We start from the raw sequence: 453,357 nt of genomic DNA on the forward strand, positions 1-453,357 counted from the left end.
ACCTTTCCTCCAATACAACTGGGGACGTTGATTTGCCTAATACCTTACAGTTAGATACAGTATTAACAACCCCATGGAATTGACACTATTAAGTTTCAAATTATTTTATTTTTTTGTTCCAGACTAAAACAGACTCACTGAAGTGTGTTTATTACCAACAATGCTTGTTAAGAAATTATGTTCTTCTTGACCTTCACACACTAGTTTGTCTCTAAAGTGCTAGTTGTTTCTCATGAATTGGACCTAATAGATGCTCTTGAGGCATGTGGGCTGTTGGACAATGACCCATCATTAGCCATGAGCTGAACTTTAAGATTTGCTGCCTAATAGTAGAACTGATTGAATCTGATATTTAACCCTGAGAAGAAGAAACCAACAGTGATTGTTTAACAAATCAGATTTAAATAAAATATGCATTGGGTTATCAATACAAAGACAAAGCTGTTTTCTAATATGCATTTAGAATGATGGATCCATGTGGGCACTCTCCAGACTCTGAAATGTTTCCTGATTTATGACAGAAGCAATTATGTTTTGCCAGTGTAGCAATCATTGATGCAAGAACTGGTCCAGGTAATTAGAAAGAATAATGAAACAGCTAGCCAAAGGAATGAACCACTGCATCAAAAATCTAATCAAAGGTAAATTAACTATCCATATTACCTCATGATTATACCAAATAGATTGTTTTCATATCCCTGTGAGCACTATCTGTGGACACTGTCATTGTTCTGTACCTACACTCCCATTCCTTTCCTACATGGAGATTGATTGGGCCTCCATAGGTTTGTGGCTAAAACATTCATGGCTTGTGATTTGAAACAACTTCTAAAACGGTGAAACAAAATACACACAGACCAAATTTTAAAACAAAAAGCAAACTAAATTAGATCCATGAAAAGAATGAAAAGAAACTCACTGCCATTTTGACTGTCCTACCAGCATACATGCAAGCACAAATGACCAGAGGACAACTCCACTTAATATTTTGATATATTGTTTGAAATATTTTTATCTGCAAAACTCTTCAAAATGCCCATTTACACTTCCTTGCCGGTCCGTCTCAGGTTGCATCTATGTGTGGTCTCTTCATATTTGCTTAAGACACTCGCAGTACTATCCCCCACACACAATAACCAATTAGCCAATTCTATTCTGTTCTTGTTTGGTAAGAGAAGGGGTCATTTTTTACAATCAGTCTTTTAAAAGTTTGAGTTAGGATTCTACACAGTGCCTCTTCAATGCATTCTAAATAGGCTTACACTGTAACAGAATACAATAACATACTGTATCTGTAGAATGTCAACAACAAAAAATTACCACTAGTCTGGGTGAATGATGTGTTGTCCCTGCCTCATGAACATATTACGAGTGATTTGTAAATGGCTCTAATTGTAACACCGTTGAGTTATAGTGCTGTACCGCTCCTGTGTGCTCCATCAATTTAAATATAGGGAAAAGATTGGGGTTCCAGCAAATCTTCATTGAGCATTATGCCATGTCAAATCGCTATGTTTTATTTTTTATTTAGTCATGTGACATAAAATATCCAATATTCATTATTATATTCTAATGTGTAAACACTACCAACCAGCCAACGTGTATGCAACAATTCATTACAATTTTTCAAGTAACCTAATTCAGCAGTTGGAATGGAAACCATGAAGTTGGTGGTCTAAGTGCCTTGCTCTACCAATAGAGCTACATATGAAGTGACAGTAAAACACTGTGCTGTATTGCCATCCATTGTCAGCTGCTATTTTTGTTTGCTTAAAGAAACGAATGCTACACTAAATAATAGATAATGAAAGCAGAGAGCATGTGCAGTCTGATCAACACCCCCATTCAAGCAGTTCTCAGCAGGGAGTGGCAGGCTGAAGTTGGTTATTGTTCAATAACTCACCCATCTGTGGCCCGAAGATCTATGCCAGCTGCGTTTGTGTCTCACATGTTTAGAATTAATGTTGTTAACACAGAGGCACACATTAGTGTGCACATTCATGCACAAAGACACACAGACACACACACATACACATACGCATACACACACAAATGCCTAAATAAATGCAGAACATAGCCCATGGACCCAGATCAGTCAACCAAAAGAGCAAAGTAGGCATTGGCACCAGCTTGATCATTGCATTCCAGATGGCCAGACTGCAGTCCACCTTTGGAACAATGCATTGGGGAGCCACTGTGCCAAATCACATGGCCATTCCTCCAACCTAAAGGCTTTGCAACCTACTTTCAACAACAGCGACAATGTGCACGTACATTTTTGCACTCAAAAAATAGCACACATTTACAGAATACAAAAATGCCGTATGCAAACATGTATTCTTGTGTAGGTGCTGAAATACGGAACATATATTATAAAACATTGAGCTCAAGTGGCCTGGCTCTGAATCCGATTCTCAACTCCATTGTAAATCCTGGAGATGAGTTAAATTGACAAACAACATTAATGGCATTTGAAAAAAAGAGAACAAAATCTGGAGCCTCTGCTCAGGAACCAGCTGACATCAAAGCCGCTTGCACGTCTTTCCTTTTACTAAAGCCCGGGTCTGTGTGATTGTAATTAAAGATAGAGGCATGTGCAGTTGTTCAAGAGAAAATACTGTAATTACGTGTCAATGGGGGGATGGGGTTTGAAGGAAGGTGGTGGGTAATAATTGTATGACCTTTAGGCCGCAGGCAGGCTTCTGGTGGAAAGCTAAGGGAAAGGTGTGACAAACACTGGACTTAGTTCAATATTTGGTCATTTACTATATTTTCTGGACAATGCTACTTTTCATGTTCTGTCCCAAAGTTTCAGGATGAACCAAGAGAGAAGCTGTCTAGTCCTTTCTCAGCTCATTTCCTACCGTGATCTCAAACTAGAATCTGTTAATGTGACATCTGTTATTGGTTAGTGACATCTGTTAGTGAATCATTATCATAAATTGGGTACCTGCAAACATAATCATAGCTGTTGGCCGGGGAATGCATTCACCTTCAACAAGGCGAAAATGTATTGTTGAGTGAGCAGTGAAAAGACTGAATGAATTGGCAAGATGTTAAATCAGAACACACATCTCAATCTTTAACTCTCCTGCAGCTGCTGAGGAGATATTGCTGAGATGCTAAAAAAAATCACCAATTGGGTATCATGAATTTTGTGGTCAGTGGCCCAGATCAATTACTTAGAACTCCTAGATGTTCCTCTTACTCTAATTTTGCTAGGACTGTTGGTAGTTTTGCCTAAGCTGGTACTCACCAAAATAATGGTAGTATAAATCAACAGGATGGTGATGATATGAATATACAGGACAGTGATGGTATAAATCAACATGATTTTGGTGGTATAAATTCACAGGTTGCTGGTGCTTTCATGGACAGGTTACAACAGATAACTAGAAGAACAACTTACATGCTGTCACGTCCTGGCTATGCCCCTAGCCATCTCTGTACTGGGCTGGGGCCATGGTCAGGACAGGACAGGACAGCCACCTCTAATTCTTTTGGTCTCTCCAATTGGAGGCAGGTGTAGATTGTTGCCTCCAATTGGGGACCCTATTTATGTTCTATTTGTGGCCACACACCTGGTGTGGTTCATTTTGGTTTTGTTTCATACTGAATCCCCTATGGCACTGGTTGCTGCTAGTGTTTTGTTTCTTGTTTTGAATAAAACCATGGATTATTACCACCATTTTGACTCTGTGCTTGTGTCCTACCATAACTGTGACACATGCAGCTGTTGTCAGCAAAAGACAAAAAAAGAAATATCCACAGCATCTGCTAATTATTATCAATCTGTGAGATTTTTCTCCTACCGTGTACTTGACTGAATAATTAATTTAGTTAGGAAGTTGGACACCAATTAAAGAAAAAAAGAGGACACTAGGCCCTCAATGGAATGAGTTTCACATTCCTGGTGTAGAAGGAAAGTAACCAGGGTAAAAGATTATAGCATTAAATCACAAAAAAAGGTGTCACTAGTCCCAGAGATACTGTAATGAAAATATGGAGAAATTAATAAACAAACTGATATAAATCTGAAAATGTAATATCTAAACACATTGTGTAATGTTAGTTAGACTGCAAAGCTAGCAAGCTATTATCAAGTTAGCTGATAAGGCTAACCTAGTAAGCTACCTATCTACAGTCTTTCTGTTTTGCACAACAATTACACTAGGATACATACAAAAGGTTTTTGTTCGCTTGGTCAGAGTTATTTTCCATGGGCAGGTGTAAATCCCTATACCAATGGGAAATTTAAACCACATTGAATTAAGTTAGCTAAATTACCAAGCTATTTTTCTAAGGCTATAAAGAGTAAACTCATGGTCTCTGCTAATCCATCTTGTAGATAAATCCTTTAAACTCTAAAGCACAGGACAAACTTTATTCAAAGACGTTCAAGTTTGGTGTAGACTATCCGTAGTCACTGTATAGGTGGATTTACAAGAGTCAGTCAGACAAGGTAAAATGACCAATACAAAATTTGAAGTACTCATTGAATGCTTACTGCACCTAATTGTTTGTTGTTTGGACAGTTAAAAGTAACTTTCAATGTGTTTGATTAATAGACTCCTTCAATCTAAAATATTTAAATCACACATGCATACACAAGTTTTTTTTAATCCTTGTTAGGATTTTACAGTCATTGCATGGACACCAGACATTATTTCCATTCAAACTACTACAGTACATATTTTCTCTAACCCCTGATTCCTAACACCACCTTAAACTATTACACCTGCTGTGGAAAATATTCCACCAGGAATTAGGTTAACCAAGTTTTAAGCCAAGTTTAAAGATACAGTCTGGGACTTTTCCGACAAACAGAACAATTTGTTAACCTCCCATTTTAGGCTGAATGTGTAATGTGTTGTTTATATGTATATAATAATAAGTGCAATCCCTATCACACCTCAGTTAGCTTTGAATTTCCAAGTTTGAGTGTGAGTAGCTTTGATGACAGAGGCCACAAATTGACACATAGTATAGAATGTTCAGAGAACGGTTTTGGCTCGGCAACATCACTTGTCACTTGCTAGTGGCCATTAACCAGTGGCCATTAACCAGTGGCAGTTTCCCAGGCAAATTATAAACAACAATCAAAAGGCTTCACCAGATGCAGGTGACCCCTCAATGGTTAAGCCAACCCAATTATGACCGTCACTGTCAACTCACCAGGAGACTTCACCACCCAAATAAGTTAATTTCACTCTTTTTCCAACAATGCAAATGCCAAACTACTCATATTTGCAGATGACACCACTCTGGTTGATCTCATTACTGACCGTTCATGTACAGTGGAGAGGTTGTGGAGGTCTTTGGCTTCAGGAAGCACCTCTTATGTCTCCCTGTTGAGACCAGAGTTCAGCTGAATCATAAATTTTCCTAAGGAACACTCCCACAATCTCAGATGGCAGGACAACATCATGGCCGTCACCACATCAAGACACCAACAGTCGTAAGCTACATAGCTGCACTTTACAACACTCAAACTCTGCTAATATCCTTGACACTATTCTGATGCTAGAAAATGTGTACATCAACTGTAAATCTGTGAATTTTATTTAGTCTCCGCTCATGTCATATTGTGTAGATTGTGTTGTGTACCATTATCAGCGCTATTACATAAAAATGTAATTTGGAGTATGATTTTAGTGATTTAAAATCCAACCATGTTGACTGAACATTCATCTACAGTGGATATAAAAAGTCTACACACCCCTGTTAAAATGCCAGGTTTCTGTGATGGAAAAGAATGAGACAAAAATAAATCATGTCAGAACTTTTTCCACTTTGAATGTGACCTAATGTGAACAATTCAATTGAAAAACAAACTGAAATCTTCGAGGGGGAATTTTTTAAATAAAAACCTTACAATAACCTTGTTATATAGGTGTGCCCTCTTATAACTGGGGATGTGGCTGTGTTCAGAATATATCAATCACATTCAAACTCATGTTAAATAGAAGTAATTACACACCATAATTTAAAGGGACTGTGATTAATCACAAATAAAGTTCAGCTGTTCTATTAGGATTTTCCTGACATTTTCTTAGTTGTATCTCAGAGCAAAAGCCATGGTCCGCAGAGAGCATCCAAAGCATCAGAGGGATCTCATTGTTGAAAGATATCAGTCAGGAAAAGGGTACAAAATAATATCCAAAGCATTAGATATACCATGGAACACAATGAAGACAGTCATCATCAAGTGGAGAAAATATGGCACAAAGGAGACATTAACAAGAACTTGACGTCCCTCCAAAATTGATGAAAAGACGAGAAGAAAACTGGTCAGGGTGGCTTCCAAGAGGCCTACAGCAACATTAAAGGAACTGCAGGAATTTCTGGCAAGTACTGGCTGTGTGCTACATGTGACAACAATCTCCCATATCCTGCATATGAATGGGCTATGGGGTAGGGTGGCAAGACGGAAGCCTTTTCTTACAAAGAAAAACATCCAAGCCCGGCTGAAGTTTGCAAAAAGAGTCAAGTCCCCCAAAAGCACGTGGGAAAAAGTGTTATGGTCTGATGAAACCAAGGTTGGCGCAAAAACAACACATCACCCAAAGCACACCATACCCACAGTGAAGCATGGTTGTGGCAGCATCATGCTCTGGGGCTTTTCTTCAGCTGGAAGTCAGGGTGGAGGGAATTATGAACAGTTCCAAATACCAGGCAATTTTGGCATAAAACCTTCAGGCGTCCATTAGAAAGCTGAAGATGAAGAGGATGTTCACCTTTCAGCACCACAACGACCCAAAGCACACATTCAAATCCACAAAAGCATGGCTTCACCAAAAGAAGATTAACGTTTTGGAATGACCCAGCCCGAGCCCAGACCTGAATCCAATTGAACATTTGTGGGATGATCTGAAGAGGGCTGTGCACAGGAGATGTCCTCGCAATCTGACAGATTTGGAGCGAAGAAGAGTGGGCAAATATTGCCACTTCAAGATGCGCCATGCTAATAGATTCCTACCAAAAAAGACTGAGTGCTGTAATAAAATCAAAAGGTTTTCAATAAAGTATTATTTTAAGGGTGTGCACACTTATGCAACCAGGTTATTGTTTTTTATTTTCCCCCCTCAAAGATAAAGGTGGAAAAAGTTCTGACATGATTTATCTTTGTCTCATTCTTTTACATCACAGGAACCTGGCATTTTAACAGGAGTGTGTGGACTTTTTATATCCACTGGAAGTGTAATAATTAGTTTAGAGAAACTTTCTGTTTCCATCACCACTGACATGATTGATTTTTAAATGTAGATAAATAAACAACTGGATGGAAACATAGAAACATGGAAGAATTTGTTGCCATGTAAAATAATATTTTCATGACTTGCAGAGCATTTGGAAGATGATTGTGCAAAAACTCTTCCTGCCTGAAGTAAATGGAAAACTTAAAAGGCACCCTGTTAAATTATGTATTATTTGCAGTACAACGTTTTTTTCCACTTAGCCTTGTGAGAAAAACCCTCACTCTGTAGAAGTTGTGTTAAATCTACAGTATTCCACCAAAAGAAATATCTGTTTCTGATAGGAAAATGTCTTTAAATTTTGTATTTCCTTATTTATTATTGGATTAAAGGGTAAAGGGTAAAGGAGGCTAAAGAACTTTGTATTGACAATTAGAAATAATTTTGTAAAGTGAAGGGAAATAGATTAAAATGTGAAATTTCTGAAACTCTTTCTAGTAACATGAACAGCATTACAAAAAAGACAGATCTGCAGAGCTGAGTAAGTGATTATGAAAAATCCATAATGACTTACTCAAAATGTGTAAAATGTCTCTTTACATAATGTGCCCAATCTCTCTGAGCTCACATGCTTGAAATGTATGCTACATACAACAAAATCATCATCAGTCAGATTTATACTGCAGAATGAGAAGGCATGCTGTTTTCCATTCAACAGTAGAAAGTAATATGAAAATGTGTGCATGAGTAAAACATTTTCTAAGATATTTTACCAGAATGGTTCACATTTACAGCTGCGGACAAGAAATATCCACACTTGCTCTAGATTTCTAGATTTGTGTTTAAACAGGAGCAAGAGAAAAACATCTCCAAACAGAAATTGTGTTTTTGCATTATAAACAAACAAAAAAAAATTACGGACAAAATGATTAGCCGGAGAATTATAAATAATTAAGATGGAGTCCTGATTTACTGTTTTTTCTCTATCTCACCTATGGTAAGTTGCAGGTGCCTGCATTGTGCTAATTGATAAAGGTTTGAGAATGAGAAAACAGAACCTTCTGCTTCCTGTACCATTTTCAAGATGGTAAAGCCCGAAGAACAGTCTGCCATGTCAGAAACAAACTAATCCTCAAACATTCCTAAGGTTACAGTTCCATCTTACGTGACCTTCTAATTCCTGTAAACACAATCCAAAGAATAATGGAGACATTTGCGTTCCCTGGAACTGTGGTGAAACTGAGGATTTATGACAATGTTGTGAATGACTGAGGGGATTTTCAAGTAGGGTCATGCAACAAAGAGTCTAAAGTATTACAGGACACAACAAAAACCTCCTGTCACCCAGCTCTTATTAGTAAGTGAATCATCCTCTGTATTATAGGTAATAGGATCAGTCTGGTTTATATACAGAGATATCCTTTTGGATGCCCACTCTAATTTTTCTGGTGTCCTGTTGAATCATAGGAGGACTTGAGCCCTTGGACCTCGCCTTAGGACTACCTGGCCTGAAGTCTCTTAACTGTCCCTGTCCAAAGTCCTCCTGGTTGTGTTGCTGATCTAGTTGCTGCCTGATGATTCTGGCAGTCACAGCCCACATGGTCATCTCTGTCATTGTCCACCAGGTTTTGCAGCTCATCTGGAATCTGCCTAAAGTCACAGCCCACCTGCATTTATTGTTGGTCATCTGACCATGCAAAAATATGAATGTAGCCCGAAGAGGTGATGTACACTTACAACCTTCACTCTGCACATCCAGAAGGGGACTGGTCACCCCTGATGGTCCACCAACTCTCTAAGTTTCTTTCAAGGTTCTGATCCTACTACAGAGTTTTGAGTTTTTCCTAGTGACTGGGCATCGAGACCTTGTTGTTGCATTCTTTGTTTTAGGCTGGGTATCTATTTAAGTACGTTGTGATAACTGCTGATGTTAAAAGCGCTTTATTAAAAACATTTGATTGATTGAAAACAGCTGATTTGCCAGCTCAAAATCCTCTGGAGGATTTCTTTCATGATTTGTTTGAGGAAGAGGTTAACAGGATTTTTACTTTTAAAAGCTTGATTTACAGTTGACCGTTTCTTCATGCTTATAATATGCATGTCCTTATTTCATCAAGTGGAGCAGGACATTATCTTTCATGGCCAGTTTTGTGAATTCTTCTAATTCAAATGACCTGCAAATGACAAGCAATTAAACATTTTAGGTTCAAAACAACAGATTGAAATGAGAATGGGTCTACAGTACCAACAATCTTTACTTAAAATGTATCAAACTCAGTTAAAATCCATTATTTGAATTATTCATTTGCATATCCTGATGTTGCAAGATTCTTACATGTTAACATTTTTATTGTATTAAATAGTGAATATCAAACCAATTTTATTAAGTTTCTTTTGACAATATTAAAATATAGCACTCTTCATGACAATGTGTTCCTAATGGTCACTAAAACATTACCAAGGTAGCTGGTGAAATGGCAGTTGGATGCACTTTCAAGCTGATTGTGTAAAGCTCATTATCTACAGCCGTCACAGTGAATCCATTTCATCAGCAAAGCAACTCTTGTATGAACTGTCTCCACTAATTTCATCCAATAGAATTTGCCCAGCTTTTTATCACTGTGACAACCTAGATGCCAGACCTTCTTTTAATAAGTAGATTAACTTAACATTTTTATTGAACCTGTTATGTCATGGTGGCTGAAGCAAAGTTGATTAACTTATTAAATAAGTATACAATAGCATTATATACAGTACAAACTCATCCCAAATAAAGAACATGCATGCTTTCTCCCTCAATATAGGGGATTCACTGTGGTATTTCCACTGGTAGGTCAGCTTTATGTTATATGTGTCATAAGCATTGCTAATGGCCTTCTAGTAAATGGATATGCTATTTAGGTATTGCCTTATAGGAAAAGTAAAGCAACCAAAATGCACCCATATGGTCTGCATTCCAAATGAAACTGTATTCCATTAGAGAGGACATTTTAACCAAAGTCTGGAATATTTCATAATAATAATAATTAATAATAATATTATATCAGTGTTAATTTGGCACCCTTTTTATTTAGTATAGATTTTGTCATTTTGACTACATTTCCTTCAAGTTGTAGTCACATATAGATTGTGTCATTTAAATAATTTGTTATTTTCAAAATTGCAAAAATAATGAGTTTATCACTTTATTTTGAGAGCCCAAAAAGTGGGTGTGTTGTTTTACAGATTATCTAATGACTATAAGTAAAGTTTTACCTAACTACTGAAATTGTGGCATTGATCTTGAAAATATGACTGATCATGCAGAATTTTTAAAATTTTATTTAAGGATAGTGATCATATGAAACCATTCATTATCACATAGTTTTTTGTCTCCTTTTTAAAACATAATGATAACAGAAATCACCCAAATCAAAAGTTTACATAACCTTGAATGTTTGTCCTTGTTACTGACACACGTTGACACAGGTGAAAATGGCAATTAAAGGTACATTTCTCACCCCTATGGCTTTTTAAATTGCAATTAGTGTGTTTGTGTCATGGGGAGCAGAAAAGAACTGTCGAAAGACCTAAGTAGCCCATTTCCTGGACACATCTGTGCGTGATGTCTCTTGATGCACTCCAGCATCAAGAGTCCAATCCTTGTGAAGCTTCCTCAAGTTCTTGAATCGGCTTTGCTTGACAATCCTCTCAAAGCTGTGGTCATCCCTGTTGCTTGTACAACTTTTCCTAGCACTCATTTCCCTTCCAGTTAACTTTCCATGAATAAGCTTTGATACAACACTCTGCGAACAGCCAGCCCTTTCAGCAATTACCTTTTGTGGCTTACCCTCCTCGTGGAGGGTGTCAATGAGTGTCTTCTGGACTGTCAAATCAGCAGTCTTCCCCATGTGATTGTGTGTACTGAAGGCTCAGGGAGTCAATTAGCTGTATAGTGCTCTTCTCAGGTTGACATTTCCGTATTGTAAATGTTTTATTCTAATATTTTGAGATACTGGATTTTTTATTTCCATAAAAAACTCCAGGTGCCATTGAGACAGAGATAAAATTAATGATAAAAGTGTTTTCCCCAAAAAACTATATATACATTTTAAAGCCCTTTTATACTGTCAAGCCTCCTACCACTAACAGTGATAAGTTAAATTATATTTTTATAGTGAAGGAGGAACCATTGCATGCTGTGTGCGGAGCGGTGGTGAAGCCACAGATCTTAATTTGCTGTCTGACTGAGAGATCCAATGGATTATGTGATTGTAGTTACTGTGAGGGATACACTGAAGAACATGATGTTCTTACTTTTTTTGAAAGTTTTTGTTGCTACCTCTTTGCCCAAGCTCCACTGAACACGCGAATCATATCTTATATAATAATCCCTTATTATCATTATGTTGAATTTTTGCATTGTAATATCAGAAAACCTAGGGGTGGACTCACTTTTGTTGCCAGTGGTTTAGACATTAATGGCTATGTCTTGTGTTATTTTGAGGGGACAGCAAATTTACACTGTTATACAAACTGTACACTCACTGCTTTACATTGTAGCAAGGTGTTATTTCTTCAGTGTTGTCACATGAAAATATATACAAACCCGATTCCAAAAAAGTTGGGACACTGTACAATTGTGAATAAAAACAGAATGCAATGATGTGGAAGTTTCAAATTTCAAATATTTTATTCAGAATACAACATAGATCAAATATCAAATGTTTAAACTGAGAAAATGTTTCACTTTAAGGGAAAAATAAGTTTATTTTAAATTTCATGACATCAACACATCTCAAAAAAGTTGGGACAAAGCCATGTTTACCACTGTGTGGCATCCTCTCTTCTTTTTATAACAGACTGCAAACGTCTGGGGACTGAGGAGACAATTTGCTCAAGTTTATGAATAGGAATGTTGTCCCATTCTTGTCCAATACAGGCTTCTAGTTGTTCAACTGTCTTAGGTCTTCTTTGTTGCGCCTTCCTCTTTATGATGCGCCAAAGGTTTTCTATGGGTGAAAGATCTGGACTGCAGGCTGGCCATTTCAGTACCCGGATCCTTCTTCTATGCAGCCATGACATTGTAATTGATGCAGTATGTGGTCTGGCATTGTCATGTTGGAAAATGCAAGGTCTTCCCTGAAAGAGATGGATGGGAGCATATGTTGTTCTAGAACTTGGATTTAACTGTCAGCATTGATGGTGCCTTTCCAGATGTTTAGGCTGCCCATGCCACACGCACTCGTGCTACCCCATACCATCAGAGATGCAGGCTTCTGAACTGAGCGCTGATGGGTTGTCCTCGTCCTCTTTAGTCCAGATGACATGGCGTCCCAGTTTTCCAAAATGAACTTCAAATTTTGATTTGTCTGACCACAGAACACTTTTCCACTTTGCCAAAGTCCATTTTAAATGATCCTTGGCCCAGAGAAAACACCTGCGCTTCTGGATCCTGTTTAGATATGGCTTCTTTTTTGACCTATAAAGTTTTAGCCGGCAAATGGCTAATGGATTATGTTTACCGACAATGTTTTCTTGAAGTATTCCTGAGCCCATGTTGTGATTTCCATTACAGTTTAATGTCTGAGGGCCCGAAGATCACAGGCATCCAGCATGGTTTTCCGGCCTTGACCCTTACGTACAGATATTGTTCCAGATTCTCTGAATCTTTGGATGATATTATGCACTGTAGATGATGATAACTTCTAACTCTTTTCTGATATTGCTCCACTATTTTTCGCCGCAGCATTGGGGGAATTGGTGATCCTCTGCCCATCTTGACTTCTGAGAGACACTGCCAGTAAAGTTAACTGTTATGGTGTAAGCACAATGCTTTTTAGTTTCCACAGGCAGTCCACGAACACTTGAAAATGCGCACATTTAATACAGACATTTTGGCCTACGTGTAATAATATACATGCCCGCTCATTTTAAGATGCCCATCAACATTAAAATTCAGGCTATGCCACTGTTATAGTCAAATTCCCTTACATCTATTTACCAGATGTATTCTGTAATGATAATGGTCACATTTCTAACAAGAAAAAATTAAATAAAATATGCAACCAAGGCCAAATTATGACAAACAAAAGATTAATTCATTACTTAACCGTTATAGATCTTAGTGAAACTGAGATTACTTTCTTACCTAGTGTGTTTGTCAAGTCTCAAGTAACTTGTTCTAAAGTCAAAGTCAAGTCAAGCATTTTCATACTTTAATCAAGCAAGTCACAAGTCCTGAAAATTGTGACTGGAGTCAGACTCGAGTCAAGTCATGTGACTCGAGTCCCCCACCTCTGCTACATGGCTGTGATCTTAAGGCCCTCTGGCGGCACTGCATTAAAAACAGACTCAATTCTGTAGTGGACATCACTGCATGGGTTCAGGAATACTTCTGAAAACCATTGTCTGTGAACACAATACGTCAAGTTAAACTCTACCATGCAAAGAAGAAACCATATGTAAACAACATCCAGAATCGCTGCCGTCGCCTTCTCTGGGCCTGAACTCATTTACGATTGACCAAGGCGAATTGGAAAACTGTCCTGTGATCTAACAAATCAAAATTAGAAATTATTTAAGGGAATCATGAATGCCGCGTCCTCCGGACTAAAGAAGAGAGAGACCAACAGGCTTTATATCAGCACACAGTTCAAAAGCCAGCATCCGTGATTGTATGGGGGTGCATTGGTGCACATGGCATTGGTGACTTGCAGACAACGCCTTTTTCATGGAAGGCCTTGCTTATTTCATCAACACAATGCCAAATCATAAAATGACAATTTTATGATTCACTTTCAAAACTACAGAAATTGGTCTCCTCGGTTCCCAAACACTTACGTAGTATTATTAAAAGAAGAGGTGTTGCGACAAAGTGGTAAAAACCCTGTCCCAACTTTTTTTTAATGTGTTGCTGGCATAAAATTTAAAATGGGCATGTATTTTTCCAAAAACAATAACATTTCTCAGTTTCAACATTTAATATGTTCTCTTTGTACTATCTTCAGTAAAATACCATATAGATATAAATGATATCCACATCATTGCATTATTTTGTTATTTGCATGTTACGCAGCATCCCAACATTTTTGGAAACGGGGTTGTACTACAATTTGTACTTTTAAAATGTTCACCTTGCACAGCTAGAGGACTGGTCATCACTCCAAGCCTTGTTCTTCTCTAGGTTTTTTTTTCTAAGTTTCTGCCTTTTTTAGGGAGTTTTTTCTTAGCCACAGTGCATCAACAATGTTGTTGCTTGCTCTTTAGGGTTTCTGGCTGGGTGTTTTGTAGAAGAACTTTGTGACAACTGCTGATGTAAAAAGGGCTTTATAAATACATTTGATTGATTGAAAAACACCTTAAATAGTGTTATATGATGGATTTTGTCATTAAATAAGATCAAAATGAATCCCTAATTAAGCCCAACAATGCGTATTTGCCCAAGATAGTTGATGATGCTACGCCTAACAAAAACCTGGTGAGGTAGAAAAAGTGGTGAATCTTTTTGGTTACTAAAAATGAACGGAGCAAAGCTGTGGAAGTTGTCTGTTGCAATAGTACTATAAATTGGAAGTGGGTTTAACTGGCAAGTAGAGAGACATAGAGTTCCTCTGACCTAGTGAATGTGCCACTAACAATAGAGATAAGATGATATTGAAGGGGAGAAAGAGACAGCTGCAGAGAGACACCACTTTAAGGAAGCAGAACATATGCTTGGCAGCAAAGGATCTAATTTTCAATGACTATAGTCATTATACCATGCATCAGAGGGAAACGACCGCATTTGTGGCTGCTGTGCTGCTTGCACCTTAAGGGACGACTCAGAGCTGTTGTTGTCGTTGTTGGAAATCAATAGGCTGACAAATAGCTGAATGATCCTAATATAGCGCACTACTTTTCTGCAAGAGCCCTTTGAGCCCTGGTAAAACAAATGGGTGTAGTTTGTTTATATCTGGCTACATTGTTAAGTGGACAGACATCTTTCATAGTGGAATCAGCATCTTTCATTCCTGTGAGGCTATAATTTGGGCTCTCTTCAGGTTCCTACGCCTCAGCCTCCAACCCTGTAAAGAAAACAATCAAAAGACGACTGCAACACAGGTACACTCAGTTTATCTTTGTAACGATATTGATCCTTCCAAGCTGTAAGTTCCAGAACCACACTTTCCACAGAATCTACTGTATTCTGAGGCAGTATCAATAAGAAAGTAGCGTGCAAACAGGCTTGAACATATGGAGAGAATTGGATTGCTGTACCACTGAATTCGCATCCTCATGCCGTCTCTCTCCTTTACTACCCTGAACGGGTAATATCACTGCCATGGGTGTACCCATTTCCCTTTTCCTGCGAACATAATCCCAAAAAATACGGAATCACCAGGCAACTGTGTGGACAGCAGATGAACACTATCAGGATGTTTCATGTGATAATGGCAAATTGGAATTGCAGGGAACATGTTCTTTATTGCTCCGCTGTGAATACACATTTGCATGAAATGAATATGTGGATGGGGAGGGAAAATGGCTGAGCACTCAAGTTAAACTCATTAGCAAGCATAGCAGGGGCATTTGTACCGAAGTTATCAAGGAATCCTCAGCTGAGCTTCAAATCCAACACTTCCAGTTTATTTTTTGTTGGACAAAAAACACGTACTAAATATGATTAGAAAAACTAAGAGGGTGACTTCCAAAGAGGTTGAGGCCCTGACTGTGACACCCCCAGGCGCATAGAGATGCCTAGAGGCCCCCCAGCCAGGACCTGACAGGTACAGGTTGATTAGCTAAATGTGGTGTAAATTAAGTAAATTTAACACAGCCTGTCATTGACTCAAAGAAAAAAAAAAACAGGTCTAAAGTTGATGTTAGCCAAATCAGTCATAATGTATTCTTTGTTAAAGGCCCAGAAAAAGGATTTGTCACATCTGAATTTGATACATTTGTGTGATTTCGCTGAACAACAATTTCAAATGGTCCATTTTAAGTTTAAAAGTGACTGATAAATGCTATCTCTCATTCGTATAAGCTGGTAGCATAGTAAGCAAGAAGGATTTTCTAGTTGTAATGCAGTGGATTGGTGATTAGGATATAAAACAATGGGGTTGACATCCATAGAAGAAACATAATCAAAAATGTCCCTCAACTTACACATTGAAATAATTGATGTAGGCTCATTTTGCTTGGGGTAATGAGATTTGAAATCTTTCCATCATCCTTCCTTCATGTTTTTATTAGTTGGGTCTAGTTGCATTTACCTTTACTGTCATTTTTGATCTATACCTATTTTCTCTGTGCTTGACTTATTAACAAGAGCTCACCAGAGCTACATACCAGAACTTAACATTTTGTTTTGCTAAGCTTGTGGAAAAGTACTTTTGCAAACATGAAACATTACCAAACATTGAGTATTTTGTATGTCTGACATACACAGTTGTCCTTCTTCATTAACCTGATTGCATCTATTTTACAACTACTGTCAATTTCTGTGAAAGTCACAGAATGCATTCAGCATCACGGCTGCAAGTACGATGATTCAGCGCTTTACCTGTGTTATGTGACCCTATGTAATTCACTGAATACTTGTAAATGATTCAGATCTTGTCAGCGCAATTAAATTTGATTGTATGCCTCTGTGTGCCTTCAGTAAGACACAACTCAACCATACAAGTAGAATAAACATTGAATTGACATGAATACATTCAAACACTTCAATGGGGTCCCAGTGTGTTTGGTTTGTGTCCATTAATTAATATAGAGGCCAAGACCTGGTGGAGAGGATGAGAAAATATTTCTCATTTGATAAAAAATGTATTAATTTAGCAGACTCTCTTATCAATAGAGAATTACTTGAACTATCAGGCGTTTCTCCCTTTTCCTTGCACAGCCCTGCTTCTACTACAGCTCTGTGTATGTGTAGAGCAAGCCAGTGGAGAAAATTCTGCGCTAGTGCAGCTTACTGTATATGGGTGACAGAACGAGTATTGCTGAGGCACTGTGACCAAAAACATGTGTGGCTCTCATTGACTGGTTTGTGACTAGAAAATTATAGGGTTGTTTAGGTTACATCCAATCCATTCAAAACTAGCAAGAAACAACATATTGAGGCGAGAAGGACTACACGTTGAGGGAGCTGAGTTTAACCTCTCATTTAATATGTAAAGACTTGAGAATGTGAGTTGGGGCATATTAAATATAATTTACCAAGATTATAATTAGATTTATGCAGAGTTTGCGCAGAATATGCCTGCATGATAAGAATAACTAAGTTATCAAGGCGCCAATATAGGAACTCAATTCAACTTAATCCTATTATTTTAATTCTGAGATTAAATGTTTCCTGATCAGCAAGTAACTAAACATCTTTACTCTATTTCAGTAGGCTGCCTTACTTTCTCTCTTAACAATTACACATGGCTTACTATTTAGCCAAGTACCAAAGCTAGCACTAGCTGGCTAGGTATGTTAGCAAACATGCCTACAAACCTATTTGACTACATAATAAAATACAACCGCCCAGCTACCTCAACCCCAGGGGAGCTGCAGCCAACATTTTTATGAAAATCATAAAATATTACTGTCATGCAGGAGCGAGCATATCTGTCTTTTACAAGTATTTCTCTGGAATTAATTAAACTGTAACTTAAAAAATCGCTCATCATGCTATTCTGTTACATTTGTTCTTATTTTTCAATGAAAAATATATGAATAAAGGAAGCCGGCCCAGATTCAACATGTTTTAACAACAGTGAAATACCTTTTGTATAGAAAATCACAAGTGATCCTTCTTCATTGAATGAGGAAACATTTAGAACCACATAAGTAACCTGCCATTGCATCATATAATGGCATAGAACAGAAATGCATTTCATAAAAAACTGTCATGAGACATTGTCTGACTAATTTCTAATAACACACAAAAGTTACCTAAATGACACATGGCTGCATTTACAATAGGTTTGGATCTGATTGTGCTGATCTGATTGTTCAAAATTACTTTTTCAGAATTGGACTGCCTGTGTTTGCTCAAAATTACTGTATCAGAATATTACTGTCTGTGTTTCCTCAAAATTACTATATCAGAATTGGACTGCCTCTGTTTCCTCAAAATTACTATATCTGAATTGGACTGCCTCTGTTTCCTCAAAATTACTATATCAGAATTGGACTGCCTCTGTTTCCTCAAAATTACTATATCAGAATTGGACTGCCTCTGTTTGTTCAAAATTACTGGATCTGAATTGGGCTGCCTGTGCAGATGTATTGATAAAAATGATTGCTCTTGAATGGAAACAATCTCCTAGGGCCTAAGCTCTAAAAAGGAAATGTGATAGTCTATCTAGAGGGATTCCAAGACGAATTATAAAAAATATTGAATAGGTGTTATGATAGACCATGAGTTTGTGCTAAAAGCTTTCTCTGTCAAGAAACATATTTAAAACAATGTTCCCAATGTATATACATGAACATATTTGGGAAGCCACACCAAAACCCCCAAAATTACCATATTGTAGATAAGTGGAAATTAGGTTATTCTCTGTGTTTCAAATAGGAAGAAATAAGGAGGTGTATAAATGGTCCCTATTCATTTTTTAGCCTAACTCGGTCTGCCTTGTGCCCTAACAATTTCTCATATAACTTCTCTCATTTTAGAACACAACCAGTCATGATGTTTTCATCTGAATGCCAATCACTTCATGAGGGTCTCTTGTTGGCTACCTGCGCACGTTTCACCACTCCAGACAGCACACCACTGTGAACACACAGATTGATGAACCAAAACAGAGGGGAAAAGTCTTCTGACAGTCGGTAGCTAGGTTACCATTTGGCCAATGATATATGTAGCATGAGAGTTGTCTCTGTCCTCTTTCCACCAATTTAGTGTTAGGCGAACCACAATGCAATATGCAGATATAGCCCATTTTCTAAATATTATTGCAATAATGTTGCACACTCATGTGATTACCTGTAGTTTTCTTTGCCTTTTGTTTTTATAGTTTGTCATGCAATGGTCTGGTAGGTCCCTGTTCAGCCAATCAACAATATGTTAGATTTTTGCAGGCTGTGTCCTTTTTGGCCAACATACGCTTGTTCTAATACAGAGTGTAGAACAAAATAATGAGGTTTTTTTTCAAGAACTCTAATATCTTTAGTTTAGCTTATTAGATTTTCATCAGATATTATTGTATGGCAGAATTATTTTAACCAAAGGTTGTGGGGCTCAGCTCTACCTGGCTCTCCTTTGAACCTGAGATGCCAGGCAATTAAGTCAAAACCATAATGGTTGTGTAAAACAACAACATGTTTTTCAAGATCAAGTTAAGGTTCTATGTGATGTGGACACCATCGTCTGTGATGGAAAGGTCTTGTAGAGGAAAGATCTTCCCCATGGTAATATCAGCTCTGTCTTGGCCAGTTTGAGTGTGAGGTGGTTGACCAATAATCTAATAACGAGTGTTACTACAGAGATGCAATCGTGTGTTAATACGAGCGTGTCAAAAAGGATGAAGGATAGTTGAGTGTCATCTGCATAGGATGTGAAGTTATGCGAAGTTATGAGGAAATTACTTAGTATAGAGGGAAGACGAGAGGGCCTAGCACGAAACTCTGGGGTATACCAGTGTTGAGAGCCGGCAGAGACACAGACCCTCTTCACATCATCTGGTACAAGCAGCCTGCCAGGTAGAATGAAATCAGAGACTGTGCCGAGCATTAGACACCTGGCCCTAAGAAGGTAGAGAGGAGGATCTGATGATGCACAGTGGATAAGAACAGAAGAGAGAGTTAGCTTGGGCAGTGTAGATAGCATCTGTGACATTGAGGAATGTAGCCTCGGGTGAGTGATCCATCTTAAAGACTGACTGGTTAGGGTTTAGGATATCATTCTGAGAAATGTGTCGAAAAACACACTAAATTGGAAATCGAGGACTCAGCCCTAGTTTCAGCATAGACTAGGACTAGAACATCCGTCATCTCTTACAAATAAAACATTTCATAGGACTATTTTAGGATGCCCATTTGCTATTGCCGAAACAGCAGCTACACTTCCTGGGCTCTTCACAAATTACACAACACAGAATATTAAGACAGATAGAGTGCAAAGACAGAATTACAATTTATCTGCAATTTGACAGCATGCATTTAAAATGAGATCTGTATATATTCTTTAGGGAGAGCAAAAAATGCATCTAATCTTTGTTTGGAGATATGTAAGAGAAGTTATATTTGCTTTTTGTTTGTGGGTTTGTTACTGCAGGATAATGTATTGTAGCATATTTGTAATGACTTGGCAGAATTCAATCTATTTCTTCGCCCTTTAATGGAAACAGGTTGGGTTGTAGCTGTTGTTCAGTACAGACCATACTGGAATATAGCAAATGTTTTCGCAAAATGACTGGTTTTTTTCATAACCGCTTCTAGTGTAAAAGAAGGCTGTAACTCCACATTTCCCATAAGAAAGTGTTTTCATATGACTTCCTTCTCCATCGATAGCATATTTCTAAGTTCAAGTGGACCTGGCTCTGGGGTTAAGGAATCAATTTGTGTAAGGGTTAGGAAGGTATTTGATTTGAAATCTCAAGGGTACATCGCTATACTTGTTCCACCTCCTCTGCCTATTACCCAGAGTGCATCAGCGTGTCATTACGCCCAGCACAAGAAGGAGATGGGTGCTGGCTGGATCAGAGTGGCTCTGTAATGGTGGTAGGTTGTGATTGTAAATCCAGACTCGTCTGAATTCAATCACTGCAAAGCCAAGAGAGAAAGAGAAAAGAGACCCCTATCCCATCTCATCATCAGTGGACCATTAAAATGATTAAAAAGATGAGTGTATCCTGCCGTTTTTTGCACTCTCTGTGTCTGAGGTCCCTAACCTGATGTGTCATAGAGGGCACAGTTGGAGGGTTAGAGATGTTGTGGGGGAATGTGGAGAGCAGCGCTTGTCTGACGTCAGCACTTCAACCCCCGAAAAAACATTCATTTTTGTTTTTGACTTGGAAAAACACATCTGATTCAACTCACTGAGGTCATGATAATTAGTTGGCAAGTTGAATCAGGTATGCATGTCCAAGGATACAAAAGTGTACTGTTGGGTGGACTTGAGCTCTGTAATTGGGAAACATTGGCCTAGAGAGTGGGGGTTGGCAGTGGCTGTCCTACCTCGTCCTTCACGTATCATTAAAGCAATGCACCATGGGAGGGCTGTGTGAGTGGCTGCTCTCAGATGCTGCTGTCAGGGCAGGTGTCCCAGGTGTCAGGGGGTCGCAGAGTAGTGACGAGGCACTGGGAAGAATGAAAGAGGAGGAGTGTCAGCAGTGACATCTTGGAAACGTCTGGTTTAATGGCACAGCAGCCGGTTTAACATCTACACAGATCACAAGGAGGATTGTGCATGAGGAGGATGTCTCGCCCATGGCATCAGGGGCCATTTTGCATTGAAGTAGAGCTCAAACACCTTGCGAAGAGAAACTGTTATTGGGTCAGCCTCTGTGTATAATGCTATACACACAGGCTAAAAAGGAATGTGTAGGATGAGCTGAGAACTCAATGAAGGATGTTCCCTAGAGAGTGACAGAGAGACACTGCAGACTTTTAAGCATGTGTGTGTGTGTGTGTGTGTGTGTGTGTGTGCGAGCGTGTGACAGTGCATTCATGTTCTGTTCAAAGTCCTTTTGTACTGAAGGATTTTATGTAACAGATGCCCATGTGCAAGCTTTGTTGTGAAGTTTACCCTATGGGAATTCTGGAAGAAATCCCCAATGTTCTCAATATCCAATTGCTGTAAACAACAAACATTTTTAATTTAGAGTTTGATTAAAATGTTTGGCACAAAACAACATAAGGTGTAATTGATTTTATTTTTATTTTTTGAGGAAGAAAGGTGGACTGATTTTCTCAGCTGTAAGCATTTCTTTCTTGATCTCTCTGTAAATGACAGTCTGGTTCTCAATTTGACGACTTTTTATTAATAATTTTATTATAGCAGCTTACAGTGGTCATAATACTGTTGAATAAAAACTCTCTCTCCATGCTGAACGAAACACCCTTCATTTCAATCAACATTATCATGCTCTGACCCAGCCTTTTGCAAAATCATTAAGTTATCGAGGTTGTATCGACAAAAAAAACGTTCAGGAGTTTGCTATAGTGTTTGTTGGTAAAGAATATAACAACAATGTTTATTTAGGCCTGTAACCCTTGTGGAATGCTTGTAATTACTGACGAGTTTCCCTGATGTCCCCGTAGATCAATAAAGTGTGTCGGCATTGTTAACGCAGCATTTACTTGCTCCTGGGCGTTAACAAAGTCCCGCTTCCTCACCGTCACCACTCCTTCACCAGTCACCTTCAAACGCCTATCACAGTCATGACGCAGCTTTATTATTCTGTCACTCCTGTCACAGCAGTGAGTGCAACTATTTTGGCATGCGGCGCAACCATCCGCAATGCACCACAAGCGGTGTTTGCATTGGATGCCACAACAGTGCAAACCAAGGGTGTGAATGCCAACAAAAGCAAGCGCCTGCCCCATGCCTCCTTTTATCAGAACAGGGATGAGTCATTCTGTTCCAGTCTGCCATGCAGTGGTCCTGCCATCTGCTTTCATCTACCTGATCTACTCCTGTCCCTCTCCGTCTGGCATTTCAAACCGCCACTCTCCTGTCTCTCCCTCCTGGCACAGGGACGGCTGTGGTTACCCGACAGAGCACTGCCCTCCTCCCTGCTGTGGCTCCTAGAAAAGAGCTCCGTATGGTTTTACCCCTCTGGAATCGGTGAGCTTTGGAACCATGTGTGGGGAGAACTGAGGGATTGGGGGTCATGGGTCCTGGCAGCATCCACTGGAGTTCACTGTAATTAAAAATGTGACACACACAACATGTATGGTCACGGTGTTGTGTAAAATAGATGTTTTCTTTTATTATAGAGGTAGCCACATTATTTAGCACAATATTTTGGCGCTTTTAATTGGTGATGTTCTAGACCTTTGTCTTTCTTCTTTATTCTGAGCAAAGTTGTATTAGAACACGACACCTCATCTCCAGTACAATTTTCCCTGTTTTACAGGTCAGTATAATGTGAAAATGTAGGCACACCAAATTATTTCGAGACTGCAATGTATTATTCCTGAATGGTAATGAGTGGTAGTGAGTTATAAAATTGGAAGGGATTAAAAGGTCATTTTGGACTATGTTATCTAATTCATAGTTGGGAGAGAATGAGAGCAAAATAACTTTTTACCATTTGGAATGTTGAATTTTGTAGCATTTGCTATTTCAATGTGAATGGCAGCGTTGGCGTTTGCATTGTTCATTTATGTAAGAAGTATTGTTTATGCTAGCTCAGAGGGGGATTTTAAACATTGCACTCCAGGTACATAAGCTAACCTAGAGTAAATAGATTCACATTTCCAATTATTTCTATTTGCTCTCTTATGAGTTCAATTGATTTTTATAATTCTTTATCTAATACATTTGCTAGTGAAGTGAATTGCTGCCGTTACACTAGGCCAGTGTGAAAGTGTTTATCCATGGTTTTGCACTGTGTAACTAATGTTACTGGGTAACTAAAAACAATTTAGAAAATGTCTAATACATTCTGAGCAATACTCTTTGTAGACACTACACAGCTCCATCCCTGTATTCAAAGTCCCTGAATTCTACAGGACAGGTTTTTCTCAGGCACAAACCTGGGTTACCTCATCTACAATGTGAGTGGAGGTCAGATGGAGAAAGACACTAGAACCATCAGTGGGCATAGAGCCCAGAGAGCATCCTCTCTGTTACTGAGCTGGATGCCATGATAGATTAAAGTAAATAATGTGTTTCAGCCACTGTAGAGACCTGTTGATTGTGATCTAACCAGAGTCCCAGCATGAAATAGATAGCCAGCTCCTTTGGTAGCTATAAGGAGGAAGCATAATGAGAGGAATAGTTATCTAAAAGATGAGGCTTCCTGCTGATGTGCCTTGCACTGCTTGCATCTGCTTGGCCACCTGCCAAGTCATTTTGAAATGACTTATTTTAAACTAAATGGTTTAAATTCTTTATTTACGAGTTTACCAACATGTTATTTAAGTCTTTATCCAACTTTTTTCATTCAACTTTTCCACACTGGGACTTCGGACATAATAAATGGAGATACTAACCACCTGCCATCCAAAGCTAAGTACCATTATGCCTGAAGATTGTAATTGTTTTAATTTTAATATTAAGGAGACCTATCACAATCTGGTAAAGATAGCAATGTTTTAGGCATGACTTCAGATGCAATAATCAGGTTATTGTGTAATTGTGTAAAAGTGTACAAAATAAAAAAATTGTCTGTGCCACCGGGCAGAAAGGATAGTAGTGGTGTCCTTGGAGTCGGACAATTTTCTCATGGTCACTGAGAAGAAATGCTGCTGACCTCCTTGGGTCACTCTTACAACCGACCAAGACTTTCAACTGGTTTTCCCCACTGCAATCGGAATCAAGGCCCCAGCCGTCTCTTAATGGGTTTGAGCAGCAGACAGTTTCTAGTGTTAGCGCTGAAAATGTGAAGCCCTTGTAATCCGCGACCCCATTAATCGCAATATTAGAGTAAAGAATCACCCGCCGATCATACATTGTTTACCACAGGGAAAATTGTCGCAGCAAATCTTGGGTTGGTCCTGGCAAGGTCTAAAACTGGCAAGTATAGAGAGGGTACAGGGATTTCGTTCTTCACGTTGGCACCAACGAAGTTAGGATGAAACACTCAGATGTTAAAAAGTAGAATATACTGTAGTGTCAGGGTGTACATTTGCTAGAAAGAGAGGTCCGCGTCAAGTTATTGACTCTGGCCTCTTCGCAGTTAGGGGTAGTGATGAGATCTACAACAAACACAAAACAATTCCGTCGCTGGCTGAAAACTCAATTCTGCCCGTCGCAGGAGATAGTTTGTGGATAACTGACTCTTTTTTTGGGACTCATCTAAAAAACGGTTGTTAGATCCCTTACTTCAAAGACAATTGAAGTTAATTAAATAAATCGCTGATCGGCATATAATTGGCCCGAGTGAAACCTGGCTTAAGATTAATTTGCTGCTTTAAATGAGACCTCTCCTTCTGGCAACATTAGTGATTGTATCCCCTGGGCATTCTGCAAAGGGGGAGGTGTTGCTAATATTTTTATGAGCCCCAATATCAATTTACACAAAGGATTGAATTTCTAACTTTTGAGGTTTTAGCCATAAAAGCTACGTAGGCTACTCAATCGTTTTTTTGCCACTATTTACAGACCACCTGAGTCGAACACAGTGCTCTTTCCAGAACGCCTATCAAACCTTGTAGTCACGGCAGATAACATTTACATTTTGTTATACAAACAATATTTCCAGAAAGCTCCAGTCTGTGAAGGTGCAACTGACCTTTCAATGGCCTCAGACAAAGGTTCTGCATCCGTCCTGTTGCTTCTTGATCTTAATGCTCCCTTTGACACCAATGATGCTCACTTTTTTTGATAGATTGAAAACCCATGTTGAGCAAAACTTGGACATGTTCTTATTTGGTTTCCATCACATTTACCCAAAAGATATCAGTTTGAATGTGTGAATGGACTTTCTGAAAAATCCAAAATATGCTTTGGTTTTGCTAAAAGCTTGGTTTTGGGACCAATATTGTTTTGACTATGCTGTCTCTGGAATCAGAATGTAAATTTTCACTGCTATGCAGATGATGCACATTTGTATGTTTCAATGGAACATGGAGAAGCCCTGAAATTACCTACCCTGGAAGCTTGTGTTTCAGACATAAGGAAGTGGATGACAGAATGTATTTGCTATAAAATGCAGGAACAAAGTGGAATGCTTGTTTTAGGACCCAAGAAACAAAGACATTTGTTGTCAGATTACAGGGTGAACCTCAGCGGATGTACAGACGAATCCCAAGAGAGAACTTGACGTTACCCTCTACCCTAATCGCTCTTTTGATGAACATATAAAATATCTTCGGAACATTGCAAAAATCATGCACATGCAGAAAGTCAATGCTTTTGTTACTTCAATATTAGACTATTGCAATGCTCTTCTCTCTAGTCACCCAGATAAAACAATAAATAGACTGCTCGAATTCCAACTAGAACATAAAATGTTATCACATTACTCCAGCATTAGCCTCTTTACTCTGGCTAGCTGTTAAGGCTGAGCGTGATGGGAATTAACTATGTGAGCTATACATTGCTTTCAGTCGGTTGGTGTCCCATTGGATAGGGCCACAGTGTCTCTGGACACCCTGTTTTATGCTGCAACATGTTTGTGCCAGGAGAATTGGGTCAGTCTGTCCTTGTTTAAGTTGTAATTGTTTACGTTGGATTAGTTCATGTGACGGGGGACAAGGTTCAGTCTAAATAATATGCTTAGGTATTCTTTTGAATCCAAGGACTGCTCTCTCTAGCTTTCCTGGTGTCCTGTTTAACCTTAGGAGATGTGGGCCCTTGGGCCGAGTCTTGGGACAGCCTGGCACAATGACTCATGGCTGGCTCTGTCCAAAGTCCTCCTGTTTGTGTTGCTGATCAAGTTGCGGCTTGATGGTTCCTGCTGCCACTGCCCACAGCCCATCTGATTGTCTCTGTCCTTGACGACCTGGTTAGGCAGCTAACTTGGATTATGTTTAAAGACTGGACACAGTTCATTTATTGTTTGTTTGTCAGCTGAATATGCAGAAACAATGATTTGGCCCAAAATATCATATAGGTGCTGGTCATATAATTAGAATATCATCAAAAAGTTGAAACTTGCATAATGTATACATTTAGTGAAACTTGCATAATGTATACAGTTATTCCACACAGACAGATATATTTCAAGTGTTTATTTCTTTTCATTGTGATGATTATAACTGACAACTAATGAAAATCCCAAAGTCAGTATCTCAGAAAATTTGAATATTACTTAAGACCAATACAAAAATAGGATTTTTTGAAATTTTGGCCAACTGAAAAGTATGAAAATGAAAAGTATGAGCATGTACAGCACTCAATCCTTAGTAGGGGCTCCTTTTGCCTGAATTACTGCAGCAATGCGGCGTGGCATGGAGTCGATCAGTCTGTGGCACTGCTCAGGTGTTATGAGAGCTCAGGTTGCTCTAATAGTGGCCTTCAGCTCTTCTGCATTGTTGGGTCTGGCGTATCGCATCTTCCTCTTCACAATACCCCATAGATTTTCTATAGGGTTAAGGTCAGGCGAATTTGCTGGCCAATTAAGACCAGGTACTGGTAGCTTAGGCCCTGTGTGCAGGTGCTAAGTCCTGTTGGAAAATGAAATCTGCATCTCCATAAAGTTGGTCAGCAGCAGGAAGCATGAAGTTCTCTCAAACTTCCTGGTAGACGGCTGCGTTGACCTTGGACCTCAGAAAACACAGTGGACAAACACCAGCAGATGACATGGCACCCCAAACCATCACTGACTGTGGAAACTTTACACTGGACTTCAAGCAACGTGGATTCTGTGCCTCTCCTCTCTTCCTCCAGACTCTGGGGCCTTGATTTCCAAAGGAAATGCAAAATTTACTTTCATCAGAGAGCATAACTTTGGACCACTCAGCAGCAGTCCGGTCATTTTTGTCTTTAGCTCAGGCGAGACGCTTCTGACGCTGTGTCTTGTTCAAGAGTGGCTTGACACAAGGAATGCGACAGCGGAAACCCATGTCTTGCATACGTCTGTGCGTGGTTGTTCTTGAAGCACTGACTCCAACTGCAGTCCACTCTTTGTGAATCTCCCCCACATTTTTGAATGGGTTTTGTTTCACAATCCTCTCCAGGGTGCGGTTATCCCTATTGCTTGTACACTTTTTTCTACCACATCTTTTCCTTCCCTTTGCCTCTCTATTAATGTGCTTGGACACAGAGCTCTGTGAACAGCCAGCCTCTAGCTATAACCTTTTGTGTCTTGCCCTCCTTGTGCAAGGTGTCAATGGTCGTCTTTTGGACGGCTGTCAAGTCAGCAGTCTTCCCCATGATTGTGTAGCCTACAGAACTAGACTGAGAGACCATTTAAAGGCCTTTGCAGGTGTTTTGGGTTAATCTGCAGATTAGAGTGTGGCACCAGGTGTCTTCAATATTGAACCTTTTCACAATATTCTAATTCTTTAAGATACTGAATTTGGGGTTTTCATTAGTTGTCAGTTATAATCATCAAAATTAAAAGAAATAAACACTTGAAATATATCTGTCTGTGTGGAATAACTGTATACATTATGCAAGTTTCACTAAATGTATACATTATGCAAGTTTCAACTTTTTGATGATATTCTAATTATATGACCAGCACCTGTATATTCTTACAATCATCACCTGGCAGAGCCAGAAGAGGAAGAATGCCAGCCTTCAGAGTCTGGTTCCTCTCTATGTTTCTTTCTAAGTTTCAACTCTAGGAGTTTTTCCTAGACACTGTAAATTTGATTGATTGATGATCTTTCCACTTATTATTTAAAGCACTTTGAGTGTCTAGGAAAGATCATTCAATCAACAAAGGGAGACAGACGCAAGCAGTGAGAGCATAAAGACTGGCATGCAAGAAAGCAGATAGGAATGCAGGCAGACAGACACAATTATTTGTCCATTTGTTGGCAGGTTTGTCTCTGAGACAAACATCTGCATGTCCTAATTGGGAAATATTAGCATGTTGTTGGGGTTCCACACAAGGTCCACTCCAGGGTCCTACAGAGCCCTTAATCCAGCCTGTTTTATATGGGTGTTTTAATTAGTGCCTGATGAAGACTCAGAGGAAATGGTGCTGTTGATCAATTTAGCACATAATGAGATTAAGCCCTCATAAAGATAGCTAGCCTGTGTGAGCAAAGCGAAGGGGAGGGAGGAGAAAAAAATAAGTGAAAATCGCCATTGGCCAGGTTGTGTTGCAACTGCAACCCAACAACCTCTTCATATTTACATTACTGTAAATGAAGGCTGTGCCACATTGGTTAATGTGGGTATGTACTGCCCTCTGCTGTCTTTCAATATCACAAATACAAACTCCCAAAACCTAGTACAACCGAGCATGTATTGTATGTGGTCATACAAAGGTAGTGTGATGTTACCTAATAACCACCTGAGGGCAGTGTTTTATTACAAAGAATCCTCAGACCTAACTTAATCATAAAATCATTCTTGATTATAATAGACTAACTACAGCCTATATAATGTGTAATGTACTAGACTGGATTCTGTAGTAATCCAGTCATGTATCTGTTGTTTGCGGTGTTATGTAATGATGCAGTATATTGCAATAGAAAAAGCAAGGAAAAGTAGTTCTGTTTTTTTATTGATATTATTTACCAGATTAATCTCACTGGAAGACTAACCATGCATTTACCATAAATAACAATGGTTATGTAAGCCACTTAACCATAATTAGGCCAGTTTCCACCATTGAGGACACCGAGGTCATGTCCTCGGATATTCTAAGCGACTTTTTTATACTGAAAATGGCAAACTGATAAAAACATTTAAAGCAATAAGGTATCGTAAAAGTCAGAACCACCGCCTGATACATTACGTCACTTGTGGGTTGGGAAGTGAAGCAAGTCAGAAAACTTGGTTTCATTAAATCTTTCTTTTTGAAAAGACGTTCGCGCATAATTCATTTGACAGTTTTCGGGAAGACAAGAAGTAGTTGTTGCGGTGCGTGAGTGTTTGCATGAAGGTAGCTTAATATTGTAGTACAGGTGTCGAACCGGTTCCATGGAGGGCCGAGAGTCTGCAGGTTTTTGCTCTCACCTTGTACTTGATTGATTAATTTGGTCACTAATTGGTTAGGTTCTACCCTCTGAACTGGGAACGAATGTAAAGGAAATAACAAAAAACAGAATACACGAGGCCCTCCATGGAATCGGTTTGACACCTGTGCTGTAGTTATAAGATGAATAGCATGATAGGTAGTTGCGTAACAGCTGAAATGCCATTCATCTCTTAACTCTAATCTCTGGTGATTCTTCTGTATCGTCTTAGCGAGCTGGCTGGTTCGCAGGCTTGTCAACGCATTTAACCTAATGGGCTTCACTAAAACGTTCCATTTCTTTATTTCTTTACTTTATATCAGAACCTTGATTAATACGGAGTTTCTTTTCTTGACTAACACAGAGTAAATGGAAAAATGCAGCCATACAAAGTTAAATGTTGGGAAGGCAGGACAAAAGTGGAGAGAGAAAGAAAAGGTATGGATATGGAGGAGAGAGAATAAGAAAAGGTGAGGTGATTGAGAGAGAAATAGCAGATACTGCCAAAGTGACAATAAGATGTCAGTAGGTCCATTCCTTGGTCAGTGGAAGGATCCACTAGGTTAAGTGAATACAATGATCTTGTTGGTTGGAAAAAGCTTCTACAGTGTAAAGATGTTAGATAGTTTGGGAGTTAGTGTAAAAGGGCTTTACAGAAAAAAGTGGGTAATAGGTGTGAAATATCAGTAAACATTATGTGGTCACAGCATTTCGGCATTATGAGAATGTTTGGTATTTTTATAGAACAGATATTAATTATATATACATGGACATCTTGAAGACACATTTTAGAAGTATACATTTTTGTATATATACACAAACACAGCTCTGGAAAAATTAAGAGACCACTCCTAATTCTTAAATCAGCATCTTTACATGTATGGCAGCCATTCCATTCCAGTGTCTGTTAAATTCCATCACAGGCACACCTCATTTTACTTAATGAGGTACGGATTAGGTGATTACCTGAACCAAATCAAATTTAATGAGGTGGTCATCACTATCTTGCAATAGAAACAACTGGATGGCAAAAACAGTGCAAGTACAGCCATGCGAAAAAATTAGGACACCCCAATAAATATTCAGTTATTAATTAAGAAATGTTCACATATCGATGTCTAATCTTGTTTTATTCATCTCTGGAAAAGAAAGTGATCTAATTGCAGGTAAACAGCAATAAATAACATTATTTTACTCAAAAGACATCAATATAAATGCATATTCTAACTGAGGAAAAAGTTAAGACACCCTACCCCCTAATACCTAGTGTTACCCCCTAATACCTAGTGTTACCCCCTAATACCTAGTGTTACCCCCTAATACCTAGTGTCACCCCCTAATACCTAGTGTTACCCCCTAATACCTAGTGTCGCCCCCTAATACCTAGTGTTACCCCCTAATACCTAGTGTCACCCCCTAATACCTAGTGTTACCCCCTAATACCTAGTGTCGCCCCCTAATACCTAGTGTTACCCCCTTTGGCTGAAATAACTTCAGTGAGATGCTTCTTGTAACCCACTACCAGTCTCTGACATTGGTCTGAGGAAAGTTTGCCCCACTCCTCAATAAAGAATACTTTAACCTCTGTGATGTTTGAGGGGTTTCTTGCATGTATAGCCTTTTTCAAGTCACCCAACATCATCTCAATGGGATTAAGATCTGGGCTTTGACTGGGCAATTCCAGGACTCTCCATTTCTTAGTTTTCAGCCAGTCCTTGGTGGATTTACGGGTATGTTTAGGGTCATTGTCATGTTGCAGGGTCCAGTTCTGCTTCAGCTTTAATCTTCTTACAGGTGGTCTCACATGTTGCTCAAACACTCTCTGATACACTGTAGAATTCATGATGAATTCTATGATGGTGAGCTGACCAGGTCCTGCTGCAGCAAAGCATCCCCAAACCATGACACTTCCACCTCCATGCTTCACAGTTGGTATGAGGTTCTTTTCCTGGAACGCTGTATTTGGACTAATCTGTCCAAAGAACATTATTCCAGAAGTCCTGTTCTCTCTGGCAAACTTCTATTTGGCCATAGTGTTTCTCTTCGTGAAGATTAAACTTGTGCAGTCTCTTTCTGATTGTAGATGCATGCACTTTCACATCAACAGTCACCAGAGCCTGCTGTAGGTCCCATGATGACATTTTAGGGATTTTGGAGACTTCTTTTAGCATTTTTTGTGGTCTGCTCTCAGGGTGAACTTGCTTGGACGGCCAGGCCTGGGCATGTTGGCAGTTATTTTGAATGTCCTCCACTTATACACAATTTTCCGGACAGTGGAATGGCTGATTTCAAACTCTTTTGAGATCTTTTTAAATCCCTTACCAGACTCATAAGCTGCAATAATATTATTTTTTGAAGGCAACAGTCAGGAGCACACCAAACTGAATGTCTGAGGTTTAAATAGGGAAAGCCTCCATCAAAATGCTGAGTAACAATGTTTTAATGTGCACCTGATGTGATACACCTGTGTGTGATTTCAGCCATTTTAAGTGGGACAAAAAGTGGGGGTGTCCTAATTTATTCCTCACCAGAAATTGCATGTTTATTTTATTACATTGTACAGATAGTTTTAAAAAGTATTTTCTTCAGTTTTACTTGTTTAGTTATATTACTTGAATCTCTCAGTATTGTTAAAATTTATATTAAATATCCACATGTCTAAATATGTTAAAAAACACAAATTTTCATAGGGTGTCCTAATTTTTTCACATGACTGTAGTACCTCAAAGGTATTTTGAATAAAAAAATAACTATTCAGCATGACAAGAGTTTAAAACAAAAACTTTGCGTGAGCAAAAGAAGGGTTCAATTCTGGCTTTACTGGCAGAGGGATACAGTGAGCTTCAGGTTGCTTCCATCCTGAACATAAGAACAAGGTCAAGCAACAGACATTGGGGACAACAAAGCTACAAACTGGCAGAGGGCGAAAATGACTGTCCACTGACCGAGATAGCCGTCAACTCATTCGAATGTCACTCAACAACCATAGGATGACATCAAGTGACCTACAAAAAGAATGACAAACAGCAGCTGGGTTGAAGTGCACAGCGAGGATCGAAACAGGTTCCTAGTGGCAGGGCTGAAGTCTAAGAAAAGCCTTTCATCAATGAGAAGCAAAGAAGAGCCGGGCTGAAGTTTGCAAAAGATCATAAGGATTAGACCGTAGACAAATTGAGTAAGGTCATCTTCTCTGACGAGTCAATGCTTCAGCTTTGCCCAACACCTGGTCGTCTAATGGTTAGACGGAGACCTGGAGAGGCCTACAAGCCACAGTGTCTCGCACCTACTGTGAAATTTGGTGGAGGATCGGGGATGATCTGGGGATGCTTCAGGAAGGCTGGAATCGGGCAGATTTATCTTGGTGAAGGACGCATCAAACAAGCCAAGTACAAGGTTATCCTGCAAGAACAGAACTTCATTCTGCTCTGACAATATTCCCCAACTCTGAGAATAGTTTTTTCCAGCAGGACAGTGCTCCATGCCACACAGCCAGGTTATTCAATGTGTGGATGGAGGACCACCAGATCAAGACCCTGTCATGGCCAACCCAATCTCCAGACCTGAACCCCATTGAAAACCTCTGGAATGTGATCAAGAGGAAGATGGATGGTCACAAGCCATCAAACAAAGCTGATATTTTGTGCCAGGAGTGACATAAAGTCACCCAACAGCAATGTGACAGACTGGTGGAGAGCATCTTTTTTTGGTTATTTTCTACAAATAAATACTCTAAATGACAATATTTTTATTTGGAATTTGGGAGTAATCTTGTCAGTAGTTTATAGAATAAAACAAACATTTTCATTTTATTCAAACACATACTTATGAATATTAAAACCAGAGAAACTGATGCTTTTTTCCAGAACTGTATATATCAGTTCCTACAATATTATGCCGGGGTAACAGCGGTGAAATGGCTAGTCAGCTAGCGCTGTGCTTGCTGTGCCAAGGCTGCGGCTTCTGTGGGGCAGTGATTGCGACACTTTGTAGGTGTAAGCAATCATTTTGTTCAGAGGTCTGCTGGTTTAAGCGAACACTTACACAAGCAAGCATAAAAAATCCAGCTAATGATACCTTTGACCTATGAAAACTAGAATGTGATTCTATGGCAGGTATGTTATTGTTTGTAACAAAATAGCGCACTGACTATTATTATGTATGTCTGTTTGATAGTTTGTATTTGAAAAAGACAAGTTTATGCCTGTATTTATTTGGATCTCAGGCAGCTTTGGTAGAATATACTCAATATCTCACTACACAGTTGACGAGTCAATGTTTTATTCATTGTCATCTACACAGCTGTATGGCAGTACAGTACTGCCTGAATATCAAATGATAGAATTAGAATTAGAATATTTTGACAATGCAATCTAAATAAATAGATATGATATCAAATTATGTTTTGATTTATTAGGCCTATATTCACAAGATTTTAATTGCTGTTTGTTTATGTAATTTAAATGCTGTTATTTTACAGTTGATTGATGCAAGGTGTGATGTTTTAAAATTAGTAGCACATGGGGTAGCAGGGTAGCCCAGTGGTCAAGAGCTTTGGGCTGTAATCAAATGGTCGAAAAAAAATATGAAAAACCTTTTTCTTTTCAGGAGCAAGAAAGGCAACCCTAACCTGGGTTGTTGCTGTAAATTAGAATGTGTTCATAGCATACTTATGGGATAAAATAAAGGTACACAATTAGTTACAGATGGGATTCATGGTAAACATTTAGCCTGGGCTGTTATTTAGATTGTAGGCATAGTCTGACTCATCCTATGGCATCTACAGTACATTATGTACTGTACTTGTCCAAAGCTCCAAAATTGGATTTGAGCTTTGCTTCCATGAATTCCAAAAGTTTAAACCCTACATTCTCTGGTAGGAAGCATTTTCAAAGGGCCATCTGGTACACAAGACAGCCATCTATGGCATTATCCTCCTTTATACCCAAAACTGTATATTTATTATATCACAAAGATAAAACCGAGTACTGTGAACACTGTGTGAGGTGACAGGAGCCTACAATTACTATTACAGCAGGTGCAAAGTAAGGTGATGTGATGGAAGTATAACCGCTAGATTTTCATGTATAGACAGCAAGATTGTATTCACATGAAAGACAATGACCAGAGTTAATCAATTAGGTTTTCCATAAATGTATGTAGTTTGGTCATCATAGTATGGTGTGTATATCATTGAAGTGGCAAATCTCCACACATTAGATGTTTCAGTGAACGTGCTGTGTTTTGCTGACATGACATTGCATATTGTTTTCAGCCTACATATCATTTCGGGGATGGATTTTATTTTGAATGCAACCACCCGCCAGTACGGCATTATCTAAAAATCAGAAGCATCATGATGGAGATGAGCCAATTAACTTTGGCACAGTGTGTGTTGCGACCTTAACAAAAAGTTGCCATTTACCACACCGAAAACTGAAAAGGTCACAACAACTGATAGAAACTGGTAAACATGTCTAACATTCTGATTCGGACTGCTTCTCCCTCCTGAAGAACTCTGACAACACCTACTAAGGAAAGGACCTTTATAACAGCATTTTCTACAGCAAATACTTGATACATGACTTATAAAACCAACTGGTTAATAGTGATGGGACGCGCGAAGCCAACCCAGTCTGGGGCCGAGGCTTGTATCCAAGCAACAATATCACGTGATTGATGAAGTTTAGCTTCGCACCTCACACAACCATCTAATAGGGTTTCTAAGACATTCCAACCATGCTTTAAAACATATGAAACTAAATTAGTCTACAGCCTAATTATCAAGGACTAATGAAATTCACCAGCCGGTGAATGTCAAAACATTTCTGCTACACATCATTCATTATCACTGATTGACGGGTATCCACAACCATAGTCTACTGTTGGAATGGTCTTCAAATTTTGGTAGAGACGTCAGCTGGTCGATAGCTTAACGTCTAGAGCTCTGGATGGGTATGTAGTTGTTTTAGAAAGCCCGGTTCAAATTAGTTTTTAATATCATATCTTAAATCATGCATTGGATCCCCCGTATTTTGTGAGTGTTTAACTACATAGGCCTCGTATAAGATTATTTTTTATGTATTGGACAAATAAAATTTATTTTAAAATTATAAGATGGCATTTTTTGGGGGAAACGCTGCATAACCGTTGGCACAGTGTGAACGCCTTCATCCGTGGGTTCCGGCTTTCATGGCCGAAGAGCTGTCACAACCCATCTTTTAGACCAAGACAAACAAGGAAGTTCACAAGTCAAATTGAAAGGAATAACAAGCATGTATTAAATAACAAAATATAGAACTACTAACACATGAACTATGAGGTGTGAAAGTAGGCAAGTAACATGTAAGTGTTGAAAGGTGCACTTAACCAGAAACCAGGATTAAATAAGTCACATATCAAAAATGCTCAGGGAGTAAAGAAAAGAGCCAGGAGTGGGAATTGGGAACTCTCTGGTCTGTTCTCAATCACAGATGCTGCTTGTCACCTAAACGACCCAATCAGATCCACCTGCCACCAACCTGTAGGAAACAAACAAACACACACACACAAACACACACACACACACACACACACACAGAGGAGGCAGTAACTGAAAGGGTACAGCAGCCACAATTTTTAAGTTGAAACGATTAGTACACTATAAAAAAGTGTGTACTAAAAACAATACAAATAAGGCCATGCACTGTCTGACCTTCACAAGCCAAGTGGCCAGATGAGAATTGAAGTGGAAGGGACAGATTTTTCAAAACCCAGGACAGTATGTACTGACCACAGTTACTCAAAGTGTGTGAAGAGATATTTCTCCCTCCCTCCTCAGATTTCTTCTTCCTATATATCACTTTTAGAAGTTCACTGGCCTGGTGTCAAGTCAAACATCACTACCTACTACATAGAGGACAGATACAGTATTATTTCTATAAATGGTGTCAGCACTTTGAGAGTTTTACAACAGCCTGACTGGACGGCTCAGGGCTGAGACCGATATAGATTTCTTTACCTTTCCAGAGCAGTTTTACCCTGAAATAGGATTGAAACTAATGGTCTTTGACATGGGGTTTTACCGTGCTGACATTTCCAAAGACTGGCTTGTTGTGTACAGCCACAGCAGTGGAGGAGAGGCAAGGCTGAGTAAGGAACAGCGACACCAGGGGGGTAAGAGACCCAGTCCACCCTCAAGCCAACCCTTTTCATCACCACATCTACAGTAAGTGGGAACCACAACGATATCACAATGCGTATCACATGAAAGGTTATGTTGTGTTATCCCCCATCAACACTGACCAGAACGTGCAGTTGCTATGAGGTGTTACACAGTTTTCTGGTTTTACAGGTGATAGGCTAAGAACTTAACATATACACTGCTTAAAATTAAATAAAGGGAACACTTAAATCACACATTGGGTCTTGATGAACGAAACATATTAAAGAACAAAATCTTTGCTGTACACTGTGTAATTCATTGAGAACAAAATGACTTAACAAAGGTCAATGGAAACCAAAATCACCAACTGATTGAGGGCTGGATTCAAACACCGAAAATCCAAGTAAACAATTGAAATCACAGGCTGTTCCAACTTACATGAATTTCATCACGGCAACTCATAATGTGACTCAGTAGTGTGTATGGCCCCCACATGCCGACAATGTCTGGGCATGCTCCTGATGAGACGGCGAATGATGTGCTGGGGGATCTCCTCCTAGACCTGGATCAAGGCATCAATGAGCTCCTGGACAGTCTGTGGTGCTACTTGGCAGGGACTGATGCACCGATGCATACTGTCCCAGAGGTTCTCAATTGGATTCAGGTCTGAGGAACGTGAGGGCCAGTCAATGGCGTCAATGCCTTCCTCATCCAGGAACTGCCTACACACTCTGGCCACGTAAGGCTGGGCATTGCCCTGCACCAGGAGGAACCCAGGGCCCACTGCACAAGCGTGGGTCTGAGGAGTTCATCCTGGTACCTAATAGAGTACCACTGGCTAGCACATGGATGTCTGTACAACCCTCCAAGGATATGCCTCCCCAGATCATCACTGACCCACCGCCAAACCGGTCATGCTGGATGATGTTGTAGGCAGCATAACGTTCACCACAGCGTCTCCAGACTATTTCGCGTCTGTCACATGTGATATCTGGTGTTCCCTGGGAAATGCAGCACGGTGCTGGGCTGTGAGCACATATCCCACTAGAGGATGTTGGGCCCTCATGCCACCCTAATGGAGTCGGTTTCTGACAGTTTGGTCAGGCCAGTAGCCTACTGGAGGTCATTTTGCCGGGCTCTGGCAGTGTTCCTCCTGATGCCCTTCTACGGCCCTGTCCAGCTCTTCTGGTGTAGCGGCTCGTCTCCTGCTATCTCCTCCATGCTCTTGAGACTGTACTGGGAGCAAACCTTCTTGTGACAACACGTATGGATGTGCCGTCCTGGAGGAGCTGGATTGCCTGTGCAACCTGAATGGGCAGGCAATGGCTCATGCTACGAGTAGTGACAAGGACTCTAGCAAAATGCTAAACTAGAGAAGAATCAGTCAGGAAGGATGAAGAGAGAGCAATTGTCTGTTGCTTACACTTGCAAAACCATTCCCTCTTTCGGGGATGTCTTGCTGTTGCCTCTCCAGTGCACCTGTTGTCACTTTCGTTTGCACCAAAACAGGTGACATTGATTCACAATTGTTTATGCTTCCTAACTGGACAAATGTATATCCCTGAAGTATAAATGACTTGGTGTTATACTGTGATGATTACATGTTCCTGTAATTTTTTTGAACAGTGTATTTTACCCTAGGTTTTCACATTGATAGGAGTATGACTGTATATTTCTGGGGCTGGAATATCCCTTTAAGACCAACAATGTATGTAGAAACTGCTGATAGCTCCTTTAAGGTCAGAATACATTGATTTTGATGATCAGATTCATTTCATGAAATATAATAATAAGGACATACAGAGGATGATAGACAGCACAATGTGGGCTATATTGGATGCAAATAAATTGAACATGGTATCATTTTTGTACATTTGCCATTTTATTTCAATTTATATAAACAGGACTCTGTTCAAGGGCATGAAATGACACTCGCGGTTTGAATTTGAATAGAATATCTTGCTTCTGGGCTCAGCTATTAAATGCTTATTCAGTAGCATATAGCCTGTACTTGACCTGCATATCAATGGTAATGTTGCCTCATATTTTCTCCGGGATATTACTGTATGAACGGTATACACAACTCTCCCTTTTCTTATGTTGAAAAAGCAGGTCTTATTTGCCTTAAGATTTCAGGACCATACATGAAAATGTGACTTTGAAGGCATGAAAGAAACACTGCCGTTGTGCCATTCCTAATGTGGACCAATCCAACTACAATTAGAGAAACTAATCATTTGCGTGTTTGTTCTCAGTAAAGTGAAGACTGTATGACTGTCGTCTCTAATCAGGCCAGGCGGGGCGGAACAACACTGGCTGAGATTGAAACATAATTACATTTACATATAGGGCTTGCATGCTTACCTCTGCTGTTTTCCTTTGTCTCCCTCCTCTCCACTTCTAGCATGCAACACTGTAAACTCCAGGCTATACTCCATCGTCATTACTTGAGTGTGTACTAAACACTTCCTCTAACCCGAGAACAAAGCCAAAGGGAAAAGGCAGAATAAATTAGCAGGCAAAAAATCAGATCATGAGCCGCATTTTTGAGGTAACTGTGGAATTATAAAGCAAGGACGAAATATTGCCGCCTGTCTGGCATGTTCAAAGCTCGCAGTGAGAGAGAGGGGGACCGCTGTAAGTTATTAAACTAATGTTTTGAGTTATTAGTTCTGCTACATGTTCTTGTACAATGAGCATTGTAGTACTGGATGAGCATCAGATAGAATGGCTGTGTGCTGTGGATCATTAAATCTAAACTTGAACTTTAAATGTTTCACTTACCTTCGCTCTGCTTCCTGTGTGCCACCTATTGTCGGACCAAAGCTTTGTCAAAACTGCAAACCCGATTACAAAAAAGTTGGGACACTGTACAAATTGTGAGTAAAAAAGGAATGGAATTATTTACAAATCTAATAAACTTATATTTAATTCACAATAGAATATAGATAACATATCCAATGTTGAAAGTGAGACATTTTGTAATGTCATGCCAAATATTGGCTCATTTTGGATTTCATGGGACAGGTAGCAATAAGAGGCCAGAAAAGTAAAATGTACAGATAAGGAACAGTCATTTAAAATCGACTGTGGCAAAGTGGAAAAGTGTTCTGTGGTCAGACGAATAAAAATTTGAAGTTCATTTTGGAAAACTGGGACGCCGTGTCATCCGGACTAAAGAGGACAAGGACAACCTAAGTTGTTATCAGCGCTCAGTTCAGAAGCCTGCATCTCTGATGGTATGGGGTTGCATGAGTGCGTGTGGCATGGGCAGCCTACACTTTTGGAAAGGCACCATCAATGCTGACAGTTATATCCAAGTTCTAGAACAACATGTGCTCCCATCCAGACGTCGTCTCTTTCAGGGAAGACTTTGCATTTTCCAGTACCCAACATTTTAACGTGTCCCAACTTTTTTGTCAGGAAGGCTATTCCACAGTCATCCACAAGGTAGTATCTTACAGGTCTTCATGTGGCAAATGTGGCAAGTGTGGAGGATAAATTAACATTCCATCATCATGCATGGAAATGCTGGGCAAACCCATTATTTTGGACAGAAGAGATCTCAATTTCTTTAAAACAGAAGTGACTTTCGGGACATGATCTTCTTTGAGAAGACAGCTCAAGTTGCTGATGTATCATGGCTGTCTAAATCCTCATATCCCCATCCCAATTGACCGCTTAAGGTAGATTCTGGAAAGGAATCTAAGACACTGCGTTCAACCTCCATGTCACAGCTGAATTATATTCCTCTTGTTGCTCTTGGAGGACACAATGTGACAGGAACCAAATGAAAGTGAGCAAGAAAGAAAAAAACAGCAATGGCAAAGAAGTTCAATCGCTCTCCAGACTTCTCCCTACCCCTCTTTCCCTTTTACTCTCAGCCTGTCTATCTGCAATGACTAGTTTCAATGTGGTATACAGACAAGCTGCGTGGTGGCTTTTAAGCCATTTTTCTATTAGCTTTGTAAGCACCATTAAGAGGCTCCTTTGAGATTTGCAAACAAACAAACAAACACAAATCAGTGTTGTGGAAATGGAAGCGGCAAGTAGCAGCAAGGCTCCCCTAGCGAGGCCGGATTGCTCCCGCTTGGATGCCAATTGCAGGCTCTTCAAAGCAGAGCCTGACTTCAAAAGAGGCCCTAATCCCTGACTAATGACAGTCACTGGGAGGGTGGCAACACAACCTTCAGCGTCATTATGTTCACAGTCAGACATGTGCAGCAGCTGCCTAATGGCATTATAAACAGTTTTACCCTAAGAGAGGGATGTAGGCCATGTATGAGGAACGGGCACGTAGGGGCCATTTACCTTGCCTCGCTGTGATATGAAATGCCATGGTGACTGCCCTGACTCTGTCCCTGTGTACGGATGGGTTATTGTTTGATCTACCATAGAGGAGTGGCACATGTCTGATCATTCATCCAACGGGGGAGCTGAGGAGAACATTAAGGAGCAGTGCACCCAGAGTGTTTGTTGGCAGGGACGGTCGAAGAGGGTGTGATGCTGCACAAAAACACCAGGTGGCAGTCCAAGTCTTTGCCTTGAAATCATGTGAATTTTGTAAGATCATGTAATGCATGAAGCCGGTTACAGTATGTCACCACACACAAACAGGCTTTTTGTGTAACATAAGAAATACTCTTCTCTGTATTGAACACTCTTAGATTTTTCTGCAGCTTTTGTCTGGGGAAGATATTATGACCCTAATATAATGTTTCATCTGAATACACATTGCATGAGTTGGACACAATGTTGTTCCTACTTCAACCAATGTCATATAACTTCTGCATCTCTTCAGGTGCTCTGTCCCACAAGCAGCTACTCATCGTCTGGATTATGAATGTGTATCTGACCTTAGAGTAATGAAAGCAATTCCCATTGCACAAATCACATTGGCCTCACTGAAGCGTTCAGTTATCAGTTATAAACATGATGTTCATGCCTTGATCTATTTTTCTCTGCGAATGTACATAGACATTTATCAGAACTGAACAGGAGGAAAGGGTATGTGATCATGTTATAGAAATCCGCTGTCAAACGTTCAAATGAACGTTACAATTGAACGAGTCACTAGAAAAATGACTTGTGAGTCCCGAGTCACAAAAAGATAAGTCACAAAAAGATTGTGATATTACTTTATCATATTAAAACAACCAGTCATCATGGTTTTATCTTATTGTCAATCACTTGAAAAGGCCTCTAACGTTGGCTAAGGGCTACTAATGATTGTCCTCCAGCAACAAAAAAGTGCACAACAAACCTTCGATTTTTTTTTTTTAAAGACATTTGTACCACATATACTAACACTCAAACTATAAAAGAAAAAGAAAAAAGTGTTTTTCTTGATTTGTAGACTAGTTTGTTTATATTCCTGGCGATGCTAGGTAATGAATGAGGCCTAGTACAGTATAGTAACTAACAAATGTCAACAGATACAGCATTCCTTCTCCAATTTTGGATTTGGGCAAGAATGGGGACTTTATTCTCTCCAAACTCAAATGCATGTTTACAACAAACCTTACTCTCTTCCCGGTTCATTGGCTAGCGTTGTGCCCTACCTTGCATTGTGTGAAGCACATACCGCGGATCATGTGAACGCATACCAAAGTTCTAATTTTAATAATAACTTGATAAATATTGCAGAAGTGATTCATTTATATGGGTTGCATTCTACACCATTCCTCTTTGTAATGACGAAAGTCTAAGTGCATTACTTGAAGCAAATCATTTGTAGATTGGCCTTTTTGTGTCATGTTTTTGATTTTACCAACTTGATTTTAGATGCAGCATAACATTAGCTAGCTTGCTAAGATTGAGGTTATTCTACCAAATTTGACCCCACTAACGTTAGCATCCCTATCAATTTTTGACAGAGTAACAACAACATTTACTTCCTTCTAAAGTAAATTTGAGGTCATGATGACGATGGTTGCAAAGCCATTATAGTGTAATTAAGAAGAGACGGTTACTAGCCACCTTTTCAAGTTATGAGCATCTATTCAAATTGTTACAATCATTTTGGCTGTGGCATCTGTGCAGTGTTGATTAGAAATGTCAATGGCGGTGACATAGTGACAGCAATACAACCCATTAATAATATAGGATAGTCTGAACATGTGAAAATTATAATGGTTCAATAATCCGTATTAACGTTTTTTTGTTTGTTTCATGAGTAAAAGAAGAAGAATGTATAAGCAAATTGGAAACTAGGGGTTGATTTGGTGGCCATGAAAATTTGGACATGACACTGGGTTAACACCCCTTACTTTTGTGATCAGTGGTATGGAATGTTTAGTTACCACAGAGAGTCAGAAAACCCATTTAACATTCAGTCCGAAAGATGCCGCACTACTATATGCAGGGCAATGTTTACTTCATCTGTTGCACCTGTGATTTAGCTTAAACTTTAGCCTGAACACAGATATGTATGTCTCCTACTACATGATAGTGAAAAGGTGGGTTAATTTATTTGATTTCCATCATCTATCGTTGTAGGCAGATTTCACGTAACCAAAGATGCCCAGACCAATTTTATCTCTGCTTATTGGTTAAATGTACCCTCATCAGTGACGTCACTTTAAAAATCCACATGCTGCCAGCAACGCCACAATATTGTCTTTCTCTGTCTCAAAGCAAAGCAGACAGAAAATGGGCAAAGGAAATGGTAGACCATCTGGAGAGAAACAATATGACTACAGCTCTCAGGGGAGACGCACAAGTAAAAGACAATCAGAAAGAGAAGGAGGAGGGGGAGTCATAGGTCCCCAGGGAGCCTGCCGGATGTGTGTTCACTGCCGACACAGAATTGTCACCCTGCTGTTCCTTTTGACTGACAATGTTGCTTTTGATTGTCTTTTATTAGGCATGAATGAACTCAATGCCTGTGTGTAGTCATTGAAATTGTTATCGCAAGATTTGAGTGAGGTCGATGATGAGTCCCTTGTTTGCTTAAATGGGTATGTGATAATGGAAGGAATAGTTAATGGCAGGGAAGAGAGTAGTGAAATAGTTTTTTAGGCCAGCACCCCCAAAAAGTGCACAGCGTTTGACTTTAACATTTGCTAAAAGAAACTAACTGGACTAGCTAGCAACACATTGTATTGACTCCAAAAGGGATGATCAGGTACAGAAGACTAGGACAAGGCGTGACATTTGCACGCTGACCATCCATTAGGGGTCGGAGATGAGGGGTCAGAGAGAACAATTCCACTACAGATCAACTTCTAAATTAGACCTCAGCCATTGATATATGCCTCAAAATTGGCCACTGAGCACTATTACAGTAAAAAATATAAATGTCACATTCTAGCCATTTAGTGCCTTCATGGGTGGGATTGCCAGAAAATCCAGAACGTAGGGTTTGAGCATTGCCTGAAGCTAAGAGAAACTCCCTCGTTGCAACATACTGTAGGCAAGGAGGGGGATGTTAGGCTCAAGCTACAAAAGTCACATTCAATCCCAGGACTGAACCAAACCTGTCAAGACCTCATCGGCAGCCCACCTTTTCTTTTTGTTTAAGCCCTTCCCAAACCTCAACCAGTTTGAATGAACCAGTTGGAACCTAAACTTAAGATGTGGTAGTGGTTTGAGTGAGTGCGTTTGAGTTTTGTTTGGGTTTTGTTAGGTTTAGGTTTCACAGAGTTCAAGGTAACAATGCCTCAACTTTACCACGTAACCTACATTTTGGACTCTAAAGTGACCCATTGTTGCTGATGTAAGGATGCATAAAGCATGCTGTGGACTAGAGTCAAGACTGAAGTGGTTGTTCTGTGATTGTTCATGATAAATTCTTTAATGACTGTGTTTCCTACTTGTTTAACACCAGGGTAAATACTGACTTTGCAAAAAAACAGTGAGTTGAGCCCACTACCACTTCCCTTATTTGGTCTGTATTGTAATAGCCTAATTTGCATGATTTAACGCTGTGCTACAATTTATTGTACAGTATGAAACATGATGTAACATACCAACAAAACAAGTATAGATTATGTCCTTATGTATTTGGTGCTTATCACACCTTCCCAGAGCCAAGAGATAAAAACAATAACTATATAATCCAGTTTCCCCCCTTTACTACAAAGATTAAATCACATAATTTAAACATGTTAAAAACCAAAAGCACAGTGTGTCTGCATCAATGGTTCCCTCTGAAGCCTCTTGACCACCCACTAAATTTGGATGGGATTAAAAACAGCTCACATCAAGCTCATTTAACACTTAGGTCGTGTTTACATTATGAGTGAGAATAAAATGCACTTAGTTTGCATAATAATTTCCATAGCTTTTGAATTTACAGCGGCATTCCAGACGTTCTACACAGCATTGTGGCCATCAGTTGTGGGGAAATGGAGCGATATGCATACGCCCTGCACAGAAACTTCACACTTGCAAATCTCCAGGACGGGCGCACGCTATCTTGGAAGGTGGCGTATTGTACTATAGATAACTGCAAGTTTATATAGCAAAATTATCTGGCGTCTCAAGTCTTTGATAGGTATTGGAAAATGTAGTGTAATGTAAACAAGCTCTTACTGAGGTATTTGACATGGGGAAAGAGAAGAACTGAAAGGAGGGGTAATGGGGGTGGAAGTGGGAGAGGATGACAGAGATGAAGAGAAGGCTTAGTATGTTGTCCATTTTATAAAATCTGTCAGGATCAGGAGGACATCTGTTAGAGTCAGCCAGACTTCTGTGCTAAGTTTTTATCATGTCAAAGTCGTGTTTTTCACGTAGGCGCACCTCTACCGATGGCTTCACAGGTTCCAACCCATTTCTGACACCGATGTAACAAATCCTGAGGCATGCCTGACTTGAATATCCCTTGGAGCACAGAACCAACACTCTTCAGCCTTCTACCTTTGTTGAGCTCACAGGCCTCCAAGCCACCACTAAGAGTCGCTGCAGCAGTCTGGTCTGTATGAGAAGGTAGCAAGAAAGTTGCTCTAGATAAGAGCATGTGCTAAATCACTCAAATGTAAATGTGAAGGGCTAGGCTCCCCTTTAGTAGCAAGCTTGCCATCTAGTTGTAGTTGTAAGCTGGACCCGCTACCCGCTACCCGCTTGTATTCCCATTTCACCTGCTGTGCAACCATGTATCTGAACCCTTCTTCCCTTTCCCTTGTTTGGTCCATTCTTGCAAATGGCAAGTCAAAGGTGACCTTTTATGCATGGATAAAGACAGATTCCTGTTTCAGTCAATTGTGCAAAGGACTTTAGTATTCATCCAAAAGAGTTTCACATTCAAGGGAATGGTTTGTATCATTGGTATTGTCATTGTGTATGAAATCAATAAGAAATGAATTCTGCAGTACTTATTTGGTTAGAATGTAGATCAAATAGACCCCAGTTTCTTTAAAAGTGTCTTTTAGTAATCAGGAAAGAATGTAACATATGGCAGTTGGAGTACTATGAGGTCTGTGGAGAAAGCCAAGCTTTTAGCAGCACGGTGACACCAGAGACCTGTGAACCCAGCACCTTGCAACCTTTTACACGGTTTTCAACCTCTTGACATATTGGTGAAACTGTTGCCTTGACAGTCGCTGGACCCCATTTTAGTCTCGGTCGGCGATATCCCAGAATTTGCCACATTGGTGTCAGAAGTGGGTCAGCGCCGGTAAAGCCATCTGTTTGACATGATACTGAAGAGAAGGAACAGAGGGCTGGAGTGTGGGGACAAGAGAAGACAGGCAGTTGGTAAGAGGAAGAATGCAGATCCGAATCCCATTTATTCACACACTCATAATTTGGAATAGTGCAATTGTGCTTCTAGTGGTGGACAGGACTTGTGAACAAAATGCATGAGAAAATGAAGAAGTTCGTGGGATGGGTAATGGAGGACACTAAAAAAGAATTGTTATCATTACTCCAAATCTGAACCAATTCTAAAGTGCTATCAGGATCTACATGACTGTTTACCGAATGCGGGGTGGTTATGTTTTACTGTAAAGAGAAATACATAATTATCACCTCCATGGTAGATTTTCAAATAAAATTGTTTTGCCCACAGACTACAGTACTGGTTCAAATATCTTTAATTTAATTTACAATACAGCCAATACTGTATAGACTTATCTCTTAAAAATATGAAAGTTAAGAAAGTTAAAGGAACACTAAAGCATTTACAACACAGCTTAAGTGAATTAGGCATGTGTGTGCATAACTACCTTTCACATGTCCATTATTTTGTAGCAATATATTGCCTGACAGTGACAGAGGTCTCCCCTTCTACCAGGATATCCTGACTAAAGATGTGTCGAACTAACATTACCCACCTGCATGTCAGTCAGGCCCACTCATTCCTTTCAGTAACACACTATGTATACAACCACTCCACTTCAAATACATTATTGTCTTACACACACACATACATATGTACATATGCATACATACACACTTACATACCAACGTGGCCTCAGGACACACTTACCGCTTATAGAATTACCTCAGAAATCCCCTGAACATTGTGAACTATGTAAGAAATCTTTGCCTTTGTTCTCAGTAGACAAATGTACAAGAACTTATATTAGATTTACAGTCCTTAGAGTTGGTGCTTAACTATGGTATTATCGATAGCATTCATATAGTTTAGTTGATTTTAAACTTAAACAAATTTAGCTGTAACAGAAAAGGAAACTTTGAGATAATTGAGATAATGCTTAATGTTTTATGACTCTGGAAATATTTCTGCCATGAAAATGTATGATTTGCATTAATTGAGAGTAGTGAGGCAGTACTGTACTGTAGCAAGGTAGCTAATGACATTATTTAAAATTATGGAAATTGCTTTTGATTCAGCTTGTGACATACATATAATGAACACAAAAATGTCAAGCAATTAGCGCAGTGAGTGAATCTACAACCCATTTAATATACACTCAGTGCTTGAAAAATCCACTTACTCTTGCACAGCATGAAGAGGTTTGGAATTTAATTGTTCATTTAAATTGCAAACAGAGGGTTCTCTATATATCAAACAGCATGTGTGGGAGGTCTGACTGCACCGCTCGGCTGCTTGCTAGCTGCCCTTCTGGCCCCTGTGGCATTATGTAAGACATCTGAAGAATCCTTCTCTAAGATTGACCCAGATCTATCAGAGTCAAAATACAACACTCACCAGGAGTCTTTTCTATACAAATTGTACAGTAACCAAAACATTTGTCAATCACACCTACCCGGGAACGTCAGGATGTTGTATCATGGTCCTCTGGACGTTATTAGGACTGGGTGGTGTGAATTGCCTGTTGTTGTGACTGGCTGGATTCAAAACATAATCAAAGCATGTCCACTGAGCCAGAGGCCAAAGCATTAGCATGTGGAGCTTATGCTAGTCCCAGATAGTGTAAATTCTCAAGAATCCCAGTTCAAGGAATCACTTCTGTTACACTGGGATATCCAGCGCATTTAATGAGATCATTCATTAGGAGAAGTATGTTCTAATCTATTCTTGTCAAGGTCACATACAGGAGCATATGAAATCTTTATGCAGTCGCCTCCAAAACTATTGGAATTTATATACAGGAAATCCTTGGCAATGCACACCAGTAATGGGTTTGTTAAAAGATAGATGCATCTGTAGAAAAGTACTTCATACCTGCTTTATTTTGAAAATAAAAACGAATATCTGCCCATATCTAAATTTGTCTTGTTTAGTAAAACATTTGGAATCATTTATCAGCTGTCACTTCTGATCTCTTCAAGATGTATTATTCATCAATCTAGTTTATGGCTGGGTCACAGCACCATTACCGCTGCAATTTTCCTTTAAATTATGGTGTAAAGATTTTGAATACAGAAAAGCACTGCTATTGACATTGTTAACCACTTCTTAATGATTCTAAACTTTTCAAAATAATCATGGATCAAGTATCATGTGACTGGTTTAAAGGCAACTTAACAGTGTGTAAGTTCTTGGGTTGTTTAGCTTGGGTTCCTTGATGTTACCAAGGGTCCTGTGCTATTTACTGTCAATATAAAATATATTGTTCTTTTGCAATTTTCTTGTACATACATTTCTATGTCGATTACATTGTAAATGCTATTGCCCCCATGGATGAGCAGGCCCTTTCGGAGCTTAAAATACACTTATCCAAACCACGTGGTACTGAACACATTTTCATTGACTTAGACAAATGATGGGGAGATTGTTGTTCTGATGCTGGTATTGAAGTGGTCTCTGTCTTATGGAAGAAGTATTCAGTTGCAGATGGAGGTGTTCAGTCCCAGGGTTCTAGGTTTAGTAAATGGGCTTGGAGGGAGCTATGGTGTTGAATGTGAGCGAATTCAAGTCGATTAACAGCATTCTCACATTCAGTACAAATGGGTGAGTAGTGAGGAGTACAATTGATATTGTGTCACCTGTGGATCTGCTGGGGCAGTATGACATTTGCAATGGGTCCCGAATGTCCATGATGGTTGTGCTGACATGAGCCACGACCAGCCTTTCAAAGCATTTCACTGTGGTTTTCTTGAAACCTGTTGGTATTACAGGCTGGGTCAGTGAGAGGTTGAAAATATGTGTGAAAACGGTCTGGTCGACCTGGTCCTATGGCCCTGCAAATGTTACCCTGTTTACTCTCCTCGGCTACAGAGGGCGAAGGAAGGCATAGCAAGGCATTAGCTTGTTGGGTAGACTAGCATTGATTGGCAGATTGCGGCTCAGTCTGTGATTGGTTTCCAATTTCTGCCATATCCAACGCTCATCAGAGCTGGTGCAGCAGGATTCAATCTCAGTCTTATATTTAAGCTTGGCCTTATACTGTTTGACAGCAATAACTCTGGTTTAGGCTGATGTGTGGGAGGACCTTTTCCATTTCTCTACAATTCTTAGCCACGAGGAAAGCCTCATTAGTATGTATATTTTCCAGCGTGCTTATTGTCAGTATCCATATACAATTTATTGATTGCAGTCTAATTGACAGCGTTGGTTTGTGGTGGGATACAGACAACCACTGAAAACATTAGGAAACTTTCTGGTAGATAAAATGGTCACATACTAGAAGTTGACAACTGTAACACTTTCATCCAACCAGTGTCTGCCACTTGGCAGGGCTGGAAAAGGGGCTGAAAGTCAGTATTAATGCCACTAAATATGGATGATAACACACTATGATGTTTCATGAGGCTTTTGAACATTTATTTGCATTTATCAAATGAGCCAGTGGATCCTAAAAGAATAGTGCTGTTTGTTTAAGCAATTTTACATCTATACTGTATATCAACTTCACATGCAGATATTGATGTATTATTTTGAAGATACATTTTCTATCTATCTAGTCACCGAACGATAGCCTGCTAGCCTGTCTAGAGAGGCCATTGTATTGTGGGTTTTCTAATTGTCAAGAGTCGCAACAGATTTCACCATCAAATTTATCTAAAAAAAAATGTCTTATTCAAATACATTGTAATCAATAAGATAGTTGATATTTTTATCAATGCTTTGCATTAAATGGGAAAAGTGACACGTTCTTTTTTGTTTAATTATTATTATTATGTTTACACATTTTTTATTGGTTATGTTACAGTGTAAATATTTTAACATGGCATGGAGAACTTGTTAAAAGATGGATTTTCTTTTCAATTTCAACTTATTTTAAAGAAATAGGGAATTATTTAAGAATCGTGCAAGGGTACCAAGTCTGCAACTGCACGAAACCATAATATACTTAAATTATGATCTCCATCTTAATCAGTTCTGCTTCCCAGAAGTTGTATTCCTCTAATCCCAGCCAGCCATGCTGTGCAGCCTGTGGCCCTCTAGGCATGAACTCCAACGTTGCATGATGACATGAGTGGAATTTTACAGCAGCCACAAAGCCTCACCAGAGCACGACAAAGCATGCTCAGCAGGCAGGCAGCTAGCGGCAGCCAGAGGCCAGAAGGTCACAGTGTTTACTACCATGTTGTAGATATAACCTCTACTGTGAGTTCCTCCGCAAAAGAGAAGGAATGCAGCATATGTCAAGCACTCTTGAGCAACAGCAGGTTTTATTCTTTCCTGTCAAGGGGCTGAATATATCTATTGTGATACAACTGGCTCCTGTCAGTTGTTACACTACTAAGGTCAACGTCTACTGTAGTGCCACCTTTAACACACTACAAATAGATGTATGAATTTCTTGTATTTCTTGTAATTTCAGTAGACTATTATTGGTTAGGGTGAATATAGTCTGCGGTTAAAAAAATACATCAAATGTATTTTTTAATAATACTGTACTGTGTAAAGAAAGAAAAAGTATGTTTAGATTAAAAAGCCTTCCATCTCAAACCACTGTAGTTTTAACATGTCTGCTCCCATTGTGATTTCCCTAGATCATTTAAAAATCTCACTCATCAGATACACAATGAAACTCTGTGTCCCTACAGATGGTGTTCAGTGGGTTGTGATAACGGAAATTGGAAAACAACAGGTTTTGTTCGCACCGCAATGTACCCCTCATTCCGTCTCTCTGACTGTCTTTTTTTACTTATTCACTTTCTTAGTCTCTCTTTCAGTCTCTCGGCCTCCCTCTCTCTAGAAACTCAACACATGTTTTAGTGGACACTCAAACATTAGGACAAGGTTGGGTTTATGACTTCATAGCCGAAACATGCTTTAGTTGGGGAAATGGTAGAGTAATTTAAGCAGGGTGCAATCAATACCACATTTTATACATTTGTTTTTTACATTAGGTAGAAGATCTGTATGGATTAATCAGCTGTAGCCATGCAAAAAACATATCTCATGCTATTTGGCATCCTGAGGTCCGATGGGCAGTGGGAAGACGTGTTCAAGGGTGACCCAGGAGAGTCATAGCACCAATTTCCCCAGAAACCATAACACAAACATCAGCACTTACAGCATGTTTGGGTCAGCAACAAGGTGGTCCAAGAACTTTATTTCAGACTTCTTTAATAAGTTCTATAAAGCTGGTCAGTGCATGTGGCACCAGGACACCCTAGGCCGTAGTTCGATGATCGACTTTGTTGTCGTTTCATCTGACCTGCGGCCGTATGTCTTGGACACTCTTGTGAAGAGAGGGGCGGAGCTGTGAACTGATCACCACCTGGTGGTGAGTTGGAGCCGATGGCGGGGGAGGAAGCTGGACAGACTCGGCAGACCCAAGGGACCCGAGGGAGGCTGGAGATATTGAGTCCGAGTGGACCATGTTCTCCACCTTCATTGTCGAAGCGGCCGCTCGGAGCTGTGGCCATAAGGTCTCCGGTGCCTGTCGAGGTGGAAATCCCCGAACCCGGTGGTGGACACCGGAAGTAAGGGATGCCATCAAGCTGAAGAAGGAGTCCTATCAGGCCTGGTTGGCTTGTGGAACTCCTGAGGCGGCTGACGGGTACCGAAAGGCCAAGCGGACTGCAGCCCGGGTGGTTGTGGAGGCAAAAACTCGGGCTTGGGAGGAGTTCGGTGAGGCCATTGAGAAGGACAATCGGCTGGACTCGAAGAGATTCTGGCAAACCGAAACAGTGCCCTACCAACGTTGTTTACAGTAGAGGTGGGCAGCTGTTGACCTCAACTGGGGATGTCGTCGGGCGTTGGAAGGAGTACTTCGAGGATCTCCTCAATCCCGCCGTCACGTCTTCCATTGAGGAAGCAGAGGATGAGGGCTCAGAGGTGGACTCGTCCATCACCCGGGCTGAAGTCACAAAAAACTCCTCGGTGGCAAGGCACCGGGGTGGATGAGATCCGCCCTGAGTACTTCAAGTCTCTGGATGTTGTGGGGCTGTCGTGGTTTACACGCCTCTGCAGCATCGCGTGACGGTCGGGGACAGTGCCTCTGGGATGGCAGACCGGGGTGGTGGTCCCTCTTTTTAAGAAGGGGGACCGGAGGGTGTGTTCCAACTACAGGGGGATCACACTTCTCAGCCTCCCCGGGAAAGTCTATGCCAGGGTACTGGAGAGGAGAATACGGCCGATAGTAGAACCTTGAATTCAGGATGAACAGTGTGGTTTTCGCCCGGGCCGTGGAACACTGGACCAGCTCTATACCCTCTACGGGGTGTTGGAGGGTTCATGGGAGTTTGCCCAACCAGTCCACATGTGTTTTGTGGATTTGGAGAAGGCATTCCACTGTGTCCCTCGCGGCATCCTGTGGAGGGTGCTTCGGGAGAATGGGGTCATGTGTCCTTTGCTAAGGGCTGTCAGGTCCCTGTACGACCGAAGCAGGAGCTTGGTTCGCATTGCCGGCAGTAAGTCAGACTTGTTCTCAGTGCATGTTGGACTCCGGCAGGGCTGCCCTTTGTCGCCAGTTCTGTTTGTAATTTTTATGGACAGAATTTCTAGGTGCAGACAAGGGCCGGAGGGTGTCAGGTTTGGGGACCACACGATTTCGTCTCTGCTCTTTGCGGATGATGTTGTCGTGTTGGCCCCAAACCAGGACCTTCAGCATGCACTGGGACGGTTTGCAGCAGAGTGTGAAGCGGTTGGGATGAAAATCAGTACCTCCAAATCCAAGGCCATGGTCATCAGTCGGAAAAGGGTGGCTTGCCCACATCAGGTTGGTGGACAGTGCCTGCCTCAAGTGGAGGAGTTTAAGTATCTAGGGGTCTTGTTCACGAGTGAGGGAAGGATGGAACGAGAGATTGACAGACGGATCGGTGCAGCTTCTGCAGTAATGCGGTCGATGTATCGGTCTGTCGTAGTGAAGAAAGAGCTGAGCCGTAAGGCGAAGCTCTCGATTTACCCGTCAATCTACGTCCCTACTCTCCCCTATGGTCATGAGCTTTGGGTCATGACCGAAAGGACAAGATCCCAGACACAGGCGGCCGAAATGAGCTTTCTCCGCAGGGTGGCTGGGCGATCCTTTAGAGATAGGGTGAGAAGCTCAGTCACCCGGGAGGAGCTCAGAGTAGAGCTGCTGTTCCTCCACATCAAGAGGGGTCAGCTGAGGTGGCTTGGACATCTGTTCCGGATGCCTCCTGGACGCCTTCCCGGGAAGGTGTTCTGGGCCCGTCCCACCCGGAGGAGACCCCGGGGAAGACCTAGGACACGCTGGAGGGACTTTGTCTCCCGGCTGGCCTGGGAACGCCTCGGTGTCCCCCCGTAAGAGCTAGAGGGAGTGTCTAGGGAGAGGGAAGTCTGGGCATCTCTGCTTAGACTGCTGGCCCCGCGACCTGGCCCCGGATAAGCGGAAGAAGATGGATGGATGGATGGATATGTGAAAAGACAACCCTGACTGTAGGCAACCATGAGTGAATGTTGCATGCTATGAAGACAGCAATACATACATACATACATACATACAAACATATACTTATATTTACACAAGTTTCTTTCTGAACCAGGCTAAATCAGACATCAATGATTTGTCAACATAAACCCAAGTAAAGTCGAGGCCAATAAAAAGCTAAAACAAATATGCATCTCACTGTCATTCTGTGACAATAAACTGTAAGCAAATACTAAAGCTATGCAAAGGTAACTAAATCACTTACTGCACAACCCAGTTGCATAAAATAACTCATTTGTCATTAGTTGGCTAAAGTTGGGTTGCAAGTGAAACAATCATTAGTTTGTGTTTTACAAAACCTTTTGCATGAAACATCAAGCCATCTTTGATCTTATCTGCTACAATCCGAGCTATCGCATTTTTGGCTTGATGGCGCTCCTGTGTTATCTAGCTTTCCTTAATGGACGCAAAGTTATTTTTTGGCTCTATATAACACCACTTTGGATTCAATGATTCAATACCTATGGAATTAAAATGCAGATTGTTAGCTTTCATTTAAAGGTATTTTCATCCACATCAGATGACCACTTAGAAAGTATGTCAAGTTTTGTACTTAGTCACTCTGGTACAGTTTTATTTATTTCTTTATGAATATAGGGCAATCACTACCTGTGTGAATGTATATTACTGTTTAAGTGTTTTTTCCTTGAAAATTATGAACATGGACCTGTGTTCTGTAAATGGCTGAAAGAACCCAACACAATATATCTTGAATCTGCCCTCTTTCTAACCTAAAGCCTGAAGCAAACTATGATCAAAGTCCTCCTGGTGTGATAGTTGGGATAAAGAGTAGATGGCTCTGGGCATCATTCGTAATGAATAAAGAGAAGGAAAGTGTGATTGTTGGAGAGATGGCATGGAATCAGCTGGATATTGAAGATGTTCTTCTTCGCTCAGGGGCAACTAAGCTGGCACACAGTCGTGCCCACATTCTCAGCCGTGGTGTTTTCTTCAGCCTCATGCTACACTAAGCCAGCTCTCTTCTCTCCCAAGGTGTCAAGGTACAGTACACATCATTTAGCCCTGCCAATCTCCTTGAAGGTCATTATTAGCCATAATTACGATTATTATGATATGTTATTCAAGTGAGCCCTCAGGTACTGTCAATCATTTTGAGGCTTGACGTTAAAATTGATAGATTGCTGCTCCAAGCTCACAGCTGTGTCTTGTCTGCGTATGAATCTCTGCAAGAAGAGTGGAAGATGAGTGTGTGTGTGTGTGTGTGTGTGTGTGTTTGTGTGTGTACAGGGCCTTAACCAACATGGGGAAAGGTGGCCATGATTCACTGGGCCCATGGCCCACTGATTGTAATAATGTAAATGTTTTCTACAAGTGAGGGGCCGGCCCAGGTATATATCTTTTCGGGGGCATAGGATTCCTGGCAACGGCCCTGTGTTTGCATATGTGTGAAAGGAATGTGTCAGGGTTCTGATATGGGATGGCGCTATTTCACACAGTTGTGCTGCTTGCTGCATACCTACATAAGGGATAATCATCTGGGGAACTGTGTTCTGAGGACAACCTTCCATGGAGTTACATTCTTTTACAGGGTTATAATCTAGTTATTATGTTAGAATTTAGAAACCTATTTTGTTCAGCAGTAAGAAGTCCGTGTGTAAATACAACACACAAAACAATACATTACTGCTGCATTTCCACTGGTGCTTTACCCCGGTACCAGGGCTACACTGGTGGTTTATGCTCTTGTTGGCTCTAGCCAGAGCGCTACCTTGTACACAAAATGTACTACGTTACAAATAGAGAAAATGTTCTTAGTTTTTTCGTTCAAAGTAATGAGTGGCCTTGTGTTTGACACTGCATCCTGCTCCACTACTGGCTGCGGCTCCTAAGTAATGTTTTTATGATCATAACTGCAGGAAGGGGACACCCTGGGGTTGTCAGCCATGATGGCGTAACCATTTAGCAGACATACCTCTCCCTCATGGTTCAGCTTTAGATGGATTATGTCTGCCAGGCAGACAGGAAGACGTGTCGCCAAATGAGTCAGGAGAGTTTACAAAGAAACATAGTTGAGTGTTATAAGCATAGCAGTGATAGGAAAGACCTGGTTGAGGATATACAGAGGCAAGAGTCATGGTGTATACAGAGATGAGGGCCTTGATCAAAGTCCCAGGGGATACTAGCAACAAGAGCCCCGTGGTGCAGACACAGATCCTCTGTTTTCTTTCATGTGGAGCGGGAAAGGCTGAGTCCTCTTTAGTTAGGCAAATTTCACCTACAGTAATATCTGATGAAGATCAAATCAGCTAATCAACAGATATTATGCAGCATTCTGGGAAGAAAATGTATTCCCCACTTCTCACTGTCATATAGCTGAAGACAGCTGTGGATAAAGAGAAACAAATCATGCAAGGTAAGATTGATAAGTTGAGAATTAATTTAAAATAATTTGTTCACGAGAATTAATTAATTCATGAGCTGAAAAGGCTTTTGCAATGTATAGAATTTCCTTTGGTGGAAAGAACTATGTAAATCACATCGATTTACTCAGTCATAGCTAGTTAATATATACTGTATATACAACCCAGTTTACAAAAAAGTTGGGAGGCTGTAAAATTTTAGGAAAACAGAATGCAATGATGTGCAAATCATTTAAAACCTATATTCAATAGAAAATAATATAAAGACAACATATCAAATGTTGAAACTGAGAAATGTTACTGTTTCTTGAAAAATATATGCCCACTTTGAATTTGATGCCAAGAACAGGTTTAAAAAAAGCTGGGACAGGGACAACAAAAGACTGGAATAGTTGTGTAATGCAATACAAACCTGGAGGAATATCTCACAACAAATTAGGTCATTTGGCAATAGGGCAGTTATTGATTGGGTATGAAAAGAGCATCCCAGAGAGGATGTGTTTTTCAGAGGTAAAGATGGGGAGGGGTTCATCGCTCTGTGAAAGACTGCGCAAGCAAATAGTGCAGCAATCTAAGAATAACATTTCTCAATGTAAAATTGCAAAGGGTTTGGGGATTTCATCATCTATAGTAACATCATTAAAAGATTCAGAGATTCTTGAGAAATCTCTGTACGCAAGAGACAAGGCCAAAAACCAATATTGGATGGCCATGATCTTCCCTCTGGCAGCACTGCATTAAAAACAAACATGATTCTGTAGTGGAAATCACTGCATGGGCTCAGGAACACTTCCAAAAACCATTGTCTGTGAACACAGTACATCACTGCATCCCCAAATGCAAGTTAAACCTCTACCATGCAAAGAAGAAACCATGTATAAACAACATCCAAAAATGCTGCCGCCGTTTTTGGGCCCGAGCTCATTTAAGATGGACTAAGTTGAAGTATCTTACAACTATCCAGCTTATTTTCAGCGCACAGTTCAAATGCCAGCATCTGTGATGGTATGGGGGTGCATTAGTGCACATGGTATGGGTCACTTGCACATCTGTGAAGGCACAATTAATGCTGAACAATACAGGTTTTGGAGCAAAATATGCTGCCATCCAGACTATGTATTTTTCAGGGAAGGCCTTGCTTATTTCATCAAGACAATGCCAACCCACATTCTGCACGTATTACAACACCATGGCTCCGTAGTAAGAGTTCAGGGGCTAAACTGGCCTGCCTGCAGTTCAGACCTGTCCCCTATTGAAAACATTTGGCGCATTATGAAACGAAAAATACGACAAAGGAGACCCTGAACTGTTGAGCAGGTGAATTTCTATGTTAATCAAGAAAGAAAAGAAAATATTCTAAACTACAGCAATTGGTCTCCTCAGTACCCAAACACATAGAGTATATACACAGAGTATATAATTTTTCAAAAACAATACAATTTCTCAGTTTCAACATTTGATATGTTGTCTTTGTACTACTTTCAGTTAAAAATAGGGATTAATGTACATCATTTGTACATCATTGGATTCTGTTTTCATTTGCATATTACATTACTTATGACACTGCCTACACCAGATTATGTATTATTTACATTTTATGACCAAAAATATGACCTCACATCTGAGCACGACAACACTGCCTGTCTCAGAAGTAGCCTGCTTCTGTAAAGCAAACAAGAAATTAAGAAATATTAATTTAATGTTAATTAATTTGTTAAATAATCACATACTGTATATCAAATTGCAGACATGCATTCATCATAAAACCTTATTTTCTGTGTTGTACCTAACTGAACATTGTGTAATGTCAACAAACCCATAGAGGAACAAATTAATTGTAGGCTAGTTTTGGAGACATGAATGCATGGTTCTGCCCCGTTCTTTCACTTCTTTGTGCTGTATTGTATACTCACAATTGTACGTTCAGTTCTCAGTCTGCGCAACCTGGTCTCAGAAGGATTACACAGACTATTTTACATACATTTTCGCCAGGGGATTGCGTAAGATATATTATGTTCAGTAAAAAAACATTAGAGTCGGAATGGAGAAAAGAAAACAGAAAGCCGTGTTTCGACAACAAAAATATGTTTGAAGAAATGTTCTTAGTAACCCTAACCCAAACCATAACCCTAACCTTAACCCCAGTGCCATGATACCTAACCTTAACCCTAACCTGAACCCCAGAGCAGTGAGAACTAACCTTAACCCTAACCCCAGTGCTTTGATGCCTAATGTTAACGATAACATGCTTTTATAACACATTTTTGCGACCTTGGTGTTGCTGTTACTTGGTGTTGCTGTCTTCAATCCCCATATCTGGTGTGGTGCAGTGGGTAGGGTGACTGCCTTCTAGTCCTAATGTTGCTGGTTTGAAACACAGAACAAACATTTTGTGCCAGGGATTTTGGTAAAATAGTCTACGTAGTGTCCTGAGACCACGTTGGTCTGCTGTGTTTAGAATATTTTTCCGTTCATATGAACGGGCCACACTTTTAGTTGTGTGACACTGCCACTCAAAACATTTTGAAATGTAACATTCCATTGAAAGGCGCAGCTTTATTACAATAAATGAACCTGCAGTGCACGGTGATGAGTCAGCCCAGGAGACCCACACTTTTGATGGCCGCATCAGATGCCGTATCCTTTTGGACAAATAGGATCAACATTTTTCACAATACAATTCATGCCTTTTTCAAAAAATATATAATAGTTTAAACTTGAAATAGTGAAAAAAATTTCACATCCATAATATCTGAAGTGACTCTGCAATCAGTCTCAGAGTTCCTTTTTCTTTCTCTAGGGATGTCTGTAGAGACAGATTTTTCAATGGTTGCAGCATGGTTTTAAACTGTGCTTTTAAACACTGTTGTGTACAGCCACTAAACATTTCCTGGTCTGCTAAGCATGACTCTGACTCAACCTGGGAAAGTTTTTTTCACATCTCTCAAGAATGTATATACGAATATGGAAGGGGGAAATGTGTTTTGTAATACTTTTTTAAATAGGGTGAGTGCTTTTGTTACTTGACAATGCTACAAAGCAGCAAATTTGTGGGTAAACTGCAAATCTAGTTAACTAGCCATTTGCAAACATAAGAAAGTATGAATGGTATAATCTATCTGGGATTTTGTAAATGAAACCTGCAAGGTGAATAGACATTCATTCTTTTTGACCTATAAAAAGTGTTTTCGGGTGCTGGGTTCAGAATATTCAAATGAGACAAAATTGACAGAGGTCCCAACCTCAGTGTCCTCATGTAGTTACAGCCGTGCCTCTCCATGTACTGTACTGTTTGCTGACCTTTGCCATAATGTGTCCCTCACATGACATTGACACTGATATGCAATAGGGAAGACAAAGGTCAGGGTTACTCTGCCTGTCTGTCTCTGTGCTCTATAGGTTAGACACAGCCGTCTTTTGCCAGGACTATTTAGCTGATACAGCGGATCACTGGGTTGAACATTGGTGTATTTCATGTGAGAATAATCAGATGGCATTTTTTGGATACAAAAAATGTATAACCGTTTGATTTTACACATCACTCTGCACTTAGAAACTAGTGTAGTATTAATTTCAGAAAATGAAGAGTGTCGTCACAGAACTATGAAGTTCCGTGGACTTCATAGTTCATGGAAAAAAACACAAGAACTTTTGACTATCTGACCACATCTATAATTAAAATGGTTCTACATCCAAACCCCAGACTTCTTCATGCATGGGGGCAGTGCCATCCGTCTCTGTGCACTCAATCAGGTTTCCTCCTCCTCGTGCCTGCAAGCTGATTATGGCAGCCCAAGTGCTTTGAATTATTCAAATCTCTGTTAAGCTTCCTTACATATATCAATGTGAGAAATGGATTAGGAGTTGACATTTTTTGCCTGTCTTCTTGACCCCTCCCATACATACACACACACACACACACACACACACATGCACACACACACACACACACTCACACACACACACCCAATACCCATCACAAATCTACTCTTCAACTTCACCAAAAGCTCTCTAGCAAGAGGAGGATAAGCAATTTTCCTATTCAGACAAGTTGTACAGTAGATATTCTGTTTATCTTTATAAGGACTGGGATTATTCTACTGGCTTAAGTACAGGATCTGTGTTTTCTAGAATCCAGAGCTCAAACAGCCCAGAGGGACTAGTAGAGAGGTCTTTTGTACACCCAGGCAGTCCACCCACTGGAAAGACAAATCTAGCCAAAAAAAAGTGGGAGTGGGCCATTGCAATTTGATGGATCTCCACACTGTGGAAGTACACAATCAATATTTCCCCGCTCTGCCTCTCAGCGCAAAGGAATACAAAAAAATGGCCCTATTAAGAGATGAATAAATAAAAAGGTCCACTCTTTTTGGCATTAGGTTGGATTGTACACAAAGGCAATGAGGATATTGCATTTATAAAGACCTTAATAGCCTCTCTCGCTCTCAGCAGAACACTTATCACAATGTGCATTTGAAAAATGGCTGAATATATACCAAGTCAGGGGGAACAGGCCTGGCTAAACTGTATCTTTCAAGAGCAGATTTAATAAAAGATTCAGTTAACTCTGGAGGGCTGGTGAGAATTTATTAAATTGTTACAGGGACTATGCCCAACTACAGTACCAGGGGGCCAATCTGGACCCTAGGACAGAGGTTCATTATTTCGGTGACCAGTTGAGACCCACAATGACCAGGACGCAGACTAAGGAGATGCAAAACAGGGTACTTTTATTCTGAAATCTGACAGGCAATAGAATTCTAAGAATGAGTGCATTAACATGAGTCCTTTCACCCAGGGGGAGTGTGGAGGTGGTTTGGGCAGCCTGTCTCTTCCATCCTTCACCTCTGTGTTATTCAACCACCGGCCTGGCGACCGAACATCCGTCCATGTCAACTAAAGGTTTCTCCTGTCGCGCTCACATCTAGAAATTGTCACTTGGTTGACCAGTCCCAATTTGATAAAACAATGATTATGCACCTGTCCCCTTTAAAAACTGTCCATTTGACTTGGTCCCTTTCTCTTTAAAAGCAGTGATGTGTTTGTCTCAAAATAAATAGCAATTAAAATCACTTCCCTTATAGTTGTACTGTATTCTTTCCAGACCTTCACTCCAGTGTGTCCTTCCAGCTTTGCCACATTGGTGTTCATAGCCATTGCACTCGGGTCCTCTACCATGCTCATCTCATGTTGCCCAATGGTCCCTAGTCACTGGCTGCTGATTAGCATCACCTGGTCCTCCAGTCCAGTCCTTTGTACCGAGGTGCGTTCTCCTTCTGCCTGAGGGGTATAATAGAGCTCCTTGTCTCCCCCTGTTGGCACCCTGCAATACATCACTCAGTGTAAAACAAACAATGGCAGTGAAAAAACACACACGTTGCAGACCAACAGGCAGGAGGAGTTTGTGCCCATAACGTAATCGCATTCACATTTCTCAGTCCCTTATCTGTCATTTTACACATAATCCTATTATTTCCTAAAGGTTGGTCTACAATACAATGACATTGATATGTTGTATGTGAAGTGGTATGTGTTTTCCAGCAGACTAATAGAACAATTACAACCAGGAGACTGAAGTTGTCACCAGCAAGTCTGTAGACTCTGTCTGGAAAACGAGGCCAAAGGAGGTGAAAGATGTGTCCATCAGACAGTGGAGATGCTGCCGAGACTGAATGAGTGACATGAGATGAGATGAGCAACTCAATGTACTTTCCAGCTACCTCGGAAATTAACTCCCATCTCCTCAATAGTTCCATTACTGAAGTAAACCCCAAGTTCCTATCTATCCATCTGCCTTCCTGTCGTATCCATATCTCCTGTAAATAAAATACAGTCCGAAAGGTAGAAAATGACTAAGCAGTTTCTGTTGTTTGGCCTAACAACAATTATAAAGAAGTCCACTTGTATTGAACCTTCATCTGAAATGCTATATTCACACCCTAAAGAGCGACAATACTGACCGATCGGTTTGAATTCATAAAATATTAGTTTTCCCTATTATTTTCCTATTACTCAGCATGCGTTGCGTACCTTTGAATATCTACTGTGGCAAGCCAACTGCCACAGTCTAGGTTTGAGTCTTGTTTGTGCTGCTAGAGGACGATCATCGACTCTTTTGAATCCTTTGGGAGTTGTTTCAATGAGGCATCCTGTAGGTAAAATCGGATATGAGAATTAACTATATTAATGAATGAGGAAACTGAATAAAGTCTTGTGGGTCCTGTCATCTTTGAAGGTGTTTCTAATTCCTCACATAAGTAATTTCTCTCCTATTTGGGCTGATAGCCTTAAGCTGGCTATTCTGTCGTTTATTACCACAGAATGCTGACACATGAGAATGATATATGCCTGCTCAAATTCGAGAAATGTAAATCAGAAATGAGCTTAGCCCATACTGTAGCTGCTGAAATGAGAATTGATAATCAAATGATGTTGTATGAGGAACCTGTCAGTACAGTGTGAGAATGGTGATGGATTCCGTAAGTGAGATGGAAGGCAAAGCAGATGAATTTTGGCAGGATGAAAAATTACTCTACAAACAGAGCAGTGCCAATCCTCACCCACGAGAAATATGCAATTTCAAAGAACCATGTACAGGATCATACAATGACAGAACAGAACGCCCTGGACATGATGACTGTGCTGAGAGAAAATTGTAACCTACAATCATTTCTAATCTTAGCACAGCACAATTGGACACAAGGACAATGATACCACACATTTGACCAGAAAATTGGCACCTTGTTGTTAACACCTGAGTCCATTATCTCTGCAGTGCCCTGCTCTCAGGATAACTGGATGGCTGGCCTTTTCCAGTGCAGTGTATAAAAACAGACGAATGTGTGTGTGTGGGGGCGTGTGTGCGCATGTGTATGTGTGTGCGCACGCGCAGGGTTGGCATTAGTCCCACTCTAATTGCTAATAAAACCTGTAATTATCCCAAGTCAGTAAAGGCAGAGAGAAAGGGAATGACGAGTTCATCCGGCTGATAAATGCATCTGCCAAATTTGGTTCCAGGTCATCCACGTAATTATGATTGTCTTTTTGTAGGGTAAAATGGGCACAGGCTTTGCAGTCAGATGATGTTTTTTAATAGGTGTGATTGGTAAAACGAGGCTGTTGATTTTGTTAAAACAGACTAATTGCCAATAAAGGCATTTAGGGTCGGTAATGAGCTAGTCGCTAAAGCTTCCTAGTCCTAATTCTGGCCGCGCTCTCCATTCTAAACAGCAAAGCCACGCAAATTTGTTTTTGTCTCCAGAACAAGGAAACCCATAGGTGAGACAATCGCAGAACGTGCCTACAGTTTAAAATGCAAATCTTTCAAGAACTCCACATTTATAGACAGTTTAAGTTTAGAAAACAACCGTTGTCACCTGTACGTTTCTTCCGCGATACAGTGGCACTCATTAACTGGCGATCAGGCTCATGGGAATTACCTTGCATTGTGTTAATCACTGCATATTTCCATCAATGACACGTTACTTTTTCTGCGCTACTTTGGCTATAACTCTGCACAGGATGCACCATACTCCTCACAGCACCTTATCACTTCTAGCATGCTCCGATAGCTTTTCTGAAAAGGATTCTTGAAATAGACTTAAAGCTGTATTTTTAGAGTGCTAGCTAAAATTACCTACAGTTAATTCATTTCAGTTCTCTAGGCAGCACCTACCTATACCTCTCAATTATACATGAGGGGAAAGTAATCTGATCCACAGCACTCAGGAAGGAAACAGCTAGGTGAGGTGACAGCCAGACAGGATACTCTCTTCGGGAAGGAAAGTGGGTCCCAATTCTATATTGCTCCTGGCTTCTCGCAAAGGTTGGCCAATAGCCCAGAAGCTTGAATGTATTTGGACTGTTACTGGGACAGCTCAGTAGCTTTATGACTTTCCATTGGGTCATTTATAATGTTATTTTAATATTAATATACAATGGCAAACAATACAAAACAAGAAAAATGACACATTTTAAATAAACATCAGGCAACATTTAGGCAATTTTAGCTTGGGCCCTAAATTAAGTTGTATGCTACACAGAACAGAATTCTGACTGGAACGAGTTTGAACCACAGGAAGACAAATAGCCTTTTACTAGAAAAGTCCTTGGAATCTCCCGAATTAAAGTAGGTTTAATGTACCTGTACCACACGGATACTTCAAAAATCATTTCAACCATGACCACAAACCATATTTGGACAGTTGGCTTCACAGTTTTTTCTTTTTCATTGTGAGTGCTTGCAGAGCTGTCAATGTCTAGTCTTGATTCTGAGGTTTGCGTTTGCATTTTGAGTGAGCTGCTGGGGTCTGATAACATGAGGACCAAAGAAGAGTCAATGCAAGTCAAGCTGGCTATGATGAGGCAGAGAAATGAGAATACATCAGGAACACTCACCAGAAGGTAGGCATAGATGTGTCAAAAGCTACCATTCACAGAAGCGTATACTAGCAGAACTTCAGTGGGTACACCACAAAATCCTTAGAAAATACTGTCTGCTTAATGACTTCCGTGTAAATGTTTTGTTTCATTGTTTTTGCATCCTCACTGTGTCAAATAGATCACTGTCTATTTTTTTACTCAAATATATAAAAATATATTTTGTATAGTAGATTTCCTTGAGTGGCTTTTGGTTTCCTGTCTGACTTTATGTGGGTATTACTGTAGGAAACCAATTTGAAATTTTTGCTGGACCGTGTAAGCGGAGCCGGCCTAGAAGAGCAAATGTCACTGACTGACTGACTGACTGAGTGACTGAGTGAGTGCTCTGACTCTTGTTAAGTGGCGTAGTGGTTACAAATGCAGGCTACAAAACAACAGGTCTTGTGTTTGACTCCTGACACAGTCACAACAAATTGCCTGAACAAATCATTGCCTTAGGATTTGTTCAGGACAGACAAAAACCTCGCTGGCTACAACCTTCAGTAGCTATGTTATAGGAAGCCTAAAATCAAACAGTTCTGGTGAATTTCTGAATTATGCATTAAGATTAGTTGAGGATAGACAAAAACGTCTCTGGCTACATGATTCTCTTGTCTTTTCATTTGACAAAAAAAGTCAGTTATTGTCACCAATATTGATAGTTACTGTATCAATGTCATTCACAAATGGCTAATAAGTTGTTAAAATGTCCAGTGTCAAAAAAAATTTTTTTCAGGAAAGACAACAACTTCACTGGCCTTCAGTAGCTACGTTATGGGAAGCCTAAAATAAAACTGTTTACTGTTATATTGCGACTATTTCTGGTGGATTTTCGAATTATGCATTCGGATATGTTCAGGATAGACAAAAACTTCTCTGGCTACACGATTCTCATCTTTTCACATGACGAAAAAGTCAGTTATTGTCACCTATATTGATAGTTATTGTATCAATGTCACACAAATTGCTAATAAGCTGTTAAAACGGCCAGTGGCAAAAGTCATACAGTTCATAGATGCTATTTGTGGTGGGGGTAAACTTAATAAGAAACATTTGTTTTTCAAAATAATAGCCCACAGAGGTAAAACCTACATGAAAAGAGTAATAGGAGCATTGGATCTGATCCAGATCCTCAGATCAAAGGCAAGAGAGAACCTGGGCCTGCTCATCTTAATACCTTGATTAGGCTACACCTGATCGGTTGGAAAGAAAGCTGGAGAACAAGCTCACCTTCAGATTAAGTCGAAAATGTCAAACACAGTAGAAATTGCTTTTTTACCTGGCCTCTGAGAAGGATCCTTTCTGCTTGAGTTGAAATATATTCATTACTCTTGTGAGAGCGACAAGGAGTGCATGCGGGCAAATTGGCTATTGCACCTGACCTTTCCTTGTGATTAATGGGCCTAGTGTTTCTAGCAGCGGTAGTGGTTGAGGCTGGCTCTCCTCTGTGAGAGGGTAATGTGACAGGCTAAGGCCTGCTGCTCGACTCGCTTAAACCACCTCTACTATACATCCTCCTCTCCATCTAGCTCCACCTTTGGTTACTCAAAGGGCAAAGGTCCTAAACCTATAGCCAAAATGATTGCTTGGTTAAAAATGTATCACATCTTGTTTGAATAGAGCTGAAGTATTAAATAGACAGCAACCTATGTGAACACACATGCATAGGCACGCAACATTTCCCATTTAAAGGATGATCTACAGGTCAGAGGTCACAAGGATGTACACGTAGGGAGTTTTCCCTAGCCACTGAAATTCAACACTACTGTGGTTTGCTCCTTGGTGTTTAAGGACGGGTGTTTTGTAAAAGTACTTTGTGACAACTGCTGATGTAAAATGGGCTTTATAAATATTTGATTGATTGACGTATGTAGTCATGCTGTATTAATATTTACACTTGAATGTTACCTTCTTTTGAAAGTGGGTGCATGATCACTATTTGTGCATGGATTGCGTAAATTTGTTTTGGTGGGGCTGTGCTTCGACAGGGGATTTGCGTACATGGTTTATTCCTTAGCTTTCTTTCATTTCGCCAAAGTTTGCATAGTGTGATTGGTCAGCGGTCTTTGCACTTCCCTCTGTCCCAGGGTATTAATACTGCTCTCACGACTCTTCCCCCATTTATCTTCCAAAGCTTAAGAGTGAAAGTATATGAGCGCACCATGTTCAACCGGGTGAGACAAATGGTTCCATGTGCCATGCGTCCAAGGTATACTTAAGGCCCTAGATGAGGTGAGAACCTCCTGGACCAGAGCTGCGAAATGGGTCACTTGAACGCAAGTCAGCTTCCAACCCTTGACGACTCACACCTGCCTCCAATCAGGCCTCATCAGGGGAGGGGTGAAAGGCCTTCTCAAGATTAGCTCTGGGTAGTAAAACATTTGAGAGAGAGAGTGATGCTGGAACATGAAGAAAAGTAGGAACAGCCTGGAGAAGAAAGGTAATCTTACGTACAGAACGGTATGTCAGCTGCTGTGACTAGGTTATTTTTTTTTCCAATCGAAGCCCTCCATGGCCCGAACACAAGCTGTGTTCGTTGCCTGTGTCTCCATTCGTCACAGTACTCTAATGGTTTATCTTCCTCAGGAACATGCTCGGTACGGTCGCACATATATCTGTGCATTACTGTTTGCAATCAGATTATCAATTTGCTTATCAGATTCACCTGAGTGTCCTGCCACTGTAAATTACCTGCAAATCACCCGCAGCTATCGCCGGGGACCGACTAGTCACTGGGTCTTTTTAGCTTGCTAGTGGCTATGCTCAAACCGTGATACACAGCTAAACCCGCTGCTGTGATGCCATCACGTCACAAGCACACCAACATGCAAGCCACTCTTGGTGGTTTTCGTGTGGTTATCCACATTTCTGCTAGCAGTGTGTATTGTAGGGTTAAGTTGCGAACACACAGACTGTAGAAAACACTTCCCATCCAGTGGAAGTCATTCATTTCAAATAGGGGAATTTCACACTGAAACATTTGGGAGAGGGCTGCATGTCATTTTGTCTGCCGTTTGCTTTCAAATGTTTCAACTAGTCTAGCAATCAATAATTTGATTAGTTGCTAGAAAAAAAACACAAGATTTAAATATGTAGCTTTTCAGGAATAGGTAATGTAATAGGTAATAATATTTGTAGCAACAAAGCGGAAATATGACTAATACTCCCTAATCAATATTAGTAATTATGTTTGCAAGCAAATACACAATTGAAATGCTTCACAATAGAAAAACTGTCAATTTTATGTATCTGTGGCAAAAGAGTTGCGGTAAGCGTACAGCATTTGGAGAGGAGCTTTGTCTAATTTTGCCTTGACCAGGAACAGTTTACCTGCTGCCCTTAGCATTTGTCATTTGCAATTTGTTATTTTTGCCTATTCCATTCCAATATGATAGCAAATGGTTCACTATCATCCATGTGGGAGTAGCATTCCGAAAGAGCCGAAGTTGAGGTATTGGCCCGACAATTGCGTTAGTTTTTTTTATGTCCTTGTAGTATATCAAAATAATCTTTGAAGACATATTTTCAGAGCAGCTTCTTAGCTCATTACTTAACAGACTCCTGAATTGATTAGTATTGATCTCCCCCTTGCAGGTGGCTGACCCGCCTTGCCTCTCTAGTTCTTAGAGGACTTGAATTAAAGGTCATATAACATTAGACACAGACAAAAGGATTTCAGGCTTCAGCATTATCTGCAGCAATACCCGACACGAGATCAAAGTGGAAATAAGGTATGCAAATGTAACAAAAAAAACAACAATCAAATGTATGTACATATTAAGGTTAGTTGCATTTGATTGTACCTTCCATCTCCAGTCTGAACTGTCCTAGATTGTGAGCTGACTGGCCAGATCAATATTTTGTTGAAAACCAGAAACTGCAGTTCTCCATGTAAGGGAATTAAGTGTATTTAGTTTTCACAGTGGCTGTTACCATTGAGCCATCCTGGAAGATGCTAGGTCTGGTGGTCAGGGAGGGTTCAAAAGGTTTCAGGGACCGCTAAGGTATATGGACTCTGGTTCTGCCTGGTCTTATAGATTACCATGGTAACAGGGAGAGGGACATTTTGTTAGGGACCTTTATTTAGTGGCCATGTGTCTAGCCAACAAATCATATCAAAGGCTCAGTGTAGCATGTCCATTTGGAATGGGAATGTTTGGAAGCATTAACACACAGATGGAGACAGAGACCTATTTTGTTGCATTATCACCATTCACAATGTGAGCTGATGTTTTTATGAGTTGTAGTTCTGTTTTTTGTGTTTGTGTGTGTGATTCAGGTCTATGTCTACATGTGGAGAACAGATGGGCCCCATAAAGATAATAAAACGTAACAGATTGGTGCTGACTCGTTTTTTTTTGGCTAGTGCCCATTTAGGGGTTAGGATTAGGGTAAAAATTACAACTGGGCATAGTGCTAGAAATAAGGTTACTTTTATGTTTAGGGTTAGGGTTAAGCATTAGAGCTAGGTTACATTTAGGAATCAGGGGTTTGATTAAGTGTTAGGGTGAAGAGTTAGGTCATAGGGCTATGGAATGGAGAACATGGATTTCGGGGTTAAGGTTTTTTGCAGAAACTTTTTACATTCTGTGAACATACTCCAATACATCACACAAAGACTTTTTGTAATTCAAGTGATGTCTTTGTTGTTCAGTTGTTTTCTAAGAGAATTTAAGGGATGAGATGATGACCAGGATTAGATGTGGATTAGACATACAGCAGATAGTAATGGCAGATAATACTGACATTTTTAACAACTAACTGAGTGGGTTTTGTCCAGCTCTTGAATGTATTGCGTACAGTAGCTCAGGTGGATGGCTGGCCACCTTTGATTCAAATGTTGCGACATTACAACCAGTTTGTGTCTGTGTTATGTTATGATTTAATTCAATGAACGAGGGACCAGAATGAAAGCAAGTTGGCTTGAGATCTACAACCATTAATAACAACTGAGTAAATCGGAATTATATACACAATTTTCCTCACGATACTGTGGACAGTAGTTCTGTAGCAAGTCGGAGCAATGTTAGCTAACACCGGCGACAAATGGTGACCAATATTCAAACTTAATTAATATTAACCGATAGAAATAAACACAAATGTCTTTGACACACTTTTTACCTACATCCTGGATAAATGCTGCAGGTAAACATTAACACTGCCTGTTTTTGGGAAGAACCTGTCTGTACTGTAAGTAGATTGATAACAATGGTGCTTTAGTTATTAATTAATCCCAAGGACTAATGTTAGGTGATGGGCATGTCACATCACTAAATACTGTAGTTATGTTCATTTCAATGGATGAGCAATATATGACATAGAAATACTGGTGACCAATACATTTCCTCCTGACTGGTGTTGCCACCTGTACAGCAGCGACAGTAGTTTATCTTAGCCATCGCCATTATCAAATTAAGTGAGCACCTTTTGGAGCTCCAGTTTGCAAGGCATTCCATTGGTACCAAGTGTTATAAAACATTATTAATTTAAACTCTGCTCCATCCCTTTTAACTTGAACTTGATTTCACCAGGCCTAGCATTGCATGTCCTGGTCTAAGAGAGTCATAGGTTATTTATTGTTAGTTTATTTTTAATCCACGGATAGTTTTGGAACATATACATTGTGATATGTTACCCTGCACATCCATTTTATGGTACACAATATCACACTGAAGACAGCAGATGCGTACACTACTCAAGAAGAAAGTATTTTGAGGAGAACCCCCCCCCCCCCCCCCCCCCCCCCGCCGGCAATTACAGAGGACCCTGCCATTGTTTCAGAAACAAATGTTATGACAGCACTTGATGGGTGGTTTCCACCATGGAGTGTAATTCACCAGTGAGACAGTTTATGTAGGCTTATGTAGGGACAATCAACTCAGGACAGTTTCATTCATCACTAAATGCAACAGCAAGCTTCAGTGATTTGGAAAAGAACACCAGGGGGCCGGCTCTCCCCTGGGACTGGGGGCTAGTATTTGAAGTTAACAATATAAATCTGTATGAAAGTCAACTTAAGGAATGTAATTGAATAGTGTTTATTTGTAAAGAATAAGAATAATATTTACTATATTAATTAATGTAATTATATATTTATATTTATATATTAATTAAAACACCTTCTGCCCAAATACATGGCCTTAGTTCGACACAGGTGCCTAAGACTTTTGCACAGTACTGTATATCAATATAAATTAAGCCTGCTTCTGATTTCATTGGATCACTTTGCAGGAACATTGGGCAGGTGTCTTTCTGATGTGTATGATACCATCTGCCAAGCCTCATGTAAAGTATAGTTTGAGAGGGCAAAGCCCCAACATGCCAATTCAAGTTGTTTCCAATCCCTTTGATGTAAAACCATTTAATCTCATCAGTCACAAATGTGAAGAATAAAGACATGTACTGTAGCTCTCAAAGTCTTCATCCCATTGTCAACCTTTTATTGTGTTACAACATGACATCAAATTTTTTGCCAACGATTAACAAAAAAAATCCATGCTTTTCAGTGTAAAAGAAAATCTACAAATGGTTCAAAATTATTGATCGCATAGGTTTCTACCCCATTTAGTCAATATGGCAGCCATTACAGCCATGAGTTTCTTTGCATAAGTCTCTACCAGCTTTGCATGTGGACACAGCTGTCCATTCTTCTTTGCAAATATGCTAAGCAAAGTTGGATAGGTACCTTTGGTGCACAGCAATTTTCAATTGTTTCCACAACTTGTCAATTGGATTGAGGTCTGGGCTTTGACAGGGCCACACAAGGACACTGACCTTTGTTGTTTTCACCATCATTCCCCATTTATTAACTGCGGCTTATTCACAGATTTTGAAAATATTTACTACCACAGCGGTTAATACATGGGTGCAGCTAATACACAAGTTTACATTTTTAAAACAGTTTTCGCCAATCTTTTTCACAGATGATAGTTTTATTACGTAGAGGTCTCAGAAACCTATTTAGCAAATGTGATACAATTGGTGTCACAGGGTTTTTACAAATATATTTTACTTTTCAACAAATACATTTTGGTAGCGCCCTATGACAGATGTTTAATATGAATGTACATTGTATGTACGAGTCATAATTGACCTTTCGTAAAAGGTCTTATCTTAGTTACTGTTGCTACGCCCGTCATGCTGTGCTCCTTTGTGTGTGGCAACTGCTGTAAACAGCCAAGCACAAAGGGGAATAGTAGCATATTACTGGTCAGTGTAAGTGATTCTCTGGGCAGATGCAGTTTGTATATGGGTGTGGTTAATACTAAGATTTGTATACACACAAAGCTATAAATGTAATGCTACGGTTTATACACAGTGCGGGTTATAAACGGGGAATTAAGGTAAGTTTGGGGTATTTGTCCTGCTGGAAGATTAATATTCTCCAAAGTTCCAGGCCTCTTGCAGACTTCAGTACATTTTCTTGTAGGAATTGTCTGTGCTTTGCTACATTACACTTTTCAAGTCCCAACACAGAGAAGCATCCACACACTGTACCATGATGCTGCCATCACCATGCTTCACGGGAGGGATTGTGTTCCAGGAGGATGTGCAGTGTTAGGCTTAGGCCAAACTTTTCCATTGAAATCAAAATGTTGTATTTTGGTCTCTTCAGACCATATAATCTTCTTCTACTTGTATTTTGCACATGCCTTCTGTCAAACTCTTGGTGAGATTTTATGTGAGTGGTTTAATTGTAATTAATTTGGAAAACAATACAGATTAGATTTTTCAATTTGACATTCCAGTCATTTTAGTGTTAATCAGTGGCAAAAAAATTGCTCATTAAATCCATTATCATTTCATGTTGTAACACAATAAAATGTGGAAAATATTGGGCAGTGAATATATGAAAATAATTGAGAGCCACTGTATATGATTTTTTTTTTTACTAGGCATAATATTTTGGAACAAATTTGCTATATGTAACTAATTAAATTGCATAGTATAATTATAATTATTATTATATTATTTCTCAAAATGGTCATAAACCAAGCAAGTTTATATAGCACAGTTCTTACATAAAGGCAATTTAATGTGCTTTACAATATAGAAAAAAATATAGGATAAAACCAAAATAGAATAAAAACACAAAGACGACAGGCATAAATCTCCAAGGTGTAATTTTACAGAACATAAATTCTGAAGCATTTGAAGAATAAAGGCATTGTGCAATTGGAGACATTAGTGGTGGACAATTAATACTAGAGGAGGGCTAAATGTTGTTGATATCATTAGACTTAGTTTAGATGCTGAAATTAAGCATAGTGATCAAACATATGTCAGTGGCCTACATGAAACTTTTGAAGAAACTTTTGAAGTAGATTCCATTTTTGCAATATTGTGTTGATGCTAAACATAAAAAGAAATACATTTGAAAATAGAATTGACAGATATTTTGGTCGTCAAACTTCTCCCTAGGGACTTAAAAATAAAATAAAATTGCACAGGTCGACTTAGATGTGCTTTCTCTAATAGATCACAGAGTGGCTGGGTCTCTGTGAAGAGAGGGCTGAATATTTTGACTATATTGAAGTATGTTAAGCATTCACGAAAATATGGCCCTGATGGAAATGTAGATGATACTGTAAAATGAATGAAGAGCATGATTCCCCAGAACAGACTGCACATCATTGTCAGAGGAACCAACTGTTGAAAGGGGAACCACAACAAATGCAAAAGGAATGAAACGTCAAATAACATATCTATATTGCGCTATTAGTCAAATTGAAATGTCATTGCAATTTACGAGAGCTGATTTGTAGACAATTGAGCCTACTTCAAAAATACATTAATGCAATAGTTAATTGGGTTGTGGTGTTGTAGGTTTGTCTATGTAGGATATGTACATGTACATTGTCCATAAAAAAAAACATTAATTAAGGAACATTTGGAGTTTTGCATCTCATGTCTTCACTGTTCATTCATACACAATAACACATCTGGCTTCTCTGCTGCTTGTCAGCCAGAAATATGTCAGACATGAATGATACAGTGTGGTATTGTTGCAAACAATCCACCTGCCACTACTGTCACAATGTGGATGGAGGGCAGGATAGACGTTTGACTGGTATACTGACCTAGATATTTGTTGTGTTCCCCTGCTCAGACATTACATGCATCAACCAATGGTTAAAAAAAAACGTACGATATCATGGATTCCCTTCTGAAGATCAATAGTGCGTTTAATATAAAGGAAGTTATGTGTAACGTCTGCACCGCGTGGCCCGGCTGCTCTCTCTCCTGGCGATCCACCTCGCCGGTGTACAAACCACCGGCTGTAGACTGATGGCAGCAGTGCTCCCCGAGGACGCACCTGTTTCCCATCACTAATTAGTTGCTTATATATATGTTTGTATTACCACAGCACCCCATAGACGATTGCTTTTTGTTTGACACCGTGAGGTGCTGTTTTAAAACCCTCAAAGACAAGAGAAATCGGGTTCGCTATTCATCTTATCTTTTCGAATCGCCATTTCGCACTCGCATCTTCACATCATGTTAAGATGGTGATTAACTGATTCTCCGTAATATTAAAACACATGTTGGAGCAGACCAAGTCAATAATAAATTCACAATATGTAGGCCGGTCAGAAAACATATTGAATTGATTAAACTGAATTGATCAATAAAAAGCCCCACTAATGTTCTTCTGAATTTAAATGTATCTAAAACAGAGGAGTTTGATGGTAAGCTCTACCTTCAACTTACATATGTGCAAGAATCCAAGCTATGCTGTTGCAAAATGCATTTTGACTGATAAACATTTTAAACTACACTTTCAATAATATGATTCAAAATATGTTGTTCTTTATACCTGACAGAGCCCATGAATACATAATAGTGCACAGATATGAACACAGGTAGACATTCACATCAAATAAAGCTTCTGATTAGGCCAGTCTTCAATTAATAAAAAAAGCAAGAAATAGAAACCTGCAGACAAAATCAACTAGAGATGATGTTGCTAGACTACTTGATATATGGTATCATTACAGTTAATGTAAAACATCAACAAAAACATTAATTTAACAATTGTTTTTGGATTACTCAAAACCATTTTGGGGGCTACAGGTAGCTTAGAACAGGGGTATTTAACTCCTACCCAACGAGAACCAGAGCTTGCAGGTTTTTTGTTCTACCTCATCTGTAATTGCACCCACCTGGTGTCCTATGTCTCGAAGTCTCTGATTAGAGGATTGCAAAGAAAAAATTGAAAATGGAGTGGAACTGGCTTTGAAGTCCAGAGTTGAGTTTGAGGGCTTTAGAGTACGTGATCTCAAATCCAACATTCGGATCAAACCTCTGAGCTACAGTAGCATGGAGAAACATCTGTTTTTCTGTTCCTTATGGAGCCTTGGGGGTGACACTGATTTATTTTAATTTTTTTATAAAACGTGCTCTTGTTTTTTAAAACATGCTCTCGTTTTTATGAAAATGTGCTCTTGTTTTTTTAAACGTGCCATCCTTTTTTTAAATGTGCTTTTGTTTTTTTAGAGAGCAGGTTTCATAAAACGAGAGCACACTAAAAAATGTGAGCATACTTTAAAAGACAAGAACATGTTTTATAAAAATAATTCATTCAGTGTCACCTCCAGGGCTCTGCAGTTACTAAAGAAGGCAGTTGATGTAAAGGAGAATCTGCACGGCACCCTGGGGACTTGTGGACACTGGGGAAACCAGTCTCACACCGGCCTGAGGTGTTAGTAGGGCAGAGGTAATCCACTTCGTCTGAATTAACTGCCCCGTGTCTGTGTCCTTTTAAAACAACCTTCAGGTGGGGAACTCCAAAACTGATCTGACTACTGGCAATGGCAGTTGGATGCAAGTGGTAAGGGAAGGCAATTTTATGGGCTGCACCGGGTGGTGAAGGTAGAGGTGTATGTGGTGTGGTGTTGGCTGAGATTTGGACACACAGGGCCGAATGGTATGCGACGTCTGATAGGGAGTCATGATACAGGTCTGTGTGTTGAGTGGTGTATAGGAAACAGTGGAACATGTGTTTAATATGTTGTGAATTGTATGTTAGTATGTGGAGAGAGAATTGTTGTATGATACAGTCAGGAAGTGGGGATGGGGAGTGTTTTGGGGGGAGGACAAGGGAGAGATGTAGTGAGTAGGGCTCTGTTTAAATGTTATTAGGGAGATGGGATTAATGAGAAGGATTTAAGCTAGGGAGGCCAAAAATGACCTTACATTCTGGTGCAGTAGGTGGCAGTGTATGAACCATGAAGTTGGATGTGCATCCGTTTCACAGATGCAGAAGTTAAAATATCGTAACTACAGTCAAAAATAGTGCCACTGGCCCTCTTGGTTATAGATATACATTACACAAGGCAGACCTTTCCTCTGCGTGCAACACAATGTGGTCTAGGAGGGGGGTTTCGAGTTTGCTGCTCGAAAAGCAAGACCAGATGAAGTCATTGGTCTATTGTAATCAGATCACATATGTAGGAGTCATAGAGCAGGGGCCAAACAGATCAGCCAAACGTCATTTTCACACCTCAGTGTGGTAAAATCATCGCAAAAACAAGAATCACCTTTTTAACTGTACATCTTTAATCTGTCTGGCAAACAAGTCTATTTTGAGTGGCGTTTTTAGAACACTTCTCAGTAGGTAGTGATGGTCTCTCTTCTGACATCAGTGAAGTGCTAGAGAGAAGAGAGGCAGGCTGTGCTGAGAAGAGATGCTCATCCTGTGTCCCGCCTTGGCCTCATTTCCAGGCTGCTGCTGCCCAACCCTCCCTAGTATAACTGCCCTACTTTGACATTTACCTGCCAGTCTGGTGGGAAATGCATGTCCCTTTAGTGTTTCTTTGTAATGACAATTTCCCCAACAGTGCTTGTCATGAGTCGTCACTCCAATATTTAAACATGGACTTTACTGTATGAATACAAGGTTAAAAAATGCTGCTCTAGTCATTCCACATGTCTACACAGCTACTCCCAGCCACATGTGGCACACTTCCTCTCTCTTTCCTTCACTACACATGGCACGCAGGGTTAAGGTCAAAGGCCAAGCCGGGTGCCTTGGGCCAAATTGAATTACTGTGATTGCTTAGTCTTTTGTAATTAATTTGCGGGGTCCTTAAAGGCCCTGGTGGCTGGGAGGAGCGCAGGCAGGCTGAAGGACACACTAATTAAAAGCTGCCGCAGATCACATGGATGTGCATGGGGACAGAGAAAGGAACCGGGCAGCAATGGGGCTTTGCCAGTCTTGATTGTGAGTGGTGCTGAAGGATCACCTCTAGCCTGATCATGACCTAGCCTGACAAATGCCCTGTTTTTCCAATGAAAATGTGCATGAATATAACAAGATGTTAGGATAAGACTATAGGCCTACAATAGTAACAATTTGATATCACAACATTGGGGTGGATAGAACAATCAAGGTGAAATTCAAAAGAAATAGAGAAATGAAATAATAAACCCAGTATATGTATCTGTACTCTAGGGGATGAACATGCAGTTTGGAGTGATTATTCACATGTAGGCTACCTTACTGAAGACAAACATCTGGTCATGTTTATCGTGAACTAAGATATGTTGATCTTAGCAATGTACTACTTCAGCATTTTGAGTGTTTTTGGAATCAAACAAAGCAAATCACATTCATACTATGCAATTTTTCCAGTGGGAAAGGTGGAGACTAAATAGTTAGGCTGGCTGGAGCACGGTAATGCATACCATATGTAGGCATTCCAGCACTGGTGAGTCCTGAGCTCAGCATAGTTATAAAATACCACTTAGCTTACATCTGCACCTCTTTTGCAGGAACATATTGCCAAACTAATGAAAACCCCTTCAGCTGCCTAGATTAACTTCTTCCGGGAAGTTTTAGAAGTCAAGTGCTCAATTGCTTTCTGCCTCAGGCACTCCTTTTTGTCTTTGTTTCTTTCTCTCACTCTCTGATTTCACCTGTAAAGCTCCAGCTTCCACCTCCCAGGGCCAAACTCTGATGGAGTCAATTGAAGCAGAGAGGAAATTAACTGCTGGCTCAGTGGGTTTTATTGCTTTGTTTTCTGAACAAATGTTGTGTTGATGCTGTTACTAAAGTGAGACAGAACTGGTTCGCTGGAGGCCATTTTAAAATGTTGGTATGCAATCCTTGTCCCTTAGCTTTTCAGTACCTCATATTCTGGACCTTCAAGTTGTTTCCTCAGAAGACCCTGAGTGTGACACTTTAATGCACAGTATTTCCTTGATTTCTTGTGTCATGTCCTCTCCCTATTTCCTTCTCAAGGGTGATTGCAGAACAGGGTCTGAATGGAAGAACCCCCAGATGAATAATTAGAAGGTAAGAGACGGGACAATTATTTTCAAAGTACAATGTAATTTAGAGTCACTAGGGTTTCTACTTCTGTCCCACATCGCACCTGTTGTCATTGGCAGACCTAATGTAAGCCGCAGTATTCGCAGCATCTACTGGACATTCAGATTGGTTCCCCATGCAAGGAGTACTAACAATGTTTTTCAACATGAAGGAAATTAAACGAGAGACAATGTTTGTCATTTCACAAAGTAATTTACACAAGGCTTCAGTTTACATTGGCATGTGAATGAGCTTACATTATTTTCACACTGCAATCGTTGAAGACTGATCGAGTGCCTTTGAGAAAGTTGCATGTTACCTTGGAAGGTATCACCTCAAGTGAGTTTTCTCCTAACTGGATACAACCAAATATTATACCATGTTGGGTGTTCTGCGATACATTGCTGAAATATAGGCGTAGTGTAAAAGAAATCCCAACCGTACCTATCAGGAATTACGCTATTATAGCTACAACTAATGTGATTAGGCCTACGTTCAATATGAACGTATCAGCAGTGTTACTTCATTCAATAACATGTTGCTCCTCAATGTTTCCTTAATGCTGGTCCTTAAAGTAGGCTAATCGATTGAAATTTGAAAAGCGTTACAAATGACATTTACAGTTAACGGTTAGAGTTAACTTAAGTTTAAGGTTAGGCATGACGGCACTGGTGTTGTGGTGACGGGGTCAGAGAAGTTGGATTGCTTGTTCCAAGAGCGTTTGCTTTTATTTGGGGTGTTGTTCCGGCAAAAAGAGGAGGCAGAGTCAAACAACAGGCAGGCGAGGGTCAAAACCAGAAATGAAGTCAAGAGGCAAACAGGCAAAATCACAGGGCTGGAGATCAGGGAATAGAATACACAAGCTAAGGTCGAACAACGGGAATATCAAATAGACGAAATCGTAGAAGAACTGGAATCAAGGCTCAGCAAAGAATGTCGAACGACAATCAATACCTCACAAATGCTACACAAACAGAACAGAACTATATAGGCTTGATTGAGCACAGGCCTGAGCAAGAAACACAGGTGACAACAATAAACAGAATCAGGGGAAAGGCTACGTTCAGTCACACTGTAAAACAAGGTTACAAAACAGAAACAGCACAGAGAAAACAAATGTCCAACCGGTGGAATGGTCCGGGGGAACAAACGAGGCAATAAAGCCCCGAACCTCACAGTCATTAAGGTCAGGAATACAGTTAGGTTAAGGTAAGGCCTCACAGTAGTCTACAGAGATTAGGGTTAGGATGAAGGTTAAAGGGTGAGGTTACAAAAACAAAAAAAATGCCTGTCTGAAGAACACAGTTTCACAACAACAAAAAAATGTATCTCCCCTCGCCAGAGTTGAACTCATACATGCCCGCACAACACCCCTCACCTCAAAGCGCTTGCCATCACTATTTAACTATACGTTCATAACTGCCCCTGGCGGCCGGGTTCCGACGGTAGGGAAATAGTATCACTTCTCATATGTTGATACTGAACGTAATCGCAAGTCATTAATAAGGAGCAATAGCACTATAGGATATGTTGATATTGAAGGTAATGGCACAGTTGGTATGTTGAAAGTAATCAACCTTACAAGTTTGTTACATATTTACATAATTACTGCAATGCTAGGTTGCGAAATCCCTGTCTCTACACTGTATGTTTGCTCAAACTGGTTTATGATACTAAAGCCACTCATAGAAATTATCTGAGCCATCTTGAATTCTATTTTTGCAGAGTGGTAGAACTCCCATTTCTGTGTTTATTGTAGTAGCAGAGACTAGAGTCTTGAGAGTGGTGCCACAGGGTGGTCAGTGGTCATTCAATTTGTAACTACTATGATAGAATAGTCCTAGTATGAAATTGGCATTTTACCTATGGAATGATTAAGTGTTATCTAATCACAGCATAATCCATTAACTGGAAAAGTCATGTTCTCAGGCTAATTGACTAAGGCCTGTGACATCATTTGAGGTTAACCAGAGTCCTTCACAATGACGCTATAATGAGATCAAATCAATGGTGGACTACAGGGCTGTAAAGCTTTTTGGTCTCATTAATATAATATTTACAGTACCCAGATGCAAGCAAAGGGGGAAGAGGAAAATGATTATTGATTCATTATTAGCGTGGCAGTTATCTAATATACAGCAGGGACAGATCTATCTGCTAGCAGCAGCAAAGAGCAATGAGCAAATAGTGACCTCTTGGAATCCGATTCAATCGGCACAAACTGAAAGTCCATAGTCTCTATCAGTGACCAGCCTGGGGCTGGATTTTACTTAACTGAACACACAGCAAAATATATTTTCATGATTACATAAAGATTGGTGATTGCGAGTGAAGTCCCTTCTCCACCAAATGCCCATGTAGCACAATACTTGTAGACATGACCACTCAAACATGGAATGTAACCAAGAAACATTACTCAGATATTTTCAGTCTTAACCTGGCATGAACTCTGAGAATTAGTTTAATCATTGTAGTGTACGGCTGGTTTCTTTCTGGGTTTTTTGTTTCCTGGTTCTGCTTGAATATGCAGCTGCACAGGGCATAGCTCCATGCTGACAAATGAAAGTGTTTAATTTATGGAAGGGCTTTAAGCTAATATTTACATAAACAGTGTTGAAACTAAACCTTGCAAGCCCCAGGGTTATTAGTGGTAATTATACTTCATAAATCTATGCCCTTCCCTTGCCAAACAAACTTATGAACCCTTTCGGCTACATTTGTTCCTAAGCTATAGGCAGAGTAGGAACATGCAGCTATATCCTATTATTTTGTATTTATGTAACATTTTGTACTCAAGCAAAACACATTGAAAACATGTTCTTTAAGCAAGTGTGACCGTTTCCATAATACATTTTAGTACAGCACATTGTTTTGACATGCACACCAACACAGGCACTTATCAACATGCAAGCGCACATCCATTAATCAAAAAGCATGCACACTTCAAGCGAATAAGTAAAATACAGATGGCATTGAAGCTGGAGCTCATAATGTACTGTGGTTTATCCTAGTTCATAAGCTATATCGAGTTCAATCCAATCCTGTGCTCTCAGCTGGTATCTTGTATGATTGTAAAATATTCTGGAAGTTTCTTCAAGAACAGTTTCTAGATAAATATTAGACACTTCTGTTCTGTTTTTACATAGGATTTGCTTGGAGTTTTTGTATATTAATTCCTTTTAGACCACAGCGTATTTACCATTTTGTGATGAGAGAGTGAAGGGGTAGAGGTGGTAAAACCCCTGTTTACTGTTCAAGGAAGGAAGTTGCTGAACAATGGCTGTGCTAACGACTATACCTGCAATAAAAATCAGGTACTAGGTGCAATCATTCGCACTGATACTACATGTGCTGGTCATAAAATTAGAACATCATCAAAAGGTTGATTTATTTCAGTAATTCCATTCAAAAAGTGAAACTTGTATAATGTATACATTCATTCCACACATACTGATATATTTCAAGTGTTTATTTCTTTTAATTTTGATGATTAGAACTGACAACTAATGAAAAACCCAAATTCAGTATCTCAGAAAATTAGAATATTGTGAAAAGGTTACATTTTGAAGACACCTGGTGCAACACTCTAATCAGCTAATTAACCCAAAACACCTGCAAAGGCCTTTAAATGGTCTCTCAGTCTAGTTCTGTAGGCTACACAATCATGGGGAAGACTGCTGACTTGACAGCTGTCCAAAAGACGACCATTGACACCTTGCACAAGGAAGGCAAGACACAAAAGGTCATAGCTAAAGAGTCTGGCTGTTCACAGAGCTCTGTGTCCAAGCACATTAATAGAGAGGCAAAGGGAAGGAAAAGATGTGGTAGAAAAAAGTGTACAAGGAATAGGGATAACCGCACCCTGGAGAGGATTGTGAAATTAAACCCATTCAAAAATGTGGGGGAGATTCACAAAGCGTGGACTGCAGCTGGAGTCAGTGCTTCAAGAACCACCACGCACAGACATGCAAGACATGGGTTTCAGCTGTCGCATTCCTTGTGTTAAACCACTCATGAACAAGACACAGCGTCAGAAGCGTCTCGCCTGGGCTAAAGACAAAAAGGACTGGACTGCTGCTGAGTTATGCTCTCTGATTAAAGTAAATGTATCATTTCCTTTGGAAATCAAGGTCCCAGAGTCTGGAGGAAGAGAGGAGAGGCACAGAATCCATGTTGCTTGAAGTCCAGTGTAAAGTTTCCACAGTCAGTGATGGTTTGGGGTGCCATGTCATCTGCTGGTGTTGGTCCACTGTGTTTTCTGAGGTCCAAGGTCAACAAAGCCATCTACCAGGAAGTTTTAGAGCACTTCATGCTTCCTGCTGCTGACTAACTTTATGGAGATGCAGATTTCATTTTCCAACAGGACTTGGCACCTGCACACAGTGCCAAAGCTATCATTACCTGGTTTAAGGACCATGGTATCTCTGTTCTTAATTGGCCAGCAAACTCGCCTGACCTTAACCCTATAGAAAATCTATGGGGTATTGTGAAGAGGAAGATGCGATACGCCAGACCCAACAATGCAGAAGAGCTGAAGGCCACTGTTAGAGCAACCTGGGCTCTCATAACACCTGAGCAGTGCCACAGACTGATCGACTCCATGTCACGCCGCATTGCTGCAGTAATTCAGGCAAAAGGAGCCCCAACTAAGTATTGAGTGCTGTACATACTTTTCATGTTCATACTTTTCAGTTGGCCAACATTTCTACAAATATTTTTTTTGTATTGGTCTTAAGTAATATTCAAATTTTCTGAGATACTGAATTTGGGATTTTCATTAGTTGTCGATTATAATCATCACAATTAAAAGAAATAAACATTTTAAATATATCAGTCTGTGTGTAATGAATGAATATAATATACAAGTTTCACTTTTTGAATGGAATTACTGAAATAAATAAACTTTTTGATGATATTCAAATTTTATGACCTGCATCTGTATACTTGCATTTTGTTTCCAAGGTCTGTGAAAGAGCAGGATTAAATTCTTTATATAGCATTTGTAACAGGAATGTATGTTTCTAGTAAAAAATAAAAAAATATAATATTGGGTATGAACTCAAACTGAAACAAGTATATCCTGAAACAGGTATACAATTTTTATTTTATAAATATCCGTAGGTAACTGGCAAATAATGACAAAAGAGGGTCAATGGTGTTGCTAAACCATGAAAGCCTTTTTGCAGTTTAAATTAGGAAAGTGTTAAGCAGTTGAAATGTTAATGAATTTACCTGCAAAACTTAATCGAACCATATTCAATTCATACCAGTGTATCAAATGTCTTTTACAAAGCCCTTTTTACTTAAGCAGTTATCACAAAGTGCTTTTACAGACACCCAGCCAAAAACCTCAAAGAGCAAACAATAACGAGAAGAGAGAATCAGGCCTTTTTGGGCTGTGACCAATGAAGATATATAATCTCCTTTTAAACCCACATCAAGTATAATCTCCTTTTAAACCCACATCAATGTTTTTGCTTGTTCAGATGACCAGAGGGTCAGTAAATACAGGTGGACCGTGTCCTGAGTCTTTAGGCAGAATTTTGACCAGCTGCACAACCAGGTGGACATGGACAGGGACGACTAGGTGGGCCATGAGTGGTGACAGCAGGAGTCATCAGGCTGAAAATTGATCTGCAACTCAATCCGGTGAACTTCGGACAGGGACAACTAGGAGTGGTTAGGTCATAGCTGTCTATTTAGGTTAATAGTTAATAGCCAATAATCCATGCTAATAACAAGCCAATGAATGTTAGCCAACACTACGAGTCTGTCACTATATTAGCTGAGTTATCCATGCACTGGCCCAACTCCAGGACATTAATTTAATACATTAATTGTGTTGGTTTTCAAAAGGCATAGATAATTAGAGTTAATGCAGAACTGTGTAATAGTATGTGTATTTCATGCACAGAACAGATGTACTGCAAAATTATTAGACCAATGCCCAATTAATAAGCAGTAGCTAGAAATGGTTGCAAACCTAAGCCTATGATTATTCTTCATGCTTTTGTTAAAACCTCCCTTCTACTACAATGTCTTTATATTACATGTCACCAACATTGTAGTAAACATGTTGAAAATGTAAAAGGTATATAAAACAATATAAACCATATAAACAAAAGTGATATCATTCACACAGATCCAATACTTGCTTTGAAGCTGTGAAAATAAGTGAAGTCTTTGAAAATGCAAGAATCATCACTAGGTCTTTTGCATTATTTCCCTATGTTTTTTCCCCTTCAGCTGGATAAAAAGGCACGTAGAAATATCCAGGCATGGCAAATTTGTTGGGTTTTGGTGTGTGTGAATGGGTTAATATTAAAAAGGGTTTTAAGTATAATTTCTTTCCTAGTCTTTTTAAAAACATTAACATGTTGGTGTAAAAATACAGGAAAGGCAAATGTGAGGGATTTTGGTCTGGGTGTGAAAGGGATTTCACAAGAGAAGGAAAAAGTCCATACCACCTTTTCATAAAAGATACCATGTATGAAAAGTCCTAAGCTGTCACCAGAGATCATTCAAATGGTTACTGGTAACGTTATCATGACAGCAACAACTTTTGTCCCAGTATCTAACATTAAGCTAAACATAAACCAAAATCCCTCCAGTTTTTATTTCCGAAATTTGACCACCTTAATTTTTGTATGCAGAGAGGCAGAGAGATCCATACCTTGATACTTTGGTGGAGGGTCCTTAGTTTGGTAGCATCTTCAAAGTTTGAGTTCACAAATGTATACAACAAAATAGGTAGCAGCTCAAGTATACTTTTCAGAAAATATACTTTTTGGGTGTACTTTTCATAAAATAAACACACCACCCTCACTCTGCCGGAAAAAAAACATATTTTTTGGACTTGCAGTGGCACTGGAAAGTGTCCAAACTAGACAATCCACTCCACTGTATGTTTATTTGAATTGGGAGCCATTACATCTATTTTTGTCCTTTTCTTAGAAGCTCATGTTCTTGTGTGGAAAGAGGTTTTCTTAGTAGTGCTTAAGGCAGAAGTCACAACTACTTCAACATACTGTAGAACAATACAACTGCTTTCATTCAAACCAAAAAAAGATAAAAAGATAAAAGTTATTTATAATTGTAACCGGATGAGGGCGGGTTGTTCCCCACTGGGTAATTTTAGAAAAGAGGAGTCACATTTAATTGAATGCAGTAGTCAAGATTGCATTTCATGCCCTGTTACAGGCAATTTGATTTATTTACAAATAATTGGAATAATCACATTAATAAAACTGTTTAGAGTTCAAAAGGCTCAGTTATACCTGTTAAAGAGACAGAAAAAGAGAAGACAGACAACAGACTAGGCAACACATCAATAAAGCACAGCAGGATTGGGGAGGGGTAAGGTTCTATACATGTTACACAGACCGACCTATAACGAACCCAACACCAAATTACCAGAACCTGAAGAGTACAACCCACCACACTGACCTAACTATATCGTCAGCAAAACCAAACTGGAGCAAATTGAAGAGTACAACCCACCACACTGACCCAAATATATCGTTCGCAAAACCAAACTACAAAAAACTGAAGAGTACAACCCACCACAAACCACCATGGGCCTGCCATGGTGGAAAAAGCTCTACAGACAGATGAAGGTGTAGTGTTAGCAAATGATACCGGAAATGTGTCTTGTTTGTTTGCTGTGAAGACTCATGGCCATAACTATCAATACTTCTTGTATAAAGTTTCTCATTTGCAGTAGCAATTGGTTTTTTCTGCTGGGTCTTAAATTCCACCCGCTACAATCAAGCAACCCAGCCCTTTTTATTTATGCATTTGGTGGGATTTATTGTTATTGTGGTCTTTGCTTTCCATTTATAAGTTTTGCTTTCCATTTATAATGCCATGCATGCATTTCACTAGTATGCCAGTCCAGTGTCTAGTCAGACAGGTCAACTGAAACGCAATACACTGTGTAATGGAAGAATGTCTTTTTATTGCAACGTGTCTTACGCTGCGTATACATCTTGGTCTGGGACCTGAGAGTTACAGTAATCTCTTTTTATACAAACCTGTAAAGCCACAGTGCTGTGTTCAGAGTTGACACCTTGAATGGCATAGATCTTGTGGAGGGTTGGGGTGTTGTCCGTGGAAACATTTATCTATGTAGAATAACCGAGCTGAATAGAAGCAAGCGGTTTGTTCTCAGACTGGACGGATGACAAATAAATATGAAATAATTAAGATGCAGTTAATTTGTCCAGTGCAATATTATCACTGCACTGTAAACCCTAATTTATATTTTACTCAAGTGTTTGTACTAAGCACAACACAAAGTTATTTAAATGTTCCTAATTGTCACGTCCTGGCTATGCCCATAGCCATCTCTGCGCTGGGCTGGGGGCATAGTCAGGACAGGACAGGAGGTGGCTCATCTAGCCACCTCCAATCCTTTTTGGTCTCCCCAATTGGAGGCAGGTGTTGGTCGTTGCCTTCCACACCCCAGCACGTGACACTAATGACAAAGTGTTTATGTGATACTGACTTCTAAAATGAAAACTTCTGGTTCAGGCTGATATTTTGGCATTGTTTTATGCACTGACTGATTTTACACTGACTGATTAATTTTGCTACTCAAAAATGTTGCTGCCTTCGACTGCCGCCCGATCCTCTTCGCACCGGCCCCTTATGGTCCCTCCTGTGGGTGGTGAGCCCACGGGAGGGCGGCCCCACGTCGCCCGTTCGGGCTGAGCCCGGCCGGGCCCCATGGGGGAAGGCCCGGCCACCAGGCGCTCGCATACGAGCCCCAACCCCGGGCCTGACTCCAGGGTGGGGCCCCGGCTGCTCCATACCGGGCGACGTCACGGGTACTCATAATTGTTTTCATCATTAAGGGGGGTTTGAACCGCTCTTAGTCTGACCCGTCGCCTAAGACCTGTTTGCCTTGGGAGACCCTACCAGGGGCATATAGCCCCAGACAACATAGCTCCTAGGGTCACTCGGGTACTCAAACCCCTCCACCACGTTAAGGTGGCAGTTCTTGGAGGGGGGAAAAGACATACATTTTTCTAAAATCTAATAATTTAGTAAAATACTTGTTGTACCCGCTACTGAAATTATTGTAACAGGTAAATATAAAAATTCAAAATGGGCATGTATTTTTACAAAACAATAACAGGTATTTTTACTATTTTCAATTAAATATAGGGATAAATGATTGAATGCCTTAATTTTTTTGAGTTCTGTAAACGTATTCAGGATTACAGCGTGGAATCGTAACTAAAATGCAAACTCCAAGCGTACTGGCTTAAGCTCTTTATGTGGTACAATATATCTGACATAGCTCTGCTATACGTAGTTTATAGTACACTGTAGAAATCCTCCCTCCTTCCCCTGGGGGATATATCCAGCAGAATAATGTAGTGAAGTGGCTCTCCAGAGATTGTCCCTGGATTTCTGACTGTCTAACTAAACACTATTAATCAACATCCTATGCAGCTACAGTGGTACCCAGACTACTTAGTCCTTTATATAGGAGACCAGCCAATGAGTCCCTGTTGTGGGATTTGATACTGATGTGGCCATTGTTGTGTAACGGACTACGGCTCACCCCGACCACATAGTACCATTCACTGAGAAGAACGGCCTGGGGCCTGTGATGTCAGGAGCCCACTGGGAACAGACAGAGAACCTTAACAACCAGTGAGGGGAACCCTAGGTATGCAGAGGCTTGTGTCATTCACAGCCAGACTAAAGTTAACTGGACATGTGTGTTTCAACAAGTTCATTTAATAACGTGTCTGTATACACAGTAAGTTTGGCTGGTTATCAAATCCAAATGTATTTGTCACATGCTTTGTTAACAACAGCTGTAGACTTTTCATTTTGTCTTTCTACAGATAATACAACTGACATCTAACTCTTTTTTACAGCAAAGACCTCTAAATCTAAATACATTCAAGAAGGCACAGAAAAAAATATATCACAAGTAACATGCTTAAGATTGTACTACAAGCAATTGCATGAATGCAAGCATAGTTTTCTAAAGCAGACTCAACTCTGACTAGACCCTTGGAACTCTAGGACTAGTCTTGAGAGTAAGTTTGATAACTAATGTACCACAACATTTGAGGGAAGACAGGTAGGTTTCTTACAGCCTTTTATATATAAACCTCATCCAATGTCTGGCCTTTCTTGAGGTCAAGGAGTCCCAGCCAACCCGGGTATAAAAATGACAATGATGTGTTTGCACCAGAGATAAGACGCAAGGCCTCATAATAGACGGCATCCAGAAGTTTCAGTACTAACGGTGAGGAAGGCAAATATAGCACATGACTATAGTCTAGGCAGTGAAATAAAAATAGCCTGCACAATTAAATTTCTATGCTGAGATGACAGACAGCCTCTTCACCAACTCAGTGTTGTGTTTTAAAAGACTCAATACTTACTTACTGGGATTTTCACGCACAACCATTTCTAGGGTTTACAAAGAATGACATCCAGTATGCGACAGTCCTGTGGGCGAAAATGCCTTGGTCAGAGGAGAATGGGCCGACTGATTCAAGCTGATAGAAGAGCAACTTTGACTGAAATAACCACTCGTTACAACCGAGGTATGCAGCAAAGCCTTTGTGAAGCCACAACACGCACAACCTTGAGGCGGATGGGCTACAACAGCAGAAGACCCCACCGGGTACCACTCACCTCCACTACAAATAGGAAAAAGAGGCTACAATTTGCACGAGCTCACCAAAATTGGACAGTTGAAGACTGGAAGAATGTTGCCTGGTCTGATGAGTCTCGATTTCTGTTGAGACATTCAGATGGTAGAGTCAGAATTTGGCATAAACAGAATGAGGACATGGATCCATCATGCCTTGTTACCACTGTGCAGGCTGGTGGTGGTGGTGTAATGGTGTGGGGGGTGTTTTCTTGGCACACTTTAGGCCCCTTAGTGCCAATTGGGCATGGTTTAAATGCCACGGCCTACCTGAGCATTGTTTCTGACCATGTCCATCCCTTTATGACCACCATGTACCCATCCTCTGATGGCTACTTCCAGCAGGATAATGCACCATGTCACAAAGCTCGAATCATTTCAAATTGGTTTCTTGAAAATGACAATGAGTTCACTGTACTGAAATGGCCCCCACAGTCACCAGATCTCAACCCAATAGAGCATCTTTGGGATGTGGTGGATCGGGAGCTTCGTGCCCTGGATGTGCATCCCACAAATCTCCATCAACTGCAAGATGCTATCCTATCAATATGGGCCAACATTTCTAAAGAATGCTTTCAGCACCTTGTTGAATCAATGCCATGTAGAATTAAGGCAGTTCTGAAGGTGAAAGGGGGTCAAACACAGTATTAGTATGGTGTTCCTAATAATCCTTTAGGTGAGTGTATATTATGCATGAAGGTATGTGTGTGTCTAGGAATTGATATACCCTGTGTGTGTAGGTTTCAAATGTGTACACATTTTATCATCTTAAAAGGAATTGAGCAAAAAGCATGACTAATATAGATTACAGCCATTTGGTGATCATTGTCAGTCTTGTTAAGTAGCCATGTAGTGACAGGATGGAAGTTCTTGCGTCTATCTCACAGTCGGTTGTCATAGTAAGAAATGTAATCATCTGGAATGTGTAAAATCATATTGATGAATTAATTCCTTGGATTCTGACTGATGGCTACAGTACGTTATTGTAGATGTCCTTGTGTTTTACCTCTATTTGTTTTCTTGTTTTACACAGTAGGGATTTTTGACTGTATGTACATTGGAGGTTGCTGTTATAGTAGGAACGCCGCTATTACAAATGGAGCATCAGGATTTTTATTCTTACTGTGGCTCTTTTACCTGTAGTATACAATGATAAGTGTGCAGCCTGTCAAGTTGAAGAATTCAGTGCATACAGTTACAGTATACAGCAGAGGAGCTATACAAGTTTGGGTACTGCACTGGAATTGTGACCTCCTCCGATAATTGAATATCTGGGTGAAAGAGTGAGAGACAAGATTAACAACCCTCCTCTCCTCTCGTCTACAATCCCAGCCACCCTGGAACCACTGTGGACCTCCTCTGTGACCCACTTCCCTCTACTCAGCCAGAAGAAAGACACTCTTGTTTCTCCTACTAAAAAAAAGTGGAAGTATTTGCTTGTGAGATAAGGCCCAGGGCTTCTTTACAGGCCTTAGGGGGAATGTTCTTAATCTTAGGGAGACAGCAATCCCATGGTGGGTGGCATTTTATTCCACTGTCATAAAATGTAACGTAAGGCCTCAAGTAGGCACTGTGTGATTCAAGTTTTCTTCAGTCGGTCTCATGTACAAAACATGTTTTATGTTGCAGTGTTCATTTCCAATCAAATTTTCTCATTGTTTTGGATAGGGTCGTTCTTCTCTGTTGTCAAAATATGTTTAACTTAATCTGAGTTATTTTCAGTTTTCTATTTGTAATTAATTTAGAACGATTTGCATATTTTATTTTTCACTTTGACATTATGTAATTATTAAATTAAATCAATTAAATCAATTTTGATTTAATATTGTAAAATTATAAAATGTCAAAAACTCCAAGACTAGGTGAGTAGTACCCATTTGTGTGTTGGTGTGTGTGTCAAATCAGAAAAGAAAAAGCTGTTCCTATCTATCTCACACTCATATCACACTACAAGTTGTGTCTGGTGGATTAGCGCTATAAAGAAAACAGCTCTCTGTGTCATTTTAGTTGCCATTTACAAACCTGTTCTTCTCTCTTTCTCTCTATCCATCCATCTTTCCCAGGCAGCACTATTCCTTTTAGTCATTCTAGTAGCCATTTACAAAACTGCTCTGCTCTCCTTCTCTCTCACTCACAGACACACTCCCCCCTATAATACTGTAGTGTGCTGAGAGCTGAACCCAGCCCCCAAAGTACAGGGACATTATAACTAAATCCATATAGTGGCATAAAATAATATTGGAGTTTAAAAGCACAGTTTGTGGTTGAGGTGCCTACGCTGTTTCCATAACTACAGTTGTGACAATGATGTATTCAATGGACTACACTGGTATAATTAAAAGCTTACTAGCACCAAAACTAGTGCCAACTGTGATGTCATCAACATGACTGTGACAAACTCTTGAAGGGATAGTTCACCCAAATTACACAAAAAAAAACATATCCGTTTTCTTACCCTGCACTGTAAGTCAGTGGTTCCCAAACTTCTCCTGGGGTAAGCAGTCCATGACAGTAATGTTATGCTTTAAAACAAATCCCATTCTAGTCACTGGACCCTTGATTAAAATCACTTATGCTGGAAAATTCTGTTATGGGTCTAATGATATTGAAGGGAATTTATATCACAAATAACCCTATAACTTTGCCATAGCATAGAAATACAACAAGCTCCTTAATACTAATTTAGCATACATTTACTTCTCTTTCTTAAAACGTCCATATGAAATCATGCAAAGCAATTGTAAATTCTAAGCACATTTAATTAAACACAATCTTCCGAAAGCTGAGCCGTGCAAAGACAAAGCATTGTCAATTACATTTGGAATAGAGATGGTCTGCAATGTGTCATTTGTTTCTCCTAACAATAGATATCATGTTAGATGCATTACTTCTACATGGTTCATTACATGATCATGATGTTTTGAGTCTATATGAGTAAATATTACACACATGATGTAATCATCAACACGGGAGACAAATTCAACGTTTGGTGAAGTCATCATTTACCCTGATCAAGTAATCCTGGAGGAAAATGACTTCTGCTACTTTCTCACTTCAATAATTCTTCCACTTCATGGTTCAGTGATTACACATTCCCTTTTTTCTGGAGAATTTAACTGGCGGGAGAATGTGACAGCCACACTCTGGACTGAGATCTTGTATAGCTGCATAGTGGATATCGCAGGCGTTGTGCTTTACTTCTCATAACACCAATTAAACCATTCAAAGCATGAATAATGGGCATGCTGGGCTGAGGCTGTGGGAAAAGGCATGCTTAGTATTGATGGAAATCTTATTCAGTTCCAGGCTTGCGACAAGCTAAAACATATGTTCCCTTGTCGCAGTGAATAAAAAAATCTTTGAAGGCTGTGGATAGTAGAGCTAGCAGGATAGAAGTAAATATTAATGGGCCTAAAGCTTCTGTCTTATATGGCTTGTAGATAGTAGGCCTGGTGAAGCTAGGACCTGTCTCAAATGGCACACTATTACTAGAACAGTGCACTACTTTGTAAGCCATTAGGCTCTGGTCTAAAGTAGAGCACTGCATTACTATAGGGTTATAATTGCTGTGCAGTTTCTTCAAATGGGTGCAAAGTGGGCCCTGTCCAAGCATGTGCATGTTAAGATGTATATATTAAGGGCATGATTGAAATCAATGTGGTTTTCAGCACACAACATGTTCTATGCTCTGTCAGTCACAGAGTGCTGTAAGTGCTTGTGTATACATTTCTCTGCAAGGAGTGCATTATTTCAGCAGAGAGCTGGGATGGGAAAGGCAGCAGAAATTGACTGGCAATCGGGCATTTTGGGCAAGGTGGGCTGGTTCATCTGTATTCTGGACTGACTTAAGTGTGGGTTTGTGTAGAATTCATATCATTATTTACATCATGGCATAAAAAAGCCAGGGTGGTACCTTATGGGTAAAAAATAGGCTGTTCTGTTAGAAATGCCTGGGTTGATTAGCGGTCCAAGTTCCTCCCGGGAGAGACATCCGTGATTTGCAGCCTGAGGTTACAATGGGGACGGCCAGGCCGAGGCTGTCCATGGGTCTTTGTACTTGATGTTCGTACATGGGCCAGAGAGAGGCATGCATCTGGCTGGCCTCAACCCTGCTTCATTGTAAATATTAAATTCATTCCCTGGGTAAACAGCAGCTGTAAACCATCTGCACAATCATGAATCTCTGTGAAAGGGCCTGTAAAGCAGTGAAAGGCCTTCTGTGTAGAGCCAACTGTCAGGGTGCACACTCATCTTTGTCGTGCATCACCGTTGATCAACATGTACTGTACGTACAGTACATTAGTCTAGCCATTACGGTGAAAATATGTACAGCGGGTATAGGAGTGAAAGTAAAACATCCCCCATGATCTGTGTTGCATTTACTTTACATGATATTATCCTATTTTGCATTTAAGTAGGAACATGTCATGATATGTTATGTTTATACAAACCCAATTCTAAAAAAGTTGGGACACTGTACAAATTGGGAGTAAAAAATTATGGAACAATTTACAAATCTCAAACTTATATTCAATTCACAATAGAATGTAGATAACATATCGAATGTTGAAAGTGAGACATTTTGTAATGTCATGCCAAATATTGGCTCATTTTGGATTTCATGAGAACTACACATTCCAAAAAAGTTGGGACAGGTAGCAATAAGAGGCCGGAAAAGTTAAATGTACAGATAAGGAGCAGCTGGAGGACCAGTTTGCAACTTATTATGTCAATTGGCAACATGATTGGGTATAAAAAGAGCCTCATAGAGTGGCAGTGTCTCTCAGAAGTCAAGATGGGCAGAGGATCACCAATAACCCCAATGTTGCGGCGAAAAATAGTGGAGCAATATCAGAAAGGAGTTTCTCAGAGAACAATTGCAAAGAGTTTGAAGTTATCATCATCTACAGTGCATAATATCATCCAACGATTCAGGGAATCTGGAACAATCTCTGTGCGTAAGGGTCAAGGCCGGAAAACCATACTGGATGCCCGTGATCTTCAGGCCCTCAGATGGCACTGCATTAGGAATGATACTGTAATGGAAATCACAACATGCGCTCAATACTTCCAGAAAACGTTGTCGGTGAACACAATCCACCGTGCCATTTGCCGTTGCCGGCTATAACTCTATAGGTCAAAAAAGAAGCCGTATCTAAACAGGATCCAGATGCGCAGGCGTTTTCTCTGGGCCAAGGATCATTTAAAATGGACTGTGGCAAAGTGGAAAAGTGTTCTGTGGTCAGACGAATCAAAATTTGAAGTTCATTTTGAAAAACTGGGACGCCATGTCATCCGGACTAAAGAGGACAAGGACAACCCAAGTTGTTATCAGCGCTCGGTTCAGAAGCCTGCATCTCTGATGGTATGGGGTTGCATGAGTGCATGTGGCATGGGCAGCCTACCCATCTGGAAAGGCACCATCAATGCTGGCAGTTATATCCAAGTTCTAGAACAACATATGCTCCCATCCAGATGTCATCTCTTTCAGGGAAGACCTTGCATTTTCCAACATGACAATGCCAGACCACATACTGCATCAATTACAATGTCATGGCTGCATAGAGGAAGGATCCGGGTACTGAAATGGACAGCCTGCAGTCCAGATCTTTCACCCATAGAAAACATTTGGCGCATCATAAAGAGAAAGGTGCGACAAAGAAGACCTAAGACAGTTGAACAACTAGAAGCCTGTATTAGACAAGAATGGGACAACATTCCTATTCATGAACTTGAGCAACTTGTCTCCTCAGTCCCCAGACATTTGCAGTCTGTTATAAAAAGAAGAGGGGATGCCACACAGTGGTAAACATGGCCTTGCCCCAACTTTTTTGAGATGTGTTGATGCCATGAAATTTAATTTTAATCAACTTATTTTTCCCTTAAAGTGATACATTTTCTCAGTTTAAACATTTGATATGTCATCTATGTTGTATTCTGGATAAAATATTGAAATTTGAAACTTCCACATCATTGCATTCTGTTTTTATTCACAATTGTACAGTGTCCCAACTTTTTTGGAATCGGGTTTGTAAAACCAATACAAGAGGACTGAATGCTCATTATATCAACAGTGTGATGGAGACTGTAAATATGATCAATGGTGAGTTAGCGTAGAGTAGCAGTTAGCCAGAATGTTCTGAATGGGTATGGTGAATGGGTGGTTAATTATTAATATTTACAATTATTGGCCAAACCTGACTGTGTTGTAAATTTGAATCCAAGGAGAGACAAACATTTTAGTTTTATGTGCTGCGACAACATTAGCAAATGTGCTGCCACTTCTGACTTTAGTCATATTGTATGCTACCACTTCACAAACCATAACCTAATAAAAAAGCAATATTACTTTACTATTATATTATTATAATAAGTATAATTAACCATTACCTTTTTCAGTTTTAAATTGAACTACAGGCCTTGGTATACTTACAGTAAATATTTGAAAAATGACAAAAATTATAATGTTACACAAACACACACACCAAAAGCTAAAATACACTTTAACAGTATTTGGCTGACAGAGCCAGGCAGCAGTCCAATTCAACTGAGTACACTGGGGAGACACACAGACACAAATACAGTCTGTAGTCACCAGTGTAACTATCATTTGTAATTCAATTAGCTTGTTGTAAATCAAGCTTGAGGGTGGACTTTTTTCCAAACCAGAGAGAAAAGGTGGGGGGAGCTTGTTGAATCTAATGTGTCAGCAGTTTAACACAGTTTAGTTGCCTAGTGTTCAAAGTTCAATTCCAATATTTTCTTTTAACTTGTCACAGTAGCAAAGCACTCCATGGGCAGTTAAAACTACGATACAGTGAGCAAATGAAAGACAAATTGTTCATTCATTTACATAATCATTAATGTAATGTTTCAGTGGACATTGGCATGTTAGCGACAGACAAACTACAAGAAGGTTGTGGGCAGAAGTTGTTATATACACTACCGTTCAAAAGTTTGGTGTCACTTTGAAATGTCCTTGTTTATGAGAGATATTTTTTGTCCATTAGACTAACATTGATCAGAAATACAGTGTAGACATTGTTAATGTTGTAAATGACTATTGTACCTGGAAATGGCAGATTTTCATTGGAATACCTACACAGGCATATAGAGGCCCATTCTAGATGGGATGCTGGCTTTCAAGGTAGAGTTGCAAAGAAAAGGCCATATCTAGAGTTGACCATAAAAAAAGAAAAGATTAAGATGTGCAAAAGAACATAGACACTGGACAGAAGGCCAGCATCCCAGAGTCGCCTCTTCACTGTTGATGTTGGGACTGGTGTTTTGTAGGTACTATTCAATGAAGCTGTCAGTTGAAGACCTTTGAGGCATCTGCTTCTCAAATTAGACACTCATCTATTTGTCCTCTTGCTCAGTTTTGCACCAGATCATACCACTTCTCTTTCTATTCTGGTTAGAGCCAGTTTGGGACGTTGTGTTATGGGAGTATGAGATCTTCAGTTTCTTGGCAATTTCTCACATGGAATTGCCTTTATTTCTCAGAACAAGAATATACTAAAAAGTTTCAGATTAAAATTCTTTATTACAGGCCATTTTGAGCTTACAATCAAACCCACAAACGCTCATGCTGAAGATACTGAACCAGTCGAAAGAAGGCCAGTTTTATTGCTTTATTTTTTTCAGCAGTAATAACAATCACAAGTTCGGTTTTTAGTGATCAATCAGTCTTTTAAAATTAGAAACTTGGATTGTGTACGATTGTGTATGTGCGTGCTTTAACTTGAACAGCTACTCATCACTTTACAATATCCAGTCTAGTATTGGATCTTATGCTTCACTTCCAATAAAGACAGTATATTTTACCTTATGAAACAGTAAGCTTTTGACATTTTCTTCCTACTGTATGCCTCAGTCACTTTTAAATTATAGCAATGGTTTGCTTGCTGCATTGCAACATGAAAGCGCTGTTCATTTGAATCCCTTATTTCTATATTTTTTTCAGGAGACATTATGTGAAAAAGAACATAATTTCTAGTAGGCTATCCGCTAACTAGGCTGGGTAAAAAATTTGCCCATTTGAACATTTCATGATTTGACATGATGGTACACTATATCTCACCTGTGAAGGCATGATGGTTAGACTACGCTGAGAAATTCATTCTGCTCTTAATTAAAGGGATAATCCACTCCTGCTCTATTTACCTACACAATGTAAATTAATATGGTCACTGGCGTAGTGTAGTGACGCCGGGCCGGGGTGCAAGATACCCCCCCCCCCCATGTCTGGCTGAAACATGGGACATATTGCATACAAAAGATAGAAAAAGTACGATAGAGGCCAAGCACGTCCCCCAAACCACCACGGGCCCTCGTGCAAACGCACCTCCTGCACCCCCGATAGGTAGGCCATATGGTATTAACATACATGCCATGCCACAAATGTGTGAATTTCCTCACACAACGTTTTAATCTACTTTTCATTGTTGTAAGCAATTCACAACATCCAGAATTCATAGCAATTTCGTATAGATTTTTAAAAAATCGTCTGCAGCCATGAGTCAGCCTGGCTATCCTACAATATTCAAGCTGATAGGAACATTGTTGAGTGCAATTGCTCCATTGATGCTATATACTACTATATTTATTTGTAAAAAATAGTATATAAATATAGAGTGTATATAAAGTAAGTGTTTTAATTTTGTATGAATATATATGTATATTTATATACACTCACCTAAAGGATTATTAGGAACACCTGTTCAATTTCTCATTAATGCAATTATCTAATCAACCAATCAAATGGCAGTTGCTTCAATGCATTTAGGGGTGTGGTCCTGGTCAAGACAATCTCCTGAACTCCAAACTGAATGTCAGAATGGGAAAGAAAGGTGATTTAAGCAATTTTGAGCGTGGCATAGTTGTTGGTGCCAGACAGACCGGTCTGACTATTTCACAATCTGCTCAGTTACTGGGATTTTCACGCACAACCATTTCTAGGGTTCACAAAACATCCAGTATGCGGCAGTCCTGTGGGCGAAAATGCCTTGGTCAGAGGAGAATGGGCCGACTGATTCAAGCTGATAGAAGAGCAACTTTGACTGAAATAACCACTCGTTACAACCGAGGTATGCAGCAAAGCATTTGTGAAGCCACAACACGTACAACCTTGAGGCGGATGGGCTACAACAGCAGAAGACCCCACCGGGTAGCACTCACTACAAATAGGAAAAAGAGGGTACAATTTGCACAAGCTCACCAAAATTGGACAGTTGAAGACTGGAAGAATTTTGCCAGGTCTGGTTTGAGACATTCAGATGGTAGAATTTGGCGTAAAAAGAATGAAAACATGGATCCATCATGCCTTGTTACCATTGTGCAGGCTGATGGTGGTGGTGTAATGGTGTGGGCGATGTTTTCTTGGCACACTTTAGGCCCCTTAGTGCCAACTGGGCGTCGTTTAAATGCCACTGCCTACCTGAGCATTGTTTCTGACCATGTCCATCCCTTTATGACCACCATGTACCCATCCTTTAGGTGAGTGTATATACATATATATAAAGTATATATATATATATATATATATATATATATATATATATTATGGGTGGAGCCGAACCCGAATACGGTATTCGGAAAGGCACAAATAACGTGGTTTTTACAAATACTTATTTCAAACAAATACAGCAACAGAGAGCGCTCGGCTGAGCGAAAAAACTTAACTGCGTCACAATTTTGTTTAATAGATTTTTGTACCTTTGGAACTGGGTTCCAAAGGCAATTTATAACTTTCAGGAAGCGGAGTTTGATTGGGATATTATTTCATTACGCTGCAATTGGGTGAACCAGCCCTAACGCAAAAAAAACCCAGAATTTTTACACCTATTTTGAATTTTACTCGAATACAAATACAAATACTTTTTCCTCCTTAACAAATACAGATACAAATACTGGCTGCTTTGCACACCCCTTATATATATAAAATTAAAACACTTACTTTCCAAATAAATGGCCTTAGTTTGACTTTCAGGTGCCTAAAGTTTGCGGAGTACTGTATATCACATGCACCGAGAAATCTAAGAATACAATATACTTCAACATAACCCCCAGCCCTGGCTATATGGAATGCTCACATAATATAGAGGTCAGGAAGGCAGGCCAGACATGACATCAGGTAGAGTAGAGGACATTCCCCTGTGTCTGTCTAGTGTCTGGACCACTGCAAGAAAGCCCAGGAGTTGTCATGGCAGCTGAGCTAATGGAGGAATGTTCAGCATTAAAAAACTGTGGATAGAGAGAATTGTGGGCTTGTAATGTAGAAAGATGCTGGGGCTGTCTGAGTTACTGGAGGCCTGTGAATGACAGCCAGGGCTTAGAGAGGTGGTGGTGGCTCTGAAATTCAACCTGATATTGGCAGCAAGGCTGACACCCAGCTGTCATTACTCGAGTGTGCCATGGTATTGGAGTGTGAGATCCCATATCAACAGGCTTAGAGACAGCTTCTATTTGCAAAGCACTGGACTGCTCAACACTTGAACTAGACTGACCACACACATATAAACACACATGCACACACACTCATACAAGCACATAGTGTATATTCTTGATAAACACACATTTCATAACTGCTGGCAGCAGTCTCCTTTTCACCATTAATGCTCAGATTTTCATTTTCCTTTTTCCACTAAACAGTCCGACTGGCAGGTAAGCATTTTGTTGAATGGTCAATCCCCTGTGATTCATTTTCATGCTTTTAAACTTCATATCACTCCTGACATATCATATGTGTGTGTATATATATATATATATACACAGTGGGGAGAACAAGTATTTGATACAGTTTTCCTACTTGCAAAGCATGTAAAGGTCTATAACTGTGAGAGATGAAATCTAAAACAAAAATCCAAAAAATCACATTGTATGATTTTAAATAATTAATTAGCATTTTGTTGCATGACATAAGTATTTGATCACTTACCAACCAGTAAGAATTCCGGCTCTCACAGACCTGTTAGTTTTTCTTTAAGAAGCCCTCCTGTTCTCCACTCATTACCTTTATTAACTGCACCTGTTTGAACTCGTTACCTGTATAAAAGACACCTGTCCACACACTCAAACAAACAGACTCCACCCTCTCCACAATGGCCAAGACCAGAGACCTGTGTGAGGACATCAGGGATAAAATTGGAGACATGCACAAGGCTGGGATGGGCTACAGGACCAAAAACTGTTGGTGCAATTATTAGAAAATGGAAGAAGTTCAAGATGACGGTCAATCTCCCTCGGTCTGGGGCTCCATGCAAGATCTCACCTCGTGGGGCATCAATGATCATGAGGAAGGTGAGGGATCAGCCCAGAACTACACGGCAGGACCTGGTCAATGACCTGAAGAGAGCTGAGACCACAGTCTCAAAGAAAACCATCAGTAACACACTACGCCGTCATGGATGAAAATCCTGCAGTGCACACATGGTCCCCCTGCTCAAGCCAGCGCATGTCCAGGCCCGTCTGAAGTTTGCCAATGACCATCTGGATGATCCAGAGGAGGAATGGGAGAAGGTCATGTGGTCTGATGAGACATAAATAGAGCTTTTTGGTCTAAACTACACTTGCTGTGTTTGGAGGAAGAAAAAGGATGAGTACAACCCCAAGAACACCATCCCAGTCGTGAAGCATGGAGGTGGAAAAATCATTCTTTGGGGATACTTTTCTGCAAAGGGGACAGGACGACTGCACCGTATTGAGGGGAGGATGGATGGGGCCATGTATCGCGAGATCTTGGCCAACAACCTCCTTCCCTCAGTAAGAGTATTGAAGATGGGTCGTGGCTGGGTCTTCCAGCATGACAATGACCCGAAACACACAGCCTGGGCAACTAAGGAGTGGCTCTGTAAGAAGCATCTCAAGGTCCTGGAGTGGCCTAGCCAGTCTCCAGACCTGAACCCAACAGAAAATCTTTGGAGGGAGCTGAAGGTCCATATTGCCCAGCGACAGCCCCGAAACCTGAAGGATCTGGAGAAGGTCTGTATGGAGGAGTGTGCCAAAATCCCTGCTGCAGTGTGTGCAAACCTGGTCAAGAACTAAAGGAAACGTATGATATCTGTAATTGCAAACAAAGGTTTCTGTACCAAATATTAAGTTCTGCTTTTCTGATGTATCAAATACTTATGTCATGCAATAAAATGCTAATTAATTACTTAAAATTCATTCAATGTGATTTTCTGGATTTTTGTCACTCAGTTGAAGAGTACCTATGATACAAATTACAGACTTCTACATGCTTGGGAAAACCTACAAAATCGGCAGTGTATCAAATACTTGTTCTTCCCACTGTACATGCTTTGTAAGTGGGAAAACCTGCAAATTCAGCAGTGTATCAAATACTTGTTCTCCCCACTGTACCTTTGATTTGTCAGAGGATATTCCTTCCACACTAACAAATTGAAATCTTTCAGATAAATACGATTTTAACCAGGCTATAACATGTCCACGTAGCCCAATATGGGTTTTCAGTCTCTCTAAGAGAAGGGAGTGATCAATAGTGTCAAAAGCAGCACTAAGATCAAGAAGCAACAGGTTGGATGCGGAACCTTTGTCTGAGTCCATTAGAAGGTCATTTGTTACCTTCACGAGTGCAGTCTCGGTACTATGATGGGGTCTGAAACCAGACTGGAGCATTTCATAAATGTTATTTCTCTTCAGGAAGGCACTCCGTTGTTGGGAAACACATTTGCTAAGATTTTTGAGAGGAATGGGAGGTTCGATGTTGACCTATGTTTTGCTTCATGACAAATGATGTGGTTCCTAACAGAGAAAATGAATGCATTAACAACATATTTTATTCATTGTTTTATCTTTTGAAACAAAAATCAACAAATCACATCAATAATAAATCATCATAACATCATAATAAACTAAAGAATGAATAACCAGATTAATGTTGGGACTGGGAGGGCAACAAATAGTCTCTATCCCCTGTGAATCTAATCTAACAGATCTGGCTTAAAACTCTACTTGTTTAATTGGCAAATTTCGAAGCTCAAACAACTATATATTTTTTTTATCTTGACATGGAGTAGTATCCATTATGATACTTCCTGGCTCATGACATGATCAGTGGCTGAAGCTCTTCAGACTGCTCAGACTGATACATTCTTTTCTGTTAGGTTAAGATGGCAAATTTCATCAGTGACATTGTGTTTGAGTTTGACTTTAATGTCTAGTATTCAAGTCTCCAGGAGAAGTGACTGAGCGTCTGCCTTGACCTTGTCCATCTACTGTGTATTTTTTTGAATCTCTTCTCTGTCTTGCCTACTGTATCTTGGCTCGTCTTTCTCTGTTCTTTCTATATATTCTCTCCTTCTCGGCTTCAATTTCTTTCCAATGCAAAAAAAAAAAATGCATTTGGGATGTATGTGAGACATATAAACTTCGGTTAAATAATGTATTTTGTTAGTACTTTTGATGTTGACTAAACTAACATTCCCCATGGAATGGTAGCATTGAAGCCAGGGATTCTTTTTATAATATGCAAAACTGTTCTTGGTCAGAATGTCTCCAACTTAATATCACTTCAGACATATTATCTTAACGTCCTCCCTCAAATGTAAAAAATACAAACATTTTGGAAAACCCTGCCGATATCCATTCTGGGAAGAAATTAAACCATAGAAAATCTGTTTGACCTGATGAAGTTGTTGAAAATACATTCTTGAAATGTAACTCCTCGAGTGTGCAGCTTTTGTTTTGCTTTCCACCTTGCAAAGACATACCAGATTTGACTTTGATGGGCAATTCGAATGGAGGAGATGTCACAGGCCAGGTGTTGCTCTGACTGATGACTGCTGGAGCCTCGACCTCATCCATCACTGTCTGTCTTGTTTTCCCTCTCACTTTCATTCTCTCTTCTCTGACCAGCTCTCTCTACCATGTACATCTCTGTGTATTCACAGATAAATGTACAGTCTATCATACTGTAGAGAAGAAAGACAGACGCCAGGATGTGAAAACTACAAGCTGGCTTGGCCTGGTCAAGGTCAACGTTGGACTGGCCTGTGCTCCATCGCACAGTGAGTGGCTGGCTGGCTTTAGTGACTCCATAACTTGCAAGTGTTTCATGCCACTTTTGTTGCTCAACTCTGTTTCCACTCAGCCTCTGTTGCCTTGTGGTGTTTTTATCAGATACTACCGTAGGCTGTTCAAAGCAGGGCTTCCCACATGGCTTAGAGCTGGCTGAGTACTGGCTATTCCTTTGATTAATATTCCTGACAAGTTATCCCATTATAATAAATTAAACCAGCACAACTGATGTATGTGTTGTATTATCTTAAATGACAGGAAAGGCATGAAATGGAAGCTTCTGTTTCGGTCCTGGCAGCTGATTAGGCTCCTGCTGTGAGTTGTGTTTAGTCTGCCATTCCCTCTCTGTTTATCTGCAGCTTCCACACACGTTGCTGGGTAAACAATTTTCTGCATATGTGATTGCATGTGAATTCTATTCAAACCTAATTTGAAATCAAAACAGTGATGCATACACATGAATGAACTCACAGATGCCTGTGAACACGCACATTTTCGCACACAATCATGCAACGTACACTCCCACACACAATTGCATACACACGCAAACACAGACACTGTAAAACACACTCACTCATACGCAAACATCACTAAAAAGCAACAAGTACACAAGAAAGATCCAGTGATCCATCAGCTCACATCACCAAGATGTTACAAGTGACCAGGTTTGTTATTGACTGGCTAGCAGTGCAAATTCTGAGTTTATTCACTGTCCGTAACATAACCCAGCAGCAGTCTGCTGGAAAATGGAATACCGCTGTGCCAGGTCAGTCCACATAATTCCCCAGCAGCAGGGCTGTTTGTGATGAGCCGTGCTGCTCAGTGTGGTGCTCTGGTGGCTGGGGACCTGTCATTATGGCTGTTTCCTGTGGCCTGGCTGCTCACTGTGCCTAACACAGGGTTCATAGGAAGAGAGGTCTCTGTTATCATGGCAGCTGGTAAGTTGGTTTGCCTGTAGCTTCAGGACTGCTATAAGTAACAGTGTTGGACAGGCATGTGAGGGCAATCAGCTTTGTAGGTTAAATGCTGGGACAGGGCTGTAAGGACAGTTAGCTCTGTATGTTTGAGTCTGGGACAGGGCTGTGAGGACCGTTGGCTCTGTATGTTAGAGCCTGGGACAGGGCTGTGAGGACAGTCATCTTTGTATGTTAGAGCCTGGTACAGGCCAGTGAGGACACTCAGCTCTGTATGTTAGAGTCTGGGACAGGGCTGTGAGGATAGCAATTTACAACAGGAGGGGAGTGTTCTTTAGATAGAAGGTTTATACAGTAAACTAACAACAGAAGTATGTTCTTTGTTGTTGTGATCAGGCAGTGGCCGATGAAGCTAATTTCTCTATTGTACTTTGCTGTTTGGAAATCTTTTTCTCTGCGTCCTCTAAGTATTATGTTTCCTACCTCCAGATGGAAGCCTACCGTCGATATTGAGGAATTGAATTGCAGATGGGTGATGGCACCACTGATGAGTCCTCTGTGGGGGAATAGCCAGCCAACTCACACTTGCACTGAACTGAGCGCACTTAACGTAGCTTTGACAGTACATGACTCAGATTCTACACTTCAGTACAGCGCTGATTCAGTGAGCCGGGCTGTATGCTATAAGCCTGGGGCTGGCAAATCAGCGGCCATCAGGCATATACACTGGGCCTTCTCCCTGGGAAAGAAACCAATCAATGTGGCTCTCCCATCCACAATGATGGATGTACAATTAACAAGAACCCTGAGCACTGGCCTAAATATAGTGCATAAACTCTACTTTTGGAGGTGTAACAGGGGATCAGTGGAAGGCAAAGGGCCCCAACAATAGCTCAGTTGGCTACTTGGAAGCGTATGTTTTTGCAGCCAGGGATAGCAAGTATGTGTGAGAGTGCTTTGTGCTTTGTTGGTGAATTGTACCTTTCCTTGTTTTATAGAATACATTTTACCAAGACAAATATTCTTCATATAGGAAATCATTCAGTGGGGTCTTTCTCTAAGTCATCATTAACATTATATAAAAAAGATGTAATCTGATAATAACCACAAAGATAAAAGCAGGTCTGTCACAGCAACTTGAACATTTTATGTTCTAGTCTCTGTCTTCAAAAAGGCAAAATCTGTATGAAATGAGCTGAATTCTATGTGAAAGGCTTTGAAAATTAAAAGCTTTGTTTGCTTACCGCTCCTTTTGAAAATGTATCTTTACTATCATTGTTGGTTTTTGTCAGGACTTTACATCCAAAGTGAATATGAGAAGACTGCATGTCATGTCTACAAAAATATCTGTTTGAATATCTGTGGGAATGTAAGCCAGTCCACTGTATGCCTGTCAGAGCCTGAGGTGTCCAGCGATGCTATGAAGTACATAATAGTAGCAGTGGGGTCTCTTGATTGGCTGTATCATAGGGAGAGGGCCAAAAGTTGACAGAATCTTTGCATCAGTAGACATGTATATTGATCCTTTCAAGCAAACAAATATTGCTTAAATGAAAAGAATGATAGCTAATAAACTTTTTCTCAGGTTAACATCCAGAGCAAGTATTGTATAATAAATACGGACAGGGGCAAGCATGAGTTCAGTTCTCAAAACATGGAGTTCTCAAAACTCCAAAAATGATCAATTAAGTAATTTTTATTAATATACAACCTTGCGGTATTGCAAGAAGACAGTCCAGCTTGCACTTTAAGTGGTCTTTCAGTGATTATACTGTCCAAATTCCTGAGTTCATTCCAAATTTCCAAATTACCAAAAAGTAATTTTTCTCTCTTTGTTTGGTTTCTTGTCCCCTTATCTGCCTGCTCGAAAGTTGAAATTCATAGTCAATTTGTTTCAACCATTTTCCAATGCAGCTGTATAGTATGTTAGCTGTGGCTAACAGCTTTGCTAATAGTTATCTTCACTATGCAAAGTATTCCTGAAGTGTGCAGCCTAACAGCCATGCTTTTCTGCATTGCAGTTTTTTTTTATACAGATGTACTGTTTATCTTGTCTATCTTTTTTTGTAGCCCTGTGGTGTCGCCATGATGACAATAACTGACTATATTGCTTCCTCTTTGGAACCATCCTAGGCAGTACATGATACAGAGAACTACCTTCATGAATACAGACACTGGTGTAGCTATCACAGGTGCAGGGGGCATGGCTGCACCAGGGCCCGCGGTGGGTGGGGGTCCACGGTGGGTGGGGGGCCCGCGGTGGGTGGGGAGTCTATGTTTGGCCTTTCCAAAAAATTTATTTGAATGCGTATACACGCATCTTAATATTCAGTCCTGGGGGTTGTAATGACAGCTTGCACTTCGGCCCGGCGTCACCACGCTACGCCAGTGGATGCATGGATTCCCAGTCTTTCATCGACTGAAATAATCCCCACAAAACCTAGCAGCAAATTTTGAAAAGCAGTTCTTTGCGTTATTAAATAATGTATTTCTTCCGTAGGGGATATTTTTATCCACTTCTAATAATGTCTGTGTCTTGTGCAGGCTTACACCACCTCAACGTTTTGATCCCCTATAGAAGAAACATATATAAGTAATAAGTTATTTTCAAGTATTCTTGCTAGGTTTCAGTGGGAATATGACGTGTCGATAATTCCTCTCTATTTCAACACCCTAAAGTGGTCCATTAACACTGATGTAAAAGCCATGTGATAAAATTCCTTGTATCTCGTTGGTGCACCTCTCCCATAAGAAAAGGACTTGACCTTGCAATCTCAACTCCCAGAGCTTCTGTGAGACTGAATACTAGGTAACTGTAAAGCTTGTTCGATTTGTCATCTTTTGAATTTAGCAAATAAAGTACTGTAAATTGTGGCATCATATGGATTGGCATTTCTGACATTTGATTATGTACACAAACACTTACTACATCCATTCTACACTGAGGCTGACACTTCTTATTAGAAGTCAGTAGCCTACAACACTGTTTTATTATGATGAATAAGATATAAAGAAACAAGAACCATCTGGTTAGGCAGGCGAGTCAGTGCTACATGTAGCAGGACAGCTCAGCTATTCACTGGATGCTTACACAGCTACAGTGTAGAATTTTGTGCTTGGATGCACAAAAACAAGGGGTAACATGAAAAAGGATTGTTCTGTGGACTGAATAAAGAAAACCAAGTCTTCTATCAGACCTTCCGCAAAATTCTATTTGATTAACCTTGTTAATTTTTTAGAGACAAATGATTTGGTCCATTGTGAAATATTACCTTACTTATGGATCAAGTTTTTGATTGGACACCCTTTTCATTAATCATTCAATTGTTTATTGCTTATAAATAATCAATAGCTATTAGACGGGAAAGCATAATAAATTGTCTTTATTAAGCTGACAACCAGTTAAATATTGCCTAGTGAGCATTAACATTTGTTTCCCATGTTTCACAAAATGATGTATCATGGGATACATGTCATTGACATCCAATCTGTCTGTTTTATTTTCGTGTCCTTATTGTGATTATTCCTCTGCTGCTGTACAGTTCAAATATTTAATCATACACAGCACAGATTCAGTTGTAAGTACACAATGAATTACTTACACATTATTCTTCCCAGACACTGGTAGAAATCTGGCCTCTCCACCACCCCGAAACATGACTCAAAAAGCAAGTCTTAGAATAGACTTCTCCCTTTATGTCAATGCCTTGATCTCTTCTTCTTCACTTTCTATTTTCACGATATTTTCCTCTCTCCTCTGTCCCTCCTCCTTTCCATGTGTCTTTCTTTCTCAAAGTAAACAGGTGTCTTAGATCACAAATCAATTTTAAATAACCTCTTGTTAAATAATAACAATTACGTCTTAAATTTGTGAAGCACTCTTTAAAGAATAACTGCAACATGCAATCAGAATCACAATATAATTACAGAATTACAATGTAATCAAAATCAAGTTTACATTTTTTATAAATTGATAATGGTCTGGAGTGCATTGTAGAGGTTGAGGGCTATCAATCTGGAAGCCTGATCCCCAAAAAAAGCAGAGCTTGGTCCTTGGGGTATAGAGAAGCAGGCTGTTTATTGACCAAGGGGGGGTTAGGGATACTGGTACTGGCACTGTTTTGGATGACTTGGGGCTTCTGAAGACTCCTGCCAGGGATCTGGGTAGTAGTTGAGCAGCATTGAAAAGATAAAGCCATAGACAAGCTATTGAGCTAGGATGGGATGGTTTGGCAATGTTCTTGAGGTGGTAAAATGACACAGTTGTTTGTGCCTGTCCAAGGTAGGATGGAATCAAGCTTTGCAACCAGTTTGACCACTGAAGCGGTGAGATTTTAACTGTAACTGTGCCATGGTGGTGCGTGTTCAGAAGGAGTATCTGGCAGAGGATGCCTACAACTAGGTTCTTGGTTTTGCTGCTGTTCAACAAAAGAAAGGCGTGCTTCATCAATGCCCTTACCTCTTTAAGGCATGTGTACAGAATGAGACATGCACCAGAGTGACTTGTGTGCAGTTTTAACATCCAGCTGGCTGACATCGGCATAATAGTGGATTGTGATAATGGCTGAGCACGTAACTTAGGGTGAGAGAGTGCAGAATATACAAGATAGGTCCAATTATAGATCTTTCGGAAACACTACATGTTACATGGTAGTTCTGGGGCCAGGACCAATCTAGCGACACCTACTCAGTACTGTCTGAGATGTTGGAGTGGAACCAGGTCAGGAAGGTTCCAGATTGCTCTTCAGTTGCGTTCAAAGAAGATGGGGTGTCAATCACTGCCCTCAAGTCAAGGAGGATCAAGAAGACAAGTGAAGCCTGCAGTAACTAGTAGGTCATTGTTGATCTGAATAAAATTGATCAAATAGTTTTTTCTGATTGATATGATCCTGCTGTCTATTGACATGGTCCATCGCAAGCCAACTTTTAAAACACCGGAGGGAGGAAGGGTAGCATGGATATTGGTCTTTGGGTGAACTGGAGATGAGAGATTGGATGTAACTGACATTGTTTTAAAAAAATTTAACTTTTACTAGACTATACACATTATAAGGCACACTTACTCTACTGGTGAACTACAGCAACGCTGGTCTAAATAAAGTCTTAGGATTCTGCCGCTCCAAAAATGTTACTCCACCCATGTGCCCCCATAGATCTACACATGTTGACTGCCTGAAAGCCAATCCGCCTTCTGCCCGCAGGAGCTGTCTAATTAGAATGTCAAATGCTTGTCACACCTTTATCTCAGGCCAAAAGAAAATGGCAAGTGCTGAAAGTCACTCAGAGTGACAGGAACAGGAGGGAGAGGCGGGTGAGGAAGAATCAAATAGAGGGAGAGACTCATTATCAGACATTGTGTTAAATACACTGTGTTGCTAAGATTGATAGTGAAGAAATATCAAAGAAAAACAATGCACCCGAGAGGATAAAGAAAGTGGCTCGCTCTTTGGCTGTTTGATCCAACAAATCCTGATTGTTTGTAACTCAAAGCTTTGGTGAAGCATCTGGGCGCAAGAGAAAGGAGCGAAGTGGGGTGCAGAATGTATCCCTTTCTCCCTCCCTCTCTGTCTGACATCTGCAATTGTAAGAACTACTTTGGGCATGGCAGGATGAGAGAAGTGTGTGTGTGTGTGTTGATTTTATGTGTGCATGAGTGTGTAGTTGGACAACAGTGTTATCCTCCCTGTGCCTCAGATATGAAACACATTTAGACATGAAGGCTTTCTTGTACATCACTGGCTCCTATCTCTTGTACTCAGAGGTGAGATGCATCTCAAGGGGAGGGGTTCATTGAGAGGATTTTGGAGCAAACCATTAAAGTGTCTGCCATCTGAAAGGTGCTCAGTGGAGTAAGAGAGAAGAGGCACACAAGTGTCCATGTTCTGTAATATGTGCACATCTACAATAAATACAGTTAGGTCCGGAAATAACAGGACACTGGCACAAGTTTTGATATTTTGGCTTTTTGCCAAATATATTCAAGTTACAGTTAAATAATGAATATGGGTTTAAAGTGCAGTCTCTTTGCTTTAATTTGAGGTTAATCACATTTAAGAGTTTAGGAATTACAGCTCTATAATATGTAGCCCCCTCTTTTCCTAGGGATCAAAAGTAATTGGACAATTGACTCAAAAGGAGTGTCACGTGATCTCAACCCGATCGAGCATGCATTTTACTTACTGAAGACAAAACTTAAGGCAGAAAGACCCACAAACAAACAACAACTGAAGACAGCTGGAGCAAAGGCCTGGCAACACATCACAAAGGAAGAAACCCAACGTTTGGTGATGTCCATGCCTTCCAGACTTCAAGCACTCATTGCCTGCAAAGGATTCTTGAGTATTGTGTTAATTTGTCCAATTACATTTTAGCCCCTGAAACAAGGGGACTGTGTATGAAAATGTTTGAAAGTCCTAAATGTTTCATACAATATTTTTGTTCAACCCCTTAAACCACGTGAAAGTCTGCACTTCATTTGCATCTCAGTTGTTTCATTTCTAAGCCATTGTGGTGGTGTATAGAGCCAAAATTATTAAAATTGTGTCAGAATCAAATATTTCCTGACCAAACCGTATTCTCATAGGAAAGAGTCTTTGCTTATCTATGGCTTAACCGTTCAAAGTGCATACCTGCCTTTCTTCAATATCAAAGGAGGTTACATTAGTCATTTGGCAGACAATCTTTAGTGCATTAATCTTAAGGTAGCTGGATAGTTAGAGTAAAACTCTTTATTATAAACTTTTAAATCTTGACACTTAAAGACTAAATAATACCTACATTTTATTTAAATCTAAACTGGTTTTCCAATCTTCTGCTAAGCAAAGGCTACTCAATGGTTAAAAAAGGACTCTGCTATTATGCAGGTTGAAATCAAGCACTTTTTGTGAATTGAAAATGTTTACCTGATCGAAATATGCTCTTTCTTAAGTATAAAAGAGTTACAATTTGAACTGTATGCACCCAAAGGGGCAGAACAGATAATGTAATTAATAATATTGCTAAACTCTAATGTACAGTATTGATGAAAGATATATCAATCTTCTTGGGAAAGCTGTATAATGTAGATATAATGTTTATTAATGACATTGAACATAGGGTTGTTTAAAAAAGCTTCACACATGTAGGCAAGAAATGTATTTCGAAAAGTAAGCCCTGTAAAGAAGTGTGATTAAATTTTTTGAGTACAAGCTTGTTGATTGCAGGTATGGTGCAAAATGAACAATACAGTATCAAATGTACCAGTTTCATTTGAAGTCAAAATGTTTGATAACTATGCCATATAACATTAAAATCAGTTGATAACAAATCTTTGATTTACCATTACCAGTGGGCTGAAGAAAAGACAATGCTACAAATATTGTATGATGATGTATAACTGCAATAATTAAGGTGATCTACTCTTTCTATTTTAAGATTAAATTAAATTAAGCACATCACAATATGGACAATTAGTCCTTAAAAATCGGAAGAATACAAGAATAAGTGTACACATGTAATGAATGTGCATGCTTCTAAAATAAAATACATTATCATTTATCCCATCCACGACTGTTACATATATAATTTAGCATTTAATTTAACAGAAAATATTTGTACACCTGTTTTGAAACAGCACTTGGAAAATGAATAGAAAGAAGTCAGCATTTATAGTCCATACAACACACAATACATAAAACAGACAACTAAAGTGATCTCAGACATTATGTTCTTCTGACTGTCAACATCTGACAAGATACCGTCTTCTCCAGTTTTAAGGTATTTTGTAGTTCATTACAGGATCAAGTCGCATTATAAGAGAATGATTGTTTCTCTTTTTCAGTCCTTCACCTTGAACTGTGATATTTACAATACTGTAGAACAAACAAAATTTCAAACACCTAAGCACTTTGGTCTGCCTTGCTTTAACATCTTCAGAACTCACACCGTTGGACAGCCACCAGAAGAAACATGTATGAAATTATGATTTACTAAATAGCCTTTTTTAGACTTGGACTCAGAAATGTCATACTTAAACTTGCCAAATATATAGCTTTAACTTCAACATTTACCTAAAGCATAATTAAGGAATGTGGTTTCATTGGATTTTCTTTCTCAGGCATACTCAGGTTGACCTTCCCGTAACATTTTCCATCTGTACTTCAAGGCAGATACAGTGATGAAGTAGCACCCTCATGCATAAGGGTAGATAAAACATGAAATGACAGAACCTGGGGTAGGTATACAATATTTCACCAGGCGCCAGTAAAACACCAAGATGAGCACCGGCACAGGCACAATGCATATACTCGTTTTGAGGATGAGATCTTGAATTCAGGGCTTCCTGTGGAGAGAGAGAGATAAAGAGACAATGTGTTGTCTGTGTGTGTCTGTTTGGACTTCACAGACTCACCTCTTTCCTCTATATGTTAAGCAGTTTAACTACAGACTGAACTGGAAAAGAAAAGCAGTGCATTGGGAGATAGAATGAAAAGGTGATGTAGTATGGGAGAGTGTGACTGTGTAAGTGTGTGTATGTATGTGTGTGTGTGTGTGTGTGGTTGAGAGAGAGAGAAAGAGAGAAGAGAGACAACAGAAGAAATTGTGGGATAGAGAGAGATTAAACTCTAATGTTTTCAGTCTAAAGCTGAGCTTTCAGCTTGTAATGATGAAGACTAAAAGAACACTCTCTCCCCATTACCACATACCGCTCCTTCATAGTGAATACTTGTCCCAAGTCATTGAATTTGACAGGGTCCTTGTCAATATCAATTCAGTACTAATACAGTGATAAATTGTAGTGATTGCCCTGAAGTCCATCTAGAGATCAGTGAAACAAACTCACTAAATCTCACAGCAAATAAAAGGGTAATTGAGTTACTGTCATTTCCGACCACATAGTTCGGTCTTGGGTTTCACTGCAGACTGCAGGTTGAAAATAGCTATCTCTATTCAGTGGTGTGCTTGCTCATACTCAGGCAGCGTCTCTAGACGTTTCGTTTTATACTGTATGTAATCAAGCATTGAAAATGGAAAGGTCAGATGAAATGTAGCATAACCCATTCATAATTAATTCCCCTGCCAACTAATATTTGCTTCTAGGCTTGTCAAAGTTATATTCATAGCTACAAAAAATAACAGAATGGTTGTGGGTTGTACATTACAGCAAAAGTTTTTCTGTATTTTCCTGGTAGAAATGGCCATTTACATTTCTTGGATTTAAGTGAAACACAAAATCCAGAATTAATAACTGAATAAATACCCTAAATAGTGACTAGTGGTCGACTTTTTCTTTGATAAAATATACATCAATATAACCCATCACAAATGAAAAACACATAACATAGGCATGCTTTCTACCCAACAAGACCAAGTAAGTAATTTGGACTCAAACTTAATTTAAATTTAAAATTAAAATAACTTTTGATGTTAAAATAAATGTTAATGTTATTCCCCTTCCCTTCCCTTCCTTTACTTTTCCTAAATAAGTATACAACTCTGTTTCCAAAAATGTTGGGACACTGTGTAAAATGCAAATAAAAACAGAATGCAATGGTGTACAAATCATGTATCCCTATATTTAATTGAAAGTAGTACAAAGCCAACATATCAAATGTTGAAATAGAGAAAATAATGAAAAATACATGCCCATTTTGAATTTGATGCCAGGAACACATATTAAAAAGTTGATACAGGGGCGGGTTTACCACTGTGTTTCATAACCTCTTCTTTTAACAATACTCTGTATGCATTTGGGAATGCTGGAGACCAATTGCTGTAGATTTGAAAATGAAATGCATTCCCGTTCTTTTTTGATATAGGATTTCAGCTGCTTAGCAGTTCGGGGTCTCCTTGGTCGTATTTTTCGTCTCATGGTGCGCCAAATGTTTTCAGATTTTCAATTTTGATTTGTCAGACAACAGGACAGTTTTTACCTCAGTCCATCTAAAATGAGCAGACAATGAAGTGTTCCTGAGCCCATGCAGGGATTTCCACTACAGAATCATGTCTGTTTTTAATGCAGTGCCACCTGAGGGCTCGAAGATCACGACCATTCCATATTGGTTTTCAGCCTTGTCCCTTGCATCAGCGATTTCTCTGGATTTTCTGAATCTTTGAATTATTTTATGTACCGTAGATGATGAGCTCCCTAAACTTTTTGCAATTTTACATTGAGAAACTTTATTCTTAAACTGTTGCGCTATTTGCCCACACAGTTTTTTACAGAGTAGTGAATCCCTCCCCATCCTAACTTCTGACAGACCCATCCTCTCTGGAACGATCTTTTAATACCCAATCATGTTACTGACCTGTGGCCAACTAACCAAATTAGTTGTGTGATATTCTACCAGGTTTAGTGTTTTAGCATTACACAACTGTTCCTGTCTTTTGTTGCCTCTGTCCCAATCTTTTTCAAGAAACAATAACATTTCTCAGTTTCAACATTTTATATGTTGTCTTTGTAGTATTTTCTGTTGAATATAGGATTTCAATGATTTGTACATCATTGAATTCTGTTTTTATTTTACATCTTACACAGTGTCCCAACTTTTTTTGGGAACAGGGTTGTATTTAAGGCATATTCTGCTTGTATTTGTTGCCGGACTGTGTAAGTGGAGCTGGCCAAGAAAAGCAAATGTCTCTCAACTGAGTGAGTGAATAACTTACTACTCCTTGTTTAATAGCGTAGTGGTTAGAGACGCAGACTGCCAAGCCTGAGGTCCTGCCTTCAAGCCTCATCACAATGCGGCTTGACAGTGCATGCTTTTTGGGTTAATAGGCTAGATCACAATCCATTGGGCAGTAAAAGAGAAGGGTGGTCCACAATTCTCGGCAAACACTTGGCAAACATATGGTTCTGTGGTGTAGTGGTTAAAGACACTGCCTGTTTTGTGGGAGAACCAAGTTCAAATCCAGTGAGGGCAACAACATTCATAACTTCCAATGGCTGGCTGAACTAGGCTTTTCTGGTTATATTACAAGGAGAATTTGTGTTATAAGCAATTTTAAGAGGACAAATAATTATTTTCTTGGGGTCACATGTAGGTAGAAAATCTAGATATATTGAAAAGAAAGAAGAGATGCTGAGGTTTTCAAAACATTTATCATTCCCAAATAACTCCCAAAATTGAAGAAATGTATTTAGTTGTTTTTTTTGTGAATACATTGGGAGTGAGTTTTAAAGTTAAAGCGCATAAGATTACAAATACTAAAATACCAATTACAATATAAAGAATAGAAAGATGTTATTGGAAATGGAGTTCTTCATAAATATTTTGTTATTGTCGGGGTATTCATGCTCAAAGTTGCTCAAAGTTTTCCCAATAATTTTCTCTTGTTTATTTTCGTCTGATCGTTGATTGGTGTTGCTGGCCTCAAAGAAATTGAGATAAAGCTCTGGAGACAACGCCAATAAGTATAGGTATTGCTTTTAAGCAATAGCTGATGTAGACATGAGAAGTGGCCATAGTTCTTCTCAACAGGTAAACCGTCTAAATAGCAAGCTAACTGCATACCAAGTAAGTTACCTATACATCTCTGCCCGGCACCACAAGCCTAGTAAATGAACAGAAAAAGGAAAATACATTTCACATCCAGGCATTCACCGGATGTGATCAATCCCACAGAAATGATCAGCGTGTTAATAATAGCTTGTAATTCATCTAAACAAAATATTACATCATTTAAAAAATACAATTCTCAAAATCGTTACACAATATCTAACTTTAAGTATTAATTGTTTAGGAAAGGCTAAATTAGTTCATGTGCCTAATTTGGATTAACAAATCACATATTTCATTGACTCCTTTTGTAAAATAATCCAGATTTACATGTGTTTTTTTTTCAATAATTAGACCTCCCTGTGTTCCCCCACACATGTAACTTTTGTAAGTTCATTCAGTCATTTTATGCACTTTAAGCACTAGTTTAACTATAAGGATCAGGGAGCTTTATAAAGAAGGCCAGTGATTAATAGATGGGTAAAAATAACCAGACATTTTGTATTTTTTAAAGAATGGTGAAGTTAATAGTTAAGCTGTGGACTACTGAACCATATTTTGTGGTAAATAAATGTCAATCACATCAAATGTGAAGACCTCTAAGGTTGGAGAGTAGTTATCCAGCATGTACCATCATTCGCTTATAAGCATGAAAACTGTTGTGCTGTCTTGACATGCAAATGAAGAGGATAGGTCTACTGTATGTGTGCATTTATCTTCAGGCTTCTGTTTGAATCAATTGCTTCAGAAAGCAACAGGACCATGATAAGGAGGAGGGTATTATGCATCTCTCTGTTTTGACACAGACTCATTTTAACGGCTTTTAACTTTCAATCAGCTGCTGCTGTTTATTTTAATTCTCAACGTTGATTAATTTCCCTATGTTCCTGTAAGCCAGTGTAGCAGAACGAGTTGCTACAGTATTCAAACCTAGTTGTGTGTTAAAACGGAAATGTAGTTTAGTGTCAACACAGCTCCAGGGATGGGATAACAGAAATAGGATTAGTAATGTTTTGGAGATCAGAGGAAATAGCTTGGGGGATAATAAGTCTCTTCTTCACCTAGATTTAGTATTATCAGATATAGCAGAAAAGCAGCTAAAGACTCTCCAACAACTAGGCTAATGTTTCTCAGTTTTCCTCATGAATAACTAAAGTGGGGAAAAGGATGTCAGAAAATGGAAGATTCTGATCTTTAAAGTATGGGGAAATGTGTCTTAGATTTAAATGAATATACAATATGTAGGCAAGAGTGCATTACTACCATTATGGGATGAAATGAAAACAGGCAGCTCCTGACACCAATCTTAAAAATATTTATCCCGTGTTTCGCCTCTTCAAACGGTCTCTAATCCTCTTTCTTTCTCTCTCTCTGTGATTCCAGCTGTCTTTTTCTCTTACCCTGTCCCCCTTTTCTCCTTCCTTCCCTACATCTCTCAATGCCTCCCTCCTTTCTCTAACTCTATCTTTCTCTCTCATTGTGCGCTCATAACATATCAACAACACAACAAGACAGAAGAGTGCAGCGCCACAGTTTGACAGTTTGTCTGCTGAGAGGCAAAGAGTAAATATCACACTTACATATAAGCATTTTTCTGCAAACAAGTGCCACATGTGAGAGTAACAGAAGGAAATCAGTACACACAGTGGCCCCAGCTTGCACATAACGTTTTCAGAATCATGTTTTTAAGAAATATGTTTCTAAGAAAGTTTCTTATAGCTTGGTTTGAGCATTGTTGCCATAGTTGTTGTTTTGCATATAACCTCCCCACAACATTGCAATGAGTGCATTACTAGCACCAAGCAAACAAAAAGCGAAAGAGCACTTTTCAAAGAATGCCACACCGCATATAACCACATTTGTCTTCTACAGGTTATTATCAAATTCTTCAATCGCCTTTTTGTTGTGGTATTTTACGAACAGACCAGTATAGAGGAAGTAGATGCTAGCGCATTACTCATTAATATCCATTTGGGGGATGGGTAAAATGTTTTGAGTGCTACAGGGATTATAAAAAACTCTCCTTTGAGAATATGAACGTACTGCCCAAGCTAACTCTCTGTCCTCTGTTCTCATCCTTCCAGATCTATCTGCTGCCTGTGAACCATCATATCATCTTCACCACCCTCTTAGGGCTGACTGTCTCAGGCTCTGCCACACTCTTAGATTGCATCCTTCCTAGCAGGCCCGACGGGCCAAGTGACGTAGACAAGATTAGTGTTTTCACCGCAGGCTCTCATTTTTGGTTTTCATCACAGGGTTCGGTTTTAGGCCCCCTCCCATTCTCTTTATACACCTTTTTTCTTTCCCACTTCAGAAACAAAAATAGCTAAACACAATTCTTCTTTGATTTCAGCCCACCCCTCAAGCTCAACCTTGACAAGATGGAGCTGCTTTTCCTCCGATGGAAGGCCTGTCCTCTTCAAGACCTCTTCTCCATGGTGTCTCTCTCCCAGAATGCCAAGAACGCTGGACAAAACTGTCTTTCTCTGGAAACGGCCAGTGACTCACTTTTATAACATTCATAGATCTTCCACATCCCACAGCACGTGGCTCAGGTAATGATCCAGGCACTTGTCACCGCACATCTGGGCTACTGGAACTCACGGTTGATTGGGCTCCTTAATGTGCCTGGAGTTTAACCTTCCCAAGTTCCCTGCACACTCCACTGGCTTTCAGTTGATGTTTGCACCTCAACTATAAGCACATTGTGCTTGCTTATAGAGCAGCAAGGGTATCTGTTCCGTTCTACCTTCAGGCAATTTCCACCATAAAAATAATAGCTACTGTATTTGACATGTTTCTCTTGTAAGGGGCTGTACGTTTTGTCAGTGTACTACAATGTTGTAGTACATTGTCGGTTTGTCCGTTTCAATAGAGCTGTAATGTCGTACTGTACTTTAAGGTTGTCTGTGTGTGTCAAGCTGTTAAGCTGTACTGTTGGGTTATCAGTTTGTGAAGAGCTGAAATATTGTACTGTAAATTTGCTGTGCAGTGATGACCCTTCTTTTGTGCTTATCATGATCACTGAGCTAAACAAATTAGGTGCTTAGTTTTTACATCCCTGAAGTTAGTCCATACAAGATGCTGGAGATGTATTGAAGGCATCAGATAACTTTAATGAAAAGCTATGCTTGTCACACCCTGATGTGTTTCACCTGTTGTTTTGTCCCCGCCCCTCACCAGGTGTTCCCGGTTCCCTATTAGCCCCGTGTATTTAAACCCTGTTCTCTGTTTGGCAGTTGCCAGATCGTCTTGTCCCGTACAGTCGTTTCCAGCGTTCTATGTGTTCATCAGTCAGTCTTCCTGTCCTTCTATTCCCCGGTTACGACCCTTGCCTGTTTTCCGGATTACGAGTCTGCCTGCCCTCTCCTGTACCTTCGACCATCCGACTGCCCGACAACGAACACTGCCTGTCCCCCACTACGAGCCTGCCTGCCCTCTCCTGTACCTTCGACCATCTGACCCCCCGACAACAAACACTGCCTGTCCCCCACCACGAGCCTGCCTGCCCTCTCCTGTGCCTTCGACCATCTGAACGCCCGATAACGAACCCTGCCTGTCCACCACTACGAGCCTGCCCACTGTCTGGTTGTTCAATAAATACTTTGGACCGCCTTCCTCTGCCTCTGTGTCCGCATTTGGGTCCCCACCCGTTCATCGGTGTGATAATGCTAACAACATTGTGGTGTGATTTGGAGAGGGAGTGATGTTACTAGCAGTGTAATAGGGATACCAGACAGCCACAATCACTAAAAACTATAACACTTTTGCAATAAAAAAAGCAAGGCCTTGAACAAATATCTCTAATGGGGGATTTTTGGAGCAATGGTATGAAAACCAAAATTATTAGCAAAAAAATGGTGGTGTAGAGCTTACATTTACTTTAATATTTCTTACCAGCCATACTTTTTTATTATGACATTTATGCTGACATTTATCCACGCCAATCTCTTAACTCGATTTATTTCTCTACAATAGCAGGTCAGATTACTAATTTCACCGTGAACAATGCCTGTAATAAAAACTCAATTGGTTTTTCAAGGACTGCCAATAAATTCAGCATGTTTCTTTTTTCATATACAGAACTCTCCCAGACCAATTTTTCCGTTTGATTAATCTTTGTTCCCCTGTGATATATAATAATCAAAGGTTCTTAGATTCGCAATCAGTTCATTAAAATATACACTTTTCTGCTTTCAACGTCAGCCTTGGAAAGGAAAGAAAAATCTCATCTTTCTTTTATTAATCTTGAATGTCCTTGGTTAGGTATGAAACCATAACATAACGACACAGATTTTGTAGTAAGAATTTGAGTCAGTAAGACCAGGGCTGTCGCTAGGAATCCTGGACCCCCTGAAAATAGATATGCCTGGGCCCCCTCATTGTAGACGACATTGACATTATTACGATTAGAGGCCCCTTGAATCATACCCACCTCACCCCACTATAGCTACGGCCCTGAGTAGCAGTATCATTAAGGTATTACAGTATAGTATTACTGTAGGAATTTTATAATAATACAAAATAATTAATTCAAAGACGGTTTAGACATATATTGTAAAACAACAGAACATAAGTGTATTAAATTAGACTGGAAGAGCCACCGTGATGTGACAGCCTAAGGTCTAAAAACAGAGAGAATGTAAATTGAGTAACAGGTTTTCTGTGTTTCAGATGTTTTTCATTTTATGACTTTTCTTAAACACATAAGCAAATGACAGCCTGAAAGGGATAAAGAATTTAAGGTATTTTTTTATATAATTGTTTTAAAAAGCAATACAAATATAGAACATGCAGACTTTAGGGCAAGGGAAAAGCTGTGAAACAGTGTGCCCATGGAAGAATTACACTTGTCACACATGGGAGATGTGTCAGGGAATATGCTATGGAGCTTAGTGTTGGAGTAGTGTAGTGGTGCAAGATCTTACATTGTATGAGACTGTGTCCGGAGTGGATTGATATTAATGCCTTTCAAGCTATCCTCCCATTGTGACATACAGTCTGTCCTGGGGGAGTGATACTGTTTTTTTCTTTGGTTCGTACTCTAGAAGTTTCGATTTGAAATCAAACGAACAACTTTGAGGTTGACGTTAAGATTTTCAATTTTTTTCAAAGGGTATTTTTAGTATAAATTGGTTTCATTACATAAAAATTACTACATTTTTTTTATACATAATCCCCCTATTTCAGGGCACCAAATATATTGCGACAATTGGCTTAAGAAGTGTTTCTGGCTAGTCAAGTGTTTTCTCACATCATTTTTGCAGGCTTAAGAGAGCTGTTAATTGACTGAACTAGTATGAATGATAATCCCCATAAAACCTTGCGGGAAAACTCATTATTTTGCATTCTTACACCATTAATTTCTACTACAGGGGATCTTTAGATTCACTTCTGAAAGATTTGTGTTTCGTTTTGACTTGCACCACCTCAACGTTTCAATGATTGTGTAAATAAAAAGTAACTTTTATCAATATTGGTAAAATATATGCCAATATGTTTGTCTTAATTAATTAGATAATACTTTTTTAACTCAATAAATGAATTAAGACAAAGTCAGGTCCAACATGCTAAAAACCAAAATATCCCTTTAATGAAGCCGTCTCAGACTCACATCAATAGTTATAACAGGTAGATCCATGCTAGGTCATTTTGGTTAATATATTACATTCAAGAGACACTTAAGATTGAAGTTTTTTTTCTTTGGAGTGCATGCATGTTTCTCTTGTCTTTTTTTGTTGGGTATTTTCAATGAAAGAAAAAGCTAATCAAACTGTGAGATGCAAAAGTTTTGTATTTTATAGATAAGATTACAGATTAGAAACAGAAGGAGACAGAGAATAAATTGATGAAGGGGGAGTTTAACCCTCCACTTCTGGGGCTGTAAGATGGTAAGTTGAAGCCAATATACATAATTAATAAATATGTGTTGCTTCAATGCATTTAGGGGTGTGGTCCTGGTCAAGACAATCTCCTGAACTCCAAACTTAATGTCAGAATGGGAAAGAAAGGTGATTTAAGCAATTTTGAGCGTGGCATGTTTGTTGGTGCCAGACAGGCCGGTCTGAGTATTTCACAAGCTGCTCAGTTACTGGGATTTTCACACACAACCATTTCTAGGGTTTACAAAGAATGGTGTGAAAAGGGAAAAACATCCAGTATGTGGAAAATGCCTTGTTGATGCTAGAGGTCAGAGGAGAATGGGACGACTGATTCAAGCTGAAAATCTCATTGTATGATTTTTAAGTAATTAATTTGCATTTTATTGCATGACATAAGTATTTGATACATCAGAAAAGCAGAACTTAATATTTGGTACAGAAACCTTGGTTTTCAATTACAGAGATTATACGTTTCCTGTAGTTCTTGACCAGGTTTGCACACACTGCAGCAGGGATTTTGGCCCACTCCTCCATATAGACCTTGTCCAGATCCTTCAGGTTTCGGGGCTTACTGAGGGAAGGAGGTTGTTGGCCAAGATCTCGCGATACATGGCCCCATCCATCCTCCCCTCAATACGGTGCAGTCGTCCTGTCCCCTTTGCAGAAAAGCATCCCAAAAAGAATGATGTTTCCACCTCCATGCTTCACGGCTGGGATGGTGTTCTTGGGGTTGTACTCATCCTTCTTCTTTCTCCAAACACGGCAAGTGGAGTTTAGACCAAAAAGCTCTATTTATGTCTCATCAGACCACATGACCTTCTCCCACTCCTCCTCTGGATCATCCAGATGGTCATTGGCAAACTTCAGATGGGCCTGGACATGTGCTGGCTTGAGCAGGGGGACCTTGCGTGCGCTGCAGGATTTTAATCAATGACAGCGTAGTGTGTTACTAATGGTTTTCTTTGAGACTGTGGTCCCAGCTCTCATCAGGTCATTGACCAGGTCCTGCTGTGTAGTTCTGGGCTGATCCCTCACCTTCCTTATGATCATTGATGCCCCACGAGGTGAGATCTTGCATGGAGCCCCAGACCGAGGGAGATAGACCATCATCTTGAAATCTTCCATTTTCTAATAATTAATCTGTTTGATTGAGTTAGTGGACAGGTGTCTTTTATACAGGTAACGAGTTCAAACAGGTGCAGTTAATACAGGTAATGAGTGGAGAACAGGAGGGCTTTTTTAAGAAAAACTAACAGGTCTGCGAGAGCCAGGATTCTTACTGGTTGGTAGGTGTGATTTTCTGGATTTTGTTTTAGATTCCGTCTATCACAGTTGAAGTGTACCTATGATAAAAATGATAGACCTTTACATGCTTTGTAAGTAGGAAAACCTGCAAAATCGGCAGTGTATCAAATACTTTTTCTCCCCACTATATGTCAGAATTATTATATTCAACCCTTTATTGTGCCATTATGTGTAAAAATATAATCGTGAATAGATATTGAAACCATCAGGCCAAAGTATGTGCAAATGACAAAACCTTCCAGTATCCAAAAATACTTTCTGTGGAACCTGTAGTTACAGCTGGTGGATTACATTTTACTCAATAAAACTGCCATAGTTGGGGATCCAGCAAAGTTAAGGTTTCATCACCTTTAAGTTACCATTAGTTTTGGTGTTTTGAACTTTGTTTTAACTAACAGGTTAACATTTTATAGAATTGTATGCTGGTCTATCTTCAGATATTCCAATTCCTGCCCCCCACTGTCTCCAGAGTGTCTCAAACTCCAGGCACTTTCATTTTGAGTTGGCTGCCACTTGAAAATGGCCAGCAAATGACTGAATTACTCTGTGATGTCTTCCCGTCAACTAAGACCTCCACAGGCATAAAACACAGGCTTTTGTTTTTCTTCTGGGAACATTCCTCACAGACAGCTAGGCCACAGATTGGGACATCTCAATCATGCCACTAGACACTCAGTCTTCAATTAGTGGATATACAATTAAGATGGATAAAATTACTATTAGGATTGTAAATGGCTTAAATGAACAAAAATGCAACTTTATGGTTCTGTAATCATAAGTCTACCCTCCCCTAAACACACACATATTGAGAAGAGCTAGGTGTCCTCCTAACCTACAGTAGTATGTTAAAGCAACTCAAATAGAGTTCTGTATTAATTTGAAGGGGTGCAATGTGAGGCCCCAGAGTCTGTAAGGATTACCAGAAAATGTAGTGGCTCTGCTCTTTTCCTCCATACCTGTCCCTCTTTAATCTCCTTACTGAATTATTTTATCTAAAGCTGTTCAACAGAGGCAGAATATATCATTGCAGAGTGTCAGAGCTTGCAGAAACAGGAAGAATGATACAGCACTAGGTCTTCAGAGACTATTGCCTTACTAAATATTGGGGTATTCCTTGGTGAATTAACATATATACTACACTTGACTAATGAATTGGTGACAAATAGACAGCGATATTACAAAAAGCACTTCCACACTTTTCTCTTCTCTATGCTAAATTTTTTATATAATTTTGATACTGCTCCACATGTTACATATATTCTATACAAAAAATACAGTATCATGACCAATGTCATTACTCTGTACCTAACCTATACAGGCACTTAATACTTTTCTTTGAGAAGGCGTGAGGTTAAGCCAGACTGCTCTCTTTCCGCTTTGAATGTTTCCACTGAATGGTGGCTAGTAGTAAACTGAACATGAAATGCAAAAACTGTCCTCATTTCATATGCAAATATCTGATGTGGTGAAATGCAGGATAAGAAGCATCATTGAAGTATCTACTTAGAATATTTGAGGTGCAGCATGCTACATTCTACACAAGATACAATTACATAATTCAAGAGTGGTGGAGATGGAGAGTACCACACAAAATTGCCTGTGGCAAGTATCTAAATAGGTAAAATAGGCTACATTGATCAAAGAGATTAAATAAGCCTGACCTATTCCAACTTAGCCGCACATATAATATAACACATCAAGGTGGTGTTGGCTTTAGATATTGGCATGTCTACATTTTGAAGAAGCCAGACTGGTGCACATTTGGCAACTGTCAAATCTGCTGACAGGCTCACCAGTAGCCAAGACAGTCGGCTGCATTTCTATTCGCTGTCAGGGTATCAGAGTGTAGGCGACTACATGGACCCATAGGTTGCGACATGCATTTGTAGCCAACCAAATTACTCATAAGGAATGCGAATATTGTAGCCTATGCCGCATGACAAAGTTACTGTGCGTAATTTAGAAGTATTTATAAACTAGCTCACTTCCTTTGGGTAATTTGCAGAGGTGGCGGAAGTACGTCAGTTAGGCTATCTCGACTCTGAGTCTTTTACTGCACACTAATTTCAGATGTATTGTAAAGAGGGGAGAGGAGATTTTAATCACCCCTGTCGCTTTAAGGACACTTATCAAAGCTTTGCATTATGCGAAAGGGAAAAATACGATGAGCCACGAGCCAACTGAGCAACCAAGAACGGTATTCTGGAGTGGATGTATAACTTACACAGGCCTGGAATAGCCGATGCCGTTACCTTATGGGGTTTGATCACAGTGGATGGTCGAATGCTGAAGCAGCTAAACGAGGATCATTTTTGAAAATATTGCGCATAGCCTAAGTAGCGAGAGACTTGGATATCCCAGCACACATACAGTAGCTTTTATCGCGCAAGGTTTAGCCTACGGTGGAACTTGTCAGAGGAATATGTTTTATCGTTGAAACTCGCTATTAGCCCACAGAGAGGATTATCAACTTGTATATTATCTCATCCATAATCGATAAGTACCTAATACGCATTTGACGGATATTATCCAGACTGCTTTTTGACAGCGGATCATGGATTGGGTGGTGGAAAACAACGGCCAGCGACATGATTTCTCTTCGCTGTCTGTGGTATGCAGCTATTAACATTGTGTTGTTCTAATGCAACAAAGTTGCAAACTGGAATGCTTAAATTGTAACTATTTCGCGGTTTTGCACCTGCTTATGTGAATAACGCGTCGACCTTAGCCAGTAGGCTACCGGATCGGTTCAAATACGTGAGGATATGCATCGCTTCTTCGCCTGCATGTAATATTTGAACATTTGTTTATTGTATTCCGGAGGTTTATATTCAAGGTCATTCCGTGAATCTGATTACATAGATGCATTATTTATACATACGTATCTACTCGTGAAAACACTAAGCATAGTCTCTTATTTCGGTTGGCCACACAGGGAATCCGCTTTACGTTAGGTGATCTGGAGTGATTTTGTCATTGCAACATTTCTAAAATGGATGGAAAATTGAAGCAGAGCCGGAGATCCCGTTCCAAACGTGAGAGGGTACGGAGACGGGAGGCGGTGGGCAGGGATGCCCGCAGTCCGAACCTTTCGTCTTGTTCAGATAGGGAGCAAAGTCCTGGGAGGGATCTCGCCTCCCATAATGGTAAAAAGGCTTTACACTCGACACCCTCGGCCAGAACCTCGCGCCCCCCTCGTCGAAAGAGACGAGAATCCAGTTCTCAAGAAGAGGATATCATTGATGGATTTGCCATTACCAGTTTCGTCAGCCTGGACTGTTTGGAGGTAAGGCTAATAATTACACATGTGGAACACGTTCGTATTTGCATAAGCGCGTAAGTTTTCACTTTCTGGCTTGACTGAGAAGCTGTTCATGACATGCTTTTAGGTATCAGTTTGACAGCAAATAAACAGGTGATATTTTCTCTCAAGGAGTGAAATTAGTTGTCGATCCTTGACTTGTCCTTGAAGTTATAGCTTTTTATATAACTACTATACACACAATATCTGCAGATTCCTTTGATACGCAATTTACATAATTTCATGCCTCTATAAAGATATTGAATTTCCATTTAATTATCCACATGTGCAGTGTGTGTTTGATTATATGTTTCTAGGGACCATCTCTCCTAGCCAATTGAGTTTTGGTCTTTAACATCACATGTGTAATGTGTTGGTTATTTGTAGTCAAGTATCTCACCTAGTTAAGTCCTTTAGCATACATGTTAGCAGCTGCGGTCAGAGGTATCATACCCAAAGATAATGTCTACTATTGAAGTAATGTATTTGATTGTGGTGATGTTAATGTCACCATATGTTGTCATCTGTTTGTTTACCACAGGGACAAACCAGCAGCATGGTATAGAGTAGCCTATTACATTGCTTGACCTATTGGTTCCTTTTTGCTAGATTTGATTACATGTCCATGATATCTATTTTGTTTTTGTTGTGGACATAAATGGCCAATGAAGTGTGTTCACTCACTAGAAGCTTGTCATCGATTTGTCACCTCTCATCTGTTAATATGATTAACCTGTCAGGGTCCTCTTTAATTACATTGCTCTTCCATTAACTCAGGCTTTCCATGGCACTTACTGGAATTTAGTGTGAAAGCAGAGGATGGGGGCAGAGGGTGAGGTGCATGGAAATATGGGGGAGAGGGAGAGGTCCTCTGGGTGTACACATGTGTATGTTTTGCATGTGTCCATGTGTGCATGCATGCATGCTTTATAGAATACGCTCTGAGATACATGTGTGTGCGACAGGTACTGACTATAAAGGCCTCTGGGAAGTCTGCGCAAAGTGCTTCTCAGTTAGCGTCCCAACCGGAGAGCAGTGCCTAGGTTGTCATCAGTGTGGCTTTCGTCAGTCAGTGACTTCTGTACTCGGCTAGACAGCAAATTAGGAATCATACATATTTCCTAAATAAATTCTGTCAAATGACTGGAAATGGAATGCAACAGGTCCTGATAGATGAACAATGTGCACGTTAGTGATACTTTATAGAGCCATGTGTGGGTTTTACACAAATTCAGAACCCTATATACTGTATAGGAGTAAGAGCTAAGCAGGAATGTGAAAGTTTCATAAACAACTATCAGATTTTCTGGTCGCGAATTGTATCTGTTGCAGTGAATTCATGTGGTAATGATACAGAGACTTCAAGTGGTACTGATACAGAGACTTCAAGTGGTACTGATACAGAGACTTCAAGTGGTACTGATACAGAGACTTCAAGTGGTACTGATACAGAGACTTCAAGTGGTACTGATACAGAGACTTCAAGTGGTACTGATACATAGACTTCAAGTGGTACTGATACATAGACTTCAAGTGGTACTGATACAGAGACTTCACATGGTAATGATACAGAGACTTCACATGGTAATGATACAGAGACTTCACATGGTAATGATAAAGAGACTTCACGTGGTGCTGATACAGAGACTTCAAGTGGTACTGATACAGAGACTTCAAGTGGTACTGATACAGAGACTTCAAGTGGTACTGATACAGAGACTTTACATGGTAATGATACAGAGACTTCATGTGGTGCTGATACAGAGACTTCAAGTGGTACTGATACAGAGACTTCAAGTGGTACTGATACAGAGACTTCACATGGTAATGATACAGAGACTTCACGTGGTGCTGATACAGAGACTTCACGTGGTGCTGATACAGAGACTTCACGTGGTGCTGATACAGAGACTTCACGTGGTGCTGATACAGAGACTTCACGTGGTGCTGATACAGAGACTTCACGTGGTGCTGATACAGAGACTTCACGTGGTAATGATACAGAGACTTCACATGGTAATGATACAGAGACTTCATGTGGTGCTGATACAGAGACTTCATGTTGTGCTGCTATATTCTTGTTTGAAAATCCTAGCAAGCCGGCGTACAAGCTCAGAGATCTGGTTGCTGTAGGTCTGTAGCCAAAGTTATTTACATGGTAAAAATACAGCATGAGAGAGAGGACCTATCTTGACTGCAGTGCTAATTGCTTATCAATTATCCAACTGTCACAGCACCATTAGCCATTAAATAACAGACTGACCTATTGCATCATGCACTAATAACTACAGTTCAATTTAGAGTGTTCTTAACCTTGCATAATTCACTGCCAGTACAGCCACCCACTTCAGGACCGGACACAGAGCCTGCCCTTGGTCTGATTACAGGACAGTAAATTGATATCTACCTCTTATTTTCTCAGAGCCCATTGAACCTGATGCCTGCTGCTCTACAGTACTGTACACAGTGTTTATATAGATGTCCATGGTTATTTTAGATGCCTTATCAACTAGCCACTGTCTATTCAGTGTAGCCTTGGGAGTGCTTTGCATTCACATTAAACATGTCTTGCTAGTGGTTGATATACCCACTTTGGATTGATAGGATCGAGCTGCCTACTGCTGTCAAGGCTTATGTTGTGAGGGCGTTCCTGATGTTTCCATAGCCTTAATTTCATTGTGTCAGAAACCAATCCATGACATTGGTTACATTTGATGGAAAACAATGATCAGATATTTCATGAAAGTAACTTGATAAATGACAAACGAAACAAATTACCCAGCCCTATTGCCCCAAGAAAAAGTGTTCTAGGAGATCATCTACTTGTGCGTTGCTTGAACAGACCAGTTCTAAACATGAACGTGAATGGAAGATCTGGGCTATCAAGGTATGTTTTTGGGAAGAAAATGTTTTTAAGTCATTAACAAAATGTATTGCTGGATATTATCCAGACTGATGTGCAGTCATATTCAGGTCCTAACCCAAACACTTTTCCATATGTGTCAGGTGTTCCCTAACTGTGCAAAAGCTTTGCAGCGGGAATGCATGGGAACAACACGAGCAAACCGAGTTATCATGATAAATCAACAACAAAAAAAATCTCTCTCAGCCCTAACAACATGCACCTCACATGTCAAGACTTTTCTTTGTACAGAAAACGTTCATTAAGATTTTGCATGGTCTGTAATTGGTTTCTTTATTTGAATGCCAGTAGTTATTATATTCACACCATCCATAACAGCTATTGATGTGGAGGTGTATAATAATGTATCATGTCTTGGCTTCAGAAGCTTGAGCATTCACCAAATTGTCTCCTTTTTCTGGGATGTAGTTCTTTAGACTTTTACTAAAGCAAGAAATTGTTCATACCTTGAAAATAAAATTCCTTTGGAAGAAATGCAGAATATGCCAATCTTGTATATTATATATCATTTCTTCAGTCTCCATTACATTTGGAGAACTACTTTTCTTTATAAATCAACTGTACAACCAAAACTGTTTAATTGGTTTTGCAGGAGGCAATGCCAGAGTGATTGGAAATGTGACTGAGGAGACGAGGCGTAGAATAGGAGCACTCTGTGTGTTTGGCAAAGCGTTCCCTCACACGCCTATTAAGATAATTATACAACTCTGCTTAAGTCCCTCAAAAGTCCTCAGTGGGTAATGGACTAACAAAAACGATAAGAAAATTGTGCAATTATCCACCTTTTATAATCAAATTGAGATGTGTGATGTGTGATTTCTCCCACTCATTGTGTGACGTTGAGTCTAGAGTGGCAAATCTCCTCTAATCCACACAGAGTTGATCCGTATGTTCATCTGCTTTGGCATACATTTTCAGGTTTATAGCTTTTTTCTTTAGGGTTAAAAAAAATTTAATATCATGAATAGATTAATTTGGTAATGGCTTGGTTTTTATTTCTATCAATTGTTTCTGTTCATCATCATATTAACACAGGTTGTTATCATGAACATACATGTCAAGCCAGTAGCCTGCCAGTTGCTGTTATAGCATACTGGAAGCTGCAATAATCAGCAGTGTTTAGAAAGCTGGACACCAAACAATGAAGAAGTTGACTTGCAACTTGTTCATTGTTTGGATGTTGCTAAAACCTGCAGATTGAACTACTTTTTAGAGTCACAGCAATACCATTGGATTTGGTCTCTGGATCAAGTCAGTAACTTTGAATGTTTTCCTTGCTCTTGCAGGGATGGCTGTTGTACGTTATACTGCATCCAACTGCTGACAAACAGCAACTAACCTATTAATTAAGGGGCAGCCCCCCAGAGTCGTTGTTGCACTGATTCTAAAACATTCCTTGAAGAAGGCTTTTTAAGACCCATGAGGCATCACTGGGACCCAACTCCCTCAAACTGTCATGTGCCATGGAAGGTAGACAGCCCTTTGGGAAAAGTGTACGAAAGTACATGGTGATAAATCTTCCCATCCAAATGGCTCTGTAGTGTTCAAGGTATGTGTTTGTTTTGAACAAAAGATCCGATCAGTTCTGCATAAGAAAAACATAAACAACAAACTAGGCTAATAACTTGTTAGAGATTGTGTTCAGTTAAAAAAAAAAATATTTGTGTGTATGTGTGTATATATATATATTTCTTTTTATTCAGGTAAAATTCATGAATCTTAAGGGGTATTTTATATATTGATATAACTGGAAATCTACAATCATAGCCCATTAATATAATCTGTTTTTAAGTGGAAGGCAATGAGTTAGGAACATACCTAGCCCTGGGTTCCCGACTAACCTTTTCCTTGTGGCATTGGTGCCAGTAACTTTTTAATTTGGTAGCACCAGCCTATGATTTGGTGGCACCCGGAGCAGTCTGCCGCATCACAGAATAGACAGTACGGAAATAATCTTCTTTTAAATGAATCGCAATTGCTTTGTTCTAATTCTGTGGCTGGTGGTGTTTGTTATTTCTCGGGGTAACTTGCAGAAACAACAAGATGATCTACACCTCCACTGGTAGCAAGTAGCAATCTGTAGTTCATGTTTGCTTTGTCCTAGCTCGGTGCATTAACTAGGCTAAATGGGATTTAGCTGTCCCGTTGGTGTATGCATTGATTGCATGCTGGAAGACTGTAAACATCGAGGAGACACTGCGCTGTCTGCATGACTGAGTGACAGGCGGCGGCATTGTGCTGTAAGCTAGCAACCGTGGGACTCGGGAGGGAGAGATGGAGATAGCTTCTTTTTTTTTTAGGAGAGTGCAAGAGAGTAAGGCTCGCTCGTTCCAGCAGCCAAAATAGGACAGGCGGACGCTTTAATCATGAGGACCATGCACTTTACTGTTTGACATATTCTGAATGTTTAAGTTTTGATTTAGGTGACCACTGACCAGGTAGAATGTACCGATCACAGCAGTGTAGCCAATGTATGTATGTATGTATTCTCAGAGTGGAGAGAGCATTCCTTTGGCACTGCTGCTCAGGCCGTGTCCAATATATTGACAAATGATCTAAATATATCCTCCCTATGAAGAGCTTGTTATCCCCAGCGGGTGTGCGGGGAGGTCCCCTCTGTCGAACCGTCATTGTCTTCGTTGTCTGTTATAAGATGTAATGAATAGCTTGGCTGCTGGGACCGTCACGGTAGTCAAGGTGATATGTACCGCCGCCACTGGGGCTCCCTGTCCATTTGGCTGTTGTTTCCCAATGAGAGGTATTGAACTGTTTGGCTACTGTCTTGTGTACTAGCTTGATGTGTTATGTGCTGCTGGATGGTGTCTTCCTCCTCCTCCATTCTCTCTCTTGATCTGCTTTGTGTGCTGAGTGGCAGGATGTAATTATCAATTGATTAACATGCTGTCTTTTTAGCCTGAGAAGGACGTGCCTGTTCATTTGCTGGCTGCTTTGCCTTTCATTTGTAGTTTTTTTCCCGGGTCTGACTCTTTCAATCATAATTAATGTAACAGTGATGAATAAAAGAAGAAGAGTTCAATTATAATTTATTGGAGATAATGTCTTCCTTTTTGCCAATAGAGCAACATTATTTTCCACCCCTTCAATTTGGGTTTACATAATTGGGCAGCGGAAAATGCCAAATGACTGACTGGCAATGAGGCCTGTGAAATTTACCATAAAAATAATGAAACATAGTAGAGTGATTACTAGTTAAGTACCCTATTAAGTGATGTGTGCTTTCCTTTTGTCCTCAGTCCCTTCATTGACAAAGAGCTGTAGACTAGGCAGTGAATTGCCCGGCTGGAAAAGTCTTACATAGTTAGATCAACATCTATCAAAGTAATCCCTTTAAGAAAAACTTGTTGGGAGTATATGATTAATTTACGACACTTGAATCCAGCATGTACAAAGTTCTATTGGCTTGCTCTGCAAATAAGTGCGTTAACAAAAATAGCCTCCCCCCACCCGATTCATCTGCCTAAACTCACAATACAGGACTGAATTTAAGCTCCCACTTGCAAGCATGTGCATGGCCATCATTTGTGCATGCATTGCGTAAACTTATATGTGGGGGGTTGTGCTTTCACGGGGGGAGGGGGGGGGGGGTTCACTGGTCACGCCCATGATTTGTTTTCTTGCTTTCTTTCATTTTGCTTAAGTTCACATACTGTAATGTTACCACTCTGCCCCCCCCCAAAAAAACCCAAACAAAAACGAAAGTGTGTGACCACAACACCTTTGAGTGTGTGAGAGAAATTAGTCAATGTGTTGTGCGACTGAGGTGTACTGGGGCCTTAAGCCCACCGTCTTTGGTTTCCCCAACAAACTGTATTTCTAGTGGCATGATTTCTGCTTTTTGCCATTAACAAGTGGAGACTCCATCTTCACCACTACTCCACATTTACTGGATGGATTAAACAGTACAAAAGACAACCTCCTGAGACAGTATCTTTTTTTTTAGTGTCGTTTGGAAAAAACACATCCTGCCCAAATTATCCACTGCATTAACTGACATTCTGGGATAATAATTACCAACACTAGCATCCTTTAGTTATAGTAGTCCCATGCAAATGATTGAAATATCAGATGCAATCTTTTTTGTCTTTCTGAGGGCTAATCAGTGCTGGGTTTTCTTTCCAACTTGGGACGGGACACCAAATAAGGGGAATGTGGCTGTAAATCAGGGACTGTCTGGTCACCAGGAACAAAGAACATGTCTCAAGTCTCTAATTCCACTGGTTGGTAAAATAAATAAATCATTTTCAAATGGAGGCTCATTTGGCTCCCAAAACGCCAGTAGTTCGAAATGGCTTTCACATTGCCCAGGAACCATAGAAAATATATAAAATATCCAATGTAAAGTCCCAATGGTCTGTTATTGTTAGTTCTTGAAATGCACTTTCATATGTGATACATTCATACCTGTAAAAACTATCTAGGGTGATTGAGGTAGAAGTAGCCTACTGTTATTTGCTAAATATAATTGATAAAGGCTAAATCAATGTATGTAGTCTATGGGACAAATACCTGGTCGGTGGACCCTGACAAGGGGGCTGTAGCCTATTATCACATGTTTTTGTCAAATAGAATCCAATTGCTTGTTGTAAATTTGTGTACAGGACAGGATTTTTTCAGATCTGCACTCAAGGATGACATTTCTGTAAATTTTGTTTCCATACATGTCTTTATTCCAGACCTCATTCCTCTATCTTCCAGTAAATGTCTGGGTAAACTGAAAAGTAATGTTAATCATTATACAAAATAAGGTACCTTTTCTCTCTCGTTAAACTTATCCTGACTTTCAGAATAAAGTACTAAATATGGAGAGAAAAAAAATGGTTAGACATTCTAATTACAATTGGAACATTTAGTTCAGTGCAATAGAGATCAATGATTTGCTACACCTACAATGTACATCGTCATGGTCTGAACTAAACATGTGCGTTGTTTTCACAATGAATCAGGATGTACGTATGATCTACTTCTCCTTTGTTATTACCTAATTATGTTTGTCTATATAAGTAATTCGATAATAGTGAAGGATTGTTGGTACGCTAGCATAACCATACATTTTAGATGTGTCCCGCCACATTCAACGTTACAGCTTGCCCTTCTGCGAGCTTTCTCACGATCCGAGGGTTTGAGAGTTTATTTAGTGAGATGTCTTGACTGCCTGTTTCCCCGCAGTGGGTCTCAGAGCTTTTTTATTTTTTTGTATTTTTTTTCAAATGACTCTAGCCGTGAAAGCAATTAGCGTAACAGTTGTCAAAATGCTCCCTCCTACAAATGTGAGATAGGAACATTAGCTCTGAGGGGAATAGTGTTTATGGTTGGAGTGATACTGACAATAATCGCTGCGGAGCTCAATTCCCAGCCTGAAATAAGATATTCAGATGGCTGCTGCTTGCCAGTGCTGCTGCTTCCCATTTTGGCCTCCCTTCTGTGGATCAGTCTTCCTCTGCCTTCCTCGTTAAAGTGGAATTCAGGAGTCCATGACATGCCTCAGTCACCCAACATATTTCGCAAAAGGTCTATAGCAGATACAGATCAGATTGTCTGTCTGTCAAATATTAGCCTCTGTGTGAAAAGAGAACCAAACTTGGACTAGTTTTGTTTAAGTTCTGGCAGCTGATTAATAAGCAGTGGCTGGCCAAGATTATAGTGCTTAGATAAGACTTTGTTACGCAACGCTGGGGAATCTCTCTCGAATTTAGATTTCTACTTTCATCCATCATTCTTTGTCAATGTTTTTATGGTTAGCCAGTGCTGAGCTGCTGTATCTTCTCATGTGGAAGAAATGTGCTTGTTCCACTCCATGGGTATACAATGCATGTAAATGAAGCATTTCTTTGGTTTGCTGTTTCTTTTGATTCTCTGTAATCAATAACAATATTATAGATGATACCTATTGAAAAACATGGCAAGTGTTCTTGATATGATATTACTGTGTCTTAACCAAAGCACATTGTTTCTTTTAGGTGTCAAACAACTGCTTCAGTAAAAGTCAAAAGAATACATTTAACTGCAAGTGAATGTGTCAGCTTCTGACTGTAGAGCATGCAGACAAAACTCAAAACACTTCTATTTAATCTGTATGACTTCCTTAGAATCTAATCTTTATTACACTGTGACAGCTGTTAGTGGAAAACAATCTCTGTGAGCCCTTTTTAAGAGCCATGAAAATGATTGACTGAAACTTGGCCACTCACTCTGGCCAGAACCCTTGTAGTTCCTTACATACACCGTTAAAACAGTTTGCACTCCAAAATGAATGAATAACAAGGAACAAGGCCTTATTTGGAAATGAGATTTTTTTTTATGCTCTGGTTGGCCTTTGCATGGCTGAGCTTTGTGTGTCACGTCTAACCACTCAAACAGGGGAGGGAGAGACAGGATGGACTCCAAAATGGGTTATAAAGTTTTCACTGACTATCTTTTAAGTCCTACTTTTAAGGATGTTCAGCGTATATGAGTGCTTAGTAATTTCATTCTTTATTAAAGGTTAATAAATGTGACATAACTGTGTGGAATAGTCACCATTTTAAAAAACATATACTTTTTCCAGCATTTACTTTATATAATACTTTGCATAGATCAGTGACTGGAAATTGTTCCAGATCATAACACTACAGAATGTGCAGAAGTCCATGGTGAGTGAGAATAGATATATACATCACAGTAGATAATGCTTATTAAGGCTGTGTAGACACCCTATGAAGACTTTATAAGGGGAATTAAATGTAATTAAAACAGGACCTAATTGGGTTTATGAATAATTATGTGATTAATTATAATGATGAATAACTAACAGAATGCCTGCAATTGAATGTTGTGTTAAAATCCTAAATGCTGATTGGCTGAAGCTGTGTTATAAGCTATGATTCAGATTCTACTACTGCACTATGCTGTAATTTTCTTTAATTTGCTGTACTTTGATCTCCAAACATGTAAAACATAGAAGCCTGTGATTGGCCTGGGAAAAATCTAGGAAATGTAGATTTCTGTGTGTGTAATACTTACATTACTGTGTTAATGGTGACTCTCTAGAGAATATAAGATGGAGTTTTTTAAGAAAATAGCCACTGGATAAAATAATCATAATGTACTGTAATTTTTCCTGCCATAGGGTTGGATATCTTGTACGAATGTAGATTTTGGCAAAGTCTTTCCATTATCAGAACATGGGTATTGTTACCATCATCGATAACGGCTACACAACGTGGTGGATGAACAAGCACACACAGACAAGGACTTTCCTTTGTTGCCTTTCAGGAAGTTAAAGCAAGATACCAATCTGCCCTGACACCTTTAGTTAATGTCCTGTGATTATCTTGGGCATCTGACGACTTAGTTATTTTGAAAGCACCTGACCCGCTTGTTGTTACAGTGCAATGAGTCAAGGAAATCCTGGCTAATGATGCCACCCCCACCACCAATATGAATCCCATCATGGAGCCTCCTACCTCACATACCGCAATCTGTAGTAGACAGCTTGGCACTATGAAAAAGTGCCTTGAAGGGATCTTGTAGGGGAGTCACATTTTGTAAAAAAAAATAAAAAGAAAGCCAACTGGATTGCTTTATTTACACAAGGCGTGGAATGAAAGTCCTATTACTCACACAAACACTGGCAGACACACCAACTTTAAAAGTCAATAATGATGAAAAGAGATAGTGTTCAAAGAGAATGCAAACAATACCATGTAAGTCGCCCCCACTGACACTGTTTGCATTTGGTATCTTCTTCATCTCGTTACCCGATAACTGCTTTCCGTGTGTCTGGGAAAATATGACTGCTGTAGCTGTTGGTTGAAAGACAGGACAGACTGTTGGAAGTTAAACAATGGGTGGCTGTTCTTTTTTTATTATTTTTTTTATTTACGTGTATACCAACACTGCAGATATAGACAGAACATTTACATTACATCCATACAGATACTCTAGAAATACACAATTGCCATTCACCCGAACATCAACCCCTCAGTTGCCTCTCACCAGAACATTTAATGTCAATGGAAGGCTGTTATATCACCTCACCAGAACATTTAATGTCAATGGGAGGCTGTTATATCACCTCACCAGAACATTTAATGTCAATGGGAGGCTGTTATATCACCTCACCAGAACATTTAATGTCAATGGGAGGCTGTTATATCACCTCACCAGAACATTTAATGTCAATGGGAGGCTGTTATATCACCTCACCAGAACATTTAATGTCAATGGGAGGCTGTTATATCACCTCACCAGAACATTTAATGTCAATGGGAGGCTGTTATATCACCTCACCAGAACATTTAATGTCAATGGGAGGCTGTTATATCACCTCACCAGAACATTTAATGTCAATGGGAGGCTGTTATATCACCTCACCAGAACATTTAATGTCAATGGGAGGCTGTTATATCACCTCACCAGAACATTTAATGTCAATGGGAGGCTGTTATATCACCTCACCAGAACATTTAATGTCAATGGGAGGCTGTTATATCACCTCACCAGAACATTTAATGTCAATGGGAGGCTGTTATATCACCTCACCAGAACATTTAATGTCAATGGGAGGCTGTTATATCGCCTCACCAGAACATCCACTGTCAATATGTGTTCATTTTTTGCCACTCATACATTCATTCGCCACTGTTTGCAGACACCCAGCAGGTTATAACCGACACACTGTGACCACCCGTTGCTTTTAACAGTTCAATAAGCTCAGTTATTTATGAAACATTACCTACTACACTGTTGTCTTATCTGTCTGTTGAGTATTACTAGGCTTCATGAGGTAGAGACACCTAGACACTTTTATCCATGTAATATTGTGATACCATGGTGTGAACTCTGAATACAGATGGTTTTCTTGTTCAACCATAAGTTTCAATTTAACTACTTTCTCTACCAGGGAGGAAGAGAGCAAGGAAATAAGAGAGAGGGTGAGAGACCATAAACTGAGAGAAAGTGAACAGAGGGAAAGCTCCAGTAGCGTGAGATACTACTGTAACTGTAGTGGCTGCCTGTGCTCAACCAGACTCCTGGTTAATTACCTCCTGCCTGGCAGGCATCAGAGAGGAAATCCCCCTATTTTCATTATCTGGTCCAGGTGTTGATGAAACAATTCCCCTGCTGAATAGTCATATTTCCCCACCCGCCTGCCAAGAAAGAAGCTGAGAGGGAGAGAGAAAGCCCCGGCCTGCATCTGCCTGAATGACTGTACTCCTCTTGTCCCCAGCGCTTCAATTTGCACAATAATACGAGGGGAGGAAAAGGGGCAGGAAACAGAGGCTGCAGACACTGACATGCAGGCAGTCTATAGGGACGGAGGGAGGGATGGTGGAGAAGGGGAGGGAGGGAGGGATGGAGGAGAAGGGGAGGGAGGGATGGAGGAGAAGGGGAGGGAGGGAGGGATGGAGGAGAAAGGGAGGGAGGGAGGGAAGGAGAAGGGAGGGAGGGATGGAGGAGAAGGGGAGGGAGGGATGGAGGAGAAAGGGAGGGAGGGAGGAGAAGGGGAGGAGAAAGGGATGGATGGAGGGTGGGATGGAGGAGAAAGGGAGGGAGGGAGGGATGGAGGAGAAAGGGAGGGAGGGAGGGATGGAGGAGAAAGGGAGGAGAAAGGGATGGATGGAGGGTGGGATGGAGGAGAAAGGGACGGAGGGAGGGCTGTGTGTGTGTGTGTGTGTGTGTGTGTGTTTGTTGTAGGGTGTTTCAACAGGGTGACGACATCATGGTACAGCGGTGCCATTTGGAGAAGGGGCAGTTTGTGTGTGTGTGTGACGAGGGTTTGACAGTGAGTGACAGAATGGTGGCTGTCGTCGTGTGTACTAACAGCCTGATCCCCCAACCCCATAAATAGAAAGCGAGGCATGGCGCGGCAGCTCAGCCCACGAGTGACACGGCACTGAGATACAGGCAGGCGGGTAATGGACTGGAGGGGCCCATATCTCTGTGACTACTGTGGTGGGAATGCCTTTGCCTCCGCTGACAATACTGTCAACACATTTAGCTGCTTCACTTAAATACTATTATAGGTACAGGTAATTCACTTGACAGACAGACATAGGCCTCTGAGGTTTTTTCACTTGGTAGAGATTTTTGTTAACGTGTAACTTTGTTTGTAGTAGTTTTGTGCCTGTGTTTGCCCATAGGCAAGGGACAAGGTATCCTAGAGGCATGAGGCTGCCATGCTCCGCGCATTGGTTCTGCTGTCTGTTCTGCTACAGGCACTACAAGAATCTCCCTGTCTGTCTCAATCTGTCTGGTTGTTTATTGGTTTTGCAACTAGATACATGTCAGGAATCCATGGCAGACAAAGAGTAAGTGAGCTAACATGTAATTTGGGGCCCGCAGGCCAAAAACACAAGCCATTGTTCAGTGCAGCAGAATGCACAATGGTTTTTCTGTTGAAACACTGCAGCCCTTCAGAGGAAAAGGATTGGGAGGGGTGAGAACAAGACAGAGGAAGAGCAAGAGAGAAAGAAAAAGTGTTGTAAAAAAAAACAAACAGTAATTGTGTTGCTTCCCTAACCTGAAGTCATGGGAGAAAAAGAGTGTTGTGTTTCCATAGTAACGCAAGCTTTTATATCTCAGTAAAGCTGTGGTCCTGGGCTGGGGCTCTGAAGGCCTGGGAGCTGAGATGCATGTTTGTTGGTTTTTAGGAGTTTGGCCTCAACCTCTTTATCACCAAAATTAGATTACATGACTGGGCTGGTAGCTTGTAGCCGCTGCTCTGAACACTGTCTTATCAGTGGCAACAGCACATTCCACAGTGTGGTGGGGAAGGGAAGGAAGACTGGGCTACTTTCTCTCTGCTCTGCCAATCCTCTGGCCTCAACCTCTGCTTTGCTAACCATGCACGCCAACCAAGCCTCAAAGGACAGGAGCAGGCAAAACAGCAACCAAATGCAAACAATAGCTGTAAAGTGAACGCATTCATTTTACTTCATAGCAGAGGAGGAGGTTGGTGAGATGAAAGAAGTACAGTATAGGCAAAATATCCCCATTACTAAAGGCATTTTTGGTTCCAGTGAGATGTATGTCATTTCTGCTGCTTTTATCTCACACCAGACAATTTTCTCCCATGAATGTTTGTGTTCTGTTACACATACACTCTCACATCCTCAATCACGTGCAGTCTGGTTTAACATGGCTCCATTACCACAAGCTGTACAGACCGTAGTAGTGACTGCATGCGATTAATGCAATGTTTCTACTGTACAGTTATTATGGAATACTGCTAGTAGCCAGTTTATTAGGTACACCCATTCAATAACATGACAGGACTCCTCCTCCTGGGCGTGTCCATGTGGCGACGGGTGAACTATGTCCATGAAGGGACGCACTGGGTCAATGGCAATGTTAAGATTCTCTGTGGTGTTTGAACACTGCTCAGTTGGATTCAAGGGACTTAATGTGTGCCAGGAATACATTTCCCCACACCTTCACCCTCTACTGTTGACCGAAGGGAATTAACAGCCTCGCTCAAGGGCAGAACGATAGATTTGTTTAAAAAAAAAAATCTAGGATTTGACCTGTTGGTTCTTGTCACACTGTCACACTGCTGCTAACCACGTGGCTATCTGCTGGTCCATGGATTTCCTTCCTCCTAATCCTGATTCCTCGTGTGTCTAATGTTGGTGATTGCGGGATATTTTTCGGTTTGACACTCCGCTATTTGTTCTGCCTGAGGGCATACTTTTCTGAGACACTGGAACTGGTGCCAGCAATCAGCCACACTTAAAGTTGGTTTGGTCAGTAGTTTTGCAAGGCACAGCCGTCTGACTCACTGTCTGAAGGAGCCATCCCGTTTTATTTCATTCAGTTCAGTTTTCAACCAAATAAACTGTCTACTGAGTGTGCATTCTAACACCGCTCTGTGGTCAGCCATGAAGTGTGTATTGACAAAGCATTATAGGAGACATTCTTTGGAGTCTTGTGTAAATAAAAACCAACAGAACCCAGTCATGACAGTAGAGATCTCGCTTTCTGCCCGACTCTTTTGCGCTTTTTCTTTCTCTCTCTTTCATTCTCTCTCGTAGTTGCCTTGCTGTTTATATATGTGGTGGGTCTGAGAGGTAGCCTGTCAGAGTTGATCAGACTGCGTTGTTCACCTAGAAACAGTCGTCTGGACTGGGAGAGGAAGGGCAAGGCAAGCTAACTGAACATGTCACACACTTTCTCCCAACCACTGACCTGACCTGTAAATCACATTAGAAATTGTATAGGCCTACACAGTTGGAGGGCTGTGACACGTTCAGCATTAATCATGCATTGTCAGCTGTAACTGACAGGGTAGTAAGCCTTACGTAATGTAAATTCAAGTATATGAACTACAGGGAAGGGCTCCAAATTACTGAGCTTGAGAGTGTAGGCCACGTTGTTTAACCTAGACCTGGCCCTGGGTGTTGTCTGTGAATGACTGTGACGCTTGAACTGTTCAGAACATTAACTAGCTCTCATCCAAAGTGTGTGTACTGCACCCTTCTCATCCCCTCTTGATCCCCCTCATCTCATGGCTCATGGGTCTTGTCCACGACATCCTCCTTCACCTCCATAACTGCCAGAGGATGACCTTGGCTCTCACCATGCTCCAGTCGCCAGGCTACCAGTGGAATTGTTATTCAGAAAGACACTGGAATGAGTCCATTCCATGCTAGCTTGCAAATTCAACCCTGTAATGGCGCGTTTATGGATAACCGAGATAAAACGATGTGAGGAGTGGAAAAAAAGCAAAGAAACGCCGGCGTCTAGGCTAGCAGCCTGCCTGTCATTACCGTAACAGATAAACAGCTAAGGGCTAGGGAGAGGGAGATGGTGAAGGAGGACAAAACAGATTATGCTTCACAATATCCTCCGCCGCGTCATGGCTATCTGCTGGAGCCACTCGAGGCCACCTGATGAACCTTTCCCTTCCTGACTGAGTATATCAGACCCCAGGCAGTCTCTGAAATGGCACCCTCTTCCCTCTATAGCCACTGTATTTCTAAGGTCAAACATGTTGCACTACAGGACATTGGGCAGTGGTTCTCAAACCTCTCCGTGTGTACCCCAGATGCTTCCCAAATCTGTTGGGGCCCTGAACTAGCTCAGCCCCATGGGAATTAAACCTAGAATCCTGGCGTCATAACCGCTATTCACTACCAACTAAACTACACGGAGCCATTTGATGATTACTTGAATCTGGTGTGGAAGTGCTGGAATATATCAAATGCTGGAACAGCTGAGGGGTTCCTCAGGAGAGGTTTGACAAGCACTGTTATAGGGAAATGCATTCCATTTGGGCTGCTGACACGGAGTCCCATGGTAGTGACTCTGGACCAGAGGAGTGTTTAGTCACCAGAGCATGACTCATCTGTCATTATTAAGGCTGGATGTGTGGCTAGTGGGATAGGTCAGAGCCTGAGGCCTGGGCTAATGACCTGCCTGAGTATGTGGACTTGTGGTTCTGGCTTCTGGATTGTCGGGTTTATAGTTTGATTTGTGAGCAGTTTTCCTACAGTGTTAATGTTTACTGTAGTCTACTCATGTCCTTCATTTGTGTTTGGTTGGTTGGCTGGTTGCCACTCAGGTGGTCTTCAGATGACTCAAATAGTTCATCTTAATCATCTTAATGACTGGTTATTTTAAATGAGTGGCATTCTTTTATATTTCTTATGTCTTTTAGTGTGTTATGTATTTCACATAAATTGAGAAAAGATGGTTGAAGGTGTGCTAGAATAGCAGCAAGTCAGATTCAAACACGTTTGCAAATTGGCATTTGTTCTGGAGGGCCTGACCGGCTTTTGAGGATGTGTCCTGATGGATCCAGTCCACATTTCTGTTAGAAACTGTGTAATCTGTATTATCTGAATAGTCAGTCAAGTGCCTTGATATTGGCCTGGTGTCATGTTGTTTTAGTATTTTTTGGAATATGTTACTAATGACCTGTCACCACAAACTACAGAACTGAAATAGTTAGTGTTTGTCCAGTCGCAGTGCAGGACTCCTGCACTTAATGTAATACTTTAACAGGAGTGAGTTAAGGTTCCAAAACACACAGTAATCGTTGTTCTCCCTGAAGTAAATCACTCAGGCCACGTAAAACATAAATATTTTCATATAAACAGTCTACTGCTGAAATGAGTCCAAGGCGTCTGCCTGCAGCCAACAATGTAGAGGGAAAATGGCTGGGGGATACTGTACTTTTCTCTCTCTCTTTCTCTCCTCTCTTTTTCTGTCTCTCCTTTCTCACACTCCTTCTCTCTGTTTTCCTCCCATTCACTTTCCCTATCACCTTTTCTCCTTATCTTACCCCCCTCCTCTCTTTGACTCCCTCCCTCTCACTCTCTCTTACCCTTTCTCTCTTGTTCCCCTTATGCCTCTGCTGCTCTCTTTCCCACATAGAGGACAGTCATTCACTTTCTATTCTCCCCTTGAGCAGCCATGTCAATGTCAGAGGCAGCTGGTGCGTTGTAGTTGGAAAAGAGGCGAGGTCAATAGTTTGTCTGCCTGGCTTATAAATAATGTGACTCAGCGCCTGATAGAATGTGTCTTGATTGCCGCGGCAGGGATGAAATGGCAGGAATATTTTCTTAACCCTCTGCTTAGCTACTGAGGCACTTGTTTATTCTCACTGACAATTCTTGTCTGACCATAGTAACCAGCCAGCGACTTTGGATAGAAAATGTGTTGCCTATTTTTCACTACTGGTATTTCATCTCTGGTTCTTGTGATCAAATATGATTTGTTCTATTGTAAAAGTCTGTTTTATTACCTTTACCATCTGTAGCTGTGACCTAGCATTTCATGTGTGTGGTGTTTTGATGTGTTTTGACTTCTACTGGGTGTGTATGTGTTTGTGCGTGTGTTGTGTGGTGTTTGTTCGTGCATGAACATGTTTCTGTGAGTGTGTTTTCACAGGATACATGGTCCACTGAGACATGTCTGTTGCTGGCTGCAGGACACAGAGGGGCTGTCCAAAGCCCTGTAGCCATTATGTTGTAACTGAGGGCTTGTTTACATTACGAGGGTGAGGATAAAACACTAGATAGACTGATCTTAGTTTGCATAATCATTTCCATAGCATTTGAATTTACTCTGGCATGTTCGCGACGTACCACCCAGGATTGTGGCCTTCAATTGTTTGAAAATCTTGCGATATACGCACTTCACAGAAATGCGACATGGTTCTGACAGAATTGTCTTCACGCTTACAAAAGTCCAGGGGGGCACAAACGACTAGGCCCCAGGGGGCTCTCTCCCATGCCACCTTGGAAGGCTGCATCTCAAGCTAACAATATCTGCAAGGCAACAGGTTAGGCACCTGTTTAGGCAACAACGTAATCTAGCGTCTTGAAGTCCTGTTCCGTATGTCTCGGGAAAATGGGGCGTAATGTAAACAAGCCCCAAGGAAGCCCATGAGAGTGGAATGGGAAGAGGAGGCCGGGCGATGAGGTTTCCTGTGTGTGTTTGCCCACGCTGCAAGCTCGGGGTGAGTGCCAGAGTTAAGTGTTGGATTACACAGCAACACACTGTGCTCTGTAACACTGTTCTGGGTAGGCTCAGTTACTGCATTACCGTATCACAGTGGAAGGAACCGTCAGGGATACTCTATCGTGAGGCTCATGAACATCGAATAACGGTGTGGAACTAAAAGTTGACTGAAGTGCATTTCTGCTGTAACGTAGACTAAGTTGGCTGTTCCCTGATTTGTGTAGAGACTGAAGTTATCATGTTCAGCTTTGAATGGTATTTAATGGAAAGTATTAAGCTCCTCCATCATTGGTAGGTTTTAGCGCTGGGGTTTGAAATGGCACTCTAACTTCAGATTGAGTCGTCAGGGTTTCTCCACTTTCAGATCTGTCATTTAATATTAGACTGGGGTACTCAGGGCAACAGCTGTGCTGCAATCTAGACACAGCCATCTGTTAAATACAGTGGAATATCTTAATTCTCTTTGTAACAATGGTTATAATTGTATATCCACTTTGTTTGATATCTTTTAGGAAGTTTCTTTGTTTCATCAGAGTCAGTACTTGTTTTGCCATTTGTTTTTCTATACGTTATCGTTTATAGACCATGAAGTTATGAATTCAAAGCTAATGAATTCAGAGTTAGTAATAAGCAGTAGTTCTGAAGTACCCTCACCTGTGTTAAATAGATTTGACAGAATAACATGATTATCCCTACATTAGGTTTAGCAGGTTAAATTTGCCTTCCCATTATATTCATGATCATACAATGATGCTCCCAAACAGCAGTTAGACCAATCATGATCATAAATACACTGTGTTTGTGTTTGGTTGTAAAGTAATAACTCATACAATACAGTTCTACAGCTTTTATTCAGTATATCATGTCATGTAATGACATTAGAGTACAGTAGAGTAGATGTCTGGCTATGTTAACGCACTATTGTAGAGTAGAAGACTAGCTATGTTAACACAGTAGAGTACAGTAGAGTCAATGACTTTTTATGTAAAAACAGAATATTTGATTACTATCTAGGTTAAAACAGTAGAGTTGATGACTAGCTAGGTTAACATAGTAGAGTACAGTGGAGAAAATGAATTGCTGGATAAACACATTAGAGTACATTAGACTACAAGTTAGGTCCAAGACCATTCTGTGCTGCTGAATCTCTTTCTGTCCTTGATCACTCAGAATGATGAATGGTTTAAACCATGCTATAACAGGCCAGCTCAAATTCACTTATTGCTCCCTCTATGTATAATTATGTCTTCAACTTGCTGTGTTTGGAGATTCAGAATATGAAGGCTTTTACCACTGTGTAGCTTGCAAGGTTTTATTGTTCAATGTGATTCCAGCAAAGAAGCATAGCGGCAGACGGACCAATTCCAAAACTTTAATTTTGGCTTCATTTTATTAAACAACACAGCAAGCAACTGGGTCACATCCATGGCAATAGAACTAATTACCAAAGATGACAGTATGAATTTCAACAAAGTGAATTTTTTATTGGTAATGTACAGAATGTTGGTGTGTTTTCTTTAGGACTTACAAATAAACATCAAATATGTTGTGTTTTTCCATTATAACTATTTGCTTTTGATAGTGAGCAAAAAACATTTAAAAAACAAATTTTATTGCACATAAAAAAATTGTTTAGTCATATGAATATCAGAATCAAAATATAGAGTGGGGAGAACAAGTATTTGATACACTGCCGATTTTGCAGGTTTTCCCACTTACAAAGCATGTAGAGGTCTGTCATTTTTATCATGGGTACTCTTCAACTGTGTGACAGAATCTAAAACAAAAATCCAGAAAATCACATTGTATGATTTTTAAGTAATTAATTAGCATTTTATTTCATGACATAAGTATTTGATACATTAGAAAAGCAGAACATAATATTTGGTACAGAAACCTTTGGTTGCAATTACAGAGATCATACGTTTCCAGTAGTTCTTGACAAGGTTTGCACACATTGCAGCAGGGATTTTGGCCCACTCCTCCATATAGACCTCCAGATCCTTCAGGTTTCGGGGCTGTCACAGGGCAATACAGACTTTCAGCTTGGATATGCGTTGGCTTGAGCAGGGGGACCTTGCGTGCGCTGCAGGATTTTAATCCATGACGGCGTAGTGTGTTACTAATGGTTTTCTTTGAGACTGTGGTCCCAGCTCTCTTCAGGTCATTGACCTGGGAACCCCAGACTGAGGGAGATTGACCGTCATCTTGAACTTCTTCCATTTTCTAATAATAGCGCCAACAGTTGTTGCCTTCTCACCAAGCTGCTTGCCTATTGTCCTGTAGCCCATCCCAGCCTTGTGCAGGTCTACAATTTTATCCCTGATAAAAGCTTTATTCCTTACACAGCTCTCTGGTCTTGGCCATTGTGGAGAGGTAGGAGTCTGTTTGTTTGAGTGTGTGGATGTCTTTTATACAGGTAACGAATTCAAACAGGTGCAGTTAATACAGGTAATGAGTGGAGAACAGGAGGGCTTCTTAAAGAAAAACTAACAGGTCTGTGAGAACTGGAATTCTTACTGGTTGGTAGGTGATCAAATACTTATGTCATGCAACAAAATGCAAATTAATTATTTAAAAATCATGTATCAAATACTTGTTCTCCCCACTGTAAGTGTTAATATAATTAAATCTTATTTTTACTCATTCTTGCCTTAATGTGAAAAAAGCGTATTTTTTGCAAATAAAACACACCAAAAAGTGGGACTACCTTCCAAAAACTAAAATAAAACAGATTTTATTGGGCCCTAAATGTTTTAAAGCATGTTAAAAAATTCTCAAACTGCAAACCAAGTCATATTACATCAGAATCTCATAAATGAAATTGCCTGAAATAAATATATATATATATATTTTTTAATCATTATCATGATTATTATCATAGTGATTTTTTGAGGGGCAACTGTATTAACTATAATATTTTTTTCCTGCCGAAACACAGACATGAGTGATATAAACAACAACTAAGATAATAATGCAAAAATGTGTCATATATAAACCGGTTTCTAAAAAAGTTGGGATGCTGTGTAAGATGCAAATAAAATCAGAATGCAATGGTGTGCAAATCATTCATCCCTATATTGAATTGAGAATAGTACAAAGACAACATATCAAATGTTTAAACTGAGAAATGTTAATGTTTCTGGAAAAATACATGCCCATTTAGAATTTGATGCCAGCAACACGTAATTCTTTTTTTTTTGGCTTGCATCAAAATAATTGAGTGAAGATAGCCAATCGGTCCTCAAAAATGACCTCCCCAGGAGCTTAGGGGGATTTTCTCTCACGATGAGTAGCCTTTTGGACTTCTTTATGGGTAGGTTGCCCTAAACAGGGTGTTTTGTAATGAATATCACCTGGTAAATTAAGGCATTACTCCAAGTACTAGTAAACTACAAAAATACTGACCAAACTGCTAAGGTGGTCCCTTACTCACATCATACAGTTTCAATGGACCTCCCACAAGAATAAGTGATGATGGCCAGATGATGCATGCCGGTTGGTTTGCATGACCCACTTCTCATTCAGCTGTATTTTCTTACAAAAAAATGCTATTACATTATCTCACAACTTTGTTCATAATTTTGTTCATTATGCAATTAATCGTGTTGCCCTACTTCACGTTTTGCATTTTTCCACTTTTTGGCCATACCAGTATGTATCCCTATTGATCTGGACATGGTTGAATGGGTCTATGCTAGAGCACATTGTAGATTGTCAGTGGGCCGGCCAGCAGAGGGTTACAAATGTACTGATTTACCTATGGCTGCTGCATGATATTTCCTCCTTACTGCTTTTGTGTGTGTGTGTGTCTGTTTGCTTATTCTTTACTGCTCCTGTGAACAAAGCAAAGCCAGTCTCTCTGCTCCCCTATGGCATATACGCAGCAAAACATCCAAGCAGGTGTCACAAAGTGTTGCTTATGTCCATTCATGTCACACTCAAGAACAATCATTGAGAATTTTTTTTTGAATTTATATATATCATAATTGCCTACAGGAGATTTTTCCGTCGACAGTGGTAATAAACAAGACAGTAGTTGTTAACTGGTTGGTATTAAATATGTTGTTTGATGCTTTTTACTGAATGAAGAGCAATTACCTTTCTTATGATTTTAGGCTTTTAGATTGTGGTTGATTGAATAATAGTGTTTCATCTTAAGGTTGTAAATGCCTCCAAGGCTGCCAATATTGTTAGTCTCCCTGCCAGAGTATATCTTTCTCCTGACGAGGTTTTGCACAGTGGTTGATGTTTGTTCTCAGATTAATTTAAGCCAGGCAGTTTTTTTTGCAGTGTGATTTGTACTTTTGCAAGAAGAAAATTATTCACTTAATTTCTCATCCTGAGCCAGCACAGGTTAATCAGAGCAGTTGTCAAACTTGACATGTTTTTCTGTCAGTGTGTATGTGTGTGTGTGTGTGTGTGTGTTTGTGTGTGTGGGTGCTAAGTTAGGGCAGTTTGCCATACATGCAATAAAAATACAATACAAACTGTGCATCAGGATGCTATCAAATACCATCAATTCTGTTGAAACTACCTGAATACAAATTTAAATAAATGTTCAGATTGTGAATATTTGCAGTGAACTTGTGAATTTAAGTTGACCGAGCACCTCAGGATGGGAGAAGGACAGGATCATGATATGAACATCTGGATACCTCCATTAGCTAGTGTTTATATGTTTGCAAGCAGACAGAGATCTGCTGCCTGACACCTGTTAGCTACCACAGCAGTGGTACTCATTAGAGGAAAACCTGTGGTTAGGCATCACACCTAAACATTTTATAATTAAAATTTATATACAAGGGTTTCCTCAATGCTTGATTAGGTGATGACATCTGAACACTGTTTAGTTGTCCTTGTTATAATGATTTCAGTCTCACTAATAGTCTAGTCAGTGTCTGTTGGACCTGATATGTCATACAGGGTTGCCTTGCCATGTTATACTCTAATCAGTGCTTGCTGTGGCTTGGTTGGCGTGGTTGTTAAAAAGAGGAGTGCACTGACAATGACTCAGCACCTACTCACAATGAATCAATTCCTACAGAGACTGACTTAACTCCTACTGACTTTACTCCTACTGATTGAACTCCTAGTGAGAATGACTCAACTCCTTCTGACAATAATGCACGCCATACTCACAGAGACTCTTCTACTGACATGTACTTTACACTGTTGCGTCAAGCAGCATGTGCTTCATTGGTTTGCGTGAATCAGTGGCTGCATAACTGTCAGTTAATGTCAAAATAGACATTTTAATATATGGAAATTAATGTCACTTAAACTACAAAGATTTTTTTTATAAAAGGGTAAGTATTGGTTTCGCGTATTGCGCTAAATGTGGAATGGAGTGCCATTTGTATAGAAAGGACTGGCCTTGGCGCTGCTTGGTGGCCTTACTGTATGCTCTGCCCTGCAGCCCAACATCTGCTGAGCAGGGAGCATTTGAAGGATAATTAAAAGGGCTTGCTTTTAACTCATCTCCTTCCCACACGCCTCCCTCCCGTGGCTAAGCAACATGCTACGTCCTCCACAGCGTTAAAGCGGAGCAGCAATTATTTAAAGTATTACAAAAGGGAATTAAACACTTAAAATGCCTCCTGGGGGAAACACAAACTGATTTGTTTTTGGTCATTTTTGTTGTTTGGTTTCCAGTACTGTACTGGAATTGTAGTGGGCATTGTAATGGGCAGTGTTGATTCTGGTCTTTTTGTACATCAAGGGGATTATTATGGCTGGGTCACTCCAGACAGGTAAACATAAAGACTTTGTTATACAGTAGTGTATGACGCATGGGTAAAGCTGTTTGTTTGGTTAGTTAGCATAAAACCTCTCCACGACAACTTGACTGCACTTCAAAAAGAAAAGTACTATTTGACAGTTTTATTCAGGATAGAGACACTTGGGAAAGAGTCCGCCAGATTTGACTTGATCTAGGCTTCCCAACAATTTCCACTGGTGACACTGAGTCTTTCAGCACACCCAACCCCAAAAATACCAGTAAAGAAATATATACTTGTTACTGGAATGGAAGAAAATGCATTGGCTGTGTTGCTTCAAATCTTGGGAATACTTTGCTAACTTTTACCAAAGCTCTAAGCAAATATGTTAGCCAAAGCTAATACAGGATACAGAAAGAGGACTGGTTCAAACACACCTCTCAGGAATTATGTTTGTATGGAACTATTTTGTAAACCTTGATTACATTCAGTATGAACATAAGTCAGTGCAATTACATTTGCTGTCGTCATATCCCAGTGATATTGGTCAATAATGACACGCTATAATATTGGTAATTTAGCCTAATTGATTCAAAATGAAAAATCCCTCATCACAAATTACATTCACGGCTAATGGTTAGGTTAGGATAGGATAGGAATCACTGTACTGGCGTTAGGATTAGGTTATGGTTAAGGTTAGGCATCACAGTACTGAGGTTAGGATGAGGGTAAAGTGTAAGGTTACAAACACAGAAAATGTCTATCTAAACGACTCAATTTCCCATCAAAAAATGTATTGTCTCTCGGTGGAATCGATTGTTCAAAAACAGAAATAATTCTGTCAAAACAACACAATCATCCCCAAATACAACGGCCTAGCAAAAACTGCCTCTATTTTACTCTGAATATATTCATCATAGCCCCTAGCGGCTGGACAGTGCGACCAGTGAAAAACCACTTTGAAGAAGTGCATGCAGGTCTACATTCTCGACATAATGCAAGGTAATAACAAGGTTCCAGGAGGAGTGGGGTGATGCTGGTCAGCAGAAAGATCAGGAGAACAGTCCTGTGGTTACTTCTACACAATTCAAATAAACTAGATAACACGACCAGTCATGTGGTTCTTTCTAGACAATTCCCATTTTCTGCTGTTTCAGCAGAAATGTTGTTAACTACTCCCCCACAATGCATGGCTGTGTGCAGTCATAACAGTATGATTGCAATTCAGCCACAGTCTCCGACGAACTTCCACATTACTGACCAACTCATTAAAACACTCATATGAAGTAGTAGAAATAGATCATTGTTACATACAGATTATGCAACTCTCGAAACAACCACAAGTTGAAACCTTGGTATCAGGTCAAGATTATTCACATACATTACTGTTTGACCAAATCATGAAACCTTTTTTTTATATTGTGAAGATATATATAAAAAAAAAGGTTTGTTTTTGAAGGTTGTGCTGATGTGACCAGTTAGTATTTTTAAATTTAACTTAGAAATATAAAGAAATATAAATAAAACATAATTACTAATTCCCAGTATATTATTATATTACTGTACAGCTGTTTTGAAAATTCAGAGAGAATGACTACAAGAAATCACATTTTAGAAGTTTCTTGCTGGGAATACTAGCCTGTTCGCAGCATTACACTTCAGAGTTACCCTGTGCTAAGTGACAATATAACCACCTGTGCTTCTCTGACAGCCCCTTATTTTCCACCTTTTTTAAAATGCCACCTGTGTTTTGAAAGAAAAAACGCTAGTGCATTAAGCTATGAAGCTTTGATGTAATTTCATAAAGAGCCTCACCGTGGAGATATGGAATGGTTTGGTTTGGCTCTTTGTATGTCAAAATGAACATGCAATGAATACGCAAATTAACACCATTACAGGATCATGAACACAGATCAAATTATTCATTTATTTTGTGAAATAGTGCTAGCAAAAGTTGTGCTAGCAAATGTAAGCAGCACAAGCTGAAAAGGTAAATGTACTTCAACTGTTTTGCAGAGAATTGTTATTATGCTATTCACAAAGTACTTTGTACATTAAAGTGATTGTCAGAACTGCTACACATCTCTTAACAATGGGCATTGACATTAAAAGGTGTGTTTCACTAGGCTTTTCAGTGTACACACACTCAATATGCCCTTCAAACCACATAAAAGAGATGTTTTAAACTGGTGGTTTCATTAAACTGAATGCCATGCACTTTGCTGTATGGACCTTGTGTGTATGTAACTGGAGGGTTTCAATGGAAAAGGGTTGAGTTTATGATGCGTTGTTAAATACTGTAAGTTGCAGGGGTTTATGTTCTCTTATGTTCTCTCTCTTGTGCTGTGCCTCGCAAAGAAATAACCACATAGATAGGGCTGGCACATAATTGCTATACACATAACTGAAGGGTATAGATGATTACTTTTATGAAAGAAAATAAATTGTCTAATAAAAACATAATGATGATTGTCACAAGCCTACAAATTGCCTTCAGTTCTTTTACAGTATGCTGAAATAGTCTTCTGAAAGATCAACTTTTTGTAATATATTATTTTGTTCTTAGAGAACATAGTGTGTCTAATGCTCATTAGATCTTCCTTTAGAGTAGAGGGATGAAGGATAATAAATGCCTAACTCAGGAATCCTTGCTATTTGAGGGTACAAGAATAGGGTGTGTTGGAAAGACTTTTATATTCATTCACGTGTGACTATGCTGCTCCTAGACCTGATCTGTGTGGGTGTGCGTGCGTGCGTGTGGAAGTGTGGCCTGTAGCCTAAGGTCTGCTGCAGCCTCTCAGCTCAGCCCTTTTATCAGCCACCAGTCATGTGAATAAAAGCCCAGAATGGAGCTCCAGCTGTCCTTTTCCTGCTAAGTCATGTGCAAGTCACACAGCAGGAATGCCACTTAAAAGAGAAAGCAACAACCATTTTTACAGAGTTAGTTCAAGGGAGAGGCTCTGAATGGCTTGTTTTGATCAGCCTAGCCCGCTGGCTGGGGGGTTAGGATGGGTGGTTGAGGAAGGGCCAGGGGGCCTCAGTAAAATGGGTTTAGAATACGCTGTATTCGCTGTGCTCCTCTTGGTTCCAGTGAAATCAGGGGCATTTTTTATAATTATCTTTGACATGCTGATTAAAGTTGATGATTGAGTCAGTGTGATATGACATGATGGAGTCATAGGGTGTGATTAAGGACACAGCCTAGACCAGTAGTGCTAGACTTGCTCCCTGGAGATAGCAGTAGGCTGAACACAGATGTTCCTTTCACTGTGACAGTGTGAGATTGTGTGGTGGGTGGGCATGCTGTCTGGGACCTAAGAGGAACTGAAAGATCCGACACCCAGACTGAGTGCTGGTGCAGTGGCTGAACTGGAGTACTATGGCTTTTCCCCCCAAAACCTCCCTGATGTCTGTCTGTCTGTCTGTATGTCAAGAGTAAAGACCATGTTGTTATGAAGAGCAATTTCCACTAGAAGGCTGATGATTGCTTTTCCATAGCGCAAATACCCTGCTACTGCCGCGAAGCCTCTAGGCCTGGTCTATGATATTAACTTTACTAAAAGGAAAGATGAATCACCTGTCAATACTGGCGTTGTTTCACCAATTGCTTACTTTCAATTCAGTAATTTATTTTCATTTGAGTTTAGATATGGCAATAACATGTTCCTACTGTACTACTAAATGTGATATTTATGTGTAATTCCAGGTAATCATACAACCCCGTTTTCCAAAAAAGTTGGGACGTTGTGTTAAATGTAAAGAAAAACAGAATGCCATAATGAGCAAATCATTTAAAACCTGTATTCAATAGAAAATAGTACCAAGACAACATATCAAATGTTGAAACTGAGAAATTTTATTAATTCTTGGAAAATACATGATTACCTTGAATTTGATGCTATCAACACGTTTACAAAAAAGCTGGGACAGAGGCACCAAAGGACTGGAATCTTTGTGTTATGCTAAAAAACTAAAACTTCACCCAACTAATTATGTCAATTGGCAACAGGTCAGTATTAAAAGATACTTTCATAGAGGATGGGCCTGTCAGAAGTGAGGATAGGGAGGGGTTCACCACAAAATTCAAGAATGACATATTTCAAACTTGAAATTACAAAGAGCTGGGGAATTTCATCATCTGCGGTACATAATATAATTAAAAAGAGAATTCTGAGAAATCTCTGTACTCAAGGGACAAGGCCGAAAACCAGTATTGGATGGCCGTGATCTTCGGGCCCTCAGGCAGCACTGCATAAAAAACAGACACGATTCTGTAGAGGATATCACTGCATGGGCTCAGGAACACTTCCGAAAACCATTGTCTGTGAACACAGTATGTGGGAGCATCTACAAATGCAAGTTAAAACACTACCATGCAAAGATGAAACCAAACATTAACAACATCCAGAAAAGCCAGCGCCTTCTCTGGGCCTGAGCTAATTTAAGATGGAAAACTTTCCTGTGGTCTGACAAATCAAAATTTGTAAATCATCTTTTTGAAATCATTGACGCCACGTCCTCCGAACTAAAGAAAAGCCAGCATCTGCTATGGTATGGGGTTGCATTAGTCCACATGACAAGGGTGACTTGCACATCTGGGAAGGCACCATTAATGCTGATCAATATAAACAGGGTTCAGACTACATCTTTTTCAGGGAAGGCCATGCTTATTTCAGCAAGACAATGCCAAACTACATTCTGCACGTATCACAGTGGGATGGCTCACTAGTAAAAGAGTCTGGGTGCTAATCTGGCCTGCCTGCAGTCCAGACCTGCCCCCTATTGAAAACATTTGGTGCATTATAAAATGACAAAGTAGACCACGAACTGTTGAGCAGCTGCAAACCTATATCAAGCAAGAATGGGACAACATTTCACTTTATCTCTCCAGTTCCCAAACTCCCAAAAGTGTTGTTAAAAGAAGAGGTGATGCAACACTGATAAAGATGCCCCTGTCCCAACTTTTTTGAAACATGTTGCTGGAATCAAATTCAAAAAGGGCATGTATTTTTCCAAATGTATAAATTTCTCAGTTTGAATATATGTTGTCTTTGTACTATTTTCAACAAAATATAGGGATAAATCATTTGCACATCATTCCATTCTGTTTTCATTTGCATTTTACACAGTGTCCCGACCGTTTTGGAAATGGGGTTGTAGATCTAGAGTACATAATTCAGGGATAGTCCAACTCTGCTTTTTATATTTTTCCTCACCATAAGGTTAAACCCACAGTTGACATTAATAAATTGAGACGAAATCATCAATTATTATGAAGCAAGCTGTGTTGCCTGGGGTACTCAGGCAATATCAAATTGGTCTGTGAAATTGCCTTTTATATTTTAATAGTGCTGCAGTGACTCTAGATCAGTATACTGAAACTGGAGACCTTTACACTTGTCCCTATATGTGGTCTACTACTAGCAGCACCATTAACCCTAGTCCTAGGTATGTGTAAAAGTACACCGCAAATAAAGGAGATTCTGATCCTGAATATGAGGCTGTAAAACTACAAATAGGAGGGTGTAAAACATCCATTGACCCACAACCAATTTGCTCTGATTAATTACTGTGATTACATATGCACTGTGGCTTTTAGGACACGGAACTCCCCAGAGAGCATGAACAGGATCATTTAGGTCATTGTCTTGTAAAAGCTCATCTTACCCAGAATAAGACGCCCCTCCCCCAAATCAAACTGAATTTGCAGATCCGCCACTGTGGCATGGAGCCTACAAGGATCACCAACCCCCACTACCCTTCACTCCCTCCCTCCAGGTCCACTTCCCTCTCATTTCCTTCTCCCTCAATACCACTTTCAACGGGTTCAATTAACACATGATTGGACCCTGCCGCCCAGTGAAATCCCCTTTGAGATAGCTGAGGATTGTGCTCGGTTGTCTCTGCTTCCACTTGGAGCCGGGAGAAGAATAAGAATCTCTGCAGCTGACACTGGCTCTGTTCCAGAATGTGCCATATACAGTAGACCTGGGCCCAATATGATGTGCTCCAAGAACCTCTCTCTGAGTGGAATGTGTTCATTGAAGGAAATAGTGAGGCAGAGATTTTGTTTGGGTAGAATGTTGTTTCATTTATTCACATCACCCTATGTTAAATTCTTGCAAGCTTCTTTCAAGACTTGCCAACACATTTGTGTTTCCTATACAGCTTCAATTGTTAAGTTTCTGGGCTCTTAGGGTGGCCTGCTCTGTAAAATGTAATTAATTGGTTTAACATTAAAAAAGTATGCAAAGTCATTGCCTAAAACATTAAGGAAATTGAACTTAAGATAGTGAGCTAGTGAAACGTGTTTATTATGAGTGTGCAATATTTAAATAATTAATTAGTACAACTGACAAACATTAAGTTAATGTTACTTAAAAGTCATGCTTTAAACAAGTAAGCACCTGCCAACTACAAGACTTTGAACCTGTACTGGTAAAGCCAACCAGTGTTAATTCTGATACAATGCATTAAAACATTTTAAACATTGTCTCCCAAACGGTCCTAGGATTAAACCAACACTACAATCTTCAAAGTAAAACATCACCCCTTGGGTTCTCCACAAATATTAAGTATTTGTATGACAATCCATCACACAAATAAATGTTTTGAAAGCATAAATGGGAACAATGCCCAACCTGTCCACTCCATGGTACAGATTTGAATATGAATAGACGTGTAGCAAGTACAGTTTCACAAAAGTATCTATCTTCTCTCATAACAATTAACAGTACCGTTTCACAAAAGTGTCTGACTTTTCTCTAATAAAATTAATGATACAATAATGATTGCAATGTTTACCAAATGCTATCTGATAGCTGATGACTCTTCACTGGTCTAACTCAGAAGACTGATAGACAGAGTTAGCAGTTTGTGTGATTTTATTTTTTTTGCCAATCCAAGCGTTACTGTTTGGATGAATTTGAGTGTATTTGCCATGCATTTTGGGTAATCCAAATGCAAAGCATATGTAAGGCCACTCGTGAGGTATATGAATTTATGCTTGTTTTTGTTTAGATAACAAAAGACCATCTGTTTATTCGTACAGAGGAAGTCACATTCATTTAAAGCGCGACAGTAAATAGCCAATGGGCTATTGTGTATTCAGTTTGGGATGTCTATAAAGGTGAAGACAACCGGAAGTTTCTTTGAGATTGAGTGAGAAGAACTCGAGTTTGTAAGGCCGAGTATCGAGCCTGCAACATTTATGAACAATCGACTATCAAATGCTGCAATAAATAATTGAATTACTCTCTCCCTTGACAACTGTGTATGCAATCATCATTTCAACCGCTATACGAAACGGCTGATTTCTAACGCCACAAAGCAGGTAAACTGGCTGTGGGAAGTCTCTGATGTTGTCCATGACAATACCTCCCTGGAGTACGATGGCACTGGAGTTGATCTGGAGGTGCATTGAGCTTGGACCCGGCAGCGGACTCTCTTCATTGAGTACAGTCAGCATACCAACTGTGATGGATGCTTGGGCCTCCTCTACCGCCATATCCTGCAAAGAATCACATGTTCGTAACAGTAGCGAGTTATGTTTGCTGCGCATTGGATTTGCTCTGTATATGAACGTTCATTTTTGGTGTTCGTATTTGCCAGAGAATAGAGCTCTAAATACACATTCACACTGCATTATAACACTGTAGCCAAATAATTATACATGGTATGATTAAAATAAATGTATGGAACCAGATACAAAGTCTACATTTTTGAAACAGTGACACTGACTTTTCACTTTAGACAGTCTTTGTCTGAAATCTGGGTGCCCTGAGCAAACAAAATAACCATATTGGCACTGTGCTTAATGCCATCCATGCAAGGTTCTACAGGGATTGTGTTCTGCTGGGCATTCCTGTGACAGAGAGTGCAGATTTTCAGGAAATGAAGCAACCATCTCAGACTTCACTTTATTAATTTCAACAGATGGCTTGAAAAAGGAGGCTATAGCTAAATGGAACAATTGGAGGAAATGGTCACGAAAACTGGACGCTTCTCCGACTTCTGCCAGTACTGATTGGTCATCACATTCCTGAGGGGGAGGAAACTTGAGGTATTAATATACTTAAAAGATGTAATGGAACTGTCATTGTCTGCAGGCTTTACAGAAGAGTCTGTGTACTACTGATTGCAAGATCACAGAACATAGACATGTATTTCAAAACGTTTTCACGAACAAAAAACTATGTCCAAAGTATCACTACATTGAGCAAAACCCTCAATTAATTAAAACTTTTGGTCAGTTATCTGATGTGTGGACAATGAGTTTAGAAAGAAAACAATTTCAAGAACATAGACCTTACTTTAGCTCTTAGACAGCAGAAAATGACAGTTCCATTACATCTTTTAAGTTTATTAATACCTCAAGTTTCATCCCTCTCAGGAATGTGATGACCAATCAGTACTGGTTGAAGTCGGAGAAGTGTCCAATTTTCGTGACCATTTCCACCAATTGTTCCCTTGGAGGAAAGGTTTTTTTGCGATGAGTTAGGGTTGATTTGTTTTGTCTGAAAATGTATACGGTTTAATAGCCACATTCAGGGTTTGAGGTGAGAAGTATCCCTTGGATATCAGTGCCTTTAAGCACAAGGCCAATTCAGCTGGAACAACACCCTCTAGAAGATCATGCAAAAGGTCTGGTGGGAAACTATCGACAACATGAAAATGTTACAAGCTTTCACTAAGTGTACAGCTTCCTTTCGCTCCATAATTTTTGAGCCATGGTATCAATCAAATGTATTTATAAAGCCCTTTTTACAACAGCAGTTGTCACAAAGTGCTTTTACCGAAAGACCCGGCCTTAAACCCCAAGGAGCAAACAACAGTAGTGTTGAATTTCAGTGGCTAGGAAAAACTCCCTAAGAAGGCTGAATTTTAGGAAGAAAACTAGAGAGGACCCAGGCTCACAGGGGTGACCAGTCCTCTTCTGGCTGTGCCGGGTGAGATATTAAGAGTCCAACTGGAATAATTAATAAATGCATGTGGGCTAAATCCAGAGTCTATTTAAATTTAGACTAGGTCAGAAGTATGACCAGATGGACAAGGACAGGGACAGCAATGTGCCCCCCAAACCAGGCACTCCGCAGGTGTGAACCAGGACCTCATGTCCTCCTAAAGTTTAAAACGGAAGGAGACTGGGAAAATTAAGAAAATGCATTCCTCATATCAACAATGATTTATAATGGAGAAGGAGAACTTAGTGGGGAAGGAGAACTGACCCAATCCCCCAGCACAATAGTATAGCAGCGTAAGACCTTGGAACTGAGACGGGGGTGTACGGCGAGACTGTGGCCCTACCCGGGGGAGGCCCTGGACAGGGCCCAACAGGCAGGAAATCAATCCACCCACATTGCCAGGCATCAACCAAAGGGACACCCGCCAACCAACCCTGAATGTTTGCCGAGTATTACCAGCAGAGTACAGCCCAATTGCACAAGTGCGCAACAGAGAGACAACAACAAGCCAGTGACCCCCGAAAGGCATTGGAGGGAGGGCATCTCAGTGGCGACGAGAGCCCACCTGGCAAGACAGCAAGGGTGGACAGTAACAAGCCTTCTGTTCACCTTCACGCCCCCGGGCCAGGCTACACCTAATCCTAAACCGTGCTGTAGAGATGAGTTTTTAGTAGACACTTGAAGGTTTGCACTGAGTTTGCATTTCTTACCCTAATTGGCAGATCATTCCACGGTAGTGGAGCTCTATGAGAAAAGGCCCTGCCTCCGGATGTTTGTTTAGAAATTCCAGGTACAATTAAAAGGCCTGCATCTTGCGATCGTACGTTACGTGTAGGTATGTATGGCTGGATCATTTCAGCAAGGTAAGTAGGAGCAAGTCCATGTATTGATTTATAGGTATAACAGTAAAACCTTAAAATCAGCCCTAACCCTAACAGGCAGCCAGTGTTAGGACGCTAGTTCAGGATTGTGTTCAAATTTTTTTGTTCTAGTTAGGATTCTAGCAGCTGTGTGCAGTACTAATTGAAGTTTATTTATTGAAAAGAAGAAAGAAGAGCATTGCAGTAATTTAGTTTAGAAGTAACAAAAGCATGGATTAGTTTTTCTGCATCAGTTTTTGATCGAAAGTTTCAGGTTTTTGCAATGTTTCAAAGATGAAAATAAGCAACTCTTGAGACATATTTTATATCTTCATTAAAGGAGAGGTCAGGGTCAAGGGTAACGCCGAGGTTTCTTACCGTTTTTTTGGGATACGACCATGCAGCCGTCGAGGTTCACAGTGAGATCTGCTAACAACGCTCTTTGTTTCTTGGGTCCTAAAACGAGCATTTCTGTTTTTCTTGAGTTTAAGAGCAAAAAGTTCTCTGTCATCCACTTCCTAATATCTGAAACGCATGCTTCCAAAGTAGCACATTTTGGGGCTTCTCCATGCTTCATTGAAATATATAACTGTGTGTCATCAGCATAAAAGTTAAAATTTACATTGTGATTTCGGATTACATTGCCCAGAGGCAGCATATATAGTGAGAACAATAATGGGCCCAGAATCGAGCCTTGAGGAACACCAAAGCATACCTTTGACTTGTCAGAGGATATGCCATTCACACTAACAAACTGATATCTTTCAGATAAATAAGATTTAAACCAGGCTAGAACATGTCCACATAGCCCAATATAGGTTTCCAGTCTCTCTAAGAGAAGGGAGTGATCACTAGTGTCAAAAGCAGCACTAAGATCAAGAAGCAACAGGACGGAACCTCTGAGCCCATTAGAAGGTAATTTGTTACTTTCACGAGTGCAATCTCAGTACTATGATAGGATCTGAAACCGGACTGGAGCATTTCATAAATGTTATTTGTCTTCAGGAAGGCATTCAGTTGTTGGGAAACACATTTTTCTAAGATATTTGAGAGGAACAGGAGTTTTGATATTGGCCTATAATGTCGGGATCTAGATTAGAATTTTTTAGAAGAGGCTTCATTTCCACAATTTTTTGTGAGTTTGGTACACATCCGGAGGAAAGGGAGCAATTTATTATGTTCAACATTGGCTGACCTAGCACAGAAAATAGCTCCTTAAGGAATTTTGTTGAAATCGGGTCTAGCTGACAGTTTGTGGGTTTAGAACTCATTTACTAATTTAGTGAATGCGTCGAGCGATAAGGTATCAAAAAATTTGACAACTGAGATTTTGAGGACCATAACTATTTAAGTAGGAGTCAGTTATTTGTTTTCTAATGGTGATGATCTTTTCATCAAAGTAGTTCATGTATTCATTACAACTAAAGTGAAGACCCAATTTACTTGTTGAGCTTTGCTTTTTTTGTTAACTTTGCAACTGTATCGAAGAGAAATTTTGGATTGTTTTTGTTCACCTCAATCAGGTTGGAGAAATAAGCTGATCGAGCAGACGTGAGTGATTTTCGGTAATGTAGTGTACTGTCTATCCAGGCTAATCTGAATACTTCCAACTTGGTGGAGCGCCACTTTCGCTCCAATTTACTGGAGGCTTGCTTAAGTGCTCTAGTATTGTCTGTGTACCATGGAACAAGTTTCTTGTTGTGTATATCTTTTGTTTTTAGTGGTGCAACCATGTCATTTACTCTGTCGTTAATGAGCGACTTGTAAGAATATCAAGGAATGTATTTGCAATCCAAGAATTTATAGTACGACTTTTGAAACTCATTGTTTGCGGAGCAAGTGGATTTCTTGTTTTAACGGTAAATGTAATAAGACCGTGATCCGATAATCCAGGATTTGGGGGGCAATTTATTAGATCTACAATATCTATTTCTCGTGACAGGACTAAATCTAAGGTGTGATTGTGGCAATGTGTTGGACCTAAGACATGTTAGATAAAACCCATTGAGTCAATTATACAAGAATTCTGGAAAATCATTGAGGAACATCGTGTATGGCCTGGGGGCCTATAAATAGTAGCTATGTAAAACGATTTATCGGCCTGGTTAACTTTCATTAGTAAAACTTCTAAAGAATGAAAATCAGTGATGTGTTTGAGAGTAAATTTATATTTACCATCATAAATATTAGCAATATTAGCAATATTTATGACGGTAATGCACGAGGGATATGATCACTAGTATAGCCAGGATGAGAGGCAATGAACTCATCATGCTTTAGCCACGTTTCACATAAACCAATAACATCTAGTTTATGATCAGAGATTAATTCATTTACTGCAACTGCCTTTGGAGCAAAGGATCTAACATTTAGGAGTCCCATTTTGAGATGCGAGGTGATACAGTCATTTTTATTTGTGACCGAGGTGGAGGAAGGCTTTATCTTAATAAGGTTGTTTTTGTTAGCACTACCTTGTTTAACTTTTCTCAGCCTGGAACGAGTCACAGTGGCAATTGGTAAAACTGTACTAACTACTCTGGCTATGCTATCGACAGACTTCACTATGCTAGCAGGCTAGCTAACAGCCTGCGGCCTGAACTGCACCCTATCTTACGTTGAGGCTGTAGGAGTGAGACTCCTGTCAATGTTCCTAGATAAAAGAAGAGCACCACTCCAGCTGACTCAAATGAACGAAATTAGTCAAAAGATTTGTTCTTTTTACTGAACAATTTGAAAAGATCCGGATCAGTAAAGTGAGTCGAACTTCCCATTGCTATTGGCAGGAGTTTTTTACTCCCCAAGTCAGTATGCCATGCACAAAATTCACGGTAATACCAGGGCCGCTGCCGTTGAAGCGACGTCCATCTGCACCTGGGCTAGCTCAAGCATGTTCCAGAAAGTGACGGAATGTGCCAAGTAGATGAGGACTGATCTGCGCATGTCTAAATGTTGAAATGTCGTTTTTCTTATTGTTTTACTTGTTACCTAAGCTAAAGTACATTGAGTTGGTCTGCGTTTGTGACCCCAAATGACAAGTTACCTATTTAAAATGAGGGTTAATGTCATGTTGATAAAAACTGAGTAAGTTCTCTTATATTTATTAAATCCCATGTTAGAATTTACAGTGCATCTTATACTGTTAGTGTTTCTGGGAATCTGCTGATTTTCACTCCAGGTAGGTGTACACAAGTTGAACTCTGCACAAGATAATATGCAGTTCCTTCTTTCAACAGTGAGACTTTTTCCAACATTGTCTGCTGAATAATTTCCAAAAGCACATTCACCCCAAACACTGGAACAAAGCAGTCCCAATCACAGATGTCTATCTTTCACACATTTGGACAACACTGTTAAGTACAGGCCTAGTTGGTACAGTACAGTAGCTGCCCCAAAACCAATAATACCTTTTTTTTGTGGAATATAATTTCAAATGTTATGCTGGTTTGATTCTTAATAATATTTACCCTGTCTCTAAACAAATTCACTCTCAAGTACTGTAGCTAAATCAGCTTAAGGAAACATCTGAACCGCTGTTAAGTCATCATTAGTCTGTCTGTCTTCTCATTTTATTCCCTCTCCTCTCCACTACTCTCTCCTAAAAGATAATACAAATATGTTTGCACAGGGAGGCTGGCCCACCCACCTAGGCTTGTGTCAGCTTGAGGGAAATGCATTAAGTGCTCTCTTTCCGGCACAGGTTGTCACACACTGCGTTGCTTTCTGTCTTCCCTCTCCTCCCCCCACACCTCACCTCCCGCTGTACTGGATTTAAGTGAGGGTTTGGGGGAATCACTGAGCCCTACCTGGCAATTTCATGCAAATGAGTCAGTTCTCTTCTCTACAGAGATAGAAGGTACCTCGTCAGTCCAAAAGACTGGTCAGTAAATTGTCCATAGCCCTGTTGCATTCAGATCAGTCCTCCTCTGAATATAATCAGCCAACTGTGTAGGTTTTATGTCCTGCTGTCTCTGTTAAAGTATATCTATATTTCCCCTGGGTTTGTTGTTTCAGTTTGTATAACCCTGGGTCAAGAGACAAACCACACATGCCTGCTGAAGTAGAAGCTAGGCAGTCAGACGGCCTGGTGTAAAGTGAGGGGAATGCAGTTTGACATGTGTATGTTTAAATGGAAACAAATCTGTTTGTGCTTCAGTATTGTAATCATTTGTGGTGACTGATGTCAGTGTGCTTCTGTTTAGATGTTGTTACCCTGTTCAGACCTTCAGACTTTTTTTTTTGTCCTTGGTAGACCTATCCTGATGGGATGTATTACACTGAACAAAACTCTAAATGCAACATTCACGTTTTCTAATATTTTACTGAGTTACAGTTCATAAGGAAATCTGTCCGAAATTGGAATTAATAAATTTACCCCTAATCTATGGATTTCACATTACTGGAATTATGCATAAGCTTATAGAAAATGTCTAGGATCTTTTGTTTTAGTTGATTGAACATGGGACCAACAACTTACATGCATTTATATTCCTGTCCAGTTGTTAACCAGGAATGCATGCCTCTGAGCTAGTGGAATATTTCCTATGCCAAGAGTTTTTGATTGCCAGAACGTCAGGTCAGGATGTGTGTTTTAATGCTTTCAGCTCATCAAGTTAAGGGAGACAGTGGTTTGTCCTAAATCTAAGGCTTTTGCGGTTATAGAAAGATTCAAAAGTAATGCTATTAGTATCCTGCATGACAAACTTCATAACAGATGAATCGTCAGTGCCTGATTATATTTGTACATTACCAGAGACCATTGTCAGTAATAAGATAAGACTACAAGTACAAACGTTGTTCTTTAGCTTGCAGAGCATGTGACAGGTTAGGATAGGCTTAATGGAAATAATTTGTTCCTTTGTTAAAAGTGTTCAATAGCAAACAGACAAGTATAGAAAATATCCCAAACTGGCAGCCCTAGACCTGGAAGTACTAAGAGTGAGAGAGTGTCCCTGGAGGCAAGTGCAAGTTACACTGTCTCAAGTGGCAAGGGGAAAATGGAATTACATGAAAAGCAAAATAATTAAAACAATTTTCTGGGAGAGTACTTACAGAAGGACTGAATACAATATAATCGTTTAGAATATGGCTGTCAGTACTACTGCAATCATTCCTGGTAGCCATGGCCTGTGTGTAGCCAATAAGTATACTTTGGGTCAGAATTGAGAGGTCTGTAGTATCCCCAGAAAGACGCCTAGCTACAGTACACTGCTGGTATGCTGCTCAAAGGATTTGTTAGACATCAGGAATATAAGCCAGTAGTCAGCTCAGGTAAAAACAGGTCAGTGGGAGAGTCACAGTAAAATTAGCACTCCACGGAAAACCTCTCCTGACCCAGGAGAATGTGATCTCTTCAGTCCAGAAAGCAAAAGAAGAACAGCAACACTACATGGAATTCATCCAGGGAGGTGAATGGCGATGGATGAAGAATGAGTTACTTTCTCCATTAAAAGTAAACTTGTACAATCCATGTGTTGCACCTTTAGGATATCTGAAGCACTAACAAAGGCCAAATCAGATAAGTGCCATGTAAAAAGAAATCTCAGACAAATGGTAAGCTCCCATTTTCCTTCACTGATGTTGTCGAACGATAGGAAGGATCCCATTTTCCTTCACTGATGTTGTCGAACGATAGGAAGGATCCCATTTTCCTTTGTTGATGTGGTCCAGTGATAGGAAGAAAGAGAGAAAGGAGAGAGAGCGCAGAGATTGTCATCTGTTAAAGCTGCAAGTCCTCCAAAGCCCTAGACACTGAGAGCGGCAGCACTTGCCTTTCTAGTCATGTGGTAGCAGAGGATGTTTGCCAGCCCCTCATGGGAACCGAGGGGATTTGCTTGTTTGTTTCAGTTTTATATGTTCAGATCACATTACGGATGCGCTTATTGATTTTTAATACCGCACATGTCTGGAAAATCTCAAGCTGAGGGCTCAGAGGGAAGCGAGGGGGTGGGAGGGAAGGAATTGGGTGAATGAGGGAGGGGAGGCCCTGATAAAAAAAGACAGCTGTTTGGTGGAGAGTGTGTAGTAATTTGTCACTCTCATCATGGTGGGTGGGGAGGGAGGGATCTCACTGGGTGATGATCCGTCCCTAGAGATTTCCTTTCCTTCATTGTACTGCAGCTGTGTATTTACGATCCCTTGTCCACCATCCCAAGCAGTCAGTACTAACATAATGGACTGACAGGGTTGCTGCTGGCTGACCTGCTGCATGGCATAGTGAGTCCCTGTCTGGCTGAGCCATATTGGCCTCGTTAACTTTTGCACTTTGTAGGGAATTTCCCAGGAAAAAAAATATTCTGAGCTTTCAAAATATACCAAAAAAGACAATGATTAAAGTTAAACAGAGCATAATGGCATGTTTTCAAAATGTCCACAGAATATTGTACAGGGCATCAAGTTTGGTGACAGAATGACTGTAAAACCGCCATCTGTTTATTATTTTACATAAGCAAATGTGAAATGGTTTTGCAACGTTCTATATTATAGTTATTTTTGAGTTATTACATAAAAATCTATCAGAAATGGAGTCATGTTAGATTTCCTTTTAAATGGTGTTTGATGTCACGAAAAGAACCTGGTCTGTCAGCATATTCTCTAAAACGATAACTCTGACAGCAATATCTCCAAAAGTAGAACATTAAACCAAATCAATTAAATTTACAGCCAACATCCAAGAAAATGTTATGTTTACTCTCACAAACAGGCGTGAAAGATTACTACTTCACTTGCCTGCTAAGCCTTTTGCAGTGGCCATTAACCCACAGCTGGAAAATTTGCAACTTCAAAGCCAGATTCAGCCAGAAGTAAAAAAATTAAAATTGTGAATAGCATATGAAGCCATCTACACTGAACAAAATTATAAATGCTACACTTTTGTTTTTGCCCCCATTTATAATGAGCTGAACTCAAATATCTAAGACTTCTCTATGTATACAAATGTCCTATTTCTCTAAAATATTATTCACAAATCTGCATAGGTGTGCCTTAGGCTGGCCACAATAAAAGGCCACTCTAAAAATTGCAATTATTTTTATCATAGGTACTCTTCAACTGTGAATGATGGAATCTAAAACAAAAATCCAGAAAATCACATTGTTTGATTTTTAAGTAATTAATTAGCATTTTATTGCATGACATAAGTATTTGATACATCAGAAAAGCAGAACTAAATATTTGGTACAGAAACCATTGTTTGCAATTACAGAGATTATATATTTCCTGTAATTCTTGACCAGGTTTACACACACTGCAGCAGGGATTTTGACCCCCTCCTCCATTCAGACCTTCTCCAGATCCTTCAGGTTTCGGGGGTGTTGCTGGGCAATACGGACATTCAGCTCCCTCCAAAGATTTGAAAGATTTGAATGATAAGAATGGTTTTCTTTGAGACTGTGGTCCCAGCTCTCTTCAGGTCATTGACCAGGTCCTGCCGTGTAGTTCTGGGCTGATCCCTCACCTTCCTCATGATCATTGATGCCTCACGAGGTGAGATCTTGCATGGAGCCCCAGACCGAGGGAGATTGGCCGACATCTTGAACTTCTTCCATTTTCTAATAATTGCGCCAACAGTTGTTGCCTTCTCACCTAGCTGCTTGCCTATTGTCCTGTAGCCCATCCCAGCCTTGTGCAGGTCTACAATTTTATCCCTGATGTCCTTACACAGCTCTCTGGTCTTGGCCATTGTGGAGAGGTAGGAGTCTGTTTGTTTGAGTGTGTGGATGTCTTTTATACAGGTAACGAATTCAAACAGGTGCAGTTAATACAGGTAATGAGTGGAGAACAGGAGGGCTTCTTAAAGAAAAACTAACAGGTCTGTGAGAACCGGAATTCTTACTGGTTGGTAGGTGATCAAATACTTATGTCATGCAACAAAATGCAAATTAATTATTTAAAAATCATACAATGTGATTTTCTGGATTTTTGTTTTAGATTCCATCTCTCACAGTTGAAGTGTACCTATGATAAAAATGACAGACCTCTACATTCTTTGTAACTAGGAAAACATGCAAAATCGGCAGTGTATCAAATACTTGTTCTCCCCACTGTATGCCACACCTGTGAGGCGAATGGATTATCTCGGCATAGGAGAAGTGCTCACTAACACAGATTTAGGCCTTTTGTGTACATAGAAAGTATTTGATCTTTGAGTTCAGCACATGATAAATGGGGGCAAAGTGTTGCGTTTATAATTATTTTCAGTGTAAGTAATAAACAACGTGATAACATCATAGCTATCACCATTTCCTTAGAATAGCTATCACCGATTCCTTAGAATTCCTTAGAATTGCCCTATATTGAGGTCCTTCATTACTCCAGGTCACAGAAAAAACACTACCGTCTCACCCTGGGTGCCCACTGTTTTAAAAATCATACCCCAAAAGGCAGAGGGCAGGCGAGTTGTACGTGTCAGTTATCCCGCCAGCTGTACAGTTTCCTCCCCTTTTTGTGGCACCACGCAATCGGCCATCTGTCCCACTAATAAGACCATGTTGTCTCACATCATGACACCCCAAACTTACTGCACTATACTGCTCATCTCCCTGAATCTAGCAAAATTATACTGAAACTGCGAATGTGTACAAATACTGTAAGTCTGTGTTTATTATACACTCACCACTCAAATTCCGTTATCATATATGCTGGCGAGCCATTGTATACAGTATATTTATGTAGATTTTTTGTATTTTGTCCCTTCTTCCTATTCCTTGGTGTCCAGTTCACAGCAGATCCTTAGCATAACATAACTAATCCTTAGCTAAAACCTATTTGTGACAAGGACCAATTTTGGGCATCTTCCTCTGACCGTCACTTTTTTAGAAATGAAAACGTTTTTATTGAAATTATTTCAATATGTTAAAAAACACAGTTAAATAAGTAAAAGTAGGTCAGTCTAGGTTAATCTATTGAAATGTAATGGATTTATATTCAAAAGCTAGGGGCAAATTCATGACTGAAAGAGAGAGCACTCATTATGTGCCCACCACTGAATAGCGGACAACAGTGATTTTTTGCATAACTTTGGTTCTGTGAAGGAAGCGTCAATGCAGTTAGTGGGGGGTTTTCATGCGTGGTTTGGGGAAGTGCTGGCCTAGTGGTTAGAGCACCTGACCAGTAACCAAAATGTTGTTATATCAAATTCTGAGCCAGCAAGGTGAAACATCTGTTGTTTTTTGTCAAGACGTGTCATTTGAGGTCGATCAAAGCTGTTCTGCTTCTTATCACACTGCTCCCTCAACCAGATGGTATTTGCTGGTGCCCTCTGATGGGATTTTTTCACCACAGATTTACTCAAAAGAAATACAAATAAAAAATGCCCAGCATTTGCATTTCTTTGGGGGAAATGGCGGTGACCAACTTGAAAAAAAATACCTGGGTTTCAGCAATCTAGCAGGTTAGGTGTAAACACTCCCACAGAAGCAAATATGTCATAATGCTTTTGTGAATAATGTTGAGTATCTCATCGTAACATCACCGTATCTCATCTCCAGCTCACTTATCTCTCATCTCATTTCATTGGAAAGATTCAGCTCTGCAAGAAATAGTTATGTCACTACATGCCTACTGGCGAACACAATTCTACTCTTGGAATAACAACAAAAAACATTTAGTCGTGGTTTCAACACTAAAGACATTAGGCCTACACTTACAATCAAAAACAAAGCCTGATGTCTAACTGAAATGTAATTTTTTTTTCCAAACTCAGGTTATTATATCATAGTTAACACGACCCTTTATTGAACCTGAATGTGGAGTTGATATATATAAAAAAAAAGTGTTTTAATACTAAAAAGTTTATTAATCCAGATTTTAGTGGAGACTTAACATTCCTGTACTGCCTATGGGTTTTTCAGTGATCCTAATGTTTTTAGCATATTTAAACATTTAGTGTTTAAACATCAGAAATCTCACCATATTCATAAATATCAATGCAAACAATTACACTATTTTGAGGAGGCTGATGATGTTTATAGTGTTGTTTTTGTTTTTGTTTTTTTGAGTTCAATAGCTCCTTAACAATGACTCACATTATACTTTTTTAAGTTGGTTAAAAAACATATAAAAATAAATCCTAGGTGTGCTTTGGAAACCAACATTGACACTGATCACTGACCCTTAAAGTATGCACTCCAAAATATAGACCTTTAAGAACAACAGCAAATGTGGTATGCTCTTGTTGACCATTGTGAGGTATTATGCAGAGATTCTTACACTGTGTGTTAAAACAAGCTTTTATTTTACAAATGAAAATGAGGACCTTTATCTACTTCACCCAGAGAAAAATTATACTGCGTGTACTATTCTTACAGTTGCACTCAAAAGTTTGCGTACCCTTGGAGAATTGGTAATATATGTACCATTTGTAAAGAAAACATGAGTGAGCATAACACACATGTCAGTTATTTCTTATGGGATTCACATTCAACTGTAGGTCATAGCAGAATGGCAAAATCATAAAACAAAACATGGCAATAAAGAAAAAAAGTCTGCATACCCTTAGTTCTTAATACTGTTTATTGCCCCCTTTAGCATGAACAACAGCATGCTGTATATTTTGTAATAGTTGTCTATGAGGCACCGAATTCTTGTAGGTGGTATAGCTGCTCACTTGTCTTGGCAAAATGCAAAGTCTTTGGTCGTCTTACATGAACCGCACGTTTGAGGTCTTCCCAGAATGGCTGGATGATATTTAAGTCAGGAGACGTGATGGTCACTCCAGAATTTTTCTGCTCTAATGACTGGAGGGTCAGCTTGGCCTTGGAAAGTCCAAGAGCGTCCCATGCGCAGCTTTCGTGCAGAAGAATGCAAATTGTCTGCCAGTATTTTCTGATAACATGCTGCATTCATCTTGACATCAATTTTCACAAGATTCCTGTGCCTTTTGAGCTCACCACCCCACCCCCCAAAACAACTGTGAGCCACCATCATGCTTCACAGTGGGGATGGTATTCTGTTCACAATAGACCTTGTTGACCCCTCTCCAAACATAGCGCTTATGGTTGTGACCATAAAGCTCTATTTTGGTCCCATCACTCCAAATTACAATGTGCCTGAAGCTATGAGGCTTGTCAAGGTGTTGTTGGGCATATTGTAACCAGGCTTTTTTTGGCATTGGCGCTGTAAAGGCTTCTTTCTGGCATTTTGACCATGCAGCTCATTTTTGTTCAATTATCGTTGTATTGTGCTCCTTGAAACAACCACACAGTATTTTTCCAGGGCAGCCTGGATTTCTCCTGAGGTTACCTGTGGGTTTTTCTTTGTATCCCAAACAGTTCTTCTGGCAATTTTTGCTGAAAACTTTCTTGGTCTGCCTGACCTTGGCTTGGTGTCAATAGATCCCAGAATGGTCCACTTCTTAATTAATGATTATTATGAATATTCATGTTCAATCATTTGTTAGAAGTGAGTGTCAGAAGTGAATTGTGAAGGCCTCTGTATTGATGGTCAGAAGTGAATTGTTAAGGTCTCTGTATTGAGTGTCAGAAGTGACTTGTTAAGGCCTCTGTACTGATTGTTATATGTGACTTGTGAAGGCCTCTGTATTGATTGTTATATGTGACTTGTGAAGGCCTCTGTGTTGAGTGTCAGAAGTGACTTATTAAGGCCTCTGTATTGATTGTTATATGTGACTTGTGAAGGCCTCTGTATTGATTGTTATATGTGACTTGTGAAGGCCTCTGTATTGAGTGTCAGAAGTGACTTATTAAGGCCTCTGTATTGATTGTTATATGTGAATTGTGAAGGCCTCTGTATTGATTATATGTGGCTAGTGAAGGCCTCTGTATTGAGTGTCAGAAGTGACTTGTTAAAGCCTCTGTATTGATTGTTATATGTGACTTGTGAAGGCCTCTGTATTGAGTGTCAGAAGTGACTTGTTAAAGCCTCTGTATTGATTGTTATATGTGAATTGTGAAGGCCTCTGTATTGAGTGTCAGAAGTGACTTGTTAAAGCCTCTGTATTGATTGTTATATGTGACTTGTGAAGGCCTCTGTATTGATTGTCAGAAGTGAATTGTTAAGGTCTCTGTATTGATTGTCAGAAGTGAATTGTTAAGGTCTCTGTATTGAGTGTCAGAAGTGACTTGTTAAAGCCTCTGTATTGATTGTCAGAAGTGAATTGTTAAGGTCTCTGTATTGAGTGTCAGAAGTGACTTGTTAAAGCCTCTGTATTGATTGTCAGAAGTGAATTGTTAAGGTCTCTGTATTGAGTGTCAGAAGTGACTTTTTAAGGCCTCTGTATTGATTGTCAGAAGTGAATTGTTAAGGTCTCTGTATTGAGTGTCAGAAGTGAATTGTTAAGGTCTCTGTATTGAGTGTCAGAAGTGACTTTTTAAGGCCTCTGTATTGATTGTTATATGTGACTTGTGAAGGCCTCTGTATTGATTATATGTGACTTGTGAAGGCCTCTGTATTGATTGTTATATGTGACTTATTAAGGCCTCTGTATTGATTGTTATATGTGACTTGTGAAGGCCTCTGTATTGATTATATGTGACTTGTGAAGGCCTCTGTATTGAGTGTCAGAAGTGACTTGTTAAAGCCTCTGTATTGATTGTTATATGTGAATTGTGAAGGCCTCTGTATTGAGTGTCAGAAGTGACTTGTTAAAGCCTCTGTATTGATTGTTATATGTGACTTGTGAAGGCCTCTGTATTGATTGTCAGAAGTGAATTGTTAAGGTCTCTGTATTGAGTGTCAGAAGTGAATTGTTAAGGTCTCTGTATTGAGTGTCAGAAGTGACTTTTTAAGGCCTCTGTATTGATTGTTATATGTGACTTGTGAAGGCCTCTGTATTGATTATATGTGACTTGTGAAGGCCTCTGTATTGATTATATTTGACTTGTGAAGGCCTCTGTATTGATTGTTATATGTGACTTATTAAGGCCTCTGTATTGATTGTTATATGTGACTTGTGAAGGCCTCTGTATTGATTGTTATATGTGACTTGTGAAGGCCTCTGTATTGAGTGTCAGAAGTGACTTGTTAAAGCCTCTGTATTGATTGTTATATGTGACTTGTGAAGGCCTCTGTATTGATTGTTAGATGTGACTTGTTAAGGCCTCTTTAGGGCCTCATTGCTAAGGCTCTATGTACATAAAACTAACAGAGTGCTACCACAGAATTTAAAGGTGACTTATAATTTGAGCAAATAGCGCATTCCTCTCTCATTCTCAATATCTCTCCTTTCTCTCTCTCGGATTACATATGGGTGGAAAGAGAGAAAAGAGTGCAGAGCCATCACTTAAGTAAGCTGAGCTTGCTCTTTCTAATGATAGCTTCCTCCTCATATCCTATATTTAACACCACAACATTAACATTTAACCAGGCACCTTGATTTCTTACCTCACCTCTTGACGCATCCCCAGGCAGATATCTAACCCTTTGAATAAGATATTATCATAAGGGACATACTGGTCTCATGTTGTAATTGAGATAACACAGGAAGGGTTTAGTATGTATCTTGGCATGTGGTCTGGTAATGGGCGGCTCTCTGTAGAGAGAAATATAATGTAGCTGAATTGGAGTTCTAGAAATGCCAGCCTTGGGACAATTTTTTTCAACTTGGTGTATAACCTGTGGTATATCTGCAAGTTGATTAGACAGAAAGAGATGAGGTGGTGAGGGTCTCTGGAAGAGGTGTCAGGCTTGTCAAGTAATTCTCGCTCCTCCTAATCCAGTTTTGATGAATAAGTGAGCCAGACTCTTGAGTCTCAGGATTACAGATAATACCAGGCCTACCTATACATATCATTTTGTGTTATTTTCAAAGATGCCTGTCGAAGTAGTCATAAGTTGCTCAGGCAACATATTGTTGTTGTTTACTCTCAGAACAGACTTCAGGCTCTTGGACTGGGAAGTTTGTTTTTGCATGAAAGTGGGAATCCCCCACAAGTTGTGCTCATCCTCAAACTAGCTCTACTGCCAACCCCCCCAGCCATTTATCCCAGAAGCCCCTTCCCCCAGACCCCAGCCATCTATCCCAGCAACCCTCCCTCAGACCCCAGCCATTTATCCCAGCAGCCCCTTTCCTCAGACCCCAGCCATTTATCCCAGCAGCCCCTTCCCCCAGACCCCAGCCATTTATCCCAGCAGCCCCTTCCCCCAGACCCCAGCCATTTATCCCAGCAGCCCCTTCCCCCAGACCCCAGCCATTTATCCCAGCAGCCCCTTCCCCCAGCCCCTTCCCCCAGACCCCAGCCATTTATCCCAGCAGCCCCTTCCCCCAGACCCCAGCCATCTATCCCAGCAACCCCTTCCCTCAGACCCCAGCCATCTATCCCAGCAGCCCCTTCCCCCAGACCCCAGCCAACTCCACCTCAAAGGGCGACAGAGCCCACAGGAAGCCTTTGTCAGCTGCCTCTTGGTGCTGAGAGGACGGGGCAGGAAATGGCCATAAATCCTTTCTCATTTCCCCTGACCTGCCTCCGCCACTGCCTGTTAACATGGAGGTCCCAGACTGCACGCCATCAATACACACTAATGATAGGAATTAGCTCTGAGCCACTGGTCACTGACCGTATGCAGATCAACAAGATGATTATTCACTATTTAATGGTACTTGGAGAATTGTTAGAATTTATAAGATTTTGTTTGTATTTTACTATTTGTATTTTATTTTATTTTATTGTATTTTTATATTTGTATTTTTCTATGTAAAGCACATTGAATTGCTTATGTATGAATTGTGCTATATAAATTGCTTGCTCGAACATGGTAGGAATATATAGAACCTATGGTTAAATTAGTTGTGGCTGGATAAGTGTTTTCCAACATTTGGAGGGTTTTAGAATGTAATATTTTTCTTCTGTGGGCCTTAACAAGTTAATAAAGTGGATGTTCCACATGCGATCCAAAATAACAGGCAGATGGATGTTAAGTACCTAGTAGTAAAAAAATAAATAATAATATTTGTGTTATTCTGTCTACAAAGGATGGAAATATAATACAAAAGCACATGTTCTAATACAGTCAAAATAACGACCATGTGTGCATTTTCTGGACTGTTCTTTTCTGTCAGGTTTGACCCCTCACTACCTCACTAATCTATGAGTTGGAGAAGATTTTTTTAGATGGTGGCTACTAATGGGGACACATTATATTCTGTTGTGTCTACATACTGCATTTTGTTTAGTTTGCTGGGAATGTAAAGGTTGCTAAACACTTTTGACACAAGCATTTCTGAATGAATATACAATACACCGCTACTCAGCAAGGAAAACCGATGTCCTGAGGGAATAATGGAGATTGCTTGTAAGAGCCAATATGATTCATGCTTTTGAACCAGTAGTGAGCACCATCCAGATTTTGTGCTCTACTGTCACAAGCAGTCTTAAGGTCAGCTACATGAACAACCATTGCTGATGTCTTGAAGTGGAACTGGCAACATTTGAGCGTCATTAAGTCTTATTACAATCTCTTCAGATAGACACCCAGGAAGAACACCCTTTTTCTTTTCCTGTAAAAGGAAGCATTTTAATATGGTTATTTTCACATTTAATACTTTCATAGAATGTTAAGAATTTAAGTAGATTAAAGCATTGTCTATGAGAATATAGTGGGAAAGAGGCCCTGCATGTTCTAAATTAATAAACATGAAAGTAAATGAAAATAAAAAAAGTTTGTCTAGGCCTGGACTACACACAATCAGTGCACTATAGCCAATCTGTCTGTTTGTGTTGTTTGGCTAATTGTCCTATTGGATGATAAACAATTAGCCTTTGTAGTTCACAGTCTGAGTTTAAGGGTCACAGAGCACTTTTTAACCAGATGGAGTTGATTTGTCCAGAACAGACCCCTGCCTAGCATCTTTTTGGTCCCCTTTCCTTCAGGCTTTACATTTTGAAGGAACTGCCGCCTTGGCAGTTGTCAGGGAAATACTTTCTCACATCATAAATACTGCAAGCTTTCTGCCAGCCATCGGTTGTCAGGATATTGCTCCGTTTTTAACAGCCAAAGGACTTCCGCCACACAGCTCATTGAAAAGGAGACAAGGGACAAGGGCATAATTTCCAGGGTGGAATGTGCTATGCTGCAATTAATGGCAACCTCATTTTGAAAGAGAGTATTGTAGGGGTGTGGATGACTTTCCTCAACCATTGTTACTGCCTGATTGAGTTTTCTTTCAGAGTGAAAGGTAACAGGGTATAGTGAAACATCTGAACGTGTCGCTGCACTGAGAGCACTGATAGCTGACAACAAAGAGAAAGAAGATAGGTTTATCTAGAATTGAGTAGGTAAAAGTGATACTCTGAAAGGTTTCAAGACAATGGGATCAGGCTTTTACATGTCCATTGTGTTTTTGTCGATGAACAGAAACGCACACGTTACATTGAACATACTACACACGCATGCTTTGAATAAAATACATTTCTACAATCTCTTAGTCATCCCTTCGTCTTAGAAAAAAGGTTTCAATGGCAACTTTATTAGCCTGTTATAATGGGTTTTCAAGTCTGACTATGACACCATATGTTCCCAACACACATGTCTCAGCCTAGACAAGAAGACATGGCCCTTTTTCCTCCTTCATCAAAGATGCTTGTCAGATCTATCCCCTGTGGTACACAGAAACCCACACAACCCGCATGAAAGATGGACCGACTGACTACAACAGGTGCACATACAGTGCATTTATGTTGTTTCTTCAGATTACCCACAAAAACTTGCACTGAGTGCACGCTAATGACGTGACGGTACATGCTGCTAGAACATACATTTTTTAGGCAATATGACTTACCTATACACTCTGTTTCTTTGTCTTTGATTTGGTAAACAAAATCAGCCAAGATTGTAATTTTGTGCTTTAAGCCTTGCTACACCACAGCCATTGGCGTCAGGCTTTTAAAAAGTGCTTTGTTTGAAATCAATGGATGCTGCTACATTATCTGCGTAGCATTGTGGTCGTGGCAGTGTTAAGCTCAAGACACACAGAGGTTGGATTGTTGTTGGCGGAAGAGCACACACTGCCTTGTGAATTATGCTGATGGCCACACATTACGATGTGTGATGTGCAACTGAATTGTTAACCTGAGGTTCAAATCTCTACACATGTTTTTATGTCCTTTAACCTTATATCCTTATTAAGTCATTATATGAAATTACATTACCGACTAATAGCTAGGACTGTGATTGGCTTTTAGTTGCAGTGCTTGGTGGATGTTTGGCCTATGAACTTTTGCTGACTTTATTATTATAACAATATGCCTTTAACAGGTTTTGTCTCAAATGAAATCATGTAATGCCATACAGTGGGGAGAACAAGTATTTGATATACTGCCGATTTTGCAGGTTTTCCCACTTACCAAGCATGTAGAAGTCTGTAATTTCTATCATTGGTACACTTCAACTGTGAGTGATGGAATCTAAAACAAAAATCCAGAAAATCACTTTGTATGATTTATAAGTTATTAATTTGCATTTTATTGCATGACATAAGTATTTGATACATCAGAAAAGCATAACTTAATATTTGGTACAGAAACCGTTACAGAGATCATACGTTTCCTATAGTTCTTGACCAGGTTTGCACACACTGCAGCAGGGATTTTGGCCCACACATCCATATAGACCTTCACCAGATCCTTCAGGTTTCGGGGCTGTCGCTGGGCAATACGGATTTTCTGCTCCCTCCAAAGATTTTCTATTGGGTTCAGGTCTGGAGACTGGCTAGGCCAATCCAGGACCTTGAGATGCTTCTTACGGAGCTACTCCTTAGTTGCCCTGGCTGTGTGTTTCGGGGCGTTGTCATGCTGGAAGACCCAACCACGACCCATCTTCAATGCTCTTACTGAGGGAAGGGGGTTGTTGGCCAAGATCTCGCGATACATGGCCCCATCCATCCTCCCCTCAATATGGTGCAGTCGTCCCCTTTGCAGAAAAGCATCCCCAAAGAATTATGTTTCCACCTCCATGCTTTACGGTTGGGATGGTGCTCTTGGGGTTGTACTCATCCTTCTTCTTCCTCCAAACACGGCAAGTGGAGTTTAGACCAAAAAGCTCTATTTTTGTCTCATCAGACCTCATGACCTTCTCCCATTCCTCCTCTGTATCATCCAGATGGTCATTGGCAAACTTCAGATGGGCCTGGATATACTGGCTTGAGCAGGGGGACCTTGCGTGCGCTGTAGGATTTTTATCCATGCTTAGTGTGTTGCTAATGGTTTTCTTTGAGACTTTGGTCCCAGCTCTCTTCAGGTCATTGACCAGGTCCTGCTGTGTAGTTCTGGGCTGATCCTTCACCTTCCTCATGATAATTGATGCCCCACGAGGTGATATCTTGCGTGGAGCCCCAGACCGAGGGAGATTGACCGTCATCTTGAACTTCCATTTTCTAATAATTGCTCCAACAGTTGTTACCTTCTCACCAAGCTGCTTGCCTATTGTCCTGTAGCCCATCCCAGCCTTGTGCAGGTCTACAATTTTATCCCTGATGTCCTTACACAGCTCTCTGGTCTTGGCCATTGTGGAGAGGTAGGAGTCTGTTTGTTTGAGTGTGTGGACAGGTGTCTTTTATACAGGCAACGAGTTCAAACAGGTGAAGTTAATACAGGTAATTAATGGAGAACAGGAGGGCTTCTTTAAGAAAAAGTAACAGGTCTGTGAGAGCCGGAATTCTTACTGGTTGGTAGGTCATCAAATACTTATGTCATGCAATAAATGAATTATCATGTCACCTTGTGGCCCTCATTTATTAGTTGATTTATATTTTTCTGGTGACAACATGGTCAGGTAATTTCCCCCAGAGCTTGGTGAATATATTAATATTAACATTTTACAGCCTGCAATACATATTTCCATTCGATAAAAACGTCATAGTGTGCTCCAGAATAACACGTGAACCTGATTAAAATAGCGGGGAAGTGTTTACGTGCGACTGTAAGCAAGAGACGCTGGGGGGGCTGCTTGCCGTGCATTGAGAGGTGCGACTGGACAGGCTGTTACAAGCTGACAGGGAAAAGGCTGACTTTAAACCATGTCTACTCTACACTCCTACAGCTCAGCTCAGGCAGGCAGCAAGCGCTCTGAGCCACTGGCTTCTAGAGACAGAGACATGTCGAACAGCCTTGCTACAGAAAATCTTCAAAGGAAGGATTTGTATGAAGACATACATATTTGGAAAGCGAGCTCATCTGTGTGTGCTGTGCTGCTACCTTGCCATGAGCACACCGCAGAATCCCCCCGTGCTTGACAGAGAAGGGAAGCGGTTTGCTTTTTTAATGTTACGATAGGGCTACTGCAAGATTGTCTTTTCACCAACAGTAAAAGTAATGTTTAGTTACAGGAGAACAGGTGACGTCAACTTGTAGAAGTACTGTAAGAAAGACCACAGTTTCATATTAAACCTTATATTAAAAGTGTTGTGATTGTAATGATATGGGGCAAAGGTTATTTAAAAAGCATATGTCCTCAGTCATCATTGTAATTATTAAAATACTTTAAATGGAGGTGCACACATTTCCTCCTCTGTTGGTTGCTTCCGGCATTCCACTTTGTTCACGCAGTTGCTGTGCAGCTGTAGTATTCAGACTTTCACGTTCACTGGCCTGGCATGTCTTTTTTTAAATCACTTTGTCTGAAATTAATGTCCACACTAATTAGGGTAGGTCATTCCAGCTTATTAAGGTAGGTCATTTCCCACTCAGCTGAAATTACCCACCGTAATTAGTTGACACGAGGAGAGGCTATTTGATGGATTAATGTAGAAAAAATATAAAATGAACATGTAATAATATGATTAATACAAGATGTATTATATATTATGTGAATTTGGAAATGTGTTCTTGGCACATCCCCCTTTCCCTAAAGCACTCTCACAATCGGGTAATGGCCCCAGCAGGCAATCACCCATGTTTCTGGGCGACCTTGGTGCAATTAGGGTCAGCTGTCTTGCTCAGGGACAGAATGAGGGATGTTTCATGTTGTTGGGTCTGAGATTCGATCTAGTGACCTTTTTGTGCTCTGGCTTTTTTCTTTTATTCAAGGTCTAATCGTCAGTTGCATGGTTATACAAGTCCCGTATCAGCCTGATTTGGACCAGGTTGGCCTGTGGACATTGAAGGACAGAATTACTTCCTATATTTATAGCCTCCCTTTATCTTAACGACTGGAAGAGCAGACTCGCCTCGGTCTGGTAGTATGTTCTCTGTTTGAGTGAGTGAGAAATATATCAGCTAAGCAGATAACTACACTAGAACATTTTCTATTGTTTCATTTTTTAAAGGTGCCTTTTTTCAGGCATTCTTTTGGGAGGCATTATTGGACAGGAAAGTGAGGAAAGACATAGGACATCGTTTTTGCTGAAAAGGCTGTGGGCCAGAACCAATGCCACAGCAGTACTGTACATTCACACAACGCTAATGGCTACAGAAAATAATGTGTGGGTCACACACAACCAGAGAAACACACACACGCGCGTTGCCGATTACTTTCTTTATGTCTTTGGATTTAAATGGGCAAAATTAATTAATTTTCTAATATGTTTCTTACATTTTTTACATATTATTGAATATATTTCTGGATTCAGTGCTTCCACATTTTCTGCAAGCCAGATTTTATAGGGCCATTGACTAGCTGTCTCTGCTAGCTAGGCTACAGTGTAGCCAGTTATTCAATCTTGCGACATGACTTCAGGGTGACAGGCAGAGTTTCTGTATGGAAATTGAAAACGAAGCCGCCAATTAATCACATTAAGCTACTGTCTGAATTGCCAAGACAAGGAGATATCATGCCAGCTCTGACTGTCTACGTTCTGGCACCCCTCTAATTAAATTATATTAAACCAAAATACAGAGCTTTTTAAGTGGGCTCTATTAGAGCTGCTCAATGGTCCTGGAGATTCTAATGAATAGAATCAATATGGCTGATTATAGAGCATTTAGACATTTAGTTGTGCTTTGTTGATTTCATACCACATTGAAGGCTTTATTACCAATGCCTAGCTGCTGAAAGAAAGGTAAATAATGAATCTTTTTCAGTTTGTCAGCATGCAGTTTGTCTAATTGTATGTTGAAATCAATGGCTAGCAAATTATTGTGTGTGTTTCTTTAATGATTGTGTGCATGTACATATATTTGTATATATGCATACGGGACCCGCTACTTTACTAATGTACCTGTTCACACATGACCACAGGGTAAAGCATAAAAAGGTGCAATTATCAAGAATGCTGATGACACAGCATAAGTAGATTGTATATCCAGCAACGATATGAGAGCCTACAGGGAGGAGGTAAGAGGCCTGGTGGACCTGGGGGTGCCAGATAAACAATCTGTTTAAATGAGCTGGTAGTTAAGAAAATGGAAGAGAGAGCATACCCCCCTACTCATCAATGGAGTCCAAAGCTTCAACTTCCTCTGCATGAAAAACACTGATGACCTGAAATACATCCGTGCCTGTTACATCATCTTTGCCAATCATATTGTTTTGAATGTACATGCGGAACATTTCGATGTACACACTAGCAACGTCTACATTGTCATAATGCACCATCAGAATTACAGATGAATAGATTAAGGTGCTATTATAATTTCTTGGTCCATTTGAGATCCGGGGCTACCCAGGGCTAATGACGCCAATGTACTGTAGTCCACAGAAGGAATACCATTGACCTCAGCCACTCAGCCGATGTACTGTCCACACTGCAACTATCTATTTATATATACAGTACCAGTCCAAGGTTTGGACACACCCATTCAAGTGAATGGTGTTAGTGTAAATCATTTTCCTCTGCTGTTGTTCTAATCCTGGAAGACTTATATAACCACCAAACTTTCCTGTCCCTAAAACCCCCTCCCATCATGTCCTTTGCTCATTTCCATTTGGAATAAAAGTAGTAGGGAAAACGTTTTCTTCAAATCATAGTACACAGATTTTCTTTCAAAACTCAATCTAACAGTTCCCATTCTTCATTAAAAAAAATTACAAATACCAAACCAATGGAACAATGCTGTAGGAGAAAATAAAAATTGTCTTAGCAACTGTAGCCTAAGATTTAGCTTTAGCAGAGGATTCCTACACAGTATGACTAGAGAAAAAGTACAGAAACAAAAGAACAGTCCCGGCCTGATAAACTAACATTTTGTGTGTCATTTATTATCTCTTTGGGTGACACAGTAGCTGGCTTTACTGCATCCAATTTTGTGATGGTAAGGCCAATTGAGAATACGAATACACAACATTTAACTGAGTGTTTCCTATGCTCCAAATATATTCAGATTATGAGCAAAATTGCAAGCATACCTGTTTGATGCTGTCACACCCCATGGTAATTTTAGCTTTTAGTTCTGTCATTTTCATTCCATTTTCAGTTGATCAGCCAGACATCTAATAAATGCAGAAGCTCTAAAGGGAAATTAGATTAGTGCTGCTTTGATGGCATTGTGATTGGACAATAACAGCAAGCTACATGTGCCATAAATAATTAATATATTAATAAATATTAGCACATCATTGCATTCTGTTTTTATTTGCGTTTTTTAAGCAGTGTTCTGACTTTTTTGGAAAATGAGGTTGTAGATTAATGGCAAAATTCAAAATATATAAATTATAAATTAAGTCAATAACACAAAATCAATGTGGAGGAATGGGTTTGTTTACTTTCCAAAAGCTATAGATCTTCCAGAACATCAGTTAGGTGGATCTGTACTAAGGTGTACTGTGTCTGTGTGTGGAGTGTAGGAGTGTTTGACACCTTGTAGCCAGTCAGTCTTAGCTTTAAACCACAGCAGGTTTTGGCTCCCTTCCCCAGGAGCTTAGCTCCTTTTAGCCTTGTCTTTGTGCCATTGCAGCAAATGAATGCACTACTTGTCTGCAGGAATAAGGTCCCTTTGTAAGACAAGTACAGTATTTGTCATAATGACAAACATTAACATTGGAAGATTTGAGACAGTGTTGACTACATATCCTGATTCTTAGCCAAAAGAAAAAGAGCGAGACAGTGAGAGGGTTAGACAGAGATGAGGGCAGGATGTATATGAGAAAGAGAGAGGGACCTTATTCCACCTTATGCCCAAGCAGTGTAGCGTTGGATCATGTGTGCAAAGGTTTCAGAGAGGGATGGCTACTGTAAAAGGAAGCCTATCTTTCTGTGGTGGTGGGTATTTTTGACTGGCTGGTAAGTGATAAGAACCCCTGGGTCATGGTTGTTCGGTGCTGTGTGCTTTGGCATGCCCTGGGTGGATAGATAGAGCCCCTATATTACTCACAGTGATTTGTGCTGTCTCCACACTGTCTTTACATGGGACAAAAGCCTCCTTGTTAAAGCTGAACACCGGTGCTAGTAGTTCAGAAATGCCCCGTTCTCTTCAGTTGGATGTAATTACCTGGTTCAAACGAAACAGAATATGGTAAGTATCACTTATCTCTCTTATGACCTCATGGGGCGCACAACGCAATTCACACTGTCATGGTTGCCTACTGGAGCTAAGCTGAGCGGAATAGATTGCTTTTTGCTAGCGCTATAATGCAGTTTTCCACTGGAATCTATATCTGTATATTGTATAGGCAAATCACCTACTCATCTTTTCGACATAGTTGCAGCACAGATTGATAAATGGTTGATGAAGTGGACCGTTTAACTCAAAGTGTGTCTCCCAATTTGCCCCCTGTCCCCTTTATAGTCCCCTGTGGGTTTTGGTCAAAAGTAGTGCACTGTTTAGGAGATGGAGTGTCGTTTAGGACTCATGCCATGCGTGCAAGCGGCATATACAGTAGTATAAAGTGTGATTGGATGTGAGTGGTGGAGCTAGCGGGTGGACGTTGGTGTAATTCTAGGGGCAGCTGCCAAGTTAATGAGCTCAGTAATAGGGCTTGAGGCTGCCATTCAATTTTTATTAATCTGAGACACCTCTGTTGGTCCACACAGGACAATAGGGCCCTCTAAAGCATTTCAATGCCTGCCTAAATACTGACAGATGTAAGGCTGCATGAAATGACTGAGCACATTAGGATGAACTTTAGAAGTGTTTCTCAGTGCTTAGTTTGCTAGGTCTGTAGGTCTCCAGTTAAAACAGCTTAACTCCGGATAATACAGCTTACTAAGTTTCATTGTTTAGATGAATGTCAAATTAGACAGTAGTATTAATGCAACCAGAAGCCTACTAAGTTTGACAACTGATGGCATAAGCACAGATTCACATTTCTCATTTTAGTGATCTATAAATGTGTGAACCGGGGTGAATCCACTTACACTCTGTTTGTAATGCTTATCTTATCGTAAGGGCTCTTACGTGTTTTAACAACTAAGTACACTTGGGCGGCTGCGCAGATTAAAAAGAGTCAAATGAATTCCACAGAGGGCAATATGTTAGCTCAGGGGAAAGCAACTACATTCAGCAGTGGAATGATTTCTGTTGGGGTGGAAATACAACCCACTGTATTTTGCTTTGTGGCCTAATAGTGGGATGTAATCTGTACATGCACAGAAGCTCAGCTAAGAAATATTTATTTCCATAGATGTAGAAAGAGATCTTTCATTTCAGCTTAGTGCCCATCTATCTCTCTCGCTCTCTCTTACCACATCATACCACACTACTGTTCAAAAGGTTGTCCTTGTTTTCTAAAGAAAAGCACATTTTTTTGTCCATTAAAATAAAATAAAATAGATCAGAAATACAGTGTAGACATTGTTCATGTTGTAAATTACTATTGTAGTTGGAAGCAGCAGATTCTTTATGGAATATCTATGTAGGTGTACAGAGGCCCATTTTCCGCAACCATTAGTCATGTGTTTCAAGAAGCAACGCTGTGTACTACTCCCTTCACCGAACAGGCTCTAACAGGAATAGAAAGATGAGTGGGAGGCCCGGTGCACAACGGAGCAAGAGTTCGAGATACCGATGCCTGACAGGTAGCTTCATTAAATAGTACCCACAAAACTCCAGTCTCAACGTCAACAGTGAAGAGGCGACTTCGGGGTGCTGGCCTTCTAGGCAGAGTTGCAAAGAAAAAGCCATATCGCAGACTGGCCGATAAAAAGAAAAGATTAAGAGGGGGCAAAAGAACACAGAGACTGATTAAGATGGACAGAAGAAGATTGGAATATAGTGTTATTTAAAGATCTGTCATTAATGAATTGGTCAGCACAGTCACCGGATCTCAACCCTATTGAGGTGTTATGGGAGCTTCTTGACCGAATGGTACATAAGAAGTTCCCATCAAGCCAATCCAACTTGTATCAGGTGAAATCTCACAAGATTACCTCAACTAATTGACAACTAGAGAGAGAGAGAGAGAGAGAGAGAGAGAGAGAGAGAGAGAGAGAGAGAGAGAGAGAGAGAATACACTACATTTCATTCTTGTTGTGTATTTCACTTGTATTATTTAAGATGCACTGTGGTATTACTGTATGGATCCTTAGGGACAGTAGTTGTAATTCTCAAATAAGCCAAACAGGAAAATTGTTGTTATCATGCTGTGTCAATCTTTTTTGCCAGAACACATAAGTGGAGCCGGCCAAGAAGAGGGAATATCTCTGAATGAATGACTGAGTGAGTAAGTGACTGACTAACCACTGTTAAATAGCATAGTGGTTAGAGACACAGACTGCCACCCAGTAGACTACTAGGTATCTAATCTGTCAAGAGACGAGGAAAACATTAGCTGAGGATAGGCTGGCTACAAGTATCAGTAGCTACATATATTAGCTACATACAGTTACAAACATGCACACCTGCCATTGCAGTAGAGGCAGCTTACAGTACTCCAGTCATGCCTAGAGGAAGGGATAAATCTCCCATTCCCAAGGTAGCAGTATATGTTATGCTGTTCAGTTATTAAATTTGGTTTTGCATTGTCAAGGTGTTGTAGGATGACGTGCATGTCCATGTCGACTGCATCGTCCATGTTGTTCCTCACTGACGAAAGCCAGCTAACAGGGATTAGCTTCTCCGCCAATTCTCTCCCCCAGAACATTTTTCTCGCTAGGTGAATGGGGTTCATGGCACCGCCTGCGTCTCCTCCCGTCTCCGTCTAGGTAGGATTCCACTCAACGTCAAAGCTCCATTGCTGTCTGAAACCACCCATACCAGTAAACCAAGACAGAGCTATTGTTGCATACAAATGGGATGGTTTAGCGATTTTATTTCAAATGATTTACCTAAGATGGTGACATCACTGTTTTACGCTATCTGATGATCTACTCTTTCTGGCTATGGAATAGATTCACCTTCCAGTCGTCCCAGACTAACTGCAGAATTTATGAACAGAAAGGCATGACTTAGTTCCAGACAGAGAAAGCTGGATTCACATGTTAGCTACTTGCATAAAATGAAGGTTTCCTGTTTTACAGAGTACTCTGCATGCATGTCTTCAATAATTCTGAATTTCTGCTGAGTAACTATTCCTTATGCAGTAGCATAGTGGTTAGAGACATGGACTTGCGTGCTCAACTTCATTGTTTGGAATCCACTGCCTCCCGGTTTTTTGGTTCCTGCTGCAGACCCCTGTGTGCAACTTCCTAAGTTAGAACCCCTGGCTTGCTGATGTTATGTAATTATGTTTTTGCATTTATAACACAAGGCTTTAAATTATATCGCAATGTCATATTGACAATCTCAGTGTAGCTATGAAATACCTTGTCCCAGGAATTAACAGGAAGTAATGTCTTAATGGTTCCCAGAGGTTCTGGTGTGATGGCATTAAATGCAGAGCTAAAATCCACAAATAGGACCCTTGCATATGTTCCTGGATTATCCACGTGTTGTAGGAATAAGGTCCAGGCCCAGGTTTACTGCATCGTCCCCCACTGACAAAGCTTGAATCTATTTCATGACACTTGGCTAGAATGTGGTAGGTCGCCAACATGGCATGGCAATATCATTCAAATGTTTGTCTTGTCGTGGTAATGGTAAAGTCATTGTAATTAACCAAAACTTATGTTTACTGTTTACTAGTTATCTAGACTTAATAAATAACTGCTCTTTGAGCCCTCTCCCTGGCTGACCAGTCACTGACGTGTTAATCATTAATTACTGGAAGAAGAATGCCATACCATACTCGTAACATGTTCTGCATTAAAATAAATATACTATACATTAGCCATCCAAACCATGACAGAAAACCATGGGTAGTTTGGGTCCTAGTGAGCTCAAATAGTTGGAATGTGATGAGGTCCCTCTGTGTAACAGCCTGTAACAGGCTGTGCTGGGCTAGCATGCAGGGGTGCCCTGCAGGTGTTTGGGTTATGGTGTATGTGTGGCACAGGTCGTAAGAAGTGTGGTAATCCCTCAATTGTTAAATGGCCTCCACACCTTGGTCACACTGCTAAAGAATATGTGACGGGACTAAAACAAGGTTTTATTCCACTGAGCACAGGGTGGGAATGACATTACATATTTTTTTGACTGTATACTGGCATGGGCTTGTTGTACTAAAACCATAGAGATCTGTGAGATACAGACACAGAAATCTGTGCAGAGAGGCTGACTAATAACATTTCCCTTTCGTTCCTTTTGGGATGATTGCTGTATTGCTAAACTTGCATAGTAAGTCTAAGAAGCCACAGTTCACAAATTTCAGTTGATTTATTGTAAGCCTGTATATCAATTTTAAGAAAAAAAACATGTTTGATCTCAGATGCTAGAGCAGTTAACATCTCTCTCAGACGAGTCCCGATTAGCAATCTTGACATTCACATTTCACGCTAGCCATTTACAGAAGTGAACACTATGTAGAAGACATGTTTTGTGCAGGCAGGAAAAATACAAAGTTCCCCTTTGTCATTGACTCCCTCGTTGGCTTACCAGAGGTTACTTGTCCTGTTTTCTGATTGGCTAAGAGGTCTCAATAAGCGCTAGCTGTGGGTGGGTTAGTGATCTGAGATAAGACAAATGCTAAGTAGTCACAAGTCCTACCATACCAAACAATCTGATTTATGCTTCCTGCCTAGCCAACCAACCCAATCTAAACGTCAGTGCATTGTAACCATGACAACCAGCATACCGATCAATCAATCAAAAATCTATACTGAACAATTGGAGTATCGGCACATGAGTGGTGGAGGGTTTTCATGGAGCTGCTGGCATTGGGCACCATACCCGATCAAACACCTTTCCCGGCGGGTTGTTGATTAAAAACCAGATGGGGTGCCTTATCTTGGTCTGTGATGTGAGGGAGAGATGGAGGGAGGGTTTGGGTGGGTTCCATTTGGGTTCAGCACCCTATTGTGTGTGCAGCACAGCCCCCTGCATATCACTGATGGCTTTCCTCTGCTAAACAGGGTCTTTCCTGGTCAGTCCCTGGATGGGAGACCAGATGCTGCTGTAAGTGGTTTTGAAGGCCCAGTAGGGGGCATTATTCCTTCTGGTCTAAATATCCAATCCCAGGGCAGTGAAGAAGGCATTAAGTGTGCCATGTTTTGAATGGGACATTGTATATTCATACTTGACTTGCTAGAGTGTTTTATGTCCCAAAACAGTGAATGGCAGATTGAAAGAGCCTGTGAATTCGTTTTCTTTCCCTGGCTCACAGTTAGGCAAAGGTTGTACCCCAATCTTCCCCACGCTCTACCGGACACCCCTCTGTGATATACTTTTTATACAGCTCCAGACCACGGCACCTTTTTCTTTCCTTTCCAAAAAAGTCAAAAAGGAAGGTTTTGAGTGAGTAACAAAAGCATTCAAATTAAGAGACCACTGCGAATTCAACGCTTCTGTTCCTCTCTCAAAACATAATTTTTCAATTTCTTTGGAAAGGAACAAAAAGATGCAGTTACATTTTTTCCAGAGCTGTAATCCTGGCTACACACTTGAAAAAAGACAACTATTATAGTGTTAAATCTGCCCTGTTGTCCATTTCCACTTTAGCAGCTAATGCACGCTACAATTTCTTCCCTAACAGCAACGAAAATATACAAGCAATATAATTATTCTTAGCATATTAACATGTTACATTTTAAAAAAAATATATGAAATCACTCATCAGCTTCATAATTAATCACAGTCAATATTATTGTTGTCTGTTTTCAATGTTATGCTATGTTCTTGTTAATATAGACAAAAGCAGAGCTGTATATATTACAGCCTTGTCATGTTGTTTTTTCCCCCTCCTTGCCTTGATGCCACATCGTTAATCTCCCTCTCTTGAGTTCCTTCAGCTGTACTTGGCTCTGCTGCTGGCGCTGATCCTGTGTTTTCATGTTCATATATTTATACTGTTAGTGACTTAAATATGTTAATTGTATATTATGTATATTTTATAGGGGTGGGTATTGGCAAATACCTCGCCATACAACATATATCACAATACGCATGTTACCATCCAATACATCACAGTTCATCACAATATCACAACTGAATCACAATACTTACTGTGCTAATGAAAACCTCAAATAATATTAGGCTATATACTTGAAAGGACAATCTTCAGCTAATCCCCATGGGCAACCCCTAATAAAGAAATAGTACAGGCGCTGCTGCCCCATTTTGACCAAGGTTGAGGTGTTGAGGGTCCAGGAGAGGTCCTCAGAGATGTGGACACCCAGGAATTTGAAACTGGACACACGCTCCACCTCAGTGCAATCGATGAGAACTGGGGAGTGACTGCAGCTTTTAGACTTCCTGTAATGCACAATGAGCTCCTTGGTCTTCTTTGCATTGAGGGCCAGGCACTTGACCTGCTCCCTGTAGGCTGACTTGTCATTGTCACTGATCAGGCATACCATGTGGTGTTGTCTGCAAACTTGACGATGGTACTGGAACGCAGTCGTGGTTGAAGAGGGAGTACAGGAGGGGGCTCAGTACGCAGCCTTGTGGAACACCAGTGTTCAGGATCAGGGTGGAGGAGGTGAAGGTGTGTAATCTGACAGACTTGGGTTTGTTGGTTAGGAAGTCCGAAGTCCAGTTGCAGAGAAGAGGGGCTGATCCCCAGGTCATGGAGTTTGTTGACCAGCCTAGAGGGGATGACCATGTTGAATGCTGAATAGCATTTTCACATGGGTGTTTGTTTTGTCCAGGTGGGTCAGGGCATAATGTAAAGCTGCAGAGATGGCGTCCTTTGTAGACCTGTTTGACTGGTAGGCAAACTGGTAGGGATCTAGTGTTGGGGGGAGGCAGGACTTACGGAGGGCTAGAACTAGTCTTTCAAAGCACTTTTGTGGTTGTGGGGGTGAGTGTGACAGGTTGGAAGTTATTCAGGCTAGATGCAGTTAACTGCTTCAACACTGGCACAATGGTTGCCGTCTTGAAGCATGTTGGAACAAAATGTCAGTAATGATGTCGGCCAGCTGCCCAACGCATGCACTGAGCACAAGCCCGGGACGCCATTAAGGACCAGCAGCCTTGCTTGCATTCACCCTACTCAGTGCAGACCATACTTCTGTGGTGGATAGTCTGGGGGGGGGGGGGGGTCATCTGGGGGGAGTTCAGCTTTAATGGCTGAATCTGTCGTCCCTGTTGAAGGGGGCGTAGAACCTGTTCAACTCGTCAGTGTATGAGACATTGTTGGCTGTGGAGGTAGGGTTCTTTGGCTGGTAGTCTGTGATGGCTTGGATGCCCTGCCACATGGTTCGGGGGTTCAGAGTTGTTGTTGAAGTACTCCTCAATCCGTTGTTTGTGGTCATTCTTAGCCATCTTGGTGCCCCTTTTCGGGTTGGCCCTGGATGAGCTGTAGGCCTCCGCATCGCGGGATCTGAAAGCAGCGTTGCCTATAGCAATTGTCGGACCTCTCTGTTCATCCACAGCTTCTGGTTGGGGAAGGTCTTTATTAGTTTATTGGTGGTGACGTTGTTGATGCAGATGTTGATGTAATCCAGAACAGAGGAAGCGTATGTTTCAATGTCCGAATGGGAGTCAAAGGTGTCTTGAGTGGCATACAAACTCGAGTCTGGTGCTGTAGAAGTGAGTCTGACCCCTCTGGCCACACTTTGACTGTCCTCACTGATGATTTCAAATGTTTAATGAGGGATAAATACTTGGGGAGTAGGAACCGTGAAAGGTGATCAGACTGTCCCAGGTGGGGGAGGAGAATGGCTTTGTAAGCCTCCGGAATGTTTGTATACACATGGTCTGGTGTATTGTCTCCTCTGGTGGGGCATGAGACATTTTGGTGGAATTTTTGAAAAACTGTTTTCAGATTTGAATGGCAAATTTGAATGTTCCGTCTTCTGTTTGCTAATAGCAGCCTGCAGTTCTTTCATTACTAGTTTAGCATTAGCATCCAGGGGTATGTAGGCAGCAATAACAACAATAGATGTGAACTCCAGAGACAAGTAAAAAAGCCTGCACCTAATCATCAGGTACTTCAGATTGGTTGAGCAGTGACTCCCAGTTAGGTTAGTGTTTGTACACCATGTTTCGTTTACTTAAATGTACAGCCCACCTCCTTTGGTCTTACCGGAGTCCTCTGCCATCCGATCAGTCCTGAATACAGAGTATTGTTAAAAGAAGAGGTGATGCAACACAGTTTGTATACATGCCCCTGTCCCAACTCTTTTGAAATGTGTTGCTGGCATCAAATTCTAAATAGGAATATATACAATAACATTTCCCTGGTTCAACATTTAAAATATTGTCTTTTTATAGAGAGAAATGATTTGCATATCATTGCATTCTGTTTTTTTGTTTGTTTTTTTGCATTTTACGCAGCGTCCCAACTTTCTGGGAAATTTTGTGGTTATATATGCAACTTAGTCATCGAGGGAAAATATGGAGTATTTTACTTTGAGACATTGTTTATATCATTCTACCAAGTGCAGAAGCATTTATCAGTGCCCCTTTGCTAGCTAGCTAAATAGGATAAGCAATCATTAACAATTATGATGTCTAGCTACAAGCTACATCTGCAAATTTGCTAGCTTGCTGACTTATATACAAATAACATTGACGATTGCATTATATTAGCTAGTAGACCATAATCAGACGTATCTTAAAAAAAAGATTAATGCAGGTTGATAACATTTTGTAACATTTATTTAGTAAACATGTGCAGCAGTACCTTCTTTCATGACTACTAGGCTAGTCTTGTGCGATTCCCGCTGCTCCATTGATTAGTTAGACAATCATGGACCGCCCCCTATTTTCATTGGAAAGGAGTAGCACGCTGACAGGAGCAGGCAGGCTTTTATTCAAAGGGGTTGAGGTTAGGGGTGGAATTTAGGGTCACGATTTGGGTTGCGGTTTGAAAAAAATGCCTCTGGTTGGATTTAAATTTACAGACATCCTCAACGATGACTCCCCTTACAAAAATCCACTATTTTTAGTCTTACTGTGCTCACCACTACCCCTAGCGGCCAGTCTATACTCTAACATTAGCTAATGTAACGTAACATAGCCTATCTTATGAATTTGGCTGTGTATTATTTATGTTAAATATTTTACATTTGTCCCCTGACACCAGTCTGAATAACATACTGGAGTGGAGGGTTGAAAGATTAATTGCCAGCATGAGAATCATTACCTAAAAATCTGGAGAACTGATTGTTTCTGGGGTATTCATTTTGTTTGTTAAGATGCTTGCTGGTTTTCGATGTAAGAGTTTAATCTCCAACTGCTAACAAAGAAGTACAATTATTAAGCCAGTCAGATTCAGGGGTAAAAAATATCTGACTGATTGGTCGATTTTTATCTACCTGCCACGATGGCTGGTGAACCAAGAAGCAAATTTTAGGGCCTGGGGCTATGTAATCATCACAAGCTTCCATTTGGCTCATTCATTCTGTGTTTTCACCCTGTAACTATTCAAGTCATGTAAAGGTCAATGCTTTTGTTTTCAGCTTAACAAGTTGTTTGATGGAGAGGGCTGGTGTCAAATCACTGGCTGGTCAGGGAAAAGAAGCTTGAACCTAGCTGAAGCATGCAGTTGTTGCTTAGATTTGATCTTGGTTCACCTCACTGTGGTCTGGGTGATTGAACACTGGTGTGTTACAGAAGGAGAGAACCAGGCGCAGATCACAATATATCGATTCCGTTATTTATTGTTCACAGGGAAAAAACGCTATCAGCTTGAGTCCCAACAAGTTAACTGCATGAAAGCAATAATCCAACTCAGGACGTAACCAGAATCAAATGCAAAGGATTATTAGGAACACCATACTAATACTGGGTTTGACCCCCTTTCACCTTCAGAATTGCCTTAATTCTATGTGGCATTGATTCAACAAGGTGCTGAAAGCATTCCTTAGAAATGTTGGCCCATAATGATAGGATAGCATCTTGCAGTTCATGGAGATTTGTGGGATGCACATTCAGGGCACGAAGCTCCCGTTCCACCACATCCCAAAGATGCTCTATTGGGTTGAGATCTGGTGACTGTGGGGGCCATTTCAGTGAAATCATTGTCATGTTCAAGAAACCAATTTGAAATGATTCGAGCTTTGTGACATGGTGCATTATCCTGCTGGAAGTAGCCATCAGAGGATGGGTACATGGTGGTCATAAAGGGATGGACATGGTCAGAAACAATGCTCAGGTAGGCCGTGGCATTTAAACGATGCCCAATTGGCACTAAGGGGCCTAAAGTGTGACTCTACCATCTGAATTTCTCAACAGAAATCGAGACTCATCAGACCAGGCAACATTCTTCCAGTCTTCAACTGTCCATTTTTGGTGAGCTCGTGCAAATTGTAGCCTCTTTTTCCTATTTGTAGTAGAGATGAGTGGTACCCGGTGGGGTCTTTTGCTGTTGTAGCCCATCCGCCTCAAGGTTATGCGTGTTGTGGCTTCACAAATGCTTTGCTGCATACCTCGGTTGTAACGAGTGGTTATTTCAGTCAAAGTTGCTCTTCTATCAGCTTGAATCAGTCGGCCCATTCTCCTCTGACCTCTAGCATCAACAAGGCATTTTCGCCCACAGGACTGCCGCATACTGGATGTTTTTCCCTTTTCACACCATTCTTTGTAAACACTAGAAATGATTGTGCGTGAAAATCCCAGTAACTGAGCAGAGTGTGAAATGCTTAGACCGGCCCGTCTGGCACCAACAACCATGTCATTCTCAAAATTGCTTAAATCACCTTCCTTTCCTGTTCTGACATTCAGTTTGGAGTTCAGGAGATTGTCTTGACCAGGACCACACCCCTAAATGCATTGAAGCAACTGCTGAATGCATTGAAGCAACTGCTGTGATTGGTTGATTAGATAATTGCATTAATGAGAAATTAAACAGGTGTTTAATAATCCTTTAGGTGAGTGTATACACATAATAACTGATAGGAACCAGGTGTGTAGATGGAGACAAAACAAAACCAGACCAGGAATGGCTGATAAATAGGTGGCAGCTAGAAGGCCGGTGATGTTGACCGGCGGCCGCGCGGCGAACCAGAGGGAGGTGCGGGTGCAGGAGGAGACATGACAAACACATCCCTCCATAGAAGATTCTAGGTGCAATTTGGCAAGCATAAGTGTGAGCGGAGCCGACTAAGAAGAGAGAATGTCTCTTACTGAGTCAGTGACTGACTGACTGCCTACCCCTTGTTAAATTGCGTAGTGGTTAGAGAAGGGGACTGAACTATAGGGACCGAGTTTGCATCTCCTTGCAGGCGAAGCTAAGTAAGCATTATGAATTATTCTGTATAGACAAACTTTGCTGGCTAAAAACTTTAGTATCTGCATTATAGTAAACCTGAAATAAAACAGTTTATGGTTATATTGCAACATTTTCTGATGGATTTTTGAAGTACGCATTTTCGAAGTACACAACATAGTTCATCTTCAGTCTCGCTATCAATTGCTCAATTCTTATGATTATTCCTAGGAAGTTAGTAGATACTAGTAAGCCTATTACTGGCTAATAAGCTGTTAAAACGGCCCGTGGCAAAAGCAATACAGTTCATAGATGCTATGGTGAATGTAAACTTAATAAGAAACGACTCAGTTTTACAAAATCCTCGACGGAGTCTAGAGACTGCTGGAACGTGTAATGCCGTTGCATAGTGGGTGAAGACAGTGCCTCTCTTGTGGAAGACCTAAGTTTGGATCCATTGAGAGCAACAACATTTATTAATTATTTTTGGTAGATTCCACGATTCTCTCATCTTTTCACTGAAAACGACACAGCCTTTAATGACACAGCCTTTCATGTTGGCCACCCAAGTTTGAATCTCAAGATGGCCACACTTTCTATTGTGAGCCAACTGAACTAGGCTTGCCTGGTTTCTTGTTTTGGAACAGGATTCTATTTTTCATATTATTTTTCTGAACTTCATTCTCTATCTGGCTTTGGTGCAGAATCGCTTTCTGACTGGTGAATAATTGCAAAAGGCTGTAATTGACTTTTTACTGAAAAAATCCTACCTAGTGCAGCTTCAAGCAAGGAAGTATTCTTCAACGGTCGGATAGAATTCAGAATAATTCCCAGATGCTTACTTTTTACTTTTATTTGCTATGGTTGTTTTGTTGTGTTGCTATGTTTTGAGTGTGTTATGTTTTGAGTGTTGTTGGGACACTTTCATTAATTAATCTGCATGGGATTGGGAAAACAAATTGCAGCAATACCTTTGTGTTGGTCATTTGTTGTGGCTAGCAGTTCCCTGCGTCTGTCAACTTAACTGCGTAAAACCCAAACAAAATCCTATTATCTTCAAATGTTTATTCATCACATTACAATACAACTGATATTTCTGTAGTGTTGTACTGTAGACAAAGAGAGGTGCCTTTGTTGCTGTACTGTCAGCCAATGCAACAGCTAGCTGGAAGCAGCAACAAAGGTAAAAGGGATGTTTATTTTTTTATTGTATTTTTTACTTTTCCCTCAGTTTTGTGATGTCCAATTTGCAATTAAAGCCCTGCATCATCTCTGCCACTCCCAGCAAACTCGGGAGAGTAGAGTGGCGTCCTCTGTATCATGTCCAGTGCCATTCTGCTTCTTGTCAAGCTGCTTGCTCAACCAGGAAGTGTACACCATAATACCTTAATGCTTAAGAAGCGCACACTCTTGCTTACAACCACAATTGAGCTAACAGTCACCCAAGCCAGGTAACCATATTTAGTGACTAAACCTCCAACCTGAGACATCGCTGGCAAATGAACCTGCCCTTCAGTTAACCCCTGGGGACTAGGCTAAACCGCAAGCAGGATTTGAACCCTGATCTTGTAATGACACTGCTTGTTGTGTTTTTAAGCTTTATAACCAATGAAAGTCAAAGACCATTTGACTTCCCGTAGTTGAATGTCATAAAGAGGGTGAAGAGATTTGAAACATTGGTAACACTTTACAATAAGGATACAGTAAAAAATCATTATTAAATGCATTAATTGACATGGATTGATGACTTACTAATGCATCTATAAAGCCTTGATTATGTGTGCATGTGTTAGTAAACATATTAACTAATTATTAGTTAACTGTTGGAACACATCAATAAACATTAACTAATACATTAAAACATAGTGTAAACTAATAGTTAATTAATGCATCTACAAATAATGAACTGTGTGTGGTTGTGTCAATAAACATGTAAAGATCAAATGAATAGGTAACTAATAAAGGACATGTTAAAAAACATCAATCAATACATTCATATATTGCAATCCAAATCTTAATTGATGCAATTATCATTGGTGTGCATGTGTTAATAAACATGAATATATCTAGCTAATTGTTGAATGGCCCAATAGCAAACATTAATTCATACATTAAATTAAATGATTTCATGATGACATAATGCAACTATAGATCCATGATTTGGTGTCTTACATCATAGCAAAAACTATTAAACGTTTATTATTGAACATAATCAGTTCAAATGAAGTCATTTCTTAGAAGGCAACATATAGAATAACCCTAATTCCTTTAACAAACAACACTTTTCCCGCCAACTACTGTCATTTGTTGCTGAATACTGTCCAGTCACAGAAGCCAGGCTTTTGTCCTTCGTGAACATTACCTTACTTGTTTCTTAGTGACCTGTTGCTTACTTACTTGCATTTTCTTGTGTCCATCATGAACAATAATAGTTGTTGTCAATCATGTGTATTATTTCTTGTTGATATATCCTGATGTTCAAGAACTCATGTGTTACACTCCAAATGTATTGCTTAATTATCACATGTCTAATTCTGCTGTGTCAAGAATCTGTTATATATATACTTTAAACATGCTTGAATGTTCTCACAAAAAACAGCATTTCATTAACTCCAATGTAATATTACCCAAATGTCTGATGCTTTTTTAGTCTTTTGTGCAAAAATGCAGATCTCATTTATTCATGCTAATGACTGTAAAGCAGTATTTTCTAGTTTATTAATGCTTTTAGATGATTATGAAATGTTACATACTGATAATTAATAATTAGTTAAGTTAATGTGTTATCCTTATTGTAAAGTCACGACTATTCATTTGTTTATTAATTGCTGAATAGAACTTGCAAATGGTTATCAACTATTAAGTTCTTATAATTGAGTATTAGTTAAGTAGCTTTGTGATCCTTGTAAACTGTTAAGTCATAACTACGTTTTCATAGCTTAAAAGCACTTGCAGACAATAATAATTTGTTTGATTATAATTCAAGATTAATAAAATGTAAGATCTTTACATGTTTATTGACACAACCACACACAGTTCATTATTTGTAGATGCATTAATCAACTATTAGTTTACACTCTGTTTTAATGCATTAGTTAATGTTTAATGATATGTGTTCCAAGAGTTAACTAATACTTAGTTAATATGCTTATTAACACATGCACACACAATCAAGGCTTTTTAGATGCATTAATAAGTCATTAATCCATGTCAAATAATGAATTTAATAATGATTATTACTGTATCCTTATTGTAAAGTGTTACCGAAACATTTGCTCCTACTCCTCCCATGTCTCAGCAACCTACTCTTTCTACACTCCTTTTTATATCTGTTTCCATGCTTCCCATCCCCTCTTTCTTAACCCTCCCTCTCTTCTTCCTCTCTCAATCTCTCTCCAAAATACAGCCTTATGGTCAGCACAGAGAGGGAGAAATGGCCCTTAATGAGAATCCAGTTGGTTTTATCCATCCATACCTTTTCCCTCATGTTATTCCTTCTAAAGTCTGTGGCACAGCTCACTGTCTCCCTCCAGTCAGCCCGGTCTCTGCCAGCCGGTAGCTTAACACTCACTTCTTGCTTTCGTTACCCAATTACTGCTCCTTGCCTCCAGAAAAAGGCTCCCTAATGCCCCACTGTGTTTGAGAGCCTATTCACTACAATTATTTAATCATCCTAGCATGCAGGCAGCCACATGGTGATGGAGCAGTAGTACAGGGAGATCAAGACAGAGAAAGAAAGACAAAAACTGAGAAAGAGAGCATAAGAGGATAGGGGCCTGTTTCTGATTCATTCTTTATTTGCACAGGGGGCCCCTCTAATGAATCCTATAAACCCACTTCCCTCTTTCCCTGGTAGGCATACAGGCTCTGGGGCTATGGGGGCTGCAGGGCCACACACTGGGGCTGCCTGGTGCCCGAACAGCTGCTCCATGTTTCCTGCGAAGCTACCGAGCCTGTGTTGCTCAGGAGAGAAGCCATTTAGCAGTACACTTCTCTGCCTCAACTTCTGGCAAGCAGGTGGTCTTGTAAACCGGCTAAAATACTGTGGCTTGCTCTGAGGTGATTAAATGTTCTGCCTAAATGTGTTACATCAACAATAAATAAATACTTATTCATGGCGAAAAGAAGGCAGGGTAGTAGTATGAGATTTTCCAGGATGGCTGAATTAACGGCTATTACAAGGCAACAGGAAATGCCTCCGATTTGTCAAAAGGAAAGCCAGGGAATGGACCACGGGTTTGTTTTGAGCCGGATCCTAGCCATTAGCCTTCCGTTCACAGTTCCTACTCTGGGCTGTGTGGCGTTTGATGTCTTTTCTCCATGGAGCTGTGTTGACATTTGACCAGAGTGCTTCTGTAATCTGTTTTTCTGGTAGCTGCCTCAGAGCAGGAGCTGTATAAACACGTCCTTCCTCTGCAGGAAGCCAATGGATCACTTCTCATTAAGAGAGTGAGAGAGACAGAGATGGAGACAGCTGTTTTATCCTGAGTGGAACCAGGCCACGCATAAAGAATGACATTGGCAGAGTTTCCCATTCTGATATATTATTGGTTTAACACTGAAGGCGGAAATGTTGTTACGTTTCTTATCGATAAGGAAACCGCCACCAAAGAATTTGACAGTGCGTTTCCTTCTCAATTTTTCTATATCCCAAAAGATTTGATTTGAAATCAGTTCAAATCAATTACTATGATGTTAAATTATACAGGTAGGATTTGTACTGCAACTGTCTTGTTTGTTTTAAGGTATCTTAACCAAATGAAAGCCTGGCCAAGTTCAATTGAATTTAAACCTGGAGATGACCTTGGCCAGTCAAGAATTGTACATGTCTTGGACCTAAAAACTCCCTAGTTGCTGTGGCAGTATGTTTGAAGACTTTGTCTTGTTGTGTCCAAGGATTTTGTAGGCTTTGCTTGTATTTTAGCTAACATGCTGTTTCTGTAGACTTCACAAATCATTCTGCTGCTGCCATCAGTAGCCAGAACTCCACATCAAATTGTCTCCATCTGAAATAATTACATATTCTAACTTACATTGCATATTCTAAAGTACAAATCTATTTTCCAACCAGTGGTGCTGAGAGGAAGCAGATGCTTATTAAGAAGAACATAATTGAATATTAATTCACAATCTCAGTAATCCTAAATCTATTTTTAAATGATTTTCAAATCACCCTGCACCCTGCAGTTGGGACACTGTACAATTGTGAATAAAAACAGAATGCAATGATGTGGAAGTTTCAAATTTCAATATGTTATTCAGAATACAACATAGATGACATTTCAAAGGTTTAAACTGAGAAAATGTATCACTTTAAGGGAAAAATAAGTTGATTTAAAATGTCATGGCATCAACACATCTCAAAAAAGTTGGGACAAGGCCATGTTTACCACTGTGTGGCATCCTCTCTTCTTTTTATAACAGACTGCAAACGTCTGTGGACTGAGGAGACAAGTTGCTCAAGTTTATGAATAGGAATGTTGTCCCATTCTTGTCTAATACAGGCTTTTTAAATACATTCTTGTCTAATACAGGCATCTTTATGATGCGCCAAATGTTTTCCATGGGTGAAAGGTCTGGACTGCAGGCTGTCCATTTCAGTACCCGGATCCTTCTTCTATGCAGCCATGACATTGTAATTGATGCAGTATGTGGTCTGGCATTGTCATGTTGGAAAATGCAAGGTCTTCCCTGAAAGAGACGACGTCTGGATGGGAGCATATGTTGTTCTAGAACTTGGATATAACTGTCAGCATTGATAATCCCTTATGCATATACATTATATTCAAGTGAATGGGTATGTGTACAAACCTTTGACTGGTACTGTATGTAGCTGTAAGGTTTGTCGTATGTATACCCTATATATTATAAAACAAGAGTGTTTGGTATTCTGTTTCCTTGGAATTGCCATTTTGTCTGTGTTAACCTGAACAGGAAAAGGGTTTATTTAGGAACACAAGGCCCTGGCTTGGGTGACTAGTTCGGAATTGGTTCAGCTGTGGTTGGCTATGGCCCATCAGATAGCCTGTTGTGATTACGACTAATGTTACCATCTGTGTCTTACCTGGACATGCCTAAAAGCTCACGGTTCAGCAAGGCCCCTCAGGGACCTGTAAAACACCTCTGCTATAGTCCATTGCACTGACAGACAGGCACCATAACAGGGAATGACTCATTCACCTCTAGTGAGGTTTTAGCACTCAGTGCAACCACATGGGCATGATATAATTTCTGTGGAGTGACTGACAGTCACCTTTCTGGTCATTCACCTGTTTATAGACACGTATAAACATTACCGGTTGACAGTTTCACCCTTAGTTTTAGATTTAAATTGTTTCTTCAAAATGATACTTTCTTACAGGACTATATTGTAAAAGCACAGTTTCTGTTGGTTATCCCATCATGAGCCTGCATAGGTGCCACAGAGAAAACAATCTCTTCCTATATGTTATCATATACTGTAGTTCAGTGGTTCACAACTGGTGGGTCACTGTATATGTACAGCACCAGTCAAAAGTTTGGACATACCTACTCACTCAAGGGTATTTCTTTAGTTTTACTATTTTCCATATTGAAGAATAACAGTGTAGACAACAAAACTATAAAATGACACATATGGAATCATGTCTTAACCAAAAGAGTATTAAACAAAATACATTTATATTTTAGATTCTTTAAAGTTGCCACCCTTTGCCTTCATGACAGCTTTGCACACTTTGCATTCTCTCAACCAGCGTCATGATATAGTCACCTGGAATGCTTTTCCAACAGTCTTGAAGATGTTCCTACATATGCTGAGCACATGTTGGCTGCTTTTCCTTCATTCTGCAGTCTGACTCATTCCAAACCATCTCAGTTAGGTTTAGGTCAGGTGATTGTGGAGGGCAGGTCATCTGATGCAGTACTACATCACTCTCCTACTTCGTCAAATAGCCCTTACATAGCCTGTAGGCTATGTAAAACAAATGATCGTCCCACTTAGCAATCCAGGTAGGATGGCATATCTCTGCAGAATGCTGTGGTAGCCTTTGTGGTTGTGTGTCTTGAATTCTACATAACTCACCTACAGTAGGACAGATTTCCACTCAAATGTCAATTTCTTGGGTTTCTTTTCCCAAGCAAGTCTCTTCTGCTTATTAGTGTCCTTCAGTAGTTTTTTTTTCCCCCAGCAATTTGACCATAAGGCCTGATTCACGCAGTCTCATCTGAACAGCTGATGTTGAGATGTGTCTGTTACTTGAACTCTGTGAAGCATCTATTTCGCTGCAATTTGATGGGAAATTAATTGCCGATTTCTGAGGCTGGAAACTCCAATTAAATTCTCCTCTGCAGCAGATGTAACTCTGGGTCTTCCTTTCCTATGGCAGACTTTATGAGAGCCAGTTTCATCATAGTGCTTGATGGTTTTTGCGAATGCATTTGAAGAAAGTTATTGACATTTTTGGGATTGACGGACCTTTATGTCTTAAAGTTATGATGGAATGTCGTTTCTCTTTGCTTTTTTGATCTGTTCTTGCCTTAATATGGAATATTATCGCACAGACATAATGATGGTCTTCTGTATACCAACCCTACCTGAGTGGCTGAAATGTATTAATAAGGAAATTCCTTATAAAGTTAACATAAAATAACTTCTAACAGGGCCCATCTGTTAATTGAACCTCATGAAGCTTGCAACCTTTGGGGCAAAGCCAGTTAAAAACAACTAATTTAGTTCTTACAAGAATACCATATAGTGAGTTATCAGGGTGGAATATTGTCCTCTAAGTTGGGTGTAGAAATGTATCTGACAAAGCTCTGACAGACAGGCTGACAGACAGGGAAGTGGCCAGTTGCCAGAGCCTTGATATATGAACATGATAAATGGCTCTGAGCTGACTGGCCAGTGCAGCGCCACTCACTACCTGTTAAACAGGAGATTAAAGAGCTCTTAATATACACTGTATATGAGACACGCACTCACAAACGCACATGGTTGAGCTGCCAGCAACAAGTTAAACATAGCCCTCTTTATTTCTTTATCTTTTCATCCCATCAAGCCAGGAGATAACTGTATTACTGTCAACATTCAGTGCATGACTCATACTCATAATTGCTTTATGTTTTGACCTTTGATTTTCCACAAGCATCTTGGTCAAGGCTCTGCAGCAATGGTGTGGGTAGCGGTGGATGTGTGAGTGTATCTATGTGTGTGGGAGGACTGACCGCTGTGTTCAATATGCTGCCTCACTCAGCTTTCATAGTTGATTGCTTTCAGTAAAAGAGGCTCTCAAAAAAATCTTCCCTTTGTCATGTCTTTTTTCAGTCTTTGGGTATTTTTTTGCCTGTCGTGCGGAAAATGTGTTTGTTAATAGATTAGTGGAAATTTGTTGTTCTTTCTGGAGTGCATGGTTGTGTGGGTCTTTGTGAAGTGGCTGAGTGGATGAGATGGATTGGGCGGCATGTCCATCTTATCTCTGCCTCTCACTAGATTTTCTGAGCGAAAAGGCAAAGCCCATTATAGAATGCACTCTTACTGTCTGTCTGCCTTTCTGCCACTTTACTGATGTGCTCTCTCTGAGCTCTATACAGATCTTAAAGGCGATATAGAAGAGCAGCAGACCTTAATATATTCTATTACTAATATGCTGATAACAGTAATATAAGAATTAGAATAATATAAAATGCATATTTAGTTATTCTACCATCAATTAAACAATACCATGACTGATCTGTTGTGATGTATATATTTATGACTGGTGGGCAGTCTCATCCAGCACTGTCTTGTTTTACAGGGTGGAATGAGTAGGTTGCCTGCTGCCTAGACCAGTCTGTGACTAAACAGACAAAAACTGGGAATATATTAGAGTGGAAGGCCGGAGATGTACGGGAATGACTGAGCTGCCTGGTTCCTGCAGAAGGGGAAACAGACGTGTGTGATTGTGTTTGGCGTACCTGCATGCGGGTGTGTGTTTGTGTGTTTGTGCCGAGACATGTAAACAGAGTCTCTGGGAGAGTCGGTAACCCAACCCTACAAGGCACATTTCTTTAAATACCCTTTTCCCCAGCTCTGTTTCTCTCCCCGGGACGCAAGGCAGGCACCTGCATGCCTTTACACACACGCACACTGCTCCGTCTGACGCAGACACGGACCGGGAAACATTATTATGGTCTACTGGTCGTCGGCGATCGGGGCTTTATGTGATGAGGCAACTTGGTAATGATGTTGGATCTGTGCAGGGGCGTGCACAACCTCGTTAACAAGGACTTCAGAAGGTGACTGAGCATGTATCCCTGATGAGCCCTGTGTTGAGGGTGAGAGTGACAGCCCGTCAGGAAGTCCAGGGCCCACGTTCAGCAAGGGGTGTTCAGTGTCAGAATCCTGAGCTAAGTACTGAGCTTGGACGGCACTATGGTGATGAACACTGAGCTGTAGTCAATTAATTAACACCTGGTTGTTACTTGTGGCCCCGCAACCTGGCAAATGTTAACCTGTTTCAAAGGGTTTAGGCGACCGTATTTGTGACCCAAAACAGTCTTGTAGTTAACATCTGCCTCATCCAAGAACATCTATATGGAGTGCATCACTGCTCCATCTTGTTTGAGTGTTTGCCTGGCAGGAAGCTGAAAAATACGATTGCAGAGGGATGTAACAGATTTGCATTTATAGTGCCTTTGAAAAGCATTTAGACCCCTTTACTTTTTCCATATTTTGTGGTGTTATGGACTTAATTTATATTTAATTACATAACTCTTTTTGCCTTCTGTCTACACACAATGCCCCATAATAACAGAGCAAAAACATTTATTAAAGACTAGAAGATTCTTTATTTTTTAAATTACACGTACATATTTATTCGGTCTCTTTATTCAGTACTTGTAGAAGCACCTTTGGCTGTAATCATATCTTAGAGTTTTCTTGGGTTTGGACACCTGAAATGGGCAATTTCACCAATTCTTCCTTGTAGATCCCTGTAAGCTCTTTCAGATTGAATAGGGAGCATTGGTGAAATGTGATCTTCAGGTTTTACAAATGTTTAATAGGGTTCAAGTCTGAGCTTTGGCCAATCAGTCTAGAAGCCACTCCAGCTTTGTCTTAGCTGTGTGATTTAGGTTGCTGTCATACTGAAAGGTGTATATTCTCCCAAGTCTGATGTCTTCTGCTCTGGATCAGGATTCTTCAATGTCCTCTGTATTTTGTTCCATTCATCTTTTCCTCAATCAGGAACAGTCTCCCAGTCCCTGTCGCTGAGAAGCATCCCCCTAACATGTTGCTCCAACTACCATGCTTCACTGTAGAGATGAGAATATTTTTTCTCATGCTCTTGAGTCCTTCAGGTGGCATGTCATGTGCCTTTTACCTAGTCGTGGTGTCTGTCTAGTCACTGGCCCATAGGACTGATGCAGTGCTACAGGGATGGTCCTTGGCATGTTCCCCCATCTCTGCAGAGAACCTCTGAACAACTGTTATCCCTGCCCGATTACTTGGTTTGGCCATATGGCCAGCTCCTGGAAGAGTCTTGGTGGTTCCAAACTAATTCCATTTCACAAAGATAGAGCCTGCTGTGTTCTTGGAAATATTCAATGTTATAGCAGATGTAAACCTTCCCCATCAATGCCTCAACACCTCCATCTCTGAAATGCACTGTGAAATGTGGGAACTTATATAGTCAGGTGTGTACCTATCTAAATCATGTCCAATCAATATAATTTGTCAAGTTTTAGTCAAGTTCTAGAGACTTTTAAAGGATGATCAAGGTACACAGGATGCATTCACGCCAAATTCCTCATGGCAAGGGCTCAGGATAATTATGTACATGAGAAATTGTCACAAATGCCTTACAATGGGTTTTGACTTTTTAATTATAAAGTTTTGTACATAGATTTATTGCAAACTATAATAATTAATCATATTATGCCTACAGCACAACTGTGAATGTTGGATAACCCAGCCTGGCTAGTGAGCACAGGCAGAAAACAAGTGAGTTCACCTGTTGTCACTAATTACCCTTACTTCTCTGCTCATAAATCCAGGCCATCATGGGGAGTCAGGAATATAATGAAGCCAGTTGGGAAATAATGCCGAAACCTCTGTGCTTCAAGGAGCTACAGGGGGTAGAAAGAGAGGTTCAGCGAGCCAAAAAGAACTCCTTACGCTTCCTCCTTAGTCCGCCTCAAGTCTACCGGGAAAGCTGTACTAGTGTAGTATAATCTACCTGTTCTGTTGAATAGAAAGGAGTAAGCTGGATAGTGGGAGGTAGGTGCTGGCCATTTCTTAATTAGTTTTCTAGTTATTTCTTGAAATAAGCAGAGAATGAAATCTATCTTGCCAGCTCAACTAGCTGGCTTTACTCTATTTGTGTGTTTTATAATCTTCCTGTTGCACCTTGTATGCCAAAAACAGACTAGTGTTGTGAATACTGAACACGTGTGGTACACCAAAAAGCACCAGAGCCTAGTCCAACAACGCAAACATTGCTTTGCGGACTGCTAAATTGACAATTAATGACTATCGGCGTAACACAACACATTTGACGCGTTGGTTGTCACAAACAATCTAACCCCGGTGAATGCTGGAAGATGAATGAGGAACAGGAGGCTTAGTGGGATCATTCAAACATGTTTACCAATAACATAAATGTCATTCTTTATGTGTGGATTAAACATAGTTGAGAAATGCAACAACATAGTTGAGAAATGCATCATATTGTTTGACTCGAGGCATCATTCTTTAAATATCCAGTACAGAAAAGGAATAACCATTGCAGGTCAAATGCTAATGTATGGTTTAGTCTGCACATTAGTTAAGACACGTTTCAACCTTCTGTTTACATAAGGTCCTATGCTCTTTCATTCATTCTGGGTATTGTGCAGAACATGACTCCTGTATTTTTTGCTGCTTTTTGGTTGGATGCAAAGGAGATTATATAAAATATAATACAGATAATTTTTACTATATTGCTTAGCAATTGTTTTAACACCTGTTCTGCCCATTCGTGTTTGGTTGGCTTTCCCCCAAAACGTGTACACAACAAAATGTGGAAATAGTGAAGAGGACTGACTGCTTTCTCAAAGGCACAGTAAAAGAGAGATAGGGACAAAAACAGAAGATAATGGGCCAGCTGAGATTATTCATTGTTTTTACTGTTCAGCTCTATTGTGCCAGGTTAGCTCAATCAAGTGCTGCTTCACTGAAATGATCCCATATCTGGTGTGAATGGACCTTTTTTCTCCTGCACCCACAGCTGCTGTTCACTCTGCGCATCTCTCACTCTCTCCTCCAGTGTGAGTAAATCATATTCTCATCCACCTCACAGCAGGACAAAGTGAGTCTCTCCCTGTCTACCAGGCGACTCAGTAACATGGACAGCAGTGTCCAAGTGTGCCTCTGTCTGTTCAGTCTCTCCAAAGTAGTGGGGAACCACTCAACTTTCCCATTGTTGCCCTGTTTGGCTTGGGGGAGAAACTGACAAAACTATTGAGCTTTCATAGTGTGGGGAGGGAGGAAAGAATGTGTTATTTTTCAGCTGTCATCCAGATTTTAAGAGGCAGTTCGTGTGTTTCTTCAAGGTTTGTCTGCAGAAAACAAGGCATTAGACTTTCAGTAAGAGCCAAACAATATTTGAAACAAGTTCTCTTATGATATTAAATCTATTTGACTGTGGGGGAGTGCTTGTATTGGATTGATTTCTCTCTATGCGTGGTTATTAGTTGTGTTTGTGAAGCCAGAGCAGAAAAGAGCCGGATATGTTGCTGTGACTGCAGCGATACAGGAAGGCAGACTAATCATTTCCTCTTCTCTACACAGAGAGCGCGAGAGTTAGAGGGAGCGTGATAGAGAGAGAGACCCAGTGGAATGTGATCTGTCACTGACACCACTCTGTTGACACCATTGTATTTTAGGGCCAGTGTGTGGGCCTGGCCCAAGGAGGAGATTGCAATAGCAGGAAGCTTTCTGTTACAGTGGGTGGAAAGTTTTCCGGCCATATAGGCTGTCATGCAGCAACTGGGGTAGCATTATGTCAGCAAGTCTGCCAGCCAGACAATCACTCTGTCAGCCAGCTATTCAGTCACTCAAACACTCAGTCAGCTGGTTCTGTCTTTCACTGTCTTCTCCTCTTGCGCTACCTGAGATGTTGCACATCTAGCCTTTGCTAGGTGTCTTGTTTGAAAAAGAAGATTTCCATGGAGCTTTATTGTGGTTTGCAGTACCATATTGTATCCTAGTCTCCCATGCTTCTCCCCTCATCGATTTCCTGACCTAATCAGGACAGTTCATGTCAATCAGTCCGGGACAAGTCACGGGCAGGGGAGACAAAAATGGAAGAGAAAGTGTGAGAGAGACAAAGTTGGAAAGGTCATAATGCCAACCACAGCCCACAACTTCTAGATTTCCTAATGTCACTCTCAGACCACCTCTACCACATCCCCAAATGCAACTCCCTGTTGCCTACCACTGACCTGAGCCCCAAATATAAAGTTAGAGGACTACCACTGACCTGAGCCCCAAATATAAAGTTAGAGGACTACAACTGACCTGAGCCCCAAATATAAAGTTAGAGGACTACAACTGACCTGAGCCCCAAATATAAAGTTAGAGGACTACAACTGACCTGAGCCCCAAATATAAAGTTAGAGGACTACCACGGACCTGAGCCCCAAATATCAAGTTACAGGACTACAACTGACCTGAGCCCCAAGTATAAAGTTAGAGGACTACAACTGACCTGAGCCCCAAATATAAAGTTTGAGGACTACCACTGACCTGAGCCCCAAATATAAAGTTAGAGGACTATCACTGACCTGAGCCCCAAATATAAAGTTAGAGGACTACCACTGACCTGAGCCCCAAGTATAAAGTTAGGGGACTCCCACCAGCCTGAGCCCCAAATATAAAGTTAGAGGACTACCACTGACCTGAGCCCCAAATATAAAGTTAGAGGACTACCACTGACCTGAGCCCCAAGTATAAAGTTAGGGGACTCCCACCAGCCTGAGCCCCAAATATAAATTAGATGAGGACCACCACCTGCCTGGGCCTCCAATATAAAGTTAATGAGGATTGCTACCAGACTGAGCCCCCACTATAAATGTAATGAGGACTACCACCAGACTGAGCCCCCAATATAAAGGTAATGAGGACTACCACCAGCTTGAGCCCCCAATATAAAGGTAATGACGACTACCACCAGACTGAGCCCCCAATATAAAAGTAATGAGGACTACCACCAGACTGAGCCCCCAATATAAAGGTAATGAGGACTACCACCAGACTGAGCCCCTAATATAAATTTAATGAGGACTACTACCAAACTGAGCCCCTAATATATAGGTAATGAGGACTACCACTGGCCTGAGCCCCCAATATAAATGTAATGAGGAATACAACCAGCCTGAGCCCCCACTATAAAGTTAATGAGGACTGCCACCAGACTGAGCCCCCAATATACATTTTATGAAGTCTGCTGCTAGCCTGAGTCCCCAATATAAAGTTAATGAGGACTGCCACCAGACTGAGCCCCCAATATAAAGTTAATGATGACTACCACTGGCCTGAGATCCTGATATAAAGTTAATGAGGCCTAAAGCTATACTTTGGTCCAAAAAGACAAACAGCCAGGAAGAGAGAACCTCCCTCAAGGCCAATAACCAGCTGGTTAACAGTGCTAACAGCCCTACCAACCTTGGACACAATATAATAACATGACCTAGCGATTCAGACTTGGCACAAAACAGACACACTAACTAACACTACAATCCAGATCCACCAGATGTCTGGCAGTTGCTATTGCCACATGTATTATCATCCATTGGAGGTCAGCTGTCCGTTTATTAATTGGTAGCTGTTTAGAGATGGACAGCAGCATTGCATCATCTTCCGCTTATCCGGGGCCGGGCTTATCAGAGAATTGCCAAGTCCTACTGGACACACCTTGTACAGGTGTTTTATTGATTTCAACCCTTGCAGTGAGAATGCACAGGACACTTTCACACATTGGATGTTTTGGCATCTTTCCCACCTCTTTGAAATCCCCTAATTCGTGGAAGAATGTATCCCCTTTCCCTCTCCCAACACCTTCCTGGATCTACTCAGTCCCTGCATGGTGTACCCCAGTTTTTAAAGCCTGATGTCTACCTTGGTGTTGTGGGGGCCTCGTATGTCAATGGGAAAAGGAGGCAGTACAGTCGATTCAACCCCCTTCAGCCACGAGAGGAACAGGTTCTGGCCAGCCAATCTGAAAATGTGTACCCTACATTTATTCTACCATACAAGACCATACTGAGCAGGCAGAGAAAATGCAGAGAAAATGCCATGACCCTTGAGGCGTTATCCATTTGGCCCTGCCCACTCTCTTAGCAGGGGGAGGTCAAAACCACGGGTCAAATCCAGTTTTGTCTGGACCAGAAAAAGTGAACAAGCATCTTTTAAAGCTCCTGTTTCCAACTGGCATTGCCGATAAAAGTTGCTGTGAGTCACGTAAATAGTTCAGCCAGGCTGGTACTCAAACCTGAAGTGGCTGTAAAGCAGCAAGTCGGTTTGGTTGGTCCAAACAGCAGAAATTCTAAAAAAAATGCCCCCCCCCCCCCCAACACCAAATTACGGAAGAGATACAACCAAGAGAAGCTCAGTGTAGCAACAGTCATGGTAAATTATATTTGTATTTATTTAAAATGGTCAAGTACAAAATAATTCATATTATGAATGAACAGATAATGATTTTGGTCAAAGGGAACTATAATCAGGCCACACCTGACAGTTTCAAAACATCCCTAACAAACCAAATCAGACAATAGAATGGTCAGAATCTCCTGGGGCCCTAGCCGCTAGCACAACTAAATTATCTAGGCATTGACTAGTTGATTCAAGTGAGTTCACAACTATAAACAGGGTAGTGGGGTAGTCACCAGGTGAGGTTTGTGAACCCTCCCCCCAGTTTTGTTTTGTAGAGCTCAGTACAGGACAGTACACTGTAAGAGGACCTGCTGGAAATTATTCACACCACACTTAATGGAAATCCCCTGCAATACACCCCTAGAAAAGTTTGTAGGCATCTGGTGGCAAACCGTCAATACCAGGGGCTCGACCTGAGGACGGCTGTGTGACCACCGTTCACTGAGAGACAGAACCAAACACCGAAGGGAAGAGAGAATGGAGAGGGAGACATTGAAGAGAGCAGAGACAGAGAGCAACCCGAATTTGTTGGGGTTTACAGGCAAACGAGAGGGCCTAGATGGGGAGCCCTGCCTGGAGAGGAAGAGAGGAACTGGCTCCTTCTGTCTCCCCTGAAGGCCTTTCCTTCTCAGGGGCCTGGATACTGACCAGAGCCTGGGCTGGCTGGCTGGATGGACGTTTTTAAATCACTTTGATTAAGGTCTCCCCTACTGTGTTGCCTACTAAGAATGTGAGTAAGAGAAAGAAAGAGAGAGGAAATACACATCCTCCATGTGGTGCTGGGCCTTTGGCTAGCAGTAGTAAGTGACCTGGAGTAGATTAAAGCCTCCAAGCTGATGTCCCTTTCTCTGCCCAGACCAATAGCCCGGCTTTGTGTGTGTAGGTGCGTGTGTGTGTATGCAAGAGTGTGTGTATGTGTTTGTGTGCGTGCGATGTCCCTTTCTCTGCCCAGACCCAGATCACGGCTGGCAAACACTTTTATACAAATAGGAATGACTGATGAACTCCTTCTGTGGAGTAGGGATTAGATTGGGGAGGAAGTAAATGAAGAGGAAAATGGCATGGGATTTGTTAACAGTAGAGAACAGATCTGGTTCATTAAATCCTATTGGTGGCCAATTATGACATTGATCACTGTTGAAGTGTGTGGGTTTTTTTTCCCCGTGGATTGTTATGTTCAAAGATTGATTAGCTGTTTGGTCCATTGCTTGGTGCTTTTTAGAAATATATCTTGCTTCCTGATTTCTGCTAGAATGAGGTGAGCCAGAATAAATTAAAGGGTATGCTACCACCTAATTTAAGGTGTGCGTGTGTCTGACAGAGAGAGTTTGAGAGGGATGACACCACCATTAATTCTTCAGACCTGTCTGTGTTACAAGAGAGAGAATAAAATTCTATCTAAACCTATATCTGTTCCCATCATTATTCCCATAGTGTTCGTATTCACACCAGCATACATGATGCAGGATTGTCGCGGTCAATCCTGGGAAAATGTAGTGATACGCGTGCAGACAGCACAGAAACTTGATACAGGTCCGACACAATTGAAGGGAGCGTGGGGGTGAGATGTGTGGGCAAGGTGCTGATCATTTACACCGAAGAGAGCTGGCATAGATAGGCATAGAGAGCTGTCAAAGTAAGGACCGAGTCCTCGCTACATCTCAGCCCGCCGGCAGATCAAGCACACCTCTCTGAGGTTTTTCTTTGAGTGTGTCTGAGAGGCAGAAGTGCAAGTGATGTTTGACTGTGTCTTTCAGTTGTGTTTGATTCCTTGTGTGTTTTGTATGTGGTAGTAGGGATTTTATGGTATGTTTTATGGAATGACAAGTCGTCGTTTTTCTACTCTTTCTGACAGGGTCCAGTTGTGGTTTGGGTGCTCAGTTCCATCAGTGGAAAGAAGCTACTCAACCGTATGAATGTGGAATATAGAGGGGCGGTTATCATTGAGTTGTGACAGGAAAGCTATTGGGACCAAGCAGACTCACTGGATAATGACAGAACGACTGACGCACGCAGACACATACACATACATGGACACACTCTCATTCGTGCACAAACACACACACACACACACACATACACACACCCACTACGGTCTTTGATCAGTGCTGTGATGTTTTCATATTCTCTATTTATTTACACTGTAACTATGAAAAATGAAGGATTTATTTCAACAAACTGTCAGTGTGTTGATTATCTTTTCAAGCTGTCATAGATACCCTCCAAGTGGATGAAAACACAACATATCTAACAACAGAAATATTAAAATATAACATAAAATGCCATTAACTCTTTGGTTTTAATGAGGACTTGCCAGTTCACTTCCACAGTCTTCTTTGCATTCAATTTGCTATGTTTGGAAAGGAACCAATAACGTTTTCCATCAGTCACTCAGTACAGGCTAAATGCACGGTGCCTGACAAGCCATGCCATCTGAACCTGTTATCAAACTGCCAAAGATGTAACTCTATGTACTTATATTTGGGAAGCCAATGATTTGCATTCAGTAAAAAAGAAGATATTGTGCTAATTATATATTTTTTTAAAACATCCCTATATTCTATGGTTGTGTGTTGGTCCTCCTCTTTGAATCTACTGATATGCCCCGCAAAATAAATAAATCCCAAAAGCAGGACAGTGTTTCCTCTTACTGCTCCCTCCACTGTATAGTCTGTGGGTCCCAGTCCTTAGTGTGGTAGTGATGGTAAGCTAACCTGGCGAGCTTTATGTTTATTCAAAAAATATGAACCAAGAGCTTCAAGCACATTGAATGCAGACCACCTCTTGAGTTGTAAGCGAACTGAACTGAGAATCATCTTAAAGGGATCAAGTTTAAAAACACTTTAAGCAGTGTGATTATGTGAGTCAGCACTTACTGTTTAAAGAGGCCTCAGTCACCTATCTGCAGCCTCTCTAGGGTAGAAGTGATCTCCTCCCGCTGAGCTGTTTGTGTCTCCTAAATAATGACTGTGGATGGAAGTGCATTAAACACCGTGCACCGCCAGAAGGCCCCTTACGCCCATCTCCTTCGCTCCCTCTTCTCCGTTTCTTATTCTCACTTCCTCACTCTGCTCTCTTTTCATTTCTTCTTATCTCTCTTCGTTTCTTTTTGCCGTCTTCCTCATTCTTTTCCTATCTCCCTCACTCTTATTTCCTAATCTCTCTATCTTGCGCCCTCCATGTACTCCTGTCTATCATTCTCTCTCGGTACACCTCTATAGTTTTTTTCTTTCCTCTCTATCATTCCTTTTCTACCTTTCTTTCTCCCTCTCTCCTTGCCTTGCCTGGAGCACCCCAGGAGAAGAGCAGGCCATGGGATGCTGTTTCACCCTCTATGCGGCCCGGCTGTAGGGGGGTTCTACATTTCGGGGCATGCCCCTGCTCCACGCTCCCATCAGTCTGTTTACTGTAGCAGCCTGCCTGAGATGACTCTGTGGGTATTATTCAGGCCAAACACCCCCCTCCAATTTGGAACGCCAACAAAGCTCTGTCTTTCCACATGCTGTTGCCACGGCAACGTGCTGGGGTCAGGCCAGTCTAGTGGACCCTCCTGTTTCTGTGTCTGTATGTAGACTAGCGGAGGCCTGTTTTTGTACCGATCCACTTCCACTGTCTGGCTGTCGGCCTGTCTGTCTGTCGGCCTGTCTGTCTGTCGGCCTGTCTGTCTGTCGGCCTGTCTGTCTGTCGGCCTCTCTCTCCCTCTTCCTTTCTCTGTTCCTCTCCCTGTCCTTCTCTGCCCCCCCCCTCCTCCTCTTCTTTCTCTTCGTCCTTACCCTCTGGCTCGGTATGTACAAGTGACAAAACATTGTTCTGGCAAACTGCTGCGGTTTACTTTTTGTTCTCTGTTCAAACGTGGCGCAAAGCACTTGCAGAATCTGCTTCGAAGAAGGCTTTCCAGGTGGTGTCATCATTTGTCACTGTTTTTACTCTATGGGTGTGTGTATGTGTGTGTTTATGCATGCATGCGGGTCCGTGTGTGTGTGTTTATGGAAGATGGTATTATTATTCCAAACAGAAGTTTTTATTAACGTCATCATGGAGGTTACTGAGCAACCAGCTATGGTGATGTGTGAATATTAGCATGATAATGTTTTCGCATGCCTGGAAGCATACACACACAGACACACACACACATACAGGAGCACCAAAAAGAATATCAATGAGATTCCACAGGTCTGGGAGTGTAATTCTAATTGATCCCACAGCTCAAACACCAAGCGTGTTTACGAGACATGCTTCTGTTAATAAACACCCAGGAGGTGTGGTCTTCCGTGCAAATTGAATCACTTTGAACTGCCAATCTCTTTGAGGTGATGAATATTGATAGGTGGTGTGTGAAGGTTCAGAGCCTCTAAAGAGGGAGAACACCTGGTAGTTTGTTTCGCTTTGTCCCGGTAAAGCACTTCAAAGATGTCATCTCTCAGGGTAATGAATTGCAAGTAGCCAGGTTTGGCTGTTTTTCTGGATTAATGAGAAATGAATGAGTTGCCTTAGAGGGCTGAAGAGCACTGTTCTTATGGGAACTCCTTACACAGGGCTGGATGTCAACATAATAATAATAATAATAATAATAAAGCCTCCTCAAAGTTGCGTCAACCCTGCTCTCATGTGTTGTTTAAGCCCATTGTGCTGTGTTTGTGTTCGAGGGGCCTAACGAACACTGAGGGCTCCCACACCTTGGTAAATACAGTATATCAGTGTTGTTGTGTTAGCACCAATATGAAAGCCATCTGCTTGCCCCCCCCTCCACAAGCCAATTATTTGATTATTCAGATGGAGCTGCTCCGACTCCACAGTGCTCCACACGGTGGGGGTGACCATGATGGTGCCTGGCGGATCCATGAAGCGGGGAACAGATGTTTCAATGTGAACTAACAGCCCCGTGCAGAGCCCTGTATGTGGCTGCAAACCACAGTCTGTCAGTGTCACTACCTTCTATCTGTCAGGCTCCCATCTGCTGTGATTTCACACTTTGTTTGTTTACCAATAGGTATGTCATAATGTGCTTAACTGAAGCCATTTCTGTCTCTTACCTGCACCATTTTATCATTTTCTTTTTTGCTGGTCGCCCTCGCAAAATAGGTTTCTACCAAAAGGCTAAATGAGTAATGATAGTTATACTACCCAGAGATGAGTCAACCAGCATGACTACTAGATTAGGTCATGATGTAACAGTTTCTAACGGTCTATGTTTTTCAACCTAACAATGGTATTTTTTTACTGTATGTTCAAGAACAGGTTCCTATGAAACGCTTTTTAAAGACAGAGCCGTGAAATGATTATGGATTTGAGGAAGGCATTGTGCTTCTGTTGACTGGATCAAACGTCTTGAGTTCACAACTGTGCACGTTACTTCTCTGCCGCATCAACCCGAACATCTTATATCTCCATACATGAATATCATGCTAATATTCTGCTTTTCTGCTTCCTCTTTTCTTTCTTTTTTTCTTTATTCCTAGAAGAAGACGAAGGGTCTGATGTCTAAAGAGCGTAAAGAGAAGAAGAAGAAAGAGAGGACAGAGGAGAAGCAACAGCAAGTGACGGTGGTAAAGAGACAGAAGGAGGAGAACGAGGAGGAGGAGGAGAACGTCATGCCCATGACCCTGGACGCCCTGGAGAATGGCTTCATCAACCACGCCCAGAGGGAGCAGGAGAGGATGAACGATCGGCTGCTGAAGAAAACATACTCCAAGAAAAAAAAACAGGTTTCTTTTTTAAATATTCCTATCATAGTAACTTGGAGGCCTGTGATGTTGGTCCGTTCCTGTCAATTAGTCAATTGCTGGAACAAATGTAGCTCACTGGATATAAAGTGTTACAAACATTTTAAAAGAAACATGGAGGATTGACATAATTAAACTCCAAATGGTATTTCTGTTGTCGTCCTGTTGCTGATGACGCTTGTCTTTTGTGTGTCTACCCTGGGAGCGCTGTGTGGTAATTCACTCACTGTGTGACTGATTCCAGTTCAGATGCCCTGAGGCGGCCTACGCTGCCTGTACAGCTGGGTCGGTTCTGTCAGAGTCTGGTACAGGGAGATATCTTACCATGTATTAACGGTTTTCATTGTTAAATGGGCGGATGTTTTGTTGTTTCTGTCTTTGAGCCAACATCCACAACAGTGCTATCCAGGATAAGAGAAAGCTGGCCAGGAAGCCAAAGAAAATGATGTGGATGTTCAGTGACAGCCTTCCTCTTTTGACCAGCCTCTGTGTATCTTCTTGATAATAGTTTTTAAAAACATGATCATGTTCTACAACAGATACATCTTCAATGTTGGTTGGTTTCTATTGGCAAAATACTTTCCAGTGCTTGGTGATATAGTGCAGAGTGTTTTTCCATCGCATTCGTAATTCTTACTAACGTTTTCTTACTGTTTTGAACACTGTTGCATTCAACAGCAAATTTGTCCGATCAGGTATTAGCACCGGAATTCTAGCCAACAGCTGAATGATACAGTGGTTTTATGCTACTTTACATGATGGGATTATTATGGATAAGAACAAAACTGTTACTAGTCACACAGCAGCCTTGCATCATCAGTCTACATATTGCCAGAAAAGGACCATCAATATTCCTTGGAAAAGGAACATCAAGCTCATAGTTGTATTGTCTCTGTCTAGTTCATTATAATCAACTAAATGCCTTCTAAACGGCAAGCACTCTCCATAATCATTGCTTGACTTTTTGATATGATCCTCCTAATATCTTTACAAAATCTTACTGTTTGCTCATTCGCCTAACTCTAGTGGGTAATTCAGACTGTCACGGCCCTCTCCCATGAGGACCTTAATGGCAATTTGTTGGTGGATAGACATGTTCTAGTTAGCAGCATCTAGCTTGTTTTAATGGCTGTACTGTAACTGTAGATAGTTTGGTTCAGTATAGTGAAATTGTACTGTGCCAAATTGAACTGTTCCCAGAAAAGAATGATGTCTGTGGCTTGGACAGGCAGTAGAGATGTGGTTCTGTACTTCATAACTTCTACTAACACTCACGTCATTGTGAACAGGCGCACATTTCAATTGGATCTTTACTGGTACTACAAACACGGCAGATTTTGCTGAAGAAGGATGTTCACACAACTGTGGTTCATTTTCTGATTTTACGATGGTTTATGTCAAACTTTTTGAGTAATTCTGTGAGTGTTATTGATTTATAAAACAGATCAGCGCAGATGGCCGTTGCACATCTGAAGTAAGAAAAGGATATTTTTGCATCAAGGCATTTCCACCTCCATTTCTCACGTTTAATTCTTCAGGCACAAAATGGTCCAACCATGTCAAACAAATAAATTCTCTGTCGACAGAATTAATATTCAAACCACACTTCTTATTTTCATCATACCTGTCTTGATTTATTTTGTATAGGCTATTACTTTTTTTGTGTCTGAGTGAATAACAGTGGTGGCATCTTTCCTGGTCTCCCTCTCTCTCCTGCAGTCATGTTATCAGACTCTCCTATTGCAGCTTCAAGCACCTCTGGAATCCAATGCATATAAAACACTTTGCTCCAGATGGGAATGTTGTTTGATGAGAGCCTTTGTGTTTTATCTCCCACTGAAAACGTCCTTGGCACCAATGTAAACTGAGCATATTATAGCCCATGTGGCTGTTTATCATCCGTGTTTCTCACCACTGGCAACTTGGGTTTGTTTTCTTCCCGATAACACACCCTCACACACACTCACACGTATGCGCTCTCTGTCTCTCTAACTCACACACACACACACAGTACTTTCATATCGGGGGTAATTGTAGTGGGGAAGGAAGCCTCAACAAAGCAGCCATCTGGACGATGATGGAAGATGGTGTTTATGTATCTGTGTACATGTGTCTAGATTTCCGTCTAGCTGCTTTGATCCAAAGAAGTGAGAGAGTCATTATAAAAGCCTTCAAAGCCCCTCTAATCATGCTGAACACTGAGGGAACTTGAAGAGAGCTAGCATTTTGATGTTGGAGGGTCAAACAGTCAACAGATTTTACCCAGCATCACCCTAGGGTGAAAAGAGAATGAGACTGCGTCCTAAATAGGTGAGAGTGCACCTTTAATCAGGCCCTTAAATAGTGAGGGCGCCGTGAAGGCGAAAAGGGCATGTTTCCAGATGCATTTTGAAGAGGGAGGCTCTGATTCACCGGGTTTGATGTCAGCAGCCATGTACATTTGCACTGAATGTGCCATTTATTGCCCCCTCACTCAACCAGTGCAATATTAGGATGCTTAGCTGTGACTTTTTACTGGGCTGCACCGATTACCCAGGGACCTTGTGTTCCCCTCCTCTACCTCTGCTGTGCCTGACTACATCTCATGTCAGCCAGTGAAGAGATGGCCTCCCTGTCCCCTGTTGTGCATCACAGTCCAGTCAGTCAGTGACTAACTCCCACACTGATGCACAGCTGAGGCAACACGACATTCCTCTACCACACAACATGTGTCTCGCTACCAGTCAAGATGATGTGGACTCTTTCTGGTGTGTGTGTGTGTGTGTGTCCCGCCTGCTCTCCTTAGTCCCTCCACTGATGTTCCCTGGTCTGTTGAGAGTCGCTACGGAAAGAGGCTTGCCCTGACAGAACGTAGTCCACACTCTGGAGGATGGCAGACTACGTCCAACCCCATGGAGACAGAGGGAGAGTTGGGAGGGAGGGGGTTGAGGTTTGTGGGGGGGGGGTGTTTGGCATGTGGCCCTCCGATACTCTTGCCCTTTCTTCGCTGGGAAGCTTTCCTCTGCTCAGGCGTATATGCCAGGCCATGTCCACAACTATTTACTAAATGTTCTTTGCCTCCTCCTAAGGCTTTATCTTATAACCGTTAAAATGCACTTGGGAAAGACGTCATAAGAGTTGTTTTCTAACATGATTTACTTGATGATTTGAGACAAGTACGGTTAACTTTACAATATACGAATGTCAAAATCCTTCCATCGCTGAGTCTCGTCGGGTGATAAATCTCTGCTCCGGCTCGTGTCGACTTAATCTGTACACATTCTGCGTGATGTGATCCCGATATCATCTCACTGCCTTCTACTCTAGTGAGCGCTCATTTTCCATCACTGATCGCCAGTCTCAAAATGTGTCATTGCACATGTAACCGTCAAGAACATTGCAGAGGCAGACTTTTATTTTTTATTTTTTATATCGGCACATATCAAAGACTGAATCTCTAGTTCTCAGATTGCATTTTGGAGTGCCGGTGTGTGGGATGTTCCTGAACAAGGCAGTGACTCAGATGTGCACACACACACACACACACACACAATACATTCCCCTGAGAGCCAGCTGTGTGTATTGGTGTTGTTCCCTGGCCCTCTGAGTGGTGAACATGGTCTGAATAACATGACAGGGCTATTATTATTGAGTGCCACTGACCCAGAGCCAGTATCAGGCTGAACTTGTTGCTGCATACCGTATGCCCTGACAGGATTAGGTCTACTGCAGTGCAGAGCCTGTCTAGGTGTGTTTTAGGCACTAAGCCGGGTGGGGGATCAGATTAGCCAGGGCTAAACGTTCACTGAAGCATAGTTCACTTTTGTGTTCATCTTCACCTCGCTGCTGTGTAGAGGGATAACGGCGGCTGGAGGCTGTGGCGCCTGATAGGAGGGAAAACAGCGCGGGCTGTTGTAAAGCAGAGCAGCCTAGTCCATCCCTTTGACTGATAAAGTCCAAGGCCCAGGTTATCTGTTGAGTGTCCCCCTCCTCATTGTCTCGTCCTCTGGCTCCTGTTCCCACTGCTGCTTCTCCTCCCCACCTCTTCCGGCTTCTGCCCCTCCGTGCCCCCTCCTCCTCCGTCTCCGTGGCCGGGGTGGACGCATCAGTGTCAGCTGGATTAGCACCCGCCCCAGGCCTGGGTTTCATGTGGGGGAAGGTGACTTGGCTACAGGATACGTAAGAAACAGTATTTGCCACACTAAGTGGTGGTGCAGCCAGTATGCCGTGAGTTGTGCAGTCATGTAACTTCCTGAGGATCTGAGAGCTCATTACAACCCAACTCAGCCTCCGGCATTAACGTGCCCTCTTCGCATCGCCCAGCGACGTGTTCACAGGCTCGGCCCACTTGACTTCAGCCGATGTTCATGGGGGCATGCTCACCTTTACATTTCCTGTAGGCCCCCCGATCCATTTCTGACGATAAGAGAGGCTGTCGTCACAGCACCACGATGACAGATCCCTGACCTCCTGCATGTACCAGGCTTTCTCGCCGTCAGCAAACGTAACGGTGGTTTGTCGGGCCGGCGTGGCCACGCAGTCCCGGGTAAGCACAGAGTACAGGAAGGGAACAAAGCCGAAGCCCTGGACGGGCCTTTCCCACGCCACCTGTGGGCGGACGGTCAAGTCCATGATGCAGGGAGGTGTTCTGTGTCAGGATCCTGAGCTAAGTGATGAGCTTGGAGGGCACAATGGTGCTGAACACTGAGCTGTAGTCAATGAACACCAATTACACGTAAGTATTCCTCTTGCCTGCTGCCTCTAAAAGCAGTGTCCTTATGTCTCTTCAAATGACCCCCATCCACACCCCACCACTTAAACAGAGTACCAGCCTTCCCTGCTGAGCACTCCCCTACCAGCCTCTATGTCAGTAATGTAGTCATTCAGAGCTCTTTTGTGTGTTATGTAATTGGTTGATGGCTATAAGTGGTGCTGTGATAAGAGGGCCTTAGCCCTGATTCAGGTTAACACTGGGACTCAAACAGGGGCATTATTGAAGTAGCCCGCCAGTGGCCGATCCCACCTATTTTGACATATCAGTAGAATTTCTAAATTTCTGTTCTCCATAGACTGCCATGGGTTGTTAATACATTTTCCCCAAATGAGGGGGGACCTTTTGGTGAGCAGTAAGAACAACAAACAACCGTACTTGTTGAAAGATTTGCCCCAGCTGTTGAATATTGACATTTCTCTGAGATGTGTGGTATAACAGAAGGACAAGCCATCATTGGCCCGAAATTGTAGTCCAAAAATGTGATTTAACGATATGGATGTTCTGTTGTGATTTATTTTAACAGACCCACTGTAGCAACCTGAGTCTTGTGTGGTTTCTAAGAAATTACTGCTAAATGCTAACAATAATGTAGAGTATATTTATACTATTGACACTAATCATCCATACAAGCAACCTACTCAGATCTTTACCTTTAACACAAGCAACCTACTCAGATCTTTACCTCAACACAAGCAACCTACTCAGATCTTTACTTCAACACAAGCAACTTGCTCAGATCTTTACCTCAACATACGGTTAAACACATAAAAACAGTAGCATAAATGTATGCAAATTTAGGAGATATCACACTGTGTCTTCCCGCCACATGTCCATTGTTTTGGTCACATTCCATTGACTTCTTCACCACATCTATTGAAACTGTGCCACATTACAGGCTGCATTGACATTTGCACAGGTACGCCAATATGCTCATATGGCCCAGTTCCTTTTTTCCTTTGTCATCATTTCAAGTAGCTAGCTAGGTAGCTATATCACAGCCATACATCTGACATAGAAATATACACTCTGGTAATATGAATTTCATGTGTGAATATTTTATACAGACTAGCTGAATCTTCATAAAATATGTGAATCTTGATAAATTATCCACTGGTTTGAAAAGAATTGTGGAGGTACTGAACTCTGCAATGTACTGTAGTCTCAAGGGGATAGGCTTCTGGTTTGGAAGCATGTTTTCAACTGTGCTCTGAGGACAAGTTTGATTCTGCAGAATAGATTAGATTGAACCAAAAAGGAAGCCTCTCATAGATTGCCCCAGAGTGAAGTCCAAATTCTAGAAAATACTATTTTGTTATCATTACAACTCCTGACAGGCTTGGGAGCTGTCAGGAGGTTGGTGTTTTAGAAAAAGTTGGTGTAGCTGTCCAAGATTGTAAAGCTGGTTGCAGCATGGTGGTGCCAGAACAGAGAAGAGTTTTGTCTTGGCTGAGGGGCAGCTTCCCTCCTGTAGGGGTGGGATGGCCCAGAGACCACAGGTGTCTGAACCAAGGTTGGTTAGGGATGTGGGGTTAGCACACAGCCAGAAGGTAGGGTGAGACAGTTTCCTTTGCTGCTCTGTAGGCCAGAACCATAATCTTGTAGTGAATGCAAATGTCAACTTTATACCAGTGGAGTTAGCAGAGACCATACGGGCTGGTTTGTTCTGGATGAATTGGGGTTGATGGCACAAGCAGGAAGCTGAATAAACAGTGTGTTGCAGCAGTCCAGACATGAGATGAACATTGCCTGGATTATGTACAGTGCCTGGTGTCAAGAAGTAGTACTCCCGACATACTGTCTATAACCCTTTCTCCAAAAGAGATCGGAGTTGATTTTCCCACTCCAACCTGTTAATCTGTCTCTTACTTTCCTGTCTCCTCTGTCATTTCATAACTGTCTCAAAAAAGTGTCAAATGAACCCTCCCCTCCAAAGTTTGTTTTTAAAGAACGAGAAGTGCCTGTATTAGGTGCTTCCTGTGTGAGGTAAGGTCATAATCTATTAATAAATACTAGGAAAAGGAGTGAGAACATAATTGTAATCAGAGATCTGGATGGGGAGTTGTTTTTGAAAAGCAGTATCTAGTAAAAGCAAGTGCATTGCCTGCCTTTTGAGCAGGAGGGGTATGGCAAGGTGAGATCAAATGGGAATAAGATTGGAAATAAAGAGTTGGAGGAATGAAGCAGAGGCAGACATTGACAGGTGGATGTTGCCCACTAACATGAGTGGCGGGCCATCGTCCAGAAATGAGATGATGATTTCTTTCAGCACATTTGAAGTCTCCAAGGACAACTGGTGAATGATAGATAACAACAATTTTAAGCTTGAATGGAGAAGTTCTATTGACATCATGTATTTCAAAAGAAACGAACAGGTGAGCAAGAGAGAAGAGAAAATTGAGTATTTCTGTGCCACCACCACCATGATAACCAAATGGTATTGTATTACATAGAAGCTGTATTTACTTGGTTAAGCGATGTCTCTCTCTATCAGGATCAAAAGGTGAATGGCCTGACGGGCAGCGTAGGTTGAGATGAACCTAGCATTACTGACAGGCAGGGGTCAGGTCCAAACACTGCCAATTATCAAGATTCCAAGATATGGGTTGTGTGGGCAGGAGACCCTGGAATAGAAGGGAGACGTGGAGCCTTCCTCTCCCCTCTTTCTCAATAAACAGGGAATTGTCTTTGCTACTGTGACAGAGCGCACCACCATTTGACAAGAATGCCTCTTACAGCTGCTGCTGAAAAAAACCGGAAGGCTTTATTACTAATCCTAAATATGAATTTCCCAGTAAAGGAGAAACCACTCCTCCTCCAATACAGGCACTGATTACCAAAACAGTGACGAATTGCCCGGCTCTTTTATCCTAGTTGATTTGTGAATAATCAAGCAGCAAGTGAGCAGTTATCCGTTCACAGATCAAGCATGCTACTGGGAGTCTTTGTTCCATAATTGATATATTTATACATACACTACTGTTCAAAAGTTTGGGATCACTTTGAAATTTCCTTTTATTTTTAAGAAAAGCACATTTGGGTGTTCATTAAAATAACATCAAATTGGTCAGAAATACAGTGTAGACATTTTTGGAAATGTTGGAAATGACAATTATAGCTGGAAATGGCTGATTTGTAATGAAATATCTATATAGGCATACAGAGGCCCATTATCAGTAACCATCACTCCTGTGTACCAATGGCACGTTGTGTTTGCTAATCCAAGTCTATAATTTAAAAAGCTAATTGATAATTACAAATCCCTTTTGCAATTATGTTAGCACTGCTGAACATGTGCTGATTAAAGATGCAATAAAACTGGCCTTCTTTACACTAGTTCAGTATCTCCAGCATCACCATTTGTGGGTTCGATTACAGGCTCAAAATCACCAGAAACAAATACCTTTCTCCTGAAACGCATCAGTCTATCTTGTTCTGGGAAATGAAGGCAATTCCATGTGAGAAATTGCCAAGAAACTGAAGATCTCATACAGCGCTGTGTACAACTCCCTTCACAGTACATTACAAACTGTCTCTAACCAGAATAGAAACAGTAGTTGGGGGCCAATCCAACTTGTGGGAGGAAGCTGAATTATTTTCAGACACCACTGCTAATTGACAGCTAAAGTGCCAAAGGTCTGAAAGATTTTTGCTGCAAATTGAGGATTCTTTGAAAGCAATTTTTTAAGAACAAAAATATTTCACTAAAAAATAAATAATTCTAACCCTGTCAATTTCCTATTCAAACTCGTTTCATGGAAAACAAGTACAATAACCCCCAAACTTTTGAACGGTAGTGTTTATATATATGGATGGTTGACATATAAACCTGAAAAAAAAGTGCGTCACGAAAGTTATTGTATATAAAATGAAAATAGGGTATACTTTTCTTAAGAAACTCACCTTATCCTATTTCTTTATCATTACTATCTTGAGCGTTTCCTTATGAAAATTCATTACACTTTGTATTCTTTTCTCAGTAATCGTGCAGTCAGATCTGTTCTCAATCTTTCAATATATTTTAGATATATTCCGACAAACCCTATTATAAATCTAACAAAATGCTTGTGTCTCTTGCTGATGCTTTTTTACAGGTGTTTCATTGGGATTTTTCTGATTTATCATTAGCAAAGCCTTTTTTTGGTCATAATTCTGAATGTCAAACCAAATGATATACCATCGCACCCTAGGATGAACCACACCACACTACAATTTGTCAAAGCAAAAACGTGTATTTATGCATTCCAACAAAGACTGTTTAAGAACAATCACACAAAGGTGTGAAAATGAATAACACTCGGATTCCGGCTGCCTTGTGACAACTGCTGATGTAAAAAGGGCTTTATAAATACATTTGACTGATTGTTTAGCAAAGCGTTCAAGGCTGGCCCGGCTATTGACTTGTTTTCATGTGATGATGGGAAATATTTTGGTGTGATGAATGGATCATATGAAGTGACAAGCAAAACCTGTCACACAACATTGTGCTGTAGTGTCAACATATTAGGTTTCATGCACTTAGCACAAGATTTGGCCTTGTAGTTATGTGCTAGCATCCTAGCAGCATACCCACTGCAACATGGTAACATAAGAGTAAAAGTAATAATGACAAAAACATTTCTTTATCTTTGGCATTTTTGTGTAAAAAGCATCACACTTAAAGACAATGGGAAAGGCTTCTGAAGTGGGAGTGCCAAAAAGATTAGATTTATTGAAAAAATGACAAGAGACAACTCACCTTGTAACCCTTCTGTGTCCCACTGAGGTGTTTTCAGTACTTCCTGGTTGAACAAAGATCCCTCCTCCCCAATACAACAATTGCCCTATTAATATAGTTTCACACCATATGATATCCATTTCTGGGCCAAAATCTTTTTGATCAGAGCTGACTCATAATATTGTGCCTGCACTTTGTGAATATCAGACTCACAAATTAACATATGTGTTATCATTCTGTACTTTATTGAGGAGAGTTGCATTTATTTTCCTTAGTTTTATTCGAGTGTGAACTTTGTGAAACGTACTTGGGACAGTCACACCATATGTTAACATAAAGCAGCATGTTCTGAACCATCTAAAAAAGTTTTTTGACAATTCTCTCTCAATAGACGATGTCAGTCGTAGTTGCGCTGTGCACTGACTTCTAGTGTGCTTGTGTTATTGGTTTTGGCAGGCAATCAAAGCAGATGGCACCCACCACAAATCAGCATATACAAACTAGTAGTTTATGTTGAAAACAACGGTCGGCCATTTTAGAACCTGTCTTCAGTTCCTTTATAGCTCAATGGGTAGTCTAGTGTCCCTGAGGAGAGATAAAGAGACAGCGACTGTGGATAGCAGAGGAGGGGGAGTGCTAATAGAAGTTGATGAACAAATTAGTGTGCTGCTTGTAACATGTAGCCATATGCACAATGAACATGCAGCTGGGGCTAAATGTCTTTTCCTGTGGCTTCAAGGACAAGAGCGCTATGGTGGCAGTGGCCCTCAGCTCTCACTGTCTTTGTGCTGCTGGATGAGTTGTTCCCTTGCTCCCCTACGAACACATGAAGAACTAGTTAGAAAGGAGTCTTCCTCCCAGTGGCATGGGTTTTATTATACATGAGTGGGACATGTATAATAAAACAATCCCAAACTTTTGATCAACAGAACTGTATTATAAGAGAAGCAAACACTATGCTTTAGAACGGTGCAGAGGCAGGACAGTAATTCGTAATTCAGACTTGCTTTTGGACCGCGCTCAGGCACTTTGCTTTGGGATAGTTGCTAGAAAGGTCATGTGTACAGTGCTGGTTAGTGTCATAGTAGAGTAGAGGATGCCGTGTCATCTCTGTCCAATGAAAGTTCAGTAATATAGCTGACATGACCTCTAGCTACCTACCTCCCATAACATATAATTGAGGTAGATAATTAGCTAATCTATCATAGTGTTTTTAAACCGGCAACATATAATGTTAGGTATAGGCTAACATTATATATTAACGACTGTTACACAATATATATTAGCTTGCTAGCTATTGTTTTGTTTGCTAGCTAGCAAACAATCTAACACATTAACACTATGTTCACCTCACTCAGCTAGCACCGGGATTAAACCAGCCAAGAAGAGACTTAAATTAGACATACAGGCATTTTTCTATGCAAAGTGAGTGCTACAGCTAGCTAGCTATGATATATTACAAGACATTGCTATCTAATTAACTAGCTTAATAATTGATCTCTTGAAAAATTAGCAAATGTTACATGTAGTTCCCTACATAGGTAGCATAGGTAGCATTTGACATTTCAACCTAATATGGATCTTATAGATCAAACATTGCCATCAATTTCTGCAGGCATCAGTGCAGATCAAGCTGTTTATGGCATATTCTGTACAGCATTTTAGCAGGATCAGACGGTGACCGTGACAGAGGTCCCTGTTGCAGCAGGATTAGACAGCCAGAGAGAAAAGGTCAACCGTGGAGCTGTGGTGAAATGTTGATGCATAGCAAATGGCTGTAAAAATGGGTCTCCTAACCCAAATTATTCATGCTATAATGTGTAGCCCATATCTGGAATGTTCATATTTATTAGCAGAACCAGAAGGATGTTGAGTCAACCAGTGTAGTCATGCCAGAGTGGTGGAGCTTGGCAGGTGAGGTTGTGAAATTCAAATACAGTACAGGCCAAATGTACATGTAGATCGCATTATATCACCCACACACATTGAAATGCACTGCAATGCAATGCATTGAGCACACATCACAGATAATATCTTAACTAAGTAGTATGAAATTAATGAATTTGTCATGTTTATTCTAGTAGAATCAAAAGGATGTTGTGTCCACCAGTGCACATACAGCATATGGCCAAAAGTATGTGGACAGCCGACCATCACACCTATTTGAATTTGTTATACATCCAAAATAATTTGGCCCCTTAGATTTGAAATCAAACCTACACCCCTGCTTCCTCCATTATTGATTATTATTAACAGTTGTAGTAATACGAGCAACCTCTTCTAAAGACATAATATTTGCATGTATGAGTAAAGTTATAAAATGTGTTTAGACACTGGAGTGTCATCAACAAGTAGTAGTGCATGTGTCAAACGAAACGCTACAGCACAGACATGATGGCCAATAACCACAAGCTGTCCTTATGACAGAAAATATTGCAAATGTCTACTTTTATTTTAACTTTGTGAATTGGATTATTCTACGCTGTACCAGTTATTAGAATACTTACTAAATTATTTTCTATGCTTTATCTGTTTATTGTATTGTTCTGAAGTTTTTTTATTTTTATTTGGCTTAATATGCAGCATACTAAAGAAACAACACAGCAGACATCCAATAGTCATCTCCTACAAATAAGAAGGCACCGTCCTGGTGTCTTGTAATCCTTAAATGTTTGAATGCATTTAATGGAACAGATAAATATACTTTTACTGCCCAATATTGTAAATAGAGTGATAAGATTTTTGGGCCATTTTACCTAACCCTAGGGGTGACTTAGAAGCTCATAGAGGATTTGTATTATTTTAGATGGGTTTTCATTTCATTTCTGTAACAGACCATGCAGAAAGTTCTAGAGTTAATTTTGAGGAGAAGGCTACTTTCTAGGTAGTTAGTAACATCAAAATCTATATTTAGATGTGACTTGACTGTTGTAAATCCATTCCTTCAAGGTGTGTCCACAGTCATGCAAATAGCATCTGCTCCGGGCTTTCTGACCCCACTTCAGAGTTCGCTCCCCAGTGGACTGTAGTGTGGTCCGCCGCATTTGCATTGTGATGGCATCTCACATTGACAGGGAACGTCTGGGGAGCTGTAGGAAAATGAATGAAAGCGCCTGCCAGATTTCTAATGGTAGCTACTATTCTGAGTAGCACCTATTACTCGAGTCCCAGCACTAGCCTTGGATCCTAGCCTTAAACCCTAACCCCGCAAGTGTTCAAATGACAAACTATGCTTCACCGAGTAGACTATTCTGATAACTCCAGTTTGTGAACCACACCGAGTTCCAGCCTCAGTTGTTCAGTCTCTAGCCCAGCATACCTACTTTACTTCAGTACTGCTGGTCCTCTCAGGACTCTCCTTCCTCCACCAGCTCCATTATTCCACAGGTCCCCTGGGTCAACATATCAACCACTCAGCACTGCATAGAAGTGCTTAGCAAAAAAAAAAAGAGAGAAAACACAGCCGTAATCAGATCACTCACACCCCCACCTCTGACCAGCTCTGACCTGCCGCGCTTAGCTTAGTCAAGTCAATATTGCATGGGGCAGTAAGACATGATATATGCTGGGGCATGTTAGGCATCTGACCGATGTGTTTCAGGCACAATGAAGGGCCCACACACACACACCCAGTCCGTCCTCGCTGAGCTGCGGCCTGCTCCAGCCATGGTAGAAGATGTTGGAAATACAGCAGTAGCACCCATGGGACAGTTAAGGCAGGGAATGTGGATTTGTCAAGGTTGGAGAAATGTAATGGTTATGTAATGATCTGGGTGGGTGTGGCTGATGTTGCTCTTAAGTTTTGATTGACAGGCAGGGAGGCATTAGGTTGGTTTAGAGGGCTGATGAAAGTGATTATGCTGTCATTTTGGTTTCAGGCATTTTTGGAGCACTGTGATCATAACACACGTGTTGACTATGAGGGCTGTGAGGATGTAGTTATTGAATAGTGTTTACGGTCTTATTCACCATCTCCCCAACCCATAAATTCAAGACCTAGTATGGGCTTCAGGAGGCTGTCCCAGATTCATTGACAGGGTCTCCGTATAGGGTCAAAGCTCCGCACATCCTCGACCTCAGGCAGCTGAAGCCAGTCAGAATGTCACAGAGAACCCCAGGGAACGTTTACAGCGCATCACCTCCTAGTTTGACACCTGTGCTGCCCGTGGCCGGGACACTTTGTGCATCTCTAGCTGGAATCACTTAGAAGAACATCAACGGATCTGGGAAGCTGTTAATCCTGAGCGCAGGAGATAATTCAGAATATTCTTAGAAAATGTGTGTTGAGCTGTAGTTGTTCTCTAGATATAATCGCTTTATTTAAAGCCTCATACTTGTGCTGTCTGTTTGCACACAGGAAATATTTGCTCTCGCCTTTAACCTCAAACCCAGCCTTTACAACCAGCATTACACACACACACACACACACACTCACACACCACATCAGACACACACTCACAGAGCCGCTTCCCCACATTACTCATCTCAGTACCAGGGTTGCCAGTGTTTTTAAATTAGGCCATTTGACTCACTTAAGGTTCTTATGTTTGTATACTGTTTCACATGTATTTTGGTTTCTGGACACTTTTGTCCTCTGGCAGCTAAAGTACACAGGCAGTCCAGACAGACAGACAGGAAATGCTGACAGACAGACCGGAAATGCTGACAGACAGGCATGCTGACAGACAGACAGGCAAGCAGGTAGACAGATTGATTTGGATTTAGACAGACAGGCAGACAGACTGATCTGGAGGAAGACAGACAGGCAAGCAGGCAGGCTTTGTGAATATATGAGCAGTCAGGCAGTCTGTGTAATCAGGTAGACAGACTAGCATCCAGGTAGACAGACTAGCATGCAGTTGGACAGACTAGCGTGCAGGTAGGCTTGGTGAATAGATAGGCAGGAAGATCAGCCAAGCAGGCAAACAGACAGATGGGCAGAGTAATCAAGCAGACAGGCAGGCAGGCAGAGCTTGGGTTACAGCATATCATTTCTGCCTTGGAGATTGATTGGTGTTAGTGTTTGTTAGTGGAGGGAGGTTGGTGTTATTGCTTGTCATTGGGTGGAGATTAGCGTTGGTGTTTGTCAGTAATGAGGAAGCGGGGAGGAAGGGGAAGATAAAAAAAGATGAAAACCTCCTCTTGGCCCGATGAAAGAGGAAACCATTATGACCTTAAGATATTGTGTTGTGACAGGTCCATCAAGAGGAGAGACAAGAGACTGGGTCATTGACTGGGAGAGAATAATGGGATGTACTTAGGTGTACTTATCCTGTAACATACAGTAGATTGATTACAGATAGAGTACATGGACTTCTCCATACAATGGTTAGGAACATAATTATGTCTATAATGTTTGCAAATAACACACTACTTCTATATAGGATTCCATTAATCAATATTTGGCTTAACAATATTGTGCTGTTGTGTGTGTGAGAGAGTGTGGGTGTGTGTGTTTGTGTAAGTGTCTGTGTGTGGGTTAATGGGAATGTGGGTGGCTGTCTGTGCAGGCCTTTAATATGTGTGTGTGTGTGTGTGTTTTTGTGTGTGTGTGTGTGTGTGTGTGTCTTTGCATGGCTGTATGTGAGTTTAAGCACCACTGTGGTCCAAATTAGACTGTTAGGGTCAATACATTAATAGGATCTGTGAGGCCCCTGGCCTGTTTTCATAGCCTGTGTCTGCGGGCCAGCAAAGCTGGACATAAACTCAGATGGATTAAATGGGATTAGTGGTGTCACTGAAACAGATGTGATTTTATCAGCTGAGCTGCACAGCACAGGCAGCTCCCTTTGTAGACCACTGCAGAGGCCTGGTTATACCGTGGTGCAGCACTGACCCCTGGTGGGTATTTGAGGTACTGCCCGTATATTTTGGGGGATGGTAAAAACAGAGCTGAAGGATATTAACCCTTTCCTAGAGATTCTCAGGATTGTGCCATCCGTTGGGGGTCACTGTTCCCATCTGAAAGACGGGGGAAATAGAAAAAGCCCTGCTGCCATCTTGTAAAGCCATATGCAATGTGAGGCATCTTAAGTTGTTTCATTTGGTGAAGGAAGTGCTGCAACAGATCCGGTGCCTTGATGCAGGTGGTGTGGGGATTTGTCCTGGGGTTTTTCGTTATGTATGCCTAATGGTGACATGTAATGTCGCCATGAAAATATTGTCAGATATAATTATATGCATCTGTAACATGATTATTTATTTATTCACTGTTACAGTTTTATATTGTACATCTCTGAAGTGCATTTAACCTTGGTGATTACACGTTGGTGATACTATAACATTGCAATCCAAGGAAATTGTTGTTTAGCTGGGTTCAGCCTATGAGAAAGTTTGCTTTTAAGATAATGGATTGGTGAAAGATGAAAGACTATAGGATATAGGATGTACTGCTTATTTGTATTTACAGGCTTCTTTGTCGGAACTATACATTTATGATGTACATCTTCAGTCGCATACAAGCTTTTCTTGTAACAATGCTGATGATTTTTTAAACAGTGTTCTGAAGTTATTGAACTATGCGTTCATTTCTCAAAACCATAAATGTCTTTTCAATGTGTTGTATAAAAGCATGCATTCATTTATCAAAAGGAAAACACCATCAAAATGATCAATAAAAAAAGAAATGCACGAATCAAAGGAACATGATTATTATGAAATGAAAATACCATAAACATTTTTTTTTTCAAATTAAGTCTAAGCAGGCAAAACTAAAAGATCTTTTTTTTTTTTTGTAGACACTAAATCAAGATGTTGAAAAGATGGAGAATTATGGTGAATTACTTTTCATAGAGGTTCCACCAAACAATTTTGTGGCCTCAACGCCGTCCAAGTCTCTGTCTTCAGTGGGTGTTCAGACATTCCCTGTGGTAGTGGAAAGGCTGTCCCCGAAAGAAAGACAGAAAGGTGGATGTGGTGGAGCGGCACAACTGCTCTAAATGTGTGGTCCTCAGTCCGTACCAAAGCAAAACCAGTTTACAATGTTGAATACAATCATGCGTTTGACTGCCGGTTCTAAGTGTGTCTACTGACCATTTGTGCGGTACTGTAGTTCAATGACTTTCTGTCAACAAAACAACGACAAAAGGTTTTGCAAAAAGTGGGTCTAACATATGCGATCCAGTTACAAAGGTATTCAATTGCTATGAACCCTCCCATGTGGCACAGCAATCTAAGATTTTTTTTTTGTACCATTAAGATCATGAAGAAGTTTAAGCCGTTAAAGAAATTCATAGAACCGACAGAAGTTGGCTTTAAATTTGCAATATTGACGGTCACCGTACTAACAAAATCTATAAATTCCAAACTATAAAATAGATAATATAAGATCAAATTAATTCCCAGGACCAAACCAAAGTCAGCCATGCTGAATTCCTTTTCATGGTGCTTTACTGAGGGACTTAAAATAGTACAAAAATAAAAAACAGAATGTTTAGAAATGTTTATTTACTCAAATGGATGTACGTTCATCAGAGCCATTAGGATCAATTTGGACAAAGGGAAGCACCTGCCTGTCTTTGTTAAAATGGATAGAACTGTCAACTAGGCAGGTTAATCAGTAAGATCCTCATATCTTCGTCCAGGACTGATATGATGATGATAAGTGGGACCCTCCCCAGTAAGGTCATGTAACGTAGGTGACTCTCACCCTTTTCCTACTAAAGGAGTTGATTAAAGGAAACTGCCCCGAAATGTAATATGTCACATCTATAAACTACACATGTACATAGAGACAGTGCCCCTTCTTTTATTTTCCCTGGAAGTCGCCAGTTTATATGACACTTGTCAAGGAGTCTATCATCTGAATGCACATTCCTTTGAATGGAAAATCGCACGCCTGTGAGATAACTAGTAATCATGTTCCACGTCTTTCACAGTTTAACAACCATCCTCATTATCTCTCATTCACAGACTGTAATTGTATTTTTGTACATACATCCTGCCATTTCCATACCTACTCTCCATGTTGGATGACAGTTATAGGATGACAGCTGACAAAGGGGTGGGCCAATAAAACCAGTGTTCCTTTGAAGAGGGCAGATCGGGCGGATCAGAGGATCATACTTACAAAGCCATGGTACTATCTGACTGCTGGGCCCCTCAGAGCCAGGAGTGTGCATGCAAAATAATGTGGGAAAACCTATTTGCAAAACAAAAGTACGAATAATAAGAATAATCGCTTGCAGACAATAGCTAGAGTACCCTGGGGGATGGATGGGTCTGAGGAGGGTGAGAGGCTGACAGGGACAACCCCCCCCCCCCCCCCGCCACCTCCTCCCAGAGCAGTAGGTCCGCAGAAGGGGCGGGTTACTCTCGCTGACCCCTGGGGAGGAGGGCAGCCCTGAGGAGGCAGTGCCCCTATCCTCCTCAAGTTGTTGTCCGGTCTGTCCAATATGAGCAGCCAGCCTAAAGACAAGGCCGGGTAACCCTAAGCTGATAAGCCCTGGAACATTAATGCTGTGTGTGTGTGTGTGTGTGTGTGTGTGAGTGTGAGTGTCTGAATGTCTCTGTCTCAAAACAGTATTGTACTTAACCGTTCATGTGTCAGTAGTTTTGTTTTAGTTTTGTGGTGTGGAATAAATGAAATGGTAGTTTATGAAACCTCTCAAAATGTGCTTATGTTAAATGTCTCCCTGTATAGTTAGACTGTACTTTTCCTCCACTTAGTTTCATGTGGCTTGTCATCTTTTTGCCTGGTGGTTTTCAATGGGCTCTTGTTCTGCATTTCCTGTTTCTACCCCTCTACACTGGACACATTTTCATCGCAATGTTTTGCTGTCAGTGTTTTCCATTTTATGGATTGTGAATCCGATGGGTCTCTCTCTCTCTCCTGAGTTTAATGAACTACACTGTAATTCTAACGTAATGGGTCATCAGTTTTGGGTCCAGTCTTCTGACACCAGCAGAGCTCCTCTTATCATGGTTCTGCTGAGCTCTTTCTCTTTGACCCCACGCTGCGGGTCATCTCCCCCTGGTTTCCCACTCATCCTCTCTAAGATTTTACCCCTTGGCTCACCTCGGACTTCAGGGCACTCCGCAGAGCTCCCTCCGGTCTGCTGTGGTGTGCGGCAAGTCAGAGGGCTAAATATGCTTCATACCGAAACGCATGAAATATTCAGCAGCAATTTCCCCTTTTCAAATAATACCTTGAAATGTTAATGCGCTCCCACTGCTTGTTTTAAGTGGACAGTCTCCCTGGGTGCTAGTGTTGGCACAGTGTTGATGTGGGACGCACTTAAACTGCTGTCTGAGTGAAAGTAATACAGTGCCTGGCGCTCAGGAGGATTATGGCAGAGAGAGAGAGAGAGAGACCGCCAAGGTCAGAACAATGCTGGTATTCTTAGACTCCAGTGGTTACCAGCGTAATTACCAACGTCATTTTGAATCATCCCCGTGGTTTATATATATTCATTACGGCACTAGGAGGTGTGGTGTATCATGGCGAAGTTCTATTTTTAGGCTTGGATACAACCTTTAGCCACGGTATAATTGGCCTTATAAACCGGGTGGTTTGAATTCTGAATGTTGGGTGGCTGATAGTCCTGGAATTCCATCATATGATAGTGGTATGACATCACTTTTCACTGCTAAATGGTATCCGGTGTATAAAAGCAATAACGCATCTCCGGAGTTTGAGATATATTGCCAATGTACCACAACGAAACGCTCTGTCCAGGCACTCTCCAATGCGTTGTGCCTAAGAATATCTCTTGGCCATGGTATTTTGACCTTTTTCTATCCATTCCGCACCCAGATTTTTCCTTCTGCACCCAAAATGGCCACCATCACAATACTTTCTTTCTGTTTCCCAGTTTTCATCACTGGAGTCATTTCAACAATTCCTTGCCCTTTTATAAGCCACTGGAAGTTCATACTGTGGCAGCCCATAAGGATGTAGTGTATCTGGTGTCATCCGCCTACAGTGCTGCTATCATTAGTCTAGCCTCAATCCAGCAAGCGCCGTTCCATCCTGATCCAGTCGGAGCCAGTTTGATCTTATCTGGGGTGAATGAGTTGCATAGTGAATGTGGAAGGAAGGTGATTTCACAAGGCTCAGCAGTGTTGTTATGAATCTCCAAAGGGCAGGTAATAGGGTCTGGTATGCCTGGGCATCAGGAGAATTGGGATATGGTTTGCTATTGGTCAGCCAGAGGCCTGCATTCATGCACATTCACAATCACACACACGCATAGTCACTCACTCTGATTTTCCACACGGTCTAATGCACATCCACTCGCTAACAAACACAGTTGAATGCACTGATCCATTGTCTGCCGAGGCCCTTCAGTCTTGACAGTATTAAATATTAGTGGCGTTTATGGTGGGTTTGTAACATAGTTATTTCCGCTGAGTGGGTTTGCGTTCACTGCCGCATCACTAACCATGGCGCTGCTTTTATCAGACAGAGCTTTGGTGTTGGTGGAGATCTACCCTGAGGGTCAGCAGTCTCCCTGAGTGGGTATATATACAGCAAACACATTAACAAAGAACACACAGCTTCTTTCTCAAACATGCGCAGAGACATTTGGGGCGGGGAGTAAGCCTTGCGTAACTCTTGCCATAACGTTAATCATACCCCCCAACACCTTAAGCTGCTAATCCAATATTTTTTTCCTTCCCTAATTTTGATGTATCCAATGCACGTCTCATCACAACTCCCATTGCATCTGAGAGAATTGACACAGCACTAAATTCCATTAAATATATTTTAAACATTACCGTTCTTTCGCTAAGCTAACATATGCAATTGTTTTAAGACTCATTTTGCATAGATCATTTTTTACTTTGATATGGAGTAACTACCTTGGTGTTTGCTAGGTAATGTAAATGCCAGCTAAAGCTGATATTTGTTAAAACACTTATGGATAACACACTCACATCAATAAGCATTTCATTAAACTGTTATAACAGGTACCAATTAAATGTATCAAACTATTTTGAAATATAAGCAGCTATATACCAGAACCATTTCTTACGTTCTCACCCAGATCAGTGGTGCGAGATGATCCCTACAGGATGGATTCCTCAGGGTACATTTTACATATCAAATCTTCTTTTTTTTAGCATAAGTTTTTTTATTTCATTTGCTTTAGTAGATCAGCCATGAGTGAGCAGACATTATCTCTCTGTAACTCCTCTACATTAGCAGATATTATCTATCTGTAAACCACCTGTATTAACATAATTCTTTGTGTGCACAGCTACACCCCCACACACAACCTCCTCACACACCCACATTACCGCAATCAAACCAAAACCTATCATAGACAGGGCCAACCATAGCACCGTGTTCCACAGTATGCACTGGGACTCACACCCTGGGACAGATTTGGCTGCAAATAGGTGATATGCCAGACTCATAAGTCTGCATGAATACACCTGTACCTTAGTTCCATCACAGGCCTGTTCCTCCTCATTAATACATTTAATTATATTCATGATCTTTTTTTCTGCATTCATTGTCTTCTTTATTCATCACACTGTCCTTGTGTGTGTGCGTGCCTCAGTATGTATATACGATGTAGCCAGATTCACGACTGTGCCCGTCTTAGGTTGTCCCGGGTTAAAAGGTGGGATCTCACCAGTCTTTGAGGAACCACCCCCCTGCACTCGCCATAAGATCTGTGTGTGAGTGGCTGTAGGTGTAGGTACCATCTGCACAATTAAACATGTTGCACAAGATATGCGTTCCCCTGTATTCACTACTGTAACGTTAGCTAGCCAACATTACTTTAGCTAGCTACTGTAGCGGTTACAATAGCAGCCGCAATTGAATGTGGCATAGATATGCAACAGCTGTACTTCATTAAATGTCCTGTTAAAGTACATTCATAGAATGTGCTCTCACACATGTTAATTACTGACCTAAGAGTCTTGTGCCAAGATTTCCTTTTTTAAGCTATGTTGTCAAACTTCTGTTGTTGAAGTTTGACAACATGTGGTTTCAAATGTCTCGTAAATTCATGGATGACTTTAATTTTAATTATAGGGTGGCGTACATAAATAGTAATCAACTAGTCAACTTGGCAAGTGAATGCCTGAAATTGCTCTATAACGGGTAAATGTGTTCAAAACTAGCTTAGCTTCCTCATATACATTTTCTCCCTAACATTACTATGTATTGTTCTCACCTAACTATACCCCTTCTAAAACATGACTCTTTGCTGTCCTTACGCAGCCTTACTCCCTTTAAACGATGACTATTTGCTGTCCTTACCCAGCCTAACTCCCTTTTAAAGATGACTATTCGCTGTTATTGTCTAGCCGGACTGTCTCTAAAACATTCTCATTCTCCCATGGCCTCCACTCAACTGTACCACAGAGCTTCATCATTCAGCTCCACTGACAGCCAAAAGTCTTTAAACACGCTACGTGCTGTAATCTTATGGGCACTTAATAGTCATTACCAGCTGGGAGATGAGGTGACCGATCAGGCCCAGACATGTCCAAGGGAGTGAGGGGAGTTCAGTGACAGCCAAGATGGGCCTGGTGTGTGTGTGGGGCCTGGTCTGCCTGCTCCAGATGCTTTTCAATTAACACCAACTCTGAAGCAGGAGGGGCTGTTCCTGGCCACGTAGCCTTGTTGCTATTCAGCAGTGCCTCTCCCTCGACTCCTCACAGGCAGCCTGACAGCGTTGACACGTCTGGCCTTTATAGGGAGGCTCGCAGGGGTTTGTTGACGCTCCCTCTACAAATGGCGGTGACCCGCCTGCACTCCCTGGGCTCTAGCTGGAATTGATTAGCGATAATTGGAGGGAGTCAGAAGCTGAGAAGTGTCACTAAATAAATTTGGCTCTGGTTAATTGCGAATTCCTCTGGATGTGGGGAGAGAAACACTTAGCCGCCGGCTGACAATGGCGGATTAATTGGACCCCTTCAAAGAACATAATTAGGCTGATTGTTGAGAGATAAAGCAAAGGTTTTACAAGTGCCACCGCTGCTGTGCTGTCAGAGCTAAGAACATCATCCCTCCTCCCTGTCCTCCCCCTCATTCTCTTTGATTTGAGCAGGAACAGGCCGACCATGGCCTTTCATAATTGAGGTGTATTCCCTTACACTCGGTTGATACTGCCTGCCTGGCTGCCCCTCCACAGTGTGGGAGATGTTTTAACCTGTGTCCTATAAACAGTAGTATACCAAGAGTTCATCAGTCCTATAGGGCCCCCCATGGATAACATCAGCGGCAGCATTTCAATCAATCAACCGCTGATCTAAAGTTCACTGCCTGTTCCTTAAGGGAACCGTGCCTTTGATAACAGTACGTGGCAGGCGAATCATCTAAGTGCTATCAAGCAGAGCTTGGGTTACAGACACAGAAGTCCTTTAACCTGACGGGGGAGCTACCGTGCATGGATGAAGACCGGAGGGATTCTTGTCAGCCTTCCAGAGCATACGTATCCAATTTGAGCTGGGTTCATTCCTGGTCCAAGTGGAAATAATTTCAGAGCCCCAGAGCATTACTCAGGCTTGGCCCAGACTGGGGGCTTGGGGCCGATGGGGCTACGAGTCCTTGCTGTGTGGAGGCTGGAGCTTCAGCAGGCTGGACTCTTCTTGGACGATGCCCAGGCCTCAAACAGAGAGGCCTCCACAGAATAGGCATCAAAGGAGAAGGCTCTGAGAGAAGAATAATGCACTTGACAGATACATCACCAGAGGTTAACTACTACCGTCTGTGTGCTGCTACAAATAAATACAAAATCAAAAGATAGAATGAAGAATCAAATGGCAAATGCCTGAATCAAAGAACATGTCTCTCATATTTTCTTTTCTTCAGTCTGACAAGGAGGGAATTTAGTTTCTGCTTTTGATTCATTGGCTAATGTTTTAACCAAAGTATTGTATTTACATTTGGCCTGTGTGCAATTTGTCTGTAAATGGTGACTTCCTCCAGTCTGATTTTCAAAAGACTATACCTAATGTAAGTATGTGGCTCGGGTAACTTCTCAGAGCTTCAAGCCATTCAGTGAAAACTGTTCCTTAGTGCGCTTTCTCAAATCCTAGTAAGTGCTGTTGATGGCAGCAAAGCTGTTGATCGTAGGTAAATTCAAAGTACAAAAACTCCATTGATATCCTATTGAAGTCCAAACTAGATCAAGTCCAGTACTCTAGTGGCTGTGAAGGGCACGTGTTGTGGTGTATACAATAGCACAGTTTATGGCTAGTTTTACTCTGCTTAGTGGGTGCTCTTTACAATGGTGTGGGTAGTTGAGAGAATTACGAAAACCCCAAAGCATAACTATTTTTGGAGACCAATCTGTGTCTAAAACTGACTTACTACTTTCACGTCTTTAAACACACTAGATTGTTAGTAAAAAAAATATTGCATCGTTAGTTCATGTCAATACACATTCTAGTGAATCGGCCATACAAATATGACATACAGAAAAGTTGTCTTTCTTAGTTTGACAAAAGAGATTTATTGTAGTACACTGTGTATGAACACCTTGTTCTTCTCTGATCAAGAAAAACATATTGAAACATCCCAAAGTAATGGAAACATCTGCAAAAGAACAAGTGATTGCAGGTATAGCCACAGTGTTTCCATGGACACCTGTTTTGTCTTCCCCCAACTTTGAATCTGAAAACAATGTACAAACAGTTCCTGACCTGAGCGGAGAGAACACAAGTCAGACTGGAGCCTTCTGTTTTGACAGCCAAAGGGCCTGGGGTTGACAAGAGCAGGCAGGGTAAGGAAAGCAATGGTGTGGGTTTGAAGGCCATGACTCCTGCCTCCTCCACCGACAGACAGAGCGACGGGTTGATGGAGAGACTTGGCCTTCCAGCAGAAATGAGATGGAGGCCTCTGTTCAGAGCAGTGGTACCTCAGGGAGACGGTTTGGTGCATGCTGGATAGAATAACAGCTCCCCTTGCCTTGTTGCTGTTATGTAGTAATGGGTAGCGGGAGGCAATGCCCCTGTATTTGTATACTGAACCCAAGGCTAGGGCTCCTTCTTGGTGTGGTGCAGTGAATGGTTGATATCAAACACACTCACACTAGTGTGTGTGTGTGTGTGTGTGTTTAGGGGGAAAATAGTGCCACTTCTACACTGACCTTGCCTGAATATTTGTTTTAATACAGCTGGTTCTAGTTTTTTCCATTTCCTATACAGTTTAGTTTCTTTTGGGAGTAATGCAAATAACAACCTGAAAGAAAATATGACTTGTGGCCTTCTGATTTACTGTACCAGATTTTATGGGTGGGAACCGCTAAATATTTAAACTGCATTGGGATTGTTAATGTTGAATCAATCCCTCTCTTTTACTCCAGGAATTCTTTCTGAAATACAGACTGTGCAGTTATACTACAAAAAATATTACTTGCCATGTTATAGCCTAACTAAATGTCACGTTATCAAGGCCTGGGGAACCTGTTATAGCCTAACTAGATGTTACGTTATGAAGGCCTGGGGAACCTGTTATAGCCTATCTAGATGTTACGTTATGAAGGCCCGGGGAACCTGTTATAGCTTAACTAGATGTTATGTTATGAAGGCCTGGGGAACCTGTTATAGCCTATCTAGATGTTACATTATCAATGCCTGGGGAACCTGTTATAGCCTAACTAGATTTTACGTTATCAAGGCCTGGGGAACCTGTTATAGCCTAACTAGATGTTACGTTATCAAGGCCTGGGGAACCTGTTATAGCCTATCTAGATGTTACGTTATGAAGGCCCGGGGAACCTGTTCTAGCTTAACTAGATGTTATGTTATGAAGGCCTGGGGAACCTGTTATAGCCTATCTAGATGTTACGTTATCAAGACCTGGGGAACCTGTTATAGCCTAACTAGATGTTACATTATCAAGGCCTGGGGAACCTGTTATAGCCTAACTAGATTTTATGTTATCAAGGCCTGGGGAACCTGTTATAGCCTAACTAGATGTTACGTTATCAAGGCCTGGGGAACCTGTTATAGCCTAACTAGATGTTGAGTTATAAACTCTGTGCGCCTCTCCCCTGTCTCCCTGGCTGTCAATATCAAAAATGCTAGTTTTTGTGTTTTTGGAAATGCTTGTAGACTTTTGGTATTGTAATGCTAGCTAGTAGAGCTACACACACACACCAAATAACTACCTGAAAGGGATGTACTATCAGACCCAAACTGTTGATGGCAGCCGTGGCACCCACCCCATCATCACACAACTTCTGGGAAAACTGCTTGCCTATCTATAAATGCCATACACATTACTTCATTAAGCTCTATGCAATATTCAACCATGCGCCTCAGGAATCACGTCCGTATGGAATTATTATACCGTGTTAAGTAGGTATATCTGTGCAAAGATTGGTGTGCCCACGCCTAGGGTTGGGTATCGTTTGAATTTGAATGATTCCGATTCCTAGTTTCGATTGCGGTTCCTAACGATTCTCGATTCTTTTAAGAGGCAGGGTCAAAAAAGTTTAGGATATTTTAAATGAGCTAGCTAACCAACGGTCTTTCTGAAGGAAATAGTCTGACCTTCTCGATCAATTTTAATTCTATTAACCTTTTATTATAAATTTACTATGAATTTCTCACAGGGCTGTTTTCAACTACAATATAAATATCTAATCTATGAACTTGAATATAAATAGTATAAATTATGAATATATTTTCACAGGGGTACACTTTCCTCAAGAGAGCTTTATTTTTATGAAAACCTCATGAAAACACTTTTACACATGAGTGTATGATGTTACCGTGCTCCCAGTGATGGGCTAACCTGGTGCAGAATAGCAAATAAACAATAAGAAACAACTTGTAAAACCCAGTCCAGATTAGCAGCTGGTACAGCATAAAATCAGAAACAGTTCTTGTTTAGGAAAATGATCATATCTGCCTTCTCAAGCAGGATGTATCTCCTGCTGTGGAGAAAACACTTTCGCTGGGTGTAGAAGAAGCTTGAACACATAAATAGGAGAAAACGAGGACGGTCGGCGCAGCGCGTCAAAGACGCGGCACACATTTATTTCTACTCCAGGAACTCGGATGTGCTTTATCATGTTCGACGTGCACCCTCCTATGCACGAAACAATCTTGTCGCCAATGTTGCATTTTGCTGAGATTTCGTTCTGTTTAGAATAGTGAAGCCACACTTTGGACCGCCGACGCACGCTATCCATGTTCGACTCGCTCGGTTATGCCAACACTTCCAGTGGACGCTTCTTCGTTGGTGTTCAGCGGTTTCTTCTTCCGGTCGGTAGACTGTGAATCAAGTCTAGGAATCGAAATGTAAACTTTTGAGCGATTCCGGGAAAATCGTGAAGCTAGTCCCGGTTCCAATCAATACTCGATACCCGATACCCAAGCCTACCCACGCCACAACCAGGCTCTTGGATAGTGACAAACAAGGGAGTCCACACGTTGAAATTCAAGGAATAACAAAAACATTCATTAAATAATTAACAAAGTATAAAACCTTGAAGGAAAGTGTGGCTTGGGAAGTGTGGAAGTAAGCACATGAGGGGTGTGTTGGAAATGCGTGCATGAATGTAAGACATGCAAGTGTTGAAGAGTACACCTAATCAAGACAAAAAACTATATTAACCCAAACTGGCTGGCCCCAATCCCAGGTGCCCCTCTCAGCCCCACCTGTCCCCAATCTGCAAAGAAAAGCACAAACACAGGCAAGGGGAGCGAGAGGGCCATAATCGTGCTTTCTAAAAAACGATTTTATGCAAATCTTGGACTTTTGGTTGGCTGTTGTGGAGAGCAGAAACATCCCAAACTTAATTCCAATCCTAACCTTAACCCTTACCCTTAAATTAAATTAGAACATACATTTGAGTAAATTAGTAGGATTTTAATGTAACCTAATGTAACAGAACATATCATCCAAAAGACCACGTTTGCACTTTCCCTTCAGGGTCAGCTGGTCTAGTGAGGTGAAGGCACGTCTTTCCTCTGCTCTTCTACACCAGTGGTCGACGAAGCTAGAAGGCAGGTTAGACGCTGAGACTGCTGTTACCTTGGGTCCCACTCTGGTTCTGGTGGAGTGCTGACTGTTGGGGGGCCTCACGTCACTGGGGGATGGAAGCCAGGGGTGGCAGAGTCACGGTCGCAGATTAACTCGAGTATTTATGACCTGGGCATGTCTAATGGCAGCGAGAGAGATGGGAAATATTGCTCACTTAGCGGGATTACTGGGTGCCGTAATGCCCCAAAGGCCTGCTTTATGGAGGGTCATAAATGTTCCGAGGGAGAGACTGCTAGCTGGGGATTGATAAGCGCTTGGAGGAAAGTCGATCCGTTACCCACGCCCCACCGGGGATCACTGTGATGAATGCTTTCGGGAGGCGGAAGGGGACGGGGGGGGGGCGGGGAGGTGGATGCACTTTTCTCTCAGTGCCGTGCCACTCACAGACATCCCGTGTGACACAAGCTGTAGGACACCCATCGCTCTGGGCCACGGGAGGTTGTCAAGAGGAAGCAGAGCTATGGCCCTCTGCGTCCCGACCTCTATTCTCTGATCGCCTCCAGCCAGCAGACAAATGGAGGGCCGACCTTGCAACGTGTTGCCATTTAACAAAGTCCCTGCACCACTGTACATCCCTCGGACATCAGTCATTTCTCAGAGTACACCTCCCAAACCCTAGGGCAATCATTCTGTACCAGTCAGGAGACACCCCGGCCACAGGAGCCATTTTACCTTCATCATTATCCTTGTACAGGTTAAAAGCATTGGAATAGGTCAGGAGGATGGAGGAAGGCAGGTTCCTGCAATAGCCAGGAAAGTGGAAAGATAAAAGGTTCCATTCAGATGCCTTCATTCTGGTCCCTTGATAATGGCTTAAAATATAACATTGTCATGTAATAATTAGTTGTTTCTATAACTGAGTGGATGCCTGACTTATGTACATGCCACTAAGTAACAATTGCAAAAATATATCCCTTTTTTACACTCATGTCAAGCTAGGTAGCGACTTATAAAACGGTATGGTTGTTTCAATCTAAACGCATTAAACAGATGTTATTTTGAATGATTTAATTCTTTCTTTACCCTTCATGGTCATTGCATTAGTAAACAACAGGACCCACATCATTGAGTATATAAATCTGTTTTCATCCATGTGGTGGTATTGATGCTTACTTAAAATGGTAGTTTAAACAGACACTGATACACTGAGTTTATACTTCAAAACCATCTATAAAAGTTGTTTTAAAAAATAGGTTATATTTGCCTTATAAATCGAAATTATATTCTTGTCAGAATACATAGATCCACATTAGGATACTTTATTTCTATAGAACATTCACCAATGCCTTACTCTACCCCATTCCCACACATTTTATGAAACCATGAACAACCGTATCTGTCTGCTCGCTTGTAAGTAGTAGGTGAGCAGAGTACTGATCCGATTCAGGAGTAGATTACAGTTGGCTAACATGCCTGCGGTCTTACTCCATGCTCCTATCTCCAGCCTACTGTGTCATTGATTGCTTATGTATCATGGCCTGCTAAAGTGTGTGGTTCAGATAAAGCTCCCGGCCTGTGATTGCTATCAACTGATAATACTACCCTGTCTGCCTCTGCATGACAAGGCTGTCTGGTCGGACAGGGGGCCAAATTGAAACTAAAGTAGAAGTTGGATAGTTGCTGCTTTACTGTAACATCAAGTAGTGGCCTTTACTCCTCAGGTTGTATCGATTTCACCCAACATGGAGTGTTGTGGTGGGGTGCTGAGAGAACTCGAGCCCTTACCCCCTTCTCTGTCCTCCCTGCAGTTATGGAAATATATCCCACATGCCTGCTTGGTGTTGGACTGTGGCTCCCTCATGCAGGCTTTCAGTAGTGCAGATATTTTCCAGATGTTTGATTCGGAACACTGAATGCCTGTGTGTGTGTGTGTGTGTGTGAATGTGCTTGCGTGTGAGTTTGAGTGTGAGTGCTCCGCCGTTGTATGTGTGTGTGTGTGTGTGATACCTTCGAGCTGCCATCTCCAGTTTTATTGCCCGTCGTGGAGAGAGTGATGAAAGCGGTCCTGGAAATGGCCTACCTGCCGACGAGCTGGATTTATTGGCGCGTTTACCTTGGGTTTCAACAAAAGCAGAACTGTTTTATGTGAGAGTTCAGCTGCTCGGGTGGGAGTTCTGTTGGACGCGGCCTCTCCTTTACATTTGCTGTTGGATTACCACCCTGACCGGATTATCTGCTGCGGCCTGGCCTCGGTCCATGGGAGGGTTTTTGTGAATTCATACTGCATCCCGCGTGCTCGCGCTGCCTTTCAGCTGCGTTTAAATGCAGGTAGCAGACATCACTGGACGCCATCTATTGTCCTTGTAATTAACATACTGCTGGTTTGTGCTGCAGAGCCAAGGGGATGAGCCAGGCTCCGCCGGAGACCTGCAGGCTGCTGTTCTAGTTCGTCTTGTTGAACATGAGGGGAGGCAGTCACCAGATAAGACTGATTACAAAGCTTATCAGATACATGGAGATAATTATTATAGTAATGGAAATGGAAAAGCAGTCTGGGCAGAGATAACGGAGCTCTCCACCGGTTAATGCACTGCACTGCGGGCGATGGGAGGATAGCAGGCAGTAGCTGCTTTTGGATTGTTTTGGTAATACAAAGCATGCGTATCGTGGAGTTAATGCAGCGCAAACCAGGACGTTAGAACAATCCCTGGTCAATAGTAAGCGATATCCGCCGGGCTTGTTCAGATGGTGGTGGTTGGTCTTATCTGTAGCGCAGGCTGTTATAGTCGGTGTCATAATAATAATAGGTCTTTATCTAGGCCTCATGTTTAGACAGTGTAAGGCAAGCGGTTGCGATAGGGTCGTTAAACACGCCCGCCATGAAATGTGCTCTTTATCTTTTTTGTCACGTTGACCTGCTGGCGTTGGCAGGGATTGTTTAAATGTTGGAATTTATAAACTATATATAGTTATATGTACGTTTATGTGTGTGTGTGTGTGTGTGTGTATATATATCTACACACACACACACGTTTGTTTTTATATCCTAACCCTAATCTAAACCTAAACCTAACCTTAACCTCAATAAAGTAACATTTATTCAGAAACTTTAACTAGATGTAATGCCTTACCTTAACCCTAAACTTAACCAACAACGCCTGGACCTTAAAGAACCCCCAATTCTAACTCTAAAATGTATTGTAAGTTTGACCCTAAACCCTGAGCCGGAAATTGACTTTCCCCTCATGGGGCCCTATGAAATGTCATGAGGCATGTTTTTCAGGTTTTACTATAGTTATGGGGACAAAATGATCCCACAAGGTAATAAAAACAAGCACACACACACGAGGTAGGTGGCCAGCTAGCCAGGTGGGGACTGTCTCATGGGTTGTGAGAGTGTGGGTCATTAGGGACCTGGACCCTCTCCCATTAGGAGGCATCATTATAGGCCAGCGCCTGGTGCCCCTCCCATGGATGTGCAGGCCAGCCTCCTCCCTCAGTCATCAGTAGGCCTCTGGAGAACAGCTACTCCCCCAGCAAATCTAAAACCCCTGGAACAAGAGGTCCAGCACCGGCAGGTTTAGTGCTAGGGCAGCAGGCACACTGCCGTCCTCCCTGGACCAATGACCCGGGCGCCAGGGGGTTTGGCATTACTGTAAAAACATGCTGGAATGAAGCCGTAGCACAACACAGCGTGTAGTGTTTGCTTTGAGAGACCTCCAGCTCTCCCACTCTGGCCTGCTTGATCCATTTATCAGGAGTGTTTGCACAAGGGTATAATTTGTTACATTGGCTGAGCTGAGGGAGGGAGGGAGGGAGGGTGAGAGGGAAGCCTGGGGTGGCCATGTCCTGGAGTGTACCACTGACTTATCGGGGGGGGGGGGGGTAGTGCTAAGTCAGGGTCACCTGCTGTGGAAGTTTTTCTACACATAGAGGGACATACAAAACTGTGGAGTTTGTGTTTGTGTGTGTGTGTGTCCGTCCATTGTGACTACTTATTTGCATGCCTGTTGTTTCATTGTTTTGCATCAGCATACTGAAGCCATACAGAGCCTACCATAAGAAACTGTCTGTCATCAAACATGACAAAACGCAACCATTTATATATCTGTATGGACGCCTGATAAGCTCTGTCTGCCGAATTAAATCCTTGATCGCAGCGGAACGTTGTGTTCAAAGTAACTTTACTCACAACTAAGCACAAGGCTGACATGTTCCCTGGTCTGGCTACAGCAGCTGCCACACAGACGAGCAGCGGAAGGTATCAGGAAAGGAGACAGTTCTCCATCTCCGGAAGGTCAGCCAGACAGGCTCCACGTCAGTGTGATGGGGCTAGCAGACAGACACTGTATGACAGCAGTATATAGACAGAACAGTTTCTAAGTGAAAACAGTGTGTACACACACATACACACAGAGTGACAGAATTGGCCTAAAAGTCTCGAATCCAGCAAACCAACATGGCTACAGTGAGGCGTTTGATGCGCAGACATGGGTTATTATCTATGAAGTGACACACTTGATGGCACATTCATATTTTCTCCAGACATTATGTGATGTAGAATGTCTCCGTGTAGAGGACTGTGGAATATGACTAGTGATTCGCTGGCAATTTCATAAATCTGACCAAAAAAAATGGTGGGGGGGAAGTATCCACAATATGTAACTCTGTGTAAATATGTATTTGTGTAAGCGTGTGTCTGCCTGGGGGCATGTATGTTTGTGTGTCGTGTGTGTTTGTGTGTGTGTGTGAGTCTTGTAGATTTGTTGTACGGAGGCCTAATTCAGGGTACGTTTTAATGTTGACAGAGCAGACAGCGGAGTACATAGTGACAGAGGTACAGTGGGGAGAACAAGTATTTGATACACTGCCAATTTTGCAGGTTTTCCCACTCACAAAGCATGTAGAAGTCTGTCATTTTTATCATAGGTACTCTTCAACTGTGTGTGATGGAATCTAAAACAAAAATCCAGAAAATCACATTCTATGATTTTTGAGTAATTAATTTGCATTTAAGTATTTGATACATCAGAAAAGCAGAACTTAATATTTGGTACAGAAACCTTTGTTTGCAATTACAGAGATCATACGTTTCCTGTAGTTCTTGACCAGGTTTGCACACACTGCAGCAGGGATTTTGGCCCACTCCTCCATACAGACCTTCTCCAGATCCTTCAGGTTTCAGGTCTGTTGTTGGGCAATATGGACTTTCAGCTCCCTCCAAAGATTTTCTATTGGGTTCAGGTCTGGAGATTGGCTAGGCCAATCCAGGACCTTCGAGATGCTTCTTACGGAGCCACTCCTTAGTTGCCCTGGCTGTGTGTTTCGGGTCGTTGTCATGTTGGAAGACCCAGCCATGACCCATCTTCAATGCTCTTACTGAGGGAAGGAGGTTGTTGGCCAAGATCTCGCGATACATGGCCCCATCCATCCTCCCCTCAATATGTTACAGTCGTCCTGTCCCCTTTGCAGAAAAACATCCCCAAAGAATGATGTTTCCACCTCCATGCTTCACGGTTGGGATGGTGTTCTTGGGGTTGTACTCATCCTTCTTCCTCCAAACAGGGCGAGTGGAGTTTAGACCAAAAAGCTCTATTTTTGTCTCATCAGACCACATGACCTTCTCCCGTTCCTCCTCTGGATCATCCAGATGGTCAGTGGCAAACTTCAGACGGGCCTGGATATGCTGGCTTGAGCAGGGGGACGTTGCATGCGCTGCAGGATTTTAATCCATGACGGCGTAGTGGGTTACTAATGGCTTTCTTTGAGACTGTTGTCCCAGCTCTCTTCAGGTCATTGACCAGGTCCTGCCGTGTAGTTCTGGGCTGATCCCTCACCTTCCTCATGATCATTGATGTCCCACGAGGTGAGATCTTGCATGGAGCCCCAGACCGAGGGAGATTGACCGTAATCTTGAACTTCTTCCATTTTCTAATAATTGTGCCAACATTTGTTGCCTTCTCACCAAGCTGCTTGCCTATTGTCCTGTAGCCCATCCCTGCCTTGTGCAGGTCTACAATCCCTGATGTCCTTACACAGCTCTCTGGTCTTGGCCATTGTGGAGAGATTGGAGTCTGTTTGATTGTGTGGACAGGTGTCTTTTATACAAGTAACAAGTTCAAACAGGTGCAGTTTATACAGGTAATGAGTGGAGAACAGGAGGGCTTCTTAAAGAAAAACTAACAGGTCTGTGAGAGCCAGAATTCTTACTGGTTGGTAGGTGATCAAATACTTATGTCATGCAATAAAATGCTAATTAATTATTTAAAAATCATACAATGTGATTTTCTGGATTTTTGTTTTAGATTCCGTCACTCACAGTTGAAGTGTACCTATGATAAAAATTACAGACCTCTACATGCTTTGTAAGTGGTAAAACCTGCAAAATCTTCAGTGTATCAAATACTTGTTCTCCCCACTGTATATGTCACCTCTACACCTCTACACAAATAGTCAATGAATCCCTGTTCATTGACTATTTGTCTTTCTCTCCCTCATCTCTCTCTCTGATTAAAATTCCTGTTTGGTTTTAGTAGATGGACAGCTGGCTGGCTGAGTAGTACTACTACCTCCAGTAATACTACTACAACTGTTATTACCACTAGTACCAATGATAGTAATACTACCACTACAACCAGTAATACTGCCTACTACTACTACTATTTCTACTAGTACTACTACTATGGGTAATACTATTAATACTACTAGTGCCTGTTCTACTACTGTCTGTACAACTGGTACTACTACGGGTAATACTATTAATAATAAGACTGTCTGTACAACAACTACTACTACTGCCACGACCAATGCCAATTCTACTACTGCTACTACTACACCTAATACTATTTCAACTACTATTACCTTGGTCGCAGTGGAACGTCGCGTTCAAAGTTACTTTTCTCACAACTAAGCACAAGGCTGACAAGTTCCCTGGTCTGGCTACAGCAGCTGCCACACAGACAAGCAGTGGAAGTTATCAGGAAAGGAGACAGCTCTCCATCTCCGGAAGGTCAGCCAGACAGGCTCCACGTCAGTTTGATGGTACCACTACTAATAGTAGTAGTAGTAGTACTAATGATCATAGTAATAATAGTAGTAGTACTACTACTAATAGTAGTATTATTACTGCTAATTCTATTACTGCTTCTTCTGTAACCACTAGAACTTTCACTACCAGTGCAATTACTACTTCTTCAGTTGCTACTTCGCCTATCATTTAAATTAAAGGATCCCTGGCTCAAATGGCATCAGACAAGCCCTGAGGCAGATCACGACAGCTCCAACATTCCCAGTCGTTTGTAGCCTGGAACATGTTCTCAAAGGGGCAGCCAGGAGCTCCGCAGCACAACGTTCCTTTAATCTAGAAACTCACTTGGTTGTAGTGGCTCTATCAGGCATGCATTAAATGATGTGCAAGGACAAAGGGATGGTTCCCAAATGCTGTTACAAACTCAGTGTCTCTGTTTGATGTTGTTGACCTCCTCTTTCTCCTCTTGTTCATTTCTAACAGACCTTGTTTAAATGGGTCCCCTGGTCCTCCACCCCATGCAGTGTAGCTTTCCTCAGACCTCCATTAGTGTTAAACAGTGCCAGGGCCACTGGGCCAGGAGGGGCCCCGCGAGGAAGGAGGAGACGGGCTTGTTTGTCACTGCTGTCTGGGAGTTGCTGCTGGAGGTGGAGGTGCCCTTCGACCCTCCAGGCCACACTGACACACACACACACACACACAGCCGGGCAGACCGGACATCCTGCCCCCACCCACCGAGAGGACCAGGGACATGTGGAGATTCCACAGACCCCTCTTCTAAGAGCATTCATCATTAGCCAGCCAGCCACGTTCTGTTTCCACTGAAGAAGGCCGGCGTGCTACGCGAGGTCAAGATCACGGTACAATTACCCCCGGCCCCTGTGCTGCCCCCCCCCCCCCCATGCCTGGCTGGCTGGCTTCACGCCTCACCAAGGTCGACCCCTCACTCCTCCTGTAGACAATTAGCCCCCAGAATTTCCTGCTGTCATTTTCCCTGTTCTGTAGGCTGCTCCCACCTCCTCCACCGCCTCATCCCTTTGTAACACACACATAGGTCTGTGGGTCCCGACCTCTACTACACACGCTGCATTCAGACTCCCTCTCTATGCCCTCTCCACGTTTTTATTCTCCCTCTGGCTTCCCTTCTCTCTATTGTCTGTCTAGCCCCTCTCCCCATCTTTTTATTCCTTCTAAGTCTCCTTCTATCTTTCTTTATCCCTCTCTCTCCATCTCCCTCAGAGTGTTACTGCCACCATGTGGGCCAAGTCCCCACCCTCACTAAAACACAGTGGTGGTGTCTGTGGGTCTGTCTATCTGCACACCAGCAGTAAGTGCAGGTGTATGTGTGATTTTTTATCTCTGTGATACATCTCAGTACTTATAGTGGCATGCTGTCAGTTTTCATTCCTGTATTTATTTGTTTGTTATTGTGTGGTGACTGGGGAAAGTGTTGTCTAGATGTCAGGAGCTTTCAAGAAGCCGCTGGCTCTTGCATGCAATAAATGTGACACTTAGTTAATGTCATCCATGTGACCAGCCCGGGCTGAGGCTTCAAACACAAGGTGGTTAGTCTTATTTTGCTTCATAGGGACACCTCTACCACCACAATAACTAGTAAAGCTTTGCATATGTTGTTATTAGTAGTAATATTTGTATTATTGAAAAATGTAGCGTTTTGGATGTACTGTATGTAGCTTGTGGTGCGGCCTAGAAAGATAAAATGCCTTGGGTTTGGTTCAGTATACAGTTCAGTCAGTCTTTTATCTACAGACTTATGGCTGTTTCTCATCAAGACATATTTAATCATCTGAATAATCCAGACTTAAAAATTGAATGCGAAACATGCCTTGTTTTTGAAGCCATTGTGAAATATTAGCTGTTGTGATCCATGAATAGTTCATTCCGAATAGGTTAGATTTTTCTTGCATGTGTTAAAAACGAGCAGTTGACTGAAAAAAATATGCATTGTGGGACATTTGGTTTGGTGGTGTGTATGTTCATTACTCTTTGTCTGTTTTAGACATTTATCGCCAGTGTGATCTCAACCCAAGGCTACAGTCTGTTGAAATTCAAATGTCCTCACTAATGCTTTTATCTATTGCATTATATTCGACAAGCAAGTGTGCTTCTCTCCTGAGATTTCTTATTCGAAATTGCTGAAATAATAACCGGTGACATTAGGTGACCGGTGACATCAGAGGGCTGGTGACTTTAGGTCCAGTACAGGATGGCTCCATCTAAGAATTATACTGCCTGTTCATTAGGATGCAGTGAAATCCCCTGAAATCCTGTTAACGCCCCATCATCCCATTCAACACAGGAGAGCTGATCACATTACACAGGTCTGGTCATATGTACAGAACTGTACATCACACCGTGACAAGCTACGCACTCGCATTGAGAAATTTGGATGCCTAGCTTAGCACATTTCAGCATTTTAAGGAATCATATACATGCAAATGCAGGCCATGTAACTGCATATTCAGTACATCTTTCTGAAGCTGTAGCTTTCAAGGCAGGATACTGTCATATCCTGGGTTTCTTTCAGACCTGATTTCCATACCAACGCAACCCTTGAGAGTTAGTCATCTTCTCCCTGTACCTCCACCCTCCTTTTTCTCCACTACAGTACATCCGCCCTCCTTCTCCTCCACCCTCCTTTTTCTCCACTACAGTACATCCGCCCTCCTTCTCCTCCACCCTGCGGTCTTTCTCTCCTCCGGTCCGGCATAAGCTATTGCAGATGAATCTGACAGAAAAAGCAGACATCACTGCCAACGCAGAGTGACAAGAGAGATGCTATGAACTTCATATTCTACCTGGTGAAGTTTCCAACAGATGCTTCCCCCTTCGCCTCCCTGCCTCCTGATTTCTAGAATCAAGTCTTTTCATGTGTGCAGTGTGGGAAGGAAAGACTTCATCAGCCAAACTGATGAAGCTCTCTCTTCTCCTTTTCTCCAGTCTCTACCCTAACCCCTCTACTCTCCCTCCCCCTCCTCTATTTCTCTTCTCTCTAGGCCCACATGCCACTCTCTCTTCCTCTCTCTCTTCCCTTTGTTTCTGCCAGTTTTCCCTCTGTGTCTGTGCGGAGAGAGAAGCCTGTCTATGTGTGTGTGTGCGTATCTGTGTGTGTGTGTGTGTGTGTGTGTGTATTTCCTTTATGGACCACACGTCCTGTGCTGCCCCCATGTTTGCATGTCAGGTGTGTGCGCGGTATACTGCATTGTTTCTGCATGGTTGAATTTCCATAGCTTTTTCAAAGTATCCTCCCTGCATTTTTACATAAACATTACCATACAGTGTCATGGTAGATATGCTGTGCTACTGGTCTGCCAGTGGAAGAAGGATCTGCATATGCCGTTCTTCTCTGCCGTTGGAGGCTTTACGTACAATAACCAGATGGACTGCATTGGACGATGCTCCACTGGCCAAGTGTTGCTCCCAAGCTCAGGGCTAACTAAAGCCATGTGCACTGTGGATGTCCTGGCTGACATTCACAGTGTTAGGTAGTGCTCACAGATGATTAAGATTCATTCAGAATCCTTTGATGTAAAATGACACTGGCTTTCCACCTCCAGAGACAAGTGTGTTATAGGTTCCCAGTGGTGAAGTTAGGGTCCGTGAATCTATAGTGGGTGTTGGCTTCATTCTACGTTTCCCATTTAACCGCTTCTTGCTACCCTCATTAAATCCATACAATGTGTGTTCGGATCCTCTGTGTGATTTACCCAGGGTTTAGTATATCCTACAGATCAATATACAATAAACATGACTGACATGTTCAGGTTTATGCACAGAGACATGATATATAAGTTTGTCGTTGCCAATAAAAAGGCAGTGGTCTTCCACTTACCTCCTCTGGCTTTCATGTCCCCATGGTTGGCCAGAGCATTAAACTCTCCTTCATACACATGCCTCCCTAAGCCTAATGAAAACAAACAGCTGTCAGAACATGAATCCACAGGGGATTTGTGCAGCTGTCCGTGAGACCACAAACATCACCACGCAGGGACGCGTGCACACACACACACACACACACTTTTCATGACACCCATATGCACAAACTCCTACACAAAAATGCACTGGCAGTTGGTGCAGGCATGAGATAACGTCCCACTTTTCCAAGGGCAGGATGCGTTGTCATACATCAGAGGGAGCCGTGTTAGCCCTGGCTGATTCATGTGTTTCATCTGCCGTCCATTAAACAGGCCCAGAGCTCTGGCTGTCTCCGACAAGGGTCCTTATCAAAAGTAGTACACCAAGTAGAGAAGAAGGTACCATTTGTGACACAACCCGCTGGATCTCTCACTCTTTTATGCTTGTTCTCTGTCCCGTTATATCTCTCCTTTCCCCATCTCTTTTCTGGAGACTCGTAGGACTAGTTTATGTTTTATATGCCTGTTGGGAAACCTATATACTGGAGCAGCATTTGGACATAACCAGTATATATAATATATAATTATTTTTACAAATAAACACTTGCTATCAAATAAACGACTTACAAATAAATGACTAGTTCAACTAGTCAAGAAGCACTAATGTTGTGTTTCGCTGACAATGTTTTCACTTGATCGCGATGATGTACTGCATCTGCCGAAAGATGTACGCCACATATTTCTCCTTATTATTTATAAAGACTTGTGGGCCTATGTCTTGAGATTTGACTTGTGCTTACTTTATTATGATCACATTAGCTGTACGGACCTAATATGACTCCTGGCTCAATCTCCTCGCAATATATTGTTATGCCAACTTGGATGTTCGTTATTTCTTTTGATTGTTAATGAGAGAAAACACATTATATTATTCCAAGTTACATTCATGTTTAGACAAATAAAAGATGAGTATGTGCTTTTTAAACCAAACTTAATTTTTAATTGTTATTCATTTTTTGTATTTGTGCTATGGCTGTTTGTTTGAAATGTGTTAGAAAATAAGATTTATTTTGAGACTTTACAGTAATCAACAGCATTCTAGAATTCTATTGGGGTCCAAAGGCTTAAATTTAGAAGCTCTAAGTCATTTCAAATTGAGTGGTTCAATTTTATTAGGGGTTGCCTATGGGGATTAGCTAATGATTGTCCTTTCAAGTATATAGCCTAATATTTTTTGAGGTTTTCTTTAGCACTTCAGTAAGTATCATGTGTATCAGTATCAGTTGTGATATGGTGATGTATTGAATCGTAACCTGTGTATCGTAATATATATCGTATCGCAAGGTACTTGCCAATACCCTCCCCTAGGCTTTACATGTGCATATGCAGTCTGATTCAGGTGTCTAAAAACCTGAAGCCCAAAGTGTCAAGCTGCCAATCATGAGGTGGACAAATTAAAATAAATCGATCAGATATACAGCCAAACATTGTGTGCCAAAAACAACCATGCAATGGAAAACAACCTGGTAGACCAGCCAAGCCCTCTACAGTTAATGACCAAATATTTCTCAACATAGTGAAGAAAATAAAAGACCAGTTTCAACAGATGAGGAACCCTCTCCAGGAAGCAGGCAGGGATGTCAGCCACTACCATATGCAGAAGACTAGGGGAGACCTACAGAGGCTGGACTGCAAGGTCAAAAATATACTAGTTAGAAATAAAAACACTATGGCTTAAAAAGTATCTCAAAGTCTTCAATGTTCTAGTAAATGCTATATTGGACAGACACGACTAATAACACGGCAACTGGTATACCAACTTATGACATTCGATGGAGGGTTTTTTATGTTTTCGGCATGCATGGCTGCCACTGGAAATGGCTGACTTGTCTTCACTGCTGATGTAAGTGCTGAAGGCAGCAGTTGGAAGAATTCTAAAGTGTACTGAAATATCTTGTCCGTTCACATACTAACAAATGTCTCTAAACTCATAAGACAGCACCTCATCATTCAGCAGAACAAGGACCCAAACACGTTGGCGTAGGTACTTGTCCAGGCACTTGTCATCTCACGTCCGGACTACTGCAACTCACTCTTGGTGGGGCCCCCGCCGAGTGCAACCCAAACCCAGAAGCTCATTCAGAATGCAGCAGCTCGGCTGTTCAACCTTTTCCAAGTACTTCCATCTCACCCGCTTCTTTGAACTCTACAATGAATTTGTGATGAAGCTCGAATCCGCTTAAAGGCTATGGTCCTTTCCTACAGAGGAAAAAGAGGAACTTCTCCTCCCTACCTTCAGATAATGCTCAAACTCAGCATCCCTACCCTGGCTTTTTGTTTAGCTAGCCCTGGGCTCTTGGCTGTCCCACCCCTTTAGAGAAGTTCCTGATCCATACAGTCGAAACTCTTCTCTGTCCTGGCACCTCAATGGTGGAACCTACTTCCCTTGGAGTCTAGGATGATAAAATCTCTAACTTTCTTCAAAAAACACCTGAAAACTCACCTGTTTGCAGAGTACTTAAAATCGATCCACTGCCACCACCTCTGTCTGTTGTCTTTTGTTAACTTTTTATCTTTTATGTTTATTTGCATTGGCTTCTGTTCAGCACTGACCTTTGCCAATAACTAATTAATTAGGTACTATGCGCTTACTACTAAACTGTGTGGTTGTTTTACCTAATTTTTTAAATGTATGCCCTTACTGTAAGTCGCTCAAGTTAAGGGTGTCTAGTACATGACTAAAATGTCATTGTAAATGCATAGCTTCCAGTACGTCTCTTAGGTCCAAAAACATATCAATCAACTGATCTGAATACAAATGTGCTTGCCTTTCACTTTCTGAAAACAAGACTGAAGCCAAAAAGGCCCCCAAAACAATCAGTAACTGACAGTGGTGCAGTACATCCTTAGCTGAGCCACACCAGAGAAGATACCCACCATCTGGTGATGTCTATGGGTCACAGATTTCAGACAGTCATTGCATGCATGGATATGTGACTAAGTACTAAACATGACTACTTTATTTTACATAATGTTAATCTGTCTAAATACTCCTAAAATGGAGGCACAAAGAACAAAAGGTGCTGTAATTGTTGTAATGGTTCATCTGATATGGATGAAAATACCCTCAATTTAAAGCTGACAGTCTGGAGTCTAATCCTATAGTCAGATCCAAGTTGTTGGAATACAGAGCCAAATAAAGAAAACCTTTGAAAATGCCCCATGATTCCATTTCAAATGTTATGTGTTTTCATTTTTGGAGTACAGGAACACATGTATTTGTAAGACTCCAAAGGCATACGTTTTAACCATATTGTCTCAAAAATGAGGCGGATGTCATTCATTTCCCTGGAGACCGTCCACAAGTGAGTACAATTGCAAGTCCCCTTATCCCTCATACACATCAAATTTAAGCACTCCATTATGTTGCGCATGATGTCATTAATTTTAATTGACACCATCTACAAGTGTGGAGTTGGAAGGCCTCCTAGCAGTTGAAGTCTCTGTGTTAAATGGGTGTCTCATACTTTGAAATGTTTAAAACTTTGTGTAATATTATCTCTGCTACAGTTTAACAGAACTGTAAGTTAGCAGACAATTTTTTGTAGGCTAGATTTACTTGCTAGAAAGTGATAGAAATAAGTTAGCAATTCATTTCTTTACCTTAATCAGTATATTTCTCCGTTCTTGGATGACGGGGTAATATTTAGCACAATTAATAGGGAGAAAGCATAGATCTGGGAAACTGGCTTTAAAGAAGGAAACCCTTTTTGGGATTTTATTTTTGTTCTGGTTTTATACCCATCTACTAAGTTTATAATAGGATCGTCAAGTCGGAATGCAAAATGTCCGAAGTACGTGTTTGAATCAAAAGGCATTTAAATTAATACAGTTCCTGGTGGATTCTCACATGTCCTCTGATGTAGCTTGACTGTGCTGATAATTATTTCTGATTTAATTAAAGAGATATATATTTCTCAGGTTACGTGTTAAGGGAGGGTGTCACTATTCCATGTGTCACTTTGCATACAGTGTGTGAATGTTACTACTCTGAAAGTGATAATAAGAAAAGCCTTTTCAGGCAGGTGAAATTAGCCCATGTTACACCGTATCTTAGTCCCCAATGACAACCTATTCCCTTCATACTGCTCTACTTTTGAGGCTCTGGTCAAATAAATTGACCCTTGGGAAAACCACATAAGGGTTATTTCTAAAAGAGTTTTGATTAACATGTCATGGAGAGGTTGTGCTGTGACTGGTTATAACTCTCATCTGAACATATCTTGGTTTGTTATGAGTCAACATCTGGACACTTCACTCGTACAGTAATTGTGATGTTTTTTTTTGATAGCTTGTTATGACTTGAGTTGGTTCACAGTATTTTAAGGCAAAGTGCAAGGAAACCTGAATTTTTATCTGCAGTTCACATTCTGTTGTTTCGACACATCTGGTTGAGCCTCTCTGAGAACCTGGCTTATCAGGTGATATCAGTGTTAAGGCCTCACCTTATCACTTATCTCTGCTAATTCATATGTCTGTAAGAGGAGAGTCAGAATTGATACATCCTGCTGTTATGAAACAATGTCGCTACATATTAACTGGATGAACACATGTATTGCTTTTATTGAACCGTTGTTGGTCTTTGAGAAGAACAATAACTATAATGACTGCTTCCTATAGGACAAGAAACAGTGTGTATCTCATTTTACAAGGGCAGTGTGTTGTTATTTATCAATGTAGTAACCCTCATTCAAAATGCATTGCTTTGTTTTGAGTCTGAAATGCTGCCATGAGATCATAATAAAAGTTATAATTTCTTTGTGTGTAAACAACATTAAATATGAATAAATATGGTACTTAGCCAATGCAGATCAGCTGTCATGCATAATGCTGGATAATGACGTGTGTATCTCATATGCATGTAGGATCTTTTCTAGTAATTCAATTTTCTGCTGCATTATGTGTGGCGCTTATATATTTCAAAAGTCATATTTGTAGACCCTCTCTGCTAGCCTGCCCCACCATATTCAGTCAATAATCACATTTAAATACAAACTCCATGAATGTCTTCATTTTTGCCTAAACCATCCCTCAACCACTGAAGGTTGAATGTAATGCTAGCCAAACCCAGATGCCATTTCTTTATTATTGCTTTTATCTCTCTCTTTGAAAATTCTCCTTTTTTAAGTTGAGGCAACTTTGACTTGCAAATAATGAAGCTGAGCTCTAGACAGAAACAACAACACAAGACTAAGTGAAGTGAATCATATTTGAATGTATCTCATTAGCATGCCTAACCATTTGCAAAACACGCTCCTACTTCCAACGCTAATAGTGTTTGCAGGAATCAAAGCCTGTGTATCTTACAAGGGAGGGGGAGCATGAGGGGGGAGAGCGAAATAGAGAGGGAGAGATCTGCTTAATTTGGATGCCATGTTGACTCGGGTAATGAAGAGAACACAAATCCCGAGGATTGCACTTGCTCTCGTTTCTAATAACATTACTAACATTTCAACATCATTGGCCTAATTGCTGTTGTTAGTAGCATTGAGAAATGCTTGCCTGGGATAGGAAGAGAGAGTATATGTGCCTGTGGGGCTATGTTTGTGTGCGTGTTTGTGGGTGTTTGTGTGTGTGTCCTTTGGGGCAATGTGTGTGTGTGTGTGTGTGTGTGTGTGTGGGTGGGTGGTTGGGGGGGTGGGTGTCCTTTTGGGGGGTTGGGGGGTGTCCTTTGGGGCTGTGTGTGTGTGTGTGTGTCCTTTGGGGCTGTGTGTGTGTGTGTGTGTGTGTTTGTCCTTTGGGGCTATGTGCTTATCAGTGTAGGGCAGACACTGTCCCATTGACTCTCTGAAGGCGTGGGGGGGGTCACAGGGAGTTGGTGGTAGGGTGGGTATTGGGAGGCAGAGAAGAGCATGGGGGATAGGTGTTGAGGGACTAGTCCTTGTTCAGGAGCAGGTGCGCCTCCCATCCTCAACTCCCTCGGAGCGCTCTCCTTTCTCTCTCCCCCAGGAGACATATGGCGAGAGTGATTGGAGAGGGCTGCTTGGAAGAGGGGGCCAGGGGGAGGCCGGCTCCACTCTACACCGTTCATCTGTTACCGACAGGGCCTGTGGGACTCTGATGGCTCCTGAGGGGCAACGCTGAATTAGGCCAAAAGGCGTTAGTGGTTTTTAAGGTTGACTCATTTGTTACTGTGTACCAGAGGCGTAGAGGGATGCAGACTGTGTGTGGTGTCTTCTCACTATAACCCGTGTGTCTGGTGGGCGTTCATTCTTTCGTGTGCTGCAAGTTGTTTGTGTGTTTTTTTTATACAATTTATTTTTAATCAAGGAAGTGACTGTCTCTTATCCTGGTGTCACTGCCAAGAATAGAAGCCCCATCTTGTTGCAATTTCACAAGCTTGTCCTGGCAAATATGATGTAGTCCTTTCTGACTGACTGCACCCGGAGAGAGTTATGGGGGCATTTTAGCCCTTGTGTAATATGTGTTTCCTTTTTATGTGGCCATTTATTACGAGGCGGATGAATAATACATGATTAAGACACGTAATGGATACGCTGGGACTCGTCAAAATAAAAGCAAAAATCCATTTGCTCTCTCCCTGTAGTAAATCCACTACTTTGTCCTTGGGCTAATTTGCAGTCAGGGACTTTGGGTGTTGTGGCTGTTACCATTCCAGAAGGGAGGGGGGTGGATGTAATGGGTAAGAAGGGGGGGGGGGGCGGGGACAGGCAGACGAGACGTCGGGGGCTGCTGAGCCGAGGAGGAACAAAGCCAGGAACTCCAGCACCGCTCACTCTCCTTCCTTCCCCTGCCTTCCGAGCAGCTGCCACTTCTGAGCCTGAAGAAAATGAAGGCAGATGAATCAATTTGGCCTGTGGCCCTAAAGTGCACTTGTCTGCGCTCCAGCCTGGGGGGGGGGATAATGAGCCGATAGATTGAGCCAGTGCTCTGTGGCACTGAGGTGCCTCTCTCTGCTGTCTGCCTGCCTGATGCACAGCACCGCTGGGCAGGGCCGTGTCTGCCTACCACCTCCCTTTCCCCTCCTCCCCGTCCCCCATTGGTGGTGGCGCTCTCCTTCAACGCTCCTAGTTGGGTTAATGGGGGTGAGGGTCCTTTGCGTAGGACACTTTTCGGGAAAACAAATTAGAGGAAGGATCTGTATCCTGGCTGAGGCCCTCCGCACCCGCCCCTGGCCCACCTCGGCACCCCTAAGCCCCGCCACAGCCCCAGAACATGGCCAGCAGAGAGGAGCGGGAGGAGAGTTACAGCCTGGAGGAGGCTCAGGTCTGGTTGAGGGTAATACAGACTGACAAAGGGTTGATTATGAGGCACAACTTTCAAGACTCCAGTTGACAGGTGAAGAGAGGCCAGGGAGAGGAGAAGGTGCTAAGGGGCTGAAAGCATTCTAATTCGAGCAGGAAGGTGGAGACCCTTCTGACGCCGAGGCCCTGAAATGGCTGCACTGCAATATGAGAGGGGATCAAAAGAGCATGACAACAAAGCATCCACCAGCAGCCACCATCTCTGCGCCGGCAGGCTGGCTGGGGATTGATAGAGTTGGTGGAGCAGTAGGTTAGCCTAGCTCAGCCTACCGTGAATGGACCGTTTGCCAGTTTTTTTTTGGTTGTTTTGTTTATCAATGCAATGGCTGGCGTGGTTCGTTCATGTTTTTTTCCCCTCTCTTTATACACTCCTGCAGTTCAGTTCAGTGTTAATGAGCAGGCCCAAGTCGGCAGTCAGCAGCTACTCAACTTGGGGGAAATTAAGATGCTAGAGGGCCCTTTGAAGCTAATTAAAGAGCACAGAGCAGAGCCTCCAGAGAGAGTCTGTCCGCAGAGCAGACACATTCAATACCCAGACTAATGGGCCTAATTTCCAGTGCATTATTCATGTACAACACACGTTACTTGTGTACTTTTTATTTCTGCAGAGTGCCTTTAATGCGGAGCAGGGAACCACTCGCCGACGCCGCTTGAACTCAACGTGTTTAACCTTGCCCTGTACTGCGCCTGGCAATTCTCCACGCCGCTGTAAACAAAATTAATCCACAGGATGAAAAATGGGGCTCTAAAACAGGCCACTTTAGAGACCTATCCCCTTAGCATTACCCAGAGTGCATTTCAAAGACTTCCCGTGATCCTTATGGGCTTCAGGGCCGTGGTGACCTTGATCTTTGTAACCAGATAGGCCAATCACATCTCAGAGCAAACCTTTAGCCCCACCCACAAGTCCACTGTACTGTAGCCTTGTCCTTCAGTACCACGACAGATTTTTGTTGGTGCTTCCCAAATGGTGTCTTGTTCTCTTACCAGCAGTGCATGAAGGATAGGCTGTCACATCACACCTAGCCTTGGGGGGATAGAGATACAGACAGATCTCTAGACCAATTAAAACCTCTCTGTGGACCAACTGACCACAACCTTAATCAAAGGCCGACAGGGCTGTCAGTCTCTATCAGAGAGTGGAAGCCGGAATCAATTCCTCTCGTCCTGCTGAACAATAGGTTAGAGAGGCTCTTAACAGCCAGCCAGGTACGCAGCATCATAAAGCTGGATAGCTAATTAGCCCTTCTACTCTGATCAATAACCAGGGTGAAAGCTGACTGAGAATCCTTCACTACAGGACCTGCTGGCAGGGGTGTAAACATTTGGAGTTTGAGATTTGTCAACGTTGATGCTCAAACAAATTCATCAGAGTCTCCCTGTCTCTCCGAAGTGTTGCGATGATGACGTTAACACAACCTCACTCTCCTTCAAACCCTCTCCACGTCTGTCTAAGTGTGGGTTCATTTTGAGATTTAAGAGTGATTACCCTGACAGCCAGTGAAAGAAAAGAGAAATACAAACAGTGCAGCATGGAGCAGAGAGTGTGACATGGATGGAGGTAGAGCAGAGAGTGTGACATGTAGGGAGGTGGAGTAGAGAGTGTGACGTGGAGGGAGGTGGAGTAGAGAGTGTGACGTGGAGGGAGGTGGAGTAGAGAGTGTGACGTGGAGGGAGGTGGAGTAGAGAGTGTGACATGGAGGGAGGTGGAGCAGAGAGTGTGACATGTAGGGAGGTGGAGTAGAGAGTGTGACGTTGGAGGGAGGTGGAGTAGAGAGTGTGACGTGGAGGGAGGTGGAGTAGAGAGTGTGACGTGGAGGGAGGTGGAGTAGAGAGTGTGACGTGTAGGGAGGTGGAGTAGAGAGTGTGACGTGGAGGGAGGTGGAGTAGAGAGTGTGACGTGTAGGGAGGTGGAGTAGAGAGTGTGACGTGTAGGGAGGTGGAGTAGAGAGTGTGACGTGTAGGGAGGTGGAGTAGAGAGTGTGATGTGGAGGGAGGTGGAGTAGAGAGTGTGACGTGTAGGGAGGTGGAGTAGAGAGTGTGACGTGGAGGGAGGTGGAGTAGAGAGTGTGACGTGGAGGGAGGTGGAGTAGAGTGGAGTGTGGACAGCAGAAACCTGATTTTGACCACCTGCAGGTTCTCTCCCTGCACCCCGCCTGTCTATCCAAGCTTCCTGATTGCAGCGTGTCGCCGTAGCATTCTGCCGGTCTGTCATGGCTGACCTCAACAAAGGCGAGCGCCTTTCATCGAAGCAGCAGGGCTCATCTGTCCTGCCAGCCGGGTATCACCAGGCAGGGTAATTAAAAGGGAATTGTTTCTATTTGGCTCGTCACTGAGCAGGTAGGCAAACAGACAGACGGACAGAGGGGCATACAAACAGCCCGACTAGTGCCTCCCTGCCAGCCAGGTGGCAGAGCCTCCGCCACGCCGCCTCAGAACAGGACCTGTCAGATTAGCTGATGACCCTTTTAATTCTACTCTGCCGGGGGCCATAATTGATATTTACCCGGAAAGGTTAATTGTAGCAGTGATCTGCCTAAATGACAGTGGAGAACTGGAGACTGACGGGAGCATCTCATGCCACGCCACTAGGGACCGAGGCAGTCAGAGCAGCAAGCTGCTAGTGAAATGGATTACACCCTATGGGCAGCAGTTGCTCATCAGCCATCCCTGTTGTCTTCATAGAGGGGCTGGTGGGAGGCTGATAGGAGGAGGTGCACCTGTGGTAGGGAGGGGTACCTCCTGGTCCAACTGTGGCAGTGTGGCTGCCTCCCATCTGTCCTAGGAATGCAGGTTTCTACCAGGCCACTGCATCACTCAGCACTAATCTGTCTGGCGCCCACTGAATGACACTTGCTCTCCACTAAGGCGGCTTCACCACCCAGTCTTCACGATATGCACAGATTGTAAACAATATACAATATGCTCTTGGTTTTGTTAAATGCTTTTCTGCAGATGTTTTTTTTTTTACCACGCTGTATTTATTGACCCAGTTCTGCTGGTTACTGCTGCCCTCTCATCTCTGGAGCTCTAATACATATTTTTAATCTAAGACTAATTAATGGGGTTAATATGGAAAATTGTCCATCTGCTGCCTCTACATTAGGGTGGGAATACTAACCTTGACAATTATCTTCCCATCTCAATTGTCTTGCCTCGAAAGAAATCTGGAGTGATTGGTAAATATACAGCTGTGTTTCTTTCAAACCTGAACGTGAATTTTTAACACATCCATGCAGTTTTACACATGGGCACAGTACCATTACAACAAATACCTTGCTTGTATCTGTGTACAGTGTAACACATTTAGCTAAATCTGACCTTGAGATGACCGCGAGCACTTGCTGATGGACTAAAATAGATACATCCCTGTGCAATTGAAACAATGTGGGCGATTTGGCTGTCGTCGTGCACGTTTTGTAACATCATTCCAGCTGTGTTAATGTCACCTAAACGAGCATACGCCTTCGTCTTAGTTTTGGGGAATTGGATCAAAAGGCCTGGGTCTGACGTCACTGGGCTAGACCTTCTTTGAAATAAGACCTTCTTCTAGACCTGTCTTAAGAACATGGGGCCAACAGTTTTCCACTGAGCCACTTGTGTGATCAATAGATTACCTATGTGGGAATACACCACAGGATGCCTAGTGGGAGGTCTATGCAAAGTTATGTGGCGCCCACTTAGTCCTCTTTGACTTGTGATAATTGAAAGTGATACTTTTTCTTTGTTCAATCAGAAATGTTCAGTAACACTATAAATATCATGTTCAGTAACCATTTGTATTAGTAATGACTGCTTTTCCCTGTTGTCCTCTCCTCCAGATCAAAGCTCTGCAGGTTCGTCCGGTGAGGCTGGATGAGGATGGGGCCATGCAGGAGATCAACAGGCCCAACCGAAGCACGTCTAAAGAGCCCCTGAGTGAGGTGAGAGACACCCTCTAAACCAGACCCTCCATACCTCCCCAGACCATCAGGCCTTCCATACCTCCCCAGACCATCAGACCTTCCATACCTCCCCAGACCACCGGACCCTCCATACCTCCCCAGACCATCGGACCCTCCATACCTCCCCAGACCATCAGACCCTCCATACCTCCCCAGACCATTGGACCCTCCATACCTCCCCAGACCATCGGACCCTCCATATCTCCTCAGACCATCAGACCTTCCATACCTCCCCAGACCATCAGACCTTCCATACCTCCCCAGACCATCAGACCTTCCATACCTCCCCAGACCATCAGACCCTCCATACCTCCCCAGACCATCAGACCCTCCATACCTCCCCAGACCATCAGACCCTCCATACCTCCCCAGACCATCAGACTCTCCATACCTCCCCAGACCATCTGATCCTCCATACCTCCAGACCCTCACAGACCCAGTGACCAAAGAGTTAAAGGTCTTTCCAATAACTGCTGTGCGTGCATCCGTATGCTAGCACATTTTAAAGATGAGCAGAAATCTGCGACAGCCTGGGTGTCGGTTGGTGCTAAGGATGAAATAATGCAATTTAGATACAGGGGAAGTAATGAGAATTTATGCAAAATCCCCAAGCGGCTCATTTTAAATGAATGTAGAATATGCTTCCTAACTAATGCCTGTCAACCCAACCTCCCAAACCTCTCTAAATTCAATCAGACAGTTAGTTTTGCTGCACGGAGTGGGAGCTTGGAAAGGGGGTTGCTGCTTCTAAAGTCGGAGTGATCGAGGGAAAATGATGGAGAGAAAAGATTTTAATGAACTTATTAAATGTTTTGTTCAAGCTATTCAGAAGTCCGAAAGAAAATCTAGAGATGTGGGGAGTGAGACACTCCCCCACCCACATGCATATTTTATCTTTCTCTCCCTTCGACCTCCTTTTCTAAGACTCTCTCTCTCTCTCTCTCTGCCTCTCTCTCCTCTCTCGCTCTCTCTTTATCTCTGTGCTTCTCTCTCTCTCCTTGCCATTCCTCATGAGCTTGTGTAAAAGGCTGTTTTTTAATGAAAAAGTCAGGAGAAAGAGGCGGGTTTGGCAGATAAAAGCGTGTTGGCAGATGACAGCTCTGACAGGGAAATGCGGCAGTGAAAAGGGTGTTGGGGGTACGGGAGGAGGAGTGAGGAGGGGGGGACTGTTGAAAATTGCATGCTGTAATCGCCGACGGTGTTAGATATGGCGTGTCGCTCTAATCTCCTGCCAAATAGATGGTGCAAAGACGCTGATCGTTGTAGCCACGCCATCCACCCCTATCTATCCATCTCTCAACCACAGATAGGCTCTCTGAGCAGAGTCGGTCCCACTAAGACAGCTGGCCATGGCCACTACTGGAAGGGAAGGATTTCATATCAGTGTCTTCCCTTTTCAACTCCCATGAAATCTGCTACTGCACCGAGCGAGAACAAATGGTAATTTTCATAAAATGCATGAAGGCACATTTGATACCCACATCAAAATGGTAGCTGGGTGTAAGAGCTCCTAACTAATGATGTACTGTTCTGTAGCCACGATTCAAATGGATTTTGTGTTGTTGGACCGCCAAAAGGAAACAGAGACAAATGAGAAGCTTGCTTCTTCCTCTCCGCTCTGAGAACAGTCATGCATCAATTTAGGAAGCAGCGCTAGAGACACGCAGAAGGATGTTGTTTGTTCATCTTCACGGTAGCTAGGGTCTTTATCTGTTTATGTTGACTAGGTAATTCTCTTCCTGGTTCAGCTGGGCGCTGTCAGAAAGCTGCCATACAGGCAGGGATTAGGGAAATGTATAGGGAGATTTTTTGTGTGCATTTTTGTTAGCGTGGGGGGGGGGGGTTTGGAGGGAGGGTGTTGAGATGGTTTCAGTACTGATGGGGTCTCACCGACCAATCCACCCACCCACTCCTCCTGGAAAGCTGTGAGGCCTGCTGCTGGCTGCATGCTGGATGCTGCTGGCCCTGCTTTCACACACAAACACACACACACACACACAAACTTCACGCTCTGCCGAGCCATGATTGGCCCTTTTCAGTTCCTGCAGCTCAAAAACCAATAGTCTGGCGCATAAGAAAACCAAGCACCAGGCCCCGCCCTGCTTGTCACCAAGGATTTGAGGCTACAGGGGAGGGGGCGTGGAAATGGGGAGAGGATTAGGGGGCGGATTTAGCAACATTTCTGTTCTCGGGGGCTGTTTAGTTAACCCTAAAACGCCGCCAGCGTCCTCCACACCCCAAAGCCTCCCCTGTTCTCCCCTTTCCTCCCCCTACTCGCTGCTGCCTCTCTGGGGCGGGTTCTTAAATCCTTTTGAAGTCCTAAGCGCAGCAGAAATCCATTGAGAGCCATGTATAATGGCCTTTAAGAGAGAGTGTTTAGCTGTATCCCGGCCCTATGGCTTATGAACCATTGCCTGCTGTAATGGATTTTTTCCCCTCTTCCCTTCACCCGGACTAAATCCAATGGATTGTCCCTCATTATCATTTAAATAAGCCTCTCTTTCTGCTCCAAATGCTCCAACTTGAATGAACCCTGCATAGTAAGGCTAATTCCAAACGGCCTTGGCCTCCCACTACTCACTGAGTCACACACACACACACACACACACACACACACACACAAACGCACTCATGTACAAACACATGAACATGGTGTGAATGCATACACAGCAACATACACAATTTGTTGTCTTCTACAGTATGTGTGCATGTATACACTCATTTACATAAGTTGTTTGGGTCTTTACCCCTTTGTGTCCACATATACGGCCCTTGTCGCTGTGCCCTCCACCTCTGCCCTGCCCTCTACCCCTCTCAGGCAGTGGGGACAGAATGGGTGAATAGAGAGGGAATAGTCTTTTGATTCCCGCAGGGCTGACTTTCCGGTTGGCTGTTGGACATCTATCTCCCTAATCGTCACAGTGGGGTTTGGGCTGTGAATCAGGGGGAACAGAGGCACTGATGAGGGCTAAAGCCCAGAGACAGGTGTGGGAGAGATGGGGGGGGGGGGGGGAGATGGAGGGAGGAGGGAATGGAGAGATTGGAGGTACTATGGGCAAAATTGGTCTAGCAGAAAAGTCCCCTCCTGAGACTGGAGGAGAAATTGCCAATCGAAACGGAGAAGTAAAAGGGGGGAAAGTGGAAGCAGAGAGATGTGGAGATTGGTATTCTGACTGTGGCCAGAGTGATTGACGGAGGTGGGTGGGGGGGTGGAGGTAGAGCTGCACCCTCCAGGCTGTCTGGCTCCTCTCATGTTGAACCAGGTCTCTGTCAGGGGCCACATCCCACTGTCAGCATACACGTGATAGGTTTATTATGTGGTATCTCTATATTTCAAAAATGTCATATATTTTGGGATTTGCCATACAAGAGAGAAACTCTGAACTACACCTCAATACGTATTTACTGTAAATGTTATTCCGCTATATCTATTTTTTGTGTATATTTTACAAATCAATGAAAGATTGGGTTTGTAAGGGGCAATGCAAGGGAACGATATATTTAGGCAACACTAATGTCCGCTGATACATCTAAGCTGTTTTTTTCACTCCAAAACCGCATATTTCAAAGCGCTGTCGTTGTGATTTTAGCAGCGTGGATGCGTGGTGGTGTTGTCAGTCTTAAGCATTTGTCAGTGTTTCAGGATCAAACATTCCTACCTTTGTATTTTCCTTTACGTTACAACTACAACCAACATCCTCCAGGGGGTCCTTTCACATGTTCTGCATTGAGCTGCTGTTTTGAGACTCTTCGTCTCCCTCTGCCTGGTCAAGGCCATTCAGAATGAATGGCAGGGAGGTTTTCGCTGGCTTTCGTGGGTCCGGCGCAGGTGGACAGGCGGGCGGGGAGGGAAAAGGTTAACGTGAATATTGATATTAAAGCGTGGTGGCTTCATCATGTCTGTCAGCGGCTGACTCACGCTCCCTAAAGGTCAACCCTGTTCTCCTCTCTCTACAGAGCTCCACTCTCTCGCTGTCAGGCCGGGGCTACTCGGTAAGTGACATTTTCATGCTTCATGGCTTTACGGCAGAATTACAATCTCCAACGGCCCTCTTTATGGCTCGCCGCTCGACACTTTAATTATGTTAAATAGAGTAATGGAGAAATCATGATATTAGGGACATTACTCCTGGATGACTGACTGATTAAATTGTAGGAAGGAAGGCAAGAGATGCATCCTGATTGAAACCCCTGTCTTTACGGTATGTAGTGCACTTTATTTGAGCAGGACCCATAGGGATCTGATCTAAAGTAGTGGACTACATAGGGACTGGGGCGCAGCTGTACCGCCAAGGTGTCCTGCCCTACCTTGGGTAAATGTGCCTGTTTTATTGACATCGATTCGGCCAGGCAGGCAGTTTCAGTGTTGAGATGTCTTCCTCCACTGCCTGCTAACTACAAGCCTCTTGAATCCATTGTCAGACAATATGCCTAAAAGCCTTTTTAAAAAGTGCAGTGTAACATAAAAGTCAATCTTCACTATACATATGATATACAAGCTTGTCCTTTTAGGAAACCCATAACTAAGCTATTAGTGAATAGTGGAAATATACATGCTTTCACATTTATCTCTGTGCCATTATTACCTTAAAATGAAGATTTAGATTGCATTGTTGTGTGGAGTGCCAATTAACACAAGATTAGTTGGGAGAAAAAATCCTGATTATTTTGTCAGGCCAGTTTTTTTTATACAGTACAGTGTCACCGGAAACTATTTTTACAACTGGTAAACATATTTTGCAGACTACACGTAGGGATGTGTTTCAAACCTATGAACCTGTTCATTTTCCAAAAAGCTGAAGAGTTTTGCTTTAATTATGAAGGTCAGCATTAATAGGATATTCTTTTCGTAGCGTCGATGTGATCAAAACAAATCAACAACATCTGTAAATGGTTTGTCACTGCTAATCAGGGCAGAAGTAACTGCTGAGATAGCTTTTAAGAAGAGATTGATCTGTGTGTGTTTTTATGGCGCCAGTGCTGCTGCGTGGAAATGGGACATGTCACATTCCTATTCCCTCATGGCTGTATACTCACACAGAGATGAAAACAAACAAGGCCTCCCGGAAGCTTCTGCAGCCCTTTGGCTCGAGCTGTCAGTTTGAGTCTGGTGGAGGGAAGGAAGAAAGAAAGGAAGGATGAGTAGGCCCTCTATTCATCTACTCTGTACAGAGAAATTGGTAGGGAGGGAGAGAGAGAATATGACCAAGAAAGAGAGAGAGAACAGGAAGAACAAAGTGGAGAAGTGGAGCTGAAAACAGGAAAAATAGCCAGAAAGTATCCAGGGCCCAGGAAGCGGTACATTGTCAAGCGCCTGCCTGGCCTCCCTATCTGATGCCTCATTCTGCACTGTTATGGAGCCTTCTGGGTTTCTAATGGGCCCATTGACTCAGAGGGTTGACTCTCACAGAGTGCTGTGCTCAGGCTTCTGGGGACGCTCTGAGGCCCTTATCGGCAGGTGCTCTGGCCTCTGTGGTGGGGCCACAGGGGCCTTTCTGAGAGAGTTAGGGGGAGACAGAGAGAGACAGAGAGAGAGAGAGAGAGAGAGAGAGAGGGGAGGGCTGCCAAGGGTGGTGTGATGGCTGGAGGAAGAAGGGAGTGTTGGATGTGGAGGGCAGGAAGGCAGGAAGACAGGCAGGCAAGGAGGCACTGATAGCAGGAACTGAATTATCTGATGGTCAGCCCTGGGCTCTGATCATCATCTCCTGTCCTGCCTGGGGCTTGGTATCTGTCACAAGGCACTAAGAGCTAAAAACCCCCAATCTTTCTTGACAGTTTGTTTTCCACTTCTATAGGAGATAACGCCTCCGCGGTTTCCCCTGACATATGTCTCTGACGCTGCCTGGCAGGCTTCTTCATCGCAGCCCCTCAGCTGAGGCATGAAAGAAGTGGTTCGGGTTTAGACTCACAGGGAATTGGAGCTGTAGGAGGACTAAAGCTGTAGTTTATGATGGTTGTTAGAAATCATATATTGCTGAGATACATTTGTTGAGATAATATTTATTTACACTTGTTGGCGCGTGTTCTACGACCCCTGCATCAGTCTACCCCTGCATCAGTCTACCCCTGCATCAGTCTACCCCTGCATCAGTCTACCCCTGCATCAGTCTACCCCTGCATCAGTCTACCCCTGCATCAGTCTACCCCTGCATTATCTACGGGCGTAGGTGTCCATTAGAAAGTACACTAAGGCTCGTTCTCCTCTGGACTGCATGCCTTACATGGGCTGTACACATATATGAGATAAAGGGAACAAATCAGTGTTACTATTTTTATTTTTTTGTTGATGACTGACCCGCTGTCCATAATCCTACTCCCTACACTAATCCTTTGAAAACTTGACAACAGGCGATACGCAGGACAGCCAGAGAGCAACACTATCAGTCTGAGGTAAAAGTGGATGTGGAATAGTTTATCAGGTCCCTCTTCCCTATACTCTCCTCTGTACTGCTGCCTTCATTATAGTGTCAGCCATGTTTGGGAGACAATATCTAGCCCATTTCCTCAATGTTCCCTTACCTTGTTGTTACAACGGAGAAGAGAAGGAGATGGGTCCTGGCCCTTGGTCTGCCTGGTGATTTATCTTCCTCTCTGGGGCCTTGATAAAACCTCCCATCCTCCTCTGTGCCTCGCTTGCTGAGATAGGCTTTAAGAGACGGAGGGGAAAGTAAAAATATCTGTGCGCTTATCAGCCCCAGCGATCTCCTCTGCGGGTTACAAGCGGAGCGGCGGAGAGAGACAGTTCACAATAATAAAAAAAAAAAGCTCCTTTTTCTCTTATCCGGAAGGAGCGTTTTAGCTCCCTCACAGACTTGTCCAAAAGAACGTGGACGAGCTCTGGCTTTTTCCTTTTCACAAGGAGTGTTGATAGACCTCGCTCTGAGCTACTCTGGGTGTGCTGTGAAATGCTCAAAGGTTTTGCGCTTAATGGTTTATCGGTTGTGTTCACCAGTTTGTTGTTGGAGGTTACAACCTTAGATTACTCTGTAGGTTGAGCTGTAGTGTTTCTAGGGTTTAGAAGTGTATCCATTACCCTGATCTGGCTTATTCAATCGTTGTTAGGGTTGGATGAGTCTGCACTCAAACGTAACATTTGCAAAATCATCTCTGTGTTTCTGTAGCATTTAATTGACTTGGCCTTCATGGCCTTCTCTCTGTTCCAAAGCCGTTTCCCTGTCTCGGTGAGGAGGTTTAAAATGATTATTGAATACCAGGGATTATTTAACGTCATTATAATAGGCACTATTAACCATCTTCACGGTTTATTTAGCAAAATCAGTGGATTAAATGTAACATTTACAGATTGTTATTAATGCCTAAGGGAAAACAAGATAAACTTATATGTCATGTTTAATGTGGTTTCACTAGGAAAAGTTGCTTAGTGACCATAACATCACATCCAGCCAATGCAAAACATACAATTATTAGCTGAGGTCTCAAAGTAAGACTGTTTGTATTCAAAACGGCACTGGCTACATCTTTCCTTCTCCCTTGCTCTGTCCTTCAGTCTCTAACTCTCTCACCCCTCACTCAGTTTGTCTCCCTGCCTTTGCACTCCCCACTCCTTGTTGGCCACCGTGGCCATGGTCTTGCAGGTGTCTGACCACATACAGCGGCCCCCTGCACATAGCGAAACTGAGTCACAGTGTCCCGTGGCCTGGCAGGAGGGGGTTGGACCTGGACATTGTCCGTCCCTCTAGTGGGTCGTTGTCTGTCCAGGGCGTTCTATGAAGGCTGTCCAGGTTGAAAACCATATTTGTTTATCCCTGTGTGCGGGCCTGCCTCAGAGCAGGGACCTGCTGCTGCCCTCTCGCCGGGGGAGCCAGGCTGTTGCCGCTAGCAACAGATAAAAATTGCTGTTAACCACAGCAGGGCCCAGAACACATCAATCATGTGCTCCAGATAAAGGCTTTAGGCTTCTAGGGGCCCGGAACGTTGAATGGTGGGGACTGAATATCCCCTTTCCAATGAGTGCACAACCCCTATGGTGGGGGGCGCCTTCTAATCATTCAGTGAGAGGAAACTTCATTTTCATCCCCGGACAGCTCTGGCTCCGTTTTGTTCTAATGGAGATGCCATTTAAAATCCGCCAACACAAAAGGTACTCTGTGAGAGGTCATTTGAATAAAAAGGCGACATGGTGAATTAGTGTAGGCCTGGCCTCAGAAACCGCCGGCATAGTTCAGTTGTTCTAAATGAACTCTTAATTGCTTTTGCCCACTTGGCTTTGCTCTTAAGGCTTTGCTTAAGAGTTGAAGTTCAGCATCACTGCATACCCACATATGCTTTTTAGAATGAAATTGAGCTCAGTGATTGAAAAACAACTTAGAACTACTTTAGAGGTTTGAAGTGATTTTGGCCCTGTGGTATTTTTCACTAGAGGTGATTTTAAGGCTTCATTTCAGCCCCATCCAAACCACTGTTAAAGTAGAAATATGGAAATGGTGGTCACTAATGGAGAACAATAGAAGAACATTTACAAGGCTCTCGGTAAACTCGGTAATAGATTCTAAAATGAATGTCAGTGTGTTATCATCAACCGTGTTAGTTATTTCACATTTAAACACACAGTCCCCAAGGGCATAGGGGAAATAACTATTTGTTTTTCCAAAACAGCCCCCACTCTCTCCCACAATTGGTCATCAGTCTTGGTTTGTCACAGCCCCCCAACTCACATTGGCCCCACTTTAAGAATACGGTCGTCTGTAATATACAGTTACTCATTGACTGTGCTCTTAGGATTTCTCCACCACTGGCTCCCCATTAACTTATATTGGCGCTCTAGACAAATAAAGTGATAATTCCACTCTATCATATGTTACATACACCACAATTAAGGCCCAATTACATGCTACTTCCATTTATAAAAGCTCTGAACGCAGACTTGAATGCTTTAATGAGCGCTGTAATGAACACTCAGGGTGTTTGGCAATTCTCCTAGATGTTACTGTTGCTTTTATGGCCCATTATAACATAACATTTGCATCAGCATTACAATGCTCAATATCATTATCCAACCCAAGACCTGATCATAAATTAAACCTCCAATTACAAACATCTATCTGCCTGGGGAGTGATTCTCTGGCTGCCTTCTCGCCGGGGGGAGAAACGTAGCAGAGAGAGTAAGCAGAGCGGGAGGGAAAGCAGAGCGGGAGGGAAAGCAGAGCGGGAGAGGGAGAAAGTGCGAGAGTAGCCTCCGGTGGGCTGTGAATAACTTGACTTCGTCAGTGGGAGGCATTCATTCCCATAATCGGCCCTGACTTTTCCCCTCTTCTCCTCCTCTTGCCTCGCAGCTCAAAGCTCAGAGGCAACCTTAAAAGCTCATTAGGGCCCTAGTGGTGGCCATCTTGGCGGAGAGGCTGTGATGCTAACTCATATAACCATTATGGCTAACCTTCTTGCTGTCATCTGACACAGACACAGATTAGTATGTGCAGCTCAATATGATTAGAGGGCTTGGCCTTACTGTGCTACGGAAGAGTGGTGTATTTGTATTCAAAATGGCACCGGCTACATTTCCCCCCCCTCTGCCCCTCTCTCTCTAGCCTTCAACATGGTTATAGACTGAAGGGAACATAATAAATCATTGGGATTTATTACGTCGCTGCTGCTTATTAATTCAGCGGCACGAGTGCAATATTACTCTGCGGTTTAAAGGTACAGAAGCAGATACACATCCCAGCGGCGTCACGTCCGTCCCCTGCAGGTATGAACTGGAAGCCATTTCAGAAGTGTTCAAAAGAATACATCTTTGTTGTTTTGAAGCCTTCTTTCATGAGGCAGCACCACTTGAATGTACACGGTTCCATCCTTCATTCCCACATGTGAAAGCGTCTTACAAGGCACCTTTGTGCCTTGCTGTTGAAATCCTCTCTCCACCTCGCCTCTCTCCCGAGTGTCCAAACGAATGTTTCTGGAAACAAACAAGAACAATAACTGTGATGGCTGTCTGTTCGTCTCTGTAATCTGCGACCTGTGGCCAAATCTCACAGAGAGAGGAAGAACAAAAGGCACCATGCAACAGATAGCTGCAGGCTTGAAACAGTAGAGCTTAGAGCAGAGCAGACCTCCTCTACTGTGAGACAAAAAGCCCGCGGGCCTCACCGAACCCCTGAGAGCTCCCACCACCGCATAAACAAAGCCTGAAATTAAGGAGAGCCTGGGGCTGGCACATTTTACACCACTGCTAAAATGTTTCTTTTATGGCCCTGGTGGATTCCAGCATTGGGATTTCAGGGGCTGAAAAATGAACGCCGCTTTCCTGCCTTTGCCTGCCTACCTGCCTTTTGCCGTCACAGATTTGAATGCAGCGTTTTTCTCATCTCTTTTCTCCATCGCCTCGCTCTCTGCGACTTTCACACCTTCCACAACACTTCCGGAGCTAATTTTAAAGGCACAGAAATCCTGGCTTGTAGCCGTTTAAGGGTGTTGGTGGATATTCAAAGGTGTATTTCACATCTTTAGCTTTAATGCACGCTGTCATTTGTTTTAGCGTACCATGATTCGTTGGTCGTCGGCAACTCCTTATTTGAGGTTTGAACATTAAATAAGCGCACAATGACAATATGGGCTAGATTCCATTCACATAAACACACCACCCGCACGAAACTCACCGGAGACAATCATTTCCCCTCCATGTAAGTGTGCGATTCGCAGTACTATACAAAAAGTTAGTAAGTAGGTCATGTTCTGTCATTCGTCTTCTAATCACTCGACGAAAACCACAATTTCTTCCATCTGAGCCTCTGAGCTTTGCTTCTGGGACTGCCAGCCCCAACACACTAGCTCATTTGATTTTATGTCACATTCTTTTTTTCTTCCTCTTCTTTCCTTTATCCCATATCTGACAGTCGACATGTGACACAGCCCCCCCCCCCCATGCCTCCAGACTATGTCTGGCAGAGCAGCAGGTAAGGTGGTAGATTACAGGAGTAGCGGTATTATCATACCTCCAACTGATTCTGCTCTGTTTATGAGGAAAATAAGTGTTAATGACAGTGTTGTGCCCTCCCCTGAGGCCACGTGCTGTTGTGTAAAGCTGAGTCTGCTGAGGAGGTGGAGAAGCTTGGCTTGCTTTCTTTACCAGCTTCAACTTATACCCTCAGAAAATATATCTTTCCCTTTCTCACTCTCTCTTTTTTTTCTTTCTGAGAAAGGAAAAAAAACAATAGCACAGAGAAAAACCTTGTGGTTTTTAATGCAATGGCTTTCAGTCACCTCGTTTCACTGTGGTTTTGCCTGGGGCTAACAGATGCAGAGTAGGTTCAGCCCTTTGTTTCCTGTAATGTGTGTGAGAGGCGTGTGGGCGCTCACTGACACGGCACAAGGAAAAAAAAATATAATAATAAGTTGAAAGTTCAACCTGGTGGTGTGTGGCACGAACATTCAGGCTGGCTGTTGGTTATGGGGACCCAGCCTAGGCCCTTATGCCTCAAACAACACCCACACCCATGCAGGCTAGCGATATGCAGTGAGAGGCTTTGACCAGCCAGACCCTGAATCCTTCCCTCAGGCCAGGCCCTGAATGGCGTTTCCCTCCTACGTGCTTTCATACACGCCAGCCAGATCTGATCTTCACAATTGCAGAGGAGTTTGTGTTTAGATAAATAGTCTTAATCATAATTGCATATCCGTGTTTCCATGCAGCATTTAAGCAGCGGCGTAATCCCACTGGCAGAGGCTGGATGATTTCAGCAGCCACAGTCTGTGTTATTTCACTACGTGTACTGTACATTCTCAGTCAGTCTGAGGGAGAGCCATTCAATCAGTTAGTCAGTCATTCAGTCAGTCAGTTTAAAACTAATAGCTGCATCTATGATACTCTACAGATGGGAAGAGTTGATGTGATTATTCTTTGTCTCCTCAACATGCACCTGATGAAATTAAGCCTATCGTTTGTCTTTCACACATCAGACATACCTGAAGAAGATGTGCCTTTGCTTTGTCTTTGAAGCATTTGAGGCTCACTCTGTCTGATATTCACATATGTATTTCCTGATAATGTGTTTATACATTTAACTTTTTTAATTCTAATTCATATTTGTTTATTCTAAATAATAAATGTCCTAACTCACCATTGTCCTCCCTGAATCCTTCCCATTCTCAGTAAGGGCCTTTTCAGACAGGAGAATCACAGAGATCCCTGTTGAGTAACATAATTACTAGTCTCACTAGGCCATACCTCCAAATCTTGTCATGCCTTCCTGGAGGTTTGGAAATTATTCTATTTCAAACTGGTTTGATTTGCGCAGGCCTCTAGCATAATTTCTTAATTTGGATGTTACATTTCATGTAACCTTCCCCCTCAAACTTGGTGAAGGCGTGGTTATTGTGGTTTAACACTTTTTGTCCTACCTAAAATATGTTCCAGTTGGTTGTTATTGCAGTGTGTTAGTTTGCAACTTTGCAGAAATGTGCAGTGTGATGTATTCACAAACTCTGTCTAAGCACTGTACTTGTATATCATGAGGCATTCATGGCAGAGGTCTTCACGAAAGTGAAAAACGGATCTGAGCCCATTCTGATCCAAGACACGGATTCAATAGCAAAAGTAGAAAGATTTGCATAATTTGTTGCACAAAATGTAAGTTACATGTCCCTAAAAGCAACATAGCCTATCCAAGTGCAAGTAATAGTAATAGCATGCCTCTGTTTAGCTGTCTAAACAGAGCTGGCTATCCAAAATGTACATCAGCTAGTCATGTTATGGATTTCTCGTCATCAGTGCCCTCACTAGTTTATGTTGACATTCACCAATGTACTGTACTTTGTCAGTTTCTGTCCAAAATATGGTGTGATTTGAATTGAAACATACTCCCGAAAGACTGGAGGCTTGAAAACACACAACACACAACCTAGCAAGAGAAAGGATGTCATTTGGATGAACTGCTTTCCTCCCTTCCTATATTGTTTCTCAATGGCCTTTCATCTCTTTAGATATGCAGTAGTCTCTAGGGAAATCTCCTAGCGTTTAAGGGCCAGCTAGCAGAACATGTGAATCACTTTACCAGCTATACTGAACTTAATTCATATTATCCAACGTTAGCATGTTATGGTCATAAATCAAATGGGTGTCATGGTCCGACATGCAGGTTCCCGTTTAGTTGTCATGAGGATTACGACCAGGTTGGGTCAGACATTGGCAGACAGGTTGCGGAAGTGTGAGTGCAATGTTGACAGCCAGCTGAAATTTGTCTACCAGCCCTTGTTGGAGTTCAGCTAATCTCGCTCTGGCTTAGTTGTTGCTCTTTTTTTGTTGATGAGCACGACTGGGTAAGAGAGCATTATGGTCTGATCGGCCTCTGAATGCCTGTAGGTATGTCCCCAGTGAATACTTGGCCCACTCCTTGGCAGGCCATCTCAAGGTTAAACCTAGCCTCCTTGTAGATAAGCAGTCTCCAGTTTAAACCTAGCCCCCTCCCAGGTAGGCCATCCGCAGTTTAAACCTAGCATCGTCCTAGTTAGGCCATCTCCAGTTTAAACCTAGCCTCCTTCCAGGTAGGCCATCTGCAGTTTAAACCTAGCATTGTCATAGTTAGGCCATCTCCAGTTTAAACCTAGCCTACTCCTAGGTAGGCCATCCGCTGTTTAAACCTTGCATCGTCCTAGTTAGGCCATCTCCAGTTTAAACCTAGCCTCCTCCCAGGTAGGCCATCTGCAGTTTAAACCTAGCATTGTCATAGTTAGGCCATCTCCAGTTTAAACCTAGCCTACTCCTAGGTAGGCCATCCGCAGTTTAAACCTTGCATCGTCTTAGTTAGGCCATCTCCAGTTTATACCTAGCCTACTCCTAAGTATACCATTCCTAGTGGAAACCTAGCTTCCTCCTACATAGGCCATCCCCAGTGAAAACCTGTCCCATTGTAAGGTAGGCCATACAATGGGGGAATATGTCCCACTCTTAGGTCGGCCAGATTTAACCTGGCCCTATCAGAGGTAGGCCATCCCCAGTGAATCCCTAGCCCCTTCCTAGGTAGGCCATCCCAGTGGGACTGGGATAGTATATTGCATTCTCCCCAGACCTTCTCCATGGGCCCCTAACCAACCAGAATCATATTAAAGATTCATGTGTGGACCCCTCCTGTTCTCCACTGACACTTCTCCCCATGCCACACTGTGGAGCAGGTCTGGATATGTAGGAGATTAAGAGGGCCCTGCTGCCTTAGTGGGCTGTCTTCCCTTGCCCAGACCAGAGAAGGCCAATTTGGTACCTACCCTCCTGCTCTCGCTCTTCCTCCCTCCTTCCCTTTCACCATTCCTCCCTCCCTCCGCAGAGCGTCAAGGCATGGCAGCGGGTCGTCCTGGCCAGGCTCAGCTTCATTACGCCTGCCAGATGGGCCGAGAATTAGATCCCTACTCCCATGATGAAGGAGTTGAAGGAGGGAGGGAGGGAGGGAGAGAAGGAGAGAGGAAGGATGGTGAAATGGTTTTTGTTTTCATTTACATTGCAAGTTATTACATTTTAATGTAACACCTCTTGGGACCCAGGAGCATTAAATGGCTGTTCTTGAATAATCGACACTAACTGCAAGCAAATGCTTGGGAGAAATGAAATTAGCGAGCACAGCAATTTGACACAGTGATTATGGTCTCCTCTGAGGCAGTTCCTGATGATTTAAGAATGCTAACATTTAAGCAAGTCAGATCTCATTACTTCTCAAGGTTATATTGAGCTGCGTCGAAGGGAAGGGGAGGCAGCCCTTGCTAGATTGGAAATAAGGTCTCTCATATTTGCTGTATTTTTTTCAGGTTTTGTGTTTCTGTCTCTTGTTTTGACAGTAGCTCATTTGAAAATAGCGATTGCTCCGGGCAGAAATCAGAGATACCCCGGTGACACTTCGGAAGCCAGATTTTAATTGCATCAGTGATATTCAGTTTCTGAGCTGTAATATCTCCTCTGTGCCAAATAACATCACTTAGCTATGAACAATAAAAAGATAGCTTTTAAACTGCAGTTCATTTTGCAGTGAATCTTTGTTTTTCAGATGCAGCAGTCAAGACCTTTTTTCCAAAACACAGACTATTGAGCAAGAAACAATACTGATAAACAAATGTCTTGTACTGTCTTGTCAGATGTTCCAGATTTCTACCTAAATGCAATGTTATACTGTATGAAAATATTGGTAGTAGTGTAAATAATAATAGTTCAAAGCACTTTCTGTTTTTCTTTATCTTTGGTCTGGTGTGTACCGCAGTCAGCCATTCATTCACATATGTTTTCCGCACAACAATCTAGATCCAATTAACTGACAGGGGCAATGGCTTACTCTTTCTTCTGTATGCCAGACAAAAGGTTATAACAAAACGGAAGCCCTTTTTCCATTACCCGGCGTCAGATCCTTTTAAAGGTGTTTATCTGCCGTTTAATGTCACCCTGTTTTATTTTAAAGGGGCTCAGCCCGGGGAAGCCGGGGTGAAGGGAAAGACGATGTTGATGATGATGCAAAGGCCGGCGTAGACGAGCTGTGCCAGGCGGATGCAGAGGCACTTTGCTCTAACACTTTAGGTTAGAGCTCTGAGAGATTGGCCTGCTGCAGTGCTCCTCCAGACAGGAGAGAGGAGTTGGGACTGAGACAGATGGCTTGGACTTTTATCTCTCCGGCTTCTGAAATCAAAACATTTGTTTGTCGCTGTTACAATGATATTTATTTAAAGTGAGGCAGAAGCTGGAGCCGCAAAGTTACTTTGGGGAATATGTTATATTAGTCGTCGTCCCTCCCCCCCCCCCCCCCCCTCTGCGGTTGTTTCTATGCAAAAAGGAAAATACTGCAAGTCAAATGTAATCATTATAACACTGGGTTATGCGCCGTTACGAATATAATATTAGGTTTGCTGTCATCTGGCATTCCATATTTCCTCCGTAATTTGCATCTTGCAAACCTTGTTAATAATAACCAATCACTAACGCTGTATTCGCATTTTTAAATCAGTGATCGCTCTGAACATCTTCATCTGATGAGAACATGTTGTTTCAAACAGAATACATGAATCTGTTCTTCATTATCAATTGTTTAAAGCGAACACTAGCAGTGTAGTATTTTATTTTGGTTGTCTGATATGCACATATACAACTTTGGTATGCTTCATGAGGCTTTCTTTTGACCAATAGGATTTATGGTACATGCTGGCGATAACCATACCAGGGTTATCCCCAGGAAAGAGCAAAAATCCTTTAAATTGTAACCAGGAATTTGTACATGAAACATTCATGCTTAAGTATGATTAAGAGAGATTAAGGAGGGTTTGTTTGCTTCTCAAAGGCTCCGTGACAGTTTGGAAATGGATCGAGTAGAGCTTTTACAGCTGTGGGTTTCCTAATCCCAAACCAAGACTTCTCACCAACCTTTTATGGAAACAATTTACATTAAGTTTTCACATGAGCTTTGAGTAGACCACACAACTCAATGTATTCAGTCAGAGAAACTCAAGGATACCATATATTTGTACGTGTCTGAGGGGAGTTTAAAGATGTTGCTGTCTACATAGCTTTTGAGTGGTTGCTAATCAGTGGTAAACTAGTTAGCATTTTATATGTTAATAATTTAGCAGAAGCTAAGTCTATCCAGAGTGATGCACGTTAGATGCCAGTTACTTGCAGTATGAAAAATGTACACTAATGTTAGAGTAGGTTAAAGCGTTATTTTGGGATTTGTTCCGAAGAGAAGTGCATGGTTTATTTTAATATTGAGGAAGACAGATTTAAATGTTCACACCTTGCAGTCGTCTTAGAGCCTAACAACTAAAAAATGAACCACTAGCAAAGCAATTGCAAGCTAATAAATCTAAATCCTACCTGCTTGTAACAATGAGCTCCTAGCTAGTAGCCAGCCAGCTACACATTTCTAGAACAGAAAATATATTTTTTAAGAAGCATTATCATAAGCAACATTTATATTTATTTCATGCCAAGTTCAGAAATGACTGCAGAGATGGGAGCTAACTACCTAACATTTAGCTAGCTCTTTCTCTACCACAGGGGTCAACAACAGAAAATTCTGTCTCAATATTATTGAGATTAGCAATTGTTATTGTTTTTACTTCCAAGTCAGATTCATGCTTATGGTTTTGCCTCATTGCAGCAATTTCCTACCAACAATGGTGAGACAAATATTAAGACGTGCTCAACTCAACAAGCTGTTCTGCTTTTCATCACACTTCTCCATCAACCAGTTAGTACGTAGTGGATGTTCGCCTGTACCAATCACATTTCTTTATGCTTTCAGGACATGTTTGAGTAAGTGAAATGTGCATGTGCAATAAAACCGGCCTTCTTTAAACTAATTCAGTATCTTCAGCATCAGCATTTGTGGGTTCGATTACAGGCTCAAAATGTCCAGAAATAAATATGTTTTTCTGAAACTCATCAGTCTATTCTTGTTTGGAGAAATGAAGGCTATTCCATTCTAGAAATTGCCAAGAAACTGAAGATCTCGTACAAAGTTGTTTATTTCTCCATTCATAGAACAGTGTTAACTGGCTCTAACCAGAATAGAAAGAGGTGTGTGGAAGGCCCCAGTGCACAACTGAGCAAGAGGACAAATAAAACTGAGCAAGAGGAGTGTCTAGTTTGAGAAACAGATGCTTCACGTCTTCAACTGGCAGCTTCATTAAATAGTACCCGCAAAACGACAATAGTGAAAAGACATTGCTGGCTTTCTAGGCAGTGTTGCAAAGAAAAAGCCACACAGACACTAGACAGAGGAAGAACTCTGGTTTTCTTTCAAAGACAAGAATATTTCTAAGCGACCCCAAACTTTTGAATGGTACTGAATATATTTGTTATACCCTGATCTATATGAAGTGTAAAAATTGTTTCAGTAATTATTATAATTTTTCTGATCCCCCAAACATGTGTTTTAAAAACATCTTTCCGTTTGAATGTATTTACCTTTCAATGTTGTATGGTGAAAGCTAACCAGGTTATTCATTGGCCAGCTAGACCAAGTAACTTAGGGGTAGCCAGCTGCTTCACTTGCACATGTACAACTCAGTGAGATATTGCAACACTCACAGACAGCTGCTGCCTAAACTCTCCTGCTTTGAAAGCTTTCCCTTCACAGCCGATCCAAAGCAGTGTTCAGTGACATGTCATTCCAGTATAGGTCAGGCAGGCTTGTGGGATCTAATGATATGTTACCCACTAATGAAACTTTACACACAATACTTCATAACTCAGCTTTAGTCAGATTTTAAGGATTGAACACCTGCCCTTGCCTCCAGTCATTGATTCAGATGAATTCATTTGTTTATTGCCCCCCAAGCAGTGGATGGCAATAAACGAAAACATTTCTACATTTTATTCTCACGTTTTGCAGATGTGCTGTTCTTACCTGATGCTGTGATTCACAGATAGATCCAAAAATAATGATAAAATATGAGCTTAGACTGGGGTACTTATTTTACAATAAATCGATTGATGGAAATATCAATGACGCCGGGCCTCAACAGCCCAACCTCCTTTCATTGCATGTTAAATTTCTCTTCTGATCCCAGCTATTTACTGTGAACTGGCCTAGCTGGCCCAAGCCTTGAAGCAGGCCTATCAGCCGAGTGGCAGTATTAAAAAGAAATATCAAATTGAATTAAAATTGCTCGCTCACCCAAAACAGAGGCATGCATGCCTTAAAGATCACACATCTGTTCCTCTAACTCATTGTTGCGAAGTCAATCCCTCTCCTGTCTTCTCTGGCGGGCGGGCGTGAGTGCGGGCTAATGTGAATTATTCATACCAGCGGGGCCACTGCATGCTTTATCATGTTAAAGTGCCCATGACATTACTGATGGAGCAGCCGTCCCTGTGCAGCCAGCTATGCTAATGCTTCCGGAAGGAGAAAGGAGTGAGGAGTCTGTCTGGTCTAGAGCTGGGCTGACTGGTTGGTCTAGAGCTGGGCTGACTGGTTGGTCTAGAGCTGGGCTGACTGGTTGGTCTAGAGCTGGGCTGACTGGTTGGTCTAGAGCTGGGCTGACTGGTTGGTCTAGAGCTGGGCTGACTGGTTGGTCTAGAGCTGGGCTGACTGGTTGGTCTAGAGCTGGGCTGACTGGTTGGTCTAGAGCTGGGCTGACTGGTTGGTCTAGAGCTGGGCTGACTGGTTGGTCTAGGGCTGGGCTGACTGGTTGGTCTAGAGCTGGGCTGACTGGTTGGTCTAGAGCTGGGCTGACTGGTTGGTCTAGAGCTGGGCTGACTGGTTGGTCTAGAGCTGGGCTGACTGGTTGGTCTAGGGCTGGGCTGGCTGGGCTAAGACCGGGCTGCCTGACTGGATACTGCTGTATGGCTAGTCTGTTAGCGGTCCACACTGATAGCAGCGGTTTTCCATGCTTTGCAATGGCTGTGGCTTCATGGGGTGAACCCTGGTTCGAGTCCCACGTAGGGCAGTCACACAGAGGAGAAAACAAAGCTGTAATAAGAGCTCATGTCCTGGAACTGCGGTCAGTGGTCACCTAAGGCTAAGCTTACTCTGTCATGTTTTCATTTTTCTCAGTCTGTTTTTAGCTCTCTCATGATCACACGTCAACTCTCACAAGCATATTTAACGTCTTTCAAACTCGGTTTTTGTTGTTGTTTAAGTCACTACCAAAACACCCAGACTTTCCTTTCTGCATTTTCCCAATCCCCTAATAATCTTAGATCGCCGTTTCAGAGAACTTCTCCCAAAGGTCTCCAAGTAGATACAGTGTTTTCAGCAGTTAACAGGATCTCTACAATGTGTCCTGTTTGATTTGGCTGAGGTAAAAGTCAGCGATTGGCTCTGAACCATAGTTAAACAAAACTGTAGTTCTCTGTCTTGGCTTTGTGAGGGGCTGTGTAATGCAATGACACAGGGGATTTACTGTGAGCCCTTATACGAGCTGTAATGGCTCACAGCATTGGAGCCCTGAAATTCAATAAGTGAGCTCAATTGTAAGCACAGAGAATTAACTTTGATCTTGATATTGCATGTAGAGTATTGATTTATCCGGAGAAGAATGGAGGTTGTGCTGAATGGTAGTGTCACTGCAACATAATGGCTGTGTCTCAGGAAGTGGCCATCTCTCATCCTAAGTTTTGTCATTCAGGTGTTTTGTATTCATGGTTGAGAATGCTCTGATTGATAGAGATTTCTAAGGGCGGACTATCACGTCTTGCATCTGTTCCGTCTGTTGTACAGATGCATGCAAAACAGACACAGCCTCTCCCAACTGTTACATTCAATGTTGTAAATCGATCTTGCAATCAGCAAGTACAATCTTGTGAAGGTGAAATACAAAGCAAACAACCACAGAGCAAGGGGGGGGGGGGTACTATTTCCACTGTCGGTTTGCATTTAACAGCCTCGGAGGTGTGCTTTGAAAAGTTTCTCGCCTTTTCAAAAACCGCCTCAGTGTCTGTAAAGGTCCTCCACAAGATGAGCTCAATTGTTACACTGGTTCCCACACACACACTGCCTTCTGAAATTTCACAACTGATAGCGGTTACTGACAAAAAATACAGATAGTATCTCACCTGATTACTGAAAAAAACATGCAGTGTGAAAAGGTAACTGAGAAACAAGCACAGAATCTGCGCTCATCCGGCTTCTGAGGTTTGTGTCTGGGTTTCAATTGACACATTTCTGGCTTGGCCTGGCCTGTGTGTGTGTGCGCGCATGTATACATATATACATATATACTGTGTTTGTGGTTATGTTGTGTGCCTGCATAGCTCTCTGCTGTCTACAGATGAGGACGAGGTGTGAAGACCAGGGGGATGAACCACAGGCGCCTCATTTATTTTCTCTCTTTCTCTTACTTTTTTCTGATTATCTCAATGACACACTTGTTTTTAAGAGACAAGGATCAGCATTAGTGTAGTTTCAGTAAGGTTTAGAAGCAGCTATCACTTTTTTTTTATACACGGCATTTTTTAATGCCCAGCAATTTGCAGTATCTCTACTAACGAATTGAAAGCATTATGAGGAGTTACTTTCCCTCCATCCTAACTAACACATAATGCTTTTGTTTTTATCCAAAAAGGAATCATTAAAATACCTTACAGCGATCTCTTAAACTATTTTCAAGATGGCGCACTTGAGGAAGGCTACTGTTTTGAGCTTTACTTGTTTTTGCAAAGTTATTTGTAAGCTTTTTGGTTTTACCTGTAAGCGCTTTAATCCCTTATGACAGAACATCACTACTGGACATTAAAACTGCACTGTACAGGTCCTCTTCATCACAAGTTCAGCGACCACCTCAGACATGCCTTTGTTTGACTTACCTGGAATAACGCCTATGAAGCGGCGGCGGAAACAGGGAAACAGGGCTGGGGCTCTAGTCCGGCTGAGGTTACGAGAGAAATATACTCCATTTAAAAGGATTCTTCTGGCCAAGTTTCAGTCGCTGGACAGCAAACTAGATGCAGGTTAGCTTTTCAATGGCACAACAAGACATGTATCATGTTAGTTTCCACAGAGAATTGGCTGGACCCCTCAATCCCAGACAAAGCCATTGCCCCGAACAGCAAGATGGGGCAACAGAGTAAGGGAGGAGCAGAGGAGGAGGTGTAGGTTCATGGTCAACTGACGTAGTGTCAAATATCTCCTAATCTTTTTCTAAATCTTATTCTGTTTTTTCTTCTATTTTATCACTTATGCCTGCACTGTTGAGGAAGATTTTGGAAACCAACCATTTCATGGCCAACGACGCTGTTGTTAATGCTTAATGAAAACCTTGTGAACATGAAGGGCCTCACCATGTATACTAGGTGGGTGTAATATAACAGGATACGTCTGGTGTCCTACTGACGCTGTTTGTCTTAAATGCACCCTATTCCATGTAGTGCACTACATTTGACTATATTTACTATGTAGGACTTGGGCCTTGTTAAAAGTAGCGCGCTACATATGAAATGGAATGCAATTTGGGACTCACACGTAGATGAGCCGGGCCCCACGTAGGCTTGAGTTTGGCCTAAAATAGCCCAGGAGTTCACTCGCTCTGGGACCGGATGTACAAGAGATGATATCACCCACAGCTTAAGTGGTTTGGCCATTGTTGTTATAAAGAGAAATGGGATGACTTGATCACATCGTGTTGTTTGTTTGTTTGTAGAACCCGTGTTGTCTGACTGAGTCTGTCTAGCTCTTCTTTTAGAAGGGATCTGAAGATCACAGATTGCTTTATTTAATGCCCACTGTCTCATGTTAGCTTGGTGACGCAATGCAGCAGGCTGCTGTACATAGTCAAGCAGCAGCTACTATGATACTTAACTCTTAACTTTTACTAGTATATCATACATTTTGGTCCATATTATTCCTTGTTCCTTTATTCACATGCATGCCTGTTTAACTATCTTGGTCGTTAGACCAGCCGGTTGGTCTCCTCCCTGTCATGTGATGATGAGCGTGCTCCCCTCTCCCTTCTCTGGCTGATGATGCTTGTTAGGAGACTTGCGATAGGCCCTCATTGCTGTGACTGCTGAAGTCACATTTCATTACGCTGAGGGCCCTCGCTTTTTACAACTGACACAAAATATTGGTTTTACTGATAAATCCCTGGAAAAGGCCACATTAACGAGTGGATAAATAAACATGAAGCTAGCTAGCAGACGAGGTTGGGCGGGGGTTGTCTGTCTCTCGGGATAGGAGAGTCTCCGGGGTGTTTAGACTGCTTTGCTATCACCCAACAGGACAGCCTCGCCCGCCTCTCTCAAAACCCCCAGCAGCTATCTGGATCTCAGTGGTGCTGTGTAGGCAAAGCAGGAAAGCATTCATTTAACATTTACTCGGCTCCGCTCCGAAAGCAAGCCTTTAGGGTAATGTTAGGTCTTTTCATAAGTTACAGAGATGTAATTAGACAAATTAGCTCGGCAGACACTCCGGTTGTGTTTTTAATGGCTGCATGTTGCAGTGGTTGGTAATTAGCCGTGCTATGTGCTAAAACCTCTTCCATGCCACTGCACCCGGGGTGCCGTGTGCATCCGGAACCTGCCAACCAGCGACCACAGGCTAATGGAGGATTATGTATCCCACAGGTTCACCTGTCTATCCTGGGAGTGACGTTTCTATTGCCGTAATAGCAGTGTGCTAGTGTGAATTTGTTCACGTTCAGCGTATTCGTTGACAAGGCAGGAATCCTGTTCTTTCTGACGAGGAACAAAAGTGGTAAAAGCAAATGAAGCTCTGCTCACAATTTTTCCCTCTGAGGCAAAGACTTTCATTTGAGAGAAAAGCCAATCACCTTTATGGCTCTATTCATCAGCCCCGTGGACTACATGTCCCAGTGTCTTGTCATGAGCTTCACCCCCACACCTGATGATCCATTTCCACACGGAGAGCTTGTCTTCCACTTTTAATGAGTTGCCCACGGTGATTCTCACCCAAGCGCTGTTTTTATTAACTCAGAATATATTCCTCTATCTGGTTTCGAGACAGTCTCTTTAAATTGGATGAAAGTCGTTGAATGCCAGCTGGGGAAAAAAGGCTTTAAAAAATGAATGTGGATTAACTCATTAAAAGATTTATGTATCTATTGATTTGGTCGTATTAAATGTGACAAGGTACTTATCTCAGATGTGACTGCAGCTGCACTGTGTATTTTGATGTTCATCCATTCTCTGTTTAATGTGCAACATTGATTTTCTACCTTCGGTTCTACCTTTGTTTGTTTTTCAATGAGAAATTAGTTATGTATTTGTGTGTCCTCGTTGCACATATCGTGTAGTAAGTCTTATATCTTAGACAAAAACGACCCACTACTAAGGTCAGTTGTTTTCAATGAATACCAGAGACCATACTGCATAACAGTTCAAATGCTTTTTTTTGCCAGTTCATTAACTCTTGGATGGAGATAATAACTGGTGCATTGTGGGTAGCAGTGGTCCTGGCAGTGGTGATGGTGAGGTGTGGTGGACATGGTGAGAGCTACATAATTCATGTCATAATGGTTAGGGGAAGTCAGTACAAAGCTCTTACAGCGACCTGCTTGTTAAAACCATGAGGTGTATTTTATATGCAAAACACAACCTTTGATTGCAACCGAACCAGGTAGGGACCGTTTCATAAAACGCCAAATTCTGGAAGGTCCCTCCATGTTTTGTTCTCTTTGCTTCTGTTGGACAAGAATATTTTCAATTTAACGTGTTTGGTGGAATGAATATACCCCTTATTATTAGGAAAATGCCCAGCCTGGGAGTGGACAGCCGCACACCATCCTATATGTTGAAGGGAGATGCGAGCGGGTACGTGGTAGCTGTTACTGGTTTGGTAGGATGTTAATAAAGGATCTATCTTTAAAGGGATACATCTCAACCGTTGTCAGTCATATTGATGAATACCATGTGATTATCTTTGTGTGCAGGTTGAACTAGTCTTTGGTGGGTAATTGCCGGCTCTTCCCGAATACAGACATATAGAGCTACTACAAAAGCTGGTCGGTTGTTCCTTTATGGTCTTAAAAAGCTATACACAGTATTCATAGTGTTGTGAATGCTTTAATGTTACTGATAATTGTGAACATGAGATTCTGTCATCTTCTTCTTTTGATGCAAAGACCTGTAAAATACTTTTCTGTGCTGCTTGGGTACATCTAATGGAATCTAAGACATTCTCCACCTACATCACACTGCACCAGGCCAGCTTTTGGCACCTGTAGGATCAGTTGATTGCCACCATTCACTAGTGATAGCCCTGAAAAAGCCAAACAGGAGAGCTGTCCCTGGCTGGGCTCCTTGGTCTATATGAGAGCTAAACTGGGGTGGTCGCGTTTCCTCTCTCTTCTGAAGAGGTTGGTTCAGTTCTATTGAAACGCCTGTGTTTTGATGAAGTGGAAAACTTTCTTGGGCATTAATGTTTTCTTTATCCCTGAAAACTGGCAATGTGAACCCCAAAACCTTTCACATATGTGCACATTTGCAGCCAGTCACACATTCACATCACACACATCCGCTCTAATAAAGCAGGATAGAGAATCTTTATAATTACTTAGGCTCTAATTTAGTTAATATAATTTTTCTCTTCCAGTCACTCTTTATCTCTCTCTCACTCCCTCTCACTCTGTGTGTAAATGAAAACACATCCCTGTTGACACATCGGAGCGTGCAACTTTTTTATTAGCGAGAGAAAGGAAGTGGTAATGAACTGTGAACATGCTGCTTCCTTCAATTTGGAACAGAGGTATCACCCATGTTCATGCTCTCTGTGCCAAACACCATATTAGTATTCTATCTAGACACAGCTTGAAATTAACTTTGGCATTCCTTCCCCTTTGTTAATATGCAATGTCTGACTGAATGTTTGCTCAATTTTCCCTACTTTCACCAGCGATATTGATACACTAAATTGGGTTTATGAACCAGAATGTTTAACCACTTTCCTTGGTCCAAAATCAAGTGTTTTTGTACTGTTTCACCAGTCACCGTGTGTTTACTCTCCCATTTATAGACTGGTTGTCCATCACCATAACCCATTGAAAATGTTATGGCATTTTGATGACAGTTTAGATTAATTCAAATATTTGTAGTGTTTTCCATAGTTATTACTCGTTTGCAATGTAGAGTAGCGGTGTTATTGAACTCCTGGAATTACACATTGCTTTATTTGCAAAAAGGAATAAACTTGTGTAAGTAATTCTTCCTTAATATTTTTGTATGTTAGAGAAAACTTTGGGCTACTGAGTGTTTCAGCCTTGTAGATCTGAAACAGAAAACAGGTTTTACTTTACTTACTAAACTAGAAACTATATGTGTGAACAATATTGAACTATATTAGTCTTACAGTAGTTTTACTTACTTATTCCAGTACTGAAGTCATTGGTAGATTGGTCAACTTATTTGTAGACTAACTTTCACCGACACTGAAAGTTAGTCCTTGCATTACATCTATTCATCCTTTGAATTCATCCATGTTGCTCCAACTTTGGTTGCATTCTCTGTGTTTTTTGTCAAACGTGATTGTACTAAATGGTTTCTCACTGAAGGCATATCATTGTTATGCAGAGTGTTACCTGATCATTTGCAGTCTACCTCTGTGAATGTTAAATCACATCTCTGATATCGTTCCTCTGAATCTGCAATAACGCCCTGTTTCATGCAGGCATGAAATCTGTGAATGTGTATCAGTCTTTTGTCATATTTAATACTGAGGTCTTATCTTGAGAAACGACGAGCTCAAATGAGCCAGCGTGGCAATTACTGCAGTGCCAATAAACAAGGAAAGGAAGACCGTTTATGCCTGCCTGCCTGATGAGAAACTCTGCTGTTCTCTTCACCTCCCTTCCCTCCCTCCACTACTCTCTTCCCCTCCATTTCCATCCTCATCCTTTGCTCCCTCCAACCCCCCCCACGCTTTTTTGGGACACCTATAATTAGGGACCACAGAGTAAAGTGCACAGGCATTTTGGGGATGTTCTTCACAAAAGGAATGATCACAGTGTTTAGAGGATGTGTCTAACTACAGACTAAGGCAATACATCACAAGCTGTTCCTAGCATACACACACATACCCCTCCTACAGAGATGCACACACACACCCCTCCCAAAAACAACACACAAACACACACACAGTGCAGATATAGGACTATGAATGTGTCACCCCATGTCCAGTGGCAGGCCCCAGTGACCAGCAGGGGATCACAGCTATAGCACTACAGGGATCGCAGCTATAACACCCTGGGATGACAGCTATAACACTACAGGGGTCACAGCTATAACACCCTGGGATGACAGCTATAACACTACAGGGATCACAGCTATAACACCCTGGGATGACAGCTATAACACTACAGGGGTCACAGCTATAACACCCTGGGATGACAGCTATAACACTACAGGAATCACAGCTATAACACCCTGGGATGACAGCTATAACACTACAGGGGTCAAAGCTATAACACCCTGGGATGACAGCTATAACACTACAGGGGTCACAGCTATAACACCCTGGGATGACAGCTATAACACTACAGGGGTCACAGCTGTAACACCCTGGGATGACAGCTATAACACTACAGGGGTCACAGCTATTACACCCTGGGATGACAGCTATAACACTACAGGGGTCACAGCTATAACACCCTGGGATGACAGCTATAACACTACAGGAATCACAGCTATAACACTACGGGGATCACAGCTATAACACTATGGGATGACAGCTTTAACACTACAGGGGTCACAGCTGTAACAACCTGGGATGACAGCTATAACACTACAGGAATCACAGCTATAACACCAAGGGATGACAGCTATAACACTACAGGGATCACAGCTATAACACCGAGGGATGACAGCTATAACACTACAGGGATGACAGCTATAACACTACAGGGATCACAGCTATAGCACCATGGGATGACAGCTATACCACTGCTGGGGATGACAGTTATAACACTACAGGGGATAACAGCTAAAACATTACTGGGGATGACAGATGCAACACACCTCAGCACATGCTACTGGGCAGCTTTTGTTTGGGCTTCCTCCTTCTCTTCTCCTCTCTTCCCTCTCTCTCCCCATCTCCTCTACTCCCACTCTCTCTCCCTATCTCTTTCACTCCCTATCTTCCTCAGCTCTTTGTTGTGACTTATTTTGACAACACACAGCAGGTAGGAGAGGCTCGGTTTTTTTTTTGTCTCCAAGAGAATGTTGCATATGTTGAAGTTATTTCTGTTACCTTTATGGCTGGCATGTGTATGTGTTTGTGTGTGTTGCGGCCCAATATGGAGGCTGTTAGGGGTTTAGGAAGGAGTAGTAACAGTGAAACATTGAACCTAATATGCTGGTTGTTGGTTCAGGACGGAGTAGTAACAGTGAAACATTTAACCCAATATACAGGCTGTTGGTTCAGGACAGAGTAGTAACAGTGAAACATTAAACCCTATATGCAGGCTGTTGGTTCAGGACGGAGTAGTAACAGTGAAACAGTTAACCCAATATGCAGGCTGTTGGTTCAGGACGGAGTAGTAACAGTGAAACAGTTAATCCAATATGCAGGCTGTTGGTTCAGGACGGAGTAGTAACAGTGAAACAGTTAACCCAATATACAGGCTGTTGGTTCAGGACGGAGTAGTAACAGTGAAACAGTTCACCCAATATACAGGCTGTTGGTTCAGGACGGAGTAGTAACAGTGAAACAGTTAATCCAATATGCAGGTTGTTAGTAGAGGACGGAGTAGTAACAGTGAAACAGTTAACCCAATATACAGGCTGTTGGTTCAGGACGGAGTAGTAACAGTGAAACAGTTAATCCAATATGCAGGTTGTTGGTAGAGGACTGAGTAGTAACAGTGAAACAGTTCACCCAATATACAGGCTGTTGGTTCAGGACGGAGTAGTAACAGTGAAACATTTAACCCAATATACAGGCTGTTGGTTCAGGACGGAGTAGTAACAGTGAAACAGTTAACCCAATATGCAGATTGTTGGTAGAGAACGGAGTAGTAACAGTGAAACAGTTAACCCAATATGCAGGTTGTTGGTTCAGTAGAAGCCGACAGCCGGACTTTCAGGGAGATGTACATGGTAAATTAAACCGTGTTACAGTGGTTATGCCTGTGGGAGACACACACTATGTTTAATTCACACATTGCTGGCACACCAGGCAACACAATTAGGCCTGATAGTTATCTACTCCTGGTTAGTGTTGCTATTTGTCCGCTCCAGCCATCATCTCTGACAATCCTATACAGTTGTAATTTGAGTATATTGATATGGGTGTTTGTGGCCTAGAATTTTAGATGCCATTAAACCAAAACTCTCTTGTGAACAGAACTACCATTTGTCATGAATCAACTCTAAGCTTGAGATAACACAGAGCATTATTTCAGCCGTTTTAGGCATATCACAATTTTGTAGGTATTTGCATATTTGTCCATCATTGATCTAGTCTTATTTCATATTTTACAAGGTAGTGTTTCAAATGTGGACACTCACTGTCTGTTTGATTACATTTAAACTGCACAGAGTAGTATTGCAATGGTAGCATTCGTGGGGAGCAATGTTTTTTTTTTATATAAATTGTTATTGTGAATATATAAGTCCCCATGAAATGAATGTATTTAAACATTTGATTTGCAATCAGGTCTTAGCTTCTCTGGACACAGCTGTCTTTTTTTCCCCTCTCTGTTTTACTCCATCCAGTATTCCCCCTCCTCCTAATCAAAAAACATGGATATGAATCCCCATAACAATCACAGTCTTTTGTACCGGTGATGAGCCATAAATAACAGAATTACCATACATTTCCATTTTTGTGTCTAACATATGGCTTTAAACGCTTGTCAAAACCCATGTAATTACTGCTGTTTTGAGCTAATTGTGTACCTTTGTGAATTCCCCAGAGTGTTCTATTCATAGATTTCATGTATCGTCATAATATTGTTTTCAACGTTCATTTTGGGGTTGATGTCCAACTGAGCATTCTACTCAATTCATCCTCAATGGAAGCTGATTAAGACTTGGTCTAAAGTGCATCACTAAGGTTTGAATACACAATACCACCTCTAAAGAAGGCAATTAATTTGTAGACTAACCCTTTGTCGTCATTTTGATGTCACCAAATTGATTTTAAATACAGAATAACAATAACCAGTTAGTTTATATTGTGGGGAGTTCACTGAATTTTAGCAAGCTAAAAATATAATCGCTAGCTATTCTTGACTTTACTTACCATCTGTCTGAGTACATTTGATGATATGATGATATTCATCTACTAAATCTTAGCCTGCTTTAGCCATGCCATTCTTTCCAAGCTCTTGTAGTGTAATTCAGAGAACTGTAAATAGCCCCTATTCAGCGTCTGATCAACTATATTGCTTCAGCATCTGTAGACACTATGGCAACAATGTGACCGGTTGATGGGGGTGCTACCTACTGTATAAATCAGTATTGGGTTGTAAGATCTGCTGAATTGTGTTACTGTGAAATACTGCAGTAATACATTGTCCACATTTGAACTGGAGTCTGGGTACTTCTTGTGTCTGAGCTGTGCGTTCATCGGTATGTCCAAATACTTCCATCTGTCGGTGCTTGTGTGGATATGTGGGTTATATTCTAAGCTCCATCTGTTTTGTGTTGTCTGTGCATTCAGACTTAAGCAGAGCTGCAGGTCACTGTGGCCCCTCAATGACTCTCTGTGACTCCCTCCACACCTTTACACAGACAGACACACACACACACACACGCACACACACGCACACACACTCACGTCACCCCAGCCTCCCAGCCAAGCCACACATGGAAATCATTATTTGATTCTTAACTCCAAAGGAAATAATTTCATATCACAAAAGCCAATTACCAGGCCTCCAAATATTTACAGAGTGAGTCCAGCCTTTTCTGTGGGCTGCTTCCTGTTCGGAAACTCTAATTTGGGATTTAAACAAAGCTTTAAAAAAAGGGAAAATAAACTGCTGGGGCGCGGTTTGGTGCAGTGGATAAGGTGACCCCTGTTAACCTCTGTGACCTAGTGGCCGAGACGGCAGGAGGGTGATTATAGGAAGTGGGAAGTGTGCAATTTTGATTTCAGAGAGCGTTTTTCCTCAGGATACAGTGTGTCAAACAAGCACCTTAAACCCTTACAGAAAAGGAAGTAGCTCCTTTCTGGCACTTTGCATGCAAATGTAGCACTTGCCAAATTACTTTTTCTGATGGATGGGGAACTGAAGCTGAGGATTTGTCCTCTTCCTCTATACAGCCCCGAGGCCTGGGGGACTGGTTGAGTGTCTGAGAGAGGGGGCTTGGCTGGGGGTGGATGTTTTTTAGGTATTTTTTAGGTCTCCGGCAGTCAGGCAGTTGGAAGAAGATGTGCCCGCATGCCAATTCATCACTTTTTCACTTGAACTGTAAGAAGAAAACATTTCATTTCATTTCACACCTGATTGTTCTTCTTCCTCCCTTCCATCTCACACCTTTTGACCCAGCCCGTCTTTGTTTACCCTGGAGACGAATGGTTTCTTTCACTCCCTTTGAGCCGAGGAAAAATGTCCTTGAGCTGTTTCACTGTAGCTATCAGCTGTTCACATCTGTGCCCAGCTTTGTCAGCTTTAGTCCCTCCTGTATCCAGTAACCCCCCCCCCCCTTCCCTGTCTTCGTCTCTCTTTCCCTCTGCACTGCATCAAAACAGCTGGGTGTCTGTTTGTGCTACATTCATAATTGTGCATGCAGGGTAATTAAGAGCCTTGTCCTAAATGATAGCTTTGCGCGGCTTCTGAGATGTTCACTAACAAGGCAGCCTACTAAGGTGTTAGTGTTGTGCATTCATCACTGTCATCTGGGGCTAATTACGGCTCCATAAATCACAACGATGACCTGGGCCAGGCATTTACACTGGGAGGAACACAGTGGCACGGTTAAGGTAGTACAGGCCAAATAGCAACACTACAAATGGATTGTACAAATAGGATCTGAAAAAGCCTCAGTGAGGAACTAGAGTATGTGACTGTTTGTGTAGTGTACACGTACATTCAGCTAATTCACTTGTTTTATCAACATGTTGAGTTGGCAGTAATCGGCCTCTGGGGGAGATTGGGCATGATTACAAAGTAAAGCTAGTCTTGCTTTGTTTATATATTCTGATAACCCTACTCCCAGTGATAATGTGCCGCTGAGTGTGCTGTCTGGGATGGCTAACATTGAAAGCCTCGACTAGACAAAACCCGAGTGTCTTCTCTGGACTTTTACTAGCAGGATAGCTTGGCACGTTCGGAGATTTACGCAGCCTTTTAAGCGTCCGTCATTTCCACTTAACAACGTGGTTGTGTCGTACCAACGGAGCCCTAGCCGGCTTTATAAACCTCACATCCGACTTTTCATTAGTTTAATGCCCCTCGGAATGCTGAGGGAGCCCCCTATCGGCAGCTGGCGTGGCTCGAAAGAACAGGAGCCATCTTTAGTGCATTGCGCGGTCCTGGCGGCTCAGGCCCAGCACAGTGGCACCCCGGGGGAGGGGCGGGGCCAGGCATCCATCTTTACAAGGTCACACCGTTTGATTTTTAATATAACGCTCAGTGCTCGGTCCGCCGTCTTCCCCTTTGAAATATTAGCGCTCATTAATGATGTGGAGGCAGGTTCCTCACCTCGCCCCCCCCCCCCTTTTCCTCTGCCTGCGGTGAAATGGCCTCCTTGGCTGTCGGCGGTCCTCTTCCGCGCCGGGGTGGGCGGAATCTCATCCAGAAGCAGGCCTATTTCTCTCTCGCTCTCTTTTGGTCTCGCTCTTCGTTTTCCTCCCAGCGACTGGCCAAATGCCCATTTTACTGGGCAGCTTTACGGCGTTCATTATGCTCACTTAACAGCCGCTGTAATTCTGGGAGATGGGGTGGAGAAGTGAAACGATTAGCGGTTGGCCTGGACTCCTGTGCTAGGCAGCTGCAGTTGACCTTTATTTTGGACATGAAAGATGGTGTCTCTTATCCTCACACATCCAGATTTCAGATGTTCACTTGACTTAGTTTGACTGCATGAGCTTTGTTACATTATTAGATTTGTCTCTTTCTTCTATCTATTTATCTGTCTATTTATCTATCTATACCTGTCTCTCTCTCTCTCACCCTGGTTTCTTTTCATCACGACTGGCTGATGCAGATTGAAGGTCTAATCAGGAGAAGTTGGGAGATAAGATATGAGAAGACATCATGGAGGATAGAATTATAAATGGAATTGGAGGATTGAATTATAAATGGAATTAAAAAGAGACCTCCATCCTCTTCGCTATAAAATCTTCAAGCTCTGACAAATGTAATTTGGAAGGTCCTTAAATTGATTTAGCTATTGCATACCTGTTCCATCTGAAGATGTTTTTGTTTTAGTAAATAATATTGTTCCGTAAGTGGGTAGCAGGTTACAGGCCAAGACAACTTCTACTCCTACGCGAAAGTGTTAAATTAGAAGCAGACTTTTACTTGGAAGGATTTAACTTTTTGTGTTTTTCTTGTTTTCACCTCCCACTCAGTTAATGCTTAGTGTGATAAACATGGCAAACTAAGGCTTCCAGGGCTGCAAGCAATTTGCAGCCAGAATGGTTCAATCAATTGTTACTGATGACATATCAATCCTTAAGTCATGATATCGATCAAATGTGATGTTTTTGTTTCCACATTTGTAATACAACACCCAACATAGTTTTTACCAAAGCAGTTCACCGTAAGCTAAAATTATAACACTCTCCTAATCAGTCCAGTCTGTTGTTTTGAGAAGAAGCTCGTCTGTGCTTCTGCTAGTGTTTATCTATTGCTTTATGACGGAGTGTTAATCTTAACAGTGACATGTAGCATATGCTGCTGTATATCCATAACTAATCATCATCTGCTTGAAAGCCTCCAGATGACATAGCCTCCAATGCAAGACTTTAAAGAAGTTATTGGGTTGATCTTCAGGATTTGGAGTCGGTTGAGGGTTTACACAACCCATCTCGGTGTTTTCTCAGACACTGACACTCTACTCTAGGATGACGCAGTGTCATGTATTAACCCTCTGTGCAGTATACAAGACGATTTTAAAACACTGTGATTTTCAATACATTTTAAACATTCAACTGTTTTTTTTATAATGTTTAGATTTTGTTTTGGACATTGGCAGTTAACTTGTGCACTAGATTGTGAGATCAAGCAGGTAATTATCCTGTTAAATAATTTCTTCATTATGAAGCTTACCTCTAATTCCCCATAACAGCTGAGGCAGTCACACGTCATTTGTTTACAAGCGCACAGTGACGAGAGCTAGACAGAGCCAGTCCTTTTCACTGCTGTGCACCTGGGGATCTAGTAAATGTTTGCCAACCAAAGGTTGTATAACTACAACATTTGATACATTTGTTTATTGGATTGGTTTCATTGCTAAATATCAAAGTGGCTAGCTTCTCGCTAACAGACAAGAAATGACACGTCTTGGTTCAGCCATTTATTAGAGAAACAATGCACAACAATAAACATCCGATGTCTTGGTGTTAGGCTCTGTCCCTTTAGGGTTACTCTGTTTTCTTTCATGGTCCTGTATATAATGAGTAAGCAGTACCAGTCCCCCTGCAGAAGGAAACACTATACGCCAGGTGGAGGCTGGCATGGTTGTGGAGTTTAGCAACCTCATGCTAAGACAAGCAGTTGAGCGGCAGACACAGGGGACCCTGACTGTCTTAAATAGACCGCCACATTAGATAAAGAGTACTGATGAGCAGTTCGCGAACGATTCGTTTCTTTTGAACTAATCTTTTTAGTGACTCGGGACTCACAAGTCCTTTTTTCTAGTGACTCGTTCAATTGTATCCCTCCAGCTCAGTTTTCCGATCAATGTCTATGTGCATTTGCAGAGAAAAATAGATAAAGGCAGGAACATCATAAAGACATGTTTATAACAGATAATAAATTACTATATTAATGATAATTAATATAGTTAGTTAATTGCTGAAGTCATGAAAAACAGATGAAAACAAGCACAGAGCTCATTGTTTGGTTAATTTCAACGGCTGCCAGCGGAGTTCTAACCCAACCACTGGCTTCCAGCTCAGTAGCCTACTCTCCGTCCACTAGCTGTTAGTTTGATGTTCTCAAAGAAAAGTTGATCAAGAAAGTAGCATTGCAAATACATGTTTGTAACAGATGGCCTACAGTAATGAATGTACTATTTTAATTTTAATTGTAATGATAAACATAGCTTATTCATAGAGTTAAACAACATTGGCCTATGGGGGTGGGGTGGCTGTAGGCATTATTGACTCAAATGAACAAAATGAACGACTGAACGACTCGACAAGATCCAAGATCCAAGAACTTCCCATCACTAATAAGGAGTTTTTGAAACTGCGATGGGGCCAATCCAGACGTCAGATGATGCATCTCTTAGCCAATGCCTGCTTGGGTTCCTTGGCTAGACTGGCTGCCCTTCATTGATCAAGCTTTTCTTGGTAAAATCTAGCAATCACCTTGATTCAGAGTCTGGCTCTCTAATATTGGTTTATTGCGTCCACAAGCTGTAAATAGCATTTTTGTTTCTCACTTGTATGGTTTTAATGAACGTATTATGTCGGCATACAGCACAAGCCTAACACACACACACACACACACACACAGCCCTTCTCTCTGAGTAAAAACATTACGGTGGGTCTTCTAGTCCCAACAGAGCCAGCCGGGTCAAAGAGTACACCTAGGGTAATGACCCCTGTCACGGTCAACAGCCTTGTACATTTTGGGGAAAGTGAGAATGACCTCCAGGTTTGGGAAGCCAGAACGGGCCATAAACCATTAAGTTCACACACACTGTCAGGAGTAGATTTACATGCTGCTATGTGGAACCACCGTCAATAGCTTGGCCCTGGCCTGGTGGATTCACAACCAGAGCCCTGCTCTGCTGTGTTGCACTTAAACCTTCAACACTGCTTTTATTGACATTCCTGTAGGGCTCCTGGAAATGTTCCTCCATCTCCAACTTCTCCTGTATCTCCACTTACCAAATTGATGGGCATACTACAGATGAGTGCGGAGAGTGAAGGCGTCTAGTGGTTGAAATGGTGCCTAAGTCCAAGAATGTTTGCATAGTCCCTCAGTTAGTAGCAGTTAATAGAATGCCTGAGGGTTTTACAGGCACACATATCAAATGTTCTATATATTATGCCAAAATCAATCGCAGTGTGCACTTTTTACATGGTAAGAGGACAATAAAAACTAGGCGCTATCGGCCAGACATCGTCAATACAAAATAAACACCTCCCTGTTCAGTGAAAAGTGGAACGGTAAGTCAGTTTTAATATTGATGGCTTTTCACTGTAGAGCATTAATTCACAGAAGTGGGTTGTTGCAGTAAGACTGGAGACAGCTAGTGCCAAAAATGGGGTTAAAGTAGTTACAAAGGAAGCTGTTGTCAATGGTCATTGTGTACTGATTATTCCAGTAAATTGTAAAGATCTTTCAGTTTTTGCGAGGATGAATTGCAAAAACCTTTTTGTAGTATTTCAAAGAAAACAATTAAAATGATTTTTCTGTCGGAGGTCTTGGCTGTGGTTTGACACAACGCCCAGAAGGGGTTAACCTCCGTCTGGGGCTTTGCTGTGGAGGTTCTTAAAGAGCCCCACTTAAGGTCTCTTTTGTGGTTCCAGATGTTTTGTGTAGCTATTTATTTAGCTTGTAAACAGGCCGCCAAAAGCGCTCGGCATAATGATGGAGAGGGGAACCGCAATGACATTGTTGCGGGCCCTTTACAAAACATAGCTGCATGCTTAATGTGATTTAGTGCTGGGGGGAGCCTTTATCGCCTCTGAGAGGGGAGGTTTCCAGATTGAAATGCAAATCTTAACATTTTGGAATTCATTAGGGGCAAGCCAGCCATTGCAACAACAACAGCGGCGATAGAGAGGAAAGAGGGTGGGATGAGTTGGGTTTTCTTTTTTTTAAAGGCAAAAGGGTAAAAATAAAGCCGGCACACTCTTCATCCTCCCTCCTTCCACCCTTTTTTGTTTATTACAGTAGCAGTGTGAGGACAGCTCCTGTCGGACCACTTGTCTGAGTTTCTGAGGATAATTAACAAGTGGTTTCTCGCCTTTTACTCCAATGGTGGAAGCTGTGAGAAAAACAACCGTAGACAAATCACACACGATACATCAACTCTATGAAGATGAAAGTACCTTCAACCAATCGATGGTTTTCCAGTCGACATCACATTGATGTCAGGCAGGGATGAGCTCACATCTTCGAGGCAAAAGAACACAGGAACCAATGCCACCAGCCTATAAATGTGGACTTGTAACAAAGATATTTTTTATATTCTTAGTAATGATTTAGTAATCCATTTAACAAGTAGCCACGTGTTGTTCTGTTGAAATAAAGCTCGGCATTGTGGCCCCAATGCGTAACATAACAGAGAATTTCCAAGCACGACCATCGTCAATGAATACTGCCTAATAAACTATTTGGAATAGTGTTGAGAAGATGACATGACACATTGCTAATAATTCGAAACAGATGATGTTGTCTTTATGTGTTTGGAAGGGATCATGATTTGCATCTTTCAGCTTTTTCCCGACTGGCTTTCCCAGAGCTTGAGAAAGTTAGGGCCTGCAGCATACAGTAGCATACTGAATCACACTGACAAATCCATTACAAGTGATAGTGTCAACTACACTCTCAACTTATTTTTAGATATTTAGGTGATGTTGTTTTTGAATGCTGAGGTCAACAGACAAACCTCAACCGTGTTCCAGAATTCTGTTGGGCTGCCATCCATTAACAGGGCACCAGTGAGAATCAGTCTGTCAAGCTGATCCCAAGGCTTAATGTATGTTTTCTGGAGTAGCAGTCTGGCTCTGATAATGAACAGTAATATCCTGAAAAAATACTGAAGCTTTCTCTCACTGTCTCTCCAATTAGATTCAACGTTACTAGTTATATAAGTAACTATGGCTCACCTTGCTAGCTTGGTGGTATTTCTGCTTCCATGATTTGTGTGTATCGCCCATTCAAACCAGCGTGGGTTAACACAGAAAAGGGTCTGTACTTACAATGTCATTTGTATCAAGTTTCAAACAGTAAAGTTATTGTGTTAATTACACCAAAAATTATGAAACTTGTCAGAGGAAATAAAATGTTGCAAGAAATTGTGGGTTGATGTACAAGGTTGCCACTGTTGTCAAGCTGTGAATGCTTTAAAAAGGCTCTTTTTACTTCCAGAATATTTTTCTATGTCTCTTTCTCACCTATTCTCACACTTGCAGAAAGCTAAGACACACACACACACATACATACACACACACACACGTTTCTCACTGACTTATGGCAAAACCTGATCTGTATCTCCCACACATACACACACACACACGCACTTCCCTGGAGAATTGATTAAAATCAGACAGACACAGACCTTGAACATTGCTGCTTTTGTCTGAGCAAACAAAGGCTGCCGGTAATTGGATTCACATTGAGAGAAGTATTTAAAACAGTCTGGTAACTGGAGCAAGCTGTGGGCCCACCGAGCTCCTGCCAGCACATAACAGCGTCCTTCTTGATCCAAAGAGTTCACAACGACCCCACCTTTATGGTCCTAGCCTTGCCTGCTCCAGCAAAGCATGTAGTTGTTAATGAGCTCCTTTTTAACCTTCTACAACATTATTATGAGAAATCGATCATTCAAGACAAGAAATCTATCATTCAAGACCTCACTCTCTTCTGCTCTCTTCTTGTGGAATGGTTAAATGCGTTTACTTCCACCAGTTTGTCAGCCACACACTGTTTTGTCAAATCGTTCTTTGAAAGGGTCTACTTTTCCATCTTTTTATGTCTAAAAGCAGAGTTTTGGTAAAAAGACCTGAGGGGAAAGAACATTTTTATGTGACGTATGTGAAAATTCACCAAGCTGCTCAAACCGTTCCAGAAAATTCAGCCCATGAAAAGCTTCATTAGAAGCAATGAGACAAGAAATCAATGAAACATGGCCAGGATACTGTGTGTCTAATTGTTTACATACCTATGGCTGGAACCTAGAAAGAGTGTGTGTGTGCGTGTGTGTGTGTGTGTGTGTGTGTGCGTGTGTGTGCGTGTGTGTGTGTGGGTGAAAGAGAGAGTTTGAGATTGGGTGGGTGTATATGTTTCTGTCATTTGGTATCTAGAGTGGCAAAATCCCAAATGATCCTTTCCCTTGGCCCTCTGGCCCAAATTTTGTGTGTTCACCCACGCTTTTGCCATTTGCAAAATTGTCCCAATGCTGAGGGAGTGAAAATGATTGAGGGTGTAGGGGCTAATTAGACCCTCCTCTGGCTTCTTCGAGGGAATCTGCAATGATGCAGCCTCCATGTGGAAATTGGATTCCCAAGAGGCACCAGGTATTTTTTTTAAATATTTTATCATTATTTCACACATGAATAATGCCTCGTGTACAATATTTTCTTTAAGATTTTTAGCATATTATGAAATATAAAAATAAGAATAAAAAATCTGTTACTTGTATGAATGACAGGAGAAATTTGTTTAATGCCTGTTGTATTATTTTAAAGTGGAACATGAATTGCATCATTCAAATCATGAATGTTTGATGGGTTTATTGATCACCTTGTCACTCTTTGGAAGTCGCACTCTAGAGTTTTGTGGTTTCCGAGCTAGTTGGTTCCGAGCTGGTTGGCGGGGTGAGAGGCTGGTTTGAGATTGCCGGAAACAGATCGAGATCAGCTCCAGATGGCTGCAGTCACAGGGCTTGGGCCCTAGGGGACACTCCAGGGGACACAGGCACTCCATTACACAGAGCCTGATCTCAAGTTATCCTGTCTCAGCAGACATGGCCGACCTGATTGCCTCTTCGGCTCCACTACCACCCTGTCCTGTTGACATCGGCCCCCTAGCTAGGGAGGGAAAGTGGGAGGAATCTCTACCTGATGGGATCCAGGCTGGCTTCTAAATGACACCTTATTCCCTATAGCCAATAGTCTCTGGTCAAAAGCATTGCACTATATTCTGATATGCTCTCGTGAAATGTAGTGCACATTTTGGCGAGCAGGGTGCCATTTTAGAACCCTGCTGTCATGCTGTCCTTCTAGGGCCCTGTAGATTCGTTTAACGTGAGCCCATAGAGACCGACAAATTGCACCTAACTTCAGTCAGATCCTTATTGCACCTAACCTCCGTTCAGCATATTTACACAGTTGTCCAGGAAAACAGTATGGATTGTTAGGGTTTATTATCTGCAAAGAAGTTAAGCAACTTTTAGCTTATCTGAGCGGTCTTATCTGGGTTAGGCTAGACAATGTTCTTCGTCTGTTTACATTTTGTTTTCGGAGTATGTGTTCCAGAAATATTTACCTTTCCAAGGAGTATTTCAAGGGTGAATTGAGGTTAACCTGCCACAGAAGCTAAAGTTGGGTCACAAGTCTGTATTTACTATTGCACTTAAATGAGTCCAAGATGTTCTCTAGTCTACACAATGAATCGAAGGGGAGAATGTTTTTCTTTTTAGATGAGGTCTTGTGTTTTGTTTGCTCTTTTAGAGTCTGAAAGGTAATTTATTAGTTATTTAGTGGCGAGGTTACACTGAACTGACCTTCGCTCCAACATTTCTTTGCCACATTTTCTATGTTGTAATTAGAGAGCTGCAGGGAACTGGAGGCCATGTTCTGCGAAGGCCTAACGTGGAGATGTCGGGCGAGAAGGCACGGCTTCTCGCCCGTAGGCCCCCACAGCCCTTTTCACTTTCAGCAGTTATTGCCCTTCTCTGATGTGTGGCCTGACCGTTTGACAAGTCAATTAATTGTTAATGGTCTCTCCATCTGCTTTTCTTCACTACCATCCCACGATTCATGGTTTTGAGTCCAAATTCAATTTTGAGATCCATCCTTATTTCTTCCCCAGGCTAAAAGGTATTACGGTTGGTCCTGACCTGATATGGCATGGCATGTGGGGATATAGCATAACCACTGAATGGATCTAACCCTGGTTGTTTTTGCAACATTGTTTTCATAAATGAAGGAACAACACAGTTTTGATGATTGCAGAATACTCCAAAGAAGAGGTTTGTTGTTGTCTTTGAAAGGGAACCCAGTCATGGTCAAATTAATTGCATGCACTAACCACATGCTGTTTCGGATAGAACGCAACATGATAAATATTGATATTGTTAATTATTCCATGTGCATTATTAATTGCACCAAAATATCTCTCCATGAGGATTTTATTAGGAGAGGAAATTAGTCAAAGCTAATAACACTCATAGTTGAATAAGCATTTTTAAACTTTACCCACATTTCTTCTCTCATTTGCCAGTCCGATGCAGTTCATAACTGCCTGGTGAACAAACACATTCATATTCATCTGAATCCAGTTGACTCTGGAAACGTGCGTGCGCGCGCGCGTGTGTGTGTGTGTGTGTGTGTGTGTGTGTGTTGCCTGCGTGCGCGCATGATTAAATATTAGCTTGAATGCAATTAGCATTCATTAGCTAACAGCTATATAAGATAATGAAATGCCTAATGAAATGCTTTGTTGAATTTAATGAGAGGAGGTTATGTTTCCACAAATGTATAATTCAGTGTGACTTTTCCCATCACAGTACACTTTTCCAGTATCTATACTAGCATAACCCCTTAGAATGAAATGATGTAAATGCCTTCGAAATCCAGTAACGAATACAGTATGCCAGTGGGTAGTCTTTGTTGCAGTGGTTTTTGCAGACTCGTTCAGTCCTTATGTCCATAACAGTGAATGGATTTTATGCATTTTATTTAGTCAGAAGTGAAGCATGTTTTGACTGTGTTCAGTCTATCTTCTCCATAGCAGCAGAGTGTGTGTAATAGGATTCTCAATCCGGTAGCAGGTCATTACCAAATCCAACATGGACCATTAGGCTGCGTGACTGTAATTACTCATTAATTGGTTAATTTGTCCGTTGCTTATTTTTTTTCCCCTCATTACCTTTATTACTGTCTCTATCGTTTTCTCTTTTTTTGCCTACTTGTTCATTTGCTATCATTCTTCCTTCCTTTCTTTCTGCAATTCTCTCTCTTTCTCCTTCATTAAAATTGTACTAATCAATATTGTCAATGGGACAATCAGTAAGAACAATAGTCAAGGGTAGAAAATAACGATAACGTTGACCAGTTTAAAAAAAAAGATTCTAGCAGGGATTAAACATTTCTATCAGGGATTCAAACTAAGCTTCTGGTTTAAAACTCAGCCAAACATTTTTTACTCCCTCTAGGCAAAATATTTGTTCTCCATGATAACAAATACAACTAATAAGCATGATTTGTAATGTTTCTAAAATATTTTTTTTTTTTTACTAGTAAGAATGAATTACTTTATTGCTCCTGTTTTTATAAAATGTTTGTTACTGGAGTCTTTTAACCAAAGTAATATAATGTTTTTTTCTATAACCTTTTGCTTGCTTCAACCAGAATACTGTAGTAATCTGACATCTCTTTGCTGACAGTGTTTACTGTCAGCAACCATGTGATCAAAACAATAAATAACAAAGAAACATGAGTAAAATTTCTCACTTTTGTAGACCATTTCATAATTTTCTATATTATGTCTTCTAATAATGAATCTTTCAGCACTTTACTATATATAATGTGCACTGCTTTTGCATGAGGTACTGTAGGATAAAAAAAAACTTGGATTTGTATTCCAACCATCAAAATAGCAAGCCTCGCAAAGCCATCTGATCACGCAATCTTACATTACATTACAGCATCATAATTCACAACAACAAATAGTACTGTACAGTGAGCAACAGCAATCAAATTCTGATCAGTAAGTATAGCTGATCATCTGAAAACTATTATTGCCATCTTTGTCACAAACATTTGCTCATCAAAGGCACCTTAGCTAGTACCAAGAAACTATAAAAAAAAACTGCAAATGAACAATGTTTTAAAGAAAGACTAATTGCATTAGTCTGCAAAAAAAAAAAAAATGTGGAGGTACTTTTTTTTACCTTTTGACTAGTAGAAAAGTGAATTGTCTGCACTGTAGAGCCTCTCCAGCTATCAACATTTTGTAGTAAACATCACCAAATTATTGACTGGGTTGAGAGAATGCCAAGAGTGTGCAAAGCTGTCATCAAGGCAAAAGGGTGGCTACTTTGAAGAATCTAAAATATACATGTATTTTGATTTGTTTAACACTTTTTTGGAATCAACCTTATATGTGTTATTTCTTAGTGTTGATGTCTTCACTATTATTCTACAATATGGATTTTTTTAATAATACCCTTAAATAAGTAGGTGTGTCCAAACGTTTGACTGGTACTGTGTATATATATCTAAAGCGCAGCTAGTTCAGCCAGGGAACCCGAGTGGGCATTGGTTAAGAGATGCATCATCTGGATGGTTCGTACAACAGTTTCAAGATTCCTAATTTATATGGCGGTCTATTCAAGTTGGTCAGTGTACACAGTCATTCTGTTGCTCTTGTTGGTCGTCTTAGCATGCGGTTGCTAAACCCACCCACCACCTCAGCCTCAACCAGTTTGGTTCTGTTTTTCCTTCTGCAGGGGATTGTTACTACTTATTATTATTATTATTATTATTATTGATAATATTAATAATATTACATAAAAAAATATTAGTTGTCTTTTATAGACAATCATGCGATGGACCAGTGCTTTACCACATAGGAACATAATGCTAAGACATCGTGCGTTGCATAGTTTTTCTAATAAATAGTAAAACAAATACATGGTGTTCCCTGTCTGAACTGCTTTCAACTCAAAATGTTGTCATACGTTCAAATTACAGTATTAATAAAATAAAGGATGGAAAGGTTATGAATTTAAAATTGGCATAGATATTTCAGTTTTAAGTTCAAGGCAAAACATGGCCTATCCAGTGATAGGAACTTAGGTCTAATTCCCTGAGATCTTTACTGGAAAATCCTTTCTTCATTTTGGGATTTACTGAGAGAGCCCAGGTCTCACACGGTCTCTCCCTCCTCCCCCCCCCCCCCCCCCTCTCTCTCTCTCTCTCTCTCTCGCCACAATTACTAAGGGGATGTGTAGGCAATCCCATGACTATAGCCTGCAGTACAGAGTGAGTGCTCTGCTCTGTGGAGGTGGTGCAGTGGAGTACAAGGCTGAGTGGTTTGATGTAGCCCCAGGTCTCCCCTCTCCAACCGTGCCCTCATTTTGACTCCCAGAACACAATCTGTGTGGAGCAGCACAGGAATCAGAGACAACTCTGTGGCATGTATAGTTAAATAGCCAACAAATCTCAAGTGCATTAGGTGCATTATTTATGAATTGTTTTAAAAGGACAAGGTCTTTTTCTTTCTTATTTTTGTACTTCTTTCTGAGAGCATGCAGGTTGCTCAGATTTCTACAATTACTCTCTGGCTGCCATCATCTGATGGTGTAATAGTAAACATTTGGCACTTTTTGAGCTGTTTGAGGTCTCTCTAACAAAGCAGTCATATCCTCCCTGGCTGGAAAAAGAGAAATTTGAAACAGAATAAACTCAATTGTGGACTTTAAAATATTCCTCATAATGAAGAGTAGATAGAGATATAAACATTTCTTTATGTGGGTTCAATACACACATGATTTCCTGGTCCTCAGATGGAGGAAGGTTGTGATATTTTCCACCATATTACATGACTGTTATCACTTCTCAATAAAAATGTTAAGAATTTACTAAGTAGCAGATTCGGGAAGTTTTAATAAGCACAGATAGATAGACACATGTAATCCAGAGTGAATCTCAGACAGGAAGACAATAACAATATCAAATATTGTGAGGAAATCATTAAAAAAATGGAAATTGCATGTGGAGGTTAAAATATAGTAATCTTGCTTATGCAGTTGTGTCCCCTGATTGACGTCTTCCAATCTTGGATAAAAGAGTTGCAATATTAGGCTGTCCCCCATGAGAAACATGCATTTAACGCAAAAAGAAAACATGTTGGTTCCGCATAGGACCCAAAGAGTTTCTATCGAAACTAGTAGTGGAACCCAAAAGGTTTTGTTCAAAGGGTGCCCCCATAGAGGCAGCCGAAGAATTCTTTTGGAACCTTTTTTTCTGAGGCTGTACGGTGTGCAGTGTAACATTAGCGTTGGGCTTCTAGCTGATCTTAGAATGGCAATACAGAGAAGAACCAGAAACCAGAACCCTGTTAGTCCTTCCTGCCTGCCTGCTGGGTCTTTTAATGATTACATGGATGAATCTTCAAGGCTTTAATTCCAAGAAAACCGGTCTGCCTGATTGTTTGTAAAAACCAAAACTCTCCATCTGTTCTTTCTTCCGTTCTCTCCTTCTCTCTAGCTAGCGTTAATAATGACTATAAAGTGTTAGCATTCCAAAGTGTTAAACTGCTCAATATTAATGTGGGTCTGTTTTTGTTTTGTTTATTTCTTATTCATCGCGTCCAATTACCATTCTAAAGGGGAGTGTTTCTCGCTGGGCACCCAGGGAATATGAGATTAAAAGGCAACGAGGAAAACATCTGTGTCTCCGCTTTGCCCTGCGATCTGCATTTCATTTCTTTACCACTGGCATCCAAATAGACAGAGCGCCTACAAGAAGAAGAAAAAAAAAAAAACTGAACCGAGCTGCATAGGGCTAGCAGCAAAATGAGTGAGGGTTACCATAGCAACACATACCTCCCTCACATGGTTTTATATGCTGTATCCTATCACATGCTATCAGGAATTATCATAAATCTCCCCGCAGCGACACTGTGGTTAAGGTGCGCCTGGGCGTAGAATGACAATGTGTTGATCTCAATATATCTTGGCGAGAGAGACAGAGGCATCCCTGCTGTTCAAATCAAGACAAAATGGCACGGGTATTAGCATGAGACGATATAAAAGGGAAGGAAAACGCCTTAAGTGTGTCTCCTTTCTTGAGCGGTTGGCAAGAATAGATATTTAAACGTAAACAAGGATTTGAGTTTAATGCTACAATGGCCATACTGTAGAATTCTGGATGCAAGTACGTTGGCTTTGCATATGAATTATGCGAATATTCTACATAAATCAAAACTCTGATCTGAATATTGGCCGATGACTACGTTTCTACATCTCATAACTGTATGCCATTCATTGGTGGTATGGTAAGCATGAAAAGCTGCCAGGCTGAATATGAGTTAGAGTGAGCACAGCGGTAGGCAACAATTTCTACAAATGACATATTTCCCTGGCTCTCAAACACTAGACCTTTTACTGACTCTCGCTCCAAACGATCACGGCGAGAGAGAGGAGAGCATTATCAGATGTGTTTGAACAGGCCCCATCAAGATGACTGTGGTGGGCGTTACAGATATGACCTAACCTTTTCCACATGGCCCCTCTGATATTACTGCAATCTCCCAGCCGTCTTACCACGGGAACATTCCACACATTATTATACTTACTAAATGACTTTTTCTCCTCCTCCTTCTCTTTTTTCCTATTCTCCTCCCCTCGCTCCCTTGCTCTCTCTGCTCCTGAGCCGATAACCCTATCTCCCTGGGGGCCTGGCCTCCATAATCACGTCAGTTCACGGCCCTCTTATTTGAGCAGAATTGCTTAATTGGTATGTGTTCTACATAACTGTTTGAGTATTAGACTCACAAATGAAGGTTAGAACCTCAGTGCTTGTAATCGACTGAAAGAAATTGATTTGTGCTCAGCAGCCCTTCTGGGAGAAGGCTATGGTTCTCTGAAGAAATGAAGGTTTATAATTGTGTTTTTTTTCTCTTCCTTTCCCTCCTTCCTTGTCTTCCTCCTCAATCCCGCCGTCTTTCTCTCTCTGCCTCTCATTTTTGCGTCCTCTGTCTCCGTTCCTTCGTCTCATTCTTTCCAGCCGGCTCTTCCTCCCACCCGGTTGAAACCTTTATTGACATTCATCCTGATACGAGGCAGTTTAAAGGTGCTGTGACACAGCAGCCATGGCGTGGCACCTGGAATACTAAAGAAGTCAACACGTTAAGGTGGTGTTGGGAGGCAGGTGCACAGTTAAAGCCTCATGAATATATATTTTGCTCCCAGTTAAATGTAATCATACCTCAGGAAGGAAATCTGTCAATGGAAACTTGATTAGATGCCGTGTGATAACGCAGAAGGTGAGGCATGAGCCACTATCGTCTTAGGCAAAGTCTAGCGTTCCAGCACAAAACCTTTTTATGATTGATCCTTGTAGGCCATGTGTGGGTCTTAAATTCAGCAAGTCAATAGAATGGCTTTATGTTATTAACGTTGTGCCCGTCATTGTCGAGAGTCTGTATGTCTTGAGCCTTCAGTTGGTGAACTGCTGTCTGGGAGGGTTTCACGGTGGGATTTAGAAGAGACATCAATGTCAGGCTAACACAACAGTAAGTTCTTCTGCACCAGTTTTCACCCTGCACATCCCTCTATGTTAAGAGGAGGACTGGGCTTGCTTTTTTCTGCTTCAATGACAAGGAAACTACTGCTAGGTGCAATTCAATTGTGTAGAAATATATAGAGTTGGGGTACGACAGTGTGCCTAGCTAGCGGTATGGTACATATTGCGGTTTTAGGGTCACAGTTTGGTACAACACAAAATGTATTTTTAATAGTTACAGTTATTTGTTTTTACTCAATTTGTCAAACAACAAATGTTATTGTTGTAACTTCTGTAGCATGACTTCTGTAACATGAAAATATTCCGTTGCTAAGAGCAGCTTGAATGCAGTGTGAAGATGAAGTTGTGTTGTCTTTTCGCGTTTGTGTGTTGAAAAAATTAATTCAACTCAATCCAATTCAAGAAGCTAGCTTTTTTCTTTCATCGTTTTTAAATGTATTAATTCTGGTTCACGTGCAAGCCATAAAGAGTATCCTGTACTGTACGGTTAGGAATATTGTTTTAGCGCTATGATATCATGCATTAACATTTATTTAGCATGTACCTCACCTACATCAGGGAATTTACACTGTATCTTCAACTACTACTGCTTCAACTACTGCAAGATTCACACCTGAAATGTCTGTATTGCTTCAGGACCCACTGTCAAATTGATAAACGCTTGTCAAATACTCCCCTCTCAGTTAGGAGATTATACATCATTTTTGCTTCCTTTACATTGTGAGGAATTTGCATCATTTCATGTTCACCCCCATATCTTCCAATTTATAGGGGTGGAACAAACATGTGGTGTTTTCAAATGGCGGTGCTGAACTATGAGTGGATGGCCATTTAGGCCCTCAGCTCTGTGAGCCATCAGCTGTCGATGTCATCATGGTATGGCAGCTAAAAAGAATGCTACATTTTAAGTGGATGGAATGAGGCAGTGGTCGCTGTCGGCCATGGTAGTATACAGTCATGTGACACATAAAGTACACCCCTGGACACATGCATATCTGAGCTAGATGCCATCCACATTCATTGATAAAGATACACAGACTTGGCCTACATGTTCAGGAAGGAAGAAGCCTCTTCTCTAAAAAAAATATAAATAAATTGCATGTAATTGAATTTTGGTTTAAAGTTTCAATGTTATTTTGTGTGATTCTTTAAATGATTTACCTCAGTGAATGCAGTTGGAATGTAGCTCAGATAGCGCTGTGTCCAAACCTACAATAAATGACAACTTTCCAAGGGTTGTTATTTTTTCACATGATTGTATACAATAGTGCTGAGGAGTTTGTTGTCTTCAAAATGGCAAATGATTTTGTTTAATGTTTAGAGAAAGAAATTGTGAGTATGGTCAAACCTGACAAAGGCCTGCTAAATAACTCGTCTAACCCCTCAGAAATGTACACATACAATAAACCTTTACTGTCTCTCATATTATCCACTATTATCTGTGTAACAGAATGGAATATATGCCATTGTTGAAAGCTAACTTCTAAAATAGCATAGTTTCTATTTCACAAGATACGGATATCCACTGTAACTTTTTTTTATTAGTACACAAAAGGGGTGGAGGTTTTTAGATGTACTTGTGGTGAACACTCATAGCTTACTACAGAATGAGTGGAGAGTGAGTACAAGAACAGCATCCAGTGTAGGCTACCATTAGATGAAACATCAAAGTGGAAGTTATTGCTCCGTCCATAGAAATAGAATGCTCTTCGTGTTACAGCCAGGAAAGGTGGTCAAAGGCCTGAAAGGACCACTCAAAGACGGGAGCCCTCTCAGAGAGAACAGCTCTCATTCTTCAGTGTTCCTGTATGTAGCCTAGCAATGATGGATACCTACTTAAACTCTGACAAACATAGCACTGCTATTGCAGTGCTCTTACCAAATCCCTTCACCCAAGCTGACCTACACTCAACTCTCTTTGAATTATTGGTGCATCCTGGGTATTAGTTGCCTGGCTGATACCTGGATGGTATGTTTTGATGTTTTTGGCAAGAGCGGTTGATAATGAAGTTTATGCGCACTATTGGTTGGATATCCCCATTTCAAACACTATCATGTTTTCTTCCAAGTTATTTGTTGAAGTGGTCCGATGCGAATGGTTGCGGTGTTGTGAATGCAAGTATCTTGTGAATAAGAATCAGAATGCTTCACATTTTCTGGGCGAATATTGCAGTTACAATATGCTCCTGTCCAGACCAGTGAGACCCAGCTCTCCCCGCACTGCCAGGTATGTACAGTACTGTATATCGCGTCAGCCAGGCTAGGGCATTAGTATTCTGGACTGGGATTGATCGTAATTGGATCTGGACGAGGATTGGCTTGCATGGTAACATCTTTGCTAATCTGGTTAACACATATTTTATTGACATCTAAACACTATACCGGCATGCTCTATGTCTCTCTCTCCATTTCTTCATTCCTCTTTCTGTCTCTGTCCGTCTGTTTAATAGGCTGTCAGTTCCATTTTTCTTTCTTATACTCACTTTGCTCACTTTCCGTCTTGCTGTATTGTGTTTGCTAACAAATCTAGTTTAGACTTTATTCATCTGGAGATCATATGTTGACAACACACTTGTGTGTGTCCTTAGTCCAGGCAGGAGGTATACTGTAGCTACCCGAACTTCAAATTACAGAAATGTTTCGACATATCCTACTGTCAAATTATTGAAATACTCAGTAAGTTTGTTGAGAATTTGCTGTGAAAATAGCCTGTGCTTAAATTATTGAGCATTTCTGTTAGGTCTCATTTCATTAGTGAGCTGTCCCCATGTGTCTCTGTCATCCACTACAACTGGTATAATTATCTATAAAAAAACAGCGTTGTGCTGTTGATAAAGCCTTGGGGAGTCAGGAGTGTGGCCAATCTATGGTACCCTCTGGTTCATAGCAAAAAAAGAATAGCCTTCCAGTATCTCAGCTGTTTAAAAGGGGTCTGTCTGGGTCAATGCTGAAACTAAAGTATTTCTCTGGGATTTCCCTAAATCAGAGGTATGGATCGTCTTAAGCATCCATCCTTGGCATTAGTGCTCAGCTCCAATCCATGGTTCCATTAGCCCAGATTCCAGAACCACAGCTCATACAGTAGCCTGACCATATTAACCCAGCATGGGATTTTACCAAGCCCTTTATCCTGTCACTAAGATAGGCAGGAGTGGACGTTAATTCCCGTGCTTCGCTTTGGCCACTGGCTATTTTCTGTCCCCCTCCCTGTGTGGCGCGTTATCTGTAACATAACCCTGGATTTCTTTTCTTATCTAGGAGTCCTGTAAGCTAGTTGTTTTGTCTGCTATGTGGCTGCCATAACAACAGCTAAGTGGTCGCAGGGAAATGAATGTAGGAGGCAGTGATCAAGGTTTTTGTCAGATTCACCCTGTTTTAGTGGAATTTGAAAGTGAAAAACTATAACAGTATAGAAAATATATTTATTTGGTAAAACATGCTTCCATCCCATGGGTTGAATTCTCACTGTCACCCGTTCTGTTGTTGTTGTCGTCCAGACAGCAGAGCTGGGTAGGCCTAATTGCTCCCGTCTAACGCATTAGAATGAATTCTAAAAGAGGAAAAATGAATGTCTGCCTTCATTAGAACAAAGCACAGCGCTGGAAGAAGCTGCTCGCTGACAGGCCCAGTAACGCTTCATTGTCCCTGATCTCCAGTTTAATACATTTCCACGGCTCCTCGTTAAAGAATGCACGCAGCAATGCGTCCCTCTCTCTCTTTCTCTCTCTCCCTCCCTCTCGCAGTAACTCGTTATCTACTCGCCACCGTAAAACGCTGTAATTAACATTCAACAACTGTAACCGATCTGTCGTTCCTCCTCTCTACCCGCTAATTGCCAGGCTATTGTGCAGCGGCTTGTAAGTGGGGCTTTTTTTCTGCGTTGGTACTTGTGGGCACACATTTGCCATTTATGTGTATCTGTCTGAATGTGTTAAGGTGGTGTAGGTCGGTCCTGTGGTTCACCTCAGTCTTGTTTTTGGAAATATCATACACCCTCTTGTGCAGACATTTTATTTGTTCTCCTCTTGGAGCAAAATGATATGGTAGTTTAGCTGACCATTTTCAGCCAAAGTACCTTAGCCACATGGTATAAACTGCCAATGTGACATCAAATCTTTAACCCTGTGAATGCCATCACCGTGCTTTATCTAAACCTAGCCATTGGCAACACAATTCTAAAGAGCTTGCAAGCTGGGCCTTCCCATATGTATGTAATTACTAATATGAAGTTGATGCATGCCAGTGGTGGTGAATACATGAAAAGTACAATTATTAAAGCGGTCCTGCTATATTCTATTATGCCTCTAAGCCCTGAATGTTTTCTCCTGAGATGTTTGTGGTGGTGTTTACCATTCTACCGCTTTCAGTACATCCTGTAGTTGGAGATGTTGGAGACACTGATAGGCCAGAATCTCCCCAGTATCTTGGGAAAAAAACGAACTATTTCGCTGCCATGTGATTTAGAACATTTCCAATACACACAAAGTTGAGTTATAGTGCCATTTAACTTTTAATGAAGAAGTAAAAGCCGTGTAGCTCCGCCCTGTCCTGACCCCTGCATCCTAGCACCAACCAATCACAACAAACCTTTTGCATAATTAGTCAGTCAACTGATACTCCGGCTCCAATAGGGCTTTCCTCTATTCTGTGTCCCACAGGCAGCCGAGGGCCTAAGCCAATGAATTGTGTTCAACTCTGCTCAATTGAATCTATTCTGTTGATGCGACGGACCTTGTTATTCTAAGGTGACCATAGGGAAGTAAGAGGATACGGCTTGCCTCTGAAGCCAAGTGTAGTCAGTGGGGGTAATGGTCATCAAATTAGCAGCGTGACACAGGGCCAAGTCTGAGCCTAGCTACCTCGGTGGTCTGGTGAATCACAAAGGTGCTATTCACCAGGTGCCTTATCCTTATCTGTCTGTCTGCTACTGCGACTGCATCCCTCCCCTTTTCTCATCTGGGATTAGGGCCCAAATGTGGTTTAGGTTTCGCTAAAGGGAGGCCAAAGTGGACAAACCAAACCCAATGGGTGCCTTGTCTGTCGTTTCATATCTTGATTTTGCAATTGTTGTTTGTTTGAAGGTTTCTGGCTTGGTTGCGGTAAGCCGGGTGTAGGTTATTCTGCAAGGCTAACTCTATTTCATCGGGGCAGGTCTCTACTGAGACCAGGCGTCTCTTCTAATATCTTTGTGTTTTTTCACAAAATGACTCAGAATGTGGGTTGTTCTCTAGTTTCAGTATTGGTCACCATAGGTGAAACGGCCCGCATTCCGGGGTTAGAGATTTTACTCAGAACCTTCACCGCATCCTGCTTCAGTTTAACAGCTCCTCAAGATCAAGATTTAGGAGTATAACAGCAGGTCTACACTATGGAGCTTGTTGGCTTACTTGTATTTTTTCCGGAGTATTTGTCAGATATGATTGAATTGCTGAATTGCTGTGTTTAGTAAACAAACACTAAGAGTCAACTGACATGTTGCCCAATGAACGTCAAACTTGTTTAACCTCTGTCGGTTTGCCTCGCGGTTAGAAGCCACATGCTTCTCTTCATTAAAAACTTTCTATGCATCATGTACAGTGTCTTTGGAAATTATTCCAACCCCTTCACTTTCCCAACATTTTGTTATAGACAGACTTGCTTTACTTAATTTACTGTGTTTTAGATTTAATTGATTAATTATCTATTTTTTACCATCAATCTACACACAATAACCCCATAATGACAAAGTAGGAACACATTTTTAGAAAAGTTTTTAAAATGTATTTAATGTCTAACGTAGATAAGTATACAGACGCTTTATTCAATATTTTGTAGAAGTACCTTTGGCAGTGACTTTGAGTCTTCTTGGGTATGCATCTACCAGCTTTGCACATCTGGATTTGGGCAGTTTCTCCTATTCTTCCATAAACTTTCATAAACATGTTTCCACTTTGTCATTATGGTTTATTGTAGATTGAGGGCAATATATATATGTGTGTGTGTATATATATATATATATATATATATATATATATAATCAATTCGATATTAAGTCTGTAACAACTAAATGTTTAATTAAGTGAAGGTATCTGAAAACCAAACAAAGGCACTAAACATTTTGAGATGTCAGGTTTTTGTGATGTAAAAGAATGAGACAAAGGTAAATCATGTCAGAACATTTTCCACTTTTAATGTGATATATTATATGAGCAATTCAATTGAAAAACAAACTGAAATCTTCGAGGGGGGAAAATTTTAAATAAAAACCTTACAATAACCCGTTTGCATAAGTGTGGACACCCTCTTATAACTGGGGATGTGGCTGTGTTCAGAATTAACCAATCACATTCAAACTCATGTTAAATAGAAGTCATTACACACCTGCCATCATTTAAAGTGACTATGATTAATCACAAATAAAGTTATTCATATGAATGGGCTATGGGGAAGGGTGGCAAGACAGAAGCCTTTTCTTACAAAGAAAAACATCCAAGCATGGCTGAGGTTTGCAAAAAAAATCATCAAGTCCCCCAAAAGCACGTGGTAAACTGTGTTATGGTCTGATGAAACCAAGTTTGAACTTTTTGGCCATAATTCCAAAAGGTATGTTTGGCGCAAAAACAACACTGCACATCACCCAAAGAACACCATACCCACAGTGAAGCATGGTGGTGGCAGAATCATGCTTTGGGGCTGGTTTTCTTTAACTGGAACCAGGGCCTTAGTCATGGTGGAGGGAATTATGAATAGTTCTAAATACCAGGCAATTTTGGCACAAAACCTTCAGGCGTCTGTTAGAAAGCTGAAGATGAAGTTCACCTTTCAACACAACAACGACCCAAAGCACACATCCAAATCCACAAAAGTGTGGCTTCACCAGAAGAAGATTAACGTTTTGGAATGGCCCAGCCAGAGCCTAGACCTGAATCCGATTGGACATCTGTGGGGTGATCTGAAAAGGGCTGTGCACAGGAGATGTCCTCGCAATCTGACAGATTTGGAGCACTTTTGCAAAGAAGAGTGGGCAAATATTGCCAAGTCAATGTGTGACAAGCAAATACACTCCAACCCAAAAAGACTGAGTGTTTTACTAAAATCAAATGGTGCTTCAACAATGTATTAGTTTAAGGGTATGCACACTTATGCAACCAGGTTATTGTGAGTTTCTTTTCTTTTTTTTTCTCAAAGATTTCAGTTTGTTATTGAATTGTTCATGTTATAGGTCACATTAAAGGTCACATTAAAGGTGACATGATTTATCTTTGTCTCATTCTTTTACATCACAAGAACCTGGCATTTTAACAGGGGTGTGTAGACTTTTTATATCCACTGTAAGTTGTTTTTATTAGTGTATTATCCTAATGCTAAATACAGTAGCTATGTCAGATGATGCGTTGAGGAGGCCACAAATGCCCTTTTTCAGCTTAACAACTAAATTGTGTGCTTAATGCATTTTCATGCTCATCTCACATCTAATGTTGCCTGCAACACGAACAGGCCCTATCTCTTACTCCACACTTTGTCAATACTGTGGTTCTGTGGCTAACCGGCCAAAAAAACTCACTTTGACTGTAATGGATGCAGATAAAGAAAAGATGTTGGCATGAGAGCAAAGAGGTCTTTACAATAAATGTGAACAAAGGAGAATTGATTCTATTCAGAAGTGGAAAGGGAGCAGAGAGGGAAAGGATCATCATATGGCTTTTTATTAGACTGTTAAAGACAGATCTAATTTTAATTTAAGTAATGTGAGGAACACTATCATCTATTGACCCGGGATGTCTTATGACTAGCTTAACGCTTAACACTCTTTGGTCTTGTGGTTTCATCGTCTTCAGTTTCGGTTCAGGGATAAGGCAAAGTGCACAGAGAGAGGTATTTTTAAAAGCTCCTTCACTTACTTCTCAGTTCATGAACTTCAGTTCTTTATATTTCCCCTCCTTGCTTAGCTAGTTTGCTCGAAGCACAACCTTATTAGTGTCTCCCAGACAGGAACAAGAATGCCTGCAGCTTCTGTTTACAGGCTATTCAATCACGTTAAGTACTGGTGGCAGACTGATTTTCTAGGAAACACATTGGCTATAATCCCCCCTGGCTATTAACATATGTGTTATTTATCATATGAAAATGTGGAACTGTCTGGCTGGCCTGTTTTACTAGGTTTTTCCTGAGGGGGTGGGATCAGTGTGGGCGGGTTGCAGTGTAGGGGTGAATGTGGACTGAAGGTATAGCATTATAAAGCAATGAAGCTATAATGTACATTAGGAAATACCCCTGAGTGCCAAAAGATTGACTCTGTGATCAACGGAAGGGGTTTATGTTTATGCCCCCTGTAGTTTAGGTGATCTTGAACAGGCCTTGGAACAAAAGGGTACATTTGTGTCTTTCTGTCTTCTCCTTAGGAGTTGATATTAAACATAACAAAGTGCACATGCCCAGTGTCTGAGGAAGGGGTTCATGTTCTGTTTGAGTTATTTGGACTGTCTATCCTTGTCCGTAGTTTGCAAACGTAGCATTCCTTTTGTCCAAAGTGTCTTACAACACGTAGCAATATATGACCACAGCCATTGACCCTGGAAATGCTAGGGGAGCACACCACCTGAGCTACACAGGACAACTGTCAAATACTGTAAGTGAAGGAGACCGTTAACATTGAGTGTACCATCACATTCCTCCTTCTCAGTATTTTTGTAAGCTACAAACTTTGCAACACCCCCTGGCAACAGCTGCTCGCTCCTCTGCTAGCTACACTAGGCCAGCGTTCTTTCACGGCCAGGAGAAGAGAAGTTCACGTACAAATGTGTCTGACAGAATGGCTGTGCACCAGCTTTACGTAGCTGGCCGGGCCAGGCATACACTCCCCGATTAATCACTGTTGTCTCTTCTTTGCAGTTCACTTCTTTAAAAAGAGACAAGCACCAGTTTGGGAGCCATGAGGTGAGGTCATGTGAGCTGAAGGGTCACACACACTTTCATGTCTACACGCACGTGCACACACTCATACACACACACAAACACACACACAGTATTTTTACCCTTGTTTGCCATCTGTAGACAGAAATATATTGTAGTCAGTATTTGGGTCAAAGCTAGCTAGGTATGCTTGGCCGTTACATTGCAATACAACATGACTGAAGTCAGCGTGTATTCTATTAACCTGGACATTTGTGTTACATTAGATAGTAACCAGAGCACAAAAAAGGCTGACATTATGTTCTTGGCAAATTACATTTGTTACAGTAAAACTAATCTCAATTGCTGGCTACCTACCATTACAAGCCAGCAAGACTACAGTTACTAGCTAGCTATGTTGAAATATACCATGCACCTTCCTCTGAAAAGCTGTGAATTTTATTGTCAACACCAAACCTTTTGAATTTTTGGAAACAAACACTCTGCTATAATTTTGTAATACAAGAACTTGGCTTCACTTGTCATTACTCCATACAGTCAAAAAGACTGGCTTTCTTGCAATGGTTAACATTGACTGTATCCATAATTCAGCCCATAAAAACTGTTAGCTAGCCTACTATACATTCCAACTGACAAAGATAGTATCAGATAAGATAATGATCAGATCAACTATGCCTTTACAACACAAACTTTGTAGTGGATTAGGTAATTCCCCTGATCAGCATCACCAGGCTTGATTTTTAAGCAATTTAACAGTAGCTTTTACAGTACAGCTTGTGGCCTTACCTTGTTTTGCATTATTCACTCCCTCCTTTAAACTGTTCTTCTTGTAATCCTGATAAATCAACATTGTCAAGTTACTTCATTCTGAGTTTGCCATTCTTCCCACACATGTGGTTTTCAGTTATTTTAGCTGAAACAATATTATATGAGAATTCCAAATAAAATACCATTCTTGCTAAATTGATCAGTTCTAAAAATTAGCCGTTATCATAATAAACCCAGTTAACACGTTGCCAATTATGTATCAACTGTTAAAACTATGATGTGTGCAGTTTAGAGGAAGCATTAACTTAAACATGGTTAGCTATGTCAATAAATCAGTCTATTTTCAACACATCAGCTGTAAACCAAGCAAGATAATGAATTTATTATGATCTCTGAAAAAGAAAAACATTTTGCACCAAACTCTTCTTATCATGGCTAAAATATTTATTTATGAAAACCCCAATAGCAAATTAGTCACTGCTGCAGCATCGTTCTCTGCAGGTTGTTGGTTAGCATCCCATATAGTTTAATCACCTCTGAAATATAGTGTGTGCTGTTTTCTATTCATTAAGTGGATGTGGATCCAGAGTTTCCATTCCTGCCTCTGCAGTCCTGAGGCGATAATCAGAGATCTTTTTCTGGTATTTTCTGAGACACTTCAACATACAGCAAACAATATATTTGGCTGTTTTAACTTGTAACAGTAGTTTGGGTTATTGCAAGCATAAGCATAGAAATAGTGAGTCTATTTACGTAGACGGTTATTTTTTCATCACCACTGCAAACATCGTCTGAGGAGGCAGACTGTCAAACTGGTTACCAGGGGCTATGGAGTGGCTGCCCAGAGGTGGAACTCTGGTGAATTTCAATCATGTGCTGTCTATCAAATTGTGAGAGAGCCTACTTGCTTGATAATTGGCAGACAAGCAGATGCAATGTATGTAGACTGTGTTCCCCTTCTGTTAATACAACCCTGTTTCCAAAAATGCTGGGACACTGTGTGAAATACAAATAAAAACAGACTACAATGATTGATCCCTGTATTTAATTGAAAATAGTACAAAGACAACATATAGAATGTTGAAACTGGAAAAATACATGCCCATTTTGAATTGGATGCCAGGACCACGTTTCAAAAAAGTTGGGACAGGGGCATGTTTACCACTTTGAGGCGCATGTTTATTACCTCTACTTTTAAAAACACTGTAAGCGTTTGAGAACTGAGGAGACAAATTGCTGTAATTTTGATAGAGAAGTGTATACCCATTCTTGCTTGATATAGGATTTCAGCTGCTCAACAATTCAGGGTCTCCTTTGTTGTATTTTTCGTTTCATAATGCACCAAATATTTTTGATGGGTGATTACAGGCAAGCCAGTTAAGCACCTAGACTATTTTACTATGGAGCCATGCTGTTGTAATACGTGCAAAGTGTGGTTTGGCATTGTCTTGCTGAAATAAGCAAGGCCTTCTCTGAAAAAGACGTAATCTGGATGGCAGCATATGTTGCTCCAAAACCTGTATTTATTGTAAATCATTAATGGTGCTTTAACAGATGTGCAAGTGACCCATGCCATGTGCCCTAATGGACCCCCATACCATCACGGATGCTGTCTTTTGACCTGTGCGCTAATAAGATGCCGGATGGTCCCATTCCTCTTTAGTCCGGAGGACACACTGTCCATGATTCCCAAAAATGACTCATATTTTGATTCATCAGACCACAGGACAGTTTTCCACTTCGCCTCAGTACATCTTAAATGAGCTTGGGCCCAGAAAAGGTGGCAGCGGTTCTGGATCTTGTTTATATATGGTTTCTTCTTTGGTTTTCGGCCTTGTCCCTTGCATACAGAGATGTCTCCGGATTCTCAGAATCTTTTAATGATATTATGTACCACAGATAATGAGATCCCCAAACTCTTAGCAATTTAACTATGAGAAACGCTTTTCTTAATTTGTTGCACTATTTGCCATTTGGTGAACCCCTCCCTATCCTATTTGGTGAACCCCTCCCCATCCTTTCTGAATTTATTTTTTAATACCCAGTCATGTTGCCATACCTGTTGCCAAATGGGTGATATTCCACCAGGTTTCGTTTTTTAGCATTTGACAACTTTTCCAGTCTTTTGTTTCCTTTGTTCCAACTTTTTTTGTATTTGTTATTGGCATCAAATTCAATGTGGGCATATATTTTTCAAGAAACCAAAAGTTCTCAGTTTTTAACATTAGATATGTTGTCTTTGTAGTATTTTGTATTGAATATAGGTTTTAAATTATTTACACATCATTGCATTCTGTTTTTATTTACATTTTATTCCCAGCGTCCCAACAGGGTTATACAATATCCTATGTTAAAGCGTAATGTGAATGTTGAGAGGACAGACGACAACTAACAACATACAGAAAATAAATACATGTACAGAATATGATCAACACATGCACAGAAGCTACTGGATCATTAGTAAGAGAAATATATTTTCTCTAAGTGGCAGAGAAAACCCAGAACTACAGCCACTGCTTTCTATTCATTATTTGGCCCCTGAAAAACTTTTGGGTTCAATGAACATTGTTGAGTGGCAGGGGACATATACAGCAAGTGGGGTTTATGTTTTAATGTAAGATGTTGATACGATGCAGGAGCTACTGGATCATCTAACTCCACTGCCTTTCTGTGGTAACTCACTGTTTACAGATTATGTAGGAGTCAGCTTTTCAATGTAGCGGCACAAATTCATGAAAATAGTTGAAAACATGTATTTTAGTCTTTTCCAGAGGCTTACTCGGTTGTTTAGTTAAAAGAGATCATGGAAACATTTTCCAGTTTACTCCGTATTTTGATGGCCTATCACTGTTTTGGCACACATTCGTTGTGCAAGGTTGTCCACCACAAGTTTACTGTAGGTTTGAGCCTTCACAGTGCCTCTGGCCGATATATGACTGGGAGCTCAATGGGGTTATGCATATTGGCCAAGCATCGTCTGTGTTGAAGGGTGCCGTACTGTAGTCTGCATGGATTTCCTTGTCTCACCACGTTCTCACGGCTCTCTCAGGCTGAGGTTGTCAGTCGAGTCACCGCTGATGGCTTTGGCCTGAATGACCAGTAGGAGGAAGTCTCCTGAGCACTTTGAATGTTCCCGAGACGCGACAGGGTTGGAAGTACATTTGAATATAACTAAATTGGGTAGGGGGGAAGACATAAAATACAGTAGATTGTATTTCACTCTTAGAACGATTGATTACCTCTCACATACTAAAGCTACACCATATCACATAGCAAAGCATAACAAAACCATTTTGAAAAAATATCATTTGTTTATTTAGATTATATCAGGCATTGCCTCTAGGCAGTAGGATTATGCTTGACAGTTAGAATGCATTAAGCCACTGAAAGGTTATAAACATTTCTAAGTCCACAGGAGAGATACGCGTTGTCCAAGGACTGAGCAATGCACTGAGCAAACAGAACATAATTTCTAAGTCCACAGGAGAGATACACGTTGTCCACGGCCTGAGCAATGCACAGAGCAAGCGGGGGACGTCTAGGGGACCATTTGCAAGGTGCGTCCAAGTATTGGGCGTTGTTGAGGGTCAGCGTTGTTTAAATTACATCTCAGGGCTTTGAGTTCATTTGGCCAGTTATCAGCCTCTATCTCTCTCTCTCTCTCTTCATTTCTCTGCCCGTCTGTTCCATTGTGACCGGTTTGTGTACATATCCCTCTTTCGCTCCACTTGGCCCTTTAATGAGGGACGTTCATCAGCCATGTTTGAACTGTAGACAGGATTAACTTGGCTAAAGACTTAATGCACATCCCTCTCCCCTGTGCACCCAGTCACTCCACCTGTGTTTGCCTTAACCAGGCCACACAATCGACAGGGAGATCTGCTCTCTCCTCTCCCTCTTGTCTGCTCTCTCTTTCTCTGTTATTCTCTCTCATTCTATCTCTCGCTCTTTCTCTCTCTGGGCTTTAGGGGCCTCCTCCTCTGTCGCCCTTATTTCCCCTGAATTAATTGAGTTCTCATTTTCTGGGAAAGCTAGCAGGAGGGCAAGAATACAGAAAGAGTGACAGAGAGCAGAGAGAGGGTTGCAGAGGGAGGGGGCCTCAGGGAGGCTGGGAGGGGAGACAGCCACTGGGCACCTCAGGGATGTGGAGGCCCCATCGCACCACGTCATAACATACAGCACTGGGGTGGCTTATATGTTTATCATCACCAAAGGGCCCCTGCTGGCAGCCCAGGGAAGGTTCAGGAATACCCTCTGGGTCCCTGGTCAGGGAGACATGCTGGGTCCCCAAGAGATGAAAGAAAGAAGGAAAGAGAGAGAGCATAGCATGCTGGGTCCCCCTGAGCAGAGAACGCCTGCTCCTGGCATTTGAAGTCTTTGTGTCTACTTTAGTTATAGCACATATCGCTCCTAGACAGGGCTACAGCTCCAACGCTGGAGGGACGGTATGTTGGTGTGCTGCTGGTGCCAGCTAACGCTCGATGACCTTTTGACCTTAACTCAGTGGGTGTGCATATTAAAACAACACAGAGACAGGATGTGATGTCACTGCAAAGGATTACCATGTTTTTCAGAGATGATAGAGGATGAAGTGTACATTTGCACTGACCCATACTGACCAGAGAGAGAAATAAGAGGATGTTTAAGTGTTGATCTTAAAAATCACAGGATATGACATGTATAAAGTGTCATGGAGACAGAGGGATGTATGAAGTGTATAAAACGTTACATAGCGATGACACATATGTACGTACCGCCCTAACCCTACCTTCATCTGAACTCTTTAAATTATGGACCATTACAACTTGGCTCCATGTAATATTGATGAGAGGGCGAGCCAGATGAGTCGTCAGACATCTTCGGTTGCCCCGCTGTAAGTTGAGATGAATACTTAGGAAGTTGTTACGGGCGATTCCTATACCTCAGAGTCAATGCTTAAGTTTTCCACTCAATAATTCAGAACCTAGCTAGCATTAATGAGTTCCCCATAGGCCAGTCCCTACGGAGCTCCCCACTGTGCGTTCACTGCCATGTAGTTAATCTCATGTCGTATTTCAAATCAATTACATTTTGATCTGATAGACATGTAATTCGACCTGATTGAGTTTTCTGCACTGAAACAGCCCAACTGTTTGTATTGAAATGGAAACCAGTGAAACCAAGACTCTTAACCAAATGAAAACGGCACTTCATCCTGATTGAGGCTGTGTGCTTGCAAGTAAAAACAAAAACGCAAGTCATCATTACGATAATAACATCAATAACAATCTTGTATTTTCTCAGGTTTGTTTTAATTTTTCAGATCAAATCTGCCTAAAAACTAAAACAATGTTTGCTTTTATTGAGAGCTGGTTTACAGCTGGTTGGATTGTTTGCATATAGTGTAATTTAGCCGATCTAATCTGAACCACAGTGTTTTCTTTCTGCGTGTGTCTACAGGGAAGGTAATGAAAGCAGGCGTGGCTGTTTTGTTGGCTTACACACAGGTTGATCCAGAGGGTTGAGCCACATTAGCCTTATTCCTCTGTTCTTGTTCTTCTGCTGATTTTTTGTATAATGTCAACCGATAGAGCAGCACTGGGGACACTCTACACCCAAAGGGCCTCTGCTCCTCTCTGTTCTACAGTTATGACTTGTGAAAATAACCATGTCAGCCCCGCCTCCCACCTGCATCCTCCAGCCTCCTTTTAGTCTGGTTGAGCTGTTTTCTTCTATACCGCCAAGAAGAGGCGTACTGGCCAGGGCTGTGTGGAGGGATGGGTAGATGGATGCTTTGGTTAGGCACATCAGTCTTAAAATAGTAATGAAATGTGGCTGTTGTCAGCCTCTCTGAGGATAATAGACATGGCAAAGCAGGCTGGCTCATCCGTTAGCAGGCAAGAGATTTTACGTGTCAAAGGCGGATTTCTTTCCCAAAATAGAACATTGAGATGGACCACCAATCCCATTACCAACCCAGACCTCCCCCACCCACACCCGTCTGTCTCAAACTCTCTGTTTCTCTGTCTGAGACTTTCCCCAACCAAACCATTCTATCTGTTTCTCTGTCTGAGACCTTCCCAAACCAAACCATTCTATCTGTTTCTCTGTCTGAGACCTTCCCAAACCAAACCATTCTATCTGTTTCTCTGTCTGAGACCTTCCCAAACCAAACCTTTCTGTCTGTTTCTCTTTCTGAGACCTTCCCAAACCAAACCTTTCTGTCTGATTCTCTTTCTGAGACCTTCCCAAAAAAAAACCTTTCTGTCTGTTTCTCTCTCTGAGACCTCCCTCACCCAAACCATTCTGTCTGTCTCTATCTCTCTCCCTCTCTCAGTCTATTTCTCTGTCTTGCTTATTCTTTTGTTTCAGTTTTCCAGTGTTGTTACATTTGTGGTAGCAAGCGCTACAGTGAAATCTCCTTTTTCATTGCCTGCATGGCTGCTGGAAATGGATGTTTTACTGCCTTCATTAAGATGTGCAGCAGTCAGATGCAGTGGCATGGTGTTTTCCCCTGAAGTTTAGCTCCATGAACCTCGCCATTAGAACACATTATGCCCCCAGATTTCAGGGCACAGAGGAACACTGTATAATTTGATTAGTGTTATTAATCAAGTGGAATAGCTGTACGTCCCCCCCGACCCCACTCCGTTACGCCTCCATACCCCCTGTCTTTCTCCCCCCTTGGTTGCACCGCCTCCCATTCTACTCTCCTCCCACTTTAACGCTCAACTTGCATGCCTGCCTGCCCGTCAGCCTGCCTGCCCACTTGTTAAATGCCTAAGCATTCCCTCCCTTTAAAAACAATGATTTACAGCCTGTTTTGTCTTTTCCCGCTCAGCACATAAATCAATTGAGATGAAAGTTCCATAATTGTGCTTGGTAGGAGGGATTTGAGGTAAAATTGCCCTATGAATTTTTTAAGGGGAATTTTTACTAGCTGTTCAGTGGACTTGGATGGCGAAGCGAGGAGAGGAAGAAAGGAAAGTGAGGCCACTAGGATTTATGGGCCTGGATTCTTCATTACTGAAGTAATTTTCCTGCAAATGATAGTGCAGACCTCCAGGGGGAGAGTGGCCCCACCACAGAGCTGCCAGGGAGTTTTAACCTGGTTAATCTCTTGTGGAGAGACCATCTCAAAGCACTAATATCATGTGTTGGGGTGGAGGGATATGGAGAGGAATGGAGACAAGGAGGTTTGTTCTCTAAAACAGGTGCTCAAATCATAACTGTGTCTTGGGGTGCTTTTATTTCCTCTATAGGCCTATGGTAATGGATTGCTGGGTTTTAAAATATGCCTCAGACAATAGAGTTAATTTCATTTAAACACTACTTTGTTTGTTTTCCTTTATACAATATGCTGAGGGGATGTTCATTTTTTAGAATAAATTACATTTCAAAATATTACGCTGGAAAATGTAATACTTTATCTTCATGTAATCCATTTTCTTAGTATTTGAAGCTTGAGGTGGAATAGTGGAATGCAGGTAAGGAATAACAAAGACAGTGCATTAGAACATTACCAAATAAAGGGGGGAAAAGAGAAAAGCCTTGTCATCTCTAATAAAAAAGCAAAGTCTATTTACTGCGTGTATCTCTGTCCGTTTCTCTTCCTGTCATTTACTTTTTACCTTTTAGTATTTTAGCTAATCCAGAGCCACTTACAGGAGCAATTACGGTTTTCTGTCAAGGACAGAACCACAGATTTCTTTTCTCAGCTTGTTTTTTCTGGGATTCGATCTTGCAACCTTTCAGTTACTGGTCTGCCCACCCAGCTGGGCTACCTGCCAGTTTTACCCTGTATCTGTCTCTCACCGTCTCTATCCATCTTTTTATATTCTCTTTGTCTGGCTAGAGAATGCAGAAATCCTATCTGCCAATCTGTCGTCCACCGTGCCACCATCTTGTTTCTAGCAGTGGCCGATGTATAATATAATGGCGCATTAAAAATCACAGAACTCCTGCTATGGTTTTGTTATTGGTACACCCCCCTCCCATCCCCCTCAGCCTACTTCACTTTAGTTATTTTGTCCTGTTTCGTTTATAAAACAATTTCATTTCACCCCCTGCTTTTCTCACTATCCACTCCAAGATGGCTGCCTCCTTCTCTGGTACAGCTAGCAGCCCTTTTCAAGGTTAGCGTCAAAGATGCCAGGTCTCATTCCGTATCCTGCCCGGCGTCCGCTCAATTTTACAGCCCAGTAGGCTGAGAAGCGGAGGGGTAAATCTAGTGGAGGGGGAAACGGGAGAAAAGAAATGATTGCACAGCCTGTCACTGCTTGAAGTGGATCTCATTCCAGGGGCACTAACAACTAGACGCAATTAGTCACTTCTCACTAGGCCAGACCTGAGACTCACTTAGAGCCAGGATGAGGCCAAGGGGAGATGGAAGAGCAGACCAACCCAGTGGCTGGTCTAAGCACATCCATTACATTAGAGCAGAAGCTCAGCAGGCAGACAGAGGGACATAGAACTGCATCTGTAGGCGGTTTCGCTTTCTCTCTCTATGGATAACACAGGAGCATGAATTATGCTAGGCACATTGTCATGCTATGTTCTGTGTTAAGGCTCTGAGCCTGCACAACACAACAGGCTGAACTGCAAACAGGAGGACGGCACAGTTTATGTGGTGTTACTGATGTAAAAATCAGTGGTTGCAGTCATGTCGGCTTACCTGGTTGAATAATGTAGGCCTTATATAAAAACAGGAGATTTTGTGATGAACAACATGGTGTACCACCGTAAAGCTGGGTGATATAAGGCATTTTTAAAAAGGTTTGAAGATATAACAAACAATGGAACTATTAGTCTATTACTTCTGCAATCCATCACAGATCAGTGTTGACCGGCGTGTTTTTGAGTGTCACGTTTTTGGCCTTGAGGCTCTGACGTTACCTTTGATGAGACAGAATTAAAAACACTGTGACGAAGGTGGAAGGAGAGGGAGAGAGAGAGAGAGGGAGAGAGAGAGGGAGAAGTTTGTCCTGGGCCCTGTGCATAGACGCAGTGTGACCAATGGAGGTTGTGTGGATGAATGAGGGTATTCACAGGGCCTAATGAAAGAGCTCCCGCTGGGCCCTGAATGAGGGTGGGCCCATCTGTGCCACACAGCCAAGCACAAAACCAAACCAGTGACCTCGAAAATTACCCAGGAAGCACTTTGTGACGGTCTCCCCAGCAACAAGCTGGGTTCACATGGTAACCAGGCCTGTTGCTCAGTCAGTCCCAGGCTGTGGCTGGCAGCCTCTTCAACAGAACAGAGCAAAGTTTGGTCACAAGGGTTAGTCTGAGGGGCCCGTGTGAAATCAGCTTGAGGACAGAGAGGATACCCAAAAGGAACTGGCAAGGATTATTTCATGTGAAGTAAAACCTCTCAGGGCTCTGTGAGCACAGTTCAAGAGAGGTGTGGGATGTTGTTGCCCTCTGGAACTTGTTCACCTTTAAAATACAAAGAGTGGCTTGTTCCACGATGTGCTTGTACCATAAGAGTGTGTAATACTCTGTGTCCTGGGATTAAGTAGATGTACTGTAACACCAAGTGGACCACCGTGAATTGAGAAAGACCCAATGACATTGATTGCATCAGGGGTTTAGACATCAGATTTCCAGAGCTATGACACAGATGAGGCTAAATTCAGCCATGTGATTCAGCTGAATCGCTGTCAGGTCTCTGAGTTTGGGTGAGTGGAGGGTGACTGGCCCTGTGTTAAACTTGACCGTAGCATACTTAAATGAAACCCCTGTCAAGGAAATATACACTAATTGGTCATAGAGTTGAGTTAGTGTATCTGTATTCCTGTAGGTACGTCACAAGCTGATGACATTTTGCTGCTGGAAATATCCTCACAAAGCGCCCGAGTCTGACTGCACCTTCAATAAAGCCAAAACTAAAACAATCAGAATCCTAGTGAAGGAATCTGAGGAATCCAAAGGAGGAAGCGTCCTCCCCATCTTCACACCCGCCACGCTGCACAGCGGAACCCTTTCATCCTGAGAGTGATTAGCCAACCGAAACCTTTCAAAGCCCCTTTCAGTGTGCTCTTCCTCAAACCACAGAGTTTCTCTGGGTTAGGGGGAGGGGCTGGTGTTGTTCCCAGGGCTGCCAGTGATCTCTCCTCTAATTGTGGTGTTCTCTGGTTCTTCCTCCCTGTGACGAGTGGGTTGGCGTGGGAGCCCTTTGAGCACCGCTCTGCCGTTCCGCCCTGCTTTCCGTTGCTCCCTTGTTTTTCTCCTCGTCAGATCAAGACACCGAAGACTCACGTTGAGGAACCACCGTGTTGTAGCTTCCCTTGTGTCTGTCTGTGTGAGGACGGCTTTGTACCGTACATGCGCTTAACGTACGAATGATCCTTCAGATGAGGCCTAATGCTGGTGGGATCTGGCCACCGCTGGGGGTAGAAAAGGTCCTCCAACCACACTGTTAGACGTTGATTTCCACATTTCCCTCCTGGTTCAGGTGTCTTAAACTTTTTTTTGAAGTTTTTCTGTTTCAGGAGCATTTCTTTCCTGGTGTAGGAGAATCTGACACGTTGACAATTGTGTACCCTTTGTAGTACATTAAAGCAGAAGAAGAAGACAAGATGTTAAAAAGTGGGGGGAGGCAGGTGGAATGCTTAGCATGTACAAACACACTCATACGCTTATTGCTTTACGTGTAGTGTTTTTGGGACCAAAATGTCTTCCTATTGAAATCCTATTTTTATTTTTTTACTTCCTAAACTTAAGTCCTAAACTTAACTCTGCAGGCCTAACCTTAATCCCAATGTTACCCTAATTTAACATTGGTCAACATACTTGTGTGTTCCTCACTTCCTCATAAGAATAGTAATACGAACACACACACACACACACACACACACACACAACATAGATTGGGGAATGAATTGAAAAGGAGAGGAGGAGTGGGAACACAGCTCATAAAAATCAGTATTATAACAACATTAATTCATGCTGCTGAGTGCCATATGCAGAGCCATATGGAGCAGGCGCCCCAGAGGTCTGCTGTAATAGACAGCCCGCGGGGCTGCACACAACTTGGCACGTTTACAAACAAGGGACATCCCATTAATATCAGCCTGCGCTCAAATGAACCTGGGGGAGAGAGGGGGAGCCAGAAGGTTAGAGAGACACAAAGGGGAGAGAGAAGGGGGAGAGAGAGGATAGGTCTTTGTTCGGGCAGGTTTGCTTCCGTTATTTCCGTGCTACATGCTGTAAATGGCCGCCGGACCAGCAAGACTTGGGAGCTTCCACCTCCTGCGCCCTCACACCCAAGCCACTAATGTACCCATGATTCTTTAATTACGGTAATTAATGACCTTGTCCTGCTGTCTTGATTAGCGGCGTCCCTCCTGCCCTTCACCCCCCAACCATGCCAAGCCCGCTGAGGTCCGCACACACAGAGATACATGGAAACATATGCCAGCAGGTGAGGTGATTTATGGTGTGCTTCAATGAGCTCCATTTAGCCTCTCGTCCACTGTTCACAGACAGGGGAGCAGACACTGCTACTGTACCCCACCCTGCCATATCCTCTGGCTGGTCTGCATTGTCTCCGAGCTGTCCATACTTCTGACAGAGCAGAGGAGCTCCTGACGGGCTGCAGTCTGCAGTGAGGGGTGGGCTGAGCCTGGCTTCACGTGTTCGTTATTAGCAGTGGCAGACAGCGTTGTTTCCCTCTCCCCTCTCTTGAGGACAGGCAGATCTGGTGCGCTGGCTGGCTGGCTGGCTGGCAGGCTGGCTGGCTGGGGAATGAGAGAGTGGATGGAATACACGGAGTACATGGAACTGAGATGTCAGCCATTCTGTTGGCTCTCATAGAATGTGAGGCGAAACAAGAGGAGAGCACAGCTGTTTCTTGACTGGGTGGCTCTGAGGGGGAGAGATGAGAGAGCAGGGGGGAGACGGGGGGGGGTGTGAGAGGGAGGGAGGGAGGGGCTGCGAGAGCGAGAGAGTTCTGGGCTGTGTTGATGTAGCTGCAGCACTGGGTCAAACGCTGCCAGTGTTTTGTGTTCGTCTTTGTTTCGTCTTCCCAGTGCTCCTCTAAATTATTCACAGCCTGAGGATGTGCACTGTTAATACCCCCCCGCGCTCTCTCAGTGCTCTCTCTGTTCTCAGCTCCTCTCATCCCCCTCTCTGTTCTCTCTCCCGTCTTCTCTCCGTCTCTCATGATAGCATGTTCTGGATAAATTAACAGAAGTTTCCTTCTTGCTCTCAGGTTAATTCACTCCTTCCCTGACTCCACCCCTCCCCTCCACCCCTTCATTACTGACTACCTCTCTCTCTCATCCTTTCATCCCTACGCTACACTCTCCTCCCCCCGACCCCCCTCCCGAGGCAGACACCGCTTATAAAAGAGGGTAGAACAGCTGTTAACGTTTTTCTCTTTGGTATCTCTCTCTCTTTCTATTAGAAGAGCTGTTCGTTCTCTTCATATCTGACAGTAGGACTGTTCATTCCCTTCCTGCCAGTCTGTAGAGCTTTTTTTTCTGTCAGTCGTTCTGTTCATTGTGTCCCTCGCTGTCAGTAGTTCTGTTCATTCTATCCATCAATCTCAGTAATTCTACTCATTCTGTCTTCAGCTGTCAGTAGTTCTGTTCCTTCTGTCCATCGCTGTCTGTAGTTCTGTTCATTCTGTCCATCGCTGTCTGTAGTTCTGTTCATTCTGTCCATCGCTGTCAGTAGTGGTGTTCATTCTGTCCATCGCTGTCAGTAGTTGTGTTCATTCTGTCTTTACCTGTCAGTGGTTCTGTCTATTCTGTCCATCGCTGTCAGTAGTTGTGTTCATTCTGTCTTTAGCTGTCAGTAGTTGTGTTCATTCTGTTTTTAGCTGTCAGTAGTTCTTTTCATTCTAGATTTAGCTGTCAGTAGTTGTTTTCATTCTGGATTTAGCTGTCAGTGGTTCTGTTTATTCTGTCCATCGCTGTCAGTAGTTGTGTTCATTCTGTTTTTAGCTGTCAGTAGTTGTGTTCATTCTGTTTTTAGCTGTCAGTCATTCTGTTTATTCTGTTTTTAGCTGTCAGTATTTCTGTTCATTCTCTTCAAGTGTCTGCCATTTCATTTTCTTAACAGGCTTGTCTGTGATCAGGACAGTTAGTTTGCCTGCATGGACCCCACAGCCAAGACCAGAGTTGTGCTCTGTCTTCCTTCACCCCTAATGATTTCCAATGACTTTGTTCTCCTTTTATCTTCAAGTTCAGAGATAACCCAAGGGCAAGTCAAATCCTCTGGAAGTCGATGTTACTGATTAAATCAGTTAGCCAGCAGTTTCACCTCTAGGACAGACAAACAGCAACATGGAGCAGGGGACGCAATGGGCCTTTGTGGTCAGTCCAAATGGTACCCTTTTCCCTATATAGTGCAGTACATTTGACGAGAGCCGTATGGTCCAGCATAATGTATTAAACATTGAATTGGGTGCAATTTGCACTGCAGACTTAGTGTGGGAGCGGCTGCTCTCATGTTATCCCAGGGCAGGAGATCACATGGAGCCCTTCTATTAGTAGGAACTGGGATTAACCCTCTTGTTTGGCTGTAGGTTAACGCTGTGTTCCTGGTTGTTGAGCATCAGTACAAAACCCCTGCACATGTATTACAGACACACTGATGACCTAGGCTGTCATGGCCATGTGGGGAGAAAAGGAAGAGACCGAAAAGAGTGGAAAGAAGGAGGAGATAATAGAGGGAGGAGTGGATAGAGGGAGGAGTGGATAGAGCGAGGAGAGGAGCAAAGAAGAAGAGGGAGGAAAGGTGGACAGAAGAGGAGAGGGAGGTGAAAAGGTAGGGTGGAGAGAAAGGAAGGAGAGGAGAGAGAGGAGAGGAAAGGAAAGGAAAGGAGAGAGGGAGGTGAGGTGAGTGGAATGAACGGATTGACGGAGGAGTGTAGCGATGGAGGAGAGGAGACAAGAGCTAGAGGAGAGGATGGGAGAGCGGGAGGTGAGGAGACAGGAGAGGAGGAGGAGAGAGAGTGCCACAGGACACTCATTTGTAATTCTTTAGCCTGTCTGTGACAGCTTTTGATCATTGCAGAGGGGGAAGGAAGGGATGAAGGCGGAGGAGGGAGTCCAATGGCCCCCTCTCGCAATTGCTGTCACACAGTATGAATGCCCCTCTGGCCGAATGACAAGTCTAGCGTGAAACGCTTGGCTGCCCCCCGAAATTAGCAGTAGAGCCCCCCGGCGGCACATGCTTCTCATGACCAGCGCCGCAAGACTCTTTTCATTAAGTCTGTGCCCTCACCGCCCTGACTCCCCGTCTCCCCCAGTCTCCCCCTCCTCGTGTCTCTCCCCCAACACAGTAAACAGCATCTGTAGTGCCCATTACAATACTGACCAAGGGAGGGAAATATGCAGGGAAGGAAAAGAAAAGCTGTATCTGTGCGTATGTTTGTCTAGCCTTCTTTCTATCACTGTGACTGAGAGTTAAAGAGATACATACAGTGCTGTGTAAAAGTCTTCTGGACCTGAAAGTGAACTAAGGCCATTTATTTGGGTGTGTTATAATAAAACAAACAAAACATTTTTGATTTTTTTTATATACATACATATACATACATGATTTGCACATCATTGCATTCGGTTTTTCTTTACATTTTACACAGTGTCTCCACTTTTTTGTAAACAGGGTTGTATTTTCATGTATGTGAATATATTAAAATACATGAAAATACAACCCTGTTTCCATAAAAGTGGGGACACTGTGTAAAATGTAAAGAATGCAATGATGTGCAAATCATTTAAACCCTATATTCAATAGAAAATAGTACAAAAACATCATATCAAATGTTGAAACTGAGAAATGTTATTGTTTCTTGAAAACAAATGGCCACTTGCTAGCATGCTAGCAGCGTGTTTCAAAAAACCTGGGACAGGGACAACAAAAGACTGGAAATGTTGTGTATCGCTAAAGGACTGAACCTGGTGTAGTATCACACAACTAATTAGGTCAATTGGCAGCAGGTCAGTAACATGATTGGGTATAAAATGGGCACATATATACTCACAAGCACACACACATACAGTACAGTTAAATGTTTGGACAAACCTACTCATTCAAGGGTATTTCTTTTTGTTGAGATAACACACGTGGAATCATGTAATAACCAAAAAAGTGTTAAATACTTTAATATATTTTCATTTGCTAATATATTTTGCTTTGCACACTTGGCATTCTCTCAACAAGCTTCATAAGGTAGTCACCTGGAATGCTTTTCCAACAGTCTTGAAGGAGTTGCTTTTTCTTCACCCTGCTGTACAACTCATCCCAAACCATCACAATTGGTTAGGTGATTGTGAGCCCAGATCATCTGATACAGCAGAGGTGTCAAACCGGTTCCACGGAGGGCAGAGTGTCTGCAGGTTTTTGCTCTCTCCTTGTACTTGATTGGTTAATTAGGTCACTGATTGGTTAGTTTCTACCCTCACCTGGTTGTGTAGGTATGAACTAGGAACCAATTTATAGGAAAAACCAAAAACCTGCAGACACTCGGCCCTTTGTGGAACCGGTTTGACACCTGTGTGATACAGCATTCAATCACTCTCCTTCTTGGACATATTGCCCTTATACAGCCTAGAGGTGTTTGGGGTCAATGTCCTGTTTACAAACAAATTAGTCCCACTAAGCACAAATTAGATGGGATGGCGTATCGCTGCAGAGCTATAGTAGCCATGCTGGTTGAGTGTGCTTTCAGAATAAATCACACACAGTGTCACCAGCAAAGCAGCCCCACACCATCACATCATCTCTTCCATGCTTCATGATGGAAACCATATTTGTGGAGAGCATCCATTCAACCACTCTGTGTCTCACAAAGAGACAGCAATTGAAACAGTTAGGCTGGTATACCCACCCTAACACATTAAGAAAGAAATGAAATTCCTGAAATTAACTTTTAACAAGGCACACCTGTTAATTGAAAAGCATTCCAGATGAGACTACCTCATGAAGCTGGTTGAGAGAATGCGAAGACTGTGCAAAGCTGTCATCAAGTCCAAATGTGGCTACTTTGCAGCATTACACTATTAATTACAATATCAGTGTATTTAGTTTGTTTACTACATGAATTCATGTGTTATTTCATGGTTTTGATGTTTTCACTATTATTCTACAATGTGGAAAATAGTACAACAAAAAAATAACCCTTTAATGAGTATGTGTTCAATCCTTTGACTGCTACTGTACGCACACACACACACACACACACACACACACATGCGTATACATAAATACGCAGATAAACAGATACACACCTACACACGCCAATAAGCACATATGCCTACAGACACTGACACACATACATACATACATACATACATACGTCTCCCTTTCTGTCAGGGAGGGGTCTTGAGAGAGAGTGTGTGAGGGAATAACTGTACAGAGCAATGCCCAGAGGCTCAATCTGTTCCTCACTGAGCTACATCAGTGTGAGAGACGTCGACACAGGCCTCAGGGAAGCCTCCACTCACTCCATCAAACTGTCAGGCAGCCAGTGGAGCTGCACCGCACCAAGCAGAGCAGGGAGACTCTCAGCTGCCCTCGGGGCCAGTTCAAGTCAACATCCCATTTCCTTCCTTCCTCTGCTAATTTCTCTACTTACATTTCCAATGGCCAGTGCCTGCTGTCTGCTGCTACTGCTCTGCTGTGGGGGCCAGGAGTCATGTCAAAACAGAGGGAGGTCAGGGTTGCGTGTGTGGGTGGGTGGGAGGACGGGCGGGGTGTGTCTGACAGGGTGGCTGCTGGTGGTGGTTATGGTGTTCTCTGAAAGCTGTGAGGCTGTGAAGGAGGAAGGGGGGAGTGGGGGGGCAGGGGAGAAAACACAAAGCCAAGGCGAGACATATGAAAGATGAGCTGCTAAAATGGAATGCTGTAAATCAGTGTTTTTCTCGATCCATCTCTCTGGCCCGTCTCTTCATCTCTCCTCTTCCTCCCTACCTGCCTTCTGCTCTCTCTCTCCCACGGCTGTTGTGTATCCATAATATGGTTGTGTATTCCCAGTCCTGTTTCTGCTGGCTTTTTGGCTGCTTGTTTTTTTTTTTCCTTATGAATAAATGCTCCCCCATCTCCATCCCATCCGTCCCATTAGAATCTACTCCTCTGGCTGCCGGAGCCAGAATGTTGTGAGAGCCCGCCAACGATCCTGCCTCCCCCCCCCCAAAGCAATGGCTGAGGGAGTTCTAGTTGGAAGGCACAAGGCAGTTCTTTAATTTAGAGTGGGACTCTCTGGATTTGCCTCCCCGCTTTCCTCCCTCTCGGTCTCCCGCGCTTCCGCCTGTCTTCCCACCACACACTCTGGAAGTGAAGTGAAGCGCTGGACTAGCAGTCCCTGACGGAGGCTGTTTACATGGGGTCTGGGTTTTGTAAAGCCGTGCTTGGCTTGGCTTGTCAGGGTTGGGGGTCAGGCCTATATCTTTCCTCACTTGGGTTGATTTACATGGCCCCGTGCTCCAGCTCCCTGAAGTGTGTCCGCTCCTCCAGGAGAATGAACCAGTGTGTCTGTCCAATGTAAAGAGCTGTTCGAAGCCCCTGTCTCTCTCCACCTCTCTCTCTCTAGCTCTGCTGTCGACACTCACTCTTTCTTCCCTCTATCGTCACTCTTTCGGTTTCTCTCTCTCCTCTCAGTTCTCTGTTTGCGCAGCCATCTCAGAGGTCCCCAGCTCAAATATGGTTTTACATGCCTCTTCTTCTCCTGGTCGATATCATTCCCGCCCGCGGAGCATTTCAGTCTGTGCCTCCATCTTCTGCTGGATCAATATGTCCCTAATCCCCAGCTCTCTCTCTGACCCCTGGCAATCACCTGACTTCCCATGGAGCCTCCAGCAAGGTCAAGGGTCAAATGACTGTATAGATCCAAGCCCTTGATCAAATCAGAGTGCTAGGTGCAGGACTCACCATGGGTCAAGAGGAATTGCTTTATTTGTTTCTTTTTCTCTTCAGAGGTTGAGAATGGTGCTGAAATGTGGTGACACTGTTAGTCAAGTCATGTAAACAGTGAACTGCAGTGTTTGAGACCCTGTGGTGCCAGTACTGTGTTATTGACAGTGGGGAAACAACCTAACCACTGGCCTCCATTCCTTTCAACTGAAAATCTTGGGGTTTATTTTTTGTTCTTGTTCCAACTTTTGTTTAGGGCAAACCCGAGGCATTGCACGTTCCTCTGTACCACGCCCAGGAGAGAGTTTTTTTTTTATTATGTTGTTGAATTTGTCCATTGTTTGTCACACAATAAGAATAATGTCAGCATCGTCTCAACCTCCCCCACCTATCTGCCTCTCTGATGACTCCACGTTATGATTCTCCCATGGATGGTGTCGCGGAGGAGAGCGGACTGGGAACACAGGCAGGAAACATGAATTATTGATGTGCAAGTCTTGTAGGGGGAAAAGTGCTTAACCCAGTGCCACGCTCCACTCGAAACGTCCGGGGCTGCTGCTAACAACATGCCTGCCTGGTGGATGCCAGTCCTGTGGCTCTGGGAGCGGTGCCAGTGGCAGGTTACCCCAGCAGAAAGCCACGTCCCAAATGGCACCCTGTTCCCTTTCCAGTGCGCTACTTTGGACTCTTGAGTAGGGCGTTGTAAAGGGCGTAGGTTGCCATTCAGGACCTAGGCTATATCACACACCTCATCTCCAGAGCCACAGGAGGGAAATTGAGGTGGATGACGTGTTGGCTGTTTCATGGGTAAAGCTACCATTTGGTCCCCATGTATCTGGATGGGCCATTAGGTCTACACAGTGCCTCTGAGGTCTCAGTATGGAGCTTGTGCTTTTCCGATAATAAACCAAAATGGTTGTTACTCTCCATTCTGGGGAGAAAGGACCTTAGATGTAGGCAAAAACATGAAGATATCCAACTATCTTAACCTTTTTTGGTGTTATAAAATAAGGTCTTATCGTCTTTGTTGTGTTTTTAAGAATATTTTATTTGGCTAAGGCGCAAATATTGATCCTTTTAGTGTAATGTCACATTTTTCTTTTTGGAGAGCAATCTGACAGTGAAATTCATGAGCCACAAGCTTCCATTCTTGTTTTGCATCGTCGTGGTTATCTCACAGCCAGGATGGCCCCAATCAGTATTCAAGCAGACAGCCCAGACAGACACTGACGCTTTGCCAGTATTTATGTCGCTGGGCAAGTTTCTCTCTCTCTACGAGGCAAATTCATCACAAATCTCCTCAGAATGTGACAGGTGGAACTGTGTGATTAATTTGGGCAGTCGTTTTTAATGTGCTTGGGGATGTGCAACGCTTATTGTCTTCCCCCACACACGTCTATTACAAAATCTGCCAGAAAAATGTCTTGAAGAATTATCCGGTTGGTTCCCCTTCTGTCTCCTGTCTCCCTCCTCAACCCGCTACCTCATTCCAGGTCTTAGATATTGGGTCGTCATGGGGCTAGCCAAGCACGGAGGACGGCTCAGGTCCAGCATGGGCTGGTGTTCATCTCTGTGTGAATAAATCTTCTGCTCCTAAAGTGTTGAATGCTGTGTAAATGTCAAAACCATCCGTCTGAAGGAGGAGAGGTGGGGGCAGGGAGACCGGACCATCCACTGAACCTAGTCCCTAGTTACCTCTCGCGACAGCGGTTGCCAGGTAGGGTTGTTTCTTGTCGCTCCCCCTGCCTCTGACCCCGGTAGCCCAACTGTCTGCATGTTCTCTCGCTACTTTATATTTTGGGCGCGGGTTGTTTTTCAATATCCATGAAATGGTGGACCCGTCTGGGCCCTGTTTCTATCGGGGAAATTTGGAAGCAACTGGTCTGGGAGTTTTTTTTAAACGTCCCCTGTGACTGACCTGGCCTGCACACATGCTATTGGTTGGGGAGGTGTGTTTGCGGCTTTTCCATGTTTTCTGTTTGGCTAACTGGTACCCTTTCCTTGCTTGACTTGAGTTGTTGACTGGTGCAGCAGAGGGGGGATGTCTTCTCAGTTGAACTGGGAGAAAAAGGAAATTGTCCCACCCCCAAGGACTTATGCTAGCTGAACATTGCCCTGACAGAGGCCCTCTCTTCATATATGTATGTATGTTTTTAGTGCTGTGGGTTTTTTTTCGCACTTTTCACTCCTACCCCCGCTGAGAGCTACCTAGTCCACTATTTACGCTCTGCTGTAGCAGATGTTTCTGAAAGGGTTCGGTGAGGGGGGTTGAGATCCCTGCTGTGCTCTTTCTATGTTATTTTTCCTTCACATCCTCTTCGTCAATGCACTGGAAACAGCCCTCGGTGGGTTATTGCTCTGGTCTCACCCTTACAGAGACCAGCCAGCAGGTCGGTGCTTGGGGAATACAGGCGTCCCTCTCCAGGACCCATGCAGGGTTTCAGCCAGGCCCAAATAACAGAGGAAACTAGCATTAACTGTATGAGATGCCCGGCAGCCACAGGCAGCCCATGGGGTTGAATACTAAAAACCCAATTCTCCCAGTTCCCTGGTTATATGATCTCAAGCCAGGATCCATTTACTTCCAGGCACATTGTCAACAGGCAAATCAAGCAAGGAGAAAGTCTGGTGTTTTTTGAACGGGATGATTTCGTTCTACAAGTGACAGAGTGGTGAGAAGACGAATGGTGCTTGATTATATGTTGTGCTGAACAGTAACCAGCTCATCTGGGTAGAAATGTGTGACAATCAATTATCCAAGAACTCCCAGTGCTAAATAGGAAGTTGATTGACAGGGGGCCTAAGCCACTTGCAGTGCTTTAATACCCTGTACCTATAATGAATGTCTTTTGACAAGTAAAGCCCTGAAATTAGCGTTTGCAAACATTCCCTGTAGAATTAAGGAACAGACTGCAAACAAGCTTTTTTCTCTCTCTCTAATCCTCAACTCACACACATCCACATGTACATACATAGAAATGTACACACACACACACACACACACACACACACTCACACACACACACATACACACAAAATCGATTGTACACAAAGGAACATTCTCATATTGTCCAACACAGCCATTCAGCCAGTCATGGCCGTGTGATTGTTCTCTCTCTCCCTCTCCTTTCCCTATCCTTCTGGTTCTGTCAATCTCGTCAGTATGTTCTCTCTTTTTCATTGACCTGAGTTGAAAATGTCTTGACTGTCTTTCTCCTGTAAGACTAGCTCAATATGAGAGATTATGGGTTTAGCGTGACCTTAAGATATTATATATAGAGATATGACAAACACACTCGCTCAGTCACTTATGCCATGTTATTAAAGAATCTGTTGATTTACCTCTTGGAATATCTTGATTTATACATCTTCCTCAGTCAGAAGAAGCATTCTGTTTTTCACTAAACCATAGGATGATTTAAAAGTGTAGCATTGAAAGGAATCTGGTCTTAGAGCTGTAGCAGACCAGGGGTCAAATACCATTAAAATATATTTCCAATACTTATCTGATCTTGTCTAGTAATTTTGCCTGTCAATACTTATCTGATCTGGTCTAGTAATTTTGCCTTTGTCACAATGGAACAAATAGCGTAGTCTCATGTGTAACCCCCACCGACAGTCAGGCTGAAGCGCCGTGTTCAAAGTCTGGAATGTAGTAGAGATAGCGACTTGTTACCTAATTATACATCTGGACCCACAAGTCGACAACACAAAAGAGCGTTGTGCATCCTTTGACCCAGCGTGTCCCTTTGTTCTGGATCTCTGAAAGGGAGTTAAACAAAATAAAGAGAGGCACTTAAATATGTTGCCACAGGAACTTCATTGACAGATTGGACCCAGGCAGGCAGTGTTTTTCAAATGGCCTTCTCCTCTTCACTTCACTATGTCTCCTTTGCCTGAATAGCTTTTCTCCTTTCTCACTGGCGCCCTGCTGGGAGGTCCAGGAGACCCCACCAACCGCTCCACCCCTGTTTCCACAGTTTCACACCCATAGTTTGAGGAACAACCTGGAGTAGCATTTATTCCTTGTTAACACCTAAGCAACAGGAGAAATGGAAGTACAGACGAAATGAGAGATCCTCTTGTGTGCCTTGGATTTGTTTGGAAGAAACTTGTATAAAAGAATTATAGCCAGGCAGGAGAGTAGCTATATGAGTTATGAGTGGTAATATTTGCACCCGAAATGTTTGCCAGACATGAAATATATTAATTGTATTAACATCCTAATGGAGAATGTCATTTATCTGATATTTATATTTAATGATGTGTGGAAAACCATGATACATTCATGCCTGTATCAACAGAATGACCGTTTCTATTGAAAACAGAGTTGACACTGAACAACTCATGCCCACTCTACTTCTGTTTCTTTTCCACCTTTTGTAAACTATTTTGTAAACCATTGTATTTTCAAGACTAGTGCCATTACACTGTGTACTGCTTTTGAACGTGGAAAACTCTCAGACAAAATCATTTCCCTCCCTTTATCTACCCTTGTTTGTGTTGAAAGCTGTCGCTATGAGAAGTCGCACATAAAAATAACATCTGCACTGATTATGAGGTTGGTGGTGGCGGCGGCGACAGGGGGTGGGTGTTACACTGAATAATTCCTCATGTTTCCCCTCTCTCTTTCCTTGCAGTGTGACAGTGAGAGTGACGTTGATGACAAGGTAATACTTTTTTCCTGTTTATTTTTCTCCGCCACATCAAGTGCAGCCTACTTTGAGGAGTTGTGAATAACAAACGCTGAGTTCCTGACTGAGGAGACGGACTAATGTTAAAGTGGGATGGGATGAGGTGTAATGACAGACAATGCTACGACTTGTATTACCGTTAATATAGGAGCAAAAGAGAAGAAGCTGACAAGAAATACATACTCGGGAGGGAATATATTTATGGAGTTAATTTTCACAATGCAAATGATAACATTGCTTTTATAGGTGTAAGACAATGTAAGCTCTTTAAATTTGCAGCTCCTTAAACCTGTAAATGATATCCTCAGACTGTGAAAAACATTTACAAAAGTGTGATGCAATAGGCACCTGCTTTTAGCAGAAATATTATAACAGGAATTCACCACGACTATTGTGTAGTTTTCAACATGTTATTCAAATTCATGAAAGGAGAACATATTGTTGCGATTCCACTGCAGTATTGATTAAATGCTTGATGTTTTTAAATGGCTGATTTGCCAAGTTTCATTTAGTTATTAATCGTTTGATAGCTGTTTGACAGCCAATTTCACAACTCTACACTTGTTTACTTGGGTGGCTGGCTCATTGATTTATGGCTACCACCACTACCCCCACAACCACCACCAGCAATAACCACCACCCCACAGTACCTCCACAACCACCACCACCACCAACCACCTCCAACCACCACCACCCCCCACAACCACCACCAGCAACAACCACCACCCCACAGTACCTCCACAACCACCACCACCACCAACCACCTCCAACCACCACCACCCCACACTACCCCCACAATCACCACCACCCCCAGCAACAACCACCACCCCACAGTACCTCCACAACCACCACCACCACCTCACACTACCTTCCCAACCACCACCAGCAACAGCAGCCATTTCACCATGAACCACCAATGGGAGACACACATCTTAATTCCCTGCAGTTTAGCAATTACTCCCTGGTAAATGAAAAGATAGCATGCCTAATCTCCTGTAAGCTTAGCTCCCAGTTCTTTGGAAATGTCTGTGGCTCTGCTCGTCCTATAAATAATACATTGATAGCAGCAGCACAATTTGCATTAACTGTAGCTTTGGCAAGTCAATAGGCTTTTATCTCTTCAATAAACCAAAAAGTGAGTGAGTGAAGGGAAGGGGATCCTCTCTCTCGCTTGTTGGTTTGACGTGACAGGAAGGGGGTTTTCAGGGCTTGTCAATTTCCATACAGCTCCCTGGTATCACTAGGGGGGAGGAGTAGGGAGGCTAGGGGGAGAGAAAGAAAGAACCTAATCTACACCCCCCCCCCCCTCCCCAGTATCCTCAGGTCAACCCTTCTCCCTCTCTGCCCTCATCCTGTGACCATACCCCTAGATCCTGCACTTGCCAAACGGGCCGTTCATTGCTGCATGTAAAATAGGAATGCCATATGTCTTTGGTCTACAGGTTGTTTCAACTACTGACGTGTTCACAACATCTGGAAGCAATTGCTGAACAGGCGATTCAAAGTGTGTGTTTTCTTTCTCTCTCTCCAGTAAGGCTCATCCATCAGAATCAGTATTTTGGTATTTGCTGAAAGCGTTGGGGCTGGGGTGGATTGGTTCACATGAGTACAGCAGGCTGGTGGTGGTTGAGTCCAACCAGGCAGTGCATCAGGAAAATGTACCACAGAAACAGGACAGAGCTGTACAGCTGGGGGTCAATGTGGATTCCTGAAGTAGTGTTCTCTGAAAAGGCACCGTGTCCTTCATGTCCATTACACTGAGCTAAAAAATAAAGTCTTTGTGTAATGGCCCTCACTCCTTGTCAACTCACTACTTCTAGATCCAGGAAATGAAGAGGACTATTACCTCCAGGGAGACTGTGGCTAAAACATCCATTGAAAATTGCATGATAGGAGTCAGAGAGAGGGGGAAAATATCCATCTTGACAAGCCATCAGTGGAGTAAAATCACCAGTGTAAAATTGGTTTTCATGGGGAAAAGACAAACACTGTCATTTGTAATTGGCCACACTTTGAATAACTCTGCGCTGTTTAGTGTCTAGCATGTTAACAGGTGACTCCAAGTCCTCTGTTTCCCAGCAAAACAATGGCTGCTTTTCATTCACTTCAGATCAGCTGCCATTTGAACATCCAGTCAGGATTTAAGAGATTACATCAGTTAGAGTACTGCCTGCAGGTGTGCCTGTTGGGTGCAATCAGTTCCCGTTATTTGAATGAAAGCTTCTGGAAGCCGGGCTGATGAATGGTATCGCAGGGCAGACTGGCTAGATACGGGCACGTGGTGAAAACGGTAACGTTCAAACGTTCGATAAGTGACTAGGTGACCTCTGCTGGGTCCTGCGTTGTCCTGGGATGTCAGCGTAGATTCACCTGCCTGGCCGTGCCTGCCCAAGATCTACATCAAGTCCCGGGCCTACTCATCATTTTTTTCTTGTGGCTAGTATTATCTCTATGGAACCTTGCCTGATGTTATCTGGACATGATGTTTGTCAGTGGCAACTGTTTAAATTAGAAGTCGTTAAATGTGTCCCATGACCCTGAAAAACCCCACAGACTGAAGCAATGCTCAGCCCATTAAGGCAGTTTCTCTTTTATGGAGTACTTTAAGAGATAAGTACATATTGGTTTCTTTGCCCCGTCTGTGTAAAACTTATTACAGCAATGCGTTTGTCAGCATTTATGGCACACATCACTCAAGTCATTGAGTCAGTGCACATCATGTTAAATCATGCATAAGTGCCTTTGGTCAGCTTCACAATCAATTTGCAACACTTTCAGATCATTTAGAGATGAGGCATGAAAAAATGCTAATATCGGTTCTGTTATTTGAATGCGATTAATGCCACAGGTGCTAAAATGCTTTCTGATGCAGGGATTTGGAGGACCGATGAGAATGTTTTCCATTACGAAGAGGGCAGTGTCTGAACCATGCTGTACTGGCATAGCATCTAAGGCAATCTAATGCTCATCCTTTGTTCTGCGTATTGCTATTTTGACACAACAGATCAGATCTTTTCAAGTGATTCAAAAAACAATATCATGAGAGTTTTATACGGAAAATTTTCTGACTTCAAAACTAGACATCTGACATGCCACGGTGGCAGTACTGGCCTATAAAAATCGAACTGTTGGGTTAAACTGCGTCTACTTTAGTTTACGCTTTGTCTTATTTGAAGGCAATGTTCCAGCCACTAAACAGATTCTCAAGATACAAATCAACACAATTAAATGTTATTGAGGACTATTTCAAGATGAACTTGTCAAAGCTATTTCTTATCTAACAACACAGGACAGCTTTTCCATCTAAAAGAATATTCAATTATTTTTGTCATGTTCTCATGAAGGAACCTGTATTTTGCCTCCATTTGTGTTTTGTTCACTGGAATCAGATTGGAAAATGGAGAATGATATTTACAGGCAGTTTCAGTAGCAAGACCTCAGTTAACCCTGTCTCTGGGCGCCATTGGGCTCTTTTCCCTGAGTAGTTTACAGTTTACAGTATTTGTACGATATCCTTGTGCGTTCATGGCCTTAACATTGAGCACTCACATGTATTTTCAGAGAACTATAAGCACCTGTAGAGGTTGAATCATAATATTTAACCCCTGCTTTTTCACCCCTGCCCTCTCCGTCCATTGTTTGTCAGGAACAGCTTTTGACCCAGTGTACTGTATGCATTCAAGCTACTTGAGGTCAAGGTGGTGTTTTCTAGATCTGCCCTGATGTTGTTATCCTATCTCTGTTATGCCCGAGCTAGCCTGTCTGCCGCTCATCCGATTTCCTGTCTTTTGCTTCAGCCAATAACCCCGTCTTCTCGCCTCTCCATGTATGGAGTGCAGATCTGTAGCATTACAGTAGCATTAGCCTCCAGTAAGCTACCCCCACGCTCTTCACTTTACCAGTCTCAGCTGACAGTGTGTTTCCGACCGGCCTTGTCGAGGCTCGGCAGTGTCCTGCCTGTTCACCCAGTGTGGACACACATGTCGTCTAACCCCATTTGGTTCTGCTGGCCGGGCAGTCATTCAGCTGTAACTGTGTCTGTCCATGTCTCTCGGCGCCTGTCTCCCAGGGGACTATTACCACATCCCTGCTGCAGCTCTTTAATGGTTTCGGTACTCGCTTGACAGGACAGAACAGCGCTGGCTTGATTGACACATTAATTCCACCGTCTCTTATCGGGGTGCGCGGGGGAATGAATGGCATATCACAGAGACAGAGCGTTCCTGAGAGCTTATCAGTAATGGCTCGTCAGGTAGTATCCTTCTAGATGATGTGCCTGGGGAGTGCGTCTCCTGAAGGTAACATGCACCTACATGGACATAGAGAACACTGTGTCACCAGCAGCCCACGCTTTCTTCCTCCCTGCTCACCCCCCTCCCCCATTGGCCTACTCACCCCTTCTCCTCCCGCGTTTTGTCTTTTTTTGTTTTATCACCCCTTCCTCTCCGTCATATTGTGTGACAGTGTTGGCATATTGTCGTCCATCTCTATTTCCCTCTGCCTCCCTCTCACTCTCTCCCCCCATCAGAACAAAAAATACGGAAAAGAAAATGTCTGTGCCTCTGGCCCAGCCCCCCCCCCCCCCCCCCCATCCCTGTGTGTCTCAGGTTCTCTCCCAGACTCCTCATATTCAATAACAAACAGCCCACCCACCAGGTCGTTGACAGCCCTAATAGTTTTTTATAGGGGAAAAATGGACCGACTTAATGTTTCAACACAAGTGATCATCAGTCCTCATCTCCTTAATGAAATTAGATTAAGTGCACCTGGGAAAGAGCTGAGGAAGCAGAATGCCTTGCCACCTCCTTTAATTTAAAACCAATTTGCCAGCAATATTCCCCCCAGCTCGGGATTCTTCTTAGCAGATTCAAAATGGAGGACGAATGAGATCAGACCAGAGCTGACTGGTTTAATTCTGGTCCCCGCAGGCAGACCCAAATTATAACTGACACTGGCAACACAGGCTTTAATATGGAGATGTCATTTTTTTCCCTCCTCCTCGCCTATGTATCTCTCTCGTTCTTTTCTCTCTCTCTTTCTCTCTTTTTTTACACGGTGATGAACAGTGTTTGCCGCTGGAGCAGGCTGTGTTTTCATCAGATGGCGTCATGATGTTACTCCTGTAGCAATTACACAGGTCTGGAAACACTTGTGCATATTGGACTGTTTGCAATGTTCTCTCTTCTCCGGTTTCTTCAGATTAAGCCTGTGGGTTCTTTCTGGTTGTCAAGAGATCCATCTGTTGTGCATTTTGTGCATCAGAACCTTGTGGGCGTTTCCGAAACACAGTTCATTCTTCGTCTTTTTTGACTGAATCTGAATCAGATTTGTGGTCTTATAAGTGACGCACTTGGAGGGTATCTCTAATTGTTTTACGAAGAACTATTATCTGACATTTTCCGTGTGAAGGCTTTGAGGCAGGGTATCATTTGGGGGGTGGGTGATAGGTGGGGTTCGAACTGAACACATTCGGATGCGGAGGATGCCTTCAGACCCCTGCAGAGCCCGGGCCACCAGCGAAACACCGGAGCCAACTGACATCAGCAAATCCTGCATGTCACTAGCAATGCTCATCACAGTTAGAGCCGAGACATTAACAGACAGTACAGCAAGGACATCACCACCCAAGACATGGCTATTAGGGACGCGCAGAAATATCGACCAGCAATCAGTATTGGATGATTATAGGCCACATTATATTTTTTTATATAATTTTAATCGGCCGATTGTTTTAAAATGGCATTTTATTTCCAACCATTTGTGCTTTTTGTCTGAATCTACTCCAGTGGTTTTTATTATGTTGAGGTGTTTTTTTTTATGTTTAAGTAATGCGTCCTGTGGTATTTGTTTATTCTCTGTTACATTCTTATACTTCATTTAGAACATTTCTGTCAGGCATTTTGGAATGTACATTTTAGTCAAGAGGATTTGTATTTATTTTATTCATTTTTCTTCTATTCATTTTGCTTATTTTTGCTATCATCTTTTGTTATTGTTATAAATAGAAATATAACTTTTGTATGAGTGACTTAGCCTTTTGTAGAAGTATCATCAAAAGCAACAATAGTATTTACTTTATGCCAGTGTATCCAGGTACAGAAATGATAAAACACTGGTATTGAACGATTGTGTTATATTAGCATCGGTTGTCGGCAAAGGATTTTCTTTTTGTTCATTTCCTAGCATCCCACTGTCTGATCTAACTACTGTGGATTCCTTCCTAAAGGTTTCTTTGATGTGATCATTAATGTAAATGGAAAGATTTATGAAGCTTGTGACATCATCTGTATATAGTTTAGCTACGCGTTTAACTTGATCCTCCGTGTTCTTGTGGAGGTGTGATATAACACATTCTCCACTTTCATAACCACAGAAAATGCTTCTAACCCTTTGGGAACAACATCTTTAAGCTCTAGTAGTGCAGTAGCTAGAGCTTAGATCATAGTCATTTTGGGAATTATTCTTGCCTGGATGAACGTCTAGTTTCACTGCATACTTGTCCTCTTGTCCTCCACCCTCACCTGCTCCACTTTTGGATGCGGTTCTTGAAATACCAAATTCCCTGTACTGTAATAGCCTGAAGATTGTACTTTAAGAGATGCTCTCTTAGTGGTACAGTTGGTTCAACTCTTCACATCAAACAAAATAACTGTGGAGGATTCATTTCATTTAAAAATAACCTTCTCGTTTTGTAATTTGTTGAAGGAGTGTGTGTTTCAAACTCACCCACACTCACACTGCTGTAGCAACACTACGTTCCATTGTCCAGTCCAGGCATGATGGCAGCCCGTCCATTGTTTTCGTAAAGACCCGTGTTTGAATAACAAGCCAAGTACTATAAACATTTTTCCACATCAGTAGCTAATAAAATAAAAATGGACTCTTTATGGGTTGCAGATGTCTATTTTGTGGAGAAAAAAATTAAATAGAAAACAAAAATGTGTGTGTGTGTGTTAGATTATAGTTTTTCTGATCCTGCACAAACATAATGCTTAAGTGACTTTTATTCAATAAACATCGGTGGACCCTAATTACTTTCACATTTCTTCTGGCTGGAAGAAGAACCGTGTGTTGTTAGAAGTCAGTGTCTCAAATGGCTCCCTATCCATACATAGAGCACTATTTGACCAAAGCCCAATGCAGTACATGGAGAGTAGATTACAATGGGTTGGCTCGTCCATAGAAACCTCCCTAATGCAAAATGACTTATTTTTCCTTTCAAGTGAATGGCATACGCAATCAAGGACATATAGAATTCCCAATTGTTATTCCTTGTCTGTGCCATTGTGGTTTGTGTTTCCTTGAAGAAACTGCCATGCGTATGAATAGAACCCAGAACAATATGACCTGTGGCGTTCAGAATGGAGAGTTGAAATCAACTCGATAATTATAGTCTGATGTTACTTAAAGGTTATTTGTTTATCATTTATTTTTCAAAGAAACTGTTTAAATGGTCACATGCCCTGTCAGGTTCATATATTAGTTTGCCTGTGGTGTCCAACCCTAGTTGATATTTGTAATGACTGTTTAAATAAAACTAAACCATGGGTTACTGTTACTCTTGGCGCATAGACTACTTTTAGGAAGAGGAACATTGTAACAACAAATTTGTTTAACTTGTCCTTTAGCAGGCAAGTCAGCCAAGCCGCACATTGAGCTTATATTTTCTACAAAAATAAATAAATATATATATATATATATATATATATATATATGTGTGTGTGTGTGTGTGTGTGTGTGTGTGTGTGTGTGTGTATGTGTATATATATATATATATATATATATATATATATATATTAATAGTGGAGGCATAGGCCATAACTATCTTTTAAAGCATTATATTTTGTCTCTGTTTATCTACTGGTTCCACTAACAAGACTTGGCCAATTCTGTTGGACTTTTTGGCATTAATGGAACCTGGGCAGAGTCCTGTGAAGAGGGTAAGACTAACCACAATCCCCATAATGATGATGATGGACAATAAACCAGAAGGAGAGCAAAGCACCCTGTCCAGCATTTCTCTGTCGCTCCCGCTCTCTCTCCCCTCTCTGTCATTTTCTCCCCACTCTCCCTTCCCTTTTTCTCCTTCCCTCCCTCAGGCTCTTTTTCTCTCTCCCTCCCACAGTGAGAAAGGAAAACATCTTGTCTGTCTTCACTCCACCAACCACTTGAACATCTCTGACTGAATCTAAACACCCAGATGCCTGGGGAGGGTGATAAACGCCAAAACCTCAAGCCTGCTCTCCCTCCAAGTTGCTTTGGCTTTGGAGGGGAACTTTCCATGGGTGTATGTTTGTGTGATGTGGGGAGCTGGAGGGCAGAGAGGGAGTAGAGACCTGGGAGAATAGCGTTGAGATCAGGACCAAAACACACAGGGCCAGCTGCCTTCAATTAAGGCAGAAACCCAGAGACTGAGTTCCCCATGCGCAAAAACCAGCTGCCTTTGATCTGCAGCAGCCAGAGGAAAAGGTGCAGGGCTTGAAAGATTACAGGAAAAAAATAATGATTGTATCAAAGAGGCCTACGTAAAACTTTATAGGGGATTTAGAGGCGAAGGGAGGCTGAGGGAAGCAGGCACTAACGATTCGTCACTCATGTTCATTTACCAGCTTTCTCCCTTTTTCAGAGTTCCTTCTATAATGATGTGGCACACCTGGACTCTTCCTGTTTTGGGATAATATTTCTCTCCCGATCCACTCAGCTGCACAACTTAACTTTCGCTGTTGTCACATCTTCAACAAGTTGTCACCCGCGATTGCTTCATTGGTGTGATCTAACCGGATTTGCATGTCACTTTCTGGCTCTGTCGAGCATCAGAGCCCAGGGCCGCCTAACCCTTACAGCTGGGGGTTTGTAGGAGTTTGGAAGCCTGAGCCAGGCAGAGTGGAGGACTGACCTAGCTGGCATTAAAACAGACCCCCTGCCGGCACCACAGACAGCCAATACGCGGCCTTGATTCAATTAATTTGACTTCATTACTTCATTATCACCAAAGCCGCTCTGGCCCAGGGACCTGTGGTGCTGCTGGAGGGGGATGCTTGAGTGACAGCATGTCAGAGGCCCGGCCAGCAGATCCAGCCAGGGAGGGAGGGCCTGAGAAGACCTAGCACATGGCTCTGACAGCCTGAATATGCCTGTGCACTGATGGGCAGCAGGGCCGGGGCCAGGCAACAGGCCACGTACAGCGGTGGCTTTAGGGGGGGCTCAATCAACACCCGGTCCGAATATTAACACCATGTGCTCCTTCCACACCAGCGGGCCATTTACGCACACTGACACACGCTCCGGGTTGTTGTGTGACATGCCAGTCATGCGTGTGCACATGGTGAATGCCTCCGCTTGGTGTGATCCAGAAGGGATACTCCGCGGGGCTGACTTGACCCGTTGCCATCGCCCCTGTCTCGGCCTGGTCAACGGCTAACAGGTTACTACGTTTCAGTCACGCTGACATCTCACCATCCTGTCATTCGTTGTCGTTCGCAGGCCGCAAGTAGTTTTATGGCTATTTTAAGGCGTCCGCTTTCTCTACTAAGAGTCACGCGTTACCTTCCACGAGTGTTGAGTAAAAGATGTCAGAGATATCAGGTCCAAATGTCAGTGGAGGCAGATACTGTATTACCTCACTCTGTTGTGGTGTTATATCCTAGGTGATTTGTAAAGGAAAGTTTTCATGGTCCATTAATATTCAACCAACCCTATCTGCTGCATTGTTTTGCCATTGAAGATCTCCAGCAGAAATCTGTTCAATAATTCAAATCAAAGGCTGGATTAAAATCCACCAGAGAGAGGCGTGCATCATTATTTGATAGCTCTATTTTTCTCAGAAGAGCACCTATTATAGATTAAATAATAAAAGACCCAGACAGACCCACACACCAAAGTGGAGTTGCATACAAATTAAACCTCAGTTTAAGGTAGGTAGGTTTCTGGACGTTTCAAATACTCGTTGTGGATGGTGGGAGAAAAAGATGGTTCATCCAAGGCTCGTTGAAGCCTTGAACGCTGAAGCCTGAGAATGACACACAAAGTACTGTTGTTGAGTTGGGATGTGAGGCCAAAGCCATAGTTATAGACATATAGAAGCCACACATCACAAAGCTTTTAAGACAGAGACTCATTCACCCACTGAAACTATCACTATTACTCTGGAGAAGGAAGTTGACCTGGCCTCTGGTGGAAGTGGGAATCCTGATGAATAAAGAACTGTAGAAAATAAATAAATAATTGGGTCGGTAACCCAGGATAGGACGCTGGTAGCCTGAAGGTGGTACTTTTTCTGTCTGCTGTCGACGAGAGAGCACTTTGATCAGAGGGGTGTCTGAAGATTCGTTCCACATCTGTACGGAAAAAAAACGAGCTGTAAACTGCCAAGAAGCATTTTAATGACAGTTGGATTATAAAATGAAAGAAGACTCCAGATGGCAGGCAGTGCAGCGGCTGTGGTTGGGGTTTTTAACTGCTTTTTTATTGATAAAATATGGGGTGAAAAATTGTGTGGGGCTTATTAGGCATCCCACTGTGATGTTGCTCATCTGGCCAAGCTGTTCTCTGTGGCCTCCGTCCAAACATGCCTCCATAAATTTTTAGCAGTACCTTTAAATCTGTAAGATCCTTGCTTGTTAAGTTCACCCCAGCTCCCCAACCCCCTCCTCCATATTTCTTTTTAAAGAAGGACTTCTCTCCGTTGGGCTTTTTGAAAAGCGGCTGGGTGAAAGCTGCGGTGGTAGCTTTGTTAAAGACGGAGGGTGTGGAGGGAGAGTGTTTTGTGTGTGGCGTGAAGATTCCTTTCCATGCTTATTAATATCAGCGAAGAACCAGTGTGTAGCCTTTTAATGGCTTAATTCCTATGTGATTTCATTAGGCTTTTCACCCGTCCTGACACCAAGAATGAGCCCAACTGATTATTAATCAGATATGTGGTGATGTGTATTCACAGGGATGACAAGGTCAGAGACAGAAATAGTAGACTGGTAGACAAGGGATAGAGTGAGAAGTGACTGGCCACAGATATCCAAGATGGATGTGCAGTGACTGGCCACAGATATCCAAGATGGATGTGCAGTGACTGGTTACAGAGATTCAAGATGGATGTGCAGTGACTGGCCACAGATATCCAAGATGGATGTGCAGTGACTGGCCACAGAGATCCAAGATGGATGTGCAGTGACTGGCCACAGATATCCAAGATGGATGTGCAGTGACTGGTTACAGAGATTCAAGATGGATGTGCAGTGACTGGCCACAGATATCCAAGATGGATGTGCAGTGACTGGCCACAGAGATCCAAGATGGATGTGCAGTGACTGGCCACAGATATCCAAGATGGATGTGCAGTGACTGGTTACAGAGATTCAAGATGGAGGTGCAGTGACTGGCCACAGAGATCCAAGAAAAAGAATGAATGAGGAAAAATCCCAAATCGCTCCTTCTCCTTAACCTCAGCCCTCTCATTTTAGCATTCACGCATGCCTCCACCATATGCAAGTGTACAGGGCTCATTAGACCCTCCAGTAGCCATTCTTGCCAATGTAGGCTTCAGAGGAAAGTACTATCCACACATGTAATACAATGTGCAATTTAATAAGACATTTTTAGGCATGCCTAATTATATAACGTAAGCATTTCTTCATGTCTAATTAAACTCCTACCAAATGAAGTGTTTAACTGTTACATATAGGAAGAGGAGACTGGGTTTATTAATCCCATTGATATTCTCTGGACGTCACCTTTTGAGTCAGCAACATGTTCATCGGGGCAAGGGGCTGATTTGGGATTTTCCCTCCGCTTGCCTATAAGATTACAAATCTAGGAGTGACTGGCTGCAGCACTGGGCTTCAGTGGATAATGTAGCTCAGTTAGTAGAGCATGTGGCTGAAGCACAGGGCTTCAGTGGATAATGTAGCTCAGTTAGCAGAGCATGTGGCTGCAGCACTGGGCTTCAGTGGATAATGTAGCTCAGTTAGTAGAGCATGTGGCTGAAGCACAGGGCTTCAGTGGATAATGTAGCTCAGTTAGTAGAGCATGTGGCTCCAGCACTGGGCTTCAGTGGATAATGTAGCTCAGTTAGTAGAGCATGTGGCTGCAGCACTGGGCTTCAGTGGATAATGTAGCTCAGTTAGTAGAGCATGTGGCTGCAGCACTGGGCTTCAGTGGATAATGTAGCTCAGTTAGTAGAGCATGTGGCTGCAGCACTGGGCTTCAGTGGATAATGTAACTCAGTTGGTAGAGCATGTGGCTGCCGCATAGGACTTCAGTGGATAATGTAGCTCAGTTAGTAGAGCATGGCGCTTATAACGCCAAACGTTGCGGGTTCAATTCCCAAGGGGGACCAGGTCGGAAGAGTTTGCACTCACTTTAAGTCTCTCTGGATGAGGGCATCAGCTAAGAAACTAAAATAAAAAAAAAAAATGTAAAGGATCAGTCTGACCCCTAGATATCAACAAGACAGTGGAGGGAGAGGGTGTACTGAATGACCAATGAGGTTGGAGAGAAGTCATGGCAGCTTAAGAAGAGAGATTGGATTTATTCATGTGCGTGTCATGACGATACATATTACCCCTGGAAGGGCATGCCTCAATTGGAATGCAGCTTCAGAATATTTCAATTTAATGGACTGGTTTCCATTCAAATATAAATATGTGTTGTTACTTAGAACAGCATTTGGTTGAGATTTAGAGACACGATGGGTCTAGATTTAAAAGGCAAAGGATTTCCATCTCTCTTGTTCCATCTCACTTGCTAAAGCAATGACTTAATGGTGTGTACTGTATCTCTGATACAGTATGTTCTTTTCGATGCGGATCTGCAAATTTAAATCCATTTGGGCAGCTATCAAAATGCAAGCCTATGAGTCATTAAAGTTGGCGTCTGTGATTTTCCATCCTCTAGATAATAGGCAGCCCAATTTGTATTCCATAACTGCTGCTATTCCCCCCACCCCTCCTGCCCCGCCCCCTGCGCCATCCAAGGCATCAAAGACAATTAATGTTGATATCACCTCAAATTACAACTGGTGGTTTGCTTGTTTTTCTCATTATATGACTTAAAACTGCCATCTTCCATCTAGAAAGGTCCCCTTCCATCTGCTGTTCTCCATGTCCACACCCTTATGGGCTTGCCTCTCAGCAACCAACTCCCAGACACACACGCCCCCACGCACACACACACACACATGTACACACACACACACTCTCTCTCACACCTCTCCAGCTCCAAAAAGAAAAGGGACAGCCGGTGACAGCCTAATGGACTAATTTCTAATTGAGGAAAACTTGTTGTTGGACGCGCTGTAATTTAAAAGAGACTGGCAGCTCAGAGCCAGACCATGATGTCTGAATGCCTTCTTATTTTTCCAGCCGTTCCTCCCACGGCACTCCTTCTTTACCTCTTCAAACACTTCCTTTCTGTTCCTCCTTGGAGAATTGAAGAAAGGAGTGGAAGGAGAAGAGAGATGGGAGAGGAGAGATGTGCTTCTGTGCAGGCTGCTCTGTCATACCCCCCCCCCATACCTTTTACATGGAGCCCACAGGGGCCGTAGCATACAGAGGATCTCTCTGAGCATCTACATACTGTTTGAAGTGCAGGACAGATGGGGCCTCCTGGTACTGTTAAAAATGAATAGGGGGGCTAGTTATGGGAGAGATGTTGCGCTGAAATCCTTCCCCATAAGTTATTTATCAGGGGCCCTTGCTAGGAAAATACTTGAGAGTGCTCCCTTAATGTAGCATCTGATGACTTTTAGAAGCTGTTCCAGGAAGCACCGTTGTAAAACAGGGGGAACATTAGCAGCAGGTTCTCCCAGGAGAAGAGCAGAGGAAAAGAGCACAAACAGACCCTCTCCCTTGTCTTCCTGCCTGTACCAGCGGTGCATCGGCGAAGGAGGGACGGAGACTGAAATGGCATTCCCTGCACTGCTAACAGTCTGGGATAATGTGGCGTTTCAGACACTTGTGAGGGCAGCTGATGCCTGATTGACAGGTGACCTGGTGGTGGTCATGCTAGAGCAGTATGGACGTGACCGTTCATCGTTATCGGGACATGCAGTATGGGAAGAGTTGACAAGTACGTGAATAAGTTGACACCGCAAAACAAAATAAAGCGAGCCTAAATATGAGCCAAAGACTTAACCTGCCAATTGACTTGGATTCGAAACTAAATAAAATCCACATTCTAAATGTGCTGTCTAGACTGTTTAAAATACATCCCTCAGGCTAACCCCGCTCTCTCACCCCTGACCTCTGACTTCAATCATCCCAGAGTGGTGTCTTGGACGTGAAGTCTCAGCTCCAGTAATGGGCAGCGCAGAGCCCCTCTTATCCTCGCTCTGCTGGCACAGCAACCTCTCCTAACACAGGGGAGTGATGACTACTGAACACATTATAAAGTTAATAAAGGACATCAAATGACATGGCAGGTTGGTTTGTGTTAATTGCTCTCAGTAGGTTTGGTTCTCTGTGCTGTGTGTCACCTGAGCATCTGTCACTGGGAAGAATCCAGGCAGAACTGCTCTGATGAGGCCCGGTGGCAGGCAGAGCTGCCCTGGTGTCTGCCTTCATTTCACTGTGCTAGAATAGAGAGCAACAGGGATTTCATCACAGGGGTCTGTTTGCAGGCTCTTTCTTCTTTGGCATCCTTCCAGAGGAAGAACAGTGTTTATATAAAATGTATTAATTTATGACCACGAAAAAGTTAAAATAACCGTAATTTCATTGCTTGATTAAGACAAAATCACAAAGTGTCTCTTAAGTGTCTCTGTGAATACTTGGGTAAAACTATTATCTGAAATCATGCTGATTTCAGTCTTTTTTAACAACAAACAACATTTTAAAAAATTACTTTTGGTGCCGGTTTTGGCCCACGGGCCACCTTTTGCCTGCGTTGTTCTCTTCCACAGATTACCAGTCCTGTATTAGAATGCTACATCAATACACAGTATATGTAATATGCAATATTGACCTCCATATTGTTCATAAAGAGGAAGTTGTTGTCCATTTTGAGGAAGTTGTTGTGCATCACATTAATACCTTGTTTTTCTAGATATTAGGTTAATAGCTTGTGACTGGCATAATGAATGCTCATTCCCTTTAAATCACATCACTTCACAGACACATCGTCCCACAACCCTACGTAATCAGGTCAGATCCAGACAGACATTTTCTAAGGTTACCATGGTGACGTAGTGTACCTTTCGACTCTTCTACTGTTACTCTGAACGACTCTTCTCTTCCCTGTCTTTTATACCAGCTGCATATAGCACTACTTTAATGTTAGCATGGTCACTATTCGTGGTTGGACTATTTTCTAGGTCCACACATCCTGTGGAAGGTGTCTCTCTCATTACCCAAACAGTGGCCTCCTTGGGGCATGTCTCAAAACCAATTTTACTCCCGGTTCGGTGGTGATGGACAAGGGTGATATTGGGTATTTGGATACGGTAAGGTTTGGTCTCTCTGTGTGGTATGAAAGGGATAGGCTGTTACGCAGTTGCAAGAGTTGCAACATGTTGAGTGTTTAACGCTCTTTTCCTTGACCATAATTCACAACTCACCCTGTACCCTGTAATAACACGGTGGTGGTGGAATAGCAGCCAGTGGACTGAAGCCTCAAGGTTTACTACTGCAACCACTGGAGTGAGTTCACACAGCGTCTCTGTCCATGTGTGTTGAATTCTATCTCTGGAGCCAAGGCATAATTATATCTATTCTGGTGGTTGTATTTTGAGTTTATTACGGTACCTAGCTCATATATCTAGAGTACTCTGGAGTCTCAGCTTTCGCTATAGCATTGCAATGGTTTGGATGATGTGTTTCCATGGTATTATAGCATTTCGATAGCCAAAACAGCCACCACCAGCATTGAGCTGAAAATTAGGATTCATCTTCTTATTGCCTTTAGCCCACTTTAGTCTGCTTTCAGTTTGGCAAGCACACCATTTAGCTCCATTTACAGGAAGAGGAAGGGACTAATAGGTAACTGATAGTGTCATTCAACCATAGTCATTATACTGGATCCCGGGGTTCTGTATGGTTTCTCTGTAATGCTTAATTACACGTATTCAGAGCTTTACTGTATTGGATGATTGTACTCCACTGCATTAGCTCTACAGAGCCACCCGGATAGATCCTCTTACAGTTCTAAAATGTGGTTTCTTAAAGTACCTCTGTATATTTAGAACTTCCATTTTGAATTATAGCAACAAGGCAATAGTCTTTATGTATGCCCATGGCGTTTGCGTGTGTGCTCGTTTCGTACCTTTCTGTGTCTTTATGTATGTGTATGAAGGTGTGTGTGGGGGGTTGCCGGTGGTGGATAGTAGCCATTGCCGTTTGACTGATATGTTTGGGTATAGGATGGGGGTTGAGGCGTCGATGTGGGGGGGGGGTTAACAAGCTCTAGATTGTTAGTGACAGGCAGATACTTCAACACTTAAAGTAGAAGGTTTGATTTAATCACAGACCTGTCATTTGTTATTTGTCTACCTCCCTCCAGAATGGCTGCGGCTGATCAACTGCCTGCTCCCTGGAGGCCTCCTTTTCCCATGTAATGTCTAAATCCTCCACACAAATGACAGCCCTGCTCCCCTCCACTCAGCCTACACAGCCAGGTTGGGTGGGTGTGGTGGGGGGGGGGGGTAGGGGAAAGTGGAGGTTAGGTCGCAGGATGAATGACAGCAAAAGGACTAGGTTGAAAGAGAGAGCTGAAATGGCCTGAGGGCCACTGAAGACCATTAATAGTATGGTCAGAGAGATTGTGAGTAGGTTAGCCCCCCCCCCCCCCACCCCCACTTCATTAATAATGCTTGCTGTTGCTATTTTCTTGCATTGTACTTTAAAGGGAAGAGAGAGGTGGAGCGGGTGAGAGGGGAGGAGCATGGGGGAGGAGGGCTCGCTCACCGATAATCTGATAAGACAAGCCTCCAAATTAGCAATGAACGCCTGATACCAGTGTGCAAAGTCAATTATTCTGTAGGACCAGATATAGGGGAAGGGGGTGGGTGACAGGGATATGGAAGGGGAGGGGGAGACGTGGGACGCGAGGGGACCAGGAGGTGGATTCTTGATGAGGAAAGAAATGGAGAGAAAGGAAGTTAAGGCACAATGAGCTCCCCTTATTCAGAAACCGCCAGTCAACTCTCTGTCCCAGACAATCAGGGCCAATAGAGAGCGGGCAGACAGACAGTGATATGCACTGATCCAGACAGGCATTAGTCTTTTTATTCAGCTCATGTACAGGAGAGGAGGAGATGTGCGTTTGGCCCAAGCTGAGGCCCGTGCTCCTCTTTGTATGTGGCTACCTGTCTCTTCTCTCTGGAGGATTGAGAGGGAGAGGGAGGAGAGGCTGTTAGAGAGAAAAGGGGTTCAGCAGGTCACCCTCTAGGTAAAACTATTGCCTTTTAATTAGGTGAAAGGATATGATTATTTTATGAAGGCCAGGGTGTGCTGTTGGGCTGATAGCAGTCAATGCTCTTCATTAACCTGTCCTTTTACACTTTATTCTGAACACGACTCCTGACAAGAGCCCTGAGATAAAAGGATCAGCCAGTCCGCAAATGACAGGGGCCTCCGGGTTTCTACTCTATCCCTCCTTACTTTTCTCCTCTTCTCTCGTTCTCCCTCTCTCTTTCCTTTATCCCTGTCTTCTCTTGGTCACCGACACCTTAAGCCCCTGCTTCACTTGGCTTATGCTGAGCCTACTCTGAGGTGGGTTTCCAAAGCTGGGTGAGGCATCCATCTGGCATTTCTTTTGTCCTTCCCTGCCTCGCTCTTTCTTCCCCTCTCCCTCGCTGTATCTCTATCTCTGTCTCTTTCGTCCCTCCTTCCCTCAATCCTATTTCGTTCCGTCGCTGTCTCAGTTTCTTTCCCCTCCGTCTCTCTCCCTCCCTCTTGATCTTTATCCCTGTTCTGAGCACTCCTGGGTGTTTTACACATCAAGCCCAACCGTGGAAGTCGATAGGGGTGAGAGGGGCCCAGAAGGGGGAGTTAGAGAGGGGTAGTGCGAATGGCCCCCAGCTCTGCCCTGGCCTGCCAGCCACAAGAGGGCTCCCCGGAAAAGCCGTGATTTATGGTTTGATTCATTCCTCCTTCCTGTTTCTGATTAGGGGGTGAGTCTTTAGGCCGTGATCGATCGTCCCCCCGAACCGACCCAAATCAAACCCAGATATCTGCCGGCTGAGAGGAAAACACGTGGAGATGAAATAGCTCTGCAGCACAGCTTGGGGTTGATTCAGTTTGCTGCCTGCACTGGGACAAGGACGTGTTCTAATACTGACAGACAGGACTCCGCTCCACCAGCTACACTCTGCTGTTATGTCCGCGGTTAAGAGTTATGATGTGTTGTCACGGTCGTGTTCACAAAATACGGGAGTGAGGCTGGGACAGCCATGTTGAAATGTCTCTGATCCATCCTACATAACCCAGACACACACACACATTTGCTCCTCCTCACCTCCACTCCCCCACAGACCTCCCTCCCTGTCTCCCCTACACTCCTCCCAGGCTCCATTCACCTCAGCCCTCTCTTAAAGATGGACATGGTGCAAACAAATGAGGATGTCTCTGAGGAAGTCAGATCTGTGCTGCATACTTTGGGGAGTCCCCCCCCCCCCCGTCCCCCCCCCCCCCCTTTGCTGCGCTGCCAAAGGATCATTCAGATATGCAATCTCTGGACAGGGGAATGGCTGACAGACATATGTGCGAGCCCAGCTCACATTTGTTTTCCCGCTCTTGACCTGCAATCGACTGCAGCAGTCTGAGTGCAACAGATGTTTTTCCTTAAGGAGCAGAGATGAGGCTCATTGTTACAAGTGGTATTTTTGAGACTCAAATCAGTTCAGGCTCTCCTGCTGGGCTTTCCTCCAGGAAAGACAGAAATACAGAGACACACACATGCCGGGACGTTTGCACACAGACACACACGCACACATACACAAACAAAGCAAAGTTGTGTCTGTAACAGAGTTCACCTGTCTCAACAGGCTGAGTTATTGAATTAACTGTAAAGTCAAGTCCAATAAAATAGTCTTGAACTTGGACTGAACACAAACAGTCCAGACATGATGAAATAGTGATCAGCCCCTGTGGTATTTAAGGGAATTAAAAAATTACAAGTCAATATTATATTGGACATAACTACAGATGTGAATTACAGCATCTTTACTCATTAGTCTTGTAGGAGGTCAATGCAAGTTATGGACAGCAGCTGTTGTTTTTCCTTTTCTACATACAACATACCTGGTGGCTTTTCAAAACCCCCAGTCCAAATTGTACACATGTTTAACCAGAATGATAGACATTTTAATGTTATTTTTTCTGGCAATACATTATTAATTATCAATGATCATTACACACTTGCTTGTCACGAGCTTGTTAAGATTAATGTTGAGATTAATATTAAGAGGATCTTCTGACAGATTCATACACTAATCTGAATTGTAAATGGGCTTAGTACACCTCCCAACAGCCTGCGCCGATATATCCTGGAAAAAGAAAAGAAAACAGAGTGATTGCTTCTCCCGGAGGAGCCACGGCTTCACTTCTCAAAGCAGCGCACGGCTTGTCACAAGTAAACCGAAATCATCATTGATGTTATTTATTTTCAAGTGTTCCTTGCTTGACAGGCGACATCTTGTTCTGGTGCTGGTCCCAAGGGGCCCGTGCTGAGCACTCCCAGCCCGGCTCCATCACCGCGCCGACAGCCGCTCCCTACGCTCGCTGACACCAAAGCAGCGGGACTCGCTGGAGACATGCTCTGGAATTTGTCACACAATCCCTTGTCTCTCGGCAAACCTCACAAACACAAATGCACTCCGTTCCTTGTTTACATACCAATCTGTCAGGGCGGTTGTCGTGCGCGTCAACATCATCCCCACGCAGACGTGCAGTTAAAACAAGGCAGTGTTTGCCCAAAAAAAGAAACTTGAAGATTGAATTTGTTCGGGAGGTGGGTGCGAAGCATAAATGTCAACGTATCTGTGGAAAACAATAACCAAATGTCACCGTCGCGTCGTCTTTCTACCTGGTTCGGCGTAGGTTGTCCTGTGTTTCTGTGTTGGAGTTCATCTTTGCATGTTAGGAGGTCTATCAAAAGAAACTGACACGATGGATTCATAATATGGACGCCGATGCTAATGAAACATGCTAAACACTGATTAGCCTGTTGAAAACAATGAGCACCTGCACTCTTTCGGACAGTGTTTCCCACAAACTCCCTGGCCAGCACTGTCCATGTCTGCTTTGTTTCAGCTCTTGTTATGGGCCCGCGCAAGCTTAGCGTTAGGGCCCATCTGTCTGTGTGTGTGTGTTTTCAGTACGTGAGAGCGTGTGCGCTCGCCCCATTATCAGGCGATGCATGGTTGAGCTCCGGGGAGTGTCAGGAGAGCTTGTGTGAATGAAGGAGTGATCGTAGCGGCAGGTAAACCAGCCATGAGCCAAACGCCAGGCCCCAGTCCCCTGGCGAAGGCCTGCTGAAAGAGTCCATTTGTCAAAGCCCTTCTCCACGGCCGCCCTGCTGCACGCCAGCCGCCAGGGAGTGCATTACTGGCTAGCCCCTGCAGGGAAGTCCTTGAGGCCCTGTACCTCCCACTCACACTCGCTCACTGGCCGCCCAAGGTGCTCCAGTCAGTGGTGACCAGCCCCCGGCCTGCACTCACTGGATTGGCTCATTAATAAAACAGCCTACACCGACCCCAGACATGCTCCAGTACTCTGGACATCACTTTCTCCGGCTAATGGGCCGACCGGGGGAGGGTTGGTCTGCTCTCAGGTCTCAGCCATCCCTCAACATGTCAGACAAGACAATGCAGGCAGAGGATGGAGAGTTTGCCCAGTGTAAGCCCAGATCATGTTGTCTCAGCCCTGGCTGATGTATTCACCACGGGCTCCCATGTTTCTTCCGCCCGGACAACCGCCTCACCTCCGTCAATCCCCCTTTAGCCTCCCTTGCTGCACCCTCCTCATCTTTGTCCTCCAAATGATTATGGACTGGCTCGCATGTGTCACCACGAAGCTGTCTGGGGCCTGGTGGTCTGGGGCAGCCAGGCTTGTCTTCTCCCTGTCCTCCCTGTCCGTCCCTCCTCAGTTTAGCCCCGGGGGTGCATTGTTAACTCGGCCACTAACTCTTATCTCCCTCACTTCCTCTCCCTCTCTGTCAGCTCGGATGTTCAGGGGAGCCGCCTGGTTCCCAGCTGGCTTCGTGAGTTCGAAACAGTTTTTGTTTGTGCTCGGGAAAGACGTAAATCTAACGAGAGAGGTGGAGATTGAGCTTGGAGGATTATGGATCCCACTGGACTTTTCAGAAAGCTCCCCACTAAATAAATCTGAAGTGAAAATACATATGGAGCTGTAAACTGTTGAAATAAAGGCCTGGTTGTTCTCCACACTGCGAGCCGAGTGGAGACCGAGATTTACAGGCAACATGCCTGTCTGTTTGTTGGCTGCCCCTGACCAACCATCAGCTCAGCAGACTAACACAACTCTAACGAGACAGGTACAGATGCATACAGTGAGAGACGGACTAGGATTTTAGGACAAGCTCGTCTCATTATTTAAAGTGCAGGACCAGAGGGCAATTCCACTGTCGCCAGAAATTCTCTTTAGATTCCACATCTGAAGTATGATGCAGACCAGTGGTGTAGTCGTGCCTGGAGAAGTGGCTATACCGTTCTTCGTAACCAAATGGCCACTAGATTGCTGCAAATAATAATACAAATGTTCTGATATTTTATACTTATTTATTATTGACGTAAATCATTGTACATCTTCAGTAAATTCTGGCAACTGTCTTTCAGGGCGAAAAATTAGTTATATTTGTGTATGACTTTAAAGAGTCTACGGTACCTTGCCTGATATTTTTTTATATACTAAAACAGAACCTCTGCAAGTTATAAAATTGAACCAACAGGGGGCCTGAAACTGGGGCTGTTTGGAGAGCAGTTTGGGGGCATCTGTTGTTGCTAGAGATTTCCACTTCCTGTGTGGCATGGAGTCCTCTGTGCTGCGGCATCCTAAGAGAGGGGCCAAATTGGTACCATAATATTGCCAGACACAACTTGTAGCCACAGAGAGGTGGCTCTCCAATTATTAGTTTAAGGAAACAGGCCTGAGTTTTATAAATATCCCCGGGTGATTTAGGAATAGCCCTAGTCACTTCCATATGTGACCCAGGGGCCCCAAGGGTTTATAGGGCCCTTCCAGGCAGATTAAACTCCCAGCCCAATTTGAGGGGCCAGCACTGTCGGCAGTCAGGGCCAGGGGCCATACCCTCTTGAGCTCAATTGGTAAAGATCACAGATGTTGGCGCTCCTAAGAGACTGAGCGGGGAGGCCAGGGTTTACTGTTAACCCAGTTCCTTGAAGAGGAAATAACTTAACTGCCAATTAAAGGTTTAAGACATTAAATAAAACCCCTCTGTTGTTGCTTTTTAAAACATCCCAACCTAATGCTTGTTTGTCTTTATGATGAGAGCCACAGAGAACCAGCGAGCTAAGTGGGGCTGCCATTGTTCTGCTTTCTATTAGCGAACAGGATTGGTCGGCATCATGTTTCTTCTATTTTTTTTGTTCTGCCACATTCTTTTCCCCTCTTGCTCGCTCAAGGCTTGATTGCTGTATAAACAGTTTCTTATTGCTGAATGAAGTCAGTTGAAGCAAAGGAAGCTTGTGCCAAATTCATAGGGGAAATTCCGGAACATCTCAGAGTTATTGATTCATAAATACCTTTTTAGAATAGTATTTAGAGAATATATTACACATTCAGGAAATGTGTTGTAAAAAACTGAAACACAATACAATCACCCAAACTGGATAGTGCATTTATAATCATTGATGATAAACAAAAAGGTTGCCCACTAGCCAGCCAGTTAGCCAAACTGAATTCAGGCGTGAAGACAAGCTGCCATCTGTACTAAAACTGCTGGTAAAAACAACAACCCAATAACTTAGCATAAAAAATGCTTATAAAACGAAACAATTACACATTTTAAAGAGCTATATAACTAGCATGCCTAACCGAACACTGGGGTTATATATGGGAATATAGTAGTGTCAGTTCAGATTCGCTGTAAGGAAAAGGCTTGTTTGTTAATAAATACCCAAGGCTACACTAACTATAGTCAGTACCGTTAAAGATATTAGATGTATCAGAATACATTTGCAAGCCAAAGGGCCGCTCTGATAGAAGTCCCATGACATTCTGAATTGTTTAATGAACTTAGCCATTTCAGGAATTCCTGGAATCTCCCAAAACCCTTCTGATTTATGGCTATGGATATGCTGGCTAGACTAGAGGCTTTGTTGCGTTTAATGAATAGTATAGAACAAGTTTTGATGCAATGAATTAATAATATAGAATGTGTTGTAATGCAATGAGTTATTCATATAGAATGTGATTTGATGCAGTGAATGAATAGTAAAGAAAGTGTTTTGAGGCTGTGAATTGTTCAGAACATGTTTTGATGGAGTGACAAAAGACTGTAGAATGTGTTTTGATTCCGTTAATGAATATTATAAACTGGATGGTTTAAATCCTGATTTGCAAACACCCTCATTCAGAAAGGTATAGAATGTATACACTTTGAGTATTTATCCCAGTAGTGCAGTTGCATGCAGTCAAGTGTTGTGCTGACTGATTTGTGATTTTTATGTTCGATTCGGATTCTCATGATTTTTTTTTTTTAATGATTGTTCTTTTAACTGTTTAGGTATCTTTGCTACTGTAAATACATAATGAAATAACAACATGAATAGATTTCGGGGGTTAAATCTGTTCAATGCCTAACACTTGATTTCAGGTTTGCGCACACTATAGACTGCAGTTTTCCCTCCCTCTGTTGTCAAATAAATCTTATATGATGCTGACAGGGCCCTTTTTTCTAGGTCTGTCTGTCCTTCCAGCCGTCACCTACCTTTTTCCTGACAGTGACAGAGGGTTGAATGCTGCGTTAATAACACATCACAGAAAAAGGAGGCTTGTACGAGCCCCATAATGCTAATGGTATTGGAGCTCATTGCTTCAGTGCTCACTTTGCTAGATGTCTATAGTTACAGAAAAGCTTTTTGACTAAATCATTTTCAATCTTCAGGTCTTCAAAGTAGATTACACATACTTATAAGGCATATTAACTACTATTACACACTAACAATTGTCAGTCAATGTCCCAGTGTCCACCCCTTCCTGTTAGTTTCTGTGTAGCTGGGCGCATAACATAATATAACATTAGAATAAATACAAATAAAACCAGTGATTTACACGTTAGTTTATATTTTGTGAGATAAGAAATATTCTGAAGAGATTTGAAGATAATGGGCAACTTGAAGGCGGAAATACATAGTGGAAGACCTCAAAAGCTGTGTCATCGGATGAACAGTACTTAAAGGTCACAAACTTGAGGCCCAGAGGGAAATCTATTTAAGTGTTTGCTCAGCATCTGGCAGAGTCATCAGGCACCCAAATACACAGTTCAATCATGAGAAGGATGTGTTGTAGCAAGGAAACAATCGTTGCAGAATATCAACACGCATAAGAGATTGCAAGCATGGTTTCGTAGCTACATCGCTTTTGTACGGTGCTGTATTGTAATTATCTTATACTAATTCAGTTGCCTAAAGAAAGAGATTTTGTTTACTTGTTTTCAACCAAAAAGGTAGTGTTCAAAATGATGGACACCTCTGTATTCAACAGTTCATCTTCTGAGAATAGTTACATGGCAACTTATGCTAATGTTTAATGAGCTGGAAAGAACATTGAGAGGGATCTTAAACCATTACTCTATACAGAATCGTTCCAGATCCTTAATATCCTCCATCTGCTTATGAATTGCCGATTTAATTCAAAATGCAGGTTTCCAGTGGATTTCAGAGATTTTGCAAAATGTTGCTATTTTTGGCAAGTTAATCTTGTTGGGGTGTTTTTCTTGCTGGACATCCACTAGCCGTTTGTCAGCCTTCTATTAGAGGCAAGTAGGGTTTTGGCAGAAAATATTCTGTTACAGTGTAAACACCTGGAGTTTGCTAATGACAATGTAGGTTGGTTGGTTGGCATGACAATGTACACTATTGGTGGGTTTAATGTAAGAATGAGACTGCATGAGCTGAAGTGCATTCTATAAATGCCTTAAAATATGGTGGTATAAGTTTTGGTTGTCTCTACCAGGAAGCAAACACAAGGGTCATTCAGCAAGATGAAAACCATAAGCACACTGCAAAATCCGCAAAATATACTATACAGTGCCCACCACTATCAATCAAATCAATCAAATGTATTTATAAAGCCCTTTTTACAACAGCAGTTGTCATAAAGTGCTTTACAGAGACACCCCACTAAAATTGTCACCCTTGATAAATATGAGCAAAACTGTGCAGTGACTTTTTAAAATTGTTTATCCTCTTTATCTTTCGTTCAAAATATTTACAAACATCTAAACTTTAAATGAAGTAAACAAAATCTAACAGTTGAAATAGAAAATGTATTCTTGTTGTAATTATTATTTTTTCCAAATATTGATATGCCAAAATTATTGTCATAATTATTTGCCACAATAACAGCTGTGAATCTTGTCATGTAATGTGCAATGAGGTTGGTGAACACATGGCAAGGGACCATTCCCCCGTACAGAATCTCTCCAGATCCTTCAGATTCCTATAGAAAACCACCTCATCTCATAGGGTTTCTATTGGGTTTAGGTCAATGGAATGGGATGGCCATGGCAAAACCTGGTCCTTTGGTCAACTGACAATTTTTCTGTTGATTTTGTGTTTTGTATCATTGACAATGGAAGATCCAACCATGGCCCACTTTAAGCTTACTTTTAGGCTTTCAGGCTTTTTTCATGGCAACCTTCCCTAGCAGTGTGTGGTTATGTAGGTGGCATCTGATCATAGTTTTAAAGACTTTCTGACCCCAAGGCCCAACTAACATCTATAATTCTCCAGCTGTGATCCTTCAAAATTCTTTGGCCAATCATCCCATCCTCACTGTATGTGGGGTCAATGTAGAGAGATGCCCTCTTCCAGGATTTTTTTTTATGTCTCCAGTTGCTTTAAACTTGTTAATTATTGCCCTGATAGTGGAAATTGGCATTTTCAACCATTGAGCTATATTCTTATAGCCATTTCCTGATTTGTGCTGCTCAACACATCTGTATTTTGGGGGTTTTCCCCATATTGATAGATGACAATGGGAATTTGGCCTGTTTGTCACCTCATTTATACCCCTGTGAAACAGGAAGTTATAGCTTACCATTTAAGTGTTCCTAATCACTCAGGTCAACTTAAAAATGTAAAATATGAATGGGAATATTTCAATGATTTTCCATCATTTTAGATCAATTAAAGGTTTGGTTATTGTAAATATTATCAATGGAGGACCAACAGGATTAACGTCAAAGAATGATTTTTCCACAGCTCATTTTGCTCATATTTACCAAGTCTGCTAATATTAGTGGTGTAGGTGCATACTTAAAATGTTTACAGTTTGTCGTGTTAAACAAAAAGTCTATATATGATCAATTGTCTTTGTATAAAATAAAATAAAAACACGATGTGTACAATATAGGTCAATATTTGAATGATGTATTCTCTACTGTCATTATTGTGTATCTTTATAAAATGTGTACAAAATGTCTCACCCCACTGTGAACACTGAAGCCATTTTGTCTTCCCCTCATGGTCAGACGCCCACTGTTGTTTTTCCTTGGCAGTGTATATCAGTCTACTCTAATGTATCACAGCATGCATGCACTTAGTTGGAGCATTTATCTGTGTTATTGAGTTTAAATAACCTGTAAAGTGTTTCGACAGCGCTGCATTATTGTGTGGAGTCCCCATGCCCCAGCTCGGGGAAATGACAAGCTTTAAGATATTACATTCAGGTCCATTTCTGAATGAAACCGCTTGAGAAGCATAATGGAACACAGTAGTTTGATATATGAGAAAGAAAGAAAAACTGAGTAGCTTTTACAGTATGTCCTTCTTTCAACCACTCTATGGTCCAGTCTTAAATAAAAGACAAACTATGGGGGAAGTTGTGACGGATGCCTCTGGAGTCTAACCTTTTCTCACAGTGAGAACAAAGAAACTAAATGTTTCTATATTATTTTTGTATAGGCCCCATCCTGGATCTCCCAGGCTCTGTCCTTGTTATTAGCAAAAAAGCCCCCATACCCTCTTGCCACTCTTCCATCAACCCCAAACTCCTTTGGGACATGGCATTGGGAGGGCCAGAGCAGCTCCATGGAGAGGGAGGGGGGATTTGGGAGCCCCAGAGGGGACATCCCTAGAGAGAATGGGGTTAGAAGTCACCACAGGCTTGTGGCCAGGGAGCTGTGATGAAAATAAGCTTTGCTGGCATCATGGCTGAGCTCCCAAGCTAAAGTGCCTAATCCATATTAGCTGTACAAAGGCTCCACAGATTAGCTGACGTCTTCATCAAACTGAATTAAAACTTCTCCTCTGCTGCTGGCATTATTATGGCTATTCATATTATCCTGCTTCATAGTAACTCCATTAACACCATTATGTTATTGTTGCTTTACTGAATTTGACTTGCTATTATTGTTGCCATTACTGTTACCATTCATTTTATTGTTTTTGGTGGTGGTATTGGAGATGGTAGTAAGGGCTGGAAATCACAATTGAATGGTGTTCTTGGTGGAGATTGAAGTGATTAGAATGGTTATTATTGTGCCAAATTATCTGATCATGTTTTTTTTGTCAATGGTCAATCTATCCAGACAGACCATTTTCCCATTCATAACCAGTTTCCTTTTGGGCCACACTAATTGGTGGATGAAAGGATGGTCAAAGGATGATTTCTGATATTGAAATAAGCTCATTGATTTTGCTGGTGGTTGGAGGCAGCTGCTAATTTGTGAAAACTCATTCTAGCTAGCTTGTTATTGACACAGCAACAGTAACTTATTTGGTAGCTTTTTGTGGAACTTTCAACCTGTGTACTTCACTGGTTAGACCACAGGTTCCCAACCTAAGGGTCGCAACCCCATATGGGGTAAGCTGATATGAAAATGGGGTCGGGGGAGAATGCTTTACAATTATAGCCTCAAATAAAAAAAATAATGATTATATAATTTTTCTTCACATGGTTGGGGTTGTGAGAATTTTAAGATATCGAATAGGGTCTAACTCCTGGGTTAGACATTATTCCCTTTCCCTTTTTTTTAAGTTTGATTTGCTGGCTCAGCACCAACATTAACTAGCATGCTACATTTCATGATTGTCTAAGTAAGCTACCCAAGTTTCTCTTAAATTCATAACCTGGATCCATGCTGAGTCACAAAAAGCTAATTTTCATCACAAAGAAATCAGGGAACATTCACTGTCTTCAGAAAGTTTTCAGTCTCCTTAATTTTCTTTTTTTGCCATTAATCTTTATGTAATAGCCTACCCTATAATGACAATTAATATGCAATTTGATCACTATGAAATTTGTGCCAGTTTATTTGAAATGAAAAAACTGAAGTATCTGATGTACATAAGTATTCAGACCCCTTTTTTATTACTTGGTAGAAGTGCCCATTGCAACAATCACAGCTTCAAGTCTACTTGGGTATGCCTCTATCCGTTTGCATGCCTGGATTTGGGCATTCTTCCTTGTTGATCTTCTCAAGGTCTGTCAGATTGGGCCACTCAATGACATCCTCAGACTTTTCATCTAGACACACAGGCTGTGTGCTTTGAATCGTCATCCTGCTGAAAGATGATTCTTCACTTGAGTCTAAGGTTGTGTGCACTCTGGATCAGGGTCATTTCAAGGACATCGCTGTATTTTTCTCTGTTTATCCTTTCCTCAACCCTGACCAGTGTCCCAGTCTCTGCCACTGTGAGGCATCCCCATAGCATGATGCTCCCACCACCACTTTACCATAGGGATGATATTAGCAAGGTGACAAGCAGTACCTGGATTTTACCAGACATATTCCTTGGCATTCAAGCATAATAACTGATTTTTTTTCTCATCAGACCAGACAATATTTTTTGTCCTGCTCTCAGATTCCCCCTACCTCATCACAATACACCTCACTCATCAAAGTCACAAATCAAAAATTGGATATTATGAAATTATTATTTTTTAATCTGAGGAAAAAAAATATTTTGCATTATCTTTAATATTGTTTGTATGGACCACACCAACTGTCCCAGTTTTGAAAATGTTGCTATAAAGAAATGCAATTATTATCTCCATGTATGGGTATTCCTATGTTGCCACTTAACCTTTATTTTTCATTTAGTTTAATTAATTACTTGGATGCAAATATTTAAAAAGAACAGTAAAATGCTGTTTTTGTCAAAGCACAAAAGGACAGCGAATTTTGTAATCACACATCTATCCAGACAGACCAAAGCAAAAACTCTTAAATAAATGTAACAGCCTACACCTAAACATCAGAAATCTGACATACTTTAGTGCTTTAAAACTAGATGAGTTTTCAGTATTATCAACTGAGACTACTTACAACAGCTGTGTACTAACAATGCTAGATTTTTGTTTCTAGAATGCACTGTTGGGGGCTTTGGAAAGACAGTCAATCAATTAACAATACAATTAATAATCTTAGCAAAGTTATTTATCTTTATGTATACTATGAAAGTTGAGTTTCAAACAAATACAAAAATAATGGCCTGGATAACAAAAAATATAAAATTATACTAATTATAATCCTCATATTGACTAAAACTGAAATGTAGAGAAGGCGAAGTATGGATGGGTGGGTGTATAAGAGAAATAGAATGCCTATGACTTGTGTAAATGTCTTATACTGTTGTTCTACAGAAGGCGTTTTCTCCATTCTGCTTTAGAAAACTTTTGGAGTGTTAAATTGGTTTGATATCTGGTAATGGGCAACTGTTATTTTCCACCCTCTTTTACTGAAGCATTTCATTCATGTTTGTAGTTACTTGTAGCTATCTGGGCTATGTTTAAATATTGTAGTCTAACAATTTCACAGGACTATGTATAGGCTTGTATGCTTGTTGATGCCCTTATACAGTGCTGACTCTAGCCTTTTAGGGGCCCTGAGCAAAATATGATTTGGGGTCCTCTCTCCCCTGGCGGTCTGGGTCTCCCTAGCGGTCTGGGGCTCTCTAGTGGTTGGGGGCCCCCTAGTCATCAGGGGCCCTAAGTGACCACTTATGTCGCTTATGCCTAGAACCAACCCTGCCTATATACATACTGTAGTAATGGATTAGACTCTTGCCTTAATTTGGACTGTATATTTTTCTTGTTTGGCAATGATTAAATCAGTCACATTGCTGATTTAATCATCAGCCACATTGCCTCAGATTGTGATGACGATAAAGAAGACTATTCCTCAAAGGAACGTCAAATCCGTTGTGGACAAGCAGAGTGCAGATCGTTTCTGTGAGGAGGATAGCGGATGAAAAGAGATGATTCACATGGTTGGCATGGCCATCTGTGCTGACTGATTGAATCTGGTCAGATTCTGGGTGTCCGTGCTCTACAAGACACTCAAACCTTGTGGGCCACAGGTTTCTTTCTGCCATGTTAATTTTTACAGATGAGTTCCCTTTTACCCATGTGTTTATCCTGTAATTGGATGGAAAGATCCACAGTTCAACTACTGTTGTAAATTGTTTTTAATGATTGTAATGTGATATTCCTAACTCAATTCATCACATTTGCTTGCTGTTGATTTGTTTTTCACAAAGTAGTTGACTCCTAGTATTTTTTGTTCTTGCCACTTTCTGTTCACCATATCTCGGAAACAAATAAGTAAAATCTTGTGTAATCTGGTCAGCTGCTCTGGCCGTGGGAGATTATGATTGACCAGCAGCTGTGGGTACCTATGGGGTAGATAGACCATTGCTAAGGGGTGTTTGCAATTTATGAAGTACATGCATGAACAAATGTGCGGTTATGGGCAAAGAGTGAGAGAGGGTTGCTGAATAATGTTTAACACTTGATCAAAACATACCATATATTCAATGGAATTATTGATAATTGTGTTGAGAAGCCAAACAATTCAACTTTTATCTACCAAACAACAGCCCTCTATTAGTTAAATGCAAAAAGTAACTAAACCAAAAATTATTTAGGCTGTGGCACCAGTTTTCGCACCCAACCATATTAAAAGCACCCTCATTCTCACAGATGACAAATGTCTGCTAATATTTGCCAACCATGGCTTTTAGCATGGTTTCTCTACATTGAGCGGTTCAAGTGATACTGTTTTAGGGTTAGCTAATTACATAAATTAGGCATAATCATATAGTCAGCTCAATTAGCATTTTTGCATTTTCAGTTTAGATAGCCTGAATGTGAAACCAAGTTGGTTTGGTCCCTCTAACTTACTGTAAATTACGCTAATTTAAAAAAGTATATAATTTATAAAGATTCAATAGAATTTCAAGGTAGTATAGTAATAAAATTGGAATAATAACTTGATTGGCCAAGAAGCAATCAAGCTATATTTAAAGCTCTGTGTGCCTGCAGCTCTCATTTAAACACATTAACTCATAGTACAGACTCAAGCAAACATAGTATAAAAAATCCGAAAATAAGCAACTCAAGTTGGGTCTGTCTGAACGTTGATTTGGAGTTAATCGCTTGATGGTGTATGAAGAGATTGATGCCCTATTCTAGTATATTATACATTCCAATTGAAATACATTGGGAGCTCATTTAAATGTTGTTATCTTTCAAAATACTATAAATGAAACCATCTGTTCAAGAAATCCAAGTCGAGGCAATCCGGACAATTGAGAGTTGGTTTTCTGTTGATAGTTTTTATCATTTAGCCTGGAGAGTGGGCTAACAAAATCAAATACTACAAATTTTTATATTTAATAAATCTACAGTCTTTCAGTTGAAAATTCCTATTCGTGGGTAAATTCCATATAAAGCCCACTAGCAACTTATGTACTGTATTTAGTCCCTGATGCTGGTAAAACATAGTGCACTATGTTGGTGCCATTTGGGACACAGTTTAGTGTGCGTTCCAACTTTTACCCCAACACCATCCACAGTGTCAGAGAGTGGAAAGGAGACAGGTAGACATTGAATTTGTCTGAGGGAAACCTGGAGCCTTAGTGAGTAAACGTTAATTAAGCCGTAGTTTTAAAGCTGTAATTGATTGAATCATAGACTCATAATAGAAATCGCAGAGCCCGGCAGCTGCATCTCTCTGAATTAAAACCAGTGGCATCCTCGATGAGTGAAAGACTATGTTAATAAGGGCCTTCAATGCAATTTTTGTCCTTTTTTAAACTGGGGTGCTTGTTTTTTCTCTCCAACACTTTTCTCTCAAGGGGTCTTATTATACACTTCTGTAACACTAGAGAAGTCAGTGTGCTCCGCAGTGGGGAGCCAAAAACCCCTCCTCTTGGCTTTAAATCTGTTAAAGCATCTGCTGCATCCACCCTGGCAAATCCTTTGACGTGTGGGGCTAAAGAGCGGCCTTGTATCATTCATGAGGGCTGGTGGATTTCCATATCTGACACCGTGCTGCTGCCTGGCTGGCTTATTGCTGGGAGCTGCTGGGAACACTTGTGTCCGTACTCCACCGTGAAATGCTGCAGCATATGGCGGCCAAGGCGACGCACGTGCCACAAAGCGCAGCCTCGCACCCTTCCATGGACAGTCTGTGTTTCTCTCTCTCCTCCTTTCAAACACGAACCGGATCATTTGCATGACATTCCCTCTAACACACAAATCAAAATGTAAACCAAGATTGAAGAAATCGCAATGCACTCGAACACACACACACACACACACACACACACATTCAGAAACACACACTATATCCAGAAGTGTGATCCCCCTTCTCAGCCTCCCCGGGAAAGTCTATGCCAGGGTTCTGGAGAGGAGAATACGGCCGATAGTAGAACCTCGGATTCAGGAGGAACAGTGTGGTTTTCGTCCGGGCCGTGGAACACTGGACCAGCTCTATACCCTCTACGGGGTGTTGGAGGGTTCATGGGAGTTTGCCCAACCAATCCACATGTGTTTTGTGGATTTGGAGAAGGCATTCGACTGTGTCCCTCGCGGCATCTTGTGGAGGGTGCTTGGGGAATATGGGGTCCTGGGTCCTTTGCTAAGGGCTGTCAGGTCCCTATACAACCGAAGCAGGAGCTTGGTCCGCATTGCCGGCAGTAAGTCAGACTTGTTCCCAGTGCATGTTGGACTCCGGCAGGGCTGCCCTTTGTCACCGGTTCTGTTTGTAATTTTTATGGACAGAATTTCTAGGCGCAGCCAGGGGCCGGAGGGTGTCAGGTTTGGGGACCACACGATTTCGTCTCTGCTCTTTGCAGATGATGTTGTCGTGTTGGCCCCTTCTAACCAGGACCTTCAGTATGCACTGGGACGGTTTGCAGCCGAGTGTGAAGCGGTGGGGATGAAAATCAGTACCTCCAAATCCGAGGCCATGGTCCTCAGTCGGAAAAGGGTGGCTTGCCCACTTCAGGTTGGTGGAGAGTGCCTGCCTCAAGTGGAGGAGTTTAAGTATCTAGGGGTCTTGTTCACGAGTGAGGGAAGGATGGAACGGGAGATTGACAGACGGATCGGTGCAGCTTCTGCAGTAATGCAGTCGATGTATCGGTCTGTCGTGGTGAAGAAAGAGCTGAGCCGCAAGGCGAAGCTCTCGATTTACCAGTCAATCTACGTTCCTACTCTCACCTATGGTCATGAGCTTTGGGTCATGACCGAAAGGACAAGATCCCGGATACAGGCGGCCGAAATGAGTTTTCTCCGCAGGGTGGCTGGGCGATCCCTTAGAGATAGGGTGAGAAGCTCGGTCACCCGGGAGGAGCTCAGAGTAGAGCCGTTGCTCCTCCACATCGAGAGGGGTCAGCTGAGGTGGCTTGGGCATCTTTTTCGGATGCCTCCGGAACGCCTTCCTGGGAAGGTGTTCCGGTCCCATCCCACCGGGAGGAGACCCCGGGGAAGACCTAGGACACGCTGGAGGGACTATGTCTCCCGGCTGGCCTGGGAACGCCTCGGTGTCCCCCCGGAAGAGCTAGAGGAAGTGTCTGGGGAGAGGGAAGTCTGGGCATCCCTGCTTAGACTGCTGCCCCCGCGACCCGGCCCCGGATAAGCGGTAGAAGATGGATGGATGGATGGACACTATATCCATTACCTTCTTCTGTCTTCATCAGCGGCCTTCTCTCTTTCCTATACTTTTTTTATCCCAGCCTCTATCCCCATGCGGACGCTATCTTAGGACCACTGATAAAGGATGGTAATGATGAAAAATGGAGTTATAATGGCAGTTGTCAAACCTCAGGCCACACAACAAATGTGCTTCTGAGACCCTGCATTTGTCTCTGAATGGATTAGGTCTTTGCTCTGGTAAGTCTATATTTAATCTCACTGCAGCCAGCCTCTGATGGCCAGCTTCTCTGTGCTGCTCACCATAACAAATACTTTGTCATTTTCTTCTCCCTAGCCTTTTAACTGTAGACATTTATGCACAGTAATAATGCTCTTTCAATCACTCCTTATGTCATTTTTGCAGATGTGTCTGTGGACATCTGTTGTCCTCAAATGTACAGTAAGAGGATTTGATTTGGAGTGTAACATACTAATGCCTGAAAGAGTGTTATCTCTCATTCAGACTTAGCCAATTTCCAGACATCCACCTAGAAGCCAACCACCTCTCATCGCCCTTTTATGCCATCACATTCCCAATCTTTTCCTTTCTGCATGTCTAGATAGACGTCCTCTATCAACAGCTTAATGTACTTTGAGTCCAGTGTGTGTAGTGTGAAGCCTCAATGATTTGCCTTTTTTTCTTCATTATTGTCATTTTGTGCAAATTGATTTAATTTCTGGATGAAAGTAACATTTGAAAGGTGCACTCTCCAGAGTTGATTGTCTGTTATATCGTAACAACCTCTGGGTGTCTGTTAAGACAGTAGTGCCTGATCCTCCCCAGTGCTTCAGATTATATGCTTATTATTCTGGGAGAGAAAAAGTCGTACAATGTTAATAAACTGTCGCATCTCTGTATTAAATTATCAATGTGCATGAAAAATTCATTTCAAAGCGTCTTTCACACTTTACGAGCCAGTGTGCAATTCACTTTTATCTTGTAAAAGGAAAAAAAATTTGTATTACAAGAGAGTGTATAACACGACTTGTTTTGCATTTTTCATTTTGAGATCCCAAAAAGTGTCAGTGTCTTAGTTGGAAAATATCCCTCGTAATTTTAGTCGTTATCAAAATCATTCACACACATTTTGTTGGCGTCCGTCTCTAAATCAGCATGTACCTCTGTCAACTATTGCCCAAATGCCAAACCGTGTTGTAGCCAATCATTAGTTTTTACTGTGGGCCCGCTGCTAACAGTCCATCGATTAGCTGCTAATGTCACCTCGCTTATATTTCCACTTCATTGTTTGCGCTTCAGTGGTAAGACCATTTTTGATAAGACCAGACAAGCAGTAAATCTTTACTGTACATTTTTTTTGTTATTGAGAGGAACAGCTTTAGACTCGTTTAAAACAGCTTGTAGGAGGAAAGAAGGGGTTGTCCTGCAAGCCAAACTCAGGCTCCATATACAAGTGTGTATCAAATGCAGGATCTGCTTTGCACAATTCCTTCCTCTGCCGCCATTCTGCCGTGAAGAAGATAAAGAATGTCAAGGTGACATGCGCATGGTCTTTGAAGGAGAATAAAGACGGCAATGTCCTTGCTGATTCTATCAGGAGCAGCCATTCTTTACCTTGCGCAGGAGAGTGTGGGGGAGGGTAGGAGGGGGAAACCGAAATGGGAGGAAGGAGAGGAGGAGAAAATAGGGGGAGGGAGGAGAGCGGTTGACATTACTCCTATATATAAAACGACGTTAGTCCGACGTGCAGCCTTATCGGGTACCAACTGCTTTTCCACCCCTATCGATCAATGGTGCTGGGCAATGCAAATTGCCATGACTTGCCCAAGGTATTCTATCATCAATGGAGAGTCATTATCTTCGGCAACAACCAATATTGGATTGTTAAGCCTCGGGATAAGGGGCCTTGCAAAGCCTTCAAACAGTCACTCACCTCTGGGATTGAATGCTGATGGATGGATAGATCCACTGGGTCTGGTTGCTAGAGGGGTTTCCTGAGGGCAAACTAGCAAACCTACAGCTCTCATCTCCCTTGGCCTGGTTGGTCTATGACCACCACTCCAGCTTTTTAGATGCCCCCTCAAACAATTGCCTGATGGTGGGAGGGGGGATTTTTTGTTGTACATCGGCTCAATTAATCAGGGATGAGGACTGCTTTTCATGTTGAATAGGACCTTCCAGAAATATTTTACCATGAGGCATCTGATGAGGAAATCTATATGGGAAGTTAAAAGGCCTTATGAGTTGAGCCTGACAAGAATCGTAGACAGGCTCACCAACCACCTTGCAGGCAACCTTTAAAAGGCTCTTAAACCTACATTACTGTTTTGTCAAATCTGCATTATCCAAAGTATTATACACAGTATTATACAGAGTATTATCTAGAGTGTTGTCCAAAGTTCGTATAAAGCTATTAGTCTTGGTATCTTGGTCAGCCATGGCAGGTAGCAGCTCATAGTTTCTGAGTTTCCCCAGTACCTGTAATACCTTCTACAGTAAGTTTATTCTCCCCAAAGTATTTTGTAGTACCTTATATCCACTAGCCTCCATTCACTATAGCAGTACTTGTATTTTGAAGTATGAAGGTGCTCTAAATGGATGACCTAGAAACGCTGTCTCCGTATTGAAAAATGGGGGCCCATTTAATAAGGTGCTCATTCTCACATTGTAGGTCTAAGCTACTCATGCCCTGTATTGAATAAATCATGGATTTCTGAAGGCACTTGCGGGTAGAAATGATAGTGTTTCAGGATGTTCACGCACACAGAAATAAAAAGGGAATAAAACATGAACATCGGCTGCCATTCCATTCCATTTAGGTTTTGACAGCCTAAGTTGTGCCTCTTCACTGCTATTATCAGTGATGGCACAGATTCCTGGTTAGACAGGGATAGATATTGATGTTGTTCGAAAAGACTCCTTCCTATTTTAGGTTGGTGCACTTTGCTATAGAAACACGTACTCCACTAATTGTTCCCATTGCCAGTGGGGAACACCATGCATTTAGCATCTTGCCAATTGCATAAAATATTGATTAATTTCTAAAATAAAACATTATTTTGCTTGCATAATAATTTTGAAACATAAAACTAGGAACATTTCCAACAGCCTATGAGTTGCATAAATTGTTATTAACGGGAAATAGTGTACATGTGTTCTGAAGGACGTGACACCAATAGCGGGATTTAAAATGTAATTAGCTAGCATACATCATTGACTGCAATGTTTGCTGTCAGGGATCTGGAATCAACCTGCCTCTCCGCTGTCCAACGTTCTCTTTTACGTAACAGGTTGTCCTACCACTGGCAGTAAATCACCTATTTTGGGACTTGAGGGAGCTAGGGGGAACATGACATGGAGGCCAGCATGTGGAGATTGGTATGCCGGATGCTATTTCCACAGGGTTAGACATGTGGACAGGCTTCCATATCCACTCAGTCACTGCTGGCTTACCTGAGATTAACTGTACTTCTGGTCAAGGCTAGTGGCATTAGCAAGCCAGAACTCAAAAGTACTCTGGCCCAAAACTGGAAGACAGAAAAGAGGCCTCCATTATACTGGCCCTCAACCTCGTAGTACCCAGCCGGTCCTATGCTCAGTGTTGTCGTAGGCCTAAAGCTACTGTAGTCATGCATTTGTTTAAAACCATGTGAACTGGTGAATGGTTCTTTATGCTAACTTACTGTGTTACATTTTACCGTATTAAGTGGTGGATTTAATTTGTTTGTTATTTTACACATTTTTGGTCCGAACATTAGGTCCGGTTTGTGTAGTGAAAGAATTAAAAAATGTTTTGCTTGAAATGGTAAATGTTATTGCTTCTAGTGTGTGTGTCTTTGTTTGTGTGTGTGTTTGTGTGTGTGTGTGTGTGTGTGTGTGTGTATGTTCTAGCATATGTGTCTGTCTGTGTGTGTAATACCTCATGTTTTTAATGGGAAGTCTGTAGGGTTGGGGATGACCTGTAATTACAGTCAGCTGGGAAATAATTACAAGTCTTGCATTCCAGACACAAACCCGCCAAGCGCTAGTATTGACATTGCATGCAAGGCTGCATTGAATACACAAAATACAAGCCAGTTTGGGAAAGATAATAGTGTATTATTTTTGGGGAAAAGATAATTGTGTGTTATTTTTCAATTTGTGATACTGTATTTATCATTCTTTCAGCAGGGTCTTTCCAAATATTCGAGCCCTCATTCTCTCCAGGGTTCTATGTGGTGTCACATGACATGCCAGAGAGTAAACACTAATCTTTAACTTTGCCAAATCCACTGAGTCTGAGGGGGTTGTTGGATTCTTATTCTTGATGCTTTGGTTGCATGAACTTTCGTCAATCATGTGAGTTAAACAGGTCATAATGGTGAAAAATATTACCGCAGGGCTAACTTTTTCTGCAGCAGATGTACAGCTGTAAATATATATATATTTTAGCCTAAAATATTTTCTACGCCCCCCCCCCCCCAAGTGCATTTTAAGAACAGCATCTTCAGCTTTAAAGGGGAGGCAGATGGACAGCCTTGCTCTCTGTCAGAATGCCAAGCTGTATTCCCCAGATCACTGTTAAAGTGGGAGTTGAAGAAATCATTGCAGACTTGGGAGGTCAAGATGGATGAACTCCCTGATTTTAGCTGGGATGGAGAAATATGTCAATAAAATAGTCCAAAATCCTCTCTCCACTGTGGTTTCACAGAATGTGGATTTGTTAGAGTAACCACATAACAGCCCATTACAACGCAGTCATGTGTTACTATACTGAACTTCCATTTCAATACTATAGAATATTGATGAGCAGTAGTTGGATAGAGATTGTTTTCATGATCATATCATATTTGACCTCTGGCATGTTTATTTATTATTTTTTTATTTTCAGAAGTACGATGCATTGAGCTTTCTTCTTGGAATGTCCTTGAGAGTGAAAGGCTGTCTTAAATTGGGATGTGAAATATTGAGCATATTAATATGCCTACCCATAGTTTCTGTGCCATTTGCGAAGTCCAGCATGGCAAAACGTTTTCAGGATACAACAAGACAGGACTGTCGACATGTTCAATTGAGAACGACGGTGCAGTGAATCAAATTAAAGATCTAGCTCTCGTGCATTGATTGCTTTCGTCTCTTCCTGTCCTCTTTTTTTTTTTTTAAACACACCCAGCGAAGAGCGAAAAGAGCTGCTTGAAGCACAGGCTGCCAACGCTTTACGAAGCCCAGAACAGTCTCAATCGTATGTGCCTGGAGAGCATCGTGTCCGAGGCGCAGAGCGCGCTGCGTTTTTCGGGACTTGTCTAAAAGCGTGAAGAAATGGTGGATACATTCTATTGAAATGTCTAACTCACTTGAAAGGTTTTTCACAAACTGGGATATGTCATTGCTTTTATTTCCAGCGCGAAGCCGTCTTCTTGGAATCTATTGTTAATAATCTGTCATCGGAGCTTTCATATGACTTGGATTCATATCAACGGTAATCTGGTTTGACACAAAGATCCACTGTTTTTCCTTTTTCGGGAACAAGGAATCTGTTTTTAGGACTGTTCTCGGAGCATAAATAGTTTCTGCGTGTGATTGAACTTTCAAGAAAATGAGAAATAACTGAATAATGAAAATATTACTTAAGGTTTGACAGTTTTGTCGCTGCAGACGAAACAACGCGTAGTAAAGATTTATTGTTTGAGCAGGTTGGTTCGTTCTGTCTTTCTTGCTTCGCTGTATTTTACACTGCAGTCTGCTCCTGGACGAATTTCTGTTGCGTAGAATATTCCCGAACTGGATTTATTTCAATAGGCTACGACTCAGTCGAATGGTCTTGTGAACCTATATCGAATTTCTTCCGCCAATGGTTCTTTGCTCGAAGGAAATTGCAACTGATTTGTAACGGTAAGGTTATGCAATTTCATTATTACCTTCTTGCCTGCCTTTTCGCCTGTTTGCTCTATGTAGATTTAGTGTAACGTAAATACCGTGTTATTGCTTACATTATTGCTTAGGCCGGCAGGTTAAGATATACATTGGAATTACGAATGGGCTATTTGTCCATAGCCTATTCAGCCATCTGATTAATATTTTCGCGCATATTCTCTGAATAACGGCAATGCACAGTGTAATCTGTTAGATTAGGCTATACTACTATTCCAGAGCCGTTTAGTCTTTTAGGCTACGTATTGTGTATACTTGCACATTTTGACTTACATAGTCAAATAGCCTGTCAACTTTATTTGTGTAATTCTATTTGTAAGCCTCGTTGTTACAGACAGCCTATAATTAATTCATCTCACGACATTGACACAATTTTAAGGTTGCCCTATGTCTGGCACCAAGTACCACAGGAGGATCTGTTTAATTAGGTTTTATCCCCAAAGCACGCAATAATCTGGACGTTCAAGGTTATATCAAAACGTCTTTAAATGTGACCCAAAGGCGCAGAGACGCTGTATGAGCGCCACCGCTCCGACATTCTAGGGCGGTCTTCTGGCTTGTTTGTAAGGATTATTTTCGTGTTTTTAAAAAATGAGCCATAAAAGCCATTCCCACTGTTTGGTCTGTTTATATGTAACCATCTAGTCAACCAATCTCGTGTTTCCATGGCGTATGTTATCCAATTTAAGGCTATTCTTTTGCTTCTATATCACCAAAGAAAATAACCCCATTATAATATGTTCATTCGGATGTCTCTTGCTGCATGTCTGTATGTCTAAAAAAATATATTTTGGCACGCTCTTATATATTATCTCTTTGCGTTTGCGTAGTATGCCGTTTTCTTCTCTTCATTTTAATTTTTTTTTACAGAACTGTTACGATTTTATTACCATATAGATATATGTATGTATGTATGTATGTATGTATGTATGTGTGTGTGTGTGTGTGTGTGTCTCTATATATCATCTATCAATCTGTCCATCCATGTATGTGTGTGTGTGTGTGTGTGTGTGTGTGTGTGTGTATGTGTATATATATATATACACAAACATGCTCAATTACGTGGATGGTCAGATTGATATATGATAGATATCTCCAAACTAGAATTGTGCCTGTGTTTTAAACAGGTGAGGTTATACTCCTGCTATAATTGGTAAATGAGTGTGGAAATGGTTGGACAGGAGTTCAACAGGGTCACTGGCCTTGACGTTAAGTGGTTTATTTGTTCATTTATTCTTGGCTAGGTGAAAAAAGGTTTTATCTGTATGAGAAGTGGATAGCTTGTCTCACACTTTGCAACGACAATAACAGAATCCTGTTTCTTGTTCGTACATGCTCATAAGGTGGTCATAGTGCTGTCTTTTTACCTTGTAGCATATGTGTATCTAAAAGGTACATTATTGCTTCAGAATCTTTGACCTCCCTAATACCTTCACTATAACATAGTGCTAGGGAACCCACTGCCTCCACCTCCCTAATACCTTCACTATAACATAGTGCTAGGGAACCCACTGCCTCCACCTCCCTAATACCTTCACTATAACATAGTGCTAGGGAACCCACTGCCTCCACCTCCCTAATACCTTAACTATAACATAGTGCTAGGGAACCCACTGCCTCCACCTCCCTAATACCTTCACTATAACATAGTGCTAGGGAACCCACTGCCTCCACCTCCCTAATACCTTGACTGTAACACAGTGACAGGGAAACCACTGCCTCTACCACCTCCTTTTAAAAAGATCTATATTTCTCCATTTCCTTCAACCAAATCTTTAATCTACTGCAGATGCAGCTTTGGAATGAGCTTGCAAAAAGCTCTCCTTATTCATATCTTCAAAAGCCCATTTATCTCCAGCGGAAAGCTGATAAGAAAGAGGCCTGCTTGGCAAGGCTGATAAGAGGGTGAAAAATCCTCCAGCTATTTGTTATGTAGTTCAGGCTAATCACAGCTAGCTTGGGGAGACATGACCAACCTTGCATCATGAGCCTAATGCCCCCTCAGACTAGGGGGAGGAGGGGATAGAGAAACATTAAAAGCAGATTTGTGTTGGATTTAATGTGAGGATTTAAAAGCAATAGTGAAACATGAATCATCGGGTGAGAAGGGAGAAATGTTAAAGAAGTAACGGTTCAGATACAATGCGAAGATCTTATTTGTGACTATAAGGCCTGTAAAGTCTTCATGCAATGAACCGCTATCATTAAAAAGCTGATTAAGCAGTTCATCTATTTTGTATAGAAATGCCTCTCTGGTCTACTACTCTATTGCTATGTTCTGTGAAATATTCGGGGGGAAAAAACGGATGTCAGTGAAACATTTGTTGATGCATTTGACGTTAAATCTGTGAAAAGCTTTTTGGTTTGAAGAGGTGATAAACTGCTGTAAATCCCCTACTGGAACCTGTCTGGAATGTTGAGCTTAAATCCAAATTGGCTTATTCTGATGCCTGACCTGCCTGCCAGCCTGCCCACTGTGAGGGCAGCTTGGTGAAATATTGTGCCCGGGTAGGTGGGTTACATAGCTGAGTGAAAAACACAGCAACACTTTCCCTTCACATTCCTTGTGGAGCCCAGGCGGATTCAAGGCCAGCCCTCAGGCTGTACTGTAGAGAGACTGTTTCTCATCTCTATCCTGCTCCATTCTGTTTTTCTTCTCTTTTTTTTGTCAGTACAGAGTGAGATCTCTTCTTTTGCTCTTTGGAAGTGCAGAATAGCTGTAGTTCTTTGACTGCAGTGAAGGATGGCTGGACAGTCCCTTCCAAGTGCTGAATGTGTGCTTTCTTTCCGGCAGACCCTCTGACACAGCGCCAATACATCACATTACATCTATAGTACCAATTTATTGTCTGGGCACTTGTTTTAAACCTATTAAGCTTGGTGAGTTGCGTTGGTTGTTAAATGCCTCACCTTTGTCCAATTCGCAGGGGGGAGCTCCGTTCTGAGTATTTAATGTAGGACTTTCCCTCATATAAGTACTGAGCCTGTTTGTTAATAGCCATGACATATTTTTTCTGGAGGATATTTCTGAAAACATGTTATTACTCTATAAGAAATAAAATGTAACATGATCGTATTCGTAACTGGAGAGTTAAACACTCCAGCCCCTGTGTTTATGTGGGTGTGTGTGTGTGTGTGATGTAGAATATACAGGCATCCCCATGGCTTTTAAGAAGGTCTTAATCCTGGCAAGAGAAAGACCATAAAGCACTTTCTCTGCACCAAAATCAGTGGGAGACCTGAGAAAGAGGAAACGTGGAATCCAGCAGCAGCGAGAGAGACGCAGGGTTGGCAAGCTCCAATTTAATGTGCACTGCAGAGATGTCTCTGTTTTTAACATTAAAGTTATAAATAACATGAATGGGCCGCACAAGGCCAACGGCCATAAAGAGACAGGAGGTGTTGGCAAAACAAAATGTATTTTTTCCCCCTTTTTATTGCTGTGGTCTGTGAACATTGGGTCCCTGCGGAGACTGTGTGGTTAACTGCTCTGGACGGGGGGATTTATGCCTTGGTTCAAATGGAAGTGACCAGTGACCTTTCCTGTGGCGTTGGCCAGCACTGACACAGTCACACAATAGACTTCTGCCTGAACGATGGCCGCATTTCAAATGGTATGCCGTTCCCTGCACTATGTTTAAACGGAACCCCGTGGATTCTGCTCCAAATCAGGGTACTATGAAGGGAGTGGAGTGTTATTTGGGACACACTTTCTGTCAGCGGTGCAGCTTTTTCTCCTTCAGTCTCATCCTATCAGGTGTTATTTCCTCAATGTCGGGGCATCTGCTCGCATTGCATTGAGTCCTGGGGGCCACCCATGTCCTCTTTCTTCGCTTCTTTATTTTCTCTTCCCTCTCAGTCCTAAATGTCAACCGTGCGCAGCAACAAAGCGGCCATCCTAGGCCTTTTAAATACCTCCAGGTATTGCTAGTCATAGGTCAGCCAGTCACTCAGCGGGTATTGCGCGCAATGTGTATTTCATGCTCACAAGTGGACAGATGGGGGCTGCTTGGCAAGGGGCCACTGCACAACGCGCCCACCCACCCCTGGAGATGCCAAGGGTGGAAGAGAAGGAGTTAAGGAGGGGGGTGGGGTTCAGGGTGCCCAGGCCCCACAGCACTGATCACCCATGATGGTGATGTGTTCCACAATGAGGGTATTTTGTTTTTCTTCCTGTAGCCTTTGGATAAAGGACCCCCAATTCGCATCAGACTGCCTCCCAACACAATCATAAATATTTCAGTGACCTCTCCCTTTAATCCTCTACCAATTAGCCACAACCGATGGAGACTAGCGAGGGCTATGATCTAAAAGCAAAGAAAATGGGGACAAACTGCAGTCCTTTGATTCTGGTGGTAGCGAGCAGCGATCGCCCCCGCTCTCCAGCATCCTCTCCTTATTGTGAGGCCTCCGTCTCAAGGAGAGGTGGAGACACTTGAGTGAATTTCTCTCTTTTCAAGCTACCGACAAGGGGTCAACCTGTGACGCTGCCAGCTGCCAGGGAAGGCTTCTTGCTCTCCAGCCACCTCCTCCCAGCCCGCCCCAACACCGTCTCCAAAGCAGCCCTTGTCTTTTGTTACCTTTATGAGGCGTAATTAAATGTGCTCTGTGCGGCGCTGTGTGTCACACTGTCTAAGCACCAACCCCAGGCGTGCCATTAGCCAGATGTGGCTCCACTGCAGCCCTAATGATAGAGAGAGGGAACACAGCAGAGGAGAGGAGACCAGCTCAGGAGTCTTTCATCACGCCATCCGAGGTGTTGTTTGGACCTAATTGCCCCATCGCTTTGTGTGCCATGCAACCCCCCCCCCCCCCCCCCCAAGACGCCCGTCTCTTGCAATTATTCCAGTCTCCCCATGCCAGGTCAGCCTAGCCCGTTTTCATGTTGTGTCCTCCCGTGGTGGTTGGCAGAGGCTCGCAGCGGGGTGTCAAGATGAGGGTGGACACGACACGAAATCTTTTCAAGGTTGAACGTAACAGTTATGCGAGTCAAATAGTGACGTCGTACATGACTGTGTTTCTTATAAAATTGTTGTAATATGTCTTTTAAGTGGAGAGAATGACAGGCAAACTACACCTGCAGGTGCCCATAGATACCACTGTTTACAGGTTGGGGTTGGGTTGTGGTTGGGTAGTGGTTGAGTTATGGTTGGGTTAGGGATGAGAAACCGTGTGTTTGTCTCAGTGACAAGATACCAGCTCTACAGCCCGGGTATTGAAGTCACTTTCTAGATAATACTTGTCCCCCCCACTGAGCTTCTTAGGCTCAGACTGACACACTGACTGATCGCTTCACATTCACCCTGGGCTTCTTTTCAGCCTAGCTGAGGATCTTAGCTATAGTGCCACCACTGAGCGCTCCCTCTCCTCTCGCTCATATTTCCTTTTTTAAGCCCTTTTCTACTTGCAGCGTATTAAATCCTCTTCTAATCTGGCTGTGTGCTTTCCCCCTTAGTAAGCAGATTTGACTGAGATGGGAGCTTTTTTTAATTAGATGCAAGAGGGGGAGAGAGTTCTCCCCTGGATGTGTCGGGGTGGTCCGTCTGCGAGCCGAGCCGCCTGGGGAGCGTTGGGCCGGGCTGCGCCGTGGAGCTCCGTGTTACGCCGGGTGGAAGTGGGCCTACATACCAAACATACGCCACCCTCGCTGGAAAGCAGGCCCCTTCGTTAGCGAAGAGCTGACGAGCTGCCGCTCACATTGGGGTAATTAACACTGCCACAGATTGTGGAACAGCTGTCCAATTTAGCACTGTGGCAACACCCGTGAGTAGAGGCAGAGAGAGGCTCTGCAAAACAGAGGAGAGCTGGAGAGTACTGCTGTAGAGGCCAGACTGCATTGCCTCGCCCAGGCCGGACCCCCACAGAGGCAGGCGCTCAATCCGAGCCAAACCATAGAGAACCTCTATTCAGCGGGGTAGCCATGCAGAGGCATATTATTCATAGGATATTATAAAACTTTGCCTCCAAAGAGTGTAGGCTGTAATATGTTTGGTACTGGAGCAAATGGAACTGCCAGATGTGAACAGACTATTTTGATTTTAAATAGCACAGACTTTTTTCTTTGGTGAATCTATGTATGGACTGACACACGCTAGCCTTCACAGTCTTGTTCATAGCTTACAGTAATGTATGGTCCCTGTGGTGCCTGGGCCTCAGTTTGTCAGTTAAGCAGTTGGACCTGGAGCCTAGCTGCAAAAAAAGAAAATATGTAAAAAAGCCTCCAGACTTTCTCTCTATGTAATTTCAGTCTCTTTTCATCTTGCTGTTCTTGGCAGTGTTTGGCTTACCCCCGCAAAACCAAATTATATGTGAGAAGTAATTAAAGTGTCTTGCTCTCATTTCTGTTTGATTATATTTAATGTGTACCATTCCGTCCTCTACTTTTATTTCCCTTGTTTTTTATCCACGCTTATCCTTCACATCTGGTTCTCAGTTCAGCCATAGGGGAGTGGTGAACTTCCCTGTGTACTACATTTTTTTTTGTAGTGGTGTGTTTTATATATCATTCCACACTATGAGGTTGGAGTAATACTGCAAAATTGTCATCATTATTATAATTCGCTTTTAGCTGAGTCTGTTTTGGTGAGATGGAGTTTTAGTTAACAGACCAATAAGGAAGAAAACTCCAAACCTGTCGGCCAATAACAGCTGGTTTTCAGTTTCCTCCTCTCTACTCAGACCACTCCTCGATAGTGCTGATCAAATTCTTGCTCGCGTAACTGCTCGTTGCTAAGACACATTTTTTTTTTTTGGACCATTCCAACTGAAAAGAACCTAAGGAATTATTTGATATTGAGATGAAAACTTTGCATATTGTGGACCCTCAAAATAAGTATTAGAGAACACCCACAAACATCCTGTAATATTCAAAGTTTCTCTTGTGTTTGTGACATTCTACAGTGGTTCACCATTTAATAACAAATCACTCACAATGGATGAATACGTTACACAGAACTACACTGCACAAACACTGGATATTTCAAGTGCCACTTCGCAAAGACTTATTCCTTTTAGCATTTTGATGCAAAACATTGATTTGTGTATATTTATGTCATGTACTAATTATTACTCAATGCACTTTTATATAAAGTGAACAACCATTTCGGAGAGGTAATATATCTGTTATCTGAGGCAGTGAATAGTACGGGGGTGTTGTATTGCATGGGGAGGGAATAGGAGAGTGAGAAAAGCAACAAGCTACTGTAATGGCTTTCAGAAGAGCAGAGCTCACAGTGGCTCTGTAGCTTTGGCTGTTGTTTCCTACCCAGCTAACGGCGACTGTGACACATGCGTGGTTGATTCCAGGCACTTTCCCCCCTGCTCCCTTCTCTGAGAAACAGACAGTTTGGAGAACGTGTAAAATTTCAGCTAAACGCGCAGACTTTGACACGAGCCGCCTCCTGCCCATCTTCGGCCCCTTGGCTCCGTCACCCTCCTGCTCTTGCGGACTCTGCAACTGGGCCCGGGTTCAGGGAGAGTGGTGGCGACGTAACAATAATAATGTGAAAAATGTATATGTAGGGTAATGCGAGGGGAAGGCGGCTGCAACGCGTGCCCCCAACGGCCCTGTCATTTATTTATGAGCTGAGAGAAGGAGAACACTCTGCCAGAGGGGCCCACTCTGCTCCTGAGGGATGGGAAATATAATTGGGCCTCTCTCACTCCTGTCTCCAAGGCTGACTCAGACAACAACTCTTCCCTCCTCCTCTCCCCCTCCGTTCCCTTCTTACCCACGCTGCTCGTTGGTCACGGCTGAGGAGAGGAGGCGTCCGTGGCCTTTCAGCGCTCCACACAGGGATGTCTCCAAACCAGACATGTCACTTGTGTATTCGTTTGATCAGATGAGATTTTCCCTCTTTCTTTCTTTTCCTTCCTTCCCCCTCTCTTTGTGCTCTGAATATGCCTCTCTCAGGGCTTTGTCCTGGGTCCGGGCAGTTGGAGATCTGAGTTTGTGTGTGTGTGTGTGTGTGTGTGTGTGTGTGAGGGTCATGACATTGCTGTAGGCGACATGCCACCTGTTAGCAGTTGGGGGTTGAGTATAGCTGTCATAGCGTCTCCTGGTGGGAGGTGGGCACTGGGAGGTGGGCACTGGGAGGCGGGCATGCAGTGGGAGCTAGGCACCACCTACTCTCTCCATTCCCAATGTCCAATGACTACGGAATCATGTCTGGACAAGTGTGATCTCTTGGCGATACCAGGAGGACCAGCCGTGAACCACGGGCAGCCAGGTGATGTAGTTGGGTCCCTGATGTGGTTGGGCCCCAGTTAGGGTCGGGGGTGCTGCTGGCGCTGGTGAGGGGTGGTGTTGGGAGGCCATTGCAGCCTGTGAGCCCATCTGTTCTGCTCACCCTAATTGCGTATGGAGGTATTGATCTGTGGAATGAGGAGGGCACCACCACCAGAAGGCCTGACCCCCATTGGCACCCAGCCAGCTCTCTGCTCTGTCTGTCGATCAAACTGGTGGGTGCCGGCCTGCGTGAGAGGCGATGTCAGCGTGTGTGTGTGTGTGTGTGGGTCAGAGAAGCAGGCACAGGGGTGCAATGGGGCGTGCACTAAACTCCAATTACCTGTAGGGGGTGGCAGGCAGGGCATCCCCTCAGAGAGTACCTGATAGGGCTGGGTCAAACGCAGAAAAAGTTTAATGTTTTGGAAGTGTGTTGGGCCTTGACCCTCCTCCCACTCCCCACCCTCCCTCTCTGGTTACCTTCCAAGTCTCCAACTGTACTTCAACCCTCCCTGGCCCTGACTGGTCCAGAACCATCCCAGCTAGAACCATTCAGGCTTTGAGCTATGGGAGAATAACAAGCAGAGAAGCACGAGGAGAAGAGGAAGACTTGCCTGGAAGCAGGTCTCTCGCCCACCCATCCACCCCTCCACCATCCCTCCCTGCTGCGCCCAGTTTCACAGCTTTTAACACTTGATTAAATCCCTCTCTCTCACTGTTAAAGCTTTTAAGCAGTGTGAGCAGAGCAAGCGAGAGAGTGAGAGAGAGAGAAAGAGAGAGAGTGAGAGAGAGCTGTATGATTTGAATAGAGTGCAGAGGAGATGAGTTGTAGGTAGATGAAGCTCTTGGCTCTGTTGTGTTTGGGGCGGCTCACAGGGTTTCATTTTACCCGGGCTCTTTGGAGGGATATGGGGATCTAGGATGATGTGCTTAGGCTACGTTGGCTGGATTATCAACCTTATATCACCAGGGCCTGTTTACAATGGATATCCCTCCGCCGTTGACAGAGATGCCTCTGTACAACGACAGACATGATACTATGCAAACACTGCTCCGTATAAATGGCTCTACAATTCACTTTATTACTACAATGCTGAGGTAATGCTGAATGCTCTGTGTTTGTATCAAACACCCCTAGCATTGGCTTGGTAATCCAACGATTTTCACATATTATGGAAACATCTTGCTTGGGGACTTAGAATATTGATTTGAGCTGTTGCCTTGAATTTGCCCGTCGGTCTGTCATTCGACGGCTTTCATTCACACAACACAGCCAATAGGTGTCACCTGAGTTACACTGAGAAGCTTCAAGCATTCAACACGAGGTGTGGAAATTATCTCACAGCAACACAGGCTAAGGCTGTCATTACCTTAAGGGTCTTTAAAAAAAATCAAGAGGCAATTTGTAAATAACACAACTCATTAGCTGACAGTTATGAAGTGCATCGACAGAAGTCACAGTCTTAGAAGACTTCCTGTTGGGAATTATATTAGGCAGGTTTTGTTTACTGGCTGGACATATATTTTTTTTATTGTTCTGAAACAACTGACAGGTTGGCAGTGCAGTTGAGTTATTAGCTGGTTGCCCCCTCCTCTTCATATATTGTGTATGTCATCAGCATCAGCATTGCATGTACACGTCAGTATAGCCTCTACTAGAGTGGAGATGAGACTAAGGCTGTGACACCCACGGGACTTAGAGCATACACTGCAGGGCTTAATATGTCACCTGAGCATATGCATGTCTCTCTTCCCCTTTGTGGGTATATATCTCCCGGTCTCTCTATATGTTTATGAATATATGTACAGGGTGGGGTATGTTACTATTTACTACGTAACTTTTGTTTAATGTTACTGAGTAATCTGATTACTTTTAGATTCACAGTGGCATTGGAAGACAAATAGGAATATAAGCATTTTAATACCTTTTATGGGATCAATCAATAATAGAGTTTACATAGCTGGCCAAAAAAAAAAGTATTTGCATTTTACGTTATAGGTTGTGTATAGTACCTTTGGAAAGGGTTTCAAAATAATTGCTTTCGACCTTAATATGATCGGGCTACATCTCTACATTACACACTAAAGGTCTGTCAGATATTCAGTCATTCCAGTTAATCCAATAACAGAATCTGACCTTTTTATCTGAACGTAACCCAAAGTCTAAGGATATGTTAACCTATTCTGTTATTTTTATTCATGTTTTTTATTTCTCAAAAAGGGTATTGACATTATTGTATATAAAAATCAAGGTATCTGTAGATTTTCGCGCGTACACGTGATTAGCAGTAGTCTGATGTTTTGCTCCACAACCACAAACATTGTCGAAATGTTGCAGAAACCCCAGGCATGTGAACGCAATTTCAAAACTGTGAACACGTAAACGGTGATTATTAGGGCTACTAGCGATGGATTTTCAAAACCCAGTTACAGAAACAAACTGTGATGTGCACCTGCACTCTTAGCTTAAAGTTAATGTCGTCAGCAGTCATGGATTAACCAATGACTGAACTGTTCTGAGATCCAAAGCATGCAGAATCACATGACCTACCTGTAATGGAGTTGCAATGTGGTCTCAGGGAAATATGTAATATATAATAGGAACATTTGTGACGCCTGATATATTACTTTAGGTTACATTACAACGTGCTACCAAAACGTATGACACATTACAAACGCTACTAAGATGTATCATATATTACGAACGCTACCAAAACGTATGATACATTATGAACACTACTCAAATGTATCATATTTTATGAATTCACACAAAACATGAAATATGAGCAACTACCAGACAGTGTCTCAAATATGTCTCACGAATTCTGCTGTCAAATATTTACGTGAAATAGTTTGCATACACCCCCGAGACCAGGCTGAGGTGGTTGCATCAAATGCAAATCGTCATCCAGAGTGCTTCCCGACACACCTTTCCACCTCAAATGTTGTGATTACTTCCATATAATGTTTATCTTGAAGGCAGCGCCATGTTACAGCTATCTGTCAAATAGTTGCCTAATCTTCTAAACAAGAACTATCTGAAAAAGATAAAACACCAGGTATCACCTATCATTGTACTGAGAAAAATGCATCGATAGTAGATTTTATGTGGGTCGGCTAATATTATCATAGACTCACTTTTACCAGCCCAAACCAGAGAATATTAAACAAGTGCTTCATCTAATCTGGTTATGCCCGCCCACCTTTGTGCACATAATCACACATGCAGTAATTGAGGCGCACAACTCTTATTTGGGTTGAAATAACAATGTTCTTAAAACAATTAATTAAAAGAATTATTTCGCGCAACTATTCTTTCAAAAGTATTTGTAATCCGATTACAATATTTTGGCTGGTAACATAACGGATTACAGTTACAGTAATTTATATCGTAGGTACACATCAACTGTGAGAGATGGAATCTAAAACAAAAATCCTGAAAATCACATTATATGATTTTTAAATAATTAATTAGCATTTTATTACATGACATAGGTATTTGATCACCTACCAACCAGACCTGTTAGTTTTTCTTTAAGAAGCCCTCCTGTTCTCCACTCCTTACCTGTATTAACTGCACCTGTTTGTACTCATTACTTGTATAAAAGACACCTGTCTACACACTCAATCAAACAAACTCCAACCTCTCGACAATAGCCAATACCACTGAGCTGTCTAAGGACATCAGGGATAAAATTGTAGACCTGCACAAGGCTGGGATGTGCTACAGGACAATAGGGAAGCAGCTTGGAGAGAAGGCAACAACTGTTGGCGCAATTATTAGAAAATGGAAGAAGTTCAAGATGAAGGTCAATCTCCCTCGGTCTGGGGCTCCATGCAAGATCTCACCTCGTGGGGCATCAATGATCATGAGGAAGGTGAGGGATCAGCCCAGAACTACATGGCAGGACCTGGTCAAAGACCTGAAGAGAGCTGGAACCACAGTCTCAAAGAAAACCATTAGTAACACACTACGCCGTCATGGATTAAAATCCTGCATTGCACGCAAGGTCCCCCTGCTCAAGCCAGCGCATGTCCAGGCCTGTCAGAAGTTTGCCAGTGACCATCTGGATGATCCAGAGGAGGAATGGGAGAAGGTCATGTGGTCTGATGAGACATAAATTGAGCTTTTTGGTCTAAACTCCACCCGCTGTGTTTGGAGGAAGAAGAAGGATGAGTACAACCCCAAGAACACCATCCCAACCGTGTAGCATGGAGGTGGAAACATCATTCTTGGGGGATGCTTTTCTGCAAATGGGACAGGACGACTACACCGTATTGAGGGGAGGATGGATGGGGCCATGTATCGCAAGATTTTGGCCAATAACCTCCTTTCCTCAGTAAGAGCATTGAAGATGGCTGGGGTCTTCCAGCATGACAACGACCCGAAACACACAGCCAGGGCAACTAAAGAGTGGCTCCATAAGAAGCATCTCAAGGTCCTGGAGTGGCCTAGCCAGCCTCCAGACCTGAACCCAATAGAAAATCTTTGGAGGGAGCTGAAAGTCCGTATTGCCCAGCGATAGCCTCGAAACCTGAAGGATCTGGAGACGGTCTGTATGGAGGAGTGGGCCAAAATCCCTGCTGCAGTGTGCGCAAACCTGGTCAAGAACTACAGGAAACGTATGATCTCTGTAATTGCAAATGTTTCTGTACCAAATATTAAGTTCTGCTTTTCTGATGTATCAAATACTTATGTCATGCAATGAAATGCTAATTAATTACTTAAAAATCATACAATGTGATTTTCTGGATTTTTGTTTTAGATTTTGTCACTCACAGTTGAAGAGTACCTATGAAAAAATTACAGACTTCTACATGCTTTGTAAGTGGGAAACACTGCAAAATCGGCAGGGTATCAAATACTTGTTCTCCCCACTGTATACATTAACATTCAAAAGTTAGGGGTCACTTAGAAATGTCCTTGTTTTCGATAGAAAAATGTTTGTCCGTTAAAATAACATCCATTTTAAGTGCACTGTCGACATTCTTAAATTTGTAAATGGCTATTGTAGCTGGAAACGGTTGATTTTTAATGGATTATATACTTAGGAGTACAGATGTCCATTATCAGCAACCATCACTCCTTTAGCTCCATGGCTAAGGTTTGCACCTATGGAAGAGAACGCTAAACACCACCTCTGGGCCAGTAACAAAGACCTTGCCTCTGAAACTCGTCAGTCTATTCTTGTTCTGAGAAATGAAGGCTGTTCCATGCGAGAAATTGCCAAGATACTGAAGATCTTGTGCAACGATGTACCCTTCATAGAACAGTTTTAACTGGCTCAAACCACAATAGAGAGGAGTGGAAGGCTCCGGTGCACAACTGGGCAAGATGACAAATAAATTAGTGTCTAGTTTGAGAAACAGACGCATTACAGGTCCGCCAGTGGCAGCTTCATTAAATAGTACTTGCAGTCTCAATGTCAACAGTGAAGGAGCAACTCCTGGATGCCGGCCTTATAGGCAGAGTTGCTAAGAAACAGCCATATCTCAGACTGGCCAATAAAAAGAAAAGATTAGCATTGTCAAAAGAACTCTGCCTAGAAGGCCAGCATACCGGAGCCGACCTCTTCACTGGATATATATTTCTATGGGTGTCTCTTTCCCTCTTCATCCATTAAGTTCACTCCTGTTACCCTGAGAGGCCAGAGGAAACAAAGCTTTAAACGACTGCTAAGATATTCATTGCAGCCATCATGAGCAGCCATGAAAAAATGTGATGTTTGCTCTGGGGAATCTGTCTGCCTGTTGTTGTTTCTTTTCTGCGTTAATAATTGAGAGAGTCACATGTAAGACAAAGTTGCATCTACTTGCTTCATTATATTTTAATCCAGAGTGAACATTGCTCAGCATAACTTGGCAGTGCAGACTGCTTATAATGCTTTTTGAAGAGGTTGTAAATCTTTCCTATCTACTTTATCCATGAAAGTAAAGTGAAACCCATGGCATAGCATTCTCCTCCCCTGTTGAATCAGTCCAAGGATTTGTGGTTCGTTGGTTGATGGTTACCAGATCCAAATTCCTCTACAAGTTCTCCTTCCTGCTCAGAGATAAGTGTATCTAGGGTTGCCAGCACAGAGGTCCACCAAAGCTTGTGTGAGATTAGTTTATACATAGTAAACTATTCTCACTATGTTTGTGGTGTAGCCATAGAAATACATGTGATATGTGCAGCGTATAGGACCTTCTGCTAGTCTGTAGTTTCTGTGGCTGATTAGTTACTGTACATGCGTCAGCAGTTTAGGTAGTTATGTGTGTCTGCCTGTTGTTGAGTCCATCACTGATTCTCATTGAGCATGGGACAATGAGTGCTGTGTAACTAAAGCCCATTGAGACCTGTGTGTTTTGTCACAAGGTCAGGTCTGTGGTAATGACTGAGGGCCGACCGGGGACCAGGGTGAGGTTACACACTAGTGTGAAAGTCTGAATCATAAGCTCTCTCACAAGGCCTCTGCAGTTGTCGCTTTGGCATCCCTCATCTCCCTGGCCCTACGGAGAGCAGACCAAGGTTAGCCACAGTTACCTCCACACCGGAGATCAGACCATGGTTGGCCACGGTAACCTCCACCCCGGAGATCAGACCATGGTTGGCCACGGTAACCTCCACACCGGAGATCAGACCATGGTTGGCCACGGTAACCTCCACACCGGAGATCAGACCATGGTTGGCCACGGTAACCTCCACCCCGGAGATCAGACCATGGTTGGCCACGGTAACCTCCACCCCGGAGATCAGACCATGGTTGGCCACAGTTACCTCCACCCCGGAGATCAGACCATGGTTGGCCACGGTTACCTCCACACAGGAGATCAGACCATGGTTGGCCACAGTTACCTCCACACCGGAGATCAGACCATGGTTGGCCACGGTTACCTCCACACCGGAGATCAGACCATGGTTGACCACGGTTACCTCCACAACTGCGAGCAAAGCTCAAGGTATTCAGTGTGATGTGCTACCATGTCTATTTTAACACGTCGAGCCCTCATAGGGTACACATCTGGAGTAAGTCATTGACAGAGGAGCACTACCACAATACAGTGTGTCGTGGGAGAGGAATGACATTGGAAAATAACACACTGTGTGGGAAATTTGCATGCCCAATTCTCTGATTTCAAATGAGTGCACTATGCAGGGAATAGAGTGCCATTTGAGACACACCTGTCCACTTTGTGAACTAGTAACATGCCCCTAATCAACCCTCCCAGACTTGAGGGCCCCAGGCGTGTTATATACTGCAGTCATGAGTGGAACGGAGACATCAATAAAAGCCATGCCATACTCTAAATAAAGGATGAGCGTCACTAAAGCCTCGGGAGGCAACCAAGCGTGGATCACCTCGCCCTCCCCCAGAAACAGGCTGCCCGGCCTCTTCCTCCTCAGCTGATGATATCGGCACGTTACCATGTTTGGCAATGGTGGATGTCTTTTCCCTCATCCACATGGAGATGTAAGGAAGCGGGATAAAGGTGCGCTGAGCCCTACTCGCCCCAACCTCCATTCTCTCCCTCTATTTTTAAGGACAGCTGAGGGTAGGAGAAGTATTTCTAAAGGGCTGCCTGGGCGTTGGGTGTCCTGCCTGGCCTCGTAGGGAGGCCTCCCAGAGAGGTTGGAGTTTCAGCTGCCAGTAACCCGAGGTCCGGTGTCTGCTTTAAAAGTAAATTCCACTTAACGTGCCACGTCCCTTTCCAACATGAACAGGGGCTTAGGTCTGAGCCTCCTCTATATAGCGCATACTATGTCTGTGTCCATGGGGGGGGGGGGGTAAGGGGCCGGCATGGGGGGAGTCATGTTGGCCGGGACTTGCCAGTCCCTGGCCCCCACCCCCCCAGCTCCAAGTCTTATAATCCTGTCATTCATTGCCTGGAGACATTGATTTGTGATGTGGTTTTGTCCACTGGTAAACACTCAGGTTGGTGAACATGGATGGATTTCAACCAACAGAAAGGGGGCACACATAAAATCGCTGGTCCAAACAGTTACCTCTTGTACGACAGGGCAGCTACCTTTGTGTTGTGCTTACATATCAGATACGAAAGTTGTTGATAAGCCCTCCCCTCTCCGCCCATTCCTGCCCCCACCCCCCCCATCTCCGCCAGCTGTCAGACAAGTGTCTGTATTGATCCTGTGAGAGCCTGGGCTGCTTTCACACCGGTGGCTGACATATGAGCAGGATCCTGGGTTGAATTCCTAAATCCCCCAGTGAATTCTGCTGCTGTGGCAGTTGGGTAATGCTGTTACTGTTACGCACTCTGGTCCCCCAGAAATTCCAGCCCCGTGTGAGAGTGTAGAGCCTTGCTGACAGGCTAAAGGTCAGGGGGGGATCTGGTGGGTTACAGTAGCTAGCCAGGACTGCAGTTGTAACCCTACTGCAGTTCAAGACTAGAATTGCAGTGCAACATGCCAAAGGTCACAGTAACATATGTCCTTTTGTGTGCCAGATATTATTTGTGTACGTCCTGCTCGTTCTCGCACGTTTTATTTTTAATAACTGTAAGTCCATGGTATGTATACAGCATTTGTTGAGTCCATAGTGAGACCAAGGAGGAGTGTGTGAATCTGTGGTTCCGGCAGTAACCCACCCACAGTCAGCTCCCCTCTGGATCCCTGCTCTGCCGTGCTTTTGTAATACATTTATTTGTGTTAGAAGAGAGTTGGGAATGATTCGTGTTACTTAACGTCGTGGCATGGCTGGGGTGAGAATGTGCCGCGCCATTGCGCACTCCTTCTCATTAAAGCTGTCCTCCGTGCTCGGAGGTGCATACCGTGGGTTACCACTGAGTTAAATGTGGTGTCAGCCGGGACCTTTGTTCTCCTGCTGAGAAGGCCTCCCTGAACGTTGGAGCAACAAGGCGTGGGCGGAGGGAAGAGGTGGAGGAGGGTCACATTTTCCTTGTTATCGCCTTTTATTTTGAACATCCAGAGGATCTGAGGTTTTCCTTTTAGGCACATTCCTTCACGTCAAAGCTAAAGCTTCTACAGTCAACGTCAAGGAGGAATGTAACTTAGTTTGTAGCCTGAGGTACACTTCTGGATGACTCACTTAGACATTGTTCCGGTTGGAAGGAAAACAAGGGCAAAATGAGTTCTATTGAGCGGCGCCACTTTCCTTTAACACACTGCAGTGAGACGAGAGGCGGTCTGACTACCAACTATGCAGCCGCCAGCTCCCCTCACCCAGCTGCAGGGCCATCAGGGCCGGGTCACCAGTGACACTCTTTTGCCCAGATAGTGCACTACTTTTCACCAGGGCCTCTTGAGCTCTAAGGTGCGTTGAACGGCGGTAGGGTTCAGTTTGGGCTGTGGCTGATGTCGGCGGGCGAAGACAGCCCCTGGGAGAGGATGCGTGTCGCACACCCAAGGCTATGGTCATAATGTTGGGCTATTTGAGTTATTGTCCGCGTTGAGCAGAGCTACAACAGAAAATGGATGCGAGTCTGAGAGGACAGGATGGCCGGACACCTACACGGACGAGGAGAGACTGAGAGAGCAGGCAACGAAGGACGGCCACTTAGGGATGGCCTGGTCCTTATTGGACCTACTGTACAGGTCGTGGCATTATGAAGGCCTGTCAGTTTTGAATTGTGCCGGGTCGCCCGGGCGTTGCTCACGTACGAAATGGGACTCACACAGTCGAATTTAGTGCACTGGTTAGACAATTTGGAATCAAACTCCTTATTGTCTCCTACCAGGCTGTCTCTCCCTCTCCCGCTTCCACCACCCTCCATAGACATCTTCCCCCAGCTCCTTCACCCAGCCCATTTAGAGAACCAGTCCGGTCTAGGAGGATTCCTTTATTAAAGTACCAAAACTGCACTATAACGCCTTTTAACCAGCCCTACTTCTCAGGTCTGTGAGTTTGTGCTGTATAGTACATGGCTGGGCCTAGCTAGCCAAATGTTATGCTACTGCTTGTTTTAGACCCAGATCCAGCATGGGGCTAATTGAGTTAAATGGATAGTGATAGCTTAGATGATTTTGTCTGTCTTTCCTTTATTAGGCTAATTTAGCATGTGGCTCGGTGCATTATGCAGTTTAATGAAAGCCGTTCTCAGCGCTTTATCTCCGTTGAAATGTGAAACAGGAATATCAATGCACAGGTTCACTTAACTGGCACCGATAGCTCTTACCAGTTCCCTAATTCACCAAGAATGTATCAGGTAATCTGATTGAAGCACCTCAGTGTGTCATTTCATGCCCTCTCATAGCAGTTTCTCCTTTTGCTGCCTTTTCCGTGTGTTCACTTTCCCCCCGTTGTGGTTTTCATTTGTCACGCCCCTCCCTCTCCCATGTTCCTCCCCTCCAGGTAGCAAAATGGGTCTGGGGCCGGTACTGTGATATGTCATGTCCGTTTTCCTCATTTCTCCTTATCTGGTTACTGTGACCCGCTCGGCGGCCCCCCCAGGGGCTGCTGCCTCTGTGATTTGTGACCCTGCCTGTCTCTGGCTGCATGGGGCTTTAATGCGATGTGTGCCTCTGCCCTTCTCATGCTGATGAAACGGGCCCCTGCACTCCCCTGATAGACTGCTAATTTGTATACTAAACTGACAGGCGGCCATGATAAGAGCTAGCAACTGCTCCTCAACTGCAGGGAGGGATGGGCTTGACGGGTGGGGGGTGACGGAAAGTGGTAGCTCAGATGCAGGGTCATTTTTTACACAAAGCTCAAGACTCACTCTCTATGCGTTTACTTACCCTTTGCTGTTGCTAGGGAGAGGAAGACCAAGGAGTTGTTTCCAACCGTCCCCCCCCCCACACACACACACACACACACACACACCCACATTCTCTCACACCCGCTCACACATAGGGCTGTGACAGTAGTTGAAAAACAGCGAGACCAGTGGAAAATAATTTTTTTTATGCAAAGGAAAATCCCCAAAAAGCATACATTTTCATATTGGTTATAAACCTCTGTTGTTAATCAACACTTGTTAATATTCTTATTCGTTTTTTTTCGCTTTTAATACATCCTTAAATACTTTAGTAAATGAAAACGGTTTGATGTGTGGACTTTCTTCAATATGTTTTCATTGCTCACTTGCTTTAAAAGTAGTCTTTTATAAATAGTTAGTCTTTTAAAAAGATTGTCTCCTCTGACTATTCATTAATTATTCAACAGTAATTGACACCGCGTTGAGGCATAATCTGCTAATCTTGTAATCAAATAGACAAATCGCCCTTTAATCTTCCAACCTGGCATGGTTATTTGATAGGAAATATTTTCCTTTTACTATACTAATCAACTCAGATAAATATGCTATGGATATGTGTTTTTCTTTCTATCTTATAGCTAATATTCCATCTTAATTCTCTTCCCCTTCGTGATTTATTTGTCAAGTCATTATCGTTTAATGTAGCTTGTACTTTTTAAAAGCCAAATTGTTCACGTATATATTTATATTTATTACATAATTTACATAATTTAGATTTTATTGCATCTTCTTTATAAACATAATTGCCAGTGCATATCATTTTATTTGGTCATGTAAATATGGATTTTAACTCATTTCACAATCTGCTATAGCGTATAAGTTTCAAACTGGTTATACTACACCTTCTGAGCTTCTTACATTGGACAAATTTGGACTATATTTTCATGCTTCAACATCAGATTTTACAGCAATTTAACCAGCTCTGTGACATTACCCAAATATTTTAAAGTATTACTCACTAATCCTTTGGTTCAATAGTAGTATTAGTAAGTAGATGGACTACATCTAGAATAGATAATGACAGTGTATTGGCTTGTCCCAAATGTTTTATTACAAACTACACCGTATATACATCGATCAGCCATTACATTATGACCACTGACAGGTGAAGTGAATAACACTGATACACCCGTCAGCCATAACATTATGACCACTGAGAGGTGAAGTGAATAACACTGATACACCCATCAGCCATAACATTATGACCACTGACAGGTCAAGTGAACAACACTGATACACCCATCAGCCATAACATTATGACCACTGACAGGTGAAGTGAATAACACTGATACACCCATCAGCCATAACATTATGACCACTGACAGGTGAAGTGAATAACACTGTTAATCTCATTAGCATGGCACCTGTCAGCGGGTGGGATTTATTAGGCAGCAAGTGTACATTCTGTCCTCAAAGTTGATGTTAGAAGCAGAAAAAATGGGCAAGCGTAAGGATCGGAGCGACTTTGACTAGGGCCATATTGTGATGGCTAGACGACTGGGTCAGAGCATCTCCAAAACTGCAGCCCTTGTGCTGTTCCCGGTCTGCAGTGGACTAATAGGTCTGATCAATGGAGGCCCCACCTCACAACTTACAGGATATTAAGGATCTGCTTCTAACGTCTTGGTGCCAGATACCACAGCACACCTTCAGAGCTCTAGTGGAGTCCATGCCTCGACAGGTCAGGGCTGTTTTTGCAGCAAAAGGGGGACCTACACAATATTAGGCAAGTGGTCATAATGTTATGGCTGATCGGTGTACAGTAACTCACAAAAGTGAGTACACCCCTCACATTTTTGCAAATATTTGATTATATATTTTCATGTGACAACACTGAAGAAATTATACTTTGCTACAATGTAAAGTCATGAGTGTACAGCTTGTATAACAGTGTACATTTTCTGTTCCCTCAAAATAACTCAACCCACAGCCATTAATGTCTAAACAGCTGGCAACCAAAGAGAGTACACCCCTAAGTAAAAATGTCCAAATTGGGCCGAATTAGCCATTTTCCCTCCCCGGTGTCATGTGACTCTTTAGTGTTACAAGGTCTCATGTGTGAATAGGGAGCATGTGTGTTACATTTGGTGTTATCGCTCTCACACTCCCTCATACTGGTCACTGGAAGTTCAACATGGCACCTCATGGCAAATAACTCCCTGAAGATCTGAAAAAAAGAATTGTTGATCTACATTAAGATGGCCTAGGCTATAAGAAGATTGCCAAGACCCTGAAAATGAGCTGCAGCACGGTGGCCAAGACCATACAGCGGTTAACAGGACAGGTTCCACTCAGAACAGGCCTCGCCATGGTCGACCAAAGAAGTTGAGTGCACATGCTCAGCATCATATCCAGAGGTTTTCTTTGGGAAATAGACCTATGAGTGCTGCCAGCATTGCTGCAGAGGTTGAAGGGGTGGGGGGTCAGCCTCTCAGTGCTCAGACCATACTCCGCACACTGCATCATATTGGTCTGCATGGCTGTCGTCCCAGAAGGAAGCCTCTTCTAAAGATGATGCATGAGAAGGCCCGCAAACAGTTTGCTGAAGACAAGCAGGCTGAGGACATGGATTACCGGAACCATGTCCTGTGGTCTGATGAGACCAAGATAAACTTATTTGGTTCAGATGGTGTCAAGCGTGTGTGGCAGCAACCAGGTCTTGCCTACAGTCAAGCATGGTGGTGGGAGTATCATGGTCTGGGGCTGCATGGGTGCTCCGGCACTGGGGAGCTACAGTTCATTGAGGGAACCATGAATGCCAACATGTACTGTGACATACTGAAGCAGAGCATGATCCCCTCCCTTCAGAGACTGGGCCTCGGGGCAGTAATCCAACATGATAACGACCCCAAACACCTCCAAGACGACCACTGCCTTGCTAAAGAAGCTGAGGGTAAAAGTGATGGATTGGCCAAGCATGTCTCCAGACCTAAACCCTATTGAGCATCTGTGGGGCATCCTCAAATGGAAGGTGGAGGAGTGCAAGTTCTCTAACATCCACCAGCTCCGTGATGTCGTCATGGAGGAGTGGAAGAGGACTCCAGTGGCAACCTGTAAAGCTCTGGTGAACTCCATGCCCAAGAGGGTTAAGGCAGTGCTGGAAAATAACGGTGGCCACACAAAATATTTACACTTTAGGCCCTATTTGGACATTTTCACTTGTCAATGTCAACTTTATTTATAAAGCACATTTAAAACAACTATCGTTGACCAAAGTGCTATACAGGACAAAATAACAAAGTATACAAAATATATAAAATGTACAGGTAAAAATTATGTAGATACTCATAAGACACAGACATAATAGTAGCACAGACATTTAATGCCAACTCAGCTAAGATTAAAAGCCAGAGTAAAAAGGTGCGTCTTTAGCAATTACTTAAAAGTGTGTATAGACTGGGCATTTCGAATATGCACTTAGGGGTGTACTCTCTTTTGTTGCCAGCGGTTTAGACATTAATGGCTGTGTGTTGTGTTATTTTGAGGGGACAGCAAATGTACACTTATACAAGCTGTACACTCACTACATTGTACCAAAGTGTCATTTCTTCAGTGTTGTCCCATGAAAATATATAATCAAATAGTTGCTAACTTGTTAGGGGTGTACTCACTTTTGTGAGACTCTGTAAATTAACAGCTGAGCCATCAACTAGTTTGTTGCCTCCCTCCCTTCATGTCAGTGAGTTCATTAACCCAATCAATCAGCATCACCTGAAATTCCCAGAATGTCACTGCCCTGCAAACACACACATACTATACCCTCCCGTAACATGGCTGGCTGTGAAAATGAAGCTGGGGGCTAAACGAGCTGTGTGTGTTCAGGGTGGACGACTCCATTTTGCACGGACACTCTGTGGAATGCATTACTATGTTAATGATGTTCTAGGTGAGGGAGGCTGGATATCTAACAGGGGGGTTGTAATCTTGCTGTCCCACACCTGTTTTGACTGCCCACCCCACCCCCTCCCCCCAGCCTGCCTATCTGTCTGACTAGCAGGGTGTTCTCCCTCTCTCCCAGCCTGCCTATGTCTGACAGTGTGGGGAAAATGCTCTGCAGCTTATGATAAACTACCACTCGGGAGGTCATTAAGCTTGTGGAGCAGAGGAGGAGTAAAAGAAGGACGAACGAACGCAGAGCAGAGGACGAAGATAATTAATTTGGTGTCCCTGTTGTAGTGCCGTGGTTGGCAGGCAGGTCAGTCATGCATGGCCGAAACAGTGCGGCAGCCACGGTCGTCCCAGGACTGCCGTCATGTTAGCTGCTGTAGGACAACGCCCACAGCCTTTCTCCTGTCGCGGTATGGTCAGGACTGGGGGGTTCTCCTGTCGCGGTATGGTCAGGACTGGGGGGTTCTCCTGTCGCGGTATGGTCAGGACTGGGAGGTTCTCCTGTCGCGGTATGGTCAGGACTGGGGGGGTTCTCCTGTCGCGGTATGGTCAGGACTGGGGGGGTTCTCCTGTCGCGGTATGGTTAGGACTGGGGGGGTTCTCCTGTCGCGGTATGGTCAGGACTGGGGGGTTCTCCTGTCACAGTACAGTCAGGACTGGGGGGTTCTCCTGTCGCGGTACAGTCAGGACTGGGGGGTTCTCCTGACGCGGTACAGTCAGGCCTGGGGGGTTCTCCTGACGCGGTACAGTCAGTATTGTGTGGTTCTACTGTCGCAGTACAGTCAGGACTGGGGGGTTCTCCTGACGCAGTACAGTCAGGACTGTGTGGATCTCCTGTTATGGTACAGTCAAGACTGTGTGGTTCTACTGACACAGTACACATATCCTCCATGTCTATGTAAAATTCATAATCATAATGTAAAAGTCTAGATTAGCAGTCCAATACACTTGACACAAGGCTCAGATATACCAAATGCTGAGTGACTGAGAAGAGCAGCGATGTTACGGTTGGGGGATGATTGTACGTTTGGGCCTGAGTGGGTGTTGCTGAGGGAAATATCTATCAAAGCCGTAGCTACTCCCGACCTGATGTAATATGAATGACAAAGAATTATAGTCTGCTTGGTGGCTATAGAGGAGAAGGGTAGGTGGTGGAGGAGGCTATGAGGAGGAGGTTACAGGAGGTAGTGATAGGAGGGGTTCGGGAGGGGGTGCAGGCCACCGGGTGACACTGGAGGACGACAGGAGGTGTCAGAGCATGGTGACAGTGATGGAACACCGACCCAGGCCACAAATGAACAGGAGTGTGTTCCGGGTGGTGTGGGAAGGTGGGGGGTGGGCGGGCGGGGACACAGCAGGCCTGCCAGGGTAATTAAGAGCTTAGTTGTCTGTGCCAGCCAACATGCACCCACCACCCCCACCCCCTACCACTGCGTGCCTCTGTCTCTGTTAGCTCCCTCTCCTGCTCTGATGAATGACACCACCTGGCTGCTTTGGGAAGTGCAGTGTTGATTAATTTCATGACCACCCAATGCCCTCCCTAGTGGTCCAGACTGAACAGCCCTGGGCAACATCCCCCATGGATGGCCGGTTGCAGGTGGGCTGTACCATTGGAGCATCACAAGTCAAACAGTATCCATTTGTAGCACAAAATGGAATATGACTCATGGAATGAGTGGGGGTAGTGTACAGTAGGCTTTGTTTGTAGGTGTAGGTAGGACTCACTCAAACAGCATAGCTTGTTTGTTTGTAGTCTGCATTACCCAGATAAATGTTTGACAGGGGCCAGGAACTGGGTTTCTGCTTGGGTTTCTTTTTGGCATTTTGTTATGGTTTTGTCCTCACAAACCTACACAAAATGATTTCCCCCTCCTCCTCCATTTGGAAATATCTAGCTCAGTGTTCAGGAATGCAAAGCATGCAATAAGAGCTTTAGATCAAAGGTACGGCTGTGCACAGACGGATCGTTTGATATAAAGCACTGGGAAATTGGTCTGTCAGCGGTATTTACTAAATGAGGTTAATTGAATGTCGGTAATTTCTGACCTTTCTGTCTCGGTGAAATCACATCCTTAACTGATCAATGCCTTCCATAAATTCATGGCTGAAGGTCATTTTGTTGATTACTTCTCTACCCAGCCAGCTGCAAAGTTGGAGCCAGAACTAATTTGGCCTCATTGTGAAAAATTTTGTAGGAACGCTTTCAATACTTATAAAACGTTTTTCATAATTAGGCTCCTATTTGGGAAAACATGTAAATGAGATTTGCAATATTGTTAAGTGTTAGGCTACTGATGGGGACATTTCAAATGGCTAACATTTTAACGTATTTCTCTGTAGTGACAGCAAATAAATTTTCCCCACTACAGCAAATGTTTCAGTAAATGCAGGCTTAGTTTTTTTTTCCCCTTCAACTCTCCATCCTCTTTGGCATTGTCAGGAGATTTATGCAGCCAATAAGTCTGACGTGTTCTGGGAAGTTAAGGAACTTTTAAAAACAAACAGTGGTGTAATTTGTAATTTGGCCTTCCCTAAATCTCAGAATTATGAATGTGCGTGTGGCTGTTTGGGGAGTTAACACTCCGTTGGTGGGGCTCCACAGCCCCAGCCGCCTCCATCCCTCCCTGCACTGGGCCTGGCGAGGAAACGGGAGGATTTCACAGCTGCTGTGAGCAGGCCCCGGCTGAGGCCTATGACCTCCTTGTTGCTTTTTTTTTTTGTCTCCCTCCCTCCGTCTCTCTTGCTCTCTTTTTTCTTTCCAGCAGGCAGGCAGGCAGGCAGGCAGCGTGTTTCCTCAGGGAGCCCTTGTGTGGCTCAGAGGAAGCTGAATCATAAAGCATGGCTAATGAATAGAATAGGGAAGGAAAGCTGAGGCCTGCTGACGGCTCTCTTGAGAAAAGGCCAGGCCCCGAAGCCTCAGGCTCAAATAGCAGACGGCCCCAAAGGTCAGGCTTCCTGCGGCCCATTCCAAGGGCTTTTGGCTCGCAGCAATGTGGCTTGAATTTCCTTCATTTTGAAATGGTTAGAGTTCCCTGTTTCCTTTGGGAAACCTGGCCTCTCCACTTTTCCCCACCTCCCCGCTCCTCTCTTTCAGTTCTTCTCTTTCGTTCTCTGTATTTGAATGATGGCCAGGGTTCCCCTCAACAAAGAGAGTGTGAAGAATTTGTTATACATGACCTCTGCACACCACAACCACCGGTGCGGAGACTGCCAACAGAACAGCCCTCTGGAAAAATGGCAACTTGACCAAACTAACCCAGAAGTTCAGAAAGATAAAAACAACATTTGCCAAAAACAACTGTTTTGACATGCCTTTTTAAGTTGCCTTGTTAGTGAATTATATGACCAACAAATCTCAACATTGATTGTTGAAACTGCTAAGTTTGTTATAATATAAAAACAAGTTGTTAACTTCATCTTTATCCCATTCTCAAGACATAAATACGGAGTGCTTAAAATATTATGAGACATAGTTTGTGTTTTCTACATCTTGTCTGACAGAAACTCTGGTAGCAACCTTTCCTATAGTAGATTACGGTTTTACCACACCATTTGACCCAGTGTGCCACTATGAGCACGAGGCCCAGCTCCCATGTCCACTTGACAAGCTTCATTTCTCCTGAGCCATATTTTTACACTGGCCCACCAGGACAGCCAGTGATTCAGGCAGGCAGGCAAGCGGTCTGCGAGGCTTGGTACTGAAGCGTTTAATGTGGAGCACTAGCTAACAAAGAGCGTAGTGTTGTAGACGCCCTGGTTCTGGGAGAATGAAGGAGGGCAATGCAGAACACTCTGTCTTTCTCTTCTCTGATCCACTGCTCCGTGTGGAGGAGGGAATACCACAACACAACGCTGCTGCTGAACGAAGCATTCACTTCTAACCTTCTTCCACTGAAAATACATCATACTCATGCTGTTCTGTACTGAGTTCACACGACACAACAGTAGAAATACACTGATTGACCTGAAAGATGGCAAGCTGTTGTTGTACATCGTGTTTCATAATTTGAGTGAAAGTACGAAATTTTGTGGTTGATCTCCTGGGTAAATGCTCTATGAGAAGATGTGAATATCCTTTAAGCCTAGGTTTTGTTTCAGTGCTGGTTTTTATTTAAATGTTACCACCCAGCAGCAATGAAATGTTTATTAGCCTAATCAAAAACACCTGCTTCCTAACTGTAAGTGGCCAGTGACAGCCAAACAGCTTCTCGCTGAAGCCCACGCTACCATGGAGCGAACGTATTTACATTTTAAAATGTTCACTCTCCATAAAAAAAAAAAAATACGTTTTTGTTATTTTTGAAGAGCCTACAATTTTATAAATTGGTTAGTGTTTGATATGCCAACCTGGTCTCATTGGAATTCATAAACTATTTTATGAAAATCTATGGCACCTGATTTCGTATGATGTTATGTTACGTTAGGTTACATTAGAAAGCGCTACCAAAATCTATAATACGTTACAAGTTGGCTAAAACGTAACATATCTTACAAACACTAGTAAAGCATATGTTGCGAACGCTAGGAAAACGTATTATCGCTAGGAAAACCCTATATCATATATTATGAATTTACACCAAAACGTCAAGGCTGCGTCCTGCACCATACGGAAATATCTGATTTAGACTGACGAGTAATGGCACTATGGTCGCTACGATATGTAATAAATGCATTTTAATATTTCAGTTAACGTTAGGTATCACAACACTGGGATTAAGGTTAAGATGACTTCCCCTGACGTATTCAGGATACATTACTTCACCTGACGTAATATATCTTACCAATTTGTCTGTCAAAGATTTTCATAAAACAGTTTACCTGAAAAAGAGACCAGGCTGGATATGCTTGTGTTTTAGAACTCAGCTAGCCATACTCCACCATTCCATTTGTCCTCCCAGAGCACTGTGGCCCACTAAACAAACTCATTAATAGCTTCCATACAGGCTATTTGTATTACAAGAGCGTATACTTTACATTGAAATGGGGTCAACATTACCGTATGGTGGGCACCTTTGAAGCCTTAGAGTTATTGAAGCACTTTACAGACTGGAGGGCCTGTTGATATTAAAGGAGAGGGCATCTCTATATAGTCTAGTGTTCAGTAAAGGGAGCAGCAGTGTCTAGATATGTTGGTCTTAGAAGATGAGTCTTCCTAACACTTGAGCAAACTGAGAGATGCCAGGTACTGCCATCTGTGTGTGTAATGTGTTTGTTCTCCTCTGTTTCTCTCTCCTTCTCTCTCTCACTCTTTACTCCCTCTATCTCTCTATGCTCTTATCCCTGTCTCTGTCTTTCTCACTTTCTCTGATTTACTGGCTGTGCTTTACATATGTTCCCTGTGAGCTGCGTATACTACAGTGATGACATTTAAAGATTCCGAGGCCCAATGTCTGAAGCATATGTTCAGCTTTAACTGCTTTTCTTTTTTTACTTGGTTAAATAATGCTCAGTGTTAATAAGATGATCAGTAGTCATACAGTGTTTAGTGTTGATAAGATGCCCAGTGATGAAAAGATGTTCAGTGTTCATTTGGTGCTCAGTGTTAATAAGATTCTCAGTGGTCATTAGATGTTCAGTGTAATTAACATGTTCAGCGTTAATAAGATGGTCAGTGTTAGAAAGATGCTTCAAGTTGTTAAGATGTTTAGTGTTTATATCTTTTAAATATTTTTTCACCATAAATAGCAAAATAGCTGGTCGTCTGTGATTGATTTAAGACTCCAGAGTGTTTAAAAGTTCTGTGTCTCGCCAGCTTATTCAATGTGTATTTTTGTTCAAATGTATGGTGTGTTTTGTTTCGGGAGAGGTTTGCCAGAATCTACACATACATCTGACCAGGGAGGAAAATCTCCCAGTGTTTAGTCTACATGTCTCTGCTGTCACTACACAGTCAGATGCCTATTTCCCTTCTCGCTATGTCTCTGGCCTGTTATTCTTATTATTGCTTCATCTTCTAGACTCTCAGGAGCGACTCACCTTCAGCTGCTGTCATAATAACAAAGGAAAATATAGTAGTGATGAATCCATGTTCTGATTCAATCACATTTTGAATGCATGGATTCAATTTACACATTTAAATCACTTTTATTGTTGTTAGTACTGCGGTGTGGCTTGAAATGGAATTGTCTTAGACTTAGACAATTAGACAATTGGTGCTTTTCATTGACTGGCTGTGTGTGTGTGTGTGTGTGTGTGTGTGTTTCCTGTTGTGCTGCACGTAGGGTCTCTCTGCACTTGCGGATCCCGCAGTGGCTGTTCCATCATGCAGTATCACCCCCCTGGTTCTCCTCCTCCTGTGCTGTGATTGTGAGGGGGCTGGCTCTCAGGTGGCACAACAGTGCCCCCTAATGTTACCTTGTCTCTGTGTGGACTGAGCAGAGCTCAGGTTTGCTCAGAGATAGTAACCTAGAGCAGTGTTTTTCGACCCTGCTCCTGGAGGCAAGCCCGGCCTGCCTGCTTTAGATCTCTCCCTGCTCTGTCACACCTGATTCAAATGATCAGCTCGTTATCAAGTCCTTCATGAGCTACATCAGGTATGTTTGGGCAGGGAGGGATCTAAATGCAGGACGGGGTACCTCCAAGAGCAGGTTTGAGAAACACTGATCTAGAGAGAATAAGAACCCCAGGTACAACAAAGGAGCTGCTTCGTAATAAGACAGATTCAAGAAGTCGAGCATTCGCTGTGTTATGTCACTCGTGAAGTAGAGCTGTGTTGAAACACAGCACCCTTACCAACGTTCTCCCTCCTCTTGTCTTCCAGGTATCTGATGTAGGATCCGAAAAACTCTTCTCCCCCACTGCACCCAAAGGTAAGACTTCAATAATCACTACATTTGGATGGGCCAGACAAGCTGTCTTCTCCTGTGTTCAGCCGCTTTTCCTGTAAAGGCACTTTATAGCATGCTAAACTACGTTTTCGCATTTGGACTTTACTGAGCACAAAACAGGACATCCACATTTGCATATATTTTCAGCTGGATTTGAACTTCGGTGAGACACCCAGTCATAGTCCTATGTCTCTCCCCTTCCCATAGCTAACATTCAGGCTCATTAGAGTGGATTTACAGGCTCTGTGCCACATGCTCCCAGTCCACAAATGGGAAGGTCCCCTCAGGCTATACAAGCCTCCTGACAGCAGGCCAGCCAGTAATGGTGGCCAGGACTGATGAGGGGGAGGGGCCAGAGCCTCTCAGGCAACATAATCACAGGTCCACAGGGAGACAATAGGCAGAGGCTTGGGCTGTAATGGGGGGGGGCTGCGCTACACCTGTACTTAGGCTGAATGGGGAGACGTGTGGAGGGGTGTAGATGGAACTGTGGAGCAGGGTGTTGGAGGGCAGGGAAGTGCAGTCGTCTGGCTGATGAAAGATAGCAGCATGTAGCTGATGTCCCCCAGGGCCCAGAAACTGGGCCCATTAACAGATGCAGCAGGAGGGCTATTTGTGTGAAAAAAAAGGGCAATTTCCTTGAGGAGAGAAAAGGGGTACATGTCTTCGGGGTAGTTTGCATTGGATAGATTAAGATCCAGCTTGTATTATGCCTGAACAGCAACAGTGAAGATTGACTGGGAATGACTTCCAGACTACGGCGTAATGAACTCGGGCTTTTCTTCACAACCCAGATACGTGTCCTTGAGTTAACCGTTGTTGTTGTCAGTTTATGCTGTAGTTGTCGGTTTACTTACTGTTTCTAACATGTGCATGTACACACACAAACACACACACGCATGCATACTTACTGTCTCCGAACTGAAGAGGGCCTTGCTTTGTCAGTGAGTCTAGGTGAAGCCCTGCTGATGTGAGTCCCGTTGCATGTCTCCATTCAGACAGGCTGGTTCAGGGATTAGGACTGGAGAATTACCTCTAGCCCATCAGAGTCACTCGCCTGTTTGTCACAGGGATCAATGACACAAGCTGTGTGTGTCTGCGTGTGTGCGCGTGTGCATGTATGTGCGCGAGCGTGTGTGTGTGTGTGCGTCCACTTGTATAAGTGTGAGAGACTAGCAATAAAGGCGCCAGAGTAGAATTAGGATAAAAAAACCAAAGTCAGGGCAGGGCTCTGGCTGGATCATTTGGTTTAGTGCTGAGCAAGAAGTTATCATGCTTACTACTGTAATTGCCCCCAGTTCCATTGCCAACACATTGGTGATTTAGACTTTAATGGTCTCTAGATTTGTATGTATGGTTGTGTATATGTGTGTGTTTGTATATGTGTGTGTGTGTGTACACGTTTTGGTTCACGCATGCATGTACATTGTGTGTGTGTGTGTGTGTGTGTGTGTGTGTGTGTGTAAACAGGCCTGTGTGTAAAATGCATAGTAGCCTGAGGGCTGTTTTCCTTGTTTATCATGCAGTGTATCTATGTGTCCAATTACCAATGGGCCTCTCAGTCCTCTGAGACCAATCTACAGGACATTGCACTCTATTCTCAGCCTCTGATCACTGGGCCTTCTAAACTAGCAGCAGAGAGACTACACACGCACACAGTTTTTGTAGCACTTAAAGTGCTAATGAGCATGTTTACTCATTTCCTGTTTTTACATTTTGCACATTTTAGAAATTTTAGATTTGAGGTTTTGGTTTGATGAAAGGGTTTAAGACTATTTGAAGACAGGGCAGTCTGACAAACAGTAATTGTACTAAGCCACAATAATCCAGATGGTCTGAGTAACCCTCAGAAATCCTTACAGTTTTATAACTCATATTTGGCGTAGCATTTTATCTCTGCATTGCTGTCTCTTTACAGTTATTTATGCTGTATGACACCTTAGTAAATGTGTGAAGTATTTTCATTGGTTAGGTATTAAGGTTCCTGAAGGATATGCTAGCTACACTCCGCCATCTAGCTCTAGTATGGTATAGTGTGATGTTACCTAACAATTATCTTTAGCTTCGATGTGAACTTCCTGAGAATTATTGATTTCCTGGAGGTTGGTGTTTTTGAAGGAGAAACGCAGTGTGAAGTCTTAAAGTCTTGTGTGGGGCTCTGGGGCGTTGCATTTATTGGAAGAGATCAGGTTGCAGTTCAGAGTTTATATTTTTCAGTTCTTGGAAGACGAATAGAAAGCTAAATGTAGCTGCTGAGCATGTATGGGTCCTGCCACCATGAGAGCATAAACACATTTTGTGGGTCCTTACGAAACTGAAGCCAAACTGAAACTGAAGCCAAACTCGTATAGAAGAGGAAAGGGTGTCATACGACCTACCTACCAGGAAAAAAAAGTTGAGTCCCTAGTAGGAGCCGGAAATGTGTGAAGGGAACAGGACTCTAGCAGCTCTCTCTCTTTACCTGGGAGGCCATTTTGGCTCTATCATGTCTACCAAGGGTTCCCTGTGAGTGGACCGACGAACCCAATTTCTTCCTGAGGCAAACCTGGAGCATCTTGGGATAGGTGGGGGAGAAAGATTGGTAAAAACCCATTTCTGAAGTGGATTTGTGACCTTGTAATCCTGATTAATTTTGACCCGTTGTGCTCATTTTAAACAGCGCATTACAGTAAGCGTGAACACAGCGAGCTCTGGGCGAAACCAGGAGCTTAGCGGCTTTGGGAGGCTTAGCAGCAGATGGCATTTTAAGCCGGACTTAATAAATTGTTTCCATTAAACTTACCGGCCCACACATACTGGATTAGGAGAGTGGAACAAAGGAAGTAGGAGAGTGAGCAGAAGAGGGGGGAAAACACAACAACCACCACCACACACAACTGACTTTCCATTTAACTTTGACTGGGACCATAGTTAACGTCATGAGTCCCAAGGACCCCAACAGAAATGTGCGTTTTATCACTAATTCAGTTTATCTGCTTGCTCTGCTCTCACATTAACCTCGGCGCATAGCTACAAGTAGAGCACAAAATTATTTAACTTCAAAAGTCGCATTCATAAGTGAGTATTATTGACTTGAAGTCCATTAAAAATAATAACCTATCCAAATTATATATTTTTTTTTACAATTGCTGCTCAGTCTTTGACAGCTATGTGGAATGTTGAATTTGTGACAGGATGGCTGTGGCAGTAATTGAAAAAAACACAAGATTGGTGATTATGGACGAAGTCTGTCGTGAAAATATCTGCCAAAACTGTTTTAATATATTCATAAAAACATCAAACAATTGTATTTGTATATAGAAAAAATGATCAAATAGCAGTTTTATTTTTTGTCATAAACCCTTGTTTTGCTCACTGTGTTACAAACTGTCTACATCTATTCTATCAAATTGTCTTTGATGCCCTTAGCAACACAAAGATGTGCAGGAGTGCTCGCTTCGGAGTAGTGATAGGAATCTTTGAAGCAGGTCAATTGAGTTGAATGGAGGGGTGGGAAGGAGGTGTTCAATGAATCCCTATAATGCCTATAAAACCTATATGGATAGGGTGGGTATGGGAGCATAGACTCTGGCCTTTACCAGTATATCAGTAGCTGAGAGAAGTGAGGTGAAAAATGTTAATGTAATTTAGCCATGTGTCAATGCTGCCCAGTCACCCCCTAGTATTTGTAAAGAGATGGGCTACATCTGTAATAGATAATGACAGTGTAATGGCTCATTCCAAATGGTTTATTACAAACTGCAGCGTATATATACATTAACAGATTTACAGAAGGATTCAGTGTGCAGTCGACTCTGGGATCTGATCTAGTTACTGGATGCTCTAACACCCGCTAGCCTTCCAGCCCAGTCACCCCCCCCAGGCGACTCTGGGATCTGATCTAGTTACTGGATGCTCTAACACCCGCTAGCCTTCCAGCCCACGGACACCTTTGTGACATGCCCTTGTCTCAAAAAGACAACCGTAGACTGGTTGATATAAACATATGCAAAAGCACAAACATACTGTTTAAAAGGGGTTAAAACACTTTTCCTGACAGTGGAACTCAAAAAGGATGGGACATGATTCAGACAACTACCCACAGGCTTAGGGAGGTTGAATCTACTGTACTTTGATATGGAGATGAACTCTTCATGGATCTCAAAGGCTAATTTGCTTACCTGCTGCAATGGTAAACAAAGAAATGGATGAACCATTTTGTTTTCCAAGTGGAGGGTTTATTCTTGGATTTATTATATATTTAACATCAAATGCTATATGCAATATCTCAAGGAGTGTTGTTCAATGCCGTTTTTCTCCCTCTTATTTGTCATATCCAGAATTTTCTGAACCATTGTTGGGAATCCATTCCTTGCAGGTTTGAAGGGTAACCCACCCTACCCCCATGAGCTCATCGTTGCTCTCTAAGCTCTCATTATGTGCTACACAGCCCAGGGTCCCGCGTCGAATCGCTAATCAAGCTGCCTGTCTCTTCTGCAGCTCTGCCTGCCTCTCAATAGCTGCTGAGTGCCCTTTGTTCCTGAAGGCTGCTGTTTGCTGCATGTCAATACCAGGACCATGGCTTCAGCTCCACTGGCTGGGTGTAGCAGCCTATAGGTCCACTCCACACACACACACACACACACACACACACAACCTTCCGGAATATAGAATGGACCCCGTCATACCTCCTGCATACACAAAAGACGAAAGAGAAAGCGAGTGTAGAGGGGGAGGTTGGATGGGCGCTGGGGGGCTGGTTGGAATGCACCAAGCATCTCTCCCCTGGCCAGGTCATTGTAATGTATTGCTAACCTCAGCGCTGCCCAGACACAGTGTTTGTGGCCTTTCGCCCATTAAATAATGAATGGAGGTTGACCCTTTGACCAGATAATCAGCTTTGCGGGTTGTTGAGTCTGAGTGGAGGAGTGGGAGATGGAGTGGCTGGCTGGGCTGGGCGGTTCTTTCTGGGGGGGCTGGGCGGTGCTTTCTGGGGGGGCTGGGCTGGGCGGTGCTTTATGGGGGGGGGGGGGCTGGGCTGGGCGGTGCTGGGGGCGGACAGACGTGTAATTGTGAGAACATAGGGAAGGCTGCAGGGGCTTTTTTGTGGCCTACGCGTCCACATTAGAGGGCTGTATTAAAAGCAGCCGTCACTGCTGAGGAATCTAAGCCTGGTAAACCTCACTCTGGTTCCAGCTCTGATTGGTTTGACAAAGCGCAGCTCAACTGAAACGCTTTCTTTATCAGGGCCTGATGGCCTGTAGTGACAGAGCACTTATGTCTGAGGCATGGGGGGTTTGTCATAGCAGACAGGCAGGCAGAGAGACTGTAAGAGAGAGAAAGGCAAACAGACAGGGCTGGCATTAGGGCCAGTGACCAAAAGTTTGCTGGTCAGAATCCCTTAGCCAACAATGTGAATGATCTCTCCTTGTGCCCTTGAGCAAGGAGCTTTATCCTAATTCCTCATGTAAATCGCTCTGGGTGAAATCATCTGCTAAATGACTAAAATGCTAATGTAAACTATAATGTATGTGTTTCCAGAATGCGCAGCGCTGGGTTCTAGGAGCTGTGGATGTTCCACTCCTGCTATCCCCAAACAGCAGCCATCACCTTGGTGGTTATTGCCAAGCTGGCTGGAAAGCTCATTTGTTACTAGAATCAGTGGAAAACTGAAACATGTTTGACTTTGTTGCTTTATTAATCAACTCCGTTATTATTGTTCACAGTCATAGGAGAGCTTATGAGCTGGCTCATGATTTGTTGTTGGAGAAAGTGTGTCTTATTAATGCTCCTTTTATTGATAGTGCTAATGCTGTTTGTGCAGTCGTCCCTGTCAGAGAGATGGAAATAAATAGAGGGAGCGCTGCGGAGATAAGACACGTGTTTAATTATTAATTGAGCCATTACTGACATAGATTGCCTTTTTTGATTTAAGACAGGAAGCTGGCTTCAGGGAGAGAAAAAGCAATTACAGAATTCCCAGCAAGCACTGCAGCCGCCCGTCGCTCCACCGTGCACGAGCAGAAAAACACACCCTGTTTAACTGCCTCATCCCATAAATTATTTTAAGTCTTCTTCAATATTTATAGCGTTTTAAATTACGATGACATTGTCATGTTCTATTTATAAGGAGTGGCATGAGGGGAGGGAGGCGTGCCGACAAGAGTAAGCCACAGCACCTCCCTGGTGGCTCCTCTGCTGGAAGCCAACTGGATGGATTTGTTAGGTTTATATTACAGTTCAGGAAATTATGTCAGACAAAATTTGTCCTGTTTTCTTTCTGGTCCTAAATATATACTAGTTTTCTTCAAAGTCCATTTTCTAAGACAAAAACTAAAACCTCTGACATAAATGTCAACTTTTCGAGGAGGGCAATTAGTTCCCCCGTAACGTCTGACCATCCCAGAATGCTTTTGCTAGTTTCCCCCTTTAGAGGGACTATTAGTTCCATTTGAGAAGGGTCTGCTCTGACTGAAATATTAACTTAGCTTCTCTGTGGCGTTGTGCTATGTAAAGTGGGGACTTGTTGTCCAAACAGGCCTTGCGCGTGTACAGTATTCAAGCTTTCCAAGCTGTTCAATAGGCACAGCATGGATGAAAACGGTCAGAAACAGAGCCTCGTGGTTCTCTGAAATTGGCCAATACAAAACGTACGTCAAAATGTTTTCAAGCAATCTCCCCAGTCTTCAATAACAGCTGTAGACATTAGGACGTAATTATCCCATCATGGTTTTAGCAGCATGCCGTCCAGTCATGCCAGTGCAGTGCCAGTCTCCCTGTCCTTAGAGGGCACTGACAGGCTGACAGGAAATCCAGCACTTGTCCATCATCCTTATCACTGGCTGTGGTCCATGTCAGTGTCAGTGGGTGGCGCGGGGCTGATGTGACAGAGAGTGGGAGTGCAGTTGAAGGCTCCATGATTAGGCCTCTCTATGCAGCTGTCTCTGGGTTCTTCATTGACTGAATATGGATCCATCTATAGTGCTGCTAAAGACAACAGCTAATGGAATTACAAAGAAGTCACTGGTGGCCACCGCAGACCTTTACTGGGAGGTAATTTATGAGGTCTGTTTGTGATGTCGGGCCATACAGTTTCCTAGCACATGGGTCATATGTTCCTTTTCCTGTTTCAATAGGGAGGGATTTAGTGAGAGTTAGGTTGGTTTAGGGAGAGTTTTATTACATGTATTACACATACTGGGTTACCTACTGGGTTACTATGCAGAGACACTCCGCAGGCTGCACCTCCTCCACCGCCAGTCCTCCCTCATTCTCCTCTCAAACAGAACAGAAGTGTTGTTCCAGTGGCCACCTGAGGACCGCTGGGCTTGATCAGCTGTTCCCCGAGCCAGCCTGCCGAGACAACAGGGGTCAGGGTTAAATGATAAAGTGCAGCACAGGCGCTCCCGTCTTTATTTTCCGAGCGTGTGATTCCCGTCACCTTTACACCTCCCATGTGTGAACTTCTGGCGTCAGCGACGCGGCGCAACAAATCAGAGAAACAGATGTGGAGCTGTCTTGTGGCCGTGACCTTGAGGTGACACTTCCTTACGCCTCGACTATTTGTGCTCACATCACCTTAGCCCGCTTGGGTGAGCGCTGTACGCACCACTGTACAGCAGCAATAAGGCGCTCTAGATGGGAAAATACAACGCGTGATCACCTTGTGTTGGCAAGTCGAGACGGTGGGATATTGTTGAGTACGTTTGTTAGCTTGCCGTCGCACTGGAGCGGCTGGTTACAACAACAGAGGGCTACAACACAACGTGCCAATCTCTCACCACTGCCGACTCCAAATGGGGTTAGCGTCCATTTATTGAGCTGGTTATTCTAGATGTCTACGTTTCTCAAACAAAGAGAGTGAATGTAATGTATACCTCATTTAAAAATCGGGTCCAGAACTCAGTCAGGCCAGACAGCACATAGAGAAAGAGCTGAGCCCAACCCTACTGAGACCCTACTGAGGCCCCTCTGCTTGATCAAGGGCCGGGCCTCCAGCACGGTTTTCTCTAACTCTTTCACTGTGGCGTGGCTAGTCAGTGAGATCGAAGGGTTCCTGATGATGGAAAGGCTCCTTTGGAGATAATCTGCTGTCCCCTGTGGCTATAGGACCAGCTTGTGAGGCATAAGACCACTCTGGCACATAGATAGAGCACTCTCATCTCCATGGAAATGAGTCACCCACCCACCTACTAACCAGCCAATCAGCCAAAGCCATGCTGCTCCCTGGGCAGCTTCCCACAAGTGACCGTTTCAGCAGGGGGGTGAAGTAGTGCCACCGTACCACTCAACCTGAACACAGAATAATGTTTTGTTGTCTAGGACAGTCACCTGTGGCATGGACAGAGGTGTTTGCATTGATAGGTTGGGAAATGCATCTCTGTCCATGTTTGGGAAATGCATCTCTGTCCGATTATCTCTGAAGCTAGTCAGCCTTGAGTGTGAAATGTGCTTTGTGTGTGTGTGTGTGTGTGTGTGTGTGTGGATGCAGCCCCGATCCGCTTGAAGCCTGTTGTTGTTTTCTTACAATCCTTTCTTCCTAGGTACAGTTGTTGTGTGAGCTGAGCTGTGTGAGGTTTTTCTGTCACTGTGTTTTGTTTGAAGAAGATCCCAGCTCCTAGCTCTGTGCTTTTAGCCTGTCTTTGTAGTGCATTCAGAGCCAATGCTTTTTGCAGGTGAGGCTGTGAGTCTGTAATGTTCATTGACAAAGCCAGATGGTGGGTAGTTGTGGCCAAACATGCAGCTTGGATAATGTACAATCACTGGCAGCGGATGGGCACCAGCCTAGATTGATATTACACACATGCTTGTAATGGATTTTACGTTTTTTGGGAAGCAGTTCACACAGGCTTATAAATATCAGAACTCCACAGCCAAGAACAGGATGGAAGTAAAAGGGTTTAAAATTCACAACTCGGGGAAGGACTGCCATATGCACGAAGGGGTGGGGGGGGGGGGGTAAGATGGAGCAGGCCAAAGGGAGGCTGTGTGACAGTCCACGCTTGGGAAGCCAGAGTCCAAATCAAACAGGAATATCAGCATTGGCATATGAAGTACTTCCATTTGAGACGGGCGGGACACTTCTGGTGTTTAAGCTCTCTGCTGCTACTCCCCCAGCGGAGCCGTCGTGTGGTAGCATCAATGTACCGTATGTGTGGCTGTCACCGCCTCTTAGAGCCTCTCTATCGCCCACCACACACCAGACGGAGGATAGAGACTACAGCTTCCTGGGTACCACCCAGCGCCACACGCCTACGTTGGGTTAGTAGTGAAAGACCCAGGCAATTAGCCCTGGCTTCAGCGCATGGCCCAATGAGTAACGAGGTACGCGCCACTGAGAAGGAACGCTGTGTTTAAATCAAACCCCATATTTTACCCCGGCCAGGCGGGCCCAACGTTATTAATCGCTCCCCGTGTTTTGTTAAGAGAGACAAGCGGTAATTTGTTCAGACATGGGGTCCGCCTTCGGAAAAAAACTACATGGAAACCACCCCCCCTATAATCAAGCGGTCATCTGTTTAGCTGTTGGTTTTGGCTACCAGTGGTATTCCCCACTCTGCGACTGTGGGCTGGGTTGGCTCCGGTTTGCCCCCTAATGGCTGCTTACTCTGCTGCCCCATTCAGACATCCAGAGCAGCGCTGCCTGGGATCAAACCAGAGCAGATAGTTTGTTATTCCAGTGCTGCTGTGGAGAGGAGGAAGCAGTTGGACTGGTGTTTGCTTTGGCTGGAAATGGAGCAGAGGAGAGTGGTCCGCGTGCCTCACCACCTATGGCGCGCTGACCAGCAGTTATCATCGGTCAGCTATTTTACCGACACACTAGCATCTTAGCAAAATCATTGGATGCTTCTTGTTTTCATTACCAAGGATGTCGTCCAGATGTGCAGTTCTGGTTTCCTCACTTCATTGTGTATTTATCAACAAAGCCCAGCCTTAAGGGCTTTACCTACCACCCAGCAGAGATTTACAGAGTTCCCCTTTGAGTAAACTGTCTTTCCCAGTAAATAGTCCAAAACAAATTGTCCTTTGCAGCTCTGTTCGTAGAGCGTAGAGCTTGCAATGCCAGGATTTTGAGGCCAGTACAAAAATGTATGCAATCACTTACTACTGTACGTTGCTCTGGATAAGAGTGTCTGCTAAATTACTGTAAAACATTTAGATTAAGAAACAATTATTCATGCGAATAATTATTGTTCATGCGAAATGTAGACAGAGTTATACAGTTTGTTTTGTCAGGCATGTCTGGATATTTAATTTAGTATACAACAGTGAGATAGAAGCTCCTTCAGTTGTTGCTGGACCTACATACTTTGGCTGGTTTTTCTGTTTACTCCAGATCCACCAGCCATCTAGAGGTCACACGTGTTCACAACAAACCCATTCTTGTCCTCACTTAGAGCAGTACAGTGTAATGATACCGCTTATGTCAGTTTAAAACTCGCCAGCAATTGTTCGTTTCCTTGGCCTGTCTACTTTGGTGTTTCAATGAGTCTTCACCCAGTTCCTCAGCTCCTGTGAGAACAATATGTGTTTTAATGTGTGTGTGTGTGTGTGTGTGTGTGTGTGATTGTGTATGCGTGTGTTTGTGAACGTGTGAGAGTGTGTGTATGTGTCTTAAAGTGTGTGTGTGTCAGTGAGCAGACATTGCTGTGTGTGTGTGTGTTTCAGCAGGGAGGCAGCTCTCAGCAGGCCCACGGGTCAGAGCCCTACTCTCTGTTGGTTCTGCTGACATGTCTCCCTGCCCTCTGCTCTCTCTCTCTGCTCTTGTTAACTCCCCTTCTCCCTGAGTGTGCATCTCTGGCTCTCTGGTTTTCCGTGGCAGCACTCTAATCAAGAATGATGGATTGGGTGCTAGGAAGCACTACTGGGAATGTATTGTCACTCTTTCTAGTGGTTTGTTTGAAGGACGTGAGGGATCCTGAATGGAATGACAGCAGAGGAGGCTTTGTGCGGTTGAGAGTTTTGTTTGGGAGTTAAGTTTTGCATGAGAACTATTCTAAACATCTCTACCATAACCTTCAAACTATGCCATCAGCGTTGACAGGGTAAGATATTCATAGCAGCCAAAGGGGTTTCTCTTTATATCTGTATTTCTTCCCATCTCTGTTCATCCAAGAAATGTTCCCTCCGTTAAAATATCTTCAGCTCTGATTAATGAGGTTTGGAGAAACAATCTGGTGAGATTTACTTATTTTGCAAGTAGGAAAATGTGAGGAGGACCATTTCATGTTTCTCTCTTACCTTCAGCTGCTGTCCTGTATCCATCTGCTGTACTAGCCTAATGCCAGAGTATCCCAGGAGCAGCTTAACACTGTTCCCACTCGGAACAGAATCCTCCTGAAGGCCTGGTGTTGATTGGAGAGCTGTGTCTGTCTACTAGACAGCTTGTGTCCTTGGGGGAACCTAACCTCAGGCACTTTAAATCACATTTCATGGGGGTACTATCTATAGAGAAGCAGTCAACAAAGGTTTAGGGCTTTAGGCAGCTCTCCTCCCTACCCTGCTCTGTTTTAGATGTGGTTTCCGCTGCTGTTTTCTTCTTCTCACACGGGAGGATGAACTGTGTGTGTATTTATCATGGACACCCCATACTTGTTTGTTTTGTTATCTGAAATCAATAAAAGTGTATTCTCGTTTTGGTTGGTTGGTTTTAATGTTTATTTTATTTCGTTTTATTACTCTTTGTTTTGTCTCAGGTGCTGTGCACAAGCCTCAGTCATCTTTTGCATTTAGGACTTGGGCTTGTCTGTCAAAGAACATTAGACAGACACACCAGGATGCTTTGTGATTCTTGGGCGAGTGTGATTTGAGACATCTGTGTGGAATTTTAATTGGAAGCTGGCATTTGAGAAGGAAGGACCATTGACAAGCTCTAATGAGAATATAGGTATTCATGCAGGCAGCCTTCAGGCTTTGATCCCAACAGAAGAGAAAAGCATAACATTAAGATACAGCTTTTATCACATGACAGTGATATGAAACAGTTGAGGAGTGATCCAGTTTCATCTAGTCACAATGTTTTTAATACAGAAACACATTTTTCTAGATTCTTTCCTTAGCTTGAGTAAGTATTCATAGTTATCAGGAAAAAATCCCTTTCAATTAATATTAAATATTTTATCATACCCATAATCCTTTACAAAAAACAGGTGGGAAGCATTACCAACATAATGCATACAACTCACAGTTCAATTCTAAGTGAATCAGAGAAGTTATCTGGAAAGCACTTGACGAAATACGATCTTGCTGAAAATATTTATCCCACCGGTTCATGCTTCTGAACAACTATGTTGGCAAATGTCAAAACATTTAATGATGTATTGCAAATGGTGAAAAGATGTCAATGTCCCATTGTTGCTTTACTTTTGGGGTGGAGAGCAGAGAACCGTGAGTGTCTGTATTGAGTTAGAGAACCGAGGGGCAAAGAAAAACATGCAGGTTCTTTCAGCTCCCTGTCATGCCACTTGGGATCTGTTGACTGATTTCCATTCAGCCATTTCTTTGCATTGAGAAGTAATCAGACAGTCACTGAAAAATAATATTACAACCACTTAGTGATATATGTGGGTTCATTGCAGGTTCATGCTTGAACTGAATCAGTAAAGTACCTTTATTTACTTTTTCACACTCCAAAGGACAAAACAACCATTTCTACTTCATAGAAATGGTTATCTGCTGAGACTTGAAACCTGAAGATGTTTCCCTCTCTTATTTCGGTCCTGTTCTTATCTTCCTTCTGTTTGGCTTGAAAATGTGTTGGCCACCCTAATTGATGAAGCTTTCCCACAGGACAACAAAGAAGTATTGTTGAAAGTGTTCAGGCATTATGTTAGCCTAAATAAAGCTGCCACTGCATCGAACACTGAGCTCTGAGGTGCCCTGTAGAGAGACTCTGAAAACATCTTAAAGGCATTGGAGTGAAGACACTGAGAGGGTGGAGGCCTGGCTGATACGTTTCTTGGTTGGTTGTCTCTCTTTTTCTGGGCCGTGATGAGGAATCCGGGGCTTTCATTAGGAGTGGCAGGCGTTGTCTCCAGTCATGTAGATAATTGCAGCGCTGCATCCTCTCCTGTAATCAATCGAGACAGCTGCCGTCGCTGCATTCGAGTCCAGTGGGCGAGCGTGTCGCTCTGATTAATGGAATGATAAGGCTAGTGCGATCGGTGCCGCGCCGCACATCACAAACAACTTCCCGAGGTTCCTTTTTTTTCCCAGCAAAATTCACCCTTGAAGTTGATAGCTGTTCCTCCCGCTTGTCTGTCTGCCCGCACTGTCCTCAGGGCAACCGCCTTAGTCAGGGGTCACTGGCGCTGAAAGGGGTCACATTCCTGGCTGCAGGGTGGCCTGTGTGTGTCAGAGGAGCCAATAGACTTGAGCTTTATGTCGAAAGGCTCAAAGATGTCATCTGCCCTATATTCTTCAGGAAGTCTCTGTGGCACTGACCTAAGATGACCCCGGGGTTTTCAGAGGAGGCTGGGACCGATGGGCATGCTGAAGCACATGGCCACTCTGCAACAAAGAAGTACTTAGGGGATGAACCCTGCTGTGTTTTGGGGAAGGAAAGGGGGATGGGGGAACCCTTTTCGAACTCATTGTGACCAGAGTTGAATGAATGCTTGGCCCTTGGGACATTGATTTGGCCACCTCTTAAGCGGACATCCATGGTTTGGCCCAGATTTTGTCCAGTCAGCCCAAACAGGCATCCATTCTCCCTAATCTGAATCCACACCACCAACATCTACAGCCATCACACATGCTACAGGAGAAGATGCCATATGTCTGGTGCATCATATGGAAACAGAAACAGGCCAGCCCAGCTCTTCCAAATTAACATTAGGTGCTCACAATTGATGTGTATGCTTTGACAGTAAACGTGTTATAGCTTAACACCCATCCCATTCTGTTGCCATCTGAGTCCTTTTGTCAGCTGCAAAGGAAAGAACTAATTGAAACACGCCAGCTGTTCCCACTTTCTAGCTATCTTGGCTGCCTCTCCCTATCCATTTCCCATTACCATCTCTGAGTGATCTCAAATGCTTCCAGGCAGATTAAATGGTGTGAGGAGAAGGACACTGACCACCACAGATTTTGCTGTGATTTGATTATTAACATGCCGATTGGCCGCCAGTCCGTTTCCCATTCATTCATTATCCTCCGAAATCATTTAGATCAAATCACCCTGCCTTTTTTCTTCTGGCAGCACAGAGCACTTGCAGACAGGCAGCAATGAGAGGTTGATTTCCGGGTCAGTCTTGCTACAGTCATTCGTGAGATAAACCTACCTAGGCCCTGACATGCACAGACAGACACTTGAGAGTTAAAAGAAAAGCCCAACCTTGTGAAATCCACTACACAGGAACAGGAGAGTTTCCTGTTGAACAGAGCCAAGCTGGAAGGGAGATCAAGGTGGAGTGTGTTTGCTACAGTGCCGTCTGTCTCCTCCAACTTCTTTCAGGAGACTTCTCGTTTTATGTGTTTATATATTTCTCTCTCCCCTCTTTTTGCAGGCGTCCCAGACTGTTTATGTTCTTTTATGTTCTGGCAAAGCGATGTGAGCGAACTACAGCGTTTGCCTTGTAAATGAGAAGGCCTGGTGGGTGAGGTGACTGGGGGACTTGGATCTCTTCTCACAGTGCCAGGCTGCAATGGCCTCTGGTCATGATGGGGCGAATTTACATACTGTCTAATCTTAATGTTGGATTTGCATACAGGCTTATTTTCCCCTTATCTTGGATATACTGGCTGTGGTAAGCAGGTTATTCATACAAACCTTTGATTTGCATGATTGATGGTTATGTTGGTGGCAGAATTAGAACATGATTTAGATCTCTGATCCACAGGGGCTTTGGGTTTGCTTGCAGGTGGCCATGGCAGGTGTGTCTGAAATAAATGACAAAACATTGCCAGTGAGTTCCTTACTTTGCAAGTTGTTCTACCTTTGGGTGTTAACCGAAGTAAACAGACGTTTGGACGCAACATGATTTCTGGTGTGCACACAGCCACCCACAAAGTTATTTTACTGTCCGTGGTGGGTTCTTGTTCCACTGAAATTCTGTTGAATTGTTTATTGGACATGCCATGCTCAAACGTTAATGCACAACTCATGCTTCCCAAGGGCCAAATGGGTTTAAGTGAACTAAGTCATCCACAACCTGCATTTACGTGTAAAACATCCTCATCAACTGTCAGTCTGCTGAGTTAATGGCCTCCATGTGAGGAGGAGAGGCGGTGTCATGATGGACCACCTCATCCTTTATTGATGTCTCTGGTGGCTGGCAGCACAGGCCATCTGGCTTTCTCTGTTTCTCCTGATGCTTTCCAAACGGCTTTTTCCTCAAGGCGTGTATAGTGCACCAAGGGCCATAGGGACCAGGTCCAAAGAAGTGCACTATCAAAGGAAAAGGGGGCTGTTTGGACCGTACCCTGTCATTGTGGAGCAGTTAAGGAGGGATGGAAAGAAGAAGAGCGGGTGGCCAGATCTCCAGATGTTCCTCAGAGGGGGTCAGGTGTGAAGGGTATCAGAGACAGGACAGCTGTGGAGCGACCAGGGTTCACCAGGGTCACCAGCTCCCCTGATGGACACATCAGTCATCAAGGGAGCGTTTGGGGGCCTGTTGTCCGTCTGGTCTCCCTCCCCATCAATTCCTTTATTACACCCCCCCCTCCCCCCACCATAAACTCCTCCCCTTAGTGCCAGACCAGACTTGTGCACATAAGGACTAACTCCCCAGAGTATTCAGGCCGCAGGAGCTACTATAGAAAGATCAATAGTGCCCTAAAATGTCATCTGGTGTACAGTGATGCCAACACTCCCAAAGGGACTATCATGGGTTCTCGGTTTAGTGTGTCACTGTTCTCTCGTGCACTAACTGTGGGAGTGTCACAGTATCTTAGTGTAGTGTGTCACTACTTCTGAACTAACTGGACCTTGGAGGTTTACAAATGGAATGCACTGCAGCCTGGTCTCCTACCGTCTGCTACCGTGGCTTACAATGCACAGCACATTGTTGTCATTGCGCATTTCTTGACCCATGTTATTGCTGTCCATGATGTTTATTTCATCACTTTGACTCTACTGCCGTATGGAGGTGTGGGATTTTTCCAGAAGAGAGCACTTTGTCCTGACATGGCGGATGGGATTGACTGTGGAGCCACAGTTGACAGTCATCGGATTCAGTCGAGAGGCAATGTGTTAGTTATTTGGGCGGTTGACAGCATTCACAGTAAAATGTTGCTTTGGGCGGTGTGTTAACATTTGAAATGTTCTTGCAATGGCAAAGCCTTGCGATGAAACATGTCAGAGTTGAATTCCCGTCATTTGGAAATCACCAGGCCTTCTGTTTGCCAAGACGAGCTGCGGGATTGGTACATTCTTAGCCCAGAACAAACATTTTTCCATTGATTGTTTTCTGGTGGGGGGATTTGGTTTCGCTACGAGTTTACAGCGGTGTTTTCGAGCTCCAAGAAATGGTCAACACAATATGAAGCTGATAGACGCTGAGGCCCACGTGGAGTATATAGCAAGCACACTGTTACTGTCAGCCTCCACACAGACCTGACACTAACTGGAAATGTTATGTCACATCCTGGTGCCCTTTATTAGAATGAGGAGGCAGATGGCCACCCTGTCTGTGTGAATGTGCATGGGTGGGTCGGGTGTTTGGGTGTGTGTTTGTGGTTTGTGTGTTTGTGGTTTGTGTGTGTGTGTGTGGGGGGGGGGGGGGGGGGGTGGTTGGGTGGTTGGTGGACGGCTGGTCCTGGAGCGGAATGGCAAACTGTGTTGAGGAGACAGAACGGCTCAGCTGATCCATTTCCCTAACTTCATTACCCCCCATTATAATCATCATTTAGATAACCCAGCAGTACTCATTGTGCCTTCGCCATGCCAGCCGGAGCCTCAGCCGTCCTACTGGCTAGATATTACAGTTCATACATATACAACACAGCCTTCACTTCCTCCACCAACGTGGCTGGGAAAAAGAGGGGTTTCCACGGCAACGTCAGCGAAGGGCAACATTTCGACAAATAATTATTCTCCTTTCTCTGTTTTTCTCTCCCCCTCTCTCTCCCCCCTCTCTCTCCCTCCTCTCTTTCTCTCTCCAAGACGTGCCCACATTCAGACAATCCTCATTCCATGCAATTTTTATATTATAGTCATATTATCTATACTCACGCCTGAATTCGTTAGGAAAGTTGTGACACCGTTGCCTCCCCCGCTGCTCCAGTAAAGGCAAAGGGGAGCGTGTTTAAAATCTCATACAGCGTTTTATTAGCCTTTTATGGGCTGTACAATCCTTGGAAGATGAAGCGGTTTCTAATAAGCCCAGGATATTCCATTAGGAGTCTGTCTGCTCTGAAACCCTGAGCTGAAAGGAGCTGAAGAGCTGAGCTCTCACTAGCTGCTAGAGGCTAGCTGTCATTTGTCACTGGCTTCTCTCTGGTGAGATGTGCCCATGGAGCTGTTTGATTGAGGCTCTAGTAAGCCTTCTTGAATATCTGCTGCATTAGAGACAGAGATTAGAGATGCTTAAAGGGCCATTCTCTTATTGTCGGTCTCTCTCTTTTTATCTCTGTCTATCCATCTGTCACTCTCCGTCGCTGCTGCTCTCTCTTTGTTCTCTCTTGTAAGTGCTGTTTCTGGATTCCGAGGAATGCCACAGGCTCTGTGCAGCTTGGCTCAGATGAATGCTAAATATTATAGGTCTTGGTTAGTAAAATTGCATTCACCTTGGGTTATTGAATGTAGCTAGATGACTTTGGTCATGGAGAGTTGGTGATATATGCCATTATCACTGGCACTTGTTCTGTCATCCTCCATTTTCTCAAGCAGCGCTTTTTGTCACTACATTCCAGTTAAAGTCTCCTTGAGATTTCTCAGCAGCATTAGTTATTTAGTGGAAACATTGTAGCCCATTAAAATGTTATGCTCTCAGTACTGAACATGGCAATTCTGGGGAATGCTCCTCGTTAAAAAATCTCCTTGTCTTCCGAGAGTCCCACCCAGATAAATTGGCTGAGATGCAGTGTCTGGCTGGGTTCAAAGTGCTTGGCTACGGCTTTAGAAATCCGTTAAAAGATCTAGGGGAGTGAAATGCATAAAAGCCATGATAAGGGGCCATGATCTCTTTTCACAGCACAATTGAAACATAATTATTTCATGCCAATTTGTGTGCTCAGCAAAGCCCTGAATAGGAGTGGCATTTAACTTTAATTACGTGTGATTTATTCATACTGACTGGATCGCTTGCAGAAATTGGATCATCTGATTATAGTGAAGCATGAAAATGACCTGATTAAACACTCCATAAAACCTGGGAGACAAAAAAGGCAAACTTTGTCCAGACGACCTGTAGTTGGCTTTGTCTTCTGGACCCTCATACCACACCTGGAGTAGTTCTCCCTAACAGTCAGACACGTGTCCAAGCTTTTTCTGTACAACAAGTTATGGCGATTTACACCAAGAAATGGGCTCAGTTCTAATTAAGTCAATGTCTTGGAGGATGTCACCTAAAAGTCTGCCTCTCCCTTTTCTCCGCCTCTGCAGGTGTGTCGACGAATGAGAATCCAGAGTCCAAGACTGTCAGCTCGGCTAAAGTCTCTGGGCTCCAGCGAAGCCAGGAGCAGAGTAACGAGGTGTCCTTTGCCCCGGCCGTGTCCAGCCCCACGCCGGCCTCACCGCCTTCGGGCTCCCCTGCCCCTGCTGCCACACAGGCAGCACCCCCGCAGCCCCTCCCCAGGGCGCGGCTTGCCTCCCCACCCCCCCTCCTCATCAAGAGAGAGCAGGACCGGGTGCCGCCCATCCCCACCCCTCCTCTACTGAGGGCCCAGCCGCACCCCCTCCAGGAGCACCGGGTCCCCGTCTCCCTCCCACTTCCCCAGCACCAACACCACTCCAGGCCACTCATCAACCACCAGGCGCACCAGCACCACCCACTCCAGTACAGCAGCCTGCACAGTGTCAGGTACCGTCGGGGAACATCTGATCCGTGTGCTGTGAGACAGTTTAGCCCAGCAGTCTTCTTACATTTGACTCCTTGCTGATACGATTGTGATTCAGTAACCTTAAAATGAAAGTTCCGTTCACCCGGTCTTTGTACTTAAGTAGTGATGTCGAGAGCACATCACGTAACCTCTAGCTACAACTCCCAGCTTTGACTTATTGCTGACAAAGTTTGTTTTAATCTCTTCTCTCCAGCGGCTCCAGTGCAGGGCTCCCCAAACACCACCACCTGCCCCCATCCCCCCACCACCTGAACAGCCTCCCCTCCTCCGCCCCAGCCCTGCCCCTGTCCATAGCCAACCTCTCTACCTCGCACTATTCCTCCCTGCGAAGTCCGGCCCATCGCCATCCGGCCATGTTCGCAACCCCCGCCACACTGCCGCCACCTCCGACCTTACCCACCAACAGCCTTGTGGTCCCTGGGCACCCCGCTGGCACCCCCTACCCAGGTAAGACTGCCCTCCTCACAGTGTGGTCAGAAGGCCACTTCTTTCTGTCTGTCTAGGCAGCAAAAATATAGAAACTGGACACTTTCTTTGAGAGCCAGTGAGAAGAATTAGTCAATAAATGCATGCGGCAATGTATGTGTTCTTGTTGTAGTACTGATATTTTACTAGACTGCTCAGTAGTTATTTGTGGCCTGTTCTCTTGATAATTGAAAAATAAAGATCTGATTGGCAGTAAAAGAGACAACCTTCTATTTTATGACGTTAAGTAGCAATTCAAAAAGTAACAATATAGTAGTGTTTTTCTTTCCAAGTCCAATTGTTGAAGAAAAAATGTAAAGCTAACTTTTCAGTAAATCTCTGAAATACAATGGGAATAAACTAAGTGATATATGTGATATTAAATAAGTTAACATGCTAGGTTATATGGTCCTTTAACAAGCACTGTAACAATCAGTGATAATTTGATGATGCAGTAGGTAAGTGACCTGACTTATTACAATTTCACATACAAAAAGAGATTAAAGGCCAGACAGAAGACTAAACAGAGTCATATTACTCCATGCTGAAGGCATTTGAAATATGCTGATGCCTCTCCATTTTAATCCACATGTTAATTGAACAATGGTAGACATTTTTAAATTTAAACATAATAAGTAGGCTGGTTTAATTTGGCCAAAGGCGCCTCTTTGTTAGTTCTATTTTGATAATCTAAGCTGAAGAATAGCTTGAGGTGAAATACTAGAGGATCTTTTGTCCTCCATAACACTACATGCTGTCAGCTGACTGCTCTGTTATGCCAAGTCAGGGGAAATCATGCTAGATAAGACTTGAAGCAAAATGACGTAAGACTTTCATATTGAAGCTGCCTTTTTGTTCTTCTGTTATGTTCATGTTGTAATATTTACATATCATTATGTAAAATGTAGCAGCATTTTATCTTTTTATTACTTTGTTACTGTAGAAAAGGAATAATTGTTTCTTGTCAATTATCCTTCAATGTTACTATTGAAATGTTTATTGTAATGTAATAGACATTTTACAGTAATCGTAGTCAGTGTAGTTAGTATAAGTAAGCATTGAGATCTAAGACAGTGGAGGGAGAGTCTGCTGTGTTTTCTGCTGAGGTGACTCTTGGTTCTCTCTTGTCTTTAGATACCAGCCTGTTGATATCATTCAACCAACCAATCATGTATTGCCAGCCTCATTCGGGGATTCTGATTGGCACATTGTCACAGGCAACTCTCTTACCACCACCAATGAGTCCTCACGTAGAAAACCCTCACAGCATGAGCTGGAGAAACAGAGAATGCCAGGTGACTATTTTCTCTTCTCTTCTACTCCTGTTGTTAAGACTGACTGGCGTTCGTGCCTTTCTTGTGTCTCCCTTTTCCCCCCCCTTTTCTCGCTCTCCTTTTTTGCAGAGCATGACCTCCTGCGGCAGGAGCTGAACAACCGCTTCCTGGTTCAGAGTTCAGAGGGGCGGAGTCGGGGGCCGTCCTCCACGGGGTCCCCGCTGGCCCCTGTGTCACTGTTGAGGGGAGAGTTTCATCAACACCAGCACATGCATCAGCACCAACACACCCACCAGCACACCTTTACTCCCTTCCCGCCCAGTCTGCCCCCGGCCGCCATCATTACTCCGCCCACTGCACCCCCCATGGTGCGTACCCCGGCCAGAAATGTGAGGATAAGTACAGCTCGCATATACAGCGACTCAGCCCACCGACCCCTGTCCCCCACCAGCCCTTCCCCCCCACCAACCACTGTCACCCAAATGACCAAATGACCACCCCGGATCCCTCTCTCCAGTGCCCTGTAGACTGATAGGTTCACATTCTGCCCTCTCTCCAGTGCCCTGTAGACTGATAGGTTCAGATTCTGCCCTCTCTCCATTACCCTACCTTTTGATAGGTCCAGTGCCTGCCCGCTCTCCAGTACCCTCCCTTGTGATAGGTCCAGAGCCTGCCCTCTCTCCAGTACCCTTTAGATGGATTGGGCCAGGGCTTGCCCTCATTCCCCTTGCAATCATATGGCATTGAGGCCTCTGGGTCCTCTGCATACTGTCGCAGGGACAATAGATGTTTTGCTTTTGGGGTCAGAAGTGTACATGTGGGTTAGTTAGATGTATTCAGGGCCAAGCTTCAAATGCATTACACTGCTCAGAGACTCATTGAATTCCCCCTTTCTATGCCAACACACAGGAAGCTTGCCCAAACCATTCAACTTACGTCAGTACAGTTAATTCAATTTATTCATCCTTCTCCCCCGGAACATGACATACATTTTGCAGTTTCAATTGTATTGCCCTCGCACAAAGAAGAGTGATTGAAGGGAGTGTTTTTCTTCTTTTCATCTGGATTTGTTTTAAATGTTTTTCAATGTTCCGATTTCCTTGCCCCGCAAGAGAAACAAAAGGGCCTTCCAGCAGATGTGTGGTGTGACTGCGGTGCTCTGGGGGCTTATGCTCAGCGATGACACATTCAAAGCCTATGGTTACACTCAATGATTTCATTGCAGATGAAAGGGGCTGACGTCACCGGGCGGTTTTGATAATGCATAATTGCTTCCGTGCCTTTTCAACCGCCGTAAAGCAAGGCATCAAGCCTGCAGTCAGCCAGTGGCAAAAAATTGGCAGCTTTGGATCAGAAACATTTCCCCCAAGAAAAGTTCTGAGTGTTCATCCATCTTTTGGATGCATATAGCAATCTAAGAAATCCATTCAGAAAATCGACTCCCATTTGTGCCCTTTCAGCATAAGTCTAATAGATATAATCCATCATGTCATGACCCCTCATAAAGAGGCTATTGGCCGTTTATAGCGTGGAGATTTGGAGTGGAGCATGAAACCCCAGGAAAAGGATTAGCTTTTGTCCAGTGTACCACTGGGACAGTCTTCAGTTGTGCTGGTGACTGCAGTCCCTTGATTTTAGCACCATGGAAAATGATTTAAAATGACAAAAACATGACAAATAGTACATTTATTTCATTTGTATTTTTTTAAATTTGTCATCGGGGGATAGCTAATCACGCCCTTTTAGTGTAGCATACATTTGAAGATTCCATTGATATATTGTTAATCTAACTATGTTACGTTGAGGGGCAAAACTCTTCGACTTTTTGCAATAAGCCAAGGCTTTAAGGGCATATTGGACTTCATGCAATTGGGAGATGATAAAAACAGGCTGAAAGTTTTACAAATGAAGTTAAACTATTTTGTGTTGATAGGCTAACATATCAGTTAATAAGGAATGGTATAATGTACCACAACATTTAAATAAATGTAGTGTAGAAAACATCCAAAAATGTCACTGTAAATAAAGAATGACCCCTCTATCTGATAAGAAGTCATTGAGGCTGTTTAGGCTGTGTTTCAAAATGCGTACATGTGTTAATGTAGGCTGCCTTCATCATCTGTCTTCAGCGGACCCCTGCAACACCTCGACATGGCAGCCAGGCTTTATTTCAATGCATTCTGTTTGAAGAGGAAAAGAGGAGCGAGCGCTGTTTCCTCTCCTTGCCTGTGCTGATATTGTGTGGCGTTTGTCTGTGTGCCCTCAAATCTCCATTTTGTCCTGACGTTACAACGGGATATAAGACTGGCAATTGTGTTCTGTTTAATGAGACTGTTTTGACTTAACCCATGTTCCCTTTTCTCTCTCCCTCCCCTTCAGCAATGTTGTCTTTTGACGTATGTTTTACTGCTTGTTGAGAGAGGCAGGAGTGATGTTGACGCGGTGGTTGTTTTTTGTGTTCGTCATAAAGTGTGCAGTTGGATGGCATGGGCCCAGCTGTGCTCACTTTGAGCGCTCCGTGTCATTTCAACTCTCTAACAGCCCTTGGCTAATAGCTGTAATTAATGAAATTATGAATCCTCTGTATTTGTTTATTGTTCTACGTCCTCAAGCAGCTGGCTTGCCAAATGGCAGTACTGAGTGTCTCTCTTCCCCTCTGTGTTCTTAGGGAAAAGGAATATCCTTAATTGTTTAAAGATGAAATATTGAGCTTTAATTATCTGAAGCTGTTTACAATAAACCTCTGACAGGCCCCGTAAATTACAAAGCATGAGTTTTATAGACAGCCATAAAGCCACCGGCGAGTGTTACTGCCCCAGTGTAAAACATAAAACAGGCCTGTTCTTCTTACGGAAAGGAGAGGCGGAGCGGGCCGATTTAATGAGCTCGGAAGCTGCCTCAGCGTTTCCACTCAATAGGATGTCTGTGCTTGATTTGGGCCAATTATCGCCCACAAACGTACCGCCCGCCACAGTGGCCATTCTCTGTGGCGGATGTAGATGTAGAGGATGTAGAGTGGCCCCGCCACACTGGGAGGCCCGGGCCCAGTCGGAGAGGAGAGCTTTTCCCAGAGTGCGTTTGAGCGAGAGCAACGCCTTTCCCGCCCATGTTGCAGGACTGAGCCACAACACATACTGGACATGTGTCTGGTTCGCCCCCCTTTCATACAAACCCCAACCGGCAGCCGATTGCCGAGGAGGCTTTGTAAAAACACTTGCAGAAGTACTTGCAAATGGTTTGTGTATTTACTGAATAGGAATGAGTTACTGTCAGTTGCACTTAGCCTCAATATAGAGGCTCAGTATTGGCTTACCTACAGGCACACAATGTTCCTATTTATACATGCTAACTCTCACTCGTTCTCCTTAGGCTCTCGCTATGGCTAAATTGCAAATTTGTAAACTAAATTCCCATGGCTTGGCCTCCTGATCAGACACTATACTGTAAATGAGGCAATAGTCATTCGGTTGAAGTTCAAATGTAATTATTCCATTAGTCATAGGGTATGCTTCTGAACATTTTTCATTATATTAAACCATTTCAATGTTATTTCAGTCGCATGCTATGCATGTCCAATATTAGCTCCTTTGCGTTGGAAATGCGTTCAAACCAATTCAATTTCACCTACAAAATAAATCACATAGCAATTTTTATATGATTTTACGCGTAGAAAATGGCAACTCCTCTCGATCTCTGTCCTCACACACACTAGCCTGGCAGTCGCGGTCTATGGTCTATATCTGTTCCTCTGTGCTCGGTTTCAATAACGGAGATTGTTGTAAAAACCCTACATCTGTCACAGCCAATTAGATTCACATTTCTCCAAATGTTCCACTTAATAAGAATCATAACTAAATCTTCTCGTTTTGCGCTGGGGCTTTTTTGGAAGGTCGGGGTCTGTTCCAAGGCAGCTCCAAATATAGTTCTGTATCCAGGCCTAAGTTGACTCCAAAGCAGTTTTTCCGTGGTGCAGACAAATTGAAAAATCATGTCTGCCTAATTTTAGCAGTCCATTTGATTAGTCATATCACTGATGATTTAACTCAGTCTGCCAGCCAGCCGCATGCTAAATGACACAAACCCGTGACCCAGAACAGTCCGTCTTTCCTTTAAGCCAGCTGCTTTCAGACGTCCGAGGCATATGTCCTTTACAGATGTTGTACTGAACTTCTTCTCTGCTCTCATGTGTCACCGAATGGCTGGTGTAAATGAGCCAACACAGAGTTTTCCTGTGTTCCTTTGAGATGTTTTGTTCATAGATGCAAAGTTTCAGTTGTTGTTCATTTTGGTGTTATTAACCTATTGTGCTTTTCCTGCTTTTTCTGCAGTTCGACAAATACGCTCCAAAATTGGACAATCCATTTATTAGACATTCAAATGTAAGTACCCCTGTTGGTTTCCAGCTTCCATCTCAGTGCGTCTACCGTATTTTCTATGAAACTGTTAAGGGTTATTATATAGCAGTGATAGTTTGAAATAGCAGTGTATTCTTCTACCCTTTCCAGTGTTGTCTCAGTGAAACCAGTTGTGATGCTGTTTTAAGAGGTGTTTTTGTGTGTCTCTCCTCCATGCAGTTCTTCCCATCCTACCCCCCCACAATGCCTGGCATGCCCCCCCTGCTGCCTCACTCAGGACCCTTCAGCTCACTGCAAGGAGCCTTCCAGCCCAAGGTTAGTCCCCCCCCCCACACACACACACACACCCCACACACACACACACAATCTGTACACACACTTACTCATCCACTCACGTTGGTACTGCATACAGACACGGACACCCACGCTGGCGTCGTCTCACCAAAGCCATGCTTTCTGTGTACAGCGTAGAGGACCCATTTGAAGTGAACCAGCCATATGAGTTGGCTCTTTTTGTGCAGTTGTTTTTCGCTGATGGACAATGCAAACAAGGCCTGTCTCTAAGCTAGCTGGGCCTGAGCTGCCAGCCATTGTGCTGCCGTTCAGCAGGAGATAAGCAGAAGCTGTGTGTGTGCGTGCATTCGTTTGCGTGTGTGTGCGTGCACGGCTGGCTGGTGTGTGACGATCAGGGCCTGGCAGCCGCCCAGCAGGCTCTGACCCTGTTGTAAGCCACCAATCAAAGCTGGCCTAAATCCCCTGGTCTGATTCCCTACAGGCTCCATTATGAAGGCCTTTAGTTGCCCACCTCCAGATGGTTAGAGTACCTTGCGATTAGCACTCACATCCCCGCTGAGCCCCGTTGTGGGGCAGAAGAGGGGTGGGGGGTCTGGTACCACCGTTGGTTTCCTTCACTTCCCAAATGCGGGGTGAAGGGGTGGAGGGGTGGCGGGGTGGAGGGGTAGAGGGGTGGCGGGGTGGAGGGGTAGAGGGGTGGAGGGGTAGAGGGGTGGAGGGGTGGAGGGGTAGAGGGGTGGCGGAGTGGAGGGGTGGAGGGGTAGAGGGGTGGAGGGGTAGAGGGGTGGAGGGGTAGAGGGGTGGAGGGGTGGAAGGCCCAGGGGTGACCTGCACTGTAGAGGGGTGGAGGAGTGGAGGGGTAGAGGTGTATTGGGTAGGAGGGGTGGAAGGGTGGAGGAGTGGATGGGTGGAAGGCCCAGGGGTGACCTGCACTGTAGAGGGGTGGAGGGGTGGAGGAGTGGAGGGGTGGAGGGGTGGAGGGGTAGAGGGGTGGAGGGGTAGAGGGGTGGAAGGCCCGGGGTGACCTGCACTGTAGAGGGGTGGAGGGGTAGAGGGGTGGAGGGGTAGAGGGGTGGAGGGGTGGCGGAGTGGAGGGGTGGAGGGGTGGAGGGGTGGAAGGCCCAGGGGTGACCTGCACTGTAGAGGGGTGGAGGGGTGGAGGAGTGGAGGGGTAGAGGGGTAGAGGGGTGGAGGGGTGGAAGGCCCGGGGTGACCTGCACTGTAGAGGGGTGGAGGAGTGGAGGGGTGGAGGGGTAGAGGGGTGGAAGGCCCAGGGGTGACCTGCACTGTAGAGGAGTGCAGGGGTGGAGGGGTAGAGGGGTGGAAGGCCCAGGGTCGACCTGCACTGTAGAGGAGTGCAGGGGTAGAGGGGTAGAGGGGTGGAGGGGTGGAAGGCCCGGGGTGACCTGCACTGTAGAGGGGTGGAGGAGTGGAGGGGTGGAGGGGTGGAGGGGTAGAGGGGTGGAAGGCCCAGGGGTGACCTGCACTGTAGAGGAGTGCAGGGGTGGAGGGGTAGAGGGGTGGAAGGCCCAGGGGTGACCTGCACTCGGAGTGTTTTAATGTCGCCGATCTTTTCCGGTTCTTTTAGACCTCAATGAAAAGCGCTATCATTTTTGTCTTTCCGCTAACTGTGTACTGGATTCCTCGTAGGAGTGCTAATCTCATCATGTTCATCTGCTATAGGCAGAGGAGACGCAGCTTTCAAGTTGGTCTGCTGTTAAAGAGTCTGGTGTTTTCCCCATTTGTAACAGTGTCCTCCATTTCTCCCTGTCCTCCCTTAGTCCTCCAACCCCATAGACGTGGCGTCGCGTCCGGGGGCAGTACCTCACACGCTCCTCCAGAAGGATCCACGGGTTAGTAGTCACCGAGTTTCCCCAATCACACGTTCTTCTTCACAATGGAGCCTAATGACGTACTGATTATTGTGGCTGCGGGTTGATGATAACGCTCCGTGTTTTGTTCCGCCTCCAACGCAGGTATCAGATCCTTTCAGGACGTCAGTCAGAGTAAGACATGCTTTCATTTGTTCTCCGTTGTCAAATAGCAACGTTTTGTAACATCGATCTGTTGATTCTAACCGTTCTGTTTTTCTCAGAAACCTGGAAAGTGGTGTGCGGTGCATGTCCAGATCGCCTGGCAGATCTACCATCACCAGCAGAAGATGAAGGTGAGCAAGCTCTGCATGTGTGCCGGCCTGTCTGACTGCGTGTCTGACTGCGTGTCTGACTGCGTGTCTGACTGCGTGTCTGACTGCGAGTCTGCACCATGGCTGGCTGAAGGAGGTTAGGGGAGGTCAAGCGGCTGTACCTTCTCTGCCAAATGTTTTCCTTTGCCAAGGATTCCTGTCTTTCTGTGTCCATAGCCTCTCTCTCTGTGACGGTGGCCATTTTGGTTTGGAAAACTCCCGTGTCTCAGGCACCCCATCCTCACGGGGTTTAGTGGGCCTAATCAGCTTACACTGATGTTGTTATGACACACTGGTTATGTGTCAGGGATCTGGAGGCATTAGTTATTTTGTCACCCATCTCTGATCTCTCACACAGTGATTATAGCAGTGATTACAGCAGATTACAGGTCCCTCCTTGAACTATGAAATTGCTGGAATCAATTATTGCTAATTACTACATTTGCAAACACTGACAGTGCCACTCTGTCTTTCTCATCCTCCCACCTTTCTTTTTATCTTATCCCTGGTGATCTCTCCCTGTGTCTGTCTCTGTAACTCTGTATCTCTGTGTCTGTCTCTGTAACTCTCTCTGTATCTCTGTGTCTCTCTCTGTAACTCTTTCTGTATCTCTGTGTCTCTCTGTAACTCTCTCTGTGTCTCTCTCTGTATCTCTGTGTCTCTCTCTGTAACTCTCTCTGTAACTCTGTGTCTCTCTCTGTAACTCTCTCTGTATCTCTGTGTCTCTCTCTGTAACTCTCTCTGTGTCTCTCTCTGTAACTCTCTCTGTATCTCTGTGTCTCTCTCTGTAACTCTCTCTGTATCTCTGTGTCTCTCTCTGTAACACTCTCTGTATCTTTCTCCCTCTCTGTCTAACAGCAGATGCAGCTGGACCCTCACAAACTGGACATGAATGGGAAGCTGGACCTGTTCAGTCGCCCCCCTGCCCCAGGGGTGTTTCCTGGGTTCCCTTACACACACGACCTGGCCCGACCCATGTTCTCCTCCACAGGTCAGTACCAACCATTACGTGGCCCAGAGCAACAGGTGACAGGGACGTAGTGATTTTCGGACTTGATCAGTGCTCGTTGTTTTTCTTTCCCCTGTTGGCATCCATGATTGAAACACAAAGATACTTACTGCCACAGCGTCCTGACCCCACCATTCTGCTGATGACACGAGCACCATGCTTCATCCACTTGAGTCGGCAGACTGTAGGGGTATCGTGATGACTTCTGAGTGGGCCTAATGTCCTTTATCTCACGTGTTAAATAACTTCCCCCATTCACGTTGAAATGGTGAAGATAGGCGTTAGTGTTTGTTAAGTGTTATTGTTATGGTTTGTTTAAGGATATGGGTTAAGTTCAGGGTAAGGACAAGGACCCTGTTAAAATATCCTCTCGGAGCATGCAGGCATTTTGAAATGTGAGCGCCGCCCTCACCACTGAGACATCCAATTGCATCTGCTTTCAGGGCAGATATGCCTCCAGAACAAGATCTAACATGCACAAAAAAGCCTAACAATTAATTATAGTCCACATGTGTTGTTTCGCAAACCGACTCAAATTAAGATATGGCATCTGTAGAGCTTTCTTGTGTTTTTGTAAATGCCTTTGACGTGGCCATTCTGTTAGCCTTCCAAGTGGCACCCTACATACTACACTACTTTTTAACAGGAATGGGTTATTCATTTGAAACGCACTCCCCAGCATGTGTGATCATTGATTGGTGGGTAATTCCATGAAGGTCACCATGGAGAAAGATGCCCCATAGCATGTAATTAGGCAGAAATGAATGGTCTTGTAATTAGCTTGTTCATTAACCGTTCATGAAATATAGCTGAAGACTGTGTGCTAAAAGAGGTCAACATCAAAACACCAGGGCCCAACATTCTGAATGGTTACACATGTATGGGCACGGTGAGATTGTTCCGTCCACTGGGAATTAACCTGTCTGGATAGGAATACATTTAAATGTTTCTTATAGAACAAATATGAAAACCATATGTTTGGGGATTATGGGAGGATTATAAAACCAATGCTGAGAACACTACAGTTCATCAGATTCAGTAATGGATCAAAACATTACGTGGATTTTATGTGCTTTTTTATGTATTTCAGAACCCTGTTTCCAAATAATTTGGGTACGCTGTGTAAAATGTAAAGAAAAACAGAATGCAATGATGTGCAAATCATGCAAACATTATTTATTTCAATAGAAAATAGTACAAAGACATACATGACAACATATCAAAATATGTGCCCACTTTGAATTTGATGCCAGCAACACATTTAAAAAAAGGCTGGCAAAGGTGTGTAATGCTAAAAAGAAAACCTGGTGGAACATCTCACAACTAATTAGGTTAATCGGCAGCAGGTCAGTAAAATGATTGTGTATAAAAAGAGTCTTTCAGAGAGGATGGGTCTGTCAGAAGTGAGGATGGGGAGGAGTTCACCACTCTGTGAAAGACTGTGCAGTCATATAGTGCAGCCATTTAAGAATAACGTTCCTCAATGTAAAATTGCAAAGAGTTTGAGCATCTCATCATCTATAGTATATAATATTAAAAGATTCAGACAATCCAGAGAAATCTCTACAAAAGGGACCAGGCCGAAAACCAATACTGGATGGCTGTGATCTTCGGGCCCTCAGGCAGCACTGCATTAAAAACAGACATGATTCTGTAGTGGACATCACTTCATGGGCTCAGAAACACTTCCAAGAACCACTGTCTGTGAACAAAGCACGTCACTGCATCCACAAATGGAAGTTAAAACTCGACCATGCAAAGAAACCATACAGTCGATATAAAAAGTCTACACACCCCAGTTAAAATGTCTGGTTCTTGTGATGTAAAATAATGAGACGAAGATGAATCATGTCAGAACTTTTTCCACCTTTAATGTGACCTATAACGTGAACAATTCAATTGAAAAACAAACTGAAATCTTTGAGGGGTTGCATAAGTGTGCACAACCTGGTTGCATAAGTGTGCACACCCTTAAACTAATACTTTGTTGAATCACCTTTTGATTTTATTACAGCACTCAGTCTTTTTGGGTAGGAGTCTATTAGCATGGCACATCTTGACATGGCAATATTTGCCCACTCTTCTTTTCAAAAGCGCTCCAAATCTGTCAGATTGTGAGGACATCTCCTGTGCACAGCCCTCTTCAGATCACACCACAGATGTTCAATTGGATTCAGGTCTGGGCTCTGGCTGGGCCATTCCAAAACATTAATCTTCTTCTAGTGAAGCCATGCTTTTGTGGATTTGGATGTGTGCTTTAGGTTCTTGTCGTGCTGAAAGGTGAACTTCAGCTTTCTAACGGACGCCTGAAGGTTTTGTGCCAAAAATTGCCTGGTATTTGGAACTGTTCATAATTCCCTCCACCCTGACTAAGACCCCGGTTCTAGCTGAAGAAAAACAGCCCCAAAGTATGATGCTGCCACCACCATGCTTCACTGTGGGTATGGTGTTCTTTGGGTGATGTGCAGTGTTGTTTTTGTGCGAAACATACCTTCTGGAATTATTACCATAAAGTTCAACCATGGTTTCTTCAGACCATAACACATTTTCCCACATGCTTTTGAGAGACTTGATGTTTGTTTTTGCGGGAGATTGTTGTGACATGTAGCACACAGCCAGTACTTGCCAGAAATTCATGCAGTTCCTTTAATGTTGCTGTAGGCCTCTTGGAAGCCTCCCTGACCAGTTTTCTTCTTGCTTTTTCATCAGTTTTGGAGGGATGTCTAGTTCATGTTAATGTCTCTGTTGTGCCACTTTTTCTCCACTTGATGATGACTATCTTCACTGTGTTCCATGGTCTATCTAATGCTTTGGCAATTGTAATGCTTTGGCAATTCCCTTCTCCTGACTGATATCTTTCAACAATGAGATCCCTCTGATGTTTTGGAAGCTTTCTGTGGACCATGGCTTTTGCTCTGAGATGCAACTAAGTAAATATCAGAAAAATCCTACTAGAACAGCTGAACTTCATTTGTGATTAATCAGAGTCACTTTAAATGATGGCAGGTGTGTAATGACTTTTATTTAACATGAGTTTGAATGTGATTGGTAAATTCTGAACACAGCCACATCCCCTGTTATAAGAGGGTGTGCACACTTATGCAACCAGGTTATTGTAAGGTTTTTATTTTTCATTTTTCACCCCTCGAAGATTTCAGTTTGTTTTTCAATTGAATTGTTCACATTATAGGTCACATTAAAAGTGGAAAATTATTTATATTTGTCACATTCTTTTACATTACAAAAACCTGGCATTTTCACAGGGGTGTGTAGACTTTTTATATTCACTGTATATTAACAAGATCCAGAAACAACACCCCCTTCTCTGGGGCCGATCTAATTTAAGATGAAATGCAAAACTGACCTGTGGTCTGACAAATCAAAATGTTAAATTATTTTTGGGAATCATGGACACTGCCTCCTCTGGGCTAAAGAGGAGAGGGACCGTCCGGCTTTTTATCAGCACACTGTTCAAAAGCCAGTACCCTTGATGGTGTGGGGGTGCATTAATGCACATGGCATGGGTGACATATGCTGCCATCCAGGCAACGTCTTTTTCAGGGAAGACAAAGCCAAACCACATTCTGCACATATTACAACAGCATGGCTCCGTAGTAAAAGAGTCCAGGTGCTTAACTGGTCTACAATCCAGACCTGTCACCCACTGAAAATATTTGGCGCAGTATGAAACAAAAAATACCACAAAGGAGACCCCAAAGGTTGAGCAGCTGAAATCCTAAATCAAGCAAGAATGGGAAAACATTTCAACTTCAGAACTACTGCAATTATTCACCTCAGTTCCCAAACACTTGTTTGGTATTGTTAGAAGAAGAGGTGATGCAACACAGTGGTAAACATGTTCCTGTCCCTACTTGTATGTATTTTTCCAAACAAACAATAACATTTATCAGTTTCAATATTTGATATGTTGTCTTTGTACTATTTTCAATTTAATACAGGGATAAATGATTTGCACATAATTAAATCATTTTTTATTCGCATCTTACGCGTAATCCCAAATCTTCTGGAGGAAACCAGGTTGTACAATAACAGTACTTTTCACTGCATTTGTTCAGAACTGAATCATAAAATTCAGAGGAATCCTTCAGTAACATTGAGTATGTGCAACATAAGCTGAGAAAATGCCTTAGGGTCTGATGAAAGGATGGTGTCTAAGCGTCCATGCACCTCCAAAGAGGTGATTGTTTTAGCTGTTCTAGCAGTGGTAAGGTTTTCGAGCTGGTTCACTGCTACTACTGTTTGGGACACTGGCCTGTTCCCCAGAATCACAATGCAGCTGCTGCTGTTGTTGTCATGCCCAACCCCAAACCGCCCATCATAAATCTCAATCTGGGGCAGGGCAGCATCGTTTTAAAGAATGTTATAAAATACAATATTACAGTATTAGGTTTTTAGAAGGTATTTAGAACAAACTCATCATAAAATTGGTGGGCCCAGAAATGTGAAGGCCATTCTGCCTCTAGCATTTCAGAGGTCACAGAGATTAAAGGGTAAGAGATACTGTATTGCAGACCTAGGGTGGTTTATTTATTTAGTTTTCAGCTCGTCTCAGGCTTGCTTAGGTTTGGCACCACCATCTCAATGTTGACACGCTGAGGTAAATGTTTCTCCCTCTCCCCATAGGTTCTGGCCATCCCGCGGCCTCGCCATATGGTCCCTCCCCCCACCACAGTGGCTTCCTGCCTCCAAGCCACTTGGCAGGTAAGTGTAAGTAGCATCACATTTTACATCTTCCTTTTTCTCTCTTCTGTCTCTTTTTTGCTCTCATACTGAGAATGCTGTTGTTTGGAGAGATATATAATAAGTATATATTAATGTCCTTAGGGCTTGTTTACATTCTGCTACATTTTCTGAGACATTGCGAAGGAGACTCGAGATGCTGGATTATTTTGTTGTGTAAAGTTGCATAAATTGATAGCTCAAGATGCCACCTTCCAAGTTAGCGATAGTGCAGTCCACTTTTGGGGTCTTGCAGTTGTAAAGACAATTGTGTTGCACCTGTGTCAAGTTTCCGTGCAGTCCGCACGCATGTTTGAATAACCGGTGATTGACAGCCACAATCCTGCATGGTACGAACATGCTGGTGTAAATTCAAACACTATGGAAAGGACTATACAAACTAAGATAAGTCTATCTAGCATTTTTTTCGGTCTCTCGTAATGTGAACAAGCCCTTAGTTGGCTAGTGAAGCCATCCTGTTGCTCTATCACTCACACCGAATATTACCTTAGGGCTGTGTAGAGAGGATTACTGTCCTGCCTATTCTAATGAAGAAGGAAGGAAATTCTAGGACATTTTCTAGCCCTTTTTCTCAAGTGAGGTTTTTGTTACCGCGCAACACACTGTTTTATTTCATACCGCCTTTGGTAGTGGTAGATGGACTCTGATGATGACATTTTGCTATGAGGCATGTATTTATGGCCTTTTTCAAGTTCTGCTCATCTCTTTCACAGAGTAAATTAGGTTTTTGTATTTTTGTCTATTTCCCATCAAATATTTTGTTTTGCTTCAGTGCAGCAAAGTGTTTTCACTGGATGATCTCTTGAGTCAATCCAATTTGAGTTTATAAACTCTAAGTGCTCAGGGGGGAAACACTGAAAAATGATTACACCCATCAAAGATTTGGGGTGAAATTCCTTCCTAACAAAACAACTCATGTGTTTCAACATGAAAGATTTTCTAGCTGTTGTTTGATGACATATCGACAGACCAGATCATTCACTACAGACCTTGAAGTCTTCGAACAACTGGACCGAAGGATAATTCATCATTGATATATCCTCAGGCGCATTTCAGTATGGCGTCTTGCCCGTCTTCCTCTTAAATGAGAAGTGTATTGACTAGTCCATCGTATCTCCTGAGTCAGATGGGTATACATACGTTCCTGTGTGGAAACTGTGACCAGGCTTAACTAAGTCACACTTCTAAAAATTGAACAGTGCTGCCTATAATGATAAAGCTCTCTAAGGCAGGATCAGGTAAAACCTCTTCTCCCTACAAAGAATGCAAAGAAAAAACGTTAACCTGGAATCAAGAATGTTACCCTACAGGTGCAGCTGAATATCCCTGTTGTTCTAGGTAGCAGGTTGACTGGCATTCTGACACGCCGACGCCCCTCTAAACCCCACAAAGATGCATTCCGGCGGCTGTGTGCCTGACTGTCCAAACCCCATACTACTGTGGCGTATTGCACACCTCCATCTCCCCTGTCTGTCTGTGGTCCAGCTCCAACCTAAACCATCTCCCCTTCAGGCAGTGCCTCCCTAGCGTCAGGGCCAGAGATCCAAAGTTTCCGCTCCATTACGGACAGTGCGGGAGTAAATCCAGTGTCCAGTGGCCTGAGTGGGCAGCGAGACTCGCTAGCTAGCTACACACTGTAGGATTAGAGGAAGCAGGATGGCAGTGCTAGAAAACCCACAGCTCCGCTTGTAAGAGAAAAGCTGAGTGGTGCGAGTGGTCGGTCTCCTCCAGCCAGCTCAGCTAATCCCTGTTTGGCATTTTGCAGATCCTTTCAGTCGCTCCAGTACCTTTGGCGGCCTCGGCAACCTTTCAACCAGTGCCTTCGGAGGATTAGGCAACCCCTCGCTTGGTAAGCGCCGGCCCCCGCCCCTCACGGCCAGACACAGCGCAGATCAGACCACAGGGAAGGGCCAGAGAGGAAAGAAATCAAGGCACTTAGCTCTGCATTAAATGCCAAAATAAGACTAGCGCAGGGAGGATTGAAAAGGCAGGAAGCACAGCGACAGAACAGCACAGCTCTCTCTCTCTCTGTCTCTCTCCATTCCCCTCCCCTCCTTCCCTGTAGCTTGGCTTTAATCTGACAGCAACATTGCCAACCCACACAGCACTCACAGGCTGGCTGCTTGGTTGCTATTCATGGATTAATTATTCTACAAGCCCCTTCATTGCCACTGTGGAGGGTTCTCTCAATTTCTCTCTCTTTCTCTGATTCTCTCTGTCCATCTCACTCTCTCTATTGTTCCCATCTGCCAAATCAGTTGCCCTGTAGCGAAATGGATGTCAGTGAAATAGACACGCTATGGAATGCTAAGGTCCCCCTGGCTTTTCACAACCCTAACCCCCAGAGGGCAGTTGAGTCCCCCTCATCCACCCACCTTTCCAGTAAAAAGAAGCTGAGAATCAGAGGAATGAATAGAGGAGCAGAGCAGAGTAGTCCCCTTGGTCCATGAAGAAGAGCTGAGGGGGAAGCCATTAACCTCCCCAGTCTTTGTAAAGCAGAGCTGTTGCCGAGAGGCCGCTCAGAACCCTCAGGACAAACACAAAGCTGCCTTTGTGTTGATTTTCTTTCTTTCCCCGTGTCTTCAGTCTCCATCTTATGTTGGTGGTCCAGGAGGGGGTTTAGTTTGATTCGCTCACACTCTTCTCTCTGTGTCTCCTCTCCTCAAGGCTCCAACAGTGTCTTTGGCCATAAAGAGGGCCCTGGGGGCCTGCCTGGATTCGGCAGCCCTCACCACGACACCTGGAACAGGCTCCACCGAACCCCACCCTCCTTCCCCACCCCACCGCAGTGGCCAAAGTCGGCAGACACGGAGCGCAGCAACTCAGTCAACAGCCACGAGCGAGAGAGAGAACGAGAGCGAGAGCGGGAACGGGAGAGGGAGAGAGAGAGAGAAAGAGAGCGAGAGAGAGAGAAAAGGGATTCGTCCATTGGCAAAGAGGAGAAGGATAAAGACAGGTATGTCAGGTAGTCTGTCTAATTATTTCTACTGCATGTTATTTAAGTGCGTGTTTTCATGCCCCCTCACTTCCAATTAAAGCTGTAGAAACATCCTTGTATTCTCCTGGTAAATGCATCTTTTGATGTTGGTGTTCCTCAGAGATTCGATTGAACGGAACCGCCACTCGAACCGTTCATCTCCAGCGTCGGCCCCAACCAGCTACCAGATCAGCAGCCTGATTCGCTCAAACAGCCAGAACTCCAGCGACTCGGGTCGTCATCACAGCAGCAGCGTGGACCGGGTCCGGGAGGCCGAGAAGGAGCTCCTGGAGCGCCACAGGGAGGCCGCCGTGCTCGGGGACGTCAAAGTGAAGGAGAGCCGCTCTCCTGGAGGAGGGAAGGAGTTGACAGACAGACGCTCCTCAGAGGACTCCATCAAGCCAGCCCATCGCACGCCCTCCCCCTACTCTAAGGCGGTGCTGTCGGACACAGGCATTAAGATGGCTGGTGGCCCCCCGCCCACGCTACTCAGGGACGGCGACAGGGACCGGAAGGAGGGTCCACCTTCCTCCGGGGGGGACCTGCTGCTGCACAAGGTGAAAAACGACATGAAGATCAAGGAGGAGCACAAGGAGGACCAGGAGGTGATGGTGGTGAGCTCTGAGCCCGCCCCTCAGCCTGCTCCTCCTCCGCAGCCTCTACCTCCTCCACCCCCCCAGCCTGGCCACCACCACCACCACCCTCCACTGTCACAGCAGCCCCCACCGCCCTCCCCGCGCTGCAGTGACATGCCCACCCACGGCTCCCTGCACGGGGTCCACATGGCCCACTCCCTGCCCCTGTCCATGAGCGCCATGCACCAGATGGGCAGCCTGAACGTGCTGGACCGGGCCCGCATGGCGCCCTTCATGGGGGTGAGCCCCCTGGCCGCTGCCGCTGCCGGACGAGACCGGATGTCTCACCAAGCCTTCCCCTGGGACCCGCTGAGGGAGGCCTACCGCAGCCTGGACCTGCAGCGCAGGATGGACTTCCAGCTGAGGGCCGAACAGGCCCAGCGCTTCCCCGGCATGTACGAGCAGGAGCGGGCCTACCGGGAGAGAGAGGCCCACGACTACTCCCACCACGAACACATGCTGGAGGTGCGGAGGGAACACGAGCGGATGAGGCAACAGGCCGAGGAGAGGGAGCGCCAACATCTGAGGGAGGAGCTTGACCGGGCGCGCCTCCACCAGCTACACCAATCACCCATGGAGGGCCACCTGCCACACATGCCCCCCTTCATGCCCCACCTGGGAGGAATGCCCTACCCCAGACTCAGCCCGTCCACTGGGCACAACGGCCTGCTCAACCGGACACCCCCCACTGCTGCACTTAGCGCCCCCCCTCCCCTAGTGCCAGCGGGCAACGCCAGACCAGCCTCCCCCAGAAGGACTACCCCCCTCACCACCCAGGATCCCCGGGATTACTCACCCTCCCGCAACCCTAAGGAAGTGGAGGCACGGTAGCTTCCCTTCACAGACAAAGGGCATGGATGCTTATAAAGACCCACTCACCAGTTTGGAACCTTGTAGAGTGAACAAAATGCACTGCTTTTCAATGAAGAAAGGCATAGAAACAGTAGGTTAATTAAAGATCTGTAAGGCTGAAGAAGCACATGCCATGCTTTTATTTTATATGGACAGGCTAAAGAGAATGTTGGGAAGAAGAACATGATTCTAAAAGCGTGTATATTAATTTCCAACTGAATATTTGATATTAATATATTAATCCAATCCCTTTTGATGATTTCGCGCGAGATGTTTGATTCTGATTTCAATGGGTTTGTACATTTCCTATCCTTGTTCCATGTATAGACATCATTTTTATGAATTTGTATTTGGTGCGTTAGCCGCTTCTTTTCCATATTTATCCCAGTCCATCGTGAGACGTATGAATGATTATGCACCACAGTACAGACTTCAGTTTTTACCCTTACCATAGTAATTTAACCTCACGGTACCTGGAAATGCTCATTACTGATTTTGTACAAAGTTACATTAAAGAATTTGTTGCGTTTTATTTGTTTTGCCTTTGAGATATGCAGACAAATATATATTATGAGGTCTTTGTTCGGTCTCTGTAAAGAAAAGTCATGTAAATATCTTGTTGATATTCCTTGCAGCAAAATTACAGTGTACATTTATTAGCCTTTTTAAATGTTTCTAGAAAAACAAATGAAATCAAAACAGAACCACTTCCAGATTGGAAACCATGGTAATAGACGAGCCCGTCCAATGGGAGGAAGAAGGGCGGGCTTCAGAAGTGGGGCTGGAATGATCATCTGCAATCTATGCAAAGAGGCACTGAGCACCCCGATGGAAAGTAACCTGGAATGGAATGAACTAATGGATAATGTTGCTTCAATGAGAGAAACTCTGATTAACTCAACGTGTTTTTCTTTCCAATGATGGGAAATTACAAAACTATAGACCTCCCGGTTACAGATAAACTATGCCAGAAGCTTACATACAGCCCCAGTGAAATGAATGGACAGAAAAGGAAGACACTTTTGATTGGGCGGCACTAGGACTTTCTCTGTCGACAGTTGTGGTGTTGTGCAGTTGTTTTTCTTAGACTCTTGTATACAAAGCAAGTACTGTAGAGTTTTAGGCGTGCAAAAAAATGAAAAAGAACATTCATGGTTTAAAATTGTACGGAATAAAGTTTGGACCTAACATCTGCAGTATGTTGCTTCTTATCCACACGCTCACGGTGATTTTCTGAGGCCAGTCATACTGGAATGGATGGAATAATCAATAATACACAGATCACTGAAGAAAGACAAGTTTTATTAGATTTGCTTATTCTTCCAGTGTCTTGTCTATGTCATTTAATTTGTCATGTTCATCGCTGACAAATGATGAAGAACTCTATGCAGTCACCCAGTGTCTAATGACTAGGGGGTTCTGTTCTAATTCTGATGATTTGACTGTAATCTCACATGGATCAGCTGCAGAGCCCTCCGTTCTCTCTTGGGGGATCGATGAGATTGGGAGAGGAGAGCTGTAGAGGGTGGGACTAATAGGACATTGATTTTGTAAGAAAGCAGGTTTTGAGTGTTTGTGTTGCAGGTAACCGCTATTGACTGGTGGCCGAGCGGAGTATTGACCTGCAGTCTGGACTCATTAAGAGGGCCAAGGCCTGGGGGGGGGCGGGGGGGGGGGGGCAGCAGCAGCAGCAAGCTATCAGATGTTAGAGAGGAGAGCCTGCCTCCCCCTTTCCCCTCATTCTGTCCTCACACTCA

The 453,357-nt window shown here is 42.3% G+C and overlaps 1 protein-coding gene and 2 long non-coding RNA genes across 16 annotated transcripts; 2 read left to right on the forward strand and 1 right to left on the reverse strand.

The window, feature by feature from the left end:
* Nucleotides 1–61,375: 61,375 nt before the first annotated feature.
* Nucleotides 61,376–64,092, reverse strand: LOC105014375. The gene is made up of 3 exons (XR_828299.3): nt 64,018–64,092; nt 62,672–62,790; nt 61,376–61,964 (listed from the first exon to the last, which is right to left on the reverse strand). It is a non-coding gene; the product is annotated as an uncharacterized LOC105014375 (long non-coding RNA).
* Nucleotides 63,688–90,792, forward strand: LOC105014376. Of its 3 annotated transcripts, XR_828300.3 has the most exons (6): nt 63,688–63,919; nt 64,937–65,044; nt 68,657–68,793; nt 75,840–75,893; nt 78,306–78,359; nt 90,388–90,792. It is a non-coding gene; the product is annotated as an uncharacterized LOC105014376 (long non-coding RNA). The 3 variants fall into 3 exon arrangements; XR_828301.3 differs by lacking the exon at nt 68,657–68,793; XR_828302.3 differs by lacking the exons at nt 68,657–68,793; nt 75,840–75,893.
* Nucleotides 90,793–124,710: 33,918 nt separating this feature from the next.
* fbrsl1 (fibrosin-like 1) lies at nt 124,711–452,788 on the forward strand. 12 transcript variants are annotated; one of them, XM_034296381.1, is made up of 21 exons: nt 124,712–125,287; nt 125,612–125,962; nt 215,469–215,714; nt 265,147–265,248; nt 269,227–269,262; nt 320,844–320,888; nt 344,117–344,146; nt 413,746–413,794; nt 432,336–432,753; nt 432,987–433,240; nt 434,662–434,921; nt 438,861–438,911; nt 439,107–439,202; nt 440,963–441,034; nt 441,158–441,187; nt 441,277–441,348; nt 442,225–442,357; nt 447,020–447,103; nt 448,902–448,985; nt 449,804–450,101; nt 450,235–452,788. In XM_034296381.1, the coding sequence occupies exons 2-21, from the start codon at nt 125,669–125,671 to the stop codon at nt 451,577–451,579; spliced, it is 3,999 nt and encodes a 1,332-aa protein (XP_034152272.1). In that variant the 5' UTR covers nt 124,712–125,287; nt 125,612–125,668; the 3' UTR covers nt 451,580–452,788. The 12 variants fall into 12 exon arrangements, with proteins under 12 accessions (XP_034152276.1, XP_034152272.1, XP_034152274.1 ...); XM_034296385.1 differs by having other exon boundaries at nt 124,711–125,962; nt 434,662–434,900; XM_034296383.1 differs by having other exon boundaries at nt 124,712–125,962; nt 447,020–447,097.
* The last annotated feature ends 569 nt before the right edge of the window (nt 452,789–453,357 follow it).

The sequence above is a fragment of the Esox lucius genome, chromosome 13 (genome assembly GCF_011004845.1).
Source record: "Esox lucius isolate fEsoLuc1 chromosome 13, fEsoLuc1.pri, whole genome shotgun sequence".
Lineage (NCBI taxonomy): Eukaryota > Metazoa > Chordata > Actinopteri > Esociformes > Esocidae > Esox > Esox lucius.

Excerpts from the sequence above, each read along its gene's own strand:
- fbrsl1 (XM_034296381.1), top strand. The coding sequence starts at position 125,669 with ATGGATGGAAAATTGAAGCAGAGCCGGAGATCCCGTTCCAAACGTGAG. Across the intron at positions 269,263-320,843 it reads TGTCAGGCCGGGGCTACTCG|TTCACTTCTTTAAAAAGAGA; the intron begins GTAAGTGACATT and ends TCTTCTTTGCAG. Across the intron at positions 442,358-447,019 it reads ACCCATGTTCTCCTCCACAG|GTTCTGGCCATCCCGCGGCC; the intron begins GTCAGTACCAAC and ends CTCTCCCCATAG.